The following is a 536684-nucleotide window of genomic DNA, read 5'->3' as shown; positions in this document are numbered from 1 at the left end:
TTTCACTTTCTCATCGTCGACTCCGGACCACCAGGTTCCGGTCCATTAAAGGACCAACACTTTATTTTGGATGCCAGCTATGGGAGGGTTGGGGTAGGGAGAGGGTAGACTCCTGTCCCAAGGCCAACTCCTACCCCACTGACATCAGAGGGCAAGAGTTTTCATAGATGTTAGGAGGGGACTATGTGCAAAAATAGCAGTCAGCTCTGACAGTCATCTTAAAATTGGCCATGCAGTGGTCTGATCAACATCACCCTAATTGTTTTAAGTACAGTTAATCTTCAGTTCTAGGCTTCCCCGGTGGCTCAGCGGTAAAGAATCTGCTTGCAGTACAGGAGGCCTAGGTTCTATCCCTGGGTTGGGAAAATCCCCTGAAGTAGGAAATGGCAACCCACTCCAGTATTCTTTTTTTTTTTTTTTTTATTAGTTGGAGGCTAATTACTTCACAACATTTCAGTGCCACTCCAGTATTCTTGCCTGGAGAATCCCATGGACAGAGGAGCCTCGTGGGCTACAGTCCATGGGGTCACAAAGAGTCGGACACGGCTGAAGCGAAGTAAGCGGCCAAGCAGCAGGCATACTATTTCACTACATGAATGTACCATGTTTCTATTACTCAACAAAAGCAAACATGTTTGTGAGTTTACCATTACACTTTGACATATTTCCTTCTATATTTCTATGTAATTATTCTTAAATAAAACAAAAAATTTGGGGGCAAGTTACTGCCTCTGAAAGTGAATAGACAGGCAATTACAGACAATCACAGTTTATAGGAAATGGAAGTCACTGGAGCAAGGAACTGGTAAGAACATGTTAACAGTAATTGACAAATTTCTGGAGGTTGTGTGGACTAGCTTGAGAATTAAAAACTCCTGAGGGCCTAATCATAAGAGGCCCACAAACTTTCATAAATTTTTCTTTCAGAATCTCTACCAGGTTCTTTTATTATTATTATTGCCTATTTTTATTTTATCTATTTATTTGTGGCTGTGCTGGGTCTTCATTGCTGCAAAATTATGTTTAAAAGTGAAGAAAAAATAGAGACTGTTCCAGCAAAAACCGAGGGAATGTGTTGCCAGTGGACCTATCTTGCAAGAAACATTAAAAGATATTCTTTAGAAAGAAGAAAAATGGTATAGGTCAGAAACTTGAATCTACATAACAAAAAAGGGCATTAGAGAAGGAGCAAATGAATATAAAATCTTTCATTTTATCGATCTAATATACAACTATTCAAATAATAGCAACAGGACTTCCCTAGGGGTACAGTGGTAAGAATCTGCCTTCCAATACAGGAACACGAGTTCAATCCCTGGTTCAGGAAGATTCCACATGCCGCACAGCAACTAAACCCATGCACCACAACTACTGAGCCGGTGCTCTAGAGTCCACAAGCTGCAACCACTGAAGTCCATGCACCTAAACCCTGTGCTCCATATCAAGAGAAGCCATCGCAATGAGAAGCCCATGCACCATGATAAGTAGCCCCTCCTTGCGGCAGCTAGAGAAAGCCTGTAAGCAGCAATGAAGACCCAGCACAATCAAAAATAAATAAATAAATAATAAAAATAGCAGCAATGTGTTGGGAGATTACAGCTTATAGATAAGTGAAATGCATGACAACATTATAAGGGACAGGAAGGAGGGATTTATAATTCTTTTATAAGATACCTGCGCTATTCATGAACTGGTATAGTGTATTTGGAATAGGACTTAGATTAGTTGTAAATATATATTTCAAACTTTAAGGAAAAAAAAACTTTAGGGAAATCACTAAAGCTTTTTTAAAGTATACTTAACATGCTAAGAGAGGAGAGAAAATGAAATCATATGAAATGCTGGATTAAAACTAGAGAAGAAAAAAAAACTAGAGAAGAAAAAAGGAGAAGATTCAAATAAAGAAACAAAGAATTGCAAAGAATAGACTAGAAAATAGTCACAAATATGGTATATATTAATCCAACTTTATAAAAAAAAAAACATTTAAAATGTGAGTAGTCTAAATACACCAATTGAAAGACAGACTGGATAAAACAGACAAGACCTAATTGTTGCCTATAAGAAACCTGCTTTAAATATATAATGAAGGATAAATATAAAGAGATGGACAAACAATCCAGTTTTAAAAATGAATAAATGACCTGAATAGACATTTCTCCAAAGAAAATATACAAATGGTCAATAAGCTCATGAAAAGATGTTCAGCATCATTAGTCATTGTGTGCTAAGTCACTTCAGTCATGTCCGATTCTTTGCAACTCTATGGACTGTAGCCTGCCAGACTCCTCTGTCTGTGAGATTCTCCAGGCAAGAATACTGGAGTGGGTTGCCATGCCCTCCCCCAGGGGATCTTTCTGACCCAGGGATAGAATTCACAGTCTCTTAAGTCTCCTGCATTCGCAAGCAGGTTCTTTACTGTTAGCGCCACCTAGGAAGCCCGTATCAGTCATTAAGTGAAGTTGCTCAGTCTTATCTGACTCTTTGCAACCCCATGGGCTGCAACCTATCAGACTCCTCCGTTCATGGGATTTTCCAGGCAAGAGTCCTGGAGTGGGTTGCCATTTCCTTCTCCAGGGGATCTTCCAACCCAGGGATCAAACCAGGGTCTCCTGCATTGCAGGCAGACGCTTTACTGTCTGAGCCACCAGGGAAGCCCAAGGGACATGCAAATCAAAACCTCAGTGAGATGCCATGTTACACCTACTAGGTATTGTTGAGAAAGTGGAAAAATTGACACATACATTGCTGTTAGGCAAATAAATGGTGCAATTGCTACAGAAAACAATTTGGGAGTTCCTCAAAGAGCTGACCATTTAATTACTTTATGACCCAGCAATTCTACTCCTAAGTACATGCCCAAAAGAGTTGAAAGCAGAAGCTCAAGAGATATATGGACATGCATTTTCATAGCACCTTTGTTCACAATAGTCAAAAGATGGAAACAAGTGTCCATCAAGAGATAAATGGATAAGCAAAATGTGACATATACATGGAGATTCCTATAAAAACTAGGAATAAAACTACCACATAACTCAGCAATCCCACTACTGGGCATATGCTCTGAGAAAACCATAATCCTAAAAGGCACATGTACCCTAATGTTCATCACAGCACTATTTACAATAATCAGGATGTGGAAGCAACCTAGATGTCCATCGACAGACGAATGGATAAAGAAGTTGTGGTACATACACACGATCAAATATTACTCAACCATTAAAAGGAATGCATTTGACTCAGTTCTAAAGAGATGGATGAACCTAGAGCCTATTATACAGAGTGAAGTAAGTCAGAATGTGTGTGTTAGTCACTCAGTTGTGTTTGACTCTTTGTGATCCCATGGACTGTAGACCACCAGGCTCCTCTGTCCATGGAATTCTCCAGGCAAGAATACTGGGGTGGGTAGCCATTCCCTTCTCCAGGGGATCTTCCTGATCCAGGGATTGAACCCAGGTTACCTGCATTGCAGGCAGATTCTTTACAGTCTGAGTGACCTGGGAAGCCTGAAGTAAGTCAGAAAGAGAAAGGCAAATATCACATATTAACACATATATACAGAATCTAGAAAGATGGTACTGATGAATCCATCTGCAGGGCACAATGGAGAACAAACTTGTGTACACAACAGGATAAAGAGAAGGTGGAATGAATTGAGAGAATAGCATTGAAACATATACATGACCATGTGTAGAATTAGATAACCAGTGGAAATTTGCTATGTGATTCAGGGAGTTCAAATCTGGTGTTCTTAGACAACCTAGAGGAGCAGGATGGGATGGAAGGTGGGAGGAAGGTTCAAGAGTGAGGGGACACATGTATAACTATGACTGATTCATGTTGATATAGGGCAGAAACTAACACAATATCGTAAAGCAATTATCCTCCAATTAAAAATAAATAAAAATTTTTAAAAATGACCTGTGCATGCAATGGAACATTATTCAACTATGAAAAGGAGTGAAGTTCTGACATGCTACAACATGGATGAATCTTGAAAACATGCTTAGCAAAAGAAGCTAGACACAAAGGACAATGTTGTATGAGTCCACTTACATGAAATATCCAGGCTAGGCAAATTCAAGGAGACAGAAAGTAGACTAGAGGTCACAAGGGGCTGGGGAGGGTTCTAGGTAATTTCATTGCAAACATCTTTACTATAGACAAGTTGCAAGCATGTTTGCTACATAGCTAATTGTCTATAATGCTGTTTTGCCATAAAAGATAAATTAGTTTGTTGACAGTCTGGTTTCATTTCCCCTTGATGCAGAACTCCCATTTTTATAATACATACATCTTGGATCTCATTATGGTCTGCACAGTGAGGAGTCTTAAAATAGTGGATGATAACAACAATGTATGTCAACTTGATAGAAAATAGGTTGATAAAACTTACAAGAGGTGTGAAAGAAGAGTGAGTAAAGCCAGACTGCACATTGTACTGGAAAATGGTTACATGTCAGTCTGCAGTCCTTCAGTGATTTGAAGGCATAGGACCCACAGAACTTTGGAACATCTATGGATAGACAAGATGCCAAGAACAACAGTGGAGAGGTTTTCACAACACAGTACAAAACTTGGTTACAAAATATACATCTTAGTATTTGGAAACTTATACTTCTCTTAACAAAGTAAATTTTAATGTAAAAGAAAAAGTACAATGCTGAACAAGGAGATAAGTCATCACTGACAACAAAAATATATGTAATAAATATTTATAATATGTATTATATTACAAAAATATGATTTAACTTTGTGGCCTGTATGTAAGCACAGTTATATAATAGCTGTGAATGAAAGTCTTGGGAAATAAATGCTTACATACAGGCCACAAAGTAAAATCAGTTATTTGCACAGTATTGAAGTAAACCCACACACATTTTAGTTTATTCAAAGATTTTGTATTTTGCTATAAAGTTTTTCTAGTTTTTTTTTCTTTCTAGTTTTTTTGTTCATATGTTTCATTATGTCCTTTTGATGTCCCTCTCTTTTTTTTTGTTATTTTATTTTTTACAACAGAATGGCCTTATGGTCAATCAGTTATGCTGCAAAAATATTTGTGCCATAACCGTCTGCAGCAGTGATGTCTATGGCAAAGATGCTTATAGTTGTGGACATGTTGGGCAGAGTGGATAATGGAGAATTCCTAATTAATGGGTATAGAATTTGTTTGGTGTGATGAAAACATTTTTGAAATAGTGATGATAGTTGCACAATATTGTGAATGTAGCTAATGCCGCTGAATTGCACACTTAAAAATTATTAAAATGGCAATTTTATGTAGTATATTTTGCCACAATTTTTAACAGTTAATAATGTATTATACCAAAGTCCATCAAATTGTACACAAGAGCCAAGAGATGTGGGGAGGGGACTCACTACAAAGAGTCATGAGAGAAATGTTGGGGTTGATGAAAATATTCTATATAATGACTGTGGTGATGGTTGTACATCTCTGCATCTTTTTCAGAGTCATGGTATACTTAAAACTGGTGAGCTTTAATATATTTGAATATCTCATAAAGTCTGACAAAACATAAAAATGTAAAAACAACCCCCTAAATAGAAAGTAAAATGGAATTAAATGTTTTCAATAAAACTGGGGAGAAAATAAATAAAAGAAATACTCTAACTATGTATTGAGTTGGTAGTGTAAGTATACAAAGAACTATCTCAGATGACTTAGATACATTAATTTGACTGTACAGCCATAGTCAAAAGTACTCTAAGGACAAAAAGAAACTAAAAAAAAAAAAAACCCTCAAATTGTTTTTGGTAATTATATTATTGGTGGTTACTGACATCATTCGTTTTTTGTTTGTTTGTTTTCACTTTTTTTAATTGGAGGCTAATTACTTTATGATATTGTGGTGGGTTTTGCCATACATTCTCATGAGTCAGTCATGGGTGTTCATGTGTTCCCCATCCTGACCCTCCCTCCCACCACCCTCCCCATCCCATCCCTCAGGGTCATCCCAGTGCACCAACCCTGAGCACCCTGCCTCATGCATGGAACCCGAACTGGCGATCTATTTCACACATGATAATATACATGTTTCAATGCTATTCTCTCAAATCATCCCACCCTCGCCTTCTCCCACAGAGCCCAAAAGTCTGTTCTTTACATCTGTGTCTCTTTTGCTGTCTTACATATAGTGTCATCGTCACCATCTTTCTAAATTCCATATATATGTGCTAATATACTGTATTGGTGTTTTTCTTTTTTTTTTGTATTGGTGTTTTTCTTTCTGACTTACTTCACTCTGTACAACAGGCTCCAGTTTCATCCACCTCATTAGAACTGGTTCAAATGCATTCTAATATTCCATTGTGTATATGAACCACAACTTTCTTATCCATTCATCTGCCAATGGACATCTAGGTTGCTTCCATGTCCTGGCTATTGTAAACAGTGCTGCTATGAATATTGGGGTATACATGTCTCTTTCAATTTGGCAACATTGTTGCTCTGAAACTGTGTATTGTGGGAGAAATAGAATAAAAATAATAAAAAATAAAATAATGTTGCTGTTATTGACAACTGAAATTTTTTATATTGTTAAGAAGAGATAATGAGGTAAGATTGATGATGTTAAGTAAAAACTCCATAGCTGCTTTTGAATTGTAAGTGTCAATATGAACTCATGATATAGTTAATCTTTTTTTTTTAATTGTATTTTCTAGCTCTGAGAAGACCTAGGGTCCATGACCAACCCAGTATCAATGGGCATTCCTGGCACTCAATTTGTTGTTTTTAAATGTCATTTTGTTAAAAGTAACCTGGACTCCTTAAGATGGCTGATTCCAGGACTGGGACAGATCTGTATACAGAAGATGGGCCTAAAATAACCTGTCATTATCAGGAAGCAAAGAAATTAATAAAGACAAATGATGTGTCAGAGGACTCAGGAGATAACCTAAGTAAATTCATACTGGCCAAAACTACCATTTGAGCATCAGAAAGAGTTACAGTCTCAATGAATTATAGCTTCAAATAGGATTAAATCTATTTATTCATAGTGATACTACAAAAGCCCACTTTATTGGTTACTTTTGAAAGATGGTAGGGAATCAACTCATTATTTTGACAATTGGTAAAGAAAAAAGAATTAACATTTGTTATGCTTTTCCTATACAAGTTGAATATCTCAGGGTAACTGAACAGGTGATAAGTGGAAGTTTCTCCTTATAGAAGTATTCTAATAAACTCGGTAGAAAAGAGAATTAAAATATCACCAGTTGCCAAACCCTAATGAATGAATGGATCTAGGAAAAGACAATAGCTGATAACACTGATAAAAAGAGGCAAGAAAAAAAAAATTTTTTTTTTGGCCATGCCATGCTCATGTGAAATGTTGGTTCCCCAACCCGAGGCCCGTGCAATGGAAGCACAGATTCTTGACCACTGGACCACCAAGGAAGTCCTGAAATTAGTCTTACTTTGAAAAAGAAATCTAATCTGATCAAGCCTTTACATGTAACTATCAATTTAAACCAAATACAAGAGGGAAAGAAACATGATACTATGGGGATGCAATCAGCAAACTCTATACCGTGAGGGGCTTCCCTGTAGGCTCAATGGTAAATAATACACCTGCCAATGCAGGAGACACAGGTTGATGGAAGAGCCCACATGCCACAGACCAACTAAGCCCATGGCCCACAGCTTGTGAGCCTGTGCTCTCGAGCCAGAGAGCCACAACTACTGAGCCCACGTGCAACAATTACCGAAGGCCAGGAGCCTTAGAGCCTATGCTCTGCAACAAGAGAAGCCACCACAATGAGAAGCCCTCACACTGCAACTAGAGAGTAGCCTCTGCTTGCTGCAATTAGAGAAAAGCCCATGCAGCAATGAAGCACATCCAAAAACAAATAAAATGAAAAATTTATACCGCGAGAAAACTGACAAATGACTGAGCACACACAAACAAAAATATGCACAGATATACTGTTTACGTTATTTTTAATCCAATAGAATTTTTTTAATCCAATAGAATTTTTAAATGTCTGTGTAGCAAAATATATCAGCACTTTTCTTTACTGCTTTTGGATTTCACTTCTTGCTTAAGAATGTCATGCCTTACACACTGAGGAAACCAGATCTGAAAGAGACACGTGCACCCCAATGTTCATCGCAGCACTGTTTATAATAGCCAGGACATGGAAGCAACCTAGATGCCCATCAGCAGACAAATGGATAAGGAAGCTGTGGTACATATACACCATGGAATATTACTCAGCCGTTAAAAAGAATTCATTTGAATCGGTTCTAATGAGATGGATGAAACTGGAGCCCATTATACAGAGTGAAGTAAGCCAGAAAGATAAAGAACATTACAGCATACTAACACATATATATGGAATTTAGAAAGATGGTAATGATAACCCTATATGCAAAAAAGAAAAAGAGACACAGAAGTACAGAACAGACTTTTGAACTCTGTGGGACAAGGTGAAGGTGGGATGTTTCAAAAGAACAGCATGTATATTATCTATGGTGAAATAGATCACCAGCCCAGGTGGGATGCATGAGACAAGTGCTCGGGCCCGGTGCACTGGGATGACCCAGAGGAATCGGGTGGAGAGGGAGGTGGGAGGGGGGATCGGGTTGGGGAATACATGTAACTCCATGGCTGATTCATGTCAATGTATGACAAAACCCACTGAAATGTTGTGAAGTAATTAGCCTCCAACTAATAAAAAAAATTAAAAAAAAAAAAAGAAAACTAAAAACCAAAAAAAAAAAAAAAAAGAATGTCATGCCTATTCCAAATTTATAAAAATCATGCATAGGTCTTCTAATATACTTCTATTATTTCCTGAATTCATATTTAAGGAATTCATATATAAGGTGTATGTAAAGGGAATGGAATAGAGATCTGACATTTTTATAAATTAATAGTTAAGTCCCATAATCATATATTAACCCATTCTGATTTTAAAATGCCATCTTCCCCTGGAGAAGGAAATGGCAACCTACTCCAGTATTCTTGCCTGGAAAATCCCACGGACAGAGGAGCGTGGTGGGCCACAGTCCATGGGGCTGCAAAAGAGTCGGACACAACTTAGCAACTGAGCACACACGTGTGGATATGTACAAGTTTTGAAGAATTCTGTGGTTATTTCTTAACAGTGTCACATGCTCATTAAAATGATTAAATATAGGGACGCCTCATCAGTGATATATTTTCCCAAGGTGTAAATGTCATCTGTTAACCTGTTTCTGCCTACAGAGTCAACTAATTTCACTGAGGCGAAGCTCCTTAGAAAAACTTAATTTATAGTCCCTGTCTGGTTCTGTGAACAGCTTTGACCAGCAAATAAATCCTTTGCGTGCTTTTTGAATGTAAAATAAATAAATTTTAAAAAAGTAAAATGCCATCTTCATTGTATATTAAAAATCCATAGCCACATGAGCTTTTTTCTAGACTCTCTGTATGATTACCCAGGAGGTTTTTGTATGTGACAATAAAAATGTTTAAATTATCATAGCTTTAGAATTTGTTTAGCTATCTAGTTGGAACTATTCCCCTTCATTGTTCTCTTTGAAAATTTACTCTTTCCTTACAAATACCCTGCCAGATAAACTTTAGAATTAGTCCAATACCATATAACATGCAATCTAGTACCCCCTCCAGTTTTTTATTTTGAAAAAACTTTAAAGAAAAAAGGAAAGAATAGTAAAATGAACATCTGTGTACTCTTATACCCAGATTCACCAATTTAACATCTGCTGCATTTGCTTTATTGCTCTTTTTGACCAGCAGTTACATGCTGGCTGTTGAAAAGAATTAAGGCAAATTATATCATAGGTGAGATTACAAAAGGGTAGATATACTTGTGAAACAGTTTGGCATTGTCTTATAAAGTTAAACATACCTTATGACCTAGAAATTCTACTCTTAGGGATTTACTCAAGAGCAAATGTGAACATATTTCCACACAAAAGTGTTATGCAGATTTTCATAGCAGCATTATTCATATTAAGCCCAAACTGGAACAAACCAAATATCTCTCAACTGATAATTGAGTAAATAACTCCTTTATTATCTAATACTCTGTGCTAAAAAGAAATTAGATGGTGATGTGTACAACAAGGCCATGGAATCTCAAAAAAAAAATTGAAGTGTACAAAGTCAAACACAAAAATTGAAGTGTACAAAGTCAAACACTGTATATTGTACAATGAAATAAATGAAACTCTAGAAATGAAAACTATGTTGTAGTAAAAAACAGGTCAGTGGTTTCACAGAGTTAGATTTTAGGTGAGGGGATTGATTACAATGGAGAATGAGGGGACGTTTTAGAATGATGGAAACATTTGTATCTTAATTGTTGAGAGGGTACACAACAGCCAGTATACAATTGCCAAGACTTATTAAACTGTACAGTTAAAATGAATGAATCTTATTTTATGAAAATTATACCATATTTCTAAATTGGGTGAAATCCAATGCCCTAAATTCCCTAATCTAAAAACTGGAGGAAAATCTTTAAAAGGAAGAAAAGAAATAATTAGGTAACTCAGTAAGAACTGATTTGAAAAGTTTTCCAAGATACATTATTATGGCTAGTATTAATATTTATATAAGACATATATAAGAGAAAAATGGTCAAGTTTGTGAATGTAATTGCATAGAATATCCTTGAAGTTGTTTAAGGAAGGAATTGGTAAGAGGGCTCTTGGTGGGGAGGTGAAGTGGGTGGTTGGGAGAAGTGGTGGGCCTTTTTACTGTTTTGGAATTTTTTCTGGGTGCACATAATATCTAGGTAAGAAATAAATAGGGCTTCCCTGGTGGCTCAGATGGTAAAGAATCTGCCTCAATGCGGGAGACCTGGGTTTGATCCCTGAGTTGGGAAGATCCCCTGGAGAAGGGCATGACAACCCATTCCAGTATTCTTGCCTGGAGAGTCCCCATGGACAGAGGAGCCTGGCAGGCTACAGTCCATGGGGTCGCAAACAGTCAGACAGGACTGAGTGACTAAGCACAAGAAGAAATAAACAATTAAAGTTAAATAAAACAGTTATAAAAATAAACTGAATTTAGACTCAGAATTTTAAAAAGAGAGAAATGTGACCACTTTTAACAGTCAAATTTGGTAAGTGGGTTATACCAGTTGTAAGAACATATTGCTATGTTAATAACAACATCATAATAACAACAACTAACACTAATTGAGTGTTGTCACATACTAGGATTTCCTTAAGAACTTAAAAACAGCTTGAGACATACAGATGTCTCTGAGTTCATACAGCTAGCTAGAGCTGTAAATATCTAAAGGATGCCCGGATCCCGACAGCATGGAAGGGAGTAAGATGGAGTAGATATGTGCTTCTCTGGGGAGTACAGTAAATGTGACAAAAAAAGAAAGCTTTTAGTAGCAGCTACTCAAGAGGCCCTGGTTTGAAAGCAAGCCCCAGAGGACATGTCCAGGAGTCAAGACCTAAGGATCATGTTATAGAAGTTACACCCCATTCAGAGTTCTCTATGTCGAATCAAAGTGAAATAAGCCAGGCAGAAGTTTCCAATCTGACTCAGGAGAACCCAAATTGTGTGGATAACACATTGGTCTCAGATACTCTGCCATCTAGCAGGGATGTAGGTTTGATGTGTGTCTTTCAGCAGCTGGAAGGGCCAGGATAGGAGACCAGCATTCAGGGAAAAGACAGAAAGTAGGGGGGAAATAGGAGGGTATAAATGATGTAGAGTCTGTGATGGAGTAATCATCCCCATTTTGCCCCGAGTATGGCTACAGGATGGAATAGGCACAGGAGGCCAACAACTGGGTGTAACAGGATTTTTCTTCATTAACTCTGATAATATTTCCCTGAGTGTCTCCACAATCTATTGTCCCTCTTTTATCTTCAGACCATTTGGTTGGGAACCTGAGCTATTGCAAGCTGGTGTCCGGATTTTGACCCAATTGACTAAACTCTTTCCTGAGATCATTTCCAAGAACCTCTATTTCTGCTGCTTTCTTGGGAGACACCTAGTTTTCTGATTCCTCTGTAGAAACCAACCAATCCCCTCCAATTTCTCTCCTGCATATCAGAGAACTTGGAGAAGAGTCAGTTCTGTCCCCAAGGCAAGGAGACAGATGGATTAGTGCATTGAGTTTCAGCCACTTTGGAACTGGACTATAATCAGTTAGTGTGAGTCTGTCCCTAACCGGGGAATCAGACCCAGGGCCCCTTGCAGTGGAAGCACCAAGTCCTAACTACTGGACCACCAGGGAATTCTAAGAAAGTTTAATAAATGAACTATAAAGCAGAGACATTGCTTTGTCCACAAAGGTCCGTCTAGTCAAGGCTGTGGTTTTTCCAGTGGTCATGTATGGATGTGAGAGCTGGACTAGAAAGAAAGCTGAGCGCAGGAGAATTGATGCTTTTGAACTGTGGTGTTGGAGAAGACTCTTGAAAGCCCCTTGGACTGCAAGGAAATCCAACCAGTCCATCTTAAAGGAAATCAGTCCTAGGTGTTCATTGGAAGGACTGATGCTGAAGCTGAAACTAGGATACTTTGGCCACCTGATGCAAAGAGCTGACTCATTTGAAAAGACCCTGATGTTAGGAAAGATTGAAGGGGATGAAGGGGATGAGAAGGGGATGACAGAGGGTGAGATGGTTAGATGGCATCACTGACTCAATGGACATGAGTTTGGGTAAACTCTGGGAGTTGGTGATGGACAGGGAGGCCTGGTGTGCTGTGGTTCATGGGGTCGCAGAATCGGACACGACTGAGCGACTGAACTGATAACTAATACATTAGGAAATATAAGTGCACTAGTGGTGGCCACTATATCCCTAGTAGAAATGACGGAGGGGAGACATTACTAGAATACAAAGACAGAGAGAGCTTTGTGGAGGGGGCTGCCTGGTAGGAACTGACACCTTTCATCAGGGATAGAGGCCCACAGCACCCTGCAGGATGGGAGCCAGGAGAATACCCTGATCTCATTTTCCCCTCACCCTCTGAGCTCTTGATCAGTCCTCCATGTTGGCAATGCTCCACACTGACCGAATCTAACCAGAAGTTAGAGGGTCTACCAGCTGGTTAATTGGTCATCACAGATCAGCTTACTGGAGCACAGAACAGGGTAGAGAATGGTAGAGTGGCTCTAGAAAGATAAACAGATCATCTTTAACCTGGATTCCTGCTGTAATCTTAAACTTTAGTCTGATTTCTTCACAGCTGCCAACGCCACCTTTAAAAGAAAATTGTGATGAAATATACATACATCACAGAATTTACCATTTCATCCATTTTTAAGTACACAATTCAGTGGCATTAGTTACATTTACAATATTCTGCAACCATTACCACTATCTATTTCTAAAACTTTTTCATAAACCTAAACAGAAACTTTGTATCTGTTAAGCAAGAAGTTTCTATTACTTGCACTTCAAGCTCCTGATAACCTGTAATCTACTTTCCAACTATCCTACAATCTGTGTCTCCTGCACTGGCAGGTGGATTCTTTACCACTGAGCCACCAGGGAGGCCCCTAACATTATCTTTACAAGGTTCATCCATGTGGTAGCATGTATCAGAACTTCCTTCCTTTGTATGGCTGATTAATATTTCATTGTATGCACATTTTGTTTGTCCATTCATCTGCTGATGCACACTTTGGTTGTTTCTACCATTTGGCTATTGTGAATAGTGCTGCAATGAACATCAACATACAAGTATATACAAAAACTCTTCCACCACTCAACAGTAAAAAGACAACAAAGTAAAAAATATGCAAAGAATGTGAATAGACAGTTCTCCAAAGAAGGCATACAAGTAGCCAATATGAAGAGATGTGAATGTGAAGAGTAGCCAATGTGAAGAGAAGGTCAGCATAATTAGCCATCAGGAAAATACAAATCAAAACCACAATAAGATACAAGTTCACTTGTTCTAGGATGGCTATATTTAAAAAAATAATAACAAATGTTGGTTAGAATGTGTAGAAATCATATCTGTTTTTCTCTTGATTTAACTTAAAGTTATGTAATTGTTTCTTCTCCTATTATATTATGAGTTCCTGGACAGATCTTAAAAGTATACCTCATTTTGTTGGGCTTCCCTTTATTGCACTTCACAGATCCTGTGTTTTCTACAAATTGAAGACTCATGAGAACTCCACATTTCCAGATGATGGTTAGCGTGTTTTAACTAAGGTACATTGTTGGGCTCCAAAATCACTGTGGATGGTGACTGCAGCCATGAAATTAAAAGATGCTTGCTTCTTGGAAGAAAAGCTATGACAAACCTAGACAGAGTATTAGAAAGCAGAGACATCACTTTGCAGCAAAGGTCCGCTTTGCGGCAACTATTGAAGCCCACGCCCTAGAGCCTGTGCTCTGCAACAAGAGAACCCACTGCAGTGAGAAGCCTGCACACTGCAGCTACAAAATAGTCCCTGCTCACTGCAACTAGAGAAAGCTTGTAAACAGCAATGAAGACCCAGTACAGCCAAAATAAATAAATAAATAAAATTTTAAAAGATAGTGAGCAGCTACTTTTCTTACTATTGTAGAACCCAGAATTTCAGAAATGGTTCACCAATATCTTTTTTTTTTTTTTCTGCACAAAGGTTTCTTTTTATTCATAACATAGGCAAAGTTATTTAAGTCAATAAATTTTTAAGGATTTTCACACGTCCTGATTCTTTCCACTGCCAGTCACCATAGTTCCTCCAAAGTTGTCATCTTCAAGGCAGCCCTACAAAAAGTTCTGCTCAATCCACAGCTGTGATGCCACAGCTGTTTTAGTTGGGCCTCTCTGATCTTCAGTGGAGTGCACTTCAAAGTTTGCCACCTGTAATCTTTAAGATCCAATTTCCTCAAGCAGTTCACTATAGGATCCTGTTTAGGGTCAGGAGATGGGATGTCTAGTTCTCTAAAAGCTTATCAAGTTCAAATCATATTAATTCCTAAGTTATCACACCCTAGAACTTGACAGAGATCATTGGGATATGCCAATACCTAAGATAAAAAAAAAATTGTTAGGTTTTTCATAGTTTAATTGGCAGCTATGTCTTGTAGTTCTTTCCCACAGATCTAACAGGTAGTTCTATGAGTAAAGGAAACTACATAGTTACTCTATGAGGCGTTTCCAACGATGTAGGTTTATAGAAAAAGCCCCATCGGGATAGACCTCAACTCACCAATATCTTTTACACAGTGATTTTCATATTTCCATTTCCATGTAGGCTGGAAGAAAATAAATAGACAGTTCTCCAAAGGCGGCATACATGTGGCCAATAAGCACATGAAGAGATGGTCAGTATCAGCCATCAGGGAAATACAAATCAAAACCACGGCACCTGAGTCACCAGCATGAGCTGCATCATTTGGGAGGCAGCATTACTACCCCAAAGAAGCTTCAAAACTAATCTGGGGCAATTTGCCAGCAAGCGCAAGTAGGACACCCAAAGGAGTCTCAAGTTCCAGATGCAATTCCAGGACATGTGTGCCACCATTGGGATGGATCCCCTGATTTATGGAAAAAGATTTTGGTATTGTTGTAGTCACACATTCTGGGAAACAAACTCACTCAGAAGGACAATGCAGATAGTGAAGTGCAGTTTGTTACACCAGCAGGCCCAAGGCAGAGTCTCCTCTTAGCCAAGGGCCCCGACCAGCATTTGTGAAAATCTTTTATATCCCATGTGTACATGTCCAAACCCACCACCCCAAATTCCTTGAGAGTTACATAAACTAAGGAAGGGTAAATACAATCCCAGTAACCCCAGCACTCATGTGCCATGTGCTTAGACAGTTAAACAATTAGCCAATAATCAATAAGCACGAGGTTACACCCCAATAGGTACAGAAAAATTTATGGCCTGTCTGGAGGAAGGGGTGATTAGTGTCTGTGTTCTCTTAGGTGATGAGTAACCTGGATACGATCTTCAAGATTCCCCTGTCCGGAGGGAGTCTTATCCTTCTGTTGTTGTTTCCACAGACACTAAACACAGAGTTCAGAGTCCATTGGAGAGGTGGCCGAGCATGATCAGCATGAACAGGCCTAAGATGGAGTCCAGACCCTATGAATTCCTTCTTCATTCCTCCCTCTTGATGCTCCTAGTTTCTGTAATGAGCATCATTTATTGCGATATATTGTACCCTAGCCTTCCGGCCACCCACATGAGAGAACGCTATCAACCTCTGGGTTACAAACTTCACAAGGCATTGTAAGAGGCAGGGCCCACAAAGCAGTATGATTAGAACAATTATGACAACAGTAACAATAGTTTTCCACCAGTCTCCCTTTACCCAGGATAGGACCGAAGTCTAAAAGGAAATATTTTCATTAGACATGGCTTTCACTTGATTTTGCATATCCTCCAAGGCAGTAGATACATTTCCAGGTAGGTCAGGGATGTATACACAACATTTGGCTTTAATTATGGTGCAAGTCCCCCCCTGGGCTGCTGTGAGTATGTCTAATGCCATCCTATTTTGAATTACTGGCTTCCTCATCTGAATTTGTTCTTCATTCAAGGCTTGAATGGCTTTTGAACTGTCTAAGAGGTCCTGTTTAGTGAAATTAGTTAAGGCCTCTACCTTAACCATGATATCCATTGTCCCTATAGAGGGTACAAACAAGGCAGCAAGTCATACCATTGGAACACAGATCGTATCCATCTTGCACGCAGATAAGGCAGGTTTACTAGAGGTTGGTGTAGGCTAGGCTTAATACTGCCATGGGCAAAAGCAAATCCTAGTGTGCAATGCCCTACCCAGCCAACTGGTAACCATGGCCATAAGTTAAGCCCATAGAGCCACTGGGTCCCGTTGGGGGCTACCCAGCGGATTTGGGGATTATGTTTCCAGTCAGAACCAGGCCACTGAACGGACCGATTGGGGTAATAGGTAACTTCAAAGATTTGTTTACATTGTTCAGGGAACAAGTAACCCATATATTTTAATTCTTTTGGGTCTAGGGGGTGGTCTCCAAATCCAACCTTGTGTTCTTTTTGTTCCCAGCAAATAGTAGCGGGAGTAATCAACTGTCCTTTCTCAGGAGTCATCGAGAAATATTCATCCCAGACCTGGTAGTATTGCTCAAGGTACCGGGAGGCCTGTCCCTCTTTTGTAAAGAAGCCCCTCTCCTTTTTACTTTTCATATATAAGGTATAAGCCCTTGTTACCTCCGTAAGAGTAGTGTTCATGTTAAATGTAACCCTATGTCCCCAGCCCATTGATGGCTTTTTTTTACACCAGGAGAGCAAAGAAAGGTTATGATTGGTGAGAGAAAGGAAAGTTCCTTTCTGTTGTTTCAAGGAGCACAGTGGTACAAAGTCCTCATAATGGAGTGGCGATACCCACCACGGGAGTCTGTCCATTACTGATAGGGGCATAGCCCCACATACCCAATAGTTGGAGTTGTGGAAGTCCGCGTAAGAATGTGCCCATGAGGTGAAGACGTTGTCCTGTGCAGGAACAGTGGTCAGGTTCAGAATTGCATTGGTGAGGCAGAGTAGTAGGAGTCGTTTACCCAGCTCCATACTAGAGAGGGCTCGTCCGGGACCTCGTTTTCTTCTTGTTCTTCAGAATGATCTTGGTTTCCCATGGGCCGGTGGGGTCCTTCTGGGTGGTCCACTTGGTGTCTTCTGGGTCAGCGTGGTATGCCTTCTTCGCTCTGGTGTGATGGACCCAAGGGGCAATGCCTGCAACTTTAACCGCAGTTCAGTTCAATTCAGTTCAGTCTCTCAGTCGTGTCCGACTCTTTGCGACCCCATGAATCGCAGCACGCCAGGCCTCCCTGTCCATCACAAACTCCCAGAGTTTACTCAAACTCATGCCCGTCGAGTCGGTGATGCCATCCAGCCATCTCATCCTCTGTTGTCCCCTTCTCCTCCTGCCCCCAATCCCTCCCAGCATCAGGGTCTTTTCCAATGAGTCAACTCTTCGCATGAGGTGGCCAAAGTACTGGAGTTTCAGCTTCAGCATCAGTCCTTCCAATGAACACCCAGGACTTATCTCCTTCAGGATGGACTGGTTGGATCTCCCTGCAGTCCAAGGGACTCTCAAGAGTCTTCTCCAACACCACAGTTCAAAAGCATTAATTTTTTGGCACTCAGCTTTCTTCACAGTCCAACTCTCACATCCATACATGACCACTGGAAAAACCATAGCCTTGACCAGACGGACCTTTGTTGGCAAAGTAATGTCTCTGCTTTTTAATATGCTATCTAGGTTGGTCATAACTTTCCTTCCAAGGAGGAAGCATCTTTTAATTTCATGGCTGCAGTCACCATCTGCAGTGATTTTGGAGCCCCCAAAAATAAAGTGAGCCACTGTTTCCACTGTCTCCCCATCTATTTCCCATGAGGTGTTGGGACCAGATGCCATGATCTTAGTTTTCTGAATGTTGAGCTTTAAGCCAACTTTTTCACTCTCCTCTTTCACTTTCATCAAGAGGCTTTTTCGTTCCTCTTCACTTTCTGCCATAAGGGTGGTGTCATCTGCATATCTGAGGTTATTGATATTTCTCCCGGCAATCTTAATTCCAACTTGTGCTTCTTCCAGCCCAGCGTTTCTCATGATGTACTCTGCATATAAGTTAAATAAGCAGGGTGACAATATACAGCCTTGACATAATTTTTTTCCTATTTGGAACCAGTCTGTTGTTCCATGTCCCTGAAGTATATCAGGTGTTACCTGTCTTATTATGGGAGGAGGCCTCCCATACACAATTTCGTAGGGAGAATAGCTGTGGGACCGTGGGGTCATCCTGAGTTTGAGCAAGGCCATGGGAAGTAAATCCACCCAGGAACAGTCAGTCTCTATAATCCATTTAGAAAGTGTCTCCTTTAGTGTCCAGTTAGTTCATTCTACCATTCCGGAGCTCTGAGGCCGGTAGGCAGTGTGTAACTTCCATTTTATATTCATGGCCTTACTTACTTGTTGTATCAGATCCGATATGAAGGCTGGGCCGTTATCTGATCCTATGGTGGTGGGGAATCTAAATTGAGGAACTATTTCCCTAGGCAGGCTTCGAGCCACTTCTGACGCTCTTTCAGTTCGGGTGGAGAAGGCCTCCACCCATCCTGAGAATGTACATACCAAGACCAAAAGATAACGAAAATGGCGATGTGGTTTCATCTCAGTGAAGTCCACTTCCAGATGTTAGAAGGGAAGGGTACCTTTTAGTTGGATACCTGGGGGTTTTGGTCTGCACCCTGGAGCAGCATTAATCTGAGAGCAGACGTTGCAATTTGGGGATTCCGTTCTACATAGAGAAGAGAGGCAAGGAACCAGAAAATGCGTTTGGATCAATTCCTCCAATTTGTCACATCCTAGGTGAGTCATACGATGAGCTTGGCTCACCAGAGAGGGGGCCATCTCTTCGGGCACTAGTGGCTTACCACCTGGTAGCTCCCACCATCTTTTCTCTGTTTTGGTGGCTTCCTCCACTTCAGCTAGTTGATTTTGAGCCTGTGTGTATGTTGGGAAGTCTAGGGCCAGCTCAGGTAGCTCAGCTAGGACAAATGTTCTCATGGGGATTTCCCCGGATTCCTTTCTGTCCTTGGCTGCCTGTCTGGCGGTCTCATCAGCCAGCCTGTTTCCTCGAGCCTGTGGGGTGTCTTCCTTCTGGTGCCCACAGCAATGCATGACTGCTACCTTCGTGGGACTCCAGACAGCATCTAGCAGGGTCAGGATCTCCTCCTCATTCTTAATGCCCTTTCCATTGGCTGTTAGAATGCCTCTCTCCCGGTATAGCGCCCCATGTATGTGGAGTGTAGCGAAAGCATACCAGGAGTCGGTGTAGACGTTCACTCTCTTGCCCTTTGACAACTGCAGTGCCCGGACTAAGGCCCATAACTCAGCTCGTTGGGCTGACCAGCGCTGTGGTAAGGGGCCGGCCTCGATAACAGTCCTCTCTGTAACTACAGCATAGCCTGACAGTCTCTGTTCCAGCTTTACCAGGCTGGTGCCATCAGTATACAGAGTCCAGTCAGGATTTGAAATTGGCCTGTCTTGGAGGTCTGGACGGCTAGCATAGACCTCCTCTAAGACTTCCTTGCAATCGTGAGTAGGTCCACCTTCTCCTGTTGGGAGAAGTGTTGCCAGGTTTAAACCCTGGCAAGGCTCGATACAGAGGTTGGGGTTTTCACATAGCAGTCCCTGGTATTGAATAATCTGGGAATTTGACAGCCATTTGTGGGGGTCTCCTCAAAGGAGGGTGTTGACTTCATGTGGAACCTTTACGATCAGATCCTGGCCGAAAGTCAGCTTTGTGGCTTCACGTACCAGTAAGGCGAACGCGGCCACTGCCTGGAGACAGCTAGGCCACCCGGTGGCAACATTATCAAGTCGCTTTGAAAGATAAGCTATTGGCCTGTCCCATGTTCCCAAGGTTTGAGTCAAAACCCCCATGGCTGTTTTATCTTTCTCAGTCACATATAAGGTGAATGGTTTGGTGAGGTCCGGCAATCCCAAGGCGGGGGCAGAGGTGATTGCTAGTCTTAGCTCCTCAAAGGCTTTCTGCTGTTTCTCAGTCCAATTTACTGAATTCTCTCCAGGCCCTGTCAGGAGCTCAAATAGGGGCTGGGCTATTTGAGAATACCTTGGAATCCAAATCCTGCAGAATCCTGTGGCCCCTAGGAACTCCGTGACTTGCCGCCAAGTCTTACGTGTGGGGAGCCTCAGAATTACTTCTTTTCTAGATTGGTCTAGCAACCTTGTGCCTTCCCTTAAGACAAACCCAAAATACCTTACCTCCTCCTTGCAGATTTGTGCTTTTTTCCTCGACACTCGGTATCCCGCCTCTGCCAGCAATTGGAGGAGCACTTGGGTCCCTTCCCAGCATTCTTCCCAGGTCTCAGCGGCCAGCAATAGGTCGTCCACATATTGCAGGAGCCAACATTCATACTTTTCAGGCTGGAAAGCTTCCAAGTCCGAGGCCAAGGCTTCTCCGAGAATGGTTGGGGCATTTTTGAACCCTTGTGGGAGGTGGGTCCAGGTGAGCTGCTGCTTATTGCCTCCAATGGGGTCCTCCCATTCAAAGGCAAAGATGGGTTGTGATGCAGGTGCTAGGCGTATACAGAAAAAGGCATCTTTGAGGTCCAAGCAAGTATAGATCCTTGTCTTAGGTGGGAGGAGGCTAAGCAAGGTATAGGGGTTTGGGACAGTAGGGTGCAGAGTTACAGTGGCCTGATTGACCAATCTGAGATCCTGTACGGGCCTATAGTCTTGTCCTCCTTCCTTCTTTACTGGTAAGATTGGTGTGTTCCAGGCTGATTGACATTCCACCAGGATGCCTGCCTGCTTTAAGCCTATTGATGTGAGGCAGAATCCCGATCCGGGCTTCTATGGGTATTGGGTATTGACGCTTTCTCACTGGGGTGGCGCCTGGTTTGAGTTCTATTATTATAGGGGCTTGGTGTCTGGCTAGCCTAGGGGGGTTATCTTCAGCCCAGACCTCAGAGAACAGCTGACTTAGCCTTTTCTCCAACCCTGTTGCCTTGTCTTGTCTATCTCCAGGGGGCTCACGTAACCTCCATTCGTCTTGAGGGGGCACAGAGAGGGAGAGTAAGTAGGTTGTTGTGCCCACCCGAAAAGTGGGCCTCTCTTCAGGAGAGAAAGTCACTTGTGCTCCCAGCTTGGAGAGTAAGTCCCTCCCCAGCAGGGGTTCTGGGCACTCAGGGATATAGAGGGACTCATGAGTCACTTGGTGACTCCCCCCATCTGACATTTCCTGGGCTGGAAAAATGACTTAACCATTTCTTCTCCTGAAACCCCAGTTACGGCAGCGGTCCTTTTAGACAGTGGCGCCACAGGCTTAGTTACCACGGACAATTCTGCTCTGGTGTCCACCATAAAGTCAATGTCTTGGTCCCCAGTTTTTAAAGTTACCATGGGCTCTCAGGGACCTGATGTCTTTGAGCCCCGGCATCCCTATTCAGTCTCTGTGTTAGTGAGTTTTGCAACTGGGAGGGATTTATTCTCCCTTCTACCTTCTGGACACTCATTCTTCCAGCGACCGAACCCACAGCATCGGGCACATTGATTTGTCTGTAATAGAGCCCGAGGCCTCCGTTGGGATGGTTGGAGGGCTGTCCTCACCTCAAGGCTAGGGGGGGTTTCTTTCCTTTGGCAGTGGAAAAGTCTTTGGAAGACTTTCCAAGCGCAGCAGCCAACATTGCAAACCTCTTGTCTGTTCTCCTCTGCTCGTCTTTATACCTTTTCTCATATTTCTTTTCTATTTCCGTGTCTCTATTCAGGAACACCTTATCTGCTATTTCAATCAGCTGAGAACTAGACATGGAATAGAACTCCCTTGGTCTTTTGAAGCTTTCGTTTTATGTCAGGAAATGCTTGAGAGGTAAATGACGAATTGATGATTTGGGAGCCCATAGCTTCTGGATCTATGGGTGTATAGAGTCTGTAGGCCTCACAAAGTCTCTCGTAAAATTCAGAAGATGACTCGTTCTCCTTCTGAACTATTCTGGCCAGTTTTGACATGTCCATTGGCCTCCAGGTTCCCCTTTTAAGTCCTTGTATAATCACTGTCCGGTATCTGTCTAATTGGATTTTCCCCTCCTCTGTATTGTAGTCCCAATTAGGTCTGTCGGTGAGGAAGCCTTGCTCTATCCCCCTCTCTGGGTTAGCAGTGCCCTCAGGAATCATCTCCTGTAACCACTTCCTCACCTCAGTGTTGATCCTATATCTCTCTTCTGTACTGAAGTGGGATGCTAGTAATTGCATTATATCATCTCAGGTTGGTCAATGGGTGAGGAAAATAGTCTCTATTAGTCTAGTCATGCCCTGGGGTTCCACCAAGTAAGAGGGGGTGTGTTTTTGCCAGTTCAGTATATCAGTTGATGAAAAGGGCTGATAGTAATAGGCTACAGGAGCTTGGTGATAATTACTGTCTTCCCCTATCATTGGAGGTTGCTGGACTTCTCTAAGAGGCATCTGCAAGGGTATTCTTTCCTCTGGCTCCTTGGCAGAGCGGAGCCTTTGTTTAATTCCACTGGTTCCTCCCCCTTGTCCCAGAGTTCTTACCAGGAGTGGAGGGTAGAGTTTAGGAAACGTAGTGGCAGCATCAAGGGTGGTAGAGTCTGGTGGGCTCATTGTCCCTCCAGTTGAGGCTGGAGCCTGCCGGGGAGGGCGGGGGGTGGCTCTACAACCTGTGGAGCTGTCGGGACCGTTGAGGAATCTGGGAGCCTTACCTGTTTCGGGCTGGTTCCTCTGGTTGGGCCTCCGGTGGCCGCGGTGATACTAGCTGGTGGGATCATCATCCAATACGGCGGTGGGGGAAGTTCATCTCCTTCAGGGTCCTGTAAAATTTCCTTCCCATCCTTGGTTACGTTTTGGGCCATCAAGATTTTTCCTCCCCCACCATGGGCGAAAAACCGGGCCCATTTGGGGGGGTCTTGGGCTATTCCCAGCCAAGAGTCTATGTACAGGAACTGATCGGGGTGTCCTGGCTTTCCCGTAACTATAGCATAGACTGCCTTTATGAGTTTTAAGTCCATAGTTCCCTCTGGTGGCCAGTCAACCCCCATTGAAGGCCATTCAACTTCACAGAGTGCGGAGCTGGCCGGGTGTCATTTTCCTCCCGTAGTCTCCATCGAATCCTTTCTTAAAATTCTTAATCATATTCTCCAATACAGTGGCCTTAGTTTTAGATTCGCTTCCTCCCATTTTCTTACCTCTGGATTCCCACGTCCCAGGGCCTTCCTGAGAAGCCAATCTACCTGTTTCCACTGGCAGGGGAGATGATGGGTCACACAGCAGATGGGTACCTCCTGGGGGAGGGCAGAATACGAGCACACAATATTCGATATTCTCTTTCTAAACCCTGTGGCGACCACTCGGCACATTTCCTAAGACGGCATGGACACACCTCCTGACTGGCTTTCTTAAACCCTAAGTTCCTTTTCTTTATCCCTGGCATGGCCGTCGACATGAGTGCTGAGCAGCTATTGTTGCCAACCTAAACCAGTTTCCTACGCATCTCCCTTCTGGTCCCTCCCAGGGGGGTGATCAGGCCCCCTCTTCCACCCTACCGGGTGGGCTCCTCCTCACCTGAGCGCTCAGTTCCCTTGTTGCCATTCACTACCTGCCAAAGTGAAGAAACCAGGTGTTGAAAGGCTGAAATATTCCAGGGGGCGAGGCACCTTCCCCCATCTAAGAGATTCAAGCCACAAAGCCTCGGGGTGGCCTCAAATGAAACCTGTCTCCTCAAAGTGAGAAGTTTCCCGGCCAATGCACCAAATGTAGCCATGCGTTCTGGGAAACAAACTCACTCAGAAGGACAATGCAGATAGTGAAGTGCAGTTTGTTACACCAGCAGGCCCAAGGCAGAGTCTCCTCTTAGCCAAGGGCCCCGACCAGCATTTGTGAAAATCTTTTATATCCCATGTGTACATGTCCAAACCCACCACCCCAAATTCCTTGAGAGTTACATAAACTAAGGAAGGGTAAATACAATCCCAGTAACCCCAGCACTCATGTGCCATGTGCTTAGACAGTTAAACAATTAGCCAATAATCAATAAGCACGAGGTTACACCCCAATAGGTACAGAAAAATTTATGGCCTGTCTGGAGGAAGGGGTGATTAGTGTCTGTGTTCTCTTAGGTGATGAGTAACCTGGATACGATCTTCAAGATTCCCCTGTCCGGAGGGAGTCTTATCCTTCTGTTGTTGTTTCCACAGACACTAAACAGAGTTCAGAGTCCACTGGAGAGGTGGCCAAGCATGATCAGCATGAACAGGCCTAAGATGGAGTCCAGGCCCTATGAATTCCTTCTTCAGTCTGAGATGCTGGGCATACAGATTATCAAAGTGTGCCTAGCCCTGAAGTACCAGAATGGAAGTTTGAGAACTTTGGAGGAACTGCTACATCAACAGGTTTTATAGGGAAGGGAAAAATTCAATCCATATGTCAGCCAAGACAACTTGATAAGGGCCATCAAGTAAATAAAGGCACATGGTATTGGCTTCAGCATTATCCAGTGTGGGTGGCACTTACCATATTCAGTCTGTTCCAGCTGAGCTCAATGTGAATTACAATGAGGTGCTAGAGCTGACAGGGAAGAATGGCTACAGGACAACCAGTGAGATAAAAGCCAGTCTTAAATGGGAGACAGAGTGATTATTACAAGTGCTGGAACACATGCTGATGGAAGGGTTGGCCTGCCTAGCCACCCTCTACAGCAAACTACTGTCTTCCAGCTCTCTTCACTGACCTCCTCTCTCAGATTACAGCTCAGGAGGCCAGAGAATTCCTCTCTTGAATCTAGGAATGTGGAAGGGAGCACAGCAGGATGCAGGAAGGAGACAGAGAGCTATTGATTGGTGAATAAAACCTGAACCAGGAATTACCTGACTGTCCAGTGGTTAGAAGCCAGTGCTTTCACTGCTGAGGCCGAGGTTCCACCCCTTGTCATCCAAGAACTAAGATCCCACAAGCCATATAGCACAAACGGGAAAAAAAAAAATTATCAACAATTTTGCTTTAAAAAAAAATGGAAAAAATAAATAAAACAGATCCAGAAATTTTAATGCTGATGGAACAAACAAGAACACAAAAGCTGCTGAAGAAGGAATTCATAGGGCCTGGACTCCATCTCAGGCCTGTCCATGCTGATCGTGCTAGGCCGCCTCTCCAATGGACTCTGAACTCTGTGCTTAGCGCCTGTGGGAATGACAATGGAAGGATAAGACCCCATCTGGGCAGGGGAATCTTGAAGATCACATCCAGGTTACTCAATGCCTAAGAGAAAACAGACACTAATCACCCCTGCCTCCTGGACACTATCTATCGGAATGGAACCACAGGCTTATTGATTATTAACTGTTTGAACACATAACACGTGAATGATAGGGTTATTGTGATTGTATTTACCGTTCCTTTGTAAGCCTCAAGGGGTTTGGGCTGGTGGGTTTGGACACGTACACATGGGGTACTAAAGATTTCACAAATGCTGGTCGGGGCCCTTGGCTAAGAGGAGACTCTGCCTTGGGCCTGCTGGTGTAACAAACTGCACTTCACTATCTGCATTGTCCTTCTGAGTGAGTTTGTTTCCCAGAAAGCATGGCTACAACACTGCTACTATAAATATGCTTTATATCTTCAAAAAGGTAGAGGAAAACCTGACCAAGATAATTAGAGAAGTGAAAGATAAAGGAAAGATCCAAATGAAACCTCTAGATACAAAAAACACAGTTTCTGAAATGGAAAATACACTGGATGGAATAAAAGCAGATGCTGAAGATTGGTGATTAGAAGAGACAGAAATAGAAACTAAGCAAGGTGAAGCACAGAGACAGAAAAACATGAACAGAACACCATTTGTGTATGGAATAATATTAAGCAGACTGACATATATGTAATATCTCAAAAGGATCCCATAAAGAAAGATGTGTGAAAAGAGGCTTAGAAAAAAATATTTAAAGACCAAATGGCCATAAAATTTCCAAATTTGCTGAAAGCTATTAGACTCACGAATGCAAGAAGCTTAATGAATCCCAAGCAGAATAAACCTGGGGAAAACCACATCATATCAGGTTACAATAAAATTTCTGAAACCACTGATACAGAGAAAACATTAAAAGCAGCCAGAGAAAAAAGACATATTTCTTACAGAAGAATAAATATAAGAATGACAATAGAATTCTTATCAGAAATTACACAAGCCAGATCTTACACAAAAATCCAAATGAATTTTTTTGGCCAACCCAATATATTTTACCCCAGTAAGAAAATTGAGGGAAAAAGAACTATTTTTTTAAGAGAAAAGATGAGAAAATTCATCACTGGAATTTTGATGAATGACAAAATTACTGGTCTAAAAGAAATATGAAAGGAAGGTCTCCAAGCAAAAGTGCTTTCACTGCTTCCAAATGATACCATGTGGAAATGTGGATCTACACAACATAATGAAAAGTGCCAGAAATAGTAAATATGAGTAAATGTAAAATACACTTAATATTTAATCTCTTCAAAAGATAATTGGTTCTTTAAAGCAAAAATTATAATAGGATTTATAGTACATGTAAAAGGAAAATGTATGATCACAGTAGCACAAAAGATGAGAGGAAAAAAATTACTGCTGTATTGTTTTATAGTACACATGAAGTGATACAGTATTTGAAGGTAGACTGATATTTAAAGATTGTATTTTATAGGGAATTCCCTGGTGACCAGGTGGTTAGGACTGCACACTTTCACTGACCTGGCCAAGCTTCAATCCCTGGTCAGGAAACTAAGATCTAAGTTCCCCCCTAAGCCATACAGAATGATTAAAAAAAAAATCTATTTTATAAACTATAGAGCCAATAATGAAGACAAAACAGAACCACAAAAAAATTCAATCTGAAAGAAATCAGGGAGACAAGAAAAAAGGAACGAAGAGAAGATTGGGCAAATAAGAAGTAACTGAAAGATGGCAGCTTCAAACTCAATCACATTGATAATTACATTAACTGTAAATGTAGTAAACACCCCAATCAAAAGGCAAGGAAGGTCAGATTGGATTAAAAAAACAAAAACAAAACTATAGAGTTTCTTGTCTATAAGAAACTCACTTAAATATAAAGAAACATATGGTTAAAAGTAAAAAGATGGGAGAATGTATATTATACAAATAAGAACCAAATGAAAGCCAGAATGGCTATTTTAAAAATAAGAGACATATCTGCAATTATAGTTGGAGATTTTAGTACTTTTCCCTAAGTAACTGATAGTAAAGCTAGACAGAAAATCAGTAATAATATAGATTTGAAGAACACTATCAACCAATTTGATTTTTTAAATTTTTATTTATTTCTCTTCAGCTGTGCTGGGTCTTCACTGATGCACAGGCTTTCTTCTAGTTGTGGCAAGCAGGGGCTACTCTCCAGTTGCAGCGCATGGGCTTCTCTTGTTGCAGAGCACAGGCTATAGGGTGCACAGGCTTCAGTAGTTTTCACTCCTGGGCTCTAGAGCACAGTCTCAATAGTTGTGGCACAAAGGCTTACTATAGAACATACTGTTCTGCAGTATGTGGGATCTTTCCAGATCAGGGATGGAACCTGTGTCTTCTGCATTGGCAGATTTTTTACTACTGAACCAGGGAAGCCCCACCAATTTGATTTCAGTGACATTTATGGACCACCACCAAACTCCAAACACATTATTCTCAAGTGCACATAGATCTTTACCAAGAAAGACTATGTTCATATTTGTGCTAAATTGCTTTAGTTGTAACTGACTCTTTGTGACCTCATGGACTGAAGCCAGCCAGGCTCTTCTGTCCATGGGATTCTCCAGGCAAGAATACTGGAGTGGGTTGCCATGCCCTCCTCCAGGGGATTTTCCCAACTCAGGGGTAGAAAACACCTCCTGCATTGGCAGGCAGGTTCTTTACTACTAGCGCCAGCTGGGAAGCCCCAAGGTAGACTATAGTCTAGGCCATAAGACAAATCTGAATAAATACAGTTTGGCAGTTTATTACAAAACTAAACTTTCTCTTAACCATACAGTTGGGCACTCATGCTCCTTGGTATTTATCCAAATGAGTTGAAAACTTATGTCCACACACACAAAAAAGAAAACTTATGTCCACACAAAAACTTGCACATAAATGAACATGAGTTTGAGTGAGCTCCGGGAGTTGGTGATGGACAGAGAAGTCTGGCATGCTACAGTCCATGGGGTTGCAAACAACTGGACATGACTGAGCAACTGAACTGAATTGATGCATGGTGGTCCAGTGGTTAAGACTCTACACTCCCAATGAAGGGGGCACAGGTTTGATCCCTGGCCAGAAATTAAGATCCTGCATGCTGCCCAGTGCAGCACAACTCCCCACCCCCCACCAAAAAAAAGAAAGAAAGAAAGTCCTAGTGTTATAGTTTAAGTGTTCAGCATAATGAAAATGTGACTTGAGTTCCTTCAATTAGGGGATTGGCAGATTCCCCTCATCAGACTGATATTTACATATACTTCACCCACCATCCTGTAATAGGTCACATTTATAATCACACCCAGATCTCTAAACTGAGATAGGAGTGGAGTGATTATTTGAAGTCAGAACAGCTGCCAACCGCTCTGCACACTATCAGCTTTTGTTTCAACTGCTATTGCTGGCCTGCTGGCTATTGCTTGGCTGGCTGCTGTCACCCTGTTGCCCACAGGCCAATGCCCACATTGCAGCCAATTAATTATCATGGGGCTCAGCTCCTGCTGACCTCGTCTTTTCTTCAGTTTCATGGCTGCCTGACTGGCCACTACCTCAGCAGCTGCAGTTGATGCCAATCTCCTCTGAACTGCCAACCTTTAGTTCTCAAAACCCTCTGGACAAAGAGATAATTTTTCTGTTACAACCAGAAGGGATTCCCAAAGCAAGCGATTGGAGATCCTAAAGACTCAGGATATCAACTATATCTCAGTGGAAAAAAAGACCCTGTATGCTCCTTGACACTACAGATCCCTCTTCACTGAACATACAGGCTCTCTGAGAGGCTATCAGAAAGTGTCAGGCTTCCTTACCACTACAGATCCGTATAGTCCATGCAGTCTAGAAACACCAGCCAAGAGACATTATATAATCAGGAATTCTTCCATAGGAAGATAATAAATACTATCATCTGTTTCCAGACTTTGTGGACATCCTATATATAGACTGGAACCACTGCCCTGAATGAAATCCAGTTCTGTTCTCCCGTCCAGTCCACTTCAGCAGATTCCAGAAGACAGTGTATCTTTCAAGGTTTCCTGTCATTCTCACTTTTTTCAGAAACCCTCAGGCCATCTGGCAGCTCACATTTGAATTCTAAATATGGGCCAGGGTCCAGTTCTCACCTTCCAGGACTCCTCAGTTCAGTTGCTCAGTTGTGTCTGACTGTTTGCGACCTCATGGACTGCAGCACACCAGGCTTCTCTGTCACCAACTCCTGGAGCTTACTCAAACTCATGTTCATCAAGTTGGTGATCCCATCCAACCATCTCTTCCTCTGTTGTCCCCTTCTCCTCCTGCCTTCAATCTTTCCCAGCATCAGGGTCTTTTCCAATGAGTTAGTTCTTCAAATCAGGTGGCCAAAGTACAGGAGCTTCAGTTTCAGCATCAGTCCTTCCAATGAATATTCAGGACTGATTTCCTTTAGGATGGACTGGTTGGATCTCCTTGCAGTCCAAGGGACTCTTGAGTCTTCTCCAACACCACAGTTCAAAAGCATCAATTCTTTAGTGCTCAGCCTTCTTTATGGTCCAACTCTCACATCCATACATGACTACTGGAAAAACCATAGCTTTGACTAGATGGACCTTTGTCTCTGCTTTTTAATATGCTCTAGGTTGGTTCCAAATAGGAAAAGGAGTACGTCAAGGCTGTATGTTGTCACCCTGCTTATTTAACTTATATGCAGAGTACATCATGAGAAATGCTGGGCTGGAAGAAGCACAAGCTGGAAGTAAGATTGCCGGGAGAAATATCAATAACCTCAGATATGCAGATGACACCACCCTTATGGCAGAAAGTGAAGAGGAACGAAAAAGCCTCTTGATAAAAAGTGAAAGAGAGTGAAAAAGTTGGCTTAAAGCTCAACATTCAGAAAACTAAGATCATGGCATCTGGTCCCAACACCTCATGGGAAATAGATGGGGAGACAGTGGAAACAGTGGCTCACTTTATTTTTGGGGGCTCCAAAATCACTGCAGATGGTGACTGCAGCCATGAAATTAAAAGATGCTTCCTCCTTGGAAGGAAAGTTATGACCAACCTAGATAGCATATTAAAAAGCAGAGACATTACTTTGCCAACAAAGGTCCGTCTGGTCAAGGCTATGGTTTTTCCAGTGGTCATGTATGGATGTGAGAGTTGGACTGTGAAGAAAGCTGAGTGCCAAAAAATTAATGCTTTTGAACTGTGGTGTTGGAGAAGACTCTTGAGAGTCCCTTGGACTGCAGGGAGATCCAACCAGTCCATCCTGAAGGAGATAAGTCCTGGGTGTTCATTGGAAGGACTGATGCTGAAGCTGAAACTCCAGTACTTTGGCCACCTCATGCGAAGAGTTGACTCATTGGAAAAGACCCTGATGCTGGGAGGGATTGGGGGCAGGAGGAGAAGGGGACGACAGAGGAGATGGCTGGATGGCATCACCGACTAGCTGGGCATGAGTTTGAGTAAACTTCGGGAGTTTGTGATGGACAGGGAGGCCTAGCGTGCTGCAAATCATGGGGTCAGAGTCGGACATGACTGAGCGACTGAACTGAAATGAGGTTGATCATAGCTTTTCTTCCAAGGAGCAAGCGTCGTTTAATTTTATGGCTGCAGGACTCCTAGGCCTCTGCATATCTCATGTTTTAGTACCAACATCCCAGGACCCTTTAAAAAGCCCGGTAGCAATGAGTTGATTGGCTTAAGCCACAGAATTGTGTTGGAGAAGACTCATGAGAGTCCCTTGGACTACAAGATCAAACCAGTCAATCCTAAAAGAAATCAGTCTTAACCATTCATCAGAAGGAACTGATGCTGAAGCTGAAGCTCCAATAATATTCTGGCCACCTAAGGTGAAGAACTGACTCACTGGAATAGACCCTGATGCTAGGAAAGATTGAAGGCAGGAGAAGGGGATGACAGAGGATAAGATGGTTGGATGGCATCACTGACTCAACGGACATGAGTTTGAGCAAGCTCCAGGAGATGGTGAAGGACAGAAAAGCCTGGTGTGCTGCAGTCCATGGGGTCACAGAGTTGGACACGACTGAGCAACTGAACTGAACTGAAGCTTCAACTAGAGTCCAGATTCCTATAATGTGCAAGCACCCCACCTACTGGCCTCTTCAGTAACTGCAGACAGCTCTGCATGGTGCAGGGGGTGGGAACTCCGTTGTTGGTAGGAACTTTGCTTTCACTGCATCTGTGTTGGGCTTTCCAGGTGATGCTAGTGGTAAAGAACCTGACTGTCATGTAGGAGACAAAGCTCAATCCTTGGGTTGGTCAGTTCCCCTGGAGTAGGAAATGGGAACCCACTCCAGTATCCTTGCCTGGAAAATTCTACGGACAGAGGAGCCTGGTAAGTTACAGTCCATGGGGTTGCAGAGTCGGAAATGACTGAAGTGACTTAGCACGCAGCTGTGTTGAGTGCCTGGTGCACTGCATTGGACTGGCAACGCCCTAACATAATGTGAACAAAATAAAGTACTAATCTCTGACTTGGGTATAAAAGGTCATTGCTATCGAATCCTCAGTCAGATTATTATCTTGCCCTACTTACCACACACCCTCCAACTGATCCATCTTCAAGGCTCTCTTTTCCCACTGGAAACACTTCCTCTTCCTTACATGGTATGTGCTTTCTTCACACCTGACTGCTGCTACTCTCAGAATTCTGGACCAAGGTTGGTCAAGTCTTTTCTTGCTTGTCCCCCTGGGGGTACTGTGCTGGCCCTTGGTGAAAGGACTCAGCACGGTATACAGAACTGTTCCCATCCCTGACTTCCGTTATTAGACACTGAGCTCTCAGGGAGTTCTATGGCTGTACATAAGAGGTACTCAGTGTTGAATACAGATGAACTTTGAGAGAGATCTGAGCTCTTGTCTCACATGTGCCACTAAGCTGCAGTTTTTATCAACCCTAAACAAATAATAAACCCCAGCAGTTCTCAAAATTTTGCCTCGAGAGGTATCTGGCAATATCTGGAGCCATTTTCGGTTGTCCAAATTGGGGGATGCTACTGGCATCCAGAGGGCAGAGGCCAGGGATGCTGCTACACACGCTCCAACACACAGTACAGCTCTCCATAAAGAGTTACCTGGCCTCAAATAATAAGGCTGAGACACCATCGTCTAGTTAATATTCACTTAACAGGGTTTGGGGCTTACTTGATAGCTCAGTTGGTAAAGAATCCGCCTGCAATGCAGGAGACCCCAAATTTGATTCCTGGGTCAGGAAGATCCCCTGGAGAAGGGATAGGCTACCCACTCCAGTATTCTTGGGCTTCCCTTGTGGCTCAACTGGTAAAGAATCTGCCTGCAATGTGGGAGACCTGGGTTCAATTCCTGGGTTGGGAAGATTGCCTGGAGAAGGGAAAGGCTACCCACTTCAGTATTCTGGCTTAGAGAATTCCATGGACTATATAGTCCATGGGGCCACAAAGAGTTTGCAATGACTAAGTGACTTTCACTTTCACTAACAGGGTTGGGTGACAGTTGAGGATATAACCTGTGAAACATAAAGGCACAAAAAGAAGTTGGAAAATCTCCTGCCTTGTGTCCATGTGAAGTACACGGCAGAGGAGCATGAGCTATCATGTGTGCGACTCACTGAACATGTGGATTTCAGCCACACTGCCAGAACCCATCAGCAACAGGTGGGAATTCAGGTCCCTGAAACTAAACAATGAAATGGACAAATTATATGTGGTACATACGATGGAATGCAGCCTTGGAAAAGATCCTGCTACATGCTACAACATGAGTAAACCTGATGACATCACATCAAGTGCAAAAGGACATATAAACTCTGATGTCACTCATAAGAACTATCTAGTCAAAATCATAGCAGTCATCTGTTGCACTACAGTGTCAATATACTGCCACATGCTTCAACATGAGCAAACCTGAGGATATCATGCTAAGTGCAAAAGGACAAATAAAGTCTGATTGCACTCATATGAAATATCTGGTCAAAATTACAGCAATCTGTTGTACTACAATGTCAATATACTTAACATTACTGAATCATACACTTAAAACTGATTAAGATGGCAATTTAAATGGTTTTTTTCCATAATTTTTAAAAACTGAGCATTGTCATTTATCCAAGTGGCAAAAGTCAATTTGGTTAAGTGTTGGCAAGAGGGCAAGCTAAAAGGTACTTTAAGTGTTGTTCAAACTACAAGTTGTTACAGTGGTTTTGGAGGGTAGTGATGAACAAACTAAAAGTACATAGCCTTTGACCCAACACTCTTAGGAATACTTCCTATAAAACTACCCACACAAATACTCACAATTGTCTCATGTATAAAATATCCACTGCAGCACTATTTAGAATAATAAAATACAAAAACAACCCAAACAGCTACCAATAAGGTACTAGTTAAAACAATTTGCGCTATTTCCATACAATGGGGTACCATGCAGCTGTTAAAAATGAGCTCCAAAGTTATGAGACACTACAGATAGCGAGCTTCTCTGATGTGTGAGGAGAAACGGGAGAGGATGCACAGAGAAATTCTGGAAAGAGAAAAGAAACAAGTCCTAGAAAGCATGGATAAAATGGAAATTTAAATTTTTACTTTATACTATTAGATCTAGTAAGTACATTTGAAAATGAAAGCATAAAAGGAAGAAAAATTACCCACTCATTTCTTTTCAAGTAGTCTTTAGATCAGTGGTTTTCAGATCTCTTCAGCATCACCTGCCTGGAAGCTTAAAAAAAATCCCAACTCCCAGAATCCACCAGAGAGCACTAGGATCTGATTCAACTGGTCAGCAGGTGGGTCCCAGGGCATCGGTGTTTTCAAAAGATACCCAGATAGTCCTGACTTTCAGCCAGTGTTGTGAAATTAGTGATTTATCCAGGGCTTAAGCAAACTGTAAAACATGACAGGAAACATTATATCCTTTGTGATCACATAGTCTGTCACATTTTTTTGAGCCCTTTAAAAAATGTAAAAGCCATTCTGGTCAACTGGATCCAGTCCATGGCCCATTTTGCCAACCACCAGTTTTAGACCACCCAAAGGCTGGACTTATAGCCCGAACAAGATACCATGATACAAGGTATAGTCAGGAAGGTATAGTCCACAGTGAGCCTCCTCAGGTCTGAACCCTAGCCCTCTAACTGGCACCCAAGTTGTTCTGTTTTGAGTAGGAGACAGGAGGGCTTTGCATTCAATTAGTAAAACTCCCAAAACACATATAAACCAGTCAGTTTATTATTTTCTAGTAAGATGTAGAACTTTCACCATGCAGACTTTATATGTATGTCAGCATACTTTCTTCCTAGCAGCAGTTACACAGAAAACCAGGTTATCAGGTTACTTGGAACCCAAACAAGGGGAGGCTAACCTTAACTTACACCTCATCTATAAACTTAGGACACACTTTCCCAACACAGGGACACCCCAGGACCAGAGAACTTGGAGAGACTGGAGAACTCAACTTTCCTCCTCCCTTGCTCCTACAGCTCTACAATCAGCCTGCATGGCCCAAGAGCTGTATCTCTACTCACAGGTTTTTTTAGTTACCTCCACTGATACTGACAGTCAGGTTCTAAAGGGGGCATATGAGTTGCTCCCATGTACCAACTACAAGACACAATAACCCTGTTAGAATGCTCTCCCAACCCCCTCTAACTCAAGTAATACCAGATAAAATGCTTTGTAAAGGTCCTTCTCCTCTCCGTTAGCGTATACTTAGGTTACCTATAACCTATAAATTCACCTGACTAATGTAACCTAATTCCTACTGAGGACTGAGGTTTTTCATTATAGATTTTCTTCCTTCACTTTCTTGATCAGTGACTCCCAAACATGTAAGAAGTTAATCAAACTATTTTGTGTCACCACGCTACCAAGACAGAAATACCAAGTGATAAGGGCTTTTCAGATTAAATTTTGTGCTCTAAAATGTAAAAAAACTGAGACGATATAGTCCTCAGAAGCCAATCAAAAATTATCTTTGAACAATAAAAAAAGTTTATGCTTTTAAATTAACAAACATATATTGCAAACATTATGTGATAATAAAAATACAAAAAAACAAAATATCCAGATCCTAGGGTATTCACACATTAGAATTTTGTCTGAAACAAAACAATGACTTTTATCCTCCAAAGTAGGTTAAATCCATGCTGGCTGAAGATTTCAGTCCTATACCCCATGAATGAGGTACATAATTCATGCTTAAAAGATATATACATTAACAATGGTGAATGCTAACTGCCCCTCATCAGGGCTCTGAGGGGTGGGAAGGATGAAAAGTGGACACAAGCACTCACATAGGCAGAATTCTCCAATTATAAAAATTCTTAGTGACCTTTACCAAGTCTTGGGATAGCTAAGATTAATCTGTGGGAACCCACCTCTGAAAACCACAACAAAAATCAATAAGAAATGATTTAATAGAAAATATACAAGTTTTTCAGTATGAAGACTTTCACAGAACATGGAGGGAACGACAACTAAAATTTTTCTTAAAAATGAACACTCTTTGTCCTTGCTACCCAACACTCAAAAAACAAATCTGTACAAAACCACGAACACAAAAAAGGACCTTAGAGGGTGTTACAGTGCAGAGTCTTCAGACCTATTCTAAACTGCTCTCTTCACCAAGACCCTCCCCTGATAAAGCCTAGGATTCCCAGGTCTACTGTGACGGTGAGTGGGCTCAGATCATCACCCTTGCTGTGCCATAGACGGCCCATGGTCACTCGCTGTCAAACTTAACAGAGTTGACTTGAACAGAGATGGAGCCTCCCCGGTAGCTGCCCCGCTTCTTCTTGGTTTTCTCGTGCCGGAAGGATTTGCCTTTGGTGAACTTCAGAACCTGATTGGCTCGCTCCCCCCAGTCTCCGGCTGCACCCCGCTGGTGAGCAGAAAGAGGTAGTTAGCACACAGAAGGGCAACCCCAGGGCCCTGTCATTTCTTCTTGCTCCAGGCAACTCAAACCCAGAGAACCTATCAACCAGGACCAACGCTGTACTCTCTCCCACCACACCCCACCCCCTCAAGGATGGTGAAGACCCCTCGTTCTCCTGACCTTGGCGTCAAAGGAATTGTCTGCCACTCTAGCATCCACCTCGATCTCCTCTTCCCTGATCCTTCGGAATGGGGAGGATGCCCTTCGTTCTCCCTAGGGAGGAACGGAGTAGGAAACTCAGGATGGAGCAGTCATGGAGCAAAAAGGCCCTCCTGAGCTACATACGCGAGTGTGTGCGCCAGGCCAGGCAAAGAGCTGTCCAGTGATCTGCAGTTTTTGTCCAATCTAAAAGCTGGCTCCTGAGAGGAAAACAAGACAACCTACCTTCTTCCTTTTAGGAAATGTGTTGGGGGTCTGAGGCTTTATCTTCTTTGCTGGAGGAGTCTCTGCCTCCTTAGCAGCCTCATTCTTCTTCTTCTTCTTCTTTTCTGAACCTACAGAACAGAAAGCCAGACTCAGGAAACCAGTTTCCTGTCCGCTCCTCCCAGCCTCCCACACTGAGGGCCTCCAACTAACTGGAAGCTGGTCAGGGGCTTTGGCTCCCTAATCCACTCCTCTAGAGTACACTCCGTTCTGGTTTAGGGGACAAACCCAGGAGGCAGGTTTTTTGGATACAGACCTGGCTTAGCAACCGCCACTGCTGCCTTTTTCTTGTCCTCCTCCTGCTCGTTGCTGCCCCGGTCTGCTTTTCCATTCTGGGCAGTCAGTGCGGAGGTGCCACTGGTCTTGGTGGCCTGTGGTCTTGGAGTGCCCTTGCCCTTGGGTTTCTCCTCCTCCTCCTCCTCACTGGAGTCATCAGAGGAAGAACTGCTGCTGCTTTCGGCCTTTGCTTTCTTCACGGAGGCTGGTTTGGAAGGGGCTACGGCTTCCACCTCCTTCCGTGGCTTTTTAGTTGGGGGTTTAGGTGTCTTCTCTTCTTCCTCCTCCTCGCTGCTGGAGCTGTCTGAATCCGAGCTGCTGTCCCCAGCACCCTGAGAGGCCTGCTTGGCAGGTAAAGACAGGGCTGCTTTGACTGTCGCCTTGGACTTAGGGGTGGCTACAGTCTTCTTCGTCTCTTCCTCGTCACTAGAACTGCTCTCCTCCTCGCTGGAGCTGCTGTCAGCCTTTCTGGTTAGAGGCTTCTGGCCACTGCCCGCGGCCTGCTTGGGAGTGGCGGCTGACTTAGCTGCAGGCTGCTTGGGAGTGGCGGCTGGTTTACTTGAGGGATTCTTGGGGGTACCGGCTGGCTTGGCAGGAGCTTCATCCTCAGAACTGTCGGAGTCTAGACAGGGAGGTTAGCGGGAATAGGTCCCGAATCAGGCTAAAGAGGGCCCTCGGAGCTACCATCGCCCTGAGGGCCTCCTACACTACGCCTTCCTTACCTGAGCTGTCTGAAGAGCTCTCTGCTGCCTTCTTTGCTGGAGCTGCTTTAGTAGCTGCCTTGGTGATGACTGCCTTAGCTGGAGGTTTCTTTTCTTCCTCAGAACTTGAATCTGGAGAGAAGCAATGGCATTAGGCTGGGTCTAGAGTCCCACCAGAGCCAAGAAAAAGAAGTGTAGGGAGTTCCCTGGTGGCCTACTGGTTAGGACTCTGGGCTTTCACTGCTGTGGCCGGGGTTCAATCTCTGGTCAGGGAACTGAGACCCCCGCAAGACATGTGACACAGCCAAAAACAACAAGGATGCAAAGACCCACATAGAGCATTAGCCCTGTGGTGCTTCAGAGAAAAGCAAGAGGGAACAGAAGCATTTCCTTCCCTACTCCTCACACACTCCCAGACCCACTCACCATGGGAGATGACTCACCAGACTCGTCGCTGCTCTCCTCACTGCTCTCCACAGTCTGATGCTTTTCTGCAGCTTTCTTGGGGGATTGAGTTCCCAGGGACTTCTTGGGTGGGGGAACAGAAGGCGGGGGAACTGAGCTATAGGGACCTGTTTAAAAGGGATAGTGTGGAAAAAAAAAAAGGGGGGGATAGTGTGATAAAATATGTACACACATCTTTTGATACCACTTCCTTCTAGAAATGGAGCTTAATTCCCTTTCCCTTGAGGGTGAGCTAGGATTAGTGACTCATTCCTAACAGACTAGGGCAGGGATGATGGCATGTCATTTTTGAGTTACAAAAGGCAACCTTTGGCTTTCTCCTTTCTTTGGGACAGGCCAGCTGTCAGGCCAAGGTCCACGTGGTGACTGCAGAGGTTCTCCTGCCTTTGGGCCCTGGTCAGTGGTAGCTTGACTCCCCGTGTCCAGTCACCTGGTTTTTTCTTCATGGGCTTTTTCTTCTGCTCCTCTTCCTCCTCATCACTGGAGGAGTCCTCACTGCTGGAACTCTTTTGGGCAGGTGCGGCAGCTGCTTTCACTGGGGCCTTAGCCACAACTTGCTTTTTAGGTATGGTCTGCATCACACAGAGAAAATCAATTACCACAGGAAAATGTTGACCCAACCAATCCTGCCAGGAAATGGAGGACTTACACCCCCTTGCCCCCTCTTCCCTGATAGAAATTAAGGCCTATACCTTCTTAGAGATGGCTATTGCCTTTTCCTCCTCTGAGTCATCATCACTGCTACTGCTGCTGCTGCTGCTGCTGCTGCTGCTGCTAGGTGCTTTGCCGTTGGCGACTTTAGGTGCTGGCCGAGCTGATGTACCTAACAAAATAGAAATGACGTGTGTGTAAAGACAGTCTTTGGACCCACCATCTTCAGCGGCACTGCCGCCAAGATGCAGATTTTCATGAAGATCCTGAGGAGAATGACTATCATTCTTGAGGTCAAACCCTCAATTACAAGAGAAAATTAAGGGCTAAAACCCAGGATAAAAAAGAATTCTTCCTGATTAGTAAAGATTGATCTTTGCTGGCAAGCAACTAGAACATGGATATACTTTGACTACAAAATTCAAAAGGAGTCCACATTTCACCTTACTGTTGGGACTTCATGATGGTGCTAAGAAAAGAAGAATTCTTAAATAAGTCCCAAGAACAAGCGTAAGAGAAAGAAGACTAAGCTAGCTGGCTGTCTGAAATACCAAAAGGTGGATGAGAATACCCTTCAGATCATAGCTGGGCTCGAGTTTTTACAGCCAACAACTCTGACATACATTATTATGGCAAATGTTGTCTGATCTATTGTTTCAACAAACTATAAGACAAGTAATTGTATACTCGTTAAAAACAGACATGAGCTGGACTTCCCTTGTGGTCCAATGGTTAAGAATCCACCTGCCAGTCTTTCCCTCATGGCTCTGTGGTAAAAAACAACAAAAAAACCCCACCTACCAATGCAGGAGACACAGGTTCAATCCCTGATCTGGGAAGATCCCATATGCCCTGGGACAACTAATCCTGGGTGCCACAACTACTGAGCCCACACAACTGAAGTTCCAACACTCTACAGCCTGTGCTCTGCAACAAAAGAAGACACCACAGGAAGAAGCCTGTACACCACAACAAGGGAGCAGCCTCCATTCACCTCAACTACAGAAAGCAACAAAGACCTAGCACACCCAAAAATAAACAGATAAAAATATTTTTTAAACAGACATGAACTGGGACTTCCCTGGTGGTCCAGCGGCTAAGACTCCATGCTCCCAATGTGGGGAGCTGGGGGTTCGATCCCTGGTCAGGGAACTAGATCCCACATGTGCCAACTAAGATCTGGTACAGCCAAATAAATAAATATTTCTTAAAAAAAAAAAAAAAAAAAGACATGAACTAATGAACATCAAAAGAAAGGAGTATCAAGATATTAAAGGGCTATAAAAGCCTCCTCCTATTAGCTTGGAACTTAGGAGTCCGTCAATTCTCTTGCCTTTGAAGCAAGCATAAAGGAGAAGGCTGTGGTTTACTGCATTATCAAAGGATAAGTTTCCTGCCCAAGTTCAGAAATAAACCTGTCTTCCAAAAAATTTTATGATGCAAAACATTTGAATATACCCTCTGAAGTCTTCTAAGCATGTTTTCCCTCACTGTCCACTATTTCTATAGTTGAAAAAAGTGAAAGTGTTAGTTGCTGCTCAGACATGTCTGACTCTTTGCAACCCCAGCCCGCCAGGTTCCTCTATCCATGGGGATTCTTCAGACAAGTCTACTGGAGTAGGTAGCTATTCCCTTCTCCAATGGATCTTCATGACCTGGGTCTCCTGCATTGCAGGCAGATTCTTTACTGTCTGAGCCACCAGGGAAGCCATTTCTGTAGTTACTAGTCTCTAACTTAAAAAAAAAATGACACCAGTCAATACCTCTAGTTCAACAACCAGTGCCATTTCGTCCCTGTGGTGAATGAGGAATTTTCACACCAGTCCCCAGAGCAACCTGGTCCCCAGCCCAGCCTCTTGGAAACAAAAACAATACCTGGTTTGGCTGGGGCTTTAGCCTGAGTTTTCACTGCCACAGGTGTTGTCTTTGGCTTCTGGTTCTTTGGTGCCTCATCCTCTGAGCTTGAGTCAGAATCGGAATCAGAGCTCTCGGCCTTCTTAGGAGGAGCTTTGACTGTCTTGGCCTGCGGCTTAACTCCCTTCTGTGAGAAAAGCCAGGAGAATCAGTAAGTTTTAGGGCACCCAAAAGACATCTTAAGGTACAAAAGCAAGCTCCCTAAGTGCTCTCTTTTTTAAGCCTTGTTCCTGCCATTCCCTGTTTAGAGCTCCCTGCACCTGTCCACAAAACATCTTGGAATCCTTGACAGTGTCCCAGAGAAACCCAATACTGTCAGGGATGCAGAATGAGCTGAATTTCCTCTAGATTCAGGGTTCAACTTTTACCTTACAAATTCTTTTCCAAACCTCATATTTCTACAACCTCTCTGAAAGACCTCCTAATAATCTGCTGTTGTATAACCACCACCACCAGGCTAAAAGCCAAGATTTTAGGTTTCTTCTTTCCAATCCCTTAAGCAATTCCTTTCCTCCCCAAAGCTGCAAACCTCAACAGGCTTTTTCTTTTTGTCTTCTTCCTCCTCATCATCACTGGATTCTTCACTGCTGCTGCTGCTGCTCTCTGATGCTTTGACTGCAGCCTTTCCAGGATGCTGAAGCAGACTGGCCTGCTTGGCAGGTACAGCTTAACAAAAATACGGGTCCCAGTAAGAATCAGCCATTTAGTACTGGAAGACTACAAATCCTCTTCCTGGAACCACAACTCCCTGCTGGGCCTTACCAGCTTTCTTAGCTGGAGGCCCCTGGGTTTTTTCCTCCTCACTGCTGTCTTCACTGCTGTCACTGGATGAAGTCTTCTTCTTAGCCACTGGTCCATTTGCCTGTAACTTCCGCTTTGGGGCCTTGGTGGACCTGCTGAGGCAGATTAGGCTAACTTCTGGGGAACAGGACCTTCTCAAACCAAAGAACACAGCCCAGCCTACTTGCAGGGAGAAAAGAGCCACACTGGCAAAGAGAAGACTTACTTGAGCCAGAAACTATAGATATCCAAAAGGGAAGAAGCGTTGGCATCCTGCTGGGTCTATAAGAGAAAAGAGAGAGAAAGCAGGGTAAGAAAGTTTTATCCTGGTTATTCTATGGGAGTTCAAATTTTGTGTTACTCTCTCATTAAAAGTCACTTATTTTGTCTGCTCTATCTGATACAAATGTTACATCTCTGAAGGTTTCTCCTACTTGCATCAATTAGGAGAAAAATATTCTGTTTATGTATTTCCCAATTTTTGGTAACAAAAACTTGGGTTATTCCTCTAGTTTCTGGCATCATCTATTCCCCTGCCTGTCAATCCTATTTATCAAAGCCTTTAAAAATGTGCACCCCCTTAATTCTAGCAGTGTACTATCCAGGAATTTATCCTTACCCATGAAACAAACACCTACACAAGAAGATGTTTGCTGCAACCTGGTTTATAATTCCAAATCATTGGAAATCAACCATCAAGAGAAGATTACTAAAAATCTATGCTAATTATTCAGTGAGGAACTGCATTCAGCTGTTAATTCCACTGCTTACGAATTATGAGTTGGTGTCCAAAAAAAATGGCAAGGCATTACAGTATATACAAGAGTACAGGCTCAAAGTTAGATGAGGTGTGAAACTTACTTCTGCCAGTTAGTAATGTGTGACCCTGAGTAAATCACTTGATCTTTCTAATACTGTTTTTCTTCCCTGTAAGATAGATAATACTATACAGCACTAAGTTGTTGAGAGAATGAGATAATGCACATAAGGAGCTTAGCATCTGGCCCTTAGTGTGCCCTCCACAAAGATTAGCTTTTGTCACATAAAAAAGATTTCTGATTCTGAAAGGCCCAATTTCATCCAGCCGGATGTGGAAATACTCTCTGCAGCCTCTAACAGTCAATTCAAAACAGTTCCAATATGAACGCAGCTCTATCAGATCACATGTGGCAGGCTGTCTCAGCTTAAGGAAGCCTGTTGAGGCTGATCTGACTTATAATTTGTGTAACCTGATTCTATCACAAAGAACAAGCCTATCTTCTTAGTCAAAGACTAAGACCACTAAAGACTACCATATGAGCTTCCCTGGTGGCTCAGATGGTGAAGAATATGCCTGCAATGCAGGAGAATCAGGTTTGATCCCTGGGTCAGACAGATCCCCTGGAGACGGGACCCACTCCAGTATTCTTGCTTGGAGAATCCCATGGACAGAGGAGCCTGGCTGGCTAGAGTCCATGGACTTCCAAAGAATCATACACCACTGGGCAACTAACACTTTCACTTTCAAGGACTACCACATCACTCCACTCTATCTTCAAGGTGTTTTCTTGTGCAGTCTTGTCTGCTCTCCTTGAGATGGAGATTCCAAACCTTTCACATTCCTGGTCATCTTCCTTTTACTTGTTTTTAGAACATCCTAAGGTACCATAACCAAGATAACAACTTCCACTCATTGATGCTTTCTGAGCACCAGGCACTGGTATTGCCACTTTGCATATACCATGTTATTAAAACTCACAAAAATCCTATAGAAGCAGAAACAGATTCAGAGATTAAGCAAGCGGCCTGGATCATACATTTTTAAAGTGGCAGACTGTTCCCAAAGCTAGACTTGTCTGATGCCGGAAGTCAAAGATTCTACAACCGCTTGGTAGTTATGACGCTCAACCCTGCTTCTACTCCCGTTCATTATTTTCTTTAGTAACAAAAATCCCAGCTATCATTAACGGCCTCCCCGTGGCTCAGACGGTAAAAAATCTGCCCGCATGCGTGAGACCCGATTAGAGCTCTGGGTCAGGAAGACCCCCCGTAGAAGGGAATGGCTACCCACTCCAGTATTCTTTCCTGGAGAATTCCAAGGACAGAGGAGCCTGGCGGGCTTCTCCATGGGACTGCAGAGAGTCGGAAACGACTCAGCGACTAACACTTTCACTTTTTTTCAGCTTTCATTATTTCGAAAGCAATTCTACTTGAGTCCTGGATAAATCCGTTTCAAAGTTAAAATTCAAGTCGCGCTTGGCACTAGCCAACATAAAAGCCCAATGAAGGTACCAGGAGCCTCTAATGCCTCCGGTGGGACAAGGCGCTCCCGCCCAGTCGCACTCTACTAGCCACGTGACCTAGGCCACGAGGATCCCACGCTGCCACCGCCTCACCTCTCACCAGAAAAAAGCAAGACTCGGCGCTAAGTAGTCAGACTTCATAAAGTGATGCCAAGACTCCAGGCTTCCGCCAACCGCCGAGAGCTCGGCACAAAGACCTGGCAGTCATTAGTCTGGCGGACCCCGCAGACCTCCCTACCTGCAGACCTAAGCATGTCAGTGTCCGCAGCCCTGTGGTGATCCCACCCCAGCCCATGATCCAAGCCCCGGACTCACAGCGCCTGTTGCCTTGACGAATTTATTGGCCACGCTCGAGAGCTGGTTATCTCGCAGAAAGCCGAGCACGAGGGGATACAGGTCGCTGGGAACCACGCGGCGTAAGCCGGCGTCCGCCATCCTCCCGATAATACGCGTCACTACCGTCGCGGACGCACAGGACTCAAGAAACCGGAAGAGGCGGGCTAGGGGAGGACCCGTGCAACGTCCTCGCGCCGCGCGGAGCACGCCGGAAGGGGCGGGCGCACTCTCGGAGACAGGGTAAGGGCGAAATCCAGGAACGCTTTCCGGTCTCACGAGTATCGCCATCTTGGAAGGGCGGAGCCCACCGTTCTGCTTTGTGAAGGCGGAGCCCTGACGTCAGAGGTCACGCCCTTGGTGGCGGCGGGAAAGCTTCGGACTTCCCGCGTCTTGCCTTCCTGCTGGAGCCACTTTTCTCAGTGCAGCGGTTACCCGCGGCCCTGGCATTCAGATATGAGAGTAAGGCGTGGGTCGGCGGGCCTGAGCTGACCTTGAATTTTCTAAACTTGGTCACATATCCCACCCACCGTCCCCTATTCGCGCTGCCAGTGGATTCCCACTCTTCTCCATCTTGACTTTCAACACCCTGGAAGGCCCTTTCTCAAAATACCACCCCAACCTCTGCACTCCCAGCTCCATTACCGAGGGCCCTTCAGATTATCTGTGGTAGTGGTGAGGTGTTGATCTTCAAAACTGTCCCCACCTCAATCTTGACTTGCCCATGAAACAACTCTTCCCTCCCTTATTTACACAGCTTCAGGTCAGCTTCATGAAGGGAAAAAGGGAATGTGCAATAAACCCGACAGCAGCACTCTCTTCAAACGGATAATCCTGAAAATAACCCTTCTACCTCCTGGGTAGTCCACACTATGAATCCTCCCTGTGGAAGAACTAGAAAACCCCTCAACTGCCTCTCTTTGTCATGAGTACTCAAATTTATCAATCAATGCCCAGGCCAGGCCTATCAAGTTAATTTCAAGTTCTCCATATTTCAGTTCACATTTAGCAGATAGCAATCCCTACAATCCTATCTACTACCCCTAGACTATTTCTCCTTCATGCCCCTTGGGGAGGGACCCACTTCTTTGCCTTTCTCAAAATAGGCATTCCCCTGTCCTTGGTATAATTCCTACATGTCCCTCTTTACCAAAGGTCTATTCACCTGCATGCATTCTTTAAACATCTGAGCACCTGCTGAATGCCAAGCATTGTGCTCAAGCTATGGTACACACAAGCCTCAGTTTCAAAAACATTTACAACAGGTGTGAACTTCCTCTGGGTCCCTGATATTCAAATTCCTTCCTGGACGAATAGCACCACGCTTGTTGGAAATGCAGAATCTCAAGGCCCACCCCATAATTCAGAATCCTCATTTTTAAAAAATCTCCAGATTTAGCTACCCTTTCAAAGTCTGAGAAGCACTGCCCTAGATGACTGATTTCACTGACAAGACTCTTGAAGAGCAGTTTCAAGTCCAATAGGATTCTGCACCTAACCGAAGAAGGGTCCTAGGAATCAAATGAAAGTAGGAATGTCCCTGTTGGGTTCAGAGAGGAAAACTAACTTCTCTGGCACCAGCACCATAGAAAAAAGCACAACAGCACTTGGCAGTTCTCTCTAGTTCATGTTTATTAGTCTGCATAGTGATTTATATTTTCCAAACACTGGGGGAACCCCTCAACCCCATCCATCTTACATAGGAATGCAAGTTAATGTGTTTCAAAGCCTATTATAAAAAACAAATACCACTTAAAATCTGATGTATTAATTTTTATTTCACTTTTTTCCATTTCTTTATAAAACAGTCATCTCCTCGCTAGCAGCTCTCTCCCCTAGACTGGGGGAGGGGAATGGAGGAGGTTGGGCACCTCCAAAGAAAAGGGAATGGGGGAGAAGGGCCCAGGGTTACCTCCTGAGGTTCTTCTGGGCCTGTTTCAACAATGTGTCAAAGTCAAGAGAATCAAATTTGCTCTTTACAGGAGCAGGGTCAAAGTCTTCTCGGTTGGAGTCTACAAAGGTAGAGAGACAAACATCAAGGTCTCTTTGAGTACACCTCCCAACCACAGGGTCCTCAAATGGCCAGCTACCTCTCATATCTATAATGGATGGAGCTAAAATCTCCTGAATTTTAGGTCAAAAGACAGGAGAGCCCCCATTTCTCCTCTCACCCCACCCTTTAAGTCCTTCACGTGTCATAGGAAGACAAGTCTGCCTTATTAACCCCTCTCTCAAAAGGCTGGGGACTCTTTCAGGGAGGAGATGGAGTATACCAAAAGCTCAGGGCCTCCCTCCACTCACCAAGATCAGAATAGCTTCTCTTGCAGAACTGCCTGCGGCCCCCAAAGCAGAGATCAAAGGGCTGTTCATCCGCCTGCCTCAGCTTGTGGCCACTCTCAATGGCTGCAAATGCCTCCTCGGCATAGCGATAAGTGACGAAGCCATAGTTGTCACTGGAGGGGAGGGTGAGACAGAGGCTGAGATGGCTATTTGGGCACATGCCATGGAGAAGAGACAGCTCCCCAGGGCACAGGGACTGGAGAGGTTCTTATTCCCCAAATGGCCAACCCTCTGACTGTAGAGATGAAGGTGTCCTACGCTGCCCAGCACACCAGAGCAATCAGGAAAGACAAAGCACTGAGACAGTTAATGGGACAGGAAGGATATCCTGACCTTAGGGCCGAACCTCACCCTTGGACACGGAAGTGGATGGTGCACTCCTCAATCTCCCCAAAAACAGAGAACCTCTGTTTCAGCTCTGACCGAGTCATGCGGCCAGGTATCTTCCCAATGAAGACCACTCTTCTTTCTTCCTATGTTGGGTCAAGGAAAATTGACACACCATGAGCCAAGGCCATAGCTGCAGATGGCTCTGTGAGCTCATGTCATGGCTCAGGGACAAGCCCTCTCCTCCTAGGACCTGTTCCTCTACTCACTATTGCACGCTCCTTCTGCAGAACTCTCTGCCTTTGGTAATGGTCGTGTGAACGATAAGAACTGTACCTGCCAAGAGAAAAAGGTGCTGTCAGCCCCCCAGACATTAGACAGCTCAAGTCTCAGAACTCTTAGGCTCTTGCACCCCAGATGCACCAAATCCCTGAAAACATGCTCACCGCCGCCTCCTGTCACTTCTCCGGCGAGGAGATGGAGAGCGGGACCGGCTTCGGGAACTAGAGGATGAGGATGAGGAAGATGAGGAGGAAGATGATGAGGAGGAAGAGGAAGAGCATCTTCGGGAACGTCCAGAGGAACTGCAACTGGACCTAGAGAACAAAAGATCACACAGAAATGATAGGAGGAGTGCAGGTAAGTATCATCCACTTACCTCACCTTGGCCCCAGCCCTGCCTCCCTGTCAGGAAGCTCAGGACCAAAGGCAGAGAAAAGCAGAGGAGGTGCAGAAGAAGAGCAAACTGAGAACCTTGTGAACTTTACATGTTCTAGAGTATCTGGGCACTGATCTTATTTATTGTCAATTATGCAATTAAAAATAGAAGAATATCTAACAAGTCAGAAAGAATAAAAATAATAGAGACTCAGAGATAAAGGGCTGGGCCCCAGGTATTACAACTAGCCGGGGGGTGGGGGGTGTAAGGGAGAGGTGGGAGGGCAGGCAGGCCCGTGTCTCTGGAATCCTGCTCCCCTCATGTCTCACAGGAGTACTATGATTATGGCATTAAGGGGAGGTGACTGTGCTAGACCTGTAGTAGACGACGTACCTGAAGATAAGCTTCACCATCAAAAACCAAGAATTCTTCACTGATGAAGTGGAAAAATTTGGGTCTATTATAGAGAAAAAGGTACTCCTAAAAAGTAGATGAGGCCACAGTGACACCCAAAGGACACCAGACTCTTTCCTCAACAGATGATTAAAGGAAGGATTGTTTGCTATTAACAACCCACTAGCCCACCATCCCACATCTACCAGAAAAATACAAGAAATAAGGACTGATACAGTGCAAAGCAATCAACATGGTCAAAACCAAACCCTAACAGTCTCTCCCAAGGCAGGTCTCTAGGAAGCAGGAGATCTCAGAGATATCCCAATCTCCAACAGGGGACAGAAGCTATCTTTTCACAGCTTGCCTCCTTCAAATCCAGGAAAAGGGAAGAAGACAAAAGCCAAAGACAGAAAGAGAAAAGCCTTAGTGCCTGAAAGTTCATCAAACTCAATGTGCAAAAGCTTTCAGAGTAAGCCAGAGGAGAGAACTTCCAAAGCGGAGAGAGAACCTAACAGGCCATCAGAGCTCACCTTCGCCACCTCTTGTGTGGGGGGGAGAGGGACCGGGACCGGGATCGGGATGAGGAAGACGACGATGAGGATGAGGAGGAAGATGCTTCGCTGGTCCGCGTGGACCCAGAGCTGACAGAACGGCTGCTGCGGCCACGGCGGCCTTGCCAGCCCCGGCTTGAGGGGCTGGCTGACCTGCAGGCTTTTCGATAATAGCGCAGTGACTGCTGCTTGGCTGAGGGGTCAGGGAGAGTCCTAGTGTTCGTGTCATTCCGGCAGGGTGAGGCCTCAGGGGACAGCAAGGCAGACGGGGCAAGGCAAGGAGTTTGAGGATCTGCCTGCTCTTTGCTAGTCCTGTGATCAAGTGGCTTCTGGGAGGCAGCTGTGCCTGGAGGCACAGAGGTGGCTGGGCCCAGGGACAAGACGGGCTTGATGGTGATATCCTGATGGCGTTTGACGTTCCATCGGGAGCCCACCTCTGGAATGACTAGGGCAGGCGTCTTTTTTGGGGGGGTCCTGCTCCGAACACAATAGTCATGGTCCCCAGAGCCCACATGGACTGGACTAGGGCCATGGACCCCTTCGTGGAGGCGGGCTGCAGCTGGATGTTTGGCCTCCGTAACTCCTTCAGGCTTCAGGGTTCCCTCCTGGGCGGTGGACTTAGGAGATTTGGCTTTGGCCAGCAGAGAGACAGCAGCCAGGGGCTTCCATAACTGATGGGGAGGGGTAGCTGGAGGGGTGAGCCCTGTGAGGGGAGGGAGGATGGAGATAGCAGGATGAGATCCGATTCTACACTTCGAACACTGTGTATACAGGCTCCAGAGACCCCCACTTCATTTCACAAAGTATACTAACACTGATCAGCAGCCCAACTTGTCCCACTGTTACAAATGCTCCTTCTCATGAGCTCCCCACCTTGGAGACCAGCAACAGAAACCCAACTGGCTAGAGTCCTCCTGAACCTCTCATTGCCCAAACCCAGCTGGTGGCCAGGTCCTGTCTTTTCTACCTCTTCATTCTTAAGACTAACCCCCTGCTCCCGGCACTGACTGACTTCCGGGCTGCATCTTCCCTGAACTCATGTAATCATCTAATAATCTCCTACCTCGGGCATCACACCCGTCCACCTCTCTTCTACATTCCCACTGGAGGAAGCACTCTAAAACCAAATTGGTAAGGTTTTTTCAATTGCTTCTTCAACATACAATATAAAGTCCAACCAGCTTAACATGGCCAAGTTCCCATAACCTGGCCTCCTCAACACTCCAACTTTCTCTCTTGTGAGCTCTGCCCACCACCCTGATCAGCACTACACTCCAGCCAAAACGAACCACTCACCATTTCTCAAAAACACACGGATACCAGGCTGGCTGTTTCTTCAGTTCACGTAAGCTGTTCCAACAACCTCAAACGCCCCTGGTATCAGTGATTTTCTCAAGCCTCCGATTTGAGGGTTACTTTCTATATAATCGAGTCCTGACAGTCCCTCTTCAGACCCCACTATAAACCAAACAGGTTTCTTTGACACACAACCTCTGATACTCAACATGCTCATCTGTTTACACATCTGCCCCCTGGACTGTGAGAACCTCAAGGATGACGATCAGATTTCCGTATCCCCAACACCTACACACACTTGGTGCAGAGCGGGCTCTACAAACATTTGCTGCATAAACTAATCAAAGGCAAGAGTTCCCCACCCTGAACCCACCTGCCACGTTGGCCAGTTCTGGGGCTTGTAACCGGTCTAGGGGCCTCTTCTCCTGGGGAGTGTCAACGCTGCTGGCGGGGGAAAAGGGAAAGCCTGGTTCATTGCCTCCTCAACATCTGCTTTCCTCATGAAGCAACAGGAAAGGGGTACGTGCAGAGAGGAATGGGGGGCACAAACTGTCCCAATCATTCTCCTCCAGCACAGAAAGGGTCTTAGTGACTGGACTTTATGTAAGTTGGGTCTCAGCTCTGTCCAATTTCTGGAGGCAGGCTGACTATGACCTTGATACCCCCCACCTCCTCCAAGCTGGGAGCCTCTTATGCCCGGCTCAAACCAACCCAAAATCAATGTGGAGGAAAATATGCTTGGCAGAAGAGGATGGGGTATCATGAATATGAAGAAAAAAAAAAAGCCTCTTGGTACTGGATGAATGGGGAACAAGGAGGTCCAGGATGCCTGTGTCCTCCAAGGAGTCAGGGAGCCCTAGCCATGAACATCCTCCCCCATTTTTTTTTTTTACACCATCAGCAGTGTTGAGCAACCTTAAAGCCTGTTAAATAAAGGAAAGAAACCCCCCAAAACACAACTCACCAAAACATAAAAGGCATCACCATTTGAAACCCCAGACTGGGATCAGCCAGAGGATGGTTCGTATATATCATCCTATGTATCACCAAGATAATGCCCAGCACTGATGGGCTGAGCCGGGGGTGGGGAACAGGGAAAGACTTTAGAGTTGACTAAATGTCCCTGTAACAGAGGCATCCAGTTGACAGTCCTGGAGCGCCGGCCGGCTGCTGACCAACAGCTGTAGGGTAACTCACTCATGTCCCCATACTTACCCTGAGTTTCCTACAGCCAGGCTGTCAGCAGGAGCCGGGGGAGGGCACTCCTTTTTGGCTGCAAAGAAACCATACTAGTTAAAAGCCCAACCAGACGTTCCATACTGAGGCGGCACAGAAACGCTGGCTTTAAGACGCAAAGGAGGAAAATCCATTTTGCCTACATACTCCATTGGGGTCTCCCCAAAGAAATCCATTCTCTTCCAGTGGGTACCCAAGAACTATTTTTAATTATATCTCTTCTGCTTGAAAACAAGCACACACTCCACAGAATCTAAGACCGAATCCCAACTCCTAAGCCTAGCATTCCAGGTTCTATATAATCCACCTGACCAACTTGCCAGTCTTATAAGCTACTCTTTTTTTTTATTTGTTTTGTTTTATAAGCTACTCTTGATCTACGCCTGTACTTTGCCTTCTACTACAGATACCTATTGTCAATTCAGGAGTCATTTTTGCAGATTCCTCTTCCCAGTTAGATCATAAGCTCCTTGAGAACACGACATAGCATCCTCCGCAGCACCTAGATCCACACCTTGTTCTGAGAAGCTGAACTAGCCATTGCCTTTTTTTTTCAGCCATTGCCTTTCAAATACACCATATGTGACCCTGCCTGCACCTCTGCTTTATTCACCACACGCAGGCTCTCTGAATTCCTGTCTTCCAAGGCTCAGCTGGAGAACTACTTCCCTCTAGAAAAATGTCCCCAATTCACTTGGATCTCCCCATCCATCCACTCTTTATAGTTCTTGTCATGCTGTACCCTCTCCCTGGCTTGGACTGGATCAATGGGATTGTCTTCCCATTCCAATTAGGGGGCCACTCTAGTGGCAGAGACTCCCCTTCTCCCTCCTCCCAGTTTAAGCAATTACAGGGCTGGGCCCAAAAGAAACATCAACAGAAAGAGTTTCCTCACCTTCTGATTTCTCAAATTGCTCCAGCAGACTGGACAGGTCCGACGCCTCAATTCCTGCAGAAGCACACAACACAGGATTGGAAACCTGCCCCTATTCACTGAACACACAAGTCCCAGAAGTTCCAAACCACCTCGCTTCTCTCCTTATGCGCCCCCTGCCCACTGTGATGAGTAAACCAGGAGAGTAACACTCCCTGAGAAAGAGAATCAAACCAACCAGACTTCTCTCTCTCAAGAATTCTAACAAAGGCCAGCCCCATCAAGGTGGCTTATCCTGTTTTATGGAGGACACTCCTCACACAATTCCTACGCCATTCTTCACACCAACTGAACTGTGTGGCACTCACCAATCTCACTGATGAAAGCCTGCACCACATCCTCAGGACCCTGGGTTCGTGGGGTAGGTAGAAAGGACAGTTTCCTTAGACGGGCTGGGTGGACAGCAGGCAGTTTGGTGGTAGCGCTCTGCCTTGGTGTCGGTGTGGGAACAGCCTTGGCAACAGGAGAGGGTGGTTTCTCCTTGGGCCTAGTCTCCTGCGGCTCAGGCTTTAGCCGCTCTGATGCAGGATCCTCAACAGCCACGTTCTCAGCAGACACACACGGTGGAGCCTTGACCCGAGGGCTGTGCGCCGGGGAGGACGCCTTGTGTTTCAGATGGGGAGATGCGGTCACTGGCTTGACCTCCGCCTTGGTGGGCTCTGTCTGTGGCGCTCCGTGGCCAGCCGCTCCAAGACTGAGGGGAGAAGCCATCGGCACAGCTGGCACACTTTCAGGAGGGCCAGCTGGGATGCTACCAGGCTCCCCCTTGGGTGGGGGGACAGCTCTTCCAACTGAGGTTAGAGGCAAAGGAGGTGGAGGAACAGCAGGCCAAAACGGAGGGTGTTGCAGCCCTGGGCCCCATCCCAAGGGCCCGTAGGTACAGTTGGAATTATAGGGTGGGACTGGGGCAGGAGGAGGTACCCAAGGCACACTGCAAGTGGGGGGCACAGCATAGGCACCTGGAGTACCAGACACTAGGGGCACCGCTGGTGGGGGGGGCAGGCAAGGATAGCCAGAAGGGGACACGGGAGGATAACAAGGCCAGGGTGGCACAGGGGCATAGTGAGTATAGGGATCAGGTGGCACTGGCCCCATAGACATCGGAACACTAGGAGGCTGCAAGGGTGGTGGGGGCAGACTGGGGACAGCTTGCCCACTGGTGGGAAGGGGCAGCACAGCAGTCATGCCCAGCCCACCCGTGGGAAAAGGCAGAGCAGTGGGCATTGTGGGGGGCATGGGCTGCACAGCAGGAGGTGGCGGTCTTGCCGGCAGCAGTTTCTCTTGGGATGGCACCTGCTCAGTAGGAGGTGAGGCCATAGGTTTGCTCACAGGTGGCTCAGGACTAGGAGAGGCAGGGCTGGGGCCCACAGACCCAAAGCAAGCCTCAGGAGGAGCCTCAGGGCTTCTCTGCGGAGCTGTCTTCTTGGCTGGGGCTGGAGGGATGACAAGACAAGGGATGTCTGCCAGCCCTGTGGGAGTTTCTGGGAGGCTGGGCCACTTCCCAGCTGGAGGCTGGGGGGTCCTCTCTTCGGCCTCTGGCTGGCGCTGCTGCCTTCGTCGCCGATACTCAGATAGGCTAAGAGGCCGAGGCCTGGCTTCCTGGGTTGTGGTACTGGTACCAGTTTCCCCCTTCAGAGGACCTATAACCTCCCTGACTTCAGGACTGTTGGCCTTTGAGGGCTCTGAGGACTCTGATTCCAGCAGGAGCTGGGCAGCTGGATTCCTCTGGGCTGATGATACTGCACCACGTCTGGGATCAGTTGGCCTAGACTTAACTAGTACTGGGTCAGCTGGAGACAGGTCATTGGGAACAGAGTCAACTTGTACTGACTTGACCAGGACAGGGTCAACTGGAGGCAAGTCGTCTGAGATGGGAACAACTGCTGCAGGGTCAGCTGCTGCTGAGTCAGCCAGGACTCGGTCAGCTGGGAGAGGGTCAACCAGCTCTGAGTTCGCTGAAGCAAGGTTAGTTAGCACAGGGTCAGCAGGTTCAGTGTCAGTCGCAGTGGGACCAGGGTCAACTGCAGTGGAATCAGCTTCAGCAGAGTCAAGTGGCATGGGGTCAGCTTGAGCAGAGTCAACCAGGGAGAGATGCGCTGAAACAGGGTTGGCTTGGATAGGGTCAACCAGGCTGGGGCAGAGGTCTCCAGGACCTTCTTCAGCAGGACTAGCTTGTTCAGTACTGCTCTCCACGTTCACAGAGCTAGGCTTCTCCAAGGCAGCTGCCCAGGCCCGAGCCCAGGCCCGGGGCTTCCCTCTACCATGGGGGGGCCCCACCTCTCTTTGCAGGTCCTCCTGAGGCAGGTTGCCTCCCTGAGAGGTCACCTCTGGAACAGCTGTAGACTGCCCACGAGAGGCCGACCTCAGCCTCCTGGTGTAGCCCTCTGCACAGGCAGCTGGCTGCTCCTTGCTCTTCTTCCTCCTGCCCTTGCGAGCCCTCTGGGAACTTAGCATTGCATTGGCTGGTGGGTTCTGAGGCCCCTTGGGCGCCACTGGCTCCATGACCTCCCTGGGCTCCAACATGGAGGCTGACTCCAACTTTTCCTTTGAGTCCAGTGACAAGCCCTCATCCTCAGGGCAGAGGGTTTCCTTGGGAACAGCAGCCTCTGTCTCCACCTCGAGTGGTGGCATGAGCAGCTGCAAGGCCGGACTGACCTCTAGCGTGTCATCCAGGAGCACAGGCTGGGGGCCAGCAGGGATCTGTCGCACCACAACTGGGATCTCCAGGTCATTGCCAGCTGTGGCCGCCTGACCCACAATCTCCAGCACCACACAATCCTCAGGCAGTGTCAAGTCATCTGGCTGCTCCTGAAGCTCATCCTCGAGAGCCGTCAGGTGGGTGAGGTTGGGCAGGCAGTACGGGTGCATGGCCCGCACCAGCTCACTCAAGGAGGAGATGCTCTCATCTCCAGCTGCCTGCACTGCCATCTCTGCTGCTGCCGCTGTTTTGTCTTCCTCCTCAGGACAGGCTAGGTGCATGGGGAAGTCTGGGATGCTGCTCACAGAGTTGTTGAGCTCCCCAGCAAGCATCTCACTGCTGAAGCCAGCCAGCTCCTCCTCTTCCTCCCCATCACTACGCTGCTGGGGAGGAGGGGACTGGCCCCAGCGGGGTCTTGACCTTGGGGGTCTCCAACTAGGAAGCTTAGGAGAAGAGGTCTCCAAGAAGGAAGGTGGAGAGAAGTCCCAAGGGGGATCCGCAAGCGCCATCTCAACCTACAGGATAGAAAACAAGACACAGGCGTTTTCTCCAGGAATATATTTTTCCAGGCCTGTCCCCACATATTCCTCCCTCTTGGGAGTCTACGAGGCTCCGTAGGGCAGGCTTACCCCACTTACTCTACTACTGCCTGTACTGGGTCCCAGTGGGTCAGTTGGGGTGATGAGGTCACGTTCTGGGGGTGTCCGAGAGAGGCTGAGCAACCTGTGCAGCTAAAAGGGAGAAAAAGACCTGAGATGAGTTTGTGTTTCAGAACTTTATGAGTAGGCCCACGGATGTGGTTCTAACCTTTGTACCAACCACACACCTCTTCCCCGTGTCCCACACTTACAGAGGAGCCCTCCCGAGGTGACACAAGCAGCTCTGAGTCAGGAATGCTGTCAAATGGAGATAGGTTCTCAGAATCTGCATTGTCCAAGATCTCCGTCAGAGCTGTGAGCAGTGACACTTCATTCTGGTCCTCCAGAGATAATCTGCTCTGTTCAGGAAAGACAATAGGAAGGTACCACCACTATCCTAACCAGGCCACTGAGGGACTAGATGCCAGGAGGATCCCTCTCCTGGGCTCAGTCCAGCTCAATGTGCCAGAAAGAGACATGAGTACCAGGGGGCATGGGTTCCAATCTCATTTACTACCATCCACCACCTCTCTAGTATCAACAAAGACCTGTCAAAATTTAGTCTTGAGTTTGTGTTTCATACTCTCTCCACCCTCAGCTAAGATGTGGGATGCTCAGTAGACAGCCCTTGGCTAAGCTGGAACTGGACTCAAGACAAAGATTAGAACCCTGTGGACATGTAAGTCAGGGGCCCAGGCAGGGAGAAAGGCTGTGGACTATGTCAAGTCTGCCAGGCCATACTTTTACATGGGACACAGCCCAAGTCTAAATTAGAAATAAAAACACACTTCAAGGACTCAGGTTGACCATTCGGGAACCAAGGTTCTGGAAGTCATAGCCAAAATTCCTGCTTAAAGACTTCTAAGCCCAGCCCCAGCTCACCTCTCCAAGGCTACCAAAATCTTCAATGAGGGAGATGAGGGAGGCATCCATATAGCTGTGCATGGTCCCCAGCAGAGCCCCATCCTGCAGGATCAGCTCCTCCATCTCCAGGTCCTTGTCCCTCAAACAGGGGCCCAGCCGAGACAGACTGACAAAGCCAGAATCATCGCCCTCCTCGTGCAGCAGTGCCTAGGGCAAAAGAGGATAAGGTTAGAAAAGCCCCTGGGCAGCTATTGACACACTCTGTAAGCCAGGTGCCCAGCCGTCCACCAGTGGCCTCGGACTCAGCAGGAGCCCCACTACAGCCATGCCTCTGGACTTGCTGGGCAAAAAAAAAAGTTTAGACTCCGTCTAGAGATACTCGGAGCCCACGAAACTGATAAATTGGGGAGTAAAAACGTCAAAAAGACCAAGATTGTTCAGAAGAGTCATCTGCCAGCAGTGATGAAGACAGACATTCTGAGGAACACACCAAAGGACAGGAGGTCAGCAAGCCAGCGATTCCAGCGACAACCCTCAAACCCCCCCTTATGCCTCTGTTCTCTGCTTAGCTCAAATCCCAATCTCAACCACCATGAGTAACAGTCACATTTATTTCCAGCTTCCGTGCTGAAGGCACTATAGTGTGCCACCCAACCTCTCAAAGGTAGTTGCAAGGGAAAAGTCTCTTCCCTGCCCAGTCAGAGCAAAAAAAGAGAAAGCTTGATTCTGTGGATGGGCAAGCCCCACCCCATCTCTTCCCTGAGAAGGAGCAACATCTTCAGCCTTGTCAGGCAGGGAGCCGCCCGCCCAGGCCTGTCAAAGAGTGTGGGTGTGGGCAGGGCTAGAAGTGCCTGGAAGGGCTGGGGAGGCCAGAGGTAGAGGAATCTCCCCTATAAGAAACTACAGATGATGCAAAGGTTGGAGAAGAGGAACAAACATGGACAAGCCAGTCTTCCCCTCTCCTCTGGCAGCAAAGGGAAACTCTGTACCTCTTCCAAAAGAAAAAAAGCAACAGGTGTGATTGCACCCTCCCTACCTTCCCAACCAAGCCAAAGAGTTACAATGCCCAATGAGAGGAGAGGATACCTAGGGACACTTTAGGAGGCCAGGCCTCCTAAAGATGAAGAGAAAGGTGGCAGGTTTTAGGCACTCACTCCTCCCAGGCCTTCACAATCCTATAATTACAAATAGCACCTGAATAGCACCTGCCTCAGCAAACACTCCTAGGTGAGCAAAAAGGCTGCACCTCAACTTGCTTTGCCACCTACCTGATCCAGCCATTAGGCTGGAATCCCAAGACGATGCCCCAGCTTTATGAACCACTCATCACCACTTCCATCTGACAGGTACTGGAAACCCAGTCAGAGAACCCCGTCTTCATCTGACCTCATCCATCCCAACCCCCAAACAGCACAGCTCCCAGAGTATCAAGGATCATGGAGGGGTTAAGCCCAGGCTAAGATAAGAGTGTTAACCACCAGCATCTCTAACTTTAATAACCCCCCCAACTGGTTTTCCCACAGCCAGCCTGTCCCTGCAGGGTTCAAAATCAGCTACAAACTTGAAAATACACATTTGATCACCTCTTGAGACCCTCCCTAGTCCCCTCCAAGGGTATTTTCCTGCTCTCAGCATTAGGTTTAAGTCCTTAAATGGATTACAGTGGTCCTGGTATCCCCCACCAGACTCCTCCAGGGTGTCTTCTCTCATCACTCTCTCTGGCCACACCAGCCATACAGGTTTCTCCAATAAGCCATGTTCTCTCCCACCTCAAGGCCTTCACCCAGTATTCCCTCTGAGGAAAGCTCCTCCTTCCCCCTCCCCCACAGTCTCACTTTAAAATGTCTCTTCCCAGACCCTGCAAGGTAAATTACTACTGCTGATTACATAATATGCTGCACTTTCCTTTTGTCTCACTCATCATCATTTACTGTCTAACGTGATAAAAACATAAGATCCTGGAGGACAGGGGCCATGTGTGATTTACCATAACATCCCCTATATCTGAACATAATGGAATCTCAATACCTAGCTAACTGGACTAGCTTCCACATACTTATCTCTGTGTGTATTTGTGGTAAACAATCTCTCCATGAGACCTTCTCCAATTCCAAACGACCACCTAACTTGGATTACAGTTGGATCATGGATCCTTCCTGCCTCTCCCCGAAAGGAGTGGGATGGGCAGCACCAGGCCCACAGCATGTGCCCTCTGAGAAAATAAGAGAAAACAGGATGGGCAGCTCCCAAGTTAGAGCCCCAGAAGCCATCTTCCAACTCCCACCTAGAAACGAAAAAAAAAAAAAGCTTTCAAGGACTCAGCTTAATTGCTTAAGAGAGATAACAGTCCAAACTAAGTCTTGCCCACCTCCACTCTGGGTGGGAACTTTTAAGAAGCCCTGTTGAGGAGTGGGACGATAACACTTAAAAGGAAGAAGAACTGAAGACCAAGAAAAAAAGATTATGACAGAATTCCCCCCCCCCCACTCAATAAACGTTCAACTAGTGTTGAATAGTTCTCAAATCGCCTCCAACTTTTGTCATCCCCAGCAAAAATTCCAGAAAAGCTTAAACACAAACCATCTCAATTTATCTATCAATTCACAGGAACAGGCCTTAGCTGCCTTCTCCAGAGATGCTGGAGGAAAAGCGAGGAAGAGAGGATTCCCTTTCTTTACCTAAGCCTGCCCCATGTAAATGTTGATACCTCCCATACTCCTTGAATTAGGAGGCAGGACTACAAGCAAGCAAAACGCCAGCGCCTGTGACTCATAAGCCACCCCAAGCCGGTCAGACAGAAGCCGCCACTAGCTCACTCCACAGCCCTTCAACCTCAGCCCTCTAGCCTCCCCGACACACTCCGCCATCAGCAGGACTACACGCACATCTGGAAAGTCCTTCACCATCCATCGTAGAGAGGCGAAGCGGGCCAAAGCAGAAGGAAAAAAACTCCTTCAAGGTTCTGAGCAAAGTTGATTCCAGCAGCCCCAACCTTCCTTCCCAGTCAGGGGCCCCCAGCGCCGATCGGAGATGGCGGGACCGGCTGAGACACACCCAGTTCCCGGCAGTGCGGCTCCAGGGCCGAAACGAGGTGCCGGGTAGCCTGGAGCGGGAGCCACGTGGACATCCCTTCCCCGCCCCCACGTGGACCCGTGGCCCCCCCGCCCCCGGCCCAACCCACGTGGGTGCCGGGGCCGCCTAGAGGGGGAGGGGAAGCAGACAAGTTCTCCCGGGAAAATCGCTCCCCCCACCCCACGTGGCTCCGAAAAGGCACTGCGGCGAGGGGCTAGAGGCACTCCCCCACACACACAAACACACACTCAGCATCCTTAGAGGAAGGTCTTACTCTATTACTCTAAGTCTGAAAGCCTGATCACCCCCCCACACATGCGCCAGGTTTCCGACACCCGGCTCTGCCCCTCCAGCGTTCCGGAGCAATGGCCATAAGGACCCTGCTTCTGCCCGCATATCCCCCAGCAAACGACCCAGACCCACTCGGTCCAAGCCGTCTCGCGCAGCTACCCGGCATCGACTCCCGAACGCTTCTTCCCTTTCCTGTGGCGTCCACGTGTCACCGCCCGGCACACGCCGCTTTGCAGCCAGCCACGGGCCGCCCGCTAGTCTCTCACCTGCTCCCCGCCACTCACAGCGCCCACGGTGCCATATGGTGCTTGGCTCCGACTCCCCCAACCGCTGCTGCGCACTCCACCGCCAGGGTCGGGGCCGGAGCCCCCACTCGCAGGCGGCGCGATTCCGTCTCTCCGTCCCCGGCGCGCCGCCATCTTGGCCCCTGAACACCCAGCGCAGCTCTAATCGCCGGCGCCGCCTCGCCCAGCCGATTGTGGGAAGGGAACTACAACTCCCGAGAGACCCCGCAAGACTACGAATCCCAGAAGACTGAGCGGTAATATCGACTTGCACGCGGGAAGACCGCTCTGGCCTCGCGAGGGAGCCTGGGAGTAGTAGTCGCATTCAGCAGAGCCTGAGGGGCACGTGGTACAGGCATTCTGTAATGCACGATTTTGTGTTGCGCTTGAGGACCTAGTTGCGGAGCGCGAAGGAGATATTTACTTTTTGCTCATCTTTTTATTTTCTTAATCTGCCCAACTGTCGGAGCGCCCTCTTCGTCTGACGTTTTACCGGCTGCTTGTTCCTTTTGCCTTAGTCCAAGTGGGCCTGTGTTTTGAAATAGCACCCCCTCGTGGGCACCCGCATTCCAAGAGCTAAATCTCACCTGCTACACTGCGGCAGGGTAATTTAAGTTTAATCTTGTTCAGTTGCCCAGTCTTGTCCGACTCTTTGCAACCCCATGGACTGCAGCACGCCAGGCACAAGTTTAATTTAAAACAGCACACTATCGGCGTCGGCTCTGAGCTACTCAGAGACCTACGCTGGCGCCTCATCGCCAGATTTAGCGCCTGCTATTGCACATCATCTTGTTATCCTCCAAAGACAACAAGCATTCCCCTGCTTTTGTTTTTCTCTGTGGAAAACTTGAGCCTCAAAACATCTCTGATGCTCTGTTTTATCCTGGAAAGCCCTTTTGGTCATCCCAGCCAAACTCGAGCCCTCCCTGAATTTCTACACTCCATAACTATCTCTATTATTTACTCATTTGGCATTTAGAATCTCCTTCATATTGTTTTCCTATTTTTCTTTTTTAAGATTTGTATTACAAAAGTTTAAAATTCATTTCAAAGGTACAAAATACAAAACTGTTTAAGTAAGATACTTGGCCTACAAATTCCAATCCCCAGATTTAATCTTTGTCACCTTTGGGATATATTCAGCCACACTTTCTGTGTATATAAAAATGTATAGGTCGTAGTGAAGACGCATTTAAGCATTGCTTTCTGTCCTAGTCCCAGAGTTTGTAAAGGTGAACCCACTGGGGCTGGCTGGAGATGAGAAAAGTTTGTTCCAGAAGAAACTGAGGGATCATAAGGACTTCTAAACATGGGAAACGGAGAAATAAATTATTTTCAAAAATCAGTTCTATATTTTTTCCAATTTTTAATCAATTCATTAACCAATATTTACTGAGATCTGAGTACCAGTTCCATTAAATAAATATATCATTATTTAAATTAATATATGGGCTTCCCTTGTGGCTCAGCTGGTAAAGAATCCGCCTGCAAATGAATATATAATTTAATATAATTATCATTATTTAAATTTTATTTGTGATTCCTAGTTTTTCACTATTACAAATTAAGTTACAGTGAATATTCTTATACATATATCTTTCCTTCTTTTTTGCCAAGGTATCTTAGTTCCCTGACCAGGGATGGAACCCAGCCTAGCAGTAAAAGCTGCAAGTCCTAACCACTGGACTGCTGGGGAATTCTTGCCCCACCTTTTTTATTTTTTGCATTTTGGTACACTCTTTCTATGAAATAGTTTCCTTGAAAGAAGTTTGCTAAGTTAAAGGCTGTATATGTGTGTTAGTCGCTCAGTGGTGTCTGACTCTTTGTGATCCCATAGACTATAGTCTGCCAGGCTCCTCTGTCCATGGAATTCTTCAGGCAAGAAAACTGGAGTGGGTAGCCATTCCCTTCTACAGGGGATCTTCCTGACTCAGGGATGGAATCCAGGTCTGCATTGCAGGCAGATTCTTTACTGTCTGAGCCACCAGGAAGCCCCATATATATGTATATACATTTGAAATGTCAGTGGACAATATCAAATTGCCCTTTAGGAAGGTTGTGTTAATACATATTCCCAGGTAGTTCCCTGGCAGTCCAGTGGTTGGGACGCCACGCTTCCACTGCTGGAGACACCGGTCCTATCCCTGGTTGGCTGGGAAACTAAAATCCCACATGCCACATGGTTCAGCCAAAAAAATTTTTTTTTCACCCAAAGTATTTTAAAACTAAAAAATAACACACATTCCCACAAAAAAAGTCATGAGAGGAGAGGATCTCTCATTATGGAATGAATTATATGCATTTTTCCTCCCACCACCATGGGTAAAATTTATGTTGAAGGGCTTCACACCCAATATATTTGGAGACAGAGCCTTTAAGAAGGTAATTAAGGGTAAATGATGTCATAAAGGTGGGGGTCTAAAAAAAAAAAAAAAAGGTGGGGGTCTAATCCACTAGGTCCAGTGTCAGAAGAGAAAGAGACACCTGAAAGCCAGGGAAAGAGGTCTCACTAGAAACCAGCCTTGCCAGCTGACTGATCCTGAACTTCCAACTTCTAGAGCTGTGAGAAAATAAATTTCTGTTCTTTAAGCCACTTAGTCTGTGATGTCCTGTTATGGAAGCCTAGGAAGACTCATACAACTTCCTTTCAGTTAGTTTCTTATTACTCTTTCGGGTGAAGTGAATCTGTTCTGGCAACAATAAAGTTTATTTCCAATAAACCTGGAAATAATTTACCAATAAGAGATCAGTAACAACCAGTACGGGGTGCACAATTCTTCCTCTTTGGAAGAAACATCCTCTAATAGGTGCTCTGTAAATGCTGGTGATTTGGGCACTAATTATGGTCAATATTATGATGATTAGGCTTTGAGAAGATTAATGTTTTTTTAAAAAAAGCAGAAAGTTGTGCCCTTTTTGCTTTATTTAGCATCTGATAAAACAATATTTACCTACATAGGGTGTACACATGGAATATACTAAAAGAGATAAGAATGTATCTCTCCAGTGCTACCTAGACAGGGGTGTTGTGGCTACTAGTCTCCTTGTCAGGCTACTAGTCTCCTGGCCTAAGGGTCAGGAAGGAAGACCTCAGAGACACTGGCCACCAAACACTGGGTGCCCAATTCCATCTTTGCCTGACTCCATGTTCAACAAAGACTCATCTGATTATAACAATTGACTTCCTGTATCATTTTCTATGGGGATAAAGTGTGTTGATCAAGTGAGACAAAATGCCCAGTTCACATAACATCTATTTCTCAATGTGAATTAACAAGTCAGCATTCTGGTTTTATTGAATGCCTACTATGTGCCAGGCACTGTTTTAGGCACTGGAGATACAGGAATGACAAAACAGACAACACACACAAAAAACAGCCTCCCTAACAAAGCTCACATTCTAGTGGGAAGACAATCTCCAAGTAAATAAAGAGTCAAAATAATTTCAGAGTGCCAGAAGTGCTGTCAGAAAATAAATGGGATGGGACTTCACTGGTGGTCCAGTGATTTAGACTCCATACTCCCAATGCAGGGGGCACAGGTTCGATCCCTGATTGTGAACTAAGATCCTGTAGGTCGAGCATGCAGCCAAAAAGAGAGAGAGAGAAGTAAATAAATGGGATGGAGAGTGTGAAAGATAAGAGGGGGCATTTTTTTTTTTTACATGGTGTGATCAGGTAAGGAAGAGAACATATTTGAAGTAAGATATGAATCACAAGAAAGACCTAGCCATTCAAAGAGCATTCTGTGATAAGAAAAGTCAGTGCATGGGTTTTCAAGTGAGAACACATTTTTTTGTGTTCAAAAGAAAAACTAGTTTAACTAAGGAATTCTAGAAAAGAGACAGAGTGATACCACGATGCTTCATATGTATTTAATTTGTGTGAGTCAGTCTCCTGAACCCGATGAATTCTGATTCACTTCCTAAATTGAACCTCCAGACCTATAACACTGAGTACCAGACCTATAACACTGAGCACCAGACCTGGTCTCATTGAAAACCCCCAGGATGGCTTCCAATAATCTTGTCTCCTGTCATTCACACTTTTTAAAAAAAATTTATTTGGCTGCACTGGATCTTTCTTGTGGCATGCTGGATTTTTCTGGATTTTTTTTTTTAAATTGCTGCATGAGGGATCTAGACCCCTGACTGGGGACTGAACCCAGGCCTTCTGCACTGGGAGCACCGAGTCTTAGCCACTGAACCAGAGTGTGCAATCCCTATTCATACTTTTATGTAGTTCTCTCCCATAACTGTACCAGAATTGGTCTGTGTGACCAATAATATAAGGAAGAAGTGATGATATATTACTTCCAATAGAAGTGTCAGTCGCTCAGTCATGTCCAACTCTTTGCAAACCCATGGACTGTAGCCCACCAGGCTCCTCTGTCCATGGAATTCTTCAGGCAAGAATACTAGAGAGTAGGTAGCCATTTCCTTCCCCAGAGGATCCTCCCAACCCAGGGATTGAATCCAGGTCTCCCGCATTGCAGGTGGATTCTTTACCAGCTGAGTCACAAGGGAAGCCCAAGAATACTGAAGTGGTAGATAACAAATTTTGTTATTCTAAGATGCTAAGGTTGAGGGTATCTTGTTGCATAATAGTAGATAATTACTATGCCTGGTTTATAGTTACTCTTCCAGGGAGATGCAAACTTTCAGGCAATATCCCTTTTAGTGCTTTATTTTTAGACCCAAACAACCCACATGTGAGGAATGGTTTACAGTCCTCATCATGCTGTCTCCTTGCAATATCCCTAGGAGAATTTTTTTAAAGTAGGGATATTATTGTCCCCATTCTGCTGAGGAAGAAGTTGAGGCTAAGAGAGGGTTAAACAATATGCCCAGGGGCGCACAGTGAGTAGTTGTACATTATGTTTTCTTTGGTTCCTCTGTTCCTAACGGCCTATCCTCCACTGTACTAAGCAGTTGCTTATGGAAGGAGAGATGAATGAATAGGTTTCAACCCATTTGGTGAGAATGCTCTGAAGGGGTCGGGACCCTTTCTGAAAGACGTATTCCCAAATATTGGCATGCATAAGAACCACCTGAGGCACTTCTTTAAAATTCAGATTCATGGATCCCCTTCCTCCAGAGGTAAGGTTTCCTCCTAAGGAGAATGGGGCCTTCTACATATTTAACAAATTTCCTAAGAGTTTCATATACTTTAAGTAGCTGCTTTAGCAGAGAAAGAGATGGTAGTAGTAAATGGTCACGGTGATGGTAAATGGACAAGAAGGGAAGGAGTCATGTGTTGGAGCTGAGAAAGACAAATCCTATCAGAATTCTTATAATCATTTGATAAATATTATATGATACATATCAGGCTATAGGCACCTTCTTAGGTGCTGGGGACAGAGACATCAATAAGACATATCATTACCATCTTGATGGAAAAAGCAGATTCACCCTTGAAAAAAAGAGGAATGTCGGGGCTTCCCTGGTGTCTCTGTGGTAAAGAATCCGCATGCCAATGCAGGAGACACGGGTTCAATCCCTGATCTGGGAAGATTCCATATGCCCACATACCACAGAGCAACTAAGCCCATGCGCCACAGCTACCAAGCCTATGCTCTACAGCCTGGGAACCGCAACTACTGAAGCCTGGGCACCCTAGGGCCCATGCTCTGCAACAAGAAAAGTCAACCCAGTGAGAAGCCCATATATCGCAACTAGCGAGCAGACCCAGCTCACAGCAATTGGAGAAAAGCCCACACAGCAATGATGACCCATTACAACCCCAAAAAAGAGCAATGCCAATGAGTATTTAAGGGAGTTTCAGGAGTAAAAGAAATGTGGGCGAAAACAGACAAGGCCAAGTAAGGTCAAGAAAAGGAGTTGGATGGGACAGGTTCTAGGAACTGCAAGAAGCCAGGAACTCACCTGTCCTAAGGCCAGTCTAGCCCACTGCTTCTGCTGTTTGCCTTCTGTGGGGCTCATCCCTTCATTTCTTACCACCTCACCTCTTCTGAGCACCTCCCACTTTGCTTCATCCCCATGTCCAGAGTCCATCTTACACTAATGACTGGTATTAAAAAATACTGGTGGGCTTCCCTGGTGGCACAACAGTAAAGAATCCCCCTGCCAATGCAGGAAACAAGGGTTTGATCCTTGATCCAGGAGGATCCCACATGCCCCAGAGCAACTAAGCCATGTGCCACAACTCTTGAGCCTGTGCTCTAGGCCTCGGAAGTCACAACCACCCATTTTGTGTCCTAGAGTGCCTGTTCTGCAACAAGAGAAGTTACCACAATGAGACCGTGCACCTCAACTAGAGTAGCCCCACTCGCTACATCTAGAGAAAAGCCCTCACAGCAACAAATGCCCAGCACAACCAATAAATAAATAGAATTTTTTAAAAATATAAAGATTAAAATAAATAAATAAATAAAATAAAAAAATAAAAATATAAAGATTAAAAAATAAAAATACTGGCATGCCACTGAATTATTAATTTTTTTTTTTTTTTTTGCCATGCCACATGTGGAATCTCAGTTCCTGGACCAAAGATGGAACTTGTGCCCCCTGCAGTGGAAGTAGTGGAAGCAAAGAGTCTTAACCACAGGACTACCAGGGAAGTCCCTGAATAATTCACTTTAAAATGGTTAATTTATGTCATGTGATTTCACCTAAAAAAAAAGGAAATACTGGGTGCTCAAATCCATCCATCCAAATCAGCTAAGCCTGCCACCCTCGGACCTTGTCATTAAGGACCTTCCACACAGACTCACTGCCTCCCTACTAGGGCTATCTGCCAGGCATCTGTAGCTTCTCCCATCTTTGCAACACAATTTCCAGAGATGCTCCAATGATGTTTCCCTCTTCTTCCCCAGGTCTGGTCCAAATTAGAAGTAAAGCAGAAAAGAGCACTGGGTCAAGTACTTGTTATGTGTGTGACCTGAGGCAAGTTACTTAACCTCCCTAAGCATGGTTCCTCAAGGAGATGAAACTACTTAATCATCCATTCAACAGTATTGAGATATTTTCTTAAAAGAAACAGGATCAGTAGATCAGCTGGAATGGGAGAGTGGTACCTTCCCAGAGGAGGTGAATACTGGAAGTATAACTGAGGTTCAAAGGAGACATTAACTAGTTAATAGGCAAAGAAGAGGGAGAAGAATGTTTTACAGAAAGTTTGAATTTATTAACCTTTCTGAATATGTTTTCTTGCTTGTTTAATGGAATTAACACCACTTTCTTCCAAAGGTCAGCATGAAAAGTAAATAAGATTTCAAGTGTGAAACACCTAGCACAGTACCTGGCACATAGTGTATACTGCAACAAATGCTGTTTTTCTTCTTCTCTGCCTTCTACCTTCCACCTATGTAGTCTAGAAGGGAACTTTAGGTTCAGAGGAGGCAAAGTCCCCTATAGGGTGGGTTATAAGCCCCTTTGTCCACTCAAGTGATTGGTGATAACCATGGAATCTGGCCAAGCTAGTTGTTTGGAATGAGTGGCCTTAGGGGTGAGTGGTTACAGGATTGTGTGCATCCATCCCTGGTGGCTCAGAGGATAAAGAATCTGCAAAGGTTCAACCCCTGGGTCAGGAAGATCTCCTGGAGAAGGGAATGGCTGCCCACTCCAGTATTCTTGCCTGGAAAATCCCATGGACAGAGGAGCCTGGTATGCTACAGTCCATTGGGTTGCAAAGAGTTGGACACGACTGAATGACTAACACACAGGGAGTGAAAGGGGTCAACACAATCCAGCCCACTTCTGAAACTTTTCAAATAACAGATAACCTCAAAGAAAGCAGAAAGGAGCTAATGTATACTGAGTACTGACTACATGGCTGGTATTGGGCTAGACAACTGGGCATACACTGTCTCATTTGATTCTCACCAAGCCAGGGAAACCAATTATAGAGGGTAAAGTACAGAATGGGGAAGTCAGTTGTCCCAAGTAATTTTCTAGTGAGGGGTAAAGCTGGAATTCGAAGTGAGGTATCCAAAATTCCAGGCTAAGGTTATATTGCTTTAGGTTCCCTTTACTCCCTATAGTGCTGACCTCTGCCCTGGGGAATGTGGGGAGGAGGTGGACACAGGCAAGGGATGCTGCCAAGGAAATAATTGTGTAAGTGTGGATAGCTTCAGTCACATCCCTTTGCAGGCTTCTACCTGCACACCCCCACCCCCCCACCCCCACTTTGCCCTCCAGAGGGTGGAGATAGGGAAACCTAGGGATGGGGGAATCCAAGGTAGATGGAATGCTGGAGTTAGTGAGAGACTGCACTTACAGCTCCCTTCCCCCAACCTCTCCTAAGCACAAGGCAGTGGATACCCATCTCCTGGTTGGTTCTCTTTTCATCCCTAAGACTCTGCATCTGCCCATAGCTTCGCTTCCTGCTCCCTCAGCAAAAGCTAAAGGGTCTCATAAACACTTAAGCCTCCACATCTGTAACCCTCCCCCAGCCAGTCAAACCAGCTGTGCAGACTCTGGGCAGGGGTGAGGGAACCTTCACTATCAATCCCCTCCTAAGTAACAAAAGGAAGGAGGACCCACCGCCCAGTCCGGGCCAGAAGCCTAGGAAGGGGACACCGCCCAGGTCCCCAGCATCTACTGCTGGAACCCACCATGAAGCTTAAGGAAGAGAAGCTAGCAGCTGGGGACCCCCTCCCAGAAGGGAGGGGGCCAACTCTCTCTTCCAGACGGCTCCCCTCCCCTCCCTCCTCCCAGCTAATAGGTATTTCCTGTTTATGAGGCAGCAAGGGTTGGCTTTTGGGAAGGGGTGGAGATGGAGGCCCCCCCACCCCCACTCCAGGCTGTGTTGGGGAATCCTTGAGGAGTGCCTGAAGGTTGGGAGGCTCCTCCCGGGGGTAGGAATGTTCCTCACGATGACCATCCACATCACCCCACCCCCTCCAACATAAGCCCCAGCTCCTGCGGGCAGGGGGCAATGGAGGGGTCTGCTTCCTTTCCTCCCCAGTCTCCGAGGCACTCAAAATGAAAGCGGCTTCCAGGAGAAGTTGGGGCGGGAAGGAAGCTGAGACTGGATGGAGAAAGGGGGGAAGGGAGGAGAGCATCTTGACTGATGAGTCAGAGTCTGCAAGGATAGAGGACGGCCTGCGGATTCCCCCTCCCCAGTCCAACCTGGCGGTCATTCCGCTGCCCCCCTCTTCCCAGCAAAACACAGATCCCAGGCAATTAGGCGAAGGAGGGGGCCGGGACCTCACCTAATTAACCCTTTGGCTCCAGTCCTAACTGGTTTAGCAGGCAAGGTAGGGGTAGTTAATTTAGGGGGGGGAGATAAATTCACGGGTTGCTACTCGAATTAAGATAATACTGCTTTCCCCACCCACGTTATGATGGGGGCGCATAACCAGGGCCGTCCAGATTAAGATTGGGGTTTCAGCAGAAAGCATGGACTGGGGGATTGGCAGTCCGGTTTCCCTCCCAGAGCTCGGCCGGGGGTGGAGAGAGCTACACCTCACAGCCCACCCTGGCTCCGCCTCCCCCAGTCCAGGCTCCCGCTCCGGCTCCTCTACGCTCCCAACTCGGCGGCGCCCGGAGGACGGACACCCTGCGTGAGACCTCGCCTCCTCTCCCTCCCCCTCGCCTGCCCTCTCCGGGGGTCTCTGCTTCGGTCTCCTTTTTTAAAAGCTGCGTCACATGCACGCCGAGCCCGGTGCGCCACCGGCCGCTCGCCGCCCGCCCGCCGCGCGGCGCACGCACGTCGCAGCTCGCTGCGCCCTCGCCCGGGTCACTTTGACACGGCTCTCCCCTCCCACTAGCAGGCAATTAGCATATTAATAAAGCCCGGCCCAGCCCGGTTAGGACTGGAGAGCGGGCGCCTACGAGAGGGGAGAGCGAGAGCGAGAAGGAGCGCGAGAGCGAGAGGGGGCGAGCGGCGGCGGCGTTGGCGGCAGGGAGGGCGGCGGGAGCGCACAGACACGCACACGCACACGCGCACACACGGACACACACTCCGGGGACGCACACCCGTGCGCACACACGCAGAGGCAGCTCGCCTTCCTGCCTGGCTTCCTTCCTGTCTGCTCCGCGCCTGACAGGCTCCTCGCTGCAGCCAGGGGCCGCCCGCACCGGGCCGAGGCCGGGCCGGGCCGGCGGCGAGGGCAGCGGGGGCCGCGGGCGGCGGCGGCGGCTCATGCCCGGCCTGTCCCCGCGCGGGGCGGGCACCGTGACTCGGCTGGGCCCCCAGCGGCGGGCGATGTGAAGATGTCAGTGGGCTGTGCCTGTCCTGGTGAGTGGGGCGCGCGGCCTCCCGGCCCCTCCCTCCCGAGCCCTCCCTGCAGATCCCTCAATCCTTGTTTGGTGAGAACTTGTGTGGGGGGCGTCAAAGGCATGGCTGTGGTCGGGGTCTGTAAGGGGTGTGTGAGGCCTCAGTTGAGGGAGGGTTTTCCCCAACTGTGTAAATGCGCAGCAGCCCAGAGGCACGGGTAAGGGGTGCTGGAGGTAGGTTGTGTGTGTTTTTTTTGAGGGGAGGTTAATTAGGGAGGGGTGGGGGGGGCTGAAATTCCCAGAATTCCAGGGTGTTAGCCAATCAGAAGTGAGTCTGGACTTTTGCCCCCCCCCCCTCAGGTCATCATAGAGTTGTGATTGGCTGGTTTGGGTTGCCCCCCCCCACCTTTCTTGCTGTCTATTCCCTCATTTTGTGACACCTCCCTCCAGACTGTTTCTTGAGGCCTCTTGTTTTCGGGGAGGGATTGAGTGGGGACCATTTTGCCCCCCTCCAAATTATCCTGCCTGTTGCCAGGGACGGTTGGCCCTTCTGAGGGACCGGAGGTCCGCGGGGATGGGGGGCGCAGATAATTGGGCCCTTGGGCCTGGCAGCCCTAGTGGGAGGGGGAATGTGGCAGCCCCAGGCAAGCTAGAAAATTGAGTGACTTGTGAGACTTGAGTTAGGCGATGCTTGATCCCAATGAGAGGACTTAGGTTCAGATTCCTGCCTCCCCCCAAACACATCAACTCTTGCCAGTGACAGCTGGGGTCTGAGTTCTTTCCTAGGGAAGAGGAAGACTCTTATCTACTGCCAGGAGGAAGGAGAGGGGCCATGTGAATGGAGAGGGAGTCTTCAGAGGGCCTCAGAACATGGTTTCTACCCGTCCCCACAACTCTGGGTTCTTGAATTATCTGCAGAACCCCATCTTGTCCCAGGCAGGAATTAGCTTTCTTTTGAAAGTCAGATATTCTTGAATCTAGCCTGGTTTGGATCCTTTGCCCATTCACATGCCCTGTTCTCTGGGAGGCCCATACCCTACAACTGGAAGCCCCCCTTCCCCCTAACACAATCCCCAAGGGAAGCTGCCTGTGCCGAAGCTTCCTTGAAAATCATGTGACCCAGACCAAAGCTGGGCTGGGCTGGGCACACACTTAAAGTGCCTGCTGAGGCTGACGTTTAAGGGGCATGGAGCCCAGAGGGAGGGCTAGTAGAGCCTGAGGATCCTGGAATATCCGGGTGTGGGAACCCCTGGCTCCTGCTGCAGAGGGTGGGGGAGAGGAGGGGAGGGAAGAGCCTGCCAAGCTGGAATCCTGTCTGGCCCCATCACTGCTCCTCCTATCAGCTCCTCCTATCACACATGTTCCTGTGTGTATTTTCTTTATAATTCTCCCATGCTAAGTACCCTGTTCAGACCCATCCATTCTCTTGAGTCCATCCCATGGCCTTGATCGTCCATCATCATACTAAAGGGATGCATAGCTAAAGGGCTGAGTCTTAAATGTTGATTGTTAGTTCCTACGAGTGGTGGGCAGAAGGTGAATCTAGAAGAGTTGTCAGACTAGAGGTAGATGGGACGTTGGTCTTGAAGTTGGGTGCTTGGTCCAGTAGGAGAAGGGAGAAAGTTTCCCTCTCAGTCTCTCTGGGAGCAGCATGGGGACAGATGAGGACCTTTGTGTGTGAGGGGGGACAACTTCAGTCAGTGCCCTAAATGGTATGTTCCTTTCGTGTGTCTAGTGATCAGTTCGGGGAGAGCGGGCCTAAGATGGCCAAGAGTGGGGAATCTTTTTCTTGAATGTAAGGAAGTCTCATGATTGATGCCATAAACCATGGTTGGAGGTTAGTCTTCAAGGAGAACCACTTGGGGAGGGGCATGAGTGTCCTGGGGGTGAGAAATGGTAGGATTGGGGTAAGGGAGGGCACCAGGCTTGCATGGGTGTGTGTGAGCACATGGTTGAACACAGGGATGTTGTGGCAGCATGTACAGCCCAGGCCCAAAGACCACCGCCCCCAACCTGAGCAGCCCTGGGGTGGGGGCCCAGGCGCCCTGGCAGGCCGCCTGCCTGCTGCCTGTCTGCTCGTCTGAGTCTCTCCTTTGTGCTCTGCTGTCTCCCGGCTCCTCCTCCCCCAGCCCGGCAGAGACAGCACATGCCCCACACATGTGACTGAGGGAAGCCAGAGCACACGCAGACCCACACACATGCACACGCGGAAGGAAACACTACAGGACACACACACACACACACACACACACACCTAGCTCCCATAGTGCTCCTGGGGTGCGGAGTCGCTTCTGGGGCTTTGGTCAGGAGCAGGGAGAACCTCTGCTAAGGGGCATCACCCTGGGCAGGGCCGGTTGCTGAGGGGGCCAGGGCCTGTCTGGGGCAGCGTGTGGCTCAGAAGGGTTAAGGCAGGGAGGAGTTGGGGGAGGGGAGGAGGCAGCAGTGGTGGCGGCTGGGAGCCAGGAGACGGGGATGGCAGAGCGCCAGGCCAACGGGAGGCCGGGCACAGACAAAGGAAGGGGGGCAGGCACACTGGAGGCCTGGGTCAGGGAGCCCCAGGGGCCCGGGCAGGGGGCAGTGCTGGTACCTTATCCTGTGGGCTGGGGCGGGCTGCTGCCCTTCAGAATTCCCCCCTCCAGAAGGGGTGCTCTGGCCCTTCCCTCCCTCCTCACCTTTGTCAGTCTTTGCTGCTCCCAGCTTTCTCCCCACCCCACCCCCCACCAATTTTAGAGGCTTCTAACTCTGAGTTGCTCTCTTCTGTTGGACCTCTTCTGCCCCTGTGCAAGTGGGAGAATTAAGTCAGAACCAAGAGAGGAACAGACTTGCTAGAGATGGGGAATTAGGAGAGGGCCTGTTTTAAATGATATTCCAGAGTCTGGCTACATCTTGGTGTTTAGGGGCCCTTCTCCCTGAAATTTGAAGAGGCAGACTGGGTGGGGATTCTGAGCTCTGAACTGGAGGCAGAAGCCAGAGCACACACCCATGTCCTGTCCCTGAGGAGACAGTCATTTGGGGCCTGGAGTGACCGTTCCTTGGAGGGGGCAGGCAGTAGGAATGGCTGCAGTGCCCCAGGGCTGGGCTTGTGTGAGTGGGATTAGAACCAGGGTTCCAGCCTCAAGCCCTCCTGTCTCACTGTAATCTGTTCAAGATAGGATAATATTTGACCCAGGATGCTATTAGACTCTCTTAAGGTACTGCCTTGTGAATGTACTTTGCAAAACTTAAAGGCATGAAACAAATGACAAGAATTGTCCTGTCAGAGGGGGAGGAATGTAGTTATCCCAGAGTTGGGCTGTAAATTTGAGAATCAGGGCAAATATCTCAAGTCCTGGTGGTAGGCACTATGACAGTAGGCATTCTGGCTGAATTGTATAGTTTTCAGTATGTTTATGAAAGCCAGAGTGTATCATATGACCAGGCCATGAGGGAGCAGGGTGTGCAGATTTCAAAGAGGGTGGAGTTAGTCCTTGGGTAGCAAAGTGTGTAGCGGTCTGTCAAAGGTTCAGGAGGTATGATGCAATTTTGGGGTGTGTCTTGGGGATGGGGGCGTGTGTGTCACAAGCCCCAGTGTGTATGGAAATCAGGGTCTGACATAGACTGTGTATGTGTGTGTCTCTTAGGTTTGGGTTTATTTGGAGTTTGAGGTATATCATGGGTTGAATTGTGTATCAGGTACTGATTTATGTGAAAGTCAGATGGGTTGTTTATGTATGGAGGATGTTCACAGAGCCAGGTGCAATAATATTGTTACTGCACAGTCAACTGGTGTGTATGCCATGAGAAATCCTGTTGTGGGACTGTGTGTTAATATGCTTGGGGGTTAGGGAATAGAAAGCTGAGACTCAAATTGCAAAGTAGTAAGAGGTCCTTACTGCCGCCCCGCGCCCCCCCCCCCTCCCCACACACACATAGCGGGTGTGTGTGTGTGTGTGTCTCTCTCTCTCTCTCTCTGTCTGTCTGTCTCTTGGGATTCCCCCCTTGCTTTGGAGAACAGGTCCTACCCTGGCAACCATATACCTTTTTTGTCCCTGGGGTATAGGGAGAGGATTCAGCAGCAGACTGGACCCCGTCTGGGGACCCTTAGATGGGCAAGTTTGCCTTCCTTGACTCTAACAGAGCCCCTTTCCCCTGCACCCACGTGTCTCTGGTATGGTGGTGGTGGTGATGTTGGGTGAGGGGAAGGGGGCCTCCCTCTGCTAAAGCAGATCTGTTTGGAACTTAGCTGTGTTGGGGGGCAGGGAACCTGGAGTGTCCCCCTCTCTACGATCAGTGTTTACAGGCTGAAGTCTGAGTGTGTCTCTGTCAAAAATAACCCCCTGCAGCCTCCCCCCAGCTGCTGTGGGATTTCACCAGCCAAGAGTGGCTGCCCAGGCCAGCCTCCAACCTGAAAGATCACTGAGGAAAGGAAGAGAGATTTGGGGGATGTTTCGGAGGAGGCTGTTAGATGATACTGGAAATCTCCAGAGAGGAGAGTGCTTTCCTCCATCCTTGCCTGTGGCTTTGGCTCCCCAGCTCACCCCTGAGCACCCCCACTTGGGGCTTGAGGGCGGCATTCCTGTTCCCGGTCCCCACAGGCCTCCCCTCCATCCAGGTCTCTCCGGACCCAGTCTGTTCCATCTCCACCTCTCCGTCCTGTCCCCTGTCTCTCCCAGTCTCTGTCTCTCTTTTGTTTTTCTCAGCAGTCCTCCCTGTCTGCCTCGCGCTCTCTCTCCCTCCCTCTTCCTCCTGCCTCGCAGGGAGGGGGGCGGGGCCGGTGGGGGCAGCTCCACCCTCCGCCCGCCCTGGGGCCTCATTCTGAGAGCGGCTCGGGGAGAGCGAGCGGGGAGGGAGGGAGAGAAAGGGAGAGAAGGAAGGGAGCCGGCGGGCGCTACGTGTGTCTGTGCGTGTGTGAGTGTGAGTGAGTGTGAGTGCCGGGCCCTGCCTCTGCTGGTGCCCCGGCGGAGGGGCCTGCTGGCCTGGGGAGAGCGGGCGGGCTGCTTGGAGGCAGAGGCATAGGCGGCGGCGGGGAGAGCCGAGGAGGAGGAGGAGGAAAGAGCGGAGCAGCCATTGTTGAGGGAAACCTTGCAAACAAAGAAGGCTCCGGACTCCCCGCGGCCCCCCGCCCCCCAGGCCGGCCCCCTGGCCCCCGGTCCCTGGCCCAGTGGCCATTGTAACTTTCCCCCGGGGCTGTGGCCGCCGCGGGGCGGACTGAGACCGTGCGTGAGTCTTTGTGCAGCCCGCGGAGTGGAGCTCCCAGCCAGGCCTGCCCGTCCCACTCGGGACATGAGCGGCTGAAGTTGGCCCCCCCCCTCAGGCCTCACCCCAGCCAGGGCCCCTCTGGGCTCCCAGCTGCCCCCCGCACCTCTCCTGGTCCCCTCAGTTCTCCCAGGTAAGTCTGGGCACCCTGCAAGCCTGTTGGGGGTGGGTGGAAGTCCTGGGTCTGGTCCGGGCCTGGGAGAAAGGTGCCCCAGCTCACAGAGGCCAGGGCCCTCAGGCCTGCTGACCTATGGTCAGCCCCCAAAGGGAGGAGGCCTGCCCTCGGGTCAGGCCGGTTACCATGGAAATGCCCAGCTGGAGATGCCCCCCTAAGGCCACAGGATGCCGCTTCCATTCAGAGAAAACTTTACTAGTTCTGGGCTCTTTCTCCTCCCCCTTCCTAAAGGCTCCCAGGTTGCCAGAGATGGGAGCCAGGGTTCTGCCTGACTCCAAGACTGGGTGACACATCCAACCCCTCACCCCCACCCCCATGTTGCTTCCTCTACCCCTGCTCCTGGGGACAGGCAGCAACAGGGACAGATGGTCTGGGTGATGTTCCCTCCCCTCCTCTTCTCACTCCCAAGCCCTTGTGCTGGGGCTACTGGGAGTTGTTGTGGCTCTGGAGAGATGCTGAGTTTTATTTGTGTCCATTCACTGGATATGTAAATAGAGGCCCCTGAGCTTTGGGGTTTAGCTCTGCAGAACTGTTACCCAGCCCCAGGTAATGTGCCTGTCATTTCTCTAGTGAGAAACTGACACTCTGAAACTTTTTCCAGAGTTAGAGAGGAACCCTGGTGTCTTGCCTCTCATCTCTCTAGGACCTTGAGCTGACACTCAGAGTGGGCCAAGGAGCAGGGCAGTAATGGTTTTGTGAAAAGGAGGGCCTAGGTAGAGGATGAGGGCCAGGTCTCCCAATCTAGACTGTTGGGTGTATTGCCCAGGCATGGTTTCTGGTGGGCAACGTGAGCTTTGACTTCTTACATGGCCTTATCTGTCTGTGGAGTGGCGGGGACTTGGGACTGGGTGGGACTGTCTCTTTCCTGAGGACAAATGCTCCTCACTCAGTTCTGACTGGCTTGTGAAGGCTGTGTGTCATGCTGGGAGCCCGTGGATGTGACATCTGAGAGCTCATGTGTGGGGCGAGGGCCTGTTGCAGGCACCCTGATCCTGCCTGGGGCTGCTGGGTTCCAACCCTTGGTAGGCATGTTGGGGCGAGCTGAGGGTGGAAGCCTGCTAGGCAGGATGAGACACACACATGTGCAGGTACACACAGGCTCTGAGTTTTGGCACCTTCGGGGACCGTGTAGGGTAGGCCCCTCTGGAACCCTCCTTTGACCTATATTGTGAGGAGGGGACCCAGGGGAGAGAATTACATGGCATATGTCGGCACAGGGTCTTCCTTTGTCTCTCCCCCCCACCAAGGAACAGAATAGATTTTGTATCAAAATTAAAGAGGGGGCTCAGATACAGCCAATTCAGCTACCCTTCCAAATGCAATCAAGTTTGTGGGACATGAGGAAGCAGCAGTGGCTAGGACTTAGCTTCACTTTCTCCTCCTGTCTGGTGGGGAGGGGGAAAATGGTATTTCAGGGGGACCTGGCTGGCACCCAACTATGAATATAACACTTCTTCCAGTCAGGTAATAATAGTAGAGCAGGAAACTCTGTGCTGCCGTGTGAGGTGGAGAGGGGACACCTGTGCACAGGCATAGATGCACACCAGCAGAGACCCTGTCTAGTTACCACTTGCCTCCAAACTGAGCCCCTGAAACCTAGGCTCCTTCCCAGGGGCTTCTTATTTTCTGTTTGTAAGGAGAGTGGGATCCATTGGAGGCCCATCTACCTCCCTCCTTCACTGCAAGTCTAAGGAAAGAAAAGGGGTTGAAGCTTTGGGTTTCTGGTTTGTAGACAATACTGGACCATGGTAGGTGTGGGGGAGGGGGCTGGACTGATAAGGGAGTGGCCGTTGGTGGGAGAGGCCGAAGGCCCAACTGGTTATCTAGTGGGCGGCACCCAGCAGGCACCCCCCCCCCCTTATCTTTTTATCCCCTGCCCTCCTGAGACCCTGGGGGTGGAGAAGGGGCAGGGAGTTGGCAAAATCCCCCTTCACCCTCTCCCAGCTCCGTCTCCAGAGTGCATTAGGGGAGTAGAACTACCATAGGATATGGGACTCAGAAGACTAGGCTCAAGTCCTGGTTCTGCCAGTTACCAACTCGGCAAGTCCCTTTGAGCTTTTAGTAGCCTCATTTGTAAAATGGGAATGTTAGAGTCACTTCTGCTGCCGCACAGGATTGTGGTAATGATTACACAAAATAATGTAGATGAAAAGGGAGTTTTCAGAATTTTAGATTCTGATGTTTATATATTTATCCTATGGTTATTGACATTTCTTCCCAGTTTCAATTCTGTCATCCAGGGTTCACCCATATGAAGAAATGGGCTCTTGAGTATTAGGACTGAGAACTTCTAGATTGTAAAACAAAATTGGAGCCAGATTTAGAAGATGGGATAGTTGCTCTCTGGGGTAATCTCCCTTTCACAGTGTACTCGGGTGCTCCAGAAGACCAGTTCCTGTGCATACAGTCTTAACAGCCTTCCAAGAGCACTCCCAAGAGGGACTCGAGGGAACCCCTTCTTTGTTTCCCTTTTAGGTTGTTCCTCAAAGTCATTCAAGCTGTACTCACCGAAGGAGCCCCCCAACGGCAACGCCTTCCCACCCTTCCATCCCGGCACCATGCTAGATCGGGATGTGGGGTGAGTTTCTTTTCTACTTCCTGTCCCTTCCCCATATGGCATCCTGCAAGGGGATGGAGTGACACCCCCAAATAATTCCTGTCTTCTACCCCATTCTCATAGCCTTTTCCCTTTCACAGCCCAACTCCCATGTACCCGCCTACATACTTGGAGCCTGGGATCGGGTAAGTGGAGTCCAGTGGGGAGGTTGGTTCTCTCCATTATAGAGGTGAAGGCAGAGGTGGGGGGGAGGGTCTGCTCCTACTGACCTCCCTTCTTCACTTCCCCCAGAAGGCACACACCATATGGCAACCAAACTGACTACAGAATATTCGAGCTTAACAAACGGCTTCAAAACTGGACAGAGGTATAGCCAGGGGAAAGGAGCTGAGAGGGAGAAGGCCATCTGGGCATCCCTGTGCCATGTCTGCTGATACATGCACCCCTCCCTGTGCTCCTTAGGAGTGTGACAATCTCTGGTGGGATGCTTTCACAACTGAGTTCTTTGAGGATGATGCCATGTTAACCATCACTTTCTGCCTGGAGGATGGACCAAAGAGATACAGTGAGTGGCCTCTGCGGGTCCTGCCAGTTCTGCTATAAAAGTATACACCTCCTGTGTCAAGATGTGGGGCTGGGTGTTTGTCCCAGGGGATCTGTCCTGACAGGGATGTTACCTGTCTGACCGCCTCTGAGAGCCTTCTATCCTGAAGAGTTTGTCCCATCTCTGCAGCCATTGGCCGGACCCTGATCCCACGCTACTTCCGCAGCATCTTCGAGGGGGGTGCTACAGAGCTCTACTATGTGCTTAAGCACCCCAAGGAGGCATTCCACAGCAACTTCGTTTCCCTTGACTGTGACCAGGGCAGCATGGTGACCCAACACGGCAAACCCATGTTCACCCAGGTCAGCACCCAGTTGGATGTGAAACACTGAAGGGCCTAAGTTTGATTCCTCTGCTGGCTCCCCAAAATGTACTTGGCTGATACCCAGGGAAGTGGCAAGATATGCAAGGCAGGCAGGCATGCTGCAGTTTTCAGCAGTCATGTATTGAGTTTGTAGGTAACAGTTTTTTGGGTCATGGGGACACAAGTGAACACAAGCCTGTCCTCATGGAGCTTATAGCAGACGAGTGTTTTACTGGCTACATGAGGAGAGGACAAGGATCTATTAAGCATTTCTGCTGTGTGTGTGTGTGTGTATGGACTGGATTGGTGGGTGTGAGGAGATGGTCCATGTCAGTTGTGCACACCCAAATTTATGTTCAGGTGACAGGAGTGTGTGCAGTGTGACAGTCATGAGGAAATGGGAACAAGTATACTTTTGGGTGTGTGGGGAGGTGGGCAGACCTGTGACAAGCTTGTTTCCAGGTATGTGTGGAAGGCCGGTTGTACCTGGAGTTCATGTTTGACGACATGATGCGGATAAAGACGTGGCACTTCAGCATCCGGCAGCACCGAGAGCTCATCCCCCGAAGCATCCTTGCCATGCATGTGAGTTATAGGCAGGACCTAAGACACCAGGGCGCGGGCGGGCAGCAGGAAGGGTTGAACCTGGTGTGCCATGTTTCCCGCTGTGGCCCTAGACAGGGTTGAAATTTATCCATCTGAGAAGTGAATTTTTACATAGTAGCTCCTCCTCTGTCCGGGGTGTCGCGAGGCTCAGTTGACTGGGCAGGTAAGCAGGTGCTAGTATTCTTACCTTTCTTCTCCAGGCCCAGGATCCCCAGATGTTAGATCAGCTCTCCAAAAACATCACCCGGTGTGGGCTGTCCAATTCCACTCTCAACTACCTCCGAGTGAGTCTCTGATCACCTGGTTTCTGCCCCATCCCATTTGGTCTCTGCTCCACGCCTGTCCCCTGACAAGCCACCAACTGGTCTCCCCCCAGCTTTGTGTGATACTAGAGCCCATGCAGGAGCTTATGTCCCGCCACAAGACCTACAGCCTCAGCCCCCGTGACTGCCTCAAGACCTGCCTCTTCCAGAAGTGGCAGCGCATGGTAGCACCCCCTGGTGAGTGCCTTGCACCTGCACCTGCTCTTTCTAGGATGTGATGCTGCTCCCCAGGGCTGTATCTCTTAACTCCTCACGAAGCCGTTTCCTTGCTCCTGGGTCTGCAAGATTGGGATCAGGGTAGGCTCAGGCTCCTTAGGAGCCAGATTGGGGAACAGGGAGCCCCGGGCCCTACCCTTCCTGAGTCTCCTTTCCCTGGCACAGCGGAGCCTGCACGGCAGCAGCCCAGCAAACGGCGGAAACGGAAGATGTCTGGGGGCAGCACCATGAGCTCGGGGGGCGGCAACACCAACAACAGCAACAGCAAGAAGAAAAGCCCAGCCAGCACCTTCGCCCTCTCCAGCCAGGTACCTGTAAGCATCTCGGCTTTCTTCTCTCTTCTGGGCTGCCCCACTGCTGACCTCTGACTCTTGACCCTGACCCACCCTGAGCTCACTAGCACACGTAGAAGCAAAGACAAGACAGTTTTTCCCACTGGGGGCTAACTCCTGTCTGAGAGTCCTTGTCAGTCGTATGCATGGCTGTGGTCACATAGACTCAGACATAGCAACAAAGGACACAAAGGGATGGACACAGCCATGGGGACATCTGGACATAAAGGACAGACAGCTTAGGGGCACACAGACCACCAGAGAGACACATACTGACAGAAGGACACACAGACAAATGTGTGTCAATCTAGAATACACACACATGCACGTGCACACAGTCCCCCCGCCACTGGTGTTTTTGATCTGCTCCCTCTCTTACCTGTGGACAGAAGTTTAGGAGCCCCCTAAAATTTTGGAGAGATGGATTAGTGAGCTGGTGGAGTAGATCGACTTCTCCCAGAATCCAGTGGATGTGGGTTAAAGGCTGTGATGCTTTGCAGTCTTTCACTTGGAAGTATTCTAGGGGCTGAGGGTGTCAGAGGAGATGGGGTTGTAAACTGGGATATGAGCGGGTGGGTGGGGGTTGAGTTTCCTGGGTGGGTGTTGGGGCTCTGGGGGAGTCTGCTGCCCTGGGCTGGGCGAGCCCCTGCCCCGATTATGTTTGGGGACCTCCGCCACTCTCAGGATGTGATGGTGGTGGGGGAGCCCACCCTGATGGGCGGGGAGTTCGGGGACGAGGACGAGAGGCTCATCACCCGGCTGGAGAACACCCAGTTTGACGCGGCCAACGGCATTGACGACGAGGACAGCTTTAACAACTCCCCTGCCCTGGGCGCCAACAGCCCTTGGAACAGCAAGCCTCCATCCAGCCAAGAGAGCAAATCGGAGAACCCCACGTCACAGGCCTCCCAGTAAAGGCCCCACCACAGCCACCTAGCGCTCTGCCTGCCTGCCCCACCTCTCGCAGCCCCAGGGAGCAGAAGACAGAATGAAGAGACTGAGCATCTGAAATGGGCAGCCTCATCCCCCCGCTTCAGGGAGGAACTGGACTCACTGGGGGCAGGTGCCAAGATTTGTCCCCCAGTGGCCCTGGGCTGGGGCTGGCCTCTGCAGAGCCTTTTGGGGGAAGGGGGGCCTCATGCAGATGCCTCCGTGGACCCTGGGCCTCTGAGAAATGTCCTGACCACCCCCCCCACACCCCCCGCCCAGGGCATTTGCCTCCATCCTCACCCCAGGTTCTGGGTACCCCCATCCTCCTGACTCCACCCCCTTCAAGCCCAGGGTTGTCTACACCCACAGCCCTTAGGGACTTAAAGTCATGGGGCTTGGTTGAATGCCCCTTCCCCAAACCCTCCCTTTAGGTGGCTGGTAGTAGAGGGGTAAAGCTCTGGACTCCTCCCTTTTGCCACCTATCCCAGCTCCAAGTTTTTTAAAAAATAATATTATTAAAAATGTAAGTTTTAAAAAAAAAAATCACTCATGTCCCCCCCTCTTCCCCTTATTAAAGGTCCAGCTACCTCCCTTTGCCTGGCAGATGGGGAGCTTAGAGCCCGTGTGGAGGAAGGGGGCTATGCATTACCATTTGATAACAGTTTGAGAGCTTCAGACCAAGGAGACACTTTGCCATCTCTCTTCCCTTCTCCTCCGGGGTGACTGGAGTGGGGAAGGCACGCCATGGGGCAGGGAGCCATTGATGGCCTCACCCATGTGACAACCCCCTGCTGTTGTCTTTGTCTCCCTCCTCTAGGACTCTGGCCTGCCCTCCTAGTGCTTGTGACTCCCTCTCTCCCAGTCCCCACCCCCTCCCTCCACGGTGTGTATATTCTTCACAAGCCCTCCACTAGAGCAGCTGTCTGCATGGGGGGAGGGGGAGGCTCCCTCCCTCAGGGAGTGTGGAGGGAAGGGAACAGCCTTGTTTGTTACTGTGTTTTTTGTTTTGTCTCAGTTGGGCAGGCATGGGGGTGGAGGAGGGGGTTCATCTACTCTCCAGTACTCTCCTTTCCCACCTCCTCAAACTGCATATTTAGTCCTCCCCTGCCTTCAGAGGGGTAGGAGCCACTGAGGATGTCCCCAGCTCTAACCCACCAGGGAGCAATAGGTATTTGTCCTCCAGCTGAAGGAAAGGCTCTTCATCTCCCAATATCTCCTCCCTCCCCTTCACAGAAGGACAGGGGAGGCAGCCAGGATCCTCAGCTCTGCCTCACAATTGGATGGATGTGTGGAGGCTCCGGGCCCAGGGTGAGGCCAAGAGCAGGGTCCCATGAGTCTGGGCCCAGCTCTGGCTTCGCTGCCTTCTCCTGTGGCCAGTTCCAGAAGTGTTAGCACCACCTCTCCCCACTTCCTTCTGGATTTGGGGCCCCCCACATCCTGTTTCCTCCACTCCAGCTGCCACTATTGGAAGGGTGTTGTGTCAGGAGCTGAGGGAAGGGGTAGGGAAGATGGATGTCCCACCCCAACTGTAATGCCTTTTTTTTTTTTTTTTTTTTTTTGGGCCATTTGAGTCATGTATGGTATCGATCAATAAAGAGACTTTTTGGTTTGAAAGTGTCTTGGTTGGTCATTGATGCCTATGTCTCAGTCCAAGGCAGCCTTTTCCCCTCCTTCCCACAGCCTCTACAAACAGCCACTGGGGAGGAGGTATGAATTGTGAATTCCTCCCCCTGCCATCTCGCTTTTCCCTTACTCTTCTGGTGTTGCTCTTCCTGTTTCCCAGGCGGTCCCTTCCCGGATTGCTGTTCACACCCCTAACTCTTCTGGTCCTTCAGAGGCAGGGTTCCTGGGATAGATGGCCTTGAATTAGGGAGCTAGGGGTGGAGTGAGGGAAGGGGTTCTCACCTGGTAAGCAGCTTGGATTGCAGGAGCTCTGGACCATTAGACTTGGTCTAATGGTCTAATGCTCGGGAGACTCAGGCCTGTTTTTGTCTGTAAGCTTCCTACCCCTACCTGGCCTCTAGCTTACCAGCCCAGCTGAGCTCTGCACTAATCTCCCCAGGAGTGAGGACCCTGGGTAGGAAAGGAGGAGAGAGTAAGGCTGTCTCCTTGCTGACTTTGGGTGGAGGCACAGAGGGAGGAGGATGCTTCAGTGCTAATGCTCAGGATGGCCTGAAGCTCCACAGAGAGGAAGGAGGAGGAATAGTCTCAGACTCATTTCCAGGTGGTGATGATTCTCCCTTATTCACTTCCTCCCACTCTGTTCCAGAAGATTGGCAAGGTAGGGAGACCCTGCAGTGGGTTTGGGATGGGCTATTAGCACCTGCAAAGTCTCCTACCCAGTCTCCCTCATTTTTGGGGAGGGGTGGGGGACTGTGCCGCCTAGCGTTCAAGATCAACTTTTGGGATCTTAAGTTTCCTGACCAGGGATTGAACCCAGGTCGTGACAGTGAAAGTGCTAGGGATTTCCCAGTCTCCCTCCTTATCATCCCAGACGGGAATCTGGGGCCTCACTGTTCCCCTATTGTCTCTGGATCTGAAGTAAGGCCTCAATGGACCTGCACTTCTGCCCCCACCTCCAAGCTGGCAGGAAGAAACAAGAGCAAAGGACCTTCCGGCCCAGCCCCACCCTCCAGTCCGTGCAGTTACCTTGGCCCTGCCCGGCACCAGCCGAGCTCCTTGTTGCCCCAACACCTCAGAACTCCAAGGCCTGCATTTGTATCCATGCACACACACACATCCCACCCCTCTGCAGGCCGGATCTGACTGAAGGACATTTACCAGCGGTCTATGACCACCAACTCACCCTGGAAGTCCTAGGTGATGCCTGTCTGCAGTGTGTTTGTGTCAGGCACTAGGTAACATCTGGCTTTTTTGCCTGAGTGTGAGCTAGTGTATGTAGTAACTTCTGAAAGAGGGCTTGGATATGTGTATGTAAGGGAGTCTATGAATAGGTGTGTGGGCTTGTATATGCATTTATTTATGATGTATGTCTTAGTGGATTCATTCATTCAGCTAATATGCATTGAGGCAACTCCAGGTGCTAGGGACGTGGTGCTGAACAAGACAGAGAGGGCACGACCACTAGGTGTGATTGGCAGCTACAAGTACATAAATGAGGATGTACTTTTGAATGCATGGCTTGGCAGTATGATCATGTTGGGTTATGGGCCTGCCAGGGTGGGCCTGTGACTGGGTTTCAGCACGTGCAGGTTCCCATTCTCTGTGTGTGTGTGTGTGTTTCTAAAGGGGAGGTGGGGGTCATGGGGAGAAGTAGATGGCTAGGCTCAGACTCTGCCCTGCTTGGGGGAAGGGAGTGGGCCAGAGAGACAGGAGAACCCACTTTTTGAACTCAGGAAACAGTGACCAGCGACTTCCTCTGGAGCCCCAGCTCTGGCTCCTCCCTGTTTGCCCCAGCGGCCCCTCTGGGGAAGGCCCTTGTTCAGGAGGCGTTGCTGGGGAGTGGGGAAGTAAGAAGCCCTTCAAAGCTGTCATGTCCTCTGTTCCCAGGTGCAGTTGAGGGCCTTGTCCCAGGCCCAGAATGATGCTGGAAAATTTGTTTCAGCCCAACTGGGTATCCCAGCCTGGCCCTACTGCAGAAGCCCAGGCCCTTACCCCCAGATCCCAGCTCAGCCTGAACCCAGCTCCTTCCCCATGTTTCCTAACCCAGTCCCATCCAGCCTGATCTCCAGCCCCCATCTCAGGACTGCTAGTTTAGTCCAGTACAATCTCCAGCCCCTTTTGTACCTTTAGCCCAGTCTAGCCTGACCTTTGACCCCTTTCCTAAAGGTAAGACTCAGGCCCAGTACATTCTGACCTCCAGCTCCTTCCCCTAAGGTGAAAAGTTTGAAGCTGCCCTCCCAGGGTCTCCCTCGCATCCCTTTTTTCACAAAGTAGGGCCTCATTTTGGGGCTTGGTAAAAGTAGAGGTGAGAGAACAAGATTAGGAAATACAGCTGGGATGAAAAAAGGGAAGGGCAGGGAAGGTGGGGTTGAGGGGCAGGGGGTACCAAGGATGGCGCAGGCTGAAAAAAAGGAATGTAAAATGTGAGTCAGCAGCCCCGGAATTCCAAACTGAATTTTGAAGATGGTGATTTTGGCCTCCACTGGACCCAGCTCCCCAGCATCCAGAATGCTTACAACTCTCTACCATGTGGCCACAGTCCCAGTCTCTCTGGACCACCTCTGAAGCTCCTTCTCACCCCATCCTGAGGTCTTCAGTGAAGCAAAAGAGGAAATGAGTGGCAGACCACACACCCTGCAGTTCCTAGCCTAGAGAATGGGGGGAACGGAAGCTGACCCGCCTCTCCAGTTTCCTACTCCACCAATTCCAGGACCCTCTTTCTGAAGTAGCTAAACCCTGGATTACTCCCATCCCTGCTTCCCCACCTCTGTGCCACCAGCTCACCTCTCCAGGAGAAGAACCTAGAGACAGTCCCTTGAGAAAAGACCCAGAGAGGCCTGGAAAGGAAGAATCTTTCCCCCACGACCCCCAAACCAGTGAGGCTACCTGGAGGAAGTAGGTGTAATTTCTTACTTGCCTTTAATGGTTGTCAGCTGCACAGAATTAGATTAATTATACCCTTGTTTCATGACACACTCTTCATTGCCCTATGCACAGAACACATTTGTTTAATCACAGTACTGTCATAAGAACTTACCACATGAAAGCTAAGATCTTGGTGATACCTAAACTCCATCCTTCTCCCAAAGTATCCACCATTCTTTTTTCCTTTTTATTTTTTTCCAAATTTTAACCTTTCTGGTGAACAGTGAAGGGACTTAGTCATACATATACATGTATCCATTCTCCAAACCCCTCTCCCATCCAGGCTGGCACATAACATGGAGCAGAGTCCCGCGTGCTATACAATAGGTCCTTGTTGGTTATCCATTTAAAATAAAGCAATGTGTACATGACCTTCCCAAAGTCCCTAACTATCCCTTCTCCTTGGCAATCATAAGTTCGTTTTCTAAGTCTGTGAGCCTCTTTCTGTGTTGTAAGTTCACTTGTATCATTTCTTTTTAGATTTCACATATAAGGGATGTTGTTTAATATTTCTCCTTCTTTGTCTGACTTTACTCAGTATGACGCACTCTAGGTGTGCAGCAACATGGATGCATGTTGCTGCAAATGGCATTATTTCATTCTTTTTAATGGCCACATAAGATTCAATTGTTTGGGACTTCCCTGGTAGTCCAGTGGCTAAGACTCTGTGCTCCCAATGCAGGGGGCCAGGGTTCAATCCCTGGTCAGGGAACTTGATCCCACATGCTGCAGCTAAGGCCGGGAACAGCCAAATAAATAAATAAAATAAATAAATATATTAAAAAAAAAAAAAAAAGATTCAATTGTTTATATGTACCACATCTTCTTTATCCATTCCTCTGTTAATGGACATTTAGGTTGCTTCCATGTCTTGGCTATTGTAAACAGTTCTGCAATGAACATTGGGGTGCATGTATCCTTTCGGATCATGTTTTTCTCTGGATACATGCCCAGGAGTGGGATTGCAGGGTCATATGGTAGCTCTGTTCTTAGTTTTTTAAGGAATCTCCATACAGTTCTTCACCATGGCTGTACCAACTTACATCCCCACCAACAGTGTAGGAGGGTTCCCTTCTCTCCACACTCTCTCCAGGATTTGTTGTTTGTGGATTTTTTTGATGATAGCCATTTACTGATCAGTGTGAGGTGATATCTCATTGTAGTTTTGATTTGCATTTCTCTAATAACTAGCGATGTTGAACATCTTTTCATGTGCCTATTGGCCAACTGTATGTCCTTTTTGAAGAAATGTCTATTCAAGTCTTCTTCCCACATTCTTTGAATAGGTTGTTTGTTTTGATGCTCTTCAGGATCATAAGCTGTTTGTAAAATTTGGAGACTAATCCATTATCAGTCACATCATTTGCGAATTTTTCTCCCAGTCTGTGGGTTGTCTTTTTATTTTGTTTATTGTTTTCTTTGCTGTGAAAAAGCTTTTTGAGTTTATGTAGGTCCCATTCTTTTTTCCTTTTTATTAGTTTATCTCAGTTTTATGTATTCCCAACTTTTTTTAGGCTTTTTTTTAAACTTTATTATAGAGTAATACTGAGTATGTAGTTTTCGGCTTCTTATTATTTTTACTTAATATACTAAGATTCATATTGCTACATATTCCTGAGTTCATGCATTTTGATGGCTGTGTAGTAGTCCATGTGTGACTATACCACAATCTTTCATTCTCCTGTCTCTGGACATTCTGTCATGATTTCTGCTATCATGAAGAGCCCTCCTAGGAAAATTTTTATTCCTTTTTCCTGTTGTACATGTTTGGCGTTTTTCTTGGTTATATATTTAGGTGTGATCTCTGCAAATTCATGTTCCCACCTCTGAAGCTCAGATCTGAGTGCTTTGCTTTCACTATGACAGAGGATCTGGGGTTAACTTGAAATAAAGTTCAGACATTTATTGAGCACCTGCTGTCTAAGGTATTCTCACTATATTCATTCATTCAGCCAGTCATGCTACATTTAGTTAGCATATACAACTTGCTAAGGACTGGAGATAGAATAGTAGGCAAGAAAACATGACTTATAGAGTTGGGTGGGGAAATAGATATTACACAAATGGTTGCATACATATGCAATTACAATTTATATACAACTGAATTGTGCAGGTTTGATTATAATATAGACCTAATTCATTATTTTTAATAAATGTTAAAATATTTGTTTTTGGCTGTGCTGGGTCTTCATTGCTACACAAAGGGCCTTCTCTAGTTGCGGAGAGTGGGGGCTTTTTATTGTAGTGTGCAGACTTATTGCGGTGGCTTCTCTTGTTGTGGAGTACGTGCCCTAGAGCATACAAGCTGCAGTAGTTGCAGCTGGAAGGCTGAGTTGTTGTGGCTCTCAGGCTCTAGAGCGCTGACTCAGTAGTTGTGGCACATGTCCCTAGTCACCCCAAGGCATGTGAAATCTTCTGGAATCAGGAATCAAACCCACGTTCCCTTCATTGGCAGACAGATTCTTAACCACTGGACCACCATGGTAGTCCCTAGAGACACCTAGTTTAAACTTGTGTGTTAAGAAGGCCTCTCTGAGGCAGTGATCTATTGCTATCAGCTAAGACTTGAAGAACTGGGAGGACTTGGCCAGGTGAAGAGCCTGGGCCAATGAGGAAGAGGATTTCAGGTGGAGGAAATAGGCCCTGATGCTGGGAAGTGTTTAGTGGTTTGGGAGAATAGAACACCAGTGGGTTCTGAGCTTGGTGAGTGAGGAGATGTGGTGGCAGGAGAAAGAGGCTGTGGCCAGATGGGACAATGCCATGGTGTCGATGACGATGATGATGATAGCAGTTAACACTTATTCTGTACAGGTATTGTGAGAAATCCTTTATATCAATTATCTCTTTGAAAGCTGACCACTACTCGTGTTGTAGGGACTGTTGTTATCTCCCATTAACAGGAAGAAACTAAGGGCCAGAGAAGCCAAGCAATTTGCCTAAGCTCACAAAGATAGCAAGGATTTTGAATTTCCTCCAGATGTAATGGACTGTCACTGCAGGGTCTAAGGCAGGTTACAGTTAAGACCTGGTCCCTGCCCTCCTGAAACTCCCTGAACAGGGGAAAATCAGACCTGACCGCAATCTGAGTAAAAGCACACCTCAGGGAGCAGGAGTAGAAACCTGTGACATCCTTTAGACTAATAGGCAGAGAAATCTCTTTGTGTTGACCAAAGAGATCTGGGAAGACCTCTTGCTGAAGGTGAAATTGGTTGTGATTGGGAGGGAAGTAGACAGGTGACAGGTGATTCTGTCAAGAATCGACAGACATTCTAAGGGATGGCTTTAGGGAAGGTACTGAGATAGGATGGTCAAGGGAAGGAATAGCGGGTACTTTGCTGGATAGGAGAGAAGGAATCAGCAAAACTGCTCTTCATGGTCTTTCTAAATTATACAGTTTCCAAAGACAAGTTGAGAAATTTATTTTTTCTTATTGTATTTTCTTTTGGGGGGCAGTGTCCTAATTGCTAGGCCACCAGGGAATCCCCAACTTGAAAAGTTTAGACTTAATTTTATAGGGAGTGGGAAGCCACCAACAGGTTCTGAACAGAGAAGTGACTTAGGTATTTTTTTAAAGATTGGTTTGGCCTGGTATATAGAACTAGAAAAGGGGAACCAAGAAGGGGGCCATGAAGTCCATACTCTAGCAACTTAAAAAACCCAAACAAAAAGATCCTAACTTAAAAAAAAAAAAAAGATCCTAACTTATCATAAAATAAATTGAACAAGATTAAAGAATTAAATGGAAGCAAATAAAATTAGAAGGTAATAAAATGAAATAGTATTCACCAACTTTCTAGGAGTATGTGTGCAAAGTATAAACTTGTAAGATTTTAAATACCATGGAAGAAATCAGAAAGGAAAGAATGAAATAAAAAAAGGAAAAGTGATCATTTTGACTGCAAATGTATAACTTTGGTATATGTGTGTATAAATAAAAAAATAGATCCTCACTCCCTACCCCCTACCACAGCCAAAAAAACAAATGGGTGCACTGGGAAATATATTTGCAGCAAATATGATGATTTACAATCTTTTTGTACAACTATTAATGCAAAATAGTTTTTAAAAAGAGGCTCCTCAATAGATAAAAGGGTAAAGGACAATTTCAGAGGAGGAAGTATCAATACTAAGACTAAAACACATAGAAATATAGCAATTTAAATCTATTTAAATAGTATGACCCTTTTTGTCTATTAAAGTAACAAAGTTTTGTCACTTTAAAGAAGCAATGTGTGCCATTCCGTCGTTACAATGGTGGAGTTGGTAGGTGTGCACAGGCCAAACAGTGGGGCTGGACACAGGGTCGGTGGCCCAAAAAGAGTGCTGAATTTTTACTACACATGCTCAAAAATGCAGAGAGTAATGCTGAACTTAAGGGCTTAGATGTAGATTCTCTGGTCATTGAGCACATCCAAGTGAACAAAGCCCCCAAGATGAGGCGCAGGACTTACAGAGCTCACGGTCGGATCAACCCCTACATGAGCTCTCCCTGCCACATTGAGATGATCCTTACTGAAAAAGAACAGATTGTTCCTAAACCAAAAGAGGAGGTTGCACAGAAGAAAAAGATATCCCAGAAGAAACTGAAGAAACAAAAACTTATGGCCCGGGAATAAATGCCGCAGAAAATAAATGCAAATAAAAGTAAAAAAAAAAAAAATAAAAAAATAAAAAATTAATATAACTGCTTTATTGAGATATAATTTGCACACCATACAATTCACCCAGTTAAAGTGTACACAATTCAGTGGCTTTTAGTATATTCTTAAGTGTTGTGCAAACATCACCAAAACCTATTTTAAAAACATTTTCATCATTCCCAAAGGAAAACCCATACCCAATAACAGTCACTCAGTATTTTCCCCCACTATCCCAGCCCCAGGAAACTATTAATTCACTGTATGTCATTTTAAGTTTACCTTTTCTAGGCATGTCATATAAATGGATTCATACAATATATGGTCTTTTGTGCCTAGCTTCTGCCACTTACCAGAATATTGTCAAGTTTCATCAATGTTGTCTCATGTATCACTGTTTCATTTCTTTTTACTGGCAAATATAATTTTTCATTGTATGAATATACTACATCTTATTTATCCATTCATCAGTTGCGGGACATTTGGATTTTTTTCTTCTTTTTGTCTGCTATGAACATTTGCATAGACATATTTGATTAGATACGTATTTTGATTTCTCTAGGGTATATACCTAGGAGTGGAATTGCTGGGTCAAATGGCAACTCTATGTTTAACCTTTTGAGCAACTGCCAGACTTTTTTCTAAAGTGACTGCACCACTTTACAGTTCCATTAGTAATATATGAAGATTCTGATTTCTTTATATCCTCCCCAACACTCGTTATCATCTGTCTTTTTTTTTTAACCGGAATCATTCTGGAGTGTGCAAAGTACCATCTCATGATGGTTTTGATTTACATTTCAATGATAACTAATGACATTGAGCATCTTTTAATAGCCATTTATGTATCTTCTTTGGAAAAATGTCTATTCAGATCTTTTGCCCTTTTAAAATTCTTTGAGGTTTTTTTTTTTTGAGTTATAGATAATATACAATGTTGTATTAATTTCAACTCTACAGCCAAGTGTTTCAATTATATATATTCTTTTTCAGATTATTTTATTGAGTTCTAAGAATTATTTATATATTATAGACATAAGTCTTTTATCAGATATTTTATTTGCAAATGTTGTCTCCCATTCTGTGGGTTGTCTTTTTGTTTTTTGAGGGTGTTTTTTAAAAAAATATTTATTTACCTGGCTGCACCAGGTTTTAGTTGCAGTATGCAGGATCTTCGATCTTTATTTGGCATGCAGGATTTTTAGTTGCACCATGTGGGATCTATTTCCCTGACCAGGGATCGAACCCGGGACCCCACATTGGGAAGTCCCTGACAGTGTCTTTTGAGGCAGAAAAGTTTTAAACTTTGATGAAGTCCAAATTATTTATTTTTTCTTTTGTTGCTTGTGATTTTGGTGTACTTGGTAAACTTTGCATTGAAGTATAACATACAGAAAAGTACACCTATCATAAAAATACAACTTTAAAAATTTTCTCCAATTGAACACACAAACTGAACCAGCACTGAGATCAAGAAGTAGGACATTACTAGCAACCTAAAATCTTCCTCATGACCCTTCCCCATCATTTTCCCTCTCCGAGCATAACCACTGTCTTATTTTTTAATGCCATGATTGGTTTTATCTGTTTTTTGAAGTATATAAATTGAATCATACTAAAGAGGCAAAGATTTTCAATGATCCTACCCAATACTGGGCAGGATGTGAAGAGACTTAGAATCTCATATACTTTGAATAAACTAATCTCTCAGAAAAGCAACTTGTATCATTGTGCACAACCTTTGGCCCACTAATTTCATTTCTGGGATTCACAGCATTAGCTATAGAAAGTTTGCAAACTCCAGAAAGTGATGGATAGGAGAATGGCTTGGTTAACTGTGGGACATCCTAATAACAGAATGCTATATAGCCATCAAAATGATGCTTACCAAGAGGTTAAAAGAATGAAAAATACATTTATGATCAGTGTTAACTGAAAAAGTAGGATGATAAATTATCATTCTATAAATGATAATACAGAATGGCTACAATTCTATAAAAGGTCTGTGCCTGGGGAAAAAAATACATGGGAAGAAGGTACAATGGTGACAATTAGGTGATTGCATTCTATGTGGATTTTTCTTCTCTTTGCCATTTTTCAGACTTTCTTTAATGTACTCATGCTACCTTTATAACAACAAATACTAACCATAAAAGAGATGGAATCCTGGTGGGAAGTAGCAAAGACCTGAATTAAGAAGTATGTGTGGGACTGGGAGAGAAGCAAGAGAACAGATACAATCTGGCTGCCTACTGAATATGGGGCGGGAATAGGGGGGAAGGATGGAAGGCAATATTAAGGTTTAGAGGAACTGAGAGGACACGTGTCATGAACAAAAATAGGGATCCCTAAAGTAATCACAGCACAGTGGTTCAGAGAACAGGCTCCTGCCAGAGACACTTCGTTTTTTGAATCCTGGGCCAACCACTGATGAGTGGGTAATCCTGAACAAGTTATTTAATCTCTTTGAGATTGTTTCCTTCATCTCTAAAATGGGGATAATATTAGTACCTGTCTTAGAGGGTTGTTAAAAGGAGTAAATGATAGAAAGAATTTGGAAAATGGTTGGCACAGAGTAAACTTTCAGTGAAGATTACCTCTTGTGATATGCCCAGAGGCCCTGGGAGATGGGTGGGGGTAGGTGGAGTGGGGCTAAGACTTCTTAGCCCCCAGCCACCAGTCAGACCAGAAATGGTCCCTCTACCTCCCGTCTTTCAGCCTGCTCAGTGCCTGGAGGTCACCCTAGGAGATGCTCCAAAGCCCACAGGAGTGAGAATGGCTGGGATCCTGAAGTGGGAGATGTGGAAGGATTGGTTTGGAGGAATGGGAGCATTAAGAGCTCAGGTCAGTTCAGTCACCCAGTTGTGTCTGATTCTTTGTATCCCCAGGGACTGCAGCACACCAGGCTTCCTTGTCTATCACCAACTCCCAGAGCTTGCTCAAACTCATATCCATTAAGCCAGTGATGTCATCCAACCATCTCATCCTCTGTCGTCCCCTTCTCCTGCCTTCCATCTTTCTCAGCATCAGGGTCTTTTCTAATGAGTCAGTTCTTCACATCAGTGGCCAAAGTATTGGAGCTTCAGCTTCAGCATCAGTCCTTCCAATGAATTTTCAGGACTGATTTCCTGTAGGGTTGACTGTTTTGATCTCCTTGCTGTCCAAGAGAGTCTCAAGAGTCTTCTCCAACACCACAGTTCAAAAGCATCAATTCTTTGGCGCTCAGTTTTCTTCGTGGTCTAACTCTCATGTCCATACATGACTACTGGAAAAACCACAGCTTTGACTATCTGGACCTTGCTGGCAAAGTAATGTCTCTGCTTTTTAATATGCTGTCTAGCATAGCTTTTCTTCCAAGGAAGAAAGCTTTTAATTTTATGGCTGCAGTCACCTAACAAACTGTAAATTGAGTAGGCCAGCCTAGTGGCAAAGCAGAGAGGCTCTGAAGCACCCCATCAGAGCCCTCCTGTCCCATGTTGGTACATCAGGATGCTTTCTGGATGATCGAAGGAGGACACGGGCTTCCCTTGTGGCTCAGCTGGTAAAGAATTTGCCTGCAATGCAGGAGACCTGGGTTCAACCCCTGGGTTGAGAAGATCCCCTGGAGAAGGGAAAGGCTACCCACTCCAGTATTCTGGCCTTTAGAATTCTATGGATTGTATAGTCCATGGGGTTGCAAAGAGTCAGACACGACTGAGAGACTTTCACTTCACCAGGAGGGCACAGCAGAGGCTGTCTCCCATTGTCCAGGAGGTGCAGGCTAATTGGGTCCATCTGTCTCACCACTCTGCCTCCTCTCCCACTTAGACCCAGACTTGTGAGAGCTTAAAAAACAAGGACAGCCAGTGGGACAAGACAAGAAGATAAGGGGAGCTCCGTTTGCAAGTTTGGCCTCCGGAGACCACCCTGCCACCACCCCTCCCCTTCCCCAACAGGAAGTAGGATATGTGTATGGAGAGCTACCTGGATATCTGGCTGCAGCCGAAGACCACATTCCTTCCAGTCCCCCTCCCAGGTTTTGAGATATGAGGCTGACTACATAATTGTACCTGGTGCTTGCTTTCATCTTCGATCTTGTAACCTTCCTGTCCTGATTTCACCAGCTGCTTAGGTGAGTTCTGCAGGTGCTGTTTGTTCCAACAGTCCAGTTCCCAGCACCACATATCTGCCTGCTTCCTGCCAGGCTTGAGAACGCTCCTCTTGTTTGTTGCCCTTTCCCTCCCCAGTACCCACCCCTCTCATCTGAAAGCTAGTCCCTCCTGGTCAGGAGTCACCTTTGGTCTCCTCAGGAAGTTCCCATCATAGCCTGTAACCCCTCCCTGCCTTGTGCAACTTGCTCCCCACTTTTGTTGCAGGAAGTGGGACCCCTTCCAGGGCCCGAAACTGGGCTCTTGTCTAAACTTGGAAATGAATTGTCCAAGGAGACACATGTGCTGACAAAGCAAGAGATTTTATTGGGAAAGGGCACCTGGGCAGAGAGCTATATAGGGTAAGGGAACCCAGGAGAACTGGTCTGCCATGTGGCTTGCAGTCTCAGGTTTTACAGAGATGGGATTCGTTTCTGGGTTGTCTTTGGCCAATCATTCTGACTCAGAGTCCTTCCTGGTGGTGCATGCACTGCTCGGCCAAGATGGATGCTAGCAAGAGGGACCCTGGGAGGTGGACGCACATGTGGTGCCTCCTTTTGACCTTTCTCAAACTTTTCTGGTTGGTGGTGGCTTATTAGTTCCGTGTTCCTCACCTGGACCTCCTGTCATAAAACAACTGATGCAAATAGTTACTAGGGAGCCTGGCCAGGGTGGGCAGTTTCAGTCAGTGTGCTTCCCCGAACACTTTCACCTTCTCGGCCCCATCTCTCCAAGAAACATCCCCTTTCATTACATAGAGCTCCCAGAACCCAGCCCCTGCCTGTACCCTGGTTCCTCTCATCTGCCTCTGACCCTTTTTCCATTTTTCTCTTTTATCCCTGACCCCTCACCTCTAGCCATCTTCTCCTAACTTCCACACCCCTAACTGTTCTCCACTGACCTTCTCACCCTTTCAGCACATTCTGACCTGGATTTGAGTTCTTTTCCCCTCTCCCTCCTGCCTGGTCTCCCCAGGGGCTGGAACATCTGCAGCTTATAAACAGTAAGCAGCTGTAGGAGACCATTTGCTACAGCAGCAACGCCCTCGGAAATAACATGTACAACCTCCACACCTTCCTCAAGTCCATCCTTCAGGCCCAGAGGGGACTTAACCCTCCCTCCACCCCTGGGAATTTCTCTCTGAGTCCTGGACTCTGATCCCACCCCCACTCCAGAATCCCAGCCTCCCAGAGAGCCTGAGTCACACATGGGAGTGTCAGATTCCAGGCATCACAGTGACAGATGTGAGACATCAGCCCACCCAGTCTCATCTCTCTGTCCCTTCTCCTGAGATTTCTGGACAGGAAACCCTCTTCCCCCCAAATTTTCCCTTACTCCTGGTATCCTGACCCTGTTCCCTCTAACTCCCAGGACACAGATGTAAACACTATCTCCTGGAAAGGAGACCATCAGAAAAATCCAATCCAACCTGCTGGGCAAGATGGAAGCAGCCTGCATGGAACTAGGAGGGGCTGGGAGAACTGGTGGCCAATTATCATCCTGTCTCCCCCGGATTTCAGGCCCTTGCTAGGGATCAGCATGTGGATCATCCTCCATGGGTATCTCCATTATGTTTTTTTAACACCAGCAAGCAATTCTTCCACACCAGCTAGGTGTCCTACACTATCTACCTGGAGACGGCATCTGATCCCACAAGTTAAGAGCTCAGTCCCACTTTGGATGCCAATCATAAGTCCAGGTTGTGACCTGTGCTTCTGACTGACTGGTTATTGATTGGATGTTCCCATACCTCCCTCCTTCGTTTGATTAATTTGCTAGAGTAGCTCAGAGAACTTAGGAAATCAGTTTACTTACTAGATTACCAGTTTATTACAAAGGATATTAAAGGATATGAATGAACAGCAGGTGAAGAGATATATATAAGGTTCTGGGAGGGTCCTGAATGCAAGAGCTTCTCTCCCAGTGGAGTTTGGAGTACACCAACTTTCTGCCCTGTGGATTCATTCTGGTTCCCCAAGCTGGGAACTCTCTGAATTCAGTCCCTTGGGGTTTTTTTTTGAAACCTTATTACATAGACTTTGGTGGCTCAGACGGCAAAGAGTCCGCCTGCATTGCAGGAGACCTGGGTTCAATCCTTAGGTTGGGGAGATCCCCTGGAGGAGGGCATGGCAACCCACTCCAGTATTCTTGCCTGGAAAATCCCTGTGGACAGAGGTGTCTGGCAAGCTACAGTCCATGGGGTCACAAACAGTCAGGCTGAGCGACTAAGTTTTTTTTTAATTACATAGACACGACTGATTAAATCATTGGCTATTGGCAATGGTTTCAACCTCCAGTCCCTCTCCCTTCCTGGAAGTCAGGGGCAGAACTGGAAGTTCCAATCCTCTAATCACAGGTTGGTTCCCCTGGCAACCAGCCCCAACCTTAAGGTACTTTCTGAAAGTCACTTCATTAACATAAACTCTGGAGTAGTTGAAAAGGGTTTGTTATGAATATCAAAACACATTTCTTAGACAGCTTTATCAATTAAGAAGCTCCAAGGATTTTAGGAGTTCTGTGCCAGAAATGGAGATGAAGACCAACTAAACATTTCTTATTATAAATCACAATATCTCAGCATCAAAAGCCCATGCTGGAATCCTTTTCTGAGCAGATTGAGAGTAAGAAAGATAGGTTTTGGGGGGTGACTGTGGGCAGGCAGCCCAACCCACGCTCAGCAAGAAGCAAGCCCACAGTGATAGCAGCCAGGCCCCCCTAGCTGGATGAACAAATGCTTGGGAGGAAGGTGCAAAAATGAGGCTTGCATCTTGCTTCCACCTCTATGGAGCTGGATCGTAGACACGTTTTAACTGAGGACCAGTATAGACATCTACACTCAGCAAAGAACGATTCCATTTTGAACAACTGGCAGGTTGAGAAGAGAGTTGGCATCTCAGTTATACTAAGTGTGTGTTCAATGATTCAAGCATTTTTCACACAACATGGACCTTATAAGCATGCCAACTTCCAAATCTGGTACTCAACCACTGAAACAGCAGTCGGTTCCAAACTGGCTGAGCGGGACTTACTGAGAGGTCAGCTCTGCCTTATTTTACAGATGATTGAAAGAATGATCATGTTTTGACTATATGATTTAATTTTTGACCTATATGTTTATTTTTAAAAATAATTTTATTTATTTATTTTTGGCTGCACTGGGTCTTCATTGTTTTGTGTGGGCTTTCTTGAGTTGTGGTGAGCAGGGGCTACTCTTCATTACAGTGCGTGGACTTATTGCAGTGGCTTCTCTGGTTGTGGAGCACAGACTCTAGGTGTGAGGGCTTCAGTAGTTGCAGCATCTGGGCTCAGTTGTGATGTTCAGGCCCTGGAGCCCAGGCTCAGTAGTTGTGGCCAATGGGCTTAACTACTCCTCAGCATGTGGAATCTTCCTGGACCAGTACTCAAACTGGTGTCCCCTGCACTGACAGGTGAATTCTTATCCATTGTGCCACCAGGGAAGTTTGCTCTATGTTTACTTTAAAATCGCATCTCCTGGTATAGTATAATTCTGTTGTAGTTACTTTGTGACCCTTTTTCCATCATTTATTCTCTGAGCCTCAGTTTTCTCCAGTGTAAAACAGTTAGAGGAACTGACCTTAGAGATTCCTAAGGTTCCTAACTATTAGTGCCCTCCAAATGACATGTATAGAATTTATATCTTACAGGTAAGTTCTTCCACATTCATTCTCTATTTTTTTGTTGTTTTTTTTCTTTTTGTTTTTTCATTCTCTCTTTTAATCCTCAAAACTGTTTTATAATCTAGATACTATTCATTTTCCTCTCTTATGACTGAGTACATTGAGGCTCAGAGAGCTTAAGAAAGTTATTCAAGGTTGCACAGACAATAGGTGGTAAAGGCAGAATTAAATCCTTGTGAGTTCATTTCCCGTGTGTCTCCAGGTAACCTTCTAACAGTTAGGAGGAATGCCCCAACTGTTAGAAGGGCAAGCCGGCTCTCTTGAAGTGTTGGGGCTAGTTAAAATGCAAGGATGTTATACTTACATATGTACCTCCTTTGCTTTATAAGTTTCAGTGCTCTTCGTCCTTTGTTCACATGCCTGTGTTTCCTAAGTACTAAGTTAAACTCCTGCTGCTAGGGCAGTCCACACATGGCTGGGGGACCTATCCTGGAGCTGAGAGGGGTTTCCCAGGTCCACATGGGAGGGGGAAAGGTGTTAACCTAACGGCTGTAGGCCTGTCTCTTTTCTAGTCCCAGGTCTTTCACCTGCTAGCCAAGGATCCAGCTTTCCTGTTTGCCACTTACTTTTCTCTGTAATATGGGCATCATAACTGCTGCTCTGTGGGCTTCAGACGGTCAGAGGAAGTGACTGACAGAAGGTGACAGGGAGGTACTTTGAGGTGTGAAATGCTCTTTCAGTGTGTGTGTGTGTGTGTATGTGTCTGTGTGTATTGAGGAGAGGTAGAAGTTATCCACAGAATCTCCAGGACTGTAGCCCCAGCTAGGCCTGGCAGAGCTGTTCCTCCTCAGGCTGAGGTCAAAGCCAGGTCCTCTTCCCAGTATCAACACCAGAGCCTGGGTCCTGTTTATTGTTCTCGGCTCCTCTCCTAGCAACCAAAGTGTTGAAGGTTTTGCAAGCAATGGGGACCTTGCCTCTCAGCTCACTAGGAAGAGGGGCCAGAGCTTCAGACTCTGGGCAGCAGCCTGATAGCACTCTGGACAGGTGCACAGAGCTCTGCCAGCAAGTGCAAGTTCATTGCCTGAGTCTTGACCTCAGCCTTAGCCTGGTAAGGGGGCCTCCCATGACTTTTAGCCTTTTATTGCTACCCTAAGTTTGATGCAGAAAAGACAGCCTCCACCCAAGATATACATCCTGTCTTTAGGGAGACCTGCTGAGGGAGACCCGACCTCACTGGGTGTGTATTAGTGTTTCAGGGCTGCAGTAACAAATTACCACAAACTTGTCTTTAAACAACAGAAATGTGTTCTCTCACAGTTCTGGAGGTCAGAAGTTCAAAACCAGGATGTTCACAAGGCTGGTTTGTTCCAGAGTGCTCTGAGGAGAATCCATCCCATGCCTCTTTAGTAGCTTCTGGGCTTAGGCAGCTATACTGCTTCTGTCTTCACACGACATTCTCCTTCTGTGTCTTTGTGTTGTCTCCCTTTCTGTCTTATGAGAATACTCATTCTTGGATTTAGGACCCATTCTATTCTGGGACGATCTCCTTTTGAAATCCTTACCTTAATTAAATCTGCAAGGACCCTTATTACAAATAAGGTCACATTCTGAGGTTCTGGGTAGATGTATCTTTTGGGGGCCATGATTCAACCCACTACATGTGCCTCCAGTTTGATGAGGGAAATCTAAGTCCATTCTTGGAGAGTCATTGACTCTGAAAGGAGAAATATCTTCCCACTCAAAGAAGCCCCGCTTTTCTTTTTTCCTTTTGGCTGCACCCTGTGCAGCGGGATCTTAGTTCCCTGAACAGGGATTGAACCCACACCCCCAGCAGTGATGGAGTCCTAACCACTGGACCACCAGGGAATTCCTAAAGAAGCCCCTTTGTGATGGGAAATTTGCTTCAAGCCTGATCACCGAGAGCCTTTAAACTGAGAAAAGCACACAGATGTTGGTGGCAGGAAAGGGTCAGCCAGGTTATTGTTCTCTATAGAATGATGTGAAGGTGTTGTGTCCATCGTGTAAGGATTTGGAGAAGGAGTGAAGGGGAGTTTCTGCCTTCACAAGGCAAGTGAGGCAAGGAAGGCCCAAGGTCTTAGCCTTTGCCCACCCCGTTTTTCTTCCTCTCATTCCCAGATGTTAATTAACTGATGTCAGTGTTAATACTTTCTTGAAAATGAACTCCTATATGATCATTAACAAAGTAGGACTGTTCCTGACAATGGTAGGTGTCTTAACATACTGGGGGAGCCATCAGGGTTAAAAAGATCCAGAAGGGTTTATTTTGCCAAACCAAGCTAGCTCCCTGAGCCCTGTTTCTTACTTCCTTACTGGTAAGGAAGTAAGTTACTTCCTTACTTACCAGGGCCTAGCCATTCAGCTGGGTCTGTTTCTTTCCCACTCTGGGCATTCGATTCCTGAACTGGGAGCCATATAAGCCTTGTAGTTGGTACTACCATGCCTCCTTTCTTCTTTTCCACAAACAACAAGAGCCTCAGGTTGTTTGCTACTCATTTAATCTCTGGGGATCCTCACATCTGTAGACTGGATGCTGAAGGGGGCCACCAGCTCTCCTCACATCTCTTTGCCTCCCCTTAGTTACAATCTCCCTAAAGACAATTACATGCTACCTTTTCCTTTCAAAGTTTTTACAGTTGATCACTGTGTGGAAAGAGGGCCAAAGCCTGAGGAAGGTTTGAAAAGTTCATTAACCTGGGAAATTTCTGCCAACTCTGGTTCATGGAATGAAAGGGCTGATAGCCTCTCCTCTTGGCTCTGGCCTGAAGACACCAACTGGGGCAATCATTCATCTTCCCTTTAACTCTGTATGACTGGCTGTATTTTGAGCATTTCCCAGTTAATTTTTCTCACCTCTGTATTTCCTCAGCTGCATGCAGGAAAAGCCCCTTTATGGAGTTCTTTTTTAGAAGAGTCGTCAAAGAGGTCCCAGTAGGGTCAACTCCTAATCCCCCCCTTTCCTAGAATTAGTTGCATGGATTTTGAGTTAGTGAAACTTGGAACACCAGTAAGGGACCCACAGTCTCTTCATGGCATCCCAGAAAGAGGGGATAAGAAGGCGCAGACATTGTGGCACATGTAGGGTGGGCACCCCCCAGCTCAGATCCTTCTTTTGTACTACCACTCCATTTCCACCACCCACCCAGATGTGAACACCCAGGTGGAGAAGATTGGGATGTCAACAGGGTTTATAATACAGAAGATTTGTTGAATTCAACTTTTAAGAATTTCAGTGTACTGATAGACTCAGTGGATTTGATCATCAACATGCATAAGCTCAGAATCCATTACTTTGAGAATGTGGTGTGAGAGATGTGAGGAATGAAAAGAGATGCCCAGAGCTTGACAGGATGGTGATTGGGAACTGAAGCTGCGCACAGAGGTGGGAGAGGCAGGGCAGACTTGGGACAGACTGACAATTGTTTTTTTTTTTGGCCAAGTTTTAGGGTTTTATTGTTACAAACACAATGTGTGCACGAGGTGTCTACTCATTTTCTTGGCTATGCAGCCTGGCATTAGGCTTGGGGACTCTGATGGCCAGCTGGGCTGCTCTTTCCTCAAAGGTTCTCCAGTTCTTGGAGGAGATATTGTGAGCAGTCTTGGCACAGGAAGATTTGTTGCACATTAGCAGCACCTCAAGTTGCTTGAGGTTGTAGACCAGGAACTTCTGGAAGCCGCTGGGCAGCACGTGCTTTGTCTTCTTGTTGGCCCCTAACAATGTCAGGCATCAAGATGTGGCCCCTGAATCTCCTGTGCAGCCTATTGTCAATGCCCCTGGATTCCCCCAGTTTGCTTAATTTTGACATATCCATCTGACTGGTGCCAGATGAACTTCTTGGTTCTCTTTTTGATGATCTTGGGCTTCATGAGGGGTCTGAGGGTGGCCAGGATGCCAAGTAGGAGATGGCTGCCACTTTCATAGGCAGTACCCAGGAAGAAGAGCTCCCTCTTGTTTTCCTGATGGCTCCTCAGCTATCCCCAAAATGTGAAATGAAGGTGAATTTTCCCAAATATAAAACTTTTCGAGAAGCATAATTTCAAAGCTGAGGCTCTAGGCTGCTCCTAGTGCCAGCCTCGTGTGGTTAAGGGTGGGACAATGCCCACTTTTCCTGGGTACAAAACAAAAATAATAGAGACTGTGAGAAGACTGTGTGTCACCTTGGAATCTGAGTGGTTGCCAAAGCCCAAGGACCTGAAACCTCTGAAAGACCTGGACAGTCTGCTTCCCCAGAACCTTTAGCTCAGGGAGGCCCAGATGAGGTGGACTGACCTCATTCTTGGTGAAGGCCACCACCTGCTCACCCTTCCTCAGCTCTTCACAATTCCTTCCCTTTTCATTTCCCAGATAATGGAAACCTCTGTGAGACCAAATCTAGACTAGCTAGATGTCCCACTGGCTCTGGTTATGATTCTGGTGAGAGGCCCCGAGGGACCCCTCTCTGCTCTGTCCTCCATCCTGCAGCAGTCACTCTTGAGAGCATCTAGCATCTTCTGCCTTCCAGAGTGAGAGCCTTTCCCCGCCTCCGCCAGGTCTGTCTCCCCCTTCCTGTCTCCTCTCTCTCTTCTCCTGGTCCAACCTCATCCTCTTACTCATCTCTCTGCCTCTGTCCTTCTTCACCTTTGTTCTTGCTCCTGTGTAGCAACCTTTGGAGTAGGCCCAGGCTCTCCCTCTGGGAACTAGAGGAGAAAACACCCCAAGGCTTCTACTCACAACTGGTGAGGGACCCTGGTCACTCAGCCCTGACCTCACAGCCTGATTCAGCTTCCCTTTCCACCTGAATTTTTGTTTACCAACAGAAATGGGGATCCACGCAGTAATAGTACAGCAGTTTACAGTTCACACACACGGTCCATTAGCTTTGAAATTGTGATTCTCAAAAAGTTTTATATTTGGGAAGATTTACCTTCATTTCACATTTTGAGGCTAAAGTGGGACTTTATTGATTTTGAATAAAATCCGGCATCTTTTTCCTATATTTCAAATTCATATAAAATACAACCACAGTATGCCTTCTGAGAAAAATCTGCTGTGCCCTCAACTTCCTCTTTGGTTGGATCTGGTAGCTGGGGCAGTTTCCACCCTGGACAAGAAGCATCCTGGCAGCTCAGGTTCCTCCCTCTTCTGGAATAGTATCTACTAGGACACTGTTGTAGTACAAGACCAGGATCCCTTCCCCTCTCCCCCATGATTTTGCTCTCTGAATTCTATCCTGACCTCTTCCTTTTTCCTTGCCCTCAAAAAAACCTTAATTTACCACCTTCAGAGGCTTCCTCAGTCATTAGTCCAGAAATGGGCAAGTGCGTGCTTATTTGAGGCTTTCCAGGTGGCAGGGGTAATGGGTGGAGCTGGCAATGATGAGAATAACCACCAGGGGGAGCCTGTGCCTAAGAAGAGACTGAGTGGGGCCCTGGGGAGCCATGGTGAGGATTTGTCTTCCCCTTTTTCCATGGTAGTGCAGGTGCCAGGCATTCCAGCCTCAGGTGGCTCCCTATGGAGCTGGGAGTCTACAGCTGCCTCCTCCCCACTGTCTGACTCCTTCTTTTTTCCCTGACCATGCAGGGAAAGTGTGGCTGGATCAGAGTATGGGAGGAAAACTGAGTGGTTTGGATACTGCCTACTCTGGCCACCAATTTCTTACAGGCCACATGCAGAGAAAGGGGTGGGCTTTGATCTCTGAACTTGGCAGGCTGGAGAAGACTTGGGTTGCTGTAGTCCTGTGTTCCAGTCACTGGGTGGCACAGAAGCTATGGACTGTGTCTAAACAGTGAACCCCCTGGTGAGGCAAGGGAAAAGTGGGTGGGCAGTAGGGAGATGAAAAAGGGAGGACTGGGCTCCATGGCAGTATGTGCAGGTAGAGGAGCCTCAGGATTTGCTTCCTCTCCTTTGCCCAGACTGCATTCTGGTCTTGTCTAACTTAGTTTCACCTTCAAGTTTTCCAGGGACTACAGCCGAGTCACCTTGAGAGAGTTCCAGAGATGAGGCACACCTGTGGAAATGACTACTCACTGGCCTAGGAGCCTCCTCTTCACCTCCCCAGGGGCCTCAGGCCTTCCTACCACCTCCTGCCTAGGGACCTTGTTGTTGTTGTTTAGTCACTAAGTCAAGTTTGACTCTACTCTTTTGTGCTCCCATGGATTTAGCCCGCCAGGCTCCTCTGTCCATGGGATTCTCCAGGCAAGAATACTGGAGTGGGTTGCCATTTCCTTCTCTAGGGCATCTTCTCGACCCAGGGATTGAACCCATGTCTCCTGCTTGGCAGGGGGATTCTTAACTACTGAGCCACCTGTTTAAAACCTTCAGCCCCAGAATTTCCCCCTTTACCCGGGCACCCAAGATGAAGGACCTCAGCTCCTAAATCCCCCATTTCCCCATGTCCCAATATCCCTATCTAAGGACTCTCTCTACTTTTTTTTAAAATTTGACTGCGCTGGGTCTTAGTTACAGCATATGGGATCTTCGATCTTGCTTGTGGCATGTGGGATCTTTAGTTGTGGCATGTGAAGTGTTGCAGCTTGTGAGATCCAGTTCCCTGACCAGGGATTGAATCCAGGCCCCCTGTATTGGGAGTGTGGAGTCCCAGTCACTGGTCCACCAGGGAAGTCCCCTCTCTCCACTCACCTACCTGTAGCCCTCTGACTCAGGGGCCAACTTTCTGATGGTCCTCTTGCACACTCCACCAGAACCCAGTCACACAATATTTGCATCCCTGAACTGTTCTCCAAAGTCCTGAGGCAAGGTTGGGGGTTGCTTCACCCCACTCATTGGAGCTGGGGCATGAGCAAGGAAAAGAGCAGTCAAATAGCAAGTCTTTAAGAGCAGGTGGAAGTTCCTATTTAAGCCCAGCTGCTCCCCTCAGAGCTGCCAGGCTGGGTGGCTCCCCTATTTGTGTGTGTACACTAAATGCTAAGTTGATTCAGTTGTGTCTGACTCTTTGCACTCCTATGGGCTGTAGCCTGACAGGTTCCTCTGTCCATGGGGATTCTCCAGGCAAGAATACTGGAGTGGGTACCCACTCTCTCCTCCAGAGGACTTTCTGACCCAGGGATTGAACCTGCGTCTCCTGCGTTGGCAGGCGGATTCTTTAACACTGAGCTACTGCAGTTACTAGCTGAGCGCAAAGCCAAGTGGCAGTCCTTACCTTGGGCCCAAGCCATGGACAAGGGATGCCTGGGGAGTCTGGGATGATGCTGAGTAGCAGCACCCAGAGTCCCACCCTAAGCCCAGAACCCAGCTGAGGAGTCCCTTGGGTAGCAGCAGGTAGAGGGCCAAGGCCTCTTCAAAGGGGGTCCTGCTGACTAAATCCAGAGGCTCAGAAATCTCTGCTGGAGATGCTCTTGTTTCTTGGTTTAGGCAGTCAGCCTCCAAGCAACCCTGCTCCAGTGACTTTTGTTACTAAGCCAGAGGTCTCTGCAGATAGCTCTCCTGTTTGTGGTCAACCTTCCCCTTAACCAGTGGCTGCTCCAGGAATCCTAGGGAGGACAAGCATGGCCCCAGAGCCTAGCACAATTCCTACTTAGGAACAGAAGGGTCTTGGGGAAAGGAAGTGTGAACCTTGGCAAATCCCCCTCCTCACAACAGGCTAGAGGAAGAATGAGCCAGGAATGAGAAGTGCATTCAAGCCCAAGCCAGCATCAGCTGTAGGGCTATACAGTGAGTAAATGAGTGAGTGAGTGAAATCGCTCAGTCGTGTCTGACTCTTTGTGTCCGACTGTAGGGCTATACAGTAAGATGGTTCAAATCATAGAACTCCTACTTTCTAGTTGCCTGACCCTGGTCAAGTAGTCTTTCTAAATCTCTTTCCTCACCTGTAAAATGGGGATTAGTACTTTCCTGATGGGGTTATTAGAAACATTATAAAAGACGGACTATTTATAAAGGCTAGCAGAATACTCATAAATGTTAATTATTAATATTTTCATTATCGGAAGTGGCCACTTTAGCCAACAGTTCAGATTCAACCACTCCCTCTATGACCAACTCTATGAGGTCCTTAGCTGTTCAAACACACAAACTATGTATTCATTTCTGGAGTGTTTTCCAACACCAACCATCAGTTCTCTGTGGACGTCAACTGGGTGTTCTGCAAGTCAACTCAGTTCTGATACTAACTACATGGAGTTAGCATAGGCCCCACAGGTTAAGGGCTCAATTCCACAAGACCACCTTCACTTCCAATACCAGTCACAAGTCACTGATACTTCTGACTGGCTGGCTATAAATTGCGAGATCCCATACTATAAATTGGGCTTCCCTGGTGGCTCAGCTGGTAAAGAATCCACCTGCAATATGGGAGACCTGGGTTTGATCCCTGGGTTGGGAAGATCCCCTGGAGAAGGGAAAGGCTACCCACTCCAGTATTCTGGCCTGGAGAACTCCATGGACTATTCCATCGGGTTGCAGAGTCGGACAGGACTGAGCAACTTTTACTTTCACTTTCATGCTATAAATTGGTTTGACAATTTGCTAGAATGGTAACAAAACCCAGGAAAATACTTATGTTTACAGGTTTATTAAAGAATACAACTGCCAGATAGAAGAGATGTATTGGGCAAAGAATTGTGTGGGGGATGTGCATGGGGCTTTCATGCCCTTTCTGGGTACATCACTGTTCCAGCACCTTAATGAGTTCATCAAGCCAGTTCATCAAATTTCCCTGTTCAGGAGTTTTTATAGAGCTTAATCTCTAGTCCCATTCCCCTCCCAGGAGGCTGAGGATGGGCTGAAACTTTCAACCCTTTCACCACTTGGTCTTTCTGCTGACCATCCCTTATCCTGATGCTAGGGGTCCCCACTTTTAGTAGCAGTATAAGTTTACCTTATTAATATAAATGCAGGTTTGATATAAAGGGGTTTGTTATAACAAAGACACTTCTTTCACGCATATCACTCAGGAAATTCTACGAGTTTTAGAAGCTTTGTGCCAAGACAGAAACCTAAGGACAAAAACCAAAGATGTTTATTATACCATTTTATATATATGTATACATACATATACATATATATATATATAAACTGCTCAGAAGAGAGGAGTATTGCACATACAGGTCCCACTCTGGCTCCTCCAACTCCTAGGCACCTTTCCCTGATCACTGTGTCCCAGAGACAATTTTCAGCCTGTGTCAGTCACATAGAGACCCTGTCCAGATGGTGCCCAGGCCTCCAGGCCTGGGTGGTCTGATGCCTGGAGGGCTGACACCCGAGGTGGGGTGGGGGGTGGAGTGCCTGGGTCCCACAGAATGTCCTCATATAAGCTTAGAACTGGGCCAGAGGCTCGTCCTTGAGTCCCAGTCTGCTTCAGCAGGGCTCTGAGCAAGCCCACAGTGAGAGGGGGCTCTGCCCCAGGCTCAGGGAATGGGGCGGGGGGCTCCAACTCATCTGGGAGGTGTGTCCGCAGTAGAAGCAGGAGTTCAGCTGGAGCTAGGTCTGGTGGGCACAGGCGGCAAAGCAGGGGGAGGTGAGCATCAAGCCGACGATGCCGGGCAAATTCGGCCAAGAGCAGTTTGAAGATCTCGCTTCGAAGCAGGGGGCTGGAGGGGCTGAGGGCCAGGCCAGCCTCCAAAGCCCGCTCCCACTGTTCCTTTTGCACCAGCTGCCCCACAGCTTGGAGCACAGCTTTGGGCCGCCCACTGCCCAAAAGTAGGTCTAGCTCCAGTGCTTCAGGCCTAGTCCCCTCCTCACCCAGTACTGCCAGGGCTCGGCGATAGAGGGGCAGCCCTGGGCCTCCTGCACCCCAGCCAGGCCCTCCCTGTTGCTGGGCCAGCTCCACAAAGGGTGGCAGCCATTGTGGCTCCAGCCGGCAGAGGCACTGGCACAGGAGTTCAAAGGGGGGCAGTATGCCATTGGGTGGTTCTTTTCCAGCTGCTGTAACCCCCAGTACCTTCTTCCACACATCGGGGGGAGCTTGGGACCTCAGATGGCCATTGCCATCTGGCTGGAGCTGCAGGACCCTGAGGATGGCACCCCAGGCTGCTGTAGGGAGGGCTTGGAAAATGGTGTTGAGCTGGGCCAGCTGGTCTCCCATCAACTCAGTCCTCAGCAGCCGTGCCACTTCGTGCTCTGCCAGCTCAGTCCAGCCAGCCTCCTCCTCATCCCCAGCCACTAGCTGGGCTTTGAGCTGTTCTAAGCCCCTGTAATCCCGAAGCTCGGCCCTCAGTGTGGCCAACAGTGCTGATGGGGACACATGGCCCTGGAGGATGGATGCCAGGGCCTGAGGTGCCCGGAATGTGCTGTTTTGTCGCAGTTCCTCTGGGGTGAGCTGGGCACCCCGCAGGCTCCGTCGCTGGTAGTACTTGCTGGCCTCCTCAAACACCATATCTTCAGCTGAAGGCAGCTCAAGGCTTTGTGGGATTTTCCAGCCTACTTGAAACAGACCCATAGCTGAAAGCAAACGAAGACCCCCTCGAGTCTCCAGCTCTTCCTGATCTTCCATGCCAGGGGCGGGGGGTTCCAGCAGATGTACTCGGTCTGTACTCAGGATCTTCCTCTCCAGCAGCTGCCCACTGCCCATGTCCAGCAGTTCCAATGTGGAGCCCAGCACACAGGCCAGAGTGCCATGAAATGTGCCCAGTGCTGCAGACCCTGCCAGGCTGGCAGGTGCCTCCTGCAGGGTGCCAACAGTCCGGGAGCCACCGTGGGGCTGTACCAGGCTTACGGTGCCCCTGAAGTCAAGCCACATCAGGCCCTGGGGAGTTGGGGCCCAGGTATGTACAGTCAATGGCTGCCTGGGGGACAGCAGTCCAGGAAGGCCTCGGAGCAGTGTCCTGAAGTCCCATGTGTCCCCTCTTCCAGGATTCAGGCTTTTACTGTGGGAGAGGCCAAGACATGGGGCGGCCACCACTACCTTGCCCTTGCTTGGGCTCCAGATGAGCAGAATATGACCCAAGCCAGGCCAGGTGGTGGCAGTGGGCACCAGGAAGAGGTCCTTGCGGGAGGTCAGCAGCCCGAAAGCGGGGCAGTGGTGCAGCAGTATGTGTGTGCTGCCCAGGTTGGTGCCGGCCTCCCCGCTGGGCTCGAGGGTCCTGACGCACACACAGTGGCTGAAAGCCACTGCGGGAGGCCCTAACTGGCTCTCAGCGCCGGCCTGCCGCTCCTCGCACCACACCAGGCGGCCTCGGGGCGCCGCCACGGCCACCACACGGGCTCCACCTCCAGGACACAGCTCGGTGCTCTGCAGCAGCCGCCAGCCGGGCCCCACCCCCGAGCCCCACACCTCTACTAGGCCACTCTCCCACACTAGGACTAGCGCCGATCGCGCCGGCCACGGCAGAAGGAAGGCGTCTAGAGGGGAGGGCTGGCCAGGCGGCCAGGCACTTTCCAGCTCCGCGCCGGGTCCACGCACCGCGACCAGCAGTTGCGGGGCTGGTGATCCCGGAGGTCGCAGCAACAGTAGGTGGCGGCCGTCTGGGCTGCAGCGAACTCGGACGGCTGGGTCCCCGGCTAGCAACTCCCGGAGCCGGGCCGCGCCGCTGAAGTTGCTCAGATCTGAGAGCAAGCGCAGAGTCCCCGCACGCTTCATGGTGCCGCCCGCGCCGGAGCACGCCTAGGCCCGCCGCACCGTAGGGCAAGGCCCGTCTCTCAGTCCCGGGTTCCCGCGGGAAGTCGAGGATGGGGTTGAGACTTCCGTCCCCGGTCGACTGGGCGAGCCAAGGCCGGGTTAAGACTCAGCCCCGCCCAGCCCCGCCCCTCACGGCTAGCTCTAGACCAGCGCCTGTTTTACGCCCTGCCGGCAAAACACCGCCCATCAAGGGGGTGGGGGCGGCTACAGGGGCATAGCTGTGGGAGGAGCCGCGAGAGCACCCAATGGTCTCAGAGCCTCCGACCTCGCCAACCCTGGGGACGCTTTCAGAGGCTGGCTGCCTCAGGCCCCAGGAAGCCGGGGAGTGGCCCACAGTCTGACTAAAGAATCCGGATTCCAGCCCTTTCAGTATCCAACTCCTAACGCTTCCCTTCCCTCCAAGCCACGCTCTCTCATTCCAATTTATTCAGGAAATTTTTTATTGAGCACCTACTAAATGCCTGGCTTTGGGGAGACAAACCTGAACAAAAGAGAAAAGCTCAGCTTCATGGAATGACAATCTAGTGGAAAAAACAATAGCTAGTACTTTCTTAGCACGTACTGTGACTCCTACCCCCTCTTAAAGATGAGGGAAATGGGGGAAAAAAATAAGGGAAATGAAGCACAGAGAGATAAGGTACATTGACCAAGATCACACACCTATTAAGCAGTAGAGATAGAGGTAGGATTTCAACCACACGCAATCTGGGTCTAGGGTCATTGCACCAAACCATTTTATCAACAACCCATCCAAACTAACAATGTGCTAGAAAACAAAATTAAAACATACTTTAATGGTACTGAGTCTGTGTGTAATCTCTTCAGCACCTACAAATTGATATGCAAGTTCTTTCCACCCCAGATTGCCTTCTCAGATGCTGTAGTATTCTTCTGTCCTCCAAGTCCAGTCCATGAGCCTTGCCCCTCCCTCCCTTTCTGCACAACTTCCCTGAGAATTGCATCCATATCTGTTTCATCAGCCTCATTTTGTCCTCGTGCTCTCAGTATGGAGAAGGAAATGGCAACCCACTCCAGTATTCTTGCCTAGAGAATCCTGTGGACAGAGGAGCCTGGTGGGCTGCCATCTATGGGGTTGCACAGAGTCGGAAACGACTGAAATGACTTAGCAGCAGTAGCAGCTCTCAACATACAAACACTCGCCAGTTTGTCCTGTTTTGGAAGCCACTCTTTCATTCTTATTTCCCCCAACTGTCACCCCTATTACTCCTTCTCCCTTTACACTCAAGTTTCTTGCAGATTTAGCATTTGTTGTCTCTACTTTCTCTCCTTCCATTCATTTCTCAAACCACTACTTATCAGAAGCAGATTTTCCTGAGGTCTCCAAGGTATTTTAGTTTCCTTTTCTCTTTGAGACATTTGACAACTTCCTTACTGAAAGTCTCTCCTGTAGTTTCCACAGCATTTTCTTCCCCTCTAATTTTCCTCCTTTTTAGATAGTACTATATCCAGAACTTTGTTATTGGTTCCTCTTTCTCCACCATCCTTTAAATGCTGGTTTAAAGTTCCGTTTGGGGCCCTTTTCTCTCTGCCCCCACCCCCCATTATTATTATTATTATTTTTTAACCCTCTTCCTAGACCATTTCTTTCCTTCTTGTGGCTTGAACCATTACCACTAGGACAATGGCTCCAAAATATTTATCTACAGCCAAGATATCTCTGCAGAATTCCAACAGAAGATATCCAAACGTCTACTAAATACTTTTGCCTGGATATTTAATAGACATTTCCTAAACATCATCTTCCTCCCCAAACTTGCCGATTTCAGAATTTGCCATATTTAAAGAAACTGCTAATTCAACTTGTATCCAGTAGACTCCTGATATAGGTTCCTTTTGCTAATTTCTTTCTCGCGGTGCATTTCGGGAATCGTAGTCTTTGTGATGCTTGCTGGGAATCGTGGTCCGAGCCAGCCTCAGGCAGCGGGAGCCGGCGAACCTATCAGCGGCAGGCTTTAGGACCCAGCGGGACACGACGGGCTGGGGGGAAGGGTCGGGGGAGGTCGGGAGCGCGTCCGTGAGCCCGGAGCAGCGGCGGTATCGGTGGCGTCGGGAGCGAGCGGACCCGGGAGCGGCGCGGGTGGTGGAGGAGGAGCCAGGGGCTCGGTAAGCGTTGCCGGCCCGGGCAGGTTTCCGAACCTGGCCAACCTCTGCGGGTCCTGCCATACTAGGCCTTGGCCCTGAAGAGGCCCTGGGGGCGGGGCCTGCGCTCGCCGGGGGTACTACGCGGGGAGAGGGAGGGAGGCAGGGCAGCTGCTGAGGCGGGCGGAGGCTGCGTGCGGCGGGGAGGGTGGGCCCCGAACGGCGGAGCGGAGCAAGAAGCCGAGCGCTCCTCCTGCAGCCGGTCCCTCTAACTCTCCAGTGCCGCTTCGGGTCCCTGGTGGGCTCTCCTGGCAGCCGAGGCGCTGACCTTTGACCCCGGCACGAGGCTGACCCGGACTCCTCAGGCTACCTTGAGAGCTTTTCTCCCCGGTTGTTCCCACCCGAGTGGTGTTCACCCAATCCGAGTGGCCTTCACCCCATCCTGGCCCTGAGGTGAGGGCGCGGAGTAAGACCCAGGAGAAGGGCTAGAGGAAGCCCTGTGTGCCGGAGTGTTCAGGTGTCCCGGAAGGGCTCCATCCTGTCCTCTTTTACCGTCGAGCTTCAGCCCACCCTTCACACAAAGCTACCATGTTTTCTCTCGCTAACTAGGTGTGAACCGGGGAAACGAACCTGTTCCCAATAAGGTGTAGGAAAGAAACAGGAAATAAAAGCTGGTTCCTTGGGGAAGGAGAACTATGGGAGGCTGAGGAGTGCTGCCTCTCGACGTGGAGAAGTAGAGGCTTGGGCAGGGCCCAGTAAATGTGGATCATCTGACCCGCCCCAGTTCCTCCTCTCCAGGAAAAGTTTTGCGTGTAGTGAGAGCTGTTTCTTTGCTATTCTGTACTCTCACTGACTTTGTAAAGGAGGGCAAGTAGGGTTTTTGTCTGCTGTTAATTTAGCTCAAGTTAATTGGGATTATTTTCGGTGTGCCTTCAGTTGGTCTTGTGTGCACCGCACCTCCTGTGTGAGGGCTTTTCCAGATATCAGATCAGTCTAGAAGAAAGGATGATTCTTTTTGTTAGGATTGTGAACGAGTACTCTTAATCTTTCCTTAATGAACAGGGGAGCCTTTAAGGTATTTTCATAGGATGTTTAGGCATTGTAATTCATATACTCGTTAGACATTTGAATAGTAATAATAAAACCTCTTGAAAACTCAAAGCAGTGTTATGAAAGTTACTTTTATATAGAGCCAAGTTCAGAAATCCATAAAATTTGGGAAAACTAACCAAATAACAAATTGATCCAGGATATATGAGGGTGAACTCTATTCAACACACATTTATGGAGCACTTATCTGGGGTTAGATATATGAGTATCAGGCCTCTTGCCTTCAGAGATGGCCCACACTGTGGAGTGTGTTTCTTAAGATAAATCCATTTCTTACTTTAAAAAAAAGAAAGATGACCGTCTTTCCTCAAGAACGTCAGAGAGACATATTCACATGAAAGTTGTAGTGCTTCGTGTTACATATCCATTTAAAGGAATTTATTGGATGTGAAGGAAATGTTACCATTGCCTGGAGAGTCAGGGCAATCTGCAGGGAGGAAGTATTTGAGTTGGGTGTTGGAAAATGAAAAAGCTCCTGGGAAAATAATGTCTATTTCTTTATAAGGAATTTGGGCAGGTAAGGGAAGGCGTTCCAGTTGGAGACAACAGCATGAGCAAAGACATGGTGGAAGTCAGGAAAGAAAATAACATGACGTTTAAATGTCAGATTTATGTCTGACATAAATAAATAAATAAATACAACAATTAATTTAAAATAGTTAAAATATTAAAGTATTAAATTATTTTTAATATTTTAAATTTATTTAAATTTAAGTAATTTAAAAATATTTAAATTTAAAATATTAAAGTATTAAATATATTAAATTAAAATATTAAAAATAATTAAAATAAATAAAAATAATGTCTAAATTTTTCTGAAACAGAATGTGTGGTGGGGAAATTGCCTGGAGGTGAGACTGAAAAGAGAGCCGGGAGCCATTGGAACTTTTTAATGTTAGGGAGCAACAGAAGTGCAGATTAAAGTAATGGAGAAATGAGGCAGTGAGACTAACTAGAGTTGTTGCAATTGCCTGAGAGTCTCAATCAAGTGTGGCAGTGGGAATGAAGAGGAGGGGGAATGGATTTTAGAAGTATTTCTGAGATAGCTGCGATAGGACTTAGTGACTGTTTAGGGAGAGACAGTGGGCTAAGCTTTCTAATTTGAGAAATTGGGTAAATGGGAATTTCATTGACCAGGATATGAATTAGAAAAAGTAGAGCAGATTTTTTAAAGGGTTGGGTGGCTATAGAAAGAGGTATAGTGGAGATAGTCTGATATGCTGAGATCAAGTTAATTGTGGGATATACTCATGGACAAGTTAGTAGGCAGCTGGAAATACAGAGGCCTGGTGAGCTTTATATTTTGGCAGTAGCTTGGAGGAAGGACATACGTGAAAAAGCTCCTGGGAAAATAATGTCTATTTCTTTATAAGGAATTATTTGAATAGGTACTTCTTTCACTTTATAGTGAGCATCTCAAGGCAGGGACCATACCTCTAATTTTGTGTCCTTTTTCCCTTAGACCATGCTCATGTTGTTATAAGGTCTTGGTAAGTGTTAGTTGTTGAGCCAACAGGAAATCCATTTACTTTGCTAGGTTGCTGTTACCTTTTGTGCTTTCCTTTAAGAAGATGATGGGAGTCTGTCTTATAATTTTCATTTTATACTTAGGTGGTATTCATGAGGCTTGTATTGTTCAACAGGAAAGGAGATGAAGAAGGTGTAAGTGACGTTGTGCTGCTTGAGGAAGTTCAGGGCTTGAGCAGGCGATAGACAGTATTAATTTACAAGAGCTCCTGCTCTTGAGAAGAGGATCTTACAATGAATTCTCATTCTGGGAGCTGTCAGAAAAAGGTGATTTTCAATCACCGTTTTCTGAAATCCTGTCAGTTTGAAGTTGGTTCCTCCTTCTGAAGGTACAAGTGCATTCCTTCTTACGTAAAATCATTTGAAAGGGAACCTGAGATAGTCATGTTTGTTTCAACCTCTTCATCTGTATTGTTAATTTGTGAAAGTAGGCAGACTTAGTAGATTCTGATGGGACCAGATTGAATTCTCTTCTGTGGAGCTATTTCACTTTTAGTAGGTGCAGACTGTGACCCAGAGTAGAGATTGGGGAAATTGTGGTTTTCGCCACTTGCTGCTTAGTCTTGGGCAAGTCCCGTGAGTTAATTCCACTTTCAAGTGTAGGCTAGACACCCGCTCTGAGGTAAACACTGTACAGAGCATAGGAGCACACACAAGATACGGATGCTGCCGCATAGTGGCTCATGTGCTTATAACTGAATCAGGCTGGTTCTGTCCTAGCATCTAGAAAATAGGGGTGATGCTTGTCAGATGTAAAGTGGGAATGTGACATAAATGAATATCAGTTTGGAGTTTCCATAGAATTTTAACTGAGTCTAGATTTTTGAATGTTCTACTAGTAAGCACTTATTTTTTTTTTGCACTAACACGATGTTCTCATAGAGTTACCAGAAAGATTTAGTGGCTTTACTACTTATTACTTGGGCAAAGTAAAATTCTCAGTGTAAAATTATGGTATTAGTACCTACTTCATTTGCTTGTTGTAAGGATTAATACAGTGTATTTAAATCACTTAGAATAGTGCCAAGTATATAGTAAGTACTCAGTAGTAGTATTTATTATTATATACCACCTTGAGTGGGAGGCTGTGCTCTGAAAGATAAGGAGAAATGAATGGTGAATTCCATCCCCAGTAATTAAAAGAAATGATAGAACAAAAGGGTTGTGGCCTGTCGTGGAGCTCTCTATGAAGAAAATTTAGGGGGACTTCCCTGGAGATCCAGTGGTTAAGACTTTGCGCTCCCACTTTAGGGTGGAAGGGTTGGATCCCTGGTTGGGGAACTAAGATCCCACATGCCGTGTGGTGTGGCCGAAAAAAAAAAAAAAAGACCACGTGAAGGGGATTTAGAGAGGCAGCTTCAAGAATTCAGGTCTCACTCTATTTTCCTTTTGGGGGTATAAAAGACTTGAAGTGACTAGCAGTAAAAATCCATTAAAACGGAAAGGAGTTACATGCTGGTTTCAGACCCAGTCTGGGGGTAGACTTAGGGGAACCCATGTCCCATGCTACTGAGAGAAGGTATGACAGGGAGTCATGTGGATCATGAATTTGTGAATCCAATTAGTGAGCTAAATCCTTGGGGCCTTCAGAAAGGAAGAGGCGATACAGGAGCTAGTTTGAGAAATGAAAGGTTGGGATTTGAAGGTAAAAATGCCTTGCATTATAGTTTTACACGGGAGTGTGGGATGCCTTGCAGAAGGACATAGGGAGCAGATAACTTTTGCCTAAAAATTAAAAACACAAACCCTCACATCTAGAGGAACTAGGGAAATTTTTTAAGAGAGTCAGAAGACTCTTTCTGACTTGGTAAACTTATTGTCTCCTTTTGTGTATTGGGTGAATGGCTCATGATCAGAATTGGAGTGGTGTTATCTGACTCAGCCACAACTTCTGGGCAGACAGGATTTTCATCTCCTTCAGGAGGCACTGTGGACTACTATAGTCAATGTATTCCGTAGTGATCTTTCACAGATGGGAAAACAGGGGCTAAGATCCTGAGAAAAGGGGATGGTGTTGGTGAGTAATATTGGGAGAATGAGGCGGAAGTAGGTGAGGATTGCCCCAGTGCCTCTCCTGGAGATGGCAGAAGTTTTATTCATCCTCTCAAAAGTCTGTCCAGATGCTACTTTCTTTTGAAGGCTTGTTTTAAGGCTTAGATGAGTACTTCTCAAACTTTAGTGAACATCAGAGTTATTTGGGGCAGGGTCTTTTAACCTCAGCATTATTGACTTATTGGACCAGATAATTCTTTGTGTGGTAACTGTCCTGTACACTTTAGGGTGTTTAGCATCATCCCTGGCCTCTACCCAGTAGATGCCAGTGGTAACTCCCCTCCCAGTTGTGACAACCCAAAATAGCTCCAGGCAGCGATAGATGTCCCTTGGGAGCCAGAATTGCCCCAATTCAGAACCACTGACTGGGGTCATTATTAGAATGTAGACCTCTAGTTCTTATCTTGAAAAGTCTGTTTCAGTAGTGGGGAGAGGGGTTTAGGAGTCTACATTTCCAGGAGGCATGCCAGGAGATTCTGAAACATGTGATACAGCTCTGCAGGGGTAAAGCGTTTTCATCTTTCTGTCTTGTTTTGTAGTATCTTTCCATTCATAATCCAGCTTTGGTGGAGAATTACCCTCAGAGCACTGGCTTACTTAGCTCAATTAAGTTGTGTTAGTCGCTCAGTTGTGTCCAACTCTTTACAACCACATGGACTGTAGCCTGCGAGGCTTCCTCTGTCCATGGGATTCTCCAGGCAAGAATAGTGGAATGGGTTGCCATTCCCTTCTCCAGGAGATCTTCCCAATCCAGGGATCGAACCCAGGTCTCCTGCATTGTAGGCAGATTCTGTACCATCTGACCCACCAGGGAAGCCGTAGCTCAATTAAAATATAGTATCAATTAGATCCTGTAATGGATATCAATGTATTTCAGCTTTTTTTTTTTTCCATTTATTATACTGAATACATCTATCAACTTGAGTAGACACTCAGAGTCTTCTCCAATTTTTCCTTCTAAGTTTTCTACTATTTCATTGATTTGTCTCTCTCTTTCACTTCACCGTTATCCATATTTATATACATATGCATGTAGCAGATAGTTCTCTTCTTAGGATGGCACATCTACCTACAGGCAAATAAGTGATGAAACTCAAGATATCTGGATACTCTACAGTTTGTTCATTAAGGTCAGCAAGCATGTACTCTTCCTCCTCACTCACCTGGAACCTCTTCATTTTCTCTGCAGATGCAGCTTTGTTTATGTGTAGGTTACTCTACGTCTGTTCATCTCTGCTCAGTATAGTATAGTGGTTAAGGGCTGAACTCAAACATTAGGCTCTCTGGGTTTGAGTCCCTACTTTCACTTATCCTGATAAGTTTTTTTATTTTTGTTTTTTAACCGCTTCATTCTTTAATTTCCTTATTGTCAGGTTTCCTGGATCATAGGTTGTGAGGATAAAACAATGTGTATAAAGTGCTTAGGACAGTGCTTGGTCTGTAAAAGTGCTAAATAAGTGTCAGCTCTTCAGTGGTTATTTTAGATCAGTGTCCTGTGTGTGTAAGTAGAGTCCCTACTAGGCTTTGTTCTAATGTTCTGCATGGGTGGTGTTAAATTTTCATATATATATATATACACATATGTGTATGTATATGTGAACACATACATTATTTTGGATCGAGGAACGGTATACATAATGTGAAGTATATGACTGGATAATTCTTTTACACATGTACATATTTATATGGCTTCCACTCAGGTCAAGATAGAGCACATTTCTGGTACCTCAGAAGGCTACCTTACACTCCATCCCATTCATCTCCCTGCCGAGGGTAACAACTATTCTAATCTCTGTTCCCACAGACTAGTTTTACCTTTTTGAGTTTCATATAAATGAAATCATTAGTTTGTACTCGTTTCTTTCAGACATTTTTTATTCAGTATCTATTAGTTTATCAATATTATTTCAATAGTTCTTTAAAATTTCTGTATAGTATTCTCCTGTATATATTATACATATATATATATATAATATAATTTTCCCATTCTGCTGCTAATGGACATTTGAATTCTCTTCGTATATTTAGAAAAACTCACACTCAATAGGCTTTACAAAAACCTTTCAAAAAAGGAATATTTATACTCTAGGCACTCTGGCATTTTCTTTTTTAGCCGTGATGTGTGGCATCAGGTTCTTAGTTCCCCAACCAGGGATTGAACCTGGCTCCCCTGCAGTGGAAGCACGTAGCACTAACCACTGGATTGCCAAGGAATTCCCTGGCATTTCTGTTTCTTGAACATGCCAAGTGTGTTTAAGTCTTGGGGCCTTTGAATTTGCTGTTGCCTCTATCTGGAACACTTTTCTGAAGATTTCCACATGGCTGTTTTCTTCTTGTTAGCCTGATCTCAGTCCTCCTATCACTTTTCTTAGAGTCCTTCTTTAATTTGCTATCTGTAGTCCCCCTCGACAATTTGTCTTCAAGATACTTATCATTGTCTCAAGTTGTTTGTTGCCTTTCTTCCTCTACTAGAATGAAAACTCTGAAAGCAGGGATCTTGTTTGTCTTGTTCACTGCTGTACCCTTAATGCTTAGCACCTGAAAGGTGATCAGTATTAGTATTGTTGAATGAATGAATGCATGCCTGATCTGTGCATATTTTTTTCTTCTGGATGCTGGGTACATTTATTTTTTATTAATTTTCCTTCTTTCCATTTGGTCTTTTCTTCCATTCTGGTTGAAATGTTTTGAGGTGTATTTCTGAGCATCTACCTACACTAGTGTTTTAGAGCCTCATCAAGCAGTGAAGTGAGGGTGATACTTGCTACCAGTCCATTACAAGTATGAACCTAAAACTCCAGACCATTACCCTGAAAGCCTATAGAGAGCCGTTCCATACCTCTTCCTATTTTGTTGTGATATGATATTTCAGCTCAGATGGTAAAGAATCTGCTTACAGTGTAGGAAGCCTGTGTTCAATTCCTGGGTCGGGAAGATCCCCTGGCAAAGGGAATGGCAACCCACTCCAGTATTCTTGCCTTGAGGATACCATGGACAGAGGAGCCTGGCAGGCTACAGTGCAAGGGGTCCTACAGAGTAGGACACGACTGAGTCACTAACACACACGCACACAATTTATGTTTAACGCTGTATAACTTTAAGGTATACAACATAATGACTTGATATACATATATATTGTGAAATCATTACCAATGATAAAGTTAGTTAACACATCCATTACCTCACATGGTCACTTTTTTCCTTTTTTTCTTGTGGTGAGAACATTTAATATTTAATGTAGCAACTTTTAGATATATAATACAGTATTGTTAACTACAGTCACCAGGTTTTATGTTAGATTCCCAGAAGTTACTTGTCTTATAACTGGAAGTTTGTACCCTTTGACCAGCATCTCTCATTTGCCCCATTCCCCATCCCCTGTGCAACCACCAGTCTGATCTACTCAATTTCTATTTGTTTTGCTTTTTTTGATTCCACATGCAACAAACAATATTTGTCTTTATCTGTCTGACATTTCATTTAGCCTACTGCCCTCAAGATTCATCTGTGTTGTTGCAAATGGCAAGATTTCCTTCTTTTTTTTATGGCTGAATGATATTCCACTGTATGTATATACCACCTTTTCTTTATCCATTTGTCCAGTGATGGACAGTTAGGTTATTTCCATGGTTTTTTTAATCGTGAATAATGCTGCAGTGAACATGAGAGTGCATCTCTTCAAGATGGTGACTTTATTTTCTTCAGATACATATGGAAGTGGGAGTGCTGGGTCATATGGTAGTTTTATTTTTAGTATTTGAGGAACATCCATACTATTTCCTGTAGTGGCTGTACCAATTTACATCCCCACCAGCAGTGCACAGGGTTCCCTTTTCTGCACATTCTTGCCATGGCTTCTTGCCATGGCTTTTGCTGTTGTTTGTTGTTTAGTCAGTAAATTGTGTCCAACTCTTTGCGACCACATGGACTGTAGCATGCCAGTCTTCCTTGTCTTTCACTGTCTCCCAGAGTTTGCTCAAATTCATGTCCAGTCAGTGATGCTGGGCTTCCCAGGTGGTGGTAGTGGTAAAGAACCCGCCTGCCAATGCAGGTAGATGTAAGAGATGCAGGTTCTATCCCTGGGTCTGGAAGATCCTCTAGAGAAGGGCATGGCAACCCACTCCAGTAATCTTGCCTGGGGAGTTCCATGGATAGAGGAGCCTGGCATGCTGTAGTCCATAGGGTTGTGAAGAGTCGGACACGATTAAGTAACTGAGCATGCAGGCACACATGAGTCGGTGATGCTATCTAAGCATCTCATCTTCTGCCACCCTCTTCTTCTGCTTCCTTCAGTCTTTTCCAGCATCAGGGTCTTTTCCAGTGAGTTGGCTCTTTGCATCAGGTAGCCAAAATAGTGGAGCTTCAGCTTCAGCATTAGTCCTTCCAATGAATATTCAGGGTTGATTAAGATTGACTGGTTTGATCTTGTAGTCCAAGAGACTTTTCAAGAGTCTTCTCCAGCACCACAGTTCGAAGGCATCAATTCTTTGACTCTCAGCCTTCTTGCGGTCCAGCACATATTGGCAAATTGAAGCCAGGAAGAGAAAGGAAACTTATAGAATGAGTGTATAATAGTTGGGACTAAGACTGAAGACTTTTTTAGATATTTTTCCCAGTTTTATTGAGAAATAATTGACATATATCACTGTGTAAGTTTAAGGAGTACAGCATGATGGTTTGATTTATGTGTATTGTGAAATGATTACCTCAATAGATTTAGTTTTTTAACCTTCATCATCTCATGTAGATACAATACCGAGACTTTAATAGATTAATTGATCACTTTGGAAATCAGAGTGAATTTCTATTAAATTAATTTTCTGATACTAGAGTTGGCATATATTGTGCTTAAGAAGACAATAAAATAAATGAGTAACTTGTTAAGTGTAACTAGCATTCCTTGCTTGTGAAACACTGGAAGTATTTGACTTTAGGTTTTATTTATTTATTTTTTGACTTCAGGTTTTAAAATCTTGATATTTAATTATTTTATGCTGTAGGGGTGTGAAGTGACGTGCATTTAAGAAGTCTGTAGCTGGATTGCTTTAAGATATAGTTCTTATTGTATGACTTGGGTTTTTTAGAGAGAAGTTGTATGCAGGTCATGGGACCAGCAATTCCTGAGGTTTAGGAATGAAAGACTTCATTGATTTACCATTGAGTTTGGGGATTTAAAGCCATTCCTAAGTTTGGTGGTAGGTGAAATTAGCATTGAAAAATTGCCTGATTATTTTTTATTACTTTGTCTACTATATCTTGTTTCTCAGAAACTGTGTTCATGCCTAAGATGACATTTCTGTGGGATTGCTGTGGCTTTGCTGTATTTGCTTCTTCACTAGAAGGATTTAAAAGCCCAGACCAACAGAGGTCATAGTGTAGTCATAGAATGCTTCTTTCTCTTCCTTGTAGTCCACAGCATTTTCTTTGTACTTTATTACTTTCTCATGATTTGCCTTGTGCTATGGGTTCTGGAGAAGGAAATGGCAACCCACTCCAGTATTCTTGCTTGGAAAATCCCATGGATGGAGGAGTCTGGTAGGCTACAGTCCGTGGGGTCGCAGAGTCGGACTCGACTGAGCGACTTCACTTCACTTCACTTCACTTCTTCATGGGTTCTGGTGGCTCAGATGGTAAAGAATCTGCCTGCAATGTGAGACCTGGGTTGAGTCCTTCCATCAGGAAGATCCCCTGGAGAAGAGCATGGCAACCCACTCTAGTATTCGTGTCTGAAAATTCCATGGGCAGAGGGGCCTCGTGGGACACAGTTCATGGGGTCACAAAGAGTCGGATGGGACTGAGCGACTAACACTTCATGGGTTGTTCTGTGCCTGTCTCTGCTAATAGATTTGAGCTCCTAGAGGATCCAGTTTGGAGTTTCCTTTTTGTAACTCCTTAGTGCCTCAGTTAGAGCTTTACAGTATTTAGGTGTTCCTGTTGTGCTTGTGGTATTTCAGGGATGCCGAGAGACTCATTAGATAATATGTCTAGTCCAGTCCTCTAGTTTTACTTGTAAGGAAACTGAGAAGCACAATGATTTACTCAGTGTCATCTAGTTGCTTGGGAGAGCTGTGTTCTAGTCTCAGTTCTGCTGGCTGTTTGTTCCGTTATGTCTGGCTGCTGCTCAGCTGCTGCTGGTTCTCTCTACAATAGGGGAGGATTGTGAAAGGAAAGAAACACTGGGAGGATATAAACAGATTACACTTACATTACTGATGTACTGCAATTTACTGCTCTACCAGTCAGATATTTTACTTTCAAATTTGGGAGCACAGGCTTCATTTTCTGAGACCCCAGAAAGACTTTTTTAAAAGTTCTACGCTTCTTCTAGTCTGCATTCTAGAAATACCCTTCTTTGTTGTGCTCACTGGGTAAAAGTGCTGGCAAAAGGAGGGGACTTTTATGTTGTCAGTTTCTAGTCACACTTCAGACAGCTTGGGTGGTAAATTCCAGGTGCCTGTGATGATGACAGAGAATAATGAGTTGAGGCCCTTCGTTGAATTTACCCCTGCTCCAGATGGAAGGAGAGTGATGAAAAGAATTTAATTTCTTAGGAAATTTGGTACTTTTGGTTGAAATTGTTTTTCCTTCCTCTCCTATTCCCTTTTGCTTATTAGAAAGTATTGATTCCGAAATAGAGAAAGTGAGTTTATTAGATTTGGGGTGGACATTGATTAGCTGTAACCTAATTATAAATCCTCAGAAGGAGATGTTTGTAAACATGTGCTTTTCACATCCAGGGACTTTGGTTCCCACTATTCCTGTTAATCAACTGGTTGAAGCTGAGCACATGAAAGATCTATATCCACTAAGCTTAGAATTGCATTGCTTTTGATTTATTTTAATAGGATCCTCTTGATTTCCAATTTATTTTCCCCCGATAAGGACATCTTCCTCTTGACAACCTATTTAAAAGACACAGGAATGTTTTGAATGGAGCCTCTATTTCATGCTTTAAGGCAAAGCGATGATCGATACAGTGTAAATTGCCTGAAAGAATCTTCTCTTTTTTTGTTGTTATTTTTTCCTTCAGTTTTCTCTGGATCATAAAGGAATAAGAGGTCTTAGTGAGGCTTTGATAGAGTTAGGTCTAACTAAAATTTTAGGTTAGACGTAGGACTTCTCAGTGACAGGCATATACTGAGCATTTACTGCGAACCAAGTGCTTATGAAAAAGGTATAAGATACAGTCCCTGTGCTAAGGATGCATAACATCCAGTGAGGAAATTTTCTGTGCTTTTAGAGCTCAAAAATGCATCTCCTTTGGGGCTATACGTATTAGAGAAAGATGATATCTGAGACAGAGTCTTTTATGCTGTTGGATTCATCTCTTCATTAAAGTTTTGATTTTGATTTGAAACATAGTGTATATTTTCCAAATGTCATTGAACAGGATTAGTTTTCTGCTGCTTTGGATTTGTCTGAAAGTGAAATCAGTCTCCTTACTACCATCCATACTTGCCATTGGATAAAATTAAGTTTCACAACTAAAGCCTAAGATTTAAGGGAAAGAGAGGAATTTTGTCAACAGAAGAAAAAGTTGGGGAAGTGAGAGAATGTGTAAATCCATGTGGAGACCTGTGGCATTTCAAGTTCTCACTTGGAAAAAATTGAGGATTCCTTGAAGCAAGATGGGAAAATTTGGGCATGGTTTGTGGAACTGCTTTTATAGAGAATTAAAAAATACACTGAAGTTATATGTATGTGTACATATAATTAAATTTAAAGGGAGTTATATTTGGTTATTTTTAGATTAATTTAATTTTTGGTCTTTTAACTACTGTTTTCTGCCTTGGGTTTCTTTGCAGAGGAATTTCTGAAGGCAGTCAAGTCCAGAGTGATTTATATGACAGTGAAGGCCAAGTACTTTGCAGTGAGGAGGACCTACTTACTTTGGGGAAATCAATGGAGTACATCAGTCTGCAGCACACTTCCTGCCTTAATGGTCCTAAGCTCAATCAATACTTGAAATTTAACTTCACCATCAGTCTGTGGGCAGTGTGTGCTTTGCAGCCTTTCCTCCATCAACCTCAAATATATGACCAGACCTATTGCAGAGGGAGCTAGTTACACTTTCCTGCTTGGTTTTGGATCTTCTTTAAGTCTTGTCCACTGGCATGTTTTAAGGATGTAAAATGTGTTTTGCTGTAGACCAAGTTATGATTTAAACCTTGAAATTACCTGGTCAGAGGAGGGGAAATTGGACAAATGCACAAAATCTATACCATGGTTATTTATCATTTCTTCTTCCTAAAAAATTTCCCGTTGAGAGGTATTTCAATACTCTCTCCAACATCTTAGCATTTCTAGCACTAACTGTGGCTTTCTTTCACAGATTCTCTCACCATGGCACAGGTAGAGAAACGAGGGGGTTTGCTCCGGAAATCTTCAGCCTCCAAAAAACCACTGAAGGAAAAAGTGGTGCTGATGTATGATGAGATCTTCATGGTAAGGCCTGGAGCTCTGACATTTTTCACAGCTTGACTCAGTTTCTTGTTCCAAAATGAGAATTAACCTCACCTCTGCCTGCTACTTTCTAGTTCTTCAGAGGGAAAAAGAGAACAAGGGTGAGAGTAAGCTCTCTCATAGTAGAAATTATGATCGTGTGTTAATTAACGTAGATTGTTATTATGTTGTTCTTATAGATTGTTGCCTCTAGCTGGGTAAAACAATTAAAAGAGGATTGCTCTTTCTGAATATATTTAAGAGTTGTCTTCCTTATGATTTGACTTAAGGACCTTTCTATCCTAGATGTCCTTTGAAGTTCCCTTTGACCCTAGAATTCTATGGTCCAGATATTTTGTTTTTTGTGTTTTTTTTTTTGTTGTTGTTGTTTTTTGTTTGTTTTTTTTGGTCCAGATATTTTAAAAAGATGCCCTGTTACATTCTGTCTCAAGTTGTTAGTGGATAGAACAATTTCTTAGGTTGTCTCATCCTCCAACATTATGAGATGACTAAGGAATTATTAGCAATTAGATTGGGGATTCCTTTGGGTCTTCAGAACTGTGTATTGACTGTGGTCCAGGCCAGTGTTGTAAAATATACCTCTTCATGGAAGTTTAGAGTAATTAGATACCCTGCATATATATTTAACTTCTGAAATCTTGGTCATAAGTAGTACATGTAAATGTGTAAAACATGTTACTCTTGTAAAAGGAGTTGCATATCTTGTGTAATTCGGTGGACTCTCTTTCCTAAAAGGAGAATCGTGATAATATTTACCCTACCTGGCTCACTGGGCTGTTGTATTTCATGTATGTGAATGGGCTTGAAAACTGAGCACCCATAAAAGTACAATGGGGATGTATCAGAATATGACTAACTGGTTCTTTACTTCTTGCTAAGAAGAGGAAGATTTGAGGGAGATTCTTTGAGTCATTTAACTTCTGGTACAGGGAGTATATATCCATGCACAATGTCTTCCATTTGGGGAACCCCCCCCCCCAAATTGTTCCCCATTACAGCTGTTTGGAATGACCAAGCATTTTCAGAGTTAATTGTGAGAGGTAAGATTGACCCTATGAAAGGCATATAGTGACTCTTTCAAATGTGTTCTTAATGCTTTGGTGTTAGCTGGGTATATTGAATCTACTTATCTTCTGTTTTCAGACAGAGGACCCTAGTAAGTGCAGTCCTCGGTTTTGGGAGGAGCTCTTCCTCATGAAGGTAAGACTTCGTGGCATCTGTGGATTTTCCTGGTAACTGAGATTGCCTTCACATGTGTTCTAGGTGTTACACTAAAAATGTACTCAGGCCCTTATTGTTTCCGTGTTAGGTGAATTTAGAGTACCTAGAAGGCAAGTTGGAATCTCTTGATGGTGAGGAGTTAATGAAGATCAAGGACAATATTAATTGCTTATTTCAACACTGCATCCAGGCTCTGGGAGAGGAACATCCAATTCGAGTGGTTAATGCATTGCAGGTACATGGCTGGGAGAATGGGGAAGTCTTGTTTATAAACTGTAATACATCTATTGGAACTTGAGGAACCTAAAATTCCCCTTAGGCTTGAGGCTTTTTTCCCCTTTATTTCTTTAAGTAACCAAACATCTATGCTATGTTTTATTTAGCTATCTTCCTAGTTAAACAAATGGACATCTATAGTAGTAATCTTGTCCATTTGTATAATTTGATCTAATGCCAAGGTGGATTGTTTGACAGAATTTTTATTATTACTTGAAGGAAAGTAAAAGAGAAGAAACTCCAGAAAGGGTGCTTAGTCTACAGCAAAAATCATGAGACTTTCTTAATTAAATAGATAGTGTTTTCTTATATAAACAGTATTTTCTCACTAGGTCAAGAGTTCTTATTCTGAGGTTTCAGAAGGTCCTTGACTCCCTGTAGTTTTATGTAATATTTTATGTGTATATGTACATTATGTGTATATGTACATTTTTTTGGAGAGCGGGCTTTCATCAGATTCTCAAAAGGGTCAGTAAGTCTAAAAACATTAAGAATCATTGTTCTTAATGCTAAGTGGCATTATCATGCGGAAGATTCATGAATTTCTTGAATTACTGTTATGCCTAACATTGAGCTGGTGGAATACATTATAGTCTTCTTGAGGGTAAAGATGGTTTTATTCAATACTTTGTTCCTAGTGTGTAGATCACTGCCTGGCAGGTAGTGTTCTAGAAGTAAATTTTTTTGAAAGAGTGAGGCAAAATTTCTTTTTTTTTTTCAAAATTTCTAAAGTTTATAGTTTAGCAGCTCCAGTGTAGCCTAGATTGAGCTGAGTACCTAGGGTAGTGATTGACAAGCATAGAATATGAAGAAGTCATGACAGTGTAAAGAATTTTATTGGAACTTTTGGTAGATTGGGTTTAAGTTTCTAACTTACAAGTTGGGCAGATCACTTTGTGAGCTCCGGTTTTCTCATTTGTAGAATGTAGAAATTACCTTTTGAGCTGATGCCCCAGAAAGAAGGACCATGTTTATCCTGTATCTTTCTTAACTTTTGGACAGTAAATTCTACATTTTGAGCATCACAGTTGTTGTGACCTCTTCATTGCAAATTGAAATGAAAGTTGGAAATTGTACTTCCTGTAATTACAGTGACTTGCTGTAGGGGCATGAATTGTAAACTTTTTAGTTCAGTGGAAATATATTGACATTAAGTCACTTGGTGAACCATAGAATTATAGTACATTATTATAATAATTGACATTTATTGAGCTTTAACAAAGTTAAGTTCCAGGCTAGTCCAGGAATTTTAACAAAGTTCCAAGGACTATTCTAAGTGCTGTACAGTATTAATTCACATAGTCTTCACATCATCCCTATGAGATTAATGCTATTATTATCCCATTGTATAGATGAGAAAAATGAGGCACTGAAAAGTTAACTGATTTGTCCAGGCTCACACAGTTAGTAAGTAGTAGATGGGGATTGTAATGAATTTTTAAGATTTAAATTGATCGGTTGTTATCATACAGGGTCTTCTATAGTTATTAAAAATAATTACTAAAGATGATAAACTATTTTGTAAATTCTAAAATTAATTTTAAATAAGGGCAAGGTCTATCAACCCAGTGATTCAAGCTCAAAAACAGTTTCTTATTTTTGAATGTCACCTTCCAATCTTTGTCTGCAATGTAATTTTTAAAAAGAGGATGGCCAGAAAAGAATAAAAAAGATGACAGTTTCAGATGCTGTTCCTCTTTTCATGTCTAGATTTTGCACATATTAAGACCCCGACTATATTCTGGAGCTCAGAGCATAGAGCAGTTGATTGTCAGCTATAGGAGGAGAAGGTTCTGAGGTTGTAGTGTGAGGCTACTGATCCAATGCCCTTTTCATTTTGAGACTTTCTTTCTAGAAAGAATTCTTTCTCTCATCTCTGCAGACCTTGTGTGCACTCATTCGAGGAGTCCATCAAAAGAATAAATCTACCTCTGGGTTTGACATTATCAACATGCTGATGGGCTTTGACAAGGCGGAGCTGTGCATGAAGGTGAGGCATAAGCTGCAGATGTGCCTGTGGGTGTCTACTTCTGACAGCTGTTGAGGAATACCATCTGCAGACAGTTAGATGTTCTAGTCATCTAACTCAGATAGACATAAATGATTGAATTGGCCTTGAATTTGGATATTTTTAAAGATTTGGTTTATCCTGAAAATTTGAAATTCAGATTTGTATTGAGGCATCTTTTCCCTGTAGGATAAAGACTGAGAAACTTGTGATTTACATCATGACCATACATTCTTAAAAGCATGTAAGAATTTAAATAGAAGGTAACAAATTAATACACAAGGATATTTTAGTTCTAAACTTTTAAGTTTTCTTATTTAACACTGATTTTACCAGAATTCTCATTTCTACTGTTTGATGCTTTTTGAGAAATAGCATTATCAGTATGTAATTCACATATCATACAGTTCATCCTTTTATGGTGTATAACCAGTAGTTTTTAGTATATTCATGCAGCTGCACAACCATCACCACTGTTAATTCAGAACATTTTCATCACCCCAAAAAGAAAACATGTGCCATTATCAGTCATTCCCTATTTCTTCTTCTCTCCAGCCTCTGGCAACCATTAATATGTTTTATATCTGTATAGGTTCACCTCTACTGTACTTCTCATATAAATGGAATCATATCATATGTAGTCTTTTGTGTCTGGCTTCTCACTCAGCTTAATGTTTTCAAGGTTCATCCATGTTGTACCTTGTACTTCATTCCTTTTTTTGGCTGCTTAGTATTCTACTGTATGAATGTATCATATTATTTTACTTATCCGTTCATCGGTTGATAGACATTTGAGATGTTTCAGCATTTTGGCTGTTATAAATAATGCTGCTATGAAGTGCTTGTAAATGTGGACATATGTTTTTAATCCTCTTAGGTATATACCTAGGAGTAGAATTGCTGGATCATATGGTAATTCTATGCTTAACATTTTGAGGAGATTCCAAACTATTTACCAAAGTGGCGATACCATTTTACATTTTCCCCAGCAGTGTGTGTGTGTGTGTGTGTGTGTGTGTGTGTGTGTGTGAAATGTCTATTCAAATTCTTTTCCCATTTGTAGATTGAATTATTTGTCTTTTTATTGTTGAGTTGTAAGAGTTCTTTACCTACCTATTTTGGGTACAGATCCCATATCAGATACCTGATTTATAGTACTGTCACTATCTTCAGTGAATGTTGTTCATAATATGAACTTTGAAGAACTCGTATTTTCTCATTCACTAAATTTAAAATAAAGAAATCTCTGTGCCAAAGAATGGGCTTCCTTAGTGGCTCAGATGGTAAAGAATCCACCTGCAACCCGGAAGACCTGGGTTTGATCCCTGGATTGGGAAGATCCCCTGGAGGAGGGCTTGGCAACCCACTCTAGTGTTCTTGCCTGGAGAATCCCCATGGATGGAGGAGCCTGGCGGACTACAGTCCATAGTGTCACAAAGAGTCAGACACGACTGAGTGACTAAGCACAGCACAGCACATGCAAAAGAATCCTTATAGTGAATAGGTTATTTTTAAAAAGTTACAAATATGCAATTAGGAGTGCACAAAGATTTAGTACCTGGAGTCATTTTTTTTTTTTAAATTTTTTTGGCCATACTGCATGGCATGTGGGATCTTAGTTCCTTGTTTAGGGATTGAACCCTTGTCTCCTGCATTGGAAGTGTGGAGTCTTAACCACTGGACTGCCAGGAAATTCCCTGCCTTCATTCTTTTGACAAACATTTGTTAGGCTCCTATGTGCTAGGCACTGGGGATACAGAGGCAAATCAGACATGGCAACCACCCTCAGAAAACTGATAGGTCAGTCTTCATTTTTCTCCCTTCCTCCAGACCTAACATCTTTAAATCTGTCATCCATACTGACACCAGAGTGATGTATCTTAACACTCAAATCTTGGTTAAAACCCTTCATTAGTTTCCTGTCACTGAAAGGATAAAGACCAAACTTCCTCATTAGCCTTATATAACTTTTGTGATCTTCTTTCTATTTATTTCTCAAATTGCATCTCTCATCACTGTGCCTCACCTTTCCATAATAACAAACTGTATTCTAGCTGCACACCCAGGACTGTTTTCATTCCTTGTGTGTCTTTGATCATGCCGATGTCTGTCTAGAATTCCTTTCCTTCTGAAGTTTTAATTAATTCCTACTGATTTTTCAAAGTACAACCTGTCCCTTAGGAGTCCTGGAATAGGTAACGTCACAGCTAATTCCTTTCCTCCATATGTATTTCTGTCATAGTAATCATTAAGTTAAAACTGTTTACTTATTTTTCTCTCCTGTTAGACTAAAAACGCCTTGAGAGCAAAGGTCGTTGTCTTATTTTTTAGTTTTCTTTGAAAACATTAAATTTGGCACATAGAATTTACATATTTGTTGAATTGAAGTAGCTTATTTTGAATATTCACTCAACCTTCCAGCATGCTAAATCTGTATTCTCCATTCATTTTCCTCCTTTATTTAATGAAAAAATTTCTTTTTTTCTTCTTTCTTTTGTAGTATCTAAGGGTTTCATCTTTTGACTATATTTGGTATGACAGCTGATTGTTAGTACAAGTGATAAGCTCTGATCATTTTGTTTAGTAGACTCGACCAGGGTGAATATGGGCCAACTTTGTTGGATAGTGCACGTGGCCAGTGAATAGCTAGTAGTGATGTTATCTTTTTGTTATTTGTTCAGTGTGCCTGCATCAAGTGATACGCTTTCTTTATCAAATAATGAAACATGCTTACTTATTTAACTATCTTTATTAACCTTTAACTTAACCATTTATTTTTTAAAATTTATTTAATAGAATTTAATTTTATTTAGGTTATTACTTACTGTTTTTAGTTTGTAGATATATTATTTAATCATTATTAATCTTTGAAAAATTTACTTCATTCTTATCTAAAGGTTTATATGAGGGTGATAGGCTGCAAGCATTCATTTGGTAGAATAGTGAATTCTTTGTTATTCTGTGCAGTTGTCCTAAAGCTTTTTCCTCAAAATAGCTAGACTTAGAAGTCTTCCTTTTCTTCATCTAATCGTGCAAGGCCTAGGCCTCAGGCAACGATATGGTTGCTTTATTTAATGTTTCTTACTTTACCCTGCGTAACATAACCCAGAGTATGGGAAAGACACGGTGGAAATGTTATTTGTTATGGTTTAATACTTAATGGGTCTCTTTCTCAGAATCTCATGGAGAGTTTGGATTCATTGCTCTGTGCAGAAGGTTCTGAAAGTCTGAAGAGCTTATGTCTGAAACTTCTCCTCTGCTTAGTGACAGTAAGTGACCCATCTATATGTTTCTTTGTCAAGGGTGTGAATTGACAACAGGGGCAAATTTGAAATCTTGAGGCCAAAGTTAGAAAGGAAAAGAGAAAAATCTTTACTGGACCTTTACATCACTCTGCTGTGTTTGTGTAGAAGGAAGTTAGTTGTATGGACTTCTTCTTCCTAAAAGTTGCTCGTTGGAGAAACTGATGACATTTTTAACCTGTACCAGTCCTGGAGAAGTGCTCTCTTCTCTGTTGTCAGATTTTGACCTTCTCATCAGGTCTCATTTGGAAATACTTTTTGTGATGCTGAATATTTTTATTTGTTCTGACCTTGATTTTATACCTGGAAGCTGGATTGTACCTTCTAGGATGTTATTCTTTAATTTTAGGTGGTTTCCTTTCCCTGCAATCTCTTGAAGACTTGTGGATCATAAAGTACTTCCTGTGCATTTGGGGAATGAAACCCAAGAAACTTAAGCAAATGCTTGTGTGAGGGTATAAGAGAAACAATGAGAAGGTCAAAAATTTAGGAAGTTTTAATTTGCTAATTTGTTACCCTTCTAGTGTCTTATCTCTTCAGGCTCTCGTGGCTTTGGGGATGCTAATGAAAGATCTACTAAGTATTTGGTAGAATGTTTTAACATTTCTGTTTGTGTTAGATACTAGGTGAGGAGATATACCTGAGATATCAGTGTCTTAGTATAGATTTTAAATAACCTTTTATTGTATTCAGGTGACAGATAACATCAGCCAGAACACTATCTTGGAATATGTAATGATCAACAGCATATTTGAAGCAATTTTACAGGTAGGTCAGTTCCCTTGTTGCCTTTTTCTTTTTTGGATAAATTGCCTCCTCAAGCACTCTCACTGTTGGTGGTTCTGGTTACAGATACTCTCCCACCCGCCGAGTCGTAGGGAACATGGGTATGATGCTGTTGTCCTCTTGGCTTTGCTAGTGAACTACAGAAAATATGAGGTAAGTGAGTCTCTTAATGGACAGCTGCTGTTTTTCTATAATCTTCCTAAATGTGACCATTCCTAGTAATTTTGTTTAATGTAGAAGACATTTTCTTGGTAAATGGTATATAGATTAATTTTGATAAATTCTAAAAGTCATATGTTAGACTCCTAGGGTAGAGGTTATAGCTGTTTAAAGGAATCCTGTGGTGTAACTTCTAATAAAGTGAGTAAATCTTTCTTAATGTAGTGGTTCCCAAACCCAGCTTATCATTAGAATCACCAGGATTTTTTTTTAAAAAGAAGATGTTTCTGGGTCATACTCTTTATTTGTTTAGCCATATTATATGGCATGCAGGATCTTAGTTCCCCAACCAAGGATCAAACCCATGCCCCCACCCAGTGGAAGTGTAGAGTCTTAACCACTGGTCCACCAGGGGAGTCCCGGGGCCTTACTCTTTGCACACCAAATCAGAATCTCTTAGGGGATGGGACCTTGTTATCTTTTTTTAAAGATCTCCTATTGAGTGTGATGCTCAGGGGATTGCGAACCACTGACCTAATGCATCTGTTTTGAAACATTCAACTTATATATTAGTTTTCCATAATGTACTCAGTTGACTTGTATAAATATCACTGTTGATCTGGGGACTCTTTTTGATTTTGATGGAAGTTGAAGACAGAGCCTTATCCATATTAATTCTGGAGTTCTTTTTGCATTTGAATTAGGGACAGATTTATAGATTTTGAGATAAAGAGCTGAACTCAAAGATTTATACTTGGGTTGGTCATCCACTTGATTCTCCTCAAAAGGTAGAATACACTGAAAAGAAAGGGGGCCACTTAGGGAAGGCCAGAACCTCATTGGGGGTTGCTTTGCAGGGAGTACTTGGTACTGGGTCCTGGACACTAGGACTGCTTTACTGAAGCCAGAAATCAGAAGCTACATTGAGGCAACTTGACTTTCTTTAATAAGTAGCAATACTATGACATTCTCATTCCCTGGTGGCTGAGAAGGTAAAGCATCTGCCTTCAATGTGGGAGACCTGGGTTGGATCCCTGGGTGGGGAAGATGCCCTGGAGAAGGAAATGGCAACCCACTCCAGTATTCTTGCCTGGAAAACCCCATGGATGGAGAAGCCTGGTGGGCTACAGTCCATGGAGTCACAAAGAGTCGGACATGACTGAGCAACTTCACTTTTACTTTCTTTCAATACTGTGACAGATGGGCCAACTGGAGGGAATATTTTCATTTTTGAGCTTCTGGATCTTCACTTAGTGATTTTTGATATGATTAGTAACCATGTTAAAAGTGATGGGTAACATAAAATATGGAGCTTATTCTTACAAAGAGGGATATGAAAGAAAGGATTCTGTGAGAAAGGAGTACTTAAAGAGGGGCTGGAATATGGAGCAGTGTTAATGTGTTATAAACCCCAGGAACTGATTGTTTTCTTTGTCTCAGAGGAACTGATGAATGGTGTACGGAGCTACTAATAAATAAGTAATTTATCACCAACACCTGTTTTGCTGGTGATCTGGAAGGGCCAGCATGGTAGCCATTTTGATCTCTGTCATGTGTAATTGCCTCTGGGGCCTTATTACAATAGCAAGAAAAATAGCTGAGAAAAAATGCTGAAGGTAGTTAAAGAGAGTTGAGTTATGTGTGATATTAAAGCCCCATCATCAGTAATGAATATTTTCAGAACATTCTGCTGGATGCAGGCCACTCTGAGACAGTGGCTTGGTTTCTCTGAATGTGAACAGAAACCTGGTTCAGCCCAGTAAGACTTTCTGAAATGTCAGCCTGAAAAATTGGACATGGCCGTGGAGCTGGAGAAAATCATATTTCTAGAGTGAGGTATGCATCTCTGGTCTGTCAGAAACCCCAGAAGAATTAATATAGTAGGCGAGGGCAAGCTGGTAGGCATAATTTATCTGGGCTTTGCAGCTTTTGATATAAGTCACTCACCAGAAACCATTAAGGAAACCTGGTGACCATGGAGCAGGAACGTTTTTGACAGGAATGTGAGGAATTTCTAGATGAACACAGCAAAACCGAAAGCTGGAGAAGTTTTATGCAAAATCCAAGAGGGTGTGCTTGGGAGAACAACATTTTAGTTACCACCACATTTGGTCCCATGACCAATGGGGTAAGTTGTAACCTTTCCAGAAAGGTGCAGAGGGTGCCAGAGAGGCTCCGTGTCCAGCTAAACACAGAGAAGGCAAATTAGGTGTTGAACTTAAGGAATGAAAGTAGTTCTTCCTCACTTCATTTTAGTCATTTAATCTCAAGAGATTACAAGATGCGGCCGGTGGCGGGGGTGGGGTGGGGGAAGATCTAGGGAAGCGCAATGAAATTTGTTAAGTATGGTTTAGATCAAATAAATGCTGGACTCTACTAGAGTGATTCTGTGAAGTTTGTAATTCTGACTTGCTGATGAAAAGTAGATTGTCTTGAGTTTTAAAACATGACCAGCAGAATAGGTAGTGTTAAGGAAAATCAGTGTCTGCTGGGATAGAAATTTTCACAGCTTTAAGATCTTGGCCTTCTGGGTTGGCTAAGTCTTCTGAAATGAAGTGACTCAGCCCCCAACTGCTGCCCTGAACATGATGTTTCCTAGATATTACAAAATTGTTTATTATGTCTGGTTTTGAGTTGTTCTTTCTCTTTTTTCCTTATAGAGCTTGTTTTGAATGTGATAAAAATGTCAGGAGAAAAAAATATAACTACCAATAATTGAGCCCTTATTATATGCCAGATACTGTGCTGAAGATTTAACTTGATTTAAATTTCATAGCAGCCCCAAGGAAAGAAATATTATTCCCCACTTTACAGATGAAGAAAATTGAGCTTAGGTTTATTAACGTGCCTACCTCGTCACAATTAATAAGTGGAGGAGCTGGAACTTAAACCTTTGATTTTAGCCACCTTATCCCTTTTCCTCAACAGTTGCTAATGCAGTGCTTGTTCTTGGTAATCAGGTGGTCCTTATTAGTACCTGAGACAGTCTACTTTTGGGAAGGTGAGTAAGTAGGAGTTTCAAAAATTGTGCTAAGAGACAGTGGCCTGCTTCTTCTACTGTAGATCTCATCGTGATGGCATCTCCAGGTCAGCCCACTGCTGATTTTCATTTCCAAGGATCAGCTTGCTTTGGATCTTATCTGAAGTCTGTTGCATCAGCATTGTTGTTAGAGGAAGAAGCGTTGAGAGCCTTTATCTGTTAGATCAAGTAATGAATGGAGTGGGTTTTACCTCCTTGAATTGGGTTGTAGAAAACCTTATAAACATTCGGCTGTTAAAAATAGCAAAGCAGGGGGGTGGGGGAGAAAAAAAAAAAAATAGCAAAGCTTCTCTTTCTCTATTCCCAACTGACATTAGAAAGATGAACTCAGGAACTTGATTAATAAAGTCTGAGGAGATGGGGGTTAGCCTTTTAGTTGGATTTCCAAGTTTCTCAATGATGTGTTATCTTGGTTGCTGTAAAAGCTGTTAATCTAAGAACTATTGTTCTGGCTTCTCTGGGGTTAGAATTCATGCCTGAGCTGTAGAGGGTCTTTCCTCACATACCGCGTGGGGGATGTTTTCAAGGTGAGCAGGTCATTGGTTCTCATCCCATCGGTAGGAGATGGCCCAGTTGCTTAATGAGTTTAAATATATGTCCATTTCCATATGCTACCCTGCTGAAATTGAATCTGGAAAAACTCAAGAAATCTTCCAGTGCTTTAAGTGATGGGACAATCATTAAATCCCAGTGTCCTGACCAGATTGTAGTTTGGGTAATTACATCTTTCTTTTCAGTTCCCCTGCAGTGTTATTTGGGTATTGGATCCATAAATGGCCTGTCTGGCTGTTAAGCAGCTGCCACTTTCCACCCCCAAGGTGGCTTTGTTTTACGGGTGGGTGAATCAGTCCTTGGATATAGTTTGTGGAATTGTTAGGGAGCCTTTGGAATGAGAGTGTAAGTTAGCAACTTACACATTTGTGCCTTACGTCAGGGGAGCTTTTATGTCCCCCAAATGACAGCTGTCCCTATGGACTCAGTAAATTATTGTCAGGATAGGACAAAGTGAGTGTTGTGGAGTGTTTACTTACTTCTAGAAAGAAGAGGGAAACATGAGAGAAGAGGCAAAGGCCTGAGCTGATTCAGCCTAGAGGAAAATGCAGGTAGAATAGAATTGTGTGTGTGTGTGTGCATGTAAACGTACACATGCTTGGGAGGGATGTGTGTGTGTCTGTCTGTCTCTGCATGCTTGGCGAATGCCCATGCACAGAGAGATTTACTGGAAATGGAGGAAGTCAACTGGCAAGATAGTTGGGCATAGGTATTAGGAACATCACTCTAGAGAGAGCGTCTTGGAAGGATTTTTGTTAACACTTTGTTAAATAACTAATGGGTTCTTAACTAGGTCACACTCACCTGCAGTCTCTCCTTTTGTTTAATAGTCTGTGAATCCTTATATTGTGAAGCTGTCTATTGTGGATGATGAAGCCACCCTCAATGTGAGTATCTGGATTCTTGTGTTTTAATTACTTGCCTTTGTTGGCCTTACTTTAATTGGATATTTAGAACAGAGAGTAGGAAACTATTGTGTTAATTTCATCTGGCTATAAAGAGGGAATAGGTATTTCTTTTTAGAGCATTGTGCTACTATCTATGGTTTTCTATTTTCTCATGGAAAGAAGGTTTGAGGGGATATTTGCTTGCTAATTATGATGAAATGGTCAGTTATACTTCATGTTCTAGTATGCTGAGCTTGATTATCCTACAGAGTCAAGAAGTGACATTTCTAAGAGTAAGATTTAGATGGTATGTCAAATCACTTTAAATATCTTACAGTTATACCTCAATAAAACTGAAATTTTAAAAAAAGGCTTAGATGACTAAATGTTGGGAGATTTCTTGTAGAACTAGTCAGATTATATTTACAGCCTGCCTTGGTGAAGCTGAACTGTGGAGGATGATGTAATATCTGGTACATATATCCTTGGAGGTTTGGAAAATAAAACTTGATCCCTCAATATAGGGAGGAAGAAGATGACCAGGTGTCTGGTTTTATTCTCTTTCCGTCTGCCCTCTTCGTTCTAATTTCTCTTATGAAGGAAAAAAAAAGCACACATGATTCATTCTTATGGCCTTAATTGATCTTTGTGATATGCTTAGCAGGTTCTGGGGGGAAGGTTGATAAGTTACTTTAATATTTATTGGATGCTTCTTTCTGTCACACTGCTGTTTTCCTGTGGTCTGAAAGAGAGTGGCTTGTCTGTATGTACCTTCATTTAAGGTGGACTCATTGTCACTTTTATTGTGGGTTGTTTTTAGAGACATCTGAGAGCTTTTTGTTTAAAGATTCTAACTTAGTCTTCTCTTTTGAGGTGAAAATGACCCCAGTGAAATTGTCAGTGGTCTGGGCTGGTCTGTTTCTACTCTTGCTATTCTATTTTAATTATATCTAGAAACATTAAGTAATGTAATTAGATCAGAAAAATCTTTCCAGAGAAGTTCCTTTTCATCCATTGACAAGTCTCTCAGAATTTCTGTCCTTGTTGCCTACTTTCAGGTAAAACTTGCTGGGTTTGGACCGTCATTAGTGTTTTCCGTGGTCTAGTCATAGCATCACCACCAGGCCCTTATTTCACCTGTGCTGTCTTTTTTCTCTCTAGGGAATGGGGCTTGTGATTGCTCAAGCTTTATCTGAGTACAACAGGTAAGTCCATCTGAATTCAGTTTCATTTGAACTGGTTGAGTCAGGAACAGGTTTGTTAAGAGTTCTTGGGTGAACATCCCTTACCTATCCTAGAAGAGTATTCAGAGGTATAGCTGCTGGCAGATTCATTTGCTCTAGCTTGACTTGATGGCTTTAGCAGGGGTTGCTTCTAACACTAGGAGAAAAGTAGCCACCACATTAGTGTCCATCTTTTGTTTAAGCAACTCTTAACATTAAACATTCTTTTGCAACCTTTGACATTTTATTGCAGAGCATTTTAACAAATTTTCCAGCCACAGGCAGGCTATTCCATTTAGCTCAATGTATCATTTAAACACAGTTCTATGTAAAAAAAGGTTGTGAAGTGGTGCTTTTTTTTTGTATGCTTATAAAAAGGAAGAAAAGAGATAGCGCTGAATTCTCATTTGACAGATATTTCTTTTTTATCAGTAATCAACTGCAGTTTCTCAGAGTCCTGTCTATCTGGGGGCTCTTTTCTTCGAGGCTTGCTTTCCCCCAACCCTTGCTGCGGATAGGGAGGATTTGGTATTCATTGAATGGAAACCAGAATTGTATCTAATCCTGGCAAGGGCCAGGCAGGATCTTTCTTACTCCTTTCCAGACTTTCCTCATGTACAATTGGGTGTTGGAATTTCAAATCTGTCCCATCTCCACAAATAGTTGAGCTCACAGATTCCCCTCCTTTTCCTTCAAAAACAAACAAGATTTTCACTGTTACAGCCTTAATTTTACTGCCACACTTTTCAAGTAATAGTCTGTTTGGGAAATAACTGGATCAGCCATATGTTAGAGCATTTCACACTTTTGCAGCTTGCTTTCTAAGTCTCTCCGGAAGTAGCTGGGCATTTTGGTGTACGCTACCTCAAGAGCAGATGGGTGCCTTTTAGCTTGCTTGCAAGGCAAACTGCAGAGGCTCAGTAGTTAGAACGTTTTTGTTTTCTGGAGTCAGTGAAATTCTGCCAGTGAGCTGCCCTGATTACCTAGTATGCCAAGGACAAAGACATATGTGATAAATAACACTAAAGTTGAATTTAGTTATTTTTGTTCAGGCAGTATAAAGACAAGGAAGAAGAACACCAGAGCGGTTTTTTCTCTGCTTTAACAAATATGGTAAGTCCTACTTGTCTTTTTTTTTTCTCTCCCCTGTTCAAAAATATATGAGATCTTATAGGGTAGACAAGTCTGAACTCAGAAGTTTAGATATTTGAAATAATGATGATTAGGGGAGAGAGGCTGCTCATAGCAGATTTTTTGGAGAACTATATCTCTTCTAGTGATTTCCAAACCCAAGTGAGGCAGGGCAAAGAAGAGCTCTGATTTCTCTGGGGCTGGGTTGTTTTTTTTTTTTTTTCCCAAATTAATTCAGTTTTTTTAAGGCTACAAAAAAAAAAAAAAGGTTCATATTAAGCCAGACTTTTGCTTCCTGAAGAACTGGCTCTGAAAAAAAAAGAACCAGAAAAAAAAAAGACAGTTGGTTCTGTTTGAGGACAGGTATGGAACACAGCATAGAGGGTTTAGATCTGAGTCCAACCATAAGCGATCCTTGGCTGTCTGCTGTGACCCCTTCATCATTTGTAGCTGGTCCTGGAGTTGAGGGATTGGTGCAGTGATCCGAACCACTCATCTTAAAGGTTTAGGATCTGGGCTGAGGGCTCCATGGTTTGGGAAAATTACTGGTTCGGTTTGCAAGACTCTTGAGCAAGGTATCTCAACCTTAGCATGGTAGGTATTTTAGGCCAGATAATCTGGGGCTAATTTTTAAGAGGTAAATCTAAGGTCTCAGAATTTAGACAGATTCAGAAAGTCTGTGTTCTTGGGTATTTAGTATTCAAGTAATCAGCCCTAGGGCAAGACAGATTTTGAGTTCATTGTAAGGAACAACCGGCCCCGCCCCACCCCCACCACCCAAAAGGCAACTTTACCCCTGCAATCTGCCTTATTCATTCTCAGAACCTACTTTCAAGGAAAGGAAATGATAAGCTCTTTAATTCTGAAATACAAATGGGTAGTCCCTCAGATGTCAAAACAATGTGAGGGCTGTATCAGTATTTGATTAGATGCATTAGATATAATCATATTGCTTCCAGGGACCTTTGCCTTTTAGCCAAGAAGAAAAAGTTTTGTACCAAATAAATGGAGCTCCGCCTACATGGATTTGGGCATCAATAAATAGGTGGAAAAGGCAATTTTAGAAGGATGGGCATCTGTCTCTGCCTCTGATATCTCATATATTGGAGGCAACCTATTCCATTTGCTTATTCAACTGTCCTGCCTAGGACACAAACAAAAGATTTCATGATGTGAAAGATGTATAGTAGGTTTCATTTAGACTAGGGGTCCCCAGCTTCTGGGATCTAATGCCTAGTGATCGGAGGTGGAGCTGATACATTAATAATAGAAATGTGCACAATAAATATAATGCACTTGAATCATCCTGAAATCATCCCCCTATCCCCTGGTCTATGGAAAAATTGTCTTCCACGAAACTAGTCCCTGATGCTAAAAAGGTTGCTGACCGTTGATTTAATAGTTCTGGTCTGAAACCCAAATATTCCCCCAAAGACGACTCTGTGCTGGATGAACAGCCTGCTTTCTGTAATGCTTTTTGTGAGTTAGTTTGTTTCGGATAAGCAGCTTCCAGGACAGAGGCAAAGTTATGAGGATGTTTAAGTTATCATTTACTTGTTGTCAGTGGTTACTGAACTAACACATAGGAGACCTGGACAAAAGTACTGGGATGGTTTTTTTAAAGTCCCTTTAAGCAAAGACAGTTTAGGGGAGTTTCATGACTTATGATTCTTTTAAGATCTTCAAAGTGAGCTGGTTTTGTTGTGTGTGACTGGTGGGCCAGGATTCCCTCATGCTGCAGTTTGTTTTTTTCACTGATTAAAGGCTTTGTAGGGCCCAGAGCTCCTCTCACATTTCCCTGCTATAACTCTGCAATTCCCCTTTTCTTCCACAGGTGGGCAGCATGTTCATAGCAGATGCCCATGAGAAAATCTCAGTACAGTAAGTGCCTGACATTCTTGTGCAGTGACTTGAACTTCAGTGTGGACTCTCTTACTGGATATGAAAGTGTGAAACTTTACCCCTGCAGATTCAGACTTTTTTGATGATCTGTCAAATGTTTCTTGAGTTTTAAATAATAATGGAACTTGCATGTATTGAGCTCTAAGAAGTTATAAAACTGTTCCCAGCTATCTCTGAAAGGAAATAAAGAGGGCTTGGTGTCTGAGCCAGTTAATAACTTAACTGGATTGGGGTGAAAAAGTGAAAGGGGGAAATAGTGAAGTAGGTAAGAACAGATCTAAGGAATTAAAGTGCTGACTGTATTTCCTTTATATAAGCCTAAAGAGGAAATAATGGAGCATTAGAAACTCAAAGGGATTTATAATGAGGAGTTGGGGTGAAATCTTATCTTGATGATTATACTCTTTTACCTTCTACCTTCTTCATTATAAGAGACTCTCCAATTTGCTCTCTTTTTCTTTAGAACCAATGAGGCCATCCTTCTGGCACTTTACGAAGCTGTTCATTTAAATCGCAACTTTATCACAGTGTTAGCCCAGGTTGGTTATATTAAAAACTTCAGTTCTTTTTCTCTCTGATTTTCATACAGATTCACTCCATTGAAAAGCCTATCTGGCTGTGCTCATGTAAACCCTACTTTGCATTGGTGAGCTGTAGTTAGTAACTAAAGAGTTGCATCAGTTGCCTTTGCTTCATGCTCTCCTCAAATATGTATGTTTCCATCTGGTGCTGAAATGGAACTGGTAACATGCCAAGTTAATGGTCTTGACCAGTTGACTGATTCTGCTAACCCAAATGAGTTGAGATTATTTCATTTTGCTCACTGGAAATCCCTTAGTATTATCTGCCCATACGGATTTTTTTTTTTTTTTTTTTTTTCCATACGGATTTTTTTAACAGGCTTTCTGCTTCCTAAACCTCTGTGGAATTACAACCAGAGAAAAAATAGGCCACGTCACTTATGTTATTATCTCATCCATTTCCAGAGAAGAAAAGTACAAAATATCCCATGTAACATAAGGTTAGCTGTTAACCAAAAAAAAAAAAAACCCCAAAAACAGTCAACAAATATTGAAAGCAGGAAGTCATAGAATCCTGAGTACTGGGTCACTTGCCTAAGGGATGTCCTAAGTTGTTGGTACAGAAGGAGCTAAAATAGGCTGAGAACTCAAGTGCTGCCCCTGAAAGCTGTCTTTAAAAATTGATGAAGTATTTTTAAAGTCAGACTGTTTAAATTATGTATGAAGTTTTCTTTTAAGGGAAAGTGTGCTTATGCTTTTTTCTCAAAAGGTAGTTATGTATGGGAGCCACTGAGTTTCAACAACAACAAAAATAAGGTCAAAAAGCAGTGTGCTGATTTGGGGGTCTGGTTTGTTGGTTTAGCAGTTCTCATTTTTCACGACTGATCACATGAGGCTTTATCCATGATTCTTATGATGTTCCTTGTTAGCTCTCCAGATTCTGTAATTGATTTTAAAGGAAAAAGTGAGGAGGGTAAAATCTGGTAAAACTATTGGGGAGGAGAAGGGAGTAGCCACCACTCAGCCTGATTCTCAAGAGCTGATGTGGCAAGGATGGCTAAGGAAGGTAAGGGAAAGAGGAGTTATCTCTTTTGGTCACTATTGAATGTCTCCGCCCATGTTTCTACCTTCCCACCCCGTACACTCTTTTTTGTGGTGGAACAAGGAGGGCTGCCCTCTGCAAAGCCCTTCTTGTAATATCTGTTATCCCTTTGGCTCACCTGTACTTATTAGTTGACTTATGTGGTCATCAGAATAGTCTGTAGATATGTTTTGAGTTGATCAGATAATAGGCCCTTCTCAGGTTCAGATAGGACTGCAAATGCCCTTTTTTGTGTGTGGAATATTTCTGTGTATTTGTTTACCCCAGTTTTTTATTCATATGGTTCTGTAGGTAAACTTACATAATGGGAACTTAGTTACTTAAAGAAAACTAGCCTGCAGAGTTTATTAGAGTTTAGCAAGCATCAACAGTAATCAGGTACTAATAGGAACGAAATAGAGAAGCAGTCTCTCCTCAGTGAGTTTCTGTCTGTTTATGAGGCCAGGAATACCAGAAAGGTTACGCAGAGGACACCTGCAATCTTCTCTTTTCTTATCCTTATCTGTGTTCTCTTTCAGAGTCATCCAGAAATGGGCTTGGTGACAACCCCTGTCAGTCCTGCTCCAACAACCCCAGCCACACCACTTGGGACCACACCACCCTCCTCTGATGGTAAGTCTATCACCTCCTTTGTTTTCTTGATTAATACAATCTTGAATCTTCAGGGGTGACTGTAGTTGTTTTTTTTTTTCTTTTTTTTTTCTGACAAAAAGCATAACTGTTAGTCCTTTTGCTTAAGAAATTATCTTTAGGATTCGTGAAACTCTAAAGAAAAGATAGTCAATGCTTTCCTCTATGAGAATCTATGAAACTCCAGCTTGTCCTCCTTAGGGAATGATTGTAGAATCATGGAAATGCTAGATTTAAAAGGGACCTCAGAGATCAGTGATGCCTGTCTTGCCAAACTCAGGGTACTTTGTGAGGCTCAGATGAGATATTTTATGAATATCTCACTGAAATAAATGCAAAATGGTAAAATCATCTCATGTTGTCATTTGACAAATGAGGGAATTGAGGCCAGGGAAGTATGAGGTTTGCCTAAGATTAGTGAGAGCTGACACTAAGAACCTTGCATGGATCATTGTTGGGACCATGCCTGTTTTGAGTACCACTAAATGCCCAACATAGTGCCTGGCATGGTTACTGCTTAGTAAATATTTGTTGACTAAATGAATGTGAAAATGAACTTGGGAATTTGCTCACTGTTATGTGTCTGCCAGGCACACCCAGTTAGAAAATGACAAGTGTGTAATAATTGGGAATTTGCTGGGTATTTAAGATTTCTCTCCTTCAAAAGATAACAACAACAAAATTCTACTTTATAAATCTTATCACTGGAAGTTATGAAAAGGGTAATAGAAAAGAAATTAAGAATTTTGACCAATAAACTTTGTGTCCACCTGAATTGGTTCTAATGTCAGCTGAGTGTGCTTGAGGGAATAACTTAACCTAAAAATAGTCTTCATTAATACTTGATGTTTTGCCTCAAATATTGAACTCATTTTGGGTAAAAAAATTGTGCCCCTCTACTGTCTATATTTTAAATGACCATCTTTGCTCTGCTGTTTCTCCTTTAAACTTTGATATAACACCTATGGCATTAGCATTTCAAGGTAGTACAAGCAGTATTAGTACAAAAGTATTACTGGGAGGTGCCACTGATATTCAAGTCTGTGGTAGCAAATTGGATCTGTTTTCAATTGATAGTCAGATTCCAAAATACAGATTTCCCCTCTTCTCTGAAAGCAGAGCTTTCCTACACAACCTTTTGTAAGCTGAAATTGCATTGCGTAAAGCAAAGAAGCAAATATCTTAGGTTGCAACTTGCTAATGGATGCACAGAGTAAATTTAGATAAAGCACAGATGCTCACAAACGCAGTTCAGAACTGGGTGGCTTGATTCTTACATACTGCGTGTAGTTTGTGGGGAAGGAATTGAGTGGTATCACTCTCACTGCTGGGGATGCTGGTGCCTCTTAAAACTTGCTGCAAAACAAACGCTGAACACTGTTTTCATTTTTTGTCTTTTCTCTTTCTTCTCACCCCATCACTCTTGTTTCTTGTTACTTTCATTTCTAATTGTTGATAGGTGGTAGGATTTTTTTTCTACTTTTCTTTGCCTGAATTTGAGAAAATAAAGTTGAATGTGTATACTTAAAAAATTTTTTTTCATCTTTATTGAGATGAGTTGATACACATATACATTGTAAGAAAACTCCCCCTATCTTTTTTTTTTTTTTTTAAATATGGAACGCTTCACGAATTTGCGTGTCATCCTTGCGCAGGGGCCATGTTAATCTTCTCTGTATTGTTCCAATTTTAGTATATGTGCTGCTGAAGTGAGCACAAAACTCCCCCTATCTATTAACACATCCGTTACTGCATGTGTTTTTCTTTTTCTTTTTGGTAGGGGTTGAGAACATTTACGTTCCACTCTCTTAGCAAATTCAGCTATACAATATAGTATTATCAACATGGTCACCATTTTAATATTTTACATTAGATCTTCAGATTTTGCTAATCTGAAAGTTTGTGGCCTTTTACCAACCTCTCCCTATTTCCTCCATCCCCTAACCCCTGACAACCACTTTTCTACTCTCTCTTTCTATGAGCTTGACTTGTTTTTTTAAGATTCCACATGTAAATGATGCCATATAGTGTTTGTAGTATCTTGGCTACTGTGAATAATGCTGTAATGAACATGAGAGTGAAAATATCTCTTTGATATCCTATTTTCATTTCCTTTGTATATATACCTACAAGTGGGATTGCTGGATCATATGGTAGTTCTGTTTTTAATTTTTTGAGGACCCTTTATACAGTTTTCCTTAGTGGTTACACTGATTTACAGTCCCATTAGCAGTACATAGGAGTTTCCCTTTTCTCCACATACTTGTTATCATTTGTCTTTTTTTTTGGCCACATGGCTTGTGAGATCTTAGTTCCTAATCAGGGATTGAACCTGGGCCCTCTGCTATGAGAGCCCGGAGTCCTAACCACTGGACCTTCAGGGAATTCCCTGACTTATCTTTTTAAAAAATTTTAATTAATTAAAAAATTGTGGTATAGTTGATTTACAATGTTATATAAGTTTCAGGTATACAGCATAGTGGTTCACAAATTTTATAGATTATACTCCATTTATATTGGAGAAGAAAATGGCAACCCACTCCAGTAGTCTTGCCTAGAGAATCCCATGGGCAGAGGAGCCTGGATAGGCAACAGTCCATGGGGTCACAAAGAGTCAGCCACGATTGAGTAACTAAACAACAAATAGTTACTATAAAACATAGGCTATATTCTCTGTGATATGTGATATATCCTTGTTGTAGCTTATATAGTATATATACTGATATGTACCTGTTAATTTCCTACACCTATTCTGCCCCTCCCCATTTTGCCTTTTTTTCTTTTTTTTTTAAAACATTTGTTTATTTTGGCTGCACCAGGTCTTTGTTGCAGCATGTGAACTCTTATTTGGTGATCTGTAATTGAACCTGGGTCCCCTGCATCGAGAGCACAGTCTTACCCCCGGACCACCAGGAAAGTCCCTGCCTTTTTTCTGAAAAGTGAAAACCATCTTTAGACTTTGCATTAGTGAAAACAAGTACTAAGGTAGTTTTTTTTGTGGAGCGAAGTGACTTTTGTAAAATGAGCTTTTGAAAAGCAGGGCACAACTGTATCTTAATGAGAAGGAACATGTAATAGGATTGCCTGCTTGTTCTCTGCTTACTCTGGTCACCAAATAATATTCCAACAGAAATACTGTTTTTTTTTCTTTAACGATGAATCCTTCCTGGTTACCATGGATATCAAAAGGCTTGTGTGTGTGTGCACGCATGTGTGCATGTTTGGGTTTGCATAGCATATATATCTTTGTCTATGTCTATATATCTGATTTCACGTGATGTTAGGGTTTGGATGCTTCAGAGAAGAACTGCCTTTCAAACTGTTCATTGTGAACACTTCCACCTACACACTTGATTATGCAACTTGATTTGTGCTTGCTTACCTACAACCAGTGAGGTTTTACTTTCTCTAGTGGGAAGATTGGAGTCAGCCCACTTTCAAATGACTATCTCCCTTGACAAAGGCTGCTGGGAAGAATTACGAAGGAATAACTCTTAGGAAGCAGATTTTATTTTTTTTAATTTAAATTATTTATTTATTTCACTTTACAACATTGTATTGGTTTTGCCATACAGGAAGCAGATTTTAATTTGTGAGGGATTTTATTCTGTTGATATTGCTTCTATTTTTTTTTTTTTTTTCCTTTTTCTTCTCTTCTAACTCATTTCCTTTTTGTAGGGGTCCTATGTCTTATAAGACTATCCTCAAGTTTTGGTTTTTTAATTAGTTTTTAATATAACTGGTGCTCAGTGGCCTAGTTATATTTAAAGGTATGTCCCTGTTGCCATTATTTTTAAAAAGTCAGCAGTTTAGCTAAAACATTTGTTCTCAGTTCAGACTTGACATTTGACAACTCAGCCTTGGCATGGGAGGATTCTCTTGTAAACTAAAAATACATATACTTCTATATTTCTGCGTATTATGTAAGGCAGTTTTCTAGTTATCTTTGTGTTTGAGTGGGGGGAAAAAAGTCCCACTTACCAGACCAATGCCTCTTTGTATTGGACATAGGAAGGATTATGGACTCTGAGCTTCAGAATAGGCTGTAGTTTGAAATGACAGTCTCAAGTCATTAATCCATAACATGAATTTTAAGATATATTAGTATTTCAACATAAAAATATATTTGTCTTTTATTAGTTCTTGGGGGCTGAACTGTGGGAAAACAGCCAAGGGTTGGGAATACTAATTTCTTCTCATAAGGCTTTTTGCTGTGCTTGCTCTGTATCACGGATCCATAATATGCAAATGTTTCCCATTGTTAATAAATGTTCTCAGCATACATCGTAATAACTTCAGAGGGATTCATTATGGTTAAGAATACATATTATGAATAATATCCCAAACTCAGCTGAGTCTTCATAGGTGAAGATATGACAGAAAACTATAGACCCTCTAGTTTTTCTAGGCAATCATGAGTTTCCTTTTTTTGTATATTATGTCTTAGACAGTATAAAAGTACTTAGCAAGATGTCTAAATCTCATTTAAAGTATTAGAAACTTGGGGATCTGTATTAAGGCTATCCTGTGTGGGTCAGCCCTAGTCTGGTCCCTTGTTGTTCATTGTTACTGTGGCACAGAGAATGTGAGCAGGGGTAGTTTCTCCAGCAAGCAATTATGTATATAAAACTGTTCTCAGTCAGTAATGTCCACCTGTTTTCAGTCTGGTATTCCTTCAGGTTCCCTTTTGTGGGGAAGGGATTAAGAAGTAGAATTTGAATGTATTTCTGTCTTACCTTTTTTCCCTTCTATCTTGCGTATTTCCAGCCTAAAGCCTTATTCTCAAAATTGAGCAAGATTTTTCCATATTAGGAATGAATTGTCATTTATTTTAAGCAGTAGACTCATCAAAGCAAGGCTCATTTATATTCAATACAGCTCTTTCACTTAGGTACAAATTAAAGTGCTTTTTAGAAGGGCCTTGAACCCTTTTGGTTTGCTTGGAACTAGAAAGTGGAATCAAAATACCCTTCTTAGAATTTTGGGAGAAAAGCACTGTTCCTTTAGAAAGGCATTCTTAGGAGAGAAAGACTTTGGGCTTAATCTTGGGGGTGGGAAGAGCTCTAGAGGCCTAGGAAGACTAGATAACAGTGTTATGATAAGTACTCAGTCTTTCCTCTGTTTCGGAGAAAGATTCTTTTGTGATTTCCTTGCCTGCTGGCAAGTTGTCTGTATAGGTAGAAGTGTTAAATGGAATATGTTACAGGCTGAATGCATTTTATCTATTCTATTCCAGTTATAAGTTCTGTGGAACTCCCACTGGATGCAGATGTACAGACCAGTAATCTACTGATAACCTTCTTAAAGTATAGCTCGATTGTCATGCAAGACACCAAAGGTAAGGCATTCTCCTTTGAGAGCTCAGGAAGCAGGAGGTGGTAGGTAGCTGCTTAGCTTGATCAAGGAGCAGCATTAATACTTGTAAGAGATGACCCATTGGGACCTCCTTGCAAAGTGATGGTCCTGATTACTGGAAAATTTCTCACTGCCAGATGGCAATTAGATGGTGTTGGGAAAACCTGGAGCTGGAGCAGGAATGCTCCAAAATAGAACAGAGAAAATAAATTGATCTCTACAAAGACTAGCACGTCTTCTAAATAGATTTTGGTAAGTAGATGCAAACTCTTATGTGTGGGAAGTGAGGGGATTAGCATGTTTCAGGGAATTCCCTTTTGAGGACAAGAACTGAAAACATCAGCTCATAGTGAGAATTAGGACTGTTGTGCAGAGTACAGTAGGAAGAGGTGAGATTCAGAGGGACTGTGTTCTTTAACACTTAAAATAGAAGTGTTGGTCCTCATCCCTGAAATGCAGAACGGAAGTGGGAGAGAAATAGGTATTAGAAAAGCTTGATGTTATTTTGTTCTTCCTCTGTTGATGATTTTTCTGTGATCTTTTTTAACTGGTGGTAGGATAGTGGAATAGTTGGGCTAGAAGAAGAAATGGGGAAGAAACCCAGCAAATTCTGTTCAGTATATATCTCAAGGTTTTTTTTTTTAAGCCTAGCTTTTTCTTTAAACTGGATCTATATGAGTGTTTACAATTTTATTTATTTATTTCTAGTATATATATCCATTGTAAAATACACATAATGTAAAATTTACCATTTTAACTATTTTTAAGTGGCACTAAGTATAATCGTGCTGTTATACATGCATCAGTGTTTCCTGAGGCCATTGCTTCTCCTTTTTGGAAATCGGTAACCTCTGCCTTTTTCTGGAAATACTGCAGCAACCACAGAAAGCAAAAAACTGCATAGATGTGACCCTGAAAATAAATTTCTAGCTTTGCTTGATATAACACAGTGAATTGAGGCCCTTGAAACTCACTTTTAGCTTTAATGGTTATATAATCCTCATTGTACTGATCACTGTGCCATCCATAAAATAAATAGAAGGCAAAATTGAGGGTAGATTAATTGCAGCATGAGTGGTCTCAGGCTGCTTCTGTAAATTCTGGCTGGGTTAGATCTTTGCTAAAAGGAAGCCTTAATATAGTAGGATACAGCAGCCTAAATATGGTGAAGTATGATGAAGAGTTAATTTCAGAACGATACTTGTGTGGCTTCATTGGCCCAGCTCCCTTCCTGTTGATTAAGACCCTGACCTGGCTAACAGGATCTCATTATTTTAGTGGCGATAGAAGCAACTTTTTCTTGGCTCTGCTCCTCCTTCCCCTCCCCCCAGTACTATTTTGTCTTCTTTATTATATATCGTTTGCTGCCTATAAGAATACTTTAAATATTTATTACTATTAGATTATAAAGTTTATAATAAGCATAATAAAATGGCGTAGGTTAAAAAGTATAATAATAAAATGAATGTATGTGAACTTATCAGTCAACTTAAGAAATTACTAATTATGTTGAAGCTACCTATGTGTCCCTTCCCCAGCTATTTCTTTCCTCTCCGTGATTCAGAAGTTTGTGTTTGTTATCACCTTAATTTCGGCTGTGCTTTCAAAGTTTTTTTTTCTTGAGGTTATTATTCTGCCTTGGGTATTGCCACCCTGAGGGGATATCTGCTCAATCTTTCAGATAGGCAAGAGATAAAAATACTAGAAATATATATCTATGCATACAGAGCCTAAAGTTGATTGACCACCGTTTCTGATTTTTGGTATGATTAAACATATTTTTTATTGTTCTTGTTTTTTTGTGCTTTTATGAAGTGTAAAAATGAATAATAATGAAATATGCCTTATTTTTGTAATCAGGAACAGTTTTTTTTAAAGTGGAGAGAGAGCTGCAGGCTTTTCTGCAAGAGTTGCTTATCAGCTTTTTGAGGAAAAGGGAAGGATAGTACCAGAGAAGCTCTGCGGCCAGGGGTAGGTAGAAGAGTCTCATAAATATGGTATTGAGTTAGCAAGGCGTTTCTTTTCTGGCTGCTTAGGGGCTCTGCTGTAGGCTACTGGGATGTCAGATAGGATCATCATCATTACTCTTTTGCACCACCTATCGCTAAGGAGAGGTAAATGTATTTCTTTGACCACGACCCTCCTTATGCCTTCTAACTGTCAGGTTTTGGTTTATAGATTTCATCTTTGAGGAAGTAACAGGTTAATGTCAGGATGAGTACTGTTAGCTAACTTTCACAGCATGGTAATCTGTTAATAGTATCTCTCCAGAATGGACTTTACTCTGGGTCCTATCAAAGCTAATTTGAAACAACATAAGCCATTTTTCTGTTTTGGATATGCTGGTATAACCCTCTTTTTACCTCCACTTCACCACCTCACCCACAAACATCCTGGAAAGCAAAAAAGTTTTAATGGTTCTGGTAATTGGCAGTGATGGGTTAGCTCTTTCTGGGTCCTTTGTGTGGGCTTAGAGCCCTGTTGTTGAGGTTGCTTTCTTTTTTAATAAGTAGAATGTGAGTTCTGGGAGGCCACAGACCTTTCTTTAGTCCAGTACTATATCTCTACTGCCCAGCATAGTGCCTGCCACACGTGTGTATGCTCAGTCATGTCCGACTCTTTGTTACCCTCATGGACTGTAGTCCTCCAAGCTCCTCTGTCTATGAAATTTTCCAGGCAAGAATACTGGAGCGGGTTGCCATTTCCTCCTTCAGGGAATCTTCCCGAGCCAGGGATGGAACCCACGTCTCCTGCATTGACAGGAGGACTCTTTACCACTGAGCCACCAGGGAAGCCCTGCCTACCACATAGTCGGTAATAAATAAATATTTGTGGAGTGAGTAGCTTTGGCAGGAAGAAAAATGATCAAGAGTTCCCAACTTTCCTGGTTGTAAGTAATGTTCACATTGTAAGGAGAGCATGAGCTGGATCCTAGTTTCTAGTTAATTTCTTTCTGGTTCTGCTGCCAGTTTGCTATGAACAGTTATAAAAATTTTCTAGATTTTGTGGTAGATGAGTAAAGGCGGTGGTGCTTTAACTAGTGGATGACGTGGAGTTGAAAAAGGAATGGATCTGACTGTCCAGAAGCAAAAGGCTGATATGGAAACAAAGGGCATGGCCCTGATTTGGGCCACAGTATTAGGGACTGTTACAATAATTAAATGGTTCTCAGGAAGATGTTTAGCTGTCTGTCATACTACTGGAACACTTAAGAAAAAAATCTTATGGGGGAATTCTTTTGTCTAGAAGAAAAGAATTACTTTAGTAAAACCTTGATTTTCGTTCATGAATTTTATGGGGAAAGAAAGTATGAATGTTCTTTTTGATGATACACATCTTTATTCTCTATAGAAACATGGTCTGGATGATTTAGAGAGAAGGATTTATTTTTTCTTTTCAGATGAGCACCGGCTTCACAGTGGCAAACTCTGTCTGATTATCCTTACATGTATTGCAGAGGTAGGTCTCACCAGCCTTCTGGTATTAGCTAATCTCTTACAAAATGCTCTCTTTTCTACCCTTCTCTCCAGTTCCTGTCTCTTGACTTTTAGGGACCTAAAGTTTGGGAGAGAAAATCTTCCCCCTTTATATTATCTCCTTCACTGGAATGTAAGCACCAGTAGGTCCTTTGTCTTCTTCACCAGTGTTTTCTCAGTGTCTGGCATGTAGTAGAGGGTCAGTTAGTATTTATTGCATGACTTCTTAATGAATTCATATGATAACTGCTATAATTGAGAACTGGAAGATTCTAGTTCTTAAGAGTTTGGAACTCTAAAGAGACTTACACCTCTTCAGAAAAAAAAAAACAGTCCTGCCCCTTTAAAACTATTTACATTGAATCTTTTGCATTTAGCAAAATGAAAAAAGGAGCTCAGGTTTCTGTGGGGAGAGGTGGAGAGAAAAGCTGAAATAGGCATTGGAAACAGTAAAGTTGGATTGATTGTAGTTTGATGAAGAACAAGAACCAGAGGGTAAATAAAGAAGAGACGCAAATTGGGCTTTGGAAAGAGTCACTTTTGGCTGGATTAATTATACCTGAACTCACCTTAAATCTTGTTGGCAACAGAGGTCTGGCAGAAATTGAGTCAATTTAGAGCTGAATTTGTAGTTTCAATCTCCTCTTTCACTTACTCCTTATTCGGATCTTTTCTCTCCAAAGAAAAATAGTTAAGGTGTGGTCCGTGTGGAGCAGAGATCTCCCTCAGTCTTTCCATTTTTATGTTTGCTGTGGAAAGTTGACCTACTTTTCACCAGGTTAGGAGTAGCTGTAGAAGAGCTGCTTATTAGCAGTGGGCCTGGTATAATTGCTTTTCAAAAATCTTTCTAAGAAAATCATTAAAGGAGTTGTTTTTCACAAATTGTAGCAGTTCCTAGGAATTGGAGTTTGTAGGCATGTCAGATCTTCAGAAAAGGTGTTGGGAAAGAGCCAAGGGATGTTTATTACTGATTCATGGTGAGAGGTTTTTGATTTTCCATCAGTCTTCAGAAAAGCCAGGGATATACAGGATCTTACCTGTTGCCATGCTGCCTGAGTAAGCAGTTTTCTCTTGCTGTGCCAAGCCTGTTCCCGGCAGAGTGCAGACCTTTCTTCTTAATCGCAGATCCTCAAGTGTAGACTGCACATGTAACCTGCAGTCCCTGTGCTCCTCGGGCAGATGGGAAGGAAGAGAGAACAGGAAAACAGATTCCTCTCAGCATTTGTCTCAAGTGTCTGTGCCTTAATTTTTATTGTTGGTAATTTGCTTTGAGATTTTTGACCAGTTAGAGACCTACTGGGAAATTACACTTAAGTGAAACCTCATGGCTTAAGTAGGGTTTGACATAAAGGCTGTAGTCTTCTCCCATTAGCTCTCTAACTGGTGCTTGAAAGGAGTTCTTTTAAGACCTGTAAATCCTTGGACTTTTAATAAGAGTATAGATTATAGATAGATTATAAAAGGAGTTTATAGCTCTCATTCCCTCCTTATCTGTGTTTTTATTTTTATTAGGATCAATATGCCAATGCATTTTTGCATGATGACAACATGAATTTTCGAGTAAACTTACATAGAATGGTAGGTATGGCTTTTACTTCTTGTTTTTTCTTAGAGGAATTTTTTTATGTTGGCAGAATTGAAGATGATGACATTGATCCTACTAGAACAGATGTGGGTGGAAATTTACACTAAAGGGCCCTTGCTTAACTGCTGTTCAGAAGACACATCCCTGTTGTTGGAATTTTTTGTGTGTGTCTTGGAGGTGTTACCTACTCAATAGAGGGTAGAAAGATCCACAGTCTCATACCCATGGCAGTAATATTATTATAGAATGTATCAGGGTACTTCTCTGGTGGTCCAGTGGTTAAGATTCTGCACTTCCACTGCAGGAGGCATGGGTTTGATTCCTGGTCGGGGAACCAAGATCCCACATGCCACCCAGCATGGCCAAAAACAAACAAACAAAAAATAAGCAAACAAACAAAAAAACCCCAAAAAGGTATATCTTGACATTGAATGTATCAGTAATGTAGATTTCAACAAGGAGATGGGCCTAAGCCTTTTGTTTTCAGAATATGCTGTGATCTTTGATTGGGTGATGCTAGATTCTGCTTATTATTAGATTTATTCATCTGAGGGGTGGGGGAAATAGAGTGTGAAGGATCAAGGAGTTTCCTAAAACTTGGAGGTATGTTCAGAAATATCACCTTGAGGTTTATATTTAAAACTTCCTTTAAAAAAACTTTTCCTTTTTTTTTTCTTTTTTTTTTTTTTTTCTTTTTTATTTTTTTTTTTTCTTTTTTATTTTTTTTTTTTTTTTTTTTTTTTTTTTTTTTTCCTTTTTTTTTGAACTGCTACTGTTGGTGCCTCTACACAGCCACATTCTCCCTTTTTCTTACTTATTATTTTATCAAAGAAAAATACTAGTGTATCTCTTTTGTTGTCAGTAATGTCACTTGTATAGATAAAATCAAAGCAAAAACAATAGCTTTCCCCTTGTAGTATGCTTCAGTGCCCTGTGGGGCTGTGGTCTTGCTGTGAACTGTGTTTTTGTCCCAGGCCTGCATCGATAACTGAGAAGCACTTATATGTCATCCCTGCCTCACCCAACATCCACCACTTGAAAGAGAAAGAAAAGGTAGCTTCTCTGTAGTAGTGGTTTTATTTTATTATTGTTGTTTCTTCTTTTGACCAGGCCATACATTTTATGGGATCCTAGTTCCTTGACCAGGGATTGAACCTGGGCCCCCAGCATTGTAAGCCCAAAATCCTAATCACTGGATCACCAGGGATTTCCCAGTAGTAGTGATGTTATTTGCGTGAAAAAAAAAATGATGGTGAACCACTGGATGTTAGTTCAGATGTCTTATAATCTCATTTCTTATTTGTGTGAAGCCTATGAGACACAGGAAGAAGGCAGCAGACAAGAACCTTCCCTGCCGTCCATTAGTATGTGCAGTACTGGGTGAGTATCATCAAAATGGGTATGTTTCTGAGCCAATGATAGATTTTCATGTTTAAGATAAGGGATAGGTCCTGTTTGATGTGCTTCCTCCTCAGAGAAGAAGTTACTAGTTGTATTTCTTCCCTGGCCTAAGAAACCATGTTTCTTGTTAAGTTTGGTAAAGCAATCCCAATGAATTTAATGTTCAATTAAAGAGTGCCCTTGTTCAAAGAAAAAGTTCTTTCTAGGGAGACAGATATCTAAGTTTGATACATAAATTTGTAAACTTTCTTACACTTGATAAAACTCAAATTCTTCCCTCCATTTCTTGGCCCAAATTGATGTGTCAGTGGGCCAGGAGGCGAAAGTTCAAGGTTTAGACATACAAAACTTCCTCTGAGTAACTTAAGCTGAGAGGAGGCTGACAGAGCTGACAGATAGGGGGCTGTATTGCAAGTAATTTTGTCTGCCCAGAATTCTGCATTTTCCTCAGGGGAATGATCTGAACTCTTAATCCCATTTCGCTATAATATTCAGCCCTGCTCCCTAAATCTACTTGATTTTAAAAACAATAATTAAGACTATATAGTAAGCCTTTATTGACCTAAACCTCCCCAGACCATTTTGGTCAATATCTGCCAAGCTGAGTGTGATAGGAAGACAAGAAAGACTGACATAGCTTTAGAGTTTGAGTCTCTGGTTACACAGCTGTGATCCATAATTTTTTCTCTGCTTGCCTCATCACTTGGTTCTCAGAATATGATTTCCCTCTGGCATTTTGCATTAGTGCCATGGTATGAAATATCTGTACAGTGAAATTTCCCTTGTATCTGAGTTTATTGGCAGGTCAACATATCCTTCTGAAGTGGGAGAGTGAACTAATTTTCTTGTTACCTTACAAGTGGCAGGTGGTGAAAGTGTTGCAAAAAGTGCCTTATATAAAATAGATTTAAATGCATGTTGATAAAGATGTGGTTAGTTGATGCCATTCAGCATGGTTGTAAGGTGTACTGATAAAGTTTTTCTCCCAACTCCAAAGGCAAGCAGTGAATTTCATTCTGACTGATCTGATTTTTCTTTTTCCCATTCAGACCTGATGGTGGAGTTTATTGTAACACACATGATGAAGGAGTTTCCTATGGATCTCTATGTGTAAGTACCATGGTTCATTTAATGTGTGCAAATCTATTTTATAGAATTGAGTGTAAGAAGTTTAATAGTCACAAAATTTTTATGTATACTTCACTTCAGGAAAAGCACATGTATATGCAGAGAAGTGTCAGGGAATGTTTTGTGGCCTGGGTTTATACATTTTTCCAGAAAGAGGGGAAAGCACAAACCACATATCTTCATTATCACTTTTAGGCACACTGCATGAAGAATAGGGCTGATATGTTGAAGCAGAGATCATGGGTGACTCTGGTATCCAAAGATATGGAATACCAGCAACCCACTTAGTCATCCCTAGACCTTGGCATCAAAGGAGTCAGCAGTATTTAGAAGGTAGGGAAAGGCCAGAGAGAGAGAGGTCTTTTGGTTCATTCTTAGCCTACGTTGTACTAGCAACCTAGTCAGAACTCCACTAGCTAGTTAGATTGTGTATATATAGTGGCCTGGCTGGGAGTCTCCTGCCTCCCGAGGGGATCTGATTGTCTGTCACAATTCTTTACAGCCAGTATAACTAGAAATAACTGAAAGTCTTCATATTTTAATAAAGTTTAAGCCTTTAGGCTTTCTCACTTCTTTGCTATTTCAGCATTCTTCTTTTTATTAATGTCTAGGAACAACTGTGCCATATTAGTGTGATCTCAAGTATATGTATTATCTTTATTCCTTAAAACGCATCTGGATTCAGTCTGACAACAGAATTAGTACCTCCACTTTTTCCCAAGTAAGAGAAAAGTTTGGTGCACAGCAAGCTTAGTGTACCTCATTCCAATGCTGAGCCTGGGATCTGGGGAGATATGAAGGATTTTACTATGAATGGAAGATCTCTAGTTTTTAGACTATTTGTAGGCTACGTATTCTTAATTCATAGGTATGAAATAAGATACAAATTTTACTTTTAGATAAGTAGTTTCTGGTTTGCATTTTTCTGTATCTTTTGGTTGTTTAAAATTAGTTTGACCCTTTATTTCATGCACTGCAGGCAGATTCCTTAACAACTGAGTTTTCAGGGAAGCCCCTTATTGCAATTTAAAGACCATGAAAAGCTCTTTTTTTAAACACTTATCAAAAAAAAAACCCAAACAAACAGTTATCAGATGAATTTTCTGCTTATTTTAGATGGGATTGCTGAACGTCAGTACCTCAGGGATTATATTTGTTTTGCTACAGGCTTTATTTTTAGCTTATTTATCTTATGTTCTAGTTCTAGGATAGAGTATTTTTTTTTTTTGTAATATATTATTATAGTCTTAGTTTACTCATTTTCCAAGGAAGGAAGCTGAGGGTTCGTAATCCACTCTAATCCAACTGAAGGTTGGATTATTCTGTTAGTAAGCACCAGTGTCTGGACTTGAACCCAAGTTTTCTTACAGTAAATCCTAAGTTGTTCCCACCCTTTGTCAGGCTGTGTAACAAACTACTCCAAAACATTGGGTTTAAAGCAGGCATTTATTACTTCACAGTTTCTGTGGCTCAGCAATCCAGTAGCAGCTTTCAGCATAGGGTTTGATATGAGCCTCAGTCAACATGTTAGCTTTCCTGCGGCTCTACTGGGGCTGGAGAATTGCTTCAAAGCTCACTTACATGGTTGTTGGTAAATCTCAGTTCCTAGCCATGTGGGTTGTTTGACATGACAGCTGACTTTCTCCAAAGCAAGTAATACAAGAGAGAAAGAAAAGGAGAGTGAGAGCCCAAGATGGAAACCATGGGGCCTTTTATAACCTAATCTCAGACGACATACCATTTCTATTGGTCTCACAGACCAAGCCTAATGCAGTGTTGGAAGGGACTCCATAAGGATGTGAATCCCCGGAGGTGGGGACCATTGGGGGCCATCTTGTGGGCTGGCTACCACAGGCGTCACCAAGATTCAAGCTCAAGTCTGTCTTAGGAAAGAGGCTGTACTCTTTCTTAATTACCACTATGATAAATGACAAAGAAAAGATTTGTACAGGGTGACTAATGCTCACTGGGGCATTAGAGAAGGCTGCACTTGACCTGAGTCATGAAGAAATAGTAGGCAGTTTTGTATGCAGAGGAGTGAGGAGCAACATCCCAAGCAGGGGACCAGCATGTTCAAAAGCTTGGGGACTTGATAGTGTGGCCTACTTTGGAGAATAGAAAGAAATTCAAAAGGATTAGCGTATAGGGTGCATGGAGGAAGGCCAAGAGGGTAGAAAAAGTATTACCTGAAATAAATGGATGATGGGTAACAGTTGAAGGTGGGGATGACATGATTAGACTGTGCTCAGCACTTAGAGTTATAGATACCTATCTGTCTACCAAACCCTCACATCCCAGCCAGTGAACCTGATCTTCCCTCTTCCCCCTGGTTCCTGCCTTTTTTTTTTGCTTTGCTTTGCTCTCTCAGTTCCTTTTCCACCTGCTTCCTAATTGAATGTCCTGAGGTTAGGGAAGATGGAGAAGATAATGAGGCATCAAGCTGACAGAGGCTGGGCAGAAGGTCTCACCCTCAGGCTGAATTCACTTTCTCCATTACTACCCCTGGGCATATTTCCATATCTGCCTCCTTAACTTCCAGCCCTCTTTCCAGTTTCTGGCATTTGGAGCGTCAGGTCCTTTTTAGGTGAACTTATCTGCTCCCAGCTGGGCATCAGGCCAAGTTGCTGCTCTCACTTCTCATTATATACTGCTTTTCAGCAGCATACAGCAAAATAAGAAATTGAAAGTAAAATGAATTTCTACCATTTCAGATAAGTTTGTAATCCTCCTGGTGAAATATGAAGCAGTACAGAATATGGAAAGACTTAATACTCAAGCCAGAATCTGGGTCAGAAACAGTTTCATATCTGTGTGTGAATGCTGTAGGTAAAGTAATAATGGAGAAAGGTGCTTATACAAAAAAAAAAAAAAAACGAAAGTTTTGCCTGGAATATTAGGAGGTAGGAAAACCCAACCAATTAATTTCCCCTTCTGGCTGCTACTCTTTGATTCTTGCTGCCAACCCCTACTGCTGGCACAGGATTGGGAGTTAGGGGAAATGGTCTCTGAGGAGGGAAAACTCTCCTTTAAATTACTCTTACGTGGAAAACTTGGACTCTTTCTAAATCAGGAATTCTCAGACCTGTGGGTAGAGACTTCAGTAGACCCCACAAGAAGAGTTTCAAGTTAAAGTGGAACTGTCTTGTGTTGAAATAGGAAACTGCTACATGCATAAAAGAAATGCCCTAAACTGTCAGTTTGGAGTCATTCAGCCAGCATATCTTTGAGATCATAATAGTTTTTAAAATTTTCATTCTGTTTGGTAAGTAATATAAGTTACTGAGACCACAAGGCAAATACTGTCCCTTGTTGGGTGGCTGCAGGAAAAGGAACGGAGCCTTGGAGTGGATATAAAAAGCCTTTGAGCCAGAGGGGGTTGGCACCAGAGTGTGGTAACACAGGTCGTGTCTCATTGCTGCTCCATAGTGGCTCAGTGCTGGGATGATGTTGTCAACAGAGACATGGTGCAGCTGTCCAGATCTAGGACGTATGAGAAGTGCTGGTGTCCAGGAATGTTCTGTGTGTGGGTGGTCATGCATGGGCAGTGGCCAGCTACCCTTGCTGGCTGCAGCACCGGTTTCAGCCCCAGGGAGGGACCTAATGACTGTCAGTTTAATGGCAAATTGATAGAATAGTTTGTATTTTCCTAAGTTAAATCATGGCTCAAACGAGGGCATCCTGTAGCTACTGATAGCTGCATCACATGGAAGGAAGATCACACCACAATTTCTAAAAATCAGCCAATGGTTTGGAAAGTATTAGGAATATTTACACTACAATTTATATCACTTTGTAAGTGGTTTTGATACAGTTTATTCAGAGAATAAGTGTTAATCACTCAGTCATGTCCGACTCTTTGCGACCCCATTGGGCTCCTCTGTTCCATGAAATTCTCCAGGCAAGAATACTGGAGTGGGTTGCCATTCATTTCCTTCTCCTGGGGATCTTCCCAACCCAGGGATTGAACCTGGGTCTCCTGCATTGCAGGCAGATTCTTTGCCGTCTGAGCCACCATCCTATATTCTCTATATTCTGTTTAGAGAATAAAAGGGAATTATTTAAAAGTTTTGTTGTATGTATTTATATATTTATATTTCTGTCTGTCTGGTTTGTAAAATATTTTTAATATATACTGAAGTCTTTTAAGAGAGATCTCTGTCACATAGTCCTCTTATAAAATTCTATCTGAAAGTCTCCTGTAAGACCACTTAGAACTATGAAGAATGGAAAGAACAGAGAGATGTGAATAATGAGGCATGTAGAATAGGCTAGTGAGGTAGCAGGCTAATTCCATTATTGGAATTATTTTGAAAACTTGCAGGACTTTTAACTTACAAATTTATTTCTCTTCATTTGTGTCTTTGATGTGTTGTCAGGTACTTTAATGTCCTGTGTCTCACTCCACAGAGGGAAGTTTGTCGTGTTTTTGTTGCTGCTGTTGGTAGTGGTGGGGTTCCACCCCCCCCTTTTTCTTTGCCCTCTGCTAAGAGGCCCAGAAAATTAGCTGTCACCATTTTTGCTTGATTTCATGAGCTGTAGGATTGATATCCTACATATTGATATGATGTCTGCTGAAGTTAGTAGGATCTCAGGATACTCTGTCTCATATTAAAACCCCAGAACCTGAGAGAGTCTTACTGTCACCTCTAGAAGTATTGTCATTCAGCTGAATTTCAACTGCAGCATATTAGGTGTGGAGAAGCCACTTTTGCTGCACCCTTTTGCCTTGCTTATTTCTGTTTTCTTTGCTTCATTCTTTGGTGTCAGAAGAGTTTCGGGAGAAAGAACCTCTTTATTTGCCTGAAACTAGCAGACTATCTAGATCTAATTTCCAGGAACTTGACAGTTTAGTTTTGGTAAGACTTAAGTGCTAGATCTTCATTTGGTTTGCAGTCAGTATTTATGGAATGAATGAAGATAGGTCTGATGGTTTCCTGTGAATCTTTTGGTTTGTGTGATGAGCTTGGAGCTTCAAAGCAATATAGACCAAGACTTGGGCCTCTTTCCTCCCACCCCCAATCTACTTTTTCTACTTTCTGTCTCTATATCTGCCTATTTTGGACATTTTATGTAAATGAAATTATATATTATGTGATCTTTTATGTCTGACCTTTTACAGCATATTTCCAGGATTTTATCCATGTTACTGTGTTCCTTTTTTATGGCCAAGTAATATTCCATTGTTTGGGTGTACAACATCATTCATTTATCCATTAATTAGTTGATAGACATTTGGGTTGTTCATACCTTTAGCTGTCAGCATTAAAATCTGTATTAATTTGGTTTGCAAAAACAGAATCTTGTTGGGGAGTTCCCTGCCAGTCAGTAGGTTAAGATTCCACACTTCCACTATAGGGGGCACGGGCTCTAGCCCTGGTTGGGGAGCTAAGAGCCCTCAGCCACACAGTGTGCCCCCAACCCCCAAAAAAAGAACCCAGAATCTTGTTTTAATGTACCTTTTTAAGGTGAAATTGAACATTATAGGAAAATGTTAACTTTCCATATTTTTCCTCTTTTTGGGGATGGAGGGATTTGTTGTCCATTTCCTTTGCCCATCTTTCTTATTAGGTGTGTTGTTATTTTTTCTTATCAATTTATATAAACTCACATGTATTAAGCATAGTAACCATTTCATGTCATTTGTTGCAAATGTAATTTCCCATATTTGGCTTTTAATTTTAATCATTACAATTTTTTTTAATGAGATTTTTATTTTTTCAAATTTATTTTAAAGGCTTTTTAAAAAAAAATTATTTATTTTGGCTGCAGTTGGGTCTTAGTTGCGGTACGTGGGATCTTCGTTGCATCATGAGAAACATTTCTGCAGAACATTTTGTTGCGTTCCTCTCTAGTTGTGGTATGTGGGCTCAGTAATTGTGACCCGTGGGCTTAGTTGTGCCACAGCATGTGGGATCTTAGTTCCCCAACCAGGGATTGAACCTATGTCCCCTGCATTGGCAGGTGGATTCTTAACCACTGGACCACCAGGCAAGTCCCAAGATTTTTATTTTTAGGAAGTAAATTTTATCAATATTTTTATACATTCACTCATAGCTTTTTTAGCTTTCAAAATTCTTCCCCAGTCAGAGATGAAAAGACATTTTTTTTGGTTAGGTTTACAATGTTTAAAAAATGTCTTTCATTTTTCAGTTTACTTGGAAATATTCTCAAAAGCATTTTTGTTGTTGGGATGTGAATAATGTTTAATAGTCCAGTGATCTAGAATAGCACTGTCAGTATAATTTTTGTGATTATAATAATGTTCTGTTTTTCTGTGTTGTTCAATATGGTAGCCACTAGGCACACATGACTTCTGAGTACTTGGTTAGTGCAACCGAAGAACTGAATTGTTAATTTAACCTTTAATGTAAATCAAAATTTAAATATTATTTAAAATTTTATTTACATTAAAAACATATTTAAATAGATCTAAAGGCTTAAGTTCTTTAATTTTACATCTTTGCATACCATGTTTGCAGTTTCGAATGTAGTCTCATTTTGGTTCATGGTGCATTCTTCCTCTGAGGAAAGATACTCAAGGGAATGGTAAAAGTAGTGCCTAATTGAATACTGACTTAGATGTGGTTATAACTCCCTTTTTCTAGAGATAGGGGAGTTAGCACAAGTTACACTGTGTGTGTTTGGGGTTGGGCTTTTTATCCACCAGAAAGTTGCAGAAGTTCCTTTCTTTCCCATGTATACAGATTCATATCCAGTGTTTTTTGTGGTCTTAGCAAAAGTTGCCTTGTTAAAGAAAGGGTATCTGTGGTGAGTTGCACCGTATCTTTAGACTTATTCCAGTTTTTCTCTTTTTCTGTTCCAGGCGCTGCATTCAGGTAGTACATAAACTACTTTGCTATCAGAAGAAGTGTAGAGTACGCCTGCATTATACCTGGCGGGAACTCTGGTCAGGTAACTTTCTCTTTTGAATTCATCATCTTTTCCTGTATGTTTTATGAGCCTCTGTGCCTGGGCATAGATGAATTTAAAACAAACAATCAAACAAACTTTTTAGTTTGTTTAGGATGCTTGTATTTTCAACTCTTCTTTTTGTCATTTCAGCCTTGTTATAATCCAAACCTGGGCATGTCACCTATATATCTATTTTATACTTTCTCTCTGTTCCTTCTCCCTGTATGTTTTTGTCAGCTGGCAGAAATAATTAAATATTTCTTGAGTTCCATTGATTCTTCCATTGAGAAGTCAGTACAAACTTGGATTCTCTCTTGGTTCTATTCGGTAACAGCATATGGACTATAGGGAGGCTTCTGTGTGTTTCCTGGGGATGAGTAGTCTCAGGAGGAATGTCTTAGGGAGAAGGGGTTGGGAGGAGGTGGAGAGATGGGGGGAAACCCTGTTCTTTGTGTTACATCTGGCATTATTACTGTTTATAGACAGTGTCAGTTTTACCACTCCCCCTGTGCCAGAGATAAAAACAGCAAATTACAGTGTTTACTTTTGTCTTTGTATACATTTGGTAGCCCAGTAAAGTTACTGCCACCCCTGTTGGGGAAAAAAGTGGCTCTTCTCTAAGGGTACAATTAATACTGGCTTGACACCCCTTTCTTTTGTGCATCTAAATTGGAGGTTTCAGAAAAGCAGAGGAGACATGTTTCCTGAGGCGTTTGCTTGCTGATAGGTCCTGTGGCTTTTGTGACCTGATAGTACAATAAAATCTTCTCCAGATGATTATAGTGGTAAATTGTTGCCCCACCCTTAGGAGAGCTTCTGTGTATTCTGAGCAGAGAAGTGTGTGTGAATATGGGAGGCTTTGTGAGAAATGAGAAGCAGGCCAGTAACCCCACCCCCTCCCATGGAATTCATCTCACTTGTTGTGACACATGGTTTCCTACCAACCCAATTTGGCTTTCTAAATTTAGTCCTTCATAATGGGAAGTAGAGATCTTTAATTAATGGATTAGCAACTTCTTTGCAGTTACTGCCTATGGTGTTGAAGGGGGAGTAGGATAATAACACTGATGGCAACAGTGGCATTTTGATATTTTAGGAGAAGAGTGTAATTATGTGAGAGTTCAAAATTGAAAGAATATTAGAAAAGCTAAAGAGAGATCAAGAGATTGAAATGACTAAAGTTTGAATTTCTTAGGTTGGAATAATTCTTTCTAATATAAAGGACTATTTGGTTGTCTGTGCATTAGTTGTATAATTAATTAGTTGTATGGTTAATTTAAAAATTTAGAATTAAAGAGAAAACACAAAAATGATGCAAATCTGTGGACATTAGTGTAACAAGTACAAATGGCTTATGTCTATAACTGGGATGAAGTTACACATTGTAGTACTAAAGAGTTGATGGTAGTAGTTATTTTTGCCTGCTTTTGATTCTCTTCTGTTTTTGTTTTCTCTTTTATTCTATCACCTTTACTTTCTCTCCTAGCTATCCTTTCTCTTGCCCCTAGGAGCTCTCTGGCTTTTCTCCTATCCTTGTCATCAGTTGTCCTCTTCGTCATTTCTCCTCTTCTGTTGTCTTTTTCATTGCCTTCTCCTGTTCACTCTCGTCTGTCTTCCTCAGTCCTAGGGTTCCATTTATTCTCTTACTCCCTTGCATTCTGCCCTTTGTGCTGTTGTTGTCATATGTTTAACTTTTATATATTTTATAAACCCCAAAATACATTTCCATCATTTTTATTTAAAGAGGCAATTATCTTTTAAAGAGATTTAAAAAGTATCTTTTATATTTATCTTTTCTGGATCTTAGCTTTCCCTGTTCCGGTGAGAAACTGTGAAGCAAGAGACCATTCTTTATCCTGTATTGACTTTATTTCTTTGGGTATTTTATGTCATGTTTAACTCTGTATATAATTATTTGCTATCTCAGGACTGATTGGCATGCTAAGGCCCTTGATAGGTTGAGAGGAGGTGTATATGAGTGTCATTCATGAGGCTTGGATGGCTGCTTGTTCCAGGCATAGGCGTTTGTACTGGAGTTCTCTGCCAGGTGAGGTTAGCTCCTTTTCTATGTAGACTGGGTGAGCCCTCCTGTAACCTGACTCCCTGTGTTCATACATGGAGTATATACAGTGAGATGCAGAGCAGCAGGTGTTAAGGAAAGCTGCAAAATACTAGACTACATCTGATGCATCAGAGCCCATAATAATGTATAATATTGTAATCAGTGAATATAAATGTGTCTATGGTGGATCCACCCATTCCTTGGCTGGTAATACCCCTCATATGTTGGTTTGCCCATGTTTTCATTCTTTCTTTGCCTTCTAGATGTATAGATTTGAGGGAGATATGTGAAACTCATCATGGCAAATATGCTTAAGTACAGATGCTTGTCCATACATGTACTGCAAACTTTAGTTGAATTTTACTTACAAATAAAACTGGTAAGGCATGTGTTGTTAGGTCAGACACATGAGAGACCTCAGGTGCCCAGGAAGCATGGATGGCAAATGCCTTTTATTATTTGGAATGAGAGTGTTTAGTCTCACTGCACTTTGAGTGGTTATTTTTATTCTTATACTGTTTGACTGCCTCTTTCTTATTGGGGAAGTAGCCAGGGATCCCCCTCCAAATTCCTATATGGAGTTTTCAGGTTTGGTTTTATGATAAGGAGGAGCCAGCTACATTCAGTTCAGTTCAGTCGCTCAGTCGTGTCTGACTCTTTGTGACCCCATGAATGGCAGGACCCCAGGCCTCCCTGTCCATTACCAACTCCCGGAATTCACCCAAACCCATGTCCACTGAGTCGGTGATGCCATTCAGCCATCTCATCCTCTGTCGTCCCCTTCTCCTCCTGCCCTCAATCTTTCCCAGCATCAGGGTCTTTTCAACTGAGTCAGCTCTTCACATCAGGTGGCCAAAGTATTGGAGTTTCAGCTTCAACATCAGTCCTTCCAATGAACACCCAGGACTGACCTCCTTTAGGATGGATTGGTTGGATCTCCTTGCAGTCCAGGGGACTCTCAAGAGTCTTCTCCAACACCATAGTTCAAAAGCATCAATTCTTCTGTGCTCAACTTTCTTTATAGTCCAACTCTCACATCAATACATGACTACTGGAAGAGCCATAGCCTTGACTAGATGAACCTTTGTTGGCAAAGTAATGTCTCTGCTTTTTAATATGCTATCTAGGTTGGTCTTAACTTTCCTTCCAAGGAGTAAGCGTCTTTTAATTTCATGGCTGCAGTTACCATCTGCAGTGATTTTGGAGCCCCCCAAAATAAAGTCAGCCACTGTTTTCACTGTTTCCCCATCTATTTGCCATGAAGTGATGGGACCGGATGCTGTGATCTTAGTTTTCTGAATGTTGAGCTTTAAGCCAACTTTTTCACTCTCTTTCACTTTCATCAAGAGGCTTTTTAGTTCCTCTTCACTTTCTGCCATAAGGGTGTTATCATCTGCATATCTGAGGTTATTGATGTTTCTCCCGGCAGTGTTGATTCCAGCTTGTGCTTCCTGCAGCCCAGCGTTTCTCATGATGTACTCTGCATATAAGTTAAATAAGCAGGGTGACAATATACAGCCTTGACGTACTCCTTTTCCTATTTGGAACCAGTCTGTTGTTTCATGTCCAGTTCTAACTGTTGCTTCCTGACCTGCATACAGGTTTCTCAAGGGGCAGGTCAGGTGGTCTGGTATTCCCATCTCCTTCAGAATTTTCCACAGTTTATTGTGATCCACACAGTCAAAGGCTTAGGCATAGTCAATAAAGCAGAAATAGATGTTTTTCTGGAACTCTCTTCCTTTTTCATGGTCCAGCGGATGTTGGCAGTTTGATCGCTGGTTCCTCTACCTTTTCTAAAACCAGCTTGAACATCTGGGAGTTCACGGTTCACGTATTGCTGAAGCCTGACTTGGAGAATTTTGAGTACTACTTTACTAGTATGAGATGAGTGCAATTGTGTGGAAGTTTGAGCATTCTTTGGCATTGCCTTTCTTTGGGATTGGAATGAAAACTGATCTTTTCCAGTCCTGTGGCCACTGCTGAGTTTTCCAATTTGCTGATATATTGAGTGCAGCACTTTCACAGCATCATCTTTTAGGATTTGAAATAGCTCAACTGGAATTCCTTCACCTCCACTAGCTTTGTTCGTAGTGATGCTTCCTAAGGCCCACTTGACTTCACATTCCAGGATGTCTGGCTCTAGGTGAGTGATCGCACCATTGTGATGATCTGGGTTGTGAAGATCTTTTTTGTAGAGTTCTGTGTATTCTTGCCACCTCTTCTTAATATCTTCTGCTTCTGTTAGGTCCATACCATTTCTGTCCTTTATTGAGCGCATCTTTGCCTGAAATGTTCCCTTGGTATCTCTAATTTTCTTGAAGAGATCTAATCTTTCTCATTCTGTTGTTTTCCTCTATTTCTTTGCATTGATCGCTGAGGAAGGCTTTCTTATCTCTCCTTGCTATTCTTTGGAACTCTGCATTCAGATGCTTATATCTTTCCTTTTCTTCTTTGCTTTTCGCTTCTCTTCTTTTCACAGCTATTTGTAAGGCTTCCTCAGAGAGCCATTTTGCCTTTTTGCATTTCTTTTTCTTGGGAATGGTCTTGCTCCCTGTCTCCTGTACAATGTCGTGAACCTCCATCCATAGTTCATCCGGCAGCTATGTTAGTTGGGGCTTTAATCCTGCCTAATATGTTGGTTTTACAGATGTAATCCCTGACCTACTCCCTGCTGCCATGGTCTATTTATATGATGCCTGTCACCATGGTATCTGAGTAGATGCAGAAATATATTTAGGCTAACCTCAACTTGAATATAGAAAGGAAAACGTCTTATCTTTCTCATTACCCTATTTTCAGCAGTCACTGTTTTCCACCAAGTTATGGGAAGTTCAAAAGCTCTTCTCTGACCTCTAGGCTACCCAAACTTCCTATCTTGAGTAAAAGATTAGGTCTTAAAATGCTCGTCTGATAAAGATAGAAAACCAAGTTTTAGGGTGAGATCCTAGTGAAATAATTCTTTGCTTTTGAGAATATAGTGAAAGATATCTTCGCATCCAGAAAAATGTCCATTTGCACATATATATTTTGCATACAATTTCAGAGAGTTCATGGACCTTCTTCTGAAGCCCATCCATGATCCAATGTTAAGCATCCCAGTCTTTCTGTGACTGATTCATGTTGATATATGGCAGAAACCAGCACAACATTGTAAAAGAAATTATCCTCCAATTAAAAATAAATTAAAAAAATAATTAAATACAAACAAAAAAGTCTCAAGTTGGAATCCAAAGGGTGTGGGGGGAAGAATCGCTATCTTAATTTTAGCAATTAGCCTCCCAATTCTGTCTTCACAGAACTTCTTTATGTTTGGTTAGATAGTTTTTCTTTATTTGCTGATTGTATTGCATTCCTCCTGGGAACTTTAGTTTTATATCTGAACTTGAAACTAAAGACCGATGTTGGTCACTATGTTTGGTTCTTGTTATTCTCACAGAACTTTGGGCTTCTGTTTTAGCATATCACATTGTTATGCTGTGTTTGCACATGTCTGTACAATGATTTGCTTAAATTATCTGTTTTTCCTCTTAAAAAAAATTCCTGGAGGGCAGGGCCTGAGTTTTAATCATTGATTTATTCCCAGCACACTACTTGGCTTGTAACAGGGGCTCAGAAAACATTTGAGTGAATAAATAAATGGATGAATGGGTATATAAAATTTCCATTGGTGATGAGTCAGCATTCTCTTAAGGCGGCACAATGTTGTGTTTGGACTTCAAAAAAAAATTAGTATTAGAATATTTGTTTTCATGTGTCTTTTGAGCTGACTTCATCACCTTTTTATTTGAATTGTTGGTATGAAAGGGAGTGGTGGATGATTTCTATTTCCTTTGTCACTTTCTTCCTTACCTACAGACACATGGATTACTTTTAACCAAGTGAAAATGGAAACTTAGTTTCTAAGCCATTAACCAAGGAATGAGCAGAATGTTTAAAGAGAAGCATACAGTTGTTGGAGAGGGAAATACTTGAACAGAGAACTTCATGGAGTCAGCTTATTTTACTTCCACTGCAGGCAGATGGAGCATTGGGGAGCCAGCCTGTGTTTAAATAGTGTAGCTTTCCACAGTCTGAAAACAGGTTGATTTAAAGACAGGTTTATGTTGGCATTTTACATTTGGCATATATCTGTGGATCACAGTCCTTCTTACCCTTTCACTCTGCTGCACATCTGGGTGATAAGTCATTATTTTTATCACCATTTGTTGGGGAATGTATAGAAGGATAAGTGACTTGCTAAGGATCATGGAAACCAGACATTAAATAGTCATGATCAGAACTTAGAGTTCCTGACTCCTATGCTCAGAAGCAGATCACTAGGCAACATTTGCCTCCCTGCAGGAAGAGAGGCCCCCAAAGCCCCCAAAACAATCTGTTCGGCTTCACTGTGCTAAATAGCATCCAAAGCATTCACAGCTTTGTGAAAAAGAGAGAAATTGTACTTGGCCTGACCTTTCAGATACCTACTGGGAAAAATAGAAAACTCAAGAGTGTCACAGCTTTCTGGATCCAGCTGGCACACTCATCACTGACAGAAGTCTGTGACTTCATGGTTAGGTGCACCTTGAGACTGGGAATTGAGAGCTTTCATTTCATGCTTGTTATACTGTAGGTGTTATACAGGACTGGAAATTTTCAGGAGAAAGACTGACCTGAGCCATAGATATAGTTGGCAGTTCTTGTATGGGTGTAGCTTTGACAGTTTGCCAGCCCCTCCTGACTTGGGGAAACTATCCTTTGAGTTTTTAATTGTCTGCTTCTTTTAGTTTGGTTACTTTTTTAAACTTTTTATTTTGATATAATTATAGACTCACAGGAAGTTGCAAAAATAGTAGAGAGTTCTTGTACCCTTCACCCAGATTCCTCCAATGGTGACATCTTACATAAGTACGATATTGCTGCTTTAAGTTTTGAAGAGAGTATGCAGGTGGGGAAGAACATAGCAGTAAACAGCTAGAGTATATAGCAAGAGAAATTTTGGCAGCTGCTATTGCTATTTTGTTCTTAAAATTGCTTTTTAAATTGTTCTTCTTTTTTTCCCCAAATTTTCTCTGATTTAGGGGAATCTGTTACAAGATGTATTCTAGGCTTGATGTGCCTAATTAAGACTGCTCTAGCTTCCATGTGCAAAAATATGGAGGCTTCTTTCTTCTGTAGGTAATCAATTCTTCTTAAAGTTAGAATGTTCTAATGTGGGAGCATTCGAAGGTATTTCTCTCCTTTCATAATTTCATTATGGAAGATCCTATGTAGCAGTGTACGAAGCCCCAGGGCAGAAAAAGAATGCTAGGAAACCTTTTTTCCCTTCAAATCACCACATTTGGCTAAATCTAAAATTTATACTATTTTGAATGTTTCTCTTAGAATCTTGGCAGAAGCAAAAGATAAGAATTTCTAACAAGTTTAGCCTGTTAGAAGGAGAAAAAGAGTTCCACCTAAAAGAGTGAGAAATATCTGTTCTTTTCTCTGCACAAAAAGGCACTTCCCATCCAGAGAAATGTCAACTCTCGTAGGCCCATTAGCATCTTGTCAACTAAAAAAGGCAGAGGAGAGAGTAGTTGTGCTTTTGTTGTGCTGCCTGTACTGGTTGTGTAGGAAAGTGTCATTTCATTTCATAAGGTATCATCCTTCCCTGGATCTCAAGTGAGCAGGACAAGTCTCTTAGTGGTTTTACCCTTGTTTGAGCAGAAAGTAAAATTCTTGGTTCTACATCAGATGGCTCCACTGAGACATGGTCTCATTAACTGAGATTTCTTCAAGGGAGATTTTGACTCTCTTTCATTTGGGCAGTGCTGGAAAAAATCAGGAGATGTCTAGGGCCCTAGAAGAAGATGGTGGCCTATAAGCATGCTTAGTTAGAAGCAGCTGCACAGAATGTGTATGGGATCTTGCATTCCTCCATACGGGAGCAGTGGGAACTTTCACATAAAAACTTGTTTTCATGGTAAGGAGGGTGGGTGGTAACTGTGAGGACTGCAGTGTCTCCAAGTAAATGGGGAATTGGAGATGGTTGCGAATTTTATTTTCTTTTTTAGCAGATACACTTCAGTTGCAAGGAAAATGGTAAGACAGAAGCTAACTTCCATTTAAAGAAAGGATTTGTTCTTTTCTCCAGTTCATCTAGGACATAGAGCCTTTAGACAGCGCAGGTTGTTGACGTACTGACTTTTTATTGTGCCAAAATACACATAACATAAAATTTACCATCTTAGTAAAAAAAAAAAAAAAATTTACCATCTTAACCATTTTTAAGTGTATGTTCAGTGGTACTAAATGCATTCACACTGTAATGTAGGCATCACTACCATCGTTCCCTATAACTCTTCATCTTCTAAAACTGAACCTCTTCCCCTTTCCCCTCAGCCCCTGGCAACCACCAGTCTGTCTTCTCTTTTTATGATTTTGACTACTCTCAGTACTCCATGTAAGTGGAATGATTCACTATTTGTCTTTTTGTTACTTGATTTATTTTACTTTACAATATTCTGAAGGTTCAAGAAATCAGATTCCCCCCTTCCTGCAGAGTTATCTATTTTTTGTTATTATTCTTGTTTATTTTTATTTATATATTTATTCTGGCTGCATTGCATGGCTTGTGGGATCTTAGTTCCCTAACCAAGGTTTGAGCCAGGATCCTTGACAGTGAAAGCCCAGAGTGCTAACCACTGGACCACCAGGGAATTCACTGTTATTTTTGTTTTTGACTGTAGGCTGTGTCTTTGCTGAGGATCAGCCTGAGGTGTAAACTTAATTTTTTCTTAGATCTTTTCTGAGGTTTTTTCTTGGGCATATGCAGTCACTCTCTAATTTTCCTTGAATATGCAGTTGTTTCTGAATGTCCTAGGTTTTTTTTTTTTTTTTTGGTTTCTGAATTCTCTTCTTGATTAATGTTTTTATTGTCTTAGTATTTACCTTTTCTCTTTAAATTGAAGCATAGTTGATTTACAATATTGTATTAGATTCCACTATACAAAGTGGAATCAAAAGTAAAGTGACTCAATTATACATGTGTATTTATTTTTTTCCATTACGGTTTATCTCAGTATATTGAATATAGTTTCCTGTGCTATACATTAGGATCTTCTTGTTTATCCATTCTGTATGTAATAGTTTGCACATGCTAACCCCACACTCCCAATCTATCCCTCCCTCTGTCACCCTCCCCTTAGCAACCAGAAGTCTGTTCTCTCGGTCTGTGAGTCTGTTTCTGTTTCTTAGATAACGTTCATTTGTGTTGAATGTCTTTATCTTTCGGGGGGACAGGCTTGCAACAATGGGAAGTGCAACAAAAATGGCTGCCCACCTCTTTGTCTGCATCTCTGTGATCAGAAGCAGCAATTAGTGGTCATAGCACAGATCCCTAATATTTGGAAGATATGGCCCTTATTGCCATATCTGGGAGCTGACCCACCCCAGCTCCTGCAAGCTGTGTGCAAGCTGCTCTAGAAGCAGGTGCACAGTTGCTTACCACAGGCCTGGGATTGGGGATAGGTAGCTGCTAATGTACTAAGAGTTGAAATTGACCAAAGTGAACCAAATTAACCATCCAAATTTTCCTGTAGAAGTTGCAAACCGTCATCAGAGTCCAGAGTTCTAAAATAGTTACATCAGACAGATTCTGCCAGGGCAATTATTGTCCTGGTGGGGAGGGAGATTCCTGACATTTCATGCTCTGCCATCTTCCCAGAATCTTCCCTCTGGGTATACCGACTTTTGTGCTCTGTTCCACCTGGAGAGGCTCATAGCATATAACCAAAGCCGTTTCATTTTCTTGTTGGATTCATTGGTCTCTGTTTCAGTAAGGCACTTGGGTTTAACAGCCAGCCAGATGCCTGTATTCTGTCTGAGAACCCACCTCGTGTATTTTTAAATTTTTCTGCTGGTCAGTGTTGGTTTCTAAGTCCTTCCTGTGCCACTTTGCTGACTGTCAGTGAGCCTGCTGATTGCTTGCAGTGTCCCTGAGTAATTGGTGATTTTGTCCAGAGATGCTCAAATTGGCTAGAGTTTATAGTGCCTCTGGGGTTTCAGAGGCATTGACTTGTTCAGCTTAGTTCAGTTGCTCAGGCTTGTCCGACTCTTTGTGACCCCATGGACTTCAGCACGCCAGGTTTCCTTGTCCATCACCAACTCCCGGAGCCTACTCAAACTCACGTCCATCGTGTTGGTGATGCCATCTAACCATCTCATCCTCTGTCGTCCCCTTCTCCTCATGCCTTCAATCTTTCCCAGCATCAGGGTCTTTTCCAATCAATCAGTTCTTCACATCAGGTGGCCAAAGTATTGGAGTTTCAGCTTCAGCATCAGTCCTTCCAGTGAATATTCAGAACTGATTTCCTTTAGGATGGACTGGTTGGATCTCCTTTCAGTCCAAGGGACTCTCAAGAGTCTTTTCCAACACCACAGTTCAAAAGCATCAATTCTTCAGCCCTCAGCTTTCTTTATAGTCCAACTCTCACATCCGTACATGACTACTGGAAAAACCATACCTTTGACTAGACGGACCTTTGTTGGCAAAGTAATGTCTCTGCTTTTTAATATGCTGTCTAGGTTAGTCATAACTTTCCTTCCAAGGAGCAAGCGTCTTTTAATTTCATGGCTACAGTCACCATCTGCAGTGATTTTGGAGCCCCCCAAAATAAAGTCTGTTACTGTTTCCATTGTTTCCCCATCTTTTTGCCATGAAGTGATGGGATTGGATGCCATGATCTTAGTTTTCTGAATGTTGAGTTTTAAGCCAACTTTTTGACTCTTCTCTTTCACTTTCATCAAGAGGCTCTTTAGTTCTTCTTCATACTAGTGCTATTGGTAGCCTGTCCTTTGAGTTCTTCTACCTCTCTTCTAAGCTAGTGAGGTTCTAAGTATTTCTCTTCTATCAGTCACTGTGAAGTTACCCATTTCCCCTAATGATCAGGTTTTGACTTGGGATCTGTGGCCTCTCATCCTAACTCCATGCCAGGCCACAAAATAGGGCCTGGCTTAGTCTTGTCTTTGCTTTCTATCTCTTTATCTTCATAGCAGGTAAAAGCTGTTCAAACAGACTACTCTCTCTGACCTGATTCTTCAGAGACATTTATTTGTGCTCTGCTCTCTGTCTCCTTCCTGTTTTTAATCTTATTTAAATATCATTCACTTGGTTTTGTAATTAAACCTCCCCTCTGCTTCTCTGAGGCAGGCGCTGAGCTACCACTTAATTGTGTCTTCCTGTGGTTGGCTTGTTCCTCTCTGCACCTGGTTTACCTCAATGTGGGGAGAGGTTTTAGTTCTGGAGAAGTTCCCATATCCATTATTCACTCCATGCTCCTACACGGCAACATGGTTTGCTGCTTGCTACCTTCTTTTCCTCCACTTAAATCCAAAGCAGAATAGAAAAAGTCTGGGAAAGTCCTTATTGTGTTGGGTATGTTAATGCTAGGAACAGCTCTGTGAACAAGGTTCCTTGTGCAGTGAGGTGGCCTTGTGTCAGACAGCAGGATTCTCAGGTGGGTGATATTGAACTCTTCATGTTTAAAAAACAGATTGGCTGCTTTTGCCTCTGTGAATTCACTTGGGACCCTGGGAACTGTCAGGGTACTCATTCCTGGCTCAACTTTGCAGAACCTGTGCTCTATCCTTTGTTCTACTTGTGTCTACATACAGAAAAGTCAGAACTTCTGCATCCTGCTGCCATATTTGATGCACAAGACTCTCCAAGGAAAGAAACTTGGAGAGCTAAGTAGGAGACTGACACTTGCCTCTAGTACAGAGTCAAAGAGGCAACATCCAGGCCAGAATACTGGAGTGTGTAGCCTTTCCCTTCTCCAGGGGAATCTTCCCAACCCAGGGATCGAACACAGGTCTCCCACATTGCCCGCGGGTTCTTTACCAGCTAAGCTACAAGGGAAGCCCAGGAATACTGGAGTGGGTAGCCTATCCCTTCTCCAGCTGATCTTCCTGGCCCAGGAGTCAAACAGGGTTCTCCTGCATTGGAGGCAGATTCTTTACCAACTGAGCTACCAGGACGGTAGAGAGGCAGCAGTTGCAGCCAGTTTGTAGTTCCTGAAAGTGAATCCAGAAACTTAAGTTTTCAAAGTGCTTGGTGGAAAAGACTTTTCAGTGAAGAAACAAGTGTGTATGGAGCACCCTCTTCCCTACAACTTAAACTTGTTGAATGTGTAATGGAATACCTCAAATGTTTCACTGAGATAACTTCTCTATTTTTCACTCAGTGCAGGTTAAGAGTATTTGAAGCCAGGGATCTGTATCCTCCTTTAGTAGAAATAGAAAAGATTTAGGAGTCAAACCCAGCATCCCCAAGGATTTCCTAGAATATTGTTTGAATAGTTGACCCTTAAAGAAGTTGAGGTTTTGGGATGTTTATACCCAGGGCCCCACTCCAACCTTTTCAAAAATTCACTTTAACTTTACAGTCTGCACTTCCTACCAAAAGTTTCACATCTGTGGATTTGAACAACCACAGATCATATAGTAACATAGTATACATTTATTTTTAAAAATATAAGTGGACCCACACAGTTCAAACCCACATTGTTCAAGGATCAGCTGTACTCCAGTGTGTTGTTAGCTTCGACTATCAACTTTGATGATTATTCTGAAAACTGCCATAGTATTGTCTTGAAGGCTGTGCATTGCTCATTTTGAATTTGTATTCTTGCTCAAGTGTTCATGACTCTCTGTTGATTGAGTATATTGGGTGCCTTTTATTTTCCCCATCAAAATACCTTTGTATGTTTGGCCCTGTACTCAGTACTGTGTACCATGATGTAAATTTCAGCCCATCGGTTATGTTGAGGTTACAGAAAGTTGGGATGGAGTCTTTGCAGGGCTCATGCTAATGTCTGTGGAAAGAAAGATATTGGCCTCTTATTTTTCAGTTGATAAAACATACATAAAATTTTATCATTTTAAGTATAAGCTCAGTGGCATTAAGTACATTCACATTGTTGGGTAACCATCTCTTCCTTCCATCTCCAGAATTTTAAAAGTTTTCTTAGACTGAAATTCTATCCATTAAACAGTAAGTCTGTATTCCTCCCTGTCTACACCTCTAGCAACCACCAATCTGCTTCCTCTCTCTATGAATTTGATTTCTCTACATCCTGCATGTAAATTGAGTCATGTGGTATTTGTCCTTCTGTGACTGACTTTTTCACTTAGCATGGTGTCTTCATGTTTCACCTATGTTTTAGCATGTGTCAGAATTTCCTTTTTCAGGCTCAGTAATATTCCATTGCATACCACATTTTTTAAAAAACTATTTTTTAATTGGAAGATAATTGGTTTATAATGTTGTGTTGGTTTCTGCCATACATCAACATGAATCAGCCGTAGGTAAACATATATCTCCACCTTCTTGAACTCCTCCCTCCTCCCACCCCATCCTGCCCCTCTAGGTCGTCACAGAGAACCAGGTTGAGCTTCCTGTGTCATACAGCAAATTCCCACTGGCTGTCTGTTTTACATGTGGTAATGTATATGTTTTAGTGCTACTCTCTCAGTTCATCCCAGCCTCTGCTTACTCACCTGTGTCCACAATTCTTTCTCTATGTCTGCATCTCTGTTGTTGCCCTACAAATAGGTTCCTTAGTATATTTTTCTAGATTCCATATATATGTGCTTGGTCGCTCAGTCATGTCCGACTCTTTGTGACTCCATGGACTGTAGCCCATCAGGCTTCTCTGTCCATGGGGATTCTCCAGGTTAGAATACTGGAGTGGGTTGTCATGCCCTCCTCCAGGGGATCTTCCCAACCCAGGGATCGAACCCAGGTTTCCTGCATTGCTGGCAAATTCTTTACCATCTGAGCCACCAGGGAAGCCCAAGAATACTGAAGTGGGTAGCCTATCCCTTCTCCAGGGTAACTTCCCAACCCAGGAATCGAACCAGGGTCTCCTGCATTGCAGGTAGATTCTTTACCAGCTGAGCTACCTGGGGAGCTCTAGATTCCATATACATGCATTAATATATGATATTTGTTTTCTCTTTCTGACTTACTTCACTCTGTATAACAGGCTCTAGGTTCATCCACCTCACTAGAACTGGCTCAAATTCATTCCTTTTATGGTTGAGTAATATTCCATTGTATATATGTACTACAACTTCTTTATCCATTCATCTGTTAATGGACATCTAGGTTGCTTCTATGTCCTCGTTATTGTAAGTGCTGCAGTGAACACTGGGGTACGTGTATCTTCTAGAATTGTGGTTTTCTCAGGTATATGCCTGGTAGTGGCATTGCTGGGTCATATGGCCTATTTTCCACAACCTCTCCAGCATTTATTGTTTGTAGATTTTTTGATGATGGCCAGTCTGACTGGTTTGAGGTGACACCTTATTGTAGTTTTGATTGCATTTCTCTAATAATAAGCGATGTTGAGCACTTTTTCATGTGTTTATTAGCCATCTGTATGTCTTTTTGGAGAAATGTCTATTTAGGTCTTCTGCCCATTTTTTTGATTGGGTTGTTTGTTTTTCTGGTATTGAGCTGCCTGAGCTACTTATATATTTTGGAGATTAATCCGTTGTCAGCTGCTTCATTTGCAATTATTTTCTCTTATTCTGGGGGTTGTCTTTTCATCTTGTTTATTGTTTCCTTTGCTGTGCAAAAGCTTTTACGTTTAATTAGATCCCATTTATTTTTGTTTTTATTTCTGTTACGCTATTAGGTGGGTCATAGAGGATCTTGCTGTGATTTATGTCAAAGAATATTCTGCCTATGTTTTCCTCTAAGAATTTAAGTCTCTGATCTTACATTTAGGTCTTTAACCCATTTTGAGTTTATATTTGTGTATGGTGTTAGAAAGTGTTCAAATTTCATTCTTACATGAAATTGTCTAGGTTTCCAGCACCACTTATTGAAGAGACTGTGTTTTATCTGTTGTATATTCTTGCCTCCTTTGTCAAAAATAAGGTGCCCATAGGGGCATTGATTTTTCTCTGGGCTTTCTGTCTTGTTCCGTTGGTCTGTATTCGGTTTTTGTGCTGGTACCATACTGTCTTGATGACTGTAGCTTTGTAGTATAGTCTGAAGTCAAGAAGGTTGATTCCTCCAGCTCCATTCTTCTTTCTCAAGAATGCTTTGGCTGTTTGGGGTCTTTTGTGTTTCCATATGAATCGTGAAATTTTTGTTCTAGTTCTGTGAAAAATGCCATTGGTAATTTGATAGAGATTGCATTGAATCTGTAGTTTGCTCTGGGTAGTATAGTCATTTTCACAATATTAATTCTTCCAATCTAGGAACATGGTACATCTCTCTCCATCTGTTTATGTCATCTTTGATTTCTTTCATCAATGTCTTATAGTTTTCTAAATACAGCTCTTCTGTCTCCTTAGGTAGATTTATTCCTAGGTATTTTAATTTTTTTTATTGCAATGGTGAATGGAATTGATTCCTTAATTTCTCTTTCTGATCTGTCACTGTTAGTGTATAGGAGTGCAAGGGATTTCTGTGTATTGATTTGGTATCCCGTGACTTTACTAAATTCACTGATTAGCTCAAGTAATTTTCTCATTGTATCTTTCACATTTTGTTTATCTGTTCATGTGTCAATGGATTCTTGTATTGCTTCCCCCTTTTGACTATTGTAAATAATACTGGTATGAACATGGGTGCAAAAATACTTGAGTCTTTGCTTTTCACTTCTTGTTTTTGAGAGTATGCAGGTTAAAGTGTCTTTAGGTCAGTGGAGTAAAATTCTGAGATGCTTAAAAGAGAGATGAACTTGAACTTACAAGATTTTTCTTTTGATCACTTGGATGTGTGAGGGGCTGGTTAGTGGAATTCTGATTAAAGTTACGATTTTGGGTGGCAAATACAGGTATTGGTCCTAGATAACTTGTTCCTCAACCTTCAACAAATGTTTTTTTAAGTGAAGTTTAGGAGGAACCAGTAGTTTCATAGATCTCAGCAGGGGGAGTTCATGGACCATTCCTGGTATGTTTCTGTTAATGTAATTTATCTTCAATTAGCTATGTGACTTCGGATAACTTATTAAATCTTTCTGAATTTTAATTTGGTCATCTGTTAATTGGGACCATTATTAGCTCCTTCATGGGATACTCAGTAGGTTTCAGTGAAAGTGATGTACTTTAAGTGCTTTACATAATGCCTAGCATCATCTGCTGCTGCTGCTGCTGCTGAGTCGCTTCAGTCGTGTCCGACTCTGTGCAACCCCATAGACGGCACCCCACCAGGCTCCCCTGTCCCTGGGATTCTCCAGGCAAGAAAACTGGAGTGGGTTGCCATTTCCTTCTCCAGTGCATGAAAGTGAAAAGTAAAAGTGAAGTCGCTCAGTCGTGTCCGACTCTTAGCGACCCCATGGACTGCAGCCTACCAGGCTCCTCCATCCGTGGGATTTTCCAGGCAAGAGTACTGGAGTGGGGTGCCGTTGCCTTCTTTGGCTTGGCATCTAGCATATACCTAATAGATGTTACCTCCCTTGCCATTTATGACTTTTGTGTTTCTCCCTTTGAAAAGAGATGACTGCAGTTTGGGGGAGATGATTTCTGTAGTTAGGTGTCTCTTTTTAAGCTGTCAAGTGGAGTGCAGTAGAAAAGAGGAAGATTTGAGATAACAGTTTTCCCTCTATATCCATGGGTTCTGCATCCACAGATTTAGCCAACCACAGATCAAAAATATTTGGAAAAAAAAGATTCCAGAAATTTCCAAAGAGCAGAACTTGAGTTTGCTCTATGCCAGCAGCTATTTACATGGCTTTTACATTGTATTAGGTATTGTAAGTAACCTAGAGTTGGTTTAAACTATATAGGAAGATGTGTGTGGGTAACTATACCATTTTACTTAAAGGACTTGAGAATCTATGGAGTTGGGTGTTTTGGGGGGGAAGTCCTGGAACCAATCCTACCCACCCCCCCACCCCCACAGTGGATACTGACGAACAACTGTACTTGATGTGAACTTCTGGCACAGTTAGTGATTTGTATTAGGTGTCATTCAGCAGAAAGATATGATCCATTTCTCTATGATACATGTATCTGGCATTGGTGTTTTGGGAGAGCCTACTCCTGGGGCTGCGAAGGATTGGGGCCAGTGAAAATTGTCTGTTAAGGTCTGGAGGGTCTAAGCCACCAAGCTTGTCCTCATCTGAAAAGATACTCTGCAATAAACTGTGCCATTCTGTTTTGTGGGATGAGTAGCTATTGCTCACCTAATGGGCAAAACTGTTTACACAGTATTGGGTTTCTGTAACATAGGCCCTTTTTCTTTGGAAATCCCTCAGACTAATGATCATATTTTTGTTGAGGAAGATTTTATGTTAGTCTCTTCTCCCCTGCTTCCTTTTAAAACTATTATCTAAAAATTAGAAACGTGGTAACTAAAGTGTTAAATTAAAAAGAAAAAAAATATATCCTGCTCCACCGCTTATCTTCACAATGACTACAACATGTATCATGCTTGATACCAAACTCAACAGAGATATGACTAATTAACAATCTTATGTTTATACAACCAGTACCTTATCTTCTGTAGTCATCTTAACTCTTCCCTCTGTGTACTGTTACCTCTGTGACTGTCCTTGGAGCAGTTTGGCTGGTCACGTGCCCAGACGGCACCAAGTAAACAAGTGGGTCACGGGTGGTTTTCTGAAAACGTGCGTGTGGAGAGTGGCGAGGCAGGACCCGGCCGGCATGAGCTCTGTGCTCCTTGTGTGTTGGCACCGAGATCCCGAGTACCATTCCATTTCTCTTCCGTCCTTAACCTGCCCCTGGCCCACGGCTATTCTCTGCCCTACAGTTAAACCCTGTTCATAGCACTGTAATAGCTTATGAATAAACCTGGCTACTAATTGTTTATACTCAGGTTTTTTTGTTTGTTTGTTCCATTTCTGATTTTGCATAAAGAAAGGGGATCCTAGTTTCATTTGAGGAGAAGGAAATGGCAACCCACTCCAGTATTCTTGCCTAGAGAATCCTGTGGACAGAGGAACCTGGTGGGCTGCTGTCCATAGGGTTGCACAGAGGCGGAAGTGACTTTGCATGCATGCATACATTGGAAAAGGAAATGGCAACCCACTCCAGTATTCTTGCCTGGAGAATCCCAGGGACAGAGGAGCCTGGTGGGCTGCCATCTATGGGGTCGCACAGAGTCGGACACGACTGAAGCGACTTCGCAGCAGCAGCAGCTCCATTTTGAAGTTCAGATCCAATCATGATCTATGTTCAGTACATAATTTTGAAGGAGACACCCAGAGTGAAGGGAATAGAAGCAGTTTTAGTTGACATTTATTATTAGTAGTATTATTTTTTAAAGATCCTAGTGAGAAAACAGAAAGAGAAAGGGAGGTAGAGGTGTGGGAAAGATGAGATTTGAAGAAGAGAGATGAGGGACTTCTGTAGTGGTCCAGTGGTTAAGACTCTGAACTCCCAATGCAGGCGGCCCAGGTTCTATCCCTCGTCAGGGAACTAGATCCCACATACCGGAACTAAGAGTTTGCAGGCCACAACTAAGAAATCCCACATGCTGTAACTAAGAACTGGCATAGGCAAATAAATGTTTTTTAAAAAAACAATTAAAAATAAAGAGGAGAGATGAAAGCTGACATAGAGGGCCTGCTGAGGTGGTTTTTGCTGAGAAAAGCTACTAGGACTTTTTTAGTGTTGAGAATGAGTAGAAGAAAGGTAATAATGAGGTGTTAAGCAGCTGTGCTATAATAAGTAGCTGAGGACCAAGAAAAGAACAGCACCAAGTAGATGGAAATAACCTTGGAGCAGCCAATAGGTGGAGAAAGTTATAAACCAGAGTCTTCTAAGGAAGCATTGATAATAGTATAGTCAGCAAGTCTTAAGCAAACCATTTATACATAAGCTTCCTTCTGTCTTAACATTTGACTACATCTAGCTCAGATGGTAAAGAGTCTGCCTGCAGTGTGGGAGACCCGGGTTTGATTCTTGGGTTGGGAAGATCTCCTGGAGAAGGAAATGGCAAACCACTCCAATATTCTTGCCTGGAAAATCCCACAGATGGAGGAGCGTGGCAGTCTATAGCCCATGGGGTACCAAAGGGTCAGACACGACTGAGTGACTTCACTTTCACTTTTAGCACCTTTGTCTGTTGTTGTTGTTCAGTTGCTAATCAGTGACTCCATGGACTTTTGCAACCCCATGGACTGCAGGCTTTTATCTTAATGGAATGAAAGAAGGAACACTAAACTGGAGACCAGGTTCTAGTCCCTGCTTGGTCACTAACTAGTTGGGATGGTGGTCGGGGGTTGTTTTTGAATCCAAAAATGAGGGAGTAGGATTAAATAACCTCTAAGGTCCTTTCTAGCTCTAAAAATTTAAAATCAACTGTGTTGAAGCCTCACAGACTTTGAACTCCCATCACATCGGGTCAGAGGATAGAAGACCATGTGTGTGTATATAGGACACTGAACAGTTGATAGAATGCTAAGTCAGAGAGATGTTGAAGGAAAAAAGTGTTATATTATGGGATATTTGGGGTATTCCTTCTTAAAGAGGAATCATGGTTCCTGATGTCAGAGGGAAGCCAGTTTTAAGGTTACTTTGTTCATTTTAGCTGCCTTTTAAATTCCCTCTAGAGAATGGTGACTTCCGGGTAAGAAAACCCTGGCTTTTTTCAGAAGGTAGGGGGTCTGACCTGAATTGTCAGGGATAGAATGCAGGTTTTCTTGATACAGACTCTCAGAGTATTGCAGTGCTGGACTCTCTTTCTCAACACTTTTTGACTCTGCTAGCATCGGTGACAGTTGGAACGCAGGCCACCTCTTGGCCTGTGCTAGAATTGCTCTCTTCCTCCCCTCATATTTATCACTTTGTCATCCCTGATTCTGAATCCCAGAGATCAAGGCTAGCTGTAGTCCAGCAGAGGAGCAATAAATCATTGTGCTCACTTCCTTTCCTCCAGGTTTTCTACCCCTTAATTACCACATAACCACTGCTGAGGTTGCATCTTTGTGCTGTGTGTGCCTGGGACAAAAGCCTTCGTTGATTGGATGTGTACAAAAGCAGCTTTGTTTCTATCTAGCCATTGTGTTTTGTAGAATGCTACATGTATTACCCATCCTTTTTTCTTGTCTCCTGTGAATTTGTAGAGTCTTACTGCCAGAAGATTTATCCATTAACAGGGCTTGTCTAAGCTCCTGGGTTAGTGGGGGTGGAGTGGGCAGCCCCTACACATTAAGAAGAGAGATTTGGGCTGGGTTAGTCTTTATCTTGGCCATGCTGCAGCTTGCAGGATCTTAGTTACCCAATCAGAGATTGAACCCAGGCCACGGCAGTGAAAATGCCAAGTTCTAACCAATGGACTGCCAGGGAATCCCCATGGGTTAGTCATTTTTATGTGGGTTTTAGCTAGTCCCCTTCATTCTCTGAGCTCCTGGTAGGAGCTTAGTAGATTGTATGATCCAGAATGGTCTCCCATGGAGCTTTTTTGGGTCCAGTCCAATAGATGAGTTGTTAACAGACAACATCAAAAGAGCCAGCTGCCTATCATTTGCCTTTCCATTGGGAAACCTTAGAGAACTTGAGTCAGGGTGAAGAGTTCGTAAATGAGGATGCCTGCCTCCTTCAACCCTAGCAAGGATTTTTTTTTTTTTTTCCTATTTGAAGGGAAGAGTCAGGCTTTAGAAACAGAATGTAGACAAGCTCTTATACTTTTCCTTGCCTGCTGTTTCTTTACTGTACCTGTGCTTTTAGAGGGTTGAGAGTGAGGGGTGTTGTGTGGCAGGCACCAAGTATCTGGAGAGACTTACTCCTACTCATCATTCCCTGCTGTTTCAAATCTAAGCTCACATCTCTTTTCTAAGAGTAGTAAACTTCACACAAAGCTCAGATGAGAGAATGGACTTCTCTGCTGACAAAAAAGCAGGTATGGTCTTAGGAAAGGAGTGGTCAAGCCTTTTTTGTATGTGTGTATGTAGAAGTAGGACAGGCTGAGGGGGAGAAGACAAAAGGACAATCAAATACTTGGAGCCGCTGAACCCCTCCTTTATATTCCCCATCACACAGGGGAGATAGGTACAGTGGCAGTGGCTATGGTGGGCCCAGAAGCAGGACTGAGTTTATAGCCTTGGGTGAAAGAGTATAAGGCAACAGTTAAATTATTTTATGCTTAATGTTTATTGGCAAAAATGTCTTTAAAGCTGTACTGTTTAACTAGGGACTTAGCAGTCAGTCTCATGATTGAGATTGCTTAGGTTTTGGCACTCTCTCCCCTCATTAAAGATTACAAGGCAAAAAGGGGACCTTTTCAGTAAATGTTGTCACAATTAAGAGAGGACAGAGCATGTTGCACTCTCATTTGAATATTTAGAACAGTTAAGGGCTCTTTTTTTCCCCTTCATGAGCTCTTTTTTTCTCCAGAACTAAAGCAGTAGGTTCTACACTATGTCTGTTGATCATTTAGATTCGAAAGATGTCCTTCTTAGCAGTAATGTTTGAAATAGATACGTAGCTAAAACTTGGTGACTTGGAACGCTAGCAGCCTGGGGTGAGAAGGGACGTGCAATAAGCTGAGGAAATTTGATGGGAAATCAGCATACAGGTGTAAATTTGGAACACTGAAATGTCCATTTTATAGTCAAATTTCTGAGCTTAATTGCTATTTAAGAAGTAAAAAGTAGATTTTTTAAAACCTTCTATGGACAGATAAGCAGATATGTGCTTGAGAAGGTCAGTGCTTGCTTCAACTACACTTGCTCTGCCTGCCTTTAAAATTTTCCTAGTAGCTGTGATATACTCATTCTAGCCCTGTTTGGATTTCTTTAGATCTAGTCTACTTTCATTTAACTTTATTGGTTATGCTTTGATTATCTTATCAATGCCTTTTTTTTTTCCTTCTTTTTAAAGCGTTGATAAATTTGCTGAAGTTCCTTATGTCAAATGAGACTGTACTTTTGGCAAAGCACAACATTTTTACGTTAGCTCTTATGGTGAGTAGCAAAAAAACACATTTATTTTTCTGAAGTTATACTCTAGGGCAGAAACGGGCTGGTTTGAGAAAGGAGCTGGTGTTCTAAGGATTAAACTATAGGGGGATACCAGGCCTTTATTTTCCCTTTGGATCAGAATCTCTCTGCTAGTGCTTCCACTTTCACCTGTGTCTTTGGAGAACCTGGGGCTCTTTCATGAAATAATGGTAAGACACACTGTTATATAATATTCCCACCACACAGATATAAGAGGTATAAATTAATTTCAAGGGGATCAATGATATGGAAAGGTAGAAAATAATTAGAAAGTGATGAGTTTTCAGTAATTATTACTTTAATGTAATTTATTGAATGGTAAGTTTTATAGAAGTTAATTTTTAATAATGACTGTTTAATAACCAGAAAATTTAACTGCTCTTGAAAGACAATAAGAGCTGGCTACATAGCACACTACTGATAATACCCTTCTGAGTCTTCATAGTATGATGTCTATATATGGGCTTTTGCTTCTTTTTTAGATTGTGAACCTATTTAATATGTTTATCACATATGGAGATACATTCCTGCCCACCCCCAGCAGTTACGATGAACTCTACTATGAGATTATTCGCATGCACCAGAGCTTTGACAACCTCTACTCTATGGGTAAGCTGTCTTCTTTTTATTTTTCTCTCCCCGTCAGCTGTGGTTTTTGGTCTATGAAAGGTAAAGACTGCAAAAGATTCTCCCCTAGTTGCTTGGTGCCCTTACTTGGCACAGAACTATAGTAGTCTCCTTTTCTCAGTTAATAAGATAGTATGTGTGGACTTCCTCGCCTTTAGGAACTCAGAATTCATCTCAGTAGAAAGCTGGTTAGCATCCCTGTAGCCCTTTCTTGATGTTTGTGAAAGAGAGAAAATAGGGAGGCTTGTAGATTTAGTGAATGCCAGTGAGATGGGTGTGAGAGTGGGTGGGAGTTGACAGCAGCAAATAGAAGAGCTTGGATCCCAAAGGAACATTGTGTGATTTGAGAAGGTACGAGGTTTTAAGGATTTTTAATGTACCTATGTATTTTTAGCATAACTTAGAAGAGGAAGTGGGCATTAGATAAAAATCTTTTTTGCAAAAACCTTTTGGTGATTGACTCACCAAAAATTTACTCTGCAGCCATGAGTATTCCTTATTTCTATAAGAGGTCATGTATCCCTGTAAGTTTGAGTGAAGAGTCTAATCAAACCTACCTAAGTTTAAAGGTCAAGAAAGATTTCTGTAGGTTTCCCAGAAATAGTAAGCCACTTAATAAAGGTGTCTATTAAAAAGCTCCAACTTATTAGCTTTATTGGGATGTAATCGATATATAATACACTGCATTCTTTTTTTTTTTTGGCCATGCTGAGGTATTTGGGATCTTAGTTCCCTGACCAGGGATGGAACCCACACCCCCTGCAGTGGAAGCATGGAGTCTTAACCACTGGAGCCTCAGGGAAGTCCCAAACTGCACTTTTTTAAAGGATACAGTTTTTGATAAGTTTTGGCATGTGTCTATGTACATGAAGCTGTCATTAAATCAAGATATTGTACATACCCACCCCCTCCACAGATTTCCTTGTGTCCTTTTATGTCACTTTTACCACCTCTGTCCCTTATCCCTAGGCAACCCCTGATCTGCTTTCTGTCACTATTGATTAGTTTACTTTATCCCTGTTGTTGGGACTGTTTATGACAAGTTCATCTTCTGCTTGGGACTCCTGTATCATGAGTAAAGTAGAGGGGATTTGGAATACCTGGAGAAAGAGTAGAAGCAAAGAGTGGAAAGAAGGATTGCCTAGGAGGAAATTTTTTTTTTTCTATTTCCCTGCTTTCTCATTCTCAGTGTAATAGCTTTAGCATCATGTCAGCTCCCCTCAGAATAAGAGGTTCCCATTGTCATATCAAGTCACACGTCTTTTTTTTTAATTTGGAGCTAGGAAGTCTTCCATGAGAACCCTCTAGCAAATTTCCCACTGGCAGAATGTTCTCAATGTACCCTGGTGTGGTTTGCATCTACCCGGCTTTTACTAGTGTTCTTGTTTTCAAGAATATAGAATTTTCCAAGGGTGAAGAGCAGCCCCAGAGGCTTTAGTACCCATTAATGAATGAATAAAGAGGTCTTTCAGTGAGGAAAGGAAGGAGAGTTCGAGTGGGGGAGGTGTTTTATAGATATCTGATTTACCTGCGCAGTTGAGCTGTGTACACAGTCAAATGAGATCAACGTTTGCAGCTACAGCAACAAGAGAAGAAAGGATATCTGGGAATGCTCAGATGTACTAAGAAAGTACAAAGAGGAAAGTGAATATTTACTTAATGAAACACAACAAATAGTAGGAGGTGGCATGTTTCAGTACTCTCCATTTTGTGTAAAGTATGATGAAACTTCAGGTGGAAAAAAATGTATTTTTTAGTCAGGTTTTTTTACATAATTTAATTTACATATATGGTATAATTTACATATATGGTATAATTCACCATTTTTAATGTACTGTTCTGAATTTCAGCAAATGCATATAGAAGTATAATCACAGAAAATCAAGATTTAGAAGAGTTTTACCATCTCAAAAACTTCTGTCTTCTCTGTACTCCTGTGAGATCAACTCCTCCACCCACTCCTGTGAGATCAGCTCCAAGCCATTTTCTAGCAACCACTGATCTATTCCTTGTCCCCATGATTTTGCCTTTTCTAAAATAGTATATAGATGACATCATACCATTTTTTGAGTCTGGCTTCTTATACGTAGTAATATGTTTGAAGTTATCCATGTTGATGCATGTATCAGTAGTTTGTTCCTTTTTATTATGGGGTAATATTGCATTATGGGAATATGCCAGTTTAGCTTATTCACTTATCAGTGGAAGGACATTTAGAAAGTTTCCAGTTTTTTAGGGATTGTAAATAAAACCTCTGTAAACATTTTTGTACACAGCTTTATGTGAACACAAGTTTTCTTTTTACTTGGTACCTTCCTGAACATATGGAGCATATTTACAATAGCTGTTTACTACACTTGATCTTAGCCAAAAGGCCGAGAAGCGAGGTACAATAGCTGTTTTAATGTCCTTTCCCACTAACTCCATCATCTCTCTTCATGTCTAGGTCTGTTTTATTGACTGATTTTTCTCCTGCTTATGGGTTATGTTTTTCTGGCTTCTTTGGGTTTTTAAAATTAATTAATTAGGCTGCATTGGGTCTTAGTTGTGGCACATAGGGTCTTCATTGCATCATGTGGGATCTTTGGTTGCAGCACATGGACTCTCTAGTGGGATCTTAGTTCTCTGACCTGGGATTGAACCCGTGTCCCCTGCACTGCAAGGTGGATTCTTTTTATTTTTTTTTGAAAAATTTTTATTGAAACAGTTGATTTACAATGTTGTATCAGTTTCAGGTATAGAGCAAAGTGATTCGTGTGTGTGTGTGTGTGTGTGTATACATATGTGTATTCTTTTTTAGATTCTTTTCCACTATAGGTTATTATAAAATATTGTGTATAGTTCTGCAAGGTGTTTTCTTAACCACTGGACCACCAGGGAAGACCCTTTTCTACTTCTTGAATGCTGGTAATTTTTAAATTGGATTTTGAACATCGTGATGTTAATGTTGTATGGTTTGATTTTATTATGTTCCTTTATATAATGTTAGACTTTGTTCTGGAATGCAGTTATGTTGTGTGGAATCAGTTTCATCCTTTTAGGATTTGCTTTTAAGGGTTATTAAGTTGGGTTAGGAGAAGGCAATGGCACCCCACTCCAGTACTCTTGCCTGGAAAATCCCATGGACAGAGGAGCCTGGTGGGCTGCAGTCCATGGGGTCGCTAAGAGTCAGTCACGACTGAGCGACTTCACTTTCATTTTTCACTTTCATGCACTGGAGAAGGAAATGGCAGCCCACTCCAGTGTTCTTGCCTGGAGAATCCCAGGGATGGGGTAGCCTGGTGGGCTGCCATCTGTGGGGTCGCACAGAGTCGGACACAACTGAAGCGACTTAGCAGCAGCAGCAGCAAGTTGGGTTAAGAGCAACTTTTATTATAGGCTAATTTGGCCAGATTACTAATGCAGTACCCATCTGAAGATTCTTCCTGATAATTCATATATTAGTAGGTTTTTCTACTCTTGCTGGTGGAAATGCAAATTATTTTGTTTGTAGAGCCTTCCATGAGCTCTACAGTTTCTTCTCTTTTCCAGTGGTTCTTTACCCCCAGGCTTGAGTAGTTTTCCCTTTCTTACGTGTAGATCATTGCTCAGCAGAAGATGTAAGAGGACCCCTCTACAAACTTATAGAATACCCTGTTAAACTCCCTCCTCTACAGTACTCTACCCCACAAATTCTAGGTGCTTTGGCCTGTCCAGTTGCTGATCTCTGTGTCTTTGATTTGGCAAGCTTCTGGATTCTGTTTAAGTTCCTCCTCTTTGCCCTGTAGATTGGAAACTTTTTCACACAGTAAGCTGGGATAATTCTTGGGCTCGCCTTGTTTGTTTTCCATCTTCAAGGATCACAGTTCTGTATACCCGTTGTCCAATGTCTGAAAGTTGTTGTTTCTCATATTTTGTTCAGTTTTTTCTTGTTTACGGTAGACGGGTTAATTATATCTGGTTACCTCATCATGGCTAGCAGAGGGAGACTTTTGATAAAGACACACATTTAATATTCCTATGGCAATTAAGCTACTGCAGTGATATCCACTGACAAGGAAGGACCTCAACACAAGCTACCCTGAACCATAAATGATACCATATTTTGAACTGGTTTTTTTTCCTTTTAGAAAAAGTTAATTACCAGTACTAAAGAAAAAACAAGGTGCAATTTTTTTTATTTAATACAATCTCTCCTTTCTAGTATGACCACTATTTTCATATGGGCTTCCCAGGTGGTGCTAGTGGTAAAGAACCCGCCTGTTAATGCAAGAGATGTAAGGGATGTGGATTTGATCCCTGGGTTGAGAAAATCCCCTGGAGGAGGGCACGGCAACCTGTTCAAGTATTCTTGCCTGGAGAATCCCATGGACAGAGAAGTTTGGTGGGCTACGGTCCACAGGGGTCGCAAAGAGTCAGACACAACTGAAGTGACTTAGCATGCATGCATGCATTAGTCTACTTTATGCATAGTTTTACATAATTGTGATCATGTTATCCTACTTCTTTTTTTTTAACTATTATAGAACATTTTTGTATTTTTTTTTTTGGTAGTTTTCTGAAGTTTCTTTCTCTCTCCCCCCTCTCTGTTTTTGCATAGTGCGGGTACAGTTTATTGAACCATTCTTTCCTTTCATGAAAATTATGGTTGTTTCCAGTTTTTGCTATTACTTAAGTCTCTTTTTTAAATGGCTGCATGGTATGCTGTTTTTGTGTATCATACTTTGTACTACCTAAACGATAACTTTAGCTTGAGGCGTTTGGGCATTTCGAGATAATTTTGTGTTTAAATTTGGGAACTTAGAAAAGAATGTAAAAGCCAATGGCTTGGAAAGCTTGTTTCCCTTGGAAATGCAGTGATGAGGACATCTGGGTGCCTGTTCACTAAGGAACAGAAGTGACAGGATGTTAACAGAGAAATAATCCATGAACGGAGTTGAATACCTCTCTGAGGTAAGGGGAGTAAAATTCAGCTCAATTCCACAAATACTAGATCCTCACCATCAGAGAATTAATGATTTAGTGGAGGGTGGTCTAGTGGAAAACGGATATATCTAAACAGTTTTTGCAACTGAGTTGAAAAAAATACGTCTGACCTGCTTGAAACAGTTTTGTTCATTCATGAATAAATTTGTGCATACACTTAATGAAACCCTCAGTTGAGACTGAAAAGCTCTAACTTGAAACTGAGTTCCCCTGCACTAAATCTTGTAAATTAGGAAAGCAGCACTCTGATAATGTTTTATTAAGGCTTCCATCTTCTCTTTTGTAAAATTGGATGAATTTATAAAAATGAAATATTGCTGAAATAGATGCAGAGCAGCCAGATGAGTTTTCTTTCCCTATAACAGCTATATGCCCTCCCTCTAGGACAGCGGCTGCTACTACTACTCTTGCTAGAGGAATACTGGTCAGGAGTTGGTAGTGATGGTACCTAAGCAGATTGGTTACACGCTTTTTAATGTTAGGCTCTGATTAACTTAACTAACTAACTTTCTCCTCTGTGAAAGTCTTAAGTATATTCCTGCATTTGTTTGAAAGACAGTCTATTTAATGAATAATAGCTAATACTAATACTTATGTAACAATTACTGTGTGCCAGGTACTGATCTAAGGTTTTATATATATATAACTTACTTGATTTTCATAATAATCCTTTCATGTAAGTATTGCTGTTTTTCTCTAGTAAGTGGCAAAGGCTAGACTTGGACACCAACAGTTGGCTTCAGAGTTCACACTCTTAACCACTCAGTGTATCAAGTACAGGCTGTAGGACCATTCCCTCCAGGTTTAAATTCTAGCCCCATTACTTACAGTTCTGTGAATGAACTTGATTGATTAATTGTTTGTCTCCTCTGAGTCTCATATGTGTGCTGTATTGTATATATTCTTTGTCCAGTTTCTGGCACATAGTAGACTCTCTACATGTTTAGTTCATATTCATTATTCACTCATTAAAATATGTATACTTAGCGTGCCCACTGTATGCTTGTTCTTTCAAGGAACGCTTGTGCTGGTTTGTCTCTCTTCTCAAAGAGCATAGGTACTGTAATGTGTGGCCCTGAAGCTCATAGCTGGTAGAGAATATGCATGTGTTTGTGCTAAATTGCTTCAGTCATGTCTGACTCTTTGTGACCCTGTGGGCCATAGCCCACCTGGCTCCTCTGTTCATGGGATTCTCCAGGCAAGAATACTGGAGTGGGTTCCAGAGTATCTTCCCAACCCAGGGATCAAACCCAAGTCTCTTACGTCTCCTGCATTGGCAGGCGGGTTCTATACAACTAGCACCACCTGGGAACTATATTTCCATCATCCCTTCTGTGAGTAAGGGTGTAAGAGACTTTGGTCAGAGAAGGGAAGAATATTCCAGTTGATTCATGTTGCAGGTCACACAGTTAAGTCAAGGGAGCTAAAGTAGGTTACTGTTTGATTGAAACATGACCATCCTCTGTCTGACAAGATTATTTATCCTATTTGACCCAGTTTAGACCTGTAGGAGAAAGATATACTGTATGTGGAACAGGTAGGGACACTTACTCAGCTGGCCGATTCCACTAAATCGGCCCAGCTGTTAGGGAAATGATTAATGTGGCAATCAGGTTACCCTCACATCACCACTCCAGTGTAGATTTTAACTGAATGCAAAAACTAAGTATGGAAACATTTTAGTGGGGAGTGGAGAGAGGGAAACCCAAGGCAGAGGAGTAGAATATCTTGATAGAAAGTGAAAGAAAGAGGAAAAAAATTGCGGGAAAGATAGTTGAGAATAAGCCCTTATATTTTTTCTCTAGATTAGAATGTCTTAAATAGAAGATTGGCACAGACTCCATTTGGTTTTTCCAATAGTGATATTCTGCATTGTGTCTTCACTCATATTTGTTTAATACCAGTGGTCTGACACATCTTTGTTCTTTCCTTTTTTACAGTCCTGAGGCTTTCTACCAATGCAGGCCAGTGGAAAGAAGCAGCTAGCAAGGTGACTCACGCGTTGGTTAATATCAGGTAAGAAGTGAGGATTTATCTCTTCCAGAGTTCTGTAGTTAATCCTGAGGTTTATTGTACCTTTCTAAGTGAAATGTGTTGAACATCACTACTATTTTAAGCCCTGATGTCTGTAGGAGTGGAAGAAATTTTCGTATTTGATCAAGAAAAGCAGGAATGCATGTGACTTTCATTTTGTCATGTTGAAATAGCTCACAGAATTTGCTCGTTTATGAATTTTCTTATCAGGAGATAGTTGGAAACCCTTTTCAGGCCTCTTTGTTGCCAAAGTGGTTTCTGTGTATAGGCCATCTGAAAGCTTTTCTCTGGAAATTTTTTTCTGCCTTTCTCCATGAGTTGAATGAATGACTCATGGGATCTGGAACTTTTGACGTTTTGCTTTACATGGCTATTTCTATTTGTGGTAAACAGAGCCGAATGGAGCTCATGGGGCTAAGTCATTTTAGGTTCCTTATGAAACAGCATGGCAATTACAGAGTGCTATATATATTGGATAAAATTGAGTCAGACATGGAGTTGGTTTAGGGTCTTGAGAAAATAGCACACACTCACAGGAGAGAGCTGTTTGTAAATGGAGAGAATGTGCTTTCAGTGTCATGAAACCTAAAGCTGACTTGTGTTACATTCCTCGCTCCCTTTGTGCCTATCATTTTTTATTTTCTCAGCAGTTATTATATTGCTCTTGCAAACAATTGAAAAATTAACATTGAGTAGAAGAGGCAAACCCAACAGATGGGGAAACTTGATTTAGCTCCAGATGTAAGTTTTGCCAGACATTCCCAGTAATAGTAATGCACATTTACAACTTGGTATAGATTCTAATTTGTGACAGAGCTGAGATTCAATATTTATTTCTGTATCTTTCTTTTCTTCCCACCCCTTTCTTTTAAAAAAGATAAAATGTCCTGCCCCTGCAGTGACTTACTAGTGTTTGACAAGTCTGGGAACAAAAGAAAAAGTGTGAAATGTGTGTTTTGGGAGGGCGGGGGTGAGGGAGCAGGTAGGTGAGATGTGCTAACAAGATTGCATTGAGGGTATTGAAGGTTGATCTGCCTTACCTGACCCCCAGAGACATTTTGCAGCAAACATGGTTTTATAAATCTCACACCTTCATGTATATTTGCATCTAGCAAATAAGCCAGATACTGTAGTAAATCCTTATGATAAATGTGACTTTCTGTAGGAATCAGGAATTACAAACTGCCTTCTCCTAAAGAGCCCTTGTGACTGAAGGACAGTATGACAAATGTGGGTGTTTGAAAGAAACACCAGATTCTGGGCTACAGAATGAAGCGCATATGGGTATAATTTATGTTGTGTTTATTCATGTATTTACTTAGGGTTTTCAGACAGTGCCTTTTCATCTGGGGCTTGTTTCCTTGATCACAGTCTTTTATGTTTCCTTTATCTTCTGCATTGTTGCTTTTCCTTTCAGTGGCTTCTGGTTTGGCTGCTGTCCTTATTCTTCCCAGGGGCCATCAAACAGCTGACTTAAAACTATTGACCTGTCCTTTTTCTGAATACACCAGAAAGGACTGGCCTGGGCTTAGAGCAGATGCCTATAACCATGACATGGTTCTCTTTGTAAGTCAGGCCTATACCTTCATTTTCATTCCTCAAACTTCTTGATGAACTTGCTGCAGACAGTAATTATATCATCTTCACTGTTGCTAATGAATTAGACTTGGAATATATGTAGAAAATATCAAAGATCCAGTCAGTTTTTTCAAGAGATTGCTGGAAAGATGTTTTAGAATATCACTTATTACACTAACACCAGATCAGGGGAATATATTGGTGATGCTAAGCCTGCAGAAGTTTACTTTTTTCCTTTTTAAAATTTATTTTCATTTAGAAAGTGCTAAACTAGGTACTGCTCTTTCAAAAATTGCTGTCTTCTTCAGTCATCAAACCCTATAGAGTATACTTTTTAACTAATGAGGAAACGTAAGTCTTGAAGATATTTGAATTGCAAAAAGTCTCACAATTCTTGTGTGTCAAATCTGAGGATTAATCATAGTTCTTCTAATTCCAAATCCAGGGCTCTTTCTTTTATATTGTAACGCCTCCTTCTTTAGTGTTACTATGGAGGTAAGCAGAAAACTCAGTATGATGTATTGAAAGGAGCTTGAGCATGGGAATTTGAGTTACAGAAACTGGGTTTTTAATTTTTGTCTCTACCACTTAATATGTGACCTTGAGCAACTTATGTCTGGACCTCTTCCTATCTATAAAATGGAGGTCATGAGGATATCAGTTGTTTTATAGAGAAGCAGTTGTCAGACTTATGTATGTTATAGTACTTAGAAAACTATAAAATACTGGTCATTTCATTTAGCATAATATCTTTACAGTTCATCGCCAATGTAGCACTTGTCAGAATTTCCTTCCTTTTTAGGCTGAGTAATATTCCAAGTATATAGGTGCCACGTTTTATTTATCCATCATCCATTGATGAGATCCCAAGTGAATTGCTTCCACCTTTTGGTTGTTGTGTTTTTGGCTATTTGTACATGGGTGTACAAATATCTGTTCAGTTCCTGCTTTTGCTTCTTTTGCAACTATACCCAGAAGTAGAATTGGTGGATTGTGTAGTAAGCTTATGTTTAATGGATAGATGTGAAGAGCCGACTCACTGGAAAAGACCCTGATGCTGGGAAAGGTTGACGGCAGGAGGAGAAGGGGGCAACAGAGGACGAGATGGTTGAATGGCATCATCAACTCAACGGACATGAGTTTGAGCAAACTCTGAGAGTTGATGATGGACAAGGAAGGCTGGCATGCTGCAGTTCATGGGGTCACAAAGAGTTGGAAATGACTGAGCATCTGAACAATAACCATATTTAATGGGGCTTCCCAGGTGGCGCTAGTGGTAAAGAATCCAAATGCCAATGCAAGAGACACAAGAGATGCTGGTTGAATCCTTCGGTCTGGAAGATCCCCTAGGGTAGGAAGTGGCAAGCACTGCAGTATTCTTGCCTGGAAAATTCCATGGATGGAAGAGCCTGTTGGGCTAGAGTCCATGTGGCACCCAGAGTCATATACAATTGAGCAACTGAGCACACCTCAGTTCAGTTGCTCAGTCATGTCTGACTCTTTGCGACACCATGGACTGCAGCATGCTAGGCTTTCCTGTCCATCACCAACTCCTGGAGCTTATTCAAACTCATGTCCATCAAGTCAGTGATGGCATCCAACCATCTCATACTCTGTCGTCCCCTTCTCCTCCTGCCTTCAGTGTTTCCCAGCATCAGGGTCTTTTCTAATCAGTCAGTTCTTTGCATCAGGTGGACAAACTATTGGAACTTCAGCTTCAGCATCAGTCTTTCTAGTGAATATTCAGGAATGATTTCCTTTAGGATGAACTGGTTGGATCTCCTTGCAGTCCAAGGGACTCTCAGGAGTCTTCTCCAACGCCACAGTTCAAAAGTGTCAATTCTTCCACACTCACCTTTCTTTATGGTCCAACTATCATATCCATATGTGACTACTGGAAAAACCATAGCTTTAGACAGACCTTTGTAGGCAAAGTAATGTCTCTGCTTTTTAATATGCTGTTTAGGTTGGTCATAGCTTTTTCCCCAAAGAGCAAGCATCTTTTAATTTCATGGCTGCAGTCACCATCTGCAGTGATTTTGGAGCCCAAGAAAATAAAGTCTGTCATTGTTTCCATCGTTTCCCCATCTATTTGCCATGAAATGATGGGACCGGATGTCATGATCTCAGTGTTTTGAATGTTGAGTTTTAAGACAGCTTTTTCTTTCTCCTCTTTCACATTCATGAAGAGGTTCTTCAGTTACTCTTCACTTTCTGCCATAAGGGTGCTGTCATCTGTGTATCTGAGGTTATTGGTATTGTTCCCAACAATCTTGATTCCAGCTTGTGCTTCATCCAGCCCAACATTTCACCTGATGTACTCTGCATATAAGTTTAATAAGCAGGGGGACAATATACATCCTTGATGTACTCCTTTCCCAATTTGGAACCAGTCCATTGTTCCATGTCCAGTTCTGACTGTTTCTTCATGACATGCATACAGATTTCTCAGGAGGCAGGTAAAGTGAAAGTGAAAGTCATGTTCAACTCTTTGCCACCCCATGGACTGTACAGTCCAGGATTCAAATTCTCCAGGCCATAATACTGGAGTGGGTAACCTTTCCCTTTTCCAGGGGATCTTCCCAACCCAGGGATCAAACCCAGGTCTCCCACATTGCAGGCAGATTCTTTACCAGCTGAGCCACAAGGGAAGCCCAAGAACACTGGAGTGGGTAGTCTATCCCTTCTCCAGTGGATCTTCCCAACCCAGGAATCGAACTAGGGTCTCCTGCATTGCAGGCAGATTCTTTACCAACTGAGCTATCAGGGAAGTCCTAGGTAAAGTGGACTGATATTCCCATCTCTTTAAGAATTTTTCACAGTTTGTTGTGATCCACACAGTCCAAGGCTTTGGCATAGTCAATAAAGCAGAAGTAGATGTTTTTCTAGAACTCTCTTGCTTTTCTTATGATCCAGTGGATGTTGGCAGTTTGATCTCTGGTTCCTCTGCCTTTTCTAAAACCAGCTTGAACATCTCAAAGTTTTCGCTTCACGTACTGTTGAAGCCTTGCTTGGAGAATTTTCAGCATTACTTTGCTAGCATGTGAGATGAGTGCAATTGTGCAGTAGTTTGAACATTCTTTGGCATTGCCTTTCTTTGGGATTGGAATGAAAACTGCCCTTTTCCAGTCCTGTGGCCACTGCTGAGTTTTCCAAATTTGCTAGCATATTGAGTATAGTACTTTCACAGCATCATCTTTTAGGATTTGAAATAGCTTAGCTGAATTCCATCACCTCCATTAGCCTTGTTTGTAGTGATGCTCCCCAAGGCCCATTTGACTTCACACTTCAGGATGTCTGGCTCTAGGTGAGTGATCACACCATGGTGGTTATCTAGGTCATGAAGATCTTTTTTGTATAATTCTTCTGTGTGTTCTTGCCACCTCTTCTTAATATCTTCTGCTTCTGTTATAGCCATACCATTTCTGTCCTTTATTGTGCCCATCTTTGCATGAAATTTTACCTTGGTAGCTCTGATTTTCTTGAAGAGATCTCTAGTCTTTCCCATTCTGTTGTTTCCCTGTATTTCTTTGCATTGATCACTGAGGAAGGCTTTCTTATCTCTCCTTGATATTCTTGGGAACTCTGCATTCAAATGGGTATATCTTTCCTTTTCTCCTTTGCCTTTAGCTTCTCTTCTTTTCTCAGCTGTTTGTAAGGCCTCATCAGACAACCATTTTGCCTTTTTGCATTTCTTGTTTTTCAGGATGTTCTTTTTCTTGGGGATGGTCTTGCAGGTCATCATAGAACCGTTCAACTTCTGCAGCACTACTGGTTGGGGCATAGACTTGGATTACTGTGATATTGAATGGTTTGCCTTGGAAAGAAACAGAGATCATTCTGTCATTTTTGAGAGTGCACCCAAGTATTGCATTTTGGATTTTTTTGTTGACTATGATGGCTACACCATTTCTTCTAAGAGATTCTTGCCCGCAGTAGTAGGTATAAAGGTCATCTGAATTTAATTCGCCCATTCCAGTCCATTTTAGTTCACTGATTCCTAATATGTCAATGTTCACTCTTGCCATCTCCTGTTTGACTACTTCCAATGTACCTTGATTCATGGACCTAACATTCCAGGTTCCTATGCAATATTGTTTTTTACAGCATTGGACTTTACTTCCATCATCAGTCCCATTCACAACTGGGCATTGTTTTGCTTTGGCTCAGCCTCTTCATTCTTTCTGAAGTTATTTCTCCACTCTTCTTCAGTAGCATATTGGACACCTACCGACCTGGGGAGTTCATCTTTCAGTGTCATACCGTTTTGCTTTTTCATACTGTTCATGGGGTTCTCAAGGCAAGAATACTAAAGTGGTTTGCCATTCCCGTCTCTAGTGAACCATGTTTTGTCAGAACTCTCCACTATGACCTGTCCTTGGGTGGCCTTACATAGCATGGTTCATAGTTTCATTGAGTTAAGACAAGGCTGTGGTCCATGTGATCAGTTTGGTTAGTTTTCTGTGATTGTGGTTTTCATTCTTTCGGCCTTCTGATGGATAAGGATAAGAGGCTTATGGAAGCTTCCAGATGAGAGCGACTGACTGTTGGGGAAACTGGGTCTTGTTCTGATGGGCGGGACCATGCTCTGTAAATCTTTCATCCAATTTTCTGTTGATTAGTGGGGCTGTGTTCCCTTCCAGTTGTTTGGCCTGAGGCCAAACTATGGTAGGGGTAATGAAGGTAATGGCACCTCCTTCAAAAGGACTTGTGTATGCACTGTCGTATTCAGTGCCCCGACCCTGCAGCAGGTTGCTGTCGACCCATGCCTCCGCCAGAGACTCCTGGACACTGACAGTCACCTATGGCTCAGTCTCTTGTGAGGACACCGTTCCTTTCTCCTGGCTCCTGGTGTGCACAAGGTTTTGTTTGTACCCTCCAAGAGCCTGTTTACCCAGTCCTGTGAAAGTTTTGTAATCAAATCCCACTGACCTCCAAAGTCAAATTCCCTGGGGGTTCTCAATCTCTTTGCTGGATCCCCAGGTTGGAAAATCTGTTGTGGGTCCTATAACTTTCTTAACAGTGCGAGAATTTCTTTGGTATAATTGTTCTGCAGTCTGCTCGGCAGCTCTGTGGTGGAACTAATGGCAACCTCCTCCAAGAGGGCTTATGCCACACGCTGCATGACCCAGGTCTGCTGCAGCCAGAGCCCCTGTCCCCGCAGCAGGCCACTTCTGACCCATGCCTTCGCAGGAGTCACTCAAACACTCAAAGGCAGGTCTGGCTCAGTCTCTGTGGGGCGTCTGGGTCCTGGTGCGCACAAGGTTTTGTTTGAGCCCTTTGAGTGCCTCTGGTGGGTGTGGAGCACCCCTATGTTTAGTATTTTGAGGAATTTCCATGCTGTTTTCCGGGTTAGTATTTTGAGCACTTAGAATGTTTCCTATGTGTGTCTTCATTTATCCCTTTTATATATGTTAATATGTTACCCTTAAAAGATGTTTTGCTTTTCTTTGTGGGTAGGCTTTGATGCTTTGAATAACAATGGTCCAAGGAGTATTCTTTTCTCTGAGGGCAAAAATGTGGTATGCCTAAGAAGTTTGCATTCCCACTGTTGTTGTGTTCAGTCGCTCAGTCCTGTCTGACTCTTTGTGATCCCATGGGCTGCAGCATGCTAGGTTTCCCTGTCCTTCACTGTCTCCCAGAATTTGTTCAGACTCATGTCCATTGAGTCAGTGACGCTATCCAACCATTTCATCCTCTGTCGTCCCCTTCTCCTCCTGCCCTCAATCTTTTCCAGCATCAGGGTCTTTTATAGTGAGTCAGCTTTTCACATCAGGTGGCCAAAGTATTGGAGTTTCAGTTTCAGCATCAGTCCTTTGCTGTACAATATTGTTCTTTACAGCATCAGACTTTACTTTCATCACCAGACACAATCACAACTGTGCATCGTTTTTGCTTTGGCCCAGCCTCTTAATTCTTTATGGAGCTATTTCTCCACTCTTCCCCAGTAGCATACTGGACATCTTCTGACCTGGTGAGCTCCTCTTCCAGTGTCATATCTTTTTGTCTTTTTATACTGTTCATGGGGTTCTTGAGGCAAGAATACTGGAGTGGTTTGTCATTCCCTCCTCCAGTGGACATGTTAGAACTCTGTATTATGACCTGTCCATCTTGGGAGACCCTGCACAGCATGGCTCATCGCTTCATTGAGTTACGCAGGCCCCTTTGCCACTACAAGGTTGTGATCCAGCCAGTGGTAATGAGTGCTGCCTTCTGTTCCTTAGCTTTGCTCCTTAAGAGCCTTGTGTTGTACATCTGTGACACTCTTAACTTCTGGTGGTTTAGAAAACAAGAGACAGTCAGAAAATTGGACCTGTGGGTTTCCCTGGGATACTACGGGACATTTAACTTCTGGCCCAAGTTGAGTATCAAAGATAGAGTATATAAAGGCTTCAATAAAATGGTGATGGTATATGACATTTACCTCTGTTGTTTTTATTTGTGCTGATCCAACACGTGGAAAGGATCTTTTTTAAATTTGGCTGCACCTCAAGGCATGCAGAACTTCCCCAACCACTTCTAGAAGCCACTAGACCACTGGGGAAGCCCCTGAAAAGGATTCTAAGGCAGAGTGAACAAACTTAGCCACCTCTTCTCTAGTATGTTCTTTGATAATCATGGGAAGGGATTAGGTTGCATGTGAAATTTTCAGACACCTAACAGCTGGAAGAGCCTCCAAGACTGGTTTGCCAGTTGATGACAGCTACAAGTTATGTCTTTGGGACCTTCTGGAATGTACTGCGTATAAATGGCAACCCTAACAGTATCTCACTAGCAAATGAAAAGCTGCAGGAAGACTGCAGACCTTTTTTGGGGGGGGAGTTTAGATTGTGACTGAAAATTAAAAATACTTCCGCTTGCTTGGAGGCCTAAATTTGCTCAAGTGTCAGTCTGTTTGCTTTTCACTTGTCTTTCCTGGCTTAGTCATGCTAGTTCTTTAATTGTCAAAGTTATTTGTGTTTAAACAATTTGTCTCTCTCTTCCTGTTTGATCCTTCAGAGAGATTCTTAAAATGCAGCTGCTTAGAAACTGCTGTTTTTATTGAAACACCTGATGTCATTAATATACAGGGCCCTATGTTTGTTCCTAACCCCCTAGGGATGTTCCATTGCTTTGCCACAAGGAAAATAAAATAGTATGGCTCCACCTTTAAAATTCCATTTGATATAATTGTTACTTTAGCTGCCTTCACAGATCTACTGATCCACAAAGGAAAAGTACTCTGAGGGACTATGTGCAAGGCTAGAAGGAAAACATTTGAAACTTTTACTTGGATACTTCTATGCTAAGTATTTCCTGCCACTACTGAGCAGGCTACCCCAGTGAGGCCTTGTACTTTAGGGAAGACGTCTGCTGACTTTTAACCTAATTAGTCAAAAGAGAAAAAGAAAAATGTTAGACTGAAATCTGACCTTCATCTAACCAAACAACTTTCAAGGTAAGTAATTTGAAGCCCTTAATGAACCTCTTCATGTTAACATCTTAATGCTTTTCACTTAATGAGCATTTTATTAGCACCAAGTACACAATCCTATTCTCTGGTTGCTCACAGAAACAGAGACTGAATCACTGCAAATGGGCTTTTCTCCTGATCTGTGATTTTCTTAAGGTGGATAAGGTTTGAACTCTGTGGTTAATATATTAATTTTTCCCTTTATTTGAAATGCATTAAGCAAAAGTTTAGTTGGTCTTTGAGAATGACTATTTAGATATTGCTGGGGTTAGTGACAAGCTTGTGGTTTGGAATGAGAATTAAGTGCATTTCTTTGTAAGCCTCTCTTAACTGTTCACCTGGTGAGTTTGCCTGCTGTCCTCTGTTTGCTCCAGTGATCTTTTTGTTCCGATGCTGAGGTGTGCTCTCCCCTCCTGCTTAGTGCTTATGTAGCTGTGTTCTTTCATCCTAGAAAATACTCCCTCAAAAAAAAAAAAAAAAAAAGAATGCTTTAAATGTACACTCTGCTGGGGACTCTAAGGAACATAAAATTTCAGCAGCCTCTGACTAAGGGGATTCATTGAGAATAATACCCTTTGGAGTGGGCTATGTACAGAATTCTGAATGTCATAGAGAGGGAGGTGTGGAACACCGTCAGGCAGTAATCAGGGAGGGTACATTCACTGTTGATGGCCATAGAGTTAGGATTGGAAAGGGTCTCAGCCAGGCAAAATTCCCTAAAATCCCTTTGCTCATGCACCTGTTCCAGAGAAGGCAATGGACCCCACTCCAGCACTCTTGCCTGGAAAATCCCATGGATAGAGGAGCCTGGTAGGCTGCGGTCCATGGAGTCGCTAAGAGTCGGACACGACTGAGCGACTTCACTTTCACTTTTCACTTTCCCGCATTGGAGAAGGAAATGGCAGCCCACTCCAGTGTTCTTGCCTGGAGAATCCCGGGGACGGGGCAGCCTGGTGGGCTGATGTCTATGGGGTCGCACAGAGTTGGACATGACTGAAGTGACTTAACAGCAGCAGCAGCAGCACGCACCTGTTTGGGCTGCAAAATTTGCCTCTTAGTCACAGCTGTCTTATCAGAATGGATACTGATGAGAGGAGGAGCAGTTTGACAGCAAGCACTTCAGCTGAAAGATGCAACCTAGTCTAGTGAATAGTAAATATGGACTAATATGATTAATGTTAGGAGCCAGAAGTATTGGGCAGATCACTCTTGAGTAGCAAGGAGTACATCCAGTTGTCTACTCCAAAGTGACAGGCAGGCTCAAATTATTCCTGGGATCAGAACTTATCAGTAATGACCTTTCTTCTGTTAATCAGACCCTGCAGATCTCACATTACAGAGGATGAAAAGCATTATGCAGATTAAAACAAAGCACCATAATGAGGCTGCTGCAATATTGTTTCCCCAGTGGCTGGGAACATTACATATTATTCTAATAGTTGCTGTTCCCCAATCTCTTAAGACTGTAGCAGCTAGAAATGAAAAACCAAACACTGAATCTCATGTGGTTTATCATCTCTTTTGCCCTAACTTGGTTTATGCTGCAAAGAGAGGTTTTTGCATTAGGTCTGAACTTGGTCAACTGCAGTGCAGTAAAGAAGTCTTGGTTTAGGAGATGCAGATATATATAATGAAATATTAAGATTTTTTAAAATTGGGGCTGCTGTGATTTTAAAGTGTTACTTTAGCATATAAAACCCTTCTTTACTGCAACCTGACTTCCACTTTGCTTTTTAAAAAAAATTGTGAGCAAATATTTGTTACATAAAATTTACCATTTTTAACCCTTAAGTCTGCAGTTCTGAGGCATTAAGTACATTCACACTGTTGTGCAACCATCACCTCCACCAACCATCTCCAGAACATTTTCATCTTCCCCGACTGAAATTGTACTCATTAAGCAATAATTCCTCATTCCCTACTCTTCCCAAGTCCTGGCAATCACCATTCTACTTCTGTCTACTCTAGAAACTTCATATAAGAGGAATTATACACTATTTGTCCTTTTGTGACTGGCTTTTTTACTTAGCATAATATCCATAAGGTTCTCCCATGTCATAGCATATATCAGAATTTCTTTCCTTGTTTTAAAGACAAAATTCAGTATTTCATCGTGTGTGTGTGTGTGTATTTATTTATTTCATTTTCCTTATGCATTTATCCATTGATAAATGGTTGCATCCTCCACCTTTTGGCTATTGTAAATAGTGTTGCTGTGAACATGGGTGTACAGATATTTGAGGCTATACTTTCACTTCTTCAGGTATATACTCAGAAGTTGGATTGTTGGACCATATGGTATTTCTATTTTTAATACTTTGAAGAACCATCATACCTTTTTCCACAGCAGCCACACCATTTTACATTTCCATCAATGATACACAAAGTTTCCAATTTCTCCACAGTCTTGCCAGCACTTGTTATTTTCTGTTTTTTAAAATCACAACCATCCCTCTAAGTATGAAGTGTATCTCACTGTGATTTTTGATTTGCAATTCCCTGATAACTAGTAGTGTTGAGTATCTTTTCATGTGCTTATTAGCCCAAATTTGTGTATCTTCCTTGGAGAAAGGTCTACTCAAGTCCTTTGCGGGTTTTTAAATTGTGTTTTGTTGTTGTTGTTGAGTTTTAGAAATTCTTTATGTATTCTGGATACCAATATCCTGCCTTACAGTTTGCAAATACTTTTGCCCTTTCCATCTATTTTTTCTTTTGTTGTCAGTGCTTTTGGTGTTATATCCAAGAAATCGTTGCCAGTGCAAGTCATGAAGCTTTCCCCCTATGTTTCTTGAAGAGTATTGTAGTTTCAGCGTTTACATTTAGCTGTTTGATCCATTTTGAGTGACGTTTTTAACATAGTGTAAGGATAGAGTTCAATTTCTTTTTTTTTTTTTGGAGTTGGAGATCCAGTTTGCCCAGCACCCACTTTGTTCTTTTTGAGATAACCACAACTCTTAATTTCTAAATTTGAATCAGGCTGAGTTTGGAACTTAACTGATAGGGTATAAAAATGGAGACTCCACATTTTTTTCTGCATGTCTTCATTCCTTTTGGTTTTCCTCTGCTTGATTAAGAACAGGGACTCTGGAGTTAGATTGTCTGACTTTGAGTCTGAGCTCTACTGCTTGCTTACTTTGAAGAAGTTATTTAACCACTTTTTGCTTGAGTTTCCACATCTGTAAGGTGAGGATAGTAATGGAACCTGTGTCATTGTTGAGATGATTAAATGACAGTATTGAAAAGCACTTAAGACTAGTGCCTGGCATATAGTCAATGCTATGTAATTGTTCATTATTATTATCTTTTTAAAAAATTGCTGTCCTGAATGTGCACATCTGGGGTCTTACCAGCCTTGGTTCTGATGATCTGCACAAGACTTCATTCTAATCAAGCGAATACCTTCCATATGCAACTTTTTTCAGTTACATTCATTCTTCTTCATGTGGACTTAGAAGGGACCAGAGATACAAAATGATATTATTTTAAACTTCCCTGGTGGTCCAGTGGCTGAGATTCTGGGCTCCTGATGCAGGGGGCATTGGTTTGATCACTGGTCAGGTAACTAAGATCTATCTATCATGCCTCGAGGAAGGGCCAGAAAGAAAGAAAAAGAGAGTATGAAAGGAAACTAACCAATGTGTTCATATCTGTGGTTGGAGAGATTATAGGTATTTAAAAATTTTTTCTTTCTAATATTTTATTACAAACAGCTGTGGATTTTTTTTTTTTTTTTTGATACATGCCCTTTCTTAGGCTAAGGAAGTTCCTTTCTATTTATGTTAATAGTTTCTGGTTTTGTTTTGTGTGTGTGTGTGTGTGTGTGTGTGTGTGTGCTTGTTTTGTTTTACCTTGAGCGGGTGTTGGTTTTTTTTTTTAACTTTATAAACTTTTTGTTTTGTATTGGGATATAGCTGATTAACAGTGTTGTGGTAATTTCAGGTGAATAGTGAAGGGACTCAGCTATACATATACACGTATCCATTCTCCCTCAAAACCCGCTCCCATCTAGGCTGGCACATAACATTGAGTAGAGTTCAATGTGCTATATAGTAGGTCCTTGTTGGTTATCCATTTTGAATATAGCAGTATATACATAACCTTCCCAAACTCCCTAAATTCCCTTTCCCCTGGCAAACATAAGTTCATTTTCTAAGTCTGAGTCTCTGTTTTTTAAGTTCATTTGTATCATTTCTTTTTAGATTTCACATGTAAGGGATATCATACAATATTTCTCCTTATCTCACTTAACTTCACTCAGTGTGACATTCTCTAGACCTATCCATGTTGCTACAAATGGCGTTATTTCATTCTTTTTAATGGCTGAGTAATATTCCATTGTATATATGTACCACATCTTCTTTATGCATTCCTTTCTCAACGGACATTTAGGTTGCTTCCATGTATTGACTTTTGTAAACAATGCTGCAATGAACATTGGGGTGCATGTATCCTTTCAAATCATGTTTCTCTGGAACATATGCCCAGGAGTGGGATTACAGGGTCTTTTGACAGATCTGTTTTTAGTGTTTTAAGGAACCTCTTACTGTTCTTCATAGTGGCTGTACCAATTTACATTCCCACCAATAGGGTAGGAGTGTTCCCTTTTCTCCTCAAGAGGGTGTTGGGTTTTGTCACTCTTTGTACACCTATTGAGATGGTTATGTGGTTTTTGCTTCTTATGCTATTGATATGGTTTAATTGATTTTCAGCTATCAAACCAATCTTGTATTCCTAGGATAAATCTTACTTACTTATGGCTTATGATTCTTTCTATATGTTGCTGAATTCAGATTGCTGATATTTTTCTGAAGAATTTTTGTGTCCATATTCATAAGAGAAACTGCTCTGTAGTGTTCTTTTCTTGTGGTGCCTTTGGGCTTTGGGGGAGATTGTTTGTTTTTGTTTTAAATATTGTCATATTTTTATTCCTCTTACTTAGGGATGTATGTCCCTTTATTGTGGTGGCAGTGAGGAGCAGGGGGAAAGAAACTTCAGTCATGCCTGCACAAAGATTAGGATATTGACTGACGATGATGGTGAAAAGGTGTTTGCACTGGCTAAGGCCAGCCTGAGGTAAACTTTGGAAGCTAATTCTGGTGCTCAGAACTGTCCCCACATGTGTTCAGGAGGAATCTGTCCTCTCTTGGCAGTTTTACCTCATCCAGGGATGTTTGGGGAAAAAATGTTGCCGGATCGGGTCTGTGGTCCATAGCCTGGAGCAGAGAAATGCACACCAGGAGGACTGGGTTGGGTAACAAGTCCTTGCTGCCCAGTGATCCCTATGCATCTGCTTACTTGACTGCTGGTTGTCTGGTGATATCTTTGATTTTGATATCAGGGTAATGCTGGCCTCATAGAATGAGTTGGGGAAGTGATCCTGTCTCGTTTTTTGAAGACTTTGTGAAAAGTTAGTATTAATTCTTCTTTAAATCTTTGGTACAGTTAATCAGTGAAGCCACCAGGGCCTGGGCTCTTTTTCACAGGTGGTTTTTCTGAAGTTGTAATTCACTGTCTTTGTTTGTTACAGGTCTATTCAAATTGTCTTATTTCTTGAGTCAGTTTTGGTAATTTTTGTCTTCCTAGGAATCTGTTCATTTTGTCTAAGTGATCTAATTAATTGACATAGAGTTGTTCATAGTGTTTCTTTATAATCTTTTTCTAATCTGTAAGGTAAGTAGTAATGTGCTCTCTTTTATATCTGATTCTACTAATTTGAATTTCCTCTTTTTTCTTTGTTAGTCTTGCTAAAGATTTGTCAGTTTTGTTGATCTTTCAAAGAATCAGCTTTTGGTTTTATTGATTTTCTCTTTTGTTTTTCTATTCTGTATTTCATTCACTTCCATTCTTGTTTTTTTAAATTATCTTCCTTCTGCTTGCATTAAGCTTAGTTTACTCTTCCATAAAACAAATCTCAGTAAGTTTTAAATGATAGAAATAATATGAAGTATATTCTCTGACCACAGTAGAGTGAAATTAGAAACCAATAATAGAAAGAAACTTGGTCAGAGAACATACTTTGTATGATTTCTGTCATTTTAAATTTATTGAGGTTTGTTTTATGGCCTAGCATATGAGGTATCCTGGAGAATGTTTCATATGCACTTGAAGAAAACATAGTTTGTTATGGTTGTGGGTACTATTCTATGTTAGATCTAATTGATTTATAATATTGTTCAAGTCTCCTATTTTGTGTTAATCTTCTGCCTAGTTGTTCTCTTCATTATTAAAGAATGGGTATTGCAATCTCCAATTTTTATTATTGAATTTTCTCTAATTTCATTTCTTTCACGACATATCTTTTTCGCTCTTTTTTTTTTAACTTTCAATCTGTTTATACCTTTAAATTTAAAATATGTCTCGGTAGATGGCATTTGTTGGCTCTTATCTACTTTATCCAGTCTGATAATCTCTACCTTTTGATTGGATTGTTTATTACTTTCATATTTAATGCTGTTATGGATATAATTGGACTTATGTCTGCCATTTTATTTCTAGTTTTCTCTGTCTCTCAGGTCTTTTTTTTTTCTTTCTTCTGTACCTTAACTGCATTTTTTTGCATGAATTAGACATTTTCTAATGTAGCACCTTAATTTCTTTAATGATTTTTTCACTGTTCTTTAGTGGTTGCTCTAGGGCTTACCATATATATCCTATCAGAATTAGAAGTTGTTCAAGTTTATAATATATATTTGTGTGATATATGAATATTACTTATGTAGCCCTTAAATAATGTATACATGCAATACTCCAGTAAACTTTATTTGCCAAAATAACACACTAAAGGGAAGAATTTCACTTATTTCCTGAGAAAGGAGGAATTAGAAACAGGACCCTTGTCCTCTTTTTCGTATCTGGAGTTAGGACTAGGTGATAGTGGGGGAAAGTCTGTATTTAAACTTTAGATGCATACGTTTCCTTTGTGAGAGATTTTTTTTCACATGTAGGTGGTAAATACAGCATTCTAGAACCTGCTCTATTCTTTGGTGAGCTAATAGCCCACAGCAATTCCTTTTTGTATACTCAAAATGTGAGCAATCAGCGCTAACTGGCTCTTAATGCCTGCGTGTTGAGCTTTATAACTAGAAGTAAAGGTACAGAAGTAATAGGATTAATTGGTGAAAACTTGTTTTGGAGGTATATAATTTCTGAAAGAAGGACACAGTACTTTGATGTGGAGTGCATGAAAGAGTTCTTAGGTGTGTTCTTTTACATCTGGAGTCAGTGTTGGTTTGTGGAAGGTATTCTTGTCCTGTGCCCTGTCTTTTGCATCTCATTTTCTCCCAGCAAGGTAGGAACTGCTGATTGTGGCCTGTTTTTATTGGCTCAGATAACGAACAATCTATGGAGTATGACTCCTAGGGAAAAGGAGTCAACTTTGAGCCCAACCCTCTGTCCTGAATCTGGAATGTGAAAAAGAAGGACCTCCTTGGTGGGTTCCAGGTGCATGCTCTGGGAGTGTCAGTTAAGGCCTCCTAGGTATGGGGTCTCATCCTTTGTAAAGGCTAGTATTTTATAGGAATGTGACAGCCAACTTGAGGAACCTTATAATTTTGAGTTAGTTGAGAGAGATCTTATATGTGTCAGATGACCTTATTTTGAATGTTGTTTTGGGAAACGCTTAGACAGTCTTTTTTCTTGTTAATTACATTGATATTTTTCTCTTTCTTAATGAATTATGCCAAGAACTTACTTGAGCCTTTTGGAGATGGCTCAAGGGACAGCCTTTGTGACTGAGCCAGTGATAATGGAGTAGCTGCTCTCTGGGTACTAAGGTAATTAAGAGTGCAGGTTCTTGAGGTGAGTTGGAAGGGCTTTCTTCTCAGCAGACAGTTGCACATGAAATTGCTAAGAACACTGGAGGAGAAATGTATTTTTGGCAGTTTGCTCTAGAGTGTTCTAGCCCTTGGTCCCAGGTGTTTGAGTGAGTGGTCCCTATGTGGCAGGAGAGCAAATCGTTTCACAACATTCTTTGTTTCTGTAAATATGTATTTACAAAGCAAAGACCTTTGGTTTGTCCCTGTCCCATTGGTTATTAATTGGATCTCCTATGTATAATTTTATGGTGTGGTAAGAGACGTGAACTGTGAAATTCCAGATGTTCAAGCTGGTTTTAGAAAAGGCAGAGGAACCAGAGATCAAATTGCCAACATCCGCTGGATCATCGAAAAAGCAAGAGAGTTCCAGAAAAACATCTATTTCTGCTTTATTGACTATGCCAAAGCCTTTGACTGTATGGATCACAATAAACTGTGCAAAATTCTGAAGGAGATGGGAATATCAGACCACCTGACCTGCCTCTTGAGAAACCTGTATGCAGGTCAGGAAGCAACAGTTAGAACTGGACATGGAACAACAGACTGGTTCCAAATAGGAAAAGGAGTATGTCAAGGGTGTATATTGTCACCCTGCTTGTTTAACTTATATGCAGATGAGAAACGCTGGGCTGGAAGAAGCATAAGCTGGAATCAAGATTGCCGGGAGAAATATCAATAACCTCAGATATGCAGATGACACCACCCTTATGGCAGAAAGTGAAGAAGAACTAAAGAGCCTCTTGATGAAGCCTGTTTGCAGTTTGGTAGGTGATTCATGTCAATGTATGGCAAAAGCCACTACAATATTATAAAGTAATTAGCCTCCAACTGGTGAAAATAAATGGAAAAAAAAAAAAAGAGCCTCTTGATGAAAGTGAAAGAGGAGAGTGAAAAAGTTGGCTTAAAGCTCAACATTCAGAAAACTAAGATCGTGGCATCTGGTCCCATCACTTCATGGCAAATAGATGTGGAAACAGTGGCTGACTTTATTTTTCTGGGCTTCAAAATCACTGCAGATGGTGACTGCAGCCATGAAATTAAAAGATGCTTACTCTTTGGAAGAAAAGTTATGACCAACCTAGACAGCATATTAAAAAGCAGAGACATTACTTCGCCAACAAAGGTCCGTCTAGTCAAGGCTATGGTTTTTCCAGTAGTCATGTATAGATGTGAGATGTATGGATGTGAGAGTTGGACTATAAAGAAAGCTGAGCACCAAAGAATTGATGCTTTTGAACTGTGGTGTTGGAGAAGACTCTTGAGAGTCCCCTGGCCTGCAAGGAGAGTCCATCCTAAAGGAGAACAGTCCTGGGTGTTCATTGGAAGGACTGATGCTGAAGCTGAAACTCAAATTTTTTGGTCACCTGATGTGAAGAGCTGACTCATTTGAAAAGACCCTGATGTTGGGAAAGATTGAAGGCAGGAGGAGAAGTGGATGACAGAGGATAAGATTGTTGGATGGCAACACCGACTCAATGGACATGAGTTTGGGTAAACTCTGGGAGTTGGTGATGGACAGGGCGGCCTAGCAGGCTACAGTCCATGGGGTCACAAAGAGTCGGGACATGACTTAGCAACTAAACAACTTTAGATTTTAAACTTTAGATTTTAACTTTAGATTTTAAACCTAACATTAACTTTTTTACGGATGACTGAGATGAGCCATTATTGATGGATGTTCCTCATTCTGCTAGTATTTGAATCAGCAGGATCAATCATATGGCATTTTTAGTGTCTGTAGATAGGCATCAAAAACATGAGAGGAGAGACTCAGAGATAGAAAGAGAATGAATGAGAGGAAGTATGGTGTGTTTGTGTGAGATAAATTTGGACTTCTTTCTTTAAGTGTGGTTTTAGGAACGTTTCTTTATTCTTGTCTTTCTGTCACTGCTTCCTTATCTTTATTGCTCTTTCTAAGTACTAGGAGTTGAAAACCAGAGGGGCCGTCAAGGTGACCTAGAATTGCTGCTCCATTTTAGCAGATCAGGAAGAAAGGTGTTTTCAACTGACTCATTACAAAATGGGGTGGGAGGGGGCTAGAGTGTACAGCAATCCAAAGCCTGCCATTCTTCAGTTGTGCCCGCAAAAGCACATGTAACTTGTGCCCTTTCCCACCCAGTTCGCCTCATTCTCTGGCTCTCTGGAGACAGCCTGCTTTTGCTGGTGCAGCTGACTCTGGTCCTTTAGGGATGGGCTCCTCCCTAATTATTATTGATTCAGGGGGTGGGAGAATTTTGTTTTCATCCAAGAAAAGGTCATTGTTTTCCAAAAGGAAATCTTTTTCTTTCTTTCTTTTTTTTTTTTACTGTGTTGGGCCTTTGTTGCTGTACAGGCTTTTCTCTAGCTGTGGCAAGTGGGGGCTACTCTCTAGTTGCAGGCTTCTCATTGTGATGGCTTCTCTTGTTTCAGAGCACAGGCTGTAGGGCATGTGGGCTTCAGTAGTTGCAGCGCATGGGCCTAATTGCTCCATGGCATGTGGGATCTTCCCAAATTAGGGGTTGAACAGTCTTTCCTGCATTGGCAGGTGGATTTTTTTACCACTGAGCCACCAGGGAAGCCCCAGAAGGAATTCTTGCTAGGAAATGTAGACATTTAATCATGACTTAGTTCACAAAAGGCTGGCTTCTAACTGTAATTGATACAAAGCCTAGCTGTAAATAGGCATAGTTTTAAGTCCCTAATTCTTTTCCCTTTTCCGTCCTATATCTAAGATACTTTAAAAAGTAGTCTTAAAATTGTGGGAAGTTCTTCATCTTTTCCCTTATTTTTCCCTTTCCATTTATCTTTTCCAAAAGTCAGAGTGGAACTCTGTTCATATTACTCAGGTATTTTAAAATGTGCTGATGGGATGAAGAAGCAATTACTATTGGGTTGCAATATGTTTTCCTATCAGCAGACCCAAACAGGCATTTCTTCTGCAAATGAAACTTTAGGTTTCTTTGGATTACTGTGAACAAAAAGAGACGTGTTCTTGGCCATAGGAGCTTAATCATTTTAAATTCTCGATTATACCAGAATGGCCAAGGTCCCATACCTTCCAATTTAGATTTAACTTTTATCTTGCAGGTTAGCAGTGCTGGGTCACTTAACCTAAAAAGCTGAAAAAATTTAAGAGGCCATCTACCTGAGTCTCCTTGCCAAAGCATAAATCTCATTTGTTGAGGTAATACCAGCCTCTACTTGAAGACCTAGTGAAACAGTGCTTAATACTTTAGGCTGTATACACTATTCACTTTTTTAAATGATGAGAATCTCTTCCTCTTGTCAGCTCATCCTTTTTATAATCTGAACCTGTTGATTGTTTTTCTACCTTCAGATGGAACACCAAGATGTTTACTCTGACTTCTGTGTTGACTTCTTCAAAGGGCTAGCATGTATATTACTGCCCTTCTGTAGGCAAAACATCCTTTCCTCCCTCAGTTGTTCTTCATATGACATGGTTTCAAAATCTCTGGCGTGCTATGATTGTCCTTTTGGTATATTCTGTCTTCTCAGTTTACCTCCTAAAGTGTGGTGTTAGCATGTGCCTTGTACCAAATGAGCATTCAGTTAATGTTTTAGATTGAGCAACACCTAGAACTGGATCCAGATGTGATCTTAGTAGCTTAGATTGTAGGAATACTATTAGCACCCAAGATAGAAACCTGTTTCATTTGCAGCCTCCCATAGCATTAACTTTTCAGTGGCTGAATTTCATTGTTGATTCATAACAAGCTTAGGTCCCACTAAAACTTTCAAATCTGCTTAAAGTGACCTGCTGTCAAACTAACTCTTCCCAATTCTGTAATTGTTTAGTTCGTGGTGCTGTTTTGCTTTGTGGCACTGGTTAGTTTTTTTTTTTTTTAATACTATTTGCTTACTGTAGAAAATTTTAAAGCAGTGGAGAAACTTGCAAAGAACAAAGTAAAGTCAAGTCAAATCTCACAGAGATCGCTACTATGACTTTTGGTGAATCTCCTGAACATCTCTAGTTCATTTTTTCTTTTAAACCAACCTAAAGGAAACTCTTCATTCATATTAAATGTATCTTAGACATTGCAACTCATCAGTCTAATTTATCAGGATATGTTTTGAATCCTAGTTATGTCCTTCTGTGTGTTGGTTTTCCTTTGTAGCTTTGTATCATTGGGATATTTGATAAATATGCTTAAAAATTTTTGTCCAGGTGCTTTGGTATAATCCTGACTCTGCTACTGATTTGCTGGGTGATTTGGAAATAATCTCCCCTTTCTGGATTTTGACTTGCTACTATTATGTAAAATGGCCTTAAACACTGAAAATTTTTCTTAGGAATCAACCACAAAGCTCTTGATAAAGAATAATTATGTGAAGAAAAAACTGTGGGTGGGGAATCATCAGCCAGGGCCAGACTAGAAAAATAAAATCCATTTATAGAAAAATCAGGGACAACAACCTTCATAGAATGGTTCAGGCCTTTCTCTATCCTCCTACTCTCTTAACAGAGGGATTTACTAATTGAAATTTAAAAAGAAAAAGGGGAGAAAGGAAGGAAGAAGGAAGGAAAGGGAGAAGAGGAAGGGAGGGAGGACAAAGTTTGTAGCAAGCATTACTTCTTATATTGAGAAATTAGAGAGGACATACAGGTAAAGAAGATTAAAAAGGCAGTTTGAAGTGAGAGTAGGTGAGAGCTATTCAGAGAAGGAAGATGCTCTTTACTGTTTTCTCTTTTAATTAGTAGTAAGCTTGGTGGTCACAATAAAGGTTCTTCTGAGCTGAGGTCTATCGGGAGAGAAAAGTGTGAAACTCACTGCTGCCTGCTCTGTCTCCCCTAAACAAGCTTTGTCTGTGTGTTGTATTTCCCCTGGGCTCTTCACAAAGGTGTGTGATAATCTAAAACTGAAACAGAGGCACCATTTTAAGCAGGCAATTAATGACGTGGTAAGAATTTTTTAGCTCCAGTAGATTAATTGTTAAATGAATTGTGTCTGAATTTTACTGCAATATCAGCCTAATTATAAATATAGTGTTATATAGTGGAAGACAATAATAAGCAGAATTATGTACTCAGTGATCAGACTTTAGGAGTTTCTAACACTAAGGAAAGATTTTCTTCTTAAACCGTCTCTTGCTGTTCTTTTTATGTAGGTTTTGATTAATTTTACCTTGATTACACATGTTTCCCTGGAGCCTAGATGTTGTGCATGCTCTAGCAAAGAAGACCCCTGTTGTAAGAAATTTAATGATTTTTTTTTGTTCTAATTGATTTCTATATAATTTCTTGTAAAACCAGTAACATGTGGGATGTCAAACACAGAATATGCTAAGACATTTCCTTATACACCAAAGAACATTAATTTCTTTCTCATTTGACACTCCTAGCATATGATGAAAATCCTCAATCTCAAGAAAGCTGTAGAGACAGTTGATTCTCACTGGTCTCTCCTCTCCTACATTCATTTTGGTGACACCTCTCAAAAGGCAGCAGGAGTAGCCATCTGTAGTTGGAGCTCATTCTGAGTAGAAGGGGGCAGAAGATTTCTGACCAGGGTTTGACTGTATTTCATGTTTCTTATGGGATAATTTACTAGATGGACTGCAGATAGCAATGGATTAAAATCTGTTCCTTTTGCTCATTTAATCAAAACTAGTTTCCTATTTTAAAAATGTGAACTATTTGATAAATTATAAAGAGTACTGTATTAATGTATATTTGTAGTAAAGCTTGATCGTAAAATGAACACTGTGAATGGTTCACCTTAAATAGCATGTTACCAACTCACTGAAACCCTTTTGTTTCCTTTTAATTGAGGTATGCGGTAAAATGTACAGAATCTTAGGTGTGTAATAGAACAACTTTTTTACATGTGTGTATACCCATCTAATCAACACACAGATCAAGATGTAGAGCATTTCCATCAGCCCAGAAAATTCCTCGTAACCCTCCTGTTCCCCAGAACTATGCAGTTTTCTGACTTCTTTCACAAGTTAAGTTTTACCTTTTCTTGAACTTCATGTGAATAAACTCATACAGTACATCCTCTTTTGTGTTTGGCTTCTTGCCTTCAGTATATTGTTTTTTAAATTCATCCACTTTGTGATGTATATTAGTTTATTCCTTAAAAAAATAATGTAGACCTTAAAAAATAGTGGTGAAAAACATAAAATTTACCATCTTTACTATTTCTAGATATACAGTTCAGTAGTGTTACATATATTCACATTGTTCTACAACAGATCTCCAGAACTTTTTCATCTAGCAGAACTGAAACTCTGTACCTATTAAACAGCAGCTTCCCCCCATTTCCTCCTTCTCCTCAGCCTCTGGCAACCACCATTCTACTTTCTGCTCTATGAATTTGACTACTTTAGATACTTTATATAAGGCAATATGCAGCATTTGTCTTTTTCTGTGGCTGTTTTTTCCCACTTAGCATAATGTCCTCAAGGTTCACTTATCTTGGAGTATGTGACAGGATTCCCTTCCTTTTAAAGGCTAAATAATATTCCATTGTATATATAAACTATATTTTGTTTACATATTCATCTGTTGATAGACATTTCAGTTGTTTCCACCTTTTGGCTATTATGAATAATGCTGCTATGAATGGGGATGTGCAAATATCTGATAGTTCTTTCCTTTTGTTGCTGAGTAGTACTTTATTATTGTTTAAATATACCACAATTTATTCATTCTCTGCATTTTTTTTTAATTGAGTTCTCTAAGCCTCTAACCATACATGTCATCTTCACTGCCTCTTTCTTTTTCTCCTCCCTGTGCTTATCCCATCACTGGCTCCCTCAACCCCTGAAGAAAATATTTAAGCTCTGTGTGTATATATATATATATATATATATATATATATATATATATATATATATATATACTCTGTCACTCAAGTCATATCTGACTTTGCGATCCCATGGACTGTAGTGCACCAGGCTCCTCTGTCCGTGGGATTTTCCAGGCAAGAATACTGGAGTGAATTGCTATTTCCTTCTCCAGGGTATCTTCCCCACCCAGGGATCAAACCTGGGTCTCCTGCGTTGCAGGCAGATTCTTTAACAACTGAGCCGCCAGAGAGGTTGCTAAGCTCTGTAGCATGGGTACAATTCTGTTCTTAATGTGCTTCGTGGAATCTGTCCTCACTGCAGCTGTGCTAGATCACCTAGAGTTCTCTGGACAAATGAGACACGTTCTCTGGACAAACTGTTAACTGACCATATATCTATACACACACACACATATATATATATATATATATATACACACACACACATACATATAATATTATATATATAATATATATATAATTCTTGTTATACCTGTTCTTCCTCTATTTGTCAGTTTGCCTCCTGAAATAGCACATTTTCAGCATTACTTCATCATTAAATACTACAGTAGTAAATATTTGCTTGTCTGTTTGTCTTCTTTACTAGGCTGTGAACTCATAAAGGCAGTCCACATCTGTGTCTTAGTCATCTTAGTAACATTGTGCTAAGCAACATTCAATGAATGTTTGTTGAACATAAATCAACATAGAGTTTTGCTCTTAGGCAGGGATGCAGGGTCCTGGCTGGGCTTGATCTGAAATAAGGTGGAAGTGATAGTACTTCAGTTACCATTGGCTGATGAAAGGAGCTCATTAGGACAGTTCAGAAAGCATCTCAGAGAATCACTGAACAAAAGATGCCAGGCGAACTCTCCAAAAGCGAAATGAACTGAAGGAAGACTAAAAGAGTTCAGATACAAATCTGGTACAAACAGGAATGATAAGAGCAGAAGGTCTGAAGGAGAGACGTATCAGTCAGTATCAATTCAGTTGCTCAGTCGTGTCTGACTCTGTGACCCCATGGATTGCAACATGCCTGGCTTCCTAACCATCACCAACACCTGGAACTTGCTCAGACTCATGTCTATTGAGTCAGTGATCCCATCCAACCATCCCATCCTCTGTCGTTCCCTTCAATCTTCCCCAGCATCAGGGTCTTTTCCAATCAGTCAGTTCTTTGCATCAGGTGGACAAACTATTGGAGCTTCAGCTCCAGCATCAGTCCTTCCAGTGAATATTCAGGAATGATTTCCTTTAGGATGAACTGGTTGGATCTCCTTGCAGTCCAAGGGACTCTCAGGAGTCTTCTCCAACGCCACAGTTCAAAAGTGTCAATTCTTCCGCACTCACCTTTCTTTATGGTCCAACTCTCATATCCATATGTGACTACTGGAAAAACCATAGCTTTAGACAGACCTTTGTAGGCAAAGTAATGTCTCTGCTTTTTAATATGCTGTCTAGGTTGATCTTAGCTTTCCTTCCAAGGAGCAAGCATCTTTTAATTTCATGGTTGTAGTCACCATCTGCAGTGATTTTGGAGCCCAAGAAAATAAAGTCTTGTCACTGTTTCCATTGTTTTCCCATCTATTTGACATGAAGTGATGGGACTGGATGCCATGATCTTAGTTTTTTGAATGTTGAGTTTTAAGCCAGCTTTTTCTCTCTCCTCTTTCACTCTAATGAAGAGGCTCTTCAGTTCCTCTTTGCTTTCTGCCATGAGGGTGGTACCATCTGCGTATCTGAGGTTATTGGTATTTCTCCTGGCAATCTTGATTCCAGCTTTTGCTTCATCCAACCTGGCATTTCACGTGATGTACTCTGCATATAAGTTAAATAAGCAGGGTGACAGTATACATCCTTGAGGTACTCCTTTCCCAATTTGGAATCAGTCAGTTGTTCCATGTCTAGTTCTAACTGTTGCTTCTTGACCTGCATACAGATTTCTCAGGAAGCAGATAAGGTGATCTGGTATTCCCATCTCTTGAAGAATTTTCCTCAGTTTGTCATGATCCACACAGTCAAAGGCTTTGGCATAGTCAGTAAAGCAGAAATAGATGTTTTTCTGGAACTCTCTTGCTTTTTCTATGATCCAGTGAATATTGGCAGTTTGATCTCTGGTTCTTCTGCCTTTTCTAAATCCAGCTTGAACATCTGGAAGCTCTCCGTTCACATACTGTTGAGGCTTCACTTGGAGAATTTTCAGCATTACTTTACTAGCATGTGGGATGAGTGCAGTTGTGCGGTAGCTTGAACATTCTTTGGTGTTGCCTTTCTTTGGGATTGGAATGACCTTTTCCAGTCCTGTGGCTACTGCTGAGTTTTCCAAATTTGCTGGTGTATTGAGTGCAGCACTTGGACAGCATCATCTTTCAGGATTTGAAATAGCTCAACTGGAATTCCATCACCTCCATTAGCCTTGTTTGTAATGATGCTTCCTAAGGCCCATTTGACTTCACATTCCAGGATGTCTGGTTCTAGGTGAGTGATCACACCATCATGATCATGAAGATCTTTTCTGTATAGTTCTTCTGTGTATTCTTGCCACCTCTTCTTTATATCTTCTGCTTCTGTTAGGTCCATACCATTTCTGTCCTTTATTATGTCCATCTTTGCATGAAAATTTCCTTTGGTAGCTTTAATTTTCTTGAAGAGATAGTCTTTCCCATTCTGTTGTTTTCCTGTGTATCTTTGCAATGATCACTGAGGAAGACTTTCTTTTCTCTCTCTGCTATTCTTTGGAACTCTGCATTCAAATTGGTATATCTTTCCTTTCTCCTTTGCCTTTAGCTTCTCTTCTTTTCTCAGCTGTTTGTAAGGCCTCATCAGACAACCATTTTGCCTTTTTGCATTTCTTTTACTTGGGGATGGTCTTGATCACCGCCTCCTGTACAGTGTCATGAACCTCCCTCCATATTTCTTCAGGCACTCTTATCAGATCTAATCCCTTGAATATTTTTGTCACTTCCATTGTATATTTGTAAGAGATTTGATTTAGGTCATACCTGAATGGTCTAGTGGTTTTCCCTACTTTCTTCAATTTAAGTCTGAATTTGGCAATAAGGAGTTCATGATCTGAGCCACAGTCAGCTCCCGGTCTTGTGTTTGCTGACTGTATAGAGCATCTTTGGCTCCATCTTCAGCTGCAAAGAATATAATCAGTCTGATTTCAGTATTGACCATCTGGTGATGCCTATGTATAGAGTCATCTCTTGTGTTATTGGAAGAGGGTGTTTGCTATGACCAGTGTATTCTTTTGGCAAAACTTTGTTAACCTTTGCCCTACCTCATTTTGTACTCCAAAGCCAAACTTGCCAGGTATTTCTTGAGTTCCTGCTTTTCCATTCCAGTCCCCTATAATGAAAAGAGACATATTAGTTCTAGAACGTCTTGTAAGTCATCATAACCGTTCAACTTCAGCTTCTTAAGCATTATGGTTGGGGCATAGACTTGGATTACTGTGATATCGAATGGAATATAAACAAACAGAGATCATTCTGTGATTTTTGAGACTGCACCCAAGTATTGCATTTTGGATTCTTTTGTTGACTATGATGGCTACTCCATTTCTTCTAAGAGATTTTTGCCCACAGTAATAGATATAATGGTCATCTGAATTAAATTTGCTCATTCCAGTCCATTTTAATTCACTGATTCCTAAAATGTCGATGTTCACTCTTGCCATCTCCTGTTTGACCACTTCCAATGTACCTTGATTCATGGAGCTAACATTCCAGGTTCCTATGCTATATTGTTTTTTACAGCATCAGACTTTACTTCCATTACCAGTCACATCCCAAACTGGGCTTTGTTTTCACTTTGGCTCCATCTCTTTATTCTTTCTGGAGTTATTTTTCCACTCTTCTCCAGTAGTATATTGGGCACCTACCGACCTGGGGAGTTCATCTTTCAGTGTCATATCTTTTTGCCTTTTCATACTGTTCATGGCGTTCTCAAGGCAAGAATACTGAAGTGGTTTGCCATTCCCTTCTCCAGTAGATCACATTTTGTCAGAACTCTCTGCCATGAGAGGAGGGTAAGGGTTAAAACCTAGAGGTAAATGCCTTGGGCTGAATAGGATACCTGGACAGCAGGTATCCTGAGAACAGCAACAGCTGTTCTCAAATTGTGAACACAGTCAGGGTGAAAGTGTGAAAAGCATGACTTTCCCTGTACTATTGAATAAGTATTGAATGTTTCGTGGAACCCAGCATTGAAGGTCAAGCTGGTCAATAAAGAGAAACCCACTTTGGTTGAGGCCAGCAGATGTCTGGGACTCTGCCAGGTGCTTTTATCTATAGGAGTTTGCTTTAAAAAGAGAGAGAGAGAGAGAGGCATAGACCTTTAAGACTAGTATATAGAAAAAAAAAAGTTAGCAAGAAATGGGAATATTCAAAGAAAGGCTTATAAGTACCATGAGCTTCCTTGGCAAAAAAAAAAAAAAAAGGACAATTCATGTAGTCTCAAATATAGCCAAATAAGGAAGGTAGGTAGCTGGGAAAATGAATGAAGAGAGCCTCTTGAACCTTCTTAGCTAATGTGTGTCACTGTGTCTTTGAAACTTGAGGCCATTCAGAAAAACAAACTGGTGAAGTTGTCAGGGCTCAGGGAAAATGGGTCATTGTTTAAAGAAGAAAGGAAGAGGAGAAGTAAAGAAGAGAAGAGGAGGAGTAAAAGAGATTTCTTTGACTTAAATTTCACTGCATTAATATGGGCCCCTCCCCCTTGTCCTGAAGTTCAAAAGCATTGTTTCCTTCTGTTGTCAGCTACTGAAGGTCCTTCCTTTGGGGTTTTGGTTATATCTGTGACCTATAATTGTTGCTCGTAATGCTAAGTGTTTTCTTACATGAGTCATTTAGCAATTATCTCCGGTTTTACTAAAATGACCTTGATTTAAAGCTCTTGAGATTAAGCCCTCTATGCCTATTGCCATGGACCTCTGCCCCATAACCCTTAGCTCTTGGATGCTCAGGGGCTGTAACTTGATTTGAAAAGCTCAGTGTTCTTTTTTTTTTTTAACAACAAAAAAAAAAAATCAGTGTTCTAAGAAAGCTGGCAATTCATTGTCTACTGGACAATTTTGAGTTGGGATACATTACTGATGATAAATGTGAGTTCCTTAAAGGGAAATCCATTTGTTTTGCTTAGTGTTTCTGTGATTAATTACTTGCCAGATTAAATTGCTCCGTAAAAATGTGTAGTATTTTGTTCAATTGCTCTTCATGGTGATTAATTAGGCCATACTGTTGCTTCGTATGTTAATTGTGCTGACATTCTTTTTTTCTCTTCTAGTTTAATTAATACAGCATTTATTTGAAAGTCTGTTTTTAGAATAAGACACTGTTTTAGGAGGAACGAAGCCCAGTGTTGCTTTTAGGCTGGTGTTAGGGAGCAGCACCTCAGATTTTCTAAGTGTGCTCTGTGGGTCCTTGTCTGTGATTTGCAGAAAGTACACTGACTTGGAATAAGTTGGGGAAAGCTCTTTTTGGTTTTCTTGTAGCTGTTAATGGTGATATAGTAAAGATTCTTTGCTTGATTGAAAATTAAGAATATAGAAGAGAAACTATTGATGCAACATGTGTTGTTAAACAAGTGTAAAATTTAAAGAGTGTGTGTGTGTGTGTGTGTGTAACTTGAGACAGAGTGTTTCCTAGGATTCTGCTGGGTGCTGATGAGGAAGTAAGGAATATTTAGCATTTTTATTAATGATCTAGGCCTGAAAGTAAACAGAATGTTAATGAAGTTTATAAGCGATACTGATTTGGAGATGTTTCCTATGCCCAGGAGGGTGGAGAAATGATGTAGATGGAGCAGGAAGAAAAGCACTGTGGCCCCTGCAGTATAGCCATCCCGTTGCGAAAATGCACGTCTGCTGTATAGAATCAGGCAGCTATTTTCAAAAGTAGATCTTTAGCAGTCCACTCCTAGCAGTTTACCCAAGTGAAATGGAAACTTGGCTTGAAAAAATGTTTGTTGTTGTTTAGTCACTAAATTGTGTCCGACTCTTTTGCGACCCCGTGGACTGCAGCCCACCCAGCTCCTCTGTCCATGGAATTTCCTAGGCAACAATGCTGGAGTGAGTTACCAGGTCCTTGTCCAGGGAATCTTCCCAACACAGGGGTCGAACCCCTGTATATCCTCTATTGGCAGGCGGATTCTTTACCATTAAGCCACCAGGGAAGCCGCGAATAAATGTTTATAGTGGCTTTACTCATGGCAACCCACTCCAGTATTCTTGCCTGGGATTAGAGGAGCCTGGTGGGCTACAGTCCATGGGGTTTCAAAGAGTCAGACTCAACTGTGTCTGTCTATACTCATGCATTCTCTCGAAACTGGAAATAACTCAAATGATCCTCAGCTGATGAGTGAATAAACAAATTGTGGCACACCTGTATAATGAAATACTACTCACCAAAAGAAAGGAATGAATTCCTGATAACATGCCACAACATGGATGAATTCAATTATATTATGCAGTATGAAAGAGGAGGCAGGAGGAGAAGGGGACAACAGGGGATGAGATGGTTGGATGGCATCACTGACGCAATGGACATGAGTTTGAGCAAGCTCCAGGAGATGGTGAAGGACAGGGAGGCCTGACGTGCTGCAGTCCGTGGAGTCACAGAGTTGGGCAGGACTGAGCGAGTGAACAACAGAAATGCAATATGAAAGAATCTGAACTCAACAGGCTGTAGTCTAGGGTTTCATGTATATGATAGTCTGGAAATGGAAAAATTACAAGCACAGAATTGAGATCAACCAGGGGCTGGGTTTAGGAAGGGCATGGGGGAATTTTTTGGGTGATAAAACTGTTCTGTATCTTGATTGTGCTGTTGATTAAATGACTATGCATTTTTCAAGACTTAGACTTGACTTCAGGTCTTCAAGACTTCAAGTCAAGACTAAAAAGGGTAAATTTTACCATATGCAAATTATATCTTAATTTAAAAATTAGATCTCCACAGGTAAGGATAACACATTTAACTTTTGCTATACACTTTATATGTAGCAACTTTTTGAAGCTGATTTGAATAACAGGAGCTAGAATTTGGATTTTCTTCATGTTGCTTCCAAATTCAACGATTTTGTTTGTTTGTTTGTGTTTGAGTGGAAGCAGAGATGGAAGGGTGAGTTGCAGTGGTTTTCCTTAGGTGTCAGTATTATATAAACCTCTATACTGATGAAAGGGTTATTTTAAGAAGAAAATCACTGTTAAGGAGCTTTTGGGCCTTGTTGATAGCCATCAGAAAAAGACAAGTGGATCATTTCCCCAATTTATGAATTGAATCCAATTATTTGGAGTTCTGTGGATTTAGTTTTTGGTTTAAAGCTTTGTTTATTTGTTCTTTCTGGGCCCTTCCGCGACTGAAGTATTCTAAGACCCAGAATAGTACCCAGGGTATTTCTGTCCCAGAACCAACCTCAGAATCAACTTCTTTACCTCTCTACTATATTTGGACTGTAACAAAAAGCTTCATTACCCTCTGGGTTTGTGAGGCAGGTTTGCAGTATGTCAGGGACCCAGGGACAGGTGAACCACAAATGCTGAATCGTTGCTAAAAGCTGCCGTGCCTTTTTCCTCCTACTCCCCCATGCCTCCAATGATCTGAACTGTGTGTATAGTTTACTTTATGTATGTATGTATGTATGTATGTATGTATGTATGCTTACTTTTCATGTCCAACTTGAAGCACCTCCCTGAATGTCAGACTCTTCAATATCTATTCAGTGTCTCTAAAAATAGCCCAGTGGGGGATTTATGGTTGTAGTAGTATTACACTACTTGCAGCAATAATACTTAATATGGCTCTATGGCTGCAACTTGGTGTGCTAACTGCTGACTACCCTGAGCAGATGTGTGGCCCTCATTCTGGCCCAGCCAGGCAGATTACATTTAGCAAGATGATGCTGATTCCATGAGTGACTTGCCAATCAAATGTCTCTGGGTCTTCCAGAATTTATAGCTCAATGATTTTCAGCACTGGACTTGAAGGGGCTGTTGTGCCCCCAACCAAGACCCCATCTGTTAAAATCTCATATTGATTTGTATCCCTAGTAATAAAAATCTGTCCCTTCTCCTCCTAGTGTGATAAATAATGCAAATATGCTAGATGAAGTCTGCTGTTGGAGCAGAACTCTAATCATTTTGTTCGGTGTTGAACTAAAACTAATTTAATCAGAAACAGAACTGTCTCAAATATACATATCAAGTAGCCCATTGTTTTCTTATTCTGCTTTAGCATGCTCACCTATACTTGCAGGGTTTAGCAAGTAGTGATTTAAAAGATGTAATTAACTTTGTAAAAAAGAATGACAGGTTTTAGCAGGGAAAGAAATTATGAGATGACATTTAAAATTTTTGACTGGATAAGTAGGTGATAGTGAAACGCTGTGAGATAAAGGCTTATGTCAGCCACGAATCCTATCTTAATCCTGTATTTTTATGCCCCTTCCATCCAAAAGTGATCTAAAGTGCAATTTACTGACTATACATAGCGCAGCACTTCATCCAACTGGGAAATGCATATCCATCTTGGCTAAGTCTTAATTAGTCCGTAATTACTTACTTTGTATTTCCTGTGTACCAACTCTGTGCCCTTAGCTCCTGACCTGCATCAGTAGTACCAGATGGCAAGACTTCATAGGATAGAATGTCACTGCAGTTAAGACTTTGGAAAGACATCTGAAGGCCAGGGTACAATCATGTTGTACCAAAGATAGAATGTGACCAAGATAGCTATAGCTCCTTTGAAAAGCTTCCGGAAATGACAGACTACTGCCTGCCCCTGATTGCTTGCTTCTGGAGAGTTTATGAAGCGTTCCCTCCCTCCTGTGCTGTCATATACGTCATTCCAGAATAGAGGAAGCAACTTGAAGCACTAAACTAGACAAGTCTGTTGAGGACATTTGCCCACCAGAGTCTGATTGCTTTTGACTTTCGTATCTATTGATTTAAAAATCTCAGCATAGTACAAATATAAGAACTTCCTCTACTTGATAAAGGGCATCTATAAAAAACCTTTAGCTATCATACTTTATGGTGAAAGATTGAACACTTTTCCTCTAAGATCAGGAACGAAGTAGGGATTCTGCCCACCTCTGCTCAACATTGTGCTAGAGATTCTAGACAATGCAGTCAGGCAAGAAAAAGAAATGGATGGTGTCTAGATTGAAAAAAAAGACCAGTTGTCTATTTGAGGACACCATGATTGTCTAAGTAGAAAACCTGATGGGGTCTACAAAAAGTTGCTAGAATAAAGTCTACAAAAAGTTACTAGAATAAGTGAGTGTAGCAATGTTGTTTTCCCTTAGTTGTAAATTCTGGAGGTGAAGTTCAGTTCACTTTCAGTTCTTCCTGCCAGTGTCAGCAGCAGTCAGTCGAATACACCAGACTAGATACTTTGAAGACTATTTCACGTTTTTAACTTACTAGGGCCCCATATTGTACTGATTTCTTATATTGTACAGACCATGGGACGGGAAGGTGGACCAGTAAGAGAGGAAACATTTGCAACAAGGTCTAGACAGCATGGTTCAGTATTGTCAGCACATATAACTTTATTTTCAAACAAGTGAGATTAATTTTAATAATACATTATTTACCCAAATGTACCCCAGGTACTATCATTCTAACATGTAATCAGTATATAAATTATTGAGCTATTAATGTATTTTTAAAATATTTTATTAAATATTTAAAGTCAGGTGGCTATTTTATACTTACAGCACATGTCAGTTCAGATGGTATATTTTCATTGGAAATATTTGACCTTTATTAATGTTTTTTTAAAATTGAAAATTAGAGTTATATACCCAGATTGTTACAAACATACGTAAAATTTTTTCAATAACTGAATTGTGTACCTCACTGTCACTCCCCTTTGACATTTGCGTCCACATTGATAAAAGTGGTTCATCTTTTTTAGAATTCATTTGACATCAAAGTACATCTGTCCAGGTTAAGGGAATTCACTAACTCTTGTTTTAACACCAATTTCAAAGAGGTGTGGCATAGATTGTTAAGGTAATTCAAAATTTACCAATATCAAAAAAATGTTTTCAAAAATATCTTGTAGCTTTTGCAGCTATCTAGTGCCATCAGTTACAAATAAAACCTTTTATATATTGACTCCCACTAGAAAAAATGTGTTATTATTGATGTTATGAAAAGTTTCCATTTCAACATAAATACTTGGCTAGATTGGTCACAGAATAAGCTTTTCCTTTCCTTGGAGCTTCAAATTTAACTCATTAATTTAAAAATATTTTTTATGATTAAATATTCCATAGGTATTCCTTTTGTTTCAAGAGCATCTTGGGTTGAAATTAACAGTATACTAAATTTTTTGTAAACCTCACCACAGTTCAGCCAGTGAGCATTGGCTGAAAACTCAGGATCATTAAATTCATTGTCTTCTAATTCTGTAACTGCTGCATAAACGTGCAATATTCATAGCTTTTGCGGTGTTCATAGATACTAAATGATTTTAGTAACTATATCCATGACACAAGAGTCTGCTTCAGAAAACTATGGACAAATATTTTTAACATATACCATGCAGTAGGATGATACAGAAAGGGAAGACTTTAGTTTTGGTTTAAAATGGCAGTAAGAAATTCCCTAGAGGTCGAGTAGTTAGGACTCCTTGATTTCACTGCCAAGGGCTGGGGTTCAGTTGCTCCTCAGGGAACTGAGATTCCCACAAGCTGTGTGACAGGGCCAAAAAAATTACAAGATAAATTGCCAATATATCTGGACTTTTGACCTAACATAGCTGGAGCACCACTTGTGTGCTGAAATTTTTTAAATGTTCTAGTCAAATTCCTTATTGACAGATACAGAAGATTAAGATATTTATGCCACAAGTTCAGAGATTTGGGCTGCGAATTGTGAAAGTTATCTGAGACAAAATGTACCCAAAGTATTTATTCATTGGGTAGTGTCATCTAAAATTTAGAGAAAAATAAAACATTTCAAATCAAGTGATTTTTTTTTTTTTAAATATATATCATTTGTTCAGTCGCTTAGTCGTGTCAGGCTCTTTGTGACCCCATGGACTGCAGCACACCAGGCTTTCCAGTCCTTCACTATCTCCTGGAGTTTGCTCAAACTCATGTCCATTGTGTCAATGATGCCATCCAACCATCTCATCCTCTGAAACCCTCTTCTTCTGCCCTTAATCTTTCCCAGCATCAGGGTCTTTTTTCCAGTGAGTTGACTCTTTGCATCAGGTGACCAAAGTATTGGAGCTTCAGCATCAATCCTTCCAATGAATATTCAGAGTTAGTTTCTTTTAGGATTGGCTGGTTTGATGTCCTTGCACTCCAAGGGACTCTCAAGAGTCTTCTCCAACACCACAGTTCAAAAGCATCAATTCTTCAGCTCTTAGCTTTCTTTATAGTCCACCTCTCACATCTGTACATGACCACTGGAAAAACCATAGCCTTGACTAGACAGACCTTTGTTGGCAAAGTAATGTCTCTGCTTTTTAATATGCTGTCTAGGTTGGTCATAACTTTCCTTCCAAAGACTAAGCATCTTTTAATTTCATGGCTGCAGTCATCATCTGCAGTGATTTTGAAGCCCAGAAAAATAAAGTCAGCCACTGTTTCCACTGTTTCCCCATCTATTTGCCATGAAGTGATGGGACCAGATGCCATGATCTTAGTTTTCTGAATGTTGAGTTTTAAGTCAGCTTTCTTACTCTCCTCTTTCATCCTCATGAAGAAGCTCTTTAGTTTCTCTTCACTCTCTGCCATTAGAGTGGTGTCATATGCATATCTGAGATTGTTGATATTTCTCTGGGAAGTCTTGATTCCAGCTTGTGATTCATCCAGCCTGGGATTTCATATGATGTACTCTGCTTATAAGTTAAATAAGCAGGGTGACTGTATTCAGCCTCAACATACTCCTTTCCCAGTTTTGAGCCAGTCCATTGTCTGTGTCTGGTTCTAACCATTGCTTCTTGACCTGCATACAGGTTTCTCAGGAGACAGGTAAGGTGGTCTGGTATTCCCATCTCTCTAAGAATTTTCCACAGTTTGTTGTAATCCACACAGTCAAAGGCTTTAGTGTAGTCAGTGAAGCAGAAGTAGATGTTTTTCTGGAATTCCCTTGCTGCACAATTGCACTCATCTCACATGCTAGTAAAGTAATGCTCAAAATTCTCCAAACCAGGCTTCAGCAATACATGAACCATGAACTTCCAGATGTTCAAGCTGGTTTTAGAAAAGGCAGAGGAAACAGCAATCAAATTGCCAACATCCGCTGGATCATCAAAAAGGCAAGAGAGTTCCAGAAAAACATCTATTTCTGCTTTATTGACTATGCCAAAGCCTTTGACTGTGTGGATCACAATAAACTGTGGAGAATTCTGAAGGAGATGGGAATACCAGACCACCTGACCTGCCCCTTGAGAAACCTGTATGCAGGTCAGGAAGCAACAGTTAGAACTGGACATGGAACAACAGACTGGTTCCAAATAGGAAAAGGAGTACGTCAAGGCTGTATATTGTCACCCTGCTTATTTAACTTATATGCAGAGTACATCATGAGAAGCGCTGGGCTGGAGGAAGCACAAGCTGGAATCAAGATTGCCGGGAGAAATATCAATAACCTCAGATATGCAGATGACACCACACTTATGGCAGAAAGTGAAGACGAACGAAAGAGCCTCTTGATGGAAAGTGAAAGAGGAGAGTGAAAAAGTTGGCTTAAAGCTCAACATTCAGAAAACTAAGATCATGGCATCTGGTCCCATCACTTCATGGCAAATAGATGTGGAAACAGTGGCTGACTTTCTTTTTCTGGGCTCCAAAATCACTGCAGATGGTGACTGCAGCCATGAAATTAAAAGATGCTTACTCTTTGGAAGGAAAGTTATGACCAACCTAGACAGCATATTAAAAAGCAGAGACATTACTTTGCCAACAAAGGTCCGTCTCGTCAAGGCTATGGTTTTTCCAGTAGTCCTGTATGGATGTGAGAGGTGGACTATAAAGAAAGCTAAGTGCTGAAGAATTGATGCTTTTGAACTGTGGTGTTGGAGAAGACTCTTGAGAGTCCCTTGGACTGCAAGGAGATCCAACCAGTCCATCCTAAAGGAGATTAGTCCTGGGTGTTCATTGGAAGGACTGATGTTGAAGCTGAAGCTCCAATACTTTGGCCACCTGATGTGAAGAGCTGACTCATTTAAAAAGACCCTGATGCTGGGAAAGATTGAGGGCAGGAGGAGAAGGGGACGACAGAGGATGAGATGGTTGGATGGCATCACCGACTCAATGGACATGAGTTTGGGTAAACTCCGGGAGTTGGTGATGGACAGGGAGGCCTGGCATGCTGCGGTTCATGGGGTCGCAAAGAGTCGGACATGACTGAGTGACTGAACTAAACTGAACTTGCTTTCTCTGTAATCCGACAGATGTTGGCAGTTTGGTCTCTGGTTCCTCTGCATTTTCTAAATCCACCTTGTACATCTGGAAATTCTCAGTTGATATCATTAGAAATGTCATATTCTGTAGGGCAGTTATTCAGTGGTTTAATTGAAGATCTTTCACTTTTTATAAGGTGTGTTTTTTTTTTAAAGTGTTTTCCTCATAATTGTCTGATAAACTGCCCATAGCTGAAATAATAATTTATTTTACCACATCTCCATCAAAAAATGGTATAGTAACCAGAGGTTACAGATTCTGATCCTGTTAAAAATCATTAAAATTTTTTTATTGGACTTTTTTTTTTCATTAGAAGAGTTTATTCAGATGTTCTGCCTTAGGGAGATTTTTACAGGCCTTTTAAAATTAATTAATTTTTTAATTGAAGAATAATTGCTTTACAGAATTTCGTTGTTTTCTGTCAAAGATCAACATGAATTGGCCATAGATACATATATGTCCCCTTTGTTGGACATTTAATTCTGATTTCAGACAGTGTATTTTGTTGATTCATTTTTAATGTTAGGAATAAGCTTCTTTACATTTGCTGACATTTGTTAGTGGTATTTATTATCTTGAAAAGTTGTTTTCACAGCAAAAGCCTTTCTGCTTTGCCGTGGTGGGGCGAATTGCAGCTGCCGTTCATTATGAGGCTGACAGCACACCTTCTTCCAGTCTCTTCTTCTTTGGTATTCTGAAGTAGTGCTGTTATTTGCTTCTCTACTCAATAATACGTCAATAGTATGCCTTCATTTTGAACTTAAAAATCTGTTCATGTTTATCTTATAAAACTAGATACATAATTTAACTATAATTAAAAGCTAATAGGTACTTTAATTACCAATTCTGAGTTGTGTAGGTATCACTGTAACTCAGTAGTTCTCAATTAATGTAGTTTTGCCCCCCCCCTCCGCCAGGGGACATTTGGTATGTTTGGTCATCACAGCTTGTGGAGGTGGGGGAGTGCTATGACATACAGTAAATAAAGGTCAGCTGCTGCTGCTGCTAAGTCGCTTCAGTCGTGTCCGACTCTGTGACCCCATAGACAGGAGACCACCAGGCTCCCCCGTCCCTGGGATTCTCCAGGCAAGAATCCTGGAGCGGGTTGCCATTTCCTTCTCCAGTGCATGAAAGCGAAAAGTGAAAGTGAAGTCGTTCAGTGGTGTCCGACTCTTAGTGACCCCATGGACTGCAGCCTACCAGGCTCCTCCATCCATGGGATTTTCCAGGCAAGAGTACTGAAGTGGGGTGCCATTGCCTTCTCCCAATAGAGACCAGGGATGCTGCTAAACCCAAGACAGCCCCTATAACACATTGCCTACCCCAAATGTCAGTAGGGCTGAGGTTAGGGAGCCCTGCTGGGACTCCTGCTGTCTGCATAAAATATTCTTTAAATATATTACATTTTTAAATCCATATGTAGAAAATCATTTGAACTGAATCAACCCATTGGTATCAACTAAGTCGGTGATAGGTTTATGGGTAGTACTAGACATGACACACATGGCCAATGTATACTCTAATACTGCAGTAGTAGCTTATGTAATATAGTAATTAAAGTGTAATGAAGTCCTTCCAAAATGAAGTTGTATCTAATGATTCTTTGTAGCTCCCTAGGTGAACAAGTTTCACAGTTTTCACTACCAACATGGTCTTGCCTCTTGAACTTCATACCCTACTTCAGGTCCTACAAGTAATTCAAACTTGACATTCCACAAAATATGCCTTACTGAGTATACCAATTGAATAACCATATCACTTTGTGTTTACTATCTCAATTAATGGTATCATTGTCTGTTCAGTTGCCTAAAGCAGAAATCTCAAGGCTGATTTAGAGCCTTCTCTCTCCTTTACTCAGTCAGTCAGTAGGTTCTTTCAGCTTTACCTCTTCACTTTTTCTCAAGTTAATTCTCTATTTCTGCAACTACCATTTTAGTTCAAGGTCTCATAATGTCTCACATTTATTCAATCACTAGAGCTGAATTTCAGAAGTGCCGGCCATCAACACTGATGATGAGAGTATGTTGGAACCACGTTTGAGGGCAGTTCAGCAATATCTAATAAAGTCCAAGTTGCCCAAACCTTACAGTACAGTAATTTCATTCCTAAGTATACGTCTTTGACAAACTTTCCCAAATGATTCCAAGGATATATAAATAAGAACACATGTTGAGACTTCTCTGGTGGTCCAATGGTCTGGACCACGCTTCCAGTGCAGGGGATACAGGTTCGATTCCTGGTTGGGGAACTAAGGTCCTGCATGCCATGGGTGTAGCCAAAAAAAAACCACACACACACCATGTGTTAAGTATTGTTTTAAATACCAAGAGAGCTGAAAACCACCTACATTTTCAGCAACAGAATATACTGTGTATTTACACACTGGAATATTTTGTAACACTGAAAATGGATTAGAACCATATAAATCAATAGAAATCTCACAAATATTGAATAAAAATTGCAGGATAAAAAAAATTGCAGGATATAAGGTAATATTAAAATTGCAGGATATAAGAATATTAAAACCAAAAATTAATAAATATGTATTATTTAGAGACATTTTTAGTAAAAGAATAAATCTGTTGTGTATAGGGATGATAAATGCCAAAATCAGGAGAGTGTTTACTTCTAGGAAAAGAGAGACAGGTATGCAATCCAGAAGAGGTACCTGGAGTGTTTAAAAGGTATTTGTAATACTTTCTTAAATTAGCTATTGAGTAAACAAGCATTCATTATATTCTTTTCTGCACTCTTTTCTATGTCTAAGCTATTTCATTAGAAAAATCATCAGATTTTAAACCTTGTGTGATTCCCTATCATTGATAGGGATAGGATAATGTCCAGATTTCTTCATATGACATCTTTCTAACCTTACTACTGCTCTCCCATCTGTCCTAAGATCTGGCTGAATTAGACTTGGCCACAGAGTATTAAATTTCATACCTTTGTCCCTTGTGCATGCTTTTTACCCAGAATGTCTTCCTATTCCTCTTTTCACCTAGCAAAATCTTATTTAATGCTTCAAAATCTAGCTCAGATGTCACCTTCCTACAAAGCTTACTGGATTCTTTGAGGCAGAATGGTTCACACCTGCATTGCTATAGGACTCTGTATTGTACATTTCTGTCTTAGAACACTTATCACATTGAGGTACAGTTGTTTACATGTCTGTCCATCATTAGATAGTGAACATCTAAGGACAGAGACTATGTTTGTTTACTTCTGGAATCTCTGCCCCTCATACAGTGCAGTATGGTACAATAAATGTTTGTTGGATGCATGAATAGATGACTGGAATGGATGTTCTAAGGCTTTATACTACTACTGTTGTCTTCTAGAATCATCAGCTGACCTGAGGTCCTAAAAAGCTAGGAAAGTGGATATTGAGTTGCCTAAGAAGTTCTTATAGGGCTCCCCCCTTTAATAGTACTTCCCAGATATGTCTCTGGAGCCCCATTATAAGAGTCTGCTTCACATCTTAATAAACAACAGTCTTGGCAGCTCCTGGGCTAACCTGGTATAGCCAGGAAGTAATGCTTTGGAATAGTTACCAGTGTCTCCCTTATTTATGAGCTGAGTTATTTATCCCAACACAGTAGAGCTTACAAACTTCTGATTTCCTCCAGGATAACAAGAGCACAGCCAAAAGATTTTAATTATCTGAAATGGGGCTTTGAGACAGCTAAAGCCACTTTGAAGTGAATTATTGATAGCATTGTGCATTGTTTTTCTTCCCTTTTTTAAAGTAACAAGTTAAGGCAATTAATGCTATTTTTATCTTGCAGATTCACTGAATTTTAAGGATGATTTTAAGGATTCCTTAAAAAAAACCCTCATTGGCTGAATGATGGGTTGCTGTCATTTATGTAAGCTAGAGGCTCTGCTGAAGGAATCTGTGATTCTGATGCTGTTTATACACTCGTTACAGCTGTTTTGATGCCTTACTGCTCTTGGCAGTAAGGTGTTTTTTCAGGCTTTTCATGAGGTTAAAGGTTCTCTTTGTGCTTCTGAGGACCCTCCCAAGTGTATATTGTCTTATAAGCCAAAGGGGAACCAAGGAAGCTGTTGAATTAACAGGCAGCTGCAGAGCAGAGCCGTTTAGTCCCTTCAGTGTGGTTTGGTGGAGATCAGAGTCTAGAGGCTTGTCTAGCTTTAAGTGAAGCAGCTGCATTACCAGCTGGAGACTGACACACTGCAGCGGGCGGGCGCAGCACAGCTGAGATGCATCCACTCCTGTATGAGGCTGAAAGGGCTGCCTTCAACTTCGATAGCTGCTTTGTGTCTACACTTAGTTTAGGGGAGGGGAGGCTCAGAACTTGCCATGAGCATCTTTATATTAGCACTGAGCAAAAAGATGCAAACAGGACCCAGCGAGCAAAGGTTTCATGGCTTTCACTAAGATATCCTGATTCCCCTTAGCTGGAAAAGATTTAAAACAAGACCCTGGGAAAGGAAGCTGTAACTTTTCTCTTTGCTTAGTTGCTCAGTCGTGTCCAACTCTTTTGCGACCCCCTGGACTGTAGCTCGCCAGGCACCTCTGCCCACAGGATTTTTCAGTCAAGAATACTGGAGTGGGTTACCATTTCCTCCTCCAGGGTATCTTCCCTACCTGCGGATCAAACCCACATCTCCTGCGCCTCCTGCATTGGCAGGTGGGTTCTTTACCACTGAGCCACCTGGGAATCCCAACTTTTCTCTTTGGTTTACTGGAAAACCTGGATAGCTGTGTTTTTGTTGTTGTTGTTGTTTTTTAGTTGCAATAACCTTAATTTAACTAATCTAGTAAGGTTTCTTTAGTCTGATTTAGTAAAAGTTGGGTAATAGTCTCTATCCCTATAAGAAAATGTGTCAAAACATTCTTCTCTTCCCTTCCCTGATTAACTCATATTTCCATACTCTGCTCAAGTGCCATCTCCCTTCAGGGTACCTTTCCTAAGTCCCCAGCTTGGTCTAATATCCCTCCTCTGCGTGCTCATGATACCTCTTGTTGATTCTTTGTCTGTCTAGCCCTTACAACATTATAATGAGATTGTCTGTCTGTGGCATGTCTATTCCACTAATCTATAATTCCTTGTTATCTGGGATAAAATTTCATTCACCTCCCCATTGCCTTGCATAGTACCTACACATGGTCGGTATTCACGTGTTTGTCAAACAAACTAAGTGGTTATGTCATGGTCTGTGTTACCAAATCCTTAGCTTCAGACACTTAGGATTTTCTAGGTGTTGTAGGGACAGTGTTCCTTCACTAAGCAAAAAAGCAGTCAATTTGCAGAGTAGGGGAGGTAGAGAAGATAGAAGATTTCTTTCTTTCTTAAATGGTGCATACAGGATAAATAAAGTTCTAGAATCACTTTAAAACTAAATCTGTCCTTTTGGTAACATCACTTTTTCAGGAGAGGAAAAGCTTACCACTATTTCTGGTATATTGGAGAGAAAGCAGATAATAACTTCTTTGTGAGCATAAAACAATTATACCCAGCCTCCTGTAGAGACAATTTGCCAGAGCCAACCGCCTCGCCCTCCACATGGGCTTCATTTTCTTACTCCGGATTTCATAGACTCTCCCCCAAAGACCTTCATCTTGTTGCACTATTATGATGAATGTGTGGAGCTGGTTCTCACCCCCTGCTTTACTAGCTATTACTGGAGGTGCTGTCAAAGAATCAGGTCCCAAATTTATCCTCCCATTAAGTCCTCTCCTGGGCAGCTCTGCTTGGTTCTGAGTAGTAGTCATCTAGTCTCCTCTCCTTTTCCCACCTCCCACTGCCTTTGAATGTAAGGAAACTGCAGGCTCTGTTGCAAACAAAGAGCTACGATAGAAAGTAAGGCTGTAAATCACTTTTACCACAGCTCTCTGTTTGCATTTGTCCTAGGTCTAGAGAGAAGTTCGAATATATGAGTGCCTGCGTGTGCATGTGCTATAAGACCTCCATCAGTTTGGGTCACAAACCCATTCCATCTCATTTTCTCAGTAGCTGGTCATGTCTTCTCCCAGCAATGTCTTTGGGAATCTCCTCTTGATAAAGAGTTTAAAGATTTACAGATCTGTAAACGCAGAGGCCTTATCTACTTGTCTGTATACTGTTAACTACTCCTCCGAGTGACAGACACATGGCCTTTGATGAGTTTTTTTAAATGTGTTATATGATTTTGTAATTCGTCCCCACAAGGACTCTTACAGCCATCCTCTTGTGAGAGTTTCTGTTGAATAGAAGCTCTCTGGGTCTCTAACTTAGTAGACTACCATTTAGTCAGTTTGAGGCTTTTTTTTTGGGTTTTTTTTTTACTCTTCTTTGCAGAAAAAAATAGGGCCAAATGTATATCAGGTACCATTTGTTAATCTAGAATGATTGATTAAACACCAATTTCATTTAGCAAACAGTGAATTTGTTCAACAATAGATAGTGATTAGGTTGTTGAAAAAAATCAGACCCTTTAGATTTGGAGCTAACTCATTAATAAAGCAGATATTGAGGCTACTATTAACATTGAAAAAGCAATATTCCTTAGTAGTATTTCTTTTCCTGTGGAGAAAGTATATTGCATTATTGTTGTTGTTCAGTTGCTTAGTCGTGTCCCAGTCTTTGCAACCCCATGGACTGCAGCATGCCAGGCTTCTATGTTCTTCACCATCTCCCAGAATTTACTCAAACTAATGTTCATTGCGTTGATGATGCCATCCAACCATCTCATCCTTTGTTACCCCCTTCTCCTCTTGCCCTCAGTCTTTGCAGTGAAGTTTTAACTTTTCTCCTTTTCAGCGAGAAGAGATACCATCAACTTCACCTAAGCAGAATGGTTTGAAACTTTGAGGAGGTTATTTATTCTTCTTGATTTACCTGATTACTTCTTGATTTACTCAATTGTCCTATTCTCCTTACTTTACTATCCAGCTCCCCTGCTTTTTCTCCAACACCCATATATTCTACCTCTCAGGGCTCCTTTCTCTAGTCAACCCCACCACCTGCCTCTACTAGTTATACTCAGGCTTCTTAGCACTAAACCACTTGTACTAGGACTTTCTGAAGGCAACAGAACACAGCCAGAGCAGGTGAAAGAAGCCTGCTTCTTCAGAGCTGCAAAGAAAGGCAAAGCGCTCCACCACAGTGGGTGGGCCAGCAGTCAAGGCACGTAGCAAGGCATCTCGGTGGTTAGCACCTACAGGCTCAGAGCTGACAGTGTGCTGTAATAAGATTCATCTCTGTTCACTTAACTGATGTGGGCTTTATGGTAAATGTTCTCTTGCTTAATTACTTCGGCAGAGTTGCTGATTGCCTTTCCTGAGGAGTTCTAAAAGATACCCCTGGGATGGAGCATAAACCCCTTTTCATGTCTTTTAATTTCATTCTTTACTTGGAGTAGTTGAAAACCAGTATGTGATCCATATGCCCACCCTCCTCTCTCTGATGACATGAACCTCAGGCCCACTCCTTGCTAGTATGGTGTTCCATATGGCCCACACTGGACTAACCAAGGAATCTGGTCAGCTGTCTTCTGTTTTTATCCACATGAGATCTCCATTCCTCCCTCTCCACCACTGAAGTATATGCACAGCTCTTCCCGCTTAGTTTGGAATCCATGTGCCTATTTTTCTCTAACTATAGTATGGGATCCACAGAATATTCCCTGTTCTCCCCAGTCTAGCATGTGATTCACTAAATTAATTTCCCTCTGTTTTTGAATTGATAGGAAAAGAAGCCTAAGTTAGTCAGTTACTAATTTTTTTTTTGCCATCCTGTCCCCCATATTCAAAAGTTATAAATGTCTTATAATAAGTTGATTAATTGTGCTGATGGGAATGAGGTATAATTAAAATGTTTCAGGGTTTTGGCACATGTCAGTTTTCTTTTTTAAGTTCTCAGGTCACATTCAAGGGATTGGAATGTTCACTGTTAATTAAAAATAGATCACTTCTTGGGGTTTTGAGCTGATCTCCACTGCCTCAGAAGTCCTTGCAGGTATGTATTAGGATTTTCTTGTATCCTGAAATAAGGTAGAAAGTCTGTTAGACATTTTCACATGGCCTGTTTTGTTCCTTTATAGTCACTAATTTCTGAGAGTGTAGATGGGCCTTGCTTCTGGAGACAAGAAATCCAGGGCTAAACTACTGATTGCAAAGGGTTTCAAAGGTTTACATCCTGCAGCCCTAGGAACTCTGCCAGCAACTCCTGGCCTGCCACTAGAACAAAGTAAGGGAATCTGTAGCACAGAATAATGGGATCTGAGCAGGGGGAGGCTTATCTTGTAGGTGTTTTGTCCTAGGAAAGTTTTGGAGCCTCTGTTCATTTATTGAGAGAAAGCTTGATAAAAAGCAAGCATTTCTAAGGGGCATAGATTAAGGGGTATCTTCTATGGAAATGTACATGGTCCATTTGACTTTTGTGGTTCCTTCGTCTCCTGTGGTTCATTTTTCTTCATCTACTTTCATTGTGATTTTGGAAAGAGTGAAACAAAGTCAGGCTGGTATCTAAAAAGCAAGAAGGAATTCTGTTTCCCTCTCTTAGCAGTGCTAGAAGAGAGAATTTAGCCAAAATGTAAAGCCCATGGTATCTCACTTGGCTTAAATCTGTGGTTTGGGGCCACAGTAACTAGAAATTAGCTCATTTTTCAAGCAAAGTAGCTATAACCAATTGCTTAATTTCCAGCAGGTGATGAGGCAGAAACCCACATTGGGCAAAATCATGCATCAAGGTAGAAATCTCAAACCGCCAAAACGTGTAGCCATGCACAGCTTCAGAAAATGAGGCAACTACCCCTCAGGCCATGTACATTTCATACACATTAACTCTTTCTTGTTTCCCTCCAGTTAATGAATTGTGAACTTTCGTTTGTCTAATGCAGAGACTAGAAAAATGTCCAGTAGTTGAATAACTTGCCGAGTATGATACATGTGCTTCTCACCTAGAAATCGAGAGAGATACTTCCTTAAGTCATTCCCCAAGTTAAAACCTGAGAGTTACCATTGGAAGGACTGATGCTGAAGCTGAAACTCCAATACTTTGGCCACCTCATGTGACGAGTTGACTTATTGGAAAAGACCCTGATGCTGGGAGGGATTGGGGCCAGGAGGAGAAGGGGACGACAGAGGATGAGGTGGCTGGATGGCATCACCGACTCGATGTACATGAGTTTGAGTAAACTCCGCGAGTTGGTGATGGACAGGGAGTCCTGGCGTGCTGTGATTCATGGGGTCTCAAAAGAGTCAGACACGACTGAGTGACTGAACTGAACTGCACTAAACCATGGTGTAGTTTGGGACTACACCATTCACTGTTCCATTTCCTTCAGTCAGTAAGTTTATGGTGGTTTAGTTGCTAAGTCGTGTCTGATTCTTGCAATCCCAATGAGTTTATGTATACTAATAGATCAAATTCTTTTGGCCAATTTACATACTTTGGATCATTGAATAAAGCACGCAACTAGATGCATTGGCCAGTAGCTCATCCTTCCTGATGGTTGTCAAAATGTCTTCTATAGTAAGGGTCCATTTTTGTGTCTCTGGTCTTGAAAAGAATGGCCACAGAAACAGCAGTATAAAGAAGGGGATATTTGGCATGAAAGGGTTAAGACCTAGAACATAAAGGGTGAGTTAGAGGAAACAGGTCACTTGCTGAAGTTTTGACTAGATAGTTTCAAAGTGAAAAGGTTAAAAGGTATTCTTATTTGAGGTTTTATTTTGTTTAATGTTAATCAGCAGAATCTCTGAGGCTTGTAATACACTGCTGTTAACAGGCATCAAGGGAAATTGCTTTTTTTTGTTGTTGTTGAATTGGATGGGCTGAAGATTCATTGACTTCATGAAGAGGGAAGCTTATTGCTACATGAAATGGGAGTATATGAGGCAATTCTGAAGGTGAAAAGAAATGTTAGTTTAAAGTTAAATAACCCAGCCTCAGAGGAACCATTTTAATCACTGCCACATACCACTCAAGTCATACCTTCACCCTTTCTCAGAAGCCAGTCTTGTAACCTGTATATTTGAAGTTTTCCCAGGTTGAAGCAGGTATGAATATGATGGTTTTCTTGTCACTTTCTTTTTTTTCCTTGTCTTTTTTTTTTTTTTTGTCCATGCCATGTGGCCTGTGGGATCTTAGTTCCCTGACCAGGGATCAAAGTCATGTCCCCTGCAGTCCTGCAGTGGAATCAAGGACTCCTAACCCCTGGACCATCAGGGAATTATCTTTAATTCCAGATATCTGGGAATATATTCTGTAGTACAGATCACTGGACTGCTCTTTTGGGTCTAGGAAAACGGAAACTGCTTGAGGGGTTAAGTTTTCTTTAGGGCAAGTTATGGTTACATAGGAAGACACAAAGAAAAGCTTTGGAAAGGAAACCCAACCAGGTGAAGAATACTTCTCTGGTACTCAGAGAGGTTGGTGTCTTGCCCAAGGTCTTACAGCCTAGAAGTAGAAAAATCAGAATTTTAACTTAGGTCTAATGCCTCTAAAGCTTTGTTTTTTACATTATGTGAATTATGTTGTGCAGGGAAATGATGGTGCTTTAACTGGGCCTTCCAAAAGGAAAACTAAGACTTTGGCTTTTTGGTAATGAAGAAAAATAGTATTCTGTGTCCAGGAGATGGTGGAGGACAGGGAAGCCTGGCATGCTGCAGTCCGTGGGTCGCAAAAAGTCAGACACAACTTAGCAACTGAGCAACAACAGTGTGAAGAAAACCATGTAAACAAAGCATGATATACAGGTGTACATGTTTAGCAAGTATTTGAGAATACAGGACAATAGCTTGATGAGACTGGGCTTGAAATCCAGATGTGTCAGGCTTTAGGTATTCACCCATAATCAGACCCTTTCGTGTAAATCTGTGCCCTTATAAGAATAGTGTTAGGGTGAAACTTTTAGGAATTTTCCTCATATGTACCTTGTTGCGTATACCAGTTATGTTCCCTCCTTCCTTGGAATCAGAGCTACAGAATCTGCCTGTAAACAACCTTTGCCTGTTTTTCTCCTTTGTGCCTGAAGAATTTACATAGCAGCTTTTAGAGACAGTCTGCTTTCTCAGATGTCTTAGTAAGGAAACAAGCACCATGTTCCGAGCTTCTGGATGAAACTATTATTTATTTATTGTTTTATAAAAGACCCTTAGAGACTTCTGTCTGTGGAAGGTAGCTGGGATTGTGAGAAATTGCATGTTAGGAGGATTTACGTTAGATTTGCATTGGATATAAGGAAGAATCCACATTTTCTCCTAAGCTGCATTGCCTGCATTTTAAGGTAACATTTCCATGCATTTCCTGGGTAAGTTGGGCATTAACTATGTGTCTCAGCCATCATCCATCCAGCACTGGGGAAAAGAAAGCCACTTTGCAGAGTCATGAGTCAGAGAGTAAGTTAAAAATGGACCAAGAAATCCCCAGCCAGTTTGTAGCTCAGCCTTGCTGTTCCATCTGTCCACTTCATTTTGCTTCAGTTTATATAAGTGACCCCTGTCTTCAGCAGTAAGAAGTTGACAGTTGCATTGGAGGGTGGCCCAGATTCTTGCCCTTAAAGGTGCTTTGGGTGCAAATCCATCCCTTGCTGTGACTGACTTCAGCAATTTCCCTTTCTGTGACATTGTCTATTTCTTCTTCCTTTCCCTTTTTGGAACTTTCCAATTCAGTAGCATTTAGGAGACCCAGAACCAGAGTATAACATACTCCCCAACACCTCTCCCACTCCCTACCCCTAAACAAACAAACAAAAATTCAGGCTTACTTTTAGAAGATACTAGATTATTTTTATAAGAAATGCCAAAAAGCTTTTCCCTGACCTCCTCATATGACTTGAAAGGAAGAGAAAGCTTTACTGTCTTCAGTGACAACGTTTGTTCCTTCTTTTGGGGACAGCTGTTCATGTCTGAGTCACCTTTTCTTCCAGGTTGGGGATAAAACATTTTTATTGTTATTTTCATGCTTTTGGAGAGTAGCTGGTGATCATGAACCTCCTTACTTGTGGTGAGATTGGACAAAAACCTTTGTAGACTTTAATTTATTCAGTTTTGCTTAAGGCTTGGGAATATATTGGTGAACAAAGTAAATTTGGTCCCTGCTTTCATGGTGCATTCAGTTCCAGTGTGAGGAAAACTGATGGTTTGGTAAGAATTTATATTCCCTTTCCCCACTAAGTTCTACCTCCAGACTCCTTCCCCTTTCCTTAGGCCTTATTTCTTTAAATCCTCTTCCTAGTCTTGGATGGATGGCTTTCTCTGAGTAATGTAGGCAGCTCCAGTCATTTCTCAAAAACAAAAAAGTAGTCACGAGTGTTGAGACTAGGAGAACCTTCTTTCTCCCCCTTCAGTCTACTCATAACATTTTATTCCGGGGGAGGAGCCAAGATGGCGGAGGAGTAGGACCGGGAGACCACTTTCTCTCCTACAAATTCATCAAAAGAATAACCGAATGCAGAGCAAACTTCACAAAACAACTTCTGATCGCTAGCTGAGGTCATCAGGCGCCCAGAAACATTTTATTCCAAGGAGTTCTGTGTTCAACAGCCAGAAGTTGACGTGGTTTGACAAATGCAGACCTTTTCATCTGAAGATATCATGCATGTTGCCAGGAGTTGAACTTTTCTTATCTCTGGGCAGAGTTGTTCCTCCCTGCACATGTGGCTTCCAGTGTCAGTGCCCGTATCTCTGCTCCCTCTTATGGCACTGACCACAGAGGCCTCTCTAGAAGAAGCTCCTTAGACGCTGTCTGCTCTAATTTATGACAGAGTGACCCAGTGAGCTCCTTTTCCTCTTGCCACCAGCATCATGGGCATACACAAGCTCTAGGAAAATTATCTTGGTGTGTGAAGAACTCTGGGATCTGTGAATTCTATGTGGAATTGTTTACTAAGGAAAGCAGCTCGCTCAAGAACTGCTGGAGTCGAGGATGCCTTAAGCCAAGACTGGCGTGCTGCAGTCCACGGGGTCGCAAAGAGTTGGACACAACTGGGCGACTGAACAACAATTCATATGTTATAACTCAGACATTTAATGTGTGCAACCCATTGTTTAATATACTCACAAGGTAATACAACTATCACCACAATCTACTTTTAGAATGTTGTCCCCCCAGAAAGGTACTCCATATCCTTTAGCAGTCCATCTGCATTTCTCCTCTAATCCTTCCCTTAGCCCCAAGCAACCACTAATTTATTTTCTGTCTGTATAATTTGCCTGTTCTAAACCTTTCCTGTAAATGGAACAGTACATTATGTCGCCTTTTGTGTCTGGTTTCTTTCACATAACAACTTTTTCAAGATTCATTCATATTTTAGCATTTATCAGTACTTCATTCCTTTTTGTGGGTGAATAATATTTAACTATAGCTATACCACATTTTATTTATCTATTTGGGTTGTTTCTACTTTTTGGATATTATGAATAATGCCACTGTGAACAATTATGTACAAGTTTTTGTGTAAACATATTGTTTTCATTTTGGGGGGCATGTTAAGAGTAGAATTTGTGGGTCATAGGGTAACTCTGTGTACTAACATTTGAGGAACTGCCAAACCACTTTCCAAAGTAGCTGTACCATTTTACTATCCCACCAGCAATGTATGAGTTCTAATTTCTTCATGTCCTTGCCAACACTTGTTAACTGTCTTTTTGGTTATTACGATCCTGGTGGGTGTGAAGTGGTATCTCACGGGGGTTTTTCATCACATACATGATTTGCAAGTATTTTCTCCCATTCTGTGGGTTGTCTTTCACTTTCTTGATGGTTATCATTTGCAGCAGACAAGTTTTTAAACTTGACCTACTTCTGTTTTTTGTCACTTGTGCTTTTGTTACCCTAAGGAATCATTGCCTCACCCAAGTTCATGAAGATGTACTCTCATGTGTTCTTCTAAAAGTTTTATGGTTTTTAGATCTTATATTAAATCTATGTTCTATTTTGAGTTAATTTTTGGTATAGTATGGGTATGGTATGTGGTTCAGCTTCATCCCTTTGCATGTAGATATTCAGTTGTTCTAGCATCATTTCTTGCAAAGATTCTTCTTTTCCAACTTGATTGTTTTGCTACCTTTGTCAAAGAGAAACCTTAGTGCATAATGGCTGTTTTCTCATTCATTGTCCACTTACACCTTCCTCTTCTTCCCTACTCCTCCTCTCCTTTCAAGTCTCCTTTTCAAAAATACTTTGGAGCATGAGAGTTTTCCATTGGCAAAGGCTAGGTTTTGTTTGAATACCTGAAAGGCTGATATTAGATCAAAGCCAATCTCAGTGTACAAAAGGAATTCCTTGACAGTCTAGTAGTTAAGGACTCTGTGCTTTCACTGCCGAAGGCCCTTTTTGGATGAAGTGAGTCGTGAGGGAATTAAAATCATACTTTAATCATTCATCTTCTGATAGAAAAAAACTGCCATTTCCTGTCTGGAAACCTAAAATTTTAGACTTCGGCACGTGACAGTTGCTACCTGTTTTGACAGGTTTTGATCAATGAAAATGAGAGAGCTACAATTAGAATGACTTAGTAGTCTCCTCCTCTCCTCCCAGATGTTCAGAAGAAATGCTGGTAGATCTTTTTAGAGGTGGTATCAGTGAGAAGGAAAGCCTGAAGAAAAGAGAGAGTTTCCTCCTTCATCCATAAGTCTCGTATCTCATTGTTCTCCCACTGAGAGCTGGTCAGGCAGGAGTTTCATTCTGGGGGCTACCCCAGGTGGGGCAGCGTGAAATCACAACCCAGGTGAGCCCTGGTAGCCTCCAGACTTCTTGGGAAAGGAGAAGCTAAGTATTTCAGTCACTGCAAAGGTATATGTCACTCAGTGTGGGCTGACTTAGCCTGATTTTGGTGTTTTGTCATCTGTTTGCTGCCTCAGAACATACTTCCATTTCAACAGTATGAAGTCCTGAGCACTTGAATAGGAAGCTTCCAAACCCTGTCTGAAATGCCTTGCTAAAGAGCATGGAGGGAGAACAGCCAGTGTCAGACTGTTTTTCTTACCTCTTAGACCTAGCACCCTGCACCTGGTATCTCCAGAAAATCAGATTAGTACTCAGATTTTACAGGTAACAGTCCCAAATAAACAGCAGGAAGGGTAAAGCAGAGGCGTATACTGTGTCCTGTGTGGGTCCTGAGTTAGAGATTATTAACTGGATTTACACTGTTTCACCTATCTCAGGTTTCTAAACAGTCCCTTAAGTTGCCTGGTGGGAGACCTCCATCATTTGCAGAGATCTGAAGCTCTGTGAAGAGAATGTCACAGGTTAGATTGGAGGATGATTTTATGTTTGTTCTAAAATATAAATTCTCAGACTGACAAATCTATCATACTCTCAGGATAAGTTTGCCTAAACAGCATCAGCATACATGCCCTGCAGTATCAAGCATAGGCTTGCATCTGTAGACCCAGCTGATAGTTGGCATATGTAACAGTTAGAAGGGAAGGAAATAAGTGTACCCTCTGAAGATAGTACCTTCCAATTTTTTTCTTTCTCTCCCCCATCTCCTCTCTCCTTTGTTTCTTGCTCTGAGATCCTTCCCTGTCTTTCTTTCTTCCCTCTTTTTCTTTCTCCTTTCTCTCTCATTTCTTTCTTGCTTCCTTGCTTTCTTTCTTGGAAAGAAAATTCCTCTGATAGGAAGGGAATAGAATTACAACATCCCTATCTGTTCCATTCCCAGGGATTATTTCATTGTCCTAACCTCAGCAGTTTCTCTGGATTGCCAGCTGGGTCCCAGTGGCTGCTACCATCCCACCCAGACAGACATCAGGGTTTTTTGGAGTTCTCTGTTCACCAAACCTAGGCACATCAAAACAAAAATGCAATTCTAGTTCAGCTGAGTCAGGATTTTTTTCAAACACTTTTCAAAAAATGTTTTTACTGAGAAATTTAAAGAAAACCTTAAAAAAAAAACCTATAAAATCATGAAATAGATGTATTTATAGAATGCAATTTCCGTTTTCCAAAATAACTGAGGTCTGATAGTAGATTGATTTGTCTATTGTATTTCCTTTCCTCACTCCCATCTCTCTTGAGAGCTGAATTCTATGACTCAGACTCTATCCTGGGTTAACTGTAAGTTAGTGCTACTGCTAGGTTTGGTGGGATTCTCAGTTCCCTATACCTGCGCGCCCGCCCCCCGCCCCCGCCCCCGCCCCCCCCCCCCCCCCCCCCCCCCCCCGTCTTCTCATTGGGTTTAGCCTCCCGGTTTTCCTTTCTGTTCCTGGACTGTTGTCATCCCTGCCAGTATCCTCAAACTTTGCTTTCTGACTGAGAAAAATATTTGATCCGCCCCCCCCCCAACTTGATCACAGTGGATATTTTGGATTTAGACCAAGCCCCACAACCTTAACTTGCAGATAATAACATCTCTACCCTTCTTGACAGTCTCTTGGAAAATAAGTTACCAAAACTTGCCTCTTGTGCCTGACCCATTTCTGTCCTATTTGATTTAGTCATTCATTGAATATTTATTGACTACTAGCTGTGTGCCAGGCATTGTGCTAGATATTTAACATTGCTTTACTATATAAATATTGCATGAATCCTCTTAAGGTTTAGTTCACTCTTTCAACAAACATTTATTGTATGCCTGCAATGTACTATTTCTAGTTACTGTGCTAAAACAGATATTATTCCCATTTTATCCCTCTGGCAAAATATACAGCTTCCAAAAATCATTCAGAAAAACATTGGTCAAACTGGGATTCCACACCATGATTTTCTTTTTAAATTTCTGGCTTATACTTCTGATATTTGGGTTAGATTAAATTCTTTACTATCAGTAAGTTATATTAAAAGAATATATTGGTTTCTATTATGCTATCATACACACATTTTTTTTTTTCATACACACATTTTAATAAACTTTATTTTGGAATAATTTAAAAATTATAGGAAAAAATGCAAAGATAATGCATAGAGTTTCTATATGCCCCTCAACCTAGTTTCTCCCCTCTTACATTACCATGGTATGTTTATCAACACTAAGAAACAGGCATTGATATGTTACTATTAACTAAACTCCATATTTTGTTTGGGTTTCAACAGTTTATCCTTTAATGTCCTCTTTCTGTTCCTGGATCCAATTCAGAGCATCAAGTTGCATTTAGTCATATCTCACCAATGGGCTCCGGTCTATGACTCTTCCTCAAGTTTTGTTTTTCATGACCTTGACAATCTTGAGGATTAACTGGCAAGATAATCTCCAGAATGTACCCCAGTGTGGGTTTGTCTGATGTTTTTCTTGTGCTTAGATTGAGATCATGAATTTCTGAAAGTACAGCACAGAGATGAAGTGCCCTTCTTACCAGACCATACCAGGGGTTACATGACATCACTGGTGACACTTAACCTTCATTGCTTGGTTGAAGTAGATTTGCCAGGATTCTTTACTGTTAATATTTTTCCCTTTTGCTACTCTATGGAGATAAGTCTAGCTTACTCTCAGTGATAATGGGAACTAAACTCCACCTCCTAAAGAGGAGAGTATCTGCACGTATTATTTGAAATTGTTCTGTTAGATTTTTCCCTTCTCTCCATTAACCTCTAGTCTAAAACCTGTGTTTTTTATACTCTTCTTGTTGTTCAGTTGCTAAGTCATGTCCATCTCTTTGCAACCCTGTGAACTGTAAGACACCAGGCTTCTCTGTCTGTGCTTTTCTGTCCATCACTATCTCCTGGAGTTTGCTCAAACTCATGTCCATTGAGTCAGTGATACCATCCAACCATCTCATCCTCTGTCACCCCGTTCTCCTCTTACCCTCAGTTTTTCCCAGCTTCGGGGTCTTTTCCAGTAAGTCAGCTCTTCACATCAGGTGGCCAAAGTATTGGAGCTTTAGCTTCAGCATCAGTCCTTCCAATGAATATTCAGGGTTGATTTCCTTTAGGATTGGCTGGTTTGATCTCCTTGCTGTCCAAGGGACTCTGAAGAGTCTTCTCCAGCACCACAGTTTGAAAGCATAAATTCTTTGGTGCTCAGCCTTCTTTATGGTCCAACTCTCAAATCCATACATGACTATTGGTTTTCTACTCTACCAGACAAGAAATCACGAAGATCTATACTAAAGCATTGGTTTCAGGGAAATTTATTTCAAATTTCAGAGGTTTTTAAGAAATATATTTGATGTGACTTGGTGACCCTGAAGAGAGAATGTTTGAAAACAATGTTCAGATTTTGGTTTGAATGCTGGAAATAAAATTTTGGTTCAAAATATTAACTAACAAATATGACGGTTGTAGGCTTTGGGAAATCTTAGGTTCTTCAGAGATAGTATTCAACCCACATGTTGGTCCAGCTTCACAGAATGCCCTGTTCTCCCGAGTAAGAGCAGAGCAAAGTTTTTTTTTTTTTATTTTCTCTGACTGAAACACGAGGGCCTCCTGGTGGACAGCACTCTGAGCCCTGTTTCTCATCTGAAGGATGCTAGGTTTTGAGTTTTGTTTGGTTGTGAGATTTTCCCCTAGTTCATTTACAGAGCAGGCATACTTGATTCTGTTCTCTGTCTAATAAATTATTAAACCTCTCCCATTTTAGAGTAATCACTTCACCCCATGTGACCTCATGTTCATAAGAGGACAGTTACCTTCTGAGAGTCACACCCATGGTCTCATACTCTAAATCAGAGGGTAGCTGATACTTGTTTTTAACTCATTTATCTTCTTATTCCATCTGGTACTGTATTAATGTTAATTCTCTGTTTCAGAGCCATCATCAACCACTTTAACCCCAAAATTGAATCCTACGCTGCTGTGAATCACATATCCCAACTGTCGGAGGAGCAGGTAAGCCACTACTTTCCTCAGAGTGGCCCTAGTTGGTGGCCAGCATCAAGTCCTTTCAGATGGCGGGGGGATTCTGTGACTGAGCTTCTAGTGGGAGTGGCAAGAGCCAGGCTGCTAAGAGGAATTAGTAAGGGATTTGTTGATAGTACTTTAATTAGAATGATGGCTTCTGCTTTTGTGCCATATGGAGGGTTCATTTAATTATGTAAAAGATAATGTAGGTGAAATTTTGGTGAATTGTTATTTTAGTATGGGTGATAAGGCATTTCTTTTTTTAAAATTTTAGGCAGAGAGTCATTTTGACTTTTGAAAATAAGAAATGAAAACTTAGAAATGGTTGAAACTGCCAGTTAGAAAAACCGAGTTCAGCTTAATTTGATGTTGTTTGGCTCCTTAAAATATGAACCCTCCTTTGGGCAGATTTGCCTAAGAATTGAGTTCTATGTGCCTTGAGAAGTTATTTCTGAGCAGGTTTTTCTGTGGTATGAACTGTGGTACATGCAGATAGTGTTGTGTGTTCATTTTTCTTGAGTCTGGCCTGATTGCCTCTTTTCCCAAAGAAAAGAGCCCTGGGCTCTGCATTATATAAAAGTAAGATGGGGCTTTAGCGTAGCATAGTATTGAACTTGATGTTTCAGAACAAGACTTTGAGTCTTGTTTTCAAAAGCACAAAATGAGACATATATTCATACAGTCTCCGTTCCTTCTCACTCTACTCCCAAGTTGAAGGGCCTGGGTATTCATGAGGTGAGAGTCCAGGTATAGGCTCCAAGCCCATTTAAAAAAACAAAATCACCTGTGCTCTGCTTTCCCTTTTTTGGCCTTTACATCAGTGTAACCCTTCTGTGAGCCTCTTGCTGGCAGGGCCAGCTAGCCAGCTGTGGTGTGATTGTGTGTTCAGTGTTCCTAAAAGCTATTCCACTGGCCAAATGAGGCACCAAAGCAAGCCTTTGCCTAACAGACAGCTTCTCAGTATTCTCACCAGTGGCTCTTCCTCAGCCAGATGGATAGGACTCAATTAGTCTATCAGTTATTCCCTTTGACATATTTATTCTCCTTTGTGAGGCCAGCTGTGGGAATCCATCCTCTTATTTAAACCACTTTGATAAATGGCTTTCATTTTCTTTTTTCCTCTTCTGCCTATGGAGCAACCCTAAGTCCTATTCAGGACTTTGATGCCACTGCTCTCTGTGAGGTGCTTCAACATCCTACCTTTTTCCTGGTGAACCAGCTCAGATCGGTTTTGTTATATCGTTTTTATGCAAAAGAATTCAACATCTTGAGCTTTGTATAGTGAAAGAAAGGGTGACTTTCCTATCACAGTGAGCTCTGTTTAGTCTAAAAGCTTTTTTTTTTTTTTAAAAAAAAAAAAAAAAAGAGGAAGACACATTTTTTCCTAGTCAGCCACGTGCAGTATTCATCCCCCAGCAGCTTGGGAAGGTCAGGCTGAAATCTTTCTACAGCAGTAGCAGCCACAGACCAATAATAAAATTCCGTTCTGGCGCATGAGGCAATCTGGAAAAGGATGATTAGCAAGCACGTGTCCTCACCCCCTCTCCAACTTCTTTCAGAGTTAAATGAAGTGATGAAAGTGCCTCTCAGAAAGCATCCACAAGCCAGAGATGAGGCAACTTCTATAGAGTGGGAGAATACACAGCCCTATTTGAAAATGAGGAAGGGGAAGCAGCTCTCAAAGATTTCTTTTCTTAATAAATAATATTTCATATCTGCTGTGTACAAAGAGTGGTGCTGGGTAGTAGGGATCATTAGTGAATAATCTTAAGTGTAGTCCTTACTGTCATGGAGTTTGTGTATACTCACCTCTCTTAGCAATCGTTTTCACTTGGGTACTGATGGAAGGGTTATTCTATTCTGGGACCCTTTTTGAAACTGCCCTCAAAATAGTTGTTGCTTCTCTTCCCTAACTGACTCTGAAGGGCAATAAGTGACAGCATTAGAGTACACTTGGTTTTATTCTCAGCACTATCAGGTTAGAAGTATTTTGACTCCTTGTTAATCTCCAGCATGTGTCGGAGCACTTCTCTCCCTTCACTTCATGCTGATATCACTAATGTTAAGTGTATTCACAGCTTCCTAAAGAACTGGGTTTGGGATGCAATAGGCCCTGCGGGGACTTCCCTTTTGGTCAAGTGGTTAAGACTCCTCACTTCCAATGCAGGGGGCACGGGTTTGATTTCTTGTCAGGGAACTAAGATCCCACAGGCCATGTGGCCCTCCCCCCCCCCCCCCCAAAAAAAAATAGGACCCGCACTTGTTAGCAGCAAACTAAGTAGAAAGAAGAAGTTGGGAAGTTAATCCCCAAGTGGATTCTAGAGTACTATTAAAGTAAACCTAAAGACCATGGATAGGCATTAAATGGGGTTTAGTGAGCTTAGTAAGACAGCAGATAAGAGAGGGCTCTTTGCTAGATCTGCCTGCTCAGGCTGCCATTTTCTTCTGGCAAGAGATGTATGACTTTTTGAGTTCTGACAACCCCCAGACACATTCTAGCAGTCTGTTTGAGGCATTTCAAGATGATACTTGTAAATCCATTATTGCTTATCAAACAGAGCCCAAACTCTCACACTGGGGTTTATTTTCAGGTGTCCAGATGATAGATGACATTTTTTGTTACTTTTCATTGGCTTCATGGAGAGCAAAGTTTTTTAATCAGTTAATACCCTCAGTGTGACTGAATGGTCATGCATTATCTAGTGTAATAAACTGCTTGCATTTTTACATTGGACACACAGGAGTCATATTTGTCTGGGGTTCATTGTGAACCTTGTACATATTAACTCTTTTTGTGTGAGTGTGGTAAAAGATACATAAAATTTGCCAATTGAACAATTTTTAAGTGTACAGTTCAGTGGTGTTAAGTACATTCACATTGTTGTAACCATCACTGCTATTCTTCTCCAGAACTTTCTCTTCATTGCACGGTGAAATGCTATACCCATTTTAAACAGTAACTCCTCATTTCCTCTCCCCCTAGCCCCTGGTAATCACTCTTCTACTGTTTGTCTCTATGTGGGAGCCTGGCAGGCTACAGTCCATGGGGTCGCAAAAGAGTTGGACACAGCTTAACAACAAAACTTATTGTTATTAAACAACAATCTGACTCCTCTAAGGGTCTCACAGAAAGCAGAATCATGCAATGTTTGTCCTTTTGTTTATGGAGAAGGAAATGACAATCAATTCCAGTTTTCTTGCCTGGAGAATCCCATGGAGAGAGGAGCCTTGCAGGCTACAGTCCATAGAGTCGCAAAGCGTCAGACACAACTGAAGTGACTTAGCCTGCTCATATATGGTTTATTTCTTTTAGCATAATGTCTTCAATGTTGTAGCATGTATCAGAATTTCATTCCTTTCGAAGGTGAATGATATTCCATTGATGTGTATAGCACATTTTGTTTATCCTTCTGTCCATCAACAGACATTTGGGTTGCTTCCACCTTGTGGCTACTATGAAGAATGCTGTGAAACTGGAGTTTGAGTCCCTCAGTTCTTTTGTGTATATACTGAGAAATGGAACTGCTGGATCAAATGGGAATTAATTCTGTGTTTAATTTTTTGAGAAGCTATCATAGTGTTTCCCACATTGGTTGCACCTAAAATATAAAATTATTACAATTTTTCCTGTTTTTTGATAATAGCCATCCTAATGAGGGTGAAGTAGTATCCCATTGTGGCTTTAATTGTTATTTCCTAGTCATTATTAATGTAGAGCATCTTTTTATATGTTTATTGACCACTCTTTATCTTCTTTGGAGAAATTCTATTCAAGCCCCTTGCCCATTTTTTAATTGGATTGTTTGGATTTTTGTTATTGAATTTTAAAAATTCTTTATATACTCTATAGATATTTATCCTTCATCAGACATGGTGATTTGCAAACATATTCTCCCATTCTGTGTGTTGCCTTTTAGCTTTTACATTTAGGTCTTTGATTCATTTTAAATTAATTTTTGTATATGGTGTTTGGTAAGGGCACTTTGACCTCTTTTTGTATTTCACATATCTTTATGAATAAAGTTTATGGAGAAGGGAAAACTTGCTTTTCCAAGAACTGTGAAACTATTCTCAGTTTATTCCCTTCTGGATTGGCTTGTCTTTAGTACATCTTATAAAAATTGTCCTTCAAGGCCCTTGCCAACCATTAGCTGAGATTTAGCTCCTTTCTCTTCTCAGTATGGCTTGTTGGTAAGCATCTATCTCTAGCCGGTAGAATAATTTGTTATGATCCTGTCCCTACCAGTGACATCCACCCTGATTTTCATTTTCCCACGAGGATAGCCGAGTCTCACTCTCAAAACCTGCGGGATTCTCATAGATAAATCCCAATGACCCTTTTGTTTCTACTAAATAAGTGTGGATGGGAGGGATTTAAGAGAAACTCTGGGCCCCAGCCTAAGTCTTGGGTTTGGATGCTTTGAGGATATCTTGTCTTGATGATTCAGTGCTCCCTTCAGGTAAGTATGTTGGAATTGAAGAGCTCTTCAGGGGGTTCTCCTCCCTATCTTGTCCTACTTTAAACTCTGATATACTGTCTCCTTCATTCCTGTTTCGAATTAAGAAAAAAATTTATTATTGCTGGCTACATCCTGCTAGAAATGGATCAACACACTAGCTCATCATTTGTTTTTTTAACTCATCGTTTTTTTAATCCAAAGTCCAAGCATAGGCTTTAGAAAATTATTGCACATTCTGAAATTGTGCAAAATTATGCATATGTCCTTTTTTCCCCCCCCTTGAAAAGTGTCCATCTTTCTTAAAATTCTCAACCAGTCTTTGGCCCCTTCAACGTATAAAGTTTTGTAGAAAATCACTGGCTTAGTTGACTTGAATAGTACCTCATACTTTCCTTGACCCCAAAGCCATCAGATCTTTGGAAATGCCCTTTGAAGATCTTAAGCTCCTTTTAGACTATTTGCTATTTATTTTGGTTTGCAAATGCTATGACACTGACTTATATCAGCTCTAATTTCCTTATACCAAAGAGAGCTTCATAGCAGAACTTTACAGAAAGATTCTCTAGAGCCCTGAGTATCTAGAGAACATAGTGGCAATTTAGCATTCAAGACAAAACCTTCGCTGATCACCTGATTCCTTAAGCTTTCAGTTAAACTCATGACCAGTTTTGTGCCATTGAAATATCCCATTGGAAAGCAAGTAAGTGATTGGCCCACCCTTAACTTTCTTCAATCTTCATTCAGTTCTCAGTATTTTAGCATTTAATGCTTTGTGCTTCAGATCATCCTAGGCTTTTGAGGAATACAGACGTATGATAAAGAGCTTTTGTTCTCAAGGGATAAAATAAGTGCGAAAGGTGGCTTAAGGCAGCTTATTATCAATAGCTGACCAGTACTAGCAATAGGATCTGTAGGTTCCTGTTAGAGAAAGATCTCTGTGGGTTGTGGTGGTGGAAAGGCCATGTGGAAGAGAAAAGGATTGAGTTGGGCCTTGAAAGGGGAAGGATAGGAATTGGATAAATGGAGAGGCATAAATTGTAAAATATCCTCAAAACCAGGACCTGAAAAGGACAGAAAGAGTGGGAAGAGTCCCAGAGTGTCTCTGCCTTGTCCTCGGGTCCCAGGGCACCCAGGGACTGGATGACTTAGATGTATAATTCAGTCATTAAAATTGTTAGCATGTCTTCCATAATCCCTAGTGTACCGGCTCTCATCCCTGTCCTAATTATACCGCCTTTGATTCAGTTCACAAGCATTCATCAAAGGCCTGCTATGAGCCACCTTCAATGCTAGTAGGCATATTATTAGACCTACTAAGCAAACCTAGCTCTTTTTTTTTTTTTTCCTGGTATAACAAATAAAGCAAACACATATAACAAAACACATAACATACAAACACATATAACAAAATTTACCATCTTAACCATTCTTAACTGTACACTATAGTAGTGTTAATATGTACATTGTTGAGCAGTTATCTCTACAAATTTCTCATCTTTTAAAACTGAAACTGTTTATTGAACAACTTCCCTTCCCTCCCCTCTGCCTTGCAGAATTAAAAAATGCTTTATATGTGATTGAGTGAAAGTTACATTGGAAGCTGAGTATTTATTTTCATCTATTAGTAATCTTTCTAACCCTTTTTGATTTTCTCCTGATCCTAAGATAAGAATCACTATAAATAACTGCTGGGTGTTTAGAAATCCTAATGAAATCCAGCTTTATTTTCCCAGAGAAGAGTAAGGTACTAACAAGAGGAGAGTCCTAGTTTGTGAGGCAAACACTGTTGGGGTGCCTGGCTGGCACCTGTTATTTGTGAACATCTAGGAGGAAACACATAAAGATCTTTGGGAGGTACCCTAAAAGCTTCAAGACTTATGCGGAAAGTCGAGCGTGGTACTTCAACTTTAGAGTTGTTGGCCCTTTGGGGTGTTAGTAAATGTTTAACAGCTGGTAGGAGGGTAAGTGGTTGGAGGGGACTGATTTGTAGTTCTGAGGACAAAGACTCCCACCATAGCCACCATTGTGAAGCCAAGTGGCTCTCACAGTGCTTAAAAATTTAACAGTTCACTCTCACAGGCCATGCATGTGTCAACCAGCTCCAGCACACCACTGGTTGTTGAGGAAGACTGGGAGAAGGGAGCTGTGAAGCTACAAGGCAGGGCTTTCCATGCAGGAAGTGAGCGTGGGTCACTTTCCCCATGGGAGCCATCTATATTGCCTCCCAAGGCAATCAAGATCTCTGAGCAGCCTACTTTGAGAGCCCTTGTGATATTTTCTCATCTTAAAACATGGCATTGGCCGTCAGGCAAGGCAGCCTTGGCAGAGACATATGCTAGAGCTGAGATTTAAGACTCTCATGATAGCCATAACTCAGTTTCCTGTACTTGGCATTGTTTTTGTACAACAGCCTATGGTTTTGCAGTCTCTCTAAGCCTGAGTGATGGTTGCTGTGGGAACTCTTAGTGAGTACGAGCATGTGACGCAAGCATTGACTGTCTGACCCTGCCTCTCTTTTTTGCCTTTGTTTAGATTCTGGCATTTCAAGTGACCTAATTGGCAGGAAAAAAAGTTTGATATGAGTTATTTGTTCACTGGACTTACTAACGCAGGAAAGAAACAAATTCAGAGGCAGAGGGATTTTCCTACAAGCTGCTTAACCTTGGAAATCAACTTTCTGTTACATAGGGCATCTTGAGAAGGTCCATTTAGGAAGGTCAGCTGGTTATGTCCTGCTAGGATATTTACCCTCTTACTTGGACCAAGAGGTAAGCTACACTACCAGATCAGGGGGAAAGGGTCCTGGATTTTGGGCTCCTCTGAATAGGGAAGAAAGTATCTTGGATTTAAAAAGGACACAAATAGATAAAAGGAACAACTAGGAGTTTTTGAGCTAGGCACTTTTACTTAGGCTATTTACTTGATTTAATCAATTGTCTGAGGTAAGATACAATTATCCTCATTTTATAGATGAGGATGCTGAAGAGACTAGTTTGCCGAAAATCACACAGCTGCTAGTGATAAAGCCATAATGAACCTAGGTCAGTCTGACACCAAAGTCTGAGCTTTTTCATCTCTTGAAACATGCAAGACAACTAGAGTCTGTTAGGTATTCCGAAGGAAGCGGCAAGTCAGGATAGGAAGGTGGAGGGAGAAGCAGAGAGAACAGGGGTAACAGGTCTCATTTCTAGGGCGTGGGGAAAGAATCCCAGTTTGGGAAAGGCCCGTTCAGTTAAGGAAAGAAAGTACTGAACAGGGACCTGGAGAGTTTGTCTGCCTCAGTAGAGGCTCCTGGCACAGTATTATAACTTTATAAATGAGGGAAAAGTCTCTTTATCCCATCCAAGAATGTCAGCAAAGTCACTGTGAAAAATAAAGCTTTTCCACACACCCAAGGAAGATGATGAATTTTTTAAAAGTTTTTATGAACTTATTTCTTTTAAAGATGATATATATTTGTGGGTCAAAATCTAAAACATAACACACTGAATTTTAATTGTTTTTTTTTTTTTTTGAATTTTAATTGTTTTTAAAGTGGTAGTTCCTTTTTTTTTTTTTAAGTAGCAAAGTGAGGATACAAAATTAATGTCCCTCAGCCAAGCTAGATGAATGCAGAGGTCACTGGTGAAGAGCTTAACTTATTCCTGTCTGCCACTGTCAGTATTTCCTCCAATTAAGTATGAATTTTGAAATGCCCATCACATAAACTTCTGGTCTTCCTCAATCAGACTTCATTGTCGGTAAAGCTTCTTTGGCAGTGCATGGGAGAAGTAGCGTTGGAGCTCGTAGGAATTCCAGTAGTTATCAACTTTGCAAGAAGTTTGAGGATACAGCAGGCCTTGTTTTAAGCTAAGAAGACTCTTTCTCCCAGTTATTAGATATAAAGATAGCAAGCACTTTACTCTTCAGTTTGTTTTCTAGCCACCTCCTTCCTTCCAAATAGACCTTCTGGTACTTTTGTTTTATTTCCATTGCAACTTCTTTCCTAGAAGGTAGTTCAAAACTCTTTTAAGATATGCTTGGAAAAGCATGGTTTGCCACTGTTATAGTTACTTTGGAGGCCAAAAGTGTTACTATGCAAGGCGTTTTCTCTGTTACAGGCTGTGTAATTGGGAATGTTTTTGCTAAGTATCATAACAGCACTTTGACCTTTCACAGTGATCCTTCTCAAAGGAAGTTACAATCTTAAAAATGACCCACCCAACTAGGAGGGAAACTGTTTAGCCCACAAATGGGATTTCTGGTGAAGAATTCTGTTAGGGAGGGACAGATAAGTGAGCCTTGGCAGGGAGGCAGAGACCCCATGTCAGATTGCTGGAGAATTAGGAGCAGAGATGGTGTTTTCTGTCTCCCTCCCTGAGATGTGATCTGTTTCCAAGAAAAGGCCTCAAGTGGGGAGGACAGAGATCATCTATCTGCCTCTTGGTTTGAGCTGGGTGGAGTGTCCTGCCTGCAATAAGCCATAGAGAAGGAGAAGGCCTGATGTGATATTTGGTAAACATGTGTATCCTGTTCCCCTACCCTGATTATCTTGGCTGCCTCTTGGTGTGATTGCATACCTTGCTTGTGCAGGGTAAGGACCTGGGCATGTTGGGTTTGTAATTAGTGCAAAGAAAAGCTTCACAAAGAGTTTCTAGGGCTTCAACCAAATAAAGTCAGGGAGGTGGGGCAACTGCCCAGGGAAATTAAAGAAAATCACTGTCACCTTTCCTTTAACCAAGTGATGACCTTTCATGAATCACCCACTTGAGGTTCATTATCTGGTCCACCTTCCTTTGAAAGGCAGAGCCAGCCTGTGAGATCAGTAAATTATAGTGCAGGCTTGAAAGACATGGATGGCCAGGAGAACTGACCAGCTTAAATTGGTTCTGAAATTGAGTTTGGTCCTGAGTATGAAAATAGAAAGGGCCGGCGGGGGGCGGGGGGGGGGGAGGGAGGGGGGGAACTTTTGCATATTATATACAAGTTAGCTGTATAGAAGAAAGAGTTATCTTTTAAAGGGCATCATCTTTTTTAGTCTATCCAGAGGCTTGTGTTCACCATTTGGATCCTTTTTTCCAAACAATTATATTGGGTGATTGTGCCCTGGAGAGAGATTCGGGTTATCTTGGATAGAAAGTCACTGTAGGCACCTAGTGGAGGGAGGGATGCTCACTCAAATGAAGCCTATGATTTTACACATTACTGTTTGTTCTAGCTCCTGTACTTTTTTTTTTTAAGCCACTTTGAGCTAAAGTGTTCTGAAAAAGAACCAATTCTTGCCTACCAAGGAAGTTCTCAGAACCTGCCTTAGTCTAAGAATTCTCTGCTTCTTGGTGTCCTTGGTTAGTGCAGCAAGACAAGGAATGGGTGTCCCAGCTTCACATTCCCCAGATTATTTCTTTTCTGTGCATAAGCACAACCTCTGTGCCACACTAGGGGCTATAAAAATACAAAAATCATACATACCCTTAAGGACTTCACAGATTAAGAATCAGGATCACTCACTTCTTGTTTAGGGCTTTGCCTGTGTGCTAGTCTATAGACCTCACTCCCCTGTTGTATTTGGTGTGCTTGCAACAGCAACCTGCAACCCTTTATAAACCTAAGAAAGTTTAGTTTATAGGTACCCCAGTGAAACATCCCCTCATTATAAATCCATAAATGGTTGGCTGATGACCCTTTTTGGAGTGAATTTCCATAAGGAGAGCAGTGATCATCTCTATCTTTTACCCCTGCCTCAGTTTTATAAAAAAGGCAAAAGTAGAACCTTCATTAGGTGTCCTTGGTAAAGGTGGGACTCTAGTCTCTGAGCTTGGGAAATGATTGTTTGTCAAAAAAGTGACAGTGAAAGTCGCTCAGTCATGTCCCACTCTTCATGACACCATAGACTGTAGCCTGCCAGGCTCCTCTGTCTGTGGAATTCTCTAGGCCAGAATACTGGAGTGGGTAGCTGTTCCCTTCTCCAGGGAATCTTCCCAACCCAGGGATTGAACCCATGTCTCCCACATTGCAGGCAGATTTTTTTATGACTAACTCACCAGGGAAGCCCTGGTACACCCAATTAAAAGTGACAGTACACCCAATTTAAAAAATTTCATTTGACTGCTGCCCAGCTGAAAATGATTGCAGACACTGTTGATTGCTACCCAGAGTCCATTTAGTTTGTCAGGGAGGATTGCTGTTGTGGAGAGGTAGCGAGAAGTAGCACAATGAGGGGAATCTTTGGAAAATACTAAGAACTGCTAGCTTATAGAAACTGATATGTGTCAGTCTGAATCATGCTTGCCCCAACCAAAAATGGAATGGCAAGACCAAAAAAGACATAAGTTTACTGCCATAACCATGTATCTTTTTTTTTTTTGGCCTTGTCATGAGTTACTGGACTTTTTATTTAACTTTATAGAGATGTAATTAACATGTAAGATATATTTATGTAATCATCACCATCACAAGATACAGAACATTTTATTTCCATAACCCATTAAAATTCTTTGGTACAATTAGTCTTATCTGCAGATTTGGACCCTGATTAGGTAACCCCTGATTAGTTATTAGGTAACCAAATTAGGTAACCAGTGATTTAATTTCTGTCATTATAGATTATATTCATCTTTTATGAATTTCACATAAACTCTTTTGTGTCTAAGATTCATCCATATTGTGACATTTCTAGCTATTTACCCAAGAGGCATGAAAATATATATCCACCCAAAGACTTGTATACAAATATTCATACTACTACTATTTATGATAACTCAAAACTGGTATCTGTTGTTTAGTTGCTAAGTCATGTCCAACTCTTTTGCAACTCCATGGACTGTAGCTCGCCAGACTCCGCTGTCTATGGGATGTCCCTGGCAAGAATACTGTCCATGGGATTTCCCCAGAAAGAATACTGGATTGAACGCACATCTCCTGCTTTGACAGGCAGGTTCCTTTTTTTTTTTATTAGTTGGAGGCTAATTACTTTACAATATTGTAGTGGTTTTTGCCATACATTGATATGAATCAGCCATGGATTTACATGTGTTCCCCATCCTGAACCCCCCTCCCACCTCCCTCCCCATCCCATCCCTCTGGGCCATCCTAGTGCACCAGCCCTGAGCACTTCTCATGCATCAAACCTGGACTGGTGATCTGTTTCACAATTGATAATATACATGTTTCAATGCTATTCTCTCAGATCATCCCCCCCTCGCCTTCTCCCACAGAGTCCAAAAGTCTGTTCTATACATCTATGTCTCTTTTTCTGTTTTGCATGTAGGGTTATCGTTACCATCTTCTAAATTCCATATATATGCGTTAGTATACTGTATTGGTATTTTTCTTTCTGGCTTACGTCACTCTGTATAATGGGCTCCAGTTTCATCCATCTCATTAGAACTGATTCAAATGTATTCTTTTTAATGGCTGAATAATATTCCATTGTGTATATGTACCACAGCTTTCTTATCCGTTCATCTGCTGATGGGCATCTAGGTTGCTTCCATGTCCTGGCTATTATAAACAGTGCTGCGATGAGCATTGGGGTACATGTGTCTCTTTCAGTTCTGGTTTCCTCGGTGTGTATGCCCAGCAGTGGGATTGCCGGGTCATATGGCAGTTCTATTTCCAGTTTTTTAAGGAATCTCCACACTGTTCTCCATAGTGGCTGTACTAGTTTGCATTCCCACCAACAGTGTAAGAGGGTTCCCTTTTCTCCACACCCTCTCCAGCATTTATTGCTTGTAGACTTTTGGATAGCAGCCATTCTGACTGGCATGAAATGGTACCTCATTGTGGTTTTGATTTGCATTTCTCTAATAATGAGTGATGTTGAGCATCTTTTCATGTGTTTGTTAGCCATCTGTATGTCTTCTTTGGAGAAATGTCTGTTTAGCTCTTTGGCCCATTTTTTGATTGGGACATTTATTTTTCTGGAATTGAGCTGCAGGAGTTGCTTGTATATTTTTGAGATTAATTCTTTGTCAGTTGCTTTGTTTGTTATTATTTTCTCCCATTCTGAAGGCTGTCTTTTCACCTTGCTTATAGTTTCCTTTGTTGTGCAAAAGCTTTTAAGTTTAATTAGGTCCCATTTGTTTATTTTTGCTTTTATTTCCAGTATTCTGGGAGGTGGGTCATAGAGGGTCCTGCTGTGATTTATGTCGGAGAGTGTTTTGCCTATGTTCTCCTAGGAGTTTTATAGGTTCTGGTCTTACATTTAGATCTTTAATCCATTTTGAGTTTATTTTTGTGTATGGTGTTAGAAAGTGTTCTAGTTTCATTCTTCCACAAGTGGTTGACCAGTTTTCTCAGCACCACTTGTTAAAGACGTCTTTTCTCCATTGTATATTCTTGCCTCCTTTGTTGAAGATAAGGTGTCCATAGGTGTGTGGATTTATCTGTGGGCTTTCTGTTTTGTTCCATTGATCTATATTTCTATCTTTGTGTGGCATGTGGATTCTTTACTACTGAGCCACAAGTAGTAAAACTAGAAACAACCAAAATGTCCATCAGCAACTAAATACGTAAACAAAACGTGATGTATCCATACAATGGAATATTGTACAGCCATAAAAAGGAATGAAGTACTGATATCTGATACAACATGGGTGATTCCTGAAAACATATGCTGAATGAAGGAAGCCAGTCACAGAGACCATATATTGTGTGATTCCATTTATTTTAAATGACCAGAATAAGCAAATCTATAGAAACAGAAAATAGGTTAGTGGTTACCTACAGCTGGGTTGGGAGTAAGTTGGGGAACGACTATTAATTGTTATGAAGTTTCTTTTGGGGTTGGTGAAAATGTTCTAAACTTAGATCATGGTGATAATTGTCAACTATGTGAATATACTAAAAACATTGAATTATACACTTAAAATGATTGAATTTTATGGTATGTAAATTATATCTCAATAAAGATGTTTTTCAAAAGAAAGAAACTGTCAAATTGTTTTCAAAAGTGGTTATACCATTTTTAATTCCAACCAGCAATGAATAAGTTGTAGCTACTCCATATCTTTGTCACACTTGGAATTGTCTTTTTAATTTTAGCCATTCTAGTGCATATAAAGTGCTCTAGTAATACTGCATATGTTACAGTGTTTAAAATTACTGTTAATTTGCATGATGACAAGTGATGACCCTCTGATCATTTGCCTGTTTTTTAAATTTGATTATTCATGAGTTTCTGTATATTCTAGATGCAGGTCCTTTTCATATATATTATGAATATTTTCTCCTATTTTCAGTGACTTGTCTTTGCAAGTTATTAATAGTGTTTTTCAAAGTCCAGACGTTTTAATGGAAACCAATTTTAAATTAATACCATAAAGATGAAGTTATGAAATTTTTAAAACAGTTTTTGCCCTTGTGTTTTATTCAGTAAATCTTTGCTTCCTCCTAGTTGTGGAAATTTTCACCTGTACTTTCTTCTGGAAGTGTTATGGTTCTGGCTTTTACATTTAGTTCCATGCTCTGTGTCAAGTTGATTTTTTTAAATGGAATTATTGTTTCTTTTTTTAAAATTTATTTATTTACTTTTGGCTGCCCTGGATCTTCATTGCTGCGTACAGGCTTTCTCTAGTTGTGGCGGGTAGGGACTAGTCTCTAGTTGTGGTGCATGGGCTTTTCATTGTGCTAGCTTTTCTTGTTGTAGAGTACAGGCTCTGAAGTGAGGGTTTAGATAGTTGTGGCACACCAGGCTTAGGCTTAGTTGTCCGGAGGCATGTGGAATGTTTCTAGACCAAGGATCGAACTCATGTCCCCCTGCACTGGCGGGCAGATTCTCAACCACTTAACGACCAGGGAAGTTCAAGTTAATTTTTTGTAAGGCATTTGGTAATGGTAAACGTTCATCCAGTTCCCACCCTGCAGTATCCTGTTGTTCCATTGTCATCTGTTGAAAAGACTATTTCTTTCCCCTGTTGAAATCTTTGGTACATTTGTAAAAATTCAATTGATCATGTATATGTGGGTCTATTTCTAAAGTATTAGTTCTGTTCCATTGGTCTCATATATGTCAAAATTTATGCCCTACACTGTCTTGATTATTATAGTTCTGTCATAAATCATGAAATCAAGTAATGTAAGTCCTCTGATTTTGCTCTTTTTAAAAATTATTTGAGTATTCTATGTCTTTTGCATTTCTATTCAAAGTGTAAAATCAGCTTGTCATTTCTACAAATAAAAACCTGCTAAGATTTTGATTGGAATTGCATTAACTCTATAGATCAACTTGGGGGAGAATTGATACTTTAATAATATTGTTTTCAAATCCACGACCATGATATACCTCTCCATTTATTTAGATCTTTAAAATTTTCTCATCAGTATTTTGTAGTTTTTAGCATACTGTTTTGTACCTGTTTTTCTCAATCATTTTTTACGTTATCTAAATGGTATTTTTATTCTTTTCCATTACGGTTTATTATAGGATATTGAATATTGTATACAATAGGATCTTGTTGTTTATCCATTCTGTATAAACAAGATGGATCTGTATAAACATCTGCTAACCTCATCTGCTAATCTCAAACTCCCAATCCAACCTGTCCCCCCCCCACACACACAATCACAAGTCTGTTCTCTATGTTTTTTATTCCATTTCTGTCATAGATAAGTTCATTTGTGTCATATTTTAGATTCCATAGATAAGTGTATCATATGGTATTTGTCTCTTTTTTTCTAAGTTGTTTCAAGCTAGTTTATTTAGGGGTTCCATTTTTGTGCCTCAAGAGATTTTATGGATTTCTCTTGCTGCTTCACTCATTAGTTCATCTAGTTGTGAAGGGTTACTGAGTGTCATCTTGATGAGCCAACCATCTTTGAAACAAGATTTGTTGACAAGTCCTGGATTTCTGTTAGAGTTTCATTAATTTCAGTTACTTCTGATACACACAGTAGAGTTCACTAGCAGCTATACTTTACAGTGCACCAAACATAATTTAGGGCTTCCCTGATAGTTCAGTTGGTAAAGAATCTGCTTGCAATGCCGGAGACCGTGGTTCAATTCCTGCATTGGGAAGATCTGCTGAAGAAAGGATAGGCTACCCACTCCAGTATTCTTGGGCTTCCCTTGTGGCTTATCTGGTAAAGAATTCACCTGCAGTGCGCGAGACCTGGGTTCAATCTCTGGGTTGGAGAAGGGAAAGGCTACCCACTCCAGTATTCTGGCCTGGAGAATTCCATGGACTGTATAGTCCATGGGGTCACAAAGAGTCGGACACGACTGAGTGGCTTTCACTTTCAAACATAATTTCAGTTCAGTTCAGTTCAGTTCTGTCGCTCAGTCATGTCCGACTCTTTGCGACCTCATGAATCACAGCACGCCAGGCCTCCCTGTCCATCACCAACTCCCGGAGTTTACCCAAACTCAGGTCCATCGAGTCAGTGATGCCATCCAGCCATCTCATCCTCTGTTGTCCCCTTCTCTTCCTGCCCCCAATCCCTCCCAGCTTCGGGGTCTTTTCCAATGAGTCAACTCTTCGCATCAGGTGGCCAAAGTATTGGAGTTTCAGCTTCAGCATCAGTCCTTCCAATGAACACCCAGGACTGATCTCCTTTAGGATGGACTGGTTGGATCTCCTCGCAGTCCAAGGGACTCTCAAGAGTCTTCTCCAATACCACAGTTCAAAAGCATCAATTCTTTGGCACTCAGCGTTCTTTATAATAATTTACAGTGCACCAAATTCCTTGTTTGTTCAATTTTGTCCTAACTTCTGACAGACTACAGCAAACAACATCTCCCAAGTCTTCCTGTACAAAATTGGTGATTGCCACTGTTCCAACACCGTTTTCTGTTGTTACCTATTCATGTTTGTCTGTGAATTTGTGCACAAACAGCAGAGTGGGGCACGTGTTCAGTGCCTGGTAGGTGCCTGCCTATAGCCCCCAGAGCCCTGGTAGGCAGGGCTCATTGGGTGCAAAGGTGGTGCGCAGGCTGTAGACCAAAACCTGCATGCTCCACACCACTCTCCTGTCTTTCTCTTTCTCATTTATTTTGCTTGGTATGACAGTCTCTAGGTTCACCCATGTAGCTGCAAATGGCATTATTTCATTCTTTTTAATAACTGGATAGTATTCCATTATATCTATCTACCATATCTTCTTTATCCACTCCTCTGTCAGTGGACATTTATTGTGGGATTGTGGGATCACATGACAATTCTCTTTTCAGTTTTCTGAAGTACCACCATACTGCTTTCCATAATGTCTATACCAGTTTACATCCCCACCAACTGTGTATGAGGGTCCCTTTTTCTCCACACCTTCTCCAGCAGTCATTATTTATAGATTATTTACAGATGGCCATTTGGCCATTCAGCCATTCTGACCAGTATGAGGTGATACCTCATTGTAGTCTTGATGTTGTTTATTTTTTAGCTCTAGTGCCGGATCTTAGTTGCTCCGCGTGGAATCTTCGATCTTCATTGCTGTATGCAGGATCTTTAGTTGTGATGTACGAGATCTAGTTTCCTGATGGTGATCGAACCTGGGTTCCCTTCTTTAGAAGCATGGAGTCCTAGCCACTGGATCACCAGGGAAGTCCCCTCACTGTAGTTCTGATTTGCGTTTCTCTGATAATTAGCGATGTTGAACATCTTTTCATGTGCCTCCGTATATCTTCCTTGGAGAAATGTCTATTTAGAGCTTTTGCCCATATTTTGATTGGGTTGTTTGTTTTTTGATGTTGAGCTGTATGAGCTGTTTGTATATTTTGGAAATTAATCCCTTAATAGTCTCATAGTTTGCAAATATGTATTCTCCTCTTCCATAGGTTGTCTTTTCATTTTGTTTATGGTTTCCATTGCTGTGCAAAAGCTTTTAAGTTTAATTAGGTTCTACTTGTTTATTTTTGCTTTTATGAAATTTCACTCTTTGTTCCAGATAATATCCCTTGTTAGAAGTCTCCTTATCAGATTGTTAATATAGCAATTCAATTTTTTTAAAATTAGTGTTGATACAACATATTTTTCCCATCTTTATAATTTCAGCCTATCTGTGTCTTTATATTTTAGGTGGATTTCTTTTAGACAAAACCTGTGATTGGACATTGATTTTCTACCCAGTCTGACAACCTCTGTCTTTTAATTGAAATGTTACATTTAATTTATTTATTAATATTGTTGAGTTAATATCTGCCATCTTGCCTTTTTTCCCCTTCTTTTTCTTCTGTTTATCTTTTCCTTTTTCTGCTTTTGTTTGGATTAACTGAGTATTTTTTATGATTCTATTTTATGTCCAATATTGACTTCTTATCTCTACCCCTTAGTTTTATTATTTTAGTCATTGCTGTAGGTTTTCAAACATGCATTTTTAACTTACCACAGTATACCTTCAAAATTTGTTATATGAGTTCATATAATGTGTAATAACCTTACAATAGTGTGTTTCCATTTGCCCCACTCCTGGTCTTTGTATTACTATTGTCAAACATTTTTCTTCTAGGTTTCTTATAATTTTCACATTCCATTGTTATCATTTTTTGATTGATGAGTCAATTATCTTTTTTCCTAGTTTTCAAATTTATGTGGAAGTATTTTACATTTTATCCATGTATTTACCATTTCCAGTATGTTTTATTCCTGTTGAAAGATCCAGATAATGTAATTTTCCTTCTACCAGAGAGCTTTTATTAACATTTCTTCTGATTGTAGGACTGTTAACAACACATTCTCTCAGATAGTTTGTTTGAAAAGGTCTTTATTTCACTCTCATTTCAGAAAGATGTTTTTGCTGGATATAGAATTTTAGGCTAACTTTTTTTTTCTTTTGGCACAGATATCATTCCATTGTTTTCTGGCTTGTATAGTTTCTGACAAGTGTGAATTTTTATCTTTGCTCCTTTGTATGTGTGTTTTTTCCCCATTGAGCTGCTCTTAAAATTCTTTCTTTAACATTGGTTTTTAGCAATTTTATTGTGATGTGCTTATACCTTCCGTTTTGTTCCTTATAATGTTCATGGTTGTCTTTAAGCACTTGAACATATTTATAATAGCTCTTTAAATGTCCTTGCTAATTTCATCATCTCTTTAATTTCTGGGTCTGTTTCTATTCACTGATGTTTCTCTGGGTTATGAGTTACATTTTCTTGCTTCTTGACATGTCTGATAATTTTTTACTGGATATCGGGCATTGTGAATGTTATATAGTTGAATGCTGGATTTTGTTGTCTTTATTAAATAGTGTCAGACTTCATTGAGGAAGGTAAAGAAATTATTTGTGGAGCAGCAATCTCCTTTTTGTAACATTGTACAGGAAGGCAGTGACCATAACCATCCCAAAGAAAAAGAAATGCAGGAAGGCAAAGTGGTTGTTTGAGGAGGCTTTACAAATAGCTGAGGAAAGAAGAGAAGCAAAAGGCAGGGGAGAATGGGAAAGATAAACCCAACTAAATCCAGAGTTCCAAGAATAACAAGGAGAGATACAAAGGCCTTATTAAATGAACAGTGCAAAGAAATAGAGGAAAACAATAGAATGGGTAAGACTAGAGATCTCTTTAAGAAACTTGGAGAGGGACTTCCCTGGTGGTCCAGGGCTAGGACTCTGAGCTCCCAATGCAGGGGACCCTGGTATGATCCCTGTTCAGGGAAGTAGATCCTGCATGCTGCAACTAAGACCTGGTACAGCCAAATAAATTAAAAAAAAGAAAAGAAAAAGAAAATTGGAGATATCAAGGGAACATTTCATGCAAGGATGGGCACAATAAAGGAAATGGTAAGGACCTAACAGAAGCAGAAGAGATTAAGAAGTTCTTTGTATAAGAACTATACAAAAAGGTTTTAATGACCCATATAATCACTCACCAAGAGCCAGACAAATCAAGTGGGCCTTAGGAAGCATTACTACGAGCAAAGCCAGCAGAGGTGACAGAATTCCAGCTGAACTATTTTAAAATTCTAAAAGATGATGCTGTTAAAGTGCTGTACTCAGTTATGTTAGCAAATTTGAAAAACTCAGCCATGGCCATAGAACTGGAAAAGGTCAGTTTTCATTCCAGTCCCAAAGAAAGGCAATGCCAAAGGATGTGTACACTACCATACAGTTGTGCTCATTTCACATGCTAGCAATGTTATGCTCAAAATCCTTCAAGATAGACTTCAACAGTATGTGAACCAAGAACTTCCAGATGTTACAAGCTGGGTTTTGAAGCAGCAGAGGAACCAGCATCAAATTGCCAACATTTGTTGAATCATGGAGAACACAATGGAGTTCCAGAAAAACATCTATTTCTGCTTCACTGACTACACGGAAGCCTTTGACTGTGTGGATCACAACAAACTGTGAAAAATTCATGAAGAGATGGGAATATCAGACCACCTTACCTGCCTCCTGAGAAATCTGTTCACAGGTCAAGAAGCAACAGTTAGAACCTCACATGGAACAACTGACTGGTTCAAAATTGAGAAAGGAGTCTGACAAGGCTGTATATTGTCACCCCGTTTATTTAACGTCTGTGTCGAGTACATCATGCAAAACGCTGGTCTGGATGAATCACAAGCTGGAATCAAGATTGCTGGGAGAAATATCAACAACCTCAGATATGCAGATGACACCACTCTAATGGCAGAAAGTGAAGAGGAACTAAAGAACCTCTTGATGAGGAAAGAGGAGAGTGAAAAGGCTGGCTTAAAACTCAACATTAAGCAACCTAAGATTATCTGATCCCATCACTTCATGGAAAATAAAAGGGGAAAAAGTGGAAGCAGTGACAGACTTTATTTTCTTGTGCTCCAAAGTCATAGCAGACAGTGACTACAGCCATGAAATTAAAAGACTTGCTCCTTGGAAGGAAAGCTATGACAAACCTTGGACAGCATATTAAAAAGCAGAGATATCACTTTGCTGTCAAAGGTTCCTATAGTCAAAACTATGGTTTTACCAGGAGTCATGTACAGATGTGAGAGTTGGACCATAAACCATAAAGAAAGCTGAATGCCGAAGAATTTATGCTTTTGAATTTTGGTCCTGGAGAAGACTCTTGAGAGCCCCTTGAACTGAAGGGAGATTACACCAGTCAATCCTAAAGGAAATCAACCCTGATTATTCATGGCAAGAACTGTTGCTGAAGCTGAAGCTCAAAACTTTGGCCACCTGATGCAGAGAGCCAACTCATTGGAAAAGACCATGATGCTGGGAAAGATTAAACGCAAAAGGAGAAGGGGATGACAGAGGATGAGCTGGTTAGATAGCATCACCATCTCAATGGACATGAATTAGAGCAAGCTCTGGGAGATAGTGGAGGACAGGAGGAGCCTGGTGTGCTGCAGTCCGTGGAGTCACAGCATTGAATACAACTTAGCAACAGAACAACAATCCTTTTGAAACTTCTTTTTTTCAAAAGAAAAAAATGAATTGGAATGTAGTGATCTTTCTTTTCCAGTATTATTGAGCTATAACTGACATATACCACTATTTAAGTTTACCACAGTAAATCTAGTTAACATCAGTCACATCCTATAGATGCAAAGGCAGCAGGAGGGTGGGGTGGTCCTTGTGATGACAACTCAGGATCTGCTGTCTCAGTAACTTCTAAATAAACCATGTGTGCTGTACTAAGTCATTTCAGTTGTGTCAGACTCTTTGTGACCCTATGGATGGTAGCCCACCAGGCTCCCCTGTCGATGGGATTCTCCTGGCAAGAATACTGGAGTGGGTTGCCATGCCCTGCTCCAGGGGATCTTCCCACCCCAGGATCAAACCTGTGTCTCTAAAGTCTCCTTCATTGGCAGGCAGGCTCTTTACCACTAGTGCCACATGGGAAGCCCAAATATACTAAGGAGCAGTGTTAACTGTAGTCATCATGTAGTATGTTACACCCCCCGGTACTTATTTGTCTTGTAATTGGAAGTTTGTACCTTTTGACTACCATGTATGAAACTCCTTATCTTTATTAAGATAGATTTAGAATGACTTTTAATTCTGTGTGTGTGTATGTGTGTTAATCGCTCAGTCGTGTCTGACTCTGTGCAACCCCATGGACTCCTCTGTCCATGGGATTTCCCAGGCAAGAGTACTGGAGTGTGTTGCCATTCTCTTCTCCAGGGGATCTTCCTGACCCAGGGATCGAACCCTGCGTGTCCTACATTGCAGGCAGACTCTATCATCTGAGCCACCAGGGAAGCCCCCAAGTTTAGTTCTACTGTTAAGGTGTTAGTGTTCTGGTGCCTCTTTTGAATGCCCTACACATTCAACAGGTACTTTTCATTCTGGTTGGTCAAAATTCATACACCTCCCAATCCTGTGTGAGCTCTGGGAATTGTTCAGCTTACAGATCCTCAGTCATTTTTCTGTGGAAACTGGTTGAATTTTACACTAAAAGTGTGATTCTTATTGTTCAGCAACAGATTCAGTGGGAACTGTACATAAATTTCTAAAACCCTTTTCTTTGCTGAACTCCTTCCTTTCTGGTAACCTGCCTTACAAATGCCAGCCCCTCTGCCTTTCCAAACTTTAATGTGTCTCCTTAGCTCAGCAAGATTTTCGTGCTCACCTTTTTTTTTTTTCTCACATTTTTCAAAAGCATTTATTAAGAAATGGGGGGTGGGGTGGGAAAAAGGTATAAAGTACACAAAGGAATGAAAGCGTTTACAACATAGCTTCTTCAGGCCAGTGGCAACTAAGAAATATTTGCTGGGCCAACACCAAGGATATGGAGGCCCCAATTCCATTTTCAATCCCATTTCTCTTGGCTGCTAACCCAACCAGCTCAAAACACCCTCCGAAAAGAAGTCAGATTGCCTTCCAAAACCTCCCCAAACTACTTCCCAGTTGCCTTTACGGCCCTTCTCTGCCTGGCCCCAGACTCCTTACCTAGGCTTCGGGTGAGGTCAGCCAGACCCTGCTGAGCCCTCTCCACTCTTCCAGTCACTATGTGGTCCCTTAATCTATTTCTGTTCCCATCCTGATTCATTTCATTAAACTACATTCATGAACCAGTTGGGCTGGCTTGATCTGCTGCCTTTGGTCAAGTTGCCTGTTTTTCTAAGCCTACATCAGAACTTGCTCTTTCTCCTGTTGGGAACAACTTCTTGAGCAGTGTCTCTGGCAACTCCCTGCCCCAGTCAGTCCAAGGCTACTGTCTCCCCCAGACAGAACTCTGCAACCCCGTCCAACCTCCCACTTAACTTCCAGGTGACTCTAGTTCTCAGCTAACCCGTCTAGGTGGTGGTTTAGTCACTAAGTTGTGTCTTGACTCTTCAAGCCTCATGGACTGTAGCCCACCAGGCTCCTCTGTCCATGGGATTCTCCGGGCAAGAATACTGGAGTGGGTTGCCGTTGCCTTCTCCTCGTGCTCACCTTATATTTTCTTTCTCTCAGGATTCCTGTCCTGCACTGCATTTTATACAGTGTATGAAAAGAATTATTTCCTTTGTGAAGTTGTGAAGTCGCTCAGTCGTGTCCAACTCTTTGTGACCCCATGGACTGTAGCGTACCAGGCTCCTCAGTCCATGGAATTTTCCAGGCAAGAGTACTGGAGTGGGTTGCCGTTTCCTTCTCCAGGGGATCTTCCCAACCCAGGGATTGAACCCGGGTCTCCCACATTGCAGGCAGACACTTGACTGACTGAGCTACCAGGGAAGCCACCATTATTCCATTATAAATGAAAGTGGAAGTCCTGAACTACTTCAAAATATTAGCGTATACCCTGAGTTAACCTACCCAGCTAAATTTTTTAAATTTCATTTACTTTTCAGAGAGCCACCACTTGAATTAACTATTTATATGCATTGTCCATTTTACTTCATTTTCTTCCTTGCTTCCTTCCTCTTTTTTTTCCATTATGAGAGAAGGGTCTTGAATGGATTTTGGAAACAAGATGTTATAGTGAGCATTTTCATATATTTTTAAAGATAATACACAAAAAGATCTCTCTTCCCTTTCCCCATATTTTCCTTCTATTCTTGGGCCCAGGTCCAGCCTTTAACATTGATAATTTACAAAGGTTCTATCCTCAAGTCTCTCAGAACAGCAAGAATTGAAACATGAGAGCTCTTGAATGGCTGATATTTTGTCTGATAGCTAACTGTCTGCTTGGAAACCATGACTCTTTTAGGCTATGTCCATCTCAACATGAACCAAGCATTGTCCTGAGTAAGAGGTTAAGTAGATGGCATCTGAAGGAAGCTAACAGTTTTCTCTGGGTACTAGTTAGCCTTGGAGTTCATGGATCTAATTGTTTCTTCTCCTTGTCTTCTGAGATGCATAACCTGTTAGTTGCTTATGCAAATAAGTGCTAAATATAGCTCAGCAAGACTTTGAACCTGGCTATTCAAAGATCACTTTGTGTGTCTGCTTAAATTATTTTGGACAGTTATCTAATGAGTACACTGCACAGTTTAGCTGGATTGTGCAGCTAAAAGTTGTTGCTAAATTGAACGCACCTCAAAGGGACATCTCAGAATGGATCAAACCTGATTTCCAAAAAAATTGAAACTATGGATTGTGTGGAGAGTAAAGTGAAATCCTTTCCCACCCTTTCAACCTTTTGCTCATCTTTTGTGCAGGATTTATTTTTTCAGCATCTGGGTAGTGCCTGAACAATCTACCCTTCAAATAATATACCCTGAATGGAGCCTAAGCTGCCAGGGCCAGAGTCACAGACCTGTCAACTAATGGCCCTCCTGAGCTGCTGTCCCAGGGGCCCTGCCATACTGGTGAGAATTTTGCAGTCTGAATTAGCTGAGTAAGATTATGTTGTAGGCAAAAGAGAAGAGACTTTGGATTTCTTAATTTTCCCTGCCTTAAAAGGTTTACTATTTCAATCAGACTGCCCATTCATTGATCAGTTAGTCACCTGACTCCAAACCACTTATAGTTGTGTTGGCTCAACTGTTTCTGTGCCGTATGTGTAAGTGTGCCCTTCAAGGGTGGTTTTATCTTGATTCCTCGTTGCTTCTTAGCTCCTTAAAGATAGGACTTGGGCTTTAGAAGCATGTCAGAGCACTGTGAACAGTGCACTGGCAGCGTGTACTGTCTAATTCTAATCTTATCATGTGACTTTCTCTTTTTTCTTTTTGCCAGGCTTTGTGGCTAATGGGATCTCAGTTCCCTGACCAGGGATTGAACCCAGGCCATGGCAATGAAAGCTGAATCCTAACCACTAGACCACCAGGGAATTCCCCTATGATGTGACCTTGATGAGAGACCTGAGTGTTACTAAATTAGTCCACAAGCATGTTGAATGTTTACTGTTCCTCAAGACTGTGTTGGGGATTGTGGAAAATCTGTAATGTTGCACTGGGTCCCTTCCTTCAGGGTGCTAAGAATCCAGCTATGATGCAGTTTCAGTGAGGAAATCAGTAATAGTCCTTTCCTGCTTTACAGAAGAAATGGGACTGAAAAGTCATATTCTCCAACCAGTGAATAAACATTTGAAGTAGAGCAAATGGCCAGAGTCCAGTGGAGAGATGGATGGAGATTATTATGAAAATCCTCTAAAAAGCCTTTATTTTCTTTCCTTCTTTCACCTACTTTATCTCTTTCAAACTACCCAGAGATTAATTTTTCTATGATTAGGGGTTCAGCAGAGTTAAAGCAGGACTGCATGAAAATGAAAACAGAGTGGTTACAAGTCTTTTTGGAAGAATGGAAAATTGGTCTTAAAGTATGATCATTCATTGTAGAGGGATTCACTGTATCCTTTTAACACCCCACCCCAAGCCTGGAAACTGTCTGGTGGCTGCAGCCAAAAAAGCCCAATTAAACTCTAAAGATCAGTAATTCCCTGGCAGTCTAGGGGTTAGGAGTTTGTACTCTCACTGCCAAGAGCCTGGGTTCAGTCCCTGGTTGGGGAACTAAGATCCCACAAGTCGTGCAGTGCGGCAAACAATAAATAAAATGATAATGATAAAAAACATTGAAGACCTTTGAATTTTAAACTTCTAAATGAGCATTGAGTAATTAGAGTAGCAACCAAAGCCAGACTTTGCTAATAATGAATTTGGGGTAGTCTGTAAAGTTTTGTTGGTGGTTTACATTATCAACAGGGTCTTCAACCGCTGAGCAGGGTCTTCAGCTGCTGTGGGTGCAAACTGACAAGATGTGGAGCCCTGAGGACATGGTAGTCATTAAGGCTCAAACATCAAACAGGCCTTCACCAGGTTACATTCCCAGCTCTGCACATGTCATGCTTCCCACTTCTTAGCAGTGAGTTTGAGATCCTTGAATTTTTATTCTCTGAAAGATCACTTAGCCTGTAAACTCAACAACGTACCCCAGGTTAGACTAGCCTGCTAGTGCAGGAGGAGCACTGGATGGGGAGTCAGGAGACTTTGCTGTGTAATTCCAGCTTTGTGTCTTGGGGCAGTGTACAGTCTTTCAAGATGTCTGTTTGTTCATCTGTGACATGAGGGCCATGTACTCAGTATTTGGGTGATTTCAAACGTTTCTTCCAGAACTGTTATTTTTATGATTTTCTCTCAATGGCAACACTTTGGTAGAAAGAGTTATGGTTGCCTTTCATGTCACAATCCTCAGGTATTCGTGCTATTTCCAGACCCTCCTGGCCACAATTTAACCACCTGATTTGTCTTAATTTGAATATATCAGATACTTTCTTTTTCCAGTTTTCTTGTTTCCATCTCAATAGCCTTCATTCATTTAGCACCCTTGCCAGATCCTATCACTTAGCTATTAATGTTTATTTATATATTATCACTTATCTTCATAGTATTGTAAGAAAATATTATAATGGTAACTATTTTACAGACAAAGAAACTAAAGCTCAGACAGGTCAAGGTTATATAACTAACTAGTAAATTAAGGTGTCAAGATTTGAACCCAGACTTTGCTGATTCCGTAGCCTCTTTCTGTTACACCCCACTGCAGTCTTGATAGGTTCCGTGTTTATTTCCTATTCTATAAGACTTCTCAGTAGGTTTCTCTACTGATATCTTGTGGTTTCATCCTCATTTGGCAGCCTGGTCTCTAAGGAAGGCCATACATGTTGCCCTGGCTCGAGTGGGCTAGTGTCAGACTTCTGTACTTTCCCCAAATAGGTTATATACTTTAGATGTCATTTCAAATTGAGAAGATAATGAACACAGATTTGCTGTCAGGTCACATCCTATTACTTAGTTGTCCCCTCATTCTCATTCTCCCAGGAATTCAGTCCAGCAGAGATTTGGACTGAATCTCTGGACTGTCTGCAGAGCCCAGGAAGTACCTACTCCTATTTCAAACTGTCCCAGCAGAGACCAGGCAGTTTTTCAGGCACAGGGTAAAGCCCTCTAACATCAAGACTAGATAGCCATTGAACTTTTCTAGCTTGGTGATCCTCCTTTGCTGCTATCTTCAGGCAAGACTTATTTCCCATTTCAAAGGTCTTGCTAAAAAATAAAAAGGTGGGGCACAGGGTACTGAATAGTCTTTTGGGAATCCCTATTATGTGTGCTAGAGGAAGAGGGTGTTTGTGTGTGTGTGTGTGTGCCTGAAACCTCATCAACAATTTTGAACTAAATTTTTGCTCTGGGATCTTGTTGCTCCCTGATGTGGCCAAGAGCCTCCCAACCTGTATCATGCGAGGCCAGGCCTCTGCTCAGCTTTTCTTTAGTATAACCTGTATCTGCCTGAATTACTAAGATTACTAAGGTTGGCAGTGGGTACTGGCCATTCTTTGACTTCTGGTTGATGCATTGTCAGTTACACTCAGGACATGGGGTCATTATGGGAAGCCTGCTTTTGTATTGTATAGAGAGTACTCTTCACCAGTATGTGCCACAAGCTAATGGAGATGTGTAAGGCCCCAGCTCCTGGTTTATGGTTAGAACTACCTGGGGATAAGCAGAGCTACCAAATGGCCTGTTGTCACCAGAGGAGGCTTTCATCATAAAATTAGTAACCTTTTATTGTTTGTTATTAATGTGCCAGGCATTGGACAATCTTATCTCATTTCATCCTCACATCAGCTCTATGAGGAAAATAAGAAAACTGAGGCTCAGAGATTAAGTAGTGTATATAAGTTTACAGAGCTACCTGTGGTTGATCTGGGAGTAAAATTCAGGTCTTCCTAACCTCAAAGCCTATGTCTCCTCCAGAGACCTCAGGGAAGGAGTTTAGGTCCTCTCCCTCACTAATTTATTATTCCCTCACCTGAGGCAGAGTGTTTCCAAGATATCTAATGAGATCTTTGAAACTGAGGTCATTTGTGCCTTCCACTTAAATCCAGAAGATGTTCCTTCGTGGTGAAGAGTCATTTATGCACATAAGATCTTTGGGACAGTTTGAAATAGGAGTCGGCACTTCCTGGGCTCTGAAGACAGTCCAGGAACTATCCAGGTTGCTGTATAGCCATTGGGACGATAATGTTTCCATCAGTTGTATGTTGTTTTCAGGAACTCAGAACTTTTATTCCCCTGTAATGTTTGGAAGCTGAGTTCAACTTCCACCTTTCAGAGAGAACCCCTCTTGAAGTTCCACCTCAAAGAGGTTAGGTAATTGTCTGAGATTCCACAGTAAGAGTGAAACTCCCAATTCAGTTTTCTATCAGACCTTTTTGCCAGGACCCAGGTTCCCATGGACTAAGCATCACAGGTGGGGGAATAAGGACTCCTTAGAGAGCATGTGGCTGATAGGTGACTTACTGCCTTTAGAGCTACATTGAACTGATGTGGACAAGGTTCTAGGAAGCCCACAAGCCCAACAACTGGTGAATAAAGGTGGCTCTGTTAGGGTATATACTATACCTGATGGATTAGGGAGAAATGTCCATCTAGGAAGGGCCTTTGAAGTTGCCAGGAAGCCAGAAATTGAGATGGCAAATTATGATAAAGCCTAAGGCCTTTAGGCACAAGGGCTCTGGGAAATTTTTCTCTGTGTAACTACCCCCTTCACCACATCTCAGGCCAGTGTTCAGGGTGAGGCCCAAATGGGACGTGTTCCTAAAGTCCGTAGTTACAGAAAGGAAAGTCCCAGACTAGGAGTGAGTTGCTAGTGCTCTGGAGTTCAAAAGGGCTGGGACCCAGACCTGAGTTTAGAATGTTTTCTTCTCTTGAAAGTTTAAGAGAAGTGATATGGACAGGAAATAACAGGGGTTAGGTGAACACAAGAAAGGGCCAGGGAAGGAGAAGGTGACCCTAGGCAGTGTCTGGACAAGGGGAAAGCTGAGATCGTGCTGTAAGTCCAGCCAGGCCTCTGGATTCCTTCCAAGGAGCTGATAGCTCAGGGGCCATTTCTGCTTTCACTCCCGTGTAAGAAACTGAACTAAGCTCTTCCAGCAAAAGCCAGCTTTATTGGGAAAGGAAAAATCCCTGTGCTGAGTGATATCTTATACCTTCCACTCTGCCCTGGCAAAAAGAGAGAATGATCAAGGTGGCCTTGCCTGAGGCTCTCAGGACATAGCATCTCTTGACATGCTCTTTCTTCTTCTCAGAAGTTGGCTTCAGCATGGTATTTGTCCTTTGGTACCTGGCTCCCCTTAGTAAAGGCTGAGTCCAGGTTACTGGGTCATAGCTATTGCTGAAATTGCCCAGAGTTCAGGGATTGGAAAAGCAGGTATTATTTTATTCCATCTGATTCCTGGGGGCTGATTCCATCTTACCTTTTTTTGGAACTTTGCCTATTTGTGGGCTGGAGTCCTTTACTTCCGAGAGAAGACCTTGGCTGTAGAAGTTTCAGCCATGAGCACACCTGTCATACGTGAGAGAGCCAGATGACTTCTTGGGTGACTGGCATCGCTCCGTTGTGGTCCTCCTGCCAACAGAACTGACAGATAGAAGCGAAGAAACCAGTCTCTACTAGAGTCTGTGGGACATAGTTTGGCAAAGTGACCTTGAAGACTGGGATGTCTGGAGGAAAAGAGCCTGAGTCTGGACCAGAGCTTTGACCTGATTGTCCTTCCCAAACTCAGGAACACAAGCCTGTGTTCTCCATCCCTACCCTCTCCTCAGGAATTCTTGGCAGGCAGATATATTTGCCACCAGGTGCAGTCTGCCCTGAAATAAGACTGGATTGGTGAAGGGAACAGCCCAGAGGCACCTTTGTACCCCTCAGGAATGCATTCTCAACCCCTCTGATCAGTCTTGACTCTAACTTACTCCCTTCAGCCCTGCCTTCTGTTAGAGCTCAGCCTCCCTTACCATACTCATTCCTCGCAAGACTCCTGGCTGAGCTGGGAGCTCTCCATGACATCATACACTTCCCTCCCAGGTCAGACCAAATTGCAGAACAGCTGTTGGCCAGATTGTCAGAGTGAAAATTTAGTCACTCTCCTGGTCTCTCCTTTCTACCTAGCTCAGTTCTTTTAAGTTAATGGAGAAGATCTACATCTTCTGGTGTAACTAATCATTGTATAACCCAAATATAATTATCTTCAAGCTGGCAAGGTAGTATTACATTCTCTAAATACTAATCTGATGTTGCTAATAATGGACATGATATATCCAAAATAGTTTTTGTTACAGGGAGTAGCAGGAGCCTGGGCTTGGTCACCTCTGAATATTTGTGATCTAACTAACTGTCCTTGCCTGTGATTCATGGTCTAATAAGCTAGACTTACATCAGAACTGGCTTTGGTAATCCTTTCCTTCTGGAACCACAGAGATCCAAGTTTCCTGGAGTTAGCGGAAGTCTGAGTCCACCACAGAGACATAGTAGGGAGGGACCCCTCCTCAGAACAGAAGAGGATGAGATAAACTCTAGCTTAGTCTAGAAATGTCTCCTACACTCCAAGGCTGGGATGCTCAAAAGTTCCATCCAGGCAATGGATAAGAAGACTGAGTTGGCATTGAGAGATGAAAACAAGTGGCAGATGGTACTGAGGAACATCCCGGGACTAAAGAAATGTGGTTCCCAGAAAGGGAAAAGGAAAGATATTGGCAAAGTCTTACTCAGCAACTGTGACAGCCAGGCCAGAGAAAGCTGCACGATACAGCTGAGAATGCGTCTGTGGTGTCAGGGATACTGAGGGGCTCAGACACTTACTGTTCTGTCCCCTCTTCTCATCTCCTTTACCATACCCACAGTAAACGGCCCTGAAAACCAGGCTGGACCAGTCAGGAAAGGCAGGGGATGGAAGAAATTAGAAAGTGGTCCCAGCTACTGTACAGCTAGGGAACTCTACTTAGTATCTTATAATACCTATAATGCAAGAGAATGTAAAAAAAATACACACACACACATATATATATATATATATATATGTATGTATGTATGTATATTTTGGCCATGCCACATGGCTTGTAGGATCTTAATTCCCCATCAGGGATTGAACCCATGCCCCTCACAGTGAAAGAATGGAGTTCTAAACACTGGAGCACTGGGAAATTCCCTGTATATTTTATGTGTATGTGTAACTGATTCACTTTGCTGTACGCCTGAAACTGACACACCATTGTAAATCAACTATATTTCAATACAAATTTTTTTTAAAAAGTGGTTCCAGAAACCTGAGGAATTGCCATGGCCAGCCTTTTTTCAGTAATAAGTAGTGACACATAGTGACAGTCTCTTGGGTGTGTTGTCCCAGACTGAATCCAGCCCAGTAGAGCAGCAGGAGAGGTGTGGGGGCCAAGTGACCTAGGGTTTGTGTGGCCTAAGCCCCCGCTGATTCTTGACTTCCCCAGGTGCTAGAGGTAGTGCGAGCCAACTATGACACACTCACACTGAAGCTGCAGGATGGCCTGGACCAGTATGAGCGCTACTCGGAGCAGCACAAGGAAGCCGCCTTCTTCAAAGAGCTGGTGAGTGAGCCTTGCCTCTGTCTCTGCCTATGTCTGTGGAGGGCCCTTCCCTGCCACTGGGTTCTACTGTGCAGGTGGGTACAGGCTGATGAAATAAGATTGGAGGGGCCTGATTGAATTGGGTTTGCTACTTCTGTCCCACAGCAGTCCAGGAAGAACCAGGTGGTAAGAGACAAAGACACTAACCAGGGTACTTGTGCCAGGCTGGGAAGGGTGAGAAGCCTGAGGCAGCAGTGCCCACCTCTCCTCTGCAGCCATGGAGATAGCCCGGTGCAGCTTCAGCTAGGCCTGGAGTTTGATGTGCATTCCCAGTGGCAGCTCTGGCTCATTACTCCTTATCCTATCCTCAGAACAACTAATGAGAGTAATTGATTCTTCTCCTCCTTATGTAACCACTATCCTAAATTCCTAACTGGGTCCTGGTCTAAGTGCCCTTCCAATCTAGTTCTCCAGTCTTCACTCCCTACCCTCATTCCCACTCTCCAGTCACTCAGCTTCCTGCAGCCCCTCCCTTGGCCATCTGAAGCCAGTGAACACTTGTTCTGTCTCCTCCACCTCCCAGTTGACATCTCCACAGAACTGGACCACCCTGTTAGTGGTCCCTTTCCTGCCCTGCACTTAGAAATTGCCCTCAGGGAAAGCCCAGTCTCCCTGTATACTCTGGTCTGGGGTCTGAGACCGGGGCACACAGGCCTCTGTACCCACTTCCCATATCCTCAGACCTCCCACTGCCAGGACAGAATTTGCATCAGCCCAGCTTTTTACTTACCCATGCCTAGTCCATGATGAAGGTGCTAGCTTTAGATCATCTGTCTTGTGCTAAACCCAGCCCAACTCTGACCCTGACATGCCATTCCTGGGATTTGGGCCTTCCCCAGGGTGAGGCATATATACTCTGAGCTGAGATAGCAGGCAGCAGGGAAGCCACTAGTGTAAGGAGATAGCAGAATATAGTACTTTTATGGGGTGGTCGGCAAATATTCAAGTTGATCTAGGGGTCAGGTCTTAAGAGATAAAGTTACTAGGAGATGAAGAGGACTGAGGAGGAGAAACATCAAAAGCTGTCTTGAGGCTTTGGGGCACTAGTCTGCACCTTACTTGTGTCTCTGCATAGCTGTACCACTGGCATAGGGGAGCTCAGAGGGTCTGGTTAGGTTTGGAGCTAATGAACTTGGGCTGCCTGCTGTTTGCCATGCTGGCCTTTCCTCTGCTTACTGCCTGATGACTTCATTATGTTTCCCATAGCACAGCAGAGATGGAAGAAAAGCTTCCTGGGCTTTGGGGCCTAAGACAGATACACGTTCTTTGTCCCCTTCCTCCCCCGCTTTGTCTCTAGATCAGTGTTCACATCTATTTCCAATGAATAATCCATCTTAGAACCCACTCAGAGCAGGGAGTTTGGCCCTCCGACCGCTTTCCCCTGCTGACACAGACAGGACTTCCTGCAAGGTTCTCAGTCTCGGGGTAGAAAGCCATCAGTGGAGGGAACATGGTGAGAATACAACCAGACTTTCCTCTAAAGCAGGCAGGCACTTTGGGGTATGGAGAGTGCTGGCCCAGGAGCTGAGAAACTAGGTCCTGCTCCCACAGCTGGGACTTGCTGGCTATGTGACCTGTTCCTGGCTGTTGGCCTCTTTGGGTCGTACTCCTGCCATCCGTGCCAGACAAGGGCTGTATCTCCAAATGTCCTTTCCAACCAGAAAAGTAGATAAATACAGAAGGAGGTTGAGAAGAGCAAAAAACGCCCACAGAGAGGGAGCTCCAGAGCAAGAGTTCTCTGGCTTCAGTTTCTCCTCCTCCACTAGACCACTGACTGGACCAGTCCCCCTCAGCCTGGCCAAGGCAAGGCCAGAGGCCTGACGTCGGCGCTCCTTCTCTGTCTCTGCTTGTCTCTGCCTCATCAGGTGCTCAGATGTTCTTCTCACATCCACTCGAATTCTTTCTCTCAACCTCTTTTCTTCCTGCCATCACAGAACTGTTCACTCATTTACCTGCAGGGATGATAGATGCTAAGAGTTCATTTCCTGAGAGAAATTTCTAGCACTGCATCTTGGCCTTGTGCTTCAGGCACTGCCCTCTGCTGTTTGTAATGGACTTTCTCCTGTTTTTTCTCTGCCTGTGCCCTTCCACCTCCCCTCACCTTTTCCCAGGTTCGATCCATTAGCACCAACGTCCGGAGGAACCTGGCCTTCCATACACTCAGCCAGGAAGTCCTGCTCAAGGAATTCTCCACTATCTCCTGAAGCTGCCACGCATACCTGAGCAGCCACTGACTGCCCTTACCCACGAGGCTTCTGGGCTGGAGGGCGGGCCAGGGGCGAGGGCCTGTTCCCAAGGTTGGAGAAAAACACAGACACCAAGTTCTGTCAGTGGAGGCCACACTTCACTGGAGCTTGGACAGCAGGGGCCAGGATGGGCAAGCCAGGGATAATCTTATTTGGGGAAGGGATGGGGTGGGCACAGGGAGACACCTTCAGAAATGTGGGGATTTCTGGGGGTGGGCTTTCTGGACAAGCCCTCATATTTCCAACTGAGATTACAAGTTATGGCTACTAACTAATTGTCAGGAGCTGTTGGGCAAACCTCAGGGTGATGCCCACATCCATGGGGTCAGTGGCTCACCCAAGCTTCTGAAAACAGACTAACTCTCAGATGTAGGTGGAGCCAGTTCTGCTTTGAGCCTGGGGCTGAGCCGGCCCTGAAATCTGTGTCCCATGCCCCCACCGGCACTTTGTCCAGTCATTGGGACCCTTAGCTCAGGCCTTGAGTGGGGTAGTTATGGGGTACCTTCTTTCTATTTTCTGAATCCAGAGCTGACTCCTCTGCTGTCTGGCCACCACTTTCTGCATTTGATTCTTGGCACCAGGAGTACCTGTGAGTGTTCCCCTGCCTTCCAGCCCATTGACTCTTCAGCACCACAGGGTCACAATCTTAGCTTTTCATTTTCAATCTGGTTTAAACTGTCTTTAGGGTATGTGTGTGAAATAAACATTGACAGGTTTTCTGAAGCCCTCAGGTGCCTACTTTGCTGGTTCCCTTTCCAGCAGCTTCCCCACCTCCTTAGCCACCCCCTCCTCTGGGAGCCTCTCTTGCCTCTACTGAGCTCCCCTCCACGTGTTCCACCCCCTCACCCGGCTGTTGTTTACATCCAGCCTGCCTGAGAATTTCCTCTGGGGAGGAATCTGTTCCTGTGGTGGTCTGGTGCCTGCAAGGGAAAGAGCTTGCCAGGGCCAGGCTCTGGAACAAGCCAGGTGAGCATCATGGAAAGGCCGACCTTTGGGAAGTTGGCCTGTGTTTCCTCCTCTGGACAGCCTCCATGGGACTACTGCTGTAGGCTTTCCCTGCCCCACAGCTGCCTTTGAAGTAGCTGCTCCTCTGAGGCCCTCCCTTTCTAAAGCACTTTTTAAAGCCTTCAGGATTGCAGGGAGCAAGCAGCATAGGAAGAATCTGGAAGTAAATGCCAGAATCCAGCCAGGAGAGCAGGTCTGGGACCTCCCAGGCTACTCTTCCACTTCAGGTGTCTTTGGGATACTTGCCCTTCCTGGGAACCAGAGTTCCAGCTCCAACACTGAGCAAGTTCCAGAGAATCCACATCGTGCTGCCACGTATAATTGTAGATTCTTAAGATATCAGGGCTGGGTCATCTCTGATGACTAGATGGATAGTTCAGCCTGGGGCATTTAGGGTTTTCCACATTGATGAACCTCAGAGGAGCAGGAGCTGGAAGCTGGTGGCAAGTTGAAGTTATTAAAAATTGATTTGTATGGGACAGACTTTCTAGTGTCTTTTCTACTTCTCCTTAATCTCTGTTTCTCAGAACTCCTTCCTCAATGACAGAGTTAAGGTAATCTCCCAGTTGCTGGTCTCATCTGGCTAGGGAACGCCTTATAGGCTCTGTTCCTCAGTCTCCTAGTCTTAGGGGAAGCCAGTTTAGTTCAGAAGTTGGAGCCTTCCTTGCCTTTTGAGTGGAAGGAAGAAGGGAATCCCTCTACCTCCACGTGTGGTGTTAAGGAGGCTAACCAGCCTATTTGGGCTGCTTCTGGATTCCTTTCAGGCTTCCCTGTGAAGTGAATAAAGGCAGGTCCAGGGCATGGGGCAATAAACAGAGCAATTCTTGCCCTCCATTTTAAGGACCCATCTCTTGGCCCATTTAAATACGCCTATGCTCAGAACTCCACTTAAGAGTCCCATCTTTTCCTAGAATTTAACCCTCAAAGGAGCTGCCCATGCCCTGTCCATGCACCCATGTCTATACCAGGTCTGTGGCAGACCCTCCAGAGTTAGAGGAAAGCCAGGAATAGGGCATTGCTCCCAAAAATAATCCTTCCTTCAGCTACGTGTCCCTTTCTCATGCCTGAACTCTCACCACAATTCCTGCTGGGTTAATTGAATCAAGTGCTTGGAAATTAATCCAATTGAAAAGATTAAATGTGCTGGGGTCACTTCAGCTGAAGCTTTCCGTCTCAGCAGGTTACTCTTCTGGGGGAGCAATTGGTAGGCAGGATTACCTGGGACACTGCCACCATACCATGAAGACACATCAGACATTGCCCCCCACCAATTCTCATGGCACTTGGGGGGTTCATGGGGTTGGAGCCCAGGAAGCATTGTGGGGAACGTCCGACAAGTAGGCTCAGCCATTCAGTCGCCATTACTGGGAGCTGGAGATAGCCCAACCACCCTATGCCTGCCCCTTGCTTCAGAAAAGGAGCTAATCTAAGGGAAGGAGCCTCATAACAAGGACATTGCCCCTCACCTTTGCCTGCATCCCCAGACCCCTTAATTATTTCCCAAATCCTCTGGAAATCAGAGGGAATCTAGGACAGGGCAGGTGACGGAGTAGAGCAGGGCAGGAAAGTTGAAAGAGAGAAAAGGAACAAAAGAGCAAGAAAGTCTTGAGAAACTGACCTGGTTCAGTCTTTATTTTCTTTTTCTTCCCAGTTGGCTAGCAGAGGTCATTAGATCATGGAAGAAGGCACCCTGAGAGCAAATAGGACCCAGAGACAGGGTTCTGCAGTGGGTGAGGGTAGGGGTCCTTATGAGAGAAAACTGTAGTCCACTGGCCTGAGATGAGCCTGCCTTAAAGGCTGGTTGACCTTTACATCCCCATTCCCCCTTCAAGCGGGCAGGGCAATGGTGGGGGCCACAGAGACTCACACATCTGCAGAGAACCACAGAGAAAACGGGCTGACAGGGAGCTGGCACAGACACCCCAGCCAGTGCTGAGGGTAGGATCAGGAGTGCTGAGAATCGGCCGGGGAATCCTCACAGTGGGGCCTTTCTGGCCCTGCACCCTCCTCCACCCCCAAGATCCGGGGGTTCAGGTTTAGGGGCTAGTGTTGCCAGAGAGCTGGTCTCCTTCCCCGCACTTCTCTGTTCACCCTTTCACCGGGTGCCTCCCCCGAGCTGCAAAGAGGAGGGGGCGGGGGTAGGGGGAACCAATCCCGGCAGCGCCAAAGGGGGGAGGTGGCGGTGACAGCCGCGGGGAGGGGGCGGGAGGAGAGGAGAGGCGGCTCGGCTCCAGCTCCGCGCTCTTCTCCGCTCTGCGCTCACCCGCTGCCCAAGCCTGCCACTCCTGTCCCAGTACCCCAAGGTGGGCCCTGGACACCGGAGATCCCCTGGCTCCTCGCCCCAGCCCGGATTCTCCGTACCCCAGCCCCCGAGAGCGCGCTACGCCGCCAGGGGGCGCCGTGTGAGCTCCCTATCCCGGCCACCCGGCGCCCCCTCCCACGGCCCAGGTGGGGACGGGAGGGGGGCGCCGGGGGCCATGCGGGGCCAGAGCCGTAAGGAGAGTTTGTCCGATTCAAGAGACCTGGACGGATCCTATGACCAGCTCACAGGTGAGTCGGTGGCTTGGGGGTCGGGGGAGGGGGGGGAGGAGGGTAGGTTCCATCTCCCCTAACCCTTAAGCTCCTCTGATCCCTGCCAGGCCCTTACCCACACTCTGACCCATTACCAGGCACCCTCCCAGCAGTTCTGGGCAACAGGACACGGAGGTTCAAAACCTTGGGTCCCGCGGGGGATGGGGATTCAGGGGAGAGCAGGTGGGCAGAGGCAGCAGGTGTGGGAATGCGTGACACAAGGCTAGGAGGGGGTCTAGAGTGGGAGGTGTTACGTGTGTGAGTGCCTGTCATTCTGTGTCTGTGTATATGTGTGTGTGTGCGCCTCCCACAGCTGGTTGCCATGTGCCCTGGTCTTGGTGACAGCCAGAGTTAGTGTGATTGCGTGTGACTCTGCAATTGTATGATCCTGTCAGATGTTTCAGTGAGGTTGTGTAGGACCCAGATTGTACTAATGAAGTTGTTTTGACCATGTATCTCTGTTCTGTGTGCAACTCTGCTTTGGGTGTGTGATTCTGTATAAAATGCCACGTGACTTACCAGTATGTGTCAGGTTTTCACTTTATGGTGGTATGCCTGTTTGTAAGACTTTGTGACTGTGAACCTCCTGGGACAAGCATGTGTTAAAGTGGGCTGTGTTGTGTTTTGTGGTTGTGAGACTGGGTATATTGGTGTTTGATACTGATTGTGTACTTTCATGTGGTGATGTCTGCAGTGGGGCTCTGTGTCTAAGACATATCTTACCCTTGCTGCCTCTCTGGCTTCCTGGTGCAAAAAGGGGTCCTTAGTGCACACCACTGCTTCTCCATGTTTTCCACAAACAGCCCAGTGGACCCAAGGAGGGACTCACATCCACCTACCCAGCCTGGCTTCTGGGAGTGACACCCAGCTCCTGTGGGGAGGCTCTGGTTAATGCTGGGTCAGTGCCCCCACCCAAAGTATTTAGAGATCATTCTTAACTGAAGCTCCTTCAGCCCCCAACAGCCCTCCCAAAACTTCACCCAAACCTGGAGGCAAACACACCCTCTTGCTTCCCCTCCAGACCCAGAGATAGAAGCTCTAGGCCTGGGAAGTGCCATGTGGCCTCTTCTTGTAAGTGTCTTCCAAGCCGTTTTGCTGCCCAGGCATCCTCTCGCTCCCACACTGGGAAGATATGTGAGGCCAGTACATCTGTGCCTGTGCGTATTCCTGGGTTTGGTAGGCAGATCCATGTGTTTGTGTGGGTGACTGTGTCACCTTGTGTACATTTTCCATGTGCGTGTGTTTCTGTCTCATTGTGCAGCCAACCCAAGAACTCCAAGAGAGAACAGGAGGGAGACTGTCTCCCCTGTGTCTGAAGACAAGCTGAGAAGGTGAAGGGAGGCCAACATCCATGCCTGTCTTGAGAGGAGTGAGGTTAAGACTTGGGGATGCCAAGAGGACTAGGTGTGACTCACCCACCCTGGAGAGGTTCTAGTCCCTAAGCCCAGACTCCCAGAAGAGGGAGCCCTTCCACTCCACTGAGGCAGGCCTCAGATGTGACCTAGATGAGCTTCAGACCCGGGTGGGTTCCAGAGGTCCAGCTGCCAAGCTCTGCTTTGAATTCTGTTCTCACCAATTCAGGATCCTTGAGAGTAGCAAGTGCCCCAGGGCCCTTATTAGCACCATATCAGTCAGTATTTGCTTCTTGCTTTAATTGATTCTTCCGCTTCACTTGGGCTTCCCTGGTAGCTCAGTTGGTAAAGAATCTGACTGCAATGCAAGAGACCCAGGTTCGATTCCTGGGTTGGGAAGATCCGCTGGAGCAGGGATAGGCTACCCATTCCAGCATTCTTAGGCTTCCCTTGTGGCTCAGCTGGTAAAGAATCCGCCTGCGATGAGGGAGACCTGGGTTCGATCCCTGGGTTGGGATGATCCCCTGGAGAAGGGAAAGGCTACCCACTCCAGTATTCTGGCCTGGAGAGTTCCATGGACTGTAGAGTCCATGGGGTCGCAAAGAGTCAGACTCCACTGAGTGACTTTCACTTTCACTTTCCTCTTAAGTGGAATCATCCCCTCCCCACTTGGCTGTTTGAATCAGAGATTAGGTAGAAGTGGGGAAGCCCTTTTACTGGAAGATGAAGGAATGGAAGTGTGAATGCCAGCTGTTTGACTTTTGCTCTCTGGGCCTCACTTCTCTCATCTGTAAAATGGGAAATACTACTTTCTACCTCCCTATATCCCAAGGGAAATAGAAAGTTCAAAAGTTGACAAGCATCAAGAATTGTGTTCCACGTCAGCATCCACACGACTTGGAAAGTGGGAATAAACACTACCAGGAGCTCTCCTTTCTAAGGAGGGCTTATCTTTAACAGGAGATAAATGGGGTTGGGAAGCCAGTATTAAGGCCTTGGGTGTCTGGAGACACTGAAGCCCGAGGGGAAGCCGTTGTCCGCGGTGCTGAAGCACGTGAAAGGCAGAAGTGCAGCACTGCTATTCAGGTTTCCAATGTTACTTGTGCAGGTGGGATTCCTTGGATCGAACCTGGGGGTAATCTTCGATTTCAGTCATCCAAGCCTATCAGGCTGACACGGAGGAGGGGGTGCTAAAATCATACCTCAGGGCATTCTGGGTTGCCCCAGCCGCTTTCCTTACTACCACACCAGGCTCAAAACAAATCTGAGAGACTTGAGGAGAAACCAGTCTGAGCCCCGCCCCGCATTCAGCCCCTCCAGTCTTACCAGCCCATCAGGACCGTTTGGCAGTGCGACGAGGTGAGAAAAAGCAGTAATCAGCAGTCGTTCTGTCCAAGCTGGAATCAAGGAAAGAAGAAGATGGGAGAGTTGGGACCTGGCTGGCCAACGCCTGAACTCGGTCCCGGTCTGAGGGTCTGAGATCTTCGGAGTCGCTTCTGTCTGGCCATAAATATTGTTCCGAGATTGGGGTGCCCCCGTGTGGTCTTAGTGAAACCATGCTTGCAGAGCGCCTTCCAGATGGGTATGTGGCCAGATTTGGTTCCACGAAGTTCAGAGGTGACTCTCACCTCCTAAATGTAGGATTTTCAGCTAAAAAATATGGAATCCCAGTCGGAGGAGTGGGATCCCCGTAAACTCTGTGAGAAGGTGTTAGTGGGCCCTGGAAGGGTTTACTTTGGTTATAACCAGATAGGGGTGAGTCTATGAAAGGGATCAGGGCCAGGACTTCGGGTAGGGGGGTTTTCCTCGATGCATTTGGCTGACAATCGGCATATAATGGGAGAGTATGAACCCGTTGAACCAGGACATAGCGACACAGGACAGTTCTGTGCCAGACATTCAGAGCCAGAAGCCATTGATAGTAGGGGCATGTCCCTGCCATCCCTCTGCCACCCCAATACACTGGTCATTTCCTCCTCTTCCCTCCTACTCCCGCGCCCATTGGTCCAGGAAGTATGGAAGTGTGGGAAGTTGCCATGACAACTAAGTCCTCTAACCCTTCCCCTTCTCTGTCAAAAATGAGAAGAGAAGGGGGCGACGCGGCAATAAAAGATTATGTTTTCGCTCTCTGGATCCTTTTTCAAAAACCATGGGTGCTCCCTTCCCCACTGGAAATTCAGAAAATGTTCCCAGAGAAGGCTCTGAGGGAGAGTCCGTGCTGCCCCTTTCCCGCCCCTCCCCAGTCTGAGAACTTTGGGGGCAGGTGCTTCAGGCGATGGGGGCCAGGGTGAGTTCCCCTCTTAAGACCTGGAGAGGACAGGAAGCGGAACGCAACTCTACTGCCTGAAACTCTAGTCCTTGTGGGTTCGGCCCTCCTGCGCCGCCCACACGGGGCCCACTCCTTGGGGGCGGAGATCAGAACGCTCCGAGCCTTGGGGGCGGAGCTTGGCCACTGTGCTCTCGGCAGGACCATGAACAGATGCCCCCGCAGGTGCCGGAGCCCGCTGGGGCAGGCAGCGCGATCCCTCTACCAGCTGGTGACTGGGTCACTGTCTCCAGGTATGAGGAAGGGAGGAAGGGGCTGGATCCCTGAAAAAATAAGCGAAGAAGTGAAATAGCCTTACAGAGGTGGGGAGAAAAAGGGTCCCTCGCAAAGATGGAAGGGGCAAGATCCCTCAAAGAAAAGAGTTTAAAGGACAACACTCCCAACAGAAGTGGAGCTTGGGATAGGGTCCCTTAAAGAGAAGATGGGGGACATAGGAGTCTTCAAAGGAGAAAGGACAAGAGGTATCATGGTTCCTCACAATGGTGGAGGAGGGGGCAAGGCTTCTCGATGAGAGCAGAAGTGGGGACCTCAAGCAGGTGGATGTGGGAGATAAAAGGAGGGGGATAGGGATAAAAGGAGGAAGCTTGCAGCAGGCGGGGAAAAGGCAAAACCCTTTACTGAACTGCTTAGTTTAATGGGATCTTAAGATGACTAGGGGCAGTGTGCAGAAAGAAAAAAATCCTGAGGTAGGACTGGACCAACATGAACTCAGCTAGTGAGTTTATGCATGATGGGATGGATAGACTTGTGTGGCATAAAAATTGCATGTCACTGTTTTGTCTATCTCTGGGGGTCTGAATTAAGGGGGTTTGTACATCACTGGGGTTGTGATCAGTGGGGCCATGCATCCCTGGGGTTACATATCCACCTGGATTCTGTGACACTAAGACTGCACATACTGGAATACTGTGCTTTAGAGTTGGGTTAAGGGTTCCTGAGTCACAGTAAGTTAGTTGTGTAGACTTCACAAGGTTGTACCTTGGTGTGGGATTTGTGGAATTTTTATGGCATGTGGATTGTGGGTATCATATAAAGGCACTGCTGAGATTATGCACACTGTGGGTTTCCTTAGAGCTGCCTCGGTAGGGCCCAAAACATCCAGCATCCCCTCACCTGGCCTGGGGAGACCAAAACAACCTAGCCCATGGCATTCTGGAATCTGTAGTTCTCTGGTTCTCACCACCGTATCCCCTTGAGCCCCTGGAGTATAAGCAGGCCTCTCCTTACCATGTGCTCCCAGAAGGAGGGGCCATGGGGTTGAGCCAGAGTCATACTTGGATGTCTCTTGGGGAGCATGTGTCCTCCGAGCCCCTGCTTGGGCCTGTCTCAAGTGACAGATGGCTGGAGCCAGGCAGAGCCAGCTCTCAATCATAGCAGGCATGACTTCCAGGCCCTAAAATAGCCCCAAGGCCTAGGGAGGTCATTAATCACCTGATGCAGCTGGGGGCTGCTGTGTTCTATCCTGGCTGAGGATGGAGTGGGGCTAGAGGGCTGAAAGAAGGGTCTTCACTGGCTGGGTCCTTCACTAGGGGAGCAAGGGCAGATGGGAAAGTGGGCCAGTTACCTAGTATGGACCCCCTTCAGAAGGCAGGGTTTCTCTGGGTTTGAACTTCATAAAGTAAATGACTCAGTGATAGGGGTATTTCTGTGGTGAGATTTGAGAGACCTAACGAAGAGTTCACCTAATGCTTCAAGATAATTTCCCTTCATCCCTCACTCTGCCTGAAGAGCTTCCATTAAGACTTCACTCCACTGGATGAAGAGCCAAGTGGCAGAGGGATGCCTGGGGAGGACAGACTTGGGCAAGTTTCTCACAAAGCTCAGAGCCTTGAGAGGTCTCTGAGTAGGGGGAAGAGACAGCCTGAAAAGCAACTTGCTCTTTCACTTCTACTAGATCCTCCCACCAGAGGCATGGGTGATTTAGGACTTGGGTCTCTGAAGGGTGAGGGTAAGGGTTAGAGGGAAGAGGAGGGTCCATGGACAGGGCACCTGGCTGAATGGTTGTCCATCTGTCCATCTGTGAATCAGCAGCAGAGAGGAGGGAGATGCGGCTATGCTGCCTCTTTCAATTCAAATGGTCTGGCTTGGCATCGAAGGCTTCATGGAATTTGCCCCCTTTTTGGTCTTATCACTCATAGCTCCCCTAATAGGAACTAAGCTGCAGTCACTCAGGATTCCTTGACCCCCATACACGTTGGAGAGACAGACTGAAGAATCTGGCAGATCACTGGTTCTGATTCAAGTCTTGGTCGATCTTTTATCATCTGTATTGTCGTGGGAAAGTCACTTCTCTTTGAGCTTCAGTTCCTTCATCTGCAAAATGGGTATAGTTCTGCTCTATCTGACCATGTCAGCTGTAATAATAGACCCTACTAGTAGGTCTGTTATGAGAACTAAATGAGATAACATGTGTAAAGTATCAAGAACATAAAGCATGCTCAGTAAATGTTGGGCCCTTTGTTAAGGCAGACTGCTGACCTTTTCACCATCCTTAAAGAACTAGCGTGTGAGATGAGTGCAATTGTGCAGTAGTTTGAGCATTCTTTGGCATTGCCTTTCTTTGGGACCGGAATGAAAACGGACCTTTTCCAGTCCTGTGGCCACTGCTGAGTTTTCCAAATTTGCTGGCATATTGAGTGCAGCACTTTCACAGCATCGTCTTTCAGGATTTGAAATAGCTCAACTGGAATTCCATCACCTCCACTAGCTTTGTTCGTAGTGATGCTTCCTAAGGCCCACTTGACTTCACATTCCAGGATGTCTGGCTCTAGGTGAGTGATCACACAATCGTCATGATCTGGGTCATGAAGATCTTTTTTGTACAGTTCTTTGTATTCTTGCCACCTCTTAATATCTTCTGCTTCTGTTAGGTCCATACCACTTCTGTCCTTTATTGAGCCTACCTTTGCATGAAATGTTCCCTTGGTATCTCTAATTTTCTTGAAGAGATCTCTAGTCTTTCCCATTCTGTTATTTTCCTCTATTTCTTTGCATTGATCGCTGAGGAAGGCTTTCTTATCTCCCCTTGCTATTCTTTGGAATTCTGCATTCAAATGGGAATATCTTTCCTTTTCTCCTTTGCTTTTCACTTCTCTTCTTTTCACAGCTATTTGTAAGGCCTCCTCAGACAGCCATTTTGCTTTTTTGCGTTTATTTTCCATGGGGATGGTGTTGATCCCTGTCTCCTGTACAATGTCACAAACCTCCGTCCATAGTTCATCAGGCACTCTGTCTATCAGATCTAGTCCCTTAAGTCTATTTCTCACTTCCACTGTATAATCATAAGGGATTTTATTTAGGTCATACCTGAATGGTCTAGTGGTTTTCCCTACTTTCTTCAATTTCAGTCTGAATTTGGCAATAGGGAGTTCATGATCTGAGCCACAGTCAGCTCCTGGTCTTGTTTTTGCTGACTGTATAGAGCGTCTCCATCTTTGACTGCAAAGAATATAATCAATCTGATTTCAGTGTTGACCATCTGGTGATGCCCATGTGTAGAGTCTTGTCTTGTGTTGTTGGAAGAGGGTGTTTGCTGTGACCAGCATGTTCTCTTGGCAAAACTCTTAGCCTTTGCCCTGCTTCATTCCATACTCCAAGGCCAAATTTGACTGTTACTCCAGGTGTTTCTTGACTTCCTATTTTTGCATTCCAGTCCCCTATAATGAAAAGGACATCTTTTTAGGGTGTTAGTTGTAAAAGGTCTTGTAGGTCTTCATAGACCTGTTCAACTTCAGCTTCTTCAGCATTACTGGTTGGGGCATAGGCTTGGACTACCGTGATATTGAATGGTTTGCCTTGGAAACGAACAGAGATCATTCTGTCGTTTTTGAGATTACATCCAAGTACTGCATTTCAGACTCTCTTGTTGACCATGATGGCTACACCATTTCTTCTAAGGGATTCCTGCCCACAGTAGTAGATATAATGGTCATCTGAGTTAAATTCACCCATTCCAGTCCATTTTAGTTCGCTGCAGATGGTGATTGCAACCATGAAATTAAAAGATGGTTACTCCTTGGAAGGAAAGTTATGACCAACCTAGATAGCGTATAAAAAGCAGAGACATTACTTTGCCAGCAAAGGTCCATCTAGTCAAGGCTTTGGTTTTTCCAGTGGTTATGTATGGATGTGAGAGTTGGACTGTGAAGAAAGCTGAGTGCTGAAGAGTTGATGCTTTTGAACTGTGGTGTTGGAGAAGACTCTTGAGAGTCCCTTGGACTGCGAGGAGATCCAACCTGTCCATCCTAAAGGAGAACAGTCCTGGGTGTTCATTGGAAGGACTGATGCTGAAGCTGAAACTCCAATATTTCAGCCACCTCACTCGAAGAGTTGACTCATTGGAAAAGACCCTGATGCTGGGAGGGATTGGGAGCAGGAGGAGAAGGAGACGACAGAGGATGAGATGGCTGGATGGCATCATGGACTCGATGGACATGAGTTTGAGTAAACTCCAGGAGTTGGTGATGGACAGGGAGGCCTGGTGTGCTGTGATTCATGGGGTCACAAAGAGTCGGACACGACTGAGCGACTGAACTGAAAGAACTAGCTCAAAAAATACCCTCTCCAGGTTTTTCCTGGGCTTCCAGTTAGAGCTCATTTCATGGCCTGAACACATGACAAATATTTTTTGAATGAATAGTTGCCTTATAGTTCTGTCAATGACTGTCTCTCCCTGCCCAGGAAGCCAAAACTTTGTTTGGTTCACCTTTGTTGCACAGGCACTGGCTCAGAGCCTGGCATTCAATTTGTATAGGTCCAATATTTTTAATATCTTTGCCCTCTAGGAGCTGAGAATCTAATTGAGGAAACAGAATTGATCCAGAAAGACCTGAGTTCAAATTTGCAACATCCTTTCTCAGCTAGGTGACCTTGAGTGAGTTCCTTTACTTCTCTGGGCCTCATTTACCTCATCAGTGAAATGGGTACAATACTTTTCATCTGCCTACTTCATGGCGTTGTCATGAGAAGCCATGGAAGTTACAATGTTTGTGGAAATGCTTTATAAATTGTTAAAAGCTGTAGAAATGTAAGCAGGAGAATGTCTGTTATTAATAATAGCAGCAAACAATTATAAACAGTTACTCTGTGCTTGGAATTATTCTGACAGCTTTACATGTATTAGTTCATTTCGGAGGGCCTCAAAACCACAGGAGATAGGAAACTGAGGCACACAGAGATTAAGAACTTGCCCAGCTAATTGCAAGTGGCAGATCTAAACTCAAGGAGCCTGGCACCCTCACCCACACTATTTCTTACCATGCTATGCTGCCTCCTTTTACTGTTCCCGCTAATAACATTACAGACATAGGTTCTGAGTTTTGAGGGCCCAACAATGAGTATGGTAGAATTTCAGGTAACTGGGAGCCTGCTGAGGGCTGGAGGTTCTGAAGAAAAGGGAATTTAAGCTGTCCCTAAAGGACAGGTAAGAATGTAGGACAGGAGAGCAGAGGGTGAGCATTCCAGGCAGAGGGACTAGCAGGAGCAGACGTAAGAAACAGCACTGAGTTTTCTGTGTTTGGAGGACAGTGAGTAGGCCAAGCTGGCTCAAAAAAGAGATCTGCAGATGAGAGCAGGGGAAGAGTATTAAATGCCATACATGGATTTTGGAAGGTGAGAAGGAGATACTGAATATTTGCTCATTTTATCTGTAAACCCTTCAAAGGTGTATAACCTTCAAAGGTGTGAGAAACCAAAAACAGTCCCTGAGTTGACTTCTTCCTGGAGGAAGAAGGGGAGAGGGGCAAGGTCTTGCCCAGTCATTCCCACACCTTCCCAAGGATGTTGGGAGAGGGAAGGGGTAAGATAAATGGTGTGAGATGAAGGCCTGACCCCCAGTGGTGGCCTTGTAGAACTGCAGATCCGTGAACCTCAAATGAAGCAGTAGGGACTACCCCCCATTCCCAAGTTGAGTTCAGTTGTTCAGTTGTGTCCGATTCTGTGCGACCCCATGGACTGCAGCACGCTAGGCTTCCCTGTCCATCACTAACTCCCTGAGCTTACTCAAACTCATGTCCATCAAGTCAGTGATGCCATCCTCTGTCGTCTTCTCCTCCCGCCTTCAATGTTTCCCAGCATCAGGGTCTTTTCAAATGAGTCAACTCTTCGCATCAGGTGGCCAAAGCATTGGCATTTCAGCTTCAGCATCAGTCCTTCCAATGAATATTCAGGACTGATTTCCTTTAGGATGGACTGGTTGGATCTTCTTGAGGTCCAAGGGACTCTCAAGAGTCTTCTCCAACACCACAGCTCAAAAGCATCAATTCTTCGGCGCTCAGCTTTCTTTATAGTCCAACTCTCACATCCATACATGACCACTGGAAAAACCATACCTTTGACTAGATGGACCTTTGTTGGCAAAGTAATGGCTCTGCTTTTTAATATGCTGCTTAGGTTGGTCATAACTTTCCTTCCAAGGAGCAAGCATCTTTTAATTTAATGGCTGCAGTCACCATCTACAGTGATTTTGGAGCCCCCAGAAATAAAATCTGTCACTGTTCCCATTGTTTCCCCATCTGTTTGCCATGAAGTGATGGGTCCAGAAGCTATGATCTTAGTTTTCTAAATGTTGAGTTTTAAACCAACTTTTTTACTCTCGACTTTAACTTTGAGGCTGACACACAGTCATCTCAGAGCTGTATAGGGAGGGAAGGGTCCCTCTGGGGTTAATCCTCCTAAACTGGGCCTCCTGTGTGGGCAAGCTGTCTATGAAGGGAGCCACTGTACTGCAGTGTAGTTTAGAGTGCAGGCTCCGTCAGGATGGCTGAAGATCTGACACTTACTGATCTTGGAGATTTGCTTAAACTCCTTTTGCCTAGTTTTCCCACCCATAATGTGGGGGTAACAGTACCTCCTTCATAGGTTTATTGTGCAGATTCAGTGTGATGATGTCACACTGCACATTATCTAGCACATACTGAGTGCTCAGTCCCTCATCAGCTGTGGCAGTAGCCCAGAGGCTGGTGTTTCCTGGCTCCTTGGCTCAGCAAACCTCTCTCCACCTGCTACCACACACCACTGCCTGGAGGGAGACTGGAAGATGGGGGAAGAGCTCCGGAACTGCACCCGGGGCGGCTGGGTGGCTCTCTTGGAAGGTTCAGGTTTCCCTCTAGCCCTGGGTTTCTCCTGTCAGCTCTGTAAAGATTTCCAAAGAGCAGGCAGGACTTTGGCAGCTCCAGAGTGAGGCCCCTGCCAGAAGGAAGGGAAGAGCACACCCATCCTTTCCTGATTTTCCCAACCCAGGAATCGAACCCAGGTCCCCCTCATTGCAGGTGAATTCTTTACCAACTGAGCTATCAGGGAAGCCCTTCCTCTCCCAAGGAGGTTGATTCTCTGGGTCCTAAAGTCAGCTTCAATGAGTCCCCTCCCCAGAGGGTCATGTTAGGGCTAAGCGGCCTTTTTTCCCTGCCCAGGCTATTGGACCTAATCCTCCCTCCCCTGGGCCTCAATTTCCCTGTCTGTGGCCAGGGGGAAGAAGAGTGCTTCTCACCTCTTAGTCTCCATGGCAACCTCGATCAATGTTGGTAGTGTCCTCCTGACTGGAGAGGCCACTGCCTTCTCCTCCGTAAGGTTTTCATACAGTTTCATGCAGATACAATTACACAACCACCGCAGACCCATACTCCTAATTATAGGATACATTCATATTACCAGTCTTCAGACCCCCATGTCACAACCCTGCTAAAATATAGATACCTCACACTCTATGCACACTCAAATACTCCAATACACTCATACACACCACAGACACCCAGGTTACATACCCATATACACCACAGACATCCCTAAGACAGGTGCACAATCGTGTAAACACACAGAGAGACATATATAAGAGGTATACATTCTCTGCACACAAACACAGGAATATACACACATGAAGACACCCAGACACCCATAACATATTCTTACGCATGTACAGTTCCTAGTTTCTCTGTCTTACACACACACACACACACACACACACACACACACACACACACACACACACACACACACACACACACACACTGCCCGCCCCTGACTTCCAATTTCAAGCATAGGTCTTCCCTCTGCTCCTCTTTGGCACAGAGTAGCCACAAGGTGTCTGAGGGAAGCTCCTCAGGGCCAGAGGCAAGTCACTGCTCCTCCTCTGGCCTGGCCTGGGCTGTATCCTTCTCACCAGAAGCTCCGGAGGAGATATCAATCTATAGGCTGAAGTGGTCCCCGCAAAGAGGAAGAGGCTGTGGCTGGGAGGCCTGTGGGGAGGCGGGGTGAGGGGGGAGAGGGAGGAGATCCGGGGAAGGAGCAGGAAGGGAGACTGCAGGCAGTTGGGGAGCCTGAGGGGGAGGAAGTGTGCGTAGGGCGGGCCAGCCTCAGCCTGGGGGGCCATGCCCCAGGCCCACCATGAACCTGGAAGGGCTGGAGATGGTCGCTGTGCTTGTGGTCCTCGCCCTGTTTGTCAAGGTCCTGGAGCAGTTTGGCCTCTTTGAGCCTGTCTCCTTGGAAGGTAATGCAGGTATCTGGGCATGTCTGGTCTGCTGGCTAGAGGGTTGGGGACTTTATGACCAGGGTGGGGGCTGCAGGGGTAAGCAGGTTAGTGATGGGATGGGGTATCTGGGGGAGGGGAAGAGAGAAGGTGGGGGAGTAGGACATCATGGAGAGGTAAAGAGGGGGACTCAAGGGCTGGATCTGGGGAGGAAGAGAGGGAATCTGGAGGACCGGGTGTCTGAGGGAGGTGAGGAAAGAGGGCGAGGAGGCAGGGCGGTGGTGAGGGGTACAGTATGGGGGGGACTGGGACTGGAGATAAGGAGAAACTGGAGGAATGAGGAAAAGTCTGGAGACAGGCAAGGTATCTTGAATAGAGGAAGGAGGTTCTGGGAATCCTGAGATAACACCAGACTTCTGTGGGGGCGGTCCCCTTTTGGGGCCAGGGACCCACAATGGCTCTGAAGATGTGTGACTCTCCACACCTCCATCCTTGCAGGTTTGGGTCACAGTACGTGTGGACTCAGTGTGTGAGAGATACAGGGGTGGTGTGACTGGGTGTTCACGTGTGTAAGAAAGGCCAACATGTGTGACTACTTGAACCTGTGTATGTGATAGGAATGAGTGTGTCTGAGTGACAGTGTGTGTAGCTTTATGACATGGCAAAGGTGCCTGAGGGGCGCGGAGTGTGTGGCTGAGCCTCTTGGGGTATCTGATTGTGTGTGTGGCTGTTTCAGAGTTCCTGAGGATATGCCAGCTCCATACCCAAGGCAAAGGATGGGATGGGTTCTGGAGGGACAAGAGTTGGGGATACTGTGACTGAAACATTCATAGATCAACTCTGGTAGGAGAGTGAGGGGTGGGTCAGATCAGGGACCCTGCTTCCCAAGACTCCTTGCCTCTCTTAGGTCCTCTCAGGATCTGAGGGCAGAATGGGCTCCAGAGTCTAGACATTGTGAGTGGGAAGTCAGTTCTCCATCTGACCCCAAAGTCAAGTGGAAGAGTGATACTAAAGATAGAGAGGGGAACATGTTCTGCCTTCTCCAGGGATTTTTAGCCTCTCCTTTTTCATACCAAGAACTGTGCAACTTCATAGCATGGCTGTTCCCTAGTTCCATTATGGACAGGACTGCAGGGTAGACACATGGGAGAACTGAAAAGATGTAAAAGGAGCTGAGGTCAAGAAGAAGGCTCATGAATTGCCTGCTTTAGGGTTCAGTAAGAGCAGAAAAGTCTTAGTCTACCCTCCATCCTCTGCTGCATTTATTGAAGTGGGGTGAGGTGCAGGGGTTGGTGTTGGATGCATTGGGATTCATTCAGTCCTGAAAAGATGAAATCAGTCGGGATCTAACTTGCCATCCCCTTTAGACTGTTGGTGCAAGAGGGGGGTGGATATCCAAGGAAATGCAGGCATTCTGTCTTCTGAAGGCACCCCCTTTCTCTCCCCAATTCAGAAGAGCCTAGAGGAGACTAAGTCCTTGAAGCAGGCAGGGGACCAGATGGGGGCATGTGTGAAGATGGGGAGGTTGGGAGAGGCGCGGGAGCCATCCCCCAGTCCAGAGGCTACTATACCACCGGAGGCCCCCAGCACAATAGGCTTTGGGAAACCAAAGTCTGGGCTAATGGAGTCCTGGGCCAGGGGCCAAACCACCATCGATCACCCAGCTCACTGCCTCCCTCCCTCCCTCCGCTCCATAGCTCTGGGGGAGAGAGGACAAATGGGAGAGAGAGGAGGTGCCAACTTCAAGCAGTTTCTTTCTGGGAGCAGAGCATCTTCCTGAGGGTGGAGCCTGGCTTGGGAGGCGGGGTTGTAAAGGAGCTGGGGTGTCAACCTACAACTAAAGAAAGTTGGGCCCCTCCAGGAATGGACTGAAGCCAACTTCAGTCAGTGTGACAGGTTCAGTGAGCTCTGGCCCTGGAGTCTGGAGGTGGGTGCAGCCAGGAGACAGACAACAGGAACTTGCAGGGTCTCCCTGGAATACAATTAGAGCCACAGGATACATATATAAGTAAGGGGAAGTGAGGAGGACTGTGATTAGTGGACTCCGGATAGTCCTACCTGACAACAAAATACTCATCTCCAAAGTCTGTCATTGCCTCAAAGTTTGCTATCATTTCACCTTCAAAGAGTAAGTCATACTGGAAAGGACTGGGAGGGGACATACTTTTAGGGTGGATGAATTAGCTGAGAACTCTATTCTGCTGGCATGAAGATTCTAGGTGCCTTGAAATGAGGGATTATAGGAAAGAAAGGTGGGTGTGCTCAGGGCAAATGCAGGTTCTGAGGGTAAGGTACACCTTAGGTATCTGGTGCCATGGGCACCTAGGTTACAATATGATATGAGCATGATGACCATACTGTGACATGATGCCCCAGGGTCATTGTGTGTTCTTTGTGTGGTTTGGTCGATCATGCTGTGTGTAAGATGGCCTGTATGGCCTACATGTCTGTCCAGTTTTTCCTGGGTCAGTCACATTTCTGTATGTTTGTATTAAAGAGTAAGTACTAGGTCAAAATAGATATGTCTGTGTGTGTGTGTGTGTGTGCATGTGTTGGGAGGCCACTGGGTTTGAGTGAGGTACTGGGTATCAAGCTGTCCCTGTGTGGCATCCATCACTCTGTAATTTATTGTTCTGTGTATACACACCTGTCACTGTATATGTGTGTGTGTGAGAGAGGTGTCCTTGGGTTGGACATCATCCTCAGAGGTCCCGCTATATAGCACTGGAGCCAAGGACACTGGGTCAACAAAGACTGAGGCCAATGTGCCACTTTTCCCCACCCCCACCATCTTGCTGTCCCCAGCTGTGTCCCTTTATACAAGGTGCCCGAGCCATCTTGGTGGACCTTCCGTGCCTGTGAAACCCACTGGACCCCCCTAACCTGCCCCAGCTACTCTCTCCACCCCCCATCTTCCCCCAACACCCGCCCCCAGCCGGGGTCGATTTGTGATGATGGGGAGGGTACAGGGAATGGAGGGACAGCGGGGTTAATGTTCCCTCCTGGGGTCTTCTCTCTTCCCAGGCCACCCTCCAGGGCCCACTAAAAAAGCGCTGAAGCAGCGGTTCCTCAAGCTGCTGCCATGCTGCGGGCCCCAAGCCCTGCCCTCAGTCAGTGAAAGCAAGTGCCTCTCCTGTGCTTCCGGGGGTGGGGCCCGTGTGTGTCTGGGGTGTAAGGAGTGTGAGAGTGCGTGTGGGCCTGACCAACTTGGCAGAGGTGGGCTGGGCGCTGGCTGACCCTGGTGTGAGGGGGCGTGATTACCCAGGGAATGTGTGGGCGTGGTCAGCATGGAGGCGGGGCCTGAGTGTGGGCCACCTGGGCCTGCGAAATGGGCGGGATCTGGATTTTGGGGCGTGGTCAGTGTGACAGGCTGAGGTCTCTCTGATCCTGTGTGAGTGTGGCCACGGTGGCAGAGGTGGGACCAGGTGGCTGTGAGGGTCTGTGCATGGGGTTGTTGTCTGGCCGCCCTCCCTGCCCTTGGGCATGTTTTGGACTTTGAGAGGTAGGTCACCAGTGCCTTGACTAGACGGATACAAGTGTAAGTAAGGGCCGAGTCCACCTTCCTTCAGATACCAGGATACTGGAGTTTTATAGGACCAGCCTGGTCCCCAGTTGAGTGACCTCACTTTGTAGGCCTCAGTTTCCTCATTTGGGCCTCGTCCACCTCACAGGATTATACATACTGCATTTTGCAAGCTATAAAGACCCGGTTTGTAGTCACTACTGGAGAATGTCATTGTGTTTGATTCTGCTGGGTCCCACATGGGGGTAGATTCCGAAAAAGGGCAGGTGTGATATGCGTAAGGTCCGATTTGTGTGTGTCTGTGCTCATTCGTTACGTGTGCCTTTGCGTGCGCTCGGAGATGGGGGGTGTGCATTGTAACAAGCAGGTCTGTGAGATTTGCTGTGAGTGTGAGGGGCGAGGTGTGTGCAGTTGGCCGTGTCTTCCGCTTTCTCGGTGACAGTTCGCTCCCTTCAGCATTAGCCGCCCCAGCCTCCCTCCGCCCCCACAGACCCCGCCTGCTGGACCCAGGTGACTTATTCTCCTGGTGGGGGCGGGTGCGGGGAACTTTGGGAGCCTGGGTTGGGGGCATCTGCCTGGGGACTGGATGTTGGGAACTGGGGTGGGGCTGAGATGGGGCCGGGGTGGTGGCCTTCTCTAAGGCACACTAGGGGTGTGGCAGGAGTTGGGCTATGGATGGGGCTTGGCTGGAGCTGGGCGGGGCATGGCTGGGCATGGCTGGGATAGGCGGGGCCTGGCTGGAGGACTGGGTCTGGGCGGGGCAAGGGTGAGGCTGGGCGGATCTGAGTTTGGTAGGGGAAGGCTCAGAGCTCCCACCCTCAGAAGCCCCTTCTCCAACCCAGTTTTCCTGCTCCTGTCCTGGGATGAAGATGGGACTGGGGGCCTTCCCCTCCAACCAGGGATCAAGGGTCCAGGGGCCAGCGCTGACTCAGACCGCTGGCTCTGGGACCAGGCCTGGCCTTGGACTAAGCCCGCTGATTAACTTCGAAGCTGACTTGGTGTCTTCTTTCCTTGCCTTGAAGTCCTTGGCTCGGGATCAGGGGAACTGGCAGGCTGGTCTCCTGCGTCGGAGATGGTGGGGCGGGGGGTGGAGGGGGGTGGGGGGGTTGGATAGTTAAGTGATTTTGAAGAGGGGTCATGGGGGACAGGCCTGAGGCGCGGCTTTCCACCACCCCCCCAACCGCCCCCACCCCGCAGACAGCGTGGAGGATGAGTTTGAGTTGTCCACCGTGTGTCACCGGCCCGAGGGTCTGGAGCAGCTGCAGGAGCAAACCAAATTCACGCGCAAGGAGCTGCAGGTCCTGTACCGGGGTTTCAAAAACGTGAGTGCAAAGATCAGTCTAGCTGGGGAGGGGCGGGGTCTGTGCAGGACTTTTCTCACTTCCGGGAGGGACAGCGATGGGGAGGGGAAGGGACAGCTCCTAGGTAGGGGTGCCTGCCAGTTTAAGAAGGGAGCCTGTAGGCTGGCCTTTCCGCTCTGTGCTTTTTATTTGTGCGCTTGGGAGACGTCTTCCCTCCAGTAGAAGAGCTACATGGTGAGCCCCCTAGAAACGCAAAGACTTCCCACCTCTCTGGGAGTCTCTGACTACAGAGGGTGGGGTGGGAACGTGGGTGAGACGACGGACGGTCGGTAAGTAGAAGATGGTTTCCTCTCTTCCTTTAGTCTGCTTTCCCTCCCCACCCTACCCACAGGAATGTCCCAGTGGAATTGTCAATGAGGAAAACTTCAAGCAGATTTACTCCCAGTTCTTTCCTCAAGGAGGTAAGGAGACAAGTCCTTGGGGAGAGGTTCTGGAGGGGTTGGAAATGCCAAGTTGGGAGTTGGCAGAGTCCCTCAGAGGTAGGGAGGTAGGAAGTCTGCTCCTGTCTGGAAGCCAAGCTTGCTCACCACACTTATCCTACAGACTCCAGCACATACGCCACTTTTCTCTTCAATGCCTTTGACACCAACCATGATGGCTCAGTCAGTTTTGAGGTAAGCTGGAGGAGGTGGGCCAGGGAAGCATGTTTCCTGGAACTTCAAGGCCAACCCAAACCCAGGCTGAGTGAAGGTACCTGAAGACTCATTTTCCCCTGCCTTCTTTCTAGGACTTTGTGGCTGGTTTGTCGGTGATTCTTCGGGGAACCACAGATGATAGGCTGAACTGGGCCTTCAACCTGTATGACCTCAACAAGGATGGCTGTATTACCAAGGAGGTGGGGAGCAACTGATGAGCTGGGGGTGGGTGGTTATATGTGTATGGGGACAGGCACAGGGCCCCGGGGTGGGGAATGTGACCCACATGTGCATCATCAGCAAGGGTTGAGGTCTGCCCCAGGCCCCAGGCCTTCTAGTTAGGAGGCTGGAGACTCTGAGGAGGGATCCTCTTCTCTCTTGGTCTAACAGGAAATGCTTGATATCATGAAGTCCATCTATGACATGATGGGCAAGTACACGTATCCTGCACTCCGAGAGGAGGCCCCAAGGGAGCACGTGGAGAGCTTCTTCCAGGTGCCTGGGACTGGGCAGGCTGGGTTTTGGAGTGAAAGGAAGGAGGCAAGGTCCCAGCCGGGAACTTACCCAAGTTCTGCCTGCCTCTCTCCTGTCATCCCTCCTGTTTTCTCTACCTGACTACCTTTTTGCAGAAGATGGACAGGAACAAGGATGGCGTGGTGACTATTGAGGAATTCATTGAGTCTTGTCAAAAGGTACAGGGCCCTGCCCTCTACATTTTCCTGATCTGGACTCAGGGCCTGATTCAATGATGTAGGAGAAAGCTCCTTTGGGCAGAGTACCATCTCCTTAACTACCCCTAATTCTGAATTGTTTTCCTTCATAACTTGGGGAGACCTGACCCTTCCCCACCTCTCTGAGTGTCTCCTTCTTCACTGCCTCTCTCTGTCTCTGAACGTCCCTATTTCTGAATCAGTGTTCTTCTCCCTTTCTCTGATAAGCTCTTTTTCTTCCTTTCTCTCCAATCTGCCTCTCCCACCATGTCTACAGGACGAGAACATCATGAGGTCCATGCAACTCTTTGACAATGTCATCTAGCTCCCCAGGAGAGGGGGTCAGTTGCCCTGGGGGGACCATGCTCTAGCCCTAGTCCAGGTGGACCTCACCCTTCTCTTCCCAGGTCTGTCCTCATCCTAGCTCTACCCTGGGGGCTATAGGAACCCAAGAGCCTGGGGATTTAGTGGTCCATACTGCTGGAGCTGAGGAGGGTAGGGAGTGGGCAGAGTGTATCTGTGGGGGTGTTTTCAACTCCCAGCAGCTCCCCCTTCCTGCCTGAAACTCAGTGCCGAGGGTGCCCTGTTATGGGAATTGAGTGGTCCTTCCCCTCCCACCCCCCCAACTGAGAAACCACAACACTAGGCAAAATGTCTCCTGCTATGGTGCTTCCCCCATCCCTGATCTCATAAGCATTTCCCCTAAGATTTCCTTATAAAAAGGCTGTTCTGTCCTCGGCACTGACTGGCCTTTCAGGCCAGGGCCTTTGACAGTGCTGTAGGAGGGGGTCAAGAATGTGGAGGGAGTAACCTTGGGCCTAAGCCAGCGGGTAGGCCCTAGGAGGCAATTGCGGTAGAGAGCAGAAAAGCCTGGGGATTGTGAGTGACAGCATACCAGGCTATAGCTTTGAGCTCTACAGGTCTGCCACCCCAAGCCATCAGAATATGTGTTTCCAGGCTCTTCAGAAAACCTTGGAAATATCTCCAGAAAATTTCCATGTACTCCTCAGTATCCCAGGAGAACCTGGGATCCGGGTTTTGGCAGATCCCTGGAATTTCTTCCTCTTCTTTCTTCCTGTTTGGGTAGAGGTGGTGGCAGTGGGGGGAAGATGGGTGGGAGCTGTCTTGACTGATACCTGCCAAAGTTTCGGCCTACCTTCTATGATGGCTGCAACTTAAGTTTTCATTTGTCATTTCCTCTAGACCTGGAGGCATGGAGTAAGTCAGGGACCACCCTGTGGATGCCTTAGGAGAAAAAGGAAGGAAGGAGGCAGACATAGCATTTGAACCCAGTGTGGGGGCATTTTTGAGAATTTTTGATATACCCAGGCTCTATTCCTCCCTCCCCACATAGCCTCCTCATAGCCTACTCAGAGTTTCCTTTTGCTCTAGTCAATCTACCCAGAGATGCCTCTGAGCACACCTTGAAGGCAGGGACCATAGGATCCAGGTCCCACCTCACTGTCAGCAGCCTGGCCACACTGCTACCCTTTAATATATCTGCTTGTCCCATTTAGCTCACTTTCCCAGTCAGCTGTGAACTGAGGGGGGAGGGCCCCCAAGGAGCCCCCTTCCCCATAAGAACACTGTTGACTACTTTGCATTTTTGGTTCCTCTGTAATTTTTGTAAAATAAGAAATCACCAGATCCAATAAAACACAATGGCTATGCACAGGTTGCTGTCTCTGCCTTTTTGTCCCTCCTATCCAACACATAAACTCACAACCCCTAACTCAAACAGCCTTTTAGATCCCAAAGACAATGCTTCGTTTCCTAGAGTATGGCCAACCCTTGGCAGGAGATCAAGTCACATGTTCTGGAAGAGTTGGAAACCTCCTGGACCTTAGAGAGGCTCCTGAATCTCCCTTATCCATGGAGGAGACAAGGAAGAGAAAGATGATTGATGTCCCAAAGACTATGCCAAGCCAGCTGTCTTTTGGCTAAACATTCTTTCAAGTCAAATCAATAATTTCTAATTTACATATTAATATATCTTAGTTAATTTTAAAATGCTTTTAAGAGGGGAATTCCCTTTAGGTTCTAATGAAAGTTCCTTTGTGTAAACATTCCAGCTAGTATAGATGTACATTTGTGTCTGTACTCTAGCCAAGAATGATGGGGGAGCAGATGAAGTAGACCAAGGACAGGTCACCATGGAGCAGTTGACACAAAGGGTAACAGAAGCTTCCTGTGTGGGGTAGGAACCTTTCTTTGTTCTGCTCCTGGAGAGGGGCTGCCAATGCTAAGTTCCTCCCATCCTTTCTCTAGGGCAGTATTATGTGGTAACTAAGCTTTACAGTCCATAGAAGGGGGATCAGGCCTTCTCTTCCAACATTGTAATGCACACATTGACAAGATCAAGGGAGGGGTATGGTGTCTAAGAAACAAAACCTTACTTCCAGAGTCCTTCATTTTGTCATGTTTTTGCTGCTCACATCATCACATAGCTGTCTGCTTCTTAGGTCCTTGGGTTCCTTTAGGTCACAACCCCTCTGTAGGATCTAGTTAAATTTGTGGACCTACTGTCTAGAGGAAAAAAATAGCACAGTTTTCCATATGTTTTTGTGTCCCTGAAGCCCATCCATGGGCCCTAATTAAGAACCTATGATCCGGTCTACCTCTGTCTTCCATTGTACAGAAGAAGAAGCAGGCCCAAAGAGCAAAGAGCCCTTGCTCAAGATCAACTGATAAGTTTATAGGAAGGTTGATACTAGACTCAATCCCCCAAATCTCTGTCCAAGGTGGCCATGGAGCACAGTAAAAATTTGTGGGTGAAAGATGGATGCTATGCATGTCATGTATAATGGAGACAATGTAACACTGTGACAGGCTGTCCTGTTGCCCTGTACTTTTACTTCCGGGCACTTATCAGTTTGTAACTGTATATTCAAGTGTATTTATTTGAGTGATTATTTGTCTTTTTTGTTACATTGTAAGCTCCTGAGGACTCGAGTGCCTGGACTAGGTTTTTTTTCCCCCTTACCATCCTATCCTGGGGCCTGGCAAGTAATAGGCATTTCATAACTGTATGAATAACTGTATTGTTTGGATAAATGGGCATGGTAAGTGTATGTATATAATTGGCTTAAGTATGGAGACGGTCTCTATATTTTAGGGTACTTTCAAGCTTAAGGGAAGTGTAAGTCTGAAGCTGAGAATTTCTAGGAACTGAGAAGTACCCCAGAGCTAGGGCAGACAATGGGAACCAGGAAAAAAAAAAAAGAGAGAAAAGACAGGAGGTTGGGATTCTGATCATTTTTTTCTGGCCACTGATTAGATTCTGAATGTTGTTAGCTGCTCCATTTCAAAACACTCTTCTTTATTGTTTTTCTTTTACCTTTCTGGCCATCCCTTCTCAGTCCTCCCTTGATAACTCATCCTTCTCATTTGGAATATTAAACATTGGCCCCACAGCTCAGACAGGAGCCTCTTTTCCATAACACATCCAATCCCATGGCTTTAAACATTATCTATATGCAGGGAGACTCCTAAGTTTTTATCCCCAGAATTCTCCTCTGAGCTCCAAGACCCACATATTCAATTGCCTATTTGACATATTGATGTGGATCTATAATGGTCATAGTAAACATGTTCAAAATGGAGTTTTGACTCATGCATTCCTAGTCTTCCCCATCTCAATAAATGACACCATCTACCTAGTTGCTCAGGTCAAAATTTAGGAGTCTTCTATTCTCCTTCCACACTCTCCCTCTGAGTTGAGTTGACTTCAGTCGGTCAGTCGTGTCCGACTCTTTGCGACCCCATGAATCACAGCACGCCAGGCCTCCCTGTGCATCACCAACTCCCGGAGTTTACTCAAACCCATGTCCATCGAGTGGGTGATGCCATTCAACCATCTCATCCTCTGTCGTCCCCTTCTCCTCCTGCCCCCAATCCCTCCCAGCATCAGGGTCTTTTCCAATGAGTCAACTCTTCCAGTGAGGTGGCCAAAGTACTGGAGTTTCAGCTTCAGCATCAGTCCTTCCAATGAACACCCAGGACTGACCTCCTTTAGGATGGACTGGTTGGATCTCCTTGCAGTCCAAGGGACTCTCAAGAGTCTTCTCCAACACCACAGTTCAAAAGCATCAATTTTTCAGTGCTCAGCTTTCTTCACAGTCCAACTCTCACATCCATACATGACCACTGGAAAAACCATAGCCTTGACTAGATGGACCTTTGTTGGCAAAGTAATGTCTTTGCTTTTTAACATGCTATCTAGGTTGGTCTTAACTTTCCTTCCAAGGAGTAAGCGTCTTTTAATTTCTTGGCTGCAATCACCATCTGCAGTGATTTTGGAGCCCCCCCACAAAAAAGTCTGACACTGTTTCCACTGTTTCCCCATCTATTTCCCATGAAGTGACGGGACCAGATGCCATGATCTTAGTTTTCTTTATGTTGAGCTTTAAGCCAACTTTTTCACTCTCCTCTTTCACTTTCATCAAGAGGCTTTTTCGTTCCTCTTCACTTTCTGCCATAAGGGTGGTATCATCTGCATATCTGAGTTTATTGATATTTCTCCTGGCAATCTTGATTCCAGCTTGTGCTTCTTCCAGCCCAGCGTTTCTCATGATGTACTCTGCATATAAATTAAATAAGCAGGATAACAATATACACAGCCTTGACGTACTCCTTTTCCTATTTGGAACCAGTCTGTTGTTCCATGTCCAGTTCTAACTGTTGCTTCCTGACCTGCATATAGGTTTCTCAAGAGGCAGGTCAGGTGGTCTGGTATTCCCATCTCTTTCAGAATTTTCCACAGTTTATTGGGATCCACACAGTTGAAGGCTTTGGTGTCATCCATAAAGCAGAAATAGACGTTTTTCTGAAACTCTCTTGCTTTTTTGATGATCCAGTGGATGTTGGCAATTTGATCTCTGGTTCCTCTGCTTTTTCTAAAACCAGCTTGAACATCTGGAAGTTCACGGTTCACATACTGCTGAAGCCTGGCTTGGAGAATTTTGAGCATTACTTTACTAGTGTCTGAGATGAGTGCAACTGTGCGGTACCTTGAGCATTCTTTGGGATTGCCTTTCTTAGGGATTGGAATGAAAACGGACCTTTTCCAGTCCTGTGGCCACTGCTGAGTTTTCCAAATTTGCTGGCATATTGAGTACAGCATTTTCACAGCATCATCTTTCAGGATCTGAAATAGCTCAACTGGAATTCTCCCTCCATTCTCCCTCTACTCTCCCTTAATTCATCACCAATCCTGGGGATTCCCTGGCAGTCTAGTGGTTAGGACTCTGGTGCTTTCACTGCTCAGGGCCAGGCTCAATCCCTGGATCTCTAGAGGACTAAGATCTCTACAAGCCATGCAGCACAGCCCCCCAAAAAAATTAAAAAAAAAAAAATCACCAATTCCACCATCAAAGGTTCACCATCTCTCTCCACTGCTGTTCCTTAGTCTAAATCACTATCGTTGCTTAGCTATATTTTTTTCCATTTGAAGTAGACCTTCCTTACTGTGGTTACTTTTCATCACATCACTAGATTTCCTCTCTTCATAGCACTTATCACAAACTGAGTTCCTGTGTGTATACTGAATCTCTTTCTCCAACCAGAATGTAAGCCCTGTGAGAGCAGCACCCTATCTTGTTCATTCCTCAACTGTTTATCAGAGGCCTGCTAGGCTATGGTTCCTACTGTAGGTGCTGGGGGGTAGAGGTGTGTTATGGAGAGAAAGGGTGTGGCAAGAATTGCCCATTAAACTTGAGAAGTACAGATATGGAAGGTGGATCTTGCCTGGGTCATGGACTTCGAAGTGTTGGCTACAGAGAGTAGATGAAATTGTGGCTGATGACTTGCGACCAGTTGCCACAGTGTAAAGTGTGAAACAAAGAGGAAAGTGTCATGAGACTGGGGGCTAGGGTCACCTGGAATGCCAGCTCCAAAATCCCCAAAGGACTACAATATCCAGTGAAGCTGCTATGGCCCCCTACTGTCATCACAGGAAGTCCCCTAATCCTAATCCCCATCTTATGCCAAAGCCTTTGACTGTGTGGATCACAATAAACTGTGGAAAATTCTGAAAGAGATGGGAACACCAGACCACCTGACCTGCCTCTTGAGAAACCTATATGCAGGTCAGGAAGCAACAGTTAGAACTGGACATGGAACAACAGACTGGTTCCAAATAGGAAAAGGAGTACGTCAAGGCTGTGTATATTGTTATCCTGCTTATTTAATTTATATGCAGAGCACATCATGAGAAACGCTGGGCTGGAAGAAGTACAAGCTGGAATCAAGATTGCCAGGAGAAATATCAATAAACTCAGATATGCAGATGATACCACCCTTATGGCAGAAAGTGAAGAGGAACGAAAAAGCCTCTTGATGAAAGTGAAAGAGGAGAGTGAAAAAGTTGGCTTAAAGCTCAACATAAAGAAAACTAAGATCATGGCATCTGGTCCCGTCACTTCATGGGAAATAGATGGGGAAACAGTGGAAACAGTGTCAGACTTTTTTGTGGGGGGGCTCCAAAATCACTGCAGATGGTGATTGCAGCCAAGAAATTAAAAGACGCTTACTCCTTGGAAGGAAAGTTAAGACCAACTTAGATAGCATGTTAAAAAGCAAAGACATTACTTTGCCAACAAAGGTCCATCTAGTCAAGGCTATGGTTTTTCCAGTGGTCATGTATGGATGTGAGAGTTGGACTGTGAAGAAAGCTGAGCACCGAAAAATTGATGCTTTTGAACTGTGGTGTTGGAGAAGACTCTTGAGAGTCCCTTGGACTGCAAGGAGATCCAACCAGTCCATCCTAAAGGAGGTCAGTCCTGGGTGTTCATTGGAAGGACTGATGCTGAAGCTGAAACTCCAGTACTTTGGCCACCTCACTGGAAGAGTTGACTCATTGGAAAAGACCCTGATGCTGGGAGGGATTGGGGGCAGGAGGAGAAGGGGACGACAGAGGATGAGATGGTTGAATGGCATCACCCACTCGATGGACATGGGTTTGAGTAAACTCCGGGAGTTGGTGATGCACAGGGAGGCCTGGCGTGCTGTGATTCATGGGGTCGCAAAGAGTCGGACACGACTGACCAACTGAACTGAACTTATCCCCATCTTAACATTCCAGTACTAAAAAGAGGGACTATAAGAGTCTGTGGAGCTACAAGTTGGTCTACCGGCAGAGGAGTCTAATATGAGACTGAAGTACAAGATGGACAATATTAAGTGTTAATAATCAGAATGAGAAGGAGATGCTTATTTCACATTTAAACCACCTACCTAACCACAGATTTCTCAGCCACTGAGTGCATCTTGACAGGACCAAAGGGAGCCCTGAGAATAAATAGCAAGGAAACCCAAGTCCATCTAGGGCTCAGGGAAGGCTTCCCACAAGGAAATGTTTGTGCTGAGGCTCAAAGAGTCTCATGTCTCCATTATACACACTTCACACTCCCCATTCCCAAACAGGCCAGGCCTTTTCACCCCTTCCTACATGTGTACTCCCTTCCACTTGCCTAGAGTGCTCTCTTCTCCCTCCCCAACTAACTACTATTTATAAATTGGCTAAATCCTATTTATCCTTTATGACCCAGATCGAAAGTGAAGCCATGGCCGCCGCCTCTACCCAAAGGAAGATGAAGTCAGTCCCTCCTCTGAGCTCCCACCACACTTGGGTACACCGTGTGGGGATTGTGTGTGTATTCGTTAGTCTGAACCTCCTTGCTGTGAGCTCATAGTGGCCCAAGAGGAAAGCAGGAGGCAAGCTCAATAGGTGTCTGCTGAGAGAAGGAATGACTTAGTTTTTAAAGGGGGCTAGCGCCAAGCTGGAGGTAGGGAGAAATGTTTGAGGGCAGAGGAGTGAGCTGACCTTCTTGGAGTGTTGTCTTCACAGAACCGAGCCTGGGTCAGGCTGATGTAATGAATCAACTTGTCAGAAGAATCTCAATAGAAAGTAGGTCAGTTTCTTCCCAGCTCTTTAAGAACCAGAGGCTCGGGTTCCGCGCCTGCGCATTAAGAGAGTAAACACCTCTTTTTTTTTCACCCACTCCCGCCTGCCGGCCCTATCCACATCCCTATTGCCCCAACCCGCTCCAGCCTCCTCCCATTCTCCCCTTCTCCGGGTTGGTTAATGGTCTGTTCTTGGGAGTCTGGCTCGTTCTGGAGGGTGGCGAGCATAAATGGTACATCCCACTGCCTTCGTTACCTTCCGCTTTTCACTTTTTTTCTGTTCTGCTCCCCCCTACCGGATGAAGCTCAATAGTCTGGCCCAAAAGAAGGAGGGGGAGCCGGGCTGAAGGGACCGGTCTGAGCCGGTCTCCGGCGCAGGCGCAGTGCGGATAAACAGGAAGCGGGCGGTAGAGGCAGCGGCAGAGGAGACCTAGGGGCTTCGGGAGGAGGCAGTGGGAGAGCTAGGATTATCGGAAGGTCAACAGAACCTAACTGAGAAGGAGAAAAAGAGCCTTGGCCATCTGCCTCCAGGGAAGGATACGTTGCGGACTCGCTCTGCGCTTAGGCTTCCGGCCTTCCCCAGCTTAGGCTGAGGCAGCGGCTGACAAAGGGCTCGCGCCGGTGCCGCCGCCCTTCTCATCCGGGCATTCGGGTCCCTGCGGAGCGGGAGGGGGAAGGGCAAGAGGAGGAAGGGAAGGAGCAGGAAGGGCGCGCGCTAGAAGCCGAGGCCCTCTCTAGGGCTCCGGGCCGGCGGCCCAACGGACGGAGGCCGAGGAGGACCTGCAGAGGTGGCGGCGACCGGGGGCAGGAGAATGGTGCAGAAGGAGAGCCAGGCGGCGCTGGAGGAGCGGGAGAGCGAGCTCAACTCCAACCCTGCCGCCTCCGCGGGGGCATCGTTGGAACCGCAGGCAGCTCCAGCCCCCGGAGAAGACAACCCAGCCGGGGCCGGGGGAGCAGCGGTGGCCGGGGCGGCAGGAGGGGCTCGGAGGTTCCTGTGTGGCGTGGTGGAAGGTGAGAGCTGTGGCGCGCGGGCTGGGCTGGAGCGTCCTCCCCCCGCCCCACCCTAGTAGTAGTCTGTTCTTTCCTGGTTAGGCGGATGGCGGCGGAGCCTGGGCGGCGGCGGTGGCGGGCGGGGGGGAGGGGGGAAGCTCTAAAAGGGGATTATTCCTGTGGGTCTGAAATCTGACCCTGCTGGAATGAGGGAAGAGGCGAGAGGGTGGGCAAGTTTTCTCTCGCGTTCTGGAACGGCGTCGAATTCCCCTCTGGCTATTAACGTGCCTGACCCCACCCGCCTTGGACTTGGAGCCAGGCGTGCTCCGGTGGAGGCAGTGTGGGGAGTCTGGTCTTGGGCTCTGAGTTTTACATCTTTGTACCTTGGGATCTTGTTTGCTAGGGTGGTTTGTGTTCACATACGGAAAGGCATGTATAGTGCTGCTGCCCCTACCCTTAAGGAAAAAAAGACTACCCATCAAATGTGCTAGTTGTATTCCTGGAGTGAAGAGGAGCACTGTGGGCCTATAGTTTTACAAATTCCTTTTTGCTTAGAGGTAGTTTTTTTTGGTTTGTTTTTTGTTTTGTTTATTCAGTTCCCAACCGCCCACCCTTTGAATCCAGTTTCATTTGCAGCCTGGAAAATTGCCCTTTGCTAACTAACTACTCCGCCTTGCCTCTGGGGGATGAAGCTTTGATTTTAATAGTATCTCAGATGTGGAATTTTTAGTTTAGTTATTGCAGAAGAGGTTTAAAAATTCCTTTTCACCACCTCCTTTCCCATTACTATTTAGGAATGATGGACTTTTTTTGGTGGTTGGAGAAAATGAGTAGAAGAGTGTATCACAGTTTATGAATGTAATGGACAAATGTTGCACAGATGGGCATTCTATGAAAGTATTAATCAATTTCATTATTGCTCTTACCTGAAGTACAGCATGTATTCGAACTTTCTAAAGTATTTTGGCTAACCCAGGGTTTCCTAGCTTGTATACTTCATTAGTTTTCTTTTATGTAATGGTGTGCTTAGGAGTAACAGTTAAATAACTGGTCTTCATACAAAACCAGAAAGGCATGGAAAAGGAAAGAAGGATTGTCCTCATGGATGAGAACTTCCAAACATATGGAGTATTCATTTGAAAGATAAAGTTTAATTGTAGGGGAAAACAGACTAGTTGGCAGCTAGGGTTAGAAATGAAACGGTTAAGTGAAGTTAACTGTTGCACGATTTTGGGGAAAACAGAATGGAAAAACTACCTATGTGTTTGTCTGGAGTCGGTGTTTATGAAAACATGATTGATTTGCTTGACTTATCCATCGATGTATTTATAGGACTAGAATCTGCAGGGAGATACTAGGAAAAGAATCTGTGTTTTGTGACCTAAGATCTTGGGATGGAGGGTGGGAGAGAAGTGCTGGACAATTAGAAATTTTAGAGCTAGACTACAGTGAGTCCAAGGATACTTGCCTGTGGATTACACCTTCAGTAATTATAGAAAAAGCTAGCTGTGGTTAAGACCAGTTGATTTATTTTTCAGAATAGTATTAAAAAGGAACTAGTCTACTTACAATTGTCTTATATCTGTTGTCTTTTCTCCTTCCCATTCCCTAGAATATTTCCATGGTGACTAAGCACCTGATTTTTTTTTTTTTTTTTGATGTTTGTTTTTTCTTTCCCTCACAAACTTTTGTTGATTTTATTTATTTACATACTTATGAGGTTAATTTGTGCTTTTATTTGCAAGTATTTACAGTGGCCAACAAAATTTATTGATTTTAAAAGTACATTTTACATCACAAACCAACACACACACATGTATACCTATATAAAAGTGAAACAAAAGTTTTGCCAAAAAGGTCTACCCTGAGTGTTAGTTTTGTTTTGGGGTTTTTTTTTTTACGAGTTGGTTTTGTTTTTTTTTTTTTGAAGCAAGGGTGAACTGCACTGACGGTCACCAAAGTTCCCAGTTCTTAAGGTTCACTTTACTGATGTGAATAATGTTGCCAGTTCTGTGGACGAATCTTTGTTGATTTTAACTCGTGTAACAGCCCTGCTTCCTCTTTGTGGTGCTAGTTAACTAAAACCATGAACCTTACTCTCAAAGAGCAAAGTTAGGGTTTCTGAAGATTAAAATGTTAGACCCTTGAAAAAAATTTTTTTAAATGTTCAGACAGCTCTAAAGGAAAGTTTAATGCCTACTCCAAGAGGTAATGATGATGCAAACTGTTGAAGGAAAGCTACAAAGACTTGTAAAATTCACTTAACATTTTAAATCACTTGTAAGAGTAACCATGGAATTGTCCAGATTCCAAGTGCTACAGTTTCATGCATTAGTACCTAATGAATTTTTAATTTTTATTTTTTGGTCTGTCTCATTGTCTTTGTGCAGAGTAACCATTCTGTTTAGAGTGAAGGTTATTACAGTTCAGAAATTTTGGTTTTGAGTTTGTTAAATTGTGTGTGTAAGGAGCATTTTGTGTTCAAAACAGAATTTGAACCATCTTCATAATATTCTTGAGAGGTTGTCCTTATCTCTGGCAGATGATTAGATTGAGACTGGTGAAAATAAAGGTTAGGCAAGCCGTAATACCAGTTTGGTGCTTATATCACTAACATCATTCATCTGCTGGTTTGTTTCTTGCATTACTAGTGCTGTGCCCCCACATGGGGTACTGGAGTGAGTCACATTCTTGAATTTTCAGTTGTTCAAACATTTGCTCTGGAATTGAGATTGCTTGAGTTTCCTGTTTGGGCGAGTTCCGATGTTGAATTTGCTGTGAGTGTAGTAAGGCACTTTTTGGGTCTCTTTTATAATGTAATTTTGGAAAACAAAATCATAAAATTGGGTCAGTCAGATTCTTTACTAATTCTGTTCCTGATTTTTTTCCTACCTTTTCTACCTCTAAAAGTGGTTTAACTCCCCTCCTAGATAGTACTTGTTATTAATAGCAGCTTGGGGTTACTAGGCTTCTCCTCTCCTCACTGTAAGATTGAGATAATCTTTTTAAAAAGTTAGGTTTAAATATATGGTATTTTTTGACAGTGAAAAGAGATGACGTTTAGCTCTTTTTAGATAACTTTATCACATAAGTAATTAGTGTCCATGGTAGAAAACCCAGAAAATTTGCCTAAGCAAAAAGGGAATTAAGGTCACTTTATAATTTCACCCCAAAACATGTTAATATTTTATTAAACATCCTTCAAATTTTTGTATTGTTTACAAACTGACGTCATTTGTATTGTAATCTGCTTTTCTCAGTACACAGTTTATCACATTCTTAAAATTTCATTCTTACTTTTGAATCCAGGATTTTATGGAAGACCATGGGTTATGGAACAGAGAAAAGAACTCTTTAGAAGGTAATTTTTTATTATGTAAAGGAGAGTCTTAATTAATATTTCCTTTTGTTTGAGGAAACACTAGCACTGAATAGGCCAAGTACAGTTTGATGATTTCTCAGTTGCAGAAGTTATTTTAACCTTGGTCTTCTTCCTCTTCACCTAGGCAGGTGGTTCTCAGACTTGCCTGGGAAAGCTGGATAGGTTTTGGGCTTCACTTGCTTCACTCAGAGCTGTTGTATTTTTATTTAAAACTGTTGGATATGTTAACATTCCTTATTTAATTTTTTTTACAACTCCACTGGACTTGAAAAAGGTTAAAAGCTACTGCCCCAGAATATTAGCTTTTTAAGAGATGGAGCTGCTCCCAGAAAAGGGAAAAAATTGAGGTATACTGGTTATGCATGTTGCCTGTTTATATACATGTAATTTTCTTTCCTTTTAAGGCTCCAGAAATGGGAATTAAATACATATTTGTATGCTCCAAAAGATGACTACAAACATAGGATGTTTTGGCGAGAGATGTATTCAGTGGAGGAAGCCGGTAATCTTTTTCTTTTTAATTTGTAAATGTAGAGTATGTGAAGAAAACAGGTATATTTTAAATGTAGTTGTACAAGAATTAAGTGTTCCACTTTCACTTTGTAGGTAGTTTTCTTTTATATAGTAACTCTGTGTGTGAGTGCAGATTGAAAGAATAGCGCTAACGATGTCTGGCCATGGTGTGATTCATGACTTTGCCAGCCTCATTCCACCTGCTTTGTGGTCATAATTGTACTTGTTAACTTCTGCCAGTAAGCAGTAGGCCATTGGACAAAGAGGTGCTGAAGCAAGGCTAGGCCTCTGGCAAGGCAAGTGAGGTGCCTGCCTTGGGTGCAAGTTTTAAAGTACTCCAAAAAATCAGTAATAAAGATAAAAAGTATTATCTATTTTTAAAACCAGAACTAATGTGAAAAAATCCATGAACAAAATACCAAAATCTAAAATAAAGACAGGGTTAGTATTACTGATTGTTTTGCTTCAGGTTCAGCCAGGTATGGCTTGGTCTTAACCACTTGATTACTAGTACTGGTCCTGTCTTTATTTAAAGTCAAGAAGGACCTTACCCTGGTTCAGGCCTATACTGAAGTGAAAGCTCTCAAACTGTCCTTTCTGCGTGTGTTCTTATGTCGAGTTGGCTACATAAAATTCATAAATACCAGTAACTAAGACAAATGGTGAAGTGCTTTTCTTTGTGTACTTGAGTGAATGGGGGAACATTTTCATACCTGGAATTAAATTATAACTAACAAGTAATTTACTTGTTACAAGTAAGTTAGTTACAAATAAACTAACAAATAATTAACTTGATATTTGGTTATAGAGCCCAGCCAAGATAGTGAAGGCAGAAAGTTTTCTTAAATTATAAAAAAAGTAATTAAAACTCCATCTAGTTTTTTGTTTACTACTCTATATAACTTGTGTTTCTTCAACTTGATTTCTGGTGATGCTGGTAATGAAATTTAATGTGATTAAAATATAGTTAAATGAATATCTTAAGATACTACTGAAAGTTATTTAAATATATATCTTGTGGTATGGAATAGTATTTCAATTTACTTAGGAAAATTGTCTGTCACATTTTAGAAACTTAAAGCTGTGATAGATTTGTTTGTTGTAGTTACAGAGATGTTAAGATTGTTAAGGCTATCACTTAACCCTGGTTCTTAAGAACACATTTTTCTTTTCTTCTAAATTATAAAGTAGTTATATATAGTTATTTTTTTAGGAATTCCAGTTGTACAGAGACAGCAAAAACAAAAACATAACTCTCAAACACTTGAGAAATAAAATTGGTTTGCATTCAGTAAGAAGATTGATGCCTTAATTGAGTATTTTTGAGAAATGGCAATGGAAGGAAGAGAATTTTTTTATTGAGTTCAGGGTGATATTAAATTGTATCAAGTTTGTGCCATTAGGTAAGGCCTGTTGTCACATTGGACATGACAATTTTGTAAAATTGAAGGGACTTTTTCTCTTGACTTATTGAAAATCGGAGAAAAATAACCTTCAGTTTAAAGGTGAAGGCTCTTTTAGTTTTCTGTGCTGCTTTCTAAAGTCATGGACTCTGTTCTTTAGAGCAACTTATGACTCTTATCTCTGCTGCACGGGAATATGAGATAGAGTTCATCTATGCTATCTCACCTGGATTGGATATTACTTTTTCTAACCCCAAGGAAGTGTCTACATTGAAACGCAAACTGGACCAGGTAATTTCCTTGCTTTTTCATTATTTTTCCCTGAGTCAGTACATGAAACTGAAAAGTTTCTGAGTTGCTTTTATGATATAAAAAGAAAACCAGATTCATAGTACTTCTTTGTTCCTGTACAGATTTTTACTTTCTGTGCAAATTTTTTACTTTTGATGAGAATATTTTCTAAAGGGAGTGAAAAGAGCTTCACTGGAGGTACCATTGCTTTACAAATTTCCCTTTGCATAAGAACTGCCTTAAAAGAATGCTTAGAAGTAATGCTTAAAAGAATGCTCATAAGCTCCATTCCCATAGATTCTTAATGAAGACTTGAGGTGGAGACTTAGCTCACATTCCAGCTGATTCTGAGTCTTCCAGAGTCACATTTCCAGAAACTCTGTATGCTGTTGAGTGCTTGCTTGACTGAACTTCTGAGTGAGGTTATAGAAATAGGATTCACTCGGTTATATGGTTAAGAGACATAATTCAGTGTGGAAATGACTGGCTGGTTTCCCAAAACGAGAAGAAAAACTAGGTAAACGTGTAAGCTGTTGTTGAACCTGATTGGAATCTACATTCTACTTAGTATAAAAGCTGCACATCTGTTTTGGTCAAATAAGTGTAAGATGTTTATTAAAACAAAAGTTTACATTGGACTTCCCTAGCAGTCCAGTGGCTAAGACGTCATGCTTCCACTGCCAGGGGTATGGGTTCCATCCCTGGTCAAGGAACTAAGATCCCACTTGCATTGTGGTGCACCTTTTAAAAAGAAAAAAAAAAAATTGTATATTATTGGTGGTATTGGAATGGCTGGTAAAGAATTTAAAGTTAATAGGTTGTTGTAAAAGTAATTTGGTTTTGCAGTGTTGACATTTGCCATTTGATGTTGGAATACATTCTTAAATGTGAATACATATCATACATCATTTTAATGGGCATTTCTCACTTTGTTTTTTCGCTAATGACTTATTACTTGCTGTATATTTTACATGCATTTGAAACTATGAAAATGATGTTAGACAAAAAAGCAAATTCAAGCAGTTTTCTTACTCGAGTTAAAAAATGGGTCATAAGACAGTGGAGACACAACATCAACAATGCATTTGGCCCAGGAAGTGCTAATGAACGCACAGTGCCATGGTGGTTCAGGAAGTTTTGCAAGGGAGATGAGAGCCTTGAATATGAGCACAGTGGCTGGCCATCAGAAGTTGACAACAACCAACTGAGAGCCTTTATTTAGGCTGCTCCTCTTACAACTAGACAAGTTTAAGAACTCATTGTCAGCCATTCTATAGTTGTTCAGCATTTGAAGCAAATTGGAAAGGTGAAAAAGCTCGATAAAAGGGTGCCTCTTGAGCTGACCGAAAACCAAAACATTGTTTTAAAGTGTTGTCTTATTTTATGCAACAATGAACTATTTCTCAATTGGATGGTGTCATGCAACAAAAAGTGGATTTCATACTACAACCAGTGATGCCCAGCTCAGTGGTTGGACTGAGCAGAAGCTCTAAAGCATTTCTTAAAGCCAGACTTGCACCAGAAAAGGTCCTGGTCACTTTGGTGGTCTGCTGCCAGTCTGATCCACTACAGCTTTCTGAATTCCAGCAAAACCATTACATCCAAGAAGTATGCTCACATACATCACTGAAGTGTGCTCACGATGAGATGCCCTGGAAGCTGCAACACCTGCAGACGGCATTGATCAAGTCCCAGTCTTCTCCATTACAACGCCTGACCTCACTTGCACAACCAGTGCTTCAAAAGTTGAATGGATTGGGCTGCAGAGTTTTGTCTCATCCTCCATATTCACCTGACCTCTAGCCAATCGACTACCACTTTTTCAAGCATTTCAACAGCTTTTTGCAGCGAAAATGCTTCCAAAACCAGCAGGATGCAGGAAGTGTTTTCCAAGAGTTTGTTAAATCCTGAAGCATGGATTTTTACGTTACAGAGATAAACTTAACTCTCGTTGGCAAAAATGTGTTGACTGTAATGGTTCCTATTTTGAGTTATAAAAGATGTGTTTGAACCTAATTATAACGATTTAAAATCAACAGTCTGAAATTGCAGTTAACATTTGTACCAACCTAAAAGTTTGGGATTTCCCTGGCTGTTCAAGGGTTAGGACTTGGTGCTTTCACTGCCAGGACTGGGTTTAGTCCCTGGTTGGGAAACTTAAGATCTCACAATCTGTGTGCTGCGGCCAGGAAAAAAAAAAACAAGTAGTTAAATGTCTGTGAATAAGCTCCTAAGAGGTTATTTCCCTGCTTGATCATATTCTGCTATTTTGGTCTTTCTGATTAATGACTTAGGTTTATGTGCAAAGAAATTAGTTAGCATCAGTGCATCTTGACTAGAGCAAATGACTTGGATTTTTCCTCTGGTATGTATCTTCTGTAGTGAAAGATGTAGAAGGATAAGCCACGTTATAGAAGCTTTGTTAGACAATTTGTTTAGAGCACTCAAACCCAAATGAAAATATGGGTACCGAAACTGTGTAGCTTTTTAACACAGAGAGGGAGTGGTTTGGCGTTGAACATTCTGTTAAGGAAAATATTTGACTTTTACATGTAACTATTAACTATATATTAAATATAGTTTAAAGCCTGTATTTTTTACTCTTTAAGATGAGCTTGTAAAGCATCTTGTTTGTTTTTTTCTTTCCTAGGTTTCTCAGTTTGGATGCAGGTCATTTGCCTTGCTTTTTGATGATATTGACCATAATATGTGTGCAGCTGACAAAGAGGTATTCAGTTCTTTTGCTCATGCCCAGGTCTCCATCACAAATGAAATTTATCAGTACCTAGGAGAGCCAGAAACTTTCCTCTTTTGTCCCACAGGTATTGTATATAATAGCTTTCTATTTAACTAGTCTTGAAATACATAACTTTCAAAAGACAATGTATGAATTTTATTGTTGTTTCCTGTCCCTTTGGTATGTAAAGGTAGGAATTCTTTTTCTAGAAGATGTTTCTCCAGATCTTAAGTTGGAGAAATTTTAGGGATTAATAAATGACAACTGAATAAGGCGAAAGATTTTACGTATTTTTTGGTACTAAAAGTATATGAACATTACCTTTTCCCGATTAGAGGAAGGGAATAGTATTATCAAAGTGAAAACTAGAAAAAAGCAAATTTACATTGCATTTAACTAAGTCGCTTCTCATTTCCTTCCTACTTGTTCCTTTTTTCTGCCCTTGCCTATCTGTGTCCTTTTTCATTCCTCTTACTCCCATCTGGGCTCTTACTTCCAGTAGTCAGAATAAAAAGCTTAATAATTTTTCCCCCTTTTCCTCCCCCCCCCCTCCCTTTTTCCTTCCACTGAAAATATTTTTTTCTCTTTTTTTTTTTTTCCTCTCAAAATTCAGCCTATAAGAAAACTTCCCCAGACTTGACTTCTTGTTCAGGAAGAGTTTAAATAAGTTCTAAGAAATTTTAGACTGTATTGATTTAACCATGTGTTTGTCTGTCTTGTTAAGAGTATTGTGAACTGTGAACCTTATCTCTTCTGATGCTACATGAATATTCAAGTAATGTTTAATAAGATCATACTTGGTAGTTACTTAATTCATTGCAAATTATAATCAGTTATAATTGAGTTCTAAGCCAGGGGCATAATTTTGTTTTATTTTTATTATGACATTAATCCAGTCTGTTTGGCCTCTGATTGAAACTGAGAAATGTAGGCAATTCAGAGTTTGTAGAAAATGCTAAAAATTCCAATTATTTATCTTTAGTAAACTTAAATTTCTAGTGACCATGGGATCATAAGGATTTATCTGTCCCACTTCTGGAGGAGGAATATCAGGTTTTATGAATTGATTTTTTTTTTTTAATACATAAATGAGCTAGTTTGTTGACTTCTTTGGGGGCATGAGATAGAGGCCTTTTATCATTTGGATGAAAATAGTTTAAAATTGATAGACATTTTTATCCCCATTAAAATACTCATGACTATTTCATTCCTATTTTACTGATTAATTTTTCCCCCTACATTCAGAATATTGTGGCACTTTCTGTTATCCAAATGTGTCTCAGTCTCCTTATTTAAGGACTGTGGGTGAAAAGCTTCTACCCGGAATTGAGGTGCTTTGGACAGGTAAGTTTTACACATTTATACAGTAAAACTTTTAATTAACTAGGATCTAGGGAAATTGGTTGTTTTGGTTAATTGTATACTTTGCTGAGGCTTAATGAGATTCTCTTTCTTTTACAAAGTATACACTCTTCACTTATACCTTTTGAGGATTTTGTAGTGAGTGAATATCAAAATAATTTATAATTTCTGTTTTGTTGTGGTTGCACTGCATCTTTGTTGCTGCCCACAGACTTTCTCTAGTTGCAGCTGCGGTGCACAGGCTTCTCCTTCCAGTGGCTTCTGTTGTTGCAGAGCCTGGGCTCTAGGGCACACGGGCTTAGCTGCCCTGCAGCATGTGGAATCTTTCCAGACCAGGGATGTCTCCTGCATTGGCAGGTGGATTCTTATCTACTGTACCACCAGGAAAGTCAAGAATGTTGTATTTTATGAAATGAAAGCCTTAATGCTAGATTGAAACTAGTAATTGATGAGCTGTATTAGCTTTCATTCTAAGAATTAAGGGAAGAAGCCCTCCCAGGGTTTAGATTAATTAGAGTTTGTCTAATTGAGGATATATTATATTGGAAAAAAATTGTTTACATGGAAAATTTGGTTCTTATTAATGTATCATTTTGAGGAAACTTGCCCAAACCTTTAATATTTGTGTCTTCTAAACACTTAATTCTAGGAATTTACTCTGAGGAAATACTGACTGAGCAAGGGGATTAAGCTGAGTAGAAGCACATGTTGCTGTGTTGTTTTAAAAAGAAAAATTGTTTAAAAATATAACAAAATAAAAAGTTACATACAGTATATTACTATTTTGAGAAACCATGTATGAGAGTCTTTTAATAAATGATGGCCTTATTTCTAGGTCCTAAAGTTGTTTCTAAAGAAATTCCAGTAGAGTCCATTGAAGAGGTTTCGAAGATCATTAAGAGAGCTCCAGTAATCTGGGATAACATTCATGCTAATGATTATGATCAGAAGAGACTGTTTCTGGGCCCATACAAAGGAAGATCCACAGAACTCATCCCACGATTAAAAGGAGTCTTGACTAATCCAAATTGTGAATTTGAAGCCAACTATGTTGCTATCCACACCCTTGCCACCTGGTACAAATCAAACATGAATGGAGTAAGGAAAGATGTAGTGATGAGTAAGTAAATGATTTGATTCTTGACCCTGGGAAGAGATTGGGGGTAACTAGAACCATTGGTGAGTATATGTTCTTTTGTCATCAAGAATTTTTTAAGGTATTGTTTAGTCCTGTGAATGAGATGTAAATGATAGAAAAAGGGCTCCCTGGAGTGACTTTGGGCAAGTTACTTAATAACTTTTTGGCCTCAGTTCTTTGTTTTTAAAATGTGACTTGGCCTTTAAACCTGAGTAACTAGACAAAGTAGTCTTAATGTTCCTGTTACCCCTTGAGTAATTCTGATTGAATTTATGTTTTCAGATGATTATATTTAAATGGTGTATTTTAAATGGCTAGATATTCTTATCTGAGTTGCTTACTATGTAATTTCAGTTTAGCTTACATTTATGAAACATATTCTTATTTTAGACATTGGCTCACTGATTTTTATCTATGAAAAATTCTTAATTGAATTCCAGGTAAGAAAATGCTGACTAGTTGTTTATTCATTAACATTTCAGTTCAGTTCAGTCACTCAGTCATGTCCAATTCTTTGTGATCCCATGAACTGTAGCATGCCAGGCCTCCCTGCCCATCACCAACTCAGAGTCTACCCAAACCCACGTCCATCGAGTCAGTGATGCCATCCAACCATCTCATCCTCTGTCATCCCCTTCTCCTGCTCTCAATCTTTCACAGCATCAGGGTCTTTTCAAATGAGTCAGCTTTGCATCAGGTGGCCAAAGTTATTGGAGTTTCAGCTTCAACATCAGTGCTTCCAGTGAATACCCTGGACTGATCTCCTTTAGGATGGACTGGTTGGATCTCCTTGCAGTCCAAGGGACTCTCAAGTGTCCTCTCCAACACCACAGTTCAAAAGCATCAATTTTTCGGCCCTCAGCTTTCTTTATAGTCCAACTCTCACATCCATATATGACCACTGGAAAAACCATAGCCTTGATTAGACGGACCTTTGTTGAGAAAGTAATGTCTCTGCTTTTTAATATGCTATCTAGTATGGTCATAACTTTCCTTCCAAGGAGTAAGCATCTTTTAATTTCATGGCTGCAGTCACCATCTGCAGTGATTTTGGAGCCCAGAAAAATAAAGTCAGCCACTGTTTCCCTGTCTATTTGCCATGAAGTGATGGGACCAGATGCCATGATTTTAGTTTTCTGAATGTTGAGCTTTAAGCCAACTTTTTCACTCTCCTCTTTCACTTTCATCAAGAGGCTCTTTAGTTCTTCGCTTTCTGCCATAAGGGTGGTGTCATCTGCATATCTAAGGTTATTTATTTTCTCCCGGCAATCTTGATTCCAGCTTGTGTTTCCTCCAGCCCAGCATTTCTCATGATGTACTCTGCATATAAGTTAAATAAGCAGGGTGACAATATATAGCCTTGACGTACTCCTTTTCCTATTTGGAACCAGTCTGTTGTTCCATGTCCAGTTCTAACTTGCTTCCTGACCTGCATGTAGGTTTCTCAAGAGGCATGTCAGGTGGCCTGGTATTCCCATCTCTTTCAGAATTTTCCACAGTTTATTGTGATCCACACAGTCAAAGGCTTTGGCATAGTCAATAAAGCAGAAATAGATGTTTTTCTGGAACTCTCTTAGATACCTATTTATCAGACACTAAGGATTCAAAGAATATAATAGTCCCTACTTTGAAAGAATTAGTCTGGTGTTAATAAAGCAGGCAAGGAATTGTACTATAGAATGATGAGTACTGAGAATAATTATCTACAGAGTCCTGGGGGAACACAGTGGAGGGGGTGGTTGGTTACCTCTCTTAAGCAAAAGTGGGTAAACGACTTCATGGAGAAGGAGATACTTAACACTGGGTGAAAATATAAGTAAAGCCTGTTGGGCATTAAAAGATTGGTGGGCTAGAGATGAAAACACTGTCAGTGGATATTTATTAATGATTTGTCCAGTGATTCTGAAGTTAGTGTTTATTATTTAATTTGGGATTTTACATTTGGCAATGCATTTAGATGACTATGAGATTCCCTGGTGGCTCAGACGGTAAAGCGTCTGTCTGCAGTGTGGGAGACCTGGGTTCAATCCCTGGGTTGGGAAGATCCCCTGGAGAAGGAAATGACAACCCACTCAGGTACTCTTGCCTAGAAAATTCCATGGATGGAGGAGCCTGGTGGGCTACAGTCCATGGGGTCGCAAAGAGTTGGACACAACTGAGCGACTTCACTTAGATGACTATTATAGGTGAAGTGGTTCAGTGAAGGGTCTTGGTTGTGTTTGCATTATTATGCTTAAGGTTTGTTCTTATTCTGGTTCTTCGCCTCTCCAGTTTTACTGTAAGAATTAGTGTTTTGTAATCAAAACTGTTTTTGTGCCCTTTCTCTGTTTTGCAGCTGATAGTGAAGACAGTACTGTATCAATCCAGATAAAGTTAGAAAATGAAGGCAGTGATGAAGATATTGAAACTGATGTACTCTATAGTCCACAGATGGCTCTGAAGTTAGCTTTAACAGAATGGTTGCAGGAGTTTGGCGTACCTCATCAATACAGCAGTGAGTTTGGCCTTTTAAGAGGGTTGGGTTACATTATTTGAGACATAAAGAACATTTGTGATGTCTTATTACAGGCCCACCAAGCAAAATGAAATTTAGGAATCTAGAGAATAAGGTTTTTTAAATTTTACTTTTGGCCTTAAATAGATTTCATCTTCTTGGAATGCTAATTTGTCTTTTTAAATGTTTTTTTTTTAATAGTTGTTCAAAGATACAGATCTTCAAAAGAGGAGAAAATAATAGGTGTTGCCATATTTATGATCTGTGTTTCCCCTCTCTTCCCTTCCTCACCTCCTAGTGGTTTAGAGAAGTGGCACTTTTTCTTAGGGCTCATATTATTTGGAATCTAGTTGAGGCTAATAGTTACAGATATGATAAGTAGAAAACATTTCTCTGGATCTTATTTGTTCCGTTTCTCATTCTGATTATCTTTCTGGCAATTTGTTTTTATAGGTAGGCAGGTTGCACACAGTGGAGCTAAAGCAAGTGTAGTTGATGGGGCTCCTCTAGTTGCAGCACCCTCTTTAAATGCCACAACTGTAGTTACAACTGTTTACCAGGAGCCCATTATGAGCCAGGGAGCAGCCTTGAGTGGTGAGCCTACAGCCCTGACCAAGGAAGAAGAAAAGAAACAGCCAGATGAGGAACCCATGGACATGGTGGTGGAAAAACAGGAAGAAACAGACCACAAGAATGACAATCAAATACTAACTGAAATTGTTGAAGCTAAAATGGCGGAGGAATTGAAACCAATGGACACTGATAAAGAAAGCATCGCTGAATCAAAATCCCCAGAGATGTCTATGCAGGAGGATTGCATCAGTGATATTGCCCCTATGCAGACTGATGAACAGACAAACAAGGAGCAGTTTGTGCCTGGTCCAAATGAAAAGCCTTTGTACACTGCAGAACCAGTGACTCTGGAGGATTTGCAGTTACTTGCTGACCTGTTCTACCTTCCTTATGAGCATGGACCCAAAGGAGCGCAGATGTTACGGGAGTTCCAGTGGCTTCGAGCAAATAGCAGTGTTGTCAGTGTCAATTGCAAAGGAAAAGACTCTGAAAAAGTGAGTATACTTAATATACTTGCTTCTCTGGCCTGGATGGATCCCCATGCTGATGATATGGAGGAGGTCTTAAATGAGAATTGGCCACATCTTAGAATGTGTTCTGTAAAGTAGGTACAGACTCTGCTGAATCATGCGCTTCCATAGTTTGACCTTACAGTAGTTAGGAATGAAGGAAGGTCAAAGTTGATGAACATTTTAGGAATATTTGGGGAGACTTAGACTTTTATTGCTTATCTTTAGAAGTTTAAGCCCTGTGATTCTTTAATGTTGAGGGTAAATTTGCAGGTACTTGATAACATAAACTGCTTAGTTCATAGCTGTGCTTTAGATTATGTTTTTAAACTTCCAGTTTTTTGAGTGTTGTTATTGATCCTCAATAGATTGAAGAATGGCGGTCACGAGCGGCCAAGTTTGAAGAGATGTGCGGACTAGTGATGGGAATGTTCACTCGGCTCTCCAATTGTGCCAACAGGACAATCCTTTATGACATGTACTCCTATGTTTGGGATATCAAGAGTATAATGTCTATGGTGAAGTCTTTTGTACAGTGGTTAGGTAGGTGCACCAGGAATAATCTCTTCTTAGATATATTGTCCTTTAAAAAAAAAAAATTATCCCACAGGGAGAAAAACATTTAGGGAATTGGTGAATTTCCAACTGTGTTTAAATTCCTTGCCTAGATTTCAAAGGTGTAGCTGTTGTTACAGACTTGAGGTGCAAGCCTCAGTAAACATATCGAGCACATTGATTTTTCTCCCTTGGGCTAATTCAGCATAAATATCTTGAAAATGTGTTAGAAAGTACTGACTTTAACTTGCTCTGACTGAATGCTTCCTGGATGGAACCATGTATATCACTTTTATCTGATTTGGAGATGAGACTCTATGAATTGTGACTATGTGAGCTCTCTGCTGCTTGCTGTGTCTTGATAACATTAATGCTGTGTTTAACAGAACAATTGCTGAAATGACCTAAGGGGCCTGGAAAGAGGAAGCTATCCTCCCAGCCCTGTGCGCATGCGAGCTTTAGTGGTAGGCTATTCTGGTGCTACTTGGTATTATTTCATAGGACTTTTTCTTTATCCCTCTACCAAGTAATTGGTTTAGCAGGGGATAAAAATTGCAAACCCCTGAAAATGTTGCTTCATTAAATGGAAGTTCTCCAACAGTGAACTTTTTTTTTTTTTTTTTAAAGTTCTCAAGCTTGGTAAAAAGCACCAGCATGGCCAGGTTTCTCCAGGGAATCTCATTTCACTTTCAGGTTTTCAATCCAGGTATAAGGAATATGTAATGGACTTATGCATAGTACACAGCAGGCAGCAAGGCTAACTGACATGTCAATTTTCATAGTAGTCACAAACACTATGATGGGTTACATAGTCTTGGTTGTGAAATAGAAATATGAAAAACACTGTGAGCTTACAGTTACTTAGGAGTGGTAGCAAAGAGATTTCTCACTTTTGTGTATATACTTTTAGATTCTTAAATATATAAAAAAAAATTTCCTTTGATACAACTAATTAGCAGCTAAAAATAGTCTGTTAATTTGAAAATAGAGGGAATTCCCTGGCTGTCCATTGCTTAGCACTCCACACTTCCATTGCAAGAGGTATGGGTTCAATCCCTGGTTAGGGCACTACCCGCAGGGCATGGGCAAAGATAAAAAATAAAAAAATAAATTGGGAGAAAAAGAATATAGAGAACTTTGGGTTCCTGTATATATCGCACAACAGGTAGAAGAGAGAATTGTGACCTCTTCCTGTTAAAAGGCTCCAGGATACCTCTGTGATACTTGTCTGCTTTTGGGCTTAGGAAAAAACCTCTCTATTGTTCGTTGGATGGTGGCATTTGCCTTCCAGGGGATATATTAACCTTTATAGGGATCGAAGTCTTAAATTTCCAACCTATAATCCAGATTATTGGGTTTGAGAAAATGTTGCTTGAAACATTGGCTACTTAGCTTTCAATTCAAAAATTATTAAAAACTCTTGATTATATACAGTATTGCTGCTTTTTCCTCTCAGGCTTTACCTCTGTACTGTGCAGTTCCGGGGGCAGCTTTCCCTAATTGTATATAGCTGTCGTACAGTCTCAAGGTCAGAGTATCTTAGAAGTTTTAAGTGATCATCTTGGCATCCACATAGCTCCACAACAGCTCACTACAAAATATTTTTATGGTTCTATGGTAATTTCAGGGAGTTACTGATTAGGACCCTTTGTTTTCCTCCAGTCTCCAGTCCAGCTGGCATTCAGTCCTTTAAAGAATGTGGCTATGCAGTACTTTTGATTACTAACGACTTCTATTATCTTCTTCCCCATTGTGTACAGATGGGAGAATCCTCAGCACAAGTTCTACTACTATTGGATGGACAGCGGCAGATGTTCACAGCGCGTCATGATTAATTAGTTTAAATTAAAAGGTTCTGTGAGGTAGCTCAGGTAGATTTAAGGGCAGTAGGCATGAACTGAAGTCACGTTTGCGCAGCGACTGAGGCATTAACCATGTTTTCATTTATACAGCTCTTCGTACATGCAACTTTTTATTGTAATAGTTGGAAGTGCTAGTTACGTTGTAGTCTCAAAGTGGGGGGTAGGGGAAATTGGCCGTTCCTTAAAGTTTGAGTGGTATAGTTTTTTCCTGCAGTGTAAATTTACACTGAGCTATGGAATGGGGCAGGTTCTCTTCATAACCAAAATTTTTACCCTATTTCATATTTATTTAACAAATACTACATTTTATATATATATGTATTTAAGTACCCCTACCCCTGAGAAATGACAACCCTGGATATAATCTCTTAATGGGTCTGAATTGTCAGCAAAAAAATTGGTTTGCTTTGGGACTGTCTGACTAGCACACTATATATTGTACTGATGAGACTGTTAACTTGAACAGGAGGTAGAATGCTGTCTTCAGTTGGAAAAGAACTATATTGCGCTGCTTTATCTTGTCAGAAGACTAGGCAGGTGATTGTGATTTGGCCTCCAAATTATCTTTTAATTTTTCTCTTATTACTAGCTTCCTTAATTGCCTATGGAAGGCAATTATAATTTGCTTTTAATTCTCTCTCATTATTAGGTTCCTTAATTGCCTGTGGAGTGGGTTAAGTGGTGACCTTAAATGCAGATTTTTGGACCTCAAAGCCTGCCACTCCATATATGAGCTAATAAGTGCACCACAAAGATTATAATGGTTGCTCAGAGGAGCCAGATACTGTCATACTTTTAAGAAAAGTATGTTTTAGTTCTGGACAAATTAGGAGCATCAGTTGGCTCTCTTTAGTTCTCAGAATCTGTCAGACTGGTATTGTTACCAATTCAGCCAAGTCTGAATTTGAATTGTCCTTGTCAAAAAAAGTACTCACTGTGTTTCATTGTCAACTTACTGAATAATTTCTTTTATTCTGCTGACCTTAGTTTTCTGACAAGATTAACCCCTTTTCTCCCATTTTCCCCTTCCCTGTACCCTTCCTCAAAATGTAAAATGTGACTTCAGACAAGTTTAATTCCTTTATGGGCTGTGATAATAAAATGTGTCATCAATTTCACTTTACTTCACTTTAAAGTTAACTTTTGGTAAAGAGGAAGCAGCTGCCTTGATATTTATAGCTGTACCTAGGGAATATATAAACGTGACTTAGACAAACTCGACACTTTCCTTCCAATAATTTAATAAAGGGTGGAACTCTTTCACACTAGAACAGTGATTATTCATTAATCAGAGGAAGGAACGTCAGTATTGAAATTCCATTACAAGTTAAAAAATTATTATCACAGCCTTGTCCTGAAACCCTGGATTATTATTGTTAGAGAGCTGTTTCCACAGTGTTTGTTAGTTTGTTGGACGTTTGAGACCCCAGGAAATCCCCTTTCTCGTAACGTTCTCCGCTTGGATCTGATCTCAACAGGGTGTCGTAGTCATTCTTCAGCACAGTTCTTAATTGGAGACCAAGAACCCTGGGCCTTTAGAGGTGGTCTAGCAGGAGAGTTCCAGGTATCAATATGAATTCACAACTGAATTGACGTTTTCTTTGTTTTATGAGAAACCTTATGTTGCGCATCAGATGGCTGGAAGGATTGGTCTGCCGAAGGCTTTCTAGTCCCAAATTCAATTTAGTTACATAGCTGGATTTTAAATCAAATTTTCCTCCTCTTTCGCAGTAATTTCTGAAGGAGATGCTGCCAATTCCCCCCCGCGCCTGCGAAGCGCAGCGGCTCTAGGTATACACTTCACATTGTTTCTTTGCAGGTCGCACAGCATTTTAATCTGCGCCCGCAATGCACAATGCGCGCATGCTTGTCTGCCAGTGGAAACTCCATGAGCAAAAAGAATAAATAATTATGCAAGTGAATGGTGAAAGGGCTTTGAGATATTTTCCCAATTATTTTATAAGTAAATTTTGTACTTGAAAGAACAGTCCAGGAATGAAAATTTAAACAAAATGCAACTTTTTTTGGTGTTGGAATTTTGTTCATGGACTTTTCAGGTGCTCTACTTTTCTCCCCCCAACAGGTGCTCTGCTGCGCACAGCAAACTGAAGCGCATTGCTTTGGGGATAAAGCGTCTCCTGGACAGATAACCCTCTTCAGACCAAACCTCTCCTCCTGACATTCTGTTCTGCCATCTTTTAGTAGAGAGATGGTCTATATAAGATTGGTTTAAAAAAATAGATTTGTCATAATTGGAATAGATTTTTTTTTTTACTGTAAATTTAAATCCCCAGTAGTATGCCACTAAAGCTATGTAACTCAGTTTGGGTAATTTCAATTCAGAAGCATTCCCCTCCCTCAGCAAAGAGGTGTTTATATTAGTAAAGCATAGTGCACCCCTCTTCTTTAGGTCTGCCTGCAGTAGCCAGTTAATGTTAAGTTGGTAATCTGCAGTGCACACTCATTAAAAGAAGTAAATGTCTTCCCAGCACTAATCTGTCTCCCTTTTTTTTCTTCCTACAGCGTTTGCTGCCAATTGATGGGGCAAATGACCTCTTTTTTCAACCACCCCCACTGACTCCTACCTCCAAAGTTTATACTATCAGACCATATTTTCCTAAAGATGAGGTAATTGTCTACCTGCCAACTTGGAGTGTGGTTATGGTGAACACTTAATACTTTCTTTTGAACTCCCTGATTAAAAAAATCACTTTTGTGTCTTAAAATACAAACTTTAGATGGAGAAAGTTAACTGAAACATTAAACACGGGCAGTTTAAGGAAGAGCCTAAGGAGTTTAGACTCAGCATCTTGTGCTTAGTTTTTTATTTATTTATTTGTTTGGCTGCTCTGGGTCTTAGTTGTGGTATGTGGTTTCTTTAGTTGTGGCATGTGGGAGCTAGTTCCCTGGCCAGGAATCGAACCCAGACCCCCTGCATTGGGAGGGTGAAGTGTTAGCCGCTGGACCACCAGGGAAGTCCTGTGCTTAGTTTTTATCAGATGAAATGTATTCAGAGTCGGAATCCTGAACAATATCTCTGTGATGTGTTGTTCTAGCCTGATGTTCTCCAATATATTTTCTGCAGTTTGTAAAGTGCTTCCAGGCTGTTGATAATCAGCTACAGAAAAAGGCAAGCCTGCTTAAGGAAAATCACCTTTTAAATATTTTGGATGTATAGAAAGCTGAGAGAGACTCAGCCTCATAGTTTGCTGAATTCTGAAGCCACTACTTAGTGCCTAAAACTATCCCCTGCAAGGCAGTTCTCACTGTTTACTATAACCGTGCTGTTTTCTACTGATTTTACAAATATGACTCAATAAATAAATATTTAACAAAGCAGAGGTGATGTTTATGACAAGTCAAACATTTTGTTACTCCCTCTTCTAGAAGTCCTTTATGACTTATGAGTCATATTGTCAGTCTGTTGCCATTTTTCTTGATGTGTTGTTTAATTAGATTGTATTTTCAGGCTTCCGTGTACAAGATTTGCAGAGAAATGTATGACGATGGAGTTGGTTTACCTTTTCAAAGTCAGCCTGACCTTATTGGAGACAAGTATGTGATGAAGTATTTGTTGGATTTGGGAGTAGACATTTCAAAGGCAGGATTATCTGGTTGTGGGGAGATGAAGACTAGAAATACAGATACAGTTCTTTAGAAGTCCTACTTTAGTTGTAATAAAATCTGAGTTATTAATATGTATAAATTTCCAATTTTTATTTATGTCAAATGTAGTTTCCACACATTATCATTTGAGTGTATTGGGCTTTATTATATCACTTATTTCTGAAGTTTTATGTTAGTAACTTTACTCATCTGGTTTCTTTTCTTCTGAGCAGGTTAGTAGGAGGGCTGCTTTCCCTTAGCCTGGATTACTGTTTTGTCCTAGAAGATGAAGATGGCATATGTGGTTATGCCCTGGGCACTGTAGATGTGACCCCCTTCATTAAAAAATGTAAAATTTCCTGGATTCCCTTCATGCAGGAGAAGTATACCAAACCAAATGGTGATAAAGAACTCTCTGAGGCTGAGGTAATACACAGATTTAGAATTAAACCGTGGTAATTTTTTAAGAAAATAAAGTACTTATTAAAATAAAGCAAGCAAATATATCTTAAAATCCCAGTGCTTTCTAAATTTCTTAAAGAGAAGAATTCTTAGGGCTTATTACTACTTATTACTAGCATGGCATTTTCCACTGTTCACAACATTTTTTGATTTGGAGCTGTTGTATTACTTTCTCAAGTGAAACCACGGTGTTAACAATGAAAGAACCTTCTTTTTTCCCTTTCTGTTTTGAAGCACCAGACTTGTACGTTATGGTTTCTTCTTTGGGTACTCAGGGCAAGTTGAGTAATTAAAAATCTCATTTGTGTGCTGATGAAGCTAACTTGCTCTCTCAGTAATGCGTTTCACATGGTAGTATGAGTGAAAGTCCCTCATTCGACTCTTTGTGACCCCATGGACTATACAGTCCATGGAATTCTCTAGGCCAGAATACTGGAGTCGGTAGCTGTTCCCTTCTCCAGGGGATCTCTCCGATCCAGGGATCGAACCCAGGTCTCCTGCATTGCAGGCAGATTCTTTACCAGCTGAGCCACCAGGGAAGCCCAAGAATACTGGTGTGGGTAGCCTATCCCTTCTTCAGCAGATCTTCCCAACCCAGGAATCGAAGTGGGGTCTCCTGCATTGCAGGCAGATTCTTTACAACTGAGCTATCAGGGAAGCCCTCACATGGTAAAAGGAATGAACAGTAAAAAGTTTCTTCTGGAGGATAAACTTTACTTACACTCAATAAATACTCTCAGAGAATATACTTGGACTTATATTTGTGACATTGTCTGTTTTCTTCTGAATTGCTTCTCCCCCTTTTCTGAAATTCTCTACCCCTCTTCCCCACACCAGTGTACTCAAATTCTATTACTATTTTTTACCTTTTGCCTCTAGCTAGATGGCAGTGTAATAAGAGGCTAGTTTGGAGTAGGCTGCCTTACTTAGAATTACATCAACATGACTGCAGCATGCTGGCGATTGAGCTGTTGATGTGTTGCTTTTCTGTATCCAGTGGTTCTTGGCCTAGGAACATATGAAGAATAACCAGTGTGTCTATTACAAACTTTTTTTGTAAAAATTGTAAAATATACATAAAATTTACTATTTTAACCATATTCTAGGGTATAGTTCAGTCGTGTTAAGTACATTCACATTCTTGTGCAAGCAGTAGAAACTTTAAAAACATTGTTTTATTGTGAATTATTTAGTTTTTATTTTGAATAATTTTAGATGTACAGAAGTTACAAAGATAATAGAGTTTAGGTATACCCTTCATCCCACTTTTTACATTTGTCCTTGTCTAAGAAACCAACTTTGGTGCATTATTGTAAACTCTTCACCTTACCTAGAGTTTTTCCATTAATGTCCTTAATCTGTTCAGGAGCCAATCCAGTATACTACATTACATTTAGACAAACTTAAAAAATGAAAACGTGTCAGCCAGAATTATAAGCTAATTGATTTTGCATGTGGTAATTTTCCCATTACCAGAAGAGTTGTTATTGAATATTGCTTTCCTTTTCCTGTTTCTAAGTTCTGTAGTTGGGATATGTAGATTCATAATGAGTAGCTACTGAAAGTCAAGAGATTCATCCTAATTTTTACAGAAAATAATGTTGAGTTTCCATGAAGAGCAGGAAGTACTGCCAGAAACTTTCCTTGCCAATTTCCCTTCTCTGATAAAGATGGATATTCACAAAAAAGTAACAGATCCAAGTGTAGCCAAAAGCATGATGGCTTGCCTTCTCTCTTCACTGAAAGCCAATGGTGAGTAGATATTGTGGAGTTGCTGGTATTTGGGCTAGGTGGGGACAGGACTCTTATTTTAGGATAAAAAAAGAAGTGTATTTACATTCCCTTCACCATGTACGGTTTTGCTTCTGAATTAGTGCTGCAAGAATTGCATGTGTATTAACCATTGAAAAATGCTGCTCTTTTATAATATGAATGCTTATATTAAGCCCCAGTTAAATGAGAAGTAAACACATGACTTTATTTTTCCAGGAGATTTATAAATGATAGTTGAAAATTAAATGAACCTTGGGAAGACTTCATTTAGGAATGCAGAATCGCTGATACTCTCTCTTGAGTTTGTTACTTAAATCTTAAAAATACTTTGCTGTACATTCAGTTCAGTTCAGACCAGTCACTTAGTCCAGCCTTTGCAACCCCATGGACTGCAGCACACCAGGCTTCCCTGTCCATTACCAACTCTCGGGGCTTGGTCAAATTCATGTCCATCAAGTCCAACAACCTTTTAAAACTAAAAACTTCTTAGCCTTTGGGCAAGACAAAAATGAACATCCAGAAGGTGAGCACTCATTAGAGAATTGTTGATGAATGAGAATGCACTTTGTTGCATCTTTGAATCATTTGGTTCAGTGGTGTCCCCTTTGTGGGATAATTGAAATAATTCTGTCTGAGGAAAGTATAATTCTCAGAAGTGTTGTGCTTGGAATTGAATTGTACAGGTGTGAGGTATGTCAGTATAAAAAAACACATTCTGGTTGTGTTGACTTGTGACGTAGGTTGGAATAGGCTCTGCTCTGTGGGTCCTTCAAAGGTATTTTGTGTGTGTATGTATAATATTCATATATTCATGTATACATATTATAATTATATGTCAGCAGAGCTATTGTTTGCCTTGAGTTTTGTTCCATCCAAGGCTGGTGCCAGGCCCAACCCTACTTAGCTTCTGAGATAAGACAGGATTGGGCAAGTTCAGGGTGGTATGGCTGTAGACACTGAGGTTTTTGGACAACTTCTTTGCTAAAAGATACTCTTTCTGGGGAAGAGTTTTTACTTGCTGTTCAAAAAAAATTTTTTTTGACATATATTTGACAAGGATTGTCTGTATTTAAGGTGTACAATTTGATGCCTTGAAATACATTGTGAAATAATCACCATATTCAAGCCAGTGAACATACCCATTAACTTTAGGATAGTTATCATTGCAATATTGATGGATATTAATATCCATTGACTTTATATAAATTTAAAAAATTGTGAGAGATTTAGGGACTGGTATAGATAAGCTCCTACTGTGATCTATTTGAAATATATAAAGATTAATCACAAGTTCATAATTCTACTAATTCAGTAACATTTATATTGTGAATGTTTTGTTTTTTTCCCTAGGGTCCCGAGGGGCTTTCTGTGAAGTGAGACCTGATGATAAAAGAATTTTGGAATTTTACAGCAAGTTGGGCTGTTTTGAAATTGCAAAAATGGAAGGATTTCCAAAGGATGTGGTTATACTTGGTCGGAGCCTGTGACATTCGCTGGCACTATGAACTGTCGGAAAGTCTTAACTTCACCTGGTGGGTGGTGGTTGGGGTCTTCATACAGCTCAGCCTCTGGAGCGTCAATGAATCAGCCAATTCAGATTGGAAACAAAGAGAACTGTGTAAAATTCACTCATCATACTTAGAGATACTTACTCACTGGTTGGAAGAAGATAATACTGCTGCGAATCCTGTAGGAAAGAGATTTGGGCCTCCTTGTTGGGTTTTGTGTTCGGTGTCAGGACCTCTTACATGGGCTTATAGGGAGGTGGTCTTCAATAAATGTAGTCAGCACTGTTTTTTGCATCCAGTGTGGTTGCATTTCTCACCTAAGAGTAATGAATCATTTGTCATCCTCCTTGGCTTATTGACTGAAAATGTATCTCATGCTTTAGAGACGTGACAAAGATGGGAAAGATTTGGGTTCAGAGGCCTCAGGGTGGAGAGTCCAAGTGGGATGGTTATGGCATAGTTTGAGTTGAGGAAACGATTTCAGTTTGGACGGTTTTTCTGCTTTTTGTAAAGCCTTGGCTGGTTGTCTCATAGTGACCATTGGTTCAGGCAAGTTGTGATTTGTAGGGACAGATGTGCAGTTGTTTGTGGCAAAAGCCTAAAAGTGACAAACTTGTAAAAAAAAAATTGTATATAAACTAGTTGTAACCTGACTATCCTCTGTGTTTTTGTAATTTTCCTTTTGAAAATGAAAGGGTGCGGTTCAGAAGGGCACTTTGAATAATGTAAATCAGTGGACAGTGAATTTTCTTTACTTTTGTCTTTGGTTTTGTTTTGTTTTTAAAAGAAGTTTTATTATTTTCAAAGTGCCTCCCACCTAGGGCTAGGCCATGACCACTTTGGGTATAAGAGCCTAACTTCATAGGACTCACAATCTGTTGCAAAGTGCAGTCATTTCTGGAAATTAACCTCAATGCAGGTCAGCATGTGAAATGTTAGTTTTGACATCTGGCAAGTAGGGTTTGGGGACTGATTGATCCCATTTGCCCACAGGTCAGTTGTCCTTTAATTTCAAGAGGTTACTACTGGTTTTATTAAATCAGTCTTCAGTTCTTGCATGTTTGTGTCTAATTTTTAAAAGAATGAGTACACTTTAACCAATGACTTATGGTTTCCCTTTTCTCTTTCCTTTAACTGCAGGTTCTGAAAGCTTCAAGTATTTTAATTTAGATTTGGTGTTTTTAAGGGTTCTGAGCAAATGCTCTTGCATTGAATCTTGCTCTGCAGGATTCATTTTCTTTTTTATCATGGCTTGCTGGCTTCTCTGTAACAATGTTTTGTTACCTTGCTTCCCAGCAGTTTTGAATCAGCAGTTTAAGTTTGAGCTAAGAGGGAAGAGGGTCAAGGAGAAGAAAATTTAAAACATTTTCTTTCATAGATTTCCATCAGTGTAGGCTTTGAAAAAAGTCTTCTAAGGGATGTACCTAGTGACTTTCAACCAAAGCCTGTGAGTGTGCACGGAAAGGGTGAGATGAATGAAGGAGGGTTACATTCAGGGTTAGAAACCAGCAACTGGTAGCAGGATATGGAAGGTATGTTGTACAACTGGAACCAAGTTTGCATTTTCAAAGGCTGAGATGAAGGGAGGGTCTCTACCGGCTTAATGTCACTTTGTTTTTCTAAGTACATTTTGTACACTAGTGGACAGTTCTAGCATTTTATCTGGTGGATTCCATGGTCATCCTCCAGTGGAATCAGGGTTTTAAGCAAGTTTGCTTGCAGCTTTATCTTTGTTTTTAATAATCAGTTTGGCTGGTATTCTGGTCACAGAGCTAACTATGAAACAGATGTCCAGGCCTCTAAGATCGTAAAATGCTGTGCTGTCTATCTTCTATGGTTATGGCTATTTATTATGGTTGGGATGATATTTCATTGATTGTTTAGATCACAGCTCAGTTCCTGTAGAAAATGAACTGTAAAACTATCTGAAGACCATACAAGAGGCAAAATAAAACTTGAAGTGAATGTGTGGTTGTGTACTGTGTAAACCTCCTCCTTGTTTCTGCCTCCTGCCTTTTTTCCTGCTCTTGCATTCCCAAGCAAGTATTCCTCCTTTCCAAAGCTGTTTCAACTTAGGGACTGGGTCTTAAAGGCGGTTTTCTCCCACTTCTATCTCTAGTAAAAGATTGCCTTCCATATTTTCCTCAAGGCAAGGCAAAAGATACAAGTAGACTCGTTTTGGCCAGGCCACCTTCCTGACACAGTTATAACCTGGGGGTAAATGAAGGCAACTAGTTCTAGTTAGTTCATGCCACCTAATAGAATAAGGAAAATTGCCTGATTCTTCGGTCAAAAGGTGAAAGTTGAAGGCAGATCCCGAATTATGAGACAGGAGTCTAAGACGTCAATCAATGTTAGGCTGGACTAGCCTGCCTCTTGACAGGAGCAGCAGTTAGCCCCACGCTTTAGCTAACTACTCTGCTAGCAAGCGCCAGCATCTGGAGTTCAGTGTAGGTATACAACCATGTGGATAATGAGCCGCAGGATCGTTGCATATCCGGGAGTGGATGGAGTGGTTTGGGTACTAAGTAACAGGAGCTCAAAGTCTTCCTTCATGCTCCGTTCCTTTGGAGGGACAGCATATCTCTATTTGCTTTTTTAAGAAAAACGACGCAGTATATCTTGCCTTTGCTGGGAGAATTGGGAAGGCTTGCATTTTCATGTATTTAATGAAAGCTTAGCCTGGGGTGGGTGAGGGGAACACTTAGAGGGAGTGCAGAACTAGAGGAAATGGAGGCAGGAGCCACCCTCAGAAAGTCTTGGTCGTTGAAGTGAGCAAGGACGTTAATGCCAAGCTGATGCTTGGCACTCTGCAAAGATAAGCAAAGCAGACGCGACATATTGCGAGACTGCTTAAGGAGATGGTTGGATGGCATCACCGATGCAATGGACAGGAGTTTGAGTAGGCTCCGGAAGCTGATGAACAGGGAAGCCTGGCTTGCTGCAGTCCATGGGGCGAACAGCTGGACACAACTGAACTGAAGGAGACAGGGCGATGAAGCCCTGGACCCAGGGTGCCTCGCCAGCGTCTCCTTTAATAGGCGGGGCCGGAACTGCCGCGAGTCCCAGGCTTTGTACGTGTCGGAGGCGGAGCCGCAGAAGGCCCTAGCAGCATGGCAGCTGGCGCAGCGGCCGCCTTGACGTTTTTGGATCAGGAGAGCCGAGTCCGAGCTGGGGGGGTCGGCAGTCTGCAAGTCCCGGCCCCGGTCACTATGGACAGTTTCTTTTTCGGTATTGAGGAAAGGAGGGGCTGAGGGTGGTGCTGGGTTAGAAGCAGGGCTGAGAAACGGGAATGCAGACGTGTGCACGCCGTGGCGAGGGGGGGGGGGGGGGGGCGGGGGGGGGGCGCTTCCCGCGGCAGCCTGAACCGGAGGGGAGAGCCAGGCTCCTGCCCTAGTTGTTCGGGGTGGGCCCGGGCCGAGCGCACCAGCGGTTCCTGACACGTGGCCGTGTGGATGGCCGGTTAGTCCATGACTGCAGGTGAACGGGATTTGGTGAAATGTCCTCCGCACACTGAAGCACATTCACACTGTTAACCTCTTCCAGGCTGTGAGCTCTCAGGCCACACCCGCTCTTTCACCTTCAAGGTAGAGGAAGAGGATGACGCGGAGCATGTGCTGGCTTTGACCATGGTAAGGGGCGGGGTAGGGGGAGTGGAGGTTAATTGGTTGACCTAAACAGGCTCTACTCGCGTGTCTATTCTTCCCCGCTCTACTGGGAGTCATCTACTCTGCTTAATCCCCACGTGGGGGCTCCCCTGGCCAGGCGATCCAGGGACCTCGGAGGCTGGGCAGGTTGTAGGGTAGATGTTTCCACTTGTGGTGTCCACCCTTATTGGGGGAGACTCCGAGGCCCTATATACCTTCCCAGCTCTGCCTCACCGAGGGGGCCAAAGATGAGTGTAATGTGGTAGAAGTCGTGGCACGGAACCATGACCACCAGGAGATCGCAGTCCCTGTGGCCAACCTCAAGTTGTCCTGCCAACCGATGGTGAGTTCCCTGGCCATACCTTGGGAGGCTGGGAGGTAGGAATTGAGGACTTCAGGACTTCTCGCAAGGTGGGGTGGGCTAGGAATGGGCCAGGCCTTCATCCTTGTCTTTCTCCCAGCTCAGTTTGGATGACTTCCAGCTCCAACCACCTGTAACCTTCCGCCTGAAGTCAGGTTCTGGCCCTGTGCGCATCACTGGGCGGCACCAGATTGGTGAGAATTTTCTCCTTTGCCTCCAGTAGACTCTCCATCTGGACTCCGACCCCACCCCAGCCATATCTCCCAGTGCAGTTCCCATACAGACCCTGGACTTTACTGCTACTGCTGCTGCTGCTGCTAAGTCGCTTCAGTCGTGTCCAACTCTGTGCGACCCCTTAGACGGCAGCCCACCAGGCTCCGCCGTCCCTGGGATTCTCCAGGCAAGAGTATGGAGTGGGTTGCCATTGCCTTCTCCGTGGACTTTACTACTCCACTTTAAAGATCCTCCACTTTGCTACTCCAGCTGTTCTTCACGGAACCTACCCCAGCTTATCCAGCTCCACTGATGTGGACTCCTTTGAAAGTGAAAGTGAAAGTCACTCAGTCGTGTCCGACTCTTTGTGACCCCATGGACTGTAGCCCACCAGGCTTCTCTGTCCACGGAACTCTTCAGGCAGGAATACTGGAGTGGGTTGCCATTTCCTTCTGCAGGGGATCTTCCCGACCCAGGGATCAAACCCAGGTCTCCCACATTGCAGACAGACTCTTTACTGACTGAGCCACCAGGGAAGCCCTTTGACTCTTTGTTATCTAGTTTAGTATCTGAGGTTTTTCCCACCTAGGCCATAAGCTTTGGGAGGTCAGAGTCCCTGCAAGCCTAGAGCCACAGGGCATGAATAAATGACATGTAGTATGAAGGGGGTGTGGCTTTAACTTCTCTTCCTCCCTTGACTGCTTGTGTTCCAGTTACTATAAGCAATGATCTTTCTGAGGAAGAGAGTGAAGAAGATGGGAGTGAGGAGCAGGAAGCTGAGTTATGTCCTATCCTGCCTGCCAAGAAGCTGGGGCGCAGGCTCTAACACTCCCTGGTGAGTTGGAGGGGCCTGGGAAGGGACAGGAGGAGCATGTTTGGACATCGACACTGACCCCTGGTTTGCTCTCTTCAGGTCAGCTAGCTGCCTGCCACATGCACCAGGTTCCTGGACAAGTTTCAAGAACTTTGTATCTTCTCCATTGAAGAGGGTTGGGGGTGGGGGTCTTGGTCTGGTGCATGGAGAACGGGTGTCCCATTCTCCAAAGGACCCTGGTGTTCTAATCCTGTACTTCACCCCGAGCTTCCCTTTTCTCCAGGAGTGGGAGGAACTCTGAACTTCTATCCTGACCTTCTCTCCCCACTTGCCTGTGAGGTTGGAGGTCAGCATCTGAAGCTCAGGACTACACATTTTTAATATTTTTTACATTTTTGGATAAAGGTTGAAATAAAATGTGGATGAGGGGTTTTTTGCAGCTCATTTGTGTGGCTTCTTTCCCTCCTGGGGTGGCATTCCCCTAGGGACCACCAGGTGGCACTGTGGCAGCACAGAGGGTGGCCCTGGACCTGGGGAAGGGTGAGGAAATGTGGGATCCTGCTACTCCCAGAGCGCTGGGACTAGCCCAGCCCTGGGCCCCAGCTGCCTTCCTAGATGAGGACCTCCCAACACCAAGCCCCTTCCCAGTCGCTTGGTGGGGGAGGGCCATCCCAGGAGGTTATCAGCATCTAAACAAGGGGTCCGGGCCTCTGTCACCACTCAGGCTGATGGGCAGGGGGGCAGATAAGGGGGCTTAAGCAGCCTGAGGAATGTGCATCCCTGGCCCCATGAGGGGGCTCAGGCCCCAAGAGGACCTGTGAGGGGTAAGGTAGAGGCCAGTCTTTGCTCCTCCTACCAGTCATGCAGGCCATCTCTGAGCCAGCCTGGACCCTTAGAAACCTGATTCCAGGGGCCAGATGGAGGGGGCTGGCCAGATTGGGTGACAGGGAAACCAGAATCCGGGTGGCCTGGCATATGGGGGCAGAGAGGAGCCCCTGGGATTCAGCCTCCTGGGCTAAAGGGTTCCAGCCCCCTAGCCCTCCACCTGGTCTGGGGTGGGGGTGGAGGGGGCGGTTCTCTGGTGCCTGAATTCAGGTGGTTCTGGGGATTGGCTGCTGCTGTACCAGGAAGAGAAAGGGATGTACCTGGTGTGATCATGAGTGTGTATATGACCAAGTCTGAGGTCAGTAGTTCAGCAGCTGTGTTGATGGGGCAGGGGGGTCTCAGTGCCCTACAAACAAACAAACAAAAGGTTACCTCCTGAGACAGCCCGGGGCCCGACATGCTGAGGAGGGACACAGAAGAGGGCCTGGTGGGGCCAGGCCCACTCCCTCCCATACTGGCTTCTGGGCAAATGAGTGAACAAATGGGAGGGGTCCCTGGATAACCAGAAGAGGTTGGCATTGGAGCAGGTGTTGGAAAGAGTGTTTCCACACCACAGAAAAGCACTCCCTTTTCAACACATCTCTGAAGGAGGTGCCCTTCTCCCTGTGGTGAGGAACAAACAGGTCCAGTGTTTAACCTCCCTTTTTCCTAGTTGAGGATAAAGGAAGATGATCCTTCTCTGTGTCGTAGTGGTCAGGGTCGCAGGCCTCTTTCTTTGCTGCAGGACTTTCCTGAAGTGCTTCCACCAGGAACACCGGGATGAAGAGGGCAGCCAGGATGGGACCATTCACCAACCGGAGGCAAGGGGTCGGGAGATAGAGGAGAAGGTGGAGTTGGCGCCCTCTGGTGGGAGAGGTTGAAACAGCTTGTGGCGGTGCAGCTCGCCGCGCCGCCTCTGTAGCGGCTCTAGGCGGGCGCCGCGGTGCAGGGGCCTACATACCCCGCCAGCGGTCTGCGCATCTAAGGCAGACTTCATTCGTTTGTTCGTTCATTCATTCACTGGAAGGGTTCCTGTTAGAACCCTTCCCTTCCTTCTCTCGTCTATCGCCTGCAAAGTCCTCGGCACGTGCTCGGATGAAGGTACGGTAGCCTGGCTGAGTGTAGGGAAAAGTCGGGGAATCCTTCCCAGCCGACATTTCTACCCGCTGCAAGTGGCCCCGCCCCAATATTTACCCCCCTCGACGCCGCTGATCGCTCATTGTGAGCCTTTCTAGTTTCTTGGCGGGTCTGCCCGCGGCCCTGGCCGGCGCCAAGCGCGCTCCTACCCGCGGTGGGGGCCCAATCCACATCCGCCTCATCCCGGAGTTTCTCGACCCGACGGGGCGCCCGAGGACTGAGCCGGGAATTGTTTTTTCTCCCTCCCCTCCCTCGCCTCTCCTCGATCCCCCTTTCTGCCCTCTCAGCGCACAGTAGGAGCGTTGCCCATTCATTTAGGCCTCTGAGCGCTGAGGGCTTACGCCGGGGTTTGCAGACTGCTGGAGGAGGGGCAAGACTGTATTTGGGGGGCAAAGGGGGACGACCAGACGGGGCCTAAAGTGCTTAACACAGTCTCTGCGATTTACATTTGAACAGTCGGCGGAGGGTCTGCCGCGTTTGAACGCCCGGCGCAGGCTGCGCGTGTTGGAGCGCAGGCGGCCCTCGCCGGTTGGTGTGGATTTGAGGGGCCCAGAGTGGGCCAGGGGCGGGGGGGGGGGGGGGGGGCGACCGATGCGTTTGGAAAGAGGCTGAACGTGTGTGTTTGGGTCCTTGCAACGGTGTGTTTGCAGAGAGGGGCTATTTGTGTTGGCGAGAGGTGTGTGTTTGTGTTTGCAGGAGGCGAGGGACTCTGTGTGTGTGTATTTGTGTTTGAGGAGTGTGGGGGCGGCCGGGAAAGGTGGCCGGGCTGTCACTCAGCGATCAGGTTGACAGGCGCTCCCTCATCAGGGCCAGGGAGCTCTGATTGCAGATTCGAGGAAACAAAATAGCAATTGTAATTACGGGGCTTTGATAAGATAAAGGAAGGAGCAAGCCGGCCGGGAGGCGAGTAAGAGCAAGGGAGGAGGGAACGGCCTGCTGGGGCCCCGATGGAATATTTACATCTGTCATTCACTGGGGTGTGTCCTCGCAGTACCCGGCTCCTGATGCGGGGGTGTCCCTATTGACACCCCCTCCCCCATCTAGAGACGGGGATTTTTGAGGATATGAGAAGAATCCCCTCAAATGGACGAAGACCCAGCTGGGGGACGTTCTCAAAATGTAGAGGAATTCTGATCTGTAGAGGCCCCCGGGTAGAGGTTAGGGTGTGGGACTCAAATCCTGACGGTCCACACGTTTAGGCCCCGGATGGCCCATCTCTGGGGGAGAGTGAGGAGGGTGGATTAAGATCATTGAGGTTCAGCCCAGAACCTTCTGGGGGCTCCAAATCAGGGTTGAACTCTGGTCTGAGCCAGGTGCTCTAGTCTCCACCCCCTACTCTGGGGAAAGGCAGGTGCCCAGAGTGACATAGGTTCTGACTCCAGGACTACACATGCTAAGGATGGGCTGGATGCCCTGACCCCTGCTTGGGTCCTGCTCCTTGCTGTTCTCATCAGACTGTTTTCAGAGGGCTGGTCCCTGGTGAGAAGACCCTTTTCATCCTCTGCCTCTCCTCTCTCCACTTATTTATTAATACATACAAATAAACATATTCAAGGGCCTCCTAGGTTCAGGGCATGAGGTTAAGATGGTGAATATTTTGCCTGCTTGAATTAGTGTACCTGGGGATGTAGACACCCAACAACTTCTAAGACAGAGGAGCTTGAATGAAGGAGAAATGCTGGTCTAGGCTGTGGGTACAGGAGCCCACTTCACTTGTCTTCCTCCAGTGCCCACCTCCCAGTGGGGTTAAGAGGAGATGGTGCAGACAGACAGACTTTAGCAAATACATGTGCTCAATAAATGGTGGTGCTTATGATCCTTATCTGTTGGGAGGGTGGTGAAGGCAAGTAAGTCGCCCTGGGGAGGCCCCACATGCATTGAGGTCTAAATGCTCAGCCAGTTTCCCCATTATTCATTCATTGAATACAGAATTGCGGAACCCTGCCCTGCTCTCCTGAGCTGGTAAGATATGGTCCTTGCCTGGAGGTCTGGGTGGGAAAGAGCCACTTGAGGGAACAGACTCAAGTGGGTAACAGGTGAGCTCAGGGAGTTTGCTTCTCTGGGGAGGGATGAGATCTTGGGACAAATCTCCTGATTCTGTTTCCCCATCTAGACCTTGCTCAGTGTTAGCACCATGGCTGGGAGTGGGAAAGGCAGGCCACAGAGAAAGGGGAGGTAGGAAGAACTTGGCTATGTTGCCTCTGGTCTCATGGTTTCCTGAGGCCACCCCAGCCCCTCCAGCCCAATCCCCAAGGACATGGGGGCTGGCAGTAGGGCAGGGGAGGTCTTGGGCAAGGGCAGCAGCCGGGCAAAGCATCAGTGGCTCCACCTGCTCCCCAGAAGTATCTGTCTCAGGGCATCTCTGCCCACCCAAGCTGCTCTCAAAGAAGCACCACAGCTCAGGGGTTCCTGAAGCCCCTGGAGGTAGCAAAGGGCGGCTGTGAAAGGCTTAGACAACTCATTACCTTGTTTGATACTTCCCCCTCCCCCAGCGTTGACAAAGCACCAGTCGAAGTTTAGTACACAGTAGGTGTGTAAATACCTGTTCAGTGCACAAATAATGGGACTCCGAGCAAAAAAGACTAGGCAACCTTTTCTTTCCCAGGAAAAGCAGCTGAGGTTATTTTTGCGCCCACTACCTGCCGCTTTGGGGAGGGCATGGTGGTGGCAGTGACGGGTTTTCCGTATGGGTGGGCTCTCTCCTTTTTGGGTGGTGTGGTCAGGCTTCAGTCTAGCGTGTTGGGGGCGGGGTGGGGGGGAAGGAGCAGAGGTGATGGTGATAATGAGAGAAGGAAGCAGGAAGGGAGATGTTTCTCGATCTCAGGGCCTTCTTGGTGACTGAGCGAGGCAGGAGAGACCGGCAAGGCAGAGTACTCAGCAGAAAGATGGGGGTGATTGTCGGTTCTCGGTCGCACAGGCACGCACTGCCAGAGGAACGCGCATAACCGTTCACCCCAGTGTCAGCGCCTACTTGCAGGCGGCAGCCCTGGACAGACAGAGCACAGAGTAGGTGGCTCAGAGAGCCGCCGTCTAGCTTGAGGCTTAAGCGGACCGGGTCCCACGGTGCAGACCGGACGCCTTCCCACTCGGGCGCCCGGGGGGTCCAGGAAACCCCATCAGAGGGGCTCGGGACTCCACGGGGTGGGCGGCCCGACGCGCCCCCCCATCCCCGCGCGCCTGGACCCCAAGAACGCGCAAGGGGACAAGTCCGGGATGCAGATAGGCGCCCAGACGGGCCGCCCCCGCCCCTTGCTGCGGGTCCCCAGACCCCTCCCCTCACCCAGACCCCCAATCCCCGACCCTCCGACCGCCCCGCCCCGGTCCGCCCCGCCCCCGCCCTGGGCTGCGTCCCGGCCCCCTGCTCCCAGCCGGGGGCTGCGGGCTCCGGCCGCCCGCCCCGCGCTCCCCCCTCGCGCCGGGTGCGGCGCCCCCCGCCCCCACCCCTCCCCCTCCCTTCCCACTTACCCACCCCCCCTGCCGGCCGGTTACCCTCCCTCCCGCTCCGGCTTCTCAGCAGCCAGCGGCCAACGGCTCCGGCTGCGGCGCAGAGGCACTCGGCGCGGCGCGGCGCGGCGAGCTCGACATTCCCTGGGACCCGCGGAGCCGCGTCCCGATCGCCCGGGCTCCCGCCCTCGAACCACCCTCGAGCCCCCCTCTGCCGCCGCCGCCGCCCTCGGCTCGTCGGTCCGCTACCTCCCGCGAGCCGGCGAGATCCCGCCGGGGCTGTGCGTGCTCCCCGGCCGCGCGCCATGGGCAGCCCCCGCTCGGCGCTGAGCTGCCTGTGAGTACCGCCGCCCCGCGCCCCCGGCCGCGCGCCCGCCCGCCCGCCCGCCGCTCACCCCGCGCCCCTCTCTCCCCGCCCGCTTTTGTCTCCCACAGGCTGTTGCACTTGCTGGTTCTCTGCCTCCAAGCCCAGGTAAGGCGCACTGCGCCGGGGCCGGCGGGGCACGCCGGGGGGCGAGGTCGGGCAGGCCGGGGCAGGAGGACTGACCCCGCTGTCGCGCGGCGGGCTGGAAGGGCTGGGAAGCATCTTAGGACTGCAACCCCTAACTATCCCGAGGAGGGGTTAAGGACCAGAGAGGTAGCGCGGGCCTCAGGTCACACAGCCTGTGAGTGGCGCGAGGCTAGAACCCGAGGTTTCGGAGTCTGGCGCTGTCTTCCACGCCTCCCAGCCAGGTGGGGGTGGTTGGGGAACTCGGCGGGCAGCCACTCCCGGCCGTGCGGAGGAAGGGGGCATTCGGGGCCAGGGGGTGTTCGATGTCAGAGGTCCGGTGACTGCCTCAGGGACCCTCTCCGCGGCTCTCTGGGGGGACTTGCGGCGAGTCTGGCCGAAAGATCAGGTGCCCGGGTCTTCTGTGGTCTCAACATTTGCTCCGTGAATTTGTCTTTATAAATGTCAGGGGTCGGGCCGCGCTGCCTCCCGACTTAAAAGCGCCCTGCTCTTCTAGGAAGGCCCGGGCGGGGGGCCTGCGCTGGGCAGGGAGCTCGCTTCCCTGTTCCGAGCTGGCCGGGAGTCCCAGGGTGTTTCCCAACAGGTGGGTCCAGATCCTTCCCCATCCCGGGCGCATCCATGCTAGACTGGGTCTGTCCGACTTTCCTGGGTAGGGTGGGGGTGGTCCGAACTGGCATGTTGGGGGGACCCCAGCCCCTGCCGGCTGCCTGGGGCAGTGGAGGGAGGTGCCGGGTGATGGGGGCCACTCGGGCCCCTGGGCAGGGTAGCATTATAATGGCGTGTTGTGTATTTTTCAATTTCCTAAAGGTAACTGTTCAGTCCTCACCTAATTTTACACAGCATGTGAGGGAGCAGAGCCTGGTGACAGATCAGCTCAGCCGCCGTCTCATCCGGACCTACCAACTCTACAGCCGCACCAGCGGGAAGCACGTGCAGGTCCTGGCCAACAAGCGCATCAACGCCATGGCAGAAGACGGGGACCCGTTCGGTAAGGAGCTGCACTGCGCTGGGGTTAAGGTAGCCTGAGGAGCGCGCCCCTCGCTCGTCCCCAGGCTGGCCTGCTGTGACGGGACCCAGCAGTCGCATCTGCGTTGAGCTGAGGCCTGCAGGCTCCCCAGCTCAGAAGGGAAGGAGTTAAGGCCACAAAGCATCTTGGGGGTCAGCTGGAGAAGAGAGGGCTGGGGAAGGGACCCCAGGGAGTACTTGGCCCATAGGTGCCCTTTCCTGCCCAGCAGATGAATGAATCCAGGAATCTCCCTTTCCACCTCCCCCTCTCATACACCTCCCCACTGCAGGTGGAGGCAGAGGGTTCAGGGGGAGGGGGCCCAGGTTTAAGGGAAGCTCTTGAAAGAGGATATGTCACCAGGGCCCACAAAAGGAGAGTGGGAAAGAGAAGGGAGAGAAATCCCCTCAACTCTCCCAAGTTGGGGGTGCGGTATACTGCGAACCTTAAATACTTTGATCAGGAGGGTCAATTACACATGGGGACTAGGCTAGGAAAGGGGCCTTCCCCACTTCACTTGTCCAGGAACCCAGGCGGTTGGTCAGAGCGGGGCTCCTGGCTCCCGGTGGGGTGGTGAGTGCAGGGAGCTACTGTGGGGTGGAGAGGCTGAGGACTGATTGATTTCTAAAACATTCAATATTCCTGCCTTGAAACAAGGCCAATTTCCAGAGTCCTGGATGTACCAAGAGAAAAGCAAGTCCTCTGGGCGGCTGGTGTTGTTTTTAGAGAGCGATTATTGTGAGTTTAAAAACCTTTAAATAATGACCAAGTTAAACAAGCATGAAAGGAGAGGGGAAGACTCTATTAAAATGTAATAAAAAGGTGAAGCATTTTAAGAGCTAAGAAGAAAAATGAAGAATGATATAAAACAGAAAAAGAACGAGCCTTTTTTTCAGATGTGGAGTTTGAAAGGAGTTGCAAGTCTGTAAATGTTAAAAGAGAGGTTCAAGATTGTTCTCTATGAATCTCTGGAGAGACCCCCGCGTCTGGCAGAGCGATTAAAACTCTTCTTACTTTCACCTTTTTTAACATTTCCTGAATACTTTCTCCTCTTCTCGAGCCAGTTTGGGGGATCGAGTATGTCTCGCTGCATTTTTTCTGCATCGACGTAGCTGACTTCCCTTCAAAGCTGGAGAAGGAGACATAATTTTCCTGGGATAAATCTGTCACTGGGGTGGAAGAATAGGTTTGAAAATGTTAAGCTTTCCAAAAGCCCGGTCGGGAAAGCCGCTGTAAACTGCCGCCCCAGCTCCCCAGCTCCATCCAGGAAGGAGAGTGGGGGCTTTCTGTGGTGGGGGTGGGGGCGGCCTGCCTGGTGGCCGAGCTCCCCCGCTGGGCTGGCAGGGCCAGCCTGCCGTCCCTTTGTCCCTTCAAACTGGCTGCTCGTTGCCCTTCTCAGCTTCCAAGGAAAGGGAATGAATGCCTGGCTCCTCCTGGGTTTGCTCCATTGGAGCAAATGGTCCAGCATCCTTGGGGTTTGGGGAGGGAAGAAGACGCTAAGCTGGTCATGGGGGGATTCATCTTCAGACATCAGAGGTCTGATGCCCACTTCTCTTCTTACAGTTATAGGAGGCTTCCCAGGTTCCCTGGTCCCTGCCTGGTGGGCAGGAACAGGAGCTGGAGGACCCAAGAGCAAAGGCTTAGGGTGTATAGCCAGGACAGGTAGAATCTGGGGGAGAATGGCAGAGAATTCCTGGGGGCTTCCTTATGGGCCCCAGGAAGGGACAGAGGGCTCCATTCCTTTTTGCCTTGTTTGGTCAGACCCCTCTCTTCTCCAGTTGGTGTCCTTCTTCACCCTTAAAAAATAGTTGCTCCTTGCCCTGAAAAGCAGAACAGGAAAGGGATGGGCAGACTGGCTGGATCCAAGAGGAGCTGGGTGGGAGGAGAGGTGACAGCTGCATTTCCCTGGCTGACTTGGAGCCAGACTGGGGACTTGGCTACTGGGTCCCAGCTCTATGCTTCTGCAAAGGGAGGCAGGCAGTCACAGGCTGGGTGGTGAGGGCTGCCTTGCTGACCTGTGCCCATCACCTCCCATTAGTTTCAGGGTCAGAGAAGGTGCCGCCTTGTCAGAATAAGCTGGGAGGTAGCCCTGGGAGTCCCCAGACTTCCTTCTCAAGGAGGTAGAAGGCTGAAGGAGGGAGGGCAGGAGATCTAGCCCCTTTGGTTCCATCCTAAACAGCTAAGTTGGTCCCCACTCTCAAAGGGAGGAGTTGTGCAGAGAGTGGGTAAGGGCCAGGGCTTCTGTGGCAAGCTGGTTGTCTAAGGGAAGAGGTAAGAAGGCACAGGATTCAGCTCCCTGTCTCCTGGCTCTTGAGAGGCAAGCACACATAATTTTCTCTTCTCCTCCCCTACAGAAAGTGTTTGGTCACTGGGGTAAGAAGCCCAGTGATGCTAGAGGGGGTGCAAGAGAAAAGACTATTGAGTTACTGATTTCTGAACACTGAGGCTGGGGTCTGGGGTGACTAGGAAGTATGGGGAAGAGATAGTATCCTCCTAGCTGGTGTCTGAGGTTATAGGAAAGCAGCCAGCCGTAGGCTGTGTGTGGAGGGAGAGCTGTCCTCATCCCTGTCACCTTCTCAGCAGAGCCGGGGTGGAGGGAGGGAGATGTGGGGTGGGCAGGGTGGAGTGGGTTGGGGTGGAGGGTGTCTGGGGATGGCCAAGGCTGTGGGTTGGAACCCAAGGTATCAGAAGCAAGAGAGAGTGCTTTCGTGTTTGATCTCAGGAATGGAGGTCACCACTGCACCTGGATGTTTGTAATAATCTGTGAGGCACATACGTATAATATTTTGAGTTGGAAGAATCCTCATAGATCTTTTGATTGGCAGTGGAATTCTAGTCAAATTAAATTTTACTTGAAGCCTCGACACAAAAGTCATTACTGTCTGGTTATAAAAGAGGATCTTCAGTTTGATGGCTTTAAGACCCCTCTGCATAAACCAGTTCAGATACCATGATCTCATCCATTCCCCCTCTGTAAACCCAGGCGAGGGGCTGGAAGCCCAGAAAGGGGACTTGACCTTTCCAGGGTTGCACAGCATATTAGTGGCTGGAGCCCACGGCCTGGGCATCTGGCCCTTGGAGCAGCTGCTTCTGGGATGGGCCAGCTGGGGTAGGGACATGGAGCACTGGAGGTCAGGAAGCTGCCAATAACCACCCCCACCCCACCCCAACCTTTCCTGACAGCAAAGCTCATTGTGGAGACAGACACCTTCGGGAGCCGAGTTCGAGTACGAGGAGCTGAGACAGGCCTCTACATCTGCATGAACAAGAAGGGGAAATTGATTGCCAAGGTGAGGTCCTAGAAAGAAGTGAGGGACTGGCTGGGGCCTGGGAAGCAGGCTGGGCTGGCTGAGCTCCTCCAGGATCCCAACAAGGTGGGCAGAGAGGCCGAGGGCCACCTTGGGGTTACGTAATGATTGGGGGGGGGGCAGGTGGAGGAGGTAAGGGGGGAGGTAACTGAGAGATGAAAAGCTATAAAGGCAAAGGAGGGAGAAGGAAGGCTAGGGAAGGGGCTGGGGAGGGGGTGTCGGTAAATTCCATATATCTTTTTAACAAATCGCCAAATTGCTTTGCTATTATGTCCAATTACATGGTACCAGCATTTGGAATGTTCAGTAAGCCGAGGGCCCAACCCCTCAGCCGAGCTCTGAAATGGCCCCATTAGTCACGGCTCCTCTCCAGCCTCGAGCTCCCCGCTTCCCTGGCTTCTGGGGCCTGGGGCTCAGCATCTCTTCACCAGCCTTCCCTCCCCCATAGGGTGGTGGCCCTGGGGCTGTAGGTCAGCATCCTGAGATGGCTGAGGGGGGCAGGTGGGGAAACGGGTGCTAGCAGCTTGGGCCAGACTGGTGGGCAGAAGGCCAGGGTGGGCAGGGGCTGGGCCCCCTCTCGGCCCCTCTGTGTTGGGGCCCAGCCTCTCTGTAGACAGCCATGTGTCACTGCTACCCAGGAGGACAGGAAGTTGCCGGGTGGGCTGTGAGTTGTGAGGGATTAGAGAGCGGGTGCCCACCCTGCCATCTGCTGGGGTGCCCACCTGCTGTCTGGGGCCGCCTGCCCTCTGCCTAGGATGGGAGGGGGCTCCGGACAGAGCCGGGTGACACCGTGTCTGCCCCCCACCCTGCAGAGCAACGGCAAAGGCAAGGATTGCGTGTTCACGGAGATCGTGCTGGAGAACAATTACACGGCCCTGCAGAACGCCAAGTACGAGGGCTGGTACATGGCCTTCACGCGCAAGGGTCGACCCCGCAAGGGCTCCAAGACCCGGCAGCACCAGCGCGAAGTCCACTTCATGAAGCGGCTGCCCCGCGGCCACCACACCACCGAGCAGAGCCTGCGCTTCGAGTTCCTCAACTACCCGCCTTTCACGCGCAGCCTGCGCGGCAGCCAGAGGACTTGGGCCCCCGAGCCCCGATAGGCCCTGCCGGCCCCTCCCCGCCGCTCCCCGCCCAGGTTTCCTCTTTGCAGGACGAGGTCTGCGCTACTGAAGGCTGGGGAGGAGCCTGGGGAGGAGCCGGGAGAGCCCTGGGCTCTAGTTGTGGATAATTGTTTGCTGTTGGGTTTTTTTTGTTGTTGTTTTGTTTTGTTTTTTTAAACAAGAGAGAGGCTTTATTTTTGTATTCCACTAAGCTGTTGTGTCTGACTTCTTCACTCTCACCTAGGCTGGTGAGTGGCCTAGACTGGGATTCTGGCGGGGGTTTTCCTGGGGGTGGGGGGCCTTTTCTCATCCCGCATAGGTGCTCCTGGGACCCCAGCAGTTGCAGGGCAAGACTACTAGACGGTCAGGGGCTCCTCTGAACCCCTAGGTGGGGGCAGAGAGGAAAGGGACTGGAACTTTAGGTCAGGTCTTTCAAGAGCAGGTGTCAGTGGAGGATGGTTGTGTACTAGCTGCTATTAAATGACTGAAATACTTATTTAATTGTATTAAAAACGTGTGTTGGAGAGTGGGTCCTGCTGGGGTCAGCCCCCTCCCCCTGTGCTGCTCCAGGCGGCAGGCGGCTGAGACCCGCAGCGAATCAGGCAGCAGCTCTGACTGGAGCTTCGCTTCCACCTAAGGATCCACACCTGTTACTGGAGGGGTTTTCCTGGGAGAACAGAAACAGGGAAAGGGGCAGGAAGAGGCTCTTAACTGGTCTTGGGGCCTCTCAGTCATGGACTCTTAATCGGAGCTGATGGTAACACTTCCCCAGGCCATCTCTGGGTCAGAAATGATGACTCTGCTAGGACTGGAGCAAATCATGGATTCAGTGGGTCCTTTAAAAAGTACCTTTCTGTGTGCCTTAGTGTGTGGGGGAACTAGTGCCTGCGCTAGTTCTGAGTATCAGACTCCAGAAGATGCAAGAAAAGAGCAACTGCCAGGGTCCAAGGTAGGGGTATGTTGTGTGGGGGTGGGGTGGGTGGGGTAGGGCACCACAACGCTGGTGCTGTCATTTGCGACCTGAAACAAAGTGTTCACTTTGGGATATTTAGTTAGAAAGCTGTGAAGGTGCTGAGCAGAAGGTGCTGAGTTCAGATGTTGCAAAAGAGCCCAGGAGACTGAGGTCCAGGGAGAGGCTGCCAACTTTGGAGAGACCAGGCCTAAAAGGAGATGAACTGGGATTGTGGGGGAAGGGAAGCTACAAATCTAGAGCAGAACTCGAACTCTGGGCAGGAGGAGAAGCAGCAGGTGGTGTGTCAGAAGGACTAGCCTGTGAGGAAGGACTGCTGTGGAGGAAGGAAGACCAGGTCATGCCATGGCAGTGGTAGAGCAGGTCATTCACAGCATGGGTAAGAGAATTCGCCTGTGGTAGGTGGAGGGGTGGGTTCTCAGAGGTGCAGCTGTGAGATTGGCATCCCACCACCCTGAGCAGAGCCCAAGCCCAGAGGCCGCAGATCTCCTGAGGTCAGAGCTGGCCCAGCCATCATAACTGAGGCCTCTCATTCTGGCTACTTATGCTGCCTTCTTTGAGCTGGTCCCACAGCCCAGTTAGTGGACCAGTCCAGAAACCTCTTTCCTCTGCGTCTCGGTTCTTTGGTGCTTTTGGTTGGAGGGCAACCCAAGGCTTCCTGACCATGTGGGTCTCTCAGAGTTGCAGCTGCAAGTCCCAGGCTCAGGCCATCCAGGTGGATCAGGAATCCCAGGGCTCAGTGGGAAGCCTTGGAGTAGAGAGGCTGGGGTACCATGGGACCTCTTCAGACCTGCTGTGGGGGTGCAGGCTTCTGGATAGAGTAGATTTCTCTCAGTGCACAGGTACCAGGGACGTGGGGACCTCTCTTCCAGCTCCCCCAGCTCTTAGTGCCTCCCCTTCTGCTTCATCCCCTCCCCTCCCCCTTTAATTAATTCTGGGTGAGCAGCCTGGCTTTATTGTGCAAGGAGCTGGGGTCTCACTGTGGGAAAAGTCACACCTTCTGAGCAGCTTCTGATGCCATGCAAATGAAGAGACCGTCCAGGAAACGCTTTCATCTGCACGGCCGCCTGTCCAGCCCCCAGCCCAGTAATTACCCACATTTCATTTGTTTGAGAGCAATTCCTGGGAGAAACCACAGGGTAGGAGGGAGTCTAGAGGGTGAATGGAATGCCAGGCTGTCCCTGCCTGTGATCCTGGGACCCGGCTGGGCCAAGGTGGTCACCAGCTAGGCCAAAGCTACCCTGAAGTCCCCTGGCTAGGGATGCCTGAGTGCTCCAGGGTTGTGGGGTGGAACTGTGCCATGGTTGTGACAAGGGAGAAGTGGGTTGTCCAGAGAGCTGAACCTGCCTCCTGGAGAAGGGAGAGATGGCTGGTGGAGGAGTAGAGGTGGACAGGAAGGTGGTGATATGATCCTTGAGGTGGCCTGGGGCTTTGGGAAGGAGTTGACTCCCAGCAGGATGCCTGACAAGGGACCCTGGGGAGCTGATGCCAGAGCAATGGGGCAGAGATGGGCCAGAGCACCCACCACCTTGTTTATCTTTGCATTGCTGCCTCCACAGAACCCTCACTAATAGGGTTTTACAGCCCACTCAAGCTGCAACTGGCCAAGAATCAATCATTACCGGCACTTAGTGGTTTGATAGTTAACAGCCTGAACTGAAGCCAAACTGGTTGTTAACTGTGATAACAACTGATTTCAAGGGGTTATTGCCGGCCCAATATGCTCAGCCCATTTATTTCGGGGAAAACAAGCAGGGAGCTGTTGCAAAGCCCAGAAAAGGGAGGAGGACTGGGTTTTTCTGCAGCCAAAAGGCCTGCCGCTCTGTCTCGGAGTGGGTGCTGGCTGTGAGAGTCCTGGGGCCTGGCTGAGGCATGCATGGAGGCCTGCCTGCCAGAATTCACTGAGGATCTGTGCATGGGTCTGGGTGATCCCCTCAGGTTCTTCCTTCTTTCCAGCTTTCACCTCACTCTGATTTCCCATGTCCCCTTTCCTCCTCTTCTTACAGCAGTGATCCCCATGAGGCCCTAACATGGACAGCTCTCCATGAGGAGGAGCCCAGGCCTAGTGGCCAGGCCTCTGCTTGTCCCCACTCAGCAGGCAGGGCTGGACCTTTTTACCCATTCCTTCCCACCTGGGGCTTCCAGAGCCTAGCCCAGTCCAAGCTAGAACTTTGCCTTTCATTTCAAAGCCAGTGTTGACTCCACCCAAGCCTTGACTAGAAAGGATACATGAGAGGCCTCTCCTCTCACTCCACCAGGTCCTGTCCATCCCCACCTGCTACCCTCAGCTGAATGGCCACTGGTGAGGCTATGGCCAAGCAAACTTCTAGAAAGCTGCTGCAGCAAAGGACCCCAGGAGTTCTCCACCTTCTACAGATAGACAATCTGAGGCCCAGAAGTCACAGAGCCAGCATGAAAACTAGTATGAAAAAGTCAGGTTTTAACTCCCAGACCCAGGCTGCCTCTTGAGGACTGCGGGTCTTTTTCTAATTCATTTATTCTAGTCACATTCATTGAGTGCCTATTACATGCCAGGCTCTGTTCTAGGTAGATGGGACAGAGCTGGAAATAAGAGACAAACCTCTGTTATTATGGAGCTCATAGTCTAGTAGGAGGGTGGAGGGTGGGGTGAGAACAAACAGTGTATAGTTTATCAGACCCTGACAATCCCTACAGAGAAAAACAGAGGGAATGCGTGTGGAAGGCAGGGCGGGGTCATGGCAACGTTAAGTAGGGTGGTCAGAGAAGACCTCGCTCAAAACCTAGTGCTTAGGCAGACACCTGATGGCACTAAGATCTGCACCTGTCTGGGGGCGGAGCCTTCCGGGTAGAGGGACCAGCAAGTACAAGCTTAGAGTGTTGGGGCAGAGGAGCGAGGCCAGTGTGGCTGGAGCAGAGTGAAGGCAGGGTACAGGTACATTGTGGGTAGTGTGAGTGTAGTCAGGCAGGAGGATGACGGAAGCTGCAGTGACACGTAGAAGAGGTGGTGGTGAAGGCAGGTCATGTAGGGCCCTGGAAAAGACTCATCTTTAGCCTGCATGAGACAGCAAACCGCTGGTGGGGTTTTGAGCACTAGAATGACATGATCTGAATTCTTAAGTACGTTTTTTATTCGGATTTCGTTGCTTTACCGTGTTGTATTAGTTTCTCCTGTAAAGCAAACGGAATCAGCTATGCATGTGTGTTAGTCAGTCAGTCTTGTCCGACTCTTTGCTATCTCCATAGACTATTGCCCGCCAGGCTCCTCTGTCCATGAAATTCTCCAGGCAAGAATACTGGGGTTGGTAGCCATTTCCTTCTCCAGGGCATCTTCCTAACCCAGGGATTGAACCTGGGTCCCCTGCATTGCAGGCAGAATCTTTACCATCTGAACTACCAGGGAAGCCCCTATGTTTATACATATATACCCGCATGTATATTGACCCCAACCTCCCAATTCATCCCACCCCCACCCCCTGCTCCCTTGGTAACCATATGCTTGTTCTCACCGTCTGTGTCTCTGTTTTTGCTTTGTAAATAAGAGACATGATCTGAATTAAGTTTTATTAGTAACAAGATTACTTTGGCTGCTGTGTTGAGTATAGATGGTAGGGGGGTAAGGGATATTAGTTATGAAGTTTTTGCAGTAATCTTGGCGAGAGGCTGGAATTTGGGGCTTTTTTTTTTTTTGCAAGTAGAGAAGTGGATGTGGTTTGTGACAGAAAAAGAGGAGTCTAGGGGTTTCCAAAGTTTCTAACCTGAGTGAAAGGATGGAGAGGCCCTTTATTGAGATGGAGGAGATTCTAGAAGGGGATGATTTTGAGAGAAGAGGAGGAGTTTAGTTTTGGATATGTTAAGTCTGAGCTGACTAGATAAATATTCAAGTGGAGGTGTTGAGTAGGCAGTTGTACGTGAGTCTGGAATTCAAGGGAGAGGTCTTATGTGAAGATATAAAGTTGGGAGTATTCAACATACAATTTTTGAAGCCAGGGGATGGAATGGATTTCCCAGGGAGTGAGCATAGCTAGAGAAGAGGAGAAAGCCAAGTCCGAGCTGTGGTATCCTCCAACACTTAGAGGTCAGTATGAAGGGGAGAATCAGCAAATATTGTGGCCTGTGAGGTAGGTGGGAGGAAAACCAAAAGGGTGTGTGTCCTGATGATATAGGAAAAGCACAACGGTTTCTGAGCCCAAAGCTTTAAGTGAGGTTTGGATAGAGTTTTCTTGTCATCCACTCTCTCACTTCCCTCCTATCCCCAACCAGTCACAGGGCCAAGAGAAAGTGGCCAACCAATAACAGGGTGTTGGTTCCACCTGGGGGTCTCCTTGACTCTTCTTTTGGCCTCCCACTGTCTCTCATCCCACTGCTGTTTCCTCCAAAACACATCTTAGATCTAGCCCATCTACACTTCTGCTTATCCACTGGCCACCTCCCTGGTCTAAGTCATCATCAGCTCTTGTCTGGCTTATGGCAACAGACCCCTAAATGCTTTCCCTGATTCCTCTCATCTCTCCTTACAATCTTTTCTGTACTCAGTAACCAGAATTTCCAAAACACAAATCTGATCATGTTACTTCTTCCATATCAAGAATTGAATTCAAACTCCTTTCCATGGCCTTCATGGTCTCCACGCTCTGGCCCTGGTCTGTCTATCCAGCTGAAAGACTTAACCTTTCTCCCTGTCACCCACTGCATCCTGGTTACACCTCCTCCTAGCTTCTCAAACAAGCCAGGCTCCCATCTGCCTCAGAGCCTTTGACTGCTTTTCTCTCTGCTTGAATACTTTTCCTCTAGGTTACTGGAGGGTTTACTGGTCATTATATAGGTCTCTGCTGTCCTCTGCTTTCTCTGCTTTATTACACTTATTACTATCTGACATTATCTTGTGTTTTATTTATTTACTCACTTTTGGTCAGCCTATTCCTCCCAAGAAACCAGGGACTTTGACTCTGTTCATGATGAATATCTACTGCCTAGAACAGTGCCTGGCACATTGTAGGTGTTCACTTAACATTGGTTGAGGCAATCAACTAATAAAGTAAGAGTAGATGTGGAGGTTGTTGAATGGAGAAGGTGGGGTTGGGGGTTCTCTGCGTCCAGGACTTGGGTCAGGATTTAGGAAATGCCTGAAGGTCAAGGAGACTTGAGGATGGTCCTGGGATGGGTGACCCTCTAAGCCCATCTGGACATCATAGTCTTACTAAAGAGGATCCAAGGCTTCCAGTACAAGCTCACCCCCATTTTCTCAAGCTGAAATGAATATCTCCAGAACCTGACAAACGAGCATCTAAGGGGGCCTGTTGGGATGGATGTCTCAGAACCTCCCCAGATTCTGCTTCCTTTCCCGCTGCTGGGTTTCCATAGCAACCAGAGGATTTAAAAGGAGAGAGTGAAGGGGAATTAAGAGCCAGAGAGAGCAGAGGAGAGAGGAGGAGTAAGTGGTAGCAAGACAGATGGGGAGCTGGCAAGAACTCCGAAGGATCCCCAAGTCCCATGTTACTGTGGGAGACTGTGCCGATAGGGTCCCTTTGGTTGCCCTCCTTCCCCATCTGGATCTCTTGCTGACCCTCAAGAACTAACTGTCCACCTGGGAAGGCCCTAGAGCTGACCCTCATACATGCCCCCCTTCTCCTGGTTGGCAGATGCTAGAGGAAACAATGCAGATGACAGATGTTAGTGAAGCAAGTTGGGGTCACTGGTTGGGTTTTTGGATCTGCGTTCCTTTTCCCTCCCTTATGTATGCTTGGGGGAGGACATGGAGGGAGGAGAGTCAGGGCATGATCCTATGCCAAGTGAGGTCCCAAGGTTTGGCACTTGGGGATTAAGGCCAGGTCCCCCATCATGAAGAACCAGATGGCCTCTAGCTTGGGCCTGGCTAAAGGTGCTCAAACAAGAGGTCAGCCTGGATACTGCTTTGAGGGAGCAAGAAGAAGCCTGCACAGAACTCAGCACTGTTTGAGGCTCCTCCTACCTTGAGCCCAAAGGACCAGAAAACACCTGGGCCTGGAGCCTGGGAGCGGTGGAATGGTGAGCCCTTGAGGAGCCGGGGCACTGGGCCCTGAGACCCAAGCCAACTGCCTAGAGAACCAGCCAGTGACTTTCAAGGGCAGGAGTAGCCAGGGCCAACACCGAATTCCAGCTGCCCCTCTGTCTGCCCGCAGGCACACAGCTCCCAAACAGCCAGGCTCAAAACCGCTACCTTCTTGGACTCTTCCCTGTTTCCAGCCACCGACATTTAATCATTTCAATAGGACAGACATGAACATGACCAACTCTCGCTAAATCCTTCTTCACAGAGAAATCCCCATCCCATCACAACCTGCACTGGGCCATTTCATCCCCCTACCACCTTATCTTCCTTCCCAGCCGCTCCCTGGGTTTTTTTTTTTTTGGTATCATTCCCCTCTTCTGCCTGCCTCCTGCAGCCTTCAGTAATGAAGAGTAAGCTCATAAAACATTCACCGTGGGTAATACACCATGTAGGATCTGCCTGATCGAAGTTCTGATAGGATAGCCGGGTCAGTAGGATGCTGGGTCTTAGGCTTCTGAGAGTTGGGGCAGACTTCTCTGCCTTGGGCTCAAGTTCCAGTCACTTCCATTAATCCAGGCTCAATCCTCCCTGGTGGGGTGAGGGGCCCAGGGCAGAGTAGAAGAGGGGTTTCCTAAGAGGGAGTAACTTCTAGGGGTACTCCTGAGCTAGGCATGACTGGTAGCTGGAGCTCTGGATAAAAGCTGAAGACAAGGTGCTGCTGCTGCTAAGTCACTTCAGTCGTGTCCAACTCTGTGCAACCCCATAGACAGCAGCCCACCAGGCTCCTCTGTCCATGGGATTTTCCAGGCAAGAGTACTAGAGTGGGTTGCCATTGCCTTCTCCGGAAGACAAGGTGAGCCATGACCAAAAGGCTAAAGGCTTGTGCTGAGTGAGGAGGGTCAGGGCCTAAGTAGTCAGTGTCTGGAATGGTTATTATTGCTCCCGGGAAGCCTGGTAAAATGGGAGTGTGCACAGGTGTGTGAGGGTGGGGAGGGTGGTGGGCCATTTCCAGGAGCCCGCCCAGGAAGCAGGTCTTCGGGTGAGGGCGATTTCATCAAAAGCAAACAGAGAGAAAGGGAAAGGAGCCTTCTCTTACTCCCCTCAACACCCCTGGAGTTTGCACTGATCACTAACACTAATAAGGCACCTGCAGCCCCACCCCACAAGCCTCAGCAAAGTCGGAGAAGGAATTTGGGGAAATGGCACTGGGACCAGCCAGAAATCAGCTGTGGTTTTGGAGTCAGATGGAGATAAGTTAAATCCTGGCCTTGCTGCTCCCTGACTGTATGAACCTCTCTAGGCCTCAGTTTCCCCACTTGCAAAATGGGAAACAGGCTCCACCCTCTAGAGTTGTCACTTAGAGTGTGTAAGGGGCCCTGAAGAGTGTCCTGGTGGCTGCTCTGGGGGAGAGGGAGGGCCCTTTGGGCTAAGGTCCTAGGAGCCCAGATGTGCACCACGATGTCATCCAAGCAGCACCCTGAGGAGCTGGAAGGAGGAGGCAGAATCTACAAGGGCCTGAGGGAGCCATGAGGCTGGGTGAGGTGAAGGGTGAGGCCTTCAAGCACGTCCACCTGGCTTCGCTCTCCCTTCCACTCACCGCAGCAGGTGCGCCAGGCAAAAGCCCGGGCCGGGAGACCGGGAGAAGTGAGAGCGTAGAGACGCTGGTGTCCTGCAAGGTGGGGTGTCCTTCCCGCCCTGCTTCTCTGACCGACCTGGCCTCCCTCTCCCAAGTCCCAAGGCAGCAAGCTGGACAGAGAGTCAAGTCTGAGTTGTTTGGAGTTAGGAAGAATTCAAAGAGAAGAGCACGGAAAACCCAGAGTGCCAACAATCAAGGCTCCTTATTATCTTGGCTCCAGCCTCTTCCCCTCCCCAGGGCCTCACATGGATACAGGGCCAGTCCACTGGGTACTTCCTCTGTGCCAGGTGTTAAAGTGAGAGTTGGGAGGCACCAGTGAGTGAGGTGGACCCCTGGCTCCCGAAGTTTCCCTTCCAGAGCCGACAGCTGCCATTGGACAGTCAGCCCCAGTGAGGTGTGGGAAAGGCTGAGATAGAGAACAGCAGGGGTTGGGCGAGGAAAGGGGTTCAGGAAGGAGGGCTGATGGTTCGGGGTTGTGGCCATACTGGCTCCAGATCCTGATGGAGCTCAGCTTGACTCCTCTCAGCCCCAACTCTGTCCTGTGCAGACCGACTGTTGAGTCGCTGGAGCTCAGAGAAGGACAAGGCATGCCCCCCCCCCCCACTCAAGCAGCCCCCGGGTGTTGGGGTCCACAGACAAGTAAACCTGGGGTTGCCACATCGTGGGCTGCAGTGGGTCAGCACCAGGTGCTCCACTAACTGAGTCGTAAAAGGCCCACAGAGAAGATGGGAGCTGAGAATGAGTGTCTGTGGGATCCTCAGGGAGACTCCTCTTTCCTGAATCTTAATTTCTTCATCTAGAAGGTAAAGATTTGACCTAGATTATTTGTTTTCAAAAATTCTTTAGTGGCAGAATCTTATTTCCTGAGGAAAACCTGTATAGAGGCATATTCATAAAATGGGTGTAAACGATATCTGCTTTGGTCAGCTCAGGGGCTGGGTCTCCCTCAGGTTCCCCCTCCATGCCTGACATCCCCACTGGGGCAGGTGGTGAGGGAAACGGGGGCCCTGAGCCCAGCAGGGTCCTCTGTGGCCTTCAGGGGAAGATGGTGGCAAGGACCCTCCAGAGAGAAAGGGCTGGGTGGGCTCAGGCCACCCCCTCAGCCCCGCTCCCTCCTCAGAGCACCTGGACAAGCGGGCCTGTTCCCACAGCCTCTCAGAGAGGCTCCTGTCTCTTCCTGCACTGACCACTCACACCCAGGGATTATCCCAACCAGAAACTTCCATTTGGAACAAAGCTCCCAGGAATGAAACCCGAGCTGCCACGGAGAGGCTCCCAGGCTAACCGGGAAGCGGCCGGGAAAGGGAGGGAAAACTTGCAAAGCATGGGGTGCCTCAGGGAGGCCGTGAAACCTGAAGACGAACGGCCAGCCAGTGGACTGGTGCTGGGGAGCTGCCACCACCGGCTGCAGAACCAGAGGTCAGCGGAGCCGAGTGGGAAAACGAGGGGGAAATGCACCCCCAGGCTTTCCAGGGGAGAGTAATTGGTGCACCTGTGGCCAGGGCCAATATCCCCTGTGAGGCCCTCAAGGCTGGCCTGCAGTTCCTCAAGCGGCCCCCTCCACTCCCCGCCTCCCCACCCCCCTCCCAGCTGCTTCCACTTACTCTAGGGGGCCGCTGGGCCGGTCAGTGGTGGGCTTGCCAGCAAACCCAAGGGAGGGGAGGGAGGAGTAATAACCACAGTTACCATTTACTGAGCACCCATCAGGTGCCAGGGTGCTGCAGGTGTTACTTCCTAACCTCACGCTAGCCCTGTAAGATCAGTACGACCATTGCCATTTTACCATTAGGAAAACCAAGGCTAAGAGGAATTAAGCAATTGGCCCCAAGTGAAAGGGCTAGTTAGTGGTTAACCTAGGATCTGCCTGGGACTTTTGGACTCTGAGGTGCTTAAGTGCCTTCTGCCACACCAGGCTCTGAAGTCTTAAAATCTCTCGTTAGAGCTCAAGAACCCTAGTGAATTTCTTTTTTTTTTTTTAGATGTATTTTTTTTTATTATAAGTTTTATTTTTTTTTTTCCTAGTGAATTTCAAAATAAACTCTTTCTTCCCCTTGAAGCCACTGTGTATGATAGTGCAAACGCAATGAGAGGTCATAGCTTCAGTTTGGATCCTGGTGACCTTGTGAAAGTGATTTCACTGCTCTGGGCTCAGTCTCCTCATTTGTAAGACAGGATTCATAATGTACAGGTGGAGGGCCAAAAGGGTTACACAGATAAGGTACTTGGAGCAGTGCTGGGCACAGAGGAGATGTTCAATAAATGGCTACTCTTGTTGTTAGCAGGGTTCCTCCCCCGCTCTGTCTGGAAGTCCAGGGTCCTGAGGAAGAAGCCCTCCGTGGGCTGAGTGGATCATCGCAAGCTCACCCACCTCTGTGCCTGTCTCTAAGGCGTCATATGTAGGTTAGAAGGCACCTCAGAGGACCAGGGACTTGGCATGTTCTGGGAGCCAACAGGAGGTCTTCTCTCCCACCTCCAGACCAGCTCCAGGCAGTCTAGTGACTGTGCCACCAAATCCCTTGCAAAGGCAAGGCTCTTGGCTGAGCTACCAGACTGCCCTGGTGTGGCTCTGAGGCTGACAGTGAATCCCAACCCAGCAGAATGTTTTGTTTCGGAGGAGCCTTGAAGTCCATCTGGCCTGGGAAAGAGGCAAAGGTAAGGTGGTTGGGCAGGGTTCTGGGGACTGGGCTGTTGTTGGGTACTGCCAAGTGGCAGGTAGCTTTGGGCTCTGAGCAGGAGTCATTTTGCTGTGCTGAAGGCCAGAAGCTTGGTCAGAGGCTGTGGGCTTGCCATTCACCTGCAGCCTCCCTAACTCAGACTTCCAAGATGACTGTCCTCTGGGGTCAACATCAAGGACTGGTTCTGCCCTGAGGTTAGAGAGACCCTGCTGATCCCTGCTTGTTTCCCCAACATCTGGGCATCTGAAGGTCTGGCTTCTGGCTGTCATTAGTGACTGAGGTTTGGGCTAAGATATTGTGTTTAAGGACAAACTTGAAGTCAACTTTTGTGATGCCTGTGTTTGAGCCTGTGTGGTCAGCAAAGGAGGCTGGGTGGTGGACTGGGCCGGAGGGCACCTCCCAAACTGGGGACTGGCTTCAAGTGGAATGTGGGGCTTAGACAGAATTATTTCCACTCCCTGGGAACAAGTCCTGAGCTCCACTCCACCGCTCATCCACAGGGAAAGCAATGATTTTTCTCCTGTTCCTGAGAAGTTGATGGTCTGATAGGAGAAATTATACATGCAAACAATAGTCAGATATCAAACAGGCAATTACAAATGGGTGTATTTTTCAATTTTATTCCAACTGATCAGTGCAGATGAGTCAACATAGCATCATTATCTTTTAAAGATAAGAAAATCAAGGCATAAATATAATATCTATATTGTTACTGAGCCCATATTCATAAATGTTTTAAGATAACATATTCATAATGTTTAACACCACAATACACTTGTGGGGGTGTGTGTGTAGTATGTTCACTAAATATTCTTTAGTGAATGCTTAATGTTTCAGGCACTGTGTTTACATACCTTATTTCAATTATTCTTTCTATTGACCTTCTAATGACTCAATGTGTTAGATATCAATATTCCAAATTTACAAAGAAGGAAATTAGAGTCGAGCAAGGTTAAATAATGTCCCCAAGCCACACAGCTGCTCAGTGGCTGACCCAGGATTTGAAGCCAGGTCTGTTGACTCTAGTCTTTCCAATTTGCAAAGCACACCAATGACTAACAATGCAGAGCAGAATGTAATGGAAAAAGTGACCTAAGATAGGTTCCAACATGGTGCTAGGGAATTTCTGGGGTGGAAGAATTGAAGGTTGAAGGCAAGAGGCACTAAAGAATTGAGTCTTACTTGCCCAAGGTCATACAGCTGATTAGCCAGGAGTCTGAGGTAAAACTCAGGAGTCTTGATTCTAAGATCAATACCAGTTATGAATACTCCTGACAATAAGAACTTTGAGAGGCATTCACCTCAACCCTATTTTGTTAACGATAAAATTCTGAAGTCTTTGAAAGTATGTCAGAACCTGTGTGATATTTGGGTGAACCGAAAGCATATGCAAAAAGTGGGGAGGACACCCACTCCTCCTTCTCTTGGAAGCCAGAGCAGCAGTAGGCCAGGACCCTCTACCCTGTCCCCTCATTCTGCAATCTTCCTACAACAAGGCAGCCAAAACAGAAATTTCTAAACAAAGCCAAAAATTGTCTCAAGTCACCTGCATGCTCAAAAATCTGTTTCCACTTGCCCACAGAATAAAATTCAAGTCTGACTACAACTTTCCAAACTTCTCTCTTTCCACTTTTGTGGGAGAGTCTAGTGATACATATTTTTTGACCATTTCCCAAGTACTCCATGCTTTTCCATGCATTTCTCTTCTCGCATGCTGTTTTCTCTACCTAAATGAACTGCTGTGTGCCCTTCAAAGCCTGAAATTGCCTCCTCCCTGTAGTATCTTCCCAGGCAATCCTTTGTGGACTCACACATTATTCTGTTGATAACACTGAGCTATAAATACTTATTGATAACTATAATTCCTTAAGTAGTCTTGGAATATAGTAGGCGCTTCATAAATTTTGGTAAATACATGAATGAAGTCCAACCTGGGTGCCTTAGTATTTGACCTTGCCATTATGGGTCAAATAATAGGTCTACAAACATGAGGAGATTTGACCAACAATCTCAAGTTTGGAACTCTGAAAATTTAGAAGTAATTTTAGAAAAGAAAATAGTAATGATAACTACCATTTATTAAGTGCTTACTATCTACCAGGGACTATTTAAATAAACCCTTTACACACCTCACCTCAGGACTTCCCCGATGGCTCAGCGGTAAAGAATCCACCTGGAATGGAGGAGACACAGGAGATACAGGTTTGATCCCTGGGTCAGGAAGATCCCCGGGAGTAGGAAATGGCAACCCACTCCAGTCTTCTTGCCTGTAAAACCCCATGGATAGAGGAGCCTGGTGTGCTACAGCCCATAGGGTCACAAAGAGTCGGACATGACATAGCGACTGAGTACGCACGCATGCCTCACCTCATTTCATCCTCATGACACTACTCCACAGTAAGGGTTATCCCCAGGAAGATTTTATTCCCTAAATAAGTTACCTCCATTCTCCAACTGGAGAAACTGAGGTTCAGAAAAGGAAGGAACGCCTTCCTTCACTTTAAGCCCAGACTTGTTTGGCTTTAAAACCCAAGTGCTTAACTTCCCAGGTTTTCTGCCTCCAACTCCTCTGAGTGTGAACCTTTCTTCCGTGTTACGTGGGAACAAATCCCATTGCTCCTTCTGCCTAGTTAGACGCACCATTGGCTTGTGGGTTCTGAGCTGTATGGCACAGGGACTAGGGTTACACATGCAGGCTGTGAGTGATCAGAAGTTCCAGCTTGATTGTGCTGAGACCTTGACATGCACCCTGGTGGGGGGGTTGCTAATCACTGACACCTCTGGATTGGCCTAGGTTGAAAGCTAAAGCAAAAACTTAGAAAAACAAAACAAAAAAATTAACTTAGGATTGACTGGGGTTTCCCTCTCCTGGTTACAGGCAATTTGTTAGGAAAATAAAACCCCTCATTGGAAGCTCAGAAGGACTTCACTTTGAGGACTCAACCTGGGTTCTAGCCTGGCTTTTGTTATTAAGCAGCTGTGTGACCTTGGTCAAGAGGCTTAACCTTATAAGCCTTTGTGAGTGGGCAGAAAAGTGGGCAAGAACACAATGCACTTAGGAAGGAAAGATCCAGATGACATCCTGAGAATGGGAGTCTGGGTTGGAGTATGGGTCAACCCCACGAAAGAGGCTCCAGAGCTGTGAATGATAGTGACCCAGTGTGCTGGGGGGCCAAGGCCCACCCTGGGGCAGGAACCAAGGAGGCGGGGGATGTGGGAAAGGAAACCTAAGGCAGAAAAAGCTGCTTGCCTCATGTAGGGTGCCACAGGCAGGCCCAATCCCAGTGCTTCTGGGGAGTCGAGTGGTGGGCATCTAGACACCCCCCGCTTCAGGAAGAGTTAACCCTCCCCTTCTTTGGGCCTCCTTGTACCCAATACATTCTTCTATCTCATAAGCGGTTCTAGTTCCTTTCACTTTAATGTTAACCTTCTCAGTAGAAAGTGAACTCTTGGAAGCAGAGAAACTTGAATTTTTCATCTCTGTTCCTGGGTCGCTTTACTGACTGCTTGACTCAGGAGGTACCATCTAACTGTCTGATGAATGAATGGATGAGAGGATAAATCTTGGGTGAGATATCACAGTAGAGAAAACCTTTAAAGCTTATTATTAACAAGGAGGGACATTCAAGAAGAAACAGAATCTCAGATGGCCTGGGGAATTTAGGAGCAGAAGAGCTGAGAATGAAAACACCAATTCACGTGGTCCATGCATGCATGATGGCCAGAGAATCCTGGTCTGGGTAGACTCTAGGCCACTCTTAAATCCCTCGGGGAAGATGTAAAGGCAAGTGGCACCCAGGGATCAGGTTGATTATCTCTAGATGGACTGACAATATATCCTGGCTTATACAATATATCCTAGAGTAGTTATTAATACCTCACAATGTCTTGACAGTGGTTTGGATGACAAACTTTCTTTTTTATGTGGAGATATAATTTCTCTTCCCTTCCCCCATCTTTTCTCTTTAGTTGAGGTATAATTCACATACCACAAAATCTATCCCTTTAAAGCATACAATTCAGTGGGGTTTTTTGTATTATTGACAAAGTTGTGCAATTATAACCACTATCTAATTCCATGGTTTTTAGTGTATTGACAAAGTTGTGCAATTAGCACCACTGTCTAATTCCATGGTTTTTAGTATATTGACAAAGTTGTGCAATTATTACTACTATCTAATTCCAGAGCATTTTCATCACTCTAGGAAGAAATCTCATACCCATCAGCTGTTCATTCGCTTCTTCCTCCCAACCCCTGGAAAGTGCTAACTTACTTTCTGTTCCTACAGGTTTACCTATTCTTGACATTTCATCTATTTGGACTCATGCAATATGTGGCCTTTTGTGTCAGGCTTCTTTTACTTAGCATAATGTTTTCAAGGTTCATCTATGTTGGGACAAGAATTAGCTCTTTGAAAAACAAATTATTTGGTCACTGCACTCATAGATGTTAATACTGTAGCTATTGCATTGTGGGTATTGCCCTGGGGCCAAAGAGGAATTGAGATGGAGGGACCAGACTCAGATTTTCTTACTGGAAAGGTCATTCCGTGGGCTCAAGGCACAGAAAAACTGACGGGGGATAAAGCCGAGAAGGAACCTCATTTAGGATTCTAGATTCTTGAGCTGGCGTTTTTATTGGTTTTGGGCTCCTTGACTCCCTGATAGTAGTTAGAAAGAACTGGTGACAATCTCATCTATTACCAGCTTCTTGGAGAAAAGCAGAACTGAATTAAAAAAATTAACCACAGGCTGTAGGTTTGAGTATTTCCTCAGCCACTGGCTTTACTTGAGTCCCTCTGTCCCTCATCTCTGTACAATGAACACAGTGATAATAAGGAAAATCCCAAAACGATTAGGTTTTCAGATGTTTCCCATAATCTTCCAATGTTCTCTGAGCTGTTCTGCAGACGTGTAAGGCTAAGATCCACACACTAGGACAGCCTGAACCTTTTGAAAGATTCATAGCTCACGATTATATGGATTTGAGCATTACCAGTTGGGTAGTTTGTGTGCTAAGCAGTTCGGCCAGGATAGTCTGGGTATGAAAGTGAAAGTCGCTCAGTCGTGTCTGACTCTTCATGAACCCCATGGAATACAGTCCATGGAATTCTCCAGGCTAGAATGCTGGAGTGGGTAGCCTTTCCCTTCTCCAGGGGATCTTCCCAACCCAGGGATTGAACTCAGGTCTCCCGTATGGCAGGCAGATTATTTACTAACTGAGCCACAAGGGAAGCCAGTTTGGGTATACCTCATACTGTGTTAAGGGCATGGTGTTAATAATGAGAAAATGTGATGGTTGTTTCTGCAGATACATGTCTACTTGTCTCATTTTCTCTTATGTGTTGAGTTCTCAGGGCCAATTTTTATATAGTTCCATCTCTTGTACAATACCCAACCCAAGGCCTTACACATACAGGGGCCCCATGTGTACTGGAGGGAAGGAAAGGGAAGACCAAGCAAGTACTACTTGCTAGCGTGTGGAAGTATTTCCTCATCTTTAGGGGACTAATTAACAATCTGCCAAAGACTTGGGGGCCCCACCACAGGCAATCAAAAACAGTCCTGGGGTGCCACAAGACTCTATACCAGGAGGCCCAGTGCAAAGCAGCTGGGCCTGTGAGTTGGCAGACCTGGGGAGGCCATCCTCAGGGGAAAACTGAGGAGGGCAGGGCATGCTAGCCAGGCCTGCTGCGCTGAAAGCAGCAGACGGGTAATTTCCAAATGACCATTTCAAAGGAAGGTTGAATTTCTCCCAGATAAGAGGGAGAGCAGAGAGCATGCCTATATCTCTAACCCCCTGAGCTCACGGCCGTGATAACAGCTGTGGGGTTGGAAACCTAATGCTGATGAAAGAGTTAAAGGGTGGCCCGGGCAGCTATCGGTGACAGTGCTAGGAATTGAGCGCGCTCCTGGAGCGCGGCTGGGGACTGGTGTGACTCCATGAATAGAGGCCACTCTCAGGGAGTTTTTCCTGGAACAGAATGGGGTCAGGGAGCCGCTTGGGGAACAATGGTTGCCACCGACTAGCTGAATTTCTTACAATCACACACCATACCCCCTGATCAAATAGCTCCTTTGTCCGCCTGATATAAAAACATGTCATACAATGATGATTTGGAAGAATGACACGGGTTTGCCTTTCACAGAGATCAGAAGGGCTTGTTGTGCAGCAGGGGGAAAAACATCAGAGTCAAGGAAAACCTGGAGAATAAAAGGAGCAAATGGAAACAGACAGCAACAATAAGAAAGGGCTGGGTGGCTCGAAAGGCAGACAAGGGCTTGGTTACCAGCAGGGAGACAGGGCAGCTGGGCAGCTCCAAGGAAGGGAGAGCTTGCTGGCTGCCTGGTAACCAGATTCACAGCGCCCCCTTGAAACTCTTGAGAAACTCAAGGAATTAAAGAAATGTTCAGAGGAAGAGATGGTCCAGGGTACTTGGTGTACATAGGGCTGTGTATACAGAGTGGAGGGAACACCTGAGCGATCAACCTACTCATACTGTTATTTTATTTTACAGATGGGGAAACTGAGATTTGGGGAAGTATGGGGGCTTAGTCATTTACTCAGATTGTCTAGATTTGGGTCTTGTTTTACAGCTGGTTTTCTTATTTTCTTGACTTTAAAGATGGAAATACAGGAATTTCTCAAGCATTCTCTGTTCAGAGAGTAGAAGAGATGAACCAGGACTCTTGCCTTAACCAGTGATTCACTATATAATGGAATTCACGCAAGGCAGTGCCTCTGTTTCCCTGTCTATAAAGAGAGGGTACTCTCAAGTCAGCCAGCCAGCCAGCCTAGTTCAGCCATCCTTTGTTAAATACCTTCTGTGCATCCCACCCTGGATGAGGGCACTAGAGAGGGGAGGAAGGGAGAACCTCAACGAAAGATAAGCCACAGTCACCCGACCTAGTTAGGCAAACTCTATCCAGGTAGACTGTGTGGACACCAAACCCTGCTTCTCAGCTGAGACCTGTAATTGAGGTGGGCAGGTTTCCTGTCTGTTTCAGGTCGGTCACACCGAGACTTTGTTGTTCAAAGCGAGAAGGCTCATATAGCAAGATTCCTGCAACTCCCAGTCATCAAGTAGGTTTACAAAGAAAATGACAATTGTCAGTGTCACTAATTAACATTCATCTTTAGTGCAGCAACTGTAAATGGATCTGAAGCCTTTATATTAGATTTCCTTAGAACTTTGTGGGGTTAAAAAGCAAAGACTATTTTGTGTTAATCTATTCTCTTTCATTCCCAGATCCTGAAATCCTTTACCAGTAGATAGGCAGCTCTCAATGCTTCCCCTGTGGGGAATGTGGCGGGTGCCACTCTCCCTGTTCCCCAGCTGGGAGGCTTGGGTCACAGAAAGGTTCAAAGCCCTGCAGTGGGGGGATAGAAACCAAGGCTGTCACTTTCTCATTCACTGCTCTGACTTTGTACTAAACAAGGCACTGGAAAGTAAAACTGGAGGTTAAACCAGCAGTGCACCTGGTATACCTCTGTTTATAGAAAAGCAGGAATGCTTTTATATTTTTAAAATTTAGTTCATCTGTTTAAGTAGCTAATACACATCTATGGTTCTTCAAAAGGTACAGAAGAGTAGGAAGTAAGTCTCCCCCCGACCTCTGTCTCTACTCCCATCATCACCTGTCCTGGAGAAGACCAGTTACTGGGCTCTGAAGAGTTTTTCTATGCATTTATAAATATAGTGGAACTGACCTGCCAATGCAGGTTAGATGTAAGAGACACGGTTTCAGTCCCAGGGTTAGGAAGATTCTCTGGAAGAGGGCATGGCAACCCCTTCAGTACTCTTGCCTGGAAAATCCCATGGACAGAGGAGCCTGGCAGGCTATAGTCTATAGTGTCACAAAGAGTCAGACACAACTGAAGCGATTTAGAACAGCACATAAATATATATGTAAAATATTTTCCCTTTCTTATGTTTGATAGATAAACTATTCTGCACACACAGGCATATTAAAATGAATGTGAAATTCACAGAAACTCGGGGTTGGAAGGACTATACAAACTCACAGTTTGTCAGCAGGTCCTGGAGAAACTGCCCAGCAATCTCAAAGTGAGCTTCTGGTTTTCTGTGCTCTGCTTAGGGAAGTCTTTACATAGTGCCAGAGGCAGGTGTATGAGTTCCTCTGCACTTCTTAAAGAGAACTCCACTAAAATGTGGCTAGCTGTGGTCCCACAGTGATTTTTCCACATTAAAAAAATTGGGAATTTAGAGTTAAAAAATAGGAGCTCAGACATATCCCACTCCAGAGATTCCTCCTTCATATGGCACTGAGAGCTCTTTGATGTGACCTGTCATATACAGGTGTTAGAATAAATATTCTGACTGCTTATCTTGTGTTCAGTCGCTCAGTCGTGTCCGACTCTTTGCGGCCCCATGAATCGCAGCACGCCAGGCCTCCCTGTACATCATAAACTCCTGGAGTTTACTCAAACTCATGACCATCGAGTCGGTGATGCCATCCAGCCATCTCATCCTCTGTCGTCCCCTTCTCCTCCTGCCCCAAATCCCTCCCAGCATCAAGGTCTTTTCCAATGAGTCAACTCTTCTCATGAGGTGGCCAAAGTATTGGAGTTTCAGCTTCAGCATCAGTCCTTCCAATGAACACCCAGGACTGATCTCCTTTAGAATGGACTGGTTGGATCTTCCCACAGTCCAAGGGACTCTCTTTATTTTGTGTTAGGCTCCTAAAAAGTGATACGTACTTTTAATACATTGGTTTGTTTAATCCTCATTGCTTTATTAACTCTGCTGTACCTCTGAGGCTTAACTAATAAATGGCAGAGCTAGGAAGACTTGACCTTAAGTCCATACTCTCTACCTTCCCACTTATTCCCCTGATAGATTTACCTCTGTCTGGTACCTAAAGAATCAGGTCCAAGCTCCTCAGCCTGAATCTGAATCTCCTCCTGCATCTGTACAATTTCTTTCATAGGCTTATCTTTTCTCACTCCTTGTCATGCACTACATGGTTGAGTCATACCAGATCCTTCGTGTTACTGGTCTTGCATTCTTCCAGGCCCTGCACAGGCTGTTCCCTCCACATGGAATCTTTTTCTCTCCTCTCTGCCTGGCAAATGGCCAATGTGATTTTTCTAAAACTCCATCTGACTGTTACTTCATTGTGTAAAACTTCTCTGTGTTTCCTCACCACCTAATGTGATCAAGACCAAGTTTCTCAACTTCAAACAGAGGATCTGCATGTTCTGCGTCCTACTGACCTCTGGGCTCACCTCTCCCACTTTCATCACCTATTTAATGCTTCACACCCGTGATCTACTTACAGTTCCCTAAGTATTTTGCACACTATCGGCTCCAGGCCTTTGCACATGCTGTTCCTTTTTCCTGGAACACTTTTCCTACCTTCTCCTTCACTTGGCTAGGTCCTATGTGGACTTTGGATCATTGCTTGGGTCACACCTCCTCAGAGGTCCTTGCCCTTTCCCTTCCAGGGAATCTGTTTATATATATATATTTCAATGCTATGAGTTCCTCAAGGTCAAAGACCAAATTAATTTGGGCCTGGTTCCCCAGAGCCTCACATAGGACCTGATGCTCAGACTGTCTCAAGAAATGAGTGATGAGTGAAAGAGCTGATGTGTGGGTAGATGGATGAGCTAGAATGCAGAGTCCTGCTCAGGGTTTGGTACCCAGGCTGACCTCAGACCCATCCTTTTTTGCCAGCTGTGGCCTGATAGTCTTGTAGTGGCTCCCATTATTCAGAACCTCTTCACTGCAGTGTGACCTTATTTATGTGAGTTTACCTCTTGGAGACTCAGTTTCCTCAAAAGTAATATGAGAAAGTAGGAGTACATGATCCCTGCTGTCCCTTCCAGATCAAATGTTATGTGAATCCATGCTTCTTGCAAAGGAGAAGGAATTTTCCAGGCACCGTGCAGTTGTATGTGGGGAGAGCACCGATGGTGATGGTGCTTGCAAGAGATTTTCAGAGACTTCAGCTTAACTCTCTAACTCAGAAGTGGGTAAACAGTGGCTCATGGGCCACATGCCTCTCATTGCCTATTTCTGCATGGCCCACAAGCTAAGAGTGGCTTTTTCATTTTTAAATGAAAAAAAAAATCAAAATAATAATATTTCATGACCTGTGAAAGTTACATGAGATTAGAATTTGAGCATCCACAAGTAGAGTTATGTTGGGATGCAACCAGGCTTATTTGCTTACACATTGTCTATATCTGCTTTTACACTTCAGTGGTAGCATTGAGTAGTTGTGACAGAGACTGTATGGCCCTCAAGAACTAAAATACTTACCATCTGGCCTCTTACAGAAAACATTTGCCAACCCTTGTTCTGACTCAAACCCTCAATGGCTTCCCACTACCTATAACAGTGCTGTCTGTTGTAATGTGAGCCATATATATAATTTGAAATTTTCTAGTAGCCATGTTAAAAAGTAAAATAAGGTTAATAATGTATTTTATTTAACCCAATACATCAAAAATATTATTTCAACATGTAATCAATTTACAATTATTAAAGCAGTTTTACATTCTTTTGTTCATACTCAGTCTTCAAAATCTGGTGTGTATTTTATACTTATAGCACATCTCAGTTTGCAACAGCCACATTTTAAGCCTCATATGGCTAGTGGTGACTCTAGTGGACAGCTCAGGGCTCTAAGACCAAGTGTAAACTCTTTGACATGAAGTTCTAGGTCCTTTGTTATTGGGCCTCAGCTTTATTCCTAACTGCTTCCTTAAATGCCAGCTAGACTGATCCATACTATGCCCCCTACATTAGATATAAAATACTTCCACCTCTACTTCCTTGCTCTCTCCTTTTTCTTCTTTTCTTTCTTTTTCTTTATGGTAACAGCTTTATTCAGATATAATTCACATTCCATACAATCCATCCATTGAAAGTGTACAATTCAATGGTTTTTAATATGCTAAAATTAAATGGAGTCGTGCACCATCACCACAGTCAATTATAGAACATTTTCATCACCCCAAAAAGAAATTCCATACCCTTTAACAATCACCTTCATTCCTCACAGCCTCCCCCAGCTGTAGGCAACCACCAATATATTTTTTGTCTCTATGAATTTGCCTATGCTTGACATTTTGTAGAAATGGAATCATAAAGTGTATGATCTTTGGTCTCTAGCTTCTTTCACTTAGCATAATTTTGCAAGATTCATCCATGTTGTAGCATACAACAGTTCTTTCATTCCTTTTTTTTTTTTTAAATTATTTTTTGGCTGTGCTGGGACTTCATTGCTGCACACAGGCTTTCTCTAGTTGCAATGAGTGGGGGCTACTCTTCATTGTGGCGTGCGGGCTTCTCATTGCGGTGGCTTCTCTTGTTGGGGAGCACAAGCTCTAGGCTGTTGGGCTTCAGTAGTTGTGGCACATGGTTTAGTTGCTCCAAGGCATGTGGGATCTTCCTGGACCAGGGATCGAACCTGTGCCCTGTGCATTGACAGGCAGATGCTTAACCATTGGACCACCAGGGAAGACTTCTTTCATTCCCTTTTGTTACTTAATTATATTCTATTGCTCTTTCCTTTCTGGAATGCCTTCCTCCTCCAATAACTTTCCTTTAAGAGACTGAAGTGCAGGACTTCAGCAAAAACCGAGAAGAAAAAGAAAAATCTGCTCTTCCAAGTTTACAATTTTAAGATAAAATGTAGGATCTGTCTAGATCTTTAGAGGAAAAAAAAATCATTTGAGAAATAATTATATCAGTAACAAAATGTTTTTTTTTTTTAGATCAACCCCCTGCCCCCCACAACTTGTTTCTCATGAAGGGAAAAGAACTTCAACTCAAACTGCTGATAACTCTAGAAGACTGTGTTAGGTACATACACATATTTGTCACACCAATAAACTGAACATGGTAACCCTGCCTCAGCTAAGAGACACCCACAATAGAGGCCATGAGGTGTCTGACCTCAGTTCCAGTTTCCCTCCAACAGACACTTAGCTGAGCTGACTAGTCTGTTGACAGCTCCATAGGCAATGATCCCCACACTCCATACTTTCACAGCAAGGAAAAAAAAACAAACCACAAACACCTACTAAACTCCAGCCCTTTTCCTTCAGCTCTTAGGTTTATACTCCAGGTGATTCTGACTCCTCCAAGACCCCACCCCAATCCCTCTCCCCCCTTCCTCTGACTCAACCTTCTGTTCCACTATGGCTCCATCTTTTTCCCTCTCCTGGTTCCTCCTTTCCTATCATTCCCCCTTAACTCTCCCCTTTCCTCCTCACTGCCCATCCTTTTTCAGTCTCTTCTCTTTTCTACCCGCTTCCTGTTCTCTTCTTTTCCGTATCTTGGTTGCTCCCTTCTTCCTTCATCTCCTCGCACTGCCATCCTTCTCCCCTTCTCTCCTCTCTCAGTGCACTCCTTGTACAGATGTGGAGCTGGGAAGGCCCTTAGGCTCATCTCACAGAAGACAGCCAGGCATCTAGGAGTCAGATCTGAGACTGAAAGTTGGCTGCATCAATTAATAACTGTGGAATTATGAGCAAATTACTCAACCTCCCCCGTAGGATTAAAGGTATGTAAAGTAGCATTCAGTGAGCGCTCAGTCACCATTCCTTATCCTTTTCAAGCCCACACTGGAGAAGAGAGGAGGAGACCCTTCCCCACAGGTTCCACAGGACCACCAGTCACCTCTGTAATCTTTCCTTCAAACCTTCTCATCTTGCCCCACCCACACCTCACACGCCATCGCTGTCATTCCGGAGGCCACCTGACGCTGTCTCCCCACCTTTGCTGTCCCTCCATCCTTTCTACAGCTCTGCTACTCCCTTCTTCTCCCCCCGCTTTTTCAACTCTTTTCCGGGCTTCTCTTCATGGAAGAGCCTCACTGTGCAGGTACCGGGGCTCCTGTGTGACTTTAAGTCATGCGAATCCTCAGGGCCTGAGGTGGTCTCAGTGGCAGAAAGCCCCAGCTCCCCTGAGTGCCTTCTGATGGGCTGATTCTTTCAGATGGGGTTTCCTTGGTTCCACTGAGCCTAGTGGAGCTTCCCAGGTGGCGCTAGTGGTAAGGAACCTGCCTGCCAATGCTGGAGATGTAAAGAGATGTGGGCTTGATCCCTGGGTCGGGAATATGGCAGAGGAGCCTGAGGCATAGAGTCAAAAAGAGTCAGACACGAACGGAAACAACTTAGCATGCACACGCACACTGTGCCTGGTGGGCAAATGTCACAGTCACAGGTCTAGTCCTTTGAGCCTCAGGACTAGTTCTTTCTGATGGGGCTGGGCTCAGCTTGAGTTTTAAAATTTCTCTTCCTCCTCCTCCTCTTTGTTAACGTCTCCATGTTATCCTAGTTGTGAGTACCTGCTAAAGAAAGTTTTGAAAGTGCATAAAAGTGAAAGCAGGCAATTTCTTCCAAAATTGTGTTGCCCCTCCCTGACCATACAGTCTAGGTGAGAATGTGAGCTGCACATTGTGTTGTTTTTATTTATTTATTTTTACTGTGTTGTTTTTAAAATACTGGAATGCTGCTCTAACGACAATGGAAGTAGTGATCATAGGTGAATCAACATTTTCTATGTGCACTATTCTAAATGCTCTTTATGTTTAGCATTGGTATTATCACTATTCCTAATAACAACTGAGAGACACTGGCCTTACAAAGGTTGAGTCATCTGCCCTAGACCATGTGGTTGGTAAATATGTGGTCGAGCCAGGACTTTTGAATCTGAGTTTGACTCCAGAGCTCCTGTGCAGCCTCTCCTCTGTACCGGGTGTTCTTTACATTCAGTGTCTGTGTTCCCTCTGACTTGGGAGACTAGCTCTCCTGTCATTTCATGGCCTCTATACAGCATTCTCCATTGGTGGATCTTTGCGTGTATGCTAAGTCGCTCAGTTGTGTTCAACTCTTTGCAACGCTATGGACTCTAGCCAGGCAGGCTCCTCTGCCCATGGGGTTCTCCCAGCAAGGATACTGGAGTGGGTTGCCATGCCCTCCTCCAGGGGATCTTCCTGACTTAGGGATCAAACCCATGTCTCTTACGTCTCCTGCATTGGCAGGTGGGTTCTTTACCGCTAGCATCACCTGGGAAGCCCTGGTGGACCTTTAGGAGATAGGAAACCAGTGAAGCCTGGGTTAACTCTTTTGGAAAAGTCCTATCAGGCCTGACTGATAGCCAGTCATCCTCACCTGTTTCTAGGGATGCTAAGGGCTGGACCACAAAGGGGCCAACCCTGAGGATGCGGTGTTCCTTCTGGAAATTAGTAATTCTGCAGCCAAAGCTGCAAGTATTCAATAATAATAACCAGAACTATCTATAGGGCTTGGGCTAGAAGTCAGGCCATCTTTAGACACTATTCTTTAAAACCATTTTATTTTGGCTGCTCTCGGTCTTTGTTGCAGGGTGAGGGGCTCTTTGTTGTGGTACAGTCTTCTCTCTTGTTGCAGTGTGGTTGAGGTTGTGGGTTCCCGAGGGTGTGGGCTTTCTATATGTGGGCTTAGTTGCCCCACAGCAAGTGGGATCTTAGATCCCCGACCAGAGATGGAACCCTCCTCCCCTGCGCTGGAAGGTGGATTGTTAACCACTGGACCACCTGGGAAGTCCCTATAGACACTTTCAATGAGCCCCCACAATGACTCTGCAAGGTGGGTGAAATGATTTGCCCAAAGCAAGTGTTAGGGTTCAAACCTAGGCTTACCTGGTGCTGGACTATTTCCATCTTGCCCTTTGCTTTTCTGTAACAAGGTTAAGCGTTCATTAAGAGTGAGCCTCTGGAAAAAAAAAAAAAAATAGTGAGCCTCTGTCATGTGCCGGGTGCGCTACTGGAATTCTTCCATATATTATTATCTCCTTGAATCTGCAGAGTAATACCTTCAGGGAGATATTATAAATATTCCAGTTTTACAGATGAAGACGCTGAGGTTCAGAAAAGTTGAACTCAAGCTCAAAGTTGTACTCAAGATTTCACGGCCAGTTAGGAGGAGAAACAATATTCACCCTCTCGTTGCTTGACTCCTGAGCTTATGGCCTGTTTGCAGCCCGGGATAAGGGGGCAGAGTTTTTATCTGGATTGAGGGTTTGAACTAGAGCTGGTTCAGCCCAAGCAGGTCCGTGTTTAGGGAACAGGTAAGGGCTGAGATCTGTTTGAAATTTCTTCAGGACCCCAGGTTCTTCCTCTGACACCCTCTATGGGGTAAATCAGAGAGGAGGCTGGCTGCTGTTTCTCTTTCTGTGAGGGGGTCATAAGGAATCTCTGTGATGTTTTCATGGTTGTGCTTTAGTCCCCGCATCCTGTGCATCTAGTCCCTGCTGAGCTTTTGGCTCTCTTGATTTTGTTTAAAAGAAAAATAGCCCATGCCTCAGACTCACAGACTGGAAAGAACTTTGAAGAAGATCTACTCATACAACCTTCCGTTTGATGCCTCTCTGCACCCCGGATTCTTCCTCTCTCAGGATTTCACAAGGTCTTGGATAGGAGAGGGAAAATAATGAAGGTGGAAGCATAAGAACTGGAATAAATACTTCATGGTTCTGAACACTGTAGATCAACAGTTCTCAAAGTATGCTCTGGGACCCCATGGGTCTTCCAGATCCTTTCAGGGGTCTGCAAGGTCAAAATTATTTTCATAATAATGCTGTTATTTGCTTTATTCACTCTTATTCTGTCACCAGTATATGGTGGAATTTTCCACAATTATGTGATATTGCAACAGATGAAATATAAAAGCAAATATGAGATTTATATCTTCTATGAAGCCAGAAATTAGATTTACAAAAATACAAAGCAATTCTACTCCTTTCACTGATTTTTTTGGAAAATATTTATATGTAATGAGTTTATTATTTAAAACATGAATTAGCGATCTATAGAACTTCTCAGTTTCAATTTCTAATACGGCAGATACTGATAGCTATAACCCACATAAACAAAAGCTCTTTGGGGTCCTCAATACTTCTCAAGAATGAAAAAGGTCTTGAGATCAAAGAGTTTGAGAACTGTACTTTAGACCATCACTAGCGTCACACTGACATTATCTTAGGTCTAATTGTGAGTGGAACAAAAGGTTTCTAGAATTACAGTCCTGACAACTGGCATTTCTTGTGAGAAGAGCTAGTAATAGCTAGGTCCTCTTACCCCAACAGGACCCAGAGACGACAGCATAAAAATCTCAACCAGAGTCAGGCTCAGTTCAGTCCACTCTCAGTTGTGTCTGACTCTTTACGACCCCATGGACTGCAGCATGGCTTCCGTGTCCATCACCAACTCCCGGAGCTTACTCAAACTCATGTCCATCGAGTCAGTGATGTCATCCAACCATCTCATCCTCTGTCGTCCCCTTCTCCTGCCTTCAATCTTTCCCAGCATCAGGGTCTTTTCCAACGAGTCAGTTTTTCACATCAGGTGGCCAAAGTATTGGAGTTTCAGCTTCAACATCAGTCCTTCCAATGACTATTCAGGACTGATTTCCTTTAGGATGGGCTGGTTGGATCTCCTTGCGGTCCAAGGGACTCTCAAGGTCTTCTCCAACACCACAGTTCAAAAGCATCAATTCTTCGGTGCTCAGCTTTCTTCATAGTCCAACTCTCACATCCATACATCACTACTGGAAAAACCATACCTTTGACTAGACAGACCTTTGTTGGCAAAGTAGTGTCTCTACTTTTTAGTATGCTGTCAGGTTGGTCATAATTTTTCTTCCAAGGAGTAAGTGTCTTTTAATTTCATGGCTGCAGTCACCATTTGCAGTGATTTTGGAGCCCAAGAAAATAGTCTATCACTGTTTCCGTTGTTTCCCCACCTATTTGCCATGAAGTGATGGGACTGGATGCCATCATCTTAGTTTTCTGAATGTTGAGTTTTAAGCCAACTTTTTCATTGAACAGTATGAAGAGAGTCAGGCTAGGTCCTATAATGTCAACTATATCAAAGAGTAAATACATTTGTCGAAATGACTTAAACGAGATTTTTGGCAATATTTTTTCTTCAATTTCATTGAAGTTCACTAACCTGTACATATTTAAAGTGTACAATTTGGTCAGTTTTGATATATTTGTACACCTGTGAAAATATCACCACAATCAAGACTACAAAGATTTCCATCACTCCTGAAGTTTATTTATGCCACTTTGTAATTCATTCTTCCCTCCACCCCATCCCCAGACAATTGCTAATGTGCTTTCTAACTCTATAGGTTAGTTTGTATTTTCTGTAATTTTATATGCATGGAATCACACAGTAAATACTTTTCTTTTGGCCTGGCTTCTTTTACTCTACATTGATGATTTTGAGATTTATCCATAGTATTGTGTTGCGGATGAGATTTGAACTCTAGTTCTGCCACTTCTTAACTCCATTGAGTTTGGGGAAATTACTTAAACTGTTCTTCACAGAGGAAACAATAAATAAAATTCCTATCTTGCATAGCTGTGAAGATAAAATAAGTCAATATAAGTAAATAAAACACTTAGTTCAGTTCCTCATACTTACTGGGTAGTTGATAAATAGTAGTTATTTTTGAACATATGTCTGGGGTAGGAATTAAGGAGGGTAACTAGCACAGCATGGGGATGGGGGAGAATCTTGTTTAGACTAATTTGATTCATAGCTCAGGTTTAACTATTTGTTAAATGTTTCTCACTTGCACACCCCAAACCTCCACACATGCCAAGTTAACCAGGAAATTTTCCTTTAGCAAGGGCTGGGAACATGGAAATTTATAGCTTTGAAAGTCCTGCCAGTTTGGAGTCACCCTGTTGGGAAAAAAAAGTTCCACTAGGCTGCTTTGAAATGGAAAAGGTGTATTCCTTCTTCTTCTTCACTGATTCCAGGTCCAACTGGCCTGATTTCCTCAAACTTGGGATGAAAACCCCTTGTCTGGAGATGGAGGTGGCCTTCAGAAGGTTTTTGGCCAGAGGAAGTGGGGGACTGAGATTTCTGCATGTCTCATTGCAGCTGAGCCTGAGTTGGGACAGAAGTGGTTGAGCTGAGGAGTTTCTCAGAGGATCCAAATGGGTTCCATTGCTTCTTGGCCTTTTAAGCGCCACAGGCCAGGGGAACCTGTTACAATCATGTTGTGCTTGCTACTGGCAGCTAAAGCTTCTTGTATCCTCATGCTACTGAGGATAACTGCTCTTTCCTAAGCCTGAAGACATAGTCTGAGAGTGGGGGTGGGGGGAACACAAAGAGGACAGGAGAGAAGAGAGGAGGGAGGGTGAGAGCAGGCTGAATTGATCTATGTCTGTTAAGGTCTAGCTGGAAAACACAATGAAGTGAAAAGGCTTCTTGGTTGGTGTGCTTTTCTTCATCTTTTCCCCCCTGGGTTTGAAGTGGGAGGGAGGGATGGGAAAAAAAGAAAGGAAGAGGTGGAGGATTGGCAAGGCCTGAGCAGAAGCAGCGCGACACCCTCAGACTTGGGGAGGGAAAAGTAACTTGTTGATTCTGGAACCTTCTCGGGGCACCCACTTACTGGTCAATCCTTTCCTTCCACAAGAGACTGCAACTCAGGGCAATACTGCCAGTAGGACATTTTGAATGATGGAAAAGTAAAGTAGCAGAAGCCAGCCCATCCCTACCCTAGAAAAAACACCATATAATTCCAGTTGGGGGTGGGATGGGTGTTGATGTTGGTATTTTTTGCAGTTTAGGGTATCTGCAAATTTTTATTGCATTGTTACTTTATGCCAGTTCCTATCCTGAAGTATTTTGTAGGAATTGTCTCAGTTCTTCCAACAGCTTTGTGAGGTGAGGGTTGTATTATTATCCCCATTTACAGATAAACAGAAGCTTACAAAGGTTAAGTAAAGAACTTAAGGTCATATAATTAGTAAGCGGCAGAATCAGACTTCCTCATCAGGTCTGTTTGAACTCTGAGCCTGCATTCTTGAGCACCTCACTGTGCAATATGTTCAGATATTGTCTCTTAAACAGCTCACAGTTTACTATTTTTCTGGGAGGAGGAGGATGCTTGGAGCTGGGAAGCTGGTACCTGGATAGTTATGTGTGAAATTCGCTACAGTACAAAGTTGAAATAAATGCTTCAGCAGGCCAAAGAAGAGAATACTTATTTCCATAGGCCTGGGATGATGAAATTAAGGAAATCCTTTTACTTGAAAAAAATTGAAGTATAGTTGATTTACAATATTATATTACTATAGTTTCAGGTGTTCAATATAGTGACTCAGTATTTTTGTAGATTATACTCCATTTAAAGTTATTATAAAATATTGGCTATATTCCTTGTGCTGTACGATATATCCTTGTCGCTAATTTATTTTATACATAGTAGTTGGTGCCTCTTAATCCCCTACTCCTATCTTGTTCTTCCCTACTTCCTTCACTCCACTGGTATAATTAGTTTGTTCTCTATATCTGTAAGTCTATTTCTATTTTGTTATATTCATTCATTTGTCTTATTTTTTAGAGTCCACATTTAAGTGATAACATATAGCATTTATCTTTGTCTGACTTATTTCACTAAGCATAATACCCTAATACCCTCCAGGTCCATCCATATCATTGCAAATGGCAAAATTAAAATTTTTATGACCAAGTAATAGTCCGTTTTAATATATATCACACCTCTATTTATCTGATGATACACACTTAAGTTGTTTCCATGTCTTGGCTAATGTAAATAATGCTGCTATTTCAAATAATTTCTTTTCAAATCAGGGTTTTTGTTTTCTACTTTTTAAAAATGTGTGACTTTTTAAAAGGTTAGAAGCTCAAGTAGCAGCACTAACTACCTGGCATCATCTAGGACTGTGACCTTGGTTAAATTACTTACCCTTTCTGAGATTTGAGTTCGTCATCTGTAAAATGAAAGTACACTCCTTCATTCAACAAATGTTTACCGAGAGCTATTTTGTGTCAGGCATTGTCCTAGGCAACAGAGATGTATTGGTGAATAAGACAGACAAGGACCCTGCACTCACAGAGCTTCCATTCCTGTGGGGATAATAATTGTACCTACTTCTTCCGTCATCTGCTTGACTAAGTCTGTTTCCATAGGACCATGGACCTAATCTTTAAACACTTAGCAATTGTTGTAGTTTTTTCTTTGACCAAAGTCTTAACTCATTGAGGGCAGGCACAATGTCTGATTTCTTACTTTATTTTGTTTTTAGCTCATCAGTCACAGGTTCATATTAGGCTTTCCTTAAATACTTGTTTGTTTGTTTGTTTGTTTACAAAAGTTTATTCTTAAATGCACAATAGGTTCCAAGACAACACTTCATTCTAGCAATAGGCAGCAACGGATATTACGGCAGGGAATCCAGGTGTTTAAACAGGAATGGAGCTAAGGGTCATCATTGCCTCAGGCACAAGGAACAGCTTACTTTTTGCCAGATTTCTTAATTCCACTGGTGGCCAGGAGGCCTTTCCCCGCGGCCTTTGCTTTTAGCTCCTCGAGTTTCTTCTGCTCCTCCTCCTGCTTCTGCTTGAATGCCTTATCTTCATCCATCTCCTTGGCTTGCTTCTTGGGCTGCTTCAGGGGCTTCTTCTTGCCACCTTTGCAGCCCGACATGGCTCCTGCTGCCCCTTCCCCAGACCCTGCCACCAGAAGCGGCTCCTTAAATACTTGTTGAATGAATAAATGAAATGAGATTATGCATATAAAGGACCTGGCATAATGAGACTCAGTGAAACATTATCTTATATTATGACTTGACATTTATGCTTCTCAGTTTGAAAAATGACATAAGCCACATATATACCCAGCTGCCTTTGACATCTAGTGCTGTGTAAGGGACTCTGCTGTTTGCCTACTTAACTGTCATTGCCCTTTCTCCTTGTTGGCAGACCCCAGATTTTTTTATTGTTCACCCTTCCTCTACCCGTAGATCTGTAAGTGGCACAACTGGGATTTGGATCTAAGAGGCAGGTTTCATGGTATGAGCTTTTAACCTTTAAAAAAAAATAACATATTGGTAAATATTTGCATATCATAAATCTGACAAGAAGTTAATATCCAAAAAATATAACTTCTACAAGTCAACAACAGGAAAACAAACAACCCAGTTAAAAACTGGGCAAAAGGGTTTAACTTTCTCTAAAGAAGATAAACAAATGGCTAACAGGAACATGAAAGATATTCAACATCACTAGTTATTAGTGAAAAGCAAATCAAAGCCATGATTGGAATCTTATCTCAAACCCATTAAGATGGATATAACCCAGAAAATAACAAGTATTGGTATGAATGTGGAGCAGCTGGAATGCTTGCACACTGTTAAGCGAGAATTTAAAATGGTACAACCCCTGGGACTTCTCTGGTGATCCAGTCGTTAAGACTCCATGTTCCTATTGTAGGGGGTCCAGGTTTGACCCTTGGTCAGGGAACGATACCCCATATGCTGCAACTAAAGGTCCTATGTGCCACAAGTAAGACTCGGCACACACACAAAAAATGATATCTGTAACTTGAAATAGTTTAGCCAATAAATTTATTTTTAAAAAAATGATGCAGCTATATATGGAATTTAGAAAGATGGTAACGATAACCCTATATGCAAGACAGAAAAAGAGACACAGATGTATAGAACAGACTTTTGGACTCTATGGGAGAAGGCGAAAGTGGGATGATCTGAGAGAACTGCATCGAAACATGTATGTTATCAAGTGTGAAACAGATCGCCAGTCCAGGTTGGATGCATGAGACAAGTGCTTGGGGCTGGTGAACTGGGATGACCCAGAGGGATGGGATGGGGAGGGAGGTGGGAGGGGGGTTCAGGATGGGGAACACATGTAAATCCATGGTTGATTCATGTCAATGTATGGCAAAAACCACTACAATATCGTAAAGTAATTAGCCTCCAACTAATAAAAATAAATGGGGAAAAAAAATGATGCAGCTACTATGGAAAATAGTGTGGTGGCTCCTTAAAAAAGACCATTTAATCCAGCATTTCCACTTTTGGGTATATACCCAAAAGAATTGAAAATAGGTTCCTGAAGAGGTATTTATATACCCATGTTTGTAGCAGCATTATTTGCAATAGCTAAAAGGTGGAATCAACCTGTGTCCTTTAGTGAATGCTTATTCATTCGCTAAGGCTGACTCTTTGTGACTCCATGGACTGCAACATGCCAAGCTTCCCTGCCCTTCACTATCTTCTGGAGTTTGCTCAAACTCATGTCCATTGACTTGGTGATGTCATCCAACCATCTCATCTTCTGTCGATCCCTTCTCCTCCTGCCCTCAATCTTTTCCAGCATCAGGGTCTTTTCTAATGAGTTGGCTCTTCGCATCAGGCCTTTGATGAATAGATGGTTAAATAAATACAGTGGAATATCATCCAGCCTTTAAAGGAAAGAAACTCTGATATATGCTACAAGATGCATGAACCTGAAGACATGCTAAGTGAAATAACCAGATACAAAAGGATAAATATTGTATGATTCCACTTCTATGAGGTATCTAGAGTAGTCAGATACAGAAAGACAGACAGTAGACTGATTATTGCTAGGGGTTGAGGGTAGTTATTGATGAATAGGTACAGAGGGAGGGAGCCAGGGGGGCAAACCAGGATGAGCAGCTTGAAGTTGGGCATGGCAGGCCCAGAGTCAATATCCTGTGGGGTTGACCTGCAGTGTCAGCAGCATGAGTGTCCCATAGCCCACCATGCAGAGATGAGTTCAGCCGAGGAGGCTGGAGGCCCATCAGGAAAAGCTCTGATAAGTGCCTGAAGAAGGGCCCTCGCCTGGGCCAGCAGCTGCCCTTGATTGTGGTGCAGTCCATCAAAGTGGGTGCTGTGGAGAGTGGGGAGCTGTGTTGGTCCCTCTCGAAAAATAGGTGCAGAGTTTTAGTTTTGTAAAATGAAAAGAGTTCTGTAGATGGATGGTGGTGATGGTATCACATCGATGTGAATGCACTTGATGCCTTTGAACTGTATATTTGAAAGTGGTTAAGATGATAAATTTTATGTTATGTGTATTTCAATTTTAAAAAAGTTAATGATCAATATTTTTTTCAGTTAAGGTTATCTATTAGTATGAGGATTATATTCTAACATAACTGATGTATATATGTGTATGATGCATATATATACAAAGCCACATATTAAAAATGAAAGTAAAAGAACTTTCTTTTTATTTATCTATTTTTTCATTTATTTTTATTAGTTGGAGGCTAATTACTTTACAATATTGTACTGGTTTTTGCCATAAAGAACTTTCTTAACTTCATTATCTCAGGCCTGTAGGCCCACCAGGTCTGCAAGTCATGGCAATCCCACTGGTGTTACTGGTGATGTGAGTACAGGTGGAGATGAGATTCCAGCCAGTGGGATATGAGGATAAGTCCACTGGGGGTAATTCTGAGATGAATTTCTTGATTAAAAAAAGACACATGGGAAGATAGGGCCTGTCTTCTGTCTTCTTCTTATCTTGTCCACCTGAGATGCCTAGAACTATAGCAACAATCTTGGAATCATGAACGGTGCTAATGGAGACAATTGTGACACACTGAGGATGTCAGAATTAAAAACTGCTTCATCCAAGATGGTGACTCGATGACATCATTTAATTCTAAACTAAACAACCCTGGGACCCTCTTTCCTCCAGACTTACTGTATGATGTTATAAATGTTCTTTATTGTTCAAGCCATTTTGAGTTGAGTTTTCTGAAACTGGTGGTTACAGGCATCCTCACAGATGCAGAATATCATAAAATCAGGCTTAGGGTTTTCTGGCCCTTGGATTGCTTTTCTTTTGTGCAACCTTCCCTGAGTCAGAATAAATCTCGCTTTCCTCTCCCAAGGAAGCACTGTTCCTTTGACAGCAAAAAGTCTTTGGTGTGAGGCTGGGAGTCTGTGGCAGTTGTGGAGGTGCACCACCCAGACCTCCCTTCAAGGAGGGACGTGCCATGGCTGTCTATTGGAGCCAAGTCCGCACTCTTCACAGCCCTGGCTAGTGACTGAGGGTAACGGGGGTGTGAGGCCTGGCCACTTCCACTCAGTGGAGGGCTCCTCTGACCAGCGGTCTTTCCTCTAGTGCCTTTTCCTGCCCACTGCTGCTCTTCTCTCTTCTCCCTTTCACAGACACCACCGCCCCCCCACCCCAAATGGCTCCCACACCTCACCTAGGGTCTGCTTCTCAGAGGACCCAGCTGGCACAGAGTAGAAGATCATGGATAACTCCTTTTGAGGGACTTGTCCAGCCTGGTCTGAAAATAGGAGACCTACTTTCTCCTCCTTGTCATTCTATCTTTCTAAACATATTCCTAATATCTCAAACAACAGATCAGTAGACACTCAATTATTTAGCAATGAAGTGCCTCTTAATGCCAGCTCAGCTTTGTACTGGAGGCCTTGAGTTCCTTATCTCAGGCAAGATAATCCTCAGGGAAATCCCAAGAGATGGGTACAGGTATCCTTATTTAACAGATGAGGAAACCGAGTCCTGAAATGTTAGGTGATGTTGCCAAGGTCACATTGTCAGAATGTGGCAGATCTCATTTTATTCAGGTCTGATTGTTAGCCCCTCAGAGAGTCCTGCTTTCCCACCTAAAGCACCTTTTCTACCTCCACTTCTCTGTGACTCTGCCCCACTTGACAGCTCTCTGAAATTACTGATGTGTTATTGTCCGTCTGTCTCTGAAAGGGAACCTTTCCACGGTAGCGGTCCCGTCTTATTTACTGCTGTAACCCCAGAATCTAGAACCATATCTGACACCAAGCACTATTCAACTAGTCACTGAATGGATTAATAAAGGAAACTAAGCTCAATATATATATATATATATATATATATATATATATATATATATATATATATATATTTACATGAGATAATGAATGTTTGTTGTCTTAAGCCACTAAGTCATGGAGTAACTTGCCAAGGCAGTGAGAGATAAAAACATTGTGCAGGCATTATATATTAAACATTTTAAATCAAGCCATTTCTGCCAGTTACTGGGAGAGCACCTAAATTTGGAGTTGAAAGGATTCCCCGGTGACCCAAGCCCCTGGGACTGCAGTCAGGGTAACCAAGCCCCAGCATGAGCTTGTCCCAGTGGGCAGGCTTCAGAGCAAGGTTTAATGCTGTGTGCGTTCACACACCAAAGCTATTTTCACACAGAAAGTCTAAGTCGTGCTGTGGATTTCCTTGAAGGCCGTCCTGAAAGACTGGGCTATTCGAGACTCAGATGGAAGGAGGCAGCACCACCAGATACCAGAGGAGGGGTCATTTTCATTCATCGTTTTTCTTAAACTTGCCATTGAAGTAGGGCACCCAGTCCAGAATCAGCCCCTGTAAGTGGCCCACACAGGTCTCTTGATTCCTGCTGTGGGAATCCAGTTTTGGGTCAGCTCTCAGTAGTGGGGGCCCAGAGGCCTCCTCAGCATCACGGAGCTGCCATACCAGCTCAGGGTGACCATGGACCTGGTGGCCGCCTGCTGAAACTAAACTCATATATATATATGTGTGTGTGTGTGTATTTTTATTAATTTATTCAGGCTGTGTCAGGTCTTAGTTGCAGCTGGCGGGATCTTTCATTGCAGCACAAGGGCTTAGTTGCCTCATGGCATGTGGGATCTTAGTTCCGCAACCAGGGATCGAACCCACCTCCCCTACATTGGCAGGTGGGTTCTTAACCACTGGACCACCAGGGAAGTCCCTCAACTCGTCTTTAAGGCATGTTTATAATCACTGTTTAAAATAATACACCACCACATTTGAATAACACTCCACAGTTTACAAAGTGTCCCACGGTCAACTCATGTGGTCCTCATAGAAATTGCTGAGGTAGAGCTGACACTGTTCCACCTTCAGGTTCTTCTCACACTTACTGGGCCTTCTGCCTGGAATGCTACCTCCACCCCACCCCCACCCCCATTCTTTGCCTCCATCCCTCCCTGCCCCCTTCTCTGTCACTTCCTTACGAAGGCTGGCTCTGAACCTAGGAACCTGGTGTTACATGCATTCTTCATACAATGGGAGTTAAACAGTTATGTAATTATTTTTTGACTGGCTTCCCTGCTAGCTGAGGCTCGAGGAGGACAGGGCCTTGTTGTCCCTGGATAGGTCATATACCACTGTGCCTGACGCACTGTAGTGCCCATTATACATATATGTATGTGGATATGAATGGTGTATATGAATATGACTGTCTATTTATGTATATGTATAAAATGAATGACTTTCATTCATTAGATGAAGAAATCAAAACCCATGGTCTAAGCCACTGTGGGAAACTCTTTTGTTTGCTATACAGTAAGAAATTTTTATTCTTTATGACCCCAGGAAACATGCATCCACACACACATACGATGGAGCTTAACTTATTGTGGACCAAACACTGATATTTTCTATTCTATTCAGCTTGACTTCATTAAAAAATATTTAGTTCTAGTCTATTTCATTGATTTCATGACTGACTAATGTCTGAAGAACCTTAGACTAATGGACTTACTCAAGGTCACCTAACTAGTATAGAGGGGAGGGATCAGAAGAATAATCCAGTATTTCCCACCTATGACTCTTAAGTGGTTTTCTTGTGCTAAGGCAAAACTATTGCAAAAGTCCTGTGTCAATTTTGATAACCAGAGAACAGATTTGTCCTTCTGATTGTTAGTTGCGGTTTAGGCAATCCTGGTCTCACTATCTGCAGGCATTTCAGTTTGGTTTGTCCAGGCACTTTGGCTCTCTGCAATGCAGCTGTCCACAAGTTTCTTCCTAGAAGCTCCAAAGGGGGAAATTTAGCCCTAATGGGTGGCACACCCAGACTTGCTGGAATTCTCATCCGAATCACACCAAACATGAACATATGGACAGAGGCACATGGCATATTAAATGATTTACTGGGGTCAAAGATCAAGTCAATGGCAGACATCCTCAGGGTCTGTAAGGCTAAGACACAGGGAAGCCCCCGCTAGGCAGGGCCGTCAGCCTGGACCTGGTCAGCCGTCAGCCAGTTAATCTACAACGGCACCTTCTTTTCCTACCAGAGGGAGGTTTGACTTGAACTCCTGGGAGACCTGCCTTCTTGGAAGCTAGATTTCTCTGCTTTGGTGTCTAATTTAGCTGGTGTTGGACTCAGAAAGCCTAGAGAAAGCTGAAACTTGTTTATTTGTTCTTTTATTCCTGGATTTATAATTTGACCTAATATACTGTATGTCTGTACATGTGTTGATCTCAAAAAATGTTTGAGCTTGCCTGCTTCTCAGGCCATGTTGGCAGGCAGCTGTTAAAGCCATCAGTGATGTTTGCTTCCAGTTACAAAAGAAAACATTCTCTATTTGGGGCTATGTTTTTGTTTTTTTCTTTCCTGATTTAAAAGGGGGAAATATGTTTCCCAGTAGAGATGTAAGGCTGCCCCCACCCCCTTCTAGGGCTCAGAATGACTAAGAAACCTTTTCAGCACACCTGGTTCATCATCTTTCTAATATTCATACTCTTTTTCTCTCCCTGAGGAAATATTCTTAAGGGATTTGGTTTAAAATTATTTGAGCAACTGGGTAGGTTTCTATCCCTTCCCTGGGGATACCAGTTTATAGCTCAACATCTCCCTCAAACACTGGTGTGTTTCTAGCTCAGAATGAGCCAGGTTGTGTCCCATTATCAGGTGTACTGATGAAATAACTGCTGATGGGACCAAGAAAACACAAGTAATTCTAACCTCTGCCCAGAACCTTTGAAGGAACGCATAAAACCCTGACCTTGCTTTGGTGCTTTAGAGAGACCATCTGGGGAAAACTTCATTTCCCAAAATATATATGAAACTGAGAGTTCCACTGGCTGGGAAGTAGGAAAAACCATATGGCAAATGTGGGGTTCACATATGCAAATATTTGTTTCAGAGAAAACTAAACATGGTAAGTACACTCTTGAAGGACTGACCTGTACCCTGGGGAAGAGCATGGGAGGAGCTGGAGGTGGAGAAGAGTGAGGGATGGAGAAGCCAAACTTCAGTTGGGAAACAGGACACAAGGCAGAATGACTTGCTAGAGGGTGGAGGTGCCTTTGGAAGTGCTGGACCAAAGTTCAGTAACCAGCTGGAGGCAAGAGAGGCAGGGAGATTTGAAAATGAGGAATGGGGGCCTGTGAGGAAGATGTGGCTGCCTAAATGAAAGAGGCTTGGAGAGGAAAAAAAAAACGACTTGACAAATAGTACCTCAGAGGAATCCAGGGATGGTTAGGATCCCTCAAAGGACAGCTTTGACTCAAAATTGAAGAAGAGATCTGGGCTGCTACTTGAAAGGTCTCTATAACCCCAGGATTTCTGACTAAAGGACACAGTCAAGTTGAAATTGCTTAGCCACCGATTTAATGTGCTAATCACCTGAACCAAGTGACTCTAAGAGACAAGACTTTTATTTATTTTGGGTTGTGCTGGATCTTCGCTGCTGCTTGGGCTTCTTTCTAGTTGCAGTGAGCAGGGGCTACTCTCTAGCTGTGGGGCACAGGCTTCCCATCGTGGTGGTTCTCTAGCTGTGGGGCACAGACTCTGGGGCAATTGGGCTTCAGCAGCCTCAGCACGCAGGCTCAGCGATTGTGGTGCACAGGTTTAGTTGTCCCACAGTATGTGGGTTCTTCCCAGATCAGGGATCAAACCTGTGTCTCCTGCATTGGCAGGCAGAGTTTTCACCACTGAGCCTCAGGGAAGCCCAGACACAAAACTTTTAAATAGTGTCTTTTTTAAAATTTCAGATTCCAATTGTTCATTCCTGGCATATAGGAAAGCAATTGATTTTTTCTGCTGACTTTCTAAAATGGTATCTCACTCCATTTCTTTAGATCTTCTTTTATTTCTTTGATCAGTGTTCTGCAGCTTTCTATAGATCCTGTACATGTTTTGATAGATTTTATACCTAAGTATTTATATTTTTTTGGTGCTATTGTAAGTGATAGTTAAAAAAAATTTCAAATCCCAATTGTTCATTGCTGGTCTCTAGCAAAGTATAAGAAATTAGACTTTTACCTTAATTGCTGCTTTGAGCTTGTATCCAAAGCCACTCTGAGGGAAAGCTGGGGCAGGATGGGTCAGTAATCATAGCTGTCCCCTTCCCCATCTGTCCCTCCTTTCTCCTCTGTAAATATTTGTTGATCTCATTTGACTGAGTTGATGTTATGCTAAAGAATATCTAGGGAGGGGTGGGTACTGTTGAGAAACAAGGGGAAATGTGTAAGTCTTAAGGCTAAGATCTTCGGAGAAGAGGTCTTTGAGGTCTTGGTGTTTGAGACAGAATGATGGGTGTGGGAGAATTAGAGGTAGCAGCATCATGAAATGGGAGAGCGGGTTTTACCAGACAATGTGGATGAAGACGTAGGCATATTATGCCTGATGTTACATGTAACAATCTACCAGAATATTATGTGAATTGAGATCAAACTCCGGTTTTTGGCTCAGAGAAATTAGATATAATTAACTCAGTGCTGTGTTAATGTTAATGATCATATTGGTTTCAGAAAACAGCGAGATTACAAACACAAACTGCCTCTGTGCGACTTGGGATTCATTGCTGACTTGATGTTTATCCGTTGTAACAAAGTGTGGCTTTCCGTGGAAACGGCGTTGAGAAAAAGAAGATTCTAGCGAGGGATAAATTAGGAATTTGAGATGAGCAGGCACAAACTACTATATATAAAATAGATAAACAACAAAGTCCTGTATAGCTCAGGCAACTATATTCAATATCTTTTAATAACCTGTAGTGAAAAAGAATATGAAAAATCATACACACAAACACACACACAGAGGTGTCTGTGTGTGTAACTGAATCACTTTGCTGTACACCAGAAACTGACATAACATTGTAAATCAACTTCAGTTAAAAAAATTTTTTTTAGTGAGAAGATTCTATCTCCTATCTTTTTATCCCTCAGTGCCTATCAAGGTACCTGGGAAGTAGTTCTCAATACACGTATATTGAACAAATCTGGAAGCAACTTGGCAAATTTAATGCCCAAGTGCCCAAGGTGGGGGCAAGGCAGAGATGAGCAACTGCTATCAACATAATTGACGGAAACAGTCCAATTAAGATTCATGTGGCTTCCTGGGGTTTTTGCAATAAGTAGTCCAACACTCTGGATGGAAGGCTGTTGCTGACCCAGTGATGGGGTATTTTGAAGACATGTCTCTATTTTGGATTGTAGTTGACTGGGGACTCACACTTTCCCTAAGTCTACAGAATGTCTACTGAGCTGTCAGAGAATGAAATGTGTAGCTAGGGAGATCTGCCAGTGTGCTGGAGGACCATGAAGTGATAGGACGATGCTTACAATCTCTTCTAGTCAAGATTACCTGTGATTCCCTTAAGCAGAAGTTCTTGAGCCTTGAGGGGTGGGGCAGCAAGTGTTAAGAGGCAGCAAGTGCAGTGGGGGAACCACTTCTAAGAGGGCTGCTCTGAGTTGTAATTACTTGCTGTATGAGGGAAGAGATACCCTCCCACCAAAGCACCAGTTTTCAGTCTGAGCCCTAGGGAAATAATTTACACAAAGTTTTCACCTGGGACATTTCCCTGAGAACTGGCATATCATGCACATGTCTTTTGTGCCTCTGCAAACACTAAATAAGTTTCTTTAGGTGGTTACTATGCCCAAGAACACAACCATTTTCTTCTTAGGCAAGGACCTAAAATTCAACAGTAATACTACTTTAGAGAGAGACAAATGTCCATTAACAGTTAAAGAGATAGGACTGGAAAAGATCAGTTTTCATTCTAATACCAAAGAAGGCAATGCAAAAGAAAGTTCAAACTACTGCACAGTTGTGCTTATTTCACATGCTAGCAAGGTCATGCTCAAAATCCACCAGGCTAGGCTTAAACAGTATGTGAACCGAGAACTTCCAGATGTTCAAGTTGGATTTAGAAAAGGCAGAGGAACCAGAGATCAAATTGCCAACATCCACTGGATCACAGAAAAAGCAAGAGAATTCCAGAAAAACATCTATTTATGCTTCATTGATTAGGCTAAAGCCTCTGACTGTGTGGATCACAACAAACTGTGGAAAATTCTTCAAGAGATGGGGATACCAGGCCACCTGACTTGCCTCCTGAGAAATCTATATGCAGGACAAGAAGCAACAGTTAGAACTGAACATGGAACAACAACTGGTTCAAAACTAGGAAAGGAGTACGTCAAGGTTGTATATTGTCGCCCTGCTGATTTAACTTATATGCAGAGTACGTTGTGCGAAATGCCAGGCTGGATGAATCACCAGCTGAAATCAAGATTGCCAGGAGAAATATCAATAACCTCAACAGGCAGATGACACCACCCTTATGGCAGAAAGCAAAGAGGAACTAAAGAGTCTCTTGAGGAAAGTGAAAGAAGAGTGAAAAAGCTGGCTTAAAACTCAACACTAAAAAAACTAGGATCGTGGCATCTGGTCCCATCTCATCAAGGCAAATAGATGGGGAAACAATGAAAGCAGTGACAAAATTTATTTTCTTGGGCTCCAAAATCACTGTGGACAGTGACTGCAGCCATGGAATTAAAAGATACTTGCTCCTTGGAAGAAAAGCTATGACAAACCTAGACAGTGTATTAAAAAGCAGAGACATTACTCTGTTGACAAAAATTGGTATAGTCAAAGCGATGGTTTTTCCAGTAGTCATGTATGGATGTGAGAGTTGGACCATAAAAAAGGTTTGGCACTGAAGAATTGATGCTTTTGAATTGTGGTGTTGGAGAAGACTCTTGAGAGTCCCTTGGACTGCAAGGAGATCAAACCAGTCAGTCCTAAAGGAAATCAACCCTGAATATTCATCAGAAGGACTGACACTGAAGCTCCAATACTTTGGCCACCTAATGCGACGAGCCGACTTGTTGGAAAAGACCCAGATGCTAGGAAGGATAGAAGGCAGGAAGAGAAGGAACAACAGAGGACGAGATGGTTGGATGGCATCACCGACTTAATGAACATGAGTTTGAGTAAGTTCCAGGAGATGGTGAAGGACAGGGAAGCCTGGTGTGCTGCAGTCTATGGGGTCACAAAGAGTTGGACACGACTGAGCTACTGAACAACAACAACAAAGAGGATTTATTGTGTGAGGTCAAGGGCATGAGCTTTGTTTTTGTTTTTTTTTTTAAGTATTTATTTATTTAGCTGTGCCAGGTCTTAGTTGCAGCACGTAGAATCTTTTTTTTTTTTTTTTTTTACGTAGAATCTTTAGTTGCAGCATGTGGGATCCAGCTCCCTGACCAGGGATTGAATCCAAGCCCCCTACATTGGGACTACAGAGTCTTAGCCACTGAACCACCAGGGGAGTCCCAAGGGCATGAGCTTTGTAATCAGTCTAGTTGAGTTCAGTTTTTTCGGTTCTGCCTACACTAGCTTTGTGGCCTCGGACAAATCGCTTGATTTCTCTGAATCTCTGAGAAACAGGGATGATGATAACAATAATATCCATTCTGTTGACGTTATAGGCTATTGTTGTAGGCATAAAGTAGTGTACATTAATTATGATTGTTGTTAGGACAAAATTGGCATCACTACTCCCTGAAAATTGCCCCAGGAGAGAGTCTATTTAGAAGCACTGATATGTGGAATGAATAGTCTAGTCAGGGAGTCTTACCAGCTAAGGATTTTCATGGGAGGGCTTGCTAGAGGGCTAAAACATGAGTTTGCTTTGAGGAGTGGGTGGGATTCAGATCTGAGAGAACTTTTCTAGAAAGAGAATAGGTGGGAGCAAATGCTTAGAGGCCAGGATAAACAAGACATTCATGTCACCTATCAAATTCTGCCTGCTCTGCATTGCAACTTCTCTAACATGCTGGTATCTAGTTTAACATACAACAAGCTTTGCCATCCCTAATTTACAGATGGTGAAACTGAGACTCAGTAAGATTAAATTGTGTTGCCCAAGGTCACCTAGAAAAGAAATGGCAGAGCCAGGGCTCAAATCCAGACTATCTGCCAAACCCAAAGGTCCTTCTAGAGTATATGCTGCATGTTTGGAACACAGCATAGTTTCAGTTTGGATGGAATGGAAAGTTTCCTGCTAGGGCACTAAGGGTGGAGAGAGGGCTGGGTAAACCAGAATATTGAGTGCAAGGCAAAGGGGTTTGTATTGACCACAAAGCCTAGGGTGGCAAAATATGTGAGCAAGCAAGCCACATAATCTAATATTTATCCAGGATTTCCAAGTTCAAGGCTCTGTGGAGGCATAGGCTATACCAACTAATAATTAGGCAGTTCAGAAGGGAGAAAGCTACCCCCTCATCATTAGTCCTGAATGATTCTTCCTTTTGAACTTATTTTCTTGATTGTTACTCCTCAGCAATTTCCACCCCACAGATAGCATCATATTTCAATAATGAGCAAGGTGAAAGAGATCCTGATTGGTCCTGGATCCAGTAGTGAACTACAGTGATGAAAATGCTCACACACAGACTATTATAGCACCCTGAGTACCACTGAATCAAGCCTTCCATAAGAGCCTTCTACATTCTTTTCCTAAGCTGAAGATTTCAGTGTAGGTCAATGGTGAAAGATGAATTGCTAGGGAGCTAACAGACAATGCCCACTCCTTCCTTACATTGTGTGAGGGAATTTCTCAACTGATTAAGTAGAAGTTTGCTTGGGATCTTAAGTGTGTAGCTGCAGTAGCAATTCCTTCTGTCCTCCAATCCCTTTTTTTAAGTGAATTTTAAAATGAATGCTGATCTTCAAAGCTTCAACAAATGTATATGCCCTATGGCCACATTTTTACTGTTAGGAATTTATCATTAAACTCAAGAATGTGAGTATGGAGTGCTCTTTATAACGCCAAAACATTGAGTCAATTGTGGTCCATCTTACTCAGTGGAATGCTATGTAGCCATTAAAATGATATTGTTGAAGAATATTTAATGGCATAGAAAATGTCAACCTCCCGTGGCACATCAGCATTCTTAATAGAATTGGTATAATTTGATCCCTTAGATAGGCAACCACATTGGCTCTGTCACCACCTGATCTTCAACTCTTAACCTTACACTTGGGATGCTGGAGATGTTGGAATTAATGAGCAAATCAGCAAATTCCAGCATCTTCTACTTAGTGCCGTGTCATCTTTAACCAAAGGTGCAACTGAGTGTAAAATAAGTTCTTGAATTTGTTAAAATGAGTTACAACACAAAGACTCTCCGTTTAAAAAAATAAAAAAAGAGAAAGGAAGAAACTCCCCTCCTTCCAGCTCCCCTCAAGTCTCTAATCTCATCTATGAAAAAGAACTGTACTTTACTGTCCACAAAACAGTCTGTTTTCAAAGTGAGAGAATTGCTCTGTGAGGAGAGCCATCAGTAACTGCGGTTCACGAATTCCTGCTTGTTTATAGAAAGCAGGGGCTAAGGATAGACACTTTGAAACCACCTGTGAAAGAATTAAAGACCAAGGGGGGCAAAACCCCCATCACAAACAGAATCTCACTGATCAAGTGTGAAAGAAAAGGAAGAAAGAAAAAGCCAAGTAGATCTTTGCAGGCAACCACTAGATGGACATAGAATTCAAAAACATTCTTTAGTGAGATCAAGGATAACAGGCTTTGAAGCCTGGAGGGCTGGCGAGTCTCAGGACCAGCCTGGCCATGGCAATCCCCACACGGAAGCATCCACAGTCTTGCACTTGCTGGAGTAAAGCATTTAAATCGGAACAATGTCAAATTTCACAGCTATCTTATGGCCAGTGACCTTACGGGACCCCAAAGGAAAGACAGATAAAAAAATGATTGTTCTCAACAAGTTCTTGAAAGCGAAGAAGTCACATAGGCAACCTCGAGAAATAACTTCAAAATGAAAATGTCCACAAACTGTTGCATGCAGGGTGGCAGGCAAACAGTGCTTATTTATTTATTCACCTATTGATTCTTTTTACTGAGGACTCAACGGTGTGTTCTGACTCTTTACAGAATACACACAAAGATAAACTCCATTACCACAGGTCATTTGTTTACAAGGATGTTATTATTGTGGGAGAGGAAGAGGTCACAACTATTCTGAATTATTTAATAAATTTGAAACAGGTTTTATTGTTATAGAGAATAGCATCAGACCAAAAAACCCCCTATACATTAGGCGTGTCTTTTAGGCCAGAATTTCAGTGACACTTCTCATGCCCTAACTATGTGTAAGTGAATCATCTCAATTTTTTAAAGAGAAAATTTAAAATAAATAAACATTACACATGTGGTGAAAATTCCCTCTCAACATGGCCCTCCAAATCTCCCACCTTCTTTCCCAGAGGCAGCTATTACCATGAATTTGAGGTGTATAATTCTGTTCCAATTTTTTACCTTTACCTGAATATATATGGTCCCTAAAGAATTATGATACTGTTTTGTGTGTAAATTTTTTGGTAAATGGTATCATACTATATATATTGCTCTGAATTTATTTTGCTAGTACACTCAACTTTATGTTTTTTCCTACCTATCCAGGTAATTTCTTTATTCCTTTTTTAGACTTAATTCTTTTAAAAGTCTTTATTGAATTTGTTACAAATATTGCTTTTGTTTTATGTTTTGGTTTTTTGGCCTGGAGGCATGTGGGATCTTAGTTCCCTAACCAGACATTGAATCTATACCCCCCTGCATTGGAAGGTGAAGTCAACCACTAGGCCACCAGGGAAATCCCTGGACTTAAATCTTTCAGAGGAAGAAACCAAGAAGGAAGAAAAAGTTTATACATACAGAACAGTTACATGTACCTATATGTTTCTGCCTGACTCTGACTGGGACACTTAAAGTCAGGAAGACTTCTTAAAAGGGAGGCCTACATTCAGTTTTTGAAAGAGAGAGAGAGAAAAAACAACAACAACAAGTGACAAATAATGTCATAGTACATTTAAAATAATATCCTAAGCAAGGAATTGTTGAGGTTTGCTGTGTGATCTTTCTTTCACTATTTAGAATATGGATTCTATGGCTTTTTTTTCTTTCTATTTTTACATTTTGGTTAGGTGAAAATTTCAACTGTGAAAGCTCTGTTTAAAAAGGAACGTAATACTAATCAAGATTTACTAAAACCAAACAACTTCAGAAATTCAATAAAACACTAGCATTTAAGTCCAACAGGTGACACACAAACCAATTACAAATGAAAGACTCTTTGGTCAATGGGGTTGCTGGTGTGTTCTGAATAAAATACATTCAAAATGTATTTGCAGTGTGAGATAAAGATATGGAGGTCACAAGTAAGTACCACTTGTGTTAGTCGTTTTAATTTTACCTTGTCAGCGCCCCATGTATAAAACTTGAGAAACCGAGACTTTGATTTGTTCAGTTTCCTCAAGGAGGGGCCACAGAATCCTTGAAGCATGATTTGAAAAAGATGGATGAGATATTCCACCCAAAATTCAACATCACCTTTAATCTTGCCCTCTCTTCCTCTAATCCCTAGGTAATGTTTTGTGCTTCTTTTGCAGGAAAGCAATTTTGCTAATCACTTTAGCACCAATTCTTGCATCCCTGGCAATACTCAGAACTGCTTCCATCCAAGTCTTTGATGTGGGAAAGAAACACACACACTCTTTCGCATGTAATCTGCAAACAATTCACCTCTTGCCAATGAATGCACAGCACTCCACTTTAATAGAGAGCAAGTTCTGTGGAGGTTTCTAATCCTTTCTGCCAAAGAAGAGAAGAGAGAGAATCACTCAGGTAGCCCAGCCTCATTCAGAAGTTAAAATCACTTGGAATGTTTTGTGGTGTGTTTGGGGCTTTTTAAAAATATCACTTGCTGAAGATTACTGCTCTCAGGAGAAATCAAAACAACTCAAGATCAAAAAAAATAAATAAAAAATAAAAAAATAAAGATTCCTCAGCCCCAACTCAAACAGGATATTCTTCTCAACTCAGATAACTCTTGATCTAAGTGTATTACAAGAAACCTGCTTTAATCCCTCAAAGCAATGGTGTTATAGATAAGTAGCGGTAACATAGGTGGCTTAAATTCCAGAAGTGTACAAAAGACTTGGTTGGAAACAAAACTAAAAAAGAAAGAAAGCCCAATTCTGCATTGCTGTGACTTGAAGAGGGAAATTTAGGGCAGTAAAAATGCAAAGAATGACCCCTAAAAAAGAAATAGCTATAAAAGTCTAGATTTGTCTTAATGGTCTTGTGTGTTGCTTACAGTATGTGTCTGAATTTGTGTGTGTTAGGGGTATGTTTGTGTAAGCATTTTAAGACAGGGAAATTGTTTTACTGATTTCTGTATCTAATGGGGTTCATTTGAAAAATTTCTTTATATATTTTACTATGATAGTACCACATTCTGAAGCTTTGTTTCACAAAGGACTTTTAATAATTTAACCAATTATAAATTTAATTTAAAAATTTAAAAAATTCCAGCATTTTCTCTGTTTAGTCCTTTTTCCTAATGTATCCCTGCTTGCTTAAATGCAGTGAGTATTCTTTTTCCTTCCATCAGTAATTGTCATATTTTCACAATCTGGGTATTAATTTTGATCTACCTTCTGACATCCTAGTTAACATATTTCCTCCTTGGAAGCAAACACTGGTACTAGGTTAACATCCTAGTTAACATCTCCCCCGCCCCCAACTCCTTCATTGTAGCTTTCTGAGGCAAGGTAGTGGTAATTTTTTTCATTTCCAAAATATGCTTGAAAATGTATAATCACTTTGCTGTATACCAGAAACTAACACAACACTGTAAATCAACTATACTTCAATTTTTTAAAATCTATAATTTCTCAAGATCTCCATCTCTCATACCACTCAACAGAAGGAGAAGAATCACTGTGATCAGACCCACAGCTTCCCTAGCTTTTCTTAACAGATAATATTTATTATTCAACAGGCAATCCACACAGTTAATAGTCTAAAACTTCAAAAGGGATGAAATAGAGTATAGTGAAAAGAAACCCTATCCTGTATCCAACCAGTTCTCCTCTTGGAAGCAAACACTGGTACAAGGTTTTGTGTCCTTGTCCAGAGAGAGCTAGCACCCAAAAAGTGAAAGCAGGCCAGTGTAGTTTCCCACCCACCTCTCAAAGGCAACATATTATATACACTCCTGCATTTTGCTTTTTCACTTAATGTTTACTAGCTACCCTTCTGAAACATTGCATCTGTTCTTCCTCATTCTTTTTCGCAACTGTTTGTTTACTGTTCTGTTCTATGGACGTTCCATAATGTATTTAAACAGTTTGAAATACATTTGTTCTAAACATTTCTATTCTGTGTCAATGGCTTGTTTCTTCTCAGGTTGTTTCTGTGACTCTACTGTGGGTGCTGCTGAAAAAGTAACATGGATTTTAATTAACTGTATCATGGAAGGCTCTTGAAAAATGTTTATTTTCAAAAATCTTTAAAACCTAAAAAAATTATCTAAAGGAATATGAGTTTATAGTTTTCAAAAATCTGGACTTATGGGAGTTGTGTGATACCAAGACTTTGTTATTTCTCGTTCTCGTCATGGATCCCACCTGCTTCAACAATTAAAATTCCTTTGTTCATTGATTTTCCTATGTGGGTTGACATAGGATACTGAATTGAGAATTTCCTTCTACTAACTGATATTAATTTTAATTCTCTTAACCTACAAAATGTTAAATAGTGCTTTATATACCTTTAATTGAATACCAGTTCAACAGGCTATCTCACATATGACTAAGGACTCAAATCAAGGAAACTGTAATTCAGTTGATCTTCTCTTGGGAGAGCTAGAGAAGTTGTGGGTCTGATCACAGTGATTCTTCTCCTTCTGTTGAGTGGTATGAGAGATAGAGATCTTGAGAAATTACAAATTTTTAAAAATTGTAGTTGATTTACAGTGTTGTGTTAATTTCTGGTATACAGCAAAGTGATCCATATATATATATTCTTTTCCATTATAGTTTATTATAGGATATTGAACTTAGCTCCCTGTGCTATACAGTAGAACCTTGTTGTTTATCTTTTTTGTATATGGTAGTTTGTATTTGCTAATCCCAAACTCCTGATTTATCCCTCCCTCCCCCTTTCCTCTTTGGTAACCATAAGTTTGTTTTCTATGTATGTGAGTCTGTTTCCGTTTTGTAAATGTGTTCTTTCGTATCATTTTTTTAGATTCCATGTACAAATGATGTGTGTGTTAAGTCACTCAGTTGTGTCTGACTCTGCAATTGCATAAACTGTAGCCTACCAGGCTCCTCTGTCCATGGGATTCTCTAGGTAAGTGTACTGGAGTGGGATGCCATTTCCTTCTCCAGGGGATCTTCCCAACCCAGGGATTGAACCCAGGTCTCCTGCATTGTAGGCAGGCTCTTTACCATCAGAGCCACCAGGGAAGCCCAGTACAAATGATATCATGTTGTCTTCTCTGTTTTACTTCACTGAGTATGATAATCTCTAGTTCCATCCCTATTGCTATAAATGATATGACTTCATTCTTTTTGATGGCTGAGTAGTATTCCATTGCATGTATATATTGAATCTTTACCCATTCATCTGTCAGTGGACATTTAGGTTGCTTCCATGTCTAAATAGTGCTGCTGTGAACATTAGAGTACATGTATCTTTTCAAAGTAAGAGCTTTCTCCATCTATATGTCCAGGAGTGGGACGGCTGGATCATACGGCAACTCTTATTTTTAATTTTTTAAGGAAGCTCCATGCTGTTTTTAATAATGGCTGCACCAATCTACATTCCCACCAACAATGTAGGAGGGTTCCCTTTTTCCCACACCCTCCCCAGGATTTATCATTTATAGACTTTTTTTGTGGGGCCATACCATGCAGCTTGTGGGATCTTAGCTCCCCGACCAGGGACTGAACCTGGGCCCTTGGCAGTGAGAGCACAGAGTCCCAACTACTGGACCACCAGAGAGCTCCCTATTTGTAAATTTTAAAAGTATTTTATTGATTTGGCTGTGCTGGGTCTTAGTTGTGGTATCTTTAGTTGTGCAACTAAAGTGCACTGTTTAGGTGTACTCCTAGTTTCAGCATGTGAAATCTAGTTCCCTAACCAGGGATCAAACATGGGCTCCTGCATCAGGAATGTGGATTCTTGGTCACTGGACTACCAAGGAAGTCCCTGTAAACTTAAAAAAAAAAAAAAAAAAAGATGTATTTATCTTTTGGCAGTAGTGGGTCTTCATTGTTGCATGGAAGATTTCTCTAGTTGTGGTGAGTGGGGGCTACTCTTCCTTTTGGTGCACAGGCTTCACATTGTGGTGGCTTCTCTTGTTGGGGAGCATGGGCTGTAGGCACTCGGGCTCAGTAGCTGTGGCACAGGGGCTTAGTTGCTCTGCAGCATATGGGATCTTTCTGGACCAGGGATTGAACTGGTGTCCCTTGAACTGCAAAGTGGATTCTCAACCACTGGACCACCAGAACAGCCCCCTGTAAACGTTTAATGATGACCATTCGGACCAATGTGAGGTGGTACCTCATTGTAATTTTGATTTGCATTAAGAGATGATAAATGAAGGATCCTGGGTTGTGCCACACATCTGCTGAGATTGGTCATGCTTGAGGAAAGCATAAGCACCTGGGCAAAATTTCCTTTCCACTTTCTGTTGGCTCCTATAGCACCCGGAGGCCCATGCCCTGGCCAAGTTCGGATTTGAACTCCTCACTTTATCTTGCCAAGGCTGGTATCTGTGCAATTATTGTTTGGTTCTACTGTCAGACTGACTTCAATTTCAGGTTTTTCATCTGTCCATTTCACTCCTAATTTATGAGCTTCTAGCACACATGTGAAGTTAAATTTCTCTTTCCGCCCCCCCCCCCCGCCCTTTTTTAAATGGGGAAGCTCTTCTAGTAGAAAGCCCATCATCTGTTGTGAAGGAGAGCTGGTGTTGGCTTGAGGCAAAAGAGTTGGTAGTCCAGTGGCCATTGTCTTGTGTTAGAAGCAGGTGGTTTTGCTAAGCTCCATGTGTTTGGAAACTTCTCTGACTGGAGCTTGCGTTGTTAAAGGAGGAACTCAAGTTGTACTCCTTTTTCAGGTCAATCTGCTGAACCTGGGAAGATCCCCAGGGGCTATGGACTGCTTCCTGCTTTTCTCTCCATGGTAGGTTTTAAATGTAGGGGATTTTTCTCACTCATCTTTCCATTTGAAAGATGCCATAAGAAAAGGGAAAACACTGCCATGAGAAAGGGCGAAAAGTAATTTTAGAGTATATAATTCTTTAGAAGTAGTGACATAGGTTCTCAAAAGAGAACAGTTAAATATGGGCCTAAAAGTCATAATTCTCTTTACATAGTATGTGTATATATATCTGTGTGTGTGTGTGTGTGTGTATACACACACACACATTTTTTAAAACTAAAGTAAAAATCCCCCAAATTAAATAAGACCAATATTTATTCCATTCATATCCAAACTTTTGTTTGTATTTAAAAGCTGAACACAATCCACCATCTGTTCAAAATAATGTAACTGAATGCTATTTCAGAAAAGTTGTCTTTTGTGTTTTTCACATTTTTAACAGGACCCCAAACCTAGGACAAGATAAATTACATCCTGTGGTTTTAGTCACTGTAATGAATGACTCAAATGAAAAAAATTTACCTGAAGGTTACACATTCTTAAATTGTAATAATTATAGAAACAGAAACAAGAAGGTTATATTTGACCTTGTACTTTCTTCCAGAAGATCTGAAGATGCTTAAGAGAAATTTTTTCCCTAGAACTTATCATTTTCTTCTTGAAAAAGAACTCCTATTTATATATATTCTATCTCAGTGGTAACTTTATTTTTATGTATGTATCTATGTATGTATTTGGGCTTCCCAGGGGGCGCTAGTGGTAAAGAACCTGCCTGCCAGTGCAGAAGACATAAGAGATGCAGGTTCAATTCCTGGGTCGGGAAGATCCCCTGGAGGAGGGCATGGCAGGCCACTCCAGTATTCTTGCCTGGAGAATCCCCATGGATAGAGGAGCTTGGTGGGCCACAGTTCATAGGGTTGCAAAGAGTCGGATATGACTGAAGTGACTTAGCATGCACAAACCCATGTATGTTTCTCACAGTTGTAAAGGCAGAACAGTATCTTAGAATGACATCTGACTCTCTGGAAAATCAATCTTTTTAGTATAGCTATAAGTTTGGATAATTAAAAGTCTTAAGTAGTAGTTTAAATTTTGTTGGAGATGACTTATGGGACATTATTTTTATTTCTTTCTTTTGCATTTGGGATGACAAGATAGGGTTTCATAATATCACAAATTTCTAACTCAGGAAACATAGCCTTCATGTGCATTACAAGTTTTGCCAAGATTTTCTCTAAAAAGTCATAAAAGGGTAAAATAAATTTACAGAAAAAAAACCTTTATTTTTGTATAATAGATTTAGATTTACAGAAAAATTGTGAAACCAGAATAGAGTTCTTACATACTACCATTATCAACATTTTATGTTAGTATTGTGCATTTGTAATGATTAATGGACCAATCAGATTTCCTTGGTTTTTACCTAATATTCTTTCTCTTTTCTGCTCTAGGATACCACATTCTATTTATTTGTCATGACTCTTGTTTCCTCTTGGCTGTGACAATTTCTCAGACTTGCCTTGTTTTTGATGATCTCGACATTTTTGAGGAGGACTGGTCAGGTAGTTTCATAAACCATCCTTCAGTTTGGATTTGTCTCATGTTTTTCTCATTATTATACTGGAATTATGGCTTTTGGGGAGCATGGTCACAGAGGTAAAGTACCATTTTCATCATGTGTATCAAGGGTACCCACTATCTATGTGACTTACAGCTGATGATATTGAACAGGTGTTGATCACCTGGCTGAAATAGTGTTTGTCAGCCTTCTCCACAAAAAATTACTCTTTTCTCCCCCTCTTCTTTACATACTATATTCTTTGGAAGGAAGTCACCACATGCAGTCCTTTTGGGAGTATGTGTCTGTGGTGGGGGAGAGTAGTTGTGCTCCATGTCCTCGAAGGTGAAGTATAACAAATTGTTTGGAATTATGTGTGGGAGATTTATAAAATGGAATTTTAAAAATATTAAAATTAATTAGCTTAAATTGAATGAAATGGTTTTGTACATTCAGGTACAAACACCTCTTAGGTTTTTTTTCTTTTTAAAAAAATTCATTATTTATGTAATATATGTTCACTGCAGAAAACTTAGAAAATACAGAAAAGGGTAAGGCAGCAGCAGAGAGAACTTTCCATAATTCCACCTTTCATCAGCATCCATTTCTAGAATTTGAACATATTTCCTTCCAGTCTTTTCTGCATAAAGTAACTATTTTTAAACTATTTTAAATTGTTTCATATGAAATAAAAATATATTATCTTTGAATATGACAAAGACAGTGGATTCACAGAAAAACAGATCACATCTTGGTGTTTCTAAGAGGATTTCAGAATATAAACTGCCAACCTGACAGAGGAAAACAATATAAACAAAAACAATACAATGGGAAAGACTAGAGATTTCTTCAAGAAAATTTGAGCAGATACCAAGAGATACCAAGGGAACATTTCATGCAAAGATGGGCACAATAAAGGACAGAAATGGTATGGACCTAACAAGGAGAAGATGTTAAGGAGAGGTGGCAAGAATACACAGAAAGATCTTAATGATCTAGATAACCACGATGGTGTGATCACTCACCTAGAACCAGACATCCTGGAGTCTGAAGTCAAGTGGGCCTTAGGAAGCATCACTACAAACAAAACTAGTGGAGGTGATGGAATTGCTGTGAAAGTGCTGCACTCAATATGCCAGCAAATGTGGAAAACTCAGCAGTGGCCATAGGACTGGAAAAGGTTAGTTTTCATTCCAATCCCAAAGAGAGGCAATGCCAAAGAGTGTTCAAACTACCACACAATTGCACTCATCCTACATGCTAGCAAAGTAATGCTCAAAATTCTTCAAGCGAGGCTTTAACAATATGTGATCCGAGAACATCCAGATGTTCAAGCTGGATTTAGAAAAGGCAGAGGAACCAGAGATCAAATTGCCAACATCTGTTGGATCATCAAAAAAGCAAGACAGTTCCAGAAAAACATCCACCTCTGCTTTATTGAATACGCCAAAGCCTTTGACTGTGTGGATCACAACAAACTGGAAAATTCTTCAAGAGATGGGAATACCAGACCACTTTACCTGCCTCCTGAGAAATCTGAATGCAGAACAAGAAGTAACAGTTAAAACTGAACATGGAACAACAGACTGATTCAAAATTGGGAAAGGAGTACATCAAGGCTGTATATTGTCACCCTGCTTATTTAACTTATATGCAAAATGCAAAATGCCGGGTTGGATGAAGCACAAGCTGAAATCAAGATTGCCAGGAGAAATATCAATAACCTCAATAGGCAGATGACACCACCCTTATGGCAGAAAGCAAAGAGGAACTGAACAGCCTGTTGATGAAAGTGAAAGAGGAGAGTGAAAAAGCTGGCTTAAAACTCAACATTCAAAAAACTAATATCATGGCATCTGGTCCGATCACTTCATGGCAAATAGATGGGGAAACAATGGAAGCAGTGATAGACTTTATTTTCTCAGGCTCCAAAATCACTGCTGATGGTGACTGCAGCCATGAAATTAAAAGACACTTGCTCCTTGGAAGAAAAACTATGACCAACCTAAACAGCATATTAAAAAGCAGAGACATTACTTCACCGACAAAGGTCCGTCTAGTCAAAGGTATGGTTTTTCCAATAGTCATGTATGGATGTGAGAGTTGGACCATAAAGAAGGCTTAGTGCTGAAGAATTGATGCTTTCGAACTGTGTGTTAGAGAAGACTCTTGAGAGCCCCTTGGACTGCAAGGAGACCAAGCCAGTCAATCCTAAAGGAAATTAGTCCTGAATATTCATTGGAGGGACTGACTCTGAAAGTGAAGCTCCAAAACTTTGGCCACCTGATGTAAAGAACTGATTGACTGGGAAGACTGAAGGCAGGAGAAGGGGACAATAGAGGATGAGATGGTTGGATGACATCACCGACTCGATGAACATGAGTTTGAGCAGGTTCTGGGAGCTGGTGATGGACAGGGAAGCCTGGCGTGCTGCAGTCCATGGGGTCACAAAGAGTCGGACATGACTGACTGAACTGAACTGAATCTGACGTATAATTTCTGAAAATAAAACTTTAGACTCTATCTTTCTATTCATGTGATGCTCAAATGTTTATACATTTATCATTAGTCCTCATTTCTTCTTTCTTATACTCTCATTTGTTATTTATTTTACTCTTACATGAGACACATTTTAAATGAAATAAAATTTGAAGAAACTTAGGTGGCTAGTCTTAAAACTCTGGCAATGATCTAGGCTTCTCCAACTGTCTTGTTGCATGGTGTGTTTGGATGCATAACAACTGTAATTTTCTTTTTGGGAGACTTTATTGATTTTGTAAAGGTGATGCATGCTTCTTTAAAAAAAAAATCAAGCAACAGGGAAAAGTACAAAGTAAAATTCCAAAATTCCATTACTAGAAATAACCATTATTAGCATTATTCTACAAAGTCTCCTTTTGAATATATATAAATAGGGACACATTTACAAAAAAGGCTCATATAATACATACTACACATACACTGTTATTTAATTTAACAAAAGAAATTGAAGCTGAAGTAAAATGATGAAATTACTAAACTTTTGTTATATGTTCTTTTGCAAGACAGTAGTTCCTACAAATCCTTTTAAACTTTTGCAAAAAGATTATGAAAAGCATAAGAGGCTGTAGATTCCACATGTTAACCCTTAGAAAGTATTAATAGTTGAGACAAGGACAGGATCTACTTTAATTGTTTAGAAGCAGCTTTTATTTAGATACCAGACCTGCCTGATGGTCAGAGGAAAATTATATTATTAGGTGTGGCTATATTAATTGAAAGGGATCCTAGAAGACTCTGAATCCAGTGCCTTATTCCTATTCCATTTTCTGTTGTGTATGGTGAAGGCTTAGGACTTCCCTTGTAGCTCAGTTGGTAAAGAATCCGCTTGCAATGCAGGAGATCGGGGTTCGATTCCTGGGCTGGGAAGATCCCCTGGAGAAGGAAATGGTAATCCACCGGGAAATCCCATGGACAGAGGAGTCTGGTGGGGTACAGTCCATGGGGTCGCAAGAGTCGGACACAATTTAGTGACTAAACCACCACCATGGTGAAGACACAGTTCAGAGTAGGAAATCCGGGGTTAGAATGTTTAGATTTGATACCTGTTCTGTCATTTAGGAACGGTGTGACCATATGCTTCAGTTTCATCTTCTGCAAAAAATATAGGTTAGTCGTATCTTATGTGGTAATTGATAAGAGTGAGACAATACATGGAAAGCTCTTATAATAGTGCCTGATACACAGTCAGTGCTCAATAAATATATGCTATTATTATTATTATAAATTGTCATTCACAAAATAATCTCATTCTTTCTCACTCATCTCAGAATAATTCCCCTGCTAAATCTGCTTACTTTTAAAGTTAAAGGCTGGGGCCCTGAGGGCTTAAGAGGCATGCGGGCACTGGCATATTGGATGTGGGAGTAGTCTCCTGCCTAAGATTGTCATCTATGTTTACAAGAATGTACATAACACACAGTTCTAGCCTTTTCACAATCCTAAACATATAAAATACCTATAACAATAATTACTACTATGCAAGTCAGTTACATGGACATACACAAAGAACTTTACATCTGAACTTAAATATCTTCTCTAAAAGTAAACTAATATTATTATTTCTAAATTCCCAGTGAAATTCATATTGAGTCTCATACATTTTACAGCATAGGAAATATAGACAATATTCTATAATAACTTAAAATGGGATATAATCTACAAAAATATTGAGTCTCTGTGCTATACAACTAGAACTGATATTGCAAATCACTTATCTTCTATTTAAAAAATAGAAAAAAGAAATTCATATCGAGTCTTGTTTTAAAATATTATGAATTTCATGTTTTTGGCATTCTAAGTTAAAAGTAGTCCAATGCTTACAGTTTACTTATTATGCAAATTCTAAATTTAAAATGCCTTATAAAAACAAGGTAAATTTCAACCCCCCTCATATTATTTCACTATGTTTCCTGGATTTGAACTTCAAGGGAGTTGAAGACTTTTCTAAAGATGTTCTGAAGTCCAGTGTACTCTTTTTATTTTCTTTTTTTCTAGCTATTAAGGTGTTTATTTTCTTTGATAATAAAACACCATTCAGTATTCCATGAAGATATGCATTTACTTTTGTTTCAAATGATTTTTTTCAGCCCCAGCTGATTTTTTATCTTTTTTTTTGGCTGCACCATGCAGTTTGCAGAATCTTAGTTCCTCAACCAGGGATTGAACCCAGGGCCTGGGCAGTGAAAGGATGGAGTCCTAACCACTGGACCACCAGGAAATTCTCATCCAGCTGATTTTTTAAAATAACCTGTCTCCAAAAAGAATTTTAAAAGTGCTTTTTATGATGTAGTTTTTTTCAAGTTTGGTTTAAATTCCACATTGGATTTTTTTGCTTTGTTTTGTGAGGGAGGGAGGGTTGATGAAAAATTCTAGGTGCTTCTCTGAAGGTTTTTTTTTAAATAGCTTAGGAATTTAGGGGTACACCAAATCACTACCAAATAACAGAATATATGCCAATTTTCCATTTTGGCTTTGCCTTTCTGCATAGTGAGTACTTTGGCTTATTTTGGAAATCAGTAAACCATAAATTTCAGTTCACTTGATCTCCAATTTGGGTGCAAAAGGAGGTGATTTGATATTTTTAAGTGATGGTTTAATTTCTCCAACAATGAGGGCAACATGGGTTAAAGAGTAAGTTGCATTTGTGTGACTGTGGATTTTCATACTTGATTTAATTAAACAATTTTCTGTGCCTTCAAGTCCTCTACTGAAAACTAGGTACAGTGTGGATGAATTACTTAGTTTTATTCTGTGTAAAGAAATGGTTAAAAAGAAATAGTCAAACAGTAAGAAATTACAAACATGTTTAACACAAATCAGAAGATAAAATGTAGGAACCATATGCTATATTCATCTGTTTTCCTTCCAGAGTGGCTCACAGTATACAACTGTAGCAAAATCAATAAATGTTGAGTTGATGATATTACCTCAATATTCAGCATTCCTACCTCAACAGCCTTCTAACAGTATGAAGTAAGTAAATATCTTTATAATGATTTCTAAGAGATGGTCTAAATTCTTTAGTTGTACTGAAATGTCATGTCAAATATTGCTTTTAATAAGTAAACCACTGGCTGGAGTTTGGAAATCTTTTTTCTACACAAAGCCTTTGTTGTACCTCCCCCCACCCTAACACACAGCTTTTGTAGGGTATTTTTTTGTAACAGGATTTGACCTGTAACTATTATTGAGAATTTTCTTAGAGGAGTTCAAAGCATTTTACAGGGATCATCTCATTTATCCCTCGAAAGTAAGGCAGAGGCATTATCTCCACTACAGACTGAGAACACTAAAAGGCCAAGATAGGTGGGGTTTTTTGTTGTTGTTTTGCTAAGATCAAAAAGCAATTCTAGGGCAAAGCCAGATTCCGGTCTGACCTTGTTACATGATGCTTCTGCAGTGACATAATGCAATGTCCTTCCTCTCCTAGGTCTCTCCTTATGCTACATGTTGAATAATTTCCAGAGTTGATTTTTCATTCATTCTTGCTCCTGAAAATGGATCTTAAGATGTAAAAACAAAATAAACCCCTAAAATGTTTACTATTAGGGTTTGGGGCACAGGATACTTAGGGATAGGTATCTTCCTCCCCCACCTGCAAATCTTACTGCCTCCCCCAGTGCTGTTCAATAGAAAAAACGTGGGCCGCAAATTCAAGTCACATGTATAACTCTAACCTTTCTAGTAGTTACAAAAGTATATTTAGGCCAATGTATCAAAAATCTTATCACTTCAACATGTACTTAATAGAAAACTATTAATATGATAGTTCACATTCTTTATCTTGCATAAATCTTCAAAATCCGGTGGGTTTTCACACTTACAGCACACCTCAATTTGGACTAGTCACATTTTCAATGCCCCTAAGCCATGTGTGACTCGAGGGGACAGTATGGGACAGCATGGGGCTTCGGTAGACTTTTCTTAGCTCTCCCTTCAAAATGGTACCCTCGTGAATGGAATGAATGGTGTGGGGAAGGGCTCCTGGATGACCCTGGAGAATCCACTTGCACTTGGGTGGCGACTAATAGCTTTACCATTTTCTTATCCATGACCAGGGAGTGGATGCAGGATCTAGAGGACTGCAATCTTCCAAAATGTCAAAAATACCACCTCATTGCTAGAACTGCGGTATATACCCCATGTGAGATCCCGGCCTAAGGAACCTGCCAACTTCTGGGGGTGCAGTTCGTGAGGCCCTGGTATATGGCCTGTGGAAAGCAGGCATCAGACGAGGTAGAAGAAGGGTATGAGAGGGGGAAGGCCACCCAAGTGGGTGCTTCTTGAGGGCAGGACCTCAAACTAGCTGCTCCTTGAAGGCAGAAGCTTCTCTGGTGGTCTTAACCAGGCGCTTGGTGGGCCTCACGTGCTAGATGAACGCACGCTGTGTTTCCAGCACAAGCTCCGGGCGGCCCGAGGCATGGGAGGGGGCCGGTGTCCGGCCCCCGCCCGCACTACGAAGCCGCTCCACGGCCTCGGGTGTGAGGGGCGGGCCCAGGCCTCGGCCCGCGCCGCCTCATGTGACCCGGTCCGGCATGGTGTCGCCTCCTCCCGGGGCGGCGGCTGTGGCGGCGGCTCGGGCTTGCGTCCGCGTCGGGCTGGCCCCGCGGCCGCTCATGGGTAGCCAGGGCGGCGTGGGGCCCCCCGGGAACGGTGGGCCCGGCGAGGGCGAGAGTGGGGAGACGAGGAAACTGCAGGAGGAAGGGAGAGCCGCGAGAGGAAAGCGGAGGAAGGGGAAGGGGAAAGCGGGAGCAGGGCAAGGCGGAAAAGGAAGCGGGGCGGAAGGAAAGCCGGAGCCGCCACAGGGGAAGGAGGAAACGGGACTGGGGGCCGAGGCGGGACCGAGTGCAGGCCTAGGAAAGGCAGGAGAGAGAGGCGGAAGCGTGGAGGAAGGGGCGAGAAGGCTCGTCAGAGGAGATGAGGGGAGCGCAGGGGCGCGAAAGGAGGCCAAAGGAAGGGATGAGGGGAAGAAGGAGGAATGGAGGGTCAGGACTGGGAGGCGGGAGGACGCCAGGCCGGCAAGAGCACAGGGACGAGGGGGTCAGGCTTGGGGCCGCCTCGCGGGGACACGGGCGGCCATGGCGACAGCGGCTGAGGAGAAGGCGGCGGCGGCGGCGGCGGCCCGGGAGCCAGCCTGCCGCCCAGCCGCGGGGCCCGCACTCCTGCGCCTGCCGGAGGAGCTGCTGCTGCTCATCTTTTCCTACCTGGACATGCAGGCCCTCGGCCGCCTGGCTCAGGTGTGCCGCTGGCTGCGGCGCTTCACCAGCTGCGACCTGCTCTGGCGCCGGATAGCCCGGGCCTCGCTCAACTCCGGCTTCACGCGGCTCGGCACCGACCTGTAAGCGCCCGCCCGCTCCCCGCCCCAGGCCGGCCCGCGTCCCGGGAAAGGGCGGGGCGCCGCGGCCTGGTCGGCCTGGGGCCGTGTCGTACCCTGAATTCCGAGGTCCAAACCTGGCCTCCTCCGACCACTTCCCGAGCACGCAGTTCCTCTCGGAGGCCTCCATCTGAGGAAACCTCCCAAGAGCATCTCCCTTAGTCAGCACCCTTCTCTGTGGGCAGCTCCTCATAATTAGCCATCTTAAGCACTCTCTTCAGCTGTTAAATGTGTCTTTTCGCAGACGTTGACCGCCTGGGTTCCTTAGCTCCACAGGAGCCCGGCTGGTCTGTGGCTTTAGAGGCCTCCTCCCATCCAGGTGTAGGACCCATGTCCCTTATGTGGTCTGTCAGGACGTTTTTATGGACATTCATCCTCTCGCTCTCTTCTAAGGGTCGTTAGGCTTCTGGGCTCTGATAAAGTCAAATATGGAGAAAAGGGCTCACACTCCAAAAAAAACGCCCTTGGTCCAAGTGTCAGCGATAATTTATGACTTGATGGAGGCAGAATGACACACAAAAAGGGTACCTGCTTATGGCAGGGAGTTGGATGAGGTATACAGACTGTACGCGAAGGCATGGTATTGTAATTTGGCCTGTTCTTGGTAGGATCTGAAGTCTGTGAATGCAGAACTTAATCATGTAAGCTGTTACATAGGAAGGGGAGAAAATGTGTGGAATTGGAGTAAAAACTTTCTGATTGCACCCAACTCCATCCAATTTGGAGTAAAAAAATTTTAAAAGATAGTTTTAATATAGCAACATTAAGGAAAGTTAGTTTAAAACATAAAAAGTTATAATATCATCACCTCTAGGCAGCTGTTCAGTTTTAAAAATTGCTTTTCATTTGCACACATCTTCCCCCGCTTAGTTGCTATCCTACTGATCCTAGCAGAATAGGTACATAATGTTTGTGGGCTGTACTATGAGATTAAAAACTTTCCTCTAATATTAGACTTTCATGTTGTATCCAGCTTTTTGCTGTCATAGATAACAAGGAAATGAATAATTCAATGCATTTTTTGGTAACAGCTTTATTGAGATATGTCAGATACTGTATAATACATGTCTTTTTGAATTGGTTCCTTAGGATAAATTCTCAAGATTGGCATTATTGGGTCAAAGGTTATGGTTTGTAAAAAGGCATTGTACCAAGTTACAGTGGCACTAGCAGCGATTTCATATAAGAATTTAAAAAATTTTTGCTATTTTAGTGGACATATAATGATATCTCAAAGTTTTGTTATTTTGCCTTCCTTTATCAGGATAAGTATTTTCCCCTGTGTTTGTTTCACTTATGAAATTGTCTTTTCCTAGTCTTATCCCATTTATTATTGGGGTATTGACACTACTCTTAAAATAGATTCCAATCCTTGTGGGTCATAGATATTAGGCTCTAATCTGTCATCTTTGATGCAAATATTTTCCCCAGTTTGTTCTTTTTATTTCACTGTTTTTAGCCTATAGAAGTTTTAGATTTAAATATATCAGAATATGTCAGTTTTTGTGTGATTTTTTAATCTTTCCTTCCCCTTCCAAAACTGAGAAATTTATGATTCCTCCACAGACATAATAAATCTTCTCTTTGACATTCTGCTGGTTTTCTTATAATTTGATTTTTAAAAATTGTCAACACTTTCATCAATATCACTTTTCTTTTGGTGTAAGGGCCCTGAGGCCCTGAATTCAACCTTCTTTTTTCCTAAACAGTTACCTAGTTACCACTGAACTTTTTGTTAAGTAATTCATGTCTTTCCCTTTAGAAAGACAAAATAATTTGTTTTAGAAAGCTTACTTCGACAGATATTAACTTGATATATCTATGTGTATATATAGTCACATATACATACATAGATGTATGTATATGTATTAGGTCTATATTTGAACTCTATTTTGTTCCACTGATGTATTTTTCCATTTCCATTCTATTTTAAGTGTTGTTGCCTTTTGATAGAGTGTAATATCTGTTAGGGTTAAATTATCCTTGTTGGATTTGTGATTTGTGTGTGTGGGAGAGTGTGACATCTTCATTCTCATTCAGCCCCCTAGCAAAAAAAGAATTCTGTGCCTTTTCAAAAGTTTCTGTGGATTTCACTGTAAAGTAACTATGTATCTGTTATTATTCCTAAATATGCTATTCTTTTTTTTGGTGTGATTGCAATCTCTTTTTCAGTATGTTTTCCAGCTGGGTATTATTAATGATGTCCAGGATTGCTACAATCTTTTGGAAATTTTGAACCTTATTATTTTAACTTTTATTATTTCTAGTATGATTTTGTTGTTGATAATAATGATTTTCTGGGATTTGGGGGGCATATAAGTCTTGTTACCTTCATTTTGTTAAAAGAATTTTTAAAAATATGCATATATTTGTTTCTTTTGGATGTGCTGGGTCTTTGTTGCTGCATGGGCTTCTCTTGTTGCAGAGCACAGGCTGTAGGGCCGAGGGCTTTTGTAATTGTTGCACGTGGCCTCCAGAGCAGAGGCTCAGTAGTTGTGGCACATGGACCTCATTGCCCTGCCAGGTTTGGGATCTTCCCAGACTAGGGACTGAACCAGTGTCCCTTGCATTGCAAGGTGGATTCTTATCACTGGACCACCAGGGTAGCCCATCTTCATTTCTTATAACGAAAAACTCAGAGAAAATATCGGTTGACCTAGAAGAGCAGTTGTCTGAAATGCCTAAACCCAATCTAGCCATAGTAAAATTTGGCTTTCTTGCTCTCCTTATAGATGAGATTGGGCATGTTCAAGGTGGTATGGACATAGACTGCTCTCCTTATAGAGACTGAATGAACAAATGAAAGAATTTATGTTTATTTTTCTTTCCTTTTCAAATGCTCTGGGAGATAATGTGAATGAGTGTGCATTCTGTAAGTGATAATAACAAAATGAAAATGAGTTTACAGTATAAAGTGCGTTGCAACTGTCAGGTGATTTGGCTTTGTTATTTTTTAGCCACATGTTTTGATTTCTTGCCTGTATCCTAGGATGTGGTATCGCTAGCCTTCTAGGAAGTTGTTTTACCATAACACTTGATAAAGAGCAGGGTCATGCTCATGTTTTCTGAATTGAGGGGGAAAGTTATGCATGTTACAGCAGGTGGAGAGAATGTTTACCAGTGTGGTCTGTTTTTGGACAGCTGCAGAGACATGATAACCCACCAAGAGGGGTGGTTATCATCCCTGGAGGGAGATGGCATGTACCCCAGTCATCTTAGGGCATTAGGGAGCCTGGGCCCAAAGTTAAATGAAAGTATGGCTGTTTGGATTGTGGCAGGGCTGTAGTTCATATTTTGGGCTAATTAACTGTACACTGGACAATAGGACAAGTTTTTATAAGCACAAAACTTCATTTTATCAGGAGCCACACAACTTCACTGCCCCAGAGTTTTATCATCTATAAAGAATGAGAGTAACATAGCCAGTAAAACGAGGCTTAACCATTGTGATGTGTAAGTGATAGCACAGTGTTCAGCACATAGTAGGCACTCAATAAATTGTTGTAAAATGGAACTTGCAAGTTTTCTGGCTTCTCCTCTAGTCAGTCTATATAGAGCAAAAGTGGAGATGGTTTGACTTAGAGAGGCTGCCTAAAGACAGAAGGTGGGGGAAAACGCACACACAGCTGAATTTCTCTCACCTGTCCTGAATGTTTTTGGAAACTTGACAGCAGAAGCTGTGGGCTTTAGGGTCTGCTCTCCCTGCCGAAGAGCCTCCTGAATTCTCAGAAACACAAACTGCTAAGGTTTACTGACCTTCCGGCCCAGGGCAAGTCCCATTCACTTTGGCTCTTCCTAACTGATCATAGCTTTGTTGAGTAAGATGAACTGCTTTGGTTCCTTGTGATTTGTTAATGGTCTTATACTTGTGCTTGAAGGCATTTTGGCCACTTTGAAACCACAAACAAATAATTTGCTTCCCTTTAGGCCTCTTGCCCAAACAGTGAACACTGGTAGGTTTCCTGAGCTTTTTTTTTTTAAGTGGACACAAAGACAGTTTGAGTCAGTCATCTGGTTTAAAATCAGTTTAATTTGAAAGTTTTATGAATCCTGGGGGAATAGAAATATCTTTAATATAAAAATCAAGGAAATGTTTCATATAGCAATCTTTTAAGTTTTCCCTAAAGAGTAGAGGCAAAACTAAGCTAGTTCAGTCTTCAAGAACAAAACAATGAAATTTAACTCTGTCAGTTTATAATATAGGCTAAATGCAAGAAGTTAGAAAATATGACAGGTGGAAGAACAAAAGTGCCAATTGTAAATTCTGACACTGTTAACAAAAACAAGGAATGGAAAGAAAAAAGTATACCCATGTATGTAAATCTATTTAAAAAATACTTTTGCAGTCTTATATTAAGTACTTTTACCTCTCTTGATCATCTCCCTTCTAAAGTAAGTCCTGTATGTTTTCAAACTTGAGTTTTATTTCAAATATCCTTTGAGCATTACCTGGGTTCTCTCTTGAATTTGCCTGTCATAGATTTGCCTAGAATTAACAATAGGTGTTTAGGGAGTCAGGCTCTGAGGTGTTTGCCCTGGCATGTACATTCATTCCTTAGCCAGGGTCTTGTAGGCTTGGAGCTCTTTGAGGCCAAGGGACTGGGGTATCTATTTCAGTGATGATTAACGTCCAAAGTGGTGAGATGGACACAGATAAGCAGAGTGTGTTTGTTTGTTTTAAAATGATTGCACCTAAGAGCATTTTTTTGACCCAGAAAGCATAAAGTTTCCTAACTCTGAACAGAAAAGACATTGCTCACTGGTTACTTTTAAGGCCTAAACAGTGATTTTCAGAAAACAACTAGCAACTTAAAGTAACTTCGGCTCTCTCCCTCACCTTTCTGCGATACCTAGAAAGCAATCAGTTACTTGTTCTCCGGTTCATTGAAAGGATTCAATGGATGTATTTATTTTCAACTTTTTTGGAAAGGCCTTGTTTTGAGTGGTTTTGTGAGTTAATAAAAGTGAGTTCAGTTTACATATTTGAAATAAATAAAACAATACACCTGTGGAAGCAGGAAATGGTCTAGTGCAGTCAGTACCTCCAAATGCAAACTGGAGGACTTTCCTTCAAGACTGTGAGAATATGGAAGCTGCTTATCTCCTTTCCAGTCTTGTAAAACTCGAACAGTAGGGGATGACTCCCCTAACTTTCAAGGCAGAATCATGGAGAAATCCAAAGTCTTCATAATCTACAAGATAAACAGTTCATGTTGGAATGAAATCTCTGAAAGTATTTCAATACTCTGTTTCTTACTTTCAGTTTTCTATGTCTAGCCCCTTCATCTTAGGTAAAGATTGTGCTTGAGCTGCTTGAAATCAAACTGGCAGCGAGGTTACTGAAAGCATACACATTAAAAAAAATTATTTTTAAGTGTTTGATATAGAAAAGGATTATCTTTGTGTGACAGCTTAACTTTAACTCTGGAGTAACCCTGGCATTGAATTAGTTTCTGGTCCTAACTGAGAACCATGGAACAGGGAGAATTTCAGGTAGACTCTTCTTGAGGCCAGGCTCCAATAACTTTTCAGTATTTAAGATGAGAGTGACTGTTTGGAAAAACAAGGAGAAAGTTGAGTTTTGAATTTCCAGTGAAAATTGACATGCCCCTACACTCTGATCTACTGAAACAGATTTTTTATAAACTCCAGAATTTATCTCAGGTGTGTCAGCCATCAGATGAAGTTGAGAATCCAAAGATTTGGTTTATTCTTGAGAAAAGTCCTTTTTAATTAGCAGTCTTGCTCAGATTTGAACAAGTATTAGAATTTAAGGTGTAATCAGTAGAAGCAAGATGTTTGTTCTAATTAAGAATGTGTTTATGAATTTTGAATCATGTAAAGGTTTCACCTGTATCTAAAACTGAGTATGAGACTGTCTGGAGAAGAATTTATCTCTTGTTAGAGGTTTGACTCCCTTGTCTCAACTTGAAGTCAGTTTTTCATTATATCCAAATTGTCCGCATTGCCCTCCCTGAAAGTCTGGGCCACCCAATGGGCCCCTGTGTCTGCCCCTCTTTAGCCCACAATTAATTGCCAGTGCATTCTTTCTTCTTCTCCTTCTTTTTCGGTATTTGGCATGAGCTCAAATTGCTGAGAAAGGTGACAACTGTGAAATGAAGACAGGGCATGGAGACACCTTAAAAAATACATGCAAAGGCCACTAAATGACAAGAGCAGACTGCCAGGCTCTTTCAAAACATCACCACGTCTGTTGACTTTCCATTCCTTGTTCGCAGCACAAAATTGGAGGTCAAAGAATCATAGGAGTTAGAGATGGAAAAGACATTTGAGGTCAGCCAGTTCATGCCTCCACCTTTTCCTGCCCCTGATTTCAAATCATTCCTTGCATTATATTTTCTCCCCCAGCTCTTGTACAGTTTTCACGGTCTTCACTCAACCCCGGCTGTCACCTTTGGGGAATGATGCTGGAGGCTCTGTCCAGTTTCTCCTCAGCAAAGAGAGATATTGCCTGTGCCCCCAGTTGACATTCATGAACTTCTTTGTTGGTGGTCTCAGCTGAGAGGCTGAAGGCTAACTGAAAGTTTCTCTGCTGCCTGGCAATGGGGCTTTTCTAGACAGAACTGAGGCATATTTAGTGTTGATGATGTTGGGGAAGGGGAAAAGGGCTGGGGGTACAGTGCAATTTTACCATTGCTGACTTTGTTCCTTGACTTTTTTGTAGGAAGGTTCTTGACCTGAAAGGAGATGTGTGTGTGTGTGTGTGTGTGTGTGTGTGTGTGTGTGTGTGTGCCATGTGCACACCTGAGGAATGTAGTATTTTGAAGGTGGACAGAGACAAGGATATATTACTCTGGGAGTTTAATAAGAATCCTAACTTGGATATTGGCAGGTTAAACTAGCCAAAAATGCTAGTGAAGAAGTAGATAATTATTTAGAAGTGCATGTTAAGGAAGAATTAGATATTAGAAGTGCCAGCTTAGAGTCAAGTTGAGGAGGACAGTTGGGCTGAAGGCCATTATTTTGGGCCAGGGAACACTTGCTTTTGGGATCTCCCCTTTAAGAAAGTAGAAAAAGGGCTGTCTTGTGTTCACTGACTGCACGGTTTGGCAGGGGGAATGGTCATTTTTAGAGGCAGCTTTGGAAGGTTACCCCCAGCTCCCCCTCTTGTTCCAGCAGCTGTTGGGAGCAGTCCGAAGGGGGTATTATATTTCTTCTGGTAACTCTGCCAAGAATGAGAGGAAATCCACAATCTGTGGGCTTTTTGCGGGGATGGGGATGGGGTGGCAGGTGATGGGACAGGGAAATTAAATTGTTTTATAGTAAATATATTGAGATACTTTTCCTGGAAAGCTGTTGCACTGAAAGGAAAGCTATTTCCCCTGCTCACTAGCTCTGTAATGGGTTCTTTCTCTGCAGAGAAAGGGAAATAGTCTTCTGCTGGTGCTGCTTTTTCTTTCTTCCCTATAGATCCAGGAAATCTTCCCTGACCTCCTGTGTTTCTTTGAATTTCATTTAGAAAGTCCATGTTGAAAAGGTGAGTCAAGATTCAGATATAGGTGGTGTGTGTGACTAAGGGGCCTCCCTCCAGAAGTGAGCTACTAAAGGAGAGCCTCTCTTCATCCCTTATCTTGGCTGCGATTTGACTTTATCCTAATGGCCTAGAAACTGGTGATGTAAAAACTTTCTGGGTGGCATCTGGTTCATGTTCTATCCATCTCTTCATCTAGGCTCCAAGGGCAGCACTGATTTTGAAGCCTGGCCACTTGGGCTGAGAACCTGTTTTGGTGATTAATATGGAACACAATTGCAAGATTAAAAACAATAAAAAAACAACCCTGGGAAGCAGAGCAGTATAATTATTCCTCACATTTCAGATGGGGAGCCCAGGGAAAAGTCATTGTGAAGATATGAGAACCAAATTCACTTCTGAGTCTGGTAGTGCCTGATTCATGACTCAGAAGAAAATGGCCTCATCACAAAAAATAGTGGCATCTTTCTTGCTGTTGTTTATTGTTAGAAAGTGCTAGATCAGCCTTTCTGAAAGCTGTATTGTGGGATTCTTAAACTGATTCTGTGATTAAATGAGTATGGGAAATGCTGTGCTCCATATCCCCTTTCTTGAGAGCTCACAATGCCCATTGGTAAGTTAAAGGAAGTCCTGTACAAGAGAGACCTGTTTACTTTTGTTTCAGCATTGTTCAAAATGTTTTGGACATCAAATTCTTTTTTCTCCCACTTAATATCTCCTAATGTCTTGCATTATACAAACACTGATCAAATGCCCTGCAAATTTAGAACTTGACCAATAGCAGGAGGAAATGAATGTGAACACGGTCTTAAATCCTAAACCTACTTAAAGAATCGGGGTTATGCCCATTGCTTTGGACAACTTTGACATGTGGGTGGCACATTAAGATACTTCATCTGCTCAGATTCCTTTCCTTGAGCCTCTCTAGCATAAGAATTTGGAGGCCTTGGTTGAATTTCTGAAGCTGTGGTATTTTGTACATTTTTAGGAAAGGCCTTTGGAACTTGAAGGTAGTGTGTCTAGGCTCTTGAAAATCTGTAAGTCTTGTTGTAAGTGTGACTTGCCAAAGGGAGAACTGTACTTTTGAGAACTTGCTTAAGCAGTTCCTAGGCAGTATCTACCAAAATACCTATTATGCTAGGACCAAGGTTCTTACCTTTTGTGTCTAAGACATATTTTTGTGTGATAGAACTTTTGATAGTACATTAAAGGATTAAAAGATGAATGTCTTCTTTTAAAAAAGCTGGCTTCAGAAAGTTGAAAAACCTGTCCATTTACTTGCTTTGGTATGTTAATGTCTGAGTAGAACTGTTTACTGCCCTGACCTTGTACTCTTATATCTTTAGAGGTTAAGTTCATGTATGTTGCTCTGAACATGCAATCTTTGTTTTTTTTGTAGCAAGTTGTGTCATAAGCCGTATTGTGGCTCAGCAATTTGTCTGACAGATATTTTCATAAAAATGTGGATCTTTGGTTGAGTGAAAATAAGGCCTATAAATTATTAAAAAATTTATAGCAGACTTATATAAGGTTCCTGGTATATCACTGCTCTGAAGCATACTGGTTGAGATCCACTTTTAGAAGTACTGAGAGTTTTAAGACTCAATTTTGTGGAAATTATGACTGTATTGGACAACTGAGGCATACAGCCATGCAAAGTTAACAGTGCCAAAGTTTACGGTAGGTTCAGTCTAAGGGTTCACATGAGAGAGAGAAGAATGTTGGAGGAGTCAGGGAAGTAGTGGCTTAAAGCTGGATTTTGAAGAATGGATGGATTTGACTAGGTCCCAAAGCGGGAAGTAAGCGACAAAGGTAGGCTGGTCTGGCAATATAGGAGAAGATATGGGGATAGGAATGTAAAAGAGATATGGCTTGGTGGGAGTTCAGTTGCAGAGTGTGAAGCCCTGGGAGGTGAGGTTGAACACGTTTGGGGAGCTGACGCTTGGAGGCCTTCCAAGGGATGTGTGGGTCTGCTCCATGCTCTCCGTGTGCTCTCTGTCCTGTCGTCACACTGGGCATGTTCTCTGTAATCTCACTTCACCTTGGGTGTTGAGGCTGTTACCCATTCCTGGCCTGAAGGATAAGAGTTTAACACAATATGAAGTTTTTCGTTGATTTAATTTGAACCTTAATTATAGACCTCTGCTCCTGAAGTCATTGGAGGATTTAGTCTAACATATGTATAAATGAAGAGTTAGAAGCTTCTTGTCTTAGACTGTTTAAATACTTGTATATACATTAAAGCGAAATTCTTAGTCTTGGTAGCAGAACTGGTAGGCACAGGCTGTATGGGGGAAATCTGCTTACCAGTGAGCAAAAAAAATCAAAGAAATTGAGAAAATGCTGAATTAAAACTCTAAGCCCCAGGCATCATTTTGCAGTTCTGTCCCCGCCCAGTGCCCCTTGAGATGGCCTTGTTCTGTGCTTGTGGATAGATACCTTCCTTTCCTGAATTTCCAAGGCAGTAAGATGTTATATTTATGGAAATCATGTCTGTCAGCAGGTAGGCAGCATGCGCGGTATCAAGGGGAATCAGACTTCAAGATGAGCCAGAGAGGGAAATTGATTTGTGATCCAGGAGGTTTCTGATCTCAGAGACTGTGTGGATATGACTTCTCTAGTATACTCACACCTCCCCCCTTCATCCCGCAGCCATTTTTCTTCAAATTTGGTTTATTTATTTGCTTTTGGTTTGGAGTGTGAAGGAGGAGAGGTGAAATGAAAGGGAACTCTAGATAACTGCCTAGATTAATTTCTGTCCCTTTGGACTCACTGTTGCCAAGATTCTAAGGGGCCTGCTAGCTTACTGTGGGTGCATGTTGTGTTGTTTTTGTTTAAAATAGGTCATGCACCCAGGAATGCAGTCAAACTATAATGGTGACTAAGTGCCGGAAAGCTGAGAGGGAGGGGGGCCAAGTGGAAAAATGAGCCTGAGGCAAGAGAAAAGAGGGCTGGGAAAATGGAAGTTCCACCAGGCCCACGGGCCAGGTTAGAGATTTCTCCATGCATTAACAGCAGCGCCAGAGGTTTATTTACAGGGCACTAATCATTTTGGGGGGAGCACCCCCACTTTACACCACTAACTGTCGAAGGAACAGCCAACCGGAGAGCGTTTCTGGGATGGGAAGCAAGAGTCTCTACTAAATTCCCAGGGGCACCTGCTCCTGTCTTTTCAGGCACTTCAGATGCCTTGTTCTATCAACTCCCTTTAACTAGACTGTGATAGGTCCCCACTGGGAGGGAGGGCTACCTGTTTTCAGAGAGAGAAATTTTCTTTTTTTTTTAATTCCTCCTGATTTTTCAAGTGCTAAAGCCAGTAAGAATATACATATGATTTGGCCACCAACTAGGGAAATTAACCATCAGGAAGAATTGAACAAGCAAAAGGGATTAAAAAAAAAAAAGCTGTGTTAAGCTGCTTTTAGCAAAGTGGTACTATTTCTCACTATTTCTCAAGTGAAAGCCAAGTGGAACATTTTTTTAGAGTTGAAATTTGTTTTGAAGGGCCAGAGCCAAGTATTTTGATTATGTTGTTGTTTGTGGGAGAGGATGCCTGCACCTGCCGCTTGGTAGCAGCTTCTAAAGTTCAACTTTGAAAGTTTCTTGCTGCTGTGATCAGGCCCTCAGGGCAGTGCTTTGTTTGACCTTTAGTAAAGTGTCACCAAATGGCATTTAAGTGACCAGGGAGATGAGAGAAGTATTGTCCTTATCCTAATTCAGGAAGTATATTGATTCTTTCCCCCTTATTTCCTTCTTGCTATGATCCAAAATATTCAATTTTTGGTTTCACCTTTACCTTCTAACTTAGAGCTAAAACTGAGGACCATAAAAGACAGTTAACAGGATGGACCAAAACAATTGAAGTCTTAGTGAAAAAGATTAGACTTGCTGTTAAATTTTATCTCCTGTCTCTTCCAGATACGAAAGAGGAGATTGTTCATAGCTAACCTCAGTTTTCTAACCATCTAGCAGTAGTGTAGATTGCTGTCTAGAAATGTGAAACTGAGGACTGTTCACCCAGTGGAAGAATTCAGTAATATATTTTAGCTTTAACATGTGTGTACCCAAATCCTAATCATTCAACCTGACTTTAAAAGAATAATTTCTAAGAGATGTATTTAAATTAGAAGAAAAGTAAATGATTATTAGATTAGCTTTAGTGATGTCACCATTTGTCAATATAAACTACTCTATATAAAAAATAAATAACCTTTTTCAAAGTCATTTGTAACTTATCTGTTATTTTGTTTAGTTGTCATTTTAAAACATCACAATTGCATGAAATACTATCCTTACTTCATATGTGCAGAAAATGGACAAGAGAAAAATTAGGTAACCAAGGTTGTAAGAGGCAGGACTGGGGCTCGGATAAGTTTCCTACATTTGCATTCTGTGCCTTTCTCACAACTTCATTTAATCTATTAGTTAAATGAAACTCAGTAAAAAGGTTAAAGGTAAAATGAAAAGACCAAACTCTCAACAGTTATGTGATGCATATTAAAAAGAAATATTCACTTCCTAAAACTCCCATCTGTTTACCTCTTCTGAGCTATTTATGGATACATAGTTTTATGCAGTATCTTTATAAATTAGACTTTGTTTTAAAATTACCACTACTGTTATAGTAATATCCAAAATGTTTTGCAGTGTTCACATTTGTCATTTCTCATAGCCATATTTATTCCATTGCATTAGTATACCATTTTCCCCCACAGATAGACATTTGGGTTATTTCTAGATTTTAGCTCTTAATATACAGCTGCAACTATAAATATCTTTGTAAAAAATATTTTTCTTTTGAATTATTTCTTTGTGAGACAGTGATGGGAATGCTGGGTTGGAAGCTGTCCTGTAACAACTTTTCTTGACAGAATTCCTTTCTGGAAGACTGTACTAGCAGGCCACCAGCAATATGTAAACAAACCCAAACCCTTTTATCAAACCAAAGCTAGCATGTGATTTTTCCACTTAATAGATGTGAGGTGGTACTTTATAAATTGTTTTAATGTGCATGTTTGTAAACTCTTATTGTTTCAGGATGTTTCTGCAGTGTTTATCATGTGAACACTGTGTGCCTGTTCTTATCTGCTATTGGATATTGATGACTGGTTATTGGAGACAGGCTGTTATCCTGATAGATTTTTATCAGTCCCCTAAAAGCTTTAGGGATAAAACTTGTACTCATAGCATTAATTGTTAGCCTTCCCCTACTATGTTACTTTCATTTAATTCTTTTTTTTTCCTTCTATGCAGTATTTGAAATTTAAATACTTAAAAACCTTCTAGTTAAAATCTTTTAAATTTACTCTTTCATTTTGGGAGAATATACATATTATGAGATGAGAATTTTTTGCTCTATTGATATCCAGTTTTATCAAAAGCATTATTATTTTAATGAATATTTTTTATCTTTACCAAAATATTACATTGTAGAAAAATTGGGAAATACATAAAAACACAAAGAAAAAAGTAAAAACATCCAAAGTTGGCTACCCAAAGTTGACTATTTTACAGTCTATTCTTCTAGGCATGTATATTTTTCTTCTCTCCTTTCTAGTAAGGCTGGGAGATGTTATACAAACCCAACAGCCCTAATTAAGTAGTGATTTCTTTCCTTACTTTACTTTGTTGCGTATTAAATTCATATCAGTTTGGGTCATTCCTGGCAAAGACTGACATGAAATAATGGATATATAAAAATCAAAATGTCTACATGGAAAAAATACTATAAGGTAAAAGAAAATAGTAAATTAGGAAAAGATTGACATCACAGAATATGTAAAGAGCCTTTACAAACACACAAGTAAAAGACCATAAGCCTAATAGGAAGAGGGACAAAGGACATGGATGAGCATTTCACAGAAGAAATGGCTTTCAGACACGACCAGATATTCAGTCTTAGCCATAATTAGAAGAAATACACGTTTGAACAACAGGAAGGAATCTTTTTTTGCTTCTTAGAATGGCAAAAGATAAAAAGAAAATTTTAAAAGTTTTAAAGGAAAGATATACCTGTCTGAATGCAGCGTTCCAAAGAATAGCAAAGAAAGATAAGAAAGCTGTCCTCAGTGATCAATGCAAAGAAATAGAGGAAAACAATAGAATGGGAAAGACAAGAGATCTCGTCAAGATATTAGAGATACCAAAGGAACATTTCGTGCAAAGATGGGCACAATAAAGGACAGAAACGGTATGAACCTGACAAAAGCAGAAAATATTAAGAAGAGGTGGCAAGAATACACAGAAGAACTGTACAAAAAAGATCTTAATGACCCAGATAACTATGATGGTGTGATCACTCACCTAGAACCAGGCATCCTGGAGTCCAAAGTCAAGTAGACCTTTGAAAGCGTAACTACAAACAAAGCTAGTGGAGGTGATGCAATTCCAGCTGAGCTATTTCAAGTCCTAAAAGATGATGCTGTGAAAGTGCTGCACTCAATATGCCAGCAAATGTGGAAAACTTAGCAGTGGCCACAGGACTGGAAAAGGTCAGTTTTCATTCCAATCCCAAAGAAAGGCAATGCCAAAGAATGTTCAAACTGTTGCACAATTGCACTCATCTCACACGCTAGCAAAGTAATGCTCAAAATTCTCCAAGTGAGGCTTCAATGGTACGTGAGCTGAGAACATCCAGATGTTCAAGCTGGATTTAGAAAAGGCAGAGGAACCAGAGATCAAATTGTCAACATCCATTGGATCATAGAAAAAGCAAGAGAATTCCAGAAAAACATCTACTTCTGCTTTATTGACATGCCAAAGCCTTTGACTGTGTGGATCACAACAAACTGTGGAAAATTCTGAAAGAAATGGGAATACCAAACCACCTGACCTGCCTCCTGAGAAATCTGTATGCAGGTCAAGAAGCAAGTTAGAACCATATGTGGAACAATGGACTGGTTCCAAATAGGGAAAGGAGTATGTCAAGGCTGTATATTGTTACCCTGCTTATTTAACGTCTGTGCAGAGTACATCATGTGAAATGCCAGGCTGGATGAAGCACAAGATTGCTGGGAGAAATATCAACAACTTAAGATATGCAGATGACACCACTCTTATGGCAGAAAGCAAAGAGGAACTGAAGAGCCTGTTGGTGAAACTGAAAGAAGAAAGTGAAAAAGCTGGCTTAAAATTCAACATTCAAAAAAATGAAGATCATGACATCTGGTCCCATCACTTCAGGCAATTAGATGGGGAAACAATGGAAGCAGCAACAGACTTTATTTTCTTGGGCTCCAAAATCACTGCAGATGGTGACTATAGCCATGAAATTAAAAGATGCTTACTCCTTGGAAGAAAAGCTATGACCAACCTAGACAGCATATTAAAAAGCAGAGACATTACTTTGCCGACAAAGGTCCATCTAGTCAAAGGTATGGTTTTTCCAGTAGTCATGTACAGATGTGAGAGCTGGACCATAAAGAAGGCTGAGTGCTGAAGAATTGATGCTTTTGAACTGTGTTGTTGGAGAAGATTCTTGAGAGTCCCTTGGACTGCAAGGAGATCAAACCAGTCAATCCTAAAGAAAATCAGTCCTGAATATTCATTGGAAGGACTGATGCTGAAGCTCCAATACTTTGGCTACCTGATTCGAAGAACTGACTCATTGGAAAAGACTCTGATGCTGGGAAAGACTGAAGGCAGGAGGAGAAGGGTATGACAGAGGATGAGATGGTTGGATGGCATCACTGACTCAATGGACATGATTTTGAGCAAGGTCTGGGAGTTGGTGATGGACAGGGAGGCCTGATGTACTGCAGTCCATAGGTCACAAAGAGTTGGACACAACTGAGGGACTGAACTGAACTGAAGATCATGAAAAATAAGGAAAGACTGAAAAACTACTATTAGACCAGAGGAGACTCAGGAGACATAACTAGATACAATGTGGGTACTAGATGTGATCCTGGGAAGATCTGTCCTGTGACTAGTCTTGTGTAAGTCTTCCTGTGAGCATATGTTTTCAGTTCTTTTGAGTAATGGACTGTAGCCTGCCAGGCTCCACTGTCTGTGGAATTCTCTAGGCAAGAATACTAGAGTGGGTAGCCATTTCCTTCTCCAGGGTATCTTCCTGACCCAGGGATTGAATCTGAGTATCCTGCATTGGGGCTTCCCTGGTGGCTCAGAGATTAAAGCGTCTGCCTGCAATGCGGGAGACCCAGGTTCAATCCCTGGGTCGGGAAGATCCCCTGGAGAAGGAAATGGCAACCCACTCCAGTACTCTTGCCTGGAGAATCCCATGGACGGAGGAGCCTGGTAGGCTACAGTCCATGAGGTGGCAAAGAGTTGGACATGACTGAGCGACTTCACTCACTCACTCACTCATCCTGCATTACAGGCAGATTCTTTACTGTCTTAGCCCCTATGAAAGCCTCAATTGCTAGGTCATAGAGTAGGTGTATGTTTAGATCAATAATAAACTGCCAGACCTTTTCCCAAAGTGGCTGTACCATTGTCATCTCTCACCAAGAATGTAGGAGAGTATCTTGTTAGACTTCAAAATAGATAGTATACAAGAAGGATTTCCTCATATTTGGGGGGTATAAACCTCTCAATCAAATATATATTTTGAGAATACTTTCTCCCAGACTGTGGCTTGTGTATTCATTTTGATGGGCAGAAAATTTTAATTTTGATAAAATCTAATTTGTTGGATATTTCTTTTGTATTATTGCTTTGTGTGTCTTAAGAAACTATTGTCTACTTTGACTCACAGAGCTATTTTTATATTTTTTTCTTCTGACAGCTTTAGAGTTTTAGATTTTATGTTTAAATCTGTGATCTATTTTTAATTAATTTTTTTGTATGGTGTGAGGTAGGGATATTTTCCACATGGCTAGCCAGTGGTACCAGTACTGTTTGTCACCCTTGCTCTGTTAGATTGCTTTGGCATCACTATGGACACTGCAAAGCACAGGTTGTTCTTCTCGGCCCTCTTGATTACCCCTAGTGTGGAGAGAGAAGAGTTATCTCTTTCATATCTCCTAATCCATTCACTTCTATCCAGATATTTTCTGGATGTTCCTGAAGTCTGACTCATAAGCCCAGGGAGTTTTCTGTGGTTGTCGGTGAGTTGTAGTGACTGGATTATCTCCTCTGTCTGGACACAGGATGGCCAGTGTACCAGTAAAGGAACGAGTGAAGGTATCTCAGAACTGGAGGTTGGGGCGCTGCCGAGAGGGGATTCTGCTGAAGTGGAGATGCAGGTAAGTAGCCTCTTGACTCCTTTAAAGCTCCCTGGGACATAAAAGCATACTGGGAATGAAAAATCTAGTCCGAGCTGGAGTATAAATGTGCCTGACTTGGGTGATGAGCCAGGGGTGATTCTTTAAACACGAAGGGGACATCAGAAGGACAGCTTTTTTTCACATCTAAAAAAAGATTACCCCCCAAAAATGTACTTTAATTTAACAGAGCCTGTATTTTTATGATTATAAAAATAATAAATGTTTATTGTAGAAATTTGAAAAAAATAGAAAAAGTTAAAGAAGAAAATAAACTTATCTAAATCCTACCACTCAGAAGTAACCTCTGTTAATACACCTCATCAAAAGAAAGAGATGAAGCCAATACTCCACCTCATCTTGTTTTACAATTTTTTAAAAAAAAATGTTCTACTCTAGGGAGTTACACCTTCCCTCTTGGCTTCCTGTAGTGCTCTCCCCTACTTTTATTAAAAAGCTAAATAGGATCTGAAGATTTGGATATATATGTTATAGGAGGCAGAGCTTAGAAAAAAATGGCAGGAGATTTAAATAATGGCTTTGGCATTGCTAATGCCACAGATTTTATACCTCACTGATGCTAAATTATTCCAGTTATTATTTGATTACTCACCAAAAAGTACTCCTTGTTGATTGGTTCGAATGGACAGGGAACAGCATGATTCCACATTCCAATTGACCTGGACCTCTGCTCGTAGGGCCAGGCAGGCTTCTTCATGTGATGAAGAAGGGTCCAGTTTTGCTTGTATCCAACTTCTGCTGCTTTCCCTGACACGAGTTCCTGTGAATTATGTGGTGGTAGTGATGGTAAAGAAACTCAGGGGACGAAAGATGAATTTGTATGATAAAGGACTTTACCTTCTGCTTCCTATTTGCCTTTTATTACCAGAAGGAAGAGTTTATTTCTCTATCAAGATTTTGTTCCTGATGTCTTTTTGGGCTCGTTTCAAGCAGTGTGGCAAATAAATACACAAAATGGTTACTAGGCTGCCCCGGGATTCTCCACTGTTCACCTGGCATGAACCTGGTTTCTTGTGCTGGGCAAATGGCTATTTACCAGATGGCTCTAAACACATGAATTCCAAACCCTTCTGTTTGTTGCCCACTTGAGTATGCCACAAACTTGTGCAAGGGCATGTTGAAGAAGAATGTGCGTATGAATGAGAGTGCAGGCATCTGTACACTGTACATGTTCCATATAATATGTGCACACACTTGTTAAAACCTCATGTGTAGAAACTAGTTGCTACAAAGTCCAAGCTGCATCTAATGGTCCGTCAAGTCAATTTGCAGAACTTTTGTACATTCCCATGACGCTTGTATTAAGGAGTCTGGGGAAGAAACACAGCCCAGTTTGCTCAGACAGACTTGGCAGTGGGAGATGGTGTCTCTACAAATGGGGATGAATCATCTGCCCCTATGCTTTGCTTGGGACCTGGTAGCTCCAGGACCCCGCTGTGGTGTAGGACAGGCTGTGGGGCTCTACCTTGGGAAAGAAGCTTAGTCCCCACCAGAGAGCATGGTGTCTGGCAGAGTCCTCTTTGTTTTTAGTGCTTACTCCATGTCGTGGGACTGGTCTGTGGCTTCCAATGTTTCTTCCTCCTGCCAGATTGTGGTTAGAATCTTTTAACTGTTTGTGGATTTCTATTATCAACTTTCTGTGAGAGCCAGTCATTTCTCTGTAGTCACTGTACTACTGTAGTAACTGTAGTACACTGGTCTGGAGCTATGTTTTGCCATTGCCATACTTAGCCTCTAGTACAGAAACTTAGATATCCTCTGAGAGGATCTAGGTATTTAATCAGTACATTAGCATCCTTTCCTAAATGGCTTTATTCCTTTCACTTAAAAATGGCCCCTTTGCTCTAGTAGGACAAGGGAATGGGGCTTCCCTGGGCTCACTCCTCTCTTTTCTCTATCACACCCTAACTGATCTATTGGGAAAAAGGTGTGTATGGGAGTCTTGGAATCTTGAAACTTACCGCTTAATCTTCAGATCAGAGAGGGCACAGAATGAAAGAAAACTATTTCATCTAAGTGGAAGATTTCTTTTTGCTCTTTCCCACCCTTTAATTATTGCTTTTTTTGAGGGGGAGTGCTCTGTCTACTCAAAAGAAGTCTATAGGTAGCCAGTAATTCAAGTCTTAAACATTCTCCATTTATTTATTTATTTAGGCACCATGGGTAGCTGGGCTTCCTGGTGGCTTAGATAGTAGAGAATCCTCCTGCAATGCAGGAGACCTGGGTTCAATCCCTGGGTCGGGAAGATCCCCTGGAGAAGGGAATGGCTACCCACTCCAGTATTCTAGCCTGGAGAATCCCAAAGACAGAGGGTCCTGGCAGGCTACAGTCCATGGGGATCACAAAGAGTCAAACACAACTGATCAACTAACACTTTCACTTTCACATGGGTAGCTAGGGGTATAGTTCCCTGACCAGGGATTGAATCCTAGGGCCTTAGCAGTGAAAGTACCAAGTCCTAATCACTGGACCACCAGGGAACTCCTAAGCATTCTCCTTTTAAAAGTGACATTAAATGGGTCTTTTATTCTGACTTTCTTTTAGAAAGTCCAAAGAAGGTAAGTAAGTAAGTAAATGAAAGTCGCTCAGTCATGTACAACTCTTTGCAACCCCATGAACTATACAGTCCATGGAATTCTCCAGGCCAGAATACTGGAATGGGTAGCCTTTCCCTTCTCTAGGGGATCTTCCCAACCCAGGGATCAAACCCAGGTCTCCCGCATTGTGGGTGGATTCTTTACCAGCTAAGCCACAAGGGAAGCCAAAAGAAGATAGGGTCACCACGAAGCTTAATCACTTTAGTTTTCTAGGGAAATAGTGATAAATAAGATATTTCTAGGGAAATAGTGATAAATAAGATAATTCTAGGGAAATAGTGATAAAGAAGATAGTCACCACAAAGCTTAATCACTCTAGTTTTCTAGGGAAGCCTAAGGGTAGGTAGCAGTTTTGAAGGAGGGGAGTGAGATATAGACTTAGGCTTATAGGTAATGCTAAGTTGGGGATTGGTCAGCCTTTCTAAAGACTGAAGTTGAATTTTCCTGCTCTATCTTGATGATTCTTAAATTTTGTTTTTCATCTCTGCAGTCAGATGCCCTGGATGCAGCTAGAGGGTGATTCTCTGTACATATCCCAGGCTAATTTCATCTTGGCCTATCAGTTCCGCCCAGATGGTGCCAGCTTGAACCGGAGGCCCCTGGGAGTCTTTGCTGGACATGATGAGGATGTTTGCCACTTCGTGCTGGCCAACTCGCATATTATCAGTGCAGGGGGGTAAGTGCTGCAGGCTTCTCCTTCCTTCCTCCTCAATGTTCTTCAGAGACCTTCTGCCTGCTTCTGACTTTTCTGTCTCTACTCCAAAAGGATGAGTAGGGAGACTAGAAGAAGGGGTAATGTTTTTTTTTTTTCCATTTAAAGCAGGTACTTAATAGGGTAAGCTGGAAAAGGAAAACAGGAAGAACCTTTAATGAAAAGGGAAGCTGGTTTTGATACTCTCAAGGGGGAGATTTGTTTTGTCTCTCAGCTTTCTTCAGCCCCAAGTGTACTGAAGAAGTAAAGGTATCTAGAAACTCAGCACCTTATTGGGCTGAATTGCCTAAAGCTTAGCAAATTGGAAGTCATTGGAGATTTGGGCTGTTTCTATAGACTTGTTTTCTTCCTGCAGAGAAAGTAATTGGCTCTCAGGGGTTGGCTTCTTATTTCTCTCCTAGAGATGGGAAGATTGGTATTCATAAGATTCATAGCACCTTCACTGTCAAGTACTCGGCCCATGAACAGGAAGTGAACTGTGTGGATTGCAAAGGGGGCATCATTGTGAGTGGCTCCAGAGACAGGACAGCCAAGGTGAGATCTCCTCCTTACATACTGCTATTCCCTCCTGTCTATAGGGAGTGGGGAGGGAGGGGGTGGATAGGAGCTTGAGTTTCAGGATTGGCGGAGGGCATCGAGTTGGGCCAGCACGGGAACGGCACAATAAAGAACTCACTTATGTGCCTCTGGCATGCAGCTTGCCATGCCAGGCTATGTCCCTGCCAGCTGGCCTGGGAAAGGAGTGGACAGTGGCTGGGAAGTTTGCCACTCACTTGAAATGTGGCGTGAACTCAAAAACAGAGGACCTGGCCAGCTTTTCCTCCCTGAGCTGAGTTTCCTCAAGTTTGTGGGTTGAGTTCTAACCCCAATATTTTATTTTAAAATCTCCTACCTTTTGCTCACTCTTTGTTTGGGAAGGTTAATTTTTTACCACCTTGTTTATAAGGAATCAGGCTGATAATTAAAATGTATTTTTACTGCTTCTCTGGAGAGTGATGTGGTCAGTAAGCAGTGGAAAGACAATGAGAGGAGGGCATTGTTTGTTGTGTCATTGCCAAGTTGCCTGGTCTAAACTCAGACATCTGCCAAGGCCCAACAGAATGAGACTGATAAGTAGCCTGACCCCTGCTTTATGGACTCAGCTCCTTTATGTCTGGGTTAAATAGGCTTCCACATGAGAGACAGAGAAGAACTTTCTCCATCTCTGTGTCCCGTGGCCCTTGCCAGGGCTCACATATGCCTGGTCCTTTGGGGCTGCTGTGGGAACTTTGCTGACAATTCAGTTGATGGTACAGGAAGCTTGATAGGTTCGTGCTTGTGTGTTTCCCAGCATCTGGAGACTCCACATTGCTAACAGGAGCAAAATGCTTATCCATGTCAGCTAATGGGGCTCTAAGACACATGGGGCAGAGGCCTCAGGAGAGAGAAGTTGCAGTCTTTACTAACTTTTCTGATTCATGTTCTCTTTATTGATTATACCTTCATGTAAAAATGTTGCTAATTTATGTAAAAAGGACTAAATAATGTTCCTTTCTATTTATGGAAGTTTCTCCTCCTTTGCTAATTTTTTTCGTACACTTTGTATTTCTGTCAGAGAAATGTGCTCATCAGCACAGGGAACCTGAGAAAAATTCAGAAAATCTTTCAAACCAACATGGAAACTGAATTTCTTTTATCTGAATCCTCCACCCCATACTTATTTCACATTTCTGATTGGTCACCATCTTTGTACCATTCCTTGCAAAAAGAATAGCCTTAATTTTGCTATACTTCTCAGAAGACAATTTCCTTAGATACCTTTTGTACATGTGTGACCTAGATATTCTTGTCTCATTCTAGCATTGTATTGTCATGGCTTCAAGTCTCTCTGTGAAACCTTCAATGGTATCTCTTTTTTCCATTCATTTCTCTGTAGTCTGCCTCCCAGAGCAGTATAAACTAAGTTTTATGACCATATGTAGCAATTCATGGTATAGACTGATTATAGTTGAAGATTGACAGCAATTATTGGAATATTGGGTTAGTTCCATGTTTTAAGTACAACTATTTATTGTTTTAGAGTTTTTAAGCATTAAAATCAGTACTCTCTAATTCTCAAATTGTCACTATAGTACATTCCTATTCCTTTTGAAGATTTCTTTTTAGTCAGTGACAGAATTCTTCCCTTGGTTCAACTCCAGGAAGCTAGTCAGCTATTTTGGGGCTTCCCAGTGACCTCCAGGCCAGCTCATCTTTTCTGACTTTCAGTATACTGCTTCTGTCCCCTCCTTATATTGTTTTCTTTGCATTTACCCACCTTCATCTTCTGGACCATTTTCATGTTACCCACAGTTAGCCTTTTATAACTGACTCTCCATTTCTTTTTGGTGGCGTCTGTAATTCTCCAGCTGCTTCTACAGGTTTCTAAAACCTGAACCTATATAAGAACTTAGTCATGTTCATCTGTAAACATCTATAGACCCCTGACCCTGACCCAAGTTTCAGAATTACTGTGACTTAGCTTGGATTGCCTCTCTGGACTGACTTTAGTGAGACTGGCTCCATCCTGAGATGTGATAGAATGGTAGCTTACATTGTTGCTGGGTCTGGGCCAAGGCTGATCATTTGTTCATTTTTTCCCTTTTTTTTTCATTCTGATAAGTGCCTACTCTATGTGAGGCTTCAAAGGGGAGGAAGATAGTCTTTCTTTAAGGGGAACTGAGACTGCATGCACTGGCTATGAAGCTGGTTGGAAGTGGCCAGGTTTATGAAGTTGTAAGGCTCTAGGGAAAGGGCCAGAAAATTTCGAGTTTAGAGAGTTTACATCTGACTTGGAAGGAGAGATTTTATGAAGGAGGGAACATTTGAACTGTTTGGTTTTTTTTTTCATCTTTTAGGTATTTTTCTGTGCATAGGTTTGCTTTTTTTATTTTATAATAACATAGAATGTACAGGCACTGTGCTAATAAGCCCTTTACATTTATTCGTTTTATCACTTTATTCTTTACTGTAATTTTCCCCCACATAGTTATGGTCATAATATATCTATTTTTAAATTAATTATTATTGGAGTAGAGTTGATTTACAATGTCATGTTAGTTTCTGCTGTACAGCAAAGTGAATCAGTTGTACATATATTTATATCCCCTTTTTTTTAGATTCTGTTCTCATATAGGTCATTACAAAGCACTGAGTAGAGTTCCCTGCGCTATATATGTGGTGGATCTTTATTAGGTGTCTGTTTTTCATATAGTAGTGTGTATGTGTCAATCCCACCTTCCACCCACGTCTCCCTTGGTAACCATTAGTTTGTTTTCTATGTCTGTGGCACTATTTCTGTTTTGTAAATAGGTTCATTTGTACCATTTTTTAGATTGTACATACAAGTATCATCATATGATATTTGTCTTTTCTCTGTCTGACTTACTTCACTTAGTATGACAGTCTCCAGGTCCATCCATGTTGCTGCAAATGGCATTATTTCTTTCTGTATTATGACTGAGTAATATTCCATTATATGAATGTACCACTTTATCCCTTCCTCTGTCGGTGGATATTTATGTTGCTTCTATGTCTTGCCTATTGTGAATAGTGTACAGTGAACATTGGGATAACATATATCTCTTCAAATTATGGTTTTCTCTGGATCTGTGCCATAGTGGAATTGCTAGATCATATGATAGGTCCATTTTTAGTTTTTTTATGAAACCTCCCTGCTGTTCTCCATGGTGGCTGAACCAACTTACATTCTTACCAATAGTGTAGGAGGGTTCCCTTTTCTCCACACCCTCTCTAGCGTTTATTGCTTGTAGATTTTTTGATGATGGCCATTCTGACTGGCGTGAGGTGAAACCTCATTGTAGTTTGTTTTGCACTCCTTCTCTGATAGCTGGGTTGGTAAAAAATCCGCCTGCAATGCAAGAGACCTGGGTTTGATCCCTGGATTAGGAAGATCCCCTGGAGAAGGGAAAGGCTATCCACTCCAGTATTCTGGCCTGGAGAATTCCATGGAATGTATAGTCCATGGGGTTGCAAAGAGGTGGGCACGATTGAGCGACTTTCACATAGTGTATCTTATGTGTCCAATATACCCTGCTGTGTCTACTTTATTTTTTTAGGTTTTCTATTATTATTATAAATTATTGGTCATCTTTAATGGCTTCACAATGGAACTTATAATTTAGTTATTATTTTTCCTATTGGATATTTATATCTAGCTTTTCCTATAGCAATAAGAACCACTATTATTGATGCCTAATGCCTGCCAAATACTGTGCTCCTGTGCTAGGTGCTTTACACTTACCTTCACTTTTCCACACTGCAACCATAAGAGATAGGCATTACCTCCCATTTTATACATGAGAAAACTGAGGCTAAGAAGTTATAAAATATTCCTAACATCAGAGATACATAAGTAGCAACTAGAGTTCAAACCCAGATTTGTCTAATTCTAAAGCCCTTATGTGCTCTTCCTGCTAATGCAGCTGCAGGGAATATTTTTATCATTTAGGTTTTTCTTCATTTTAGGATTATTTTCCTAGGATAGTCTCGGCATTAGAATTACTGGTTTCAAGGCTTTGTTCATTTTAAGGGTGTTTATATATATCGCCAGTTGTTTTTATAAAAGGTCTGTATATATATATCTACTTCCACTGAGTTATATCTTCTCCAGGGATGAGTCTGTTTGGATTTGACCACTGAAGGTTAAGATGTGATCAGCATACTCATGTTTTAGTGGATGGTGTGCTTCTAGTGCAGGTCAAGAGGGCCACTTTCCCTATATTGTGCTTGAGAAATTGCAGCATGCTTCTGGAGCCACTCCTGGGAACCAGGAACTTTGTTTTGTGGTTTTTCACAGTGGGATCCATCAGCCTGTTCAGTGAAGGACTCTAGTGAATTCTGGCCTTGAGCTGTACTCATAGATTTTGTAATCACAGTCTTTAGTGTCTCCCCACCCATCCCCAACAAGAACCTGTCTCCTCAGTAGTTTGCATCAGGGAAGAGGCAAACTTCTCTTCCAAGCTGAGCTGATCTGAAAGAGGACATTAAATACATCTAGTTACTACCAAAGTGACCTGATCCAAAAGAATGAGCCAAAATCATGGCATTCCAGGAAAAGTTGTGGAATTGACCTTTGTTTTCTGCCCTTCTTCATTCAGTATCTTCTTATTAAATTTATTTTCTTTTCCCTATGTTGGGAAAAGTAACTCACACCCTCCTCCCCCTATCATAGACACACAAAACCTAAGAAACACTTTCTCCTTTTTAGAGAAGAGATATGTGATCCTAAGAAGTCAGGACCACCCCCACTCCATCACCTACCCCTTAAACTCAAGGAATGTTTCCTGAGAGTTCTTCCATCTAAGGTCCTGACTGACTTTCGTGTGTTCCCCTTATAGCACCACAGGGACCTTGAGAGGTCACTGATCCATCTGGCTGCCTTAGGATCCCTCCTCGGTTGCTGTCTGGGGACAGCCATGTACATCTGAGGTTTCCTCTCTGTTTGGTTAGAGGCTTAGTCCCCTGTGTGTGTCATCTAGGGTAGGGTGCGGTGAGGGGGCCTTGTGCTTAATGGGAGATTTCTAAATGCACTGACCGCTGAGAGGGCTCTGTGAGTGTTGATTAGAGTTAAGCCCAGAGTGGCTGCTAATGTACATTCCTGACTGATAGGGACCAGATAATGTGCTCCAAGCAATATTTTTAACCTGTAGGAGATATGGAAGCTTAAAAGAGTTAAGCTTTTTTGCTACTTTTGGTGACACTAGGTGCTAAATTCCCTGCTGACATGAATAGCATTGGATTCTGGGTATTATCAACAAACAAACAACAACACACACCTTCCCACTTTGAAGTCCTCTTTTTCCATTCTTCCTTCCCTTGGATCTTTCTCTTTTACTCCTGTCTCTCTAATTCTACTCTAATTCTGTCTCTGTTCTCTCATACTGGGCCTTGATCATCTTCCCTCTACCTACCTCTCCAAAGTAAAATCTTGGTGACAGATAGGAAAAGGAAAACCCACAAACACAGGGAGGTTACTGAGAGAGGTGAGCCTCGCCTGCTAATAGCTTCTCAGTCGGATCCCAGTTGAGGAACGTGATACTGATTCCCTAGTATAAAACTGGCTGCTGCTCAAGGGTTCTCAGGTGGAAGTGAGAGGGTGGTTAGGATTCGGAGCTGACGTCTCTCCAGGTGGTAGGTAAGGCAGAAGCTGGAGAGGCCCCTCTGTGCTCCCCAGAGCTCTGTGTGTGCAGGACAGAAAGATTCTCTGTTCCCACACCCGCTTGGGACAGGGACTCTACCTGGTGCATCTTTCCAGCCCCCCAACCTGATCCCAGGCAATGCCAACGAGAGCATCTCCTCTCCTGTTTCCAGGTATGGCCTTTGGCCTCAGGCCGGCTGGGGCAGTGCTTACACACCATCCAGACCGAAGACCGAGTCTGGTCCATTGCTATCAGCCCATTGCTCAGGTAAGGGAGATGTTTTGGGGTATGATTTTGTCCTGTGAAATAATGCTTTTATTTTATAAAGCATGTGGGCATCATCAGGAGAGGCTTGGGGCCCATGTCCACTTGGGCGTGTGTGCAAAGTCATGTTTGTGGAGTAGATTCATTGACAAATGTAGCAGAAGTGCCGATTTTGATGGTGGCTTTATCTTACGCTTTGGCCTGACTGCTGTTTCTCTAGTTTTATCTGTGACTAAGTGAGCTTTGCATCCTGACTTCTGCTTTCTAGGCTTTCTTAAACCGAGGCAGAGCCCCTCCCCAAGCAGGGTACATGGATGCCCTCTCTGCACCTGCTCTATCAGAGTGTTTGCCTGGTGTCTTCTCCCACTTCCTTTACCCTTCACTCCCCACCGAATGATCAATGGGAAAGCTGTAGGGCTGACACCCTCCAGCGTCAGGTTTAAGTCAGTCACTTGTTTTAGGAGAGAGTTGGTCCCCCTCTTTGCTCAGCCCCCTTCAGCCTTTTTCTTCTCACCCCAAGGAGGCTGCACCCCTCCTCCTGCCCCTCCACAGCTCTCTTTCAAATTTTTTTTCTTCCTAAAGAATTAGAGCCGATTAGCCACGTCATTAATTCTTCAATTTGACGGCTGATATAGCAGGACCTGAAACACATTGCTGACCTCAGAGCATGGAGACCCCGTTCCTTAGCATATTGACGATGAGAGAAGTTAATTAAAATTCCACAGAGCGGAGGTGTCGGCTAACCTATAAACCTGTCGCTGTTCGGAACAAATCATTCTAGCAATCCTCAGAAAAAGGGAAGGAAAGAGCAGCAGGGAGTAGAGAGGCCTAAGTGTGTGGGAGCCAAGGGTGGAAAATGGAGCTGTTGGGCTCTGGCCCCTCCTCAGTTTCTTCCTAACGCTGCCCCCTTTAAAGCCAGTTAGCCAAGCTTGGGTGTCTGTGGGCTGGATATGTATAAGGGCGGGAAGTGACAGGTGGGCTGGTGACTTCATCTTGGTGCTTACCTGAGGACTTATGCTGGCTTCAGTCGATGGGTGGACTGGGGTGCGATTGGTGGTGGAGGGATGCTCTTCAGGCTGGAGATGGCCCGTGTGCTTCCTGCACGTGAATTTAGGCCAAAGACATGTACAGGCTCCCCAGTATCCCCATCTTCGTATTCCTCTACTCCTGCCACCTCCTCTGGAGTGTGTTAGGTTACCTGTTAACAGGATAGAGTGTGGTAGCTATTGAAGATGATGTTGATAAGAGAGGTTGAAGACAGAGTCTGCCTTTGTCACTAAGCAGTTTTGATCACAATAAACTGACTTTGGGTTTTGTTTTTGATTTTTTTGACCACAACTTGGAAGCTGGATTTGAGGAAAGATCTAGCTTCTTAATATTACTAGCTCTGATCTATAACCACCACTGCTACCAGCAGCTAACATTTATTAGTCATGTGTTCTATGCCAGACCCTTTGCCAAGTTCTTGATAGGCAAAACCGAGGTCTCATGTTTTCCTTGCATTCTCCTTAAGAGTTTTCTTGGTGTCCTTACATCTTGTCCTCTTGGTGTGCTTTCTTGCCCCGGGATGATTCCTTCACTCACTGTTGAGGTGAATTTTTCCCCAAGTCCACAAATGATGTTTTGGACTATTTTAAAAAGTAGTTTGCATTTGGGATATTGTTGTTTTACTAAATGACCAGAGTATATGTTGATATTCTCTCTGCTGCTTTTTGTCTTACCCCCAAAATATATTGGGATAGGGATTTTTCATCTTAGCATTAGATCCATTTCTTCTTACTATGTCAGTGAATCTGAATCTTTCAGTAAACTCATACATTTTCCCAATCTGGAAAGACATTGCCTCCTAGGTGGAGGGCCTGCTCTGGGAATCTGAAATACTGCTTTGCCACCGGCAGAGTGGCCTTGGGTAAATGCTTGAAGCCATGGTTTCCTCATCTGTTAAATATTAATACCATTTCTTTCATAATCCTTACTAGGTTATTGTGAAGATGATCTGAAATAATGAATGTGAAAATACTCTACAGAGCTTAAAGGGCTAGAGTCTTGTGTCAGCCAGAATATCTCCTGCCTGGTAAAGCATTTGTTTAGCGGCTTTGATTGCTCTCGTGTCTCACCCTTCCCTCGGGCTTCTCCTGGCCCTCGTGGAGTCACACTGCTCTTTTGCAGTCTTCTTAAGGTGAGGACTCAGCAGGAATCTCTTTTCTTTCCTTTTCCCCCGTGGGGTTCCTGCCCTCCATGGCTGCCTTCTGTTCCCCTCCCAGCCACCTTTCCTGTTGAGTGTGGTCGTCAGTGTCACACATGTGATGTGGCCATGAACCCCATTGTGAGGAGCATGTGAGCAGGTGGGCAGCAGCTGTTTTCCAGGGTAGGTACTCCTCACCGGCCTGACAACAACTCATTCCCCCACTGCTCCTTCATGTAGTAAGAAGGAACCTGGTCATTTGGGAGACCCAGCACATCTCATTCTCTTTCTTCTATTTAAAATAACTTGTCAGAGCTATTCATCATGTTTATCTTTGATGCTGGGACTTATCTGCCTTCTTTTCCTGTGTGTGTACTTAGAAACTTGTAGTATGAAATGTGAAACCTCAGGCCCTAGGCTTAATTTGAGGTGTTCATGACTGAGAGAAAGCAGGTATTCTGTCCCGTGTCCAAATGTCAACGTCTCCTTCCTTCCTTGACCTTGAGTTCTTGATTTGTAAACACTCTTGGAGGATGATATTTAATACCAGTCATGTGCTTAGAGCCACATTTAGGTATTCAAAAAACACAGAAGGAAAGCCAGTGGTAGGCAAGCTTCAAGGTGGTAGGCAAGGACCTTTCCCTCTTCCTCCTATATGCCCTCCTTGTACCAACATCTAATAACATCTTCTTGCACCAACACTAATGACTCTGTTTTTAGGATTTGTGACTTATAGATGCAGTCCTCTTCTGGTAGAGGAGGCCCAGTCTGGAGCTGTGTGATGAGTGTGAAGAGGACAGGTTGAGGTGGAACAGAAGTGAGATGCTGGTGGTGGAAGGGCACATGTCTGGGTGTAATTGTGGGGCCCAGCTGATCTCAGGATATATCTCCTGAAGTCACATGGAGTTTTGAGCACTTTTCCATGAGTATCACAGAAAGACAGAGTTTTGAAAATGTACAGTACATTATATTGCTCTTAAAAGATTATTTCTAGCTGAATAAAGTTAGTAAATACTCAGAGTACGGAAATGAATAACTGTTAAAGACTCCATTTCATCCCTTTACTTTCCATCACTTTTTTCCTCACTCTCTTTCCTCTGTGTCCCCTGTGTACAGATTGAACACTTGCTGTGGGGTGACTCTCCCAAGGATCTTCCTCAATGGTGGGAAAAGATGGGGGCACAACTGTGTTGGTTGCTTGACAATACTAAGTGCCTGAAACTAGTGTGTCTTGGTTGAGGAACAGAGAGGGGCATTGCCTTCCTGGCAGATGGAGAAATTGAGGCTCAGGGAAGGGTGAGAGTGGGATAGGGCTGAAGAGGCTCAGGTCTCCAGACTATTGCAACATACTGTAGTGCTCAGGGAGGGCCATGAGGCAGGCCTCTGGGTCACTGCAATGCTTTTACCCACCAGAATCTTGCACAGTAGCTGTGGCCCTTGAAAGGCTCAGTGGGGACCTGGGAATATTCCATTTCTGGAGGCTAGAGTTGCGATAGAGAGAGGGAGGGGAGGAAGGCGGTATGCAATCAAGGCTAAGCTCACTCATGTAGCTGTGAATGCTCACCCCATCCCAGTAGTGCCAGTGCACATAGATCTTCAGTGTGCAGGGCCCTTGCAAGCTGGCTGGGAGGGGCCCTGGTGGTGAAATGAATCTGGAGCCCTATCACCCTGTTTGCCTAGCAGGGGAAGAGACGGGTACCCACAGCTCCTCCTTCCTCTGCAGACACCATATTTGTTATTGCCCTCCAAGAAAACGGAGATGCTCAGCAGAATCCTTTCCCCATCTCCGAACAACTCTTGCTATCATGTGAGTGAGTGTGGTCAGGAAGGCTTCCCAGGACACTTGGGTTTTAATCCCTTCTCTCTTGTTTCTGTCATTAGGGAAACATATGAGTGGTATAGGTGTAGAAACTTGACATAGCTGTGTTATTAAATATACAGTATAATTTTGTGTAACTTTGCTCGCTGTGGTGGCCTGTTTGTTTTTGGGGGGATTAGTCCAAGTCTGCATGAAATGTACCGATTCAAATTTGTAAAGTGAGTTGTGGCCTCTGGGGGCTTTTGATGGAGGAGCTGCCCCTTCTTGCTTCATTTCTCCCAGAGGTGAGGGAGAGTCTGGAAGGAAAGCCATCACTGTGTACTGTTCGGTAAGGGGGTGGATTTCTGTGGAGAGCGAGTGTTTGTTCCCAGTGGCTACAGGGTTTACTGTGTGTTGTGTGTGTGGCAGACACATTCACCAGCCTGTTGAAATACGCCCTTCTTTAGTGAAAGGTAATTGCATCTGGAGTTTTCTCTGACAGAGAGGTTTGAAAGATTGGGGAAAAAAGGCAGCCAACTTTCAGTTTAGATTCTTTTGCTTCCCAGTGGCTCAACAATCCTTTGGCCCTAGTCTTCCTAACTCACTCAGTGCTTTTAGGGGAAGACAAATCAAAAGTAAATGTTGTGCCCCTGAGTTTTGCTTTTGCTAGTTGGTGATAAAGAGCTGGTCCCGAAGGGGATCCCTAACCTTGATAACCTGAAGAAAGACTGATGGATGACTTTGTTGTGTTTCACACTGTAGCTGATCATTCTGATGGTTTGGCCCACAGCTTTCAAGATCTGTCTCTTCCCCCTTCCCAGGGTCAGGGGCTTGCTCAGGAAAAGGCACCTTCTGTCAGCAAGGAGGGGCTCAGGGTCCCCCTTTGCCAGGCTGAAGAGCATACTGGGGGGAGTCTCCCACGAGTGTGCCCTGGATGAGAATGTCAGGGACACAAAGACAGTGTGGACGGGCCAGAGCCTGGCATGGCTGGAAGGGGTAGCAGGGTGTCTGGAGAAAGACGGGAACTCTCTGTGACGCTCGGTGGGCCCACTGGTCCAGACTAAGATGACCTAATATTGGAAAGAGATCGGCATAAGGAAACAACTGAATTGGAGTCTGGTCCTGCTGAATCTCAGGGCAGTGCCCGCCACCCTAGAGTTCATTGCCTGTGCTAAGCCAAGCCTCTCTGACAGACATATCCATCAGTAGCATGGATGAAATGCCACAGGGGTGGGTTTCACTTCCTCATGACCCTGGATTTCTGCCACTACCCAGAGCATATTGGGCACAGAGAGACTCATGTGCTGAGCTGCTGGCCTGAGACCAGCAACCCAACCAGCCCTGGCTGGCCAAGACCCCATTTGTGGGAGCTACTCCTTCCCTGGCCAGGAAGGTTGGCTCAGTTGTGAAGAACTGACTGAAATGAAACACTGCAGCTAGATGCGGAGGCTGCTGCAGAAAGTGGGATGCTGTGGGCACGAGCTGGTACACTGAGACCCTGCTCCTGCCACAGATACATTTCCATCCCTCAGTCTCAGCGTTTCCATTCTTTCTTTCTCTGCTCTATCCCTGTTGCTGTCTCTCTCCTCCTGTCCTGATCTCTCTTTCTCTCTCCAGATTCTTCTTAAGCATTATAGCATGCTAGACCCTGGGGAAACAACAGTGAACTAGACAGCATAGTTTGGTGGAGAGACAGACCAAACTTAGCAAAGATGGTGTGCCAAGGTCTAAGATGGGGAGCACAACGCCTGGGAGGGATCAGTCTTCCTCCACTACTACTGCCTGCGCCTCCCAGCTCCAGTCCCTACCTGTACCGCTATTGCTTCTACCCTTCCTGCATCAGGAAGAAAGATGGCAATTTTCCTTCCTTAGCTGCGGCTGACTTTTCTGGGTTACATGTGCAATGTGCCTCTGTTTTTCCACCTTTGATCAGTGTTCTGCCGACAGATAATTTAGCAATCACATCCCAAGGTGGAAGCACGGAGTTAATGTTAAAATTAGTTGGTTTTTTTTTTTTTTTTTTTACTCTTTAAACTTCAGTGGGTGATGAGGCAGAGAGGGAGGCAGGAGGGGGAAGGGGAGCCATAAATCCTGGGGCTGGTGTTGCTGTTCTCTGAGTAGCCGGGAACCCTCTGATGTCCCCACAGCACTTTCATTAACATTTAAATTAAGGGTTTGTTTTCCAGTCTGTTTTACAGGCAGGGTCCTTTCATGGCCTGTCAAATGCAGGTCCCCCCGCCCCCTTTCATGGCCTGTCAAATGCAGGCCCCCCCCGCCCCCCGCCCCCCTTGCAAGCAAGTTGTAATTGTAGCCACTGCTCTATCCTAACTCTGGGTTGCAGCAGGGAGTTCAAAGGGAATTCCTGGAGATGGAGCTCTGGAGGTACAAGGTGTAACAGTCAGGATGTGGGTGTTTCTCTTCAAATGAAGGCGGCTGTGTAGGAGCTCTTTCTCCTCTTATCTGACCTGTGCTTTTTCTCTGCTCTTTTAAGGGACACACACTTCAATCTGACTTGGACCCCTCCCACCCTTCCTTCCCTGGGGCAAGAGACAGGTGGAAAAGGGTGCATTCATCCGAGTGGCCTCTCCTTATATCACAAGTTGGGGCCTGGGACAGATCTTTCTAAGATACAGATCTTCGGGCTTCTCTTCCTCCTTTTGATTTTTTTTTTTTTTTTTTTTGAGTCTCAAGAATACTTTCTCCTACCCCAGTAGACTTAAGAAGCAACAATATAAAGCAAATTGCCTTCTGAGGAGAATATATAATATGGTCCATTGGTCCTGAAAAGTATGCTCTAGCATGAACAGACATGTGTACACACATCACACAGTAGTCACTAGCTGTATGTGAACATGTGTTTGAAATAGTGTCCTCATTTAGATCATTTAAGGAAACTGTTCTGTGAGGTCTTGGCATTCAGAGGAAACTCTCCTGCACCCTCACAGGGTGAATTTACTTATATCTAAGCTTCCTTCACATGGGCATATTGGTAGCATTTGTGGGTGTTTTGAAAAGAAATCCCTGTTGTGTTCTCCCTCCCTCCTGTTGGTCTATAAATGATGGGAATGTGCCCCAAACATGAAGCGTCTCATTATTTCATAACCTCTGAGGGCTTAGTTCACTCACCACTGGTCTCGAGCTAAATATTCTCCCTAGATAGTGGTGAGAGGGGCATTGAAGTCTTTGTCTTCAGAGGCTGAGAATTTTCTTTCTCTTGGAGCCTTGACTTCACTCCTTGAGTCTCTACATCTCTCTTCCTTCTTGCACTAACTTGAACTGCCTGTGACTTACCTGTGGAATTGAAGATGGCTAAGTGTCTGGCCTGCCTGTTCCAGGTAGTGTAGTCAGCAGGTGGATACCTTCATGCCCTGGAGTCTTGCCTGAGGGAATGAGGGAGGTGCCAGGGTGACCCCTGTGCAGGTGCTGCTGGGCTCAGATTGCAGCCTAGTGTCCAGGCCCCTCCTGGTGGTGATTAATCTGGGACACGGGCCGGCAGAGGCCCAGCAAGGGCAGCTTTGGTCCCTCACTGTGAAGACCTTTGGCTCGGAGACTGAACTGATCTCTGTAGCCTGCTTCGGCTTGAGTTTGATCTGTCAAGGCTAAAGAGGAACCTGATGGAAGGGCGGAAACTTCTAGCCCTTGTCTGACTTATAGCAGTGATCCGTTTCAGTGGTCTCATCATGATAACATTCGTATATTTAAGATTTCCCCACCTGTTAGCTGCAACATTTAGATCAGTCAAAAGAGGGATCTTCATGAAATATCTGCACTTTTAGTTTCTTGAGCCAATGGAGCTCACTCTTGTAAGTAGACTAGGGGGTGGAGTGGGCTTTGCACTGGGCCTGAGTGAAAAAGGCAATGATGGGAGTGTGGCTGGATTAGTAATATAATGTGTTTTTTTATATTGGGGGGTCATGTCAGAAGTGGAAGGACTACCCCATCCTTCTGTAATTATTCATAGGTGGCTCTCAGGTCATTTGGGGCAGATTTCAGTACATAAATTTGGAGTCAAGACTTAAGTTTCTTGTTTTCCTTTTCATTTTAAAGCAAATTTTTTGAAAAGATGTCTTCTCCCCATCACTTTTCCATCTATCAGAGTCCTGGTCCCTGGGACTTCCAGGTGGCAGTCCACAGAGTCAGTTGTATTTCTTTCCCTTTCTGAGTTCAGGATAGTCCCATGTGACTGTCCTTGGTCATGGGCTTAAGACCCAAGAACAGGAATTCTGCTGTCCATGACAGTTACCAGCATCCGTGAGTCTCTTGAGTTTCATTATTAGAATGAACTTCATTATCAGAGCCCCCTTTGGGAGGTTAGGAGCCTGGAACTTAAGAACTGGAATATTTTCCTCACACCATCAAGGAAGAGAATAGACATCCCTGTGTACCACTAGCAGTGAGATATGTTGACAGCATTGATGTGGAAAACTGGCTATAAAGATTCTATGATTCATGGAGTTCCCTGGAGGTGCAGTGGTTAGGGCTCCCTGCTTCCACTGCAGGGAGTCGGGGTTTGATCCCTGGTTGGGGAACTAAGATCTCACTTGACATGCAGTGTGGCTGAAGAGGTTAAAAAAAAAAAAAAAAAGATGCTATGTTTCAAAAAGATCTGTGCTGATTCTGAATTTTGCTGGGCTGAATTTCTACATAGGATAACAATGAAGGGTGCACTTATACCTCAGCAAGCCAACAAATATTTTTGCTCTTCCTTTACACTGATACTAAAAGAGCTCAGTTGTGTGGAATGGATATCTGCTAATCCTTGTGCCTCTAGTAGTTTCTTAAGCAGGACTTTTTCGAAGTTTCAGATTGTGAACTTTAGGGAGCAGGGTCTTTATTTCCTGTTTTATATAAGTTATGAGCCTTGTACTACAGACGACACCCCTGTGCTTCTGGGGTGCTCTGTTAAGCTGACTACCCAAGATCCTTGCCCCCTTTCCCAGCTGGTTCTTGCTCCTCTGTCTGGCCAGGGCATTTTCATAGGGGGTAGCTTGTGGCACTGTCTGTGGTGCTGGTCAGATAGGCTTAGCTCAGGCAGAAGGTGCTGGCAAGGGAGGGAGGAGGGAAGGGAGGAGGTGGGCTGGTGGGAGGAAGGAGGGGAGTACGCACATGCAGGAGCCCTGGTAATTGCAAAGGGAATATTAGTCCAAGAGCTGCTGGCCCAGGAAATTGCTTTCTGCGGAAGCTTTCCTTTTTCATAGTTTGCAATGCAAATTTAAAACATGAATGGGGTACAAAAAAGTATAGGAGGGGCAGGTGGGGTGCCAGTTGGGATGTGATAACATCCAGAATCTTCAGCAGGGCCTTAATTTGCAAAAGAGAATTTCAATATTGAGAGAGAAACTTTTAGGAGATTAAAATAACTATAAATCGTATTTTGTTGTGATTTCCCTCCGTCCGCCGCACCTTTTCCATGTTATTGTATTCAGACTTGTCTCTAGCCCAGTTCAGCTGCACTGCTGTCTCCTCCTCTGTACCGTCCGACAGCAAAGCCATAATCCAGCTTCTCGAACAATGGTCATAGTGGTCACGGTGGAGTATTAATATTTTTATTTTCACAGCATACTGGAAGCAGCAGCCCTATCTAAAGTTGGTGCACTTTAGGCAGTGTGCACACCAGTCCTGGAGCACCAAAAAGCACACCTACTGAAGGCAGGAGCTGGCCTGCTCTGAGAAGGCATGAAGGCCAAGGCCCTGATCCTCTTAATACCAGGGGTAAGCGTGGTGAAGCAGAACATGGCATCCCCAGGCCTTGTTCTTTTCTTGATTTTCCATGCTTAGTCTGTCCCATCTAGAGAGGTGTGACTTTTGGCTTCAGGATGGAGATATTTATGTCTGTGTTGCTTCTTGATGCTTCAGTGGTATTCGAGGTGGGGATAGGCAGGGCATTATACTAGCAAAGTGTGAAGCTTCATACTGGCTTCTTTCTAGGAGCTGAGCTAGACAGGAAGACACAACGAGAGGCTGGAAGGCAATGTGGAGGATAAGCTTTCCAAGTATAAATATTTGCCAGTAGTAGAGGCCACTGTGCACCCGTGGGAGTTGCTTCTCTTCCTTTGTTTGGCTTGTTGCACATGTGATGTGTGTTGGTTGAACGGAGCGAGAAGGAAAAGCTGAGACCTGCAAAAGGTAAAGTGAAATGGACCCCTTTCTGCTTGAGGCCACCAGGAGTGGCCATCTCTCCTTTCTGTGTTGATTGGGGAATTTTGATAGAGATTATTTTGAGTCTGGCCCTGGATGAGTCCTGTAGTGCCTGATCAAAACTCTATGGAATCTCAGAAGCACTGTTTGCATATAGGACGCTGTCCAGGTTTACTCAGCCATTGCTTAGCACATGCTCCTCACCCTGAACTCACTGCTCTGTGGCCTGCTGGGGCTGTAGAGGGGCCTAGCTGAGAGCATATGACCCACTGTCTCCGTTTCTCCTGAGGGCTCTACTCCTGCAGAATGCTTCTCCTGTTATTTTTTGCTTTGTTGCAGTGATAGCATCAGTTGTCCTGGCCAAGCCTGGGCCCCTTTCCTCTTGGGCCCGAATGAGAGAAGACCAGGTGAGGGACTGGAATTGGGGTACTGTGGTAAATGACCCAAGAGAAGAGAAGGGTCGGCTGGGCCTGAAGGTGAGATTTGTAACATTTGGTGAGAAAGAGGGACACATGGGTTAAAGTGTTTGAAGCACTCTACTTTCCCTGCCCAGTTCGAATCTCCGTACTATCCAGGGCAAGCTGTAGTTGAGAATAAAAACAAAAAATTAGCACGAAAATAAAGATTATTGAAAGGATTCTTCACTTATTAGAGATTTGTGGCCAAGATAATCCTTCTTTGCCAGCTGGTAATGGCAGGTCTAGGGCTGTGGAGAGGAAAAGTTAGTTTTAAAATTACATTAGTTTGGGGATTTCCTTGGCAGTCCAGTAGTTAAGACTCTGTACCTCCAGTGCCGGGGGTGTGGGTTCAGTTGCTGGTCGGGGAACTACAGTCCCACGTGCTATGTGATGTGGCCAAAGAAAAAAAGAAAAAAAAATACATTAGTTTGGCAGTATCAAAATAAAAATGTGGATACTTTTACATAAATTCCACTTCTTGAAATTTATCCTAAGGCAATAATCAAACAAGTATGCAAGATATATACAAAAAGATTTATATTAAGAACACATAAACATCTATTAATAAACATGAGGTTGAATATTTTATGGTACATTAACCCAATAGAATACTATATAGCCATTAAAAGGATGATATAGATGAATATATTTCTTGACTCCCAAAGATGTCATAGTGTTGAATGAAAAAAGGTCACAAAGTAGTATGATAATTATTTGACTATCTTTTCAGTTATTTCTTATGTGGTAGATTTCTGCTAACATTTACTTTCTTTTTACTTTTTTGCATTTAAGTTTTTTTTTTTATAATAAGCCTAATAGCAAAAAACAAGTGGATTCTTTACCGTCTGAGTCACCAGGGAAGCCCAGAAAAAACATAAATTGCATTTAAATGTATGTTTCAGTATCAGGTAACAGTAGAGAGAATCCTTCCTTTTCCCCTTACATGGTTACTTAAATTAAGGATGCATGGACCTGTATTTATTTATTATTTTAAACAGTTTTATTGAAGTATGATTTACATACATAAAGTTCACCCATTTTAAGTGTACAGTTCCATGAGTTTTAGCAAATTAATAGAGTTGTGCAACCACAGTCAGTTTAGAATATTTCCATCTCCCTGGAAATGTCCTTCCTTACATTTACTTTTGCAGCATTAAACATGGTTTCATACCTGGGACCTTTTGTGGGAAAAGAAATGTTTAGATACTGAATATTTAAAAAAAAAAACAACAGTATAATATATATGGGGCTTCCCTGGTGACTCAGCTGGTAAAGAATACACCTGCAATGTGGGAGACCTGGGTTTGATCCCTGGGTTGAGAAGATCCCCTGGAGAAGGGAATGGCTACCCACTCCAGTATTCTGGCCCAGTATTCCATGGACTGTATAGTCCATGGGGTCCCAAAGAGTTGGACACAACTGAGTGACTTCCACTTTCACTTTCAATATATATATATATGGAATTTAGAAAGATGGTAATGATGACCCTATATACAAGACAGCAAGAGAGACATAAATGTAAAGAACAGACTTTTGGATATGAGAGAATAGCATTGAAGCATGTATATTACCATATGTAAAATAGATGACCAGTGCAAATTCAATGCATGAAGCAGGGCACCCAAAGCTGGTGCTCTGGGACAACCCAGAGGGATGGGGTGGGGAGGGAAGTGGGAGCGGGGTTCAGGATGGTGGGATACATGTACACCCATGACTGATTCATGTTGATGTATGGCAAATAACACCACAATATTGTAAAGTAATTAGCCTCCATTTAAAATAAATTAATTTTTAAAAAAGTGTAAACTTGGAACTGTTTCTCTATGTAATGCGTATATCACTGAGTGTCCACCTTGTAGATGTATCAAGAATACTGCCATGTGCAAGGATACATGAGGAACACGAAGCACAAGAGACAGTTTTTACTATCCAGGGGTTTATATTCCAGTTGGGAAAACAATTCATGTACTCAGCAGCTTATTCCAGAATATATGCAGTGTGAGTGCCATCAACTGTCAAGGTTATTGATAGGAAATCAGAGGAAAGCAGGAGCTTTTTTGTTAAATCAGGAGAACTTCCTGGGTGACTTGGAGTTTGAAGTGGGACTTAACCAATGGCTGTATTAAATGGCAGAAGGGAACTTGGGGCCAGGGGAGTGGTATGAGGAAAGATATACTCAGGGATGGGGAATGTCATTGTAGGTTTGAGTGGTGCAGAGCAGACAAGTTTGGCTGGCTAGGGTGCAGGATTTGTGTAAAGGAGTAGTGAGTAGTATGGCTGGAGGGGAGCTTTGGGGCCTGGTTTTGGAGGCTTTGAAGAGCAGGGTTTAACTTTAACCTGAGGATAACAGGGAGCCATGAAAGCTTTTTGGCCAGATTGAAGCAGCTAAATGATTAACGTGGTGGTACAGTATATATAGGATGGAGCTTCCCAGCTGTCTCAGTGGTAATGAATCCACCTGCCAGTGCAAAAGACATGGGTTCGATCCCTGGGTCGGGAAGATCTCCTGGAAGAGGAAATGGCAACCCACTCCAGTATTCTTGCCTGGGAAGTCCCATGGACAGAGGAACCTGGTGGGCTATACAGTCCATGGGGTCCCAAAGAGTCAGTCGGGACTTAGTGACTAAACAACAACAGTGTATAGGATACTCTGGAGTGGGGGAGACTGAGGCTGTTTGAGTACTTTCCGGGAGTGCACTTTGTGAGCAGTGAGGGGCTGGTTTCCTGAGGACACTGGGAAGACACCCTTGAATTCAAGAGAAACAGGAAAAACTCTGTAGGTGGTCATGACTCCTTGTGGGGGAAAGACCTGCAGGAGGACCTGATGGCAGGAGGGGGCCAGGGCTTTGAGAAGATGGGGTTCCATTTGAGGCAGTGAAGGGATAGTTAGTTGCCTTGGCCAGAGACAGCCAGAAGTGGTGGCCTGGAGCTCAGACACAGGGTTAAGATGTGGGAGGCTTCAGCATGGAGACAGCAATTGAAATAACAGGAGAGATTAGCACCAAAAGGGGAGCTCAGAGAGAAGTAAAGACAGCTGGGCAGGAGGAAACCAAGAAGCAAAAGGTCTGCTCACAGGGGCAGGTGGAAAAGTAGGAGCAGAGGGAGGAGGAGAGGGGCAAGGCATCCCCAAGAGTAGATGGTAGGCACTGGGAGGTTTGGGGGCAACTTCCATAAAATGCTCCATACCTTGCTTGTGATGCCGTCTCCCTGTTCTAAGTGACAGAGAAGAGAGAGAAGAGGAAGAGGCATAACTTGATTGATGGAGGTTTGCAAGCAGTTTATTCTCCTTGCTTGATTTAAGCCTTTTATAGTTTTTGTCCCACAAAAAGTCCTGAGTTTTGCTTTCTCTCAAGTTCCTCCGGTTCCTGTTCTGTTCTCTATTGTTCTACCCTATGGTTATGTTTTTTCCTCAAGGGTTGCCTACTTTGGTCATTGTAGTATTTTTTACCTCATTTCACAAAACCGCTCAGTGTAAGCTAAGTTTTGGGAGGGTCAGCAACTGAGCTGGTGATGCTGAGTGACATTGTGAGAGAGTATCTTTCATCCCAGTTTTTTTCTCCATGTGTAGTAGTATTCTGGGCAAAGCAAGAGAGGCTGATTTGGAGAAAGAAGAAAGCCAATCGACCACTTGGCCATTTGGAGAGATTTGGCATTAGAGCCATGGGGACTGCCCAGGCTCTGGTCTTGCTTGGGCAGCTACGCCTGTTCAAAAACTTTTTCTTTAAAGAGAATTAAATAGAAGCTTTCAAATCCTCCTTGCGTTTTTGAGGGTAGTAATTCCAGGGGCTTGTCAGTTGTGTTTGAAGCTAGTGGTGAAGAGGGCGGAGTGAGGAGAAGCGAGGGGGTGGAGATGGGAAGCAGAGTAGGAATCAGAGAGAGAAATTTTATTGAGGGAGAGTTTGCTGGGTTTATGGGAGGGAATCTCTCCCCTCCTCCCCAGTCGGGTTTGAAAGGGCCGGTGAATCTTTGATTAGGTGCAGGTCAAAAGAATTTACACATTGTGACCTTAATAACTAGAGGTGATTGGCAGGCGGGCTGTGGGGAGGGGGCTGCGGGCCTCTTTCATCTCACTTAGCACAGAGGAGAGACAATGGGCCAGCCGATTTTCCTTGTTGTCCCTTGTTTGAAAAGGTCTGGTGTCTCTACTAGGTACCTGTAACATGGGGGTCTTGATTGGGGTCTCATAAAGGCCCCTGTCAGTGTGTCCAAAGGCCAAGAGTACAAAAGCAAGCAGTGGGTGGGGGTCTCAGCTGACCACTGAAGAAGGGAGGGGAGGGCCCGGGAGTCAGTGGAGGGAGAAGCAACCCCCGAGGGGAGCCCTTATAGAAGGAGGGGAGGAGGGGGGTAGAGAAGGGCCATTTTTGTCCCTAACTCATCAAGCACATCTGCAGAATTGTCCAAGCTGCTGCCTCCCAGTTTCAAAAGAAAAAAATGATCGTTTGATAAACCGTCTCCGATTCACCACTTTCTCACAAGGGTGGGAGACCCAGCCCTGACCTCTGTATGATTTCACATCAGGACTGGGCTTTCTTTCCCCCACCCCCAAATTGCTAGAGAAACTTTGAAATGTATCCTGTGGCTTTCTCTCTCCCTTCTTCAAGCGCCGCCACCCCCCCACATCCCCGTTTCCCACCGTCTCCACCCCACTGGCCTCTGTTTTCTCCCTGGGTGCTCCGGAGTGTAGGCGAGTAATTAGTCCCCTCTTTCTGGGGCACAAAGAAGCCAGGGTGTTTGGTGGGCCCCTTCCCACCGCTCACAGGGCCGGGGGCCTGGGGGAAGAACCAGGTGGCATGTGCAGCGCGTTCCAAGCCTGTGCAGCCGCGGGGGCGCAAGGCCGGGGCTCAGGGACTGGTGCGCTCCTGCTTCTCGAAGGAATGTGCAGAGCCGCGCGCATTAATGGTCCCCACACAATGCTTGCATTTTTTTTTTCCAGGCAGAGGCATCTTCCCTGTGAAAAGGCCACCAAACCTGGAGCCCAGGCAGGCGCTTAGGCTGTGGCGATGCGTTCTTTCCCACCCTGCGCTTAGTCACTTGGAGCTAACATGGGAGACCAACAGGCCGCGTCTCCCGAGAGCCCGATCTTTGTATCCGATGTGTGCTCCCCCTCTGCCCTGTCAGTTTTGTGTGTTCACGGAGTGTTGATTTTAATGCGGGCCTGTGTTGGGCTGGGAGGCCAGGCTGGGGGGGGCTTGGGTCTTTGTCTTGCAGGGCCTCCTCTTCTTGGAGGGTCTTGGGCCCCGGAGGCTAGTGGCAGATTTGGGAGGTAGGGTGAGATGCCAGCTCTGGCTGGCAGAGGATTCCCCCGTCCATGCGTCTGTCACAGACCACCGTAGGGTGCCTGGAAAACAAGAGTACCGCGGGATGCTCAGGCACACGCTTGCTTGCCCTCCCCCCTACCCCCGAGGTGGGTGGTTAGTTCTACCACGTAAGGCTGCCAGCTTGAAGTGAGTTATACCCCCCTTGTGACTGAGCCTGGCAGAAGCACAGATTGTGAGTCTCAGGGAGCCAGGGCAGGGCCATGTCTTCAGGGGTCAGAGGAGGTGGAGGCAAGCAGAGGGGTGCTCCAAGAGCACCAGGCTGCTGCAGATGACGGCCCAGCAACTGGGAAGGGTCGGGGGCAAAGAGGACTGGGCAGAAAAGAGGCAAAGTGTCTGGGGGAGCATCAGCAGATCCTAGATGTTCATCTTCAGCAGTTAAGGGGAGAGTCCCTAGAAACCAAGGACAGAATGGAGGCATTTTCTCCAGTGAGAGGACCCATCACAGGTAGACCCCCTAGGGATGGTCCACTAGGATGTCTTTGGTCTTTACCATTTGCCTTGCTGAGTATAACCAAGTGCCGGGAGCTGGGGGAGAGCGTCTTTACCCATTCTGGGCTCCTCACTTGGCTGGATGCCTATGCATAAAGAAAGGAGACTCTGGGAGCTCAGCCTGGTTGTCGCCTGCTGTACTTCTGGGGAGAGAGAAACATTGGGGTACCTTTGAGTCAGGGAGCTGGTGGGGGAGGACCTGTCCACCGCACACCCATGGCCAGGCCGTGGTCCTAGCATCTGGTATGGCCCTGAGGGTGTGGCCTTCATCTTAGGAATCAGGTTTTTAGAAAGGGACAGTGTACTCACTTTCCATATGATCAGAAGGCAGAGATGTAGGCTGGCCACTGAGATGAGGTGGCCCTGGAGGGGCATCCTGCCAAGGTTCCCGAGCACAGGGACTCCTCTGTGCTACTGTTGGCAACCCATTGAACTGTCTCGGGGATTGGTGCCAGTCACACGCCAGGCCTGATGAGGGGAAAGAAGCTGGAGCTCCAAGGCCTTTGAGGGGACTGAGTCCCAACAGGACCCATCACTAAGGAGCTTTGGGTTACTCTGTGGCAAAACATTTCTTTCATTGAGAAACAGACACTCAGAGCAATACCCACCCCCTCTCTTTTCCTTTAACTCTTTTCTCTTAACTTACCCAAATGCTGTTCCTCCTTTCCCTTCTCTTCTACTTTGAGAACAGCTCATAAAGAGACTGAAGGAGACAGATTGTGTGTATGAATGTGATGATAAAGAGAAGGGGTATCAGGGATGGTTGGACTGGGGCTCCATGGTTACAGAAAACACAGTCACTCCCCCCAGGTTGTCCTGCCAGGGCCTGGCTGGGAGGCACCAACAGGTCATAACCTTTAAATGCAAACTCGATAGAGGAGAGAGATGGAAGCATGGAAACAAATTAGATATATCTATAGGGGGTGTTCAGTTGGAGAAAATGAGCATTTCTTACTAATTGGAGCAGTGGGCATTTCATTATTAAGCTTCATTATAAAGGGAAGAGTTGCACCAGGCCTCTTTGGGGATTCCCTGGGCTGTTTTTTCCCCTTTAAAAAGTATAATTGTATTTAGGTTGGAGGAAGAGGCAAGAGTTGCTCTTAATAACTTTGTAGAGTGCCTGGAATGTCAAACCGAGTTTGGAGCAAGGTGGAGGGAGAGATGGACCAGTGGAGGTTGCTCAGAGTCCTCCCTCATTCCTTGACAATATAAGCCCTGGTCGGGGTGGGGACCTCAGTTCTGGAACTAAGACTGAAGAATTTGGAATGACAAGAAAAATGTTGATCAGAAACCCTGCTGTCCTGGGAGACCTGATATTTGATCCTCTTAACTTTTGTATTAAAATTACAAAATGGCCGAATGCAGATGCAGTGCAATGGTTTAACATAACTGCTGTTCCCTAGGAAGCATAGACCCTTCCCCTCTGGGGCCAGGGAAGCAGTGGATTGGGCTATGCTGGCCTTTAACTGCGCCTGGTTCAATGCACAGTAACTTCTGTCTAGGCAGGTCCTCCCTGGTCCATAGAGGATTATCTAAGTCAGTCAGATCAGCTTGGCTTTAAAGTTTGACTCCTTTTCCTACTGCTGCTTCCCCAGGGCTCATGTCCAAAGTATGATCAGTCCCCAAGAAAACTCTGGGCTAGGGTGCTTATTAAAGACACATCTTGTCTAGGTTCTGGGTAGTCAATCAGATTATTTGGTGTTCTTCGGGAAGCTGAGAAAAGGTACTATTGGTCATGGGAGAGTTTTTCGCAATGGCTAGGGTCCTAAGAGCAGGAGTACAAAAATCTCATTTAGAATCAATGCTGCTTGTGACTTCATCAAAGGACTAGAGTTTTTGCTTTTTCCCACTCAAACCATTTTTTGCTTTTAATCCACAGGTCTGCCTAAGCCCAACCTCCCTGAGGTTCCTGGGACTTTAAATACACAGGATGTCTTCCTGTGGTGGGTAGACCTGATCCCTTTCTCCAGGTGACTGGATAATTTATGAGTTCACTGAGCACCTGTAGGAGGCAGCTTATTTCTGTCTTCTCTCCCCTCCCTTTTTCCCCATTCCTCCCCACAAAAAGGGAAAAGTTTCCCTCTATGTACTTTCCACTTTTCCAAAGAAAAGGAGAGGAGATGATCAGAGAAATCAATTAGCCGTTAATGAAAATGATCTGAAATAGATAGCCAGTGCTAGGTTTTTAATTTTGGGGCACAGGTCCGGTGCCCTTCTCTTTGCGGCGCTGTGTGTATACCTCTGCCACCTGTCTCTGAGCCTGTGCATCTGTAAAGTGTGTGTCAGGGTGTCAGGCGGGTTCCTTGGTCTCTGGGTGTCCCCACCCACAAGCACAAACCACCTGAGATGATCCCACGGGGAACCCTCTGCCTTAACCTTCATTACTTTGTGTTGATGTCACTGCTTCTCCTGGGTCAGAGTCACCTCAAGAAGACAGCTCAACATAAGCGAGTGTATATTTGTGTGGATTCTGGTTTTAAAACTTTATTTTTGTCTGCTCTGGGTCTTCATTGCTACTCATAGGCTTCCTCTAGTTGTGATGAGTGTGGGCTACTCTCTAGTTGCAGTGTGGTGGCTTCTCTTGTTGCAGAGCGTGCGCTCAGTAGTTAGAGGCATGTGGGCTTAGTTGCTACATGGCATGTGGGATCTTCTTGGACAAGGGATTGAACCTATGTCCCCTGCATTGGCAAGTGGATTCTTATCCACTGTACCACCAGGGAAATCCTATGTGGATTCTTCAAGCCACTGGGTTTCATCATTTTCTCTTCCCTAGAGCATCGAGGAGGAGCTCTGGACCTAGTTATTGAGTTTCTGGCAATCACTGTGTTTCCTGAAGTTTTTATTTTTTGTTCAGGTTATCTTTTGCCCAGTCTTTTTCTTGGGACTCTCCTTCTCTGTGAGTTTTCCTTCTGTTGATGGTGGAGTGCAAGGAAATGCTGTTTTCTGGAAGAATATGTGTGCTTCTCAAGCAAGTCACAATGGGTGTTGTGGTCACGTGGGAGAACACGACTTGAGCACAGAAGAAGCAGCAGCTGTTGAGGTAGGAGAGGCCCAGGACTGTACTGGTAGCAGCTGACCCGAGGGTTCCAAGCAGCCTCATCAAAAGGGTCTAGACTCCTTGGCTGTTCCACAGAAGAAGCAAGGAAGGGGAGGGGAAATGGATTCTCTCGAAACCTTTGACTTGAGAATACCTCAAGTCAGCAGCAGCCAATAGTACCCCATACGTGGCACAGGTTCCTTGTAGCAATGAAAGTCTGAAGTGAGGTGGGTCATCCAGCCAGTAAATCTGGAACCCAACCTCTGTCAAGTGTGTTTACAAATCTGTGTCATGTCTTTGCATTCGTCTGAAAGGTTTTTGTCCCATCCCAGGTAGCCTAGTGGGAAAGAGGAAACTTCAAATCAAATGAGCTTTTTAGTATCCTAATGTTTTTCCAAGGAGAAGAACCCATAGTTTTTATAGTTTGTGATTTCAAAAATGGATGAAAAAAAACATGCCACCAGAAAGAAATCTGTTCCAAAGCAAGAGTTGGGCATGTAGTGTGAGTGGGTCGAGCTAAACTTTAGGAATTGGATGGGATAGCAGGCAGTGGCTTGGGGAGGGGATTCCCAGGCCCAGTGTCTCCTCAAACTCCTGTGTGAAAAACTCTCCTTTGTCAAAGACCCAGTGAGAACAGTCCCTCCCTTCTAGGCCATAGGACCAAGGAAGGCCAGGAGTCAGGGCTCTGGGGCCAGGTGGAAGGGAGCCAGCAGAGGCAGAATGACCTGGGAGTGAGGGCTCCTTTCCTGGAAATAATGAAGGAAGCAGATAAGTTCAGGTCCCCATTGGAATCTTGAAATCTCCTGTGTCCATTGCCCAGGTTTGGGGCAAGGAGGACATGATTCTTAGGAATAAGTGGCTCTGCAGTCGCTGGTATCATACCTCCACTTGGAAAGCCACGTATACCCTTGATTAGCAGGACTGCATGGGTGTTTGTGGACCTGGGGAGCTGAAAGTCCCCGAGTTTTGTAGTGGGGTTGACTGAAGCCATGCTTGTGCCCCAACCCCAACCGTGCCCAACCAGGAGGTAGAAAACATCCCTCCTAGCCTCTTGGGACCACCTCTCACTCCACTGGGACTTCAAGTCTCAGAAGAGGGATAGAATGAATTAGGTGCTGTGGGATCACTGTTGGCTACTCATGATCGGAATCCTGGGTTTGAAATTAATTGGATTGCAGAAACAGCTTCTTTCTATTATTTTTTAAAACCACGTAAATACCCCCAAACCAAATTAAAAACCCCCAAACCTTTCATCCTTCTCCTTCCTGTGTCTTTATTTGCTGGGTAGTGAAAAGTGCTTTCCCCAGCCTCCTTTGGGTTGCTATGCTGAACAAAGTGAGAAACCCAGGGAAGGAGGCAGCTGGTGCCAAAACGGCTGGCTGACCTGCTCCCCCAACAACCACTGCCACACACACACCCTGCAGCCCTACGTCCCCTGGCCTGCCCCGGCCTCCTCACCGTCTGGGCTGCAGCCCAGACAAGCAGAGGCGCCTTGACCAACAACAAGCCCCAGCTTTGTTGGGCCTGTGGGGGAAATGCTTTCTGGAGCTCAGGGATCTCCTCTGAGAACCACCTGTGCCTCCCGGCCTCCTGCCTGGCCTGGGCCTTCTGGCACTGGGGCCCCTGCATTCCAGCCAGGATGCTGGTGGTAGAGAGTAGAGGGGGAGCGAGGGAGAGGCTAAGGGGGCTGTGGTCAGTTTGAGGGTGCACAAATTCCAATCCTTCCCTTTAAGGCCCCTGGTTGGCTCAAGGTCTCCTGCTGCCCTGGCCAGGTTAAATTTGTCCTGTCTGTCATCAGCATTGACAGTAGCTTTCTGGGGTAGTCTGCAGGACAGGGACAGGGACAGGGATCCGGAAGTCTCTCTTTTTACCCAGCCTCTGGTGCTTCTGTATGGAAATGATATCGAGTCCTTTCATTAGGCCATTTCTGGATCAGGAGTCCCCCAGTGCCTCTCTAATGTCTAACCGATGATGGCAATAGTGATGGGAACGAGGATGACTGACATGATTGCCAGCTGAAATGCCAAGCACTATATCAAACACTTTATATCTCACTTAATCCTTCCAGACTGGTACTGTCACCATCATCAGGCAAGGAAACTGAAGCCTAAGAGAGGTTAATAACATGCTCAGAGTCACACCCAGTAATTAACTCAAACCCCGGTTTGAGTCCCAGCTTCTGACTCTGGAGCTCGTGGCCTTTACTCTGCTACCCTGTCCGCTTCCTGGCCCACAAGGATCTTGCTCTCATTTGGGATTAGAATTTGTTGATTGTCTTGAATTGTTTCCAATTTAAATAAAACAGCGAACTGAAGACTTAACTCTCTGACTAGACCTTTAATTTTGGCTTTTTGGTTTTCTTGAACGTCCTAATTCTTAGCACAGGGCTGGCTTGGATAGCCTTCAGGTAATTGTTGATAGAATGAGGCCCCTATCTCCGCCTGCCTCCAGCTTAGGAATTGCCCATGCAAGGCCTTGTTCCATGAGAGTGCTAGTCAGTCTCAGGGCAGGAGCATCCACCCAAAGTGGGGATGGTGGCTGTGCAGGTGGGACACCAGACTGATGCAGAGGAGGGGGGGGATACAGAATCCAGGCCCAATGTGACTGGAGCTGAGCCAGTTGTTCTGCAGAAGAGGCCTGCTTGTCCCCTACAGGTCGTTGAGATGGGCTCCTCCCAGAAGGAGGAGGCTGTTCCAGGGGTGGCAGGGTGTGAGGAGAGGGTCTGCTTTCATGTCTCTGAAACGCAGGTGTTTGGACTAGCCACGCTTTGCTTTGGAGACTCCTCTATAGAGAATCACTTGGAACCTCTTTCGGCAAGGCTGGAGGCGGGGGTGAGGCAGGAGCTAGCTCTAGTCCCTAAGAGCTAGTCCAGGCCAATAAGGGAGCACGGTGGGGGTGGCATTTCACATGATACTAGTTTTTATGGCTAGGTCTCAATGTTGGATCAATAGGTAAAAAGTTTGACCTGACTGCTGCCTATAAGCCACATGCGGAACTGCTCCAAGTGCCCCAGACTTGATAGCCACTGAATGTAGTTTGTCTGGGTTCTTGCAGACTGTGAGGTGAGGTCTTTGATGGCAAATCCCCATGGGCCACGATCCTGCTTCTGTGGGTGTGACTGGAGGGAGCTGGGAGGCAGGGCCACAGAGAGCAGTAGCCTGTGCTCTGCGGCGCTCGTCAGTCCAAGCTCTACTGGGTCACAGTGTTTGTTACTAGTGGAGGGTTCCTAGTGCAGCGGGCCTGCAGAGTATCTGGTTCTGGGATTTCCAGGCAGGGCTTTGAGGTCTGTGTCAACGGCAGGAAGGTTGGAGGCCACGTGGGTGAGGCTCAGCCCCTACCCCTCATCTCTGTTCCACCAGAACAGCTTCTCTGGTTCCTGTTTAATACATCTATTAGAGATGCTGACTCACAAACGTTTTGTGTTGCTCTTGTAAAAAATTAAACACTGTAGTACAACTGTTACCCATTTTACAGACAAGAAATGTGAGGCCTCTGGAAGGTACAGGCTTGCCAGGTCAAACAGATTGTGAGCAACTGATCTGGTCCTGAATGCGGGCCTGCTCGGGCCCGGCTCCAGCCTTGCCCCGGCCCCACAGCGGTGCCTGCCCTGGCCTGTGCTCTTGCCTGCGTGGATCGCAGCTCATTTGTCACCCAGACCTTCTGTTTCTAGTTTTCATTTTTTCGCTCTTTCAAGAAGGACTGCTTCTCTCTCTCCTGGGTCTGGGGTCAGGGCTGTCTTAGGGCAGGTTGTGAGAGGCTGGCAGGCCTGCGTGGTTACTTCCACTGCTAGAGCCCACACTCTGGCCTTCGGGTACCTTGGTACTGAGCTTCTGCTTTCACCCTGTGCCTCCCTAGCCTCAGCCACCCACAAGCGGAGGACTTGCTTTCCTCTGCTTAGCTGGGCTTAGGTAAGGGCCGCTGTGGCGGCAATAGTGGACCTGAGTGTTAGAGAAGTCCTGGGTCTTCTATCTCCTGGAAGAGTCTCTCCCTAAAGCTGAGGTGTCCGTGAAGACCCAAAATGTAATGTGAGCTCCAGCCCTGGGCCTTCTGAGAGAGCCGGACAGACACAGCACTGCAGCCCTCTGGCCCTTCTTGTCCTTCCCCAGCTCAATCCACCACCGTTTTTCCTTCTTCTTTGCTTCATAAATGCAGAGCTCTGGTGCCAGTCTTGCATGCCTCTGCCTCCCAGAAAGCAATTTGGGGCCACTGGCCCTGACTGGAAGACACAGATAGGGTGGTTGATGATGTGGGTCCCTTGTCCAGGCCCCAGTCCCAGCTGCCCCCACAGCCCTGGTCTGGCTCACTGCGGGGCCCAATTCAGAGGCCTCTTTTGTTTAACTTGCACAGAGCAGCCCCAGCTCACCGTTCCCACATGCCGAAAGTTTCCCCACCATTCAAGGGGAAGGCTGAAAAGCCCTCAGCTAATTGCGTTGGGCTGAAAATTACCACTTCCCTGCGTTCCCCTGCTGCTGAGGACATTTGTGTCACTGCTGTATTTAGGGGGAACAAAGGCCCCCTGTGGGGAGAGCCCAGGTACGAATGTGGGGTGGGGGGAGTAATTGCAGTCTCTCCAGGTGAAAGGCCCTGTTAAACTTCAGTAAGTCAATTAGTCTGGGGGGGAGGAGGGCAGAGACCCCCACAATAAACTGTTCCCACCAAGCAATTAAAGAAAATCATTTTAGCTTTGAGGAGAGAAACTGCTTATTAGAAATTTTGTGGGTCCCCCTCCTCTCCTACCCCAGCCCCCCCTTAGGGATGAAACAACAAAACGCCTTCCTCAATAGAAGTGTTTCTCCTCCTCCCACTCATTGTGTGGCCTGAAAGCACTTACCGTGGGAGGGCAGAGGGAGGGACAGGCCCAAGGGGGAAGAGAATGGAAGGGGCTTAACACCTGGGCTGGCTGAAAATCACAAGTACCCAGGAAGACTGAGGCGCAGTGAGGCGCAGTGGGGCGCAGTGGGCACACAGGGGTATTTGTATGTATAGGGTGTGCCTGTGCCCGTGGACCATTCTCGTCAGGAGTAGAAACACCAAACAGCGGGTGCAGCTGTGTATGTGTGCAGCATCTTGGGTGCCTCCTTACCAAAAGGAGCAAACACAGGCTTGTGTGTCTGTCTGTCTGTCTGTCTGTCTACGTGTGTGTCTACCTCTGTTGGCAAGGCCAAGGCAACCCAGCTGGGCAGGCACCTCTTCCCAAGGCTGTGACTGGGCCCATGTTCTCTTTCCTCCCAAGAGCCAAATACCAGCACCTGGGAGTCGAGCCACAGCATAGCTTTCCGCCTCGGATAGTCGGCAACTGAGGGTTGAATGGCCAGCAGCCACCCACTGGCCCTGGGCTAGGAATGGTCGGGGCAGGGGGTGAAGGATAGACCCGCTAATCTCCTCAGTGTTCTTCCTCGTGTTGCTTGGGTAGGGGTGAGGTGTGGTGACTGGGCAGGAAAGGAATCAGTGACCTGGGCTGCCACGTGCTTTCTGGGTATCTGGCTTGGCTGGTATGGCTTATAGTGGAGTCTCCAGGTCGCACAACTGCTGCCCTCAGATTTCGTCTCCCAAAGGAGCCCAAGTTGGAAGGATACGGCGATCTGGTCTGGTCTGGTCTGGTCTGGTCTGGAGGGGGGCATGACTTCTACATCAAAGTGTGCAATTTGGTGATTTACAGGTGTGTATGCACACGTGTACGCAGAGGTTACATGTGGCTTAAGTAGGGAGGTACCATACCCCACATCTTGGTACTTTAAGGGAAGTTCTGGTGGCGCTGATGGTGGGCATGGCGTTGAGTCAGGTACTGCCCTGGCCCCAGTGCTTCCCTGTGGCTCATGATGTGTTTGGCCTTTATTCCAGTGTTCCGAAGAGGTGAAATGAAACATTGAGGGGTTGACTTTTCCCAGAAAACAAATATGCCAAGTTATTTGCCTAGCATGGGGCCTTAGGAAGTAGAATTTGGTGCCTAGAGGCTGGCAGTGGGGAGATGAGGCTGTTGACAAAGTCCTGAGCAGGAGCATGGAGGTGAGGTTTATGGAGAGCCAGGGCTGGGTGGAATGTGGGGGTCTTGGGTAGGTGTGAAGTAGCTGGGAGAGGAGCAGGAATGAGGGGCTGCTCACTGTGTCTGGCTCCATACAATAACTACCTGTAAGGAGATGGTCTTTGGAGGAACCCGAAGCTCAAATGCTCGTTGTGTTTTGCTTCAAATTTCTTATAGGTGTATGTAGAGAGTGGAGAAGGAAATGGCAGCCCACTCCAGTATGTCTGCCTGGAGATATCTCATGGACCGGGGAGCCTGGTGGGCCACAGTCCATGGGGTTGCAAAAAGTGGGACATGACTGAACGACTAATACCACTATAGAAAGAAAGTTAAATAGATAGATATAGATACACATAAACGTGCACATATGTGTCTATTCTTGCAATATTTAGTGATGTTTATAACATTTTTATACAACATATGATGTCATTTATTGTTTTATGTTCCAGACGTGGCTGACCATGAATGGGCCTTGGTTTCCTGATACGTAATTTCTGACTGAAATTTCTAAACCTAGGGCTAGCTTCATTAAAAAGAGTGAGAGAAGGGAATTCCCTGGTGGCCCAGTGGTTAGGACTCTGAGCTTCCACTGCAGGGGACATGGGTTCAATTCCTGGTTAGGGAACTAAGATCCCACATGCTGCGTGGCATGACCAAAAGAAAAAAAGAGTTTTAGGAGGAGTACTTAGGTATATGTGTGTTTAATTTTACATGTGTGACTTTTCTGCTTGGTTCCTTCTTCATTTTTTGAAATTTGTCACTCAGAGGGATTTAACAGTGGAATATATGAGATTGCTCTTAGGGTCAGATTTATTTTTCCCTTGGTTTTGGGACTATTGGTCCTGGGTCAAGATGGGAAAGAGATTAAAAGAAGTTGTAACAAAGGAATTGCTGATGGTTTCAAAGTTTTAATTATGTGTGTGTGTATTTTTTAACTTTTAAAATTTCAAACATACACAAAGAAAATAGTAAAATTGACTCCTGTATTTTCATCACTATTTCAGTCATTTTGTGTGTCTTTATTCAAGTCAGATAAATGCCTGGAAAGTATCATTAGATTGCTTATTTCTCAGATGCCTTGCTCCATAGTTGTTGAAAATGGAAGGGTCTGAGAGTGGCCCAGACTCTGTCCTGGCAGCGTGAGCCTTGTGGTTTCCAACAGAATTTTTACTCTCATCAGTTTGTAAAAAGAAATCCCAGAGGTCCAGTCTCTGAAGATAGGGCTTTCTTCCTTAGAAACTGTAACCCCCTGCCTCAAGCAGTATCCTTGTTATCTGCTATTGTGCAGACAGTCTCCCCAACCACCTTTGCATGGAGAGTAGATTTTTTTCCCTGGCACTCTCTTTGGGCCTAAATGTAGGAGAACACATCATCCCCTTTCTGAAGTGCGAGGCCAGACCATGCTGCCGTGGTCATCTGCTCTCATAGCCGCCCCACCAGCTATTGATTTCCTGGATGAGGCGTCTCTTCTTAGCTAGGCCTCAAGGTGTCCAACAGGTGCCTGGCAAAGCCCTTTGCTTATTTGTCAGTGAGGACATTCAGGTGGGTGAGAAGCCCAGTGGCTATTGAATTGAAGTTCTATAGCAGTCAGGACAAATTGGTTGTAAGTGACAGAAACCAAATTCACATTAACTTGAATAAAACTGGGAATGTTTGGCTCATAAATCCAAGGGCGAAGCTGAGCAATCAAGCTGAAGGAGGAGCACAAGTCCAGCAGGGCTCAAGAGTACCTGGACCCAGAGACCGCAGCACTGCCAGGGCTTGTGCTTCTAGGGTGCTCATCTCTGTTTCTGCTTGGATCTCAGTTCCTTTCTTTTTCCCAGTTGACCAGCTTATTCCAGAGGTTGCCAAGAGTTCCTGAGTTTGGCAGCTCATGGATTAAGTCATGGAGAGGGACTGGCATCCAGAAATCTCATTGGCCCTGCTTGGGTCAGCTGCCTACCCCTTGACCAGTTAACTGGCCAGGGAGGGAGATTATGTAAGAACATGGGAAGTCTCAGAATCAGCTGTGTGGAAGGAGCGTATAGGGCAGTCAGAGCAGTCAGCGTCAGTGTCTACTGTTTTCATAAAAGGCAAATTACTCCTTGACACCCTGTCTCAAATGTCTAGGTGATGGCACTAGTATGTATGTAGATGGTAGCAGCTCAGCGCCTTGGCCGCCAGCTCTCACCGTCAGTCAGTCTGGAGGGAACTGTGGCATTATTGGCTTTCACCTCCTCTTTCTCACTTCGTTACTGCTCTGCTGATTAGACATTCCTCCCTCCCTCTGTAAGCTGTTAATGGTGTCCTTAGAAAAATCTGCCACTTTTCTCACGTGTTCATGGGGGGAAAAAACCGGACTGCAGACACACGAGGTTGGACAAATGTGCAGTGGCCCAGGACCCTTCCAGTGGGGCAGAGAGAGACGGGAGCCAAGTCCTGGGATGGCACAGACCTGACTGGGCTGCCTCCGGAGGAAAACGACTGGCAGGTGGCCGGAATTAGACTCCAGGGCTTCAGCAGAACAGGATGGAACACACAGACTCCCGCCTCTCTCCTCCTTAGTGCCATTGTCTAGAGGGCAGGAAATCTTGGGGAGGAACAAAGTTCAAGGTCAGGATTCCTGGTGCTGCCCACTAATCTGGAAACAAGGAAGTCCCTCGGGATTTTACCTTCCCGAGACGCCCTGTAATGAAAGACTTGCAGAGAAGGACCTCAGGATTCTTACTTTTCTCCTATCTCTAGCTGTGTAATTTTCCCACTTCCCCCTGTACAGTAAGCCTCAGTCTGTGATGGCATGAGGACTCTGGAGCCCTTGGTGTCTCTCATCACAGGGAAGGAGCTGACATGAGAGTTATTGGTTAAATCTGCACACCGGGGTTTACTGGTGGCCCTCCTCTATAATAGAGACTTTCTTTCTTGAGGAATCAGTTTTTCCTCCTGTGTACATAGACATAGTCCTTTCCTTTCTTCTTTTCATGGATCCCATTTCTATAGCCCTGTTGTGTATAATTTATGATGCATAGCAGGCCCTACTGGTCTGTCAACCTTCATGATAGAAGGAAAATTCCCTTCCCACTCCTTGGCCACTCCTCGACCACTCCTCCATCACCAGTGGCCTTCGGGGTAATGGTGGAAAATGCCACAGCAATCAGGCTAGGTGGAGGAGTATAGAGCTTCATCTCCGCTTCTCCTCCCCCTGTTTTGATGGAAGAGAAGTGGTCCAAGGATGCAGATGGTAGTAGTGAATCCATAAATCAACACTCATGCCCTCTGCCTCCCTTTTTTTCAGCTTACTTGATGTCACTGTGGGCCTCTCGTTGGAGTCCTCTTTCATTTTAAGCTCTGTCAGAGTTATGAGGCCAGGGGATGAGGAATGCCACGCAGTCAGGCAATGGGTAGTGTGGGTGGGCTCTCTTGCCCTTTGATTCCTCAGAGAGAGCCTCTTTCTAGAAGGTCTTAATTATACTTTGATGCTTGCCACATGAAAATACCCCACATTGGGGCTTATGTGATGTTGAGAATAAAAATAAGTACCAGGCCAATCAGTCCTTAGGGAACCCCATCGCTGGGCTTAAATGTGACCGTGGGTCAAGGACATAGGACCTCATGATCATAGGTCACACCAGAGTCCTCTTTGACCTGTCTTCATCTCTCTTCTCTCTTTGTGTTGTAAATACTTAATGTTCCTGCCTACACTGAAGTAAGTCTGAGTTTCAGGGTCCCTCTGTGGTTTGTTAATATGGGCATGTTTAGGAAGAATCAGATTTTAAAATGAAACCGTTGAGTTGGTGTCTGGTTTATCTGTACCAGTTGAGCTCTGTTTTCCTCTCTGTGAGACACAGCTGGTTTTAGTGGTTCTTGTCTTCCTTCCATCTCATCCCCCTACTCAAATGCCAGCTACTTATGTTCATCAGGAAACCTGAAAAAACAGCAGAGCTTGTTTGGCCTCAGTCACCCCAGGAATCACCAGACCACGTGGGCCACCCAAGCGCAGAAGATGTTAGCAGCCTGGTGACCCAGTCCTTGGGCCTGACCACTACCATGATGACAAATGGACTGCCTAAAGGAAAGAGGAAAATGTGGATTTGTTTTGAAGCTAGAAATAATTCTGTCCTTAGCTAGCGTTAGCACTGTTAGTCATTTGAGTACCTAGTAAGTACAGGGCACTGTGGTGGAGTAAGCCATGGCTTTGACCCCTAATAGGCTCCCAGCAGAGTACAGTAGCCCTCCTGCTTGAAGAAACTGGTTGTTAACCTCTCTACAGCGAAAGTGCTTGTAAAACAGAAGTTTAGGGGGTATATACTATTATATGAGAGCAGAGAGGAAACTGGAATTCTCATAGGCAACTGTTTCAGGCCCTAATCACTCAGAAGCCCTCCAGGTGAATGGTCCCTGTCAAAGGGCGTCAGCCAGGTTTAAGAAGGAGCCATGGGACTGTGTGTTTTGTGTGGGGTTCAGAATCACATTGAACTCAGGCACCAGCAATATGCAGTCCTTTCAGGCAACTTCAAAATGAAGATTCTTATTGCCATCCTCCTTTTAGTCTCTCATTTTCTATGTCATTTTTTGTATAAGTAACATATGACTATGTTCCCATTGTTTTCCTGTGGCCCTTCCCCTCATTCTTCTCCTTTTTGTAGGAAGTCTGTAGATGTCACTCCAGATCTTTTAAGTTGAAGCAAACATCAGACATCATGTAATTTCATGAGTGTGTATGTGTATGTATATACACACACAAATACATGGTTTTGCTTAGTTTTAGGCTCACAATATGCATGTATTCTGTAACTTGAATTCTTCCTCTGGGACCCATGTGGCTCAGAGGTCCTTTGCTATCAGAACGCATTCTTTTTACTACTGCATTCTAATTCAGAAAAATATGGATGCACTGCTGTTTACTTAGCCATCCTGCTATTGATGAACACTTAGGTTATTTCCAGTGGTTTGCTATTACAAATAGTGCCTCAGGAAGCATCTGTGTACCTGCCTATTTGTGCATATAGTAAGATATTTTTCTAAGGAAGGTACTTAGGAATAAAGTTGTTGGATTGAGGGGTAAGTACATTTAAAAGTTTTTGGATAATGCCTAATTGCCCTCCACTTGGACTATATCAGATTACATACCCACAAACAGAATATACGTATATATATTTCCTCTTACACTTATCAGTACTGGATAATATCACATTAAAAAATTTTTTTTTGTTTCTCTGGAGGGTAAAAAATGATATCCAATTCTGGTAGTGAGTATAGAATAGTGATTAAGAACTGGACTCTGGAGCCCAGCTGGCTGAGGTCAAATCACGAGTCTTCCCACCTGCTAGCTGTGTGACTTGGTGAGTTACTTAACCTCCCTATTCCTTAATTTCCTCATCTGTGAAAGGGGGATGATAATGGTAGTACATACTTCAGAGTGACTTAAATTTTTTGTTCTTATGGAAAATTTCAAAATATACAAAAGTAGAATAATTAATCAATTCTTGGCCAATTTTGCTTCATCAATATTGCTCACACACTTTGCCCTCCAATATTATTCTGTAGTAAATGTCAGGCATATAAGTAAATATTTCAGTGGATAGTCTAAAAGATAGTGATGGTTTTAAAATGTGATTATAAAACCATTATCATATCTGGAAAAATATCACCAAAAATGTAGGAATGTGGGTTTGTTGGGTTTTTTTGCCACCCTGCATGGCATGCTGGATCTTTGTTCCCCTAGAGGGGAAGGAACCCATGCCCCCTGCAGTGGAAGCCTGGAGTCTTAACCACTGGACCCCCAGGGAAGGCCCTGTAAGAATGTTTTGAGGGTTAAATGAATTAATTATATAGTACCTGGTGTGTGGTAAATGCTATAGGTATTTGCAGCTATTTTTCATTGTTTTCTGATTTGCAGTTCTTTGATTACTAGGAAGGTTAACATTACTTCATGTATTTTTTTTGGCAGGTATATTTTTTTGCTATATATTACTTATTGAAAATTTGTGCTCATTCATCTGTTCTTTCCCCTCTGTGGTTTATAGAATATCTTTATATTTTCTGGGTATTAATCTTTTGACTACTACATATATTTGGTAATTCCTTTCAGCCTGTTGTTTACAGTGTCTGCTGTTGTGTACAGTTTTTTGTAATTTGGAGATTAGTTCTGTCATCTCTGCCCTATGGCTTCAGAGTTTTGTCTTATGAATGCCTTCACTACTTTGAGATTGTAAAACTATTTTCCTATATTTTCTTCTAACACGTTTATGGGTTTTTGTGTAGTTTTTAAAAATGTTTATGTCCTCAATCCATCTGGAATTGATGTCTGCTGTGAGTTAGGGCTCTAATTTTATTTTTGCCAAATGCATGTCCTGTGGTTTCTCTACCATTTATTGATTAGTTCATCCTTCACCCACTGTCTTTAAATGCCACATTTAGGATCTGTTGATTCCCTACAAATATATGGGTATGACTCTGGATTCTTTATTCTGATTCATTGATCTAGTTGTCTGTTCTAGCATTGATATCTAGTTAAGTGATTGGTTTCTCATTGTTCTTGTAAAAATATTTCTTAGCTCTTCTTGTATAAGTTTTCTCTTCCATATGGATTTTCGAATCAACTGATTAAGTAAAAAATCTTGTTTGGATGGGACTGTATTGAATTTATGGGCTGATGATGGGAGAACTGACAGCTGGAGACTTCTCCAGGAACATGATGTACTTCTCCACTTACTCAGCAATCCTGTGTCCATTAGTAAAGGATACAGTAGAGTTTTTTTCATATGGGGCTGTCTTGGATTTTTTTTTCCTTTTTGTTTCGTTTTATTTGTTAGATTTATTCTTGGCTATTTTACAATTTCTTAATTCTTTTTTGCAAATGGATTTCTAATTTCATTTTGTTTGGTGATTGCTGGGGCATAATAGTTTACATCTGTGGGGATTTGCTGTGTGCCATACATTGCTCTAAGCATCTTATCCCATATAATTTTCTCAGTAAGTCCTAATATTTCTGTTTTATTGTTGAAGAAACTGGGCTTTGGAGCCCAGTTAATTGCTCATCCAAGATCACATGGTTACTAGGTGGGAGAGCCAGCAGTCCTGAGCCCACACTCCTTTCTCTCTCTCTCTAATATTTATTTATTTGGCTGTACTGCATCTCAGTTGTGGCACATGAGATCTTCAGTCCTCATTGTGTGGCATGCGAGATCTTTAGTTGCAGCATGTGAACTCTTAGTTGTGGCATGTGGGATCTAGTTCCCTGACCAAGGATGGAACCCGGCCCCCTGCAATGGAGTTGTAGTCTCAGCCACTGGACCACCAGGGAAGTCCCCCACTCTCCTTTCCAGTGTCATACACAGTGTGCCGTCCACCTCATCCTACTCTGAAATTTGTTGCAGTACTTTGAGTTGAGTCTTTTAAATTTTCTAGGTAGACAGTTTTAGTTTCCACAAATATCGACCATATGTATTTCTTCTTTTTCCATGCCTCTTGTTAGGTACATAGTTTTGTGGATCAATATTCATCATTTCTCAGGAAGTCTGACCCAGTCAGTTTTTTCTTTAGCACTGGAATATAGTGCCATTTCTTCTTGGGTGTGGACGAAGCTTGTGTTTAGAGGCCGTACAGATGGAAAATAGAGTGTAGAAACGTCTCCAATGTGTCTTGTTAATAAATTCAATAGATTGAGTGTATGTTATTCCATTGTACTGTGAGTCTTTGTTTTTGATGTAGTTCATTTTTTCTGTTAATTCTGCCATTCCATTGCTCAAGTTTGTAAGTTTCTGTTTCTTGAGTGGAACTGATGCATATGGGAAGAGCGGCCTCTATACCTCAAGCCTCCTCTTGTTTAGCCTGGGCCAGGGTCTTATATCCTTGGCCAGGCTGCTCTTTTACCACTGGTTAAAATGGAAAATGAGCATTATGTGTTTCCATAGAGGAATTTCCTCTGTGGGAAAGCAGAAAACCTGTTCTGTTGCTGTTGTTAGAGTCTTTATCAGGAGGGTGAGCCTGGGGAGCCCCAGCCCCTGGACACTTTGCAGAACCTGCCCTAGATGGCTTACTTGCACCATCCTATCCGGATGCGCGTGGGCTGAGAGGGGCCTGAGGTATGTGTGTGTGAGAGAGAGAGGAGAGACACACAAGACAGGCAGGCAGATAGACACTGACTGGGAGAGGTGTTCCAGGCCTCTGCCCACCGTGGGAGTCAGGACCAGTCTTGCTCTCTACTGGCCAGTGCTGAGTTGGGAGAAAGAGGCTAGTGGAGCCCCTCCCTGCTGACCTGGTGTTTTTTGTCCTAACCTTGGGCTACTGATCAGTTCCACAGCTTCAGCCCAAGGTGTGCCAGGGCCACCACTGCGGACACCTGTTTCAGCAGGCAGCTCATTATCGGGTCCACTTGTTTTTGGCCATGAGTCAGTGGGCAGGAATGTTTGGTTATGTTGTGTTTTCTCTTATAAGATGTAAATAATATACTTTTCCCTTTAAAAAGTAGCACATACTCATTAAAGAAGATTTATAAAATTAAAAGAAGAAAGAATTGCTAATTACTCTGTTGCCTATATGCAGTCACTTGAAGCATTTTAGTGAGTTTCATTCCACTCCTCCTTTTCTATTCACAGGCTGTTTTTTTAAAAGTTGAAGTATAATGTTATATTAGTTTCACATATACAACATAATGATTTGATATTAGAATGCAGTGCAAAAATGATAGTTATGTGCATCACCTTACGTAGTTAACAATCATTTTTTTCTTGATGAGAACTTTTAAGATTTACTCTCTTAGCAACTTTCAGATATGCCACACAGTATTATTAACTGTAGCCATCATGCTGTATATTACATCCTCATAATTTATTTATTTTATAGCTGGAAGTTTGTACCTTTTGACTCCCTCATTCCATTTCTCCTGTCCCCTACCTCCTCCCCTTTGGCAACTACCAGTCTCTTCTTTGTATCTGTGAACTTGGTTTTTCATTTGTTTTGTTTTGATTCATTTTGTTCTTTCTTATATTGCACATATAAGTGAAAGCATACAGTATTAGTCTTTCTCTGTTTTACTTATGTCACTTAGCTTAATGCCTTAAGGCCTGTCTATATCACAAATGGCAAGTGGATGTTAGTTTCTCAGTCATGTCTGACTCTTTGGGACCCTATGGACTCTAGCCTCTCAGGCTCCTCTGCCCATGGTATTCTCCAGGCAAGAATACTAGAGTAAGCTGCCATGCCCTCTTCCCAATCCCAGGGGATCCCAGGGGATCTTCCCAATCCAGGGATCAAACCTGAGTCTCTTGTATTGCAGGCAGATTCTTTACCATCTGAACCACCAGGGAAGCCCCAAATGGTAAGAGTCCATGCTGTTTTATGACTGAGTGGTATTCCTTTGTATATATGTGCACCGCATCGTTTTATCTGTTCACCCACCAGTGCACACTTAGGTTGCTTCCATATCTTGGCTATTTTAAATAAGGCTCCAGTGGGCATGGGGGTGCATATATCTTTTCAAATTATTGTTATTATTTTTAAAAAACAAATACTCAGAAGTGGAATTACTTGATCATATGGTAGTTCTTCCTTCAAGCTAGGCTTCAGCAGTACTTGAATTGAGAAATTCCAGATGTACAAGCTGGGTTTAGAAAAGGCAGAGGAACCAGAGATCAAATTGCCAACATACATTGGATCATAGAGAAAGCAAGGAAATTCCAGAAACATTTCTACTTCTGTTTCATTGACCACATAAAAGCCTTTCACTGTGTAAATCACAACAAACTGTGGAAAATTCTTAAAGAGATGGGAATACCAGACCATCTTACCTGTCTCCTGAGAAACCTGTATTCGGGTCAAGAAGCAACAGTTAGAACCTTACACAGAACAACTGACTGGTTCAAAATTGGGAAAGGAGTACGACAGGGCTGTATATTGTTATCCTGTTTATTTAAATTATATGCAGAGTACATCATGCAAAATGCCAGGGTGGATGACTCATAAGCTGGAATCAAGATTGCCAGGAAAAAGATCAACCGCCTCAGATATGCAGATGATAACACTCTAATGGCAGAAAGTGAAGAGGAACTAAAGAGCCTCTTGATGAGGGTCAAAGAGGACAGTGAAAGCTGGCTTAAAACTCAACATTTAAAAAATGACGATCATGGCATCTGGTCCCATCACTTCATGGCAAATAGAAGGGGAGAAAGTAGAAGCAGTGACAGATTTTCTCTTTTTGGGCTCTAAAATCACTGCGGATGGTGACTGCAGCCATTAAATCAGAAGACATTTGTTTCTTGGAAGGAAAGCTATGGCAAACCTAGACAGCATATTAAAAAGCAAAGACATCACTTTGCTAACAAAGGTCCATATAGTCAAAGTTATAGTCTTTCCAGTAGTCATGTACAGATGTGAGGGTTGGACTGTAAGAAGGCTAAATGCCAAAGAATTGATGCTTTTAAATTGTGGTGTTGGAGAAGACTCTTGAGAGTCCCTTGGACTGCAAGGAGATCAAACCAGTCAATCCTAAAGGAAACCAACCCTGAATATTCAGTGAAAGGACTGATGCTGAAGCTGAAGCTCCAATACTTCGGCCACCTAATGCAAATACTTTGGCCACAGGCGCCTCATTGGAAAAGACTCTGACACTGGGAAAGATTGAAGGCAAAAGGAGAAGAGGGAGGCAGAGGATGAGATGGTTGGGTGGCATCACCAGTTCAATGGACATGAACTTGGGCAAACTCTGGGAAATAGTGAGGGACAGGGAGGCCTGGCATGCTACAGTCCATGGGGTTGCAGAGTCAATGACTTAGCAACTGAACAACAAATGGTAGTTCTGTTTTTCACTTTTTTGAGGAAACTTCACATTGTTTTCCATAGTGGCTATACCAATTTACATTCCCACCAACAGTGCACGAGAGTTCCCTTTTCTTCACACCCTCTCCAGCAGTGGCTGTCTCTTGTCTTTTTGACGACAGCCATTCTAACAGATGTGAGGTGATATCTCATTGTGGTTTGGATTTGCATTTTCCCTGATGATTAGCAATGTTTAGAATCTTTTCATGTGCCTGCTAGCTGTCTCTGTGTCTTCTTTGGAAAAACGTCTGTTCAGGTCCTCTGCCCATTTTCTAATCAGATTGTTTGGCTTTCTGCAGTTGAGTTGTGTGAGTTCTTTATATATTTTGGATATTAGCCCCTTATTGGATATATGCTTTGCAAACACTTTCTTCCATTCAGTAGGTTGCCTTTTCATCTTGTTGATGATTTCCTTTGCTTTGCAGAAGCCTCTTAGCTTGATGTGCTCCCACTTGTTTATTTTTGCCTTTGTTGCTTTTGTTTTGGAGTCAGATACAAAAAATCATTGCCAGGAGTGGTGTCAAGGTGCTTACTACTATGTTTTCTTTTAGGAGTTTTATGGTTTCAGGTCTTACATTCAAGTCTTTGATCCATTTTGAGTTAATTTTTGTGTACAGTATAAGATAGTTGTTTCATTCTTTTGCAAGTGGCTGTCCAATTTTCTCAGCACTGTTTATTGAAGAGACTGACCTTTCTCCCATTGTGTATGCTTGCCTCTTTTGTAATTAAAAATAATTGGTTTTATTATTCTTTAGTTTGATCAACAAAGTTGTGTTTACTTTCCCCACTCAAGCTGTTTTAAAATAGTTCCATTAATGCTGCTCGTACCCTACTTTTTTTTTTTCTTATAAAATATCTTGTCTATATTCTTTGGGAATATCATTTTAAATGTCTGTTTAATATTCCATTAAGTAGATAGACCAGCATTTATTCAACATATTTTTGGTCTTGACCCCTTGAAGACAAGGCACATCCTTCTTTCCCTGTTAATCCATTTTGGTTCAATCACCCATGAAGTTGGCTAACCTTCTTTTGAAATTTTGTTTTCTGTCTGCACCATCTTTTTGAGGTAATGGTATGCCAGATGCTATGTGAAATGGACCTTCTTTTTATTTGCCTTAAACTTTACTCATTCAAGTTTCAGAGAGGCATCTTGGTCTTGTTATCCTTTAGTTTGGTGAATGAAGTTGTGTTTACCTTCTCCTCTGTGGTTAAGCTTTAGTTTTGGGCACTCCCTCCCCAGCCTTGATAGGCAGGCACTGCTATAGATGGTAGGCCCCACATTGTGCTTCTGACCCCGTCACTGACGGGACACTCAGCCTTCTGGTCTGTGGAGAGCATTCAGGGGTACGTACCCCTACTGCAAGGTGGATGTTTGCTGATGAGAACAAGATTTCTTCGGCTCTCTTTTTTGTTCCCTCCCAAATACATCTATTTCTCTTCCCCTTGGGTGGCCTGGAGTGCCCTGTTGACTGGATCTTGGCAACTGGCTGCCTCATCCTTCACCTGCCCAGGACTGTGTCTCTCCTCTTCCTGACTTCTGTTGACCTCCTGTTCCCACTCCGCTGGTCCCTCCCTGACAGTGCTGTCACTGCACTTCTGCTCCTGGCCTAGCCTCACCCGGTGAGTTTGTGTGACCTTCGCACTGCATTCATGCTTTGGGACTTAGCCGCTATAATGATGTCCATGGCGCAGGTTAGCAGATGGCGGCAGCAGCAATGAGACCTGACATGTTCTAATGACTCTCTTCTTCCCACCCTTGCTGTCCGAGCTGATGGAGGGGCAGGGGTTTCCTTGAGGCATTTTAGGAGGGGGCCAAGGGAAATTGGGGGGCGCCCAGGTGCCGATGAAGCCTGTGACCTTTGCTGCTATAATATCAGTGTTTCACAAGCAGGGCGGTTCGGGAGCCCACTTGCAGCCCATCAAAAATTGATTTAATTGCAATTTTTCCTCCAATTAGGAGCACTGGAGCCTGACTAATTGGAGTAATAGAGAGTAATAAGGCTCAGATAAAAAGCCTTCCTCGGCGGCCTTTGTATCTCGTGTCAGTGCCTGTCAGAGGTCAGAGAGCTTGCATATTCTATTAGGCAGCCCAGCCTTCATTTGTACAAATTAGTTTACCCAACAGTAATTAAAATGCCAATGCGGGTTGAAGAGAACTGAATACACTTGATGGGCATGTTGGTGAATGATGTGACAGCTCTGGTGGCCTCCCTTGCCAAAGTGTGTCAGCCCAGCTCAGAGGCGGCTGGGGCCTGGGCCAGCTGGGCAGCTCCAGGCCAGCCACGGGGCACAGCTGCCGAGCACGCCCTTCTGCTGCCCCTCCTCAGAGCCCCTCCATCGCTCCTTTCTTCTCCCAGGTGGAGTCATTTGTTCACTTGTCCATTCGTTCATTCAATAAGCATTTGAGTTTTCAGTATGTGGCAGGCATTATACTAGGTGCTGCGGAAAGAACTTACAGGACACAGGGTGTAAAATCACTTGGGCTCTGGAATTAAGACTAACTGGGTTCAAATTCTAGTCCCACTGGTTGCTCCATGTGTGAGCAAGATCAAGTCTGTTACTTTTCTGTGTCTCAGTGTCCTCGTCTGTCAGACATGAGGGAGAGACAGAGTAGTGCTTTGGAGACATTTGTTTGTGGATTCTAGCACACAGCAAGTGCTCAGTCACTTCCTAGTGTGGTTAAGAGGGTCCAAACTAAGGCAGAGGCAGCATGAATATACCTTCTTTTCACCCTGCCCACACCCGACTGATTTTTCTTCATACTTTCCTCTTCTCTGTTCTGTATCTTTGTTATTTTCTATTCCTCAACTCGACTACCAGAACTCCCAACTCTCTTGGTCTCTTTTTTTTTTTTTCTCTCTCTTGGTCTCTTTGACATGAGGTCTCTTATGTCTTCTTCTTGGGCCTATGGATGATCTCTGTGAGGCCAGGTTTTCCTAAGTTGGGACCAGGAGGCCAGTAAGGTAGCTTGGGCATCTGGGCAGGGTAAGACTTTGTAGAGTGGGTGAGAAATTGGATGAGAAATTGTAGAAGGCTAGCTTCTGATTAGGACTTTCTGGTCCAAAAAGAGAAGTTTGTGGAGTCAGAATGACTTTTAGACCCTCAGGGTGAGAGAGTATTCATTTGTGTAAGAGCATGTGTGTGTATGTGTGTGCTGACATTTTTAGGTATTGCTGGTTATTGTTATTGTTCAGTTGCTAAGTCGTGTCCACCTCTTTGTGACCCCATGGACTGTAGCATGCCAGGCTTCCCTGTCCTTCACTCTCTCCTGGAGTTTGCTTAGATTCGTGTCCATTGAGTTGGTGATGCTATCTAACCTCTGTCATCCTCTGCTGGCCTCTTCTCCTTTTGCTTTCAATCTTTCCCAGCATTAGGGTCTTTTCCATTGAGTCGGCTCTTCACATCAGGTGGCCAAAGTATTGGAGCTTCAGCTTCAGAATCAGTCCTTCCAATGAATATTCAGGATTGATTTCCTTTAAGATTGACTGGTTTGATCTCCTTGCAGTCCAAGGAACTCTCAAGGGTTTTCTCCAGCACCACAATTCAAAGGCATCAATTCAAAAAAACAAAGGCATCAATTCTTTGGCACTCAGCCTTCTTTATAGTCCAACTCTTAAATCCATACCTGACTACTGGAAAAACCACAGCTTTGACTATATGGGCCTTTGTTGGCAAAGTGATGTCTTTGCTTTTTACTATGCTCTCTATTATGTTGATCATAACTTTCCTCCCAAGGAGCAAGCATCTTCTAATTTCATGGCTACAATCACTGTCTGCAATGATTTTGGAGTCCGAGAAAATAAAATCTGTCACTGCTTCCACTTTTTCTCCATCTATTTGCTATGAATTGATGGGACCAGATGCCATGAACTTAGTTTTTTGAATGTTGAGTTTTAAGCCAGCTTTTTCACTGTCCTCTTTTACCCTCATCAAGAGGCTCTTTAGTTACTCTTCACTTTCTGTCATTAGAGTGGTATCATCTGCATATCTGAGGTTGTTGGTATTTTTGCAGGCAATCTTGATTCCAGCTTGTGAGTCATCCAGCCTGGCATTTTGCATTACATACTCTGCATATAATTTAATGAACAGAGTGACAATATATAGCCTTGTCATGCTCCTTTCTTATTTGTTATCTGGTTGTGCTTCACTGTACAACTTCACTGTACCAACACTATGTCATGTGTTATTCAGGTCTGAGCTTGGAGATTTGGGAATTAATCCTCTAAGAAGCAGAGGGACCCCCTTCACAGCTGCTATGACTAGCTTCCTCTGCTGTGTTGGCTGTGAACTCTGGAAGGCCCTTTCAGTTGAAGTCTATAGATTTGTTTTGGGCATCTCTTTGGTACCAGACACTGTGCTGGGCACTAGAATACACAAGAGCCACCAGACAGTCCATGATCTCAAAAGGAAGATGGGAAGATAAGCCCTCAAATGCCATTTGTCTCTTGCAGGCGAGATCAGGGTGTGGCAGGACTTAAGAGGAAGGCCTGTCAGGCTACTGAGCAGCTAGCAGATCCTGCTTCTGCCTGTTGAGTAGGGCTGGCCATCCCTGTCCCTCGGGCTGACAGTCCCCATGGTTTGGATGTGAGTCTTGGTGAACGTTCCAAGCAGGACCTGGCTCCAAATCTGCTGAACTGCTGCTTACATGGTTGTTTTTGTTTTGTTTTGACTGAGTGTTAAATTTGATTAAATTCTTAGGCCCTTGTAAATGCCAGAGGGACTTTCTACTCTCCCTCTTGTACCTCCTTCCTGCTTTACATGGTTAAGCAAGGGAAAATGGCAGCTTTTGGAAAGAAATGTTCACAGGTGTTATATCCAGGCAATTAAGAAAGGTCCTTACGGGCGTGAAGGTGAGAGGTATTCCTCCTGGAGGCAGAGGGTGAGGGTCAGGGGTAGGTGGGCAGGAATAGAGGACAGGAATCCAGGGGCAGGGGTTCCCATCCCTGCTGGAAAGTCAGAGCTGTGGAGGTGCCTCTTCTCTTTCTCCATTGACTTACCTTGATGCTAATTTAGGCCTGTGGCCAGTCAGAGGCCTGCCACAGGCCTCCTTAAAGAGTCTGTGTGTCTGTGCTGGTGCCCCTTACCTGGCTCTCTACTTCTCAAAATCTGGAGAGCCCCATTGCCTGCATGAATGATTTCTAAGGGCTATTATGTTTCCAACTCAAGGTAATTAACTTTACCAGTTATTACTGGATTGCCCTCAAGAGAAAAATGTTGGTGGGAGAGGGAAGTGAGGATAACACCTCCTGGCTTTGTAGTTTGGGGCTTCAGTGTCCAGTGGCTGCATACCACGCTGGGTGTCACTTGGAGCATGACAGAGTGACTGTTTTAGAATACCATTCTAGTTTAGTGGCTACTGGCATGCCTATGGGTTGATAGGAGGCTGCGAAGACTGAGCATGTCCCTAGAGAAGTCTTGATTTGAGGCATGGATGCTCCAGGGTGGTTTATGTGGCCTTTTTGTCTGCCCAGGGTTGAAACACAAACCCCTGCCCTGCAATTTTGATTGTAAATCAGTGGCTTGCCCAGTGCCTGCCCTAACATCTCCTCTATCAGCAACTAGCAGGCCAGCCCCCCACCAAGCCAAAGCCATCAGCTTCTCAGAGCCCCAACTGTGGAAATCCATCTCCCCACTGACATGCTTGGGATCAGAGAGCCACAGGTGCTGGGCAGGGCCAGGGCCAATAGGCTGCTGCCCCACAGTGCTAACGTGTCATTAATATGTCCAGTTCCTCCCCCAAGCCCAGACATGTAGGGACATGTCCCTTCCCTGCCCCAGGGCTCCTGAGTGACATAACTGCTTTCAGCTCTCTTGTTCCAGTTTAGATTTTCAAGCCCAGGGTTCCTGCAGGCTCCCCCTCCCAACACCCTCCAAATCTTCTGACAAAGGAGTGGTCTGGCATATGGGTTCAAGTTCTAGTCCTAGTACTGTGGCCAGCCTGGCTCATTGAATGGATTCTTCTCACTGGGTTTGGGCCTCCACTTAAAATGAAACTGCAGATTATATATGTTGAACTTTTTAGGGGTTTAAGAGAGGCTCTTAAATATGGGCAATATGGTCAGAGTGTTCCTTCTCTCTTGCCTCTTGGCAGTGTCTGTCGTTGTCCTCTAAACTCTGACTTTCATCCCACTCCCACAGCAGTCCTGACTGCCTAGGCCTTCACACTCCCTGCTTTCCCACCCTTACCTTTTCATGTCATTACCTACCTTTCATCATTTGCCTTTTCTCACTTTGGTGCCTTTATACCTGCCCTGTGCTTGTATCATGTTACCATATTCCCCAGCTCTTAAAACCTTCAGTAAAGCCGCCCAGCCTCCCTCACCTCTGACCAGGGCATCAGCTTCCAGTGCCCAACAACCTATTACAGGGAGACCATTCCTGTAGTGTGGCATCGTGAAGTTGGTGTTCATACAACTGAAGACCAACAGGCTTGCTTTCCCTTGACTTGAGTTGTACATCTAGAGATCCATTCTTACGGTGGGCAGAGACCACCCAACCAGGTCTGAGCAGCAAACTCAGCTGCCATTGAACCCGTGGGTCCTCTGGCCAAGCAGCTCTGGGAGGTTACAACCCTCACTCTGAATCCGTATGGTTTCCCACACTTCTCTGATGGCTCCCCTGGCTGCTTCTCTCATCCTGGCTTAACCCCATGGTCCCCTGGAGAATGAGCACAGCGCTTCCAATTGTGTGGCCATTTCCACCACAAGTTCTGACAAGCCAGACCTGACTCTGCTCTTCTTTTGTTTGGCAGCTCCTTTGTGACAGGGACGGCTTGTTGTGGGCACTTCTCACCCTTAAGAATCTGGGACCTCAACAGGTAAGAGATTCCTGAGTCCACCATGGCTTCCAGGGTGGGTGGGGCTGGAGCAGCTGGGAGGCCAAGGAAAGAGCTGCCCAAGCCAGCCCATTTCAGTTGCCCGAGTGGTCCAGGAGGAGGTTGGAAGGATCCTGCCCCACAACCTGACAGGCTCCACTGTGTCACCTTCTCACATAGGATCAATTGTTAGCTTATGGAAACTGTTGAAGTAATTTATAATAGGTACATAATTTCATGTAGAACTTACGATAACAATTTGGATTTATGATACTTCTTCTCTAAGGAGTGCCTGACTATGTGGCTATAAAAAATTGTATCTGTCCTCAGAGATGATTTTTCTAAAATAAATTAATTTTGGAAGTGCCCACAGATCCTTAAGAAGAACAATACAGAACAGTTAAAATACACCCAGGTTTTATTTACAGTTCTCTGCCTTGGCAGGCTTGACATATTCCCATTTGATTACCTGCTATTCTGTGTTGTTTTTTTTTTAAACTTTTCATTTGAAATAATTATAGATTAATAGGAAGTTACAAAAGTAGGAAGGCAAGGTACCTGTGTAACATGTTACATAATATCAAACCTAGCAAGTTGGTAGGTACAGTTGGTACAGTCCGCAGACCTTTATCTGACTTTACTTATTTTGTGTGTATAAATTTCTTTGCAGTTTTATCCCATGTGTAGAATCATGTAACTACTGCCACAATAAAGATACAGAAGTGTGCTGTTCCATCAGCACAAAGACCCTTCCCGTACACATTTATAGCTGCACCCATCCTCCGCCCCTCCCTCTTGCTCCTAACCCCTGGCAACCACTTAGGTGTTCTTCATCTCTATGATTTTGTTATTTTGAAGGTATTATATAAATGAACTAATATATGTAGTATATATGTAGTATGTAATCTTTGGAGGTTTTTTTCTTTATGCTGCATAATTCCCTTGAGAGTCACAGAAGTGTTGCGTGTGTCAGTAGTGCTTTCTTCCTTCTTGCTCAGTAGTATTCTCTGGTATGGATATACCAAAGTTTCTTTCCCCATCAATCAGCATTCACCCATTGAAGAACATTTGGGCGGTTCTGTTTTTTGACTGTTGAGGATCAGGCTATTGAACATTTGTGTATAGGCTTTTGTGTGGGCACAGGTTCTCAGTTTTTTTGAATTACTACCTGGGAATACAATTGCTGGGTCATTTGCTAAGTGTGTGCTTAGTTTTTTTTACCTGCCAGTCTATTTTCAGTATCTTACCACTTTATATTCTGACTCCAGTGTCTGAGAGATCTAGTTTCTGCACATTTTCAACAGTATCTGGTAGTGTCACTATTTCTTATTTATTTTAGTGGATGTGTTATTTGTGATTTTGATTCAAATTTCCCTAGTGGCTAATGATGTTGAACATCTTTTCATGTGCTTATTTGCCTTCTATATATTCTCTTTGGTGAAATGTCTGCTCATGTTTGCCTATTTCTAATTAGATAGTTTGCTTTTTCATTGATGAGGTCACAGAGATAGGCATTTCTGCTGCAAGTCAGTTTTATTTAAGTCACGTTGTTGGGTATGCTTGGCATCAATACTGACCCAGGCCCGGGATGGCAGACAAGCTGCGGCAGTGAGGGTGTGCACCACCCCACTGTGGTCCAGCTGTATCTTGAAGGCTGAGTAACCTTTGAATGGCCTATTCTGCCTGTGATTGCCTTGGCTGGGGTATGTTGGGGCACAGATTAGTGGTCAGAATGGAGTTCTAAGGCACCAGCTCCTTCAACAGCATTCTCTTATGAAACCTCTAGACCTCACTAACACTAAACACTGGACTTTATAGAATCCAGAAAGGACCCAAGTGAGAATGAGTACAAGACAGCTGTGGCCTCAGTTCTCACTGGAGCCAGACAACAAATAGCTACTGCACCCTCTGACCAGCCTGAGGCAAGGCTGTCCTGGGCATTGCTTGGCTTCACCTGCCTGCTCTCTGGCCCCCAGACTCCTCTCCTCACCACCGAGGAGCCAGGCCTCACTTAAACACCTCTTCTGTCCTCAGGGAAGCTTGAGGACCAGTGGTGCAGGGACTGAGGGGGAAGATGCCCTGATGGAGGCATCCACTTTTGGTGGGAGGAAATGGATGGACAGGACGACTGTCTGTAGCTGTCTTTCCCAAAGAAGCCCAAGCAGATAATAAAGCCATGTAGAAAATAGGATTAAGGTAATGAACAGGCAGGACAGAGTTTGATCTTTCAATAACGCCAAAGCCTGACTGACAGGCCAATCTGGAAGGTGGAGCAGCATCGCAGGCAGGACTCAGTGGCGGGGCGGTGCTCAGTGCTGGGTGGATTCTTTGCTTTTAACCTGTCACCGCTGAAACCTGAGGAGTGCTGGGATTTTCTCTTTTATGTGTGTGCTCAGCCTGGGGGGAGGAGCACTGGAGGGCAGTTTTGCTCAGAGCATGGCCCCTCCAGAGGCTGCCCTCAGGGTGGTGGTGGGGGCTGGGACACACCTCAGAGGTTTAGGCACCTGCTGGGCACCAGTGCACCCTCGTCCGTCTGTGTCTCAGGTATGGGTCCTCAGGCAGCCTAGGCTGCTTTTCAGTGTCTGAGGACCTCTTTCAAGGTCATCATGGCTTCCTCAAGCCCTCTGTGCCTCAAGATTCCTAGAACCTCTGTTCTCCCTCTGGGGGGTGCAAGGAAGCGAGGTGCTAGCTGGAGCACACTGGTCTGAGAGCAGCCGTGGGCACCAAGACATTGCCCAGATGGCAGGGAGCTTGGCTGTCCCCCACTCTTCTTCTTCTGCCTCTCTCTGAGCTATGGACCATGGGCTGGGCCCAGCGGCAGGGGATTTCTAACCTGTGTAAACCAGATGGGAAGAAAGATAAGAGTCCTTCCCCCAGTTTGGATGTGCTAGAGTGTTCCTGTTTCCAAGGGTAGATAGTGTTCAGGCCATCTCTGGCCCCCAAGGGCTCTATCTTGGCCCTGCCACTCACCCACCACTGAGGTATCCGTAGTTAGGCCCTGCGGAACTGCCATCCTGTTTCTGACCTTGGGTCTGGAGGAATGAAGGCCCATCTAGTGTTCTCTGTCTGCATTTGCTCAGGGCCCTTGGCTCTGCCCCAGGAATGGTGGTGTCTGTGTGGGGCACACCTCCTGATGCTGAAGACCCTGTGGGTGGGTAGGGGTTCTGACTGGCCTGACATCTGACTGGCCTGACATCACACACAGATCTTCCCCTGGCTCTACTCTTACCAAGGTGTGTTTGAGCTGGATCTAGCCTTGGTGCCCTGAGATGAGGCAGTGGGGACGTGGGCACCAGGATGGAGAGGCCTGTGATCTCACTCAGCTCTGGAGATTTCCCAGGGGGCCAGCTGTAGCTCCAAGCCAACCAGGGACTGCTGGGCAAGGAAGAAAGGAGGGGTGGGTTTTGGTGACTTGGCTCCTCCTAGGGCATTGAGGGTTTGGGTCCTCAGCTAGGTAGTGCTCTGTTCTGTATGTGTATGACTCACACCCCTGCATAATCCCACCTCATCTCCCCTTCCCCTTCTGGCCAGCATCATCCCTGGTGCCCCCTGACTCCTCCATTTCCATCCTAAAGCCCCGAAGTCTCCTCTTTCTCAACAGAGGCAGGGGCAGAGAAGCTTCTCACATATTCTGACAGACACCATGTATTTTTCTGTTGGGCTTTTGCTCTACTACCTGACCCCTGTGCCTGAAATACCCCCTGTCTGCCTACTGAAACCCTGCTCATTCTTTAGCATGAATAGACCTCTACCACGAGGCACTCCCTGATCCTCACGCCTGTGGCTCGAGATGGTGACCCTTAGAACATTCATAGGGCCACCGTGTTGGCCACCATGTGGCCTGGAACTTATCTTGGAACCCTGGACTGAACATGGGAGATACACGTCACGGCATCCTACAGCACTGGAATAACGAAGGGTGCCCGGCTACACCCCTTTCTGTCTGCAGAAAAAACGGGTCCTGACTGCAGGCTGGGCCACTCTGAGGGCACCGTTAGTGCCCATCCCACCCAGGTGTGGCTTTGTCTCTGCCCCTGACCCTCCACCTGGGGCGGGGGGCCTGGTCCTCAGTCAGGGTGATTATGGGAATTGCCCCTCTTTAAGTATGTGCCTTCTCCTTTGAAAGTATTACTGACAGCTTTTTTCATTTTCTTTTTTCTTTACCTCTTTAAGGAACCCTGTAATTTCTTTCTCTTTCTTTCTTTCTTCCCCCACCCCTTTCCTTTTTCTTTCTTGTCCCCTCTGTCCCCCTGAACTCTTTGAAATTGGCTCTCTGCCTGCTGACACCAAACTGATACTTTGCGTTTCACTTCTCCTTATCCCTTTATGGCAACAGATGTTGAAATTTTGTATCCTTTTATCTGCCCGGCTGCCCCTTCCTGTAATTACGGTCCTCTTGTTAGCAGTACAAAGTGGGCTGCCCGGCTGCCTGGCCTTTGAGCCATTGTGTCTGAACACGTGTGCGCAGGCGGGTGCTGGAGCTGTGCACGCGCACACACGTGCATGTGAGGGGCCTGTGCTTGGAAAGGGCCCTTCCCGCTCACTGGACAGGGCTGGGGCAGGCGAAGCCTTAGTGGGCTTCTCCTGGTCTCCATGGTTCTATCTGGGACCTCGGTTACAGAACGGAGGTTGCGTCAAGTCTCTCACCCTCCTCACCAGAAGGCTGGACAAGGACAGCCACTCCCACCCCTCACGCCTCCAGCAGTGAGCACCTGGAGGCCCGTGGTGGTCAGCTTATTCCCTTCACATACCCACACCTCCAGCCAAAGCAGGTGGCCCTGCCCTGCACCTCTGCAGTTGTTGGTGCTTCACCTGTTCCATCTCCCATCTTCTGTCCCTGCCGGGACTCACTGCAGAAATGTCCTTTTATCTGTCCCCTTAGTAAACTCCCTTTTATCTCTCTTCTGGTACCAACCAAGCCACCCCTTGTATTGTCAGTCAGGTAGATGAGACTTCTTTCCCTCCATGGAGGAAGGGACCATGTCCCTCCCTGTCCAAGTCTCAGCTCACGTCTCCCTGCAGTCTCCATTAGGCACAATGACTTGTGTACAGAAGGTGCTTAGTAAATGACTACTGATCAAAGAAAGGAAGAAAAGGAAGGAGAGGGTGGCAAGAAAGGAGGGCACACTGTCCTTATTTTCTCAGTGATCATGTTAGGCCCAGCTTATATTATACCTTCAGGGGAAGTGAAGATGTAAGAAGGTAGACTGTCACTCTTCCTTCTTTTCAGAAGCCATTGTTTTATTTTTGTGGTTGCACATACTGGGTCCGGGTATCCTCACACCCAAATAGATGCAGGAATTAACACCCACAGAACCTCCAGGGACCTTTGTTCCATCTAGTCAAAGTTATGGTTTTTCCAATGGTCGTGTATGGAAGTGAGAGTTGGACTATAAAGAAAGCTGAGCACCAAAGAATTGATGTTTTTGAGCTGTGGTGTTGGAGGAGACTCTTGAGAGTCCCTTGGACTGCAAAGAGATCCATCCTAAAGGAGACCAGTCCTGAATATTCATTGGAAGGGCTGATGCTGAAGCTGAAACTCTAATACTTTGGCCACCTGATGCGAAAAAGTGACTCATTGGAAAAGACCCTGATGCTGGGAAAGACTGAAGGCAGGAGAAGGAGACAAGAGAGGATGAGATGGTTGGATGGCATCACCGACTCAATGGACATGAGTTTGAGTAAATTCCGGGAGCTGGCGATGGACAGGGAGGCCTGGCGTGCTGCAGTCCATGGGGTCGCAAAGAGTCGGACATGACTGAATGACTGAACTGAACTGAACCTCCAAGGAGCAGCATCAGGAACCCAGTGTGTTAAGAGTGGCTGGAAATGTTGTGGGGGGCCACGGGCATTCTTATATGTGTGGGTGAGGCAGTAGCGCCTGGGTATCTTACCTCAGGGTGGTCAGCACAGGAGGACTTTGTATGGGCCACCAGGGAGGTGCGCAGAGGCAGGATGAGGGAGAACACAGAGGGAGTGAAGCAGGGCACCTGGCTTCCCTGGCCTGCAGGGCCCAGCCTGGGGCAGAGGGGCTTCCAGAGCCCGCCTCCCTGTGCCCAACTCTGGCCTGGCGCTGAGGGCCTCTTCCGGACAGGGTAGCTGGTCTTCCAGGCTAGTAACCACTTCCAGTCAGCTGTCCCGACAAAGATAGGGGGGGGCGCTATTAGTACCTTATTTAAATTTCCTCCTCCCTGTCAGGAAGTTCCTGTGGTCCTTCTTCCCTCCAGCTTCAGTGGAGCTGCCTGGGCAGCAGGATAGGTAGGGCCCTCACCTGAGCCCCGCCACCTCAAAGTCTGGGATCCAGCCACGCTCTGCTGTTTTCCCTGCCCAGGTACTCCGGGGCTCCTCTGGGAAGCTGCACACAGCCCAGCCTGGGGAACAGGTCTCTTTCAGGCAGCCCTCCCCGGCCTGTGTCTCATTCATCAGGCTCACAGGGGCGGCCCCATCTGTCTTTATCTTTCCCTGGGTTGAGAGAGAATTGCTGGAGTCAGGCTAGGGGGAGGCTGGGTGGAGGCCCCCCAGCCCTCAGTGGCTCCTGGCAGCCCTGGCTTTGTGCGCAGGAGCGGGAAGGGAAGGGACTTTTTGTCTGGCGTCTATAGTGCAGACCTGGCCCTTGCTCCTGTCTTGGCCTGAGGCTCTAAGCGGCAGCCCCTTTCCCACACAAGTTGTGCGACAGCCAAGGCTCTGCACCCCTCCCTCACACCCCCCACAGTGAGAGGCCGAGAGGCATTCTTAACATTCTTTCCAGAGAAAAGGGGTGAAACGTCTGAATTTGGGGGTCACCACGTTATACAAATTGCAATCTAATCGTTTTTACAAGAACACACTTGCAGTAAGAAAAGGAGCCCAGGAGGAGGGGCCCAGGAGACAGACAGCTTGTTTTGTCCCCCTCCCCCCCAAAGTTTGGGGCTATTGTGGTGCTCATCTTGCTCCCTCCACCAGAGCGGTTGAGCTAGAGTTTTCTAGTTAAATTGGTCCTGTGGTGGGGGCCACGAAGGGCCCACGGTGCCATTTCTGTTTGTTTTCCCAAATCAAAGCCCCAGCAGGGCTTCTATGGCACCGCTGAGTTGCTATTTGAAGAGACAGGGCCATTTCCCAGAGCCTGGTGTGTCAGTTTATGCGCTGAACTTAACCTCACCGGTACTGCACAACAGAGCCTGGAGGGTCCCAGGCCCAGAGGCAAAAGAAACTGTATCTTTTTATTGGCCCATTTAAAGTGTGTGTGGCCATTTCAGGGAGTCAGAGAACTAGTGTGGCAGAGACTCCTCAGGCCCTGACCAGGCCAGGCCGGCAGACAAGGGCTTTTGGGCCTTGTCCTGGTCTCCGGGGGCTGGTGCTCGCTCAGCCTTCGGGTCTCCACTCCAGTACTCTTGCCTGGAGAATCCCAGGGACGGAGGAGCTTGGTGGGATGCCGTCTACGGGGTCACACAGAGTTGGACACGACTGAAGCGACTTAGCAGCAGCAGAGGGTAGGGTTGTGTTTCTTATTGCACAGGCTGACAAGACATTTCCAGTGGTGCCTGAGATGCCACCCTGCCCGGGCAGGGCCCAGGTTGGCAACTCGGCATGGGTGTGGTCATTCTGCTGCCGACCTTCTGTCCACGGGTGCCTGTCTCTCCTTCATTCCGAACCCTGGGACCAGGGGTGGGCAGGTAGAGCCACGCTGGGCTTCACGCCCCCCAATCTCCACTGCCTTTCATCTTCTATTTCAAACAGACAAACATGAAATTACTTCTATAGATTAAAGGGGAGAGCTCCTCAGTCATTCCTGAAGGCCTCACTAATGGAGGGGGCAGGGCCCCCAAATCTGGGAGGGAGAACTGTGGAGCAAAACAGCCCGGACCCAGTGGACAACAGAGACAGAAAAAATATGACCCCAGCCCCTCTGACCTGCCCAGGAGTGGCGAATCATGGCTGGTGGGCCTGCTTGGGCACTGAGGTCAGTGATCTCTAGGAGATGCTGACGTGGGGAGAAGGCTTTCTATCTGAGCCCTCAGCACACAGAAAGGAGAGCACTTCCCTGGGAAGGAAGCTGGGGGCAGAAGTGCCAACTTAGGGCCTACCCCCACCCTGCCCTGACTGGACAGCAATAGTGCAGCTTGCTGGGGGTCCCCTCACCACCCAGTGCTCACAGGGAAAGGCAGAGTTGGGCAGAAAAGAACCCGCAGTCGCCTCCTTTCCTCCTTCAGGGAAGGTAGCGGCTCCACTGAGAAGGGAGGTTGAGGGTTGGGGTCTGTGAGGAGGAAGGACCGGAGTAAAGGCCCACATTCACGCACGTGGCTCGTGGCCGCTTTGGTGCAACCTGGTTGGCCAAGGCTGAGCTGGTGAGACCACAAAGTCTTCCCCACCCCATGCCAGGGCCTCTTACCTGGGTGTCCCTGTGTAGTGTCCACGGCCCAGGTTTTTCCTGTCACACCATGCAGGAGAGCCCAGCATGTCCTGAGTGAAGCTGAGGGGTTGGGCCTGGAGCATGCCCCCTTCTTCATTCCCCTCATTCTGAAGAAACTCACCGCTTCTACCCATCCCATAGCCACAGGGATTAGCGGGTATACTTGATGTTGAGGGGTAGTTGCTAGGGCCAGGAGGCCCCCCTAGGTGGTTGCTAGGGGTCTGGCATCAGGGCAAGGGGTCTGCCCACTGCCGCGGTCACGGAGGGAATTACACAGTCACAAAGAAATTGTTCTTCTCGGTAATCTGCTCTCGGCCACCGGGAGGGGCGGTGGGGGCGGGGGGGCAGGCTGGAGCCCAGCAGGCTGGGGGCTGTGATCACAGAGGCGTGCTAGCCCCAGGCCGGGGGCCAGCCGGGCCAGGAACACCAGGGACCAGCCTGCTAAGCTGCTTTCTCAGCGATTTCTCTCCCCAGACACAAAGGTGTTTGCTTGTTTTAACATCTCCTGGGACTCCCCTTCTCCCTCTGTGTGGTCTTTATCCCCAATGAGGTTTGAGCCCCAGATTACAGGCAGGAATTAAGGCATTGGACTCGGGCAGCTCAGAACTGCATGACCTGCAGGATCAAGGCGTATAAAGTAACCAAATGTGTGTGTGTGTGAGGGGGGCCGACCCCTTCGGCAAGGCCCATTCATCGTTCCGAGGAGGAGTGGCTGGGTGGCGGGTAGCCAGCATGCAGGTGTGATGGAGAGGCTGGTGGCTGACTGAGGCCTCGGCTGGGGGGAGGGGCAGGGGCTGGGAACAGGGGAGAGGGCTGGAAGTCCAGAGCATCTCCTCCTTTGGCCCCCTTCCTACGAGGGTCTTAATTCTGCCTCAGGAAGGAGCCCAGGGACTGATGCCACTTGAAGGTTAAAAGCATGTGTGTGGGCCAAGGCAGGACAACCTCTCATCCCCTGCCCCGCCTCTCTTCCCAGTGGGCAGCTGATGACGCACCTGGGCAGTGACTTTCCCCCAGGGGCTGGGGTGCTGGACGTCATGTATGAGTCCCCGTCCACGCTCCTGTCCTGTGGCTACGACACGTATGTCCGCTACTGGGACCTCCGAGCCAGTGCCCGGTGAGTGTGCAGGGCAGGACAACAGGTGGTGGGAACCCTGCCCCCATCCTGGCGCCCCAGGGAGAGGGACAGAGACCGCATAGCAGGGGCTGGGAGAGCAGCCGGCAAGGTCAGAGTAAGCTTAAGACTCTCCACCTCGGCAGCCCTGGTCCCGTGGCCCAGGAGACTAGCCACCAGGCCCCGATAAGAGCCTTGGGAGCCATCAGGGTGCTGTCCTTCAGCGTTCTGCCCCAGCTTTCTTGAGGCCTTCCTTGCCTCTGAAATCTGGTGACACACAGCAGCCACGTGATGCACAAATAAGGCATAAGCCTGCCTGGGGTCAGGGACTTGTGAGAAAGAGATCTTTACTGAGGAGGCTTTCCCCCATTAAGTGTGGTTTTAAAGGAATGTGGTGGTTTGGCATCTTTCTCCCAACCAGAATGGTTTCCTAAGGCCTCTGGGGAAGCTGGGGTGGAGGGGAGGCCACCCCCAGACATCCCCTGCATCACCTCCTCCTGGACAGGAAGTGTGTCATGGAGTGGGAGGAGCCCCACGACAGCACCCTGTACTGCCTACAGACGGATGGGAACCACCTGCTGGCCACTGGCTCCTCCTACTATGGTGTTGTGCGACTGTGGGACCGCCGCCAAAGGGCCTGCCTCCATGTAAGTGTCCTGCCCACCGCAGGCAGGCCTCGTGGATGCCAGGGCTCGTTTCCAGGGTCCGCACTGGGAGTGGGTGCGCCTGGAGAGGGCGGGAGGAAGCCTAGAGTGGCCCCTGTCCCTTGGCACCAGGCCTGGGAATCCTGCATTCGGGCTCCCCCAGCTCCCAGCGGGGATGCTTTTGCCACTCTTGTCCTTCCCCTGCAGGCCTTCCCGCTGACGTCGACACCCCTCAGCAGTCCTGTGTACTGTCTGCGCTTCACCACCAGACACCTCTATGCTGCACTGTCCTACAACCTCCATGTCCTGGACTTTCAAAACCCATGACAAGGCCAACCTAGTCTGTGGGCCAGGGAAGCCAGCTACTCAGGGACTTCTCCTGCCTGGAGGGTTCAGTGATACCTCCTCCCCGGCCTCCCTGTGTTCCTAGACCTGTGACCACGGTGCTCAGGCACCTAAGATAAAGGCTGCTGACTCCTGGGCACTGGGGCTACCCAGGGGTGCAGTCTCTCCCAGGAAACAGTTGGAGAGATGGGACCTACTGCTTCTCAGCTGAACTCAGCTGGGCCTTGCTTCCCTGTTGGCCAGAGCAAGAATCTGGCCTGGAGAGGCCCACGCTTTCTTAGAGCCAGGCCAGCTCAGCACAAGTGTGAGGTGAGGTGCTCCAGGCTTCCCAGGTGGCCCCTTCCCTAGAAGGAGCGGGGAGGCTGCCAGTACCCTGTGGTAACAGCCTCCACATCAGTCAAACCCCACCTTTGACCAAGGTCTTCGGCTGGAGTCCTACGGCCTGGTCTTGCTTTGAAACCAAGAAAGGACAAAGGCAATCCCAAAATTCTGAATTCTGAGCCAGCCCAACCTCAGGCTAGCTGTTGAGACATGTTACAATGTACATTTTTGTAAAAATAAAGTTTGACTGTTCACCGATCTGGTTCCTTACTGGTTAGCAAGACCACAGGGAGAAGGATTAGAAGGATAGACTCAAACTTAGGGCTGGGCACGCTACTGAAGGGTGAGACCAGCCTCATGGCTCAGTGTCCAAAAGAACAAAGGTTTCTTTTCTCCAGGAAGACCTTTCATTACCCCTTTACCCCTTTGGCCCTGGTGGTGGGATGGGTGTCACCTGTGGGTTATGGTGGGGGTCCTGGAAAGGCTCCTGGCGGCTGCTGGCCTGCAGTGACCTCCTTTATCCCACTCCAGTGCTCTGCAAGCCTTATGCTGACTTTATACCCACAGTGTCTTAATATCTTGGGCTGCAAACAGGTTGGGGCCCTGCCCTGCTGGGGTCAGGCTTCCCTGATCCTCCTCTCCATCTAAGACCCATACCTTTATGTGGAAGGTTCTACATGGAGGGTCCAGAGGCTAGCGAAGAAGGAAATGTCATCAACAGCCCCCTCCCTGGGGGCAGAAGCACCAGCGGAGGACGAGGGGGCAGTACACACACAGTGACTTAAAATTACTTTACTCAGGAGGGAAGACCACGACCTGGGGGCCAGGAATGCCCTGAGGCCCAGTTCTTACAAAAGCTAGACAGCTCCTGGGAGAAGAGAGGCTGCCCCTGTGCCAGAAAGGCCCAAGCCCGAAGCCTCACAGGCCTGCAGGAAAAGCCTCACCCACCCTTAGTGTCAGAAGTCAGGCTCAGGCGTCAGCTACTGAGTCTTGCAGTCGCCATTACTGCTGTGGGCTGTCTTCACCTTCTTCAGCTCCTTCTGCAGCTCTGACTCAGCCACCAGGACCTCCTTTGGCTTCTGGTACTGAGGATGGAGCAAGGAGAAGACACGAGTCAATCATATCACCCCTTTCAACACACAGCCTCCACCCAAGAGACTCAGGGCCCCCTTTCTAGCCACACCACAAGGCATGTGGGATCTTAGTTCCCCAACCAGGGATTGAATCCATGCCCCCCGCACTGGAAGGCAAAGTCTTAACCACTGGCCCACCAGGGAAGTCCTCCTTCTGTTCCCCTTTATTCAAAGACGAGGAAATTGAGGCCTACAAGGTTGAATGATTTGCTTAAGGTCACGTGGGGGTAGAGGTAGGCTTTTGGATCTTCTAGAGCCTCAGTTCTGTGGATCTCACCCCTCCCCATCACCCTCTACCCAGTTTCAGCTGTGATTTTAAAATCAGTCTCCTGAGCCCTCGCCTGCTCATCCCATTCTGTTGGAGAGGCCTGTTCCCTAGCAAGCATACCCCAGGAGTTGTTGGGACTGAAACTGAGTAAGATGGGAAGTGGGCAGGGAAAGAAGGAGCCTTTCCCTGACACAGTGGCCAAGAAGTCTGAACGAATCTTACAGAGATAATGAGAGTGGAATTGGCGTGAGCAAAGCTCAGTGAGGATTCATCCAGAGGTAGCTGGTATCTTTCTAGGTCAGGAATGGAGAACTTCTTGTAGTACCTGTGGGGACACCAAGAGACCGTGAGAACACCCAACATGGGGACCCCCACAGATGGGCATCAGGCCCTCTAATGCCAAGCTTCTATACAGTCCCCCCAACCCCGCAGCCAAAGAGGAAGAAGGGAAGCCAGTTAGAAGGCCAGTATTTTAGAGCTTAGTGACCCTGGAAAGAAGAGAGTGAAAGGCCTTCTGGCCAGTCATAATTCCTTGATTAGACCAGGGGTTAGAGTGACTCATATTTCAAGTTCAACAATCCCAGAGACATGTGGAGGAAGCCTCCTGGGAAACACAACTGGATCAGGCAAGCCCTACCTCCTCAGCACCCCAAGAAAACAGCATATGTCTGCAAACAAGGAACAGAATAAGGACATCTAGGGCTGTCCTCCAGAGCTGGGGACTGACAGTTGGCACTTACATGGCACTTTACCGAGGCCCTCTCCCTCTTTTAGCGTTAGCCTGACTCCACTTACAGGCCAGAGAGGGAAGTTAATCCACAAGGAGAAATCTCCCTAAGAGAACAAGCCGTGTGACTCATCACAGAAGCCAGATCTCTGGGGCTCTGGCCTACTTTGCTGACCATAAGACCCCACTACATTTTCACATATCACACTTGGTCCCCCTCATCTGCAGGTGCCAGTCCAGAGATCAATGATCCCCTTCAGTTCAGTCACTCAGTCATGTCCAACTCTTTGCAACCCCATGAACCGCAGCATGCCAGGCCTCCCTGTCCATCACCAACTGCCAGAGTCCACCCAAACCCATGTCCATTGAGTCAGTGATGCCATCCAGCCATCTCATCCTCTGTCCTCCCCTTCTCCTTCTGCCTTTATCTTTCCCAGCATCAGGGTCTTTTCTAATGAGTCAGCTCTTCGTATCAGGTGGCCAAAGTATTGGAGTTTCAGCTTCAACATCAGTCCTTCCAGTGAACACCCAGGACTGATCTCCTTTAGGATGGACTGGTTGGATCTCCTTGCAGTCCAAGGGACTCTCAAGAGTCTTCTCCAACACCACAGTTCAAAAGCATCAATTCTTCTGCACTAAGCTGTCTTTATAGTCCAATTATCGCATCCATACATGACTACTGGAAAAACCATAGCCTTGACTAGATGGACCTTTGTTGACAAAATAATGTCTCTGCTTTTTAATATGCTGTCTAGGTTGGTCATAACTTTCCTTTCAAGAAGTAAGCGTCTTTTAATTTCATGGCTGCAGTCACCATCTGCACTGATTTTGGAGGCCCCCAAAATAAAGTCAGCCACTGTTTCCCCATCTATTTGCCATGAATGATCCCTTTAGTCGGGGGGTGGGGGGAACCCTGGGACTTACCTGGCAGTTTAGTAGTTAAGACTGCGTGCCTCCAACAAAGGAAACTATAAGCAAGGTGAAAAGACAGCCCTCAGATTGGGAGAGAATAATAGCAAACGAAGCAACAAAGGATTAATCTCAAAAATATACAAGCAACTCCTGCAGCTCAATTCCAGAAAAATAAATGACCCAATCAAAAAATGGGCCAAAGAACTAAACAGACATTTCTCCAAAGAAGACATACAGATGGCTAACAAACACATGAAAAGATGCTCAACATCACTCATTATCAGAGAAATGCACAAAACCACAATGAGGTACCATTACACGCCAGTCAGGATGGCTGCTATCCAAAAGTCTACAAGCCATAAATGCTGGAGAGGGTGTGGAGAAAAGGGAACCCTCTTACACTGTTGGTGGGAATGCAAACTAGTACAGCCACTATGGAGAACAGTGTGGAGATTCCTTAAAAACCTGGAAATAGAACTGCCATATGACCCGGCAATCCCACTCCTGGGCATACACACCGAGGAAACCAGATCTGAAAGAGACATGTGCACCCCAATGTTCATCCCAGCACTGTTTATAATAGCCAGGACATGGAAGCAACCTAGATGCCCATCAGCAGACGAATGGATAAGGAAGCTGTGGTACATATACACCATGGAATATTACTCAGCCATTAAAAAGAATTCATTTGAATCAGTTCTAATGAGATGGATGAAACTGGAGCCCATTATACAGAGTGAAGTAAGCCAGAAAGATAAAGACCATTACAGTATACTAACACATATATATGGAATTTAGAAAGATGGTCTTGATAACCCTATATGCAAAACAGAAAAAGAGACACAGATGTACAGAACAGACTTTTGGGCTCTGTGGGAGAAGGCGAGGGTGGGATGTTTCTAGAGAACAGCATAGAAACATGTATATTATCTATGGTGAAACAGATCACCAGCCCAGGTTGGGTGCATGAGACAAGTGCTCGGGCCTGGTGCACTGGGAAGACCCAGAGGGATCGGGTAGAGAGGGAGGTGGGAGGGGGAATCGGAATGGGGAATACATGTAAATCCATGGCTGATTCATGTCAATGTATGACAAAAACCACTACAATATTGTAAAGAAATTAACCTCCAACTAATAAAAATAAATGAAAAAAAAAAAAAAAGTTAAAAAAAAGACTGCGTGCCTCCAATACAGGGGGTGCAGGTTTGATCCCTGGTCAGGGAACTAAGATTCCACATGTGGAGCAGTGCAGCCAAAATTAAACAAAAACCACCACCCAGATAGCAACATCGAACTCATAATGTCTGCAACTGGACTTTGCAGGAAATTTGACCTCCTTTACCAAAGAGGAAACTTGGGCTCAGAGAGGTGAACTATCCTGCCTGGTTTCACAGCCAGTTAGTAGGGTCAGATTAAAGTTCCCCAATCCTGGTCTGGAGCTTATTACATTGGAGCACAAAGAATGGCCTCCTCATCTCTAGCAACAGGCCCATCTGGCATCTTCCTTGGTGGAAGTGTGACCCAGGCTCTGGCCGGTGGCTGCCAGACCTGTCACCCGGGCATGGCATCAGTGCTGCCATGAGGCTGTGGCCTGGGCAGAGAACACTGCAGACAGGTACAAACACACGCAAGTGAGGGCCTGGACAGGGTTGGGTTTTTAATACTTCAGAGGGGCCTGGTCCTTATGGCAGCTCGCCCCAGTCCACTTCAAAGGCCCTGATGCCCTGGGGACTCAGAGTTGACATCAAGGCAGCATTTCTGCCCTGTTCTCCCTGCCGAAATCCCTTGTTCAGTGAAGACTCTCAGGGCCCCCTCTCCTCCCAGGTTCCTCACTCCCCGCCAAGGTGCTGGGACCCATGGCAGGAAAAGAATGTTTACTTAAAGGCTGACAGTTCAAAAGGAGTGGGGGTTGGGGGATCCTAATGGCACCACAAGTTTGCTTTATTTTCCAAAGCTCTGCCCCAGGGAAAGGCGATCCATCTGCCTGCAGACCGGGGTGGAATGTCGGCCTCATCCTCCTCCTAGCCAGCCCAGGCTGAGGGCTCTTCCTGGGGCCCTTGGTCTGGCCAGCAAAGGTGGCAGACACTGATAATAGGGAGGGAGTCAAAGGTTAAACAGCAGAGATTAGATGAACACAAAGGCTTGTTAGGAAGTGTTAACATCTTCCCTGCAAATATACACAAGCAGCAGAAGCGGGAGAGGAGCAGCCTGGCACACACTGAACCCAGTGGGCCTGTGTAAGGCCTCGCTGTGCAGAATGTGGTATGTCCTTAATGCCTACCTGGCTGTGTCCTGGGGAGGGGGCACAGGGACACACCTGTGTCCCACGCTGTCAAGGCACAGGCCCCAGGCAGGGGAGGTAGAGTCCAGGGCTAGGCCTCAACAGCAAGACAAGATCAAAGGGAACTTGAGTTGCACAACTTGCTTCAGCACCCCTGTTCTACTCCCCATCACCTCTCACGTGGCAGGGAGGTGGTGGCAGAGTAGATCTGGGGGCTCAGCTCTGTTTTGAGTCTATTCTGATGGATTTAGTTTATTGGTTGAGGTTAAACCATTTTTTTAGGGGCTCCTGATGGGCAGCCTTCAAGGGAGCATGAGGCATCTGCTTTCTCTCCTCAAGGAACAGCTCACACTCCCTTATCTCCATCCCTGCCTTGGGACTTGCCCTGAGAATACCATGGTTCACCTTTTCACCAGTGCCTGGACTAGAGAGGGACCCACTGTGCTTCTGGGAAAGTCCAAACGCCCAGCCCCTGGCAGCCCTTGGCAGGCAGTGAACATTTCTTAGGCATCAACTGTGTCCCAGAGCTGTGAACTGGGGCTTTAAGGATGAAGAAGAAACAAGGCCATATCGCTGCCTGAAATCTTGTGTTTCTGCTGAAAGCTAAGCCTTTATAGTGGGGTAGTCCCTGGGCTTTTAGCTGATGTGCAACAAAACCCCCATTCTCACCTGCCTTCACTATCCTGGGTCTCAGCCACATAGTGAGAGGTGACATTTATGAATTCTAAATCTGCCAGGCACTGTTCACACCACTGTTCAACACTGACTCCTAAAAACAATGCTCTCAGGTTGGTTGCTTCTGTCATCCTTTTATAGAAGAGGATACTGAGGCACAGGCAAGTCGGGTATCTTGCCCACGTCATAAAACTGGTAAAGGGAGATGCCCTTATTACAGTGATAATCCTCTCTATCTCCTGACTCCTCCATCGCTCTCCATTCTCACCTCAAAGGATCAGACCATCTAGGTTCCAAGGATGGAGCAGAGATGGGGGGTGGTCTCCCCCAGGATTCAACCACCATGCAGGTCTCCTGACACGGAGTGGCCTTCCTTTCGGAATGTAAAAGTGGGCAAAGATGTATGTGGAAGTACGGGCTCTCAGGAGGACTCCTGGCCCCGCCCTGTGACTCTGGGCAGGCCACTTAACTTCTGGGCCTGTTTCTTCCTCCAGATTCCTTTCTCAAATAAAATAGCTGCCCCAGATGAACTTTGAAGTCGCTGGGAACAGAACAGGCTAACCTGGTACCTCTCTGCAGCCTGTGCAAAAAGACAGCTCCTTCACTCTGTTTCAGAGATGACCTACTGCCCTGCATCACTCTTTCCCTGCCACCTTCCCTTCCCCATTCCCAGTCCTTTCCCAACCTGTTCTCCCTTGCAGTGAACTGAGAAAGGGCACAAGAGGCCAGGCCTAGAGAGAAAGAGGCTGTGAAGGAAGCTGAAAGGAAGCAGGACAGCTGTGGAGTCACATGGGCTGGGCCCCACATACCTCCTGTGGGTGCTCTACACACCTGCACACAGGCTCAGCCAGAGTGGTTGAGGGAAGCCTGTGTAGTCAGTCTGTCCCTTAGAAGATCAGTAGGCACATCTTCCCTTCTTGCTTAAACATCAACAGTCCAGACAAACTGGTCACCTCTGCCTATAATGCACATTCACATATTTAAGGCTCTCAGAAGTCCTACCAAAGAGAAACTTTAATTCAGTTTCCTAACCGTATTTGACCACAGAATCCTTTTTTCTAGAGATGCCTATTAACACTCCCACAGAGTTAGTATTACCGATGTCAAATCAGCCAAACTCTCTTCAGGCTCCAATTTCCAAAGAAATTGGAATTGGCCTCCAATTTCCTCAGGCTGGCCACAGGGCTGAGTACAATATACAATTTCCTAATTCCCCAAACAATCTATGATGTACGCATGAGTATTCTCCTGTGATAGATGAGGAAACCTTGCCCAAAATGCTATGATTTAATATGTGGCAGAGGCCAGATTCAAGCTGACATCCTCCTATTCCACGCCCAGCTCATTCCACTTAGAACTGCCAGCTTCTAAGGCTGAGGCTCAGAACCTTCTCTCTGCACAAGCATGCTTACTGGGAACAGATGATGCCACAATCAGATCCTAGAAAAGCACCTTCTTCCTTCCCTGGTTCATCTCTTGCTATTACCTGAGGCCAAGGACATAATTCACTGGAATCAATTCCATCAAGAAAAGTGGCAAACTCAGTTTTTCAGGGACTCTGGCTTTTATTGATAACTATATTCCAGAATATTAGAATCGAGGCAGATACGGAACCTTCAGGTGAAGGACGTCAAATCAGAAAAGCCACAGTGTGGTGGAAACTGTAGAGGCCTGGGCATTAAAACCGTCACTATCCCCGCCAGTAAATCAAGTGCATCATGCTGACTTTATAGATACTCTTATGGAATCGTTCATATATAGCACAAGAATAAAAATACATACCCTGTCTACCACTGGATGGTGTGATGATCAGAAAATAGATTTTTATATTATCTTGAAAAAGTTAAACTCCGCTCAAAGGAATAGCCATTGAGTTGTGTATATTTAAAGGAAGTAAAGGTACAGGACGTGTTATTACTCCAAGTAGAAAATGAACGTGCCACTAGGCTGAGGAGGAGCCGGTTTAGGGCTTAGCAGCCTCCCCCGCCTTCCTCCCAGCAGAGGGTCCCAAGGTTGTGCTGAGCCAGGCTGGGCCGCACTGACCCTGAGATCTCAGTGCAGGCCCTGAAGTGAGCACTCACATACTCCTCTCCCCTCTGTGGGAACCCGATCCTGGTCCTGCTCCCTCTGGAGGCACTACTCCCGTCACCACCCGTCTTCACCCAGCAGTTCAGCAACGTCTCCCCTTGCCTGGGGCGCTGGAGTGGAGCGCCTGGCCAACAGCGCCACCTATGGTTGGATATGCACAGGAGATGGGACCCAGAGGACCGGCCTGCAGATGAATTTTCTGGTGAGCTAGCTAGCCTCTCTTCTCTCGCTCCCTGGTAATCACATTTTTGCTTGATATCTGTATTCGACAGTGACCTCTGGGGGACAAAAGGGAGGCAGCAGCCAGCTCCACAAACTGCTGGGCTGCAGATTCAAGTGCTATCAGAAGCACTTTTGTTCCTAGTTTGGACCCAGGGCCTCTGACGCCAGGGAATGCTTGCTGAAGCATGGAGTTCGTTTTCCTAAAGGCAATTTCTCTGTTGTCTGAAATTGCTAAATTCTACTTTAGGCACTGACTCCTGTTAATGATGAGAACAATAACGGGAATAAACTGCCTTTTATCTGAGGGCTATAAAGTGCTTTACAAACGCAAACCCTTATTATTATGACTTTATATTTATAGACAAGGCTCACTTTAGGGGCTGCTGGCTGCATGTACAGCAATAATCCTGAAATTAATTCATTCATCTCCACCCCTTCCCCACCCCTTAACCCTGCCAAAGTGGTAGGGTGTGGGGGTCAGAGAGGAGGGTAGACCCCAGGGCTGCACTAGGGGAGCCTGGGAGCCGCACTGCTTTCCTGTGGCATCATGGACCTGAGGGAGATGGGAGGGGAGGCTGGCACCACACCGCCTGAGGAGACGGACAAATACTGGGTCCTCCTTACTCCAGGTAAACTGGAGGGGGCATCTCTGGCCTAAGCTGAGCACCCCATGAGACATGCTGGGTAGCTTCACAGTCTGTGGACTAGTAACTCATAAAACCTCCCATCTCAATGCCCTAAATCTATTTCATGGGAGTTGGTCCTACACTGCAATCCCTCTGACTCAGTTCACAGCCAAGTCAGTACGGGGCTCTTCTCTTCTGTGGTCAGTCAGAGCTTCAGAAACCCAAACGAGATCAGTGCATTTCCAAGATATCAGCCCAGAAGCAGTCCCGCCAGGATCAGATCTCCACCTCGGTCACCTTCTGTCCCCTCAGCCCCAAAGTTTGCCTGCCCCTAGCAGACCATGAGAATAGGAGGAAAAGGGACATGAGAACCCTCTTTGAAACATCATGCAAGAGACTTCTAAGAAGCCAAAGCACCCACCCCCTGTCCCTCTAGGGACAACATCCCTAGGGGGGTTGGATCAAGTTTGCTGCTCCCAAACCAGTGCTTTTAACTTCTGTAACTGCCACCTCAGACAGGGGTGCCTTCCAGGCTCTGGCTCCCTGCCAGCTCCAAGCTCATAGTGGACTGGAGCCAGCCAGAGGTCAAGGCATAGTAACCTTACAGCAGAACCACCTAAGATCACAAGTCAGTGGCTCGGTTATTTCCTCATCCCCTCATTTATCCAACAAATGTTTACTGAGCTCCAGCATATGCCAAGTACTGGACCAGACACTCATTGTTCAAATTTCCCTGCCCTGATGGAGCTGATTATAATATTCAAGCTGGTTCTGATTACAGTATTCAAGGGCTGAAGAGAGAAAGCCCTTCAGCTTTTAGTACCTATTCTAGGGCTGTAGTGAAGCCCTTCTGCCTCTCTCAGAGCCGGAAGAGGAGGCTGCTCTACCCTCTGGGTTGGGGAACCATCTGAGTCCTAACCCTAGGTCAAACCCCACCCCCACCTTGCTCATACACAAGTAGGCAAGTGCCTACCACGCCACTTACTTTTTGTTGGTTGTTCTCACGACAACACAGCGCTCCTTCTGGTCCACACAGACGCTGTAAACGTCCTTAGGGTATGGGAGGTTTCGAATTCGCCACTGGAAACTCATCTTGGTATCTTTGCGCACGAATATGGGCTGCAGAAGGCAAATCCAATTCAAGGACTATTCTTGGAGAGGGGTAGGAAGCGATGGCTCCCCTCCACAAAGCTCTACCGGGGGACACAATGGGAGATCCTCAGCTCTCCTCTGAGGCTGCCACTGCTGTGACCTACGAAGCCTGGAGCCCCTGCTCTGGGATGACTAAGCCAAAACCCTTTGGGTATCCATTCAAGGGAACATCTCTAGAGCACTGTGTCCAGGTGGGCACACTGGAGATGAGGAGGTAAACAAGGCATGGTGCCTGCCCTTGAGGGCTAGCACCCCGCTCCCCCAGCCTCCCCCAAGACACCTGACAGATAGACATACATTGGCATTGCTTTCCGTGATGAGTTCAGGCCCCAGGCTCCCTGCTCCTGGGAGTGCTGGCTCTCCCACCTCAATCTGCCACTGGCCCAAGGCTCCCAGGGCACTCTTCACACGCCACTTCCTCACTGAGGAGAGAAGGAAGCAGTGGGATTATGGGGAGGAAAGGTGTTCTGCTCTCTTCTACTGAATCATTGACATCACTTTAGGTACAGAACAGGATAAAAGTGGGAGTGACAGGCCTTCACACTAACTTTTATCCATCAGAGCAGGGACCTCATGACCCCTGAAATCTCAGGAGAGCATTTTGATATTAGACAATTTGTAAAGCACAGATCAGGGTGCCCAGACAAAAAGAATTAAAACAAAGCTATGAAAGGCGCCAAGTGGAGTTCAGAAACCCCCAGGTATGACTTCAAGCACAAGGATGATGTGAAGGTTGGGAAAAGGGTGGCTACTAGTAACAGGGAAAATATGGATCCCAAGAAGCATGAGTTGGTGTGCATTCTTCCTTCTAAAAATAAGCAAAGGAAGGATGAATTAAGAGTGTGAAAGCTGATAGGCAAGACTCGGAAAGTCCAAATTGAGAAGTTTACTCATTTCAGGTGTACCTGGCTTAAAACAACAGCCCCACAGTTGTTTTTACAGGAAATTTTAGGCACACATCACATTTTAAATGTATTATTTATAAAAGATATAACATAAATTTCTTATAGAGTGGAATCATCCTTTTATAATGCAAATAATCATTTCTATTTTACAGCCCAGATGTTTGCATAAGATTTTTTTTTCCAGTAAGGCCCACACTTTTATGGAAATTTTAAGTGAAAAGTCCAGTTCAGTAGACACTGAGAGCCCCACTGGGACGCTCAGGGACCCCACTCAGCCCTGTGACAGCCGACCGCTGTCAGCACGCCTGTGGCCACAGGGGGCTTTCCCAAGCGCGACCGCTTGGCTCCTTCCCTCCCTGAGGCAATGGGGGTATTCCAGGTGGCAGCTCGGGCACTGCTCCAGGCCAGCAGCCTTCCTGGAGCTGCTCTGAGGAGCTAGGCAACTCAGAAAGCGCCCGGTGGCCTGTGGTGGTTGCTCCTTTTCTGGGCCGGGGGGTGAGTGCAATTCTCAGGATGGGTTTCTTCTGAGTAGCTGTGCCAAACCCCAAACACCCTCCCTGCTCTAAGTAAGGCACACAAGCTGAACACAAAAGTATGCTGTAAAATGAGGATTTTCCCTTGAATATGTGCTTTTATAAGGTCTGTTGCATTCTGCAGTGTGATTTTATTACGTCTCGGGGCCAAAAACTCTCCCTAGAAACACATTTCCAAGTTTATAATGAAAATTAATAAGGAAGAGTAAAACTTGGAAATATGCTTTATAGGCAACTTTTTTTTTTTTCCTCACAAATACTTCTCTCTTAAGTGAATGGACTGTGACTAGGAGTACATCCAAATCTACTCACGTAATACCTTGCTCAACTAGGAAGCCAGTCTTCTGGGTTGCAGCCTTCACAGTTACAAATTCAGAAGTGACAAACTCCTCTAAGCTGCGACTTACTGTGACAGACCCATGTATCTCACTCTATACTGTAGAAAAGATCACTCCTAGATTCTTACTTGGACATGTATAAAATGCTATGTGTAGAATAAGGCAGGAAATTAATTTTTTCCCAGGCATACTGACAACAGCATGATGGGACAGCTCACACTGAGTGCAGGGTCAGAACTAAAAAGCATGTGGGGCCATTTGGTGTGAGGGCAAACAAGCATCCTTAGACTGATGGGATCATGATGTAAGAACAGTCAAAACAGCTTAAAGGCGGAGGTTCTTTTAGAAAGCGTCTAGTCCAATGCTTGTATCTTTCAAATGAGAAATAGCATTCTTCCTTGCCTGCTCTTCTTCAACCCCTGCTACCACTCTCCAAGGAAGAGTATAAAGAATTACCAAGGCTCAGAAAGAGACACTCACTTGCAAAATCCACAGGTAAAATTCAGGTCTCCTAACTCCAAGACCAGAATTTCAATCACCAGTAAAAGGCTAACTTGTATTCTATAAATATTTAACTGTGCTGTGCTAAGACTCTTCACTCGTGTCCAACTCTTTGCGTCCCTGTAGCCTGCCAGGCTCCTCTCTCCATGGGGATTCTCCAGGCAAGAATACTGGAGTGGGTTGCAATGCCCTCCTCAAAAATATTAAATAGCATATATGATATTTTTAAAGTTTTTTTTTAAAGCTCTATTTTTTTAAAATTTTAGCATTTAAAGGAAAAGCTTCAATTATTTGAAAATTTAATTTCTGAAAAACACTTAATTATTTGAGGCTGGACAAGTGAGGTGTCCGGTGATCACGAGCCTTGTTAAATCATGTGTCCTGAAGCACAGTGCCAGTGTGGCCAGGAAAGGCAATTCCGATCTACTCTTTTGTCTATGGAATAACTGGGTTTGGAACAGAAACGTTCCCCAAAAGGACCCTAAGGAGATGGAAGGTTAGCTACTGGTTTCCTTACTGCTGGCCTTAAAAGCCACTCAGGTCACAGAAACTTGGACCCTTGGCTGTTTCACTGTTTTTGACACCTTGAGGTTAAATTCTTTGTTAGAATATGAAGAAGGTCTCTGTACTAATTCCCGTGTTGAGATAAGATCCAATAAATGATTTTTGGTGAAGTCCTTATTATTTCCCCCATGGATGTGGGCATGGATGCACACATGCAAACACATGCTTTGTCTTGTCTTTCTTGTCCTGTCTTTGTTCCTGAACTCAAGGACAGCTCCTGCGGCAACAGAAGACTGTTTCCACCTGCTGTCACTCTGATTTGATTATATGTTAAACCCAAACTGGTGTGTGCAAGGCAGCTCCCTGGGACGCTGTCATATCTTCCTGGCTGAGCCGGGGCCAGTCCTTGGAAAGGAGACTTTCAATGACCCTGTAAAGGGTCTGATGGGGAATATATGAAGGAGGCAGCGCCTGGGGCCTTTTTCCTAAGTCAGCAGGAAGCAGGCTGATGTCCCTGACTGCTGAAAGGAGGCCCCATCTTTCAGGTGGGCTGGAAAGCAGAGGTCCTAAAGGCCTCCTTCCCCAGAGCTCCCAGCCCTGGCCCACTTCCAATGTGGATAATTACATTCCCCTTTCCTAAATACTCCCTGCAGCTTAAACTGGATGCAGGATTCTTCTTTTCTGCCCTAAAACACTGCAACATTGCTATGTGGCTATTAAACAGCTGCCACGTCCCATCCCTGAGGAGGCTGAAGGGAATCGAGTGGGTCATTTATAAAGCCGGTGAAGTGCTTGGGGATGAAAGTGCTCAATATCCTCCAAATGCAGCCTGGGGTGGTTAGGCTGGCGGTCAAATACCACAGCAGATTAAGCCGGTAATCCGAATGTAATCGCTGGGGGATGGCCTGCCCTTCAGCCTCGGCCCCCCTGGACATGCTGTGTTCTTCTAGGGCTGGTTTGATGTTCCGATCATTGTTATGGGGCCCTTCAGTTTTTTTTCTCTATGAATACACATACAGCATTCATTGTGGGGGGTGGGAATGAATAGCACTGAGCGGGCAGGAAAAAAAATATGACACTCCTATGCTTATTAACACCAACTGGAAGGGCTCTGCCCCAGACAGATGCACTATTGGTAATTCTCTCTATAAATTACTTTCTGGGTTTTTTAGACAGAAAACCAGTTTGGCCAATTATCCAATTTGTATAATTAGCTGGAAAAAAATAAAAAATGGAAACCATTCCCATTTACAGCCACAAAAACCCTGTCCATATTTTGCTTCAACGAATGCACAAGTGAAAGTCAGTTCAGGCCCTGGGATTATTTATACTTAAAAATTAAAAACAAACAGTATTTTGCAAGCTGGCAGGCGTGGGGTGGGATGGTTGAAGATAAATAAGAAAAGGGTCAGCTGTTCAAGGGGCCCAGTGGTTTGAGTGGAGTGTTCCTCGCTGCCCAATCTCTGTCCTGCTCCCACCAGTCTCTACTTGGGTCATTCTGAGGAGAACAAAATTTAGTTAAAAAAACAAAACAGGATTAAATACTCTCAACTCCCAACAGTATGTTGTTGTGGATTAAAAGCATGGGCTCTTCATCAGACAGACCTAGGCGTAAACCCAAGCCCTGTAACTAACCAGCTATGTGATTCTGAGCAAGGTGCTTAGCCTCTCGAAACTTGCAATTTTCCTGACTGTAAAATGAATACAGCAGTACCTACCTACCACACAGGGCTGTAAGGAGGATGGCTGGTGTGAAGCACTTGGCATGGTGCCCAATAAAAGTTACAGTATCACTATCCTTAGGTAGACTTATTCAAGCAACATTCTCCTATGAACCTCTATTTCTGCTTTTAAGAAAAAGGAGTTGGGAGGCCACTGTCTATTCTTGACCATGAAGGAATGTGATAGGTTCACATGGGATGTTACCAATGCAGTAACCTGGGCTTGTTCTTCATTTCAAGTTTGTGTCCAAGCACAACTAAGAGGCCTTGGGTTTTACTTGTTTGTTTTTATAGCCACAGCAGCAATAGCTGTATTATTTGCTCTGTGTGGAGAAAAGAGTGCCGCTGGGGGCTCAGAGAAAGGAACTGTGGCTAGTCCCTGGCCTGGTGATGGCGCTGGTCAGCCCACGTGACCTCTGCTTTCATAAGCTCACCCCCTGTTAGGAATTCCAAGGCTGTCACCCCCTGGGAGTGCTATAAATTACAATGCATTGTAAGGATATTACTACTGTATTGGTTTCCACCAAATCAGTGTCATATGCTAAACACATCAAGATTTTTTAATAGCACCAGACTAAACCAATTGGGACTGGAACCCAAGCAGCTCATAATAAGGAAGGATCAACACTTCACTTTGCGGCTGAGCATGCGCAGGACACACGTTTTAAGACTGGAGACGGAGAGAATGCAAACCAGTGTGATCCATGTTGTCGGTTCTAGACATTTATGAGCTGTCAGAAAAAGGGAAAAAGAAATTCCCTCAACAGTACTACCTGTCCATCAGTCCCAGGAAGAAATTAAAGTCAAGAATAATGACAAGAAAATAACCCAGCCCATGATTCCATCATTGGTCTTAGCATTTCAGGTGAAACTTAATAAAGAGACCAACTCCCACTGCTGACAGCCTCAGGCCCTGGGTCAAAGAACCAGCCACCTAGCTTCGGGAAGTCAGTCAATGCTGATATGCATACCTGAGAACAGAGAATGAGCAAATCAAATAATTTTCAGAAATCTGAGCTGGAGCCTCTATTCATGAGCTTATTCTTAGAGGAAAAGGGCTGCAGGAATGAAAGTGATGATGCTGCAAAATGACCATTTCTCCCCCCTCCTCCCTTTAATTCAGACATTCTCCAAGACGAGGGGTATATTTAACAGAGCTGCCTCTGAGGCAAGGTCAGAAGCTGCTGCCTCTGATTCCTGCTTGTTCCTGATGTGGTTTCAGAAAACAAAACAAAAATTAAGCCAAAATGTGCAGGGAAAGCTGCCTTCACCATGACTTCGCCCACCAGGCTTACTTCCAATTCTACCTTCTCTGTGAAGATTTTCCCAATGGTTTCTCTACACCCCCAATCACACCTTAGAAGAGTTAACTCTCTCATCTGCCTGGGGGTGGAGTGAGGTTCACTGGTCAAGTGGACGCCCACTGCATCTCTGGTGTCCGACCCTGACCTCGGGTTATTCTCAGGAACAACTTTGCCTCAAGGGCCTCAGTCTCCCCAAGCTCCCAAAGGTACTGCTGAGCTTCTCCCTGAAGCCTCAGCTAGGCCTGTTTACCTGTGCTCAGGTCGCCCCAAGTGTCCCTAAGGGCCCACTGGGGGCCCCTGTCACTTACCAAGTAGTTCATTTGTCTTCTCATCATATTCTTCGGCCATTTCCTTCCCATCTGGGAACAAATAGTGCACCTTTCTTCTCCCTAGGCACAAAGCAGAAGAGGGTCTTACCCCTGAGCAGCCTCTTGCCTTGGCCTTTTAGACTCAGAGATCCACTAATAGCCATGGGCATATTAAAAATCTTCCCAGAGCCTCCCATGAACTCCTTGACAACCATCACCCACCATTACTTTAAGACATGTCCTGGGACTCATTTGCTTTTCCTGAATATGTCTTTGTTCTGCTGATTATTCTACGAGCAATAGCTCTAAAAAAGTGTTAGTTGCTTAGTCATATCTGATTCTTTGTGATCCCATGGACTATAAGGCTGCCAGGCTCTTCTGTCCTTGAATTCTCCAGGCAAGAATACTGAAGTGGGTAGACATTCCCTTCTCCAGGGGATCTTCCTGAAGCAGGGATTGAACCTGGGTCGCCAGCATTGCAGGCAGATTCTTTACTGTCTGAGCCACTCTTCCCAACTGTTGAACTCCTCATTGCCCTTCAAAATCCAACTGAAATGTCATTTCTCCTGGGAAGTCTTCCTAAAACTATCACTCCTAGCCACCTTGGCAAAATTCATCACTTATTTCTTTATGCCTTCCTGGTGCTTTATTCATATCCACAGTGGAGCATTTATCACATTGTATGATACTTTTAAAAGGATCTGTTTCAAGAATGATGTCATATTTATCTTTCTCTCCCCAGTTCCTAAAACCAAGCCTAGGTGCTCAGATTATTGAACTGGGTTTCCCAACCAATGGCTCCCTCCAACTGTGTCCTCACTCTGCCTTCTTCTGCACATCTCTATGCCATTCCTATCACACAAACAGCACATGACATTAGTGCCCACGTATTTTCCCTATGGCAGTTACCTTGGTTATGGTTTTACATCTATCTGTGTGAATTCTGGATGATTACTGCCTGTCTCTTTACTAAGATAAGAGGGATTTTATCCCCTCTATGGTTTCCCAAACACTAAGCATGTTTTTAAGAGCTCAGCTAAATACTGATTGAAAGAATGAAAGAACATCACTTCATCTTTCATTTAAAGAAGAGAAGAAATGGATAAAGAAGATGTGGTACATAAATACAATGGAATATTAATCATAAAAAGGAATGAAATTGGGTCATTTGTAGAGGCCTACACAGACCCAGAGTATGTCATACAGAGTGAAATCAGAATTAAGAAAAATAAATACCGCATATTAACACAAATATGTGGAATCTGAAAAAATTGATATAGACAGTCTTATTTACAAAGCTGAAATAGAGACATAGACATAGAGAACAAACATATGGATACCAAGGGGAAGTGGGGATGATGAATCGGGAGATTGGAACTGACATATATAAACTACTGATACTATGTGTAAAACAGATAACTGATGAGACTCTATCGCACAGTGCAGAGAACTCCACTCAGTGCTCTGTGGTGACCTAAATGGGAAGGAAATCCAAAAAAGCGGAGGTGTGTACATAGACAGCTGAGTCACTGCTCTACAGCAGAAACTAATGCAACACTGCAAAGCAACTACGCTCCAATAAAAACTTAAAAGAAAACGAATGTTAAAACAATTTCATACTAAAACAAAAGTAACATATGTTCCAAGAAAAAAAAAGGGAAAGGGAAAGAATTCCAGTGCATCTCCGAGACCAACTCTTCCATCCCAGTAGTATAATCCTAAGCATCTTATTAAAAGTGGCTAGATGATTTCCCATTTTTACAGATAGGTAAACAGACTGGTAGGCTCCTCAGTGAGACAGTACCAATGCCCTGCAGACAGGTACCCAGCGTATCCCTGATGAATAGAGCCCCAAGGCCCTTAATCACTAGCCAAAACTTGCAACTGCATCCGATCTACCAAGCCTTTTGCTGTCCATTCACTCCCTGAGACCTTGTTCTTCGAGTCATTCCAAATTTGTACTCTAGGGACACTCACCCCCAAATCTGCGGGCCTCTCCATAGGCCCCCAGGTTACACCACCCTTAATCATGTTTGGCTCGCAGAGCTGGCAGAGGCTGTCCTGTCAGGAGGCAGGTACGAGGTGCTGCCTGTGAGTAGCTGAGGGTGTCTGGCCTGACCCTCTTCTTCCCTGGAGTCTGGTCGTCAGTGTAGCAGGACACAGTGCTTACCATGGACCAGGTGCTTTACATATTTTATTGCATTTAATTCTCACAATAATCCTATGTGCCTCCAGTACTCGTCTTTCACAAATAAAGAAAATTGAGGCTTAAAGATCATGTAACTGGTTCAAGGTTATAAAACTAGGAAATGATAGCCTGGGCCTAAACTCACTTGAGGTCAAAGTCGACGCTCTAATAACCATACTAGGGTATCTATATGGCTTTCAGGTTATAAGGATGAACAATGTTCTAGGGGTTTATTGTTCATATTTCTAGTGAATTACATGTTTGGGCCTTAGCCTATTTTATTTCAGTATTCATCTTTTTCTTACTGATTGAGCTTTGTATATAGTAAACATGTCACACATGTTGCAAATATTCTCAGTTTTAATTGCCGTTTTGTTTAAAGCAGATTTTCTCAAACAAATGTTTAATTTTTATATAGTCAATTATTTTTCCTTTGTGGTTATTATCCAGAAGTTGTGCTTAGAATATCCTCCCTTACCCAAGATCATAATATTCATCTATACTTTATTCTAATACATATTTAGGGCTTCCCTCATAGCTCAGTCAGTTCTAAATGTACTCCTGTATGTGAATATAAAAAATTTAAGTATATTACTATGATATTTTGGTGAGAGAAAAAATATGTGTGCGTGAGCTTGTATACATGGAAAAAATATGGATGTTTCTGTATGAAAATGTCAATTGTTATTATCTCCACAGGGGAGGATTATGGGTGACTTGTTTATTTATTTTTCATATTTCCACAGTGAAAATAAATTATTTATGAAAGATACCACATAGCTCACAAAGAGTTTCTCTAGACCAGCGATTGTCAAACTTTTCTGAATGGGACCTAGGGTAAGAAATAAGATGTAGATCACAATCCAGTATATATGTAATCTATCATATGTGTGTTTGTGTGTGTCTATGTGTGTTGCATGTATCATATCAATTATCATAAACACTGACCTCACATACAATGTACTCTTCCCTTTTTTCTGGTTTTAATTTTTCTAAAAAACTTGTTAACATACTGATGTCCACCTCCTGCAAATAATGGGATTACCAGGAATACCAATCATTGAATAAATCAATAATTTGCAACAGAAAAAATGATTTATGAAAAAGTGTACTGGGTTTTCATTATCAAGAGAAGTGATTCTAGGTGGACAGACAGCCACATCCTCTGCCCACTCACATACACATCAGGAGGGCAGATCTCCAGGAGTGGTCTAACAAGGCATATTCACACATTAGGGTTTTTTGTTTTCTTTTTTAGGTTTTGATTAGGGAGAGAAAAAACTAACAATGTTGTTTTGTGATATCACTAACAAAAAAAATACCAAAATCCTGGTTGATGAAATATTTATTTGAACACTGTCCTTCAACTGAAGGAAGTGAAAGGCAGGGACTAGAATAGATACTTGTGTCTATGTTCACAGCAGTAGTTCTTTACGGTTAAAAAAGAAAGTGGAAGTAACTCACTTCCTTGAGTAATAAGAATAAAAACAAAAATAAATAAGAATAAAAGCAAAAATAAAAACAAAACAAAAATAAATAAATAAAAACAAAAATAAAAAGACCCAATTAAATTTAAAAGCTTTTGCACAGAAAAGGAAACCATAAACAAGATGAAAAGATAACCCTCAGAATGGGTGGAAATATTAACATTTGCAAATGAAGTGACTGACAATTAATCTCCAAAATATATAAGCAACTCATGCAGCTCAATAGCAAAAAAACAACCCAATCAAAAAATGGGCGGAACCCCTGAATAGACATTTATCCAAAGAAGGCACATAGATGGCCAACAAACACATAAAAAGATACTCAACATCACTAAGAGAAATGCAAATCAAACCTACAATAAGATATCACCTCACACCAGTCATAATGGCCATCATCAAACAATAAATGCTGGAGGGTGTAGAGAAAAGGGAACCCTCATGCACTGTTGGCGGGAATGTAAACTGATACAGTCACTAAGGAGAACAGTATGGAGGTTCCTTAAAAAACTAAAAACGTAACTACCATATGAGCCAGCAATCCCATTTCTGGGCACATACCTGGAAAAAACTGTAATTCAAAAAGACACATGTACTCCAATGTTCATTGCAGCACTGTTTACAATAGCCAGGACATGGAAGCAACCTAAATGTCCATCAACAGAGGAATGGATAAAGATGTGGCACAGGGGCATCACTGGTGGTCCAGTGATTAAGAATCTGCCTGCCAATGCAGGGAACACGAGTTTGATCCCTGATCTGGGAAGATTCCACACTGTCACAAAGCAACTAAGCTCATGTTCCACAGCTAATGAAGCCTGAGGGCGCTAGAGCCTGTGCTCCACAACAGAATCTATGGCAATGAGAAGCCTGTGCACCATAACTAGAGAGCAGCCCACAATTGTCATAACTATCAAGAGAGAAATCCCACATGCAGTAGCAAAGACCCAGCACAATCCAAAAGAAATAGTTTCAAAAGTTTTTTTAAAAAAACCAGATGTGGTACCTACATACATTGGAATATTAACCACAAAAAGGAACACAACTGGGTCGTTTACAGAGCTGTGGATGGAGCTAGAGACTGTCATACAGAGTGAAGTTGGAAAGAAAAAAATACGTATATTAATGCACATATGTGGAATATCGAAAAATGATCTTATTTGCAAAGATGATCTTATTTGCAAAGCAGGGCTTCCCACGCGAATCAGTGGTAGAGAATCCGCCTGCTAACACAGAAGACATCAGTTCAATCCTTGGGTTTGGAAGATCCCTTGGAGGAGAAAATGGCAACCTACTCCAGCATTCTGGCCTGAAAAATTCCATGGACAGAGGAGCTTGGTGGGCTACAGTCCATGGGGTTGCAAAGAGTCGGACACGACTGAGCAACTAAGCATACACACACGCATTTGCAAATCAGAAGTAGAGACACAGACATAGAGAACAAATGTATGGCTATCAAGGGGGGACTGGGGAGGAATTGGGAGGCTAGAATTGACATATATATATATATGTATATATATATTACTGATACTATGCAAGAATAGATAACTAATGAAAACCTACTGTATAGCACAGAGAACTCTACAGAATGCTCTGTGGTGACCTAAATGGGAAGGAAATCCAAAAACGAGGGATATATGTACAGCTGAGTTCACTTTGTTGTACAGCAGACACAAATTCAACATTGTGAAGCAACTATACTCCAATAAAAATTAATAAAATTAATTTTTTTAAAAGTGGGAGCAACTCAAGTGTCCATTGACACACCAGTGGATAAACACAATGTGGTATATTCATACATACAATGGAAGAATGTTATTCAGCTTTAAAAAGGGAGGAAGTCAAAATTTCCTCATGCAACAAACGACATTTCCTCATTCCCACATGCAACAACCTGGATGAACTTTGAAGACATTATACTAAGTGAAATAAGCCACTCACAAAACAACGAATATTGTATATTCCACTTATATGAGGTCTGTGCTGTAACCAAACTCATGAAGATAGAAAGTAGAATGGTGATTGCCAGGGCCCGAAGATAAGGAGACTGAGGAATAGTGTTCAATGGGTATACAGAGTTTCAGTTGAGGAGTTAGTAGTTAATGGGCATGGAGTTTCAGCTGAAGATGAACGTTTTGGAGATGGATAGTGGCAATGGGGGCACAACCATGTGAATATACTTAATGCCACAAAACTACACTTAAAAAAGGCTAAAATGGTAAATATATGTTATGTACTTCTTACAATAAAACAAATCCCACCGTCCTATGAGATAATGTTCAAAATCTTTAGTTTGGCAAAGGAGATCTATCACAACTCCAACTTCTCTGCAATTTCTCTTCATGTTCTACCATTTCCCCTTAACACTCCTTGAGAAAAGGGACCTTTTATTCACTCTTGCATCCTAGCACCCAGTACCTGAAAAAGTGTAGGTAGATATTAGGACTGACTGGGTAAAGGCTTCAGCCTCACTAAATGTTTTGCTATGCCCCTAGAAATCATCCACACACTTTCACACCTCTGTGTCTTCACATGTGAGTTACTCTTGGTGGAATAACTATCCCCTCTTCTCCACTTAGCAAACACCTATTTATCTTTTAGGGCCCATAAACATCACCTGTTCTGTCAGATCTTCTTGAGAGAACCATTTTCACCTCTGAGCTCTCATGGCATTTTATAGAAAAGTCCAACTTCTACTTAACACATACACTCTCATTTATTTACCTTTTTTCTTGACCACTATGGGAACTCCTGAGATATGTCTTTTTCTATCTGCTCTAGCACACAACTTGACACATAGTAAAAGCATCCCTAAATGCTGCCTGAATAAATGAGCAAATGACCAGCTGATTTCACTTTCCAAGCTTTCTTGACTGGCCTCTACCTGTGGATCAGTCCCTGCCAGTTTCCTGAAAGCTACAAGGAATTCAGACCGAATTCATTCTGGCTGCCAACTGGGTCCAGGAAGGGACAGTCAAGCATTGGTCAATCCTAGAGTGGAAGATAGTCAGAACTCCAAACCCCTGTGTCCACCTCTTCCAGAACCAGGAGGAATGGGAGAAGTGGAGGGGGCGGGGGTGGGGTGGGGCAGGAGGCGCTGCTTTGTCTCCTTTAAAGACCCAAGGAACACTTAGAAATTCACTTACAAACATAACAAGTGCAAAGGACCTCAGAGATAACAGAGATAATACATTCACCTCATTTTACAGATGAGAAAAGTGAGTTTCAAACGAGTCAAGAGGCCGACTGGGGAGCCCACGGTAAATTAAAGGCAGAGTCTTAAATACAGCGCAGGTGTCCTGAGTCTTTATGACACCAGGCAGCTTTCAGCAATAGAATCTCCAGACTGGGGTTCATGGGATCCCAGGTCAAGATCCACTTTTACCACTGACTGACTGGGGGAGCTGCAGCCGACCTAAAATCTTGGATTTCAGTTTTCTCTTCTGTAAAACACAGTGGAAAACAGCCTCTCGGGACTGCGGGGAAGAGCAAATGACATAGTGAACATGAAAAGATTTATTAGTAACAGAACGCAGAGCGGAGCGAGGTAGTGTGGGGGAAACTAGGGGTATTCAGAGAAGGGTGTTCCAGTCTCCTCATCTGTATGAGCCTCAGTTTCTTCATCTGCAAATGCAGAACTTGCCCTGGGGGGAGGCTGCGACCTTCCAGCCTTACCCTCCGGGCTGGGCCCGTCCAGGGGGCGCCAGCGCGGAGGGCTGGACCCTGGGGGAAAGGAACAAGGTGCTCGCGCCGGGGGGCGGGGGGGCGGGGCTCGAGTTACCGTCTTGCAGCAGTGCAGTCTTCTCTGCCGCCCGCAGATTCTCCAGCCAGCCGGTCACCGCCATCTTCCCTCCAACGAGCCGCGTGCCTGGCCACTGCCATGGCAACCGTTCCGCCTAGGGTCACTTCCGGATGACCCGGAAGATGTTCTGGGCTTTGGCCTGTTCCCACCCCGCGAACCCCGCGCCCTCCGTCTGCTCTCATTGGCTGCTCTGGTAAGTAGTTTATTCCTGTCCACCCTCGGTGACCAGTCGGGTCCGGAGTTGACCCCATTCTGTACTGAATCTGGGGAGTGAGGAGGAATACTCAGGACAGGATCCGGACAGTCCAGCGCTCCCCTAGCCCCACCCCGGGAGTCCCTGGCGCGCGGTAGCTGCGGTACGCGGCGGGTGCCTCACACCTGCCAGCGTCTTCTCCACCCCAGCTGTGAGGCCAAGACTCCCCAGTCCCGGAAGGCGTCCGACACCTGCTGCAGTCGTGCGTCTCCCCGCAGCTGCGGGCCTGCGCGTCCCGGTGCCGAGAGGGCCAAGACCAGAGCAGGTGCAGGGCGTTCCCCACCCCGGCTCCCTAAACTCCACCAGCCACCCCCACCCTCCCCGTTTTCCTCTGCGGGCCTGTGATGGGGGTAGAGAAAGATATGCAAGTTCCCCCTCGCCCCCACCACCAATCCCCACTCCTTTTGGAAGCCCAAGTCCTTCCTAAAGATGGAGCCCATTCCTAGCCTGGCATCCCGTTTTCGTAAAGCCTTTTGGAAGTGGGATGCAGCAGGAGCAGATACTGCACAGTTAACCTTCAAAGCAGCCCCCCTGAGGAATGATACCCTTTGAAAGTGAAAGTGTTAGTCGCTGAGTCCTGTCTGACTCCTTGCGACCCCATGGACTGTAGCCCATCAGGCTCTTCTGTCCATGCAATTCTCAGGGCAAGAAGTAGATAGCCATTACCTTCTTCTGGGGATCTTCCAGACCCGAGGATCAAACTCCCGTCTCCTGCATTGCAGGCAGATTCTTTACCATCTGAGCCACCAGGGAAGCCCATGATGTCATTTGTACCCCCCTTCAAAAGTTCCCTGGATATTTCCACTCTTCTTATTTTCCCCAGTATTCTGAAAGACTGGTGATTGTGCATGCTAAGTCACTTCAGTAGTGTCTGACTCTTTGTGGCCCTATGGACTGTAGCCCACCAGGCTCCTTTGTCCATGTGTAGAGCTAGGCTAAGCCAAGTTTAGTTGGGTTTTGTGAGACTCCTGGGAACTTGGCTACTGTCCCCAGAGTGTTGTCAGTAGAGACCCCACCTTCATAGAGGGGTTGGGGAGCCCCAGGTCTGGGTTGCACATGACAACTGCCCTGATCAACCCTCCAACAGAAAGGTTAGGGTCCAGCCATACCTCAATGGACCCCAGGGGCATCTTGAAGGCATTTCCCAAGCGGAAGAAAATTCACACCAACCCATCATCAAAAGCTCTTGCAAAGATTCCTAAGAGGGAAGACAGAGAAGAAGCAGGAGGTGAGTGGACCCACCCTCAAGACCCTCATGTGCTTGAGCCTCAGGCTTCTTACATCTTTCATGCCCAGAATCAGATATTAACAGCTGACTCTGCCCACCCAGAGCCTGCAGCTTTGTTTGTACCTCCCTTGTCCTAAACTTGATACCCAGTCTTTGACAGGTGACTTTCTGTTTCATCTTTTACCACACGCCGGAAAGTACTCCCTGGTCCCTAAGGAAATGACCGATAGAATCCTTTCCTCTAAGAAGCTGCCTACTGGTGAGGGGAGGGGATCCTTCTCAGGTCCCCAGAGTTATGCTGTTTTGCAGCCAAAGTGACAAATAGATGGCAAAAACTTACATGGTAGGCTGGGTTGGGAGAGGGGAATCTATTAGACTGTGAGGCCTGTAGTAGCAAAGCATGTGCCTTGTGCCTGATACATAATAAGTGTCTATTACTATGTGTTGAAAGAATAAATGATCAAATGAAGTGATTTATAGGCTCCCTGCAATGTGCCAGACACAGTTCTAGGTTACATCAGGGAACAGGACGTATCAGTATCTTTGCCCGTTACATCAGGCGATGGCCCATGAGGAAATTAACTGTGTACTTGTAGTGGAATCCCCAGAAGGCAGGGTGGAGGAAAATGACTGGGGGAAGGGGACTGTGAAGGGTTCATTCGGATCATGTCTGAGAGTATGACAGCAGGCGTCTGGATGCCCCCTCCACAGAGTGGCTGAGCTCCGTGCGGGTGCACATTGTGCCCACCGGCATTGGGAGAGCCCGGGCAGAACTCTTTGAGAAGCAGATTGTCCAGCATGGTGGCCAGATATGCCCTGCTCAGGCCCCAGGGGTCACTCACATTGTGGTGGATGAAGGCATGGACTGTGAGCGAGCCCTCCGCCTCCTTAGACTGCCCCAGCTCCCCCCTGGTGCTCAGCTGGTGAAGTCAGCCTGGCTGAGCTTGTGCCTGCAGGAGAGAAGGCTGGTGGACACAGCAGGATTCGGCATCTTCACCCCCAAGAGGTGGGCTGGTCCTAGTCTTTCCTCAAATGTTTTCTTGAGCTGTTAAACTCTCATTGTCTTAATTAGACACATTAAAAAAACAAAGATTTCAGATTCGAGAAGGATTGGGAACAGATATGGGGTGAGACTTTGGTGTCTTAACCTGCCATCACCATCCTGCAGGTACCCGGATCAAGCACAGCTCAGCAAGGCAGACCAACTCTCTTTTACACCTCCTGGAGCCGGTGAGGCTCAGCCCAGGACAGCCCTGTCTCCTTCCCGACCTCCCACCAGACCTGTATCTCCTGCCTGGAGGGCAGAGGCAGTTGCAAGCATCCAAGCCCAGGTCAGGAGCCTCCCAGCCCCCACAGCTCCCTTCTCCTGGGAACCAGATCACAGAAACAGGGAGAGCCTGGTGTTCAGAAAGTCTCAGGCCCCTGAGAGAGGAGGGCTGTCTTTCTTGAGAAGTCTTTTAATTCTTCCCAGCATTCATCACTCCTGTATTTGCCTATCTACCACATTTCACTGGGGATCCTAGGGCTGGGCACTAGGGGAGGCCAGGTGGAACACGGCCCCACACTTAAGGAGATACAGGTCTGTTGCAGAAAACCCAGCATCATACTTGGGTCTGACTAGGAAACTCAGCCCCCACCTTGAAGGAGCCCTCCTCATGGGGGTCATGAACTTACTGTCTCTTCTCCTTCCCTATCTCAAGACCAGCTCTGATGGTGAAACCAGTGATGGGGAAGAGACCCAGGTTAGCGGTGCTGATCTGGAAGCCCTGATCAGCGGCCGCTACCCCACCCCCTTTGAGGGAGATGGTGAGCCTAGCCCAGCCCCCAAGGGCCTGGATAAGTGGGTCTGTGCACAGCCTTCGAGCCAGAAGGCAATCAACCACAACCCCCATATCACAGAGAAGCTGGAAGTATTGGCCAAAGCCTACAGCGTTCAGGGAGACAAGTGGAGGGCCCTGGGCTATGCCAAGGCCATCAATGCCCTGAAGAGCTTCCACAAGCCTGTCACCTCCTACCAGGTACCTGGGGGCCAGGGGAGGACATGTGGGGGGCTGGGTGGGGGTCTTCTGTAGTGGGGGTCAGGTGGAGGGCTTAACATTTTCTGATGTCTGGGACTTTCACAAAAGAAAAAAACAGGGAGATTAATGAAAGCAGCTTGGCAAAAATCTCGATAATTATAAAAGCTGGGTGTTGGGTCTGTGGGATCCAGTATACTCTTTTACTTTCGAGTTTTTCCATAATAAAAAAGTTGCTTAAAAGTTTAGTCTTTGAAGATCAACAGGCCAGAGTTTGAATTCTGGTTCTCATTATTCACTAACTGCCTGACTTTCAGCCAGTCATTCAAATCCTCTGAGCGTCAGTCTCCTCACGAGTAAAAAGTGACCAAGAACACTAGCAAACACAGTGTTCCCATGAGGACTTAAAGAGATGACCCATGTAGTGCAGGACCTGATACAGGTTAAAGCCTCACTCTGGCTCCCCTGCTGTGGTGGTAATGCTGCCTAGTGTCATCACTGCTGCCTGTGCTGAGCTCTATCCCTCTGGGAACCAGCAGACAAGTTACCCAGCCCACTCCATCCAGACTTCTCATCTTCAGCCGTGCCCAAGCTTTACACAGCTATCAGTTGCCCACCAACCAGACTGGCTTTTACTCAAGACGTCTCCTAAAGGAGTCAGTTTCCCCACTACTGACTCTCTTCCTCCCATCTTCTCACCTTTCCTTCCTTCTTACCTTTCCTTCCTGCCTCTGCCTCCTCTTCCTCTAGGAGGCCTTTGGCATCCCTGGGATTGGAAAGCGGATGGCTGAGAAGATTGTCGAGATCCTGGAGAGCGGGCATCTGCGGAAGCTGGACCACATCAGCGAAAGCGTGCCTGTCTTAGAGCTCTTCTCCAACATCTGGGGAGCTGGAACCAAGACTGCCCAGATGTGGTACCATCAGGTCACACCCTGTCCTAGCCCCACTTCAGTTTTATGGTATCTTAGAGCTCCTGTCCCACAGTTCTGTCGCCCTGTGCTTTGATGAGAATGAACCCAGGCTAGAGAGGGATCACTTCTCAAAGGGACCAGGGCCCGTACAGATCTCTCTCTTGGTTCTCAGAACTACCCTGTTTGATATCCTTGAGGCTTAGTCTGTGGCGTAGGCAGAGACAAGAAGTATATTTCTCTGTCCCCCAGACAAACAAGGGCCTTCTTGAGCAGACCAGACCTAGGGGCTGAGAATCCAGAACAGTGGTTCCCAAAGCCAGCAATGCCCAGGATCACCCCTAGATTGATGAGATGATGAATGAGTGTTTTAGGATTGGGGCAGGGCTGGATTGAGGTGTGTCTTCCATGCCCCCTGCCTTTCCCAGGTCCCACTGATTATAGACCCTGGGCTTGCTTCATGCCTCATGCTTGCCTTGGAGGCAAGCATGCCTCATGCCCTTGCCTCATGCTTTCCTTGGAGTCTAGGGATGATGAAAACCTTGTGTGTCTGCTTATTCACTGTCTCTTCGTTGGTTCTGGATCCTCATAGCCTTCCCATCTGGCTTCTTTTTTTCAGGGTTTCCGGAGCTTAGAAGACATCCAAAACCAGGCCTGTCTGACTAGCCAGCAGGCCATTGGCCTGAAGCATTATGATGACTTCCTAGACCGCATGCCCAGGGAGGAGGCTGCAGAGATTGAGCAGACAGTAAGCAGATGTCTCAGGGCAGTGAGAGCGCCACTGCTGTAGGGTCAGAGCCTGGCTCAAAGCCAGGAACTCCTGATCCCTCGGGGGGGAGCCCAGCAGGCAGAGGAAGCTGCGGGCCACCAGAGATTGGAACTAGTGGGCAAAGAGCAAGTTGGCTTAGGTAGGGAAGGGCTGCAGCACTAGCTCTCTGGGGTAGGGGTCTCAGTATCAAGCAGAGTTAACCCTGGCTTAGGTGCTAGGATGGTGTTAGGACTGGATTAATGTCAGGGCTTCATCAGAGTTGGATTATGGTCAGAACTACTTGAAGATATTGGGATTTCAGCTGGGCTAGGGTAGGGTGGATCAGGGCAGAGGTTCTTAACATTTTTTGACTCACAAACTTCTTTGAGAACCTAATGAAAACCATGGACTCTCTTCTCTCCACAATCTGTAAAAATGTACAAAGTTGTATATCTCTGCAGCCCTCCAAGGGCTGGTTCAGGGTTTGGGTTAGAATTGGTGTAGAAGCACAATGCCAGTAGGATTTGGTTTGGGGTTAGAGGAAAGCTAGATCTATAGTCAAGTTAAGGTTAGACCTGAATTAGTAGAGTTTTCTTAGTGTTGGATGCTTTTAGTTAAAATTTATGATTGTCCTAGAAATAAGGTTTGGCCAACATTCGGGTTTGGTTTAGAGTTGGGTTAGGGGTTAAATTTATGTAAAACCTAGATTAGAGGGAGAGTAGGGTACATTTAGAGTGAGATGTATCATTTGTTCAGCTGGCATTAAGGTTAGGGGCTGATTTGCTCACTATGGCCTATGATTCTGATACGGCAGAACTCCCTGGAGACTGGCCCAGCTTAGTTGAAATCACCCTCCAGCTCTTTTCCCAGTCACATGACTATGAGGCTGGTGTGGGATGGACAGGCAAGCCCCTTTGTCCACCCATCACTGGGCCTTAGTGCCAGTGATGACCTGTCACTCAGCCACGGTATCTGGGCACAGAGAATGCCCCAGCGAGCCTCCAGCCCCAACCCACTGGAACAGAAGTGGCTCCCCACTGGAACAGAAGGGCCCACTCTCCCCATTTAATGTCTCCAGCTTTAGGAGGTTTTGATGGGATTATTCATCCTAGGCCTCCCACCCTCTCAAGAAGGGGGTTGAGGAGATTAGCAAAGCCTGCCTGTCAGGAGAATTGAGGTATCCAGGGTCCCAGAAATCTCAGTGTCCTGGGGTGGAGACTGGGAAGCTATCCGCATATGAAAGCCCTCAGTGTTTCTGGGGTGGAGACTAATGGGCTTAACCGCCCTCATCTCAGCTCACTCCACACCGAGCCCCATTCCTCCAAGTAAGGATGTGGCCATTGGCTCAGATTCCCTCCCTCTTTGCTCTCTCCTTTCCTTCCCTATACATGCAATTATATTTCTGGGCTCTATCTCCCCAGAGGCCTGGACCAGGGGCACCCTGCCAACCACCTGTCAGGCTTCAGGCCCCAACTTACACACTGCATTTAGCTCTGAATCCAAAGATACCTGGGGCTGCTGAGACCTGGCTGAGGGCTCCTTGGCACCTGGCCCTCTGTACTAAGTGGAGCTTCACACACCTGGGTGTGTGGGGTAGGGCAGACCCCAGAGAAGGTATGTCTGTCTGCTCTTAAAGAGCTCTCAAGGGAAAGAGCCACACCTTCCCTCAGAATCCAAGCTTGGTCTTTCTCATCCCTCTCCCCAGGCCGCATCCAGTGGTGTGAGCACGTTTTCTTCTCTTCTGTCCCAGCAAAGCTAGAGAACTGCTCCCCAGGGTGGATGGAACTCCTCTTCTGTTCCTTGAGGCTCTCTCCCTCAGGCTGGACCATGCATCCAGGGATTGGCTTGGAACCCAAGGGGTGTGTGGGCTCCTGGGACAGGGAAGGCCCACAGCCCTCACCCTCCTCACTGTCCTCTCCCAGGTCCGGGAAGCAGCTCAGGCCTTCAACCCCGGGCTGCTGTGCGTGGCATGTGGTTCATACCGACGGGGAAAGGCAACCTGTGGTGATGTGGATGTGCTGCTCACCCACCCGGATGGCTGCTCTCACCAGGGCATCTTCAGCCGCCTCTTGGACAGCCTCCGGCAGCAAGGTATAAGCCCCACTCCTGGGTGAGCAGGTGGGCAGGGGCAAGGTGGCCCCCAGGCGGGAGAGCCTCAAAGTTCCCATCTCTAGGCAGGAAGCAGGGGAGGCTGCTCCATGAGAACTCCACCTCTCCCCTGGGGCCAGAGCCACTGCAGGGAAGAGATGAATCAGCTCCTCACACCTCCCAGAGGTGCTGCAGGTCAAGGGTTCATCTGATCTTTCCATGACCCTGGTGTACGGGGGCGACATGGGGAGAAGGACTATGCATATTCTATAGAAAAGGACACAGGCCTGAAGAAAGCCTGCCAATAAATGGACAAGCCAGGGACAGAGGACCCAGGGATAATCAGGAGAGGCCTGGGAGGTCAGACGGCCCTGGGCTGGGCAGCCCAGGCCCTGGCTCCCTGCCCTCCCAGCAGTCCTCCTGTGTTGGGCCAGGGTTCCTGACAGATGACCTGGTGAGCCACGAGGAGAACGGCCAGCAGCAGAAGTACCTGGGTGTGTGCCAGCTCCCGGGGCCAGGGCGGCGGCACCGACGACTGGACATCATCGTCGTTCCCTACAGCGAGTTTGCTTGTGCCCTGCTCTACTTCACCGGCTCTGCCCACTTCAACCGCTCCATGCGGGCTCTGGCCAAGACCAAGGGCATGAGCTTGTCAGAGCATGCCCTCAGCACAGCTGTGGTCCGCAATGCCCAAGGCCACAAGGTGGGCTCTGGCCAAGTGCTGCCCACCCCCACTGAGAAGGATGTCTTCAGGTTCTTAGGCCTGCCCTACCGAGAACCCGCTGAGCGGGACTGGTGACCCGGCTGCCCCTCCTGGCCATTCAGCCAGCCTCAGTGGGCTGAACCTCACTGTGTCAACCACTGGCTCCTCTGGGCTTGATGGGAAGAGTCAGTCTGGCTCCCAGGGCTGCCTGGCCCTCTCTGCAGCAGGGTCAGGTGTTACCCTGTCTACCTCACCATTGCCCCTGAAGAATTGTGCACATGGCTCCCTGCCCCATTTTAGGCAGGAACTGGTACCTGGCTTGGGGCCAGCTTCCTGCTTTGGAGGCCCAGGCATCCCCACTTCTCTACCCCAAGGAGGGTCTAGCTGCTGGGGGTGGGATGGGGGTTGCAGGGGAGAGGCATATTGCTTTGGTCCAGCATCACCCAAGACCCTTCAGAGCAAACGAGCCGCTCCAGAAGTGCTTCCTCCACCTACCTCCCTTGCAGTGCAGCTAGAAGTGTGGGGAGGGGGCACCCCAGGATCGATGAGGACAGTGTTTGAAGGCCCAGGGGCCCGATAAAGTGCACTTAACATTCAGCCTGCCTGGTGTGTCTGTGAGCTGCTGCAGCCTCTGCCTGCCTTTCTCCCGGGTAGGGACAGAGATTGGAGGTGAATGGGAACCCAAGCAAGTTAACAGTTCTCCAAATGGGCCAGGCCTGAGTCAGCTCCTGAACAACCCAGAAAGGAGTAGGGGTGGACATTAAGAGGGAGGATTGGTGGAGCTGGGAATTAGGACTGCCTGTCTACCCATCAGCATGTCCTGTGGGCCCTGTCCTAGAATAGGCAATACCTAAGGATATGAACAAATGTAACAAGGCTCATTGAAAGTGAAAGTGAAAAGTTTCAAATGTAACAAGGCTCATTAGGAACAACTAAATGGTGACCTGTGTGCCACTGACAGGGCTGAGACAGTCAGGGAAGGCTGTGCTGCCTGGAGGAGCCAAGGGGCAACTTGGAGGAAATAGCCTATTTGAGAAGGGTAAACCATTCTCTGGGGACAACTAAGGACCCTGCTTTAGAGAGGATGCTCTGTGCCGGGTGAGAGTCAGAAGGCCAGGCTGGTAGAGGACTGAAAGTTGAGCTGAGGGGCTTAGTTTGAGCAGCTTGGAGAGGCCAGCTGGTATTACCAGGGTGGTTTTGGAGGCTGGAGCTTACAGGACAGGAAAGATTTGGTGAGGGGAGTGGTGGGGTGGGAAGGTTTGGCATACCAAGTATAAAACCAGGCTCAGAGGCAGGAGAAGGTGGCTGTGAGGATCCTGGGCCGCAGAACTGGGATCCACCGGAGTGTGCTGGCTGTGCGGCAGGGACGGGGCGGGCCCTGAGTCCTGCATCTGTCTAATTGCAAACTCCTAGAGCGGGCCTTTGTTGGCCTGGTCTCAGTCAGGGGATCCCAGCAAGCTTAGAATGGGCCCAACTCTCGCACAGAGCCCTGAAGTGCCAGCCACGGGGCCTTACCTATATGGGTCATGTCAGGGAAGGAATCAAAAGCCATGGAGGCTGTGGGGCCCCTTTCACAGCTCGTACCAACCAGAGAAGCCACATCAGAGGACTAGAAGCCTTCGTAAGGGCAACTTCCCCAGTGGCTCAGTGGTAAAGAATCCTCCTGCCAATGCAGGAGATGCAAGTTTGATCCCTGGTTTGGGAATATTCCCTGGAGGAGAAAATGACAACCCACTCCAGTATTCTTGCCTATAAAATCCCTGGCGGACTGCAGCCCCTGGGGTCACAGAGCACACACGCACACAGCATAAGCGTTCATGGCAGGTGAGCCTCTCCTTGGAGCTTCTACTCCCAGGGAGGTGTAGGTGTCTGGGGCCTGGAATGGACAGGAAGAGCTGGGACTCTCTGGGCCCCACAGGTGTCAGGGTTGTTTTCGGCCCATTAGGAGCTCTGCTAATCTACTCTGGACTGGGGCCTCCGTGCCTGCCACTATCCCTAGCAAGGGGTGGAGCTGGCAGAAGCCCAAAGCCTGGGGTGTCTGCATCCAAATGTGGATGCTGCTACTTCCCACTTGAATGCCCAAGCCTGCTCAGCAGCCTCTCCAGCCCCGGAGGACCAGGGCCTCCAGGACAAGGAGAAGAAGGAACCAGTGGGTCCCAGAATAATTTGGCCAACTAACCCCTCCCTACACACAGGAAGTCTTCAGAACCAAAGGGAGGGATGGTGCTGGTTTTGGGGTCTGGAACCAGAGGCCTGGCCCCTCTTCCTGCCATGTCTTAGAGGGAGGAAGGGGAGGTTCTCCCCCACCTCCAGCCTCCCTGAGATTCAGAAGTCTGGAGACCGTCAAACCAGGCAGATTCCTGGTCCCACATCCTGACAAGGGCAACAGGAAATTATGGGTTAAAAAGAAGAGTGCCCACACTCTCTAGAGAGACCCACCCTCAGGGTGGTGTCCTCTGGGCTGCTCAGGGACACAGGAGCGTGGGAGAAGATCCAATGGAGGGACTCTGGTCCTGAGAAAGGCTGCTTAGTTAGGCAGAGGGGGAAGTTCTCTTGAGTCCAAACTAAAAAAAGGGTGTGACCAGCCACTTGAGAGCCTGAAGTGGATTCCTGGGCAGACTTTCAACCCAGTGCCCCATCCTGCTGGAAGGGAGACTGGATTGTGGAGCCCTGGTGGAAACTGTGATACTATCTTAAAACTGAGCACCCCAAAACTATCACCCACTCACCACCTGGTCCTAATGAGGAGGAAGGGCCCCACAGACCTGCTTCCTGCCTCCAGTTCAGCTCATCATTGTTCTTACCCTGAGCTTCAGTGGTCTCTGACCAGACCACAGGTGTGGTGGGCAGGGTAACGGTCTCCCAAAGTTGTCCACAGCCTATTCTCTGGAACCTGTGACTATATTACCCTACTTGGTAAGAAAGGGATGTTGCAGATTTAATTAAGGTTAAGAATTTTGAAATGAGATTAGCCAGTGGCCCCAATCTAATCATGAGTCCTTAAAAGTTGAGAACTTTCCTGGCTAAGATCAGAGAGCTGTGATGAAGGAAGGTAGGTCAGAGAGATGTGATGTTTCTGCCTTTAAAGATAAATGGGGCTACCAGCCATGGAATGTGGGCAGCCTCTAGAAACCAGAAGAGGCAAGGAAACAGATCCTACTCTAGAGCCTCCATAACAGAACACAGCCCTGCCAACACAGTTTTATCCTGGGGAGACCTGTGTCAGACTGCTAAACAATGCAACTGTTTAGTGATAACTTGGTGGTGTTTTAAGCCACCAAGTGTGTAGAAATTTGTTACTGCAGTGATAGAGGACCAGTACACACCCTTCTCTCCCTGTACAATGAGTGAAGGGATGGTGGGTATGAGCAGGCCCTGCTGTGAGGTGGAGGAGGTCCCTGGAAGCGCAGTAGGGTGTGGGGAAGGGGAGGGGCCTCACCCCACGCCTGGAGTAGGGGAAAGGCAGATGGTAGGCAAAGCTGGAGGCCCAGTCCTCATGGACGGGCTGCCCTGTGCTCAGTCTGAGGCTCCCAGTTTCCCTCTGACACTTTGAGCCCAAGGCACAATCCTCTCTGAGCTGCTTGGCCCCAACCCTGCCAACCTGGGAGCCTCATCTTTTCCTGACTTCCCTCATAAAGAATCAGTTGGTAAAGAATCCGCCTGCAATGCAGGAAACCCAGGGTTGATTCCTCGGTTGGGAAGATCCCCAGGAGAAGGAAATGACAACCCACTCCAGTACTCTTGCCTGGAACATCCCATGGATGGAGGAGCCTAGTGGGCTGCAGTCCATGGGGTTACTGAGAGTCGGACACGACTGAGTAACTTCACTTTCACTTTTCACTTTCATACACTGGAGAAGGAAATGGCAACCCACTCCAGTGTTCTTGCCTGGAGAATCCCAGGGATAGGGGAGCCTGGTGGGCTGCCGTCTATGGGGTTGCACAGAGTCGGACACAACTGAAGCGAGTTAGCAGCAACAGCAGCAGCCAGTATTCTTGCCTGGGAAATCCCATGGAAATCCCATGGACAGGGGAGCCTGGGGGGCTCCCATGGGGTTGCAAGAGTTGGACATGACTTAGAGACTAAACCACCACCATCTTTTCCCAAGGCCTGGGTTGATAACGTTGCCACTGAAAGGGAATAAGACCAGGGCAAACTTTCCTCCTGGGTTCTGGCTGCTCCTGATTAAACAGGTGTGGGCACAGGGCCAGGGTCTCCGAGGCCTGGAGTGGATGTGGCAAGGAGGGCAGGCACAGCTATGTCCTGTCCTCCAGGAGTCAAGGACTGGGAATGGGAAACCCAGGCCCTTGGTCCTGCTTCACCACAGGGGAGTCATGAGTTCCTGTCCCTTTGAACGGAATGGGATACCTCTTGCCCAGATGAGAGACGATAGCTTGGAGGAGACATTGGCTTTACTCCCTCTCCACTCCCCCAACAGGAGAGCTCCTTTCCAGGTCCTCCCCACCATCCAGAGATCAGCCTCACACGGCAGTTACAGCTCTTGGGGCACCTGCTGCCCCAGGCCTAGGAGGGGCTTAGCCTCCAGACCTTTAGCCCTCTGTCAGTTCTGCCCTTCAGTCCGGACACGAGCCAGATAGTTTTCCAGAACACCTGAGCAGCCCTGCCTCTAAGCTCTGGGACAGGGGGACCCTCAGGCCTGAAGTCCCCAAACTGGCCTGAGACTCTGGGCCAGGCCTCGCCCCTATTGTCTGAACCAGGGGCTCTGCAAGCCTTGGTCCCCTACACTGCGGGTAAGTACAGAAGCTGAGCCCCAGTGAAAGACTAGAGGGAGCACCCTGAAAGACATCCCAGAGGTGAGGAGAGTACCCAGTGGTGAAGGGACTGTGGGCAGGGCTCTGAGAATGCCATGGGGGGGGGCGAGTACAGGCACCAGGCAATGGGCCGCTGCACGGTGCTGGAGTGGCTGTGGAACCTCTGTCTGACCCTTCACTCTGCAGCACCAGGGGGCCTGGTGCTGATGGAGCGGGCAAATGGCCCCAGACATCGTGTTCCTCCAGCAGCAAGACACCCTGAACCCTACCGCCCTCACCCACCAGGCTCTGTCTGGTTCTCTCAGCAATGCTGCCACTGTGCCCGTGTCTGACTGCGGGGCCATTTGCCTGTGCGCCTAAAGTACATCGCTGGGCCCGTGTTTGAGTGCTGCAGGCTCATGACTCCACACTTGCACACATGTGTGGACAAGCCGGGTGTGTGTCAGTGTGTCCACCAATCTTGACCTCGGTGTGCATGCCCCAGGGTCATCAAGGGCTCTGGCAGGGCCTGGGGCTGGATTGGGGGTCCCCAGAGTCCCCGTGGTGCTGGGCAGGGACTGTAGAAGGTGGTGGAGGCCCAATGGGCTCTGGACTCTGAGTCCTCGTGTCCTGGAGGCGGCTGCAGGGCGGGCCGCCTGCGTCAGCCTTGAGCGGCCATCAATAGCGCTCGGTTAATTAATTTGATGGGAACAGCAGGGACCGCCGTTTGCATTTAGTGAAGTTCCAGGAACTTCCAACCTCATCTTCATAATTGGCCTCATAAATTGTAAGAAAGAGAGAGATCAGCAAAGCGGGAGGGAGGAGGGGCCGCCCGTCCGTCCTTATTTAATTTTATTGCTGAAATTCATCTTTTTAGCCTCCTCCGGAATCGGCTCTCCCTGCCGGATTTGCCTAATCATGATAAATTAATATTCATTTCCCCACCTCTTACCCAGCTCCCGCGCTTGGATAGAGTTGGGGTGGGTCTCCTTTCAGCCCCTCCACCAGGCCTTGGTGGGAGCCTGGGAGAAGAGGGGCTCTGTTACTACAGGGGGTGGAGGGCGGGGGGAATGTGGGGTGATTGATTGTGGCTCCCAGAGGAGAGACTCCTGAGACCCCTGACCCACCCCTAGGCAGGAATAGCCCAGAGGGTCTGGGATGCTGGAATCAACTACCCCTGCCTAGCGGGGTCTGGGCGGGAGGGGCAGGAAGAGGCTATGCAGCTATTTTGGAGACCCAGAGCCTGAGACTGGGAGCAGTTAGGATGGATCTGGGAGGTGGATTCTGAAAGTTGGCACCAGGTGAGAGGCGGGAAGGGACCTGGTCTTTGCCCCTCTTCTCCATCACCTAGGTGTAGGCTACCTTGCCCTGTGCAGACTCCAGGGGGGACCCACTCTAGTCTGTGGGGCTTCACAGACACCCATAGTCTCTGGCCAACAGAAGTGGCCACTTCCCCACAGCCCAGCCCAGCCAGGTGGCTGGGCCTCTTACACTGGGCACCTGGGCACCCTGGCTGTCCTGTGTGTGTGTGTTAGTTGCTCAGCCGTGTCTGACTCTTTGTGACCCCATGGTCTGTAGCCCGCCAGGCTCCTCTGTCCATGGAATTCTCCAGGCAAGAATACTGGAGTGTGGGTAGCCATTCCCTTCTCCACGGGATCTTCCCAACCCAGGGATCGAACCCAGGTTTCCCGTTGTATGGCTGTTCTGCTTTTCCTGGTAAGGCCCTTTCAAAGGCCTGCAGGGGTGTTTCTGGAAGGGTTAGGTAAATCTTGAGCAGTGGGGCCCCTGTAGTCCAAAGGGTCAGATGCTCTGTCTTCTTGCCTCATAATCAGTATGTGAGATATGGAAGGGTTTAGATTTTATCCACCACCTTACCCCATTTTACAGATGAGGAAACTGAACCGGAAATGGGAGGTGACTGACCCAAGGTCTCACAGAAGTTGGGTCAGGGGGCTGTTTCTATTCCATCTTGGAAGATGGGTGTGTGATGGGTAGGATTCTCTGAAAAACCCCAGTGACTTTTGCCCTTGTGCAACCTCCTCCCTTTTGAGTGTGAGTAGAGGCTTCAACTCTGAGGAGGTGCTACTCCTGCAGTTACGTTACCTCATATGGAAAATGGAAGACTATCTGGGTGGGTCTGGTCTAATAATGTGAACCCTTTAAAAGGAGTTTTATTCAGCTATTAGCAGAAGGGGCAGAGAGATTCAAAGCATGAAGGCTCAGCATGCCTCTGTTGGCTCTGAAGATAGAAGGGGACTTGTACAAGGACCAGGGAGCAGCCCTCAGCTGATACACAGCAAGGAAATGGGGACCTTAGTCCTACAACCATAAGCAGCCAAATTCTGTCAACAAAGAGAATGAGTATGGAAGCTGATCTTTCCCAGAGCTTCTAGATAAGAGCCCAGCCTGGTTAACACCTTGATTTAGGTCTTGCAGAACTCTAATCAGAGAATTCAGCTGAGCCTGCCTGGACTTTTGGTCTACAGGATTGTGAAATAACGGGTCTTGTTTTTAGGGGCTAATTTTGTGATTTGTCAGCACTTTTGTTGTGCAGCAATAGAAACCTAATATACAGGGCTTAGGGGAAGGGTATCTTAGGAGGGTCCTACGATGGGGGAGGGAGATGGGAGAGGTCTGAGGCTCTGTCCTAATGCTACTTCCCTCCCCCTGCCCCCGCATTCTGACATGGCAACAATTGACTGAAGCTGCCCCCTAGTTCCAAAGTTCTCATAACTCCCTGTTGTTTCACCTGGGACCAAACCCTCATAAGCATTTAAATTTGTGAGTCCTTCCAGGTGGAGTCTGGATCCCTGCGTAATGAGGAGTAGCAAGTTCACCTCACAGGAATGGGTCCTCCTGTGAGGAGGAGGAGAACAGGAGGAGCTTCTATGGAACTGGTTCCGCCAGAGGCTTCTAGGATGTGGGTAGGGGCCGGCTGATAATTTAATGCACTTTCAAACCAGAGTTCCCCTTCCCCCCAAACCAAAGTTTTCAAAAACTATCTATTCATGTGTCCTAGGTGGGTGCTGGCAAAAGATGTTTTTGATCCCCACTGGAAGATCCTAGCATCAGTGGATTTTGAGGAAGACCAATTGACATTTTGAAAGAAGGAAAGAGTCTCCAGTGAGGAGACTTGGATTAGATGCACCATATTTCTGGGGTTATTCCAGCAGCATTTATTGATTGACTCTGAGCCTGGCCAGTCCACCCTTAACCTAGCCCTGCTTGTGGACTATATCATGTAACCTTCCCAATAGCCCTATTGGTACTTGTATTACCTCCATTTGGCAGATGAAGAAAGAGAGGCCCAGAGAGATTCATTCACTTGTGCTAAGTCACACAGCATTGAGAACAGCTCGGTTTCATCTCAGATCTCTGTGACCCAGGAAGCCCAGCTGGTTTTCCTGGCTCCCGCTATGGAAAAAGTTCTAGCCCAGATCTAACTGGACCGTCTGCTAACTTCTCTCCCTCCTTCTCCCACATACCCAAGGAGAGAGTCCTGAACTTTTCAGAGTCTGTGGAGGTTCCTGATGCTGATATTGAAGGACACAGTCCCTGGACCTAAGAACTGGAGTTTTTGACTCTTTAAAAGATATCTATTTATTTGGCTGTGTCGGGTCTTAGTTGCTGCATGCAGAATCTTTAGTTTGCAGGATCTTTTATTAATAATTGCAGCATGAGGAATACCTTAGTCGCAGCATGTGGAATCTAGTTCTCTGACCAAGGATTGAACCTGGGACCCCCTGAACTGGGAACATGGAATCCAAGCCACTTGACCACTAGGAAAGCCCTGAGAACTGGAGTTTTGAATCAGCAAAGGCCCACTTGTCCTGCGATGGGACCCCTCCCCTGCAACATCCCACCTCCCTTAGGGAATTAGTAGTATGGAGGCACTGACTGTCAAACTCCAGCCCTGCTAGAGGTGAGGGTCCTGGCTCTATAGCTCACATCTATCCCTACATGCCTGGCCTATCCCCCATACCCCCCACACACTGGACCCCTCCCTCATAGCTCCACACGTTGGTGACTTATTCCCACATGACTCTACGCAGGACTTGACAGGGGCCCAGCCTGACTTGAGAATCTCCTCCTCTCAGCTCCAGGCTTCCTCTGTGGAATTCTCTCTCTTCACCATGACCATGGGCTCTGCTCTCCTGGAGAACTTTGGGGCCATTGTGGCAAGGGCCTCCCTACCTGCCAGGTCAGACACCCCATTGGAAAGTATCACTCCCTGGCCTGCCCCTCTTCCTTCCAAGCTGCCTAATG

The 536684-nt window shown here is 44.3% G+C and overlaps 13 protein-coding genes, 1 long non-coding RNA gene, 3 other non-coding genes and 5 pseudogenes across 46 annotated transcripts; 10 read left to right on the top strand and 12 right to left on the bottom strand.

Annotated features, from left to right (window-relative positions):
- Window positions 1–15024: 15024 nt before the first annotated feature.
- On the bottom strand, window positions 15025–15155 carry LOC122709760. Its single transcript, XR_006345722.1, has one exon. It is a non-coding gene; the product is annotated as a small nucleolar RNA SNORA18 (small nucleolar RNA).
- A 19701-nt stretch (window positions 15156–34856) lies between these two features.
- Window positions 34857–45174, bottom strand: NOLC1 (nucleolar and coiled-body phosphoprotein 1). Of its 2 annotated transcripts, none has more exons than XM_043925405.1 (13): window positions 44392–45174; window positions 42021–42076; window positions 41777–41910; window positions 41544–41680; window positions 40976–41141; window positions 39142–39272; window positions 38880–39021; window positions 38428–38556; window positions 38006–38116; window positions 37264–37905; window positions 36969–37078; window positions 36705–36797; window positions 34857–36530 (listed from the first exon to the last, which is right to left on the bottom strand). In XM_043925405.1, the coding sequence occupies exons 1-13, from the start codon at window positions 44698–44700 to the stop codon at window positions 36372–36374; spliced, it is 2319 nt and encodes a 772-aa protein (XP_043781340.1). In that variant the 5' UTR covers window positions 44701–45174; the 3' UTR covers window positions 34857–36371. The 2 variants fall into 2 exon arrangements, with proteins under 2 accessions (XP_043781340.1, XP_043781341.1); XM_043925406.1 differs by having other exon boundaries at window positions 41777–41907.
- LOC122709149 lies at window positions 39346–39770 on the top strand (annotated as a pseudogene).
- A 993-nt stretch (window positions 45175–46167) lies between the features above and the next one.
- Window positions 46168–60188, bottom strand: PPRC1 (PPARG related coactivator 1). 6 transcript variants are annotated; one of them, XM_043925399.1, is made up of 14 exons: window positions 59977–60187; window positions 56366–56554; window positions 55696–55842; window positions 55475–55576; window positions 52456–55360; window positions 52109–52162; window positions 51193–51250; window positions 50351–50418; window positions 48661–49384; window positions 47523–47672; window positions 47346–47412; window positions 47101–47222; window positions 46711–46862; window positions 46168–46421 (listed from the first exon to the last, which is right to left on the bottom strand). In XM_043925399.1, the coding sequence occupies exons 1-14, from the start codon at window positions 60127–60129 to the stop codon at window positions 46318–46320; spliced, it is 4995 nt and encodes a 1664-aa protein (XP_043781334.1). In that variant the 5' UTR covers window positions 60130–60187; the 3' UTR covers window positions 46168–46317. The 6 variants fall into 6 exon arrangements, with proteins under 6 accessions (XP_043781334.1, XP_043781333.1, XP_043781336.1 ...); XM_043925398.1 differs by having other exon boundaries at window positions 50351–50421; window positions 59977–60186; XM_043925401.1 differs by having other exon boundaries at window positions 50351–50421; window positions 55484–55576; window positions 59977–60186.
- Window positions 60189–61169: 981 nt separating this feature from the next.
- On the top strand, window positions 61170–61286 carry LOC122709742 (annotated as a pseudogene).
- Window positions 61287–69820: 8534 nt separating this feature from the next.
- LDB1 (LIM domain binding 1) lies at window positions 69821–83074 on the top strand. Of its 4 annotated transcripts, none has more exons than XM_043925770.1 (11): window positions 69821–70196; window positions 78060–78162; window positions 78282–78326; window positions 78433–78508; window positions 78604–78706; window positions 78875–79047; window positions 79512–79634; window positions 79856–79939; window positions 80032–80155; window positions 80360–80502; window positions 81211–83074. In XM_043925770.1, the coding sequence occupies exons 1-11, from the start codon at window positions 70172–70174 to the stop codon at window positions 81439–81441; spliced, it is 1230 nt and encodes a 409-aa protein (XP_043781705.1). In that variant the 5' UTR covers window positions 69821–70171; the 3' UTR covers window positions 81442–83074. The 4 variants fall into 4 exon arrangements, with proteins under 4 accessions (XP_043781705.1, XP_043781704.1, XP_043781702.1 ...); XM_043925769.1 differs by having other exon boundaries at window positions 80360–80508; XM_043925767.1 differs by having other exon boundaries at window positions 70014–70196; window positions 78436–78508; window positions 80360–80508.
- An 18834-nt stretch (window positions 83075–101908) lies between these two features.
- Window positions 101909–103334, bottom strand: LOC122708553 (annotated as a pseudogene).
- Window positions 103335–106918: 3584 nt separating this feature from the next.
- On the bottom strand, window positions 106919–110083 carry HPS6 (HPS6 biogenesis of lysosomal organelles complex 2 subunit 3). The gene has a single exon (XM_043926669.1). It carries the CDS (start codon window positions 109938–109940, stop codon window positions 107535–107537), a length of 2406 nt encoding a protein of 801 aa, XP_043782604.1. The 5' UTR covers window positions 109941–110083; the 3' UTR covers window positions 106919–107534.
- Window positions 110084–111970: 1887 nt separating this feature from the next.
- On the top strand, window positions 111971–283370 carry ARMH3 (armadillo like helical domain containing 3). Its single transcript, XM_043924866.1, has 26 exons — window positions 111971–112103; window positions 125101–125213; window positions 126375–126431; window positions 126541–126687; window positions 128611–128718; window positions 131913–132005; window positions 132732–132806; window positions 132891–132977; window positions 137406–137462; window positions 138624–138667; window positions 139738–139798; window positions 141651–141697; window positions 142182–142257; window positions 143860–143953; window positions 149208–149309; window positions 152727–152785; window positions 154315–154380; window positions 155698–155767; window positions 156838–156898; window positions 163740–163828; window positions 185715–185797; window positions 186316–186442; window positions 193366–193441; window positions 249164–249242; window positions 280246–280362; window positions 282513–283370. Exons 2-26 carry the CDS (start codon window positions 125112–125114, stop codon window positions 282603–282605), a joined length of 2070 nt encoding a protein of 689 aa, XP_043780801.1. The 5' UTR covers window positions 111971–112103; window positions 125101–125111; the 3' UTR covers window positions 282606–283370.
- LOC122709699 lies at window positions 145582–145688 on the bottom strand. The gene has a single exon (XR_006345673.1). It is a non-coding gene; the product is annotated as a U6 spliceosomal RNA (small nuclear RNA).
- Window positions 188676–188847, bottom strand: LOC122709657 (annotated as a pseudogene).
- A 1444-nt stretch (window positions 283371–284814) lies between the features above and the next one.
- Window positions 284815–306265, top strand: KCNIP2 (potassium voltage-gated channel interacting protein 2). 11 transcript variants are annotated; one of them, XR_006345232.1, is made up of 11 exons: window positions 284815–286202; window positions 301387–301482; window positions 302342–302395; window positions 303083–303207; window positions 303578–303647; window positions 303790–303860; window positions 303974–304081; window positions 304272–304376; window positions 304511–304573; window positions 304869–304998; window positions 305795–306265. XR_006345232.1 is itself a non-coding variant. In XM_043924867.1 (10 exons), the coding sequence occupies exons 1-10, from the start codon at window positions 286130–286132 to the stop codon at window positions 305876–305878; spliced, it is 849 nt and encodes a 282-aa protein (XP_043780802.1). In that variant the 5' UTR covers window positions 284815–286129; the 3' UTR covers window positions 305879–306265. The 11 variants fall into 11 exon arrangements, 9 of the variants coding, with proteins under 9 accessions (XP_043780802.1, XP_043780803.1, XP_043780811.1 ...); XM_043924867.1 differs by lacking the exon at window positions 304869–304998; XM_043924868.1 differs by having other exon boundaries at window positions 304869–306265.
- Window positions 306266–312859: 6594 nt separating this feature from the next.
- OGA (O-GlcNAcase) lies at window positions 312860–339616 on the top strand. 3 transcript variants are annotated; one of them, XM_043925065.1, is made up of 16 exons: window positions 312862–313504; window positions 316793–316844; window positions 317270–317367; window positions 318942–319072; window positions 321723–321894; window positions 323055–323153; window positions 324007–324291; window positions 326645–326803; window positions 327257–327870; window positions 328254–328428; window positions 331781–331866; window positions 332826–332930; window positions 333772–333857; window positions 334142–334334; window positions 335963–336122; window positions 337494–339616. In XM_043925065.1, the coding sequence occupies exons 1-16, from the start codon at window positions 313306–313308 to the stop codon at window positions 337628–337630; spliced, it is 2751 nt and encodes a 916-aa protein (XP_043781000.1). In that variant the 5' UTR covers window positions 312862–313305; the 3' UTR covers window positions 337631–339616. The 3 variants fall into 3 exon arrangements, with proteins under 3 accessions (XP_043781001.1, XP_043781002.1, XP_043781000.1); XM_043925066.1 differs by lacking the exons at window positions 331781–331866; window positions 334142–334334; window positions 335963–336122; window positions 337494–339616 and adding an exon at window positions 332034–332093 and having other exon boundaries at window positions 312860–313504; XM_043925067.1 differs by lacking the exons at window positions 331781–331866; window positions 334142–334334; window positions 335963–336122; window positions 337494–339616 and having other exon boundaries at window positions 312861–313504.
- Window positions 339617–340721: 1105 nt separating this feature from the next.
- NPM3 (nucleophosmin/nucleoplasmin 3) lies at window positions 340722–343125 on the top strand. The gene is made up of 6 exons (XM_043925068.1): window positions 340722–340882; window positions 341198–341283; window positions 341522–341641; window positions 341760–341853; window positions 342586–342707; window positions 342786–343125. Exons 1-5 carry the CDS (start codon window positions 340765–340767, stop codon window positions 342696–342698), a joined length of 531 nt encoding a protein of 176 aa, XP_043781003.1. The 5' UTR covers window positions 340722–340764; the 3' UTR covers window positions 342699–342707; window positions 342786–343125.
- A 1391-nt stretch (window positions 343126–344516) lies between these two features.
- FGF8 (fibroblast growth factor 8) lies at window positions 344517–354260 on the top strand. Of its 4 annotated transcripts, none has more exons than XM_043926183.1 (6): window positions 348203–348468; window positions 348567–348603; window positions 349136–349222; window positions 349447–349627; window positions 352826–352932; window positions 353763–354260. In XM_043926183.1, the coding sequence occupies exons 1-6, from the start codon at window positions 348437–348439 to the stop codon at window positions 354051–354053; spliced, it is 735 nt and encodes a 244-aa protein (XP_043782118.1). In that variant the 5' UTR covers window positions 348203–348436; the 3' UTR covers window positions 354054–354260. The 4 variants fall into 4 exon arrangements, with proteins under 4 accessions (XP_043782121.1, XP_043782118.1, XP_043782120.1 ...); XM_043926185.1 differs by having other exon boundaries at window positions 348437–348468; window positions 349480–349627; window positions 353763–354221; XM_043926186.1 differs by lacking the exons at window positions 348203–348468; window positions 349136–349222 and adding an exon at window positions 344517–344651 and having other exon boundaries at window positions 349480–349627; window positions 353763–354221.
- A 31134-nt stretch (window positions 354261–385394) lies between these two features.
- On the bottom strand, window positions 385395–386575 carry LOC122709557 (translation machinery-associated protein 7-like). The gene has a single exon (XM_043927029.1). The coding sequence runs from the start codon at window positions 385833–385835 to the stop codon at window positions 385644–385646; it is 192 nt and encodes a 63-aa protein (XP_043782964.1). The 5' UTR covers window positions 385836–386575; the 3' UTR covers window positions 385395–385643.
- Window positions 386576–390205: 3630 nt separating this feature from the next.
- LOC122708659 lies at window positions 390206–390654 on the bottom strand (annotated as a pseudogene).
- Window positions 390655–410207: 19553 nt separating this feature from the next.
- On the bottom strand, window positions 410208–414819 carry LOC122708592. Its single transcript, XR_006345224.1, has 3 exons — window positions 413701–414819; window positions 411367–411415; window positions 410208–411196 (listed from the first exon to the last, which is right to left on the bottom strand). It is a non-coding gene; the product is annotated as an uncharacterized LOC122708592 (long non-coding RNA).
- On the top strand, window positions 414788–496308 carry FBXW4 (F-box and WD repeat domain containing 4). Of its 2 annotated transcripts, XM_043924828.1 has the most exons (9): window positions 414788–415661; window positions 432300–432395; window positions 435522–435707; window positions 436145–436277; window positions 442095–442189; window positions 485180–485245; window positions 494605–494745; window positions 495248–495389; window positions 495594–496308. In XM_043924828.1, exons 1-9 carry the CDS (start codon window positions 414859–414861, stop codon window positions 495711–495713), a joined length of 1782 nt encoding a protein of 593 aa, XP_043780763.1. In that variant the 5' UTR covers window positions 414788–414858; the 3' UTR covers window positions 495714–496308. The 2 variants fall into 2 exon arrangements, with proteins under 2 accessions (XP_043780763.1, XP_043780764.1); XM_043924829.1 differs by lacking the exon at window positions 485180–485245 and having other exon boundaries at window positions 414831–415661.
- TRNAE-UUC lies at window positions 434841–434914 on the bottom strand. Its single transcript has one exon. It is a non-coding gene; the product is annotated as a tRNA-Glu (tRNA).
- A 520-nt stretch (window positions 496309–496828) lies between the features above and the next one.
- Window positions 496829–519833, bottom strand: DPCD (deleted in primary ciliary dyskinesia homolog (mouse)). The gene is made up of 6 exons (XM_043924830.1): window positions 519704–519833; window positions 512251–512331; window positions 506434–506558; window positions 505970–506103; window positions 497676–497778; window positions 496829–497137 (listed from the first exon to the last, which is right to left on the bottom strand). Exons 1-6 carry the CDS (start codon window positions 519765–519767, stop codon window positions 497033–497035), a joined length of 612 nt encoding a protein of 203 aa, XP_043780765.1. The 5' UTR covers window positions 519768–519833; the 3' UTR covers window positions 496829–497032.
- Window positions 519758–528264, top strand: POLL (DNA polymerase lambda). 5 transcript variants are annotated; one of them, XM_043924824.1, is made up of 9 exons: window positions 519818–519917; window positions 521065–521205; window positions 521917–522211; window positions 522374–522536; window positions 522906–523223; window positions 523971–524144; window positions 524748–524876; window positions 526799–526967; window positions 527399–528264. In XM_043924824.1, exons 2-9 carry the CDS (start codon window positions 521091–521093, stop codon window positions 527761–527763), a joined length of 1728 nt encoding a protein of 575 aa, XP_043780759.1. In that variant the 5' UTR covers window positions 519818–519917; window positions 521065–521090; the 3' UTR covers window positions 527764–528264. The 5 variants fall into 5 exon arrangements, with proteins under 5 accessions (XP_043780762.1, XP_043780759.1, XP_043780760.1 ...); XM_043924825.1 differs by lacking the exon at window positions 519818–519917 and adding an exon at window positions 519929–520242; XM_043924822.1 differs by lacking the exon at window positions 519818–519917 and having other exon boundaries at window positions 519929–521205.
- The last annotated feature ends 8420 nt before the right edge of the window (window positions 528265–536684 follow it).

Source organism: Cervus elaphus, chromosome 15 (genome assembly GCF_910594005.1).
Source record: "Cervus elaphus chromosome 15, mCerEla1.1, whole genome shotgun sequence".
NCBI classification, from domain to species: Eukaryota; Metazoa; Chordata; class Mammalia; order Artiodactyla; family Cervidae; genus Cervus; species Cervus elaphus.
Note: the sequence above shows the minus strand (reverse complement) of the source record. Positions and strands in the feature narration are given on the sequence as shown.

Coding starts and splice junctions, on each gene's coding strand:
- NOLC1 (XM_043925405.1), bottom strand. CDS start 44,700: ATGGCGATACTCGTGAGACCGGAAAGCGTTCCTGGATTTCGCCCTTAC. Junction 41,681..41,776: donor GCCTCCAGCTAAGAAAGCTG/GTAAGGCCCAGC, acceptor ATTTTTGTTAAG/CTGTACCTGCCAAGCAGGCC. Junction 39,273..40,975: donor TAAAGCCCCAGCCAAACCAG/GTATTGTTTTTG, acceptor CTATTTTGTTAG/GTACATCAGCTCGGCCAGCA.
- PPRC1 (XM_043925398.1), bottom strand. CDS start 60,129: ATGGCGGCGCGCCGGGGACGGAGAGACGGAATCGCGCCGCCTGCGAGT. Junction 50,422..51,192: donor CTGGCTGTAGGAAACTCAGG/GTAAGTATGGGG, acceptor TTCCCCCGCCAG/CAGCGTTGACACTCCCCAGG. Junction 47,223..47,345: donor TGCAGAAGGAGCGTGCAATA/GTGAGTAGAGGA, acceptor GACCCAACATAG/GAAGAAAGAAGAGTGGTCTT.
- LDB1 (XM_043925769.1), top strand. CDS start 70,172: ATGTCAGTGGGCTGTGCCTGTCCTG. Junction 70,197..78,059: donor AGTGGGCTGTGCCTGTCCTG/GTGAGTGGGGCG, acceptor TTTCCCTTTTAG/GTTGTTCCTCAAAGTCATTC. Junction 80,509..81,210: donor CCCTCTCCAGCCAGGTACCT/GTAAGCATCTCG, acceptor CGCCACTCTCAG/GATGTGATGGTGGTGGGGGA.
- HPS6 (XM_043926669.1), bottom strand. CDS start 109,940: ATGAAGCGTGCGGGGACTCTGCGCTTGCTCTCAGATCTGAGCAACTTC.
- ARMH3 (XM_043924866.1), top strand. CDS start 125,112: ATGGCACAGGTAGAGAAACGAGGGGGTTTGCTCCGGAAATCTTCAGCC. Junction 137,463..138,623: donor ATGATGAAGCCACCCTCAAT/GTGAGTATCTGG, acceptor TTTTCTCTCTAG/GGAATGGGGCTTGTGATTGC. Junction 138,668..139,737: donor GCTTTATCTGAGTACAACAG/GTAAGTCCATCT, acceptor ATTTTTGTTCAG/GCAGTATAAAGACAAGGAAG.
- KCNIP2 (XM_043924876.1), top strand. CDS start 286,130: ATGCGGGGCCAGAGCCGTAAGGAGAGTTTGTCCGATTCAAGAGACCTG. Junction 286,203..301,386: donor ATCCTATGACCAGCTCACAG/GTGAGTCGGTGG, acceptor CTCTCTTCCCAG/GCCACCCTCCAGGGCCCACT. Junction 303,648..303,789: donor CCAGTTCTTTCCTCAAGGAG/GTAAGGAGACAA, acceptor CTTATCCTACAG/ACTCCAGCACATACGCCACT.
- OGA (XM_043925065.1), top strand. CDS start 313,306: ATGGTGCAGAAGGAGAGCCAGGCGGCGCTGGAGGAGCGGGAGAGCGAG. Junction 319,073..321,722: donor TGAAACGCAAACTGGACCAG/GTAATTTCCTTG, acceptor TTTCTTTCCTAG/GTTTCTCAGTTTGGATGCAG. Junction 336,123..337,493: donor CTCTTCACTGAAAGCCAATG/GTGAGTAGATAT, acceptor TTTTTTCCCTAG/GGTCCCGAGGGGCTTTCTGT.
- NPM3 (XM_043925068.1), top strand. CDS start 340,765: ATGGCAGCTGGCGCAGCGGCCGCCTTGACGTTTTTGGATCAGGAGAGC. Junction 340,883..341,197: donor TATGGACAGTTTCTTTTTCG/GTATTGAGGAAA, acceptor AACCTCTTCCAG/GCTGTGAGCTCTCAGGCCAC. Junction 341,642..341,759: donor AGTTGTCCTGCCAACCGATG/GTGAGTTCCCTG, acceptor TCTTTCTCCCAG/CTCAGTTTGGATGACTTCCA.
- FGF8 (XM_043926183.1), top strand. CDS start 348,437: ATGGGCAGCCCCCGCTCGGCGCTGAGCTGCCT. Junction 348,469..348,566: donor CGCTCGGCGCTGAGCTGCCT/GTGAGTACCGCC, acceptor TGTCTCCCACAG/GCTGTTGCACTTGCTGGTTC. Junction 352,933..353,762: donor AGGGGAAATTGATTGCCAAG/GTGAGGTCCTAG, acceptor CCCACCCTGCAG/AGCAACGGCAAAGGCAAGGA.
- LOC122709557 (XM_043927029.1), bottom strand. CDS start 385,835: ATGTCGGGCTGCAAAGGTGGCAAGAAGAAGCCCCTGAAGCAGCCCAAG.
- FBXW4 (XM_043924828.1), top strand. CDS start 414,859: ATGGTGTCGCCTCCTCCCGGGGCGGCGGCTGTGGCGGCGGCTCGGGCT. Junction 494,746..495,247: donor GACCTCCGAGCCAGTGCCCG/GTGAGTGTGCAG, acceptor CCTCCTGGACAG/GAAGTGTGTCATGGAGTGGG. Junction 495,390..495,593: donor GCCAAAGGGCCTGCCTCCAT/GTAAGTGTCCTG, acceptor CTTCCCCTGCAG/GCCTTCCCGCTGACGTCGAC.
- DPCD (XM_043924830.1), bottom strand. CDS start 519,767: ATGGCGGTGACCGGCTGGCTGGAGAATCTGCGGGCGGCAGAGAAGACT. Junction 512,332..519,703: donor GACTGCACTGCTGCAAGACG/GTAACTCGAGCC, acceptor CTTTGTGCCTAG/GGAGAAGAAAGGTGCACTAT. Junction 506,104..506,433: donor TCACGGAAAGCAATGCCAAT/GTATGTCTATCT, acceptor TGCCTTCTGCAG/CCCATATTCGTGCGCAAAGA.
- POLL (XM_043924822.1), top strand. CDS start 521,034: ATGACAACTGCCCTGATCAACCCTCCAACAGAAAGGTTAGGGTCCAGC. Junction 521,206..521,916: donor AGACAGAGAAGAAGCAGGAG/GTGAGTGGACCC, acceptor CCCCCTCCACAG/AGTGGCTGAGCTCCGTGCGG. Junction 523,224..523,970: donor AGCCTGTCACCTCCTACCAG/GTACCTGGGGGC, acceptor CTCTTCCTCTAG/GAGGCCTTTGGCATCCCTGG.